This window comes from Cryptomeria japonica, chromosome 5 (assembly GCF_030272615.1).
Source record: "Cryptomeria japonica chromosome 5, Sugi_1.0, whole genome shotgun sequence".
Taxonomy (NCBI): Eukaryota; Viridiplantae; Streptophyta; class Pinopsida; order Cupressales; family Cupressaceae; genus Cryptomeria; species Cryptomeria japonica.
The window spans coordinates 98,430,014-99,006,729 of record NC_081409.1 but is presented as its reverse complement, the minus strand read 5'-3'; the positions used below and the strand labels follow the sequence as shown (position 1 = coordinate 99,006,729).

The window sequence follows — 576,716 nt, the reverse complement described above, 5'->3', positions numbered from 1 at the left end:
CCAATGCCTTATTTTGGGTTGCAAAGTCAAATGATGTTTTTCTTTATCAAATGTCAAGAAACTCGAATTGCCCAGCACTATTCCAATTTATGCCTTGCAAAAACTGGATGTGTTTATTCCTTGCATGAACATGCAAATATGTAAACTGAAAAATCTTAAATTGGTCATCGACCGATCCTGCATGAGGTGATAGCCAAAAAGTTGAAAAGAGATGATGCTTTGAGAGGAAATGGAAATGTAGGGAGAGATGCAAAAAGAGAGGCCTATGAATAATAGGACAATCGATTATATCTGTGAGACATTGTTTTCAGTGGGGGGCGAGTACTAGGGATGGATGGTGGTAATGCAGCGGAACTAGAATAATTGAATGGATGTGTCGGGGCGACAAATGAAGCAACAAATTCACTTGTCGAAGCCAAATATACATATCCCCCTTTGTCGATCGATGCCTTTAAAATTGTAATCAAATCTTATCCTTCTGAATCACTGCATTCCTTAAATTCTCCATATTGTATTAATCCTTATTTAAAACATTTTTCACCTATGGGTGAAGATAATTTCTTTGATGTCATGTTTTCATATTTTCTATTAAAAATCTCCACCCTTATATCATCCACCTTTTAGGTAAAACTATTGGCAATTGATACTCATCCGGTGATTTATGGTGGTTTTCAGTTACTGATTTTTGGTTTAGGGTTGTCATTGATGGAAAATATTCATGGAGATAAGTTCTAGTGGTCATAATTCTTCCCATTTGCAAGTAGGTGTTAACCAATAGCATGCTAACTGATATTCCAAGAAGAACAGGTATTTTTTGGTCTGGATGTTTTCTGATGATTGTGGTGCATTGAATCATGTTCCTGTTGATTGGGTCGACTTAGATATATCATTTTATCATCATTTTGGTGATTTGTATTTATCTTTTTTGATCCGATCAAGCCGACATGTATCTACACATTCCACCTTCAAGTCGACATGATGTATGATCTATTTTAGAATATCGATATATATGTTCAATGTGGGTGATCTTTTTTGGTGGATGATGCAAATTAATGCGAGCGAGAGGTGATCGAGAATCAGTTTTGGTACACTTTCACATGTGAATTCTTGATCTGGTAGCTAACTGAGATAGTGTACAGGGCAAAACATAGTAGAATAGAGAAGGTGATCCAGTCAGTGTTTTGGCACTTAACCAGAACTCATCCAAGCATAATAGTTGCTATTTATGAGTTCATACATTCTAATTCATCACTGTAATAGTTGTGTAAGTTAGTGAGACTTCCCTAAGGGTTTTATCCTTCTGGGTTATTGTAATTGAGTAGTGAGCTCTAGGCAATGTGCTTGAATGCCTTTTGCATTCCCCATTTGTAATATTGTTTTGCTACTAGCCATAGTGAAATAATATTGTGGGTTCAAATCCCACCGTGGTTTTTCCCATTTGGGTTTCCATGTAAAAATATCGGTGTTATGATCTTATGGTTGTTTGTTATTTGTTTTTGCATTTCAGTTTTAAGTGTATGCTTTTGGTGGTTAAAAGTTAAGTTTGAACTGGGACTGATTTGAATCCAATCTAAAAATGTTGACCGTAAACTTTAATTTTATTTTTTTCAATAAAAGTGGATTATTCCACTAAACTTTTTTATTAATATTTTTTATTTTTTACATAGGATTCAAAGAGCATACCAGAGGAAAAAACCCTGGGAAGAAAACTTCCGATCACAGCTCATAAAATAAACCTATAGTATCTAACAGATCAGTTTATACATCTCGCCCAAAACCACATACAAAATGCGGTCACAACACATATAATATTAGTTTTACATAGAGCCCATATGGCAATTTGCAAACCCATCGGATAATTTTCAAATGCAAACTCCACAGCTACAATCAATGGAAGAAGACAGAATTTTCCAAAGCCCTGTGTCAAATCCCATGAGCCAAAAACCTTTGGAAAAACACTATTGTACCAAATAACATGAGATCGAACTCTTCTCCAGACAACAAACATGAATACTTGAAATGAAAAGGGAAAGCGGGAATAATTATCATCATACAATTTTACATCAATATTACTAAAGAAAATCACATAACTATTGTTGCAAACCTTCCCATACCCTAGAAGGAATTTCCTCAAAACCCACCTCTCACTGATTAGCATTGCTATCAATGGCTAAATTTGCCAAATAATCCGCAATCTTATTAATTTCTCTATAACAATGGGATATCAAAAAAGATTCAAACAATTCTAATTTTTGTAAAATGAGATCAAGTATATACTGCAAATTTCAACAATTCGATTTATTTTTCATAACGCATTGAATAATCACCATAGAATCACCTTCAATTATTAAGTCCTTAATTCCCAAAGAGATTGCCATATCCAATCCAAAAGACAAAGCATGAAATTCGTCATAATTGTTAGTTTTAAAACCAGTAGCGTGACACTTAGCTCGAATAAAATTTGCATTGTGATCATAAATTACCATGTCTACCCTAGTCGGCCCAGGGTTACCATGAGAGGCCCCATCAAAATTTAGTTTAAAGTGCCCCTATGGAGGAGGTTTCCATTTAGCAGAGCATCTCTTACCTATTGCATCATTCTTTTTTAAAATTGAACCATGAGAGGGTAAAACTGACAGCATCTTCCAAACTTTAGTAACTCTACTATCCCAATGTGAAAAAGAAGTAAGATTTTCCAAATTCTTATAAATAAAGGACAAAGAAACCTCAGAGATTGAAGACTCAATTTTTAATAGAACCTCAGACACAGGAGAACTTGTTTTTTTAAATATTATGTTGTGTCACTCTAGCCAAACATTCCAAATCACAATAGATGGAGATATGATCCAAAGGCATGCATAGAACGATGAGGCAAACATAAAGGGCCAAGATCTAAAATGGGAAATGAGATCCTTACCAATAACAAAGGATATATTTAACTTCTCAAACAACCACTGCCAACATTCATAAGCATAATCACAATGTAGGAACAGGTGTGAAGAAGATTCCAAATTTTTGTTACAAAGGACACAAGGGAAAACAACAGTAATACCAAGCTTGTCTAGTCTCATATACATGTAAGGACTTTGTCCTGAACTGCCAACCAAGCAAAGGCTCCAGCTTTAGGAAGGAAAGCCGAATGCCAAAACAACTTATAAGGCTAGGATGATAAATCTTTAGCAACCATAAGAGAGTTGTAACCATCTTTAACAATGTACTTACCAGAAATATTCTTTGTCCAAATAAATTCATCCTCAGAATCATAAAGAAATACAATTATATCCCCCAAAATCTTCTCAAAATCTAATTTCATACTTTGATCAACATCTAAGAAATCAATTGACTTCCATCTAGCTAGCTTAAGGGGCCCACTAGTCACAATTTCAAAATAATCTGCTACAAAAACACCTCAAAGGGACGAAAGAATAGTGATCAGAGAAGACCAATCCCTAATATTCACCAGAGGTGTGTGTTCATTTCATACTTCATCCCAAAATCTAACCTTTCTACCATTATGAACAATCCATGAGAGATGAGGCAAAATAATTGATCTACATTTACAAAGGAAATTCCAAATAGCAAAACCCGAAGGCAAATTTGAGACTTTAAAAATGTAGTCTCTCGGCCCATTATTTATAGTATTTTCCTTTTGTTGCGAATTCACCTGGCTTTGGGTGAAAATAATTACCCTCAGCTAGTAAAATAATAATCTTTAAGCGAAAACCCAATATCTGGAAAATAGAATTTCATTTCTCACCTTCATTATACCTCTCCCTCCATACATAAAAAATAATTACTAAAACACCCAATCTAAATAATCATATTATAATTCATTTTCAAATGATTCAAAGTATGCTTCCCCTGGGATATCCTCTTTATGAGGAAAGATTCTTTCATTCATCCTCTATACTAACAAGGTTGAGTGAATATGTGATAGTTGTTGAAGCTTCTGACTCTCTTTAAGATGAGCAAAATTTTCGCAATCTTCATACACTCTCTGACTGTGGCTCCACACCATACACAAAATCAATATGTCATTTTATAATTTTTTTTTTCAACATAAAATTTGTTTTAAATCTTTCAATAATTTCCATATTCTGCGAACGTATCCACCATTGTGCTAGCAACTTTAACATCTGACAAAATTTTATTTTCTGAAAGATGTCCATAACTGCTCCAAAACCACCGCTTTGGCATAGCCAGGGAGAATGTTGGTAATAGTTTTGGATTTCAGTTTTACATCAGCCAGTTGTATTTTGAATGCTTCACCAAATCGGTCTACACATATCGCACATTATGTCTGATAGAGCAATTGCAACTTCGGCATTTGACATAATTCCTTTTTCCTCTATAATTTTATGGACATTCTTAAATCATTTCATTTTGGCATGGGCAAGAAGACATTGGCAATAAAGGTGGTGAAAAACAGCTTTCTATCTGCTAATCGTTTGAGTTGAAAGTTCTAAAACCTCCTTAACAAATTCTATAATTTAGTTCACACGTAGTGTGTATGCTTCCACATTGTTGCAGGCCATAGGTTATAGATTTGGCTTTGCATCTTTGTATCCTCTGTGAATTACATTCTATTGAAATTTTCATGAACCGTTATACAAACTTATTTTGCGCATATCGACAGTTATCACACTCCATGTGACGCAATCTCTTCTGGGAAGATTTTAAGGTATTTTCACCAAGTCTATTGTGTATATGCTTGGCTACCATTATATTCTACAAGATGACATATCGTTGAAGTAGCTACATTAAACAGTTTACAAACCTTGTGTAATCGTCAACATTTAGCATGCATTATTTATCAACGCACTTGCAACTGTGACATCTGCAGAGATTTTTCCACCATTATACATCAGTGGGCATTCATGTCTCGTGTTTTATTCACTTCCTATTGGAAATCATGTGTGTTTTAAATCATTTAGGACGATTAAATAATTTTCATCCCCAAATGCTCCTGGTTATAAAAGATTATGTCAGTCATCATTTACCCTTTTCGGTATAACACATTGTTTTGGTGAAACGTCTTCTGCCTTTATTAGATATTCACTGCTATGTAGAAAAAGATGGGGGCCACCAATTTATGAGCTAAGAGAATTTTATTAAATATCTTTAAATAAGTACTTCTCAGTTCGGTGAAGATAGACATTAGGCCCCACATTAGCATTTGTATGCTTATTAACAAAGTTAGTTTCTGTGATTATCTATAAATTATTTTACAAAATGTTTAAATAATATCAATTTCTATTGTACCAATTAATGCCACTCCTTAGTGATGATTAATCTTCTTTTATTACAAAATGGTTTTACTTTGTACGATAAAGAAACTTGAATTTTTCACTTTACATTTTATTATTTAAATCAAATGATTTAACTAACATAAGTCTAGCTTTGAAAATGAATTGTCACTTAAACCACATTTATTTAAATAACATAATTTTAGACAATCCACTTTCATAATTTCTTTTGACACCATATGCTGAGCTCTACCCTTGTGGGAGTCGCATTTCCACCACATATGGTGCGAAAATTTAAAATATTAAACTCTACTCGCATTTAAACCATGATTTCAAGGTGACAAAAATTTTCGGGTTTTTATTGATTTTCTTATTTGGAGACCTTAAATTTTGCAAAAATTTAAAGGCTCCAACACTCACTACCCAAAAGAAGAAGAAAGAAAGAAAGAAAGAAAAAATCCACCACTGAAGCACACAGCTAACTTGCCGAAAGAAACCTTACACTCACTGCCACTAGTACCAAATAGCATTGGCACACAACCATACTGAACATCCACAACTAAACATAACTTCATACAAACCAATAGGAGATAGATCTTCTTTTCAATCTGATTCATCTATATCTTTCTATCTTTTTCTATACATTACTCATTACAATCATTCTTCATTTATACAGATCTTTGAAATAGAATTCTCAAGCTAGCTAAGGAGATAATTCAAAATAGGTCTTCACTAAGCATTCATGCAGTGGAAAGGAATGAGAAGTGGACAACACCATGATGCACCAACACGTTATCCAAACCTTGCAATCATTGGAGAAAAAGATAGAACATTCGGGGTCAACTGGACTCGAACTGATCATATCCAAAACCACAACTCCGGAGCATACCAACACGTGTCGAATCAGAAAATTAAAGATAGACATATAAATGACATAAATCTGAAATCTCATCAACCAAACTGGAAATGTGGGAAAATGCAGAGCACTATAATTTATGCCAGAAAACATCATTAATGCATGAACTTCTAGAGCATGACTTTTGAACCTCCAAAACATGAGAGAAATATCTCAAGGCAATATCCAACAACATATCTACACATCATGAACACATCTGCAACATATCAACAATGCGGAGCAAAACCAAACACTGAAAACACAAAATCATTATGTTGACATCAATGACAACCATACTGTCACATCAAACATCTTCACATTTGCAGTTCAATCTCCCCCTTTTTTATTGATGGCAACATTCATCAACGACAAACACAAACTCCATCTTTCAAATTCTCCCCCTTAGAAAAATGACTATATCTCTCCAAACTTCTCCAACTTCTTTCCCTTTGACATCGAGGACAAAGGTAAGCAACAGCTCAACTCAAAATCCACACAGCTCCCCCAAAGAGGAAGCCCCAAAACATTAGCCTAGACTAAGATATATGTGAAGTTCCTTGGACTAATGCACTTATTTGAAACTAGGAAGGGGTATGACCCCCAACATCTGTCAGAGATACTTAAAAGTATCTTTGTGCAAAGCCTTCATAAAGATATCTCCAAATTTCTCTTTTGTAGGTACATATTCAAGTTTTACTTCATTATCCAACACCTTCTCCCTTAAGAAAGGATATGGAATAGAAGTATTATTTGTTCTAGAATGCAATAGCAGATTCTTAGAGATATTGATTGCAATTGTATTGTCGCACATGATTGAGATTGGTTCATCAAACATCACACCAATATCCTTCAAAGTTTATTTCATCCAAAGTACCTAAGTGTAGCATGAATTAGTTTCAATATACTCATCTTTTACGGTTGATAAAGATACAGAATCCTGCTTCTTTCTTAACCATGCAACTAATTGGGAGCCAAGGAAAAATGCTCCACCATTAGTACTTTTTTTGTCATCAACGTGTTTTGCCCAATCTACATCAGTATCATTGTTTAAAGTTTGATCCTCTAGAATACCGCAATATGAAATCTTTTTTTCCTTTCAAATATCTAAATATCCTTTTCACTGCAAAAACATGAGATTCCTTCAATTCTCAATGAAATCTAGCTACAAGACAAACAACATACATGATATCTGGTTTGGTAGCAGATAGATTTAACAATCCTCCAATCATAGATTTGTACTTCCTTGCATCATTTTTAGGAGATATATCATCATTAGTCAACTTACATCCAATAGTCATAGGAGTACATACTGGTTTAGAATTATCCAATTCAAACTTCTTTAATAGCTCTCTAACATACTTTGACTGAGAAATGAAAATATCTTTATTGTTCTGATTCACTTGCAATCCAAGAAAGAAATTTAACTCACCAATCATAGACATTTCAAATTCCTTTTGCATTTCACTAGAAAATTTCTTGCACATGTCATCATTACCTCCAACGATTATATCATCCACATACACAACAACAATTTTAAGATCTCACTTGATTCAACTTTAAAGTAAAGATTGTTGTCAGTAGACCCTTTTTCAAAACCTTGATTCAGTTGATACTTGTTTAAATTCCATACCAAGCTCTAGACCTACTTTCTTCAACCCATACAACACATTCTTCAATCTACAAATAACATTTGAGTCATCTAATAAGTTGAGTCCTTATGATTGTTTAATGTAAACTTCTTCTTTTAATTCTACATTCAGAAATGTTGATTTCACATCCATTTGATAAACATTGAAATCCTTAAATGCTGCAAAAACTAAAAACATCCTGATAGCCTCCATTCTAGCAATAGGAGCATATGTTTCTTCAAAATAAATTCCTTCAACCTATGTGCATCCTTTGCATACCAACCTTTCTTTGTTTCTTACTACATGACCTTCTTCATCTAGCTTATTCCAGAATACCCATTTTGTTCCAATAAAATTCTTATCTACCAGTGTAGGGAAGAGTTCCCAAGTCTGATTCTTCTTAATTTGATCCAATTCTTCCTTCATAGTCTTCATCTGTACAAGATTCTTCAATTGTCTTAGGTTCAGCTTTAGAAAGTAAATATAAGAGAACTTATTCTTCAACACCTTTGCTTCTTGTAATTAACTCCTATGTTTTTATCTCCTATAATTTGATTCTTGGAATGATTTTTTTACACATACCTTGGGGCTTTTGATATAGTTGTCGAAGCAACTTGAGTTTCTTTCTACTTGTCTTCATCCATGTTCTTCTCCTCTTCTCTACTTGTAGACTCATTAGATTCATAACCTGCTTGAATAGTAGCTTCTTTTGAAATATTTTCATCAACCTTCACATTTGCACTTTAAATGATTTTGTTCACCCTCTTGTTATAACATCTGTAAGTTTTTCTCTTTGTAGAATAACCCAAAAATATACCTTCATCAGCTCTGCTATCAAACTTTGATTCAGCTCTGCTATCAAACTTTGATGCAGGAGCATCTCCGATTCATAGCAATCTTGCATCAACCAAAAACATTTTCTTTTTGGTTTTATTTTTCTATTTGCAGTTTCAATTTTCCTTTCTGTGTGTCCCAGTTTTGGCTCATTGGTTCCTGTGGAGTTGGATTCTACTTGAAGACTTGATAATTTTTCTTTCTTTCAAACCGCATCTCGTTTGGATCACTTTCTGGCAAGATATTGCTACCGGTTTCCTTGATATTTTCTTGTTACTGGTTGTTCCTTTGTTACCGGTTGCCTGAGACCTATTCTAGTGGCCTATTGGAACCCATTCTGAAGCTTGCAGAGCCTTGGACATTCATCTTAATGATTCTTGGCATGTGGCCGACCTTCTACGTTTCATCCTTTGTATTTTCTGGAGGAATCTCTTGGTGGAGGCCGACTTTGTTCATTTTGCACATTAGGTCTTGTTCTTCGGGTTTTGATCCTTTTTGGGTTGACCAGATCCTTTCAATTGATATATATACTTTTAATCATGCTTTAGAATGTAATCAAACAGATAATCAGAGAGTATCAGATAGATAGATTGTTCCTAGAAGATAGATCTTTTGATTCAAGGTCCCAATGTGACCTATTCTACCAGGCCTGTGTGGCGGTATATTGTAACCTGGTTGTTATTGGTTGGATGTAATTAACTTTCATGCAATAAAAACTATCTTTTATGCATTGCCTCCATCATATCTGCGTGTTTTTATTATGTTTACTCTTGCTGACTGGTTTGGACTGATCTCCTCGAGGTCCCTCCTCGCCGATGACTGCACCAAGTGCTATCAGAGCGAAGTTCGTTCTAGAGGTTGGGTGTCCTGAATCTTGTTATAGGGTGGCAGATTGCAGATTTGACCTACAATTACAGAGGACTAGCATGGATCAATGGCGCAAAGGGGAACTAGGAATGGTGGATCATGTGGGAATGCAAACCCTACTGTAATGGAGATGTTGCAAGGAATAGCAGCCTGGTTAGTAGCCGTGGAGACAACCCAAAGAAGAGGCCGACATGTTGAGGATGTGAGCGAAGATGAAGGAGAAGAAGCCCCGGCAGAACAAGTGAACTTATTGGCAGTTGATCCAGAGGAGGAAAGGTTTTTAAGAGTTTTGAGTAGGGCAAACACTAAACCTCATTTTACCCCACCAGTGTTGGCAAATGCACACTCCAATGAGACATTATAGGTGATAGAAGGTTTTGTCATTGATGGCAACCTTACAATCCTATGACACCGGCAAGGCAATCCACCAGCACTAGCAAAGTCAGATTCTACACTAGCACACAGATCACTGGCACCAACAATGAAAGGAAGCATATCGGCACAGAAGCCGACATGAATTTTGTTTGTAATTTATTTTGTTTATTATTGTAAAATCATTGTAAGCCGACTTGGCAAATTATAAAATGACTCATATATATAAGAGATCATTGTAGAACAAATAAAAAGAAAGTACGAAGGAATGCAATTAGGCGAAATAAGGTAAACCTATTTTGCGAATTATAGGTTAAGGGTTTATGTACGAAGCAGAGCTATAAACCGGTACTGGATCTGGCATAGTAGATGTTATTTTGAAGAAGTACAAGACATTGGATTTATATAATCCATTTTGTAAGTTAGTGAGACTTCCCATTTTGTAATTGAGCAGTGAGCTCGTGGGTCATAAATCCCACCGAGGTTTTTCCCACACCGGGTTTCCTCGTTAAACTACTATGTTATGGTGTGTTTCTCATGTGGTTGTTGTTATCTTTGCTTACTGTATTATTTCTTGTTTACTGGTATACAATATTAATATGTTTTACATGTTTTAAGTCAAGAAAATATTATAACCAGTTAGATACTGATTCACCCCCCCCCCCTCTCAGTATCTATGGGAATCCTAACAATTGGTATCAGAGCTTGGTCCTCTATTTTCAGAAGCCTAATAGCTTGAGGAAGATCTTGACACTGGTAGAGATGGAAAACTTGATGAAGCAATTAGAAGGAGCTCTCTCAGACTATGATGCACAAAAATTGAAAAATATCAAACTTGAAGATGATCTAAAAGCTGCACAGGATATTATTCAAGCACTTCAAGAAAATCTTACCATTTCAAGAAACAAGAGAAGAGAACTTTGTGAAAAGATGCAAAATGAGAATGATGAAAAGGAAACTCTTAGTGATCTGATGAATAAGATGAAACAAGAAAACATGACAACAAAGAATGAGATGCGGGATATGACTATGAGATTTTGTAAAGAAATTGAAGATAGAAAGAAAAATGAAGAAGACTTGACTAGAAGACTGAATGATGCTGCAAATGAAAACACAAGACTTAGTTATGAAAATGATATGTTGAAGACAGATCTGATGCATGCACAGAATGACTCAAATGAACTCATGAGACAAAAAGGTATCTTGGAAGGAGAACTGGCTACTACAAATCAACATAAAGAAAAATTCAAGAAAAGCTCAAAAGAACTTGGTGACTTGTTGAAGAATCAGAAACCTAATGGTGACACTAATGGTCTTGGCTTTGCAACTGGTGAAAGCTTTGGTACTGCAAACACATAGGATCATGGCAAACTGGTAAGACAACCTACAGCTTATAAATTTAATGGCAAATGCTTTAACTATAACAAGTATGGTCATATAGCAAATCAATGTATATCTAGAAATTATCAGAATACCAATACACCCACCAGCCAATGTTCAAAATGCAACAAAATTGGTCATAATTCTAAAAATTGTAGAATGAATGTGAGATGTTATGTTTGTGGAAGATTTGGACACTTATCTAATCAATGCAGAACACAAACTGGCATAGGTTATGGGAAAGCTATTCAGAAAAATAATGTGACTTGTTATGCCTTTAACAAAATTGGACATATTGCTAAATTTTGTAGAAGCAAGTCCTCACCGGTAAACAACAATGGTGCTAGTTTGAAAGGTAAGGAAAAGATTGAAGAGGTAAAGCAAGAATTCTCAAAACAATGGATCAGGAAATCAAAACTAAATATTGATAGGAATACTCCTCCACCAGCAGAACAGAGTAACACTCCACCGGCAGAAGAAAGTAACACTCCACCGGCAGGAGAGTCTTCATCTAACTGAAGAAAATTTCTTTGAGGGTTTGGCAATCAAATGTGAAACATTCTATTATTCCCTCGGTTGATGATGAGAAGTTGAAATTACTTCTATACCGGTAGATAAGTTAAGTGATTACTTAACCGGCAAGCATTAAATGTGGTGGTTGGCAAAATTAACATTATAAATCAGTGTTTTTGGCTCCATTCTACTTCACCGAGCATTCAAACATTCGAAGAGGACGAAAAATCTGAGCAAAGACATTTCGAGCAAAGTAGCAAAGCAATTCAGCAATCAATCATTCCTAAGGTAGAGAAAGGTATTTATAATCACGACATCTTCTTCTGTACCTAAATTCATAGCAAACCCTACTGTAGTTGAAGTAATCAAATGCCCTAGGCCCGTATTTCAGTTAGTTCTTGAAATAGCTAAGAAGGATGATAATGTTGGTGCATTTTCTCAAATTCCTAAAGGAGTAGTTTTTGCAGAAGACCCTAGAATGTACATTCATTGTCACATAGAAGAATTAGGTGATGAGGAAATTAAGAACATGTATAAGATTGTAATTTGTGATGATTTCGGTAATGTGAAACCTGAACACAAAATAGTCGAAACCCTAGGATTCACTGAAATCCTCAGTATTCCCGAATTCCCTAAGGATGTTATAAGGATAGTTTTAAGTAGGGTTCATTATGAATTTGTCTAGTTAGACTCAGTTCACAAAATAACTAAAGAGGTAGTAAAGGCTGTGACAGGGTTACCCTCCACCGGTAACAGACCTGATAAAACAAATAAGGTCTCAAATGACCTAGTGACTAACCTAACAGATGCAACATCTGACAAGAGATCTTTAAGAGTGAATGATGTAACTGACATCAATGTCAAATTCATTAGCATGATTTTAGGGTATAAAACAACACATGCAAATAGGTTAAACTCAGTTTCTAGTTTATGCATAAAAAGTGTTTATGATATGATCAAAGATAATGCAAAAATAGATGTGTGTGAATGGTTGAAGGATGAACTGATTGATAATCTTGGAAAAATCAAGAAAGACAAAAAGGGGACATTTAGATTTGGTAACCTACTTGTCTGTTTAATGTTGCACATAACAAAATAGGTTCTCGGTATTGGCAACAAAAATCTAGGTTTTGACATACCGGTAGGCAAACAACTATCTGATTTACTGCACAACATGGGTGAAAACAGAGAAAAGAATATAAATGAGTACTTTCAGGCATTAAAGGCCCAGATGAATACTAGAGTCAGACTTTCACAAGCAATTGCAGATAAGTATAAGGATGGCATATGCTTTGTTATTAAGAAGGATGAGATTTGGATGGAGGCAGTTTTCCCAAGAACCATTTGGGTTATTGAAATGGGTTAAGAGACTGATGACCACATAATTGAAACATATGCAAAAGCCCTTCTGCAAGCACCTAAGGAACCAAAAGAAGAGGTATTTGGCAGTGTTGAGACTATTGAGAATCAAATTCAATCAAAGAAAAGAGTAAAGAAGGTAGAAGCAATAGTAAGAAGAGGATCTAGGTAAGCAAAGGCTATCAAAGAAGATGTACTTAAACAAACTGGTATCACTGAAGATGAGTTACAAGCACAATAGCCAGAAACTCACCTTTCACCGGTAGCAACTTCTTCAGAAAGTGACATGCCAGCTGCATTTAAAAGAGTTGTGAGGAAAAGAGAACCTTCACCAGTATCCACACCTTCGCCTAGAAGAACCAAACAAAAACAACAGGCAGTAAGGCCCCCGGCTAAGAAGACAACTCCAAAGAAGAAAAAGTTAACACCAAAGAAAAAGGCTCAACAAAACATTGCTCCAATTGACAAACTACTAGATGAAATAATAGAGGATGGACAGTTGAAAAACATCAACAAATTATATGATACATTATCAGTTGATGACAAGGAGAAAGTTGAAAACAGTGTAATTCTACACTTGGATATCTATAAGAAATTTTTGATGCAAGTTGTAGATGAATTACCGGTAGAACTATTTAAGAGACTTGAAGCTAGAAGGCAAGCTGTTGTAGAGCTTGACAAGAAAATAAAAATTGAGAAACTACTTGTTGTTTATCCTGTTAACTCACCAAAGGAGATAGATGATATGATCTCAGAGGCTAACCGAACAGTATTCTCAACTACACACCGACATGTAGCACTTATGGCTGGTAGAGTAAATGAGGTTGCAAAGGAAACTGCTAATGCATGGGACATATTCCTTGTTGAGAAAGAAAAGCAGGAAGAGTATAGAAATCCTAAACCTATCAAAGTATATCAAAAAGATAAGGATAAGGGTAAAGGCAAGGTTGGTGGACCTCTGAGCATAAAAATAAAAGACAACTTATCCCCACCACCTCTGAATACTCCACCGATAGTTACAACTGAAAGTCAACCGGCTAATGAGAGTATGCAGATACCACAAGAGGACACAAATCCAAACTCTGAGGTTATATACAGTTGACATTGATACTCAGAAAGTTAACATTGTGGTAGATAAGGACTCAACTAGAAAGACAAATATGGCTAGTGAGGCACCGATAACAGATAACACAGAAGGTAAACCAGCAGATGGTAACATAGAACAACAAGCAGAGCAAAAGGCTCCATCACCGCAATAGGTTCACACAAGGTCAGTACCACCGGCATCAACTGAGCAAGACAAACCTTTTCTTAAGGAAATAGAAACACAAACTAACCTACTAGAGGTCACCACAAGCAACGATATTGCTCCCACCAGTGGGATACAGAGTGTTGGCACTTCAACTGCAAGATTCAAATCAACTAATGTAACAAAAGTTCTTTTGGACTCCTTAAAGAAAATAACAGATTGTAGCTCACAAGCATACAAGGCTATAGATGATACAATTCCAATTCTGAAGATGATAGCTCCAAAATGTAATATAGATAATAAAGATTCTTTGAGTCAACTTGACACTTTGTCTAAGTATATTACTGAAAACACTGTGACAGTTGAACAAATAAAAGAGGAAGCATTCAAGGAGAGATTAGAGAAGGAAAAACACAAATTCTTTGAGGAAGAAATAAAGAAGTGTACAAGGCAATTTGACACACTTCTATCGAAATTATGTAGCACATTAAAGGAATTCAAAACTTTCTACAGATATACTTGTAAGACTAACTTTTTGACAGTTGATATAGACAAGAAGATCAGCAAGATACAGGAGGAAATAAATCAACTAGCTGACAATTTCATTAACTCATCTGATTCATTATCAGTTTTTGAGCAGAAGATAATAGGTTTTGAGGAAGAACTAGTTAAGCTGGAAAGAGAAAAGGAAAGAATAAAAGGTAAGGATAAGGATCTTAAATGGAGACTAAGTCCATAATTGGAATACCTCGCCACCTTAAGGAAAGAAATATCTAATGCCCTAGTTCAAGGATAGAAACCACCGGTAGAGAAAATGTAACACCTCACCAGTACAGTTTAAAGGACAGAGGCTGCAATAAAAGACAGCAAAAAGTTCATTGAGAGCTTGAATCTGGTTTTGGCAGATCTTTTTCAGATTGCAACCAACTAGTTACAAGGATGAAGCTGGAAACCACACTCAATTGACACTTTGACAACCTTTGTCATTGATGCCAAAGGCGGAGTAGTGGTATGAGAAAAATCAAATAACTTAAGGATCAATTGCTCAGAGGGAGCACACACTTTTGGTAACAATTTTTGGACGTCAATTTTTGGATACACTTTTGAATTTTTCTCATGAGTGTTGCCATCAATGCCAAAGGGGGGGATTGTTGGCAAATGCACTCCAATGAGACATTGTAGGTGATTGAAGGTTTTGTCATTGATGGGAACCTTACAATCCTATGACACTGGCAAGGCAACCCACTGGCACCAACAAAGTCAGACTCTACACTAGCACACAGACCACCAGCACCGGTAGTGAAAGGAAGCATACCGGCAAAGAAGGCGACAAGAATTTTGTTTGTAATTTATTTTGTTTATTATTGTAAAATCATTGTAAGCCAACTTGGCAAATTGTAAAATGACTCATATATATAAGAGATCATTGTAGAACAAATAAAAAGAAAGTATGAAGGAATGTAATTAGGCGAAATAAGGCAGACCTATTTTATGAATTATAGGTTAAGGGTTTATGTATGAAGCAGAGCTATAAACCGGTACTAGATATGGCATAGTAGATGCTATTTTGAAGCAATACAAGACATTGGATTTATATAATCCATTTTGTAAGTCAGTGAGACTTCCCATTTTGTAATTGAGTAGTGAGCTCTAGGCACTTGGCCTTCCTGCATGTGTAAGCCCCTCTTGTAGTAGTAATATTCTCTTATTGGCCAGTAAGTGAATATTGTGGGTCACAAATCCCACTGAGGTTTTTCCCTCAACGGATTTCCTCGTTAAACTACCATGTTATGGTGTGTTTCTCATGTGGTTGCTATTATCTTTGCTTACTGCATTATTTCTTGTTTACCGGTATACAATATTAATATGCTTTACATGTTTTAAGTCAAGAAAATATTATAACTGATTAGATACCGATTCACACCCCCCCCCCTCTCAGTATCTGTGGGAATCCTAACAACTGGAATATGATGAGAAGTTAGATTCAGATGAATTGATGGATTGGATCTTGGAGATGGAGAAGTATTTTGATTTTGAAAACACTGCAGAAGAGAGGAAGGTGAAGTATGCTTGTACCTAGTTGAAGGGTCATGCATCTCTTTGGTGGGAGAACTTGCAAGTTGATAGGCAAAGAAAAGGTAAAGAAAAGATTAAGATGTGGGATAGGATGATTGCTAAGTTAAAATCAAATTTTGTCCCGGCAAATTATCAAGTAGATTTGTTCCGAAAGTTGCAGAATCTGAGACAGAAGGAATCTAGTGTGAAGGAGTACACCAAAGCATTTTACAATTTGAACATCAGATCTGGACATGTTGATGATGAAATTGAACAAATTGCAAGATATTTGAGCAGATTGCAGATGTCTATACAAGATGAACTCAGTATGATCAAATTAGAGAGTGTTGAAGAGGCTTACCAGTATGCAATAAAGGCTGAAGAGAAATTGAATAAAAGGCATGAGCAGAGATTGAGAGGTAGAGGTGGAAGGTTTACCCAAGGAAGATTTCAAGGAGAAAGAGGAACCAGTACAGATCAGAACAAGGACAAGGAAGTGAGCAAGGAAGGTAATTCATACCGGAAGGATGATAAAAATTTCTACCAGATGAGAGAATCGGATGGTTACCGAAATGAGAACTTTGGAAGACAAGACAAAAGAACATTCGGAGGAACCTGTTTTAAATGTAGAGGAGAAGGACACTATGCATTTGAATGTAAGAAGTCAGAGGCTACCAGAAGAGCAGCAGTGGTGGAGGAGAACCCCACCGAATTAGACAATAAACTGGAAGATGGAGAATTGTGGATGGTGAGGAGAGCTTTGTGTCATATTGGAGGATATAAAGAACCCTTGCAGAGGAAGAACCTATTCAAGACCAGATGTAAGGCATTTAGTAAGTGTTGTAAAGTTGTTATTGATAGTGGTAGTTCAAATAATATTGTTTCAGAAGAGATGGTGAATAATTTGAAATTGGAGAGATTGAAACACCCTAAGCCTTACCAGATAGCATGGATTCAGGATGAACATAAGTTTTTAATGAGTGAACAGTGTTTAGTAAAATTGAAAATTAGGAATTATCATGATTAAATTTTGTGTGATATTATGTCTATGGAGATTTGTCATCTTTTGTTGGGAAGATGGTGCATGAGCACCTAAGGGTTGAGAAGATACCCTTACAATTTTGGCTTGAGAGACCTTGCAAAGGTCATGTGCATACATAAGGACTAGTTCAAGTCCAGTAGATTGTTTACAGGAAGCCTAGAATGCATTTTTGTCATGTTGGCATTAGCAAATCTTTCCTCGATGAGACCGCCAATGTTTGGAGCATTGCCATCGGTTATCGGCAAGCTCGGTTTTACCCTAACCTGATGACCCAATGAGATCACTTAGGCGTGGAGTGGAGTTATCGGGTATCAGCAGGAGTGGTTCACACTTACCCCGATGACCCGATAAGTCGTCAATGTTCAAAGTGTTGTTATTGGATATCAGCAGGATGTGTTTTCTTGCCACCCGATGCTCTGATGGGATCACTTTCTATGTGGTGTGTTGCCATCGGCCATTGGAAGCCACATTTTGCTGCTACCCTGATGACCCGATGGAAACTGAAAATCAGTTGCAACTAGTAACCGTTTGTGTCAAAATTAATCTCATCCATTTGGAGTGATTCACGAAGGGAAAGGAGGATATAAAAAGACCCAATGGGCATTTGTAAGAGGTTGCTTGCCTCAGAGAACAAATCTATTTTTCTGAATAGCAAAAGAGAAGTTCATTTCTTGGTTTCCAATTCAGAGTCTAAATTTTGTTTGTGAATTGCAAATAATGTTTTAAAAGTCTTTAATTTTACTTATGCAGTTAATGTAAATGCTTCATTTCTCTATTCTGTGAGTTACTGGTTTGAATCCATGAATAAGCTCGGGATCTACAAATAAGGTTTTTTTCATTTTAGTTTTGTTCTTTGTTTGTAACAATAATATGGCTCTAACTTGAAACTCCACTCAACCATTGGAGGTTGTCAAGCAGAGACAACCATGTACAGTAGGTTTTCACTTGAAGGAGACTAGGATATGGCATTAGTTATTCTTGCAAACTGGCCCTAGGTGAGCTTGGTGATAGTCTAGCTAGGTGTCAGTAGCTTAAAGGAGATAACTTGCAAGGGAGGAATCTACTGAGAACTAGAAGAAGATCTAGAAGGCTACAAGCCCTTAAACCTAGACATTTTGAAACTGAAAGGAGAAAGTTTGCTAAACCAAACAAGATGGGTGGTTTTGCATTGAGAGAAGAAATGTTGTGTGTCCTACACCCCCTGCAAGGATATAGTGAGCAAGCTTACCTTGTGAGCCTGAGGAAGGTGAAACAAGAAAACTAATGGTAGGGGAGTACATAGGAGGAGACTATGGGCCCTAAGAGAGACTAGGATTACACCACCAAAGAACTTCAGTTGGTGTTAAATTAGGACTCTCCCTATCATAGTGGTATTAGAGCTTACAATATTTGGGAAGAAGCCAGCTTATGATAGACATTGAATCAGCAGGAGAGAATAGTTTAAGGATGGTGACCAATTCAGAGCTAGCAAAGAAGGTAGAAGACCAAGAAGAAGAAAATAGGCTCCTTGGAGAAATATTACTACAGCTGGAGAGCAAACTAGACGTAGTTGAAGACAAAACTAAGAAAGTGACAATCAAGGTCAATGAGGGGAAGGGAAAAGAAGTTGTAGAAGAGGATAGGACTCCTGAACCAGACCCTATTCTACCTGAAGAACCTTTCCTTAAAGCCATTAAAGTCATTAAAGCCTTAAGAGGAAAATATTTAGAAGGAGTGCCACTTTTTTATGGAAAAATGGAGCCAGAGGTAGTCCTAGAATGGACAGAGGGATTGGAGAATCACTTTGAGTGTGATGGAATTAGTGAGGCACAAAAGGTGAAGGTAGCCAAGTCTAGATTGAGAGGGGCAACATTGACTTGGTGGAAATTTATCCAAGAAGAGAGGCAAAAAGAAGGCAAGAATCCCATAGCCACTTGGAAGGGCATGTTAGCAAAGGTGAAAGAGGCCTACATCCCTGAAGATTATGAAATCCAATTGCACAAGAGGAGACAAAACTTGAGGCAAAGAGACTTGGATGTGAGTAACTATACTGAGGAATTTCAGAAGTTATGTCGAAGATCCAAGGTGGTAGAGGATGAGAACATCAAGGTAGCCAAATACTTAAATGGCTTGAGATGGAATATTCAAGAGGAATAAAGCTTGTTATCCCCCAACACCATACACAAGTGCTATCAGTTGGCACTAAGAATGGAGGAAAAGAGAAACAAGAAACAAGAACAAAGCAACATGCGCAGAGGTAGGGGAAGAGATGGAAGAGGTTAGAGAGGTAGTTTTGGTGAAAGAAGTGTAGACCAAAGATCCCAAGGGGAATCCAAGTTGGTTGAGAAAAGTGGGGATTCCAATAGCAAGAGAAGCTATAGAGGAAGGGGATATAGCAACTCTAGTAGAGGAAGGTCTAGTGGATCAAGAAGAGGGTCCTATTTTGCCACCATGAAGTGCTACAACTGCCATCAACTTGGACACCTAGCCTATAGATGCCCAGAGAAGACTTATTCATCCCAAGGAGGTGAGAGGAGGGTAAATTATGCTCAAGAAGAAGCAGAAAATATGAAGGCATCAGAAGTGAGTTTAGATTCAGAGGTTGGAGAGAATCTTATGATAAGAAGAGTCTTGATTAAGGAATCGGTTAAGGAGGAACCTAGCCAAAGGAGATCCTTGTTTGGGATAAAATGCAAGATTATGGAAAAAGTATGTAGAGTGGTGGTAGATTTAGGTTCCACTGATAACATAGTATTAGAAGAAGCAATGAGTAAGATCAACCTACAAAGAATACCGCATAATGATCCTTGCAGAGTTACATGGCTCAACAAGGGACAACATGTTCTTGTAAATGAACAAACTTGGGTTGAGTTCACCATTGGAGGTTACAAAGATAGAATTTTATGTGACATCTTACCCATGGATGCTTGCCACCTACTCCTAGGTAAGCCATGGCAATTTGACCGAAAGGCAATACACCATGGAGAGAAGAATACCTATACCTTCCAAAAAGATGGAACCACCTAAAAAATTCAGTCCATAGGAGACCAAGCAGAGGGCAGATCCAAAGGTCCTAATGTGTTGTTGGTTGGTGAGAAATAATTCATCAACACACTCAAGGAGTGAGAAAGAGTGGCGTTTGCCATTGTTGTGAAGCCAAAAGAGGACAGCAAGGAGAAGAAGGTGAGCATTCCTAAGGAAGTGCAATAGGTTCTAGATCAATTTGAGGACATCAGTAGTGATGGGACACCAGCTAAATTGCCTCCTCAACATGTCATAAGTCATCAAATTAACTTTATACTTGGGGCTTCTTTACCCAATAAGGCAGCTTATAAAATGACACCAGATCAGAACAAGGAGATAGCCAAGCAAATACAAGAACTCCTAGATAATGGACTAATCGGGAAGAGCATCAACCCATGTGCAGTACCCATTGTTTTGGCTCTAAAGAAGGGAGGTACTTGGAGACTTTGCACTGATTCTAGAGCCATAAACCAGATTACTATTAGATATATATTTCCCATCCCAATAATTGAAGACTTGATGGATTATTTGGGGGATACTGAATACTTCACTAAGATAAATCTTAATAGTGGTTACCACCAAATCACAATAAAGGAGGATAATGAATGGAAGACAGCCTTCAAGACTACAGAAGGACTCTATGAATGGCTTGTTATGCCATTTGGACTCACGAATGCCACTAGCACATTCATGAGGCTCATGAATGAAGTAATCAAGGACTACATTGGTAAAATTGTCATTGTTTACTTAGATGGCATCTTAAATTTTAGCAAGTTTAAAGATGAGCATCTTAAGCATATAGAAATTGTCTTGAGTAAACTTTGTGATGAACAACTAACCATCAATTTGGAGAAATGTGAGTTTATGAAACAGGAATTGGTTTATCTTGGGTTTGTAGTCTCAAGAGGTGATTTGAAGATGGATACCTCTAAGGTGGAAGCCATAATTAGTTGGCCCACACCTAGGACAGCAAGTGAAGTGAGAAGTTTTCATGGCTTGGCTCAATTTTATAGAAAGTTCATCAGAGGGTTTAGTGAAATATGTGCACCCATGCTTGAGAAAATCAAGGGAGGTGTAAGAACGAAGTTTGTATAGACATAGGAAGAAAAAATAGGTTTTGAACTCTTGAAGAAAAAGGTGGCTACTCAATCGATACTTATCCTACTAAGTTTTGACAAACTCTTCACAATTGAATGTGATGCAAGCAACATAGCAGTTGGAGCAGTTTTGAGTCAAGACAATCGACCGGTTGCCTTCTTCAGTGAGAAACTCAATTATGCAAAGAAAAGGTATTCCTCCTATGATTTAGAATTGTATGCACTTGTCCAATGACTTAGAAAGTGGAGGAATTATCTGCTACCTAAGGAATTTGTGGTTTACACTGATAATCAAGCTCTTAGTTTTCTTAATTCCCAAGAAAAGTCAAACCATAGGCATATTAAATGGGTAGAGTATTTGCAGTCATATACCTTTACCATCAAACACAAGAAAGGACAATGTAATAAGGTAGTTGATGAATTGAGTAAGAGGTCACTAATAGTGCAAGAAGTGCAGCTCAAAAGCATTGGAGTGGATAGCTTCAAGAATTTGTATGAAGAAGACGAAGATTTTGCTACTACCTACAAGGTTTGCCAAGGATTTGGAAACCATTTCCACAATGAGTATGTTGATTACACCTTGCAATATGGTCTTTTATTCAAAGGAGGGTAGCTATGTGTGCCTAGAGGGTCTATGAGGGAAAACTTGATGCAAGAAAAGCATAATGGATGCTTGAGTGGACACTTTGGTTTGAACAAGACTTTGAAACTTGTCCAAAGGTTCTATTATTGGCCTAAAATGCAAAGAGATATCAGGAGATATGTTAAGCAATGTGCGGTTTGCCAAAGAGCTAAGGGTATATCTTCCAATGTTGTTCTGTATCAGCCTTTACCTATCCCAAACCGGCCATGGGAGTATGCAAGTATGGACTTTGTGGTTGGTTTGTCAAAAACCAAATTAGGTTTTGATAGCATCTATGTTGTGGTAGATAGGTTTAGTAAGATGGCTCATTTTATTCCATGCAAGGTCACTCATGATGCTAGCCACATTGCTCACTTGTTTTTCAAAGAGGTTATTAGGATTCATGGTTTACCTATCAGTATAGTATCAGAAAGAGATGCAAAATTTATTGGTCATTTTTGGAAGACTTTATGGCAGAGATTGGGTACTAACTTGTCTTTCAGCTCAACATACCATCCCCAAATGGATGGCCAAACAGAGGTGGTCAATAGAACACTTGGAAACCTTCTTAGACGTCTGACAAAGGAGTATGGACAAGCTTGGGATCTGATCATCCATCAAGCAAAAATTGCTTATAATGACAGTGTTAATCAAACCACAGGAAAAAGTCCATTTGCCATTGTTTATAGAATGCATCCTCGAGGTATTTGTGAACTCAGAGATCTAGGAGACCAAGCTGAATGGAGTGGACATGTTGAAGACTTTGCACAATCCATGAAGGAAGTACATGAACAGGTAAGAAAGACCTTGATAGAAAACACCCAGAAGATAAAGGATAGGGTAGATACTAAGAGAAAAGATGTTCAGTTTGAAGTGGGAGATCTAGTCATGATTTATTTGAACAAAGATAGATTGCAGAAGGGCATGCCAAGAAAATTGTAGATGAGAAGGATAGGTCCTTGCCAAATATGGGCCAAATATGGCACCAATGCATATAGATTAGACTTGTCAGATGACCTATCCCTTTCTCTAGTATTTAATGTATTTGATCTTGTCAAGTATAAAGGACCTGCAGCCATTGATAGTCACAAAATTCCTGAAAAAGCAGAGGTAATCACTCATTTGATTTTACCCCTATCCACTAAACCACAGGCTAAGAAGGTGTTGGATTCCTAAGTTACGAGGCAGACCTGCCATGGCATTTATATGGATCATCTCATCAAATGGTGACACCTGCCTGACGATGAGGCCACTTGGGTTGCTCAAAGTGAGTTCCAAAAGCATGGCATTGATCCCAATCTGTTGTCACTGGCGGTGACTTAGCTTCTTTCCTTTCTGGGGAGTATGGTGTAGGAGCACCTAAGGGTTGAGAAGATACCCTTACAATTTTGGCTTGAGAGACCTTGCAAAGGTCATGTGCATACATAAGGACTAGTTCAAGTCCAGTAGATTGTTTATAGAAAGCCTAGAATGCATTTTGTCATGTTGGCATCGGCAAGTCTTTCCCCAATGAGATCGTTAGTGTTTGGAGCATTGTCATTTGTTATCAGCAAGCCCGATTTTACCCTAACCTAATGAGATCGCTTAGGCATGGAGTGGAGTTATCAGGTATCGACGAGAGTGGTTCACACTTACCCCGATGACCTGATAAGTCATCATTGTTCAGAGTGTTGTTATCAGGTATCAGCGGGATGTTTTTTCTTGCCACCCGATGCTCCAATGGGATCACTTTCTATGTGGTGTGTTGCCATCGGCCATCGGAAGCCATGTTTTGTTGCTACCCTGATGACCCGATAGAAACTAAAAATCAGTTGCAGCTGGTAACCATTTGTGTCGAAATTAATCTCATCCATTTGGAGTGATTCACGATAGGGAAAGGAGGATATAAAAAGATCCAATGGGCATTTGTAAGAGGTTTCTTGCCTCGGAGAACAAATCTATTTTTCTGAATAGCTAAAGAGAAGTTCATTTTCTAGTTTCCAATTTAGACTCTAAATTTTTTTCGTGAATTGCAAATAATGTTTTAAAGTATTTAAGTTTACTTATGCAATTAATGTAAATTTTTCATTTCTCTATTTTGTGAGTTACTAGTTTGAATCCGTGAATAAGCTCGGGATCTACAAATAAGGTTTTTTCCATTTCAGTTTTGTTCTTTGTTTGTAACAATAATATGGCTCTGACTTGAAACTCCACTTGACCATTGGAGGTTGTCAAGTAGAGCCAACCATGTACAGTAGGTTTTCACTTGAAGGAGACCAGGCGATGACATTAGCTATTCCTACAAATTGGCCCTAGGCAAGCTTGGTGATATTCCGGCTAGGTGTTAGTAGCTTGAAGGAGATAACTTGTAGGGGAGGAATCTACTAAGAACTGGAAGAAGATCTAGAAGGCTACAAGCCCTGAAACCTAAACATTTTGAAACTAAAAGGAGAAAGTTTGCTAAACCAAACAAGATGGGTGGTTTTGCACTGAGAGAACAAATGTTGTATGTCCTACACCCCTTGCAAGGATACAGTGAGCAAGCTTACCTTGTGAGCCTGAGGAAGGTGAAATAAGCAAACTAATGGTAGGGGAGTACATAGGAGGAGACTATGGGACCTAAGAGAGACTAGGATTACACCACCAAAGAACCCCAGTTGGTGGTAAATTAGGACTCTCCCTATTAGAAGACCCTGGCAGTTTGATAGACAAACAATACATGATGAGAGAAAGAATACATACACTATTATGGCCAATGGGATGAAGAAAACCTTGTTGCCTTTCAAGGAACCTTTGAAGAATGAAGTCTGTACAAATACCAGAATCTGTCTAGTAGATGGAAGGAAGTTCATGGATGGACTGAGACATGAGAATGTGTGTTTTGCCTTAATTCCTAAGAATAGTGAGAGACTGGAACCAGAAGGAGAACACTCGGTTGAGATAAGAGATTTGTTGGTAGAGTATGGGGACATCATTTTAGATAATGTATGGGTATGATAGATTGCCACCTATTATAAGTATTAGTCATTGCATGGACTTAGTTCTTGGAGCCAGTTTACCTAACAAAGTTGCACACCGATTAACACCGGCAAAGAATGAAGAACTGAATAGACAAGTACAAGAGCTATTGGAGAAAGGTTTGATCAGAGAAAGTCTAAGCCCTTGTGCAGTACCAGCAGTATTAGCACCTAAGAAGAATGGAGAATGGAGGATGTGTACCAATTCAAGAGAAATAAACAATATCACAGTGAAAACCCAGTTTCCCTTGCCTAGGATGGATGACATAATGGACTATTTGAGTGGAGCAAAGCACATTACAAAGATAGATTTGAAGTGGATATCATCAGATCAGGATCAACGAAGGTGATGAATGGAAGACAGCATTTAAGATAAATGAAAGATTATACGAATGGTTGGTGATGCCTTTTGGACTGACTAATGCACTGAGTACTTTCATGAGGCTGATGAATGAGGTTTTGAAGAAATTCTTGGGTAAGTTTGTTATTGTGTACTTGGATGACATTCTGATTTTTAGTAAAACAAAAGAGGAGCATTTTTTGCAGTTAAGACAAGTTTTGCAAAGGTTGAGAGAAGAAAAGTTACTGATCAATATCAAGAAGTACACTTTCATGAAGGATGAGCTAGACTATTTGGGCTTTGTGATATTTGAGGATGGTTTGAAGATGGACCCTAAGAAAGTGAAAGCCATTGTTGAGTGGCCTACACTAGAAAGCATTGGAGAGGTAAGATCATTTCATGGATTGGTTAGTTTTTACCAAAATTTTATATGAAATTTTAGTTCAGTTTGTAATCCTATGACTGAGACCATGAGGGGAGATCAAAAGAAATTCAAGTGGACCACTGGAGCAAAAAAAAATTTTGAGTTGTTGAAATAAAAAGTGACTGATCAGCCTATGTTGGCTTTACTGGATTTCAATAAGGTATTTCAAGTGGATTGTGATGCAAGTGGAACAAAAATAGGACCACTTTTGAATCAAGAAGGGAGAGAAATAGCATATTTCAGTGAGAAATTGAATGATGCCCAAAAAAGATATTCAGTATATGATCAGGAATTTTATGCCATAATTCAAGCATTGAAGAAATGGAGACATTACTTGTTTCCTAAGGAGTTTGTGTTGTATACAGATCATCAAGCTTTACAATACTTGAACACTTAGATTAAGTTGAATCAAAAACATATGAGATGGGTAGAGTTCTTGCAGAGTTACAACTTTGTGTTGAAACATAGAAGTGGGAAATCTAACAAAGTTGTTGATGCATTGAGTAGGAGAAGGAATTTGCTAACAGAGATGAGAGTGACAGTATTAGGTTTTGAAGATTTGAAGGCCTTGTATGATGAAGACCTGGATTTTGCAAAACATTGGAAATCATATAGAGAACCGGTTATGGTTGATAGGAGCAAATGGTTGGATTACTTCATTCAGAAAGGGATGTTATTTAAGGGATTTCAATTGTGCATAGCTAAAAGTTCCATGAGAGAGAACCTGATAAAAGAGAAGCATAGTGGAGGTTTAGTTGGACATTTTTGCATTGATAAAACAGTTACATTAGTGAGTGAGAAGTACTTTTGGCCCTAGATTCATAAGGATGTTAAGATATATGTGCAGAGTTTTAGAGTTTATCAAGTTGCAAAAGGTAGTAGTCATAATGTGGGATTGTATAAACCTTTGACAGTATCGATAAGACCTTGGGAGGATATAAGCATGGATTTTGTACTTGGCTTACCTAAGACACCAAGAGAGAATGATTCTATATTTGTGGTAGTGGATAGATTTTTAAAGATGGCTCATTGCATAGCTTGCAAGAAGACATCAGATGCATTGCATATAGCAAACCTATTTTTCAAAGAAGTGGTAAGATTGCATGGATTACCTAAGAGCATAGTTTCAGACAGAGACACTAAGTTTATTGGCAATTTTTGGAAAACACTTTGGAAGAAGATGAAGACAGATTTGAAGTTTAGTTCTACTTTTCATCCACAGATTGATGGACAGACAGAAGTAGTTAACCAAAGTTTGGGAAACTTGTTGAGATATTTAGTGGGAGATAAAACCAGAAGTTGGGATTTGATCCTTGCACAAGCAGAGTTTGTCTATAACAATTCAATGAATAGAACTACTGGAAAAACACCTTTTGAGATTGTTACCAGAGTGCATCCTAAAGGAATAGAAGAATTGAGAGACATTAGAAGTAAAGACCGGAAGAGTTCAGAAGCAGAAGAATTTGCAAATCACATGGTAGCATTGCATATTCAGGTTAAACAGTATTTGGAAGACATGAATAGAAAATACAAGGAGAAGGCGGATGAGAAGAGGAGACATAAGGAATTTAAAGTTGGTGAAGAAGTGATGGTCTATTTAAGAAAAGAGAGATTCCCGGTTGGGACTTATAATAAGTTGTAGATGAAGAAGTTTGGACCCTGTAAGATCTTGAGAAAGTTCAGTTCTGGAAACACATATGAAGTGGAGCTACCAGATAGTCTGAGTATTTCACCTATATTCAACATTACAGATCTTCATGAGTACCATGAACCAGAATTCGGTGAGGATAGTATTGCAGACTTGAATTGCCCCAGAAGGAAACAGAATAGATTGAAAATATTTTGAACAATAGGATTGGGCATAGTACCCGAAGTAGTCAGTACAAAGAATATCTTGTGAAGTGGAAGAACAGACCAGTGGAAGATTCGTCTTGGATTTCTTAGGAATAGGTAGACCGCCTTGGTTTCCCTCCGACCCCAGTAAAGTGAGAGGCTCAATTTTTTATTAACCCTGGATGTCTAATGCAGGAGCATCCCCGGTTCACGGCAATTTTGCATCAACCAAAAACATTTTCTTTTCTATTTTGTTTTTCTGTTTGCAGTTTTAGTTTTCTTTTCTTTGTATCCTGGTTTTGGCTCACCAATTCCTAAGGAGTTGGATTCTACTTGAATACTTGATCATTTTTCTTTCTTTCAAACCGCATCTCATTTGGATCACTTTCTGACAAGATATCGCTACTGGTTTCCTTGATAGTTTCTTATTATCAGTTGCTTGAGACCTATTCTAGTGATCTACCAAAACCCATTCTGAATCTTGTGGAGCCTTGGATGTTGTTCTCAATGATTCTTGGCATGTGGCCAACCTTCTATGTTCATCCTTTGGATTTTCCAGAGGAATCTCTTGGTGGAGGCTGACCTTGTTCATTTTGCACATTAGGTCTTATTCTTCGAGTTTTGATCCTTTTTGGTTCGACCAGATCCTTTGGATCGATATATATATTTTTAATCATTCTTTATAATGTAATCAATCAAAGAATCGGAGAGTATCAGATAGATAGACATGCCTAGAAGATAAATCTTTCAAATCAAGGTCCCGGTGTGACCTATTCTACCAGGTCTGTGTGTTGGTATGTTATAACCCGGTTGTTATCGGTTGGATGTAATTAACTTTCATGCAATAAAAACTATATGATATTAATTTCCTCCATCATATATGTGTGTTTATGTTGTGTTTACTCTTGCTGACCAGTTTGGACTGATCTCCTTGAGGTCCCTCCTCGTCGGTGACTGCACCAAACTTTCTAATATTTCCTTCATCTCTCCAAATATAGCACTTACTTCCAAAAACTTTGAAATGCCTTACTAAGGGGATTGTTCCATGCCATAATTCATATGGTGTCTTCCCATACTTCTTCCTGAAGAAAAATCTATTAAGGGTATATACAGTAGTATGCATTGCTTATCTCTAGTACACTTTAGTAGATTTGCTTCTTTGATCATAGTTCTTACTGCCTCTTGAATAGTCCTGATCATTCTTTCCACTACTCTATTCTACTAACGTGTCCTTAGACCAGATAGATGTCTTCTAATTCCATATTTCACATAGATTCAATAGAAATAAATTCTCCTCCTCTATCAAATCTTATACATTTAATCCTTCTATCAACTTCATTTTCAACTCTAGCTTTGAATATCTTAAACTTTTCCAATGCCTCTAATTTTTCTCTTGCAAATGCAACCTAAGTCATTCTAGAATGATCATCTATTAAGAGTATGAAATACCTCTCACCTTGTAAACTCCTTGTTCTAGTCAGACCATAAAGAAATGTGTGTACCAAATCCAATAATCTGGTAGAAGATTGTTCTTTTCCTCTGAATGTTCCTTTTGTTCATCTTCTCACTTGGCATTCTTTGCAAATGTTGTTATCTAGTTTAGTTAGCCTTGGTAAATCTCTTACATCTCTTGTCATGCTAATCTTCACCAAATTATCAAAATTGATGTGACACATCCTTTGATACCATATCCAACTTTCATTGATCTTCTATAATAGGCAATGTCCAGTAGTAGCTTCCAATTGATACATGTTTCCACCTGTCTTTTTCCCTATAGAAATAACAGTTCCAGATCTCTTCCTAATCTCACAGCCACCATCCTGAAAAATAACATTGTAGCCATTTTTGCACACGTGCCCAACACTCTAAGAGATTATGATGTAATCCTTTTACATAGTAAACATTGTTAGTGTTATATTTTCCATCAAAAGTAATAGAACCAATTCCAATAATCTGAGTAGTCTAATCATCTCCAAATCTAACAAAACCACCATCATACTTTCCAAGCCTTACAAATTTACTTTTGTCACTAGTCATATGATTTGAACATCCACTAACAATCAACCATTCATTTCTATCTCTGCTAACATGCAATGTTGAAGCAATACTCTCAACAACCTTAGAGTTATCATAAGACTTAGGTCCATTCTTTTCTACCAAGAATAAACAATCACCATCCTCATAATCTGACTCATCATTTGAAATACCAGTATCATCTCTAACATAGTAGGCTTTCTTATTGAACTTTCTTTTATTTTCCTTAAATTTTTGTTTTGATCCTCTTTCCGAACATCTAGAAGCATAATGACCAATCTTTCCACACATAAAACTTTTAAGGGGTAACATACCTTTATACTTTTCGATTCCTCTTTTCAACTTTCTCACAAAATTCGCTTCCATTTCATCCAAGCTCTCATCGTTTGAATCTTCATCTATTGCTTTTGATGCTTTAAATATTGTCTCTATTTTTACTTTATCTTTACCAAACTTCCTAATCTTGAATGGTGTTAAGGTGCCATACAATTTTTCTCTGGTAGAATTTGACGGATCATAAGTTTCTTCAATTGAACACTTGTCATTGTAACATTTCGATAAAGTCCTCATGATCTTCTCTATCAAATTCTTATCATCCAAGGTATCGCTAAGATCTCTGATCTCATTCACTACACTATCAACCTTTTGAAAATATCTTGGTATATCTTCACCTTCTTCCATTCTCAAATTCTCATATCTACCTTTAGCAATCTGCATCTTAGCTAGCTTAACTCTATCATTTCCTTCATAGATGTTCTTCAATATTTCCCAGACTTCATAAGTAGTATCTAATGAAACAACCTTCACCAATTCAATTTTAGATAGTACACTAAAGATAGCTTGCCTTCATCGTTCATTCTCTTCATAGGCTTCAATCTCATCCGGTGTAGTAGGTCCATTCACCATTTGCACATACTTAGTCTCCACAACTTTCCAAGTCTTGTAACGCAAGAAAATCAAATATCCTCACATATTCACTCTCCAAAAACTATAGTCAAATATTTCAAAAGTAGGATTATTCAATTTATGCACCTTCGGATCTCCTTAAGCGGTTAGTCTCACTTTCTAGGAACCAAAGCTCTAATACCAATTGTTAAATATCTCGGACAATTGAGAGGGGGGGTGAATCAGTTGTACATGAAAACATTTAACTTTTCCCATAGAAACAGATCAGGTAAATAATTCTCAGAGTAATTAACCATAAGTAGATATAAACATGAAAGATCATACACATGAAACACCATATATGACGTGGAAAACCCAAGAGGGGAAAAACCACAGAGAATGTTAGTTCTCAATATAAAAACATTTTTTATGGTGACACTGGTTAAGGTGATTTTTACAAGATGGTTCACTGCTAGAAATTATTGCTGCAAGTGGGCTCACTACTCGACTAAAACCACTAGAAAAAGAAAGAAGGGTTTACTGCCCAAAAGAAGAAGAAAGAAACAAAGAGTCCACCATTGAAGCATGCAGTTGACTTATTGAAAGAAACATTAGGCTCACTAGCATCAGTAATGAACAACATCAGCAGGCAACCATATTAAACATCTGCAACCAAACATAACTTCGCACAAACCAACAGGAGATAGATCTTCTATTCAACACAATTCCTCTATATCTTTCTCTTTTTCTATATGTTCCTCATTACAATTGATGCTCTGCTAAATGGACAAGGTTAGCAAATGACAAACAACACAAGAAACCAGAAAATTGTTAATGTTAGTTAACCAAAAGCTAATCTAAACAGACATATCAAAAGAGATGCTAAAATCATGCTAATATATCTAACAAATGAAACAAAGATAATGAGGCATCTCCAAATGCCTCTTAGCATGCTCTTAGCTCCTTCTCCCTTGTTCCTCTCCTCTCCAAGTTCCAAAATAGTGTAGCTCTCAGCAGCTTTTTGCACTATGGATGCTTATGGAGGTTTGAGATTGAAATATTGCTCTAAATGTAAATAAAGAAGCTAATATTAAGCTATTGATACTAAAATGATTTATTTTAACCAAAACAACAATATATGAGTTTGCTATGCTAAATGCTCTCTAAAATGCCTATAGGTTAAATGCATACAAGTTTTCAGGATCTGGATTATGAAGAAATGGGCTCTATTTATAGGAAAAATGGAGCAATGGATGGTTGAGATTGAGTAATCTCAACAAGGGTCAAAATTGAATGATATTCAATCCATGTGAGGACTTTCAACCCAATCCCATGTTGACAAGTGTCACCATGAGGAGGCTTGAGAGGAGAGATAAGGAGCATTAAATGCTTGAGGGGACATGATGGTTACCCTAGTCAAAGAAATAAATGCTTTGAAGAGACACATGGGTTACATGAGGGTTAAGTTAGGGGTCAAAGTCCTTAACCATGGGTGCAAGTGGAATTAACCATTAATGATCATGTAAGAGCCATAAGTGGTTTGGAAGACTTTAGAGGTTAATTTGTTGAACACACAAATCATTAATTACTTTTCAAAGACTTTGGAGTCTTTGAGAAGTGACTCCAATTTGCTTAGGAATGTGACAATATTTAGGGGATGGATTAGGTTAATTAGGAAAGGTTTAGAAGAATCTAGAAGGGGTTTAGGCATGCAAGTGGATTTTGTAGGAAAATACAAGTGGGAGGAATTTTGGTATTTTCAATTAAAATAAAATCATTTATTTCAATTAAATGGTGTAATTTGCATTTGGATAAATATTCAAATAAATATTAATTTATTTAAATGAGAAAAAGGAAGATAAAACATTAAATGCTTGAAGACTTTAAGGGAAACCATTAAAGGTTTGAGAAGACTCTAGAAGGAAGCCATTAAGTTTGAAGACTTTAAGGGAAACCATTAAAGTCTTAAGAAGACTTTAAGGGAAGCTATTAAGTTTGAAGACTTTAAGGGAAACCATTAAAGGTTTGAGAAGACTCTAGAAGGAAGCCATTAAGTTTGAAGACTTTAAGGGAAACCATTAAAGGTTTCAAGTGGGTGAGGATAAATAGGATTTTAAATAAATAATTTATTTAAAATAGTTGTGCAACTTGCATTTGTAGGAAAATACAAGTGGGTGGAGGATAAAGGTTAATTTATTTAAATGTGAGAGGTGGGATTTTGGGAGATTTAAATAAATATTAATTTATTTAAATGTGAGAGAAAATTTAATTAAATAAATATGATTTATTTATTTAATTAATGGTCTGAATTTGGTTAAGTGAATTAAATCAAATACATTAAATAATTTATTTAATTAATAGGAGAAGAGGGTTAAGATGAATTAATTAAATATAATAATTTAATTAATTATTGATTGATGGTTAAATAATCAAATAAATACTAAATATTCTTTTAATTAAGTGGATAGATTGATGTGACTACATTTGCCCCTCTTTGAGACGGTGCGGTTTTATCACGTCGTTTCAAAGAAAGAAAAATAGGTGTGAAGAAATATGCCCCATAAATGTAAATTTAATGGGTGGTATGCCCCCTCGAGAGATGGGCCGAATTTTTTTTTGAAAAATCAGGCGATCTCTCGAAAAAGAATGAAAAGTGGAGGGGAGGTAGAATAGAAGAAATTAGAACTAATGATGAAAGAATGGGAGAAAATGGAGTGAATATGAAGAAACAACAAGCCAGCGAGTACCCTGAGGTCATGCAAGAGATACATAGCAGCTGTAGTGTGGGGTTTGGATTGATGCTATACAATTGATCAAAATTGGTTGGACAATCTGGTGCAATCGGTTTAATTGCCCCGGTCAAGTCAAAGCGTGACAGTTGATGTCAGTTGGTCACTTGGACATGATAAAGTCTGAGTAAGTGAAACAAAGTGACCTGATGTGACTTAGATAGTTGATGTAATTGCCCGATGAAGTCAAGGTATATGAAGCAAAATACAAGTTGAGACATAGACAATTGATGTAATTGTTCGTTGGATTGTGTTTGATTGGTTGATCAATTGATAGTGTGTGCGTGTGATGCATGGTTGTGGGGAATCATGGCAGCCCCATTGAGACTAGGTCATTATGATAAATGCCTGATGTAGTCTAGGATTACCATGATCGATTACCTGTTGAGACCCAAAGATACTTGATCAGAGTATCTGTTGATAGTCTAGGTGTGTGGGAGTCGATGTATCTATGTAGACAGAGTAACTGGCTTAATTTTGTGGATGAGTGAGGATGGGAAGCGATGAAAGGATTAGGATGATGTTGATGATCAAGATAGGGAGGGTGAGGGGGGATTCGATGTTAGATAGAAGATATGGAGGACTAGGACCGATTCCTATGGAAGAAGATGAGTAAAATAGAGTATGCATTATTATGACTATGTATGCATGATATGCAGCTATTATGAATGTATGGATGGATGGAATGCAACGAAATGCAATATATACATATGAGATGAGATGATGATCCATAGTGCTCTATTTTCATCATTGAGCTTTAAAATGTTGTAAGAAAATACAAGCAACTTGACATAAAGATTCAAGATGACCTGTGTATTCCTTACATGGATTTGATATAGCAAGTTAATACAAGCAACTTGATATAATGGATCAAGTTGAACAAACAAGGATTATCTCCTTTCATGCATGACTTGGATCATCCTCCTTGATCTTAGGCTGATCATATCCTGAGACAAGTGCATACCGTAATAAGAGATAAAACCTTTATCTAGTTTGGATGAGGTAGGAGGAACCAAAGAAAGAGCATTGTACCTGCAAACAAACAGTATATACATAAATAATAAAGAATATGGATCCTTGGTAATGGTTTATGCTCATATGGTCGAGGTCTCAAAGACTCCAAAGTCTTTGAAAAGAAATTAATGATTTGTGTGTTCAACAAATTAACCTCTAAAGTCTTCCAAACCACTTATGGCTCTTACATGACCATTAATGGTTAATTCCACTTGCACCCATGGTTAAGGACTTTGACCCCTAACTTAACCCTCATGTAACCCATGTGTCTCTTCAAAGCATTTATTTCTTTGACTAGGGTAACCATCATGTCCCCTCAAGCATTTAATGCTCCTTATCTCTCCTCTCAAGCCTCCTCATGGTGACACTTGTCAACATGGGATTGGGTTGAAAGTCCTCACATGGATTGAATACCATTCAATTCTGACCCTTGTTGAGATTACTCAATCTCAACCATCCATTGCTCCATTTTTCCTATAAATAGAGCCCATTTCTTCATAATCAAAATCCTGAAAACTTGTATGCATATAACCTATAGGCATTTTAGAGAGCATTTAGCATAGCAAACTCATATATTGTCATTTTGGTTAAAATAAATTCTTTTAGTATCAATAGCTTAATATTAGCTTCTTTATTTACATTTAGAGCAATATTTCAATCTCAAACCTCCATAAGCATCCATTTTAATTAAGTGGATAGATTTATGTGACTACATTTGCCCCTCTTTGAGACAGTGCGGTTTTATCACGTTGTTTCAAAGAAAGAAAAATAGGTGTGAAGAAATATGCCCCATAAATGTTAATTTAGTGGGTGGTATGCCCCCTCGAGAGATGGGCCGAATTTTTTTTTTTGAAAAATCGGGCGATCTCTCGAAAAAGAATGAAAAGTGGAGGGGAGGTAGAATAGAAGAAATTAGAACTAATGATGAAAGAATGGGAGAAAATGGAGTGAATATGAAGAAACAACAAGCCAGCGAGTACCCTGAGGTCATGCAAGAGATACATAGTAGATGTAGTGTGGGGTTTGGATTGATGCTATACAATTGATCAAAATTGGTTGGACAATCTAGTGCAATCAGTTTAATTGCCCCGGTCAAGTCAAAGCGTGACAGTTAATGTCAGTTGGTCGCTTGGACATGATAAAGTCTGAGTAAGTGAATCAAAGTGACCTGATGTGACTTGGACAATTGATGTAATTGCCCAATGAAGTCAAGGTATATGAAGCAAAATTCTTGTTGAGATGTAGACAATTGATGTAATTGTCCATTGGATTTGTGTTTGATTGGTTGATCAATTGATAGTGTGTGCGTGTGATGGATGGTTGTGAGGAATCATGGCAGCCCCGTTGAGACTAGGTCATTATGATAAATGCTTGATGTAGTCTAGGATTACCATGATCAATTACCTGTTGAGACCCGAAGATACTTGATCAGAGTATCTGTTGATAGTCTAGGTGTGTGGGAGTCGATGTACCTATGCAGATAGAGTAATTGGCTTGATTTATAGGATGACTTAGGATGGGAAACGCAGTCCCTCCTATTAGAGATGGATGGTGATGAATGTGGCTTGATTGATTTGATGGGACATGATGAAGGGTATGTAATGTTGATTACCAACATGGGGAGGGGGGGTGAGGGTTCGATGTTAGATAGAAGAAATGGAGGACCTATGACACATTCCTATGGAAGAAGAGGAAAATAGAGTATCTATTGTCATTACTATGTATGAATGATATGCAGCTATTATGAATGTATGGATGGATGGAATGCAATGGAATGCAATATATACAGATGAGATGGAATGATGATCCATAGTGCTTTATTTTTCATCATTGAGCTTTTGAATTGTTGTAAGAAAATACAAGCAACTTGACATAATGATTCAATGTGACCTGAGTATTCCTTTCATGGATTTTGATATAGCAAGTTAATACAAGCAACTTGATATAATGGATCAAGTTGACCTGAGTATTGCTTGCAGAACAGATAAGGATTATCTCCTTTCATGCATGACTTGGAACATCCTCCTGGATCTTTTACTGATCATATCCTGAGACAAAGTGCATACTGTAATAAGAGATAAATCATTATCGAGCTTGGATGAGGTAGTAGGAACCAAAGATGGAGCATTGTACCTATAAGCAAACAACATATATAAAAAATAAAGAATATGGATCCTTGATAATGGTTCATGCTCATATGGTCGAGGTATACGCTGTAGTCAGCAAGCCGTAGTGATCTATGACTGTATTTTTGCATAAGATCACGTAACTTAGTGAACTTCCCACGTAGACACCATTAGTACATGCCCCAAAACTTCATCGGAATAATTTGCAGAAGACATACAAACAATTTTGTAGGAACCTGATATATAAATGAATGAATTACTTCACAAATCAACCAAGTATTTGATAGCTTAACACAATTTTCTTGTCAAAGAAAATGTCATTTTGTCTTTGTTTTGGTAAGGAAGGATGCATCCTTCTTGAAGACAGTTTGATTGTTGATGTCGATTGTTTTGGTCAATTTGAGAAGTGATTGTTTGGTATCTATGTGGATGAGTATGTACAATGTGTTGCCATGTTTTTGATTAATTTTTTATGTTTTCTGATGTTTTTGGATTTTGAAGTGTTTTGGATGTTTTTGGATTTTGAATTGTTTTGAATGTTTGTGGATTTTGTGAGATAGTTTTAAATGAAGAACTTTAATGAATCACAAGACAATGTAGAATCCACTTCCATCAATAGTTTAAGGGAATTGCCCCCAGTTTAGACATGCCTATAAAAAAGCAGGATGTAGGATGCATGTAGTACTTTCTTGGATTTGTAGATTTATAACAAGCCATGGTTCATGGATGGATGGATGTATGTATGAAGTAGATGTGATTGCAACAAGTTTGAAAGACAATGGAGTGATAGCCTTTTACGAGTGGTGCCTTTTTGCCAGGTTTTCACCATCGCACTTACCCAAGGTGCCACCGAAGTGGTTGTTCACCGTTTGGATGCTTTTTTTTTTTTTTACTCTTTTAATGTTTTTGTGTTTTCTTCAGGTCATTTATCTGGATGTTTTTGGTATTTTTTCCAGTATATATGGGAGCCTGATACTCTGTGCAGCTTATGTGTAAAACCGTTTGAGGTGCATGCTATTGATCGGATCTGCTAATGGTTCTCCTTCTGAAGTAGCCAACTGATATGCCCTAGACCCAAATACAACAGTGACAACATATGGACCCAACCAATTTGATTCAAACTTTCCTTGATGTTCTCGATTTGGTTGGTTACGAAGATTTTCTCGAAGAACAAGATCACCCACCTCGAAGGTATGAGGCTTAACTCGATGATTGTAGCTTTGGCTCATGCGTTGTTGATAGGTTTTGAGGTGGTTGTATGCAGCTTGTCGCTTCTCATCAAGTAGCTCTAAGTCCTGAAGGTGTGAGACTCTGTAAGCTTCATTATCTATCAGATTATGCAAGGAAACTCGTAGTGATGGTATCTCGACCTCAATAGGTAGAATAGCTTCAGCACCATAGACCAATGAGTAGGGAGTTGCACCTGTAGGGGTTTGAATGCTAGTTCGATATGCCCATAGTGCTGGATTTAGTTGAACATACTAATCATGGCCAGCATCATTGACTATCTTTTTTAGGATCCTCAATATGTTCTTGTTTGATGCTTCAGCCTGACCATTGCCTTGTGGGTAATAGGGGGTGGAAAAGCGGTGTTGGATATGAAATTTCTCACAAAGTTCACAGACATCCTGATTTTTGAAAGGAAGACCGTTATCTGTGATGATGGACATGAGTACACCATACCGGCAGATGATATAATTGAGGATGAATGAGGCGATCTATTTGTCAGTGACTTGGGTAAGTGGAACAACTTCGATCCACTTTGTGAAATATTCGGTGGCGGTAATAATAAATTTATGGCCATTAGATGAAGATGGATGGATTTTACCCACAAGGTCAAGACCCCATTGACAAAAAGGCCATGGTGTTGTGATTGGTTGCAATTTCTGTGTTGGTGCATGTATCAGGTTGCCATGAACTTGGCATTTCTTGCACTTCTTGACAAAGTAGTAGGAGTCTTTTTCCATAGATGGCCAATAGTATCCATTGTGCAGGAGTTTCTTGGCTACTGACGGACCACTTGCATGGGTTCCACAAATTCCTTCATGTACCTCTTCCAAGGCCTTTGTTATCTCATCCTATTCCAGACATCGAAGAAGAGTACCATCAAGACTGCATTGGTATAGGGTCTCAGCAATAATGGTATATCGAGCAGTTTGGCGAATGAAGGTTTTACGTTGGTTATTTGATTGGTCAAGAGGTAGGGTGTGATCACGGAGATAGGTGTAGAATTCACCGTACCATGGGGAGTCAGAACCGACAAGGTGACATATCATCTCAGATTCTGGGATATCATATGTATATATTGCATTTCGTTGCATTCCACCCACCCATACATTCATAATAGTTGCATATCATGCATACATAGTCATAATAATGCATACTCTATTTTACTCATCTTCTTCCATAGGACTCGGTCCTAGTCCTCCATATCTTCTCTCTAACATCGAATCCCCCCTTACCCTCCCTATCTTGATCATCAACATCATCCTAATCCCTTTATCACTTCCCATCCTCACTCATCCACAAAATTAAGCCAGTTACTCTATCTACACAGATACATTGACTCCCACACACCTAGACTATCAGCAGATACTCTGATCAAGTATCTTCGGGTCTCAACAGGTAATCGACCATGGTAATCCTAGACTACATCAGGCATTTATCATAATGACCTAGTCTCAACGGGGCTGCCATGATTCCCCACAACCATGCATCACACGCACACACTATCAATTGATCAACCAATCAAACACAATCCAACGAACAATTACATCAATTGTCTATGTCTCAACTTGTATTTTGCTTCATATACCTTGACTTCATCGGGAAATTACATCAATTGTCTAAGTCACATCAGGTCACTTTGATTCACTTACTCAGACTTTATCATGTCAAAGCGACCAACTGACATCAACTGTCACGCTTTGACTTGACCGGGGCAATTAAACCGATTGCACCAGATTGTCCAACCAATTTTGGTCAATTGTATAGCATCAATCCAAACCCCACACTACATCTGCTATGTATCTCTTGCATGACATCAGGGTACTCGCTGGCTTGTTGTTTCTTCATATTCACTCCATTTTCTCCCATTCTTTCATCATTAGTTTTAATTTCTTCTATTCTACCTCCCCTCCACTTTTCATTCTTTTTCGAGAGATCGCCCTGATTTTTAAAAAAAAGTCGGTCCATCTCTTGAGGGGGCATACCACCCATTAAATTTACATTTATGGGGCATATTTCTTCACACCTATTTTTCTTTCTTTGAAACGACGCGATAAAACCGCACCATCTCAAAGAGGGGCAAATGTAGTCACATAAATCTGTCCACTTAATTAAATGAATATTTAGTATTTATTTGATTATTTAACCATCAATCAATAATTAATTAAATTAATATATTTAATTAATTCATCTTAACCCTCTTCTCCTATTAATTAAATAAATTATTCAATTTATTTGATTTAATTCACTTAACCAAATTTAGACCATTAATTAAATAAATAAATCATATTTATTTAATTAAATCTTCTCTCACATTTAAATAAATTAATATTTATTTAAATTCCCCCAAAATCCCACCTCTCACATTTAAATAAATCATTTATTTAAATCACCTTTATCCTCCACCCACTTGCATTTTCCTACAAATGCAAGTTGCACAACTATTTTAAATAAATCATTTATTTAAATCACCTTTATCCTCCACCCACTTGCATTTTCCTACAAATGCAAGTTGCACAACTATTTTAAATAAATTATTTTTTTTAAATCCTATTTTATCCTCACCCACTTGAAACTTTTAATGGTTTTCCTTAAAGTCTTCAAACTTAATGGCTTCCTTCTAAGAGTCTTCTTGAGCCTTTAATGGTTTCCCTTAAAGTCTTCAAACTTAATGGCTTATTTCTAGAGTCTTCTTAAGCCTTTAATGGTTTCCCTTAAAGTCTTCAAACTTAATGGCTTCTTTCTAGAGTCTTCTTAAGCCTTTAATGGTTTCCCTCAAAGTCTTCAAGCATTTAATGTTTTATCTTCTTTTTCTCATTTAAATAAATTAATATTTATTTAAATATTTATCCAAATGCAACTTACACCATTTAATTGAAATAAATGATTTTATTTTAATTGAAAATACCAAAATTCCTCCCACTTGCATTTTCCTACAAAATCCACTTGCATGCTTAAACCCCTTCTAGATTCTTCTAAACCCTTCCTAATTAACCTAATCCATCCCCTAAATATTGTCACATTTCTAAGCAAATTGGAGTCACTTCTCAAAGACTCCAAAGTCTTTGAAAAGCAATTAATGCTTTGTGTGTTCAACAAATTAACCTCTAAAGTCTTCCAAACCACTTATGGCTCTTACATGATCATTAATGGTTAATTCCACTTGCACCCATGGTTAAGGACTTTGGCCCATAACTTAACCCTCATGTAACCCATGTGTCTCTTCAAAGCATTTATTTCTTTGACTAGGATAACCATCATGTCCCCTCAAGCATTTAATGCTCTTTATCTCTCCTCTCAAGCCTCCTCATGGTGACACTTGTCAACATGGGATTGGGTTGAAAGTCCTCACATGGATTGAATACCATTCAATTCTAACCCTTGTTGAGATTACTCAATCTCAACCATCCATTGCTCCATTTTTCCTATAAATAGAGCCCATTTCTTCATAATCCAAATCCTGAAAACTTGTATGCATTTAACCTATAGGCATTTTAGAGAGCATTTAGCATAGCAAACTCATATATTGTCATTTTGGTTAAAATAAATCATTTTAGTATCAATAGCTTAATATTAGCTTCTTTATTTACATTTAGAGCAATATTTCAATCTCAAACCTCCATAAGCATCCATAGTGCAAAAAGTTGCTGAGAGCTACACTATTTTGGAACTTGGAGAGGAGAGGAACAAGGGAGAAGGAGCTAAGAGCATGCTAAGAGGCATTTGGAGATGCCTCATTATCTTTGTTTCGTTTGTTAGATATATTAGCATGATTTTAGCATCTCTTTTGATATGCCTGTTTAGATTAGCTTTTGGTTAACTAACACTAACGATTTTCTAGTTTCTTGTGTTGTTTGTCATTTGCTAACCTTGTCCATTTAGCAGAGCATCATTTGGTGAACCCGACGTGAATCCAAACACCAAAAAGATCAATTTTTTTAAACCAATAACATGTTTGAATGTTGAAAATGTCACACAGGTTGCGCTTTAGCGCTATTGAACTCATTCTAGCGCTATCGATACTTGTTGTTCTAGCACTATTGTTCTTACAATAGCGCTATTGTATCAAGTTCAGCGCTTTTGACACTATTTTGGCGCGTTTGACATTGTTTTGGCGCTATTCACCCTATTTCAGCGCTTTTGCCTTCTCTGTCTTTCCCTTTCTTTTAGCATTTTTGTGTTAAATAGCGCCTCTATTCAAACGCAGACTAGTGCTATTGTAACAGAACGTTGTACAAATCACCTTATAACCAAAAAATAAAAAATAAAAAATTAGGCTTGTAGAAGCCCACCGAATAGGCAGATTTTACTAACTATTTTTCTCTTTTGTGCAGATTTAAATTAGATTAAAAAAGTAGATTTATATTTTTTTACTAACTTGTTTTGGAAGTTGGTTTTAAAAATGAATTCACTTTTTATTTTGGTTTAAAATTAACTTCACATTTCAAATTTGGGCTTTTAAAAAAAGAATCACACATTTGTTTGGGCTCTTAAAAAGAATTTCATTGGTCCAAGGTAAAAAGAACCACAAACTTATACAAAACAACTTTATTTCTTGCAAGTTAGGAAACAAACTTCGTTTTGGTGCTTAAAATCAACAAAACAAAATTTATTTTCTTGCATCAACTTAAAGAAATTTACAATCAACACTTTGTTTTGGGCAATCTAAAAAGAACAAGCCATTTTTTCCTTCAAGCTCAAAAACAATTTTACTTCAAGCAAGACGTGTTTTCAATTTAGTTGACTAGGATTTCAAAGTTCCTAGTTTACAAAATATTTTGCCTTTGAAGTTAAAAAGAACACCATGGCTGTTGGAGCAACATCTCCAAATAGTTAGATCACATTGCAATGGCAGATTAAAAAGAACAAGTGTTTTTCATGCTTGGCACGCTTGTGCAAAAAGTCGGTCGAGTGGTCCTACTTCTAACACACACTATCCTCTCCCTTGGCTTTCGTGGTCCTAGGTGCAAGAGAAAAGTGTTAGTAACACTCAAAAAATTTATCTTTTTAAGAGAGGTCTGCCAAGAGACACATCACTCTTGGGAATGACCTCGCACGGTAAATCCTTCGAGCCGCTATAGAAATCAGGTGAGAGCAAAAGCTGTAGCCTTGGGTATAGTTGTTCCTACAGTGTAACTGGCCAAAAGGACAAATGGGCCCCACCACCAGTTACAAGGCTCTTAAGTGAGTCACTGCAGAATGAACTTATGTCCAAAAACATCGAACATGACTAAACACCTTTAAGTAGTAGCCCACCTGTTCTATTGATTGAGGATATTTGCGATATAATTTAGTGCAAGAGGATAGATGGTTTTTCTCCCAAGATACTCACCATACATTTTTCCTTGAGTAGAAACATAGCTTTTTGAAAAGTCACTTGTGACTTGATAAAAGTGGCGACTCCCCCATCATAGGGATCATCTATTTGTTATGCTTGTGCAAGACTTAGTATATCACATCCTTACCTGCCATGGTGGGATTCATAAGGTATGTAGTACCAAAGTCGAAGAAATATCAAGATGTGGGCTAAATTTATCACAACTGGCCATTTGACTTGAGTCCTATGATCAAGGCCTCATACTCTGCTATGTTGTTGGTGCATGGAAATGTGAGCTTGTAAGACTTCGAGATCCTATCACCTTGAGGTGTGATAAATAGAATGCCTGCCTCCGAGCCATGCTTCGTGTATGAACCATCAAAGTATAGTTTCCATGGTTGTGTTGTTGTGATCATGAATATCTCTTCATCTAGAAAATTGGAAATGAGAGGATGATCGCCTATGAGTGGTGCATCGACCAACTGATCTGCAATAACTTGACCTTTGATAGCTTTACGATCTACATACTCGATGTCAAATTCACTTAGAATCATCACCCATTTGGCCAAGCGACCTGTCAATGCTGCTTTGCTGAGTAAATACTTGAGTGGATCAATCTTTGCAATGAGTTGTACTTTGTGTGTTAATAGATAGTGCCTCAGTTTAGTGGTTGCTAAGATTACTGCTAGGCAAGCTCTCTCAATAGGTGTGTAATTGAGTTCATAGCCCACCAGTGTGCGAGAGATGTAGTAAACAGCACACTCTTTTCCTTTTGCATTATGTTGTGCCAGTAGTACACCCAATGTTGTACTTGTTGCTGAGATATAGAGTGATAATGGTCTACTTGGATCTGGTGGCATCAACAATGGTGGATTCATGAGATAGTCTTTAAGTTTCTGAAATGCTTGCTGGCATCGGGCATCCCACTGAAAGCGGATGTTCTTGTGTAGCAGGTGTGTGAATGGGTGACACTTATTAGCCAATTGTGCAATGAATCTTCGGATGGATTGAAGCTGCCCTTGTAATGTCCTTAGCTGACTGATATTCTTTGGAGGTGGCATGTCCATGATTTCTTTTACCTTTGCTAGGTCGACCTCAATACCTTTGCTTGAGACAATGTATCCTAGAAGCTTCCCGGAGGTTACTCCAAAGACACATTTCTTTGGGTTGAGTCGAACATGGTATTGTTCCAGTCTATCAAAGATTTTATCTAAGATGTGGAGATGCCCTTCTCTAGTGAGTGATTTTGCTAGTAAGTCATCCACATAATCTTCCATCATAGTATGCATCATGTCATGGAAGATGGTGGTCATTGCTCTTTGATAGGTTACTCCTGCATTCTTGAGACCAAAAGGCATTACATTCCAGCAATATATGCCCCATGGACATGTGAAGGCTGTCTTATGTTGATCTTCTGGTGTGATCTTTATCTGATTGTATCCTGAAAAGCCATCCATGAGTGAAAACATGGCATGTCCTGTTGTCAAATCCACTATGATGTCGATATTTGGTAGGGGGAAGTCATCCTTAGGACATGCCTTATTCAGATCTCTGAAGTCAGTACAAATGCGGATGCCCCCTTTTGGTTTGCCGATAGGCACAATGTTGGAGATCCATTCTACATAATCAATTGGTCTAATGAATCCAACATCTAGGAGTTTATTGAGTTCTATTTTGACTAGCACTACAATTTGAGGATGCATCTTATGAAGCTTCTGCTTGATAGGTTTGGCTCCTTCTGCTACGGTGAGGTGATGCATGACTAAATCAGAATCAAGCCCAAGCATGTCTACATATGACCATGTAAAGTTGATCTGACGCTGTTGAAAGAACTCTATAAATTTAGGCTATTCCTCTGGAGTGAGAAGAGATGCCAGATGTATGAGATGAGGATTTTCAAGAGTCCCCACATTGTATTCTTTGGTTTCCTCGATGAGAATCATTGATCATTCCTGTTGTGTACTAGCAGGGAGGATGTCAAACCCTTTAGCCTCAGGTGCCTCGGAGAGGTTTTCACCATTGGATACACTTTTTCTTTTTACTTTTGTTGGATCAAACAGTGCCACAGTGTGGTTTTCACTGGAAGATCCATGTTTTATTGTTATGTTTTTGTAGCTGAAAGGTTTGGCATCCGCCCCAAAGTATGCTATGCTATTAAGTTCAATGGTGAATCTAGCTTTGTGATCCCCGCTTGGTAGGTTATCCCTTAATTCCAAAAAGTCAATGATGGCCTCATCATTTTGGAAGAAGTCAAGGAATGGAGAATTGATTGGTTCAATTCGATGAGTTCAGGATGGATAATGGGCATTACTTCATCGATTAGGTTAATTGCGTTAGATGTATCAGTGAGGGTTAAGATGTTATGGTGAAGGTTGTTAATGGTACTCTCCCTATCAGAATCAGGCATAGGATGAGACGTAGGGTCTGTGGAAGATGTTTCTAGCTCAGGAACCCAAGAGGTCTTTATCTGTGCTTCTCCGTAAATAGGGATGTCTTTGCGTGGTGGAGGTAGTGATGTGTCTTCCTCATCTGAAGTGTTAAGTTGTACAGAATCAAATTCCCACTCATGTGAGTCGGTCTTTGAGTCACTTTCTAGCATCCGATTACTATACCATACTGTGATGTCTTTTGAGTTAAATACTGTAGATGTGATTGGTTGATGTACCTTTGTAGTGATTGGTGCTACAAGAAGGTTGATGGGGATTAAAGAATATGGTATAGGGAGTATCGGCAGTATTGACTCAGTGGCTTCTACTGGAACTGTTGGTGCCATAGATGTTGTTGCGGGTTCTGATATAGTTGTTGCTACTACTGGTGCTATTGACGTGATGGCTGCTGTGGATGGGATTACTGGTTCGATTGGTGGGATGATTGGCATTGGTGATTGTTGTGTTGGGGTTTTGAGCCTCGATGGGGCAGTTGGGATGGTGCTTGAGGCTGCTTTGATAATGAAAGGTGTCCTTTTTGTAGTAGGCTAACATAATGGTTTTCTGGGTTTTCCTTTGAATCTAAGCTTAGGAAATATCTCCTTTTCAAAGCCTAGGCCTGTATTATCTTTAGGCTTCAATTCCGACAGCAGAGGTTCATGTCGTCCTTGTTTGCAATATCCCAAAGCACTCTGACCATCATACCCCATTCTTTGCATAATGAGGAGACCTTTGCCATACTGAGTCGTAGGAAGTTTAACTTGCGGTATATCAATGGTGATGGGATCTTTATAGATCCATTCTGCTAAGTCCTCATCTTGGGTTTCTTCTTCTTGACTCTTTCTAAGGATGAAAGGCGTCAAAGCACATGCTGGCGTGATTAGTGGTTGCTGGAGTAACTGTTGCGGTTTACCATGTGTTCTAGGAGAAGTGGACATTTGTCCCACACAAAAGAGTTGACTTAAGTTGTATTCCCTAGGACCTTCCTCTGCTATCTTCATCTTAAGCTTTTCTTGCTTGGATATAGTGGTGTTTGAAGGAAAATACAAGTGGGTGAAGGATAAAGGTGATTTAAATAAATGTTAATTTATTTAAATGTGAGAGGTCGGATTTTGGGGGATTTAAATAAATATTAATTTATTTAAATGTGAAAGAAAATTTAATTAAATAAATATGATTTATTTATTTAATTAATGGTCTGAATTTAGTTAAGTGAATTAAATCAAATAAATTGAATAATTTATTTAATTAATAGGAGAAGAGGGTTAAGATGAATTAATTAAATATATTAATTTAATTAATTATTGATTGATGGTTAAATAATCAAATAAATACTAAATATTCATTTAATTAAGTGGACAGATTTATGTGACTACAACAATCATTCTTCATTTACACAGATCTATGAAATGGAATTTTCAAGTCAACCAAGGAGATAATTCAAAATATGTCTTCACTAAGAATTCATGTGGTGGAAAGGAATGAGAAGTGGACCACACCACAATGCACCAAAACGTTATCCAAACACCGCAATCACCGGAGCAAAAGATAAAGCATCTCGCGTCAACTAGACTTGAACTAATCATATCCAAAACCACAACTTTGGAGCATACCAACATGTGTTAAATTATAAAATCAAAGATAAACATAAATCTAAAATTTCATCAACAGAATTGGAAATGCAGAGAAATGCAGAGCACTACAATTTCTATCGGAAAACATCATTACTTCATAGACTTTTAGATCATGACTTTCGGACCTCCAAAACATGAGAGAAATGTATTAGGTAAATATCCAACAACATATAAACATGTCATGAACACATCTGGAACATATCAACAATGCGAAGAAAAACCAAACACTGAAAACATGAAATCAGTACGTTGACATCAATGACAACCATATTGACACATCAAACATTTCCACATTTGCAACAAGTCCTCCAATCATATATTTGTACTTATTTTCATCAATATCCAGAGATGTATCATCTTTTCCTAACTTGCATCCAGCAACTAAAGGGGTAGTAACAGGTTTACAATTCTCCATATCAAACTTCTTTAATATCTCTTTGACATACTTAGCTTGAGAAATAAATATTCCATCATTCAATTGAGTAACTTGTAGACCAAGAAAAAATAACATCTCACCAAGCATAGACATCTCAAATTATTTTTGCATCTCTTCTGCAAATTCTTTACACAATCTATCAATTCCTCCAAAGATAATATCATCAACATAAATATCAATAATCAACAACTTAATGTCTTCAACCTTAAAATAGAGATTGTTGTTTGTAGTACTTTTCCTAAAATTCTGTTGTAGCAAATATCTATCTAGTCTTGCATACCACACTCTAGGTGCTTGTTTGAGTCCATACAATGTCTTCTTTAATCTATAAACCATGTCTAAATCATCTGACAATCTGAATCCATCTGGTTGTTCAATGTATACTTCTTCTTCTAGGTCTCCATTAAAAGATGTTGACTTAACATCCATCTCATATACTCTAAAGCTCTTGTAGGTAGAAAAAGCAAGATACATTCTAATAGCTTCCATCCTAGCAACTGAGGAAAAATTTTCTTCAAAATCAATACCATCTACCTGAGAATAGCCTTTACATACCAATCTTGCCTTGTCTCTTGTGACTTGTCCTTGTTCGTTCAGTTTGCTCCAAAACACCCTCTTAATTCCTATCACATTTTTATCTATTGATCTATGTACTACCTCCTAAGTCTGATTCTTTTGTATTTGATTCAATTCTTTTTCCATTACTTTTAGCCAACTTTCTTCTTTTCTCACTTTGTATGATTTAAGTTCAATAAGTGAAAGAAAACAACAATTAGCTTTCTCATTTACCTCTTTAACACTTCTTCTTGTTTGAACTTCTTTGTTCTTGTCTCTGATTATTTGATCTTCTAAATGATTCCTCTATAAATATTTTAGGGTCTTGATTGTTTTCTCTAGTTCTTCTTTATCTTTTTCTTCTGTTCCATCTTATTTTTCTTCATTGTTTCCTTCTGAGTCTATCTTTTCTTCTACAACAATGAGAATAATATCAAATTTGGTCTCTTTAATAGGTTCAAGAGCAGTCTTATCCCATACCTCACATAATTTCACATTTGTACTCTCTACTATCTTGTTTAATCTCTTATTGTAACACCAATAGGCTTTGCTATTCGTAGCATATCCCAAGAATATGTTTTCATATGTTGTGGTATCAAAAAAATTGAAGTAATTTTTATCTCTCTTGATATAACACTTACTCCCAAAGATTTTAAATATTTTATAGTAGGTTTTATTTCATACCATAACTGATAAAGTGTCTTAGTATGATTTATTATTATCTGAACCCTGTTAAAAATGTAAACAACAATATGCACAGCTTATTTCTAGTACACATTAGCCAGGTTAGCATCTTTCATCATAGTTCTAGCCATCTCAATAACAATTATATTCTTCCTTTCTACCACACCATTTTGTTGAGGAGTTCTCAGAGAATAAAGGTGTCTCCTAATACCATATTTCTCACATAAATTGTCAAAATCATTTGAAGTAAATTCTCCATCTCTATTAGATCTCAAACACTTGATTCTAGCATCAACTTGATTTTATACCATTGACTTGAAAACTTTAAATCTTTCAAAAGCCTCATATTTTTCTCTCAAAAATGTAACCCATGTCATTCTAGAATAATCATCAATGAGTAACATAGAATTTCTTTCACCATTAAGTCCACTTATCCTTGTAGGGCCATACAAGTTTGTATTAATTATCTCCAATGTATATGACATAGAATACTCCTTGTTCTTGAAACTTCTCTTTGTTTGTTTCCCCATCTAACATTCCCTACACAGTGTTAATAGGCTTGATAATCTTTGGTAAATCTCTTATTACCTTAAAGTTACTCATCTTTATCATGTTATCAAAGTTAACATGTCCCAACTCTTATACCATAACCAACATTCATTACTCTGACTCAGATAACATCTGTTTCCACTTATGTCCTTTTTATAATAAATGTTTCCACTTGTCCCAATTCCTTCTACTACCAACTTTCCAGTTTTACCTTTTCTAATTATATATCCAGTATTTGTAAACACAAATTCATAACCTCTATTTCACATCTAACTAACACTCAATAGACTATGTCTCAAACCTTCTACATAATAAACACCATGAGTTATATGCTTACCAAAAATCGATATACTTCCTATTCCACAAATTGGTGCAGCTTCCCCTCCTGCAAAATTTACTAATCCACCATAATACTTCTTCAAAGTGATAAACTTGTCTTTGTCTCTGGTCACGTGATTTGAGAATTTGGAATCAATGATCCATGATCTTGGTTCAACTTTAGCATGCAATTTAGTCTTCTCTTTTGGTCTTTTGGACCTATCCTGATTCTTCAATTCTATAGCCAGGAATAAAGATTCTTCATTTGAGTCTTTGGAATCTTCTTCTTCATATGAGTGTGCCTAAATAGAGAAAAAATTATTTTTCCCTCCATCTCTATCATATGTTCTTTCTTTAAAATCATTTCTTCTATATCATCATCAATTTTTTTGTAATCTCCCAAATTTCATTATGCAATGCTTCCAAGTAAGACTTCATTTTTTCCTTCCAATAATTAAAGTTTGTGCCATCAAACATCGATGCTTTAACATAAAGTTCTTGCACCATCTCTAGATCTACCTCAAGCAATTAAATTTTCTAAAGAGGAACCTTTCTCTGATACCAATTGTTGAACACATGGTAGGACTGAGAGGGGGGTGAATGATGGGATGGGGTTAGGGATAGACTAGCCTAGTCTATGCTCTTGGATCCTTTCCTTGGATCACCAGGTATTCTCTACACACCCTAGGGTCTCTAGGACTCCCTTTTCTTGAGGAATCCCCTGACCTTTCCCAATTCCACCCACCAATGAGTTGCAATGCTTCTCCTAAGGTCTCACGTACTCATGAGACTCAAAAACCCCTTACTAAGGCTAATAAGGGCTAGGCTTGTTCTACACCTTCCAAGGTCTTAGCAAGGTTATGTCAGGTCTAATTCATGGTCTTTCCACCCATTCATCTGCCCCAAAGAGGTTTCAAGCCTTCAACCCCTTACCGATTTCACTATTTTGTGTTTTGTCTACAAAATAGGGCTACAAAGATTAGGACCAATTAGGCCTCCTACCCGGTCCTTTAGGGCTTCCTCTCACAAATGATGCACAAACTACCCAAACTCCCAAAATTAACTACCATTAATTTGACAAGGGCTCAAATATTTCTTTGGTTTTGGGCCTCCAAGTGGTCGTACAGTGCCTAGGGCGAATTTTGGGGTTTTTAAGGGTTTTTGTGAGGGTTTAATGGTCTGCCTGGGTCATAGTGTAAGTTTTGAGTTTTAGCCTCCTTATTTGGATTGGTGTAGGCTCCTCCTTCACACCAATGATGATTCACACACTCCTTTACACCTCCTCCAAAGGGTGCACTCTCCTCAGACCAACCTTGCTCTCCAAGAACTCTGCAACTTGACCTCTCCTAACCGGGCACTATCTAGTCTCACCTAGGAGTGGGTCTTTGTATGGCCTCCCTACATTTTCAAGGGCCCTTCTTGCATGGAACTATAGTATAGGGTCTTCACTTCCATTCCCCATGGTTTCATGGTGATTCCACAATGGGGAATGGAGTTATAACTTCATTTGCACAAACCAGTCCAAAACTAGACAGAGAATAGACAGTTTACAAAGTATTTACAAACACACTCAACTTGGAAATAAAAATCTAATCTAATTGCTCACAATGTAATTATTTACTCCATAGAAGATATTCCACATAGTTTTGCATGCAATTCAATCCATTAACTTGCTCGGTAGCTTCATTCAAACTGACCGGTAACCAACAAAACAGTCACAATCAATCCAATTGGCTTGGGCCATACAATGTCTGACATCCCACCCATCCAATTAGGGTTTGCAATTACTTATACCACCTTTTCCTCAATCGATGTGCCAAAATTAGGGCTCTCCATTCTCAACAAGGGTCCTTTACCTTTTGGGTGGAAAAGTTGCTTGACAACTTTTAAAAGTTGTCATGCAACTTTTGCATCTTTTGAGCAACTTTGCCATTGTTTCTTTTCATGACTCCTAGGCCTATTTTGAGCTATCCTAAGGAAATCAACATGCCAATAAGGCCTAACACACATCCAAGGCACACTCAACCTCTCCTGCACAAGAAATCACAACAAAAACACTAAGGACCTAAAACTAGGACCTAGTGAAGAACAAATGAGCTCATGGCCCTTATTACATGTACAATGGCTTCAAAAGAAGCATAACACAAACAAAAAAAAGAAGGAGGAAGAGCTTGAAAGGGTACTCCTACACCATACTCCCCGTCTACACACAACTAAGAAATGGGAGAAGAGATGAGAGTCGGGTCTGTGCCAAGTGTCTTGAACTTGCTCTCCTGCACCCATGTAGCTTCAGATACTGGTTGATCTGCCCATTTCACTAAGTGCTCCATGTAGACCTGGTGTCTGGTAGACTTCTTCACCCTTGACTCCAAGATTTCCTCTGCCATAGGTTTCTTCACTTGAGGTAAGGTATTCACATCCATGTCTTGTAGTACCTTGGCTTGGTTCTCAATCTGCCCTGCTACCTCACCCTTGTACATGACCAGATCAGCAACATTGAAGACTGGTGAGATGGCTAAGTCTAAAGGAAGATCAACCTTATATGAATTCTCACCATATTTTTCCAAAATTTCACAAGGTCCTACCCTCTCCATTTGTAGTTTGGTAGGCTTACCACTTTGCATCCTAGCTTTGCTCAAATGGATCATCACATAGTCACCCACCTTGAACTGAACTTATCTCCTTTTCTCATCCACTTTGGCTTTCAGTTTTTGAGTGGATTCAAGGATGGCCTTCTTAACCTGCTCTTGGACTTCCTTGATTGTTTTATTGAAGTCCTCTACTTGCCCACTCTTCATTTCCAAGGTACCAAGGTCTCTCAACTCACATACTCCCCTTGGATGTCTACCATAGACAACCTCAAAAGGACTTCTACCAGTGGTCCTATTCACACTGTCATTATATGCATACTCTGCTTGTGGAATGACTAGATCCCATGTCTGCCCATACTCCTTAGTTAAAGACCTCAACAAATTGCCTAACACCCTATTGATGACTTCAGTTTGACCATTTGTTTGTGGATGGTAAGTTGAGCTAAAGGAGAGATTAGCTCCAAGTCTCCTCCATAATGTTTGCCAAAAATGGCCCATGAACTTGTTGTCCCTATCTGAAACAATGCTTAAAGGGAGTCCATGAATCCTAATAATCTCTTTGAAGAAGAGATGTGCAACATATCTAGCATCATGTGTAGTCTTACATGGAATGAAATGGCTCATCTTGGAAAATCTATCTACTACCACATAGATGATGTCCATACCTATTTTTATCTTGGGAAGTCCTACTATAAAGTCCATGCTTATACATTCCCAAGGCCTATTTGGGACCGGCAATGGTTGATAGAGACCAGCATTGCTTGATCCTCCTTTTGCTCTTTGGCATATACCACATTGCTCTACATACCTCTTCACATCTCTTGGCAACTTTGGCCAATAGTAGTACCTTTGTACTAAATCCAAGGTTTTGTTGACTCTAAAGTGTCCACTTAAACCACCATTATGTTTTTCTTGGATGAGGTTCTCCCTCGTGGATCCTCTTGGTACACACAACTGATTACCCTTGAACAAGAGACCATTTTGGAGAGTGTAATCTACATACTCACCATGGAAATAGTTCTCAAACTCCTTGCAAACCTTGTAAGAAGTCTTCATCTCCTTCATAGAGGTCCTTAAAACCTTCTATTCCTATGCTCTACAACTATAGTTCTTGAACTATCAACAACTTCCTTCTTAATGCATCTGCCACCTTGTTAAGTTGCCCCTTCTTATGCTTGATGGTGAAGGTGAAGGATTGGAGGTATTCCATCTATTTCAAATGCCTATTACTAAGCTTCTCTTGGGTGTTGATGTAACTCAAAGCCTGGTTGTTTGTGAACACCACAAATTCCTTTGGAAGTAGGTAATGCCTCCATTTCTTTAGAGACTGCACTAATGCATACAACTCCAGGTTATAGGCTGAGTACTTCTTCTTTGCTTCATTAAGCTTCTCACTGAAAAATGCCACAGGTCTTCCCTCTTGACTCAATACACCACCTATTGCAATTCCACTTGCATCACACTCCAAAGTGAATAGCTTATCAAACGTAGGTAGGAGAAGGATAGGTTTTGTGGCTACTTCTTTCTTCAACAATTGAAATGCTTTGTTGGCTTGCTCATTCTATTTAAACTTAGTTTTAAGGCCTCCTTCAATGGTGTCAAGGACTAGTGCACATATACCACTGAAGTTCCTCACAAACTTCCTATAGAATTGGGCTAATCCATGGAAACTCCTAACTTCAGTCCCTGTTTTAGGTGCAAGACAATTCAAGATTGCCTCCACTTTGCTTGGATCCATTTTCAAAGTTCCCTTAGACACCACAAATCCTAAGTAGACCAGCTCTTGCTTCAAGAAGTCACACTTCTCTAGGTTGATGGATAGCTTCTCCTCATGCAACCTCTCTAAGACTAACCTCAAATGCTCAAGGTGCTCCTCTTTGGTTCTGCTATAGATGAGAATGTCATCTAGGTACACCACCACAAATCTGCCTGTGAAATCTTTTAACACCTCATTCATCAACCTCATGAAGGTGCTTGGGGCATTGGTGAGTCCAAATGGCATCACAAGCCATTCATACAACCCTTCTGTGGTCTTGAAAGTAGTCTTCCACTCATCACCCTCCTTGATTCTAATCTGGTGATAACTACTTTTAAGGTCCAATTTGGTGAAATACATAGCACCTCCTAGACAGTCCATCAAATCCTCTATTCTAGGAATAGGAAACCTATACCTTATGGTGATCCTATTGATTACTCTTGAGTCAGTGCAAAGGCTCCACTTACCTCCATTCTTTGATGCTAGCACTACCAGGACTACACATGGGCTGATGCTCTTCTTGATCAGTCCTTGTTCCAATAACTCCTGCACTTGCCTTGCTACCTCCTTGTTCTGATTAGGTGTGACCTTATATGCAGCTTTGTTAGGTAGGGATGCACTGGGAACAAAGTCTATTTGATTCCTTATAGACCTTCTATGTGGGAGTGTTGCAGGTGCTCCATCACTCACTATGTCCTTATACTCTTGCAACATTTGCTTCACCTCCTTGGGTACTTCTGCCTGTAGCTTGTCTTCTTCCTCCTTTGGTTTCACAAAGATGGCACACTTCACTATCTCCTCCTCATGTAGCAAGCTTAAGAACTCTTTACCAGTAGCCAATAAGACACTAGGTGTTTTTGAAGTTCCCTCTCCATCCTCTGTCAAAGACTGAATCTTGAAGATCTTGCTATCCTTCTTGAATGATATGGAGTTCTCCTCTCCATCATAGATCACCTTCCTATCAAATTGCCAGGGTCTTCCAAGCAATAAGTGACAAGCATCCATAGGTAGCACATCACAAAGGATCTTATCCTTATATCCTCCAATAGAAAACTCTACCCAAGTCTGTTCATTGACTAGCACACTCTATCCTTTGTTCAACCAAGTCACCTTGTAAGGGCTAGTGTGGGGTATTCTTGTGAGTTTCAACTCCTAACTGCCTCTTCTGAGATGATATTTTCAGTTGAGCCTGAATCAACTATCACCTTGCACACCTTACCAAGAACTTTGCATCTCACCCTAAACAATGCTCTCTTATGTTTGGGTTCCTCCTTAACCGGCTGTCTAATTAAAATCCTATTAAACATCAGATTCTCGCCAATTTCTGATTCAATCTAGTCCACATTCGGTGTCTTGTTGCTTGAAGAGTCTTCATGAGCATAAGCAACCCTCTTCCCACTATTTGATGAGGTAGGCTTGTCAGGGCATCTATATGTCGGGTGTCCCAATTGACCACAATTGTAATACTTCATAGTTGCAAAGTAGGAGTTACCTCTGCCAGTACCTTTACCCCTACTTGGACCACCTTGTGCACCTCTTCCTCTAGAATGGCCTCCTCTAAGATTGGTTTCACTGCCATGTTCAGTCAACTTGGCTTCTCCTTGGTTCCTCTACTCATTTGACTTGCTTTGGTAACCACCTCAGTGGTTCATTTGGTCTCTACCTCTGCCTCTACCCCTGTTATTGGAGTCTCCTTTCCTTTTGTTCCTCTCTTCTACCTTGACTGCAAGCTGATGACATTTTTGAATAGTAGTAGGAGTCCATAGGCTTATCTCCTCTTGAATGTTCCATTTTAGGCCGCTTAGATACCTAGCCACCTTAATAGATTCATCTTCTTGGACTTTGGATCTAAGACAAAGTTTTTGAAATTATTCGGTGTAGGAGGTCACATCAAGGTCTTTTTTCTTCAAACCCTATCTCTTCTTATGAAGTTGGACTTCATAATCCTCTGGTAAGTAGTTCTCTTTGATCTTACTCACCATGGCCTTCCAATTTGCAATAGGTAGCTTCCCATACTAACTCTCTCTTCTTGTAGGTACTTCCACCATGTTAAAGCTGCTCCCCTTAATCTTGATTTGGAAACCTTAACCTTTTGAGCCTCTGTCACTCCCTCACACTCAAAGTGGTTTTCCATGCCCTCAATCCATTCCATGACAGTGTCAATGTCCATCCTTCCACTGAAATGTGGTAATCCTTCAAAATCTTTGGTGTTTAAAGCCTCAATAGCCTTCACAAATGGTTCTTCATTAAACAAGGGATCTAGTTTAGGTATAATGTCATCTATGTCAATGGTTTTCTTGCCTTTATCCTTGGTGTCTTCACCCCAAGGTCCTTGTGTCCTCTAATCCACCACTTCTTGCAACTTATCCCTTATCTCGCTCATAGCTTCTTCAAGGAGTCTCCTTCTGCTCTTCTACCTCTCTAGCTAGCTCTACATTAGTGACCACTCTGCTCTCCCCTAATAATTCACCAGTATATAGAGACATACACAGTCCAACAAATCTTTAACTCGCTCTGATACCAATCTGATGGGATGGGGTTAGGGATAGACTAGCCTAGTCTATGCTCTTGGATCCTTTCCTTGGATCACCAGGTGTTCTCTACACACCCTAGGGTCTCTAGGACTCCCTTTTCTTGAGGAATCCCCTAACCTTTCCCTATTCCACCCACCAATGAGTTGCAATGCTTCTCCTAAGGTCTCACGTACTCATGAGACTCAAAAACCCCTTACTAAGGCTAATAAGGGCTAGGCTTGTTCTACACCTTCCAAGGTCTTAGCAAGGTTATGTCAGGTCTAATTCATGGTCTTTCCACCCATTCATGTGCCCCCAAGAGGTTTCAAGCCTTCAACCCCTTACCGATTTCACTATTTTGTGTTTTGTCTACAAAATAAGGCTACAAGGATTAGGACCAATTAGGCCTCCTACCCGGTCCTTTAGGGCTTCCTCTCACAAATGATGCACAAACTACCCAAACTCCCAAAATGTATTGCCATTCATTTGACAAGGGCTCAAATATTTCTTTGGTTTTGGGCCTCCAAGTGGTTGTACAGTGCCTAGGGCGAATTTTGGGGTTTTTAAGGGTTTTTGTGAGGGTTTAATGGTCTCCCTAGGTCGTAGTGTAAGTTTTGAGTTTTAGCCTCCTTATTTGGATTGGTGGAGGCTCCTCCTTCACACCAATGATGATTCACACACTCCTTTACACCTCCTCCAAAGGGTGCACTCTCCTCAGACCAACCTTGCTCTCCAAGACCTCTGGAACTTGACCTCTCCTAACCGAGCACTGTCCAGTCTCGCCTAACCGAGCACTGTCCAGTCTCGCCTAGGAGTGGGTCTTTGTATGGCCTCCCTACATTTTTTAGGGCCCTAGTTGCATGGAACTATAGTATAGGGTATTCACTTCCATTCCCCATGGTTTCATGGTGATTCCACAATGGGGAATGGAGTTATAACTTCATTTGCACAAACCAGTCCAAAACTGGATAGAGAATACATAGTTTACAAAGTATTTACAAACACACTCAACCTGCAAATAAAAATCTAATCTAATTGCTCAAAATGTAATTATTTACTCCATAGAAGACATTCCACATAGTTTTGCATGCAATTCAATCCATTAACTTGCTTGGTACCTTTATTCAAACTGACTGGTAACCAACAAAACAGTCACAGTCAATCCAATTGGCTTGGGTCGTACAATGTCTGACATCCAACCCATCCAATTAGGGTTTTCAATTAATTATACCACCTTTGCCTTGGTCGGTGTGCCAAAATTAGGGCTCTCCATGCTCAACAAGGGTCCTTTACCTTTGGGGTGTAAAAGTTGATTGACAACTTTTAAAAGTTGTCATGCAACTTTTGCATCTTTTGAGCAACTTTGCCATTGTTGCTTTTCATGACTCCTAGGCCTATTTTGGGCTATCCTAAGGACATCAACATGCCAATAAGGCCTAACACACATCCAAGGCACACTCAACCTCTCCCTCACAAGAAATCACAACAAAAACACTAAGGACCTAAAACTAGGACCTAGTGAAGAACAAATGAGCTCATGGCCCTTATTACATGTACAATGGCTTCAAAAGAAGCATAACACCAACAAAACAAAGAAGGAGGAAGAGCTTGGAAGGGTGCTCTTGCACCAGTGAATCAATTTGGAACTTCAAAATTAATTATTAATAAACAACATTAACTTATTTAGCAATATCTCATTATCCATTAGCACATAAGCATCAAACATCAACACATGAACACCAAATTTACATGGAAAACCAAAATAGGGAAAAACCACAGTTGAGAATCAAACTCACAATATGAATAAAAATGTTTACAATATTTAAGGCTTACATCTAAGGAGCAGAAACACCTAAAGGACTTGCAGAGCTAAGTTGCACAACCTTAGGCATGATACAAAGAGGACTTCCTTAACAGAAGAGTACTTCTTTAGGACAAGATACAAATTGTTGCCAAAGCTGAATTGAAATTGAGAAGAATTTTCCTGATCATGAAATTATCCTTGAACAACTTAATCAAGCCACCAATATCATGGAAAATATCTCTAAAAATCTTCACTCTCCCAACACACTGTCTTGCAGAATATATCACCTTCAAAGCTCTTCAAACTAACTTTTGTATCACCACAAACTTAAATCTTCTTGCAAATCATTCGCATACACTTCTCAAATAATTCACTTCTTATCCACACACAATTCATGTTGAACACTACTGGAAGCTGAGAGGGGGTTGAATTGGCATTCACAAAATATTATTAAATTAAAGTTATTCTAACTACATCATTTATCCATATCAATGAGCTGAAAGTAAATAGCGGTAATAACAAAGACATCCACACAAGAACACCATTTTTTTACGTGGAAAACCCAAACTAGGAAAAACCACTATGAGAATTAAACTCACAATATATAGTAATAGTTTTATAATAGACAAGGCTTCTTGCCAAAAAGAGTTTACTCCTCTAGAATTGCAAACTGAGGCACACAACCTTAAGAAAGATACAAAAAGAGACTCGCTCAGCTGAAGATCACTTCGTCAAGGAAATATACAAAACTAATTGCATAAAACAATAGGAATAATAGATTGAACTATATACAAAAATAATATGTTAGAATGCAAATAAAAAATCCCTAAATATACTCATCTCTTCTCTATACACCTCCAAATCTTTGCATGTTGGGAAAATGGTGTCTCAACCTTGCATTTACATGAGGTTACTATTTATAGTAAGTTTTCATTTGAGCACGAAATGGTATGAAATTCTCCCCGAAGCTTTTGGTTGGCTAGATAAGAATTCCGGTAAAGTTATGTCGCAAGATCACAACTAGTTTTGAAGATATTAATTTTTTTTCGTTTTGGAGGGGTTCAATGAAAGGTTTAAATGTGATTTTGAGGACTTTAGAGGCCCCAAAATGCCCTAAAAAGTGGGTGTAAATGGCATAGTGGTTTACGAGGAACTAGAGCACTTTGCAAGTATTCTGACACTTCAAATGATTCATCAATAGGACACACAATTCTCAAGTTATGGCTTTCAGAAGTTTGTACTCCTAAAATAGGAAATATTAAATACATCGGACACATAAATGAGCTGTAAAAAGGGGAGGGAAACGTCATAGGGCATCTAGAAGGGAGATAAGGTTGGCTACACCGTATTGGGTGGTTTTAGCCCATGGTTTTTTAATATCGTTTGATGGTTTCTTGTATTGTATCTCCTATATATGAGGTGTGTGAGATAGAGGTTGTTAGGATAACCGGTGGACAACTGAGAGGGGGGGAGGAATCAGTTGTCAACAAATTATGAAACTTTAAGCACTTAAAACCTTTTACCGAAATAGTAGATATATCAATCAAGCACAAACATAAATCTTAAAACATTTTCCATGCATCCACAATACATAACACCAAGATTTGTATGTGGAAAACCAGGCAAAGGGAAAAACCATGGTTGGAAACCCTACCCACAGTCAGATGATACTTTTGCAGTAAGTATGTGATTATGATAAGGGGTCTGCACATGCAGGAAGGCACACTGCCTAGAGAGCACTGCTCATCACTAAGGAGCCTCACTGACTACAAGAAATCTTCGGACTACAATCTGAAAAGAAGATTGAACTGCAAGAATAGAATCTCCTATGCCTGAGTATAGTTTCAGTTAAGCTCAATACCGGAGGTCTTAAACCTCTTACACAAACCCAATTCGATCACCTATGATTGACCAAAACCTCTATATAAGATTACAACTTTATTCGTACATAGATAATCCCATAACCGTAACCATCCTATGATCTACAAAGAGATCTTACATCATATTTATACAAACCCTGGACCTAAACAATTAGGTCAGCCACTTAAAAGATAATACAATAAATCTATTACATAAATCCGCAACCCAAGTCATCCTAAGGCCGAAACAACATTATCTAATCAATAAATCTAACCGGTAATGCATCGAGAGAATCCACCAACATGTTACACAAACCGATCCATAACCTAGAAGTCAATGACATAGAATAGAACCAGACCTAAAATAGATTGCCATAAGCCAAATGCAACACCACCAATCAACTGGAACATGAACAAGATAACCATCAGCATCCTGAGAACCTTTTAGAAGCCACACCAACACCACTTATCAAATCCATCAAAAGATCTTCAAAAAAGCTCTGTCGGTAAATCCCTTACTGATAACCAAAAGCCTTACTAGAACATATGATAGCTTCCGGATCACCGAATCCCAAACCAACTAAATATGATACACACATGGATGACCGAACCAAACAATATACCGGAGACCAATATCCTAATCATCATCACAATCCAACCATTCTATTGGAACCTGGTAGACAACCAAATAAGCTAGTGTTGACATCAATGCAACACATAATCTATTCCTTCATATTGCCAACAATCTCCCCCTTTGGCATTGATGGAAACACTAGATGTGAAAAAAATCCAAGTGCCAAGAAATGCCAACCAAGTCTCCCCCAATGGAAGCTACCCAATAAATGATATAGCAATGAAGCTTTGAACCAATTATCCATCCATAGACCTAATCCAAACTCCCCCTTTGACCAATATCTCTATGTTAGTCCTCTCTACTTTCATTAAGAAATTTCAAATTCAAAGGTCGCCTTCTAAATGTTTACTTTCCTTTTGGTCATGTATTTCTTCTCTTTGAACTTGAGTCATTGAACCTTTTCTAAGTTCAAAGTTCAAAGTTCAAAACACGCTTTAAAGAATTTTCTTCAGCTTTATTTTATGGTAAAAGTGAACATTTTGTTACAATTTATATTGAACTTCAACCTTTGAACCTTTTTGGTTCAAGTTTCAAGGTTCAATATCGATCATGCGTCGGTTATGTCTTTGCTCGTTCATTGTTCTATGTTATGTGTTTCTCTGTGTTATTTCTCAATATTGAACTTGAACGTTTGAACCTTTTGGTTCTTGGTTCAAGGTTCAAAGTTTGAATTCTTAAAGTCTGAAGTTCCATGTAGAATGGACACATGCATCATGAAGTGAATGTGGCGGCAGGAAAAGAGAATATTTTGGGGATTTCAAAATATTAGTTTTTAAATTATGGCAAGCAATCATGATAATTCGTGAGTCCTGTGATGGAATGACCCGAAATTAAATGCATGTCGGTTATACATCAAATCAGGCATTAGCTCACATGAGCTTACTTAATTAGTACAGCTAGCTAAGATTTGAGTGTGGTTTTGTCCATTTTTGTTGCAAAAGCTAGCAATTGTTTCTAGAACCTTCTCAGTAGCTGTGAAAGAAAGGAAAGTTGGAGGTATTGTATCTGCATTCAAGAAGATTTTCAAGAATTTTCTGTCGAGAGCAGGTGATGAGAAACAGAGGACAGAGAAGGCCAAAATTGCAAATTTAGGAGAGTCTTCCTTGGGTTCAGCCTCTGCCTGTGTTACAATATTACATAGTAGGAAACGTAGTCAGAAAACCCTTGCAAGTTCGCTTGTAGTAGACTTGGATTCTAAGGAAGAAACTCAAGGAGAAATGGATACTTAGATGCAGGATCAACCCATCACAAATGCTACAGATAAAGGAAAGGAAATCCAGCAACCTAAGGATTCTGGGAACACCATGGTCGTTGTCACCATTAACTAGCAATCACCATCACCAAGGGAAACATCTACTACTCCTAAGTGGCTAAGTGTTTCTCTTATTAGGAAGAGGAATGTAATTCCTATTTCAATCCCAATGGAGGTTGTGGTCAACAAATGTTTGGGAAGAACATCAAATTCCAAGAGACTTAAAACAAAAACAATGATTGATGTGGATGAGCAAATAGGACATTGGATTGCAGAAGTACCTAGACCACCACCAAATAAGGAGGTTGAGAATATCACTGAGAAATATTTTATCATTGAAAAGATTGATCTATGGGTAACTTCCTAAGCTGTCAATGTTAAACATTTGGAAACTTCAATTAAAAGGATCCTTACTAGTGTTAGGGTTTCAAGCAGATCCGAAGCAAATATGAACTAACAATTAGATGTAGATTTAAATACAAAAGATAAAGAAATAAAACAGGACACAGATAACACAAATATTTAACATGGTTCACCCAGAATGGGTTACGTCCACCATACACATCCATTTTTTTGTTGATGAAAATCGACATTGTAATAAAACCCTAAAAAAGGATGACTTTGTTTGTTGCCCTAAAAATACATGTTATAAGCGGCTGGGATGCTTAAGGCATTGTAATGTTGATGTACTATTTTGCTGGATAATAAGAAATATTGGACCCCAGCGAGGATACGTGCTGAGTGTACAGTACTTTGCTGATCAGTCGCCACATATCAACAACTAGAACTTGGAAAGATGAAAAAGAAAAAAATGAGATGAAGTGGTTCATAATGCAAATGGCTCAATATATTAATGCTATATAGAATCCAAAACCTCAACCACTTTCCCAAGTTTCTTTCTTGTTTGATCCAAAATCACCAATGAACCAGAGGTTACTTGATCAGGTTCAAAGAAGTCGAATTATTACAGATGTCTTCAATGAATGGCTTGAATCAATTGTCCAATAGGGTACTAGCTATATTCCTGATTTAGTCAAGGTGTTTAAAAATGCAGAGTCTGTAGGTAAAGAGTTGGAAACAGAAATAGTTGCTTGGGAAAAAAAAAAGAGTAAACGGCTGGTTGTATTGAAGTAGATGAGAGATACTCAGAGATATGGAGTGGTGAACTTCCTAGCTGAAAATCCAGTGCATGGCCTTGATGATAATGTACTATTCGTCTGCAAAGACAATATTGAGTGGAGAAACTCAATTATTGAGCAAGGACATGATGAATCCATCAAGCTTATAAAAGAATTAAAAGAATTGACTAATGCTATGCAGAAAGACATGAAATTCATAGATCTTCACCTTCTAAAAGAGGATAAGCAAATTCTTGAGGACTTATCAAGTATGATCCAAGTTTTCAAAGATCGAGTACAACAAATTCAAGAAGCAAAGTCCTTGAAAATTAAAATTTTCTCAAATATTACAAGAATTGAATCAATGTTGGTTGTTTGCTTTGATCATCTTGAAACGCATAAGGGTAAGGTCGTGCAGGTAAGCAAAAAGAAAGAGGTATGGAAGCAATGAATTCTACATATTAGCCTCCCACATTACCAGCTTATTCTAAACTTCTCCTCAGCCCACCTGGAATGGAGAAATATTTGAAGCACCCCTACATCACAAGACAAACAAGTTGAAGCCACGTCATCTGCAGGAGTCTGATCGTGTCTCTGTTTCTCACGACTTATGCCACTTTTCAAGTTTAGTTATTGTTTTTCAATTTTTAAAAAAAACTAAACTTCTTAACTCTCAGGTGGAGTTAATCGTTTGACTCTGGTTTATTTGTAACAGACTATCATATCCTAGCAAATATATATATATATATATATATATATATATATATATATATATATATATATATATATATATATATATATATATATATATATATATATATATATATATATATATATATATATATATATATTGTTTTAGAAGTCTTTTTAAAGGTCCGAAAAAACTTTGATTTGAAGGAACAAACTTAATTTTCTTTGAATTTCAGTGTAGACATTTCTGGTACATGAATGGAATGATATTTTGATACGATCTTCAAATTTGTATGTTTGAATGATAGAGAAATCTCTATTGAGATGTATACTTATGTGCAGAATGTTTTATTTCATTACCAGTTCTTTCTAAGTCTGTGAATTCATTGATCTTTTTTTTTTTAAAGTGCTACATTCTTGTTTAAATGATTTTGATCCCCCTTGTCATGTGAGGCATGAGCGAGTGTCGATCAACATTTATGGTACATTGAGTATTCTTTGTGGAATATTTTTTATATTGAATGGATATGTGTAGGAGTAAAGTTTGTGAGCTTTACATTCATTGATAATCATCTTGTAGTGTTCTTTTGTGTTGACAAATGAATGTGAAAGCCTTTCTCACTTTTTGGTGAAAAGTGTGTTTCTTTCTGAGTTATTTGCATAAAAATTCATTGAATATCTTACGAGGAGTTGTACTCTTATGTAGAGGGTAAACCAAAACTTGGTTCACCCAACTATTGGTTCATTTGCTTTTTCATGAAGGGTATGCATGAGTCATCATTTTAAAATATATAAATATTAATGGAAAGGCAAATTTGTTAACCAACAGATTTTTGGCGACTCTGCAAGGGACTCGAATAATAAGATTGGTTGCCTGGTTATAGGATACAAAGAACTGTCTTGTCAATCTTTAAGAGTTTATTCGGTGCCATTAAAATTTTGCATTGTAAATAGGCTGGAGCCAAGAAGATACACTAGGTCTCAAAGGCATGAAGGAATAGTTGACTCAGTATTTCAAGAATTGCAAAACCTAAATTTTCAGCCATCCTGTACCCCTAAGAGACGAGAAAGAAGTAGACCTCCTTCTCCATCTCCTTCACTCCTAGTATCCTTAGTTTGACGAGCCCTAACCTTGCATGGTTTTGCCTTACTCTATGTAATCAATCCAAAACCTCTCAATATCATTCTTCTGATGGCAGCCAACAATCCTTGGGGGGCCATAGTAGGTCCGTTGAATCTTGGCCTAGATTTTAATGCTTTATCCAAAGGAGTGAGAGATCACTTGCCTAAATTCACTGGTGGTGGGAAGGTCACAGTTGATGAACATTTGAATTCATTTAGTGTTTCATGTGGTGTAATAGCTATCCAGCATGAAGATGTTGCAGTAAGGTTGTTTGTACAAACATTAACTAAAGCAGCTGCATATTGGTTTTATCATTTGCTAAACAGTGTAATAACAAACTGGCAAGATTTGAAAACTAGGTTTGAGGTTAGGTTCAAGGTAGCAGAGGACAAGCATTCCCTTTTAGCTCAATTAAAAAAAGAAATCCCTTAATCTATGAGAGATTTCGTGGCTAAATTTGATAAAATTGTTCATAAAATTCATACAAATCAGAAACCTTCAGATGATAAATTGAAATGTTTTTTTATAAACTCTATGCCCTCAGAGATAAGTTTCTTGATTCACAAACAAAGAGTTGTAACTCTGAATGATGTTAAAACACTTGTTGTTGAATTAGAGGATGACTTGATCACTGCGGGAAAATGGAAGAGAGAAGTACAAATGGCCAATGTGCAACCCTCTACTTCTTCAGATCCTGTAATTCAAAGACTGATGAATGGTGTAATAAAACTCAAAAGATAGTTACCCAAGGCTAGTATATCTTATTCACAGCCTTACCAAGACATACCAAAGAGGATTACAAATTAGTTTATGGGAACTGGGAATAAAGCCTTACAACTTCCCCCAGCTCAACAAAGATTGGCAATTGAAGCTCCACCACTAAAGGGGAATATGTGTGTTTTTTCATCTCACTAATGATCAGGAAGGTAATTCTTGTCTAGAGATGATGCGTTTTGCTTAGCTAATTGGTTCTAAAGAGGTTTTAAATGAACCAAGTGAAGAAGAATCCTTTAGGCAACCTGGCGACTCTGAAATCCACTTCCTGGAGTACGAGTCAGATTCAAAAAGAGGAGGTGATATTTTGGCTACCTTGGACGATCCTTCCTATGTACTAACAAGAAATCAACAGAATGTAAAACCTCAGGGTGCTCCCTCATCTTTTGTTGTGAATCCTAAAGTTAAGGACATTGTTTCTAGGTTTCATAATAATGATTATAGACCTCAAGAACCCCAGTTATTGAAATCTGTAGAGACTGAAGGTTCATTTGGTATTGTAGACTTTTATAAATCCTCACAGATTCAAATTACACCAGCAGAATACCTTAAATTAAATCCCAAAGAACTTGATAGGCTAGTTAAGTTTCTAAAAGGAAATAATGCATATGTACAAGCTAGTGTGGTACAATAGTCATTTAATGCTACATTGTCTTCTCAAGGTGATGTGTCAACCCATCCTGCTACTCATCAAGTCATTCCTGAAATAATAGCCCATCAAACTGATGATAAACTATTTTTTCTTGAATCAAAGCCCGAGCCTTTTTATATATCTTTGTTCATAAATGGTCACAAATTGAACAATTGTATTATAGACTCAAGTACCTCGAATAACATTATGCCATCTGCAGTAGCTAAACCTTTGGGATTATCCTTAACAAAAATCTTTGGTAGATGTTATTCAATGGACTCCAAACAAATACCCTCATTAGGACAAATCAAAGATTCTCAAGTGGTCCTTACTGCTCATCCAAATAAAATAATTAAGTTAACCATTTTAATAGTTGATATCCCTGCAAGTTACGACACGTTATTAAGTCGCACATTTTGTAGAGACTTAGGGGGCGAGATAAAGATGGATTGGTCTCAAGCCACCATCCCCATAGGAAAACAACGATTCATTTTGCAACCTGAACCCAAATATAAGTTCACCATTTTTCCCTCTAATGATCCAAAGGCTCAAATTTTGTACCATGAATGCCAATTTGGAAATTATATGATCTTATTTGATAATGAGGCTATAGGGAATTTATCATTACCGGAGGCAGAAGAGAACTTATGGTTGATGGAATTTGATGGAAGTTGTGCAACATCAAGTTTTGGGGCTGGGGTAGTTCTCGTTCCTCCCTCTGGCACACACATCCTTTTTTCTTTTAAATTGGAATTCAAGAACACAAATAATATTGCCGAGTATGAGGCCTTGTTGTTGGGATTAGCTGAAGCGAAGAAATTGGGAGTAAAGCTTCTGCAAGTTAAGGGAGATGCAGAGTTGATTGTGAAATAGGTCAAAGGATTGTTCAATGCAAAGAATGAGAGATTGAATCATTACCGAAATAGAGTTTGGGATGAGATTGAAGGTTTTGATGCATTTTCTATTGAACCTATCCCTAGAGAACAAAACTCTAAAGTTGATTCTTTAGCAGTATCGGCTTCTCTATTGATTCCTTATCTTGAGTTTACAAATGATACCTATCAAGTGGAGTTGATATACTGACCTAGGGTACTTGATAATTCTGAGTTTTGGCAGGTCTTTGAGAATGACAAACAAATTAACAACTTCTTGCATTGCATAGAAATATTCGTTGCCACTTTCTTTGAAGGATCAAATGTTGAATGTAAGGAGTTTTTGTCAAAGCGGGGTTGAGAAATGAATGATGGGGTAATACAATTAAAAGGGAATAAGATTCCTAAGGTTTGGTCTCTTTAGAATGTCTCTTTCATCATCATGATGCCTATAAGAAGAGAAAAGATGAATAGATTCCTGCAGTCCAAGATGTTGGTGGTTATGAAAGAGTTAATATTGGAACTAAGGAAGATCCTAAGTATATAAATCTAGGAAAATATTGCACACCTATAGAGAAAGAAAGGTTCATCACTCTCCTATTGGAATACGAAGACGTTTTTGCTTGGTGTTATGATGACCTGAAGAACTTCAGGGAAGAAAAATTTCAACATCGCATTCCTTTGAAGCCTGGAACAAGCCCTTTCCGGCAAAAACTTAGAAACTTTAACCCCAAGGTCACTGAATCTATATTTCAAGAGGTAGATAAAATGTTAAAAGTTAGGATTATATACCCTATTCTTCATTCTACCTGGATAGCCAGCTTTGTCCATGTTCGTAAGAAAAATGGAGAGATAAGGATTTGTGTAGACTTTAGGAATTTGAATCAGGCCAGTCTCAAGGATAATTACCCATTACCTACTATGGATCATATTTTGCAAATAGTCTCTGGTTCAGAAATGATGTCTATGCTTGATGGCTTTTCTGGTTATAATCAGATTAGTGTTTAAGAAAGTGACCAACATAAAACTACTTTCATTAATCCCTGGGGTACTTTTGCCTATAATAGGATATCATTTGGTCTGACAAATGCAGGGGAAACTTTCCAAAGGGCTATGGACTTATCTTCCAGTCATCTAAAAGATAAGATAATTGTTGTATATCTTGATGACCTAACTATCTTCTTGAAGAGGAGAAAGCGTCACTTAAGAGACTTAAGACAAGTATTGCAAAGGTGTCGGGAACATGGAGTGTCGTTGAACCCAAAGAAGTCAGTGTTCGGGATTATAGAAGGTAAATTACTTGGCTACATCATCTCTAAAGAAGGAGTTAGAGCGGATCTTGGGAGAGTAAAGGCAATTCAGAAGTTAAGTTTACCATTGAACAGAAATGCACTCAGGTCCTTCTTTGGGCAGGTAAATTTTTTGAGGAGATTTGTTCCAGATTTTGCAAAAATCACAAGGTACATTATAAACCTGATGAGTGAAAAGCAAGTATTCAAATGGAATGAGGAGGGAAAGAATGAATGTGAATTAATAAAAGAAGCTATTGCTCAAGCACCTATTCTTGTTAATCCATATTTTAAGAAAGATTTTATCATCTATTGTTATGCCTCGGAATATACCATATTAGGGATTTTGCTACAAAAGAATGAAGAAAATGAATAAGTTACAATATCCTTCATGAGTGTTCCTCTTAAGAAGCATGAATTGAAATATTCCCTAATGGAAAAGCAAGTGTATGTAGTCATGAAAGCTGTAAAAAAGTTTAGGTACTATATTCTTCATTTTCATGCAGTAGTCTGTGTGCCACATTCTACTGTTAAGAGCATTTTAACACAACAGGATATTGGAATGAATAATAGAGCCTCATGGGTGTCTAAGATACAGGAGTTTAATGTGGACATTAAACCAACAAAATTAGTGAGGGGACAAGGACTGTGTAAGTTAATTGTAGAAAGTAAGAATGAAGTGATTGAGGAACTACCCTTAGTCTTATTTGTTGGACTTCAAGATTCCTGGTTTGTAGATGTTCCATATTACCTGGCCTATGGGGACTACCCAGTGCATATCTCTCCAAGAGAAAAATGGAATTTGAGACTACAGGCTACTAAATATGTTATTTTTGATGATGTATTGTACAAAAAGGGGTTGGATGGAACTTTCTTAGGTTGTGTGGACAAGTCACTTCAAGAGTCATTGTTGAAAATATTTCATGATGAAGCCTGTGGTGGTCATTTTTCATCAATAGTAACTGCCTATAAAATCTTGAGAAATTTCTATTATTGGCCAGGTATGTTCAAAGATGCATACGCCTGGGTAGCTAAGTGTGAAAAATGTAAGTTATTCACAGGGAAGCCACAACTTGCAGCATTACCTCTTAGACTGGTAGTTATTGATGAACTGTTCAAATAGTGGGGTTTAGATTTTATAGGTCCGTTGTCATCTACCTCAAGTGTTGGACATACACACATATTGACATCCACAAATTACTTCACCAGATGGGTTGAAGCTATTCCAGTGTGGAAGACAACTTCTGAGGTTGTTTGTAATTTTTTTAAAGAAAATGTTCGGGTTCGATTTGGAGTTCCTCAGAAACTTGTGGCTAATAATGCAACCAACTTCTCTTCAGCTGAGATTTAATTGTTTTGTTATGATCATGGGATATCTCTTTCCCACTCTTTAGATTATTATCCTTGGGGTAATGGCCAGGCGGAGTCAAGTAATAAAAATCTGATAAATATTATGAAGAAGTTGGTGAGTGAAAATTTCAAAGACTGGCACAAAAGATTGTATGAAGCTCTCTTGGCAGATCACACATCTCCAAAAAGAGATATAGGGATGTAACCTTTTGAACTGGTGTATGGCATGGGGGCTCAAGTTTCACTTCCCTTAGAACTTGTAGCTTCAAAGTTATAGACTGTTATTGAAGATGTATATTTTCAAGATTCTCTAGAGAAGAGGATTATGCATTTGATGAGGATTGATGAAGAAAGAGATAAATTGGTTGATCGGATTACACAACATCAAATGAGGGTCAAGAAAATATTTGACAGGAGAGCCAAACCATGAAAATTCATGTTGGGTGATCAAGTTCTGCTTTAGGATGGAAGAAGAGAACCAAAAGGTGCACATGCGAAGTTTGAATCATTATGGAAAGGACAATTTGCAATTCAAGACGTAAAAGGCCCTAATTCTTTCAAGCTAGCATATTAGGATGGTACTATTCTTCCCTTGACCTATAATGGGTAGGATTTGAAGTTATATCAATTGTAAGCAGGAGTCCCCTACAAGTCTTGTACATAAGTTTTGTTGTGTTTGGTTTGTTGTTTCGATTCTGTTTTTGTGTTTGTTTTGGTCCTTTTGATTTAAGGCTCATTTGTGAAACTAGAGATCATAAGGTTCATGTCTTGGTCCCTTACTATTCTAGTTCCTAGTCAAAGCCAATATTAGTCCTCCCTACTTTCATTAAGAAATTTCAAATTCGAAGGTCGCCTTCTAAATGTTTACTTTCCTTTTGGTAATGTATTTCTTCTCTTTGAACCCGAGTCATTGAACCTTTTCTAAGTTCAAAGCGTTCTTTAAATAATTTTCTTTGCAGCTTTGTTTTATTGTAAAAGCAAGCATTTTGTTGCAATTTATATTGAACTTAAACCTTTGAACCTTTTTGGTTCAAGGATCAAGGTTCAAAGTCGATCATGCGTTGGTTATGTCTTTGCTCGTTCATTGTTCTATGTTATGTGTTGCTCTATGTTATTTATCAATATTGAACTTGAACCTTTGAGCCTTTTGGTTCTCAGTGTACGTTAGGAAATAGTAAATCATCACAAACAATATAAACATACTAATCATTAGCTCAATCACGAAAGCACAATTGCAATGATCTATCCTAAACAACACTCAATAGAGACATGAAATAAAAACATTCAAAACTAGAAATTAAGCAAACCAAAGGTATGATTTGAATGCTCCTTCATGCGGCTCCATTTTTCTTCTTTCCTCTTCAAATGGTTTGGTTGTGGATCTCACCTACAAGTGCACACACATAATTGAAAGCAAGTAGACAAGATTATTGATCAAGAGTACTAGAAATGTGATTGACTAGAAATTCGATAGTCTGATTACCAATTAGCTTTGATTGATGAAGATCATCCAATTTATAGATAAATTGGAGAAATGATCAAATTAGCATGATTCAATTCAAATGGAAATTGAAAATCAATTATGTCAATTATGACAAATTTATGACAAATTATGCACTTTCTATGCAAAATTTGTTGATTGATAATTTATGACAAATTATGACAAACTTCTATGTCAAAAATTGATTGATTGTCAATTATGACAAATTATGACAAATTTCTATGTCATTTCCATGAATTTAGGAGAGAAATAGGAGGAAATTGAAATTAGGAATTAGAAAATTAAGAAATTAGAGAATTAAGAATTTAGGAATTAAGAAATTGATAGAAATTAGAAATTAGGTAAATTAATTAATAATTTGTCATTTATTAATTAATTCACAAAGAGGAATAATTAGCCAATTAAATGAACATTTAATTGTGACAAGAAGACTTAGGATAAATAAATAATTTATTAATCCTAGAGGAAGAAATGACAAACCAGGTTAAATGATGAAATCACGAAACCCTAGAAGATGCATTAGGTCTTGATGAAAGATAATTGACTCGATCATGATTTTAAATTGATAAATGACCAATGTGATAAATGATTTGATTGAGAAAATGCGCCAATTGACGAGGAACAATGACAAATTGATCCAAATTGACATAATTGAGACAAACAACGATCAATGACAAATCGATCGCAAAATGACAAGATTGAACAAGAGGACAAGAATCGATGACAATATTGAAAATGACCACGATCAATGACAAATCGATCGCAAAATGTCAAGATCGAACATGACAATGACCGATGACAAATCGATCGTTAAAACGACAAGATTGAAAATGATAAGGATTGATGATAAATCGACAAGATTGATAAGAGTACAACAATCGATGACAAATCGATCGCAAGATTGACAGGAGGACAAAACCCTAATTAGGATTGACGATGTCCAAAATGATGACAAATAAGCACGCACATTGATGCAATAGGATAAGATCGATTAAAATCATGACTGGATAGTGTTGTCAACAAGACCAAATTCGAGAGGCGAGACAAATGAAGAACGTAGAAGAATGACTCGATGCTCACAAATGATAAAGACCATGTGCGAAACATAGGAGAAATGTTAATGCGACGCAAAAACCTAAAATGAGGCAATGCGCAAATGTTAAAGTATGACTCTGCAAGCGTTGACCATTTTTAGGTGTCTACATTTTGCCCCTCTTTGAGACAATGCGATTTTAAGCGTTGTTTCAAAGAACAATAATGAAAATGCCCCAGACGATAATAATGACATATGCATGCCCCCTCAAGGAATTGGCCGGAAACATGCAGAAAAGAGGCCAATTGATTGATAAAAATGATAGGATCGAACGGACTGACAATCGGAGATCGGATGCATGAAGGACAAGCAATTGAAGACACAAAAGACCGCGACCAACATAAGATGGAGAGGGTGCACGTCCATCTATGCACTGACAAAGATCTATAAATGGGACCAAAAGAGTGACAAGTTGCTCATTTGCACTAGCCAAAGAGGAGGATTTGTTGTTCTGGACAAGGACACTTGCAGATAGATGGCGAACATTCCAATGGCGGATCACCTCGGGGAACATGTACGCACATACAGATGACTGAACGACACAGGAGCAGCGGTATGGATCTCAAAAATCCATGTTTTCAATTTCATGAATTTTGATTGCTTGCGGGACATTGCGGGGCCCACAGGGGATGCAGAAAAGGACTCTTGCGCTTGTGTAGGGCGAATCCTGCGCTTGTGTAGGGTCTTCTGTGCTTGTGTAGGGAGACACAAGCGCAGGTTACCTGACATAGGCGCAGGTATCTTGACACAGGCGCAATTGTGCAATGCAAACCCTAATTTTGGTCAAAATGACATGCAAATGATCTGGAAAAAGGGGATAAGGGTAGGATAGGTCAAATTAGATGAAAAACACCTTGATTAGACATGAAAAAGAGGAAATGAAACCCATAGGAGAAAACCCTAAAACTGACAAAATATGCCCCAATTGTGATGCAGAGTCGACAGTATCCTTTGATCACGCGGGAGAACCGACCTGACTGCTTCATGCTACGACACAGACTCAGGAGCACAGACAGAGATACACTAGTAGGACTTGGGATATACTATGTTGCATTCATGCCTGAGATTAGGGCAAACACAGGACTACTTACCGCATTAGCAGAGCGATGGCATTCAGAGACTTCCTCCTTCCATCTGGCGACTGGAGAGGCGACGGTGACACTGGAGGATGTATGGCGTATCCTCCGCATTCCAATTCATGGAGAGATGATAGAGTATGACCCAGTGATATGGAGAGATGCATTGTGCAAATTGTTTGAGTGCGACGCAGATGATCTGGATATCGTGGAGAGGGAGATCGGCTGGGAGACTATGGCATCAGAGTATGATCGACGATATGTGGTGATAGTAGTGGTGATAGCATGTCTACTAGCAGGAGACAGACGAGGACATGGATTCCCTATTGGATGGGGAAGGGTGCTGGAGCGGATGGTGATAGAGGGGACGGTCTATGCATGGGGACCATGTGTACTGGCGATGTTGTATTTTCAGTTGCATCAGATAGCATATCAAGGAGTTCAGACATTGAGCTGTGGAGTCACACTGCTACAGGTATGGGCATTTGAGCACATAGCCATATGTCGACCGATTACAGATAGACAGGTAGTACCACACCGACCATATGTGTATTGCTATGGGGGAGCACTGAGACAGGGTCCTTTTGGATACATACTATATTGGCGACATGAGCTAGACAGATTGAGAGAGTTCATATGGAGGCCATATCGTGATTGCCCGGGATGGTCAGATGATAGTGAGGAGCTACCATATTGTAGATAGGAGAGGTACTTGATTGGGCGACCAGTGAATCACCAGAGAGTGATTGAGTTGTACCTACCAAAGAGAGTCAGACGACAATTTGGAGAGAGGCAGGATGTACCTAGGAGGACTGCACACTTTGCCCGATCTCACAGAGAGACGAGTCAGTGGGGGAGTATGATTCAACCACACATAGCATATACTGATTTCACAAAGCTGCAGCAGAGACAGTGGGATTGGGGATCAGATGTGGTAGACATCAGGATGACAGAGGAGTATGAGAGGTGGTTTGCATGATGACGGCTAGTGCCATTGACAGATCCGGATATTCCAGTGCCGAGGCGACAGGAGGACTTCCCACTCACAGGAGAGGAGGAGGGAGATGATGAGGACGAGGAGGAGGAGGACGGTGATGAGGATGATGGGGATGATGAGGACGGAGAGGAGGATGAGGATGGGGATGACGAGGATGATGGGGATGATGAGGATGAGCCAGATTCAAGCGAGCATGAGGCATTGCAGGATATACTCATAGAGCCAGAGACAGCTAGGACAGAGGAGATGGAGATGTGCAGGGCTACCATAGCGAGTCAGCAGGATCATATTGCGACTTTAGAGAGACAGCAAGATTAGTTCAGAGCGGAGATAGCCAGACTCACAACGGCTCGAGATACAGCTATAGCACAGGCACAGTGAGAAGAACAGAGAGTCACTGAGTATATTGGGTCGATTCAGGATGCCAGTGCACGGGAGATGGCACAGATGCTGGTAGAGACCGGAGAGGAGATACGCCATTGGAGGTCACTATATGAGAGTGTAGTTCCACCAGAGTAGAGAGCACCTTCATATTAGGCACGATCAAGGACAGAGAGCAGGGCACGCTCTCGGAGGTCATTGAGCAGCATGGGAGTGAGTGGACCTATGAGACCACCACAGCCAGGACCAGGAGGGACATCATCCACAAGACATTGCAAGGATGAGGAGGACAGAGGGAGCACCCAGTGACAGAGGCACGTGCTCCTTAGACAGACAGTAGACATTATGTAGTTTGACATTTTGTAGTCAGCTTGCGAGCCATACTTAGGACAGACAGTCCAATTTTGTACTCCGATATTATGATGATATATGATATGATATGCATTGATATGATGGGATGCAATGTATTATGACTTATGTGATTTTCTATGTATGGATGTCTTATGCACTGTTTATGTACGATTGTGGAACATGTATGCATGCATTTTTATGCATTTTTTGATGCATTTATAATATGGAATGGATAAAATGCTTGATATGATGCTTAACGTAATGCAAATGTACTAACCAATGAATGCAGGATGCAGCATGTATGTTTGGGGAAATCAGAGCACTAGACCGAACTGACTATCCAAACTGACAGAAGAAATGTTAGTAAGAAGAAATGAGACAGAAGACAGTGAGAGATGAAGAAAAACTTGCTTTCAGTAATGCACTTTGTAGGTGAGAACCTTTATTTTTATGTAGCAAAATGGATGCGTAGCCTCATGGCATTGAAGGCCAGAGCTGAAATGCAACCCTTTTTGCAAAAGATAGACACATCATAGACAAACAACAATCACAACAAAAAGAAAGGGGCCATGAGCCATCCCGATCACTCTAAATCACTCAGTGACATCATCGAGCAACATAGGAACATGACCAAAGCCAAAGATAAATCAATAAAAAGATAAGATGCACAAATTCCAACAAATCAAACAAACATCTTGATCTTCATTGTCAAAAGTTGAAAGTGTTGATAGGACGATCATGCTATCTGGTTTTAGGACACGTGGTACCCAGTCTAAGATAGGACACAGTCTGGTTTCGAGTATACCACACCCTGTATAAGACCCATGATAGTGTGCCAAGGACGAATGATTTTGAGGTTGATTGATATGACAATGTTGATCAGTTTGAATGTCTAGTTTGAGTGAAAAGGTTCATCTGTTTAAGCATGATTTCATTAAAGCGCAGCATTGGATTGCGAGTTTAATTGGATGGATGCTTGGTGATTTGTCTTCTGCACAAAAGGGATCATTTATTGCAAAATGCGTGTTTTTCAATTTTAATGTTTTGAAATGTTTTTGTGTTCATTTTTTTCAGGACTTTTTATGACTTTTTAAGAATTTCTTCAGGACAGTTTTTCAATTTTTTAGAGATTTTTTTCAAGACATTATTTTATTTTTTTGGATTATTTCAGGACATTTTTTCAATTTTTATGAGATTTTTTCAGGACATTTTTCAATTTTTATGAGATTTTCAGGACATTTTTCAATTTTTTTTGAGATTTTCAGGACATTTTTCAATTTTTATGAGATTTTCAAGACATTTTTCAATTTTTTTGAGATTTTCAGGACATTTTAAATGCAAAAGTTCCAGTGATCGATCATGACAAGGGAAACACACCCAATGCACATCTGAAAGATATACATAGACTGAGACCAAAACATATGTACAAGAAACCAAGGTATGCAAGACAATGATGTTGACCAATAACAGGCCTGGAAGAGAACATTGGGTCAAGACAAAGATAGACGTGAGAAACCGGCTGAGAAAAAGCATAGCTGAGAGGTCATGATAGATGATGGAGCAACGATCTCATTTTACAGATGGCACCTATTTGCCAAGTTTTCACCAAGGTACTTGCCCCAAGCGCCTATTTGCCAGGTTTTCACTAGAGGGCAAATCATTTTTTTCTTTACTTTTTTGCTTTTTCACTCTTTTTTGTATTTTTTTTTTGCTTTTTTGATTTTTTTTGTATTTTTTCAAGATCATATTTGAAGAAGTATTGATAGAAAATTATGCCCAGTACTTGCGAAGATGCGTGTTGTTTATAGGATCGGACAGAGGTTCACCTTCTGGGGTAGCAAGCTGATATGCCCCCGAGCCATATGCTGCAGTTACTATGAAAGGACCAACCCAATTAGGTTCAAATTTACCTTTGATGATGTCAGTAGACTGTGCATTCTTAGGGTTTGCCTTTAAAACCAGATCTCCCACTTCGAAGTGTCGCCCTTTGACCTTCTTATTATAAGAGCGACGGAGACGGTTTTGATATGCTTGCAAATGTATCAGAGTTGTCTGACGTTTCTCATCTAACATCTCAAGTTGATGCAGCCGAGAGACTTTGTGTGTCTCGTCATCAATCAAATGTTGCAAAGAAACACGCAAGGAAGGAATCTCCACTTCCAAGGGTAAAATAGCTTCCGCACCATACATCAAAGAATAAGGTGTGGCGCCAGTAGGTGTACGGATAGAAGTGCGGTAGGCCCATAGTGTTGGATTCAACTGTACATGCCAATCTCGACCAGCATCATTGACAACCTTCTTCAAGATCTTGATAATGGTTTTATTTGATGCTTCGGCTTGACCATTCCCCTGTGGATAGTATGGACTGGAGAATCGGTGTTGGATATGAAACTTTTCACAAATCTCTTTAACATCTTTATTCTTGAAAGGACGACCATTATCTGTGACTATGGCAAGGGGAACCCCATACCGGCATATGATATAATTCAGCAAGAATTTTGAAATTTGGACACCCGTGATATAGGTCATGGGGATAGCCTCGATCCATTTTGTAAAATACTCTATAGCTGTAATGATGAACTTGTGTCCATTTGCAGATGTCAGGTGAATCTTGCCAATAAGATCCAATCCCCATTGAGAAAAAGGCCACGGAGATATGACAGAATGAAGCTCTTGGGCTGGTGCATGAATATAGTTTCCATGAATCTGGCATTTGTAGCACTTCTTAACAAAATCATGAACATCTTTTTACAGAGTGGGCCAATAGTACCCAGCACGAATCAACTTTTTGGCTAAGCTTAGACCATTGAAATGGCCCCCACATATACCATCATGAACCTCGTGTAGAGCCATTTGTGCTTCGTCAGAATCCAAACACCTGAGGAGGGTATGGTCAAAGGAACGTCGGTATAGGGTGTTGGCGATGATGACATATTTGGCTGTCTGTCGGATAAAGGCTCGGTGTTGGTTAGCGGAAAGGTTGGGTGGTAAGGTTTGGGATTTCAAATATTGATATACGTCATTGTACCATGGGGAGTTGGGACCAACAAGAACGCACATCACATCTGCTGTCAGAATGTCAAAAGAAGGAACCAGCAATTGTTCAACTAAAAATTCACATTTGTCCATATTGTTTGGCATATTTAACATGGATGCAATCGTAGCCATCGCATCTGCCGACTTGTTTTGCATTCTTGGAACTTGATTGAAATGGATAGCCGTGAATTTGGTCGTGAAGAAATCTACCATATGCTTATAGGGAATAAGCTTTTCATCTTTTGTTTCGTAGTCATCATTCACTTATCGGATGACTAATTGCGAATCTCCATAGACTTGCAAATGCTTGATGTTCCAGTGGACTGCTACTCGGAGTCCCGTAACCAGCGCTTCATACTCTGCAATGTTATTGGTGCAGTGGAAAGTTATTCTGTAGGACTTTGGAATAGCATCACCTTGAGGGGTGACAAACAAGATGTCGGCTCCGGATCCAAACTTGGTATGGGACCCATCAAAGTATAACTTCCATTCATTAGAGGATGTGAGAGCAAAGACTAGTTCATCTGGAAAATCGGTCAACATGGGATGATCATCAGAAATAGGAGCCTCTGCAAGTTGATCTGCTATGACTTGTCCTTTTATGGCCTTTCGCTCCATATACTCAATGTCAAAGTCACTGAGAATCATGACCCATTTTGCTAGGTGACCTGTCAAAGCTGCTCGGCTAAGCAAGTATTTTAGGGGATCAATTTTTGCAACCAACAATGTTTGGTGGCTTAACATATAATGTCGGAGCTTTTGCGTTGCAAATACCACCACTAAGCATGCCCTTTCAATAGTTGAGTAATTTAGCTCATAGCCTACCAATGTCTGGCTGATATAGTAAATAGCTCACTCTTTTCCGTTCTCATCTTGTTAGGCCAAGAGAACTCCTAATGCCGTTTCAGTTGCAGAAATATACAATAAAAATGGCTTTCCTTCTATTGGAGGCATTAGAATAGGTGGCGACAACAAATATTCTTTAAGAGGTTGAAAGGCTGATTGACATTGCTCAGTCCATTTGAAAGCGACACCTTTATGCAATAGATGCTGGAATGGATGACATTTGTTGGCCAACTGAGCTATGAAGCGGCGGATTGACTGGAGCTTTCCTTGTAGACTTCTTAATTGCCGGAGGTTTGAAGGTGGAGGCATATCCATTATTGCTTTGACTTTGGCAGGGTCGACCTCAATGCCTCGATGAGAAACAATGTATCCTAGTAATTTGTCAGCTGTGACACCAAAGACACACTTCTTTGGATTGAGCCTGAGTTTGTAGGTCTCCATTCGGTCAAAGATTGGGCCCAGGATGGCTAGATGACTATCTCTAGTGACAGATTTGCATAACAAGTCATCAACATAGTCCTCCATCAAAGTGTGCATGAAATCATGAAAAATTGTCGTCATTGCTCTTTGATATGTTGCGCCTGCATTTTTAAGACCGAAGGGCATCACATTCCAACAGTAGGCACCCCAAGCACAGGTGAATGCTGTCTTATGTTGATCTTCAGGAGCAATGCGAATTTGGTTATAGCCGAAGAAACCATCCATCAATGAGAGCATCTCATATCCGGCAGTCATGTCCACTATGATGTCTATGTTTGGCAATGGAAAATCATCCTTAGGGCATGCTTTATTGAGATCCCTAAAATCTGTGCAGATTCTGATGCCCCCAGTTACTTTGCTAACTGGTACTAAATTTGAAATCCAGTCTGCATTATCAATGGGTCTGATGAAGCCCACATCTAGTAATTTTTTTAGTTCCACTTTGACCAAAAGAGCCACCTGAGGATGCATCTTTCTAAGTTTCTGTTTGACCGGCTTGGCATCAGCTTTTAGTGGCAAATGATGAAGAACCAATTCTGGATCAAGGCCAGGCATATCTGCATAGGACCATGCAAAGCTGATCTTCTTCTCAAGAAAGAAATTGACAAAATCTATTTTTTCCTGTTGTGATAGGGAAGCAGCAAAATGAATGACCTTAGGGTTGTCAGGTGTACCCAAATTGATTTCCTCGGTCATTTCCACTAGCAATGTTGATTTGTCTTGACTTGATAGGGGTATGTCCACTCTTCCACCTTTGGGCGCCTCAGAGAGGTTTTCACCCGCAGGTACGTCTTTTATTCTGACTTTTGTATGATCAGAGAGTGCCTTACGGTTTTCACCCAAAGATCTATTCTTTTGGTTTTTTACTATTTCTTTTCTTTTTTCATTTTGATGACTGGAAGAGGGAGTTGACTCCCCAAAATATGTTGTGGAATCCAGGTCAATAGCAAATCCTACCTTATGATCACCTTGTGGTATGCCTTCCCGTAGTCCAAGGAATTCTGCAATTGCTTCGTCATTTTGAAAACAGTCCAATGTGAGCGGTTCTTGTTGGTCATGTTGGATAAGCTGGGGATATACGAGGGGCATGTCATCATCAGTTGTAAGGAGGGAAAGGGCTGATATGGTAAAGATATGAACATCTGTGGTGTCACTATCTGAACTACTTGTATCAGATTCGGAGCTTGGATCCCAGAATAACTCTATCCAAGCATGGGGACAGGTTTTAGGAAGAGGAGTTATTTCATGTTTGTCTTCCATAGGCAAATTATCAGGGTCAATGAAAATATTGTTGAGGGCATAGGAGCTAGAAGAAAAAGAACTCCACTCCCAGTCATTAGAATCAGTTTTGGGTCGGGTATCCTCTGGTGTTGTTTCATCGTCAGAATCACACCCTTTTCTACACGTGGGCACTTTGGTAGATGTAGATCCAATTCGCAATGGTACAAAACCTAACCCTAAAGTTGGAGGTCACCTCTTGGGTATGACAGGTTCTAGCCTTCCATTGTTGTTCAGGCCTAAGCCACTGCAACCATCATATCCCTTCTTTTGCAGCATAGTAAATCCTTTGCTGTATCGTTCCACTGGCAATCTGACAGGTGGGGTCTCAGTTGGATCTTTATAAAGCCAATCTATGACATCATCATCTACAGTTTCTTTGTCAAGTTCACCCCATCTTGTAAATGTAGTGGGAGGCTGATATTGAATAATGACCTTAGGTTCCTTTTGCAATAAATGCGGTTTGCCATATGATTTTGGAGATATTGGCAAATTCCCAATGAGGAATGTTTGATCCATTGAATATTCTCCACACCCTTGGTCCTGTATCTTCAATTTTCCTTTAACAGAATCTAACAATTCATTGGGATCTACATAGCTATGTGACTTGGCCGCTCTATTGACTGGGACTTGCTGCTGAGGGGTATCCTTTAAAGTAGCACAAAACTGAAATGGATTAGGATCTCCCGAAATTGTTATCTCAGTTCCATTGTAAGGATATTTTAAACATTGATGATAGGTGGATGGAACTACTTTCATTGCATGGATCCATGGACGGCCAAGGATCATATTATAAGGGAGATCAAGGTCGAGGACTTGCAGGAAAGTATTTTCTGTCACTGGACCAACTCTGATAGGCAATGTAATTATTCCTTTGGATGGGTGCTCAACATCATCATATTCTTTGATTGTTATTCATTTTGAAGCATCAATGTCATTTTCTGTATATCCAAGGCCAATAACCACTCTCAAAGTACAAATATTAAGACCTGGGCCGCCATCTATCAAGACTCGTCGGATTTTGCAGTTATGAACAAAGACTTCAAGGTGTAAAGGATCATTGTGAGGGAGCTTATCAGGTGAGATATCATTGTCAAAAAATGCGACATTTTGGGAAACGGCTAAATGTCCAATCCGGGCTTGAAACTGGTCAACATCAATATCTGTCAGAACAGTGGACTCAATTAAAGCTTTATCCAGGACTGCATGATGCATGGGAGACATTTTCAATAATTCAAGGATTGATATTTGTGCAGGTGTCTTTCCTAGATGATCCAAAAGATTATACTAACTTGCAGGAGTTGGCTTGGGAGGAGCTGCAGGAGCTCCTTTCAGGACTATTTTGGATCGACGAGTGGTGACTGCGCAAGAAGGATCTTGTCCCTTTATTCTCAGGGTAGAAACATACTCATTTGATGCACAAAAACAATTAATGACATTGTTATAACCAGTATTTGCATAATTGGCTATTTGGGCAGAGTTGGAAGAAGACACTTTACCCTTGTCATGATCAAGCAAAGGAGTTTTGAAAATAGTATGATCAGTGTTAGAGGTCGGATGGGGTGGATCTACCTCAATTACTCCTTGCTCTAACAAATCTTGAATCATATGTTTCAATTGAAAACATGATGCAGTTTTATGTCCTTTGGACCGATGATACTCACAGTACGCATTATCATTCCACCAATGTGGTTTTACCACTGGTTCTGCCTTGATATCTGGTAGCTTAATAAATTTTTCTTGTATCAATTGTCTCATTACTGATTCAATAGGCTCTCCCAATGGCGTAAATTGTCAAGGGGGCACATCCCGTGATCGGAAGGGTTTGCGCTGCTGGTTTTGTTGTTGGCCTTGTTGTTGGTTATATTGTTGAGTATGTTGTTGTTGAGCATGCTGTTGGTATTGCGGCTGTTGAGTAACATTTCTCATCGGTGCTTGATTTTGTTCCATAGTTGACATATTAGGAACACTCAATTTCTTGATCGTGAATGGGGGTTGATTTGCATTTACTGCTCTTGCATCAACAACTCCATCATTAGTGACATTCTTGTTCTTATACCAAAATCTGTTTCTATCCCCCGAATAATTGGTGTTGTCACTGTCTTTATTGAGATTGATAATTCCTTTAGCTACAAGAGCCATTTCGATGCTCATTCCTTTCTTAATGAGTTTCTCTATAGTTCTGGGACTTTTCAATTTTAGCTCATACATCATTTATGGGACCAAATTTTGGATAAACAAATTCACTTGTTGTTCTTCGGGTATATCAAGAGAAGAACAACTATACAAGCTTCGCCATCATTGCAAGAAAGTCACTAATGATTCACCTTGCTTTTGCTTGGTGTTGCATAAATCTGACATGGTTACATCACTGTCGATGTTGAACGCAAAATGAGATAAAAACTTTTGAGCCAATTCAGACCAAGTCTTTATATTTCTTGGCAGATGTGAATACCAATCCATAGCTTGTCCCGTGAGACTTCGTGCAAATAAGCGCATTAAATACATCTCTTCATAGCTTACCTCAGTACATGCCGCGAAAAATGCTCAAATGTGATCTTTTGGATTGCCATTCCCTTTATATTTCTCAAAATTAGGTGCCTCAAAATGCTTAGGGAATGGAGGCATGTATACACTCTTGTCAAAAGGATTAGGACATAAATCTTGATCTGTATACAACTTCTTTGTTCCTTTAGTTTCCAATGCGTCAACTTTTCGTTGCAACTTCTCAAGTTGTTGCGCAATTGTATCAGATTTTAGAGGTCCATCATTAATCCCGATTGGTATCCTTTGTCGATACATCGCATTTCTGATCGATTGTTGACACTCTGAAATGGCCGTTTTTGGTGTCTCCAGCATATAAAGTTCTTGGTACATTGCTTGTTGTTGCGGTTGTGCTATGCCTTGATATCAACCTTGTTGTTGTGCTTCTTGGAGCCTAGATTGATATTGCAATTGAGTAGGTTGTTGATATTGCACATGCACCAATTGCGGTTGTGAAGTAGGATAGCTTGTTTGCCTTGGCACATATTGTGGCACATGTTGGTGTTGAGGCTGACGGATCAAAATTTGTTGACTTTGTGCCAATTGTTGTCGTGGTGTATATCCCATCATTTGTAAAAAACTTTGTTTAGATGGTTTTCGTTGCTTCTCCTTAGGATGGGGTATAGCACTTGCATTAACTTGCTATGTTGTTTGTCCAATCCATTGTGATGGTTGCAAGTTTGCATTAACTTGTAATGGTGTCGAAGGCGCTGCACTTTGTTGTCGAATGTGAAATTGTTGTTGTGGCACGTTACTTGTTTGCACATTCGATTGTACCTTTTGTATATTACTCAATTGTTGCAACAATTGTTGTTGGTGCAAACCACTATCTGTAGCTCTCTGTGTCGCCATTATCGAAGGATTTGTCGCAATAGTGTTTGGCAAAGATATTGAATTTAACGGGACATAAGAACTTTGTTGCATCATGGAATTATTTTGGACATTGGTGACATTAGGAATTCCAGTTGTGAAGCTTTCCTGCATCATAGATTTTGATCCAACTTTATGCATATAAGGAACCACTTCTTGTTGAGGGACAGCTGTGAATACTTGCGTGTTCTTCATTTGATCTTGTGTTATAGGTGTTGTGTTGAATAGTGGATTATTTATTGTCTCAAATGGTGACTTTTGAGGAATAGTCATTGTCAATGCCTTTGAAGCACGTTTTCTCATCAAGGTAGGTTGAGGTGCTTGTTGTACATTTTCTTCATTTGGATGCGGAGAGAAACTTAACAACTCACTGCCTTGTTGTTCTTGCACATTGATTTGTTCACTTGAAGAGGTCACATTACTCATCATGTTAAGATACTTTTGTGGAAACATCTTAAAGACCTTGTTCAAGAACTTATCCATCTTTTTTGTTATCTTTGGATCTTGAAGGAACATGTCAACATCATCAGAAGCATCGAAATCGGATGAAGAATCTGGTTGGATGTTTGGATTCGTTTCTTGTTGGATGCCTTGATCTGAACCAAATCCTTGCGAAAGAGTTTGTTCTTCATATAACGTTTGAGTTTGAATATCATGTTGCAGGTGTGGTTGATTCCAATTGAAAGGTGCACTTCCTCTTGGAGTTGGTGGAACACTCCCATGTCCTGGTTTCATAGGTACAAACACTGGTTCATATAATGGAGGTGGTCCAAGTTGAACCGTTCCATATGGTGGTAAAGATGTATTTGATGAACCTTCAATTTGCACTGTTTGACTAGTTTGAAACTGCGAATTTGCTATGTTGTCCATGGGTTGATACATTGGTTCGCCCATCTTTTTAGATTTTGATCTTGTCTCAACAGGCATGTCACTTATGTAAATGCAATGTTTTTTTGGAATTTTCAAAGATAATATATGCTATGCAACTAAATGCAAACTATGAATAGATGAAAATGCAATCTATGTTTTTGTTGTTTTTGAAGATTTTGACAAACTTTTTGAATGCAAATCTAAGAGAGGGACCCTTAGGAAATTGGAATGACATCTAGACCTCAAAGGACAAAAGGACTTAAATGACAAAAGGACAAAATGACAAAGTCTCCCCTATATGCTTGGATACTAAGCTAGGTTTGACCAAATGATATTGATGATAAAAGGACAAAAGATTTAATAAGGTCTAGATCTCCTAACAATGACTTAGGGTTTATCCAAGATTTGGATTACTCAAGTATGACAAAACCTAGTTTTGACACTATATGCAAAGGGAAAATTACTATGCAAGTGCCTCTAATATGATATGATAATGACTTAAGCCTAATGAAGAGACTTAAGGTATGCGAATATGAATGTATGACAATGGTATGACTTTAATGCAAGAGGACATATGCAAATGGATGACTTTTATTGAAAAGAGTATGACTTAGGTGAAACCTAACCTTGGTACTTGACAATGAACTTTGCAAAATGCAAGCTAGGATGAACCTAAATGTAAGTGACATGAATGTTGAGACAAGATTTTGAACAATGTTTGCTAACCATGTTTGAAGATGAGTTTTGAATCTGGTTAAACTTTTGTTGGATGAATGTCTCTTTTGTTTAATCTTATGTTGGATCAATTTGTTTTGCTTTTTGAAATGGGATGCAATTCAACTTTTGACAAGCAAATAAGACAAGATATTTCAACTTAGACTCAAGACAATCATGCTCATTCCCACATTTCTTATGGTAGGCAAGGACATTAGGTACTTGAGAGGTAGACTCATTATGGGATTCAAGGAGAATACATAGATGCTTGACCCCACGGGCTCCCCTCCACGGCACTCACTTCTCAGGGCAGCCAAGAATCAGTCCCCATGGAAATCTCCCCATGGAGAACTTAGTATCTCTTCCAAGTATACGAACTTGTCCTTCTCAAGCAACTAGAAGGGTTTTTGGCCTCTAAAAACAAGGTGTTTAGTAAGGATTTTTGTTAAGCGTTACTCCTTGATGTCACGCAAGTGTGATTGAGACATTAAGCCCATCAAGATACCAAAAAAATGTAGTCGCACAAGCATGATTTAGACCAAGAGGCCCTACTTAGATGTTGATATGAGAAAGAGTTCAAGGGTCATCACTTCCCAAGTAACTGCAATTCCCACGTAACACTTCCTTCAAAGCTTTCGCTCATCGGGTATTTTTTTATAGTGAGTTAGAATGCCAAGGTATTCTAGCCGTACTCACTTTGTGTCGTTCCCTTCTCACGATTATCACTTGCTTGCAAAAGCAAAGTGGTCGGGAAGGCAGGCCCTCTAAAGGAGACACACAATCAAAGACACGAGCATGGTATCGAAGATCTGGATTTCTGATCACCCTAAAAAGGATGAGAGAATACTCTCCTACTCCAATGTCACACTCAACAATCAAAGAAAAAACATGTTCATTCCAACCTATTTAAAAAACACTAGGTGCCTAAAACATTAATGACAAACACCAAGTTTAGTTGTTTCTCCAAGGCAACCTGCAAAACCCAAGTTAGAAGTTTGATTTGTTGTCTTTGACTATCGATTCTGCATAACACATGTTAGTAGTTTGATTTTTTGTCTTTGCCATGTGTATTCCAAGATTCTACATAGATAATTAGTACCAAAAACCAAAACACAGAAAACAGAATGCAAAATCAAGACAATTTTCAAGTAAAACACTGCATTTTTACCTCTGTTATGGACTTTACACAGGCACAAAACTTAGGACACAGGCACAGAATGCATGACACAGGCGTAGAATGTCTTCAACACAGGCGCAAGTTGCTTCACACAGGTGCAAGTTGCTCAACACAGGCGCAGAAGTCTCCAGAAAACCTTGCACGACCCTGTTTTTGGGTTTTTGGCCTGCAAATCAACTTGAAAGCACTCAAAAACACCATAAAGCGGTTAGATGGTTAGTGTTCACGTCGGGTTCACCAATTAATGTACGCTAGGAAATAGTAAATCATCACAAACAATATAAACATACTAATCATTAGCTCAATCATGAAAGCACAATTGCAATGATCTATCCTAAACAACACTCAATAGAGACATGAAATAAAAACATTCAAAACTAGAAATTAAGCAAACCAAAGGTATGATATGAATGCTCCTTCATGTGGCTCCATTGTTCTCCTTTCCTCTTCAAATGGTTTGGTTGTGGATCTCACCTACAAGTGCACACACATAATTGAAAGCAAGTAGACAAGATTATTGATCAAGAGTACTAGAAATGTGATTGACTAGAAATTCGATAGTCTGATTACCAATTAGCTTTGATTGATGAAGATCATCCAATTTATAGATAAATTGGAGAAATGATCAAATTAGCATGATTCAATTCAAATGGAAATTGCAAATCAATTATGTCAATTATGACAAATTTATGACAAATTATGCACTTTCTATGCAAAATTTGTTGATTGATAATTTATGACAAATTATGACAAACTTCTATGTCAAAAATTGATTGATTGTCAATTATGACAAATTATGACAAATTTCTATGTCATTTCCATGAATTTAGGAGAGAAATAGGAGGAAATTGAAATTAGGAATAAGAAAATTAAGAAATTAGAGAATTAAGAATTTAGGAATTAAGAAATTGATAGAAATTCGAAATTAGGTAAATTGATTAATAATTTGTCATTTATTAATTAATTCACAAAGAGGAATAATTAGCCAATTAAATGAACATTTAATTGTGACAAGAAGACTTAGGATAAATAAATAATTTATTAATCCTAGAGGAAGAAATGACAAACCAGGTTAAATGATGAAATCACGAAACCCTAGAAGATGCATTAGGTCTTGATGAAAGATAATTGACTCGATCATGATTTTAAATTGATAAATGACCAATGTGATAAATGATTTGATTGAGAAAATGCGCCAATTGACGAGGAACAATGACAAATTGATCCAAATTGACATAATTGAGACAAACAACGATCAATGACAAATCGATTGCAAAATGACAAGATCGAACAAGAGGACAAGAATCGATGACAATATTGAAAATGACCACGATCAATGACAAATCAATCACAAAATGTCAAGATCAAACATGACAATGACCGATGACAAATCGATCGTTAAAACGACAAGATTGAAAATGATAAGGATTGATGATAAATCGACAAGATTGATAAGAGTACAATGATCGATGACAAATCGATCGCAAGATTGATAGGAGGACAAAACCCTAATTAGGATTGACGATGTCCAAAATGATGACAAATAAGCACACACATTGATGCAATAGGATAAGATCGATTAAAATCATGACTGGATAGTGTTGTCGACAAGACCAAATTCGAGAGGTGAGACAAATGAAGAACGTATAAGAATGACTCGATGCTCACAAATGATAAAGACCACGTGTGAAACATAGGAGAAATGTTAATGCGACACAAAAACCTAAAATGATGCAATGCGCAAATGTTAAAGTATGACTCCACAAGCGTTGACCATTTTTAGGTGTCTACACTCAATTCAAGGTTCAAAGTTCAAATTCTTAAAGTCTGAAGTTCCATGTAGAATTGACACATGCATCATGAAGTGAATGTGGTGGTAGGAAAAGAGAATATTTCAGGGATTTCAAAATGTTAGTTTCAAAATTATGGCAAGCAATCATGATAATTCGTGAGTCATGTGATGGAATGATCCAAAATTAAATGCATGTCAGTTATACATCAAATCAGGCATTAGCTCACATGAGCTTACTTAATTAGTACAGCTAGCTAAAATTTGATTTTGAGTTTGTCCATTTTTGTTGCAAAAGCTAACAATTGTTTCTAGAACCTTCACAGTAGTTGTGAAAGTGAGGAAAGTTGGAGGTATTGTATTTGCATTCAAGAAGATTTTTGAGAATTTGCTGTCAAAAGTAGGTGTTGAGAAATAAAGGATGGAGAACGCCAAAATTGCAAATTTAGGAGAGTCTTCCTTGGGTTCAGCCTCTTCCCGTGTTACCAAATCACGTAGTAGGAAAAGTAGTCAGAAATCCCTTGCAAGTTCGCATGTAGTAGACTTGGATTCTGAGGAAGAAACTCAAGGAGAAATGGATACTTAGATGCAGGATCAGCCCATCACAGATGATGTGCAGATAAAGGAAAGGAAATCTAACAACTTAAGGATTCTGGGAACACCATGGTCATTGTCACCATTAACCAGCAATCACCATCACCAAGGGAAACATCTACTGCTCCTAAATGGTTGAGTACTTCACTTACTAAGAAGAGGAATGTAATTCCTATTTCAATCCCAATGGAGGATATGGTCAGCAAATGTCTAGGAAGAACATCAAAGTCCAACAGACTTAAAACAGAAACAATGATTGATGTGGATGAGCAAATAGGACATTGGATTGCAGAAGTAGCTAGACCACCAGTAGATAAGGAGGTTGAGAATATCACTGAGAAATATTTCATCATTGAAAATATTGATCTAGGGGTAACTTCGCGAGTTGTCGATGCTAAACATTTGGAGACTTCAACTAAAAGGATCCTTAATAGAACTTGGAAAGATGAAGAAGATAAAAATTTGATGAAGTACATCATAATGCAAATGGCTCAATATATTAATGCTATACATAATCCAAATCCTCAACCACTTTCCCAAGTTTCTTTCTCATTTGATCCAAAATCGCCAATGAACCAGAGATTACTTGATCAAGTTCAAAGAACCAAATGAATACAAATGTCTTTAGTGAATGGCTTGAATCAATTGTCCAGTAGGGTACTAGATATATTTTTTATTTAGTCAAGGTGTTTGAAAATGCAGAGTCTATAGGTAATGAGTTGGAAACAAAAATAATTGCTTGGTAAAAGGAAAAGAGTAAATGGTTGGTTGTATTGAAGTAGATGAGAGATACTTAGAGATATGGAGTGATGAACTTCCTAGCTAAAAATCCAGAGCATAGCCTTGATGATAATGTACTATTCATCTGCAAAGAGAATATTGAGTGGAGAAACTCAATTATTGAGCAAGGACATAATGAATCCATCAAGCTTCTAAAATAATTAAAAGAATTGACAAATATTATGCAGAAAGACATGAAATTCATAGATCTTTAGCTTCTAAAAGAGGATAAGAAGACGCTTGAGGACTCATCAGATATGATCCAAGTTTTCAAAGATCAAGTACAACAAATTCAAGAAGCAAAGTCCTTAACAATTGAAGATTTCTCAAAGATTACAAGAACTGAATCAATGTTGGTTGTCTACTTTGATCATCTTGAAATGCATAAGGGTAAGGTCATGCAGGTAAGCAAAAAGAAAGAGTTATGGAAGTAGCGAATCCTACATATTTGCCTCCCACATTACTAGCTTATTCTAAACTTCTCCTCAGCCCACCTGGAATGGCAAAATATTCAAAGAACCCCTGCATCGCAAGTCAAACAGGTTGAAGCCAATCATCTGCAGGAGTCTAATTGTGTCTATGTTGCTCGCGGCTTATGCCGCTTTTCAAGTTTAGTTATTGTTTTTTCATTTTTTTTTTTAAACTAAACTTATTTCACCCTCAGGTGGAGTTAATCATTTGACTCTGGTTTATTTGTAACAAACTATCATAGCCTGGTAGTTATATATATTGTTTTAGAAGTATTTTTAAAGGTCCGAAAAAACTTTGATTTGAAGGAACAGACTTAATTTTCTTTGAATTTCAGTGTAGATATTTCTGGTACATGAATGGAATGATATTTTGATATAATCTTTTTTATTTTTAAAGCGCTACATTTTTGATTAAATGATTTTGATCCCCCTTGTCCTATGAGGCTTCAATGAGTATCGATCAACATTTATGCTACATTTAGTACTCTTGGTGGAATAAGTTTTTATATTGAATGAATATGTGCAGGAGTAAAGTTTGTGAGCTTTACATTCATTGATAATCATCTTGTAGCATTATTTTGTGTTGACAAATGAATGTGAAAGCCTTTCTCACTTTTTGGTGAAAAGTGTGTTTCTTTCAAAGTTATTTGCATAAAAATTCATTGAATATCTTACTAGGAGCTACACTCTTATGCAGAGGGTAAACCGAAACTTGGTTCACCCTACTGTTGGTTCATTTTCTTTTTCATGAAGGGTATGCATGAGTCATCATTTTAAAATATATAAATATTAATGGAAAGGCAAATATTTTAACCAACACTCTATTAAGCTTTGTTTTTCCCATGTATAACTCTCTACCTTTGACATCAATGCTAGAAACATGACATAAACATCAAAGAAAAACCATAGATCCTCTTAACCACACAACTAACTACTCCCCCTGAGTAGTAGCACCATCTCATCAATCCAAAATGAATAATAGCTTTGATAATGCATATCAGACTAATGCCAATCAACATCACTTAAGTCTCTAATGGATGGGCAGAGACCCCCATTCTATCTCTAAAGTACTCAAATGATTCCTTGGGCAAAGGTTTAGTGAAGATGTCTACAATTTGCTCTTTAGTGTTCACATAAACCAGTCTGACTTCATTTGTTTCTACCTTTTCCTTCAAAAAGTTATACTTGATTGATATCTGCTTTGTCTTTGAATGAAATACCATATTCTTTGATATGTCAATAGCAACAGAGTTATCACAGTGAATAACTACCGGTTCATCACAATCTACCCTTATATCTTTCAACAATTGCTTCAGCCATTGAATTTGTGTACAGTTAGTAGTAATAGAAACATACTCATCTTCAGTAGTAGATAAAGAAGTACATGATTGTTTCTTTCTAATCAATGAAACAATTTTCTTTCCAAGAAAGAAAGCTCCATCAGATGTGCTTTTCCGGTCATCTATATCTCCGACCCAATCTGCATTTGTATATGTACATAGTGTAAAGTCGTCATCTTTAGGATACCACAAACTATATTCAGTTGTTCCTTGTAAATATCTGAAAATCCTTTTTACTACACTCTCGTGATTCTCTGTTGGATCACTCTGATATCCTGATACAATACAAACTACATTCATTATATCTGGTCTAGTCTGATTCAAATATAATAGACCTCCAATCATATATTTATACCTTGTAGGATTTACCGGAGCTGATACATCTTTCTTTGTCAATTTCTCACTTGTAACCATAGGAGTACCAACTGGTTTAGAATTTTCCATACCAAATTTCTTCAACTCTCTAGGATACTTAGTTTGACAGATGAAAATACCTTTACCAGTCTGAGTAATCTACAAACCTAAGAAAAATATCATTTCTCCAATCATTGAAATCTCAAATTCATTCTTCATATTATCAGAGAATTCCATACATAACTTTTCTTCACCTCCAAAAATGATATCATCAACAAAGACCTCAATAATCAATATATCACCATTAGTGATCTTATAATACAAGTTACTGTTAGCATTACCTTTAGTGAAACCAAGCTTCAAAAGATATTTGTCCAATCTAGCATACCAAGCTCTAGGGGATTGCTTCAATCCATATAAAGCTTTTCTCAATCTGCAATCCATGTTTATGTCATCTAAAAGAGAAAATCCATCAGTCTGCTCAATGTAGACTTCCTCTTCAAGATCTCTATTTAGAAATGCACACTTAACATTCATCTGATAAACCTTGTAGTTCTTATGGGCAGTATAAGCAAGAAATAATCTCACAACTTTAATCCTTGCTACCGGAGCAAAAGTTTTATCATAATCAATTCCTTCCTTCTGAGAATATCCTTTATAGACCAATCTAGCCTTGTTTCTCATAACTTGTCCATATTCATTCAATTTATTCCTAAAAACCCATTTAGTTCCAATAACATTCTTATTTTTAGGCTGGGGAAATAAAGTCCATGTGTTATTCTTTTCTATCTGATCCAATTCCTCTTCCATAGATTTCATCCAAGATTCATCCTTACATGCATCAACTACTAATGTCGGTTCAATTTGAGAAATTAAGCATACCTCTTCAATTGCCAACCTTCTCCTTGTCATCACTCATTTTCTCTTGTCTCCAATGATCTGATCTTCTGAATGATTTAACCTTACATACCTAGGAGCCTTCTGACTTTTTGTATCTCTTCTCTAACCTTCAGTTACTATTGAATTTTCTTATATTGTAAGGGTAACTAGTTCAGCATTTTGTTCTAGTGAAAGCATTACCGAATCAGTTATGATCATTTCCACTTCTAGTTCTCTTTCATAAGTTCTGATTTGACCTTTGTACTGCTCATCCACCTTGACATTAGCACTCTCCACAATTCTCTGCAATCTTTTATTATAACATCTATATTCTTTGCTTTCAGTTGAATAACCATGAAATATCCCTTCATCACATCTAGGATCAAACTTTCTAATGGAATCATCTCTTTTGATATAGCATTAACTACCAAAGATTCTGAAGTACTTAATAGTAGGTGTATGACCATACCATAACTCATAAGATGTCTTACCAGTATCTCCTTTGATGTGAACTCTGTTGAATGTGTATACCGCTATACTCACAGCTTCTCTCCAATATATATGAGGCAAATCAGATTCCACCATCATAGTTCTAGCTGCATCCAAGATGGCTATATTCTTTCTTTCTACAACGCCATTCTATTGAGGTGTCTAGGGTGCAGACAACTGTCTCCTTATACCATGTTTCTCATAATAACTGTTAAATTCATCGGATGTGAATTCACCACCCTGATCTAATCTTAAGAATTTGATCTTCATCCCTGTCTCTATCTCAACCATAGCTTTAAAGATCTCAAACTTTTCAAAGGCTTCAAATTTATCCCTTAGAAAAGTAAACCACGTTATTCTAGAATAATCATCAATGATTAGCATGAAATATCTATCACCCTGAAAGCTTCTTATTCTAACATGACCACATAAATCAGTATGAATAAGATCAAGAACATCATTATATTTGTCTTGTATACTCTTATAAGATGTTCTGACTTGCTTACCCATTTGACATTCCTTACATACCGGATTATGAGGCTTCACAATCTTAGGTATATCTCTAACTGCCTTAGTTGAACTAATCTTTACAATGCAATAAAAATTCACATGACACAACCTCTTATGCCATAGCCAACTCTCATCAATATGTGAAATTAAACATGTCTTCTCATCGGAGTTCAAATGAAAGATGTTACCTCTAGTCTGAGTACCGGTTGCAATCTCCAATCCAGATTTACTGATGATTTTGCATTTTCCATCCTTGAACTATAATTGAAATCCCCTATCCACCAACTGTACTACACTCAAAAAATTATTCCTTAAACCTTCTACATAATAGACATTATCAGTGTTATACTTACCATCCAATCATCTAGTTTCTCTTCCTCTGATCATGCACGCTTTGTCATCTCCAAATATTACTAGACCTCCATCAAATTCTTGCAAAGATAGAAACTTTCTTTTATCTCCAATCATGTGATGTGAACATCAACTGTCTATCACCCATTCATCCTTGTCTTCAATTTTAGCAGCAAGGGCCTTCTCTTCATTTTGAATGACATGTTTTGGAGCATCTTCCTTTATAGCTAAAAATACCCACTCCTTTCCATTGTCGGGTCCACTAGCTAAATCTTTTGCCAGTTCATCATCAGAATCATCACTCACACCTTCCTCATCAGCATAGTAGCATGATTTGTCTTTGTTCCTCTTGTAGTTATGCTTGTTCTAATATTAATGGTTAGGCTTAAAATATCTTCTAGCTTTTTCCTCAAATCTTGAATTCCTTTCAAGACATCTAGATGCAAAATGACCTATCTTATTGCATGTAAAACATTTGAAAGGTGATTTTCCTTCATATTTACTTCCTACCGGACCTTTAGGTACCCTTCTATAAAATAGGGCTTCAAGTTTCTCAAGCTCTTCATCTTCTTTATTCATATTCTCTAGTTCCTTTGCATATAATTCTTTACAATCCTTCTTGTCGATTGATGGTGTAGATGCATTGAAAGCAGATTTTGTCTTTGCAGCTCCTTGAAGACCAAATTCTTCAAGCTCAAAAGCAGATAACTTTCCAACCAAAATATCCCTATTGACATAAGAGTTAGACATTGTTCTCATCTCATTGATTGTAGTAGCCTTCATTTTGTATGCCAGTGGAAAAACTCTCAATACTTTAGAAATAATCTCATCTTCACTCAGAGATCCACTATGCATTGAATTCCCAAGACAATTTCATTGACTCTTTCCATAAAAGCAGCAATTCTTTCATCTACCTCCATTCTCAGGTTCTCATATCTCACCTAGTAACCATCAAGTTTTGCAACTTTAACAATAGGGTCACCTTCATTTAGAGTCTCCAACTTATCCCATATAGCTTTTGTAGATGATTTGTCCATTAATCCTAGTATTTGTTGATCTAAAAGGGTGCTCAAAAGGGATTCTCTAGCTCTGCAGTCATTTTCAATGTTCTTATCCAAGTCTATCGATGGAGGATTGCCAGATGCCAGATCATAAGGAGTATAGCCTTTCTCAGTGATCTCCCAAATCTATTTGCCAAGACATCTTAGATGAGTCTCCATCTGAAGCTTTCATACTCTATAATTTGTTCCATCAAGCCTAGGGTTGTCATTCTAGTAAACAGTTGAAGTTGAATTATTAGACACCATAGGATCTTCCTCAAGTGGATAAGCTTCTACAAAGAGGACTAGGCTCTGATACCAATTGTTAGGATAATCGGTGGACAACTGCGAGCGGGGGCGGGGGGGGTGAATTAGATGTCAACAGATTATGAAACTTTAAGAACTTAAAACCTTTTACCAAAATGGTAGATATATCAATTAAGCACAAACATAAATAATAAAATATTTACCATGCATCCACAACATATAACACCAAGATTTGTAAGTGGAAAACTCGGTAAACGGAAAAACCATGGTGGGAATCCCTACCCACAGTCAGGTGATACTTCTGTAGTAAGTATGTGATTACAATAAGGGGCCTGCACATACAAAAAGGCACACTACCTAGAGTGCACTACTCATCACTAAGGAGCCTCACTGACTACAAGAATTCTTTGGACTACAATCCGAAAAGAAGATTGAACTGCAAGAATAGCATCTCCTATGCTTGAGTACAATTTTGGTTAAGCTTAATAGCGGAGGTCTTAAACCTCTTATACAAACCCAATTTGATAACCTATGATCGACCAAAATCTCTGCATATGATTTCAAATTTATTCGCACATAGATAATCCCATAACCATAACCATCCTATGATCTACAAAGAGATATTACATCATATTTATAAAAACCCTGCACCTAAATAATTAGGTCAGCCACCTAAAAGATAATACAATAAATCCACTACATAAATCTGCAACCCAAGTCGGTCTAAGGCCAAAACAATATTATCCAATCAATAAATCCAACTGGTAACGCATCGAGAGCATCCACCAACATGTTACACAAACCGGTCCATAACCTAGAAGTCAATAACATAGAATAGCACCAGACCTAAAATAGATCACCATAAGCCAAATGCAACACCACCAATAAACTGGAACGCGAACAAGATAACCATCAGTATCCTAAGAACCTTCTAGAAGCTGCACCAACACCACTTATCAAATTCATCAAAAGATCTTCAACAAATCTTTGTCGGTAAAACCCTTACTGGTAACCAAAAGGATTACTAGAACATATGATAGCTTTCGGATCACCGAATCCTGAACCAACTGAATGTGATACACACATGAATGATTGAACCAAACCATATACCAGAGACCAATCTCCTGATCATCATCACAATCCAACCATTCTACCAGAACCCAGTAGACAATTAAATAAGCTAGTCTTGACATCAATGTAACACATAAGCAATTCCTTCATATTGCCAACAAATGTTCTATGTAAAAGTCTTATGGCTATTGAGTTACCTCTGAATCTCTAATTAGTGGTACTCCTATGAAGATCTTTCTCTACAAGTATATTCTAATTTATTTTTTTATTGCGGAAAAATATATTGGGCGGCTTTTGGAGTGTGGAGTTTTGTCTCCCAAAAGGGTTTTCCCCACGTAAATCACTGTGTTATGGGTTGAATGTTATCATATCTATTTATGTTTTTTGTACTATTGTGACGATCTGTAAAACATTTTGCATTACCCTCCTCTCAAGTTTAGTGTAGGAAGTTGTTTCGCTACTTAAATTCCTTACAATTTGTATCAGAGCTTGATCACCTTTGGTTTCAGTTGTGGGTTGTTGGTTTTTTTTAACTAATCTAGATTTGACTAGGAGCTTTTGCTGAAGACACTTTTTGATCTTGTTGCAGGAATTTTCAGATGGCAAGTTCATCAAGGAAAATAGAGGTGGAGAAATTTAGTGGAACAAATTTTGAGATGTGGAAGTTGAAGATGGGAGATCTACTAATAGATCGAGATCTATGGGATGTTGTTGATGCAAATATCTAAAGGCCCTCAGATCCTACTGCGACGACTCAATATAATGTTATGAACCAAAAATCCAAGGGTCTAATCGGACTGTGCCAGAAAGACTCTATTCTGATCAATGTCCATGAAGAAAACACTGCAAAGAAGCTATTGACTAAGCTTGGTGAAATGTATCAAGCGAAATCTTTATTAAATCAAATTTTCTTGAGGAAGAAATTGTATTCCTTGAAGATGGAAGAGGGTTGATGATTTGCAAACCACCTAGAATCATTCAATATGTTGGTGGCTCAATTATTATTTGTCGGTATTAAGATTACCAAAGACGAGAAATGCCAGATCTTTCTTTATTCTTTACCTGATTTGTGGGATTCTCTTGTTATGGCTATCGGCAGTACTTCTGTTGTTTTGAAATCTGAAGATGTGGTGTGTTCCCTACTTGGTGAAGAGATGCAAAGGAAGGTATCCCATAGTTCAAAGGAAGCCCTAACTATTTGTGGAAGACCTAAGGAGAAACACAAGAATAATGAGAAGCGCAATAAGTCCAAATCGAAAAGGAGATTGAAATCTTCTGGAAAGTCCAAAGTCATTTGTTGGAATTGCGGTAAGCCAATTCACATCCATAAAGACTGCAAACAAAAAAAAGAAGAAGATTGATTATGCTTCTGAGTCTGAGAAGGAAGATGGTGATGCATTTATTACATCTTTGGTGACTCATGCAGGTAATGATGCCTGGTTAATTGACTCAGGTGCATCTTTTCATATGATTGCCAATAGAGATTGGTTTTCTGAATATGAATAATTTAATGGAGGTAAGGTGTACTTGGGTGATGATTCACATTTAGACATTATTGGTCGAGGTAAAGTTAGAATCAAGTTTTTTGATGGTAGAATAAAAATGATTAATGGTGTGTTGCATATCCCTGGTTTAAAATAAAATCACTTATCTGTGAGAAAACTGATAGATACAGGTGTGTAGGTAGTTTTTTTTTTCTGAAGCAAGATTTAAGATGATTAAGGGTGATGTGGTAATTGATAGAGGTGTCAGGTTCAGCACTTTGTATAGGATAGATTCATACATTATTGAGTGTAATAGCACTTCTATAAAAATTAAATCTATGGAAGATTTGAGGGTTTCACCTTCAGTAGATGGAAATGACTTTTGGGTACCTAAGGTTGCTCTTTCTTCTGAAGAAAAGTTACCTACGGAGAAGACTATATTATGGCACTAGAGGCTTGGCCACATTGGAGAAAAGGGTCTAAGGACCTTGAAAAATAAAAACCTTGTTGAAGGTTTGAATGATTGTAATCTTGAATTTGATTTATGTGAGCATTGCATTTATGAAAAATAAAACCACGTTCAGTTTTACTCGAGTTCTCATAAAACTTGTGGTATTTTGGATCTTATTCATTCCGATGTGTTTGGTCCTGTAGATGTTCCTTCGATTGAAAAATCCTTCAATTGGAAAATCCACATATTATGTTTCATTTATTGATGATTTTAGTAGAAGGACATGGATATATTTTCTAAAGAGTAAATCTGAAGTTTTTAGTCAATTTAAAGAATTTTAAGCAATGGTTGAGTTGCAGACTGGAAAGAAAATTAAAAGTTTGAGGACTGATAATGGTGGTGAATTTTTCTCTAATAATTTTGATAGATTTTGTAAAGACTGTGGTATTAATAGACAGAAGACAACTCCATATTATCCACAGGAGAATGGAGTTGCAGAAAGAATGAGCAGGACACTGATGGAGAAGTCTAGGATTATGTTGAGTGGTGTTGCTCTAGAACAAAATCTTTAGGGCTGAAGTTGTTGCCACTTCTTGCTACCTGATTAACAGGTCTCCTACATTAGCCCTTGTTGATAAAATTCCTATGGAATCATGGTTGGGTCACAAGCCTTCATTGAGACATTTTAGAGTTTCTGGTTGTGAGGCATATACACATGTTTCAAAGGAGAAGCAAACAAAGTTGGAGAACAAGGTTGTGAAATGTATCTTCATCGAGTATAGTTATGGTGTGAAACGATACAAGCTTTGGGACCTTGTTGCACAAAAGGTAATTCATAGTAGAAGGGTTATTTTTAGAGAAATTAAATCTCCTTTTGTTACATTGCAGCCAAAACAGACTAAAAAGGAAGATGTGATTCAATTTCCTTCTACACCTAAAAGAGTTGAATCGAGACCCCTAGATAGGCAAGAAGTTGAGGAGAGATCGTCTAGCTCTGAATCTTCAAAAGAGGAGGAAGAACCTCTAACTCGGCTTGTTTGAAGGTCTGACAACCACCTGAAAGGTATTCACCTGATGATTGGAGACGTATTTTTGCTTTGAATACTAATATAGATGATCTGAAATCTGTAGAAGAGGCATTAGGTATGAATGATGCAAAATCCTAGAAGATTGCTATGGAAGAATAAATGGCATCTTTGAAAAAGAATGATACATAGGATCTTGTACCATTTCCTCAAGGATGAAACCCTATTGGTTGTAAATGGGTGTTCAAGAAAAAGATTAGTTCAGATGGAAACATTGAGAAGTATAAAGTAAGGTTGGTTGCAAAAGGCTACTCTCAAGTTGAGGATGTTGATTATGGTGAGATATTTTCTCTTGTTGCCAAAATGACATCCATTAGATTTTTGCTTTCTATTGATGTTGCTTATGATTTAGAGGTTGAGCTAATGGATGTGAAAACTGCTTTCCTTCATGGTGATTTGGAGGAGGATATTTATATGACACAGCCGAAGCATTATGTGGTAAAAGGTAAAAGTAATTTGGTCTGTAAATAAAAGAAATCCATGTGTGGCCTCAAACAGAGTCGTAGGATGTGGTACCAGAAATTTGATACATATGTGTTGAGTTTGGGATTTGAGTGTTCTAAATCATATCATTGTGTTTATTATAAATTAGATGGTAATAATTTCATATACATTACATTGTATTTTGATGATATGTTATTCATTGGTAAAGGGAAAGGTATGATTTCAGAACTAAAGTCTCAGCTCGCTGCTAAATTTGAAATGAATGATCTTGGTGCAGAAAAACACATTCTTGGGATGGAAATTAGAAGAGATAGAGTGAATAGAAATCAATGGCTAGGCCAGAGTAAGTATGTGAATTCAGTGCTACAAAGGTTCAACATGCAGGATTGTAGACCATTGTGTGTTCCTTTTACAGTTGGAACGAAATTATTTATTGCAGATTGTCCTACATCCCCATCAAAGATGGAAGACATGAGAAGAGTGCCTTACAAAAGTGCAGTTGGAAGTTTGATGTATGTTATGGTTTGTACTAGACCAGACATTGACCAAGCAGTGAGAGTTATATCCAGATATATGTCTAATCCTAGTAGAGTTCATTGGGATGCAGTCAAAAGAGTCTTCAGATATTTTAAGGGTACCTCAGAGTATTCTTTTTGTTATCATGGTAATTCAGTTGGAGACATGATTTCCCTTGATATTCATGGTTATGTGGATTCAGACTGGGCAAGTGGTGTAGGAGCACCTACCTATGAAGACATGAACCAAGAATAATATTATTTTCTATTAGCCTAGAAGGAGTGTAATAAGACCCTGTGAGTCCTTTTGGTAATTCAATGACCTAGGAGTGTGACAAGTTTGTCCATGTTTGGGTCAAATTGTAATCTAGTGTCTTATAGTGCAAATTGAGTCAATAAGGGTCACAATGGTCTAAATTGAGGGATCAAGTGACCACAAGTCTATTTGAGTCATTTTTTATGTTTTAGAATCAAATGTAATCATTTTGGGGGACTATGATAGTCTAGAGTCTAAGTTGGTTGGATTATGCAAAAGTTGTCAAATTGTCAATTTGTTGTCATGATAAATTTGCACTTTTTGTAAGTCGTGATTCTCCAATGGTCAGTCAGTTTGAAAAATAGTTGGAGGAGGTTGTGTTCACTTGGGAAACACCTTTAAAGGCCCCAAACACCAAAGGATGTATTTTGGTTGATTTGGAAAAAAATTGAAGCATCAAGAACTGTTGGAAACTCGGAAAAACTGACTAATTTATGTTGATTGCATACTGAAGGTGGATTGGCAAGAATGCTCATGGCATAGTTCCCATAACTAGATCATTTAACCTTTGTTTTTTTTTTAGTGTGAAGTCTTGAAGTGATCGCTTCCCCCTTCTACAAGCAAATCTCTATCGAGTAGCCTAAAACCCTTAAACCCCTAGAGTTTGACTGCAATAATGGGTTTTGGCCTATCAATCCTTAACTGAACACTTTGTCATTATAGGAGATGATAGGCCACTATAGCATATGTCAGTTCAAAAAGCCATTAAGATGATACAATAGGGCGAAGAGGATGGAGAACTAACCCTAGGTCTGGCATCTCTATGTGATAGACCGATTTGATGAATGCAGTGTGCGAGAATTGAGTGGTAGAGCATTGGAAAAGGGTTTGAATGTGGTAGAAGAGTACTTTGGAGGGTTACATAATATTTCAGGGTTAGTGATGGTCACCCATTAGGAGAACCAAACTAGTTTGTGGAAGGCGTTCAGTCAAATAAGTCTAATAGCCCTATTAGGTCTATTAGTGCAGTACTGGTTGGAATGTCTGCAAGTTGGTTTGATATCACAAACTGAGATATTGTTGAGAAATCCCAAAAGGGTATCTAAAAATATAATTTTTTTTCTTAGATCCTCAAGGTGTCAAAAGTTATCACCCGATTCCTTCGAAGGGAAGCCTAATAGCAACCGGTTCAGGTTGTGGGCAAGTGAGTCAAACTTGATGTTCCGGTGGATCTAAACCATGAAATCCTCTTTCATTTGTGTTAAGGTGTTGTGATAACACCCCTCCAAGGATTTTCCTATTGAATTGGTCAAGTGGGCCATTCAAACCCTAAAGCCTAGTAGTATCACACTCATGTATGCAAGGGTGTGTGTAGTCTCACAAGAATTTGAGAAGTGTTAGTTGTTTGTAAGTGAACATAGTGGAGCCTTTTTGGGTCTCCCAAGGTGTTGTTTGGTGTCTTTGAACCTTTTCTTGATTTGGTGTTGTGTAAGGATCTTTGGAATCGGGGATTACCGGTTGAGTTTGTATGCCTTAGAGATTGGTTGGTTCAAGGTTACCTCCTTCCAGTTTGTTGCCTCCTCATCATATTGGTAACAGAGCGGGATTTTTGAAGATCACTTGGGTGGTGTGGTCTTAGTGTATGTTAGAGGAAGAGATTGAAATAGGGGTAGACAGAATGCCTCCTAAGAGTATGTCACAAGATGCGGTGAAGAAGTTGATTGAAGATATGCTTGAGTCCAAGCTTGAAGAATTGAAAAAGACTAAGGATAAGGAAGATGGAAGTGACACTAATGAAGAAGGAGATAAAGAAGATGGAGAATCCTCTAAGAGGGTAGAGGAGATACCTATAGATCACAGGGAATTTGTAGATACCTTGAGGTCAGTCAATAGGCACACCATTGATGGGTTGCCTATATATAGTGGAAGTATGGAAGTAGAAGAGGTGATAGACTGGATTGAGGCATTGACCAGTCATTTTGAGTAGAAGGAAATCCTTGAAGATAAGAGAGTTAAGTTAGCAAAAGCAAGGTTGAAGGGGTATGCTCTTACATGGTGGAACTATGTACAAGGGGAGAGAGCTAAGAAGGGAAAAAGTATGATAACCTCCTAGGAAAGGATGAAGGCTAAAGTCAAGGTACAATTCATGCCCATTAACTATGAAGTGTAGATGTACAAAAAATTGCAAAACCTCAGACAGAGAGACCTTGATGTGAGTGCATATACAAAGGAGTTTCATAAACTCAGTCTCAAATCAAAGAGACAAGAAGAGGAGTTAGAGAAAGTAGCCAGGTACTTGAACGGCATAAGGATGAACATCCAAGATGAGATGAGCATCTTTGGCACTGGAGACAGTGAACAAGTGTTTTCAACTGGTCCTAAGGGCATAAGAGAAACTAAAAAGAAGAAGTGAGCAGAGTAATAGAGGTAAAGGAGGGAGAAGTTTCAGATGCAGAGGCATTTCTGGAGGAAGAAGTCCTAACCAAAGGTCTAGTGGTGAGTCTAGCCAAGGAGAGAAAGTTGGGGACTCAAGTAGTAGAGGAGGCTATCGTGGGAGAAGACCTAATGGAAGAGGTGGGGAAAATGGATTAGGGAGAGGATCCAAGTTCTCTAGTATGAGATATTATAGCTGCAATCAGATCGGGCACCCAGCCTACAAGTGTCCAGAGAAGGCCTCAACTTCTCAAGGTGGTGAGAGGAGAACCACTTTGACTCAAGAAGATGCAAGGAGTGTGACATCTTCTGAAGTAAATTCGACATCAGATATGGGAGAGAACTTGATGATCAAGAGGACACTGCTCAAGGAACCAATGAAGCTTGAGCCACCCCAAAGAAAGGCTTTGTTTAGAGTCAACTGCAAGATTCAAGGTAAGGTTTATAAAGTTGTCATAGATTCAGGGTCTACTCATAACATTGTATCTTTGGAAGCAGTAAACAAGTTGAACTTGGAGAGAATACCCCATAGTTTTCCATATAAGGTCAGTTGGTTGAACAAAGGGCAACACATACTTATCAATGAACAAGCATGGGTAGAGTTAACTATTGGGGGGTATAAGGATAAAAACAATTGTGACATCCTTCCAATGGATGTTTGTCATCTGTTGCTTGGTGCAGTTTGACAGAAAGGCTCATCATGATGGAGAAAAGAATTCTTACTCTTTCCAAAAGGAGGTGTGATCTTTAGGATACAGTCAATTGTAGAAGGGAATCCACAGCATGTAGGATCTAGTATGATGATGGTAGGGGGAAAATAATTCATTGATACACCAAAGGAGGAATGTGGAGTAGGTTTTTCTTTGATTGTGAAGCCCAAGGAAGGAAGGAAGGAAGGAAGAAGGGTGTGAGTGAGGTAGGACCTAAGGAGGTCAGGGAACTATTAGACCGGTACAAAGGAGTGGTTGCGGAAGATATACCTTATTCCCTACCTCCTATCAGAGTTATTAGTCATCAAATTGACCTCATACCAAGAGCAATACTTCCTAACAAATCAGCATATAAAATAACCCCACAATAGAATGAAGAGATAGCTAGGCAAATCCAAGAGCTCCTAGATAAAGGGTTGGTGAGAAAGAGCCTTAGCCCATGTGCAGTACCTATTGTTCTAGCCCCAAAGAAGGATGGAAAATGGAGGCTTTGTACTAATTCTAGGGCTATCAATAAGATAACCATCAAATATAGGTTTTCTATTCCAAGGATAGAGGACCTAATGGATTATTTAGGGGGAGCTACATATTTCTCTAAAATTGACCTCAAGAGTGGGTACCATCAGATAAGGATAAGAGAGGGGGATTAATGGAAGACTACATTCAAAACTAATGAAGGGTTGTATGAGTGGCTTTTGATGCCCTTTGGTATTTCAAATGCCCCTAGCACCTTTATGAGACTAATGAATGAAGTGTTGTAGGAGTTTATAGGGAAATTTGTGGTAGTCTACCTTGATGACATATTGGTGTTCAGTAAGAGCAAGGAGGAGCACTTGAAACACTTGGAGATAGTCTTGAAGTGGTTGCAGGAGAAGAAGTTGATGATAAATTTATAAAAGTGTGACTTCATGAAGCAGGAATTGGTGTACTTAGGATTTTTCATCTCTAAGGGTGACTTGAAGATGGATTCTTCCAACGTAGAGGCTATTTTGAATTGGCCAACACCCAAGATAGTAGGAGAGGTAAGATTTTTTCATGATTTCTCAATATTTTATAGGAAATTCATTAGAAATTATAGTGATATTTGTGCACCTATGTTGGAAACCATCAAGGGTGGTGGTAAGGTGAATTTTATGTGGACCAAAGAAGCAGATAAGAGTTTTGAGTGTTTAAAACATAAAGTTGCCAAATACCCAGTCCTAGTATTGTTGAATTTCAATAAGGTCTTCATCATTAAATGTTATGCAAGTGGTTTGGCTATAGGAGCAGTATTGAGCCAAGAGGGGAGATTGGTGGCCTTTTTTAGTGAAAAACTAAATGAACCAAAGAGGAAGTATTCCTCATATGATTTAGAGTTGTATGCCATGGTACAAGCTCTAAAAAAGTGTAGGCATTACTTGCTTCCTAAGGAGTTTATTGTGTATACTGACAATCATGCTCTTAGTTTTTTGGATGGACTAGAGAAGCTCAGGCATAGGCATATGAAATGGGTTTAAAGTCTTCAAGAATACACCTTCATCATCAATCACAAGAAAGGGGTAGCCAATAAGGTTGCAGATGCTCTAAGTAGGAGGGTGTTGACAGTGCAGGAAGTGCAGTTACTGAGTATGGGTGTTGAAGCACTCAAAGGATTGTATGAATAGGACCAAGATTTCAGGGAGGTATATAAGGTATGCAATGAGTTTGCAAATGCTTTTCATGGAGAATTTTCTGACTACACCTTGCAGGATGGTCTTTTCTTCAAGGGATGTCAGTTATGTATCCCCAGGTGTTCAATGAGGGATAATGTAGTAAAGGAGAAACATAGTGGTGATTTAGGAGGTCACTTTGAGATAAATAAGACTTTGGACCTAGTCAGGAGATTTTACTTTTGGCTAAAGATGCAAACTGATATCAGAAATTTTGTGGAGAGTTGTATTGTGTGTCAGAGAGCAAAGGGGGTCTCAACCAATGCAGGGTTGTACCAAACTTTTCTATACCAAGTAGACCATGGGAAAGTTTGAGTATGTATTTTTTGATGGGATTACCCAAGACAAAGACAAGTCATGATAGTGTGATTGTTGTGGTAGACAGGTTCAGCAAGATGGCTCACTTTATTCCTTGTAAAACCACAAATGATACTAGCTATATTGCAGGATTGTTTTTCAAAGAAATTGTTAGAATCTATGGGTTGCCTTTGAGTATTGTATCTGACTAAGACAACAAGTTTGTAAGGCATTTTTGGACAACCTTGTGGAAAAGGTTGGGTGCAAATTTGTCTTTTATCTTAGCCTATCACCATTAGACTGATGGCCAAACTGAAGTTGTGAATAGGTCATTGGGAAATATTCTTAGATGTTTGACAAAGGAGCATGGAAGTAGTTGGGATGTGGTGATACCTCAGGCATAATGCCTATAATGATTCAACAAATAGAAGTATAGGTCTGAGTCCTTTTGATATTGTTTATGGTAGTCATTCAAGAGGAGTCTTTGAATTGAGAGATGTCCAGGGGTTGGACAAGAGGAGTGGACATGCTGATGAATTTCCAAAGGCTACGAAAGAGGTGCACCAACAAGTCAGGGATACCTTACAACATAACAGTCAAAAGGTTAAATCAAGAGTGGATCAAAGAAGGAGAGATGTGCAATATCAAGTGGGCGACATAGTCATGGTTCATCTTAGCAAGGACAGGTTTCCCAAGGGAATCCATAGCAAGTTGTTGATGAGAAGAATTGGACCTTGAAAATTTTGGCTAAATATGGTCCTAATGCTTACAAAATTGAACTCCCTAATGATATTTCTATTTGGCCTATATTTAATGTGTCTCATCTTACATTTTATAGGAGTCCTATTGCAGGAGAATGTGCAAGTGAATCTGTTTAGGACAGTGAAGAATGGATAAGGCACTTACCATCTAAGGAGCTGCCTAAGATGGAGTGCATTTTGGATAGCAGGGAAGCCAAGAAAACAAGGCACAAGACCTATTTTGAGTACTTATTTAAATGGTTGGGCCTTCCTAATTTATAACCTACCTAGATGCTGGAGGAAGATATCAAAAATAAGGGTGGTGATTTGCAACAGTTGGTCTCTAAGAGGACTTCAGACAAATTTCACCCGGGGAGTATGGTGCGGGAGCACCTACCTATGAAGACATGAACCAAGAATAAGATGAATTAATATTAGCCTAGAAGGAATGTAATAAGACTCTATGGGTCCTTTTTGTAATTCAATGACCTAGGAGTGTGACAAGTTTGTCCATGTTTGGGTCAAATTGTCATCTACGGTCTGGTAGTGTAAATTGAGTCAATAAGGGTCGCAATGGTCTAAATTGAGGGATCAAGTGACCAAAAGTCTATTTGAGTCATTTTTTATGTTTTAGAATCAAATTTAATCATTTTGGGGGACTATGATAGTCTAGAGCCTAAGTTGGTTGAATTATGCAAAAGTTGTCATATTGTCAATTTGTTGTCATGATAATTTTGTACTTTTTGTAAGTCATGATTCTCCAAAGGTCACTCAATTTGAAAAATAGTTGGAGGAGATTGTGGTCATTTGGGAAATACCTTTAAAGGCCCCAAACACTGATGGATGTATGTTGGTTGATTTGGAGAAAAAATGAAGCATCAAGAATTGTTGGAAACTCGGAAAAACTGACTAATTTTTGTTGATTGCTTATCGAAGGTGGATTGGAAAGAATTCTCATGGCATAGTTCCCATAACTAGATCATTTTACCTTTTTTTTCTTTCAGTTTGAATTCTTGAAGTGATCACTGCCCCACTATACAAGAAATCTCTATCGGGTAGCCTAAAACCCTTAAACCCCTAGGGTTTGACTGCAATAATGGGTTTTGGCCTATCAATCCTTAACTGAACACTCTATCATTATAGGAGATGATAGGCCAGTATATCATATGTCAATTCCAAAATCCATTAAGAGGACACAACAAGGGGAAGAGGATGGAGAACTAACCCTAGGTCTGACATCTCTATGTGACAGACTTGTTTGATGAGTGCAGTGCGCTAGAATTGAGTGGTAGAGCACTGGAAAAGGGTTTGAATGTGGTAGAAGAGTAATTTGTAGGGTTAAATAACATTTTAGGGTCAATGATGGTCACCCATTAGGAGAACCAAACTAGTTTGTGGAAGGCGTTCAGTCAAATAGGTCTAAAAGCCCTATTAGGTTTGTTAGTGCAATACTAGTTGGAATATCTGCAAGTTGGTTCAGTACCGAAAACTGGGATATTGTTGAGAACTCCCAAAAGGGTATCTAAAAATATAATTTGTTTTCTTAGATCCTCAAGGTGTCAAAATTTATCACTCAATTCCTTCAAATGTAGGCCTAATAGCAACCGGTTCAGGTCGTGGGTGAGTGAGTCAAACTTGATGTTCCAGTGGATCTAAACCATGAAATCTTGTTTCCTTTGTGCTAAGGTGTTGTGAGAACACCCCTCCAAGGATTTTTCTATTGAATTGGTCAAGTGGGCCATTCAAACACTAAAGCCTAGTAGGAGCCCACTCATGTATGCAAGGGTGTGTGTAGTCTCACAAGAATTTGAGAAGTGTTAGTTGTTTGTAAGTGAACATAGTGGAGCCTTTTTGGGTCTCCCAAGGTGTTGTTTGGTGTCTTTGAACCTTTGATTGATTCAGTGTTGTATAAGGATCTTTGGAATTAGGGATTATCAGTTGAGTTTATATGCCTTAGAGATTGGTTGGTTCAAGGTTACCTCCTTTCGATCTGTTTCCTCCTCATCATCAGGTGATATTGATTGCAGAAGATCCACTAGTGCTTATGTGTTTAATTTATTTGGTGGTGTAATTAGCTGGATGAGTAAGCGATGGGTTGTGGTTTCTTTTTCTACTCCTAAAGCAGAGTATATAGAAGCTACTCATGCTTGTAAAGAGGTCATTTAGTTTAAGAGATTGTGTTCGGACATTGGAATAAAAAAAGGAGTCATGACAGTTTATTGTGACAGTCAGAGTGTGATCTGCCTAGCCAAGAACCCGACATTTCATGCCCAGACTAAGCACATTGGTGTTCAGTATCATTTTGTCAGAGATATGGTCAAAGATGGTAGGGTGAAGCTGGTTAAGGTAGAAACTTTGATGAATGTTGTAGATTATTTAACTAAGGTTGTGAGCACAGATAAGTTTAGATGGTGCTTGGAGTTTATGGGCCTCATGGCCCCTAGCAATTAATTTATTGTGTTGATCCTCCCTTTTCTCTTGCAAGGTGTTCGACAAGTGGGAGATTTGTTGGGAAAATGGTGTCTCAACCTTGTATTTACATGAGGTTAGTATCTATAGTAAGTTTTCATTTGAGCATGAAATGGTGCAAAATTCTCCCGGAAGCTTGTGATTGGATAGATAAGCATTCCGATAAAGTTACATCATAAGATCATAGCTAGTTTTGAAAATATTAAATTTTTTCATTTTGGAGGGGTCCAATGAAAGGTTTAAATTTAATTTTGAGGACTTTCGAGGCCTGAAAACACCCTAAAAAGTTGGTGTAAATGGTGTAGCGTCTTTCAAGGCAATAAAGCACTTTGCGAGCATTCTGGCGCTTCAAACGATTCATCAATAGGACACACAATTCTCAAGTTATGGCCTCTGGAAGTTTGTACTCTTGAAATAGGAAATATAAAATACATCGGACACATAAATGAGTTGTAAAAAGGGGAGGGATACGTCATAGGGTATCTAGAAGGGAGATAAGGTGGGCTACACCTTATTGGGTGGTTTTAGCCCATAGTTTTGTAATACCGTTTGACGGTTTCTTGTATTGTATCTCTTATAGCTATTGAGTTACCTCTGAATCTCTTATTAGTGGTACTCCTATGAAGAGCTTGCATTGCAAGTATATTGTAATTTGTTTTTGATTGCGGAATAATATTATTGGATAGCTTTTGGAGTGTGGGGTTTTTTCTCTCGAAAGGGTTTTCCACACATAAATCATTGTATTATAGGTTGAATGTTATTATATCTATTTCTATTTTCAGTAACTGTTGTGACGATTTGTAAAAGTTTTTGCATTACCCTCCTCTCAAGGTTAGAGTAGGAAGTTGTTCCACTGCTTAACTTCCTTACACTATACTTACTTCACATCTACTAGTTGTTCATTTCTCTTTATGTATCCATCTCTCATTCATGGATTCACACCCTTCTTCTTCTTTTTTATCATCATATCTAACATAGCCAATCTACTCAATATATACCAATCGGATCCACAAACAACCATCACTAAGTTTCCCAAAAGAGTATGTAATGTGTGCATAGCATCGAACCAAAAATATATTATCTAGAAGGTAAAAAGGATGTGTACCAAGTCCGAACTCCTTCCAATCAATATCAAAAACATTTTACACGCAACTGCTTAGACCAAGGTGCATAAACCATTACAAAACTTGTTTTGTAAAACACATTGTTTCATACATGTTAGTTCGGTCCACTCTAGGAGAAAGAGGGAACCAAAACATATCACAATGCATCCTTCCATGATTGATCCAACAGTCCACACATGCTGACACATACTCCAAAGGGCATAAAAAAATGTAACGGGTAAAAATAATAACCATTCAGACACATAACCTCTTCCGATACAAAATACTTCATGTGGATCTCCACACACCATGGTGAGACCCAAATTAACATCTCAACACATCTTCCAACACATACCTAGACCAAATAATATGATCAACTAAACCACAATACAATTAGAAACCTATCCAAAGGGCACCAAAAGAATTTTGAACCACCCTGAATACAGGATGACACAACCAACACCAAAAACATTAATTGCAACACAAAACTTAATTCTACAACAACTAAAAGCATATCCAAAATAACATCCATCTGGATAACTAGGTTTACATCAATGACAACCATAAAAGCTCATGCTATCAACAAACTCCATCAATCTCCAATACTAACATGCATAAAACTTGAAAGGGGATGCAAAGAGGAACTTGTGTCTAAATTTTGAGATCAAATTAACTAGACATTGTAGTTATGAACCCTAGTCCTAATTGTTGATTAGTTGAGCATAGAAATCATATCTAAACCCCTAAGGCTCTACACTATCTTTGTACCAAATTCTAGTCCAAACATGGAGGAATATGGCACTAGGCACCCTATTCCTAGATGACAAAGATGCTAGGCACCCTAGTACAAAGAACAGACATACTTGTTGTCAATGTCCAGGGCCTTTCTAATTAAATTTATTGAGTATTTATGTCTCTAGATACTAGGAACTCTTGTGTCTTCAAACTCTGAAAGAGACCTATTTTTGAAGCTACAAATGAACAAAAGGAGAAGAAAATGGTGTTGGGGTTGTATATGGTCTTTCCTCAGTCAAACCCTTGGTTGGACTTAACCCTACAACAATGATGATTAGGAAATAAATAGAAATTTGAAGTAATATATTGAACCAAAATAATATTACCTCAAGCTTAATGATATTGATGATGATGCAATGCTCTTAGGATAAGTCATCCATGTGTTGATGCAATAACATGATAAATAATCATAAAATCAATCATGAAAATATAATTGAAGACAACTTACTATAGCTTGATGCCCCTAAAACTCAGATTTTCTCTTGAAGACTAATAATTTATCTTGAATTGTAAGAATGAGATGGTGAAATAAACTAGGAATGATGTCTTATATAGGGTTCTCAATATATTTTCACTTTTGGCCAACTTATAATGCTCATATCCCAACTTCAAGGCAAGATCTAAAAATATCAAGGCTGACACATCACTCTCCCAAAATTTTAGCCAAAAAAGTGTCAAACTATGGCAACAGTTGACATAGTCCCAAGAAGATATGTTTGAATTTTAAGGGAAGCAAGATAATAGGGCCTTGCTATTGGATTTGTAATTTATATTAGGATTGACAACATTTAAGTGAGAAGAAAAGTTCTTTGAAATTTAAAATGAGATAGGGCCCATATAGACTTAAAATGATATAGAAAAAAGGGCACACTTAAAGTAAAGGCTCAAATAAAAATGTGTTGAATATGGGATATGACTTATATTTTTGAATTGAGGATTAATACAAGGAAAGAAATCGTCCCAATATGCATAGAGGAATGTAAAAGTAAAATGATTCTCTAAGGAGAGTGTGAAATTGGACTCATAATTAAAGGAGTATCATTTACGACACTACATTTAGCCCCCACTTTATTGGGAGTATGAAAGTATGCTCATACTCACAATAAAGTAGAAATGAAGAGATAGAGAATCTAAGAGCAAGATAATCTAGGTATAGGATGACACTTAGTTTGAGGGATGATCAAGTCCCCAAATATAGGATACTATCAATCCATGTTAATAAATTTCAAATATACAAAAAGCAAATAATGTTAGCACTAAAGAAAATAAAAGGTTCCAAGTCAACTAGTTGAAAAGACCTCAATATCAAAATGTCTCAATGCTAATATAATTCTTGGCATGTTATTACAAGAGAACAAGTGGACTTGTAGAAAGAACAATGATGTACACAAATTGAGGAGAGAAGAAGACACAAATTTTAATGTCTAACAAGCTACGTTATGTTGGGTGAATCATGTAGAGAGACAAAACAATTACACTAGCAAGCCACAATATTCTAGATGACCAATCTCTAAAGATTGATAACCACAAGAAAAAAGGAGGCCTCATATGCCCCCCTTCATATGTCAACATTGACATCTTGAGGAAGATAGAGATCCACATCAAATATAAATACCTTCACCACCAAGGATATATCCTCAACAATAAAGCATGTGTTTCAAGCTAGGAAGAAAGATCCTTATAAAGTATGTGTTTCTTTAAGAAAGGAAGAGATAGTTGTAAAAGATATATCTTGCAACAAGTGTAAAGGGATCCTTTCCAAGGATACATGACTATCAAAGAGGGACCATGTTGATGTCTTAAGAAAGATGGAGATCCACATCAAGGGTAAACACCTTTACCACCAAGGAGATGCCATCAATAATAAAGCATGTATTCCAAGCTAGGAATAAATATCCTTGTAAAGTATGTGTTTCTTTAAGCAAGGAAGAGATAGTTGTAAAAGGGATATCTTGCAACAAGTGTAAAGGGATCCTTTTCAAGGATACATGACTATCAAAGAAGGAAGAAGATATATTTTCCTAAAGATATTTACCTCTGAAAAAGAGAGGAGATATTTAAAAAATATGACATCTTCAACACTAATAAAGGGGAAGTAGATCAGGAATACACACCTTCCTTATTTATAGGAAAGGAGATTCTTAGTGAAGGATTGCACACTTTTTGTCACTAAGGAGATATCATTTATAAAATACATACACTTTCAAGCAAGGAAGAGGTCCTAATCAAGAATACACACCTCTGAGAAAGGATAAAATCCTCTTGAAGGAAAAAAATCTAGATGTAAGAAAGGATATCTAGTCATAAAAGATACAGTGAACAAATGGGAAGTGGATCCTTAGGAAAGAGATATTATTGAAAAACTATTATTTCCCCCTAGCGTAGATAAAAAAATAAATAAGCTATTATGGTGCTACTAAAGTATGATTTCACATTAAATTGTACCACCATGAATGACAATGAGCCCCCAGTAGTAAGCTACTAGTGTCACATAGTGAGGAGAAACATAATATAGGAACTTAAAAACTTAAATGTTATTTAGAAAGGACAAGATAAAGGTGTAACTTATTTTCACCTTTTATTTGAATGATACTAGTTAAAATAAGTTGTTGAATTTTACACTTCAAATAATGACATACAAATAAGTTAAAATAAGTTGTTGAATTTTATAGTTCTGACAAAATAGTCCCAAATTTTAAGAGAAGTGAGATAATATGGCCTTGATATTGGATTTGTAATTTATACTAGGATTTATGATATTTAAGTGCAGGAAAAAGTGTTTTAAAATTTAAAATGAGATAGGACCCATATAGACTCAAAATTATATAGAAGAAAGGGAATGCTTAAATTAAGGGCCCAAATTAGAATGACTTGAAGATGGGATAGGACTCGTATTTTTGAATTGAAGATTAATTAAAGGAACTAAAAGGTCCCAAGAAGCTTGGAGGAATGGAAAACTAAAATGAGTTCTTAGAAGAGTGTGAAATTGGACTTATAATTAAAGGAGTACAATTTACGAAACTACATTGGCAATCAACCCAGTAATCCTCAAAATGAGGCTCATGCCTCTTGTTCTTGTTTATATGTTTCTCAAGGTGATGATAAGGATCATAATTAAGCCTCCTTAATTCAAAAAAATTTAGATAATTCAATTCTCTATCTAAAAACCTAGCATCTATAACTAATCTACATTCATAATGTCTAATGAATATGGGAAATTTAACGCCCCCTCCATGTTGTATGTCTCCATACATATTGTGTGGTTCCACAGTCTACCTTGTATACTCCAACAACAACACTTTATATGTCAGATACCTTCGCAATATTTAGGGAAAACCTAAATATCCTTCAATCTTGATATAAGGAAACTATATAAACCATATCCCATGGGGATTAATAGCAGGTTGTGAACTTATCAAGAGTATTTTAGCTTTGTTGGCTTCCATTATCCTAACTAGACTCGTAATGAAGGCATCATTCACTATTCGGTAATGTATAAGAGATTCCCCCATCTCAATCTAAGGCTAATGTTGATAAACCAATCTTTGACCTAGGCCATTTCTCAAAACTCTAACCTTGTCTAGGCCATTAGATTGCAAATAGTAGCATGAAGGAATATACAAAATAGGTAGAGGTATTGCACCCCTAAATTCTTCTTTAAATTCATTTTAGTATAGGGTCTTAGTCAAATTTGAAAGGGTGGGATTTATATCATCAATGATCCACCTATCATGAATTTTTTCTCTGCACTCTACTTCATGCTCCAAATATAATTTTTCTAAGTTTCTATATCCATGGCATGCATGGTCCTATGCATTGGAATATCAAATTTTTGGGATAAACCTCCAGTCCTCAATTTTATGTTTACCCTTCATTCCCTCACTAACCTTCCACTATTCTACATTATAATTGTGAATTGATTTTAGAATTAATTATAGTACTTTATCAAACATGGGGATACCTCCATCTTTGTGCAATCCACTAAGAATCGTGTACTTGGTAGCTTGATGGCAATTAGCTTACCAAGAGGAGAAAGATAGACAAAGAGAAATAATTTTTAGGTATTTTTTTGGTGTTCAAGGCAGCCATGAGCTATAGGATGAAGAAAAATATTAGATTTCAAAAGAGGATTGAATCTTAGAAGGTGTGAAGGCTATTTTTGAAGACTTGTAGGTATGAAGTGCCTAGAAACATTGTAAAATGTTTCAATTCTGTCTCTTGTTGAAATCCTTCATAGATTTTATTTTTTTGAAGAATTTTATTGTATTAATGTATATATATGAAGGTTTAAATAAACATAAGTTTTAGGTTTTGTTTCCATATAGTGTTTTGGATGGGATATTAAGGCTGCAAGATTGGGTGGTTTGATAACACCCCCCAATCTTGACTACATCAACACACATTGGTAACAACATTATGTTGACAAGTGGAGAGGTTTTGGAAAATGTAAGAGGAAAGAATTCAAGGAGTTTGAAATGTGGATGGAAGAAGAAAGTGTAGGGTGACTACACGTGTGGTAAAATCTCACATGCATGAGAAATAAATGGAAGAGATGGTAAGAAGATGATTTGGAGAGTGATGATGACCCATGCATGCTCACACATATGTGAGCATTAAAAAGGGTTATGGAAACTTATCACATTTATGGCAAGTTTGTATATTTGGTGATCAAAAGTAAAATAAGGTACCTAATTAATGAAGTATCCATTCAACTTCTAATGAGAACATGGATGTGGTGACCTTTCAGCTTCTTTAAAAATGTATAAATGGGATCGATTCAAAGACAATAAGTTATTGGCATATAGCTCTTAGGTTGAGTTAGCCAATTTGTATCAACTCTCATAAATGTAGTTCCAAAAACTTGTATCTTTCCCACAAGTTTTCTCAACTTGTATGGACATGGGCATACATCTCTACCACATTTTTGCTCCAATTAGATGGATTTAAAGGGCATACATCTCTCTTATGATTTTTCCCAACTTGTATAGATTTTTTTCATATATTGAATAAAATGAAGCTTTCACATTAATTATTGTGTGTTTACAATACCACCATTTAACTGTCAATATTGTCTCCCGAATTGCAAAAATAATTCACAACATTTGAAGAATTTTAATTGGAAAAGGTGTTAATGATGATTAGGAGAGACTATTTAATTATTTAATCATGGATATGTTGATTAACTAAGTTTATAAAAATTAATGAGTTGGGGATATGTTTGAATTTATAAGATTAGTCAACCATTAGAAAAAATAAATAAGTTGAATATAACTTAATCGACTATAAGGAATTGGAAAAAGGTGACTTATGGAAGATAATTAGTTAAATATTAATTTAATTAAGTATTTAATAGGAATTTAATTTTGAAGAGTCTATAGTAGGTTTTGTTGTTTAATATAATTATTTTGTAGATTCTTAGTCTATGTACATGGTTCTCATGCTTGAAGAGTTATTTTGTATCCTCTAAAGTTTTCTTAGTTATTTTGTATCCTCTAAAGTTTTCTTTTGTTGCATCCTTTTAATGATATTTAATTCTAAACTTATTTTATATCTATATTTTAGCATAGATTTTCACTTAGTGTTATTCACTTGCTAAAGTGGGGATTAAATCCAACATCGTAAATTGATAATTTGTAATTTTATGTTTTGTATTTTTTTAGTGTTTGTAGCCCTTAGTATGTTTTTTAGGATCATTTGGCCTTTATATTATCCTTTCCCTCCCTTGGTGTCAAGTATTGTCTTGTTTTTTTGTGTTTCCTCATATTTTTTGTTTAACTAGTAAGTTTCTCCCATGATGATGTTGTGTTTTTTCTAGTGTGTCAATATTACATAAGCTTATTATGCTAAAATTATATGGAGTGTGCAAATGTTTGCACAATACATTGTCATCCACTAATAGTTTAGGTCGTATAATATTTATTTATATAAGATTTTGCCACATTTCTCTTAATGATTAGTCTCATTAACTAACCTAGGGAAAATCCTAATGGTCAGTTCATGTATGTAGTCTCTTCAAATTTGCTCCTACTTTAGCTTTTTGAATCTCTCTCAATCTCACTTTTGAAGAATTTATCAAGATTTCTTGCAAGTTTTTGATTTGAATTTTACATGTGATCTACTACCAACTGTAGACACCTAAAATTGTCTTGTCTAATTAAATAAATATTTTTATTTATTTAATTATTTTAGCCTAATTCTTCTATTAATTAAATAAATCTTTATTTATTTAATTAATTCATTTATCCTCTTCTAGCCTTATTTCTCATTTAAATAAATACTTTTATTTATTTAAATTGTCCTTCTAAATTAAATAAATATTTTATTTATTTAATTAATCCCATTTCTTCTATTAATTAAATAAATATTTATTTAATCAATTAATTCATTAGCCTTTTCTACCCATGACACATGTCATTCATCTCTTAATTTCTACACTACCTACCCTCTCATTATTTTCTTATTTTCTCTACCTACCCTTTAACCCTAGCCAACCATTTATCTTTTACACCTCTTAGTCTTATCCCTCCATTTCTTACAGTGTCTTCTATATAAGAAGATGCTTCTCTCATTATCAATACTCCCAAGCATTCTAGCATTCGAACTTTCATATGCGATCTAGCTATCAACCACATTTCCATTCTTTGTTGAGCTCTTGTGCATACATGAACTCTGAGAGCAAATATATCAAGCAAGATCAATGGAGACAGGAAGAATGGAGATTCAAAACCTTATTGGACATGTGATGGTATAACCTTTGTCATTTTTATTTATTTGCATTGTCTTAGGTAATCTTCATATGTTATGCTGGATATTTGTTGTTGTTGGGCTAGGGTTTTGTGGTTGAATCTATTTAGTCTTTCAATATTGTTGTTTCCATTTTTACCATAAACATTTTGGCATGCTCGGTGGGACTCTTGTCCTTTCGCATTTAACATCTTGGTTGCAAATTTTGTGTATTTGAAGTTGCAGATCTGACATTTCCGACACCATTTTGACATTTTCTCGTCTGCTCATTCTAGAACCGTGCTTTTGATTTCCTGACATGTCTGTGACCTCTAGAATTGCATCTGCGCAGCCGATAATATTTTACATCTTATAGATTATAGAGTCACGTATGTGTTCCCGAATCGCATTTGTGAACCTTTTAACCACGTTTGTGTTGCAGATTCATGTCTGTGTTGTAGAAACGCGTCTGTGAGGTTTAAAGTCACGTTTGTGTTTGGATTTGGCAATTTTGGTTTTTGTTTCAATTTTTTGGGCTTTATTTCATCATTTTGATTTTAGATCTGGTTTATTCGAGCTAATATCTTGTGATCTAGCTAAAAAATTGGTGCATCTTTTCCTTGAAGAAACATGTCTTGTCAAAGGCCCCTTTTTCACAAAGTCTTTTGGATCTAAAAGTTACCTAACTTGTGTGCTCGCAGGAGGGGTATTATTGCAAAACTACTAACAAATCTTCGTTGCAGAATTTTGACAAGGGTTTTCTTTTGATTTTCATTGCTTTCTTTGTTTCCATAGACTAGAAAAAACTTCAATTGGTGCACTAAAATTGAACCAGTGTCTTTTGTGTTTATCTTTAGAGGGCCTACCTCCCCGTGTGGTCATTAGGACTACTAGTGAGGAGGGAACGACCCAAGTGGTAGCAAGGAAAACCCACCTCTTCTGAACCACTATAAATAATTGTATCCATGGTGTAATCCATGGGTAACGTGTGTTGATTAGTTCATACCGACATTGTCTCCCCATAAACCCGTTTGATCAAATTTATTTGATCAATAGTAGGGTGTAACCCCTACCGATTGGGAGCCTTCTGTATTTACAGAGCTGAAAGTGTTGCATGTATGGCCACATGAGCAAATTCCCTTACTAGCACCTTTTTGTTTTAGAAAGCCAAAATTCTTCTAGTTGTTGGGGCAAGAGGTCGAACCTCTGGAGCGGCCCACACACATACAATTCTTAGTAGAGATACAAAGTTTTCCACAGGGAGTTTTCATGGGGACTGGTGTTTGGCTGCCCTGGAGAAGTGAGTTTCGAGGGTGGAGCCAGTGGGGTCAAGCATCTAAGTATCCTCTTTGAATAGTGTAGCCTCAGGGGAAACCCCATGTAGGATCAACAACTATTGTCCTGGCCAACCATAAGAATTATGCTTGTCTTCTTTTAAACATTCAAACATCAACACATTGTGTCTTTTGTGTCTTCAAGTGTATGCAAAACATTTTTACATCAAACAACACACTTTCTTTTGAGTCATTTTGAGTCCAAACACCTACAAACATTGAGTCCTCATCAAGATTGTGTCCTCTTGTCACAAAAAATAGTAAAAAAAATGCAAATTTGGTCACAACAAACAATTTTACAAATTATGAAAAATTGCACTCAAATTCTGGAAACGCCTCTGTGTCTAACAAAAACACATCTGTGTTATGTAACCACATATGTGTTATCATTAGCAAATTGCATTCACAAAATCTCATAAATGCGTACGTGCAATGTTCAATCATGTCTATGTTGGGAAACCACGTCTGTGAAATATACACGCACATTTGTGTTCGGTATTGGAAAAAATTTACAGTCCAGCAAACAAGAGCAATCAGTTTTAGATTTCTTGTGCTTCCTAGGTTATTTCTCTGGGTTTTCATCTGCATTCAGCCTATATTTGGGTCTCACAAAGCTCATCATTGCTTTACACTTTTCCTTACATTCACATTTGTCTAAAATTGAGTCAAAAGGTCACTTGCTTGTCCTCATCTTACTTTGTCAACACAATACATACAACAACATTTTGTTAAGTGGTTCCTCATCAAGGTCTATCACCTTTGGGTCTCATTTGGTCTTACTTAGAGTCAAGGTTAGCTCACCTCATCAAGAGAATCTATCATCTCTTTGGAAGCCACACCTACTCTACTACACACATACTTGGTTTTACACTTTGGACATTGCAAGTACACCTCAGATTCATTTACATTCCATCCAACTCTTGGTCTTCCATACTCTTTCCATTTTCATCTAGTCTCACACATCTTGGTCAAGACCTAGTTCATGGTTGAAACCCACTCCCAAAAATCTAGGAGAGAAGCTAAAGAAGCTCAAGAGTCCACAAACATGAGTGGCTATGAGTATGACAATGATATCTTTTTCAATTCTGATCATACCACATTACCTGACATGGACATTTATAGAAACATTCAAAATATTGAGAACTTGGATAATACAAACAACAATGATACACATAATGACAATGTGGAGAACATTTCAATGCATTCAACAAAAGTGGAAGACTCTATTATGGATCCCCATTTTAATAGATTGGTTGAGGAAATCATGAGAAGAGATAGACAATATTTCTTACAAGTGATGGCACAAAGTGGAGCTAAGATACCTCATGATTTTGACATGTCTCAAATAGTGGAAAATTGACCTATGCAAGAAACTCAATTCAACATGGATCAAAGGAGGCCTAATAGTGGAGGTACTAGAGGACTACGTTTCATGCCTGATTCACCATCATCCTTGTTTCAAAAACCTGAGGTCCCAAATACACATGGTCAATCTTATGATACTCATGAAAGAGAATCTCATGAACAACTCCATCTACGCAGACCTTTATGGAAGTCTTATGCAGAAAAATACACTCAATAGCATACCAACGCTAAGGACCAACCTCAAAAGCAATTGGATATCCAAAGGCATGGACAAAATTTGGACACAAGAAACCCCGTGTCAAATTTGGGGGAATTACACAAGAACAAACTCATGATATGCCTATAGAATATGATATACATGGACAAACTCAATATCATTATAGACCTCCTCCATATGAGCATGTTTACGATCAATACCATCCATATATGTAGTATCCTCCTCCTCCATGCGGTGGCTCAGGCATGGGATATGGTCCAAGAAGTCTTTCTCCACCTAAGAACAATTTGGAACAGCAAATAAAGGACTAAGGCACATATAAGATGTTTTTCACAGCTTGCATTGAGGTAGCAATAGAAGAAACATACTTGATGAGACTATTCCCACAAAGCTTGGGTGATCAAGCTATGGAATGGTTCTCCCAACTTCCACATAGAATTAAGTCATGGGGTGATCTAGCAAAAGATTTTATCCAACATTTCTCATACAACATAGAGACAAACATATCAGTCACCACTTTGTGCAACACCAAGAAAAAGGATGGGGAGTAATTTTCATCATTCTTACAAAGATGGAGGAATTTAGCCAGCAGATGCTCTTGTGAAATTCCACCAAAATAAATGGTAGAGATGTTCACACAGAATGTCAATAGAGACATTGGTTATGACTTGAGAAAAGTTTATTGTCTACTTTTAAGGATGTCATTGAGAAAGGCTTAGCAACCGAGAAGGTCTTAATTGAACAAAGAGTCATTAAGATATTCAAAGAAAACAAAGAGGACTTTAAAGGAAAAGACAAGCCACGATTTTGGAACAAGAACAAGAACATAGTAAATTATGGTGTTGTCAATGCTAACACAATGAGACCAAAAATTATTCTTTCTAGATCAAGTTCTACAAACAACCAAGTGAATACTCAAACAACTTCAAAACCATGAAGGAAATACACCCCATTGGGAGAACCACTTGAATCAACCTTCAAGAAGCTAGTGGCAAACAAGATAATAACAATTCTAGGCAATCCTCCATATGAGCCAAAAGTCAAACCAAATTGACAAAATGACGATGAGTATTGCGAATATCATAAGAGAAAGGAACATAAAATAGGAAATTATCATCGGCTGAAGAACATTATACAAGATCTTATTGATATAGGTGACATCGAGATTGAAGGACATTCATCCAATCAAGAACATGAGATGTTTAAGGAACGATTCCCTAAACATGACAAGGGAAAATCCAAAGCCGTGCAGATGAGCAAGCCAACTATACAAAAGTGTCCTATAACTATGATTCAACTATTAATCACATTTCGATGGACAATTATGTCTCTACCATTATCATAAATGACAAAAAGCCTGAAAATTCTACCCAAAGACCCAAAGTTGTCCTAAAAGGCATTGGACCTTCTTTTGAATCTACCTCTGAATGTAATGTCACAACACGTTGAGGTAAGGTCACTTTTCAAGGTGCTCCAGCTAAAACCATCACTTCCTCATCAGCCATACCTGAGTATGATTTGGTATAACAGTTAGGGAGGACGCTCACGCTCATCTCCATCCTTGAACTTTTACGCATATCCCCTGCACATAAAGCCATCCTTGATAAAACTTTGAGAGAATCTTTTGTCCCCACTGATCTGAATGTGGACCAGTTTCAAGCCATGGTGGGATACCTTTCTGTTCCACATTCTCTTACATTCATTGAAGCTAACGATGCCTTCGTAAGCCAACCACATAATGCAGCTTTACAAATTGAAGCCTTCCTACACAAACATCGAATAAAACAAGTTCTGATAGATGGAGGAGTTGGTCTCAATATATGTAATTTGAACACAATAATACAATTGGGATATTTTGATAAAGTTCTGAATGCTACAAACAAAATTAACATCAGCGCATATGATGATAAAGGGCATTCATCCAAGGGCACACACACTTTACCTCTCAGAGTAGGGTTGGTTACAAAGGATGTGGTTTCTCAAGTCCTAGACCTCGATGTCACATACAACATATTGCTAGGACATCCATGGATTCATGAGATGAGAGCAGTCCCATCTACATACCATCAATGCATTAAGTTTCCTCATAATGGAGTTGAAGTAACAATTAATGGTGATCCTAATCCATTTATATACTGCAATAATTTGAGCCCAAAAGCCGAGACAATAATTCCAATTAATAGAGAAGCTATTCCATCTTCTGCATATATTGATCTTGAATCATTAAAACCTTCAACATCAAAGCAAGGTGAGCTTAAAGGGAAATATCAGGACAAAGGCATGGGTGAATACACTCTAAATCAAACCATGTGCTTGCGGCAAGTTATGAGTTCACCAAAAGAATATGAATGACCACATTCTTCTAAATGGGTATCTATCATTATACTAAAATGGGATCCTACTATATTCCAAAAGTGGGGTAAAATGGAAGAAGAAGACTTATACAAAATGCTTTACAAAGACCCTGAAGATGATACACAAGATCACATCAAGATACCATGTGAAAAATATGGCAAAGGATTCAAGATCCTACAAAATTTTGGGTACGAAGGTAAAAGTCCTCTAGGCTTAAGAAAAGAAGGTATCACTCAACCTTTGCAACTAGAATTGACATTTAAAAATCAGCACTCAAAAGGGCTTGGTTTCATATCTTCCAGGGTAAACACTCGCAAATCAAAAGAAGCATTACAAATCATGATTTCCAATGATCAACAAGGGAACTGCTACTCCACTGATTCTAATGAATGGGAATGAGGTTTAGACAAATCCTCTAGTGATTAGGAACTCACTGAGACATTCTGAGAACCCAGTGAGCCCACAAAAGAAGAGGAGTTTCATAGAAAATTTAGAGTCGGTCAAGAAACAACCCCTGAGGATCCCATACAATCTTTGTTTTTAGATTCTAGGTCAAAATCATGAGGGATGAGGACACTCGTTCTAGAATGCACTTTTAGTGATGACAATTTGGACTCGTTCATGATCTAGACAGATAAGGAGAGTGTCAACAATAACCTCAAAAACTACCTTGACATACCTAAATATAATTATATTTGCACCCTAACACCTGCTGACTTTGAAAACATTGAAGGCCTTCTCCTTGTTCACCACCAACTTATTGACTAGAACCATGAAGGACCTTTACAATCCAACATATTCCAAAACGATGAGGCCTTCATCAACTATTTAGGCATACGAGATGATCTTTCACTTAGAGACCATAAGGCGGGATACACTATAGAACTCAATAGTGTGGCATATTTTGGTGAGGATGTTGGGCCTTTCAGTTGCAAAAATGTAAAAATAAAAACAAATCATGGGTTTTACGGTGAATACCACATTGTGGCACTGTCTGACCTAAAAAAAGTTAAAAGAAAGGATGTATCTGAGGGTGAAAACCTCTTTGAGGGATCCAAATATGGAAGGCTCATCATTCTCCTAGCATCATATGAAGAAAAATCATCCATGTTAGTAGAGGAGACCATCAAAACAAACATCGATACAGAAGAGATTCCACACAACATATTCTTGGCACAATCTCTGATAGAGAGAGAAAGACCAAAGTTCATAAGTTTCTTCACGGAGAAACAAATCAATTTTGCATGGTCATATGTTGATATTCCTGGATTGGATCCAGACTTAGTAATGCATCATTTGATGGTTAAACCAGGAGCAAAGCCAGTAAAACAGAAATTAAGAAAGATGCATCCACAAGTGGAATTATTAGTCAAGGTGGAGCTTGAAAAATTGTTGGATGTCGGATTCATACAACCAATTGATTATCTTGAATGGATCTCCAACCTAGTACTAGTCCATAAGCTAGATCACAACATCAAAATATGTACAGATTTCAGAGATATCAACAAAGCTTGTCCTAAGGATGACTTTTCATTGCCAAAGATCGACCTGATCGTAGATCTCACAGCAGGTCATGGAATGTTATCTTTGATGGATGAATTCTCTGGCTATAATCAAATAAAAATCACATCTGAGGAGTAGCACAAAACAACGTTTACTTGTCCCTAGGGAATGTCATGCCCTTTGGGCTAAAGAATTTAGGCGCTACATACCAATGAGCCATGACTACTATCTTTCATGATCTTATGCACGTAACTGTAGAATATTATGTTGATGACCTCTTGGGAAAATAATTAGACAGAGACACACATTTGGACATCCTTTCAGCCATTTTTGATCTGTTAGAAAAATACAAAGTGAGACTAAATCCCAAGAAATGTGTCTTTGGAGTAACCTCCAAGAAGATCCTTGGATACATTATTTCAAAAATAGGAATTGAAGCCAATCTAGCAAAAGTCAAAGCGATCCTAGAAATGCCACCACCAAGAAATATCAGTCAACTTCAATCTTTACAAGGAAGACTCTAGTCCATACGAAGATTCATAGCACAACTTGCAAATAAATGTCATCCATTTCAGCACTTACTACACAAAAACATCAAATTCAAATGGGATGATAACTATCAATAGGCTTTTCAGATACTCAAAAATTATCTTCCGAATCCACCAGTCTTGATGCCACTGGTTCCAGAACAACCCATGTTACTCTACATGTCAGCTACACCAACAGCACTGGGGGCACTCTTGGTGCAACAAGATGTTGAAGGCAAAGAAAAGGCAGCATATTACATCAGTCGTACTTTGGTCGGTTATGAGCTAAAATACACACCAATTGAGTGTGTGTGTCTCAATGTGGTTTTTGCTTCACAAAAATTATGACATTACATGCTAACTCATAAGATGAAGTTGGTCAGAAGGATTGATCCATTGAAGTATATTCTCAATAAGGTGACGCTTAGTGGTAGACTAGCCAAATGGGTGATGCTCTTGAGTGAATTCGACATTGAATAGGTGGATAGAAAAGTAATAAAGGGAAAAGCTATTGCAGATCAGTTAGCAGATGCGCCCATGATAGATGATGTTCCTCTAATTTCAGAATTTCTAGATGAATCCATCTTAGCAGTATCACACATGAAGCCTTGGCAACTATACTTTGATGGCTCATACACGCAACATAGTGCAAGAGTTAGCATCCTCTTTATCACACCTCAAGGGGATTCCATTCCCAAATCATACCGATTGTCATTTCCTTGCACTAATAACATAGCAGAATACGAGGCATTAACAACTAGATTACAGATTGCAGTTCAGTGGAAGATCTAGGAACTTCATGTTTTGGGGGACTCTCAACTTGTAATTCATCAACCAATCGATGACTGCCAAACAAAGGATGAAAAATTAATGCCTTACAAGAAAATGGTAGATGACTTCAAGATATATTTCATAAAGATAACCTTTGAGCAGATACCAAGAGAGTAGAATCGAGCCGCAGATGCCATGGCTACTATTGCCTCACTGATTGATCTACCGCAGAATGAAACCTGCTATGAGTTCTTGGTGGATAACATTTTGGTTCCCTCGTATGAGATTACTCCTACGAAGATGATATGTGTTGTTGGTCCTGATTCCCAGTTATACGGTTCCATTTTCACATACCTTCGTAGCAACACCCTTCCTCTTGACTTATCCAACAACCAACGCCTCACTTTCATTCGCCAATCTTCCCGCTACGTTATTTTAGCCAATATCCTATACCATCAAGGTCTAGATGGCACTCTCCTTAGATGTTTAGAAAGGGATGAAGCTTAGATTGTGTTACACGAAGTTCATGAAGGTATATGTAGTCCACATTATAGTGGTCCTACCTTAGCCAAGAAACTCATCAGGACTGGATATTACTACCCCAATATGGAAAAAGATTCATATCAGTTTGTCAAGAAATGTAAGCAATGTCAAATTCATGGAGACCTTATTCATGCGCCAGCACAAGAACTTCAACCGATTGTGACTCCTTGGCCCTTTTGTCAGTGGGGACTCGATCTCATAGCCAAGGTTCACCCTCCTTCTTCCAATGGCCACAAATTCATTATCACTACCATAGAGTATTTCACAAAATGGATTGAATTCATGCCTCTTACACAAGTCATTGGAAAACAGATTGCTACATTCATTCTTAACTATATCATTTGTCGGTATGGTATTCCTCTTTCCATCATCACCAATAACGGGTGTCCCTTCAAAAACCAAGATGTTCGTGAACTTTGTGATCGCTTCCATAGTAACCATCATTTCTCCACTCCCTATTACCCCCAAGGTAATGGTCAATCTAAGGCATCTAATAAAACCATTCTCAAAATCCTCAAAAAGACAGTCAATGATGCTAGCTGAAATTGGCATATCCAACTTAATTCCGCACTTTGGGCTTATCGCACAAGTGTTCACATACCTACAAAAGCCACACCTTATTCACTTGTATATGGAACTGAAGCTATCCTTCCTATTGAGGTTGATTTACCATCTTTATGAGTCTCTTTGCACACCATTATCAGTGATGAAGACTATAGGGTCTCTCACTTACAAGAACTAGAACTATTGGATGAATGAAGACAAAATGCTTTTAATCATCTCAAGGATTATCAACAATGAATGAGTCACGGTTAAAATCATAGGTAAAGCCTCGAACATTTGAGGTAGGTGACTTAGTTCTCGAAGAAAATCCTAAAAATCAGAAAGACGGGGAGAAGAAGGGCAAGTTTGAACCAAATTGGCTTGGTCCTTACATCATTATAACAGTCTACAGATCAAGTGCATATTAGCTTTCGACACCAGATGGAGAACCTTTGGAGGATCCTATCAATAGCATGCACCTTCGCAGGTTTTACACATAGCTCTTCAGAATATCCTAATTTAAAAATACAAAAAAATCAAAAAACCCAAAAAAATACAAAAATACAAAAAAATCACAAAAAATTATCAAAAATTATCAAAAATACAAAAAAAATCATAAAAATAAAAAATCATTACTTGGTGAAAATCTCGCAAACATGCACCTTGTGACACAAAAAAATTGAAAAAAACAAAAAAAGTAAAGAGAACCAAATTCATCCAACGATGAAAACCACTTTGGTGGTGCCCTGGGAAAGTACCATGGTGAAAACCGGGTCACCGACGCCATGTGTAGAGACATTGCTCCTCCCTCCTTCAGGATTCCATTTCATCCTTTCACTTTGCACACATTCACAACCTATCCATCCATAATAAACTTACCCATTCCCATCATGGCTTTTTATTGATCTACCCAAGATTGGTTAACCATTTCTAATAAACCTTCCTTTTCACCCCTTTCCATCCATAATAAATCAGCTCCTTTCTGTGGCTAAGGCAAATCCTAATTCTAGTGATGGGTGTGGAACTAAGAGCATCACACGTTTCAAGGAGTATAGTTTTCTTCAGTCTATCCGCGCACAATTCACAATAAAGCAACACTTGCATCACAAATCCATAATAAAGTTCCATCTTCTCCGCAATAAAGTATCAGTTTCATGGATTCAGTCAGTTTCAGATGAGACACAATAGCAGCAATGGGCTTCAACAAATCAAATATTTCAACAAACTCAGACAACATTATGGTTGAGTGCTATCTATCCTTTTGTGAACAAAAACATTGTGACCACAATCAAATAGACTTATACAAGTGACAAGAGACACTAAACTTGAGGACTACAGTGAATGTTGGTGTCAAGTCTTGGTTTTCTTTTGATTTTATTTTTTGGTGACATGTCTTTTAGCTTTTCTGGGATGTCTCTGACTAGAGATTTTATCGCCAGGATGTCTTTGACTAGAAAGGCAAGGATGGGGTATCATCACCTATTTTTCTTTGTTGTCTATGGATTTTCTCTTAGTAATGCTATGACTTGTCCAAGGATATGAGGACACTATGAGTCTAGTGTGAACTAGGGCATTCCTTGTTTGCGACTATCTGATCTCCATGCAAACAGGTACAATGACTTTTTGGGTCGAACATATACCTCGATTGTCATAACCTATTTGCCATAATAAAGTTCAATGATGATAATAGCACAAGAAGCTCTTTCAATTCTATATCTTATATCTTTGATCCCCCTTTCTTGATTGATCTCCATCGTCCATCTTGATTCCGTGTAGCCCGCTATCACATGACTGAGTATAATGACATGCCAAAAATATTTGCATTTCATGTAGTTTACACCTGCATTACCACATATTAGCATTTCATACATACATATAGATATCACAATTACATCACATCCTGCACACAACACATGTTAGCACATTTTACATTCTCATCATGTAAATAGTTATGTACATATTTGCATTATCATATTCATCTGCATTTCATACATTCACATTTGCATCATGCATGTCATATAAAACATAAAAGAACAACAATATATTGCATTTCATCATGAACATATTTGCATCACATAGAAACATGCATCACATAGAAGCAACATCACGTAGGTACACATGAATATAGCTTCCGCAAGGATGAATCATCTCATATTTATATCAAAATCATATGGCTACAATCACCTGAAGGTGTCTACATCTGATGAATACTAAGAGGGGGGGTGAATTAGTATACAAAAGAATACTGAACTTAAACTCTTAAACAGTTTAGCAGTAAACTGGTATAACAATTTTACTAACAAACCAGTTAACACAAATGCAAACCAAACAGCAAAAAAGGCATTCACCCACAGAAGCACAATCACCATAACACGAGATTTTGACGTGGAAACCCAAATGGGAAAAACCATGGTGAGATGAAACTCACAAGTAACTATCTGCAGAATAGTAACCAGACTGGTTAAGGTCATACAATGTTCTTCACTAGAACAGACCCTGTTAGGAATCTCAATCTCTATTAGGAGATAAGTCCGATTAAAGACTACCTTGTGAGAGGATTTCAAATCCACAAATGTGAACCACCATGTTAGAGGATTTACAAAGGCTTTTCTTGGCCTACCCGGTTAGGGGTTTCAGACTTGTCGAAGATGTGAGTAATCAACAAGTGAATGATCTAGCAAATAACACAGTCTACTTGATTAGATCCATGATAGCTCATTGCTAATACATTTCAGCATTACTTCAGTTTTCAGTAAATCCACACTCTATTACAGCACACAAACTCGATCTTCTCTTCTAAGATCGCACATACAAAAACTCATCAACCACCAAAAAACCTATAGCTACTACTTCTAAAACCCTAGACATGATGTCCTTAAAAAGGAATCTAATTTCATGTCGGTCCAATAGGATTACATTGCAAGTTCCTAGGTTCATTGTATCTAGACACATTTGATAACACGGCACAAAATCACCGTCAAAGTGTCGGTGGATGGTAACTCATCACAAAAATACCGGTTGGTAACTCATCACAGAGTATTACCGGTTCATACAACTTTACTGATTACCGGTTGGTCAAAAATGAAGACTGGGAAAATGATAACTACTACTTTAGTTTCTTCGCTCCACTTGAGATCCTCAAACTGCTTGAGGTCTTCATACCGCTTGAGATCGGTAAACACTTTCTGCAAAACACCGATAGCCTAAAGACTATAATACATAATACCGGTTTGGAACAAATACCAGTTGAGCATAACTCATACATAAAAAGTGATCTCAAAGCAAATGTGAGTCCATCAATGATAATCACAACATAAACATCAAAAATGCCAACAACATCATCATACAAAAATGGTACAAAAAACTGATACATAGGGAGCCCTCCAAGGCTATGATGAACTCCCTGCCTCGAAACCAGCGGGCCTCGAAGGAGTCTGAGCTCTGGAAGGCCCCACCCCAGGATTATCTCTCCTACCCTCTCTATCTAGTGGTGGTGGAGGACCCATGACCCTACCACTAGATGCATGTCTCTTGTCTCTCCCTCCAATGGTCGTCGTAGTCTGTGATGGTCTCTAAAAGCTCCTAGCTCGCTGATATGGTGGTACCACTCCATAGTATAGGTCTCTCCAGTAGGTTATCTCCTCCCCTGCCTATAGAACATAGGCATATCTGGCCCCTGTGTCCTGTGTTGCCTACTTGCCTACCCTTAGTGTTGTCTCAGCCTCTGTATAGCGCTGAATAGCCTGATCCCTCTCCCACTCAGTGTCCCTCAGCTATCTCCTGAGCCTAGTCATATCCCTCTCTAGATCTTGGATCTCATCTGCCTGTCCTTGGAAAATCTCCCTCAAGGATAGTATCTCACCCTCCTCCTCCCCTCTCCCCTCACTCTATCCATGTGGTTGTCCCTATGGCTGCTCTTGTCCCTGTCCCTGTACCTATCTGGGAACCTATGTTGCTGGCACCTGTAATGGAAATCCACCTCTACCCCTCACTACATGCACCTGTCTCTCCTCTCCTCTATCTCTCCTTTGAACCACTCTCCTTTCTGCCACTGCCCCTCTGCCTCCGCCATCCCCACTATCATCTCCACCATCCCCACTATCACCCTCTACTGGCTCCCCTAGATCCATCAATCATGGAAACAAATGCTCTTCCCAATATGCATTGTACTTCGCATCCATCCCTGCATCCTCCACATCTGTCCATATGTCCCAAGCCATCAGGACCATCTCCAGCATCTATGTCACAACTTGATCATACAACAATAACAGACCTAAATGCACATGATCCCTCACTATCGATGCATACATCCCTGGCCCCTGTGGCATCCATTGTATCCTACCAAACAGCTTGCATACCCTATCAATCAACTGTCGCTCAATAATATATGGTTTCTGACCAATCAGATACCTACTCCAGAATACATACAACAGCTCCACTGCATCATCCTCCCACTCCTCACAGTCTCGGTAAGGCCTCCACACTACACTGCCTACCTCATCAATAACCCAACACCAATACTCTAGCCTCCCAATTTGTGGTGGAGAAGTAATCATATCATACAGATGTACATAATTGCGCCCATGTCCCCTACCTCTAAAGTGTATCGGTCGTGTCACCGGAAAATGCTCATATGCCCATACCTGCAACAATGTCACTCTGCACCCCAATCCCGCTGATCCATGATATACAAACTGATGCAGCTCATAATACACATGTGCTAGCAAACACAACCCCCATGCAAATCCAGTGTGCTCAGTTACCAATGTCTCCAGAGTCCTCCCCCATCCCACAACCAACCCTCATGTCGCCCTGTCTAGACATAGGAGCCTGTTGATCACTCCTGCCAGCACCGCCAGTAGCACCAATCCTATCGTTATCATGATGTCCCAAGCAACATGTCTTTCCCTCATCTCTAGTCCTAGATCCTAGAACACTCATCTCAATTCATCCCTATCTCTCTCTCAATCATAAGGAACCAACTCCCCAATGATTAGTATCCTCAGTATCCTGTATACATCCTCCAAGGTGACTGTCATCTCACCCATTGGAAAATGAAATGTGCATGTCTCTGAGTGCCATCTCTCAGCTAATGCAGTCAACAATCCCATGTTCACATGAAACTCAGGCACATACATAATGTATCACAAGCCCATAGCCTCAACTTCTTCTCTATCCTCAAATATCAGCTCTACTCGCAATCCCTGAGATGAAGGGAATCTCTCCTGTGACTCTAGCTTAGGTAGGTCCTCCTGCAGTTAAAAAAATCAACTATGTCAATCCTAGTAGTACTCCCTGTTCCTCACAAAGTGTTGACTTTTTATCCTAGTGCTTATATTTTGGCACTCTATCCTAGTAGTACTCCCTGTACATCACAAAATGCTTCTTTTTATACTAAGTGCTTATATCTATCATATGGCACTCAATCCTATTGGTACTCCCTATTCATTACAAAGTGCTACTTTTTTATCCTAGTGCTTATATCTATCATATGGCACTCTATCCTAGTAGCATTCCTTGTTCATCACAAAGTGTTGTTTTCATCCTATCTCCTAGGGCACCTTCTTGAGTGTATCCTCTTGAGTATCTTATCCAATTGACAATGTATGTTCTATCAAAAAATTATCAATTTCAACCTAATCGAATTGACAACGTATGTTCTATCATAGAATTGTCAATTTTTATGGTACTCCTTGTTCATCACAAAGTGCCTCGCTCTATCCTATCCTAGGGTCTCTACTTGAGTGTATCCTCTTGAGTAGTTTCTTGATTGGCAATGTATGTTCTATCATAGAATTTTCAATCCTAGCCCTATTTGTTATGCTAGTCTTTCCTAGAAAACCTGTCTAAGTATATCCTCTCAGCAGCTTATCCAATCGACAGCGTATGTTTATCACAGAATTGTCGATTTGACCTTGAAGACATAAACGTGCATTCATGACACAAACACACTTAAATACTACACAAACGTTTATGTATTTCATAGACATGCCTGAAACACATAGACGTGCCTTTGTTCAGCACACACGCGCCTTCCCTACATGTACGAGCCTGCACTTCGTAAACACGCTCGCATCTAACATAGATGCTTTTAAAATCATAGACGTGCGTAGACCCTGCATCGACACACCTAACCTACCCAGACGCATCTGGTACCAATGCAAACGCGCCTTCCCATTTTCCCCCCCACTTGAAATTTTTTGCAACATACCTGATGCAAGGGCATCTACACATCAACCACCAAGTGATCTTGAGGAGAAAACATAGGTGAAGGAGTTTAGTAGGATTTATGTCTTATTTGCATATTTGATGTTTTTCTTTATTGTAATAATCATACCCTACCTTGTAAGCCAATACCTTAGGTAGGTGTGTTATAAACCACCTTGGGTATATGGAATTTGGGTTTATTCATGCCTTGAAGGAATTTTTAGTGCATTTGAAGAGTTTTAAGTGTCTTAGGGGTCAATTAGTGTCTTGGTGTGTTTAGGAGGACAAAATGTCAAAAATTGTCAAAAGTTGTCAAGCAACTATGACAACTTTTAACCCAAATTTGTAACTTCCTCCAAACCACCATGTTGGTTTCAAAAATCAGTTGGTAACTATTTTAAGAGTCATAAAAGGTCGAAATACAACCTTTGGCAGGGTTGTTGAATGTGGAAGGTAAAAGTTGGTATTCAAAAACTCAATAAAACTGTGATTTTTCCTGCAATTTGCTATTTTCCATTTTCCATACAGTACGTATTTATTGGAAGCATAAAACCAGTGGGATGTTTTAGATAATTGAATCACCTTTCAAATTAGTCTAATCTTAGGTCTTGATTCATTCTAGAGGTGGAGATATCTGTATTTTACTGGAAGTAACCCGGATTTGACAGTTTTGCCTAGGTTTTGAAGGAAAAATGAAGTTTTCTTGCTGATACCTCATTGGTTTTGAATGGCCTTTGGGGTGAAGAAAGGTAAGACCATGTAAATTAATATTTTCATGGCCTTTTGCAGGAAAGAAGCAGGTAAAGGTGAGGGTTTGCTGTGTTAGGGTGGACATCTCTATGTGGCCACCTAGTCTCATTGTGCAACCGGTTCCATGAATGAAGTTAGAAGTGTAACCAGGGTCTGAAACTTGGTGATTTATGTTATTTCCATTCTCTCTACATTTTCAAAGTATTAATTTGTTGTGGAAGCACTTTTATAACACACTTCCTTTGTTAGGGTGGCCTAATTAGGGCTATTTGGCCTAGGAGTGAAATTGGGTTTATAACCCTTAGACATTGGATCTGCCCAAACCCTTTTGGAATCCTTTGGAACTCACTTAAATTAAACAAAATCAACTCTTATTTGTAGAGGTCATTTGGTAAATTAGGAAGAAATCTTAATTTTTCAGTCTAGCTGGGCTACTAGGCATGACAGTCCCATTTATAGCAGCAGCACTAAACTTTGTTAGTGACTCAATCCCAATGATTGGATAGTGGTTTGTTGGCTTAGGGGATGGTAGAAAAAATCCCTAGAAGTCATATTTACCTTGGGAAGAGTCTCAACCCTTGTTGGGTGGTGTGGCCCTAAAGAGTCTTGGATGATCATTGGAGAAGGGTGTGGGGTTTGAGCATTGTCAAAGATGATTAAGAGAAGAAATGGTATGTAACCAAAGAAACCTAGTCTAAACCACCCCTTATAGTCTTGGTATGATTTCTGGAGTCCTTGTTTGTATCCCAAGTGGAAGGGATTATCTCAGTGGTCACAAGGGCTCTGCATCAGATTGGTATCAGAGCTTAGGAGTATCCTAAGAGTGAAGACAAATTATGAAGATGGCAGAAGGAGATGAAGAAATTCCAGGAAGGATGACCAATGTGGAATTGGCCAAGGTTTTGAGAGAACAATTTGTAGAAAATAGAGCCATGAAAAGGGAGATAGAAAGGTTGAAGGGTAGAATGGATAGTAGGGAAGTGGAAGACTCTGGAGATGGAGATGATGGGGATGAGGATGAGACCCCAAGGCAGGAAGAAGAAGAGGTTCCTGCAGACCAGAGACTCCTCTTGAATGCTCTTAGATCCATGGAGAGGAGAACAATGGATGGGAAACTAGACCTACCTATTTTCAGTGGCAAGATGGATCCAGACTTGGTCATGGATTGGATAGAGGTTTTAACTAGCTTCTTTGAATGTGAGGAGATCCCTGAGCACCAAAGGGTAAAGATAGCAAAGTCCAAGTTGAAAGGAGCAGCCTTGACTTGGTGGAACTTTATCCAGATAGAGAAGGTGAGGAATGGTAAGAACATGATCAATTCATGGAATAAGATGATTGCTTTGGTTAAGGAAACCTATGTACCTGAGGACTATGGAGTACAACTTCATAGAAGAAAACAAAATCTTAAACAAAAAGACATGGATGTAAGCACATATATTGAAGAATTCTTGAAGTTGTGCATAAAGGCCAAGACCATAGATACTGAGGAAGAGAAGTTGGCAAGATACATCAATGGTCTGAAATTTTCCATACAAGATGAGTTAAATCTTCACACAACTGGAAGTGTACACAAATGCTATCAAATGGCATTGAAGGTGGAAGAAAATTCAAGAAGAAACAAGATCAGAATAGCAGGGGTAGAGGTAGATTCCAAAAAGGAAGAGGTTCCTTTAGAGGAAGAGGAAACAATGGTGGTCCACAAGGAGAAACAAATCAAGAGGACAACAAAGGTGAAGGCAGCAGTAGAGGAAATTTCAGAGGTAGAAGACCAAACTTCAGAGGTAGATCACAAGGGAGAGGCCCCATAAGATGTTACAATTGCAACCAAGAAGGTCACATTGCTAGTAGGTGTCCTGAGAAGGCAAACCACAACACCATGGGAGAAAGGAGGAGCAATCTGATCCAAGAATCTGATTGCCAAAGTGTGAACAGCAGCAACACTTTTCAAAGTGCGAATGCACCTAATTCATATGGATATCCGGAAAGAGATGAAGCCTTGATGATGAGGAGAGCACTCCTAAAGGTTCCTATCACAAAATAACCCCCACAAAGGAAGGCAATATTCAAGACAACTTTCAAATCAGGAGGTAAAGTCTGCAAGGTTATAATAGACTCAGGTTCAACTGAAAACTTTGTGTCCATGGAGATGGTGGAGAAGCTTAAGCTTAAGAGGATACCACATCCTTATCCATACAAGGTGTCATGGCTCACTCAAGGGTAGAAAGCTCTTGTAGAAGAACAATCTTGGGTTGAATTTCAGATTGGCACCTACAAGGACAAACTTCTTTTTGATATAGCTAAGATGGATGCTTGCCATTTATTGTTTGGTAGGCCTTGGCAATATGACTTGAAGGCACATCATGATGGTTTTAGGAACACCTATTCTATCACCAAAGATGGGAAGGTCATAGAATTGCTACCTTTGATGGAGAATGAGGAAGAACATAGAGAGAAAGAGGCTAAGGTGATGCTGATGGAAAGTAAGGAGTTCATGAAGGAGGTAAAAGAGGAAGGAGGAGTATGTTTTGCATTGATACCTATTCCTAAGAAGGAGGTTGCAGATGTAGGAGCAGCATATCAACAAGGAAGACCTATGATGGTTCCTTATGAAGTGCAAGAGCTTCTTGACAAGTATAAGGGTGTGATTTTAGAGGGTATGCCTAAGACCCTCCCTCCTATTAGAGAAATCAGTCATTGCATTGACTTTATACCAGGAGCAACATTGCCCAACAAGGCTGCATACAAACTAACCCCTCAACAAAATGAAGAGATGGCCAGGCAGATTGCTGATTTACTTGATGCAGGTCTGATTGGAAAAAGTCTCAGTCCTTGTGTTGTACTAGCAGTACTTGCACCCAAAAAGGAAGGTACTTGGAGGCTTTGCACGGACTCAAGAGCCATCAACAAGATAACTATAAGGTATAGATTCCCTATGCCTAGAATTGAAGACCTACTTGATTGTCTAGGAGGGGCAAAATATTTTTCTAAAATAGATCTTAAAAGTGGATATCATCAAATTAGGATAAGGCCAGGAGATGAATGGAAAACAACCTTCAAGACTAATGAGGGTTTATATGAATGGAAAGTGATGCCATTTGGCTTATCCAATGCTCCTAGCACTTTTATGAGGCTAATGAATGAAGTGTTGAGTGATTTTATCAGCAAGTTTGTGATTGTCTACCTAGATGATATTCTGATTTTTAGCAGCACCAAGGAAGAGCACATGCAGCACCTAGAATTGGTTTTGAGGAGGTTACATAATGAGCAACTAATGATCAATTTGGACAAGTGTTTGTTCATGCAGGAGGAGATCATTTACCTTGGTTTTGTCATCTCACAAGGTGAACTAAAAATGGATCAGGATAAGGTAAAAGCTATACTCACTTGGCCTACTCCTAGAGGTTTGAATGATGTTAGGAGTTTTCATGGTCTTGCAACATTTTATAGAAAGTTTATAAAAGGTTTCAGTCAGATTTGTGCACCTATGCTTGAAACCATAAAAGGGGGGCAAAAATGTAAATTTGTGTGGACCCAAGCAGCAGATGACTCTTTTGAACTTCTTAAGAAGAAGGTAGCAGCACAACCAGTCCTAGCCCTCCCTGATTTTAACAAGGTTTTTCAGATTAAGTGTGATGCTAGCCATGTAGCTATAGGGGCTGTCTTGAGCCAAGAAGGGAGACCTATTGCTTTCTATAATGAAAAACTAAATGATGCTAAGAAGAGGTATTCCTCATATGACCTTGAGATGTATGCATTGGTCCAGTCCATAAAGAAATGGAGACACTACTTGTTGCCCAAAGAATTTGTGGTTTTCACTGATAACAAGGCCTTAAGTTTCATCAATAGTCAAGAAAAATTGAATCACCGGCATATGAATTGGGTAGAGACCCTACAAGCCTTTACATTTTCCTTGAAGCATAAGAAAGGAGTCACCAATAAGGTTGTTGATGCCTTAAGCCGTAGGGTATTGACATTGTCTCATATTCAGTTGGAAAGTGTTGGAATTGATGCTTTAAAGACCATGTATCAACATGATGCAGATTTTGGTGAGATCTATGCCTCTTGTACTCATTTGGATGACAGATATAATGTGGAATTTTCTGAGTTTTTGCTGCAGGAAGGATTGTTGTTCAAAGGAGGTCAACTATGCATCCCTAGATGCTCAATGAGGTTGAATATTATCAAGGAGAAACACAATGGGGCAATGGTAGGTCATTTTGGGTTAGATAAGACCCTAGAACTTGTGAGGAGACACTACTTTTGGCCAAGGATGTAGACTGAAATCAGAAAATATGTGGAATCTTGTGTAGTATGTCAAAAGGCTAAAGGGAGGTCTACTAATGCAAGCTTGTATCAACCACTCCCTATTCCATCTAGACCATGGGAGAGTGTAAGCATGGATTTTATCATGGGGTTACCTAGAACTCAAAGAGGATTTGATAGTGTTTTTGTCGTTGTGGACAGATTTAGCAAGATGGCACACTTCCTCCCTTGCAAGTCAACAAATGATGCTTCCTATATTGCAGCACTCTTCTTCAAAGAGGTGGTAATAATCCATGGATTACCTCTCAACATTGTTTCAAATAGAGATGTGAAGTTTGTAGGTCATTTTTGGCGTACTCTATGGAGAAAGCTAGGTACAAACTTGTCTTTTTCATCTGCATACCATCCCCAAACAGATGGACAAACTGAAGTTTTCAATAGGACCCTTGGAAATCTTCTTAGGTGTTTGACAAGAGAGCATGGAGAGAAGTGGGATATTATCCTACCACAGGCTGAGTTCTCATACAATGATACCATCAATAGGAGTACTGGTAAGTCCCCTTTTCAGATTGTGTATGGTTTGAATCCAAGAGGTGTTTTGGAACTTAGAAATCTGCCTTCTAATAGTCCAATCAGTGCTGATGGAGAAGCTTTTGCTGAAGCAATCAAGGAAGTTCATGAACAAGTTAGGTTGAGTCTTCAAAAATCTAGTGAACAATATAAAAAACATGCAGATCAGAAAAGAAGAGATTTGAGTTTTGATGTTGGAGATCTTGTATGGGTCTATCTTAGGAAGGAGAGGTTGCCAAAGGGGAAACACACAAAATTGATGCAAAAGAAGATTGGCCCTTGTTCCATTTTGAAGAAATGTGGATCTAATGCTTATGAAGTCCAATTACCCAATGGGTTGGGGTTGTCACCCATCTTTAATATTTGTGATATAACAACATATAAAGGTCCTGATGATGCAGCTATAGGTGATGAAGATCTGGAGCAGCAGACTGATGCAAACTTTCCCAAGCATGAACCACCTACTCTTGAGAAGGTGTTGGATACTAGAGTGGTTAAGAAGACAAGGAACAAAGAATACAAACAATATTTGGTCAAGTGGAGAGGCAAACCTGATACTGAGGCTGTATGGATGGATGAACAACAGATTCAAACTCATGGCACCACCTTGCAGCAGCTCATCTCAAGTGGACTTGAGATTTCTTATCCCTGGGAGTATGATGCAGGGGCATCTACACATCAACCACCAAGTGATCTTGAGGAGAAAACATAGGTGAAGGAGTTTAGTAGGATTTATGTCTTATTTGCATATTTGATGTTTTTCTTTATTGTAATAATCATACCCTACCTTGTAAGCCAATACCTTAGGTAGGTGTGTTATAAACCACCTTGGGTATATGGAATTTGGCGTTATTCATGCCTTGAAGGAATTTTCAGTGCATTTGAAGATTTTTAAGTGTCTTAGGGGTCAATTAGTGTCTTGGTGTGTTTAGGAGGACAAAATGTCAAAAATTATCAAAAGTTGTCAAGCAACTATGACAACTTTTAACCCAAATTTGTAACTTCCTCCAAACCACCATGTTGGTTTCAAAAATCAGTTGGTAACTATTTTAAGAGTCATAAAAGGTCGAAATACAACCTTTGGCAGGGTTGTTGAATGTGGAAGGTAAAAGTTGGTATTCAAAAACTCAATAAAACTGTGATTTTTCCTGCAATTTGCTATTTTCCATTTTCCATACAGTACGTATTTATTGGAAGCATAAAACCAGTGGGATGTTTTAGATAATTGAATCACCTTTCAAATTAGTCTAATCTTAGGTCTTGATTCATTCTAGAGGTGGAGATATCTGTATTTTACTGGAAGTAACCCGGATTTGACAGTTTTACCTAGGTTTTGAAGGAAAAATGAAGTTTTCTTGCTGATACCTCATTGGTTTTGAATGGCCTTTGGGGTGAAGAAAGGTAAGACCATGTAAATTAATATTTTCATGGCCTTTTGCAGGAAAGAAGCAGGTAAAGGTGAGGGTTTTCTGTGTTAGGGTGGACATCTCTATGTGGCCACCTAGTCTCATTGTGCAACCGGTTCCATGAATGAAGTTAGAAGTGTAACCAGGGTCTGAAACTTGGTGATTTATGTTATTTCCATTCCCTCTACATTTTCAAAGTATTAATTTGTTGTGGAAGCACTTTTATAACACACTTCCTTTGTTAGGGTGGCCTAATTAGGGCTATTTGGCCTAGGAGTGAAATTGGGCTTATAACCCTTAGACATTGGATCTGCCCACACCCTTTTGGAATCCTTTGGAAATCACTTAAATTAAACAAAATAAACTCTTATTTGTAGAGGTCATTTGGGAAATTAGGAAGAAATCTTAATTTTTCAGTCTGGCTGGGCTACTAGGCATGACAATCCCATTTATAGCAGCATGACAATCCCATTTATAGCAGCAACACTAAACTTTGTTAGTGACTCAAATACAATGATTGGATAGTGGTTTGTTGGCTTAGGGGATGGTAGAAAAAATCCCTAGAAGTCATATTTACCTTGGGAAGAGTCTCAACCCTTGTTGGGTGGTGTGGCCCTAAAGAGTCTTGGATGATCATTGGAGAAGGGTGTGGGGTTTGAGCATTGTCAAAGATGATTAAGAGAAGAAATGGTATGTAACCAAAGAAACCTAGTCTAAACCACCCCTTATAGTCTTGGTATGATTGCTGGAGTCCTTGTTTGTATCCCAAGTGGAACGGATTATCTCAGTGGTCACAAGGGCTCTGCATCAATACCTAATGCACATTTATCACCCTACCTAACATGCATTTATGACAACAATTAATGCAATAAGGTACAAGGAGGTTTTGTGGTACTCACCAACTCTCCTGCATCTGTTGGTCTCTAATATCGGCGAACGTGATTGAATATGTGCACCAATGCCATCGCTGCTGACTATTGACTGCTCTCTGCTCTCTCTGCACTCTAACCTCTTAGGTGTGTGGATGACAAAGAGGATGTTTTCCCTCGTAGTCTATCTTATAGACTACCCTAGCCCTAATCTCTCATGCCAGTCTTCTTTATCCTGTGACTCTGTCACTCTATCCTATCTGGCTAGTCCTTTCTCGCCTTTCTTTCTTATCAAGAGATTGTTTACAATCTTTTTCAGGCATTTTCATCCAATCTCTTGAGGGGGCATATCATTCCTGTCTTGGGGCAACTTTGCATCAGTTTATCTTATCTTCTTTGAAACAACGCGACAAGTTGCATTGTCTCAAAGAGGGGCAAAATGTAGACACCTAAAATTGTCTTGTCTAATTAAATAAATATTTTTTATTTATTAAATAATTTTAGCCTAATTCTTCTATTAATTAAATAAATCTTTATTTATTTAATTAATTCATTTATCCTCTTCTAGCCTTATTTCTCATTTAAATAAATACTTTTATTTATTTAAATTGTCCTTCTCCTAAATTAAATAAATATTTTATTTATTTAATCAATCCCATTTCTTCTATTAATTAAATAAATCTTTATTTAATTAATTAATTCATTAGCCTTTTCTACCCATGACACGTGTCATTCATCTCTTAATTCCTAGACTACCTACCCTCTCATTATTTTCTTATTTTCTCTACCTACCATCTAATCCTAGCCGACCATTTATCTTTTACACCTCTTAATATATTATCCCTCCATTTCTTACAGTGTCTTCTATATAAGGAGATGCTTCTCTCATTATCAATACTCCCAAGCATTCTAGCATTCGAACTTTCATATGCAATCTAGCTATCAACCACATTTCCATTCTTTGTTGAGCTCTTGTGCACACATAAACTCTGAGAGCAAATATATCACAAAAGATCAATGGAGATAGGAAGAATGGAGATTCAAACCCTATTGGACATGTGATGGTATAATCTTTGTGATTTTTGTTTATTTTCATTATCTTAGGTAATCTTCGTATGTTGTGGTGGATCTTTGTTGTTGTTGGGCTAGGGTTTTGTGGTTGAATCTATTTAGTCTTTCAATATTGTTGTTTCCATTTTTACCATAAACACCAACAATATTACTATCATATCAAAGGGTCTTCACATCTTATTATTCAACATGATTTTCTTGGTATCCATTGCATAGTTGAGAGCATCTAGCTTATGATTCTTGCATATTTTTCTCATTCACATGTGATATGAGGTGTAATATTCAAAAATCATTTTCATTTCTATTTTTAAAAACATTTATGATTTCATTTATTCTTTTTGGGTGCTTGTTAGGATTCCCATTTCTACTTGGATAATATACACTAGAATATTGTTGAACTTGTATAACTAGAAGTATTTTTTATAGCACTTGCATTTGTTGTTCTATTTATAGACACATGTAGGCTAGGTCCATGCATGCACTTAATTTTCTCTTTATCATTAGTTTCTTGTGGAGGTCAAAAGACCAAAATAGGGGCTTTATCATTCTTAGCAAGCTCTTGGACAATCACAACCTTAATCTTTGCCCAAACTAATAGGTTTTAGAAAATTATGAATGCATGTCCAAGTTTGGTAAAATTCATCCATTATTTTCACATTGTATTTTTCTATCTATTCATCTTTATTTTATCATTTTTATTATATTTTTTATATCCTAAATTGTTGTTATGTTTGTGCCTTGTCCCTTGTATGTAGGAAGTACAAAGATCCATACAAAAATTTGTATTTTGCAATAGCTTTAGATGATGACGCATAGCCTATACCATAATGTATTGCATGAACATGTGCACATCATGCCCATGTATTAGAAAAAGAGCTTGAGCTTAAGATACCAAGGTCTTTATCTTTTATAGTTTTTTATTTGGTATTCTCTTTGTATTTTAGAAATTATCTTTTCTACAATTTTTAATTTTAACCCATCTCTCTCTTATACTTAGCTTAAGTAGGAAAAGGGAAAATTGTCTAGATAGGATTTTATATTAGATTTCTATTTATAATATTAGAGGGTAAGTGTAGAAAGATGGAGGACCAAAAAGGGTCACGTCACTATTTAATCCAACTCAAGACATAATGCAAGAACATTATAAGCACTTGTGTTATGCCTTGGTAGTGACCTTGAATAGGCTCGATCATTCCCAAGCCATAACATTCTTACCTTATAACATGTTTTGAGAATTCCAATAGGGAGAGGGGAAGAGAATTAGGAATGGAGAGAGGAAGAGTCGAAAAGGGAGAGAGGGAGAGATAGGGGGGTAGAGTAGGAAGTGAGAGATGTGAGATATAGAGAAGTAAAGAGGGAAGGAGGGAGAGAGATAAAGGTAAGGAGATGGGTCTAGATAGGGGAGAGAGAGATAGAGAGATACATAGAGTGATAGGGGTGAGAGAGAGGGAGGTAAGATAGACATAAGTAGATAATGAAAGAGGGAGAGGGATATGTCTAAAAAAGGACAAAGAGAGAGGAAGAGAGGGAGAGAGAGGTAGAGAGTAGTTATATAGCTTGAGGGATAACGAGAGAGTGAGATAGAGAGAGGTAGATAGAAATAGGTCTAGAGAGGTATAGAGGTATAAATAGACAAAGAGGGAGAGGAAGGGGGGGAGGGAGGGAGGAAGAGACATAGAGATAGGTCTAAAGCTCTAGAGAGATAAGTAGAGAGGAAAGGAAGGAGAGAGGAAGAGATAGAGAGATAGATCTAGAGAGTGAGAGGTTTAAAGAGGGACACGGAGAGAGGAAAGGGGGAGAGAAGGATAGGTACAAAGAGAGGGGGGAGATTTATAAATGGAGAGATATAGAGATATATCTCGAGAGAGGGGGGATGAGGAGGAAGGGAGAGGTAGAGAGAGTGAGATAAAGAGAGGTGGGGAAAGAGAGAGATAAAGAGATAAATAGAGAGCAATATATCTAAATGGATAGGGGGAGAGAGAGAGAGAGAGAGAGAGAGAGGTAAAATGGGTTTGGCGAGGGAGAGAGATATCATTTTCTCTTCACACAAATGCAAGCATGTTATAATAAGATTGCACTATAACATGCTTGTGTTATTATATGCTTTGGGTATTTCCAACCCTTAAGTTTGGATCTACCTTGGGAATACAACCTAAAGGAATGAACTTACATGTCAATACCCACAAATGTGTTTCTTGCAAATTCTAAAACAATGATGTAGTGTCAAACATTTTCTCCATCAAGTTTTCACATCTCTTAGTGTCAAATTAGAAAAATGACATAGTAATGTTGAGTTGTCTCTTAGCTTTCTAACCTTGCAATTTTTTCTTTGTTTTAATTATTTTAAGGTTTTGATCTTTTTTTTTGCTAGTACGTCTAATTTTTTTGTTCAAAACCTATGTATCGTATTTTTGGATTCTCTTTACTTGTTCGTTGAAATTTATATTTTTAGAAACTAGACTCTATTCTTACACAATTTTTAAATAAAAAGCATATTATTTTTCCAAAAATTTAGGTGAGTGCATGCACAATTTTTTCAAGGATGTGTCCACTTCGAAAATTAGTAAAAATTTATGTATTCATTAATAAATTAGCAAAAAAATGGGCATAAACTACATGGTGGTAGCTAATTTTTCACTGAAGAAATTTTTGAAATATTAAAAGGAATTTAACATTTTACGGGAAGCACACTAGATGCTATCTTATGCAATTTTCAAGGAAATGGGAGCACTTTGTGTGCTCCCCCTATTTGAACTCCTTAATATTTATAAAAAATAAAATAAAAAAATAGTAGCTTAGAAAGTAGATTCAGAGCACTATGACTCTTGTTCTTATTGCATCTTCAAATTTTAAGTGTAAGTATATTCAATTTCTCATCAAAGATCAATCTTTCCTAGTTTCATTAAAAAAAATATGACCACACAGGACCCTCTTTTCATCCCCCATTGCCACACACATGTCCTAAAATTTAGTTCAAAAAGACAAATAACACAAATAAATAATCTCATATTGTGTTTTTTGTAGAAAAGTTAAAAGTTTAAGTGGAAATAACTAAATAGATTCATTTTTTCTCCATTACATAACAATGTGATTGTCTTTGAGTTTGTTTGTTTTTTTGTTGGTAATAATGATATTTTTATTAATATATTAGAAATATACAAATTAAATATCTAGTATGCCAACATCAATCAAAATTCACAATTAGTATAAATAGTGTTCTTCCTCGTATACCACTCATTTCTAAAACTACTCTAATCATCCAAATCCATTCCATTGTTCCATACATATTTCCCTAGAATAAACTATAAATATATAAACTTCTAAACTTTAACAAAAAGCTTTTCAGCTTTAACCCAAAGCCATCAACCCCTATATAGATTTTTTTTACCATATTATCCAAAAATCTAACCAACTTTCCATAAAAAACAACAAAAATCTATTGTTTTTTCCTTGTGGTTTTCAACAGTCAATTAACCTAGTAATCCTTGAGCTCAAGCCCAAACTTTGTCTCCTTCCCTGAGTTTTCGATCTTATTTCCCTTTGTGTTCTTGTGCTCCTTTTCACGGATGAAGAATTTCAAAGATTCCCACCCGATATAGGCTTTGGCCCTACACTCATCTCTATTCATCCCTTTCAGCCATTGGATGAAGGGAAATAGTTGTTGTGGTGTCTCTTCCTTCAATCCTTGCTCCACATCTACAAGAAGGAATCCCATAGAAACAATCATCATCCACACACTAACTATATCCAAGCACTAACTATATCCAAGCACTAACTATATCCAAGCACTAACTATATCCCATAGAGACAATCATCATCCACACCCTTTCACCACCCACTCCAGTTCTTCCTTCGTTCCAACCTCGAGTCCCCATGCCACCAATATTGAAAAAATGTTAATGTTAGTCCTGTACCTATGCTCCAATGTCCAAAACTCCTTGCCAAAAAGTACTTCCAATAGCTACAAGAAATTCTCCTCTTCAAACTTAAATAATCCCTTCAACCTCTTCTCTAAAATCCACCCTATGAAGGCTAGTTGTTGTCTTGGGGTGATGAGAGAGAAAGTAGCCTCCATGGTTTAAGAAACTCACCACTCATTGCTTCAACTGATCTCCACCTTGCAACCTTCATGGGATTTAAAAAATCTCCATGCCAACCCCCATCACATTCGACTGCTACCTCGCCAAGTCATAAATACTCTCTGAAGACAGTGGTGTACTTTTACACACTCAATCCACGATTGAGACCCCTGAAATCCTTTATAGTACTCCTCCCTTCATCATTCAAAGAAAGCACCTAGTTCAATCTAGCTTATCTATCAGATCATTTCTTGAGTGTACCACATGACTAACTTCATAATCCTCAAAAGTTTCTAAAATAGATTTGGCTATGGATATAAATTTATTTAATTTCCATGCATGAATTTCCCCTTTATTAATAGCATTGATGATTATTTGTGAATCACCCTCAAGGTGAATCTTTTGCAACCCTAAACTTTTTGCCATTTTTCAGAGCATTTATCTTGGCTTGCACCTCAACATCATTATTTGTGCCCTCTTCCAACTTGGTCACACCAATCACAATAATATTTATTTTTGTCTCATGCTACAAACCTATCACTCAAGGGGCCAAGGTTACCTTCGGATGCCCCATCAAAATTAAGGGTGAACTCACAAAGCTGGTTCCCACTTTTTGGTACATCCTGATTTTTGCTGAAATCATATTTTTTTTAGAAAATATAATTATTTAAGCTTTAAGAGGTCCCATTTGAAGTAATTAATTGAAGAGAGTTAGATCAAAGGCTCTTAGATCAAAATTTATTGGATAGAACCTCTCTACTTCTAAATCATACTTCCAATGGAATCTCCTTTGCATCTATCAAATGCTGATAAAAAACCAATTTTACATTAGCTTTTGAGGGGTCAAACAAATTCATTTAGAAGTTTTGTTTTCTTAAGGATTTAGTCCTTATTATAAGTTTTCCAAATAGTATAATTTTTAATATATTGAATTTCATTAATATATTTTTATTTTATTTTTTATGAATGTAGGTTTTTCACCAAACATGAACTTCTTTGTTCAATGCATTGGGAAAAATAATAAACTAATTTAAAAAAAATCTGAAAAGTATCTATGCACTAGGTATTGATGTCTTCTTTCTAACAAAAAAAATAAAAATAAATTTTGATATATATAGAACAATTTATGTGTTCAAACATACACCTATATCTAAATTATAATTAGTTGGACTTCAAAATTTAATAAAATAAAAAATATTCAACATATCACTATCAAACCAACTCCATGCCCTCGGTATTGATATTACAAACAAAAATTTAAAAGAGATAAGTTTTTATCATTTATAGAAAAAAAGTTATATGTTTCGGGATGCACATCGCTCTTAAAAAATGTTGTTTGCTGTAAAAAGCTACTTTTGAGGGAGATGGAAAAATCAATAAAATTTTATTCAAAAAAAATTGAAAAAACTATATTTAGAATCTGCAAAAAAGATGTTACAAATCACTAGTTTACATCATCTTCAAATTCTTAATGGTTTAAAAGTTATAGGTGTCGGAAAGTGAAGGCTTTTTGCAAAATGTTCATCTAAGTGTCAAAGTTGGTCAAAAAGTGGGAACCGGTATTGTGAGTTCACCCTTAATTTTAAACCATCGTGTCTTCAAATTACACCATTTCACCTTTATAGGTTGGTACAAAATCGGATTAACCCGACAAGGCTAATTAACAGACCAATTTTCATATGTTTTCATTTATTGATAAGCATGCCCCTATAGAAAGAAGAGAGTTTCATTTTGGCACAACACTTTTTAAATCATGCAATGTGACATAAATATATATCATACACCTTTGCTTGTTATTTTATGGCACCCACTTGATCACTATCTAAAACACATAGGCATTGCCTTATGATCTTGTAAATTGATCTAGAACACCACCTATATGACACCAACTCCTCTACACCTCAAGGCTTGAGCTTCCCACTAGATGAGAGACTTCTTGCAAAACTCCTTTGAAATAAAATCCAAGATTGTGAGCACCTCCAAATATGAAATAAACTTGTCACAGTGAACATGAATCTAACAATGAGCCAAGATATATATGGGAACCTAAGCATGCTAGAGAACATGTAAAAAATAATTAGATATAAAATTATTGATAAAATTTATAAATATAAAAAATGTGGTTTGTAGACATCCAAACCTTCTAAACCTTAAATTAAATTTTATTAAGTGAAATCTATAAGGCTTTTTTATCTAGTTTTCACTTGTCTTGTTTCTTGTAGATTTAAACTACTCCAAATAACCAAATTGAGAAAAAATTTGAAGTCCAAAATATCAATTTGAAGTCTTTGGGGCCCATATTTGAAAACCGTAAGAGTTTCATTAAATAAGTTCTAGAGAGAGGTCATATTCGAGGTTCACTTTGCTACATGTTTGTCTTCCCCATGGAACTCCAAAATCCTATGCAATAGAGCTCAATGAGTGATCTTAGTTCCATGGTAATTATACTCTCAATCCCATTATTCTAAGGTTGTGCTTGAGTGAATGAGAACTTGACATGTGGCTTGTAATTAACATGGACTCTAACCGAAGGGAATCAAGAGTAGACATTTGGCAAGCTCTACCAAGCTTTATTGGTTCTTAGGCCACTTTGTGAGTTCCTCAAAAGTGATGAAGAAAATACAATCCAATTGAAAAAAAAGTATAGGTCCACTTCAATATAATAATTCTTGGTTAATATCTTGGACATGGTCTTAATATTAAATTTAACCTAAGATGTTTCTAGGTCCATCTAGTAGTCTCCCTAACCCTCCAAGTTTCACAATGTCAATCATGAGATAAAAATTTAATCGAGGTTGATCAAATTTTCCAAGTTTGCAAGGAAGATAAGACACCCTAAACTTGAAGACAAAAATAAATTCTAATCTAATGGGAATTTTTTTTCTCTTAAATTCCTTTTTAGACAAAACTATAAAATCCTCACACATGACAAAGTGAGCAAACTATGAGTATTAGACCTATACTTTTATTAAGTGAAATGTACAAGGTCTTCACATTCTTGCTTCTTGTGCAAGTGAGTTGCCTTGTATAGTTGAGTTGAGAAAATACTCGAAGTATGCAATAACAAGTTGATTTTCATATGACCCATGTTAAGCATGATTGCCAATCTCCCTAAATATTAGCTACCAACAATGTTTCAGAGTGGTTACAAATCTCTAGGGGTTATAATATAGATTATGTTGGCAACAACAATGAAGGAAAACTAAGAGGGGGGTGAATCGGTTTTCACCAAATTCAACAATTTAAGCACAATCTCATATCTAATCAACTACAATAAGAATAAAGATAAACACAATAACAACAACACACATAACACCAATATTTTTAATATGGAAAACCCAATCAAGGGAAAAACCACGATGGGAACCTACCCACAATAAGATGATACTTTGCAGTAGTATGTGAAAATATTACAATGGGGAATGCACATGCATTCAACACACTTCCTAGAGCTCACTACTCAAAATACAGTGACCCAGAAGGCTACAACCCTTAGGGAAGGTTCACTACCTTACAATAATATTTGGACTACAATCCAGTTAAGATGAACTGAAAGAATAGCATCTCCTATTGCTTGATGACGGTTCCGGTTAAGCACAATTGTCTGCCCTGCAACATTCTCTGCTCAATACACCACACCAAAAGATAAATTATCGTGTTAGCACATACACCACTCTCTGATAATGCAAACACAACACCCATACCCAAATTATATGAATATAACACCTATTGATACAAATAATTAAACTTGACTACAAGGTTGGCCAAACCCTCAACACCTAATTACAAAATTATACCACATGATACATAAATTAACCATCAGACCAATACAATGCCATAGACAACATAGCATGGACCAAAATCAACTCCTCAAACACGCAACACTACCAGAAATCTTGCCAAGATCAACCGCAACATGTTACACCAACAAAAATACCGCATAACATGAAAAAATATCACCGGACCCATAAGATCTTCAATAACATGCACAAAGATCAATGTGAAACATAAAAAAAAAAAGGAAATTCTTAGGAAATACCAACAATCACATTAGAATCATCTACAATAGCTGCACCAACACCACTTAATCAAATCCTCATCGATCAACATGCTAACACTCAACAACAGCAACTCAAACAAGAAAGATAACTTGCAAAGCATCAAATCACGAACCATCTAAATTGAAGATACACATGAACATCCCAAACACTCTCCCAAATCTACAACCAAAGACATGATCATACCAGAGCATAATGGATCAAACACAATAATACTGCAACACTGAACACTAAAAATCAATCTTCATACCAGAATCCACAACTCGATGAAATCACCACATAGCATCATAAAATCAATAAAGAATGAAGTATCTCTAGTTTATTCAGCATACAAAATAGATAAACCAGCCATTTAAACTCACTGCAAACACCAGATCACCAAAACAGCTCTCGGCAACACCAAAACACAGGAATATGTTGACATCAATGACAACAACATAGCCTAGCAGCAATAATATCCAACAATCTCCCCCTTTAGCATTGATGGCAACATATGAATGTGAAACAATCAATGCAAAGGAATAAATCAACACCAGCAATCTCCCCCTAAGATCATACATGCAAAGCTTCAAGATAAGGAAATTTTTCACATGCTTCTCTCCCCCTTTGACAACAATGCTAAAGACAAAATAAAAAGCATGCATCTCTCCAACTAAGAAAGACAATCTCTCCCCCTTAGGATGAACTCACACATTGAACCACACACTGACTACCCCAGTTGAGTAGCAGCACCAAATCATCAACCTAGATAAGAAGATAAGACTATGAAATTCACCGGATTGATGCATCTCCATGCATCTAGTTCTCATCAGGAGAGGCAAAGACCCCTAACTTGTCTCTCAAATACATAAATGTATTTGTAGGCAAAGGATTAATAAAACTATCTATAATATGATCCTTTGTAGATACATACTCCAATTTGATTTCTTCATCACTTACTTTCTCCCTCAAGAAGTGATAATTGATATATGCTTTGTTTTAGAGTGCAGTATCGGATTCTTGGAAATATTAATAGTACTTGAATTGTCATGGTATATAAAAATAGGCTCATCATACACAACTCTAATGTCCTTCAGCATCTGATTCATCCAAACTACCTGAGTACAATTGCTAGCAGCAATAATGTATTCAACTTTAGCAGTAGATAGAGATATAGCATCTTGTTTCTTGATTTCCCATGAAACCAAATTCTTCCCTAAAAAGAAAGCTCCACCAATAGTTCTCTTTCAGTCATCAACATCACCTACCCAATCAGCATCAGTAAAAGAATAAAGCATGAAATCATCTTTCTTCGGATACCACAAACCATAATCAACAGTCCCCTTCAAGTATCTGAAAATCCTCTTCATATGAGTAACAAGACTCTCTTTAGGATGTACTTGAAATATCGTGCAAAGACAAACAATATGCATAATATCTGGTCTAGTCTGAGTCAAGTACAACAATCCATCAACCATAGATCTATACAAGATCTGATTAACCTTTAGACACTCATCTTGCTTAGACAACTTGCATCCAGTCACCATAGGAGTTCCGACAAGTTTAGAATCATCTAACCCAAAGTTTTTTAAAATTCCTTCACATACTTAGATTGATAAATGAAAATACTTTTAACAGTCTATGTAATCTGCAGTCCTAAGAAGAATTTCATCTCACCTATCATAGACATCTCAAATCCTTTTGCATATCATCGGCAAACTTCATACTCAAATCATCATCTCCTCCAAAAATAATGTCATCAACAAACACTTCAACAATTAAAATGTTATCATTATCAACCTTAAACTATAAATTACTGTCAGGAATACCTTTACAAAATCCCAACTATATCAAGTACTTGTCTATTCTAGCATACCAGGCTCTAGGGGCTTGCTTTGGTCCATACAGTGCTTTCTTCAATCTGCATACCATGTCTCCTTCATTTGATAATGAAAACCCTTTTGGTTGCTCAATGTAGACTTCCTCTTCCAAATCACCATTCAAAAAGGTTGACTTAACATCCATCTGATATACCTTGAAATTTTTATAAGTAGCATATGCAAGCAACAATCTAACATCTTCAATTATAGCTACCGGAGAAAAAGTCTCCTCAATATCAATTCCTTCCATTTGAGAACATCCCTTACATACCAATCTTGCTTTGTTTCTAACCACTTCACTGGCTTTATTTAATTTATTCTGGAACACCCATTTACCAATCACATTCTTGTCTTTAGGTCTTGAAACAATTTCACATGTGTTATTCTTCTCAATATGATTCAACTCTTCTTCCATAGCTTTTATCCAATTCTCATCATTCCAAGCTTCAGCAACATCTTTAGGTTCAATCTAGGAAATCAGACATATCTCTTCAGTAAAAATCCTTCTCCTAGTCATCACACCTTTTTTTTATCACCAATAATCTGATTTTTTGAATGATTCAATTTCACATACCTTGGAGTCTTCTGATTGTTCTGATTCTCAAGCTCTTGGACTTCTTCACCGACCACAATAATATTTGGATTAACTCTCTACCGGAGCATTCTGCTTCAGGTTCTTAGTCTGCACATGCTTTGAAATAACATCTTGATCCTCAAGCTCATATCTGCATGCTTTGATCTTCTTTCCATGACATTCATCAACCTTCACATTTGCACTTTCCACTATCTTCTTCAACCTCTTATTGTAACACTGGTAGGCCTTTCTCTTTGTATAATATCCCAAGAATATTCCTTCATTGCATCTTACATCAAACTTCCCTATATCCTCATCTCTTTTGACATAACATTTGCTTCCAAAAACTCCGAAATATCTAATTGTAAGAACATGACCAAACCATAGCTCATAAGGAGTCTTACTGGAATCACCTATTATATGCACCCAATTGAATGTGTTAACAACAATGCTAACAACTTCTCTCCAAAAGGTTTGTGCAACATTTCCTTCAATCAGCATAGTCCTAGCAGCATCCAAAATGGTTATGTTCTTTCTTTCAAAAACTCCATTTTGTTGTGGGGTTCTAGGAGAAGATAAATGTCTTCTAATTCCATTCCTCTCACAAAATAAATCAAACTCACCCGATGTGAATTCTCCTCCTCTATCATATCTCAAACACTTTAGCTTAAACCTTGTTTTAGTCTCCACCTCAGCTTTGAATATCTTGAATTTCTCCAATGCTTCTGATTTCTCCCTTAGAAAGGTAACCCACATCATTCTAGAGTAATCATCAATCAATAACATGAAATACCTGTCACCCTGCATGCTTCTCACTCTTGTAGAACCACACAAATCAATATGCACAAGATCTAATAATCCATTAGATGTATATAACTTACTCTTAAATAAAGTTCTTGTTTTCTTTCCCAGCTAACATTTTTTACATACCGGATTAGAAGGCTTCACAATCTTAGGAAAATCTCTAATAGCTTGAGTAGAACTTAATCTTATCGTGCAATCAAAATTAACATGACACATCCTTCTATGCCACAACCAACTTTCATCCATCTGAGCAATCAAACAACTTTTCTCGCCAGCATTCAAGTGAAAAATATTACCTTTAGTCTTTCTCCCTGATGCAATCTCTATATTGAAGGTATTCAGAATCTTGCATTTACCATTTTTGAATTGTAAATCATATCCTTTATCAACCATTTGTCCAACACTCAAAAGATTATGCTTCAAACCTTAAACATATAAGACATCATCAATATTATGGTTACCATCAAAAGAGATAGAACCTCTACTACAAATCACACAAGCTTTATCATCTCCAAACCTTACTATACGACCATCACACCCCTCCATATTCACAAATTTATTTTTATCACCTATCATATAATGTGAACAACTACTATCAATTACCCATTCATCTTTCTCTTCAATCTTAGCATCCAAATCTTTCTCCTCAACAATGCAACTTGTAGAATTCACTAGTACTAGATCATCTTCCTTCATAGCAATAAATACAAATTCATCTTCTAAATTCCAATTCTTAGATTCCTCATCTGCCACTCCTTCATCAGCAACATAATAACATCTCATCTGAAATTTGCACTTCTGGTTAGGCTTATAGGGCTTATCATACTTATCATGCTTATCATACTTAGACATTCTTTCAGGACACCTAGAAGCAAAATGTCCTATCTTATTACAAAAGAAACATTTCAAAGGTAAATTTCCATCATATTTATCGGCTCCCTTAGGAAATCTTCGAGCAATAAGTGCTTCAAGCTCATCCAACTCACTTTCCTGTTCTTCCATCTCTCTCATTTCTCTTTCATATTTGGAAACCCTAGATGAACTCTCTCTCAGATCATACTTTTGCTTCCCGGATACAAAGGCTTTAAATGCAGTCTCAGATTTACCATGTGATTCACCAAATTCACTCAACTCAAATGCATCAAGCTTACCAGCTAACATGTCTCTTGTTACAGTAGTCACACTTTGGATCTCATCAATAGAAAGAACTTTAGCTTTGTAAGCAGGAGGCAAGGATCTCAACACCATAGCAACAATCTCATCTTCTTCAAGAGTTCCACCAGTACATCTGATGTTCATAACAAGTTCATTCACTTTATCCATAAAGGATGTTATATTTTCATCTTCTCCCATCTTCAATGTCTCATACTTCCTTTCAAACTCTGCAACTTAGCAACTTTAACTTGTGTATCTCCTTCATACAAGGTCTATAACTTTTTCCAAATCTCATGTGCAGTTTGTAAACCCATCACAATAGTCACCTCTGAATCGATCAAGGCACTCAGTAATGCTTCCTATCTCTTATGTTATGTTCAGCATCCTTGATTTCAGCAGCAGTAACTAGACCATTCTGAGGACCATTGTAGACATTCTTTGTAATCTTCCAATAATCTTCTCCAAGACACTTCAAATGAACTTCCATCGGATCCTTCCATACAGTATAAATATTTCCATCAAATCTCATACTCTCTTTCTTGAAAACATAGGTTGCCATCCCAGACCTCCTCAAACGGTCAAGCTTCTTCCGGAGGATCTAGCTCTGATACCAATTGTTGGCAACAACAATGAAGGAAAACTGAGAGGGGGGGTTGAATCAGTTTTCATCGGATTAAATAATTTAAGCACAATATCAGATCTGATCAACTGCAGCAAGAATAAAGATAAACACAATAACAACAACACACATAACACCAAGATTTTTGATGTGGAAAACCCAGTCAAGGAAAAAACTAGTGCGGGAACCTACGCACAATAAGATGATATTTTGCAGTAGTATGTGTAAATATTACAATGGGGAATGCACATGCATTCAAGCTCACTTCCTAGATATCACTGCTTAAAATACAATGACCCGGAAGGCTACAACCCTCATGGAAGGCTCACTACCTTACAATAATATTCAGACTACAATCTGGTTAAGATGGACTAAAAGAATAGCATCTCTTAATGCTTGATGACGGTTCTAGTTAAGCATAATTGTCTTCCCTCCAACACTCTCTGTTCAGTACACAACATTGAAAGATAAATTCACTTGTTTGCACATACACCACTCTCTGATAATGTAGACACAACACCCATACCCAAATTACATGAATATAACACCTATTTATACAATCATCAACCTTGACTACAAGGTCGGTCAAACCCTCAATGCCTAATTGTAAAATTACACCACACGATACATAAATCAACCACCAAACCAATACGGTGCCATAGACAACATAGAAAGGATCCAAATCAACTCCTCAAACATGCAACACCACCAAAAATCTCGCCAAGATCAACCGCAACATGTTACACCACCAAAAATACTGCATAACATGAATAGTATCACCGGACCCATAAGATCTTCAATAACATGCACAAATATCAATGTGGACCACAAAAAATAAATAGGAGATGATTAGAAAACACCAACAAGCACGTTAGAATCATCTGCAATAACTGCACCAACACCACTTAATCAAATCTTCATTGATCAACACACTAACACTCAAGAACACTCAACAACAACAACTCAGACAACAAAGATAACTTGCAGAACGTCAAATCATGAACTATCTGAATTGAAGATACACACGAACATCCCAAACACTCTCCCAAATCCGCAACCAAAGATACTATCATACTGTAGCACAATAGATCAAACACCAGAACACTGCAACACTAAAAACCAATCTTCATACCGGAATCCACAACTCGATCAAATCACCACATAGCATCATGAAATCAATAAATAATGAAGTATCTCTAGTTGATTCAACACACCAAATAGATTAACCAACTAGATCAACTCACTACAAACACCATATCACCAGAATAGCTCTCCGTAACACCAAAACACAAGAATATGTTGACATCAATGACAACAAAATATCCTAGCAGAAACAATATCGAACAAATTATAGGTTTTAGAAGATCATATAAATTTTCAGTAATCAACATACTCTTATCAAAAGTTTATTACTCTCTCTATCTAACTCTCCTTGTCTCCCCCAAACTCTAAACCTATGAATCCAAATTTCAGTAATCAACATACTCTTATCAAAAGTTTATTACTCTCTCTATCTAACTCTCCTTGTCTCCCCCAAACTCTAAACCTGTGTATCTACCTCTATTCTCTCTCTCACCTCTCTCTCCCTCTCATCTCTCTCACCTCTCCCCTTTTTAGGTCTCTCCCACCCTTTCTCCCTCTCCACCTCACCTTCCCTCCTTACCCCATCTCTATCCCTACATCCATCTATCTTCTTCTCTCTCCCTTTCTTATTGTTTTTGTCCCCTCTCTCTCCATTCTCTCAATCACTACCTCTCCCTCCCACCCTTTCTTCCCCATCTCTAGGTCTCTCCCTCCCCCCTATTTACCTCACCACCTCTCCATCCCCCTATATCTCTCTCACCTCTACCTCTTCCCCTATGTCTCTCACCTCTCTCTCCCCAAGCTCTAGGTTTCTCACTTATATATCTCTCCCCTCTCTAATTCCTTCCCTCCCTCTCCACCTCTCTCCTTGTCTATTTACCCTTCTTTCTCTCTTTGTGAAATTCTCTCTCCATCACCTCTCTTTCTTTCCCCTCTATAGGTCTCATAGTCACTCCATGTCTGCCTCACCCTCCCTCCCTCCTTAACCCTCTCTTTCTCTCTCTCTCTTTGTTCACATTTATCTCATTTTCTCTCCCTCCCCTCTCTTGATCATCACCTCCCTCCATTGTATAGATTTTAGGGAATAAGGTGTAGGATATAGTTTTTAGGGTTTAGGGTTGAGATATAGGATTTAGGGTACAATATTGGTGGTATAGGGTACATAGGGTTAAGGGTGCTTCCCATATTGATATTTCCATTTATCTCTCTCTCTCTCTCTCTCTCTCTCTCTCTCTCTCTCTCTCTCTCTCTCTCTCTCTCTCTCTCTCTTTGTTCTCTTTCTCACCTTTCTTTGTCCTCTCTAGCTCTCTCATATTGATATTTCCATTTATCTCCCTCTCTTTTTGTTCTCTTTCTTACCTTTCTTTGTCCTCTCTAGCTCTTCCCATATTGATATTTCCATTTATCTCCCTCTCTCCTTGTTCTTTTTCTCACCTTTCTCTATCCCCCCTCTCTCTCTCTCTCTATCCATCTCTAGGTCTCTCCCTCCCTCCTTATCTCACTACCTCTCCCTCCCTATCTCATTACCCACCTCTCTCTCCCCCTCTATCTCTCTAATATTTATCTCTTCTAGTAGATCTCTTAGCTCTCTCTCCCTATGCTCTAAGTCTCTAACCTCCATCTCTCCCATATACCTCTCTCACCCCTCTCTCCCCAATATTTTGGTCTCTCACATCTATACCTATCCCCTCTCTAGTCATTTCCCTCCCTCCACGTCTCCCCTTTCCTCCTTACCTCTCTTTCTCTCTTTGTGAACTTGTCTCTCTCCACCTATCTACCTCTCCCCTATCTTGGTCTCTCTATCACTCCTTGTCTGGATCTCCCTACCTCCCTCCCTCAACTTCGTATTTCTCTTTGTTATTCTCTCTCTCATTTTCCCTCTCCCTCCCTTGTATAGAGTTTAGGGAATATTGTGTAGGATATAAGGTTTAGAGTATGAGATTGATGGCATAGGATTTATGGTATTTCCCATGTTGATACTTCCTTCTATCTCTCCCTTTCCCTCTCTCCATTATCTTTCTCCCCTCTAGGTCTCTCACTCACTTTCTTCCCCTCTCTCTCTATCCCCCTCCCTCCTTACCTCCATATCTATCTCCCTCCCCAACTCCCATACTATCTCTCTAGCTCTTCTCTCTCACCTCTCTCTTCCTCACTCCTCTCTCTACTATCTCTCCCCTCTGTAGGTCTCTCCCAACCTCTCTAACATGCATTCCCTCCTTACTCACATCTCTATGCCTACCTCCCTCCCTCTTTGTTCTTCTATCTCTATCTCTTATTATTTATCTCCCATTTCCATCCCTTCTATCAAGCACTACCACTCCCTACCACCCTCTCTCCCCAACTCTAGGTCTCTCCCTCCCTCCCTCCCTATTTACCTCACTACCTCTTACTCCCTATCTCATTACCCATCTCTCTCTCCCCCTTTATCTCTCTCACCTCTATCTCTTCCTCTAGGTCTCTAACCTATATCTCTCTTCCCTCTTTAGTTCTTTCCATACCTCTTTACCTCCCCTCTCTCTTTGTGAACATCTCTCTCTCATTTTCTTCTCTCTACCTCTCTCTTCTCTAGTTCTCTCACTTGCTCCTAGTCTACCTCTCCATCCCTCTCTCCTTAGCCCTCTCTTTCTATTTTTTATTCTTTCTCTCCTATTCCCTCTCCCTCCCCTCTCTCCTCTTTTATACCCCTCTATATATTTCACCCCTCTCTCACCTCTTTGTCCCCCTCTACCTGTCTCACTTCTTTATATGTCCCCTCTCTAGTTCTCTCCCTCCCCCCCTACCACTCTCCCTTTATGAACTCTCTCATTATCTAGGTGTTTCTCCCCTCACCTCTCTATCTCTTCCATCCCTAGGTCTCTCACTCCCTCCACCCTATTCCCTAAAACCCATACCTTATACCATATAAATTGGATGGAGAGGTAATGACCTAGAAAGAAGAGGGAGGGAGAAAAGGAGAGACAAAATAACAAAGAGAGAGAGAGATAGGAGTGAGAAGGTATTGAGGGAGAGGTATACATGGAGTGAGTGTGGGACCTAGAGAAGTAGGATATAGAGAGTTGAGGGGAGAGAGAGAAGAGAAAGGAAATCATAAAAGGAAAGTAGTAAGGGGGGTGGGTGAGATATTCATAAGGAGGAAAGTGGTGAGAGACCTAGATGGAGAGAGAGAGGGTGAGATAGATAGAAGGGGATAAAGAGAAATGGGTGATGAGATATAGATGGATAGGTAGAGAGGTGAAGAGGGAAAAGGGAGAAATCTATAGATGGGGGATAGAGAGAGGGTAAGAGGGAGAGGTGACAACTTCGATAGTGGAGAGAAAAAGTAAGGGGGGGGAATAATAAGAGAGAGTGGGGGAGGGAGATAAATATGGGGGTATCGAGGGAGGGGGAGATAAAGAGGGGGAGATGAACAAATGGGGAGAGAGAGAGACCTAGATAGGGGAGATAGAGATGAGAGAGAGAAGAGAGAGATTAATATGGAGAGATAGAGAGAAGTGTCAATATAGGAAAATTTGCAACCCTATACCATCAATCTTGTATCCTAAACCCTATACCCTATATCCTACACCCTATTATCGCAACCCTATATAAGGGAGGGAGAGGTGATTTCCTAGAGAGAGGAGGGAGAGAGGAGAGAGAGAGAGGGAGAGAGAGAGAGTTAGAGAGAGAGAGAAGAACAAAGAGAAAGGGCTAAAGAGGTAGGGATGGAGAGATACAAAGGGAGTTTTTAAGAGACCTAGAGAGAGAGAGAGATAAGTTCACAAAGATATAAATAGGGGTAAGGAGGCAAATATAGAGATAGAGAGGGTGGGAAATAACTAGAGAGTAGAGGGATATAGAGGTGAGAAACCTAGATCCTAAGGAGAGAGGGATGAGAGACCTAAGGAATGATAGATCTAGGGTGAGAGAGAGGAGAGGAGAGAGTTCATAAAGGGATATGGATCTCTCACTCCTCTATCCCTCTCTCTCCACCTATCTCTCTCAAATCTATAGGTCTTTTGCCTCTATATCTCTCCTCTCTCTATTTATTTCCCTCCCTTTCCACCTCTGTGCCCACATGCATACCCTTCTCTCTCTTTATTAAATTCTCTCATTTTCTTCTCTTTATCCCTCACCTTTCTCTCTCTAGGTCATCACCTCTCTCATCTCTTATCCCCTATCTTACTCACCCCTCTCTCTCTACCCATCTAGGTCTCTAACCTCTCTCTTCCATTTTAGGTCTTTCACCTCTCTATTTGTATGAAGGGATAGAACTAGAGAGGGAATAAATAAAGAGGTGAGAGACCTAGAGGGTGGGAGAGGTGAGAGACCTAGATAGGGAGAGAGAAGAGGATAAAGATAATAAAAAAGAGAAAGAGAGGGCTAAGGTGTGAGGGAGGAAGATGTAGATAGTAGGTTATCGAACAACCTATAGAGGGAAGAGATAGAGAGGTGAGAGGGAGAGAGAGAAGAAAATAGGAGAGATAAGCTTACAAAGAGAGAAATATGGGTAAGGAGGTAGAGAGAGGTGGAGATGGTAGGAAAGAACTAGAGAGGAGAGAGATATAGAGGTGAGATACCTATAGCCTAGGGAGATATGGGTGAGATAGAGAAGGTGGGATGGATAGGTAGTAATCGAGAGAATGGAGAGAGAGAGTGGAGAGAAACAATAAGAGATGTAGAGGTAAGAGAGAGGGAGGGAGGGAGGGATAGAGATGGGGGTAAGCAGGGAAGAAAAGGTAGAGAGTGAAAGAGGGTGGGAAAGACCTAGAGAGGAGAGAGGTAGAAAGGTGAGGGAGAGAGAGAAGTTCAAAAAGAGAGAGAGAGAGAGGGGTAAGGAGACATGGAGAGAGGTGAAGAGGGAGGTAAAGAACTAGAGAGGGAGGAGATATAGAGGTGAGAGACCTAAAGCATAGGGAGAGAGGGGTGAGAGACCTAGGGGAAAGATAGAGGCGAGAGAGATAGAGAGGGATAGAGATGTGGGTAATGAGATAGTTATTAAGAGGTAGAGAGGTAAAGATAAAGGGAAGGAAAAACCTAGGGATGGGGGGAGAAAAAGGGTGGGAGGGAGAGGTAGTGATTGAGATAATGGAGAGAGATGAGTGAGAAACAATTAGAGAGGATGAGAGAAGAAGAGAAAGGGATAGAGATGGGGGTAAGGAGAGAAGGTGAGGTATAGAGGGAGAGAGGGTGGGAGAGACCTAGAGAAATAAAGGTAGTGAGGGAGTGAGGGGGAGGTGTGTAAAGAGAGATGAAACATATAGTAGAGAGTGAAGGGTAAGAGATAAAATAAAGATGTAGTGCTATATCTTGGAGGAGAGAGGAGAGAGTGAGATAGAGAGAGGTATAAAGAAGACAAAGAAACAGTGATAGAGAGAGATCTATATGTCTAGAGATTGGGGGAGATAAATAAAGTGAGATAGAAATAATGTCGATAGGAGCATGTTTATTACTAAAATTTGACTATCTAAAAATTTAATTGATCTTGTGAAACCTATAATCTACATTATAAATCCTAGAGATCTGAAACCACTCTCAAAAATCTTGCCTACATATACATGTGAAATATATATTGAAATGTGACCTCTACTCAAATTTTATATTTCATGTATATATTCTTGTTGGGAGAGAGAGAGAGAGAGAGAGAGAATTTTCCAATACAAACCATTCATCAAACAAGATAGAGAGGGAGAGTAATGCTAAATATTTGGCTAGCACCAAATATGGCACCTGCCAAATGGAAATGTACTTTCAAAAGTGCATTTCCATTTGGCTAGAACCAAATTTGGCTCTTGTCAAATAGGTTTGGCATGACCAAACCTTAGGCTTGCTACACTATACCTATTTGGTGCACGCCAAATATGGCGAGCACCCTATTTGGTGTGTGCCAAATGGCTTCATTAGAGAAAAACAAATTTGGCATCTTTTTGGTCCCTCATCTTAGTGCACGTGTCTGCATGCCCATATAGAAAGAAGAGAGTGTCATTTTGGCACAACACTTTTTAAATCATGCAATGCGACATAAATATTTATCGTACATCTTTGATCATTCTTTTATGGCACCCACTTGATCACTATCAAGTACACATGGGCATTGTCTTACAATCTTGAAAAATGGTCTAGAACACCACCTATATGACATCAACTCCTCTAGACCTCAAGACTTGATCTTCCCACTAGATGTGATACTTCTTACAAAGCTCCTTTAAAGTAAAATCCAAAATTGTAAGCACCTCCAAATGTGGAATAAACTTGTCACTAAGAAACATCAAATTACCAATGAGCCAAAATATAAATGGGAGATTAATCATGATAGAGAACATGAAAAACATAACTAGATATAAAAAGATTGATAAAATTTATTAATATAAAAAATTTGGTTTGTAAACATCCAAACCTTCTAAACTTAAAATTTTATTTAAGTTAAATCTATAAGCTTTTTCATCTAGTTTTCACTTGTCTTGTTTCTTGTAGACTTGAACTACCCAAAATAACCAAATTGAGAATTTTTTTAAGTCCATTATATCAATTTGAAGTCTTGGGGGCCATATTTGAAAACCCCAAGAGTTTCACTAAACAAGTTCTAGAGGGAGGTACTATTTGAGGTTCACTTTGCTACATGCTTATGTTCCCAAGGAAGTTTGAAATCCTATACAATAAAGCTCAATGAGTGATATTAGTTCCATGATAATTATAATCTCAATCCCATGATTCTAAGGTGGTACTTTAGTGGATGAGAGAATGACATGTGGCTTGTAATTGACATGGACTCTGGTTGAAGAGGATCAATAGTAGACATGTGGCAAGCTCTATCAAGCTTTATTGGTCCTTAGGCCAATTTTTGAGTTCCTTAAAAGTGATGAAGAAAATGTTAGACAACTCAGATAATTGGTGAACAACTTAGAGGGGGGGGTGAATCAGTTGTTAATAGATTATAGAACTTTAAGAAACATTATTACTGGAATACATAAACCAAATACCAAAATAGCAGATATAATAGTTAAGCACAAATATAATCCACAGAATATTTACCAACCATCCACAAAAGATAACACCAAGATTTGTACGTGGAAAACCTGGTAAAGGGAAAAACCATAGTGGGAAGCCTACCCACAGCCAGATAATACTTCTGCAGTAAGTATGTGATTACATAAAGAGGGGCTTGCACATGCAAGAAAACCAACAACCTAGAGCACACTGCTCATCACAAAAGGAGCCTCACTAACTACAAAATAAATCCAAACTACAATCTAGAAAGAAGAGTGAACTGCAAGAATAGCATCTCCTATGCTTGAATACAGTTCTAGTTGAGCTCAGTACCGGAGGTCTTAAACCTCTTACACAAACCCAGTTCAATCACCTATGATCGACCAAAACCTTTGCATATGATTACAATCTTATCCGCACATGGATAAACCTATATCCCAAAAACCCACATACCATATGATCTACAAAGAGATCTTACATAATTTTTATACCAACCCGGGACCTAAACAATTAGGTCAGCCACCTAAAAGATAATACAATAAATTTATAACATAAACCCACAATCCAATGATCAACCAAGTTGGCCTAAGACCGAAACAACATAATCCAATCAATAGATCCAAATGGAAATGCATCGGGATCATCCACCAACACGTTACATAAACTGATCCATAACCTAGCCAAATAAGATAGCATTAGGTCTAGACCCAGATCCAACACCACCGATCAGTAGGAACATGAACAAGATAACCACCAGCATCTCGAAATCCATCTAGAAGCCATGCCAACACCACTTATCACCTGCATCAAAATATCTTCAACAAAGCTCTACCAGTAGAACCCTTACCGGTGACCAAAAGGCTTACTAGAACAAATGATATCTCTTGAGTCATTAAATCCTAAATCAACTCATCATGATACACATTTGAATAGCATGAATGATAGATTCAAACTAATTCCACAAACCAAAGCATACTAGAGCATACCAGATCAATATCATAATCCAACCGCTCTACCAGAACCTACCAATAAACAACCAAAACACCCGGTGTTGCCATCAATGAAAAAACATCAATGCAACACATAATAAATTACTCCAATTGCCAACAATCTCCCCCTTTGGCATTGATGGCAACACTAGATGTGAAAAACATCCAAGTGCCAAGAAATGCCAAACAAGTCTCCCCAAAGGAAGACAACCAACAATCTCCCATAAGATGATATTACAATGAAGTTAACAAACTCCCCCTGTGAATGATATCCCTGTTAAGATTTGTTCTCTCCCCTTTGATTGATATTCTGTTAAGCTTTGTTTTTCACATATATCTCTCCCCCTTTTACATCAATGCCAAAAAATTGATATGAATATCAAAGAAAAATCATAAATCCATTGAACCACATAGCTGACTACTCCCCCTAAGTAGTAGCACCAATACATCAATCCAGAATGAATAGTAGCTTTGTAAATGCATACCTAACTGATGCCAATCAACATCACTCAAGTCTCTACTGGAGGGGCAGAAACCCCCAATCTATCTCTGAAGTACTCAAATAACTCCTTAGGCAAAGGTTTAGTGATCATATCTACAATCTGCTCTTTAGTGTTCACATAGACCAGTCTGACTTCATTTGCTTCCACCTTCTCCTTCAAAAATTTGTACTTGATAGATATGTGTTTTGTCTTAGAATGAAATACTAGATTCTTTGATATGTCAATAGCAACAGAGTTATCACAGTGAATAACTATCGGTTCATTATAGTCCACCCTTATATCCTTCAACATTTTCTTCATCCATAGAACTTGTGTACAATTAGTAGCAGCAGCAACATATTCAGCTTCGACAGTAGATAAAGAGGTACATGACTACTTCTTGATGATCCATGAAACAAGTTTCTTTCCAAGAAAGAAAGCTCCACTGAATGTGCTCTTCCAGTCATCAACATCTCCAGCCCAATCTACATTTGTATATGCACATAGTGTAAAATCATCATTTTTAGGATACCACAAACCATATTCAGTTGTTCCTTGCAAATACCTGAAAATCCTTTTCACTGCACTCTTATGATTCTCTCTAGGATCACTCTGATATCTTGACACAATAAAAAATGCATTCATTATATCCGGTCTAGTTTGAGTCAAATATAACAAGCCTTCAATCATAGACTTGTACCTTGTAGGATTTACCCATGTTGATGCATCTATCTTAGTCAATTTCTTACTTGTAACCATAGGTGTATCAACCAGTTTAGAATTTTTCATACCAAATTTCTTCAACAAATCCCTAGCATACTTAGTTTGACAAATGAAAATACCTTTATTAGTCTGAGTAATCTGCAAACCTAAGAAAAATTTCATCTCCCCAATCATAGACATCTCAAATTCATTCTTTATATTATCAGAGAATTCCATGCATAACTTATCCTCACGTCCAAAAATGATATCATCAACAAAGACTTCAACAATCAATTAGTCATCATCAGTGATCTTATAATATAAATTAATGTCAGCATTACCTTTAGTGAAACCAATGTTCAAACTATATTTATCCACAATCCATATAAAGTTTTTCTTAACCTACAAACTATGTTTTTGTCATCTGAAAGTGAAAATCCATCAGGTTGCTCAATGTAAACTTCCTCTTCAAGATCTCCATTCAGAAATGTACACTTAACATCCATCTGATAAACCTTGTAGTTCTTATGGGCAACATAGGCAAGGAATAATCTCATAGCTTCAATCCTAGCTACCGGAGCAAAAGTCTCATCATAATCAATTCCTTCCTTATGATAATATCCTTTACAAACCAATCTAGCCTTATTCCTCACAATTTGTCCATCTTCATTCAATTTATTCCTAAAAACCCATTTAGTCCCAATAACATTCTTATTTTTAGGTCGGGGAATTAAATCCGATGTATTATTCTTTTCTATCTAATCTAATTCCTCTTCCATAGCTTTCATCCAACATTCATCTTTACATGCTTTAATTACTGATGTCAGTTCAATTTGAGAAATTAAGCATACCTCATCAGCTGCCAACCTTCTTCTTGTCATCACTCCTTTATTCTTGTCTCCAATGATATGATCTTTTAAATTATTTAACCTAACATACTTAGGAGTCTTCTGATTTTCTGATCCTCTTCTCTGATCTTCAGTTACTATTGAATTTTGTGATATTGTCAAAGTAACTAGTTTAACCTTTTGTTCCGGTGTAGGTGCTACCGGTTCAGTTATGATCATTTCCACTGCCGGTTCTCTCTCATAAGTTCTGATTTGACTTTTTTTCAGCTCATCCACGTTGACATTAGTGCTCTCCACAATTCTCTGCAATCTTTTGTTATAACATCTATATGTTTTGCTTTCATTAGAATAACCAAGAAATATCCCTTCATCACATCTATGATCAAATTTTCCAATGGAATCATCTCTTTTGATATAGCATTTACTACCAAAGATTCTGAAATACTTAACTGTAGGTGTATGACCAAACCATAACTCATAAGGTGTCTTATAGGTGTCTCCTTTGATATGAACTCTATTGAACGTGTATACTATCGTGCTCACAGCTTCTCTCTAGTAGATATGAGGCAGATTATCTTCTATCGTCATAATTCTAGCCGCATCCAAGATAGTTATGTTCTTCCTTTCCACAATTGATCAAAAACAAATTTGAAATATCGAAAAAATATTTTCATATTTTTTCTAGTTTTTTGTACATGTTAGTATTTAGGTTTTTTGAAGGCCTTCGGGGCATTTTAAGCCCTTGAAACTTTGATCGGTCCTTTGCAACATTTCCATAGGCAAGTTCTATTAGGACTTTGCCTTCAACTCTTAGAGACCTTTCCAACGAGTTAAACAGCTCGCAATTTCGAGTCTTGAGTAGAAAGTTATGTCTAGTCAAAGTTAGGACAAAATTTGATATAGTTTTTTTTTTAAATTTCGTAGTTTTTTATTTTATTATGTAATAAATAAATATGACTGTTGATTTTCGATTCTCAAGGGGTTTTGGTGACCCTTGGAATCTCATGAATTGTTATATGTTGGATATTCAAATAGAATGGATTACTTTTTGGCTTGCTTGATTCTGTGTTTACCTTGTTTATGTAAGCAAATCCACAATACCACAAGTTCTCACTTAGGTATTGTCATCCGAAACCATAATTTGAATTAGTAGTATCAGAGAAATTTTTCTCATGTATGTCATATCACACGCAATCAACATATTAAAAATTGGGGTTGGAATTAATAAATCCTTCAGAATACCTTCCTTTGAGATGCACACGATCGTGGATGGCTAAGTTGCAAACCGAGGATGACATTAAAGCATTGGTTGCGGATGCATTAACAAAATGACATGAAGAAATGATGGAGCAGTTCAAGCAAATGCTGGAAAGTCTTGGGTCACAAGCAAACCCACCATTCACAGGGTATACGCCATTCAAGGTGCAAGTGAATTTCAATATACCCACATTTCAAGGAAAGATTGATGTAGATGTTGTTGATGATTGGGTTTCAAAATTGGAAAATTATTTCTCTGTCAACCAGTTCTAAGATGAAGAGAAAATTACTTTCGCTCTTCTCAAAGCTGAAAATCATGTGAAAGATTTGTGGGAAGCAAAGTTAGCATCCAAGGCAGAAGAAACTGGCAGTACTTTTATTTTTTATCAAAAGCCCACATGGGGAGAATTCATGGAGCACGTAAAGGAAGAATATTTTCCTGTAGATACATATGAACAGAAATATATGTAGCGGCAATTGCTTCGACATAAAAGGACCAAACTGTTCAGTAATATACTAATAAGTTTCATGCATTAGCAGCAAATCTTGGCATCAAAGATTGTCAGAAGCACCGAGCTCTAAAATATCAAAGTGGGCTCCATAGGTATATCCAAACCAAAATGGAATTCCTGAACATAGAGACTTTACCTAGTGCATATAAATTTGCTACAAAAATTGAGGAGAAATTCAAACAGAAAGGGAGGAGGGAAAACTTTGCAAACAACAAATGGAAGGGTGAAGGTGGTAAAACTGCATGGAAACAAACCTCCAAGGAATCTTCTCCCAATTCACCACCGAAAAAGGCATGGGGTATGAAGAAGGCACAAGAGAACGGTATGTGGTGTGAATTCCATAAAAGTCCCTCTCATAACACAAAAGATTGCAGAACTATAAAAAAATTTAATGATGGAGACACATGAGGACAAGGCAAAACCTAAGGTGGCAGAATCTTGCATGGAAGAAAGTCATGAATAGGTCATTGAGGTTGATCCATATGAAATAGTAGCTACTACAAAGATATTGCCTCAGGAGGATGAGGAAAGATTGTTCCATTCACAAATGTGGGTCGGAGGAAAAACCCTGCACTTTATTGTTGATAGTGGAAGTCAAAAGAACCTAATATCAGCATAGACTATGAAGAGATTGAATCTGAAAACAACAGCACACCCACAACCCTACTCAATGGGATGGGTAAGTCAAGGGAGAGATATTAAAGTGCACCAACAGTGTCCCCTTTCATACTCTTTAAAGCCTTTCAAAGATGAGGTAATCTATAATGTAGCTCCTCTAGATGTTTGTGATGTTCTGCTAGGACAACCATATATGTACCAGTGCCATGGTGTTTATGAGTCCATACCTCACAGTGTGACAATCAGATTGGGTGAGCAAAAATATTGAATACCAGAGGTAAGATTTGCATACTCTACATCTTTGATTAGTGCTAAGAAATGTAGGAGGTTGATTGCCAAAACAAGAACATTCATATTATTAATGATTCATTCTGAAGAAGAAAGGAAATCAATATATAATTCCCACACCATCACAAACACCACAACACTGCATAAAAGATCAATGGATCAAATTTTGATAAAATATGATAATTTGTTTAAGTTACCAACTGGGGTACCTTCACACTGCCAAGTGAGACACACTATTGATTTGATACAGGAAACTCCATTGCCTAATGAACCAGTCTACCATAGATCAGTATTAGAAAATAATGAAATTAAGAGGCAAATACAAGAATTGATTGAGAAGGGACATATTCGTCCAAGTGCATCACCTTGTGGCAGTCCCATTGTTCTGGCAAAGAAAAAGGATGGAACTTGGAGACTATGTATTGACTATAGGGCCTTGAACAAAATTTCAGTCAAAAATATGTATCTACTTCCCTGGATAGATGACCTTTTGGACCAGCTTAGAGGGGCCCGATTCTTCACAAACATTGATTTGAAATTGAGATACCATCAAGTACCAATTGACTCAGCTGATGTATGGAAGACAACTTTCAAATCTAAAGAGGGATTGATTGAATGGCTAGTGACGCCTTTTAGTCTAACAAATGCCCCAGTGATATTCATGAGAATGATGAATGATGTACTCAGACTATTCACTGATTCCTTTGTGGTGGTATATCTGGATGACATACTCATCTTCAGCAAAACTTGGGAGGAACATTTACAATATGTGGAAAAAAATCTCTCAACTTTACAAGATCATGGGTTTTATGCAAACAAAGAAAAGTGCTCCTTTGGTATGCAGAGTATTAGATACTTAGGGTATGTTATTGATAGTGAGGGTGTCCATGTTGATCCTAAGAAGATACAAGTGATCAAGGACTAGCCATCTCCTATAAATCTCAAAGAGTTATGAAGTTTCCTCGGGTTGTCAAACTTTTATCGCAGATTTGTGTTGGGGTTTTCCCATTTGTCTTGGCCTTTAAATCAGTCATTGCGGGGGGGGACACAAGAAAAGTTCAAATGGATAGGTGCTCAACAAGAAGCATTTGAGGAGTTAAAATGAAGGTTATGTTCTACACTAGTTTTATCTCTTCTTGACCTGCAACAGTCATTTGAAATACAAACTGATGCATTAGAATATGCCCTAGGAGTAGTTCTCATGCAACATGGTCACCCAGTTGCATATCATAGTGAGAATTTTTCTGATACAGTGCGTCGGTATGCCACTTACGAAAAGTAATTGTATGCTATCATTCAAGCTTGTAAGTAGTGGAAACATTATATTTTGGGTAAGGAGACTGTCATCCACATAGACCACAAACCTCTTCAATTTTTGCAAACACAAGGGAAGTTGCAGAATGATCGACATCAATGATGTTCAGCCTATCTTCAATAATTTCATCTCAATATTTACCACAAGAAGGGAAGCACTAAAAAAGTAGCAAACTGTTTGAGCAGGCCTCCAATTGCAACTATAAGTATAGTATTGGACTCATGTGGTCATCAAACTGAAGCTTGGGCTCACTTGTATGAGAATGATGTTGAGTTTGTAAATTTTTATAATTAGTTGGTGAAGGGAAATCAAGTGAATGACTTCTATTTGTAGGATGGAATGCTTTGTCACCTTGGCCAAATCTATGTGCCCAATGTAGAACACAAAAAAGTTGATATAGGAAGCTCACTATAGTAAGGTTGCTGGTCATTTTGGCATAGGTAAGACTACTGCTATACTTCAGAGGTATTTTTATTGGCCGAAGTTGATAAATTATGTCATTTCATATATTCAAGCTTGCAATGGATGTGTTATTGCTAAGCCTGTCATTGCTAAGCCTGCCAATCATAAACTTGTACTATATTCACCACTTCTTGTTCCTGAAAAACCTTGGCATTCGGTTTCTATGGACTTTATGTCTATTTTTCCTGCCACCAAAAGAGGCCACAATTGTGTGTATGTTGTGGTAGATAGGTTCTCAAAAATGGCAATAATAATGGCTTGTAAAAAGATAATTTCTGCAGAGGACACTGCAAAGCTTTTCTTTGAACATATTTGGGTTCATTTTGGTCTGTCAGATACCATTATTTCAAATAGGGACAACAAGTTTCTTAGTAAGTTCTAGTCTACATTATGGGAGAAGATGGACACAAAATTTAAAAAGTCTATGGTTTTCCATCCTCAAACAGATGGCCAAACATAGGTAGTGAATCGGATGATCATTCACATCCTACGCATGTATCACTCAAAACATCCCTGCAGATGGGATGAAAGCCTTCCATATGTTCAACATAGCTACAACATGGCAATTCATAGTTCAACTAGTCACAACCCATTTGAGGTTTGTCTTGGTTATCAACCACTTGCAGCCATGGATGTTGCCATACCACTTATTCAACTTGGTCTGGTTCCACGTTTTGATAAGGAGGAAGACAAGGCAGCATAGTTCATTAATAGAATTCATCATTTGCAACAATAGGTTCATGAAATCTTGGAGCATACCAATAAGAAATATAAGGAGAGACATGATGAGCATCGTACTCCCCATAATTTTCAAGTCGGGGAGAAGGTGTGGTTACATATCCAAAAGGAATGATTGCAGGGTGCCAATAGGAAGCTTCATCCTCTGCATTATGGGCCATACACAATCATCAAGCAAGTTGGTGATAAATTTTTTGAGCTCAATTTACCCCCCTTTTTGGGTCTTCATCCAGTCTTCAATGTGGAACTCTTGAAGCCATGTTTTCCCCCACTATTAGATGTTGCAGATGTGGCAGAAATAATTTTCACTACAAAATTGAATCCAGATACAGCTTCTCCATTGCAATGTGATTAGATTGTGGGCACCATGGTGAAAACCCCCAAACAACAGCAGATCTATCTGTACAAAGTGTTTCGAGCGGGGCAGATTGCTCAACAAGGAAAGTGGTTTACCCGGGAGAAGATTCAACTCTGTTTTCCTCATCTCATCTAGAGTGTTGATGCAATGGGGTCCATTTCTTTTCAAGGGGAAAGTAATGATCATAAACAAATTTGAAATATCGAAAAAATATTTTCATATTTTTTCTAGTTTTTTTAACATGTTAGTAATTGGGTTTTTTGAAGGCCTTCGAAGCATTTTCAGCCCTTGAAACTTTGGTCGGTCCTTTAGAATGTTGTTGTAGGTGGGTTCTTTTAGGACTTCACCTTCAACTCTTGGATACTTTTCCAACAAGTTAAACAACTCGCAATTTCGAGTCCTGAGTAGAAAGTTATGTCTAGTCAAAGTTAGGACAAAATTTGATATAGTTTTTTTGAAACTTTCATAGTTTTTAATTTTATTATGTAATAAACAAATATGACTGTTGAGTTTCAATTCTCAAGGGGTTTTGGTGACCCTTGGAATCTCATGAATTGTTATATGTTGGATTTTCAAATAGAATGGATTACCTTTTGGCTTGCTTCAATTCTGTGTTTACCTTGTTTATGTAAGAAAATCCACAATACCGCAGGTTCTCACTTGGGTATTGTCATCCAAATCCATAGTTCAGATCAACAACTCCATTTCGCTGATGTGTCCAAGGTGTAGATAACTGTCTCCTTATCCCATTCTTTTCATAATAATTGTTAATTCACCGAATGTGAATTATCCACCCTGACCAGACCTTAAGCATTTAATCTTCAATCTTGTCTCTATCTCAACTTTAGCTTTAAAGATTTTAAACTTTTCGAATGTTTCATATTTCTCCCTAGAAAAGTAATCCACAACATTCTAGAATAGTCATCAATGATTAGCATAAAATATCTATCACCTTGAAAACTCTTAATTCTAGCGGGACCACACAAATCAGTATGAATAAGATCAAGAACATCATTAGATTTGTCTTGTATACTCTTAAAAGAAGTTTTGACTTTCTTTCCCATTTGACATTCCTTACATACCGGATTATAGGGCTTCATAATCTTAGGTATATCTCTAACTGCCTTAGTAGAACTGATCTTTACAATGCAATCAAGATTCACATGACACAACTTCTTATGTCATAGCCAACTCTCATCAATTTGTGCAATCAAACATGTCTCCTCACCGGAGTTCAAATGAAAGATGTTACCTTTAGTCTGAGTACCAGTTGCAATCTCTAATCCAAATCTATTGATAATCTTGCATTTTTCATCCTTGAACTATAGCTGAAATCCCTTATCCACCAACTATCCTACACTCAAAAGATTATGCCTTAAACCTTCAGCATAATAAACATTATCAATATCATGCTTACCATCCAATGATATAGTTCCTCTTCCCTTGATCATACATGCTTTTTCATTTCCAAATCTAACCAGACTGCCATCAAATTCTTGCAAAGATAGAAACTTCCTTTTATGTCTAGTCATATGATGTGAACATCCACTGTCTATTAACCATTCATCCTTGTCTTCAACTTTAGCAGCAAGGGCCTTTTCTTCAGGTACCAGATCATCTTCCTTGATAGCTAAGAATACACATTTCTTTCCATTGTCGGATCCACTAGCTGAATCTTGTGTCGGTTCATCATTAGAATCAGTCACACCTTCCTCATCCACATAGTAGCATGATTTGTCTTTGCTCCTCTTGTACTTATGCTTGTTTTGATAATCATGGTTAGGCCTAAAAGATCTTCTAGTTCTTTCCTCAAATCTTGAATTCCTTTCAGGTCATCTAGATGCAAAATGACCTATCTTATTACATGCAAAATATTTAAAAGGTAATTTTCCTTCATACTTACTTCATATTGGACCTTTAGGTACTCTTCTAGCAAATAGGGCTTCAAGTTGCTCAAACTCTTCATCTTCTTTCTTTATTTCCTCCAGTTCCTTAGCATATAAGGATTTGCAATCACTCTTGCCAGTAGATGATGTAGATGCATGAAAAGCAAGCTCAAATTTTGCAACTCCAGAAGAACCAAATTCCTCAAGCTCAAAAGCAGATAACTTCCCAACCAAGGTATCTCTATTAACAAAGGTGTTTTCCATTGTTCTCAACTCATTAATTGCAGTAGCCTTCATCTTATATGCCACTTGCAAAGCTTTCAATACTTTAGAAACTATTTCATCCTCGCTCAGAGATCCACCACAACATTGAATTCCCAGAACAATTTCGTTAACTCTCTCCATAAAAGCAGTAATCCTTTCATCTTCTTCCATCTTCAGGTTCTCATATCTCATCCGATAACCATCAAGTTTAGCAATTTTAACAGTATGATCACCTTCATTTAGAGTCTCCAATTTATCCCATATAGCTTTTGGAGTTGATTTGTCAGTTAGTCCCATAAGGTGTTGATTAGAAAGTCAACACAAAAGGGCTTCTCTAGCTCTACAATCATTTTCAATGTCCTTATCCAAGCCTATTGGAGGAGGATTGACAGATGTCGGATTACGAGGTATATATCCTTTCTTAGTGATTTCCCAAATCTCCTTGCCAAGACATCTCAGGTGAGTCTCCATCTGAATCTTCCATACTCTATAATTTGTTCCATCAAGCCTCGAAATTTCTCTCCGGAAAACAACTGCATACGAACTTGATGAACTTGAACTATTAGATGCCATAGGATCTTCCTCAAGCGGTTAAGCTTCTACAGAGAGGACCAAGCTCTGATACTAATTGTTAGACAACTCAGATAATCGGTGAACAACTCAGAAGGGGGAGTGAATCAGTTGTTAACCGATTATAGAACTTTAAGCATTAAAACCTTATTACCGGAATACATAAACCAAATACTGGAATAACAGATATAATAGTTAAGCATAAATATAATCCACATAACATTTACCAACCATCCACAAAAGATAACACCAATATTTGTATGTGGAAAACCCGGTAAAGGGAAAAACCATGGTGGGAAGCCTACCCACGGTCAGATAATACTTCTACAGTAAGTATGTGATTACATAAAGAGGGGCCTGCACATGCAGGAAGGCCAACAACCTAGAGCGCACTGCTCATCACAAAAGGAGCCTCACTGACTACAAAATAAATCTAGACTATAATCCGGAAAGAAGAGTGAACTACAAGAATAGCATCTCCTATGCCTGAATACAGTTTCGTTTAAGCTCAGTACCAGAGGTCTTAAACCTCTTACACAAACCCAATTCGATCACCTATGATCGACCAAAACCTCTACATATGATTACAACCTTATTTGCACACAGATAAACCTATATCCCAAAAAATCACATACCATATGATCTACAAAGAGATCTTACATCATATTTATACCAACCCAGGACCTAAACAATTAGGTTGGCCACCTAAAAGATAATACAATAAATTTATAACATAAACCCACAATCCAATGATCAACCAAGTTGGCCTAAGACTGAAACAACATAATCCAATCAATAGATCCAATCGGAAATGCATCGGGATCATCCACCGACATGTTACATAAACTAGTCCATAACCCTGCCAAATAAGATAGCATTAGGTCCGGACCCAAATCCAACACCACTGATCAATAGGAACACAAACAAGATAACCACCAGCATCCCGAAAGCCATCTAGAAGCCGCACCAACACCACTTATCACGTGCATCAAAAGATCTTCAACAAAGCTTTGTCAGTAGAACCCTTACCGGTGACCAAAAGGCTTACTAGAACAAATGATAGCTCCTAAGTCTTCAAATCCCGAATCAACTGATTGTGATACACATTTGAATAGCATGAAGGACAGATCCAAACCAATTCCACAAATCGAATGTGAGATTTTGCCAAGATCAAGAGGCAATGGAAAGCACAAATAAGAGAGACAAATATATGATAGGAATAAACTGTATTCTATCAAGATGAAAATACTGATCAACTGGATCATCAATCGATATATACAATGAATATGAGCCTGCTTATATAGGCAAGGCTATATGGATATGTGAGCACACAAACATGACGTGGCTCAATAAGAAACAAGGGTAGGTAGGAAATAGGTGTGGGTAGGTAGGAGAAACAATATAATATTCCACATGAGGTGGATCACCCACTGAATGTGGAGTGTAATAACAAGATCACACCATAAAAGGTGGAAATTCTCCTACACACACTATCCCAATGTGGCACAAACACCCAAGTGTCTCATACCCAAACTACTATGAAATGCATGTACCTAAGTAAACTTAAGTAAGGTGTAATAATATCCAAGATGAATAATTATTTACACCAACACCCCCCCTTAAGTGCAACTTAGGGGAATGCACTTAAGTCTACAATGCAACTAAGCAATGCAAGATGGGTCCCGGCTACAAGGTCATGTTAGGTGCCCATGTACAAATGCAAATGCATGAAAACTAATGCAAGGAAATCTCATACAAAGAAAGGAAAGAGAGAAAAACCCAATGGGAAAAAACCCTCCCCCAAAAGAGAGATAAAAACTAGATACAAAGAAATCTCATAGAAGTATGTGAAGGACAAAACCCCATGTGAGGAAAAAGTCCCCCCCATATGAGAGAAGAAGAAGAGACTCTAGGAAGCCCCCCCTCAATATGGAATCTGCACCAATGATAGAAGCTCAAAGATGAATGAAGAAACTGCTCCATGAACGTCGAACAACATTCCTCCCCTTAGGAAGAAACAAAACCAAAGGTGTATCCATGAAGTCTCCCCAACCATGAAGGGAAGATGAAGCAAAAATACTCATGATGAAAGGAATCTCTGAAAAATGCTCAAGTGTCCCCATGTCGATGCTGAAAGGTACCCCCTCCAAAGGTGGTAAACTGTGCCACGCTGCTAACAAAGGCAGTCCAAGATCTAGTGGAGATGAATGTAGAACAATATCCAAAGACTCATATGTCTCCTCAAAAGATAAAGAGACCTCCTCCAAGTGTTGTACAAAAGTATCCACAATCATGTCAACCTCTAAAGATTGATCATGTAGAGAATGCACAAGAGGGTCAGAGTTATCCCTCGCAACAATCAAAGAAGGATCATCTTCATCAAAGAGAAGATGAATGTCATGAATGGTGTCTCCCAAATCTGCAATGTAGGAGTCCACAAACAAACATGCAATATATGTCAAGTAGGCATCCCAATCAACGGAAGTTGGAAGACATGAAATATCCCGCTGCACTGAATCATAAGAAGGCAAAACTGTCGCACTAGATGCATCATCAGGTGCAATAGGTGGTGTGATATCAATAGAAGGGGATGAAATGCAAGGCTCAAGAACGGGGTCACATGTGAGAATCCCCAAGTTCAAATGCCCAAAGTTCTCCTCAAAATCTGAATCATCAACATAGGAAGAACCAACCTTATCAATAGGACCAAAATCTGAAAAAGAGTACAACTGAGATGCATGATGAACCACCCCAGTCGCAATGATAGCTCCACTCTCCAAGTCTCTAATGATGACTGAATCCAGGTGTGAACTCCACAATTTTCCTAGTTGCCCCATGTGTGATTTGATAGATGGAAAGAAGATTATTTGTCAAGTGGGGTACACACAACACATCATTGAAGGAGTTATCCCCAATGGCAATAGATCCTTTCCCAATCACATCCATGTATGTATGAATGCCCAACAAAATTTGTGGCATGTGGCAAGGCTCAAATGTAGAAAACATAGACTGCGAAGATGCCATATGATGAGAAGCCCCTGAATCTAGAAGCCATCTCCCTGAATCATGACTTGCAGTAGCACAAAGAGCTTGTCCCTTTCCTTTATCTGTCCCAAAAGAGTGATCCTTTCCTTTATCATTGGAAGAAGAAGCCGATGTAGACATTCTAGAAGGTAGGTTGATTCTATTCTTCTCAAGAAGATTCTTCAACTCATCAATATCCTTCTTATAACAATGATGTTCATCATGTCCCAACTTCTTGCAATATCCACAAAAAAGATTGTCCTTATATGATTTCCTCTTAGGTGAGAATGGTGAATCACCTTGTTATGGAGAGGAATATTGTGCTCCATCTAGTTGTGGTTTAGGCTTAGGTTGCTTTTGATTCTTGCATTTTCCTTGATTACTTTGATTCCCTTTGTTAGCCACCAAAGCTTGTGACTTTGAAGATTTGAGAATCTCCATCGTGGTCAACTTAGATTGCTCAAGTATCAACATCTTCATGAATGAATCAAATGAGGGAGAAGTGTATGAGGAACCTTGAGCTAACCTATGGGTGTGAAAGCTAGATACAAAGGCTGCATACTCTGAAGGAAGCTTGTCCAACAAGTTATAAACCAATTGAGCATCCTTTTTGTCAATTCCACAATCCTTTAGCTTTGCTCTTAACTCAGTTGCTTTTGTGACATAATCTTGGATTGTATCAAAATCCTTGGTATCCAAAGTTGTGAGTTCACTATCAATCTTGTAGCCCTTAATCTCATCAACTTGACCATACAATTTCTTAAAAATATCCCAAGCCTCTTTAATTGTTGTACACTTATCAATGTGAAAAATGAGGTCATCTAATACATACTTTCTAAGAGTTCCAAGTGCCATAGCATTCTTAGTAAGCCATTCAATTTGAGCATTAGGATCAGGTGGTGCTGTAATAGTTTCATTTACATAATGAATGAGTCCTTTTTCCATTAGTTTACTCCATGCCTTAATTTTCCATGATGCATAATTATGAGGAGTTAAAAGTGGAAATTTAGGAGAACCCATAGCACCAAAATAAAAAAAACACAAGATAGCCATAGCATTCTTAGTAAGCCATTCAATTTGAGCATTAGGATCAGGTGGTGCTGTAATAGTTTCATTTACATAATGAATGAGTCCTTTTCCATTAGTTTACTCCATGCCTTAATTTTCCATGATGCATAATTATGAGGAGTTAAAAGTGGAAATTTAGGAGAACCCATAGCACCAAAATAAAAAAACACAAGATAGAGAGAGGCACAATCACACAAGACACCCCCCCAAAATACCCAATCAAGAAATCCTCTCAAAATGGTGATTTTGGCACTTTATAGTTAGTGTGTATACAATGGGCCACTTGCAAAACAAGGCAAAGTGGACTTCTGATTTCAATTTACAACTTCTCAAAATGAGATCTAAGAGACTTCAACAAATACTGCTAGTGATCTAAACTGAGATCCAAGAAAAATGCAAGTACCAAATATGCCAAAAATGGCTAAATACTGAAAGTACAATTTCTACTTAAAATCACTGCAAACAGATGACAAATTATGAAAGTAGATGAAAAAATATGCACTTTCAAAAAAAACGACACCTGAAAAGGAGTCCATATGAGCCCAAACGAAGCCTCCAAAGTTGTAAAAATCGGGATTTCATGATTTTCGAAAACCCTGTATCCAAAAATCCAAAAACTCCTGCACCATTGTACAGATCATGAAATTCTACCCCAAAACAAAAAATATTGCTCGAAAAAATGAGTCCGGATGAGTGAGATATCACTATTTGAAAAATGCTTGCAAAATTATAATTTATGGAAAATTTCCGCCGCAGCGTCAAACTTCAAATGCCTCTAGATTTGGCCTCCGAAGTCCGATTTGGATGAAACAAAAGGAAAAACTAACTTTCTTGGACCTCCTGAATCCAATGGTAGCCTCATATTTGACCCAGCAAGCTTCAATAAAAACTTGCAATAGAAATCTCCAAAATACACAACTCCAAATAGTATCAAATTTCTCTCAATTAGCAAACCAATGACACTCTAATGGCTCTGATACCATGTGAGATTTTTCCAAGATCAAGAGGCAATGGAAAGCACAAATAAGAGAGACAAAATATATGATAGGAATAAACTGTATTCTATCAAGATGAAAATACTGATCAACTGGATCATCAATTGATACATACAATGAATATGAGCCTGCTTATATAGGCAAGGCTATATGGATATGTGAGCACACAAACATGACATGTGGCTCAATATGAAACAAGGGTAGGTAGGAAATAGGTGTGGGTAGGTAGGAGAAACAATATATTATTCCACATGAAGTGGATCACCCACTGAATGTGGAGTGTAACAACAAGATCACACCATAAAAGGTGGAAATTCTCCTACACACACTATCTCAATGTGGCACAAACACCCAAGTGTCTCATACCCAAACTACTATGAAATGCATGTACCTAAGTAAACTTAAGTAAGGTGTAATAATATCCAAGATGAATAATTATTTACACCAACACCGAAGCATATTGGATCAATATCATAATCCAAGTGCTCTACTAGAACCTATCGGAAACTGATAAACAACCAAAATAGTCAGTGTTGCCATCAATGACAAAACATCAATGCAACACATAATCAATTCCTCCAATTGCCAACAGAAAATACAATCCAATTGATCAAACAAGTATAGGTCCACTTTAGTTTATGAATTTATGGCTTTAAGATCTTGGACATGGTCTTAATATTAAATTTAACCTAAGATGCTTCTAGGTCGATCTAGTAGTTTCCCTAACCCTCCAAGCTTCACAATGTCAATCATGAGATAAAAATTTAATCAAGGTTGATAAAGTTTTCCAAGTTTACTAGAAACATAACAGCCCTGATATTTGAACACATAAATAAATTCTAATCTAATGGGAAGTTTTCAATTCTGAAAGGCCTTTATAGGCAATACTATAAATCTTCACATGTGACAAAGTGAGCAAACTATGAGTATTAGACCTATACTTTTATTAAGTGTGAACACATAAATAAATTCTAATGTAATGGGAAGTTTTCGATTCTAAAAGGCCTTTACAGACAAAACTATAAATCCTCACACGTGACAAAGTGAGCAAACTATTAGTATTAGACCTATACTTTTATTATGTGAAATGTATCAGGGTCTTCACATTCATGCTTCTTGTGCAACTGAGTTGCCTTATATACAATTGAGCAAATGACTAAATCATGCAATATCAAGTTGATTTCAATAAGACTTGTGTTAAGCATAAATGTCAATCTCCCTAACTTTTAGCTACCAACAATGTACCCACATAGAACTAAGATTGAGTTATAGTTGGCATCTACCGACTACCTATAAAATGGTAGGGGTTGTCATTAATCAGTTCATTAATCCGCTTGAAAAATGGCCTCGAGGAATAACTATACCCTTGCTAAAATAAGCCAGAATAAGCTAGAATAATTCAAGTCGAGGAGTTGGTCACTATACCCCTTAATCTAGCTTATTCTAGCAGGTTGCTTGAATTGAAAGGTTATTGCTAGCATATTAACTAATTCTAACAACTATAATTAGTTACTCTAGCAAGCTGCTTGCCCTATAATTCTATGGGGGAGGGGCCCCTACAATTCTATAAGAGCTTATTAATGAACCGGTTAATTAATAGACATTTTGCCCTACAATTCTATGGTAGTGATAACATTAACATACTTATTAATGAATTGATACCATTATTCACAACTATAATTGAAAGAGGCTCCTTATAACCTTTTGTTGATGGACTTTTCCAACAATAATGTGCCCTTCCTAACCTAGCTTGTGTTTCTTTCATATTTATTGTCTATTTACAGTCCTGATTAAAAATACCTGTTGGCTTCTCGATTGCAATCATTTGTGTTATTGGTAATGTAATTCTCTCTCATTGTTTTCTGTGTATTTAATATAAAACCTCATAGATTATTCTGAACCACTTTCTTTTAAAATACCAATAAAATAGAATTTTGCTAAATCTAAAAAGCAGAAACTCTAAGAACATTTATGTTGCTACGTGTCAGCTGAATGTTCTTCTTTGTTTTTTTCCCCGCACCTAATCGGAAAAGGAAGTCCCACATGTTTCACGCAACGACTGTGGGCTCTTCTTAATATTGTTTAGCGGCTGATATTATTTTTCTCTTTTTTAAAATATTACGATTATTTACATTTTTCTGTGGATAAGAAACAGAACCATTATTTTATACTTTTTGTGTGGAAAAGGCAAATGGACTAATGGTGTTAGATCTTGAAAGCAGGTGTTTTCAGATTAAAAGTCTCATATTACCAGCTCTTATTTTACCTGTTGCACAGAATTTTAGCTGTTGCAATCAAATTCATTTAGTTGAACTTTAAGTTGAGGACATGAATGCCATATTTTAGACTTAAATACCCAAGCTTATTTTTGAATACGAACACAGTTAAGTACAAAATAGATTAGAATTTATATATTTCATTATAGATAATGAAGATCTCTGCTGGAATCTCACTCAAGTGGTTTTATACCTTATTATTATGGGATTTACTGGAGGTGGCATGCGGTCAAAATTGTGGGTGTTCCAGTGATCTTTGTTGTAGCCAGTATGGCTACTGTGGAACCAGCAAAGCCTACTGTGGAGAAGGTTGCAGGGAAGGTCCATGCACTGCTGAGAATTCTTTTGGCCGCTCAGGGGCATCTAATGTTCTTAATGAGACCAAGACAAAAGATCTTTTTAACAGTATTCTGTCTCGTGCCCCTGACAAGTGTGAGGGAAAGGATTTCTATACATTTGATTCATTTATAACTGCAGCAAATAGCTTTCCTGCTTTTGGAAGCACAGGATCAACAGAGATTGCCAGAAGAGAAGTGGCAGCATTTTTAGCTAATGTAGTTTTCCTGATTGGAGGTGATCGAACTAACATTTTTTTCAGTTTTGCTGATCATGTATTTTTTGGTTAAGTAAACATCCTTTGATTAGGCTGAAGTACTTTTAAAACTAGGTTGCTAAGCTTCTATTTCGCTCCAATCTTGTTGACTCTGAACTCTTGATCACAGATTTCTGCTATATCAATGCAATCAATTCAAGCCATTCAAGTATGACAGACTGTAATGAGACGAATACTCTGTATCCCTGTGCTGACGGAAGGAGTTATCATGGGCGTGGTCCATTACAATTAACCTGGCGAGTTTTCTTGCTTTTACAGTCCATTTGATTATTTGCCACTATTAACATAAAATCAAATCAGTTATGAAAGTAGTGATGTATGCATTCTGGAAAGCCAGAAATTCTAATCTTAAAAACATCCAACCGGAAGAAAAACTACTCAACTTGATCCAAAATTCTCAAATTTAAAGGGGAACCAGCGTTGTCTAAGGTGGCTGACCTTGATCTCACTCTTTGAAGGGACTTTCTTCCCCCGACACCCATTGACCCCGTGGTGGTGCGTGAAGCGGTCTCCCCTACTGCTCCATGCAAGGACTTCCATGGTTGCTGGGGAATGTGTTTCTCCCTTGCAAGACGACAATGTTTTTATGGGTGTGTTGTCCTGTGCCTTTAAAAACTGTTGGTATGGAGGATTTTCTTGGGAGTTCCTCTCCCAGTGTTGGCTGTGTGACTACTGCTCCTGCTGAGTTGTCTTTGTGCTTGGAGACTGTTGCTCTTGTGCAGGACGATGTGGTTGGGATGGAACTTGTTATCCCTGAATCTGCTGTTCCTGAGCAGGCTGAGATGGAAGGGATGGAAATTGCTATCCCAGATTCGCTTTTCAGCAAAACGCAGCGTGTTTTTGTAACTCGCTTGTTAGGAAGTTCTGCGGAAATCATCCCAACCGAAAGATGGATGAGATGGAAGTGGAACCTAAGAGGTAAGGTGGAGATTGTTTCAAATCTGAATGATTATTGCAGGATCCTTTTAGATGATCTTTGGTTTCTCGGGTAAAATGGGTTTTTTAAAAAAAAAATTGGGTTTCTGGTTTTAATCTTATGAGTGATGATATTAGTAAGTTATTTGTGTGGGTTCAATTATCAGAACTTCTTTTGGAATTTCTGGATGAGGAAGTTCTTACTCATCATAAATACTTTTTGACAGTATTTTAAGGCTGATTCAGTCACAAAACTTTAGAAGCGTTTGATCTTGCTCCTTTTTGTGTGTTTATTGAGAAAAGCAAGGAGCTCCCTTCTCAAATTACCCTTTCCTCCAAATATGAAGTTTGGGTGCAGCAGATTGTTTTTGAAGACTCTTCTGTTGTGTGTCATTATTATTGTAAAGTGGGTCACTATAGTGTTTATTGCTCTAGAAACAAGAAAAGTCAACCTGTTTGGAGAAAAAAGGGTCAAGTTATTGAAGATTGTAGTAATGATAAGGATGCTCAAAAGGTTGAAACTAAAGGGAAAGTCCCTGTTAGTGTTAACTGCAGTGAGATGGACAATTCTTCTTTGGATTCAAGGTTGACTGCTTGTTTTCTTTCTCCTTGTGTCAAGAAAAGAAGCTTAGAGCTAGTTAACTTGTGCACTATGAAACAAAAATCTTTGAAGCAATTTGGCTCTAAACCACCCTGACTTTGGATTGGTTGTTTGTAAAGTTTGATGACTTTTGTTGATCTTTGGTTGTTTTTCTTAATTGTCCCTTTTTGTTGTATAGTGCTTATTGCTTAATCTTTTTTTTTTGTACAAGGGTCTAGGCTCTTTCAAAATCCTTGCTTGCCTAATCAAAAACATTATCTAGTAGCAAATGATAAGATGGATTTATATATACATAAGATAGATTGAATTTAACATTTGTCATCTAAATAGGTAAAACCTAGATAGAATTTTCACTAGCTTTATGGGTGCTCCATATAAGGACCTTCAGGATCTGGAATTATGGAACAAGAGGTTCCATAGTATTGTAAAAAATTCTTATTTAATAGATTAGAATCTTATCTTGAAATATAAAAGTTTTTATTTTTAAATCTTTAAGATTTTACGGGGCTGGTGAATTTTTCCACTAATTTTGGAGATTTTTATCCAGCTGATATTATTAGAAGTACCTTATAGATTTTATCGAAATTTTTGGGGAATTGCAAATTTTCGAAGATCGCCAGCTTTCTTAAAAATTCTCATCTAACATGTGTAGCATTAACTGCTCATATAAAATTATGCAACTACCAAATCGTTAAAAAACTCCTAAATTTTTCAATCAACCAAACTTTTGTTGGAAGCCCCCTTCATCGTATTATAGATTGGAAGAAAAATCTTGCAACCCTCATATCACAGGATAATGGAACTACCATATCTTTTCTGACCAAGTTAAAACATTATTATGCTTAAGCTTTTGATATGCTGGGTGCAATCAGAGTCCAATGACATGCGACTTGCACAGGCAGTTTTGTCTATACTTAAATTTTTGCTCTTATTTACATGAATTCCAGTTTTCTGTATATAAATAATGATGGTTTAAACATCTAGCTTTCTTATTGTTTCTTTGCCAAGATTTCAATTATCTACCCAAAAACTTTCCTCACTCTTAAAATACACAACTCTCTACATAGAAGGTGTTATCCAACATACGTGCTCACCATGACAATATTTTGTATGGTTGCGCTGAGACTTTCAGAGAACAATAGATTTATATGGATTATAAACTTAGATTTCTCTATTATATTCGTTAGGAATCAATCATAATTTGTAAGTTTAAATGTAAATCCACACCAAAAGATCAAACTAGTTTACAAGGAAATATCCACACACCACTGTAGGAATTTGAACTTGGATCCTTTTACATGTTGAAAAAATTGCATACGAGATTGAAAGCTCCAACTCTTGTAATATTGACCTTATTACTAATTATCTTTGTACAGGAACTACAACTATGGACCTGCAGGGACTTACCTCAATTTGGACTTACTAAACCAACCAGACCTTGTATCCACCAACTCAACAATCTCCTTTGAGGCTTCCCTCTGGTATTGGATGATCAATACTGACTGTCACAATGCTATTGTTTTCGGACAGGGCTTCATAGAAACTGTAAAAGGTCTAGATAGTACGGCATGTGATCGACCCGGGGATATTTCTCACAGGGTTGATTCCTACATATCATACTGTCATCAACTTGGAGTAGACCCTGGACCAGATCTAGCATGTGACACAACATCAATATCCTCCGGAGGAAGAAGGAAACCCAAGGAACTAATACCCATATTGTTAGAAAGTACAGGAGGAGCAGCTCTCCTATGTATAGTCTTTTTATTTTACTGGAGGTTTTGCATCAGACAGCAACGAAGAGATAAACCAGATACAGCTATAGGTATGTACGCATTTGAAAATCTATCAGATCATTAGTTACTATTTGACATGTATATCAGCTCTAACATTTTGGAAGTGGAAATTTAGGTGTTGAGGAAAAAGAACCTGCAATTATTAATTTCAATTACTGTTACGAAGTTCTTCATGAAGCAACTAAAGGCTTCTGTCCTGCAAACAAACTTGGGGAAGGAGGTTCTGGTGAAGTATATAAGGTAAAATATTGCGTGGTCAGTACAGATATCTGGAACACTTTTTTCACCATTTTCTTAGACTGCATAAATAACAACTTCGTGCATTCACTGTGAGAGTACCATAAAACTATATAAAATATGAAAAAAAAATGATTAATTTTTTAAATTACCACTAGCTGTCGGGATGGCAAGTACAGAAGACTGCCTAATAGGGTTAATTTTGCTTTTCATCTACTTGCTCTGGGTTGTATTCTGTTAGCTTATTGTGTTTTCATTTTTGTTTTGTTTTTCAATGGAGTATTTTATATTATTTATAAGATTATTTTTTTATTATTTATTAAGAGAGCACAAGCTCTAGGTTGAAACCTTTTCAATTATAAAATTAAGGACTGATGTATTTATTCTGTCAAATTCATACAGGATACAATATCAGCCTGGTTCCTTATGATATCAGAAACTTAACAAAACTTCAATTCTGAGTAGATTCATTTAGAACCATTCAACTTCAATAACAAACTACAGTTCCCTTCTTTCCCTTCTTTCTTTTTCTTCTAGGGCAGTAAATCCTCCGGTGTTTTACAGTCACTTTTCCTTGATTACGTAGAATGCACATACTTCACTGACATTTTATGATATTCAATGTTCTTCCATCTGCTTCTTCAGATTGCTAGGTTGTTTTGAAGATGTTTTACCGAATACCGTGAACTTCTTTGCAGGGGATACTTGCAGATGGAAAAGAGATTGCTGTTAAGAAGCTCTTTGTAACGCGATCATCACAAGCTATGGAAGAGTTCCTTACAGAAGTGAAGATTGTAAGCGGATTTCTTCACAGGAATCTCATCCGCTTGCTTGGATGTTGCAATAAGGGAGAGGAACGATTTCTAGTTTATGAATTTATGCCAAACAGGAGCCTTGACAAGCATTTGTTTGGTAATTAGTTCAATTCACTCCATTAAAAATTTGATTTGCAAACTTAATACTTCCTAACTTTCAACTGCAACTCTGGAAACAAACAGGGGAGGAGGGAATTTTTCTCAAATGGAAAGAACGTTTCGAAATAATTACAGGCACAGCTTGCGGTCTTGTATATTTACATGAACATTCTCACGCTCCCATTGTACACAGAGACATCAAAACTTTCAATATCCTTCTGGATGAAAACCTGCAACCGAAAATAGCAGATTTTGGACTAGCAAAAATTTTCCCAGAAGATAAAACACATCTTACAACCAGAGTGGGCGGAACCATGTAGGCCATTTGCTAAACTCATCAACTTTTGTTTGAAGATGCATTGAGTCCTTCTCTTGTCTATTCTAAACTAGTAGTACTTTTACTGAATCTTTTACCTTCTTTAGCCATTTGTGGACTATAGTAAAATTTCTGTTTTTTAATTATTGACATAAGTTAGCATTGCAGCACTTCAGTATTACAGAATCAAGCAACTCACTTTTCTTTATTAACCACAGTGGATATACTGCTCCTGAATATGCTGTGCATGGGCAATTGACACAAAAAGCAGATGTTTATAGCTATGGAGTAGTTGTTCTAGAGGTTGTAAGTGGCAAGAAGTGCAACAATACTGGACTTCCGCACCCCATGGAGATTCTTTTGCAGTGGGTATGTATGTTTCTTAAATTTATGCAAAAATATATGAAATGAAATGATGTTTATAGCTAATCTAGTGGACATTTTGTAGAATTTCAGTCGATTGGAGGCAAAATGACATAAAATTTGAGCCAAAATGTAATATCAAATCATAATTTTAATTTCCATATAAAGATATATTAATGAATGTAAATAGCTAAAATAGGCCAGGGTGACCATACAAGTAGACCCAGATTTGTACAGCGAAGAGGACTGCTCAAAGTGATTCTAGTGATCTGTAAAAGAAAATGTAGAAGTTTCAAAGTAGGTAACTAAAAGAGTACAATCCAATGTTGATCATCTTGGAGTATGATGAGTGTAGTAATGCCATTTAGAGATTGATCTGCTTAAGGGCAGATGTTGCTGTAATTCTGGGGATGGAACACACAAATCTGTTGAACCGCTGGGCTACAATATCCTATTTAGGTATTTAGGAGAGAAGTTTATTCAAGAAAGAAGCTACCAGATAGTGTAATTTAATAATATATTCAATTTTTGAGTGCTCAATTGAGTACTTCAGGCAACTCCAGATGTCTAATTACATTTTCATTGTAATTTTTCGGCTGTATCATTTGAGTCATGCCAAATGAAAGCTGTTTAATTGATTGAATATTATTTAATATCAAAAGATTATTTTAATTTATTGGATATAGTTGGTAAAGGGGAAGGCATATTTCTTATTACACCATTCACCAAGGTCAAAAAAAAATTCAGAGGTGTAATAAATAAGAGTTAAGGTAGGGATCATGTCTTTGATAATTTTGAGAGAATAGACAGCTTTCAATTTTGACTCGACTGAAGATGTATGAACTTAGACTTTTACTCTTACATAAAACTGCAAAAAATCAATTGAATTGATATAAAACCTTTCAATTAAAAAAAATATATATTACAATTTAATATATTATTAAAAAAATGCATATCAAAAGCAGTCCCAAGGGGTGGTGCAGTTGGATAAAGGCATCCAGTCTAGGTCCATGACGTCCCAAATTCAACTCCACCTCAGTTCACCTGATGGCACCATCTTATGGATGGCTATCGTCATCTTCAAAGACTAATCTCACCTCAACTTGCCCACAAGTCTGACCATGCTGGGTCGTGGGGACACGTCCAAATTACAAAAAAAAAAAATATATATATATCAAAAACATGAAAGAACTAATCGACTCTATAATAAAATAGTTTATATGAAAACATTGTAAGCGAAAAAGGTATCATTGTAAAAGAAACTCTGTGAATTGATGATGCCCTCCTAGAAGCTATGGTAGATTATAGCAATCAGAGCCAACTAGATCATGAAAGATAATAAATACTTTTAAATAAATTATGTTTCAATATAAATTAACTTAATTGACACAGCTCAAAATTGCACATTTTATTCTTGAATTTCTCCTTGATTACAAAGGATACACAGAATTTGATTACATACTGCTGAGCCTGTCTCCCAAGAAAGTAGTTGTGTTTACAGATTTTTAGAACTTGAAACTCAATTTCAGACACCTCTTAAAGTGAAATCTGCAAATTGAAAATTTTGTATATAATTTTGACTTGCCAATGATCTTCCTATAGGTTTACCCGGGCAATTTAGAAAATTAAAAAATCAATTTCATTTCATTTGCAATATTGCTAGGTGATCTTAAATCTACTTTTGATTGCTGCAGGCTTGGAATTCGTATGAAAGAAATGAGAGCTTGAGCATTGCTGATCCAAAACTGAAGTTGGAGACTCTGCCTGAAAACGAACAAAGGCAAATATTAAGAGTCATATACATTGCTCTTCTTTGCACTCAAGCCTCTCCTACCAAGAGACCGTCTATGTCTGATGTTTTGTCAATGTTAACATATGATTTCGAAATTTCAGCTGTGCCCACTCCACCAATTTTATTGGATTTCCAAACAGACTTGACTTCTATGCCTTCCACATTAATTTCTGGAACTTCATCTTCAACTTCAGGAGCTTCTTCCTCAACCATGAATGGATCTATTAGTTTCTCTCTCTTTCCACGTTGATTATAATTGAGCTTCCTATTGATTGGGTTAAATTGGAATTTCAATAATATCATACTCTCAAAAAATTTATATTCCTTTTTTTTAATAAACACTTGATGTCTTGATATAATTTGGATTAAGATTGTGAATAATTGTATGGATTCAATGTTTAATGGAGTAAATTCTGATCATTAATTGTTATATTTCAGAGTAAACTAAAAATGTTATGAATTAATTAGTTTTCATTGTAGTTGAGTTGATATGATCATGTATTTATATGTGTATTATTTTGAACTAATTGGATACTAATGTTTTTGTTTTTGTGGTGATGTGCATGAGAAACATGAGAGGTTTTGTATGCAAATTTATTTTAAGAACAATCTCAATGCTATTTAAATGTGCCTTGCATATTTGAAATCACATAACTATGAGTATCCCACTAGATATGTGTTGTGACTTTGACTCTTAGTAATTCACACTTAGGAGTGATTATCCATTATGCCGTCTACCTCGTTTGAGAATTATATAAGAATTTATTGGTAGTGAGCTAGTTAATTCATTAGTTTGACTATATGGAAAACCATATTCTATGGATCGACACCTTTGGTGGGATCAATTCTCAGAGGTAGAAAACAAATTAAAAAAAAAAAGAACAAAATATCAATAATGTAAAAAAACCATATATATATATATATATATATATATATATATATTAACAATAATGATAAAAAATATATATTAAAAAATAAATAAATAAATAAATAAAAATTAAATGAAATTGGGGAAAAAAGGAAGGGTTGTGTTACTTTTGCCAAAGACTAAGTAGAAAGAAGTAAAAGGCATTAATAGAGGATTGCATATACTTGGCATGGCTAGGAGACAACCTTAAACACAAAAGAATGGCATGGGTAAGACAAGGAATGATCGTACCATTAATGAAGCATGGTATGCCTCGACATTGCCTTGAAAAAAATCTTTATTCATCTTAGAAAGAAGAGGAATAGCATGCAAGCCATCACGATAGGGTTAAGAGGCTTTTTGTTGAAAATGAGATTGCTAGGATCGACTAAAGTTGGATAGGAGTTAGGCAAGGGCAAATAGGAGTTGGGCATAGCCATTTAGGGGCATTTACATGTATATTTTCAACATGGATGGATAGGCATTGTACATAGGTATTGGTTATGTTATTAGCTATTAAAAATACATACATTGTAGCTCAAATGTCTTGGTTGGATATAGTTTTTCCAATAATTTTAGAATATTTTCATATTTTAGAGATTTAAGGGTTTGTACACTCTTTAATAGTAAGTTCCCAACAATAGAAATAAGAATGTTGCTCAAGAATTTGCATGCTCCAATATAAGGCAATTACCAAGCTCCTCACTTGATTGTAAAAAACTTGTGCAAGTTGCAAATACATCAACATTACCAAATAGAATGTATTGTGGAAGCGACCAAAACAAATGTTTAGTGGAATTGTCACTTGGTGTATGTCTACCAATCCATATTCTTTTGTTGTTTGAAGCATTTTCATTTTTGTCACTAATGCAACAATTATAGAAAGAACAAAAACAATACCAACACTTATTCTTTATAATAATATTATACCGCTTTTATTTCTAATTATTATTTTGGTTGTTGGACAAATTTTTCATTGTATGGATACTAGCACTAGAATAGACGTGATTTGATAAATATTTGCATGCTTGTTGTGGCTATAAAAAAGTGTCCAATCATCCTTCTATCCATTGCGTTGCTCTATTGTATAAAGAATGTTGGAGATTGTACATATACAACTCCATATGCAAAAATTCTACCTAAATGAGCAATAATCATAAAATAAGTTTTATGAAATCCCATGCCATCAAACTAGTTTTTCAAACCATTGAGTATGTAAACCTCTACCAACAAATTTGTATCATAATTAGTAAGTTATAGTTATACTATTCTTTCTATATTATTGATGTAGAAGTTGATGATAGACCGACAAGAGTCAAGAATCATCTACAAGCAAAGCACTTGTAACATAAAAGAGATCGAACCAAGATAATTTGCTCAACACAACTTGAGAATTTTGTATTGATTGCACAAAAGAATGTGATTACGATGAATAAATAAATCTTTGTTAAAGGATGAATGAAACCCTAGATGCAAAACACTAATGCTAGATTAAATTAGCTAGCACCAAGTGGCACTTGATCATAATGAATGAGACAACTTAAGCTATTATTAGCCTAATTAAATAAAAGCAAAATGCACCTAAGTTTAGCTTAAGTGAAAAAGTAATTAAATGATCCAGTCCATGAATAATTAGATAAAGTCTCATAATCACTCCAACACCCCACTTAAGATTAACTTAGGGAATAGCTAAAGAGTTAATGAAGAATGTGAAATGCATGTATGAATGAGTCTCAACAACAAAGACCTAATTAGGTACTCGTGTACAAACCAATGCAAAGCAATGCAACTCTCACAAACGGAGAAAAGGAGAAAAACCCAATAGGAGAAAACTCCTCTCCAAAAGAGGTACATGTGACAAGAATGAACGACTCAAGATGTCCCCCCAAGTATTGAATCGATCACATAAGTAAATTCAATATCCCCCCATAAGAGAGAAAACAAGAGACAATGTATCCCCTCATAAGAGAGAAGCTCCAATGTTGAAGATGAAGGTTCGAGGACGAATGTTGATTAAGATCCAAGAGTGGCAAATCACGTTCATCCCTTTAGGAAAAAATAAATCAAATGGCCAAGGTAGAAGCAACTCCATGAAAGGGGATGAAAGTAATAGGATAAAGATGTGTGACATGGAAGACTACTCAACTGTCCACATATCTAAATCACAACATGCCAAATCAACTGAAGCAAATCCAAGCAACTACCAAGATACCTAATGAACAACCTTTGAAGGCACTAATGATGGGATGACATGAATTCTCAAGTTTCCATCAATGAGGAATCGAATATCCTCAATCATGTCCCTGGAGTGTCTAGAGTGTGTGATGTATCAAATAATGTTGCAATATCTAGAAAGTACTCATCCCGCTCTGTTGAAATTCGAAGGGAACAATCAACCTACTAAACTAAACTGATCTTTGAAGAAGTAGGAGGTGGAGGAGGCTCAACACAAGTCTTAAGAACCATTGTGGATGATTGAAACACACATAGGTTCAAGTGACCAAACCTCTCTTCAGATACTTGATCTACTCTCGATGTGTGAGAATTTGTACCAGTCAATGGAACTGCATGCTTAATGGAAGCAAAATGTGAGAACTTAGATAAGCGAGATGCATGATCAACATTGTTAATTAAAATAAGCTTTGTACTATGCAAATCTCTAATGAGCATTGAATCAAGGGTGAACTCAATTGTCTTGCTTGTCCCGCTATTAGTAATATGGTAGATGGAAAGGAGGTTGGAAGATAATGAAGGGACACAAAGAACATCATTGAATGTGTCATCATCTTGACCTCAATAGAACCACTCCTAGTAACACTCATGTAAGTGTTATTACCCATTAAAATCTATGAAAATGCACGATGATAAAAAAAAAAGAGAACATACCCTCAAATGATGCCATATGATGAGAGGTAATTGAATTAAGAAGCCTTTTGTTATATTAAAGGAGTGTTGATGCAAATATAGCATGACCTTTCATCTTGTCTTTACCACATACCCTAGAAGATGACCCAGAATATGCAGGTCTTGAAGTGGTAGAAGAGGATATGCTAGATGAAAGTAGTTGAATTTATGATTTCTTTGAAGAAGATCTTTTAGCTCATCAATTTGTTTTGCATAATAGCAATTCTCATCATGTTATATCTTGGTGCAATAAGCACACTTAGGCATGTCCTTCTTGGATGAAGACCTCTTAGAAGAGGTGGAAGAATCTAAATCTTGTACATGAGACTTTGAAGTTGGCTAAGTAGACTGTGAACCTTTGTTCTTCTGCTTCTTCTTTTGTTTTCCTTTAGATGTAGAAGTCTAAGCAACCAACACTTGGGATTCAAAACCAAAAACCGAATCAAGCTAGGACAACTTGGCATGTTCCCATGTCGGGTGCTCACAAAAAACCTCAAATGAAGGCATAGTGAAGGCGATACTCAAAGCATCCATGATGGAATAAAATGAGGAAGCTAATAACTGAAATTGGCCTTGAAGCTGTAACAAAATAAAAAAGATGCACTCTTTGTTAGTCTTCTCCTTGCCACAATCGTATAGCAATGATTTGATAGATTTGAAATTCACTAGAAAGTTGTCAATGGAGGGAAAGGAAACATGTACAAATGATGTCAAATATGTCTCAAGCTAAAGTGCATAGAACTCATTAATACCCCAAAAAAAATTGCTCAAATTTGAGCCACATAGCCCTGGGAGTGGTGTAGGAATCAATATGAAATTGGAGACTACCTATAACATGTAGGCTAATCTAACCCATGGCCTCATCCATCTTATTCCTACATTGAATGATCTCAAACTAACAAGTCAAACTAGGTTAGGGGATGAACCCACAATACTAGGTTACACTTTTTCGTACATCCTGATTTTTGCTGAAATCATACATTTTAAAGAAAAATATAATGATTTATGCCTTGAGAGGACCCATTTGAAGTAATTAATTGAAAAGAGTTAGATCAAAGCCTCTTAGATCAAAATCCCTTGGATAGAATCTCTCTACTCTTAAATCATACCTGAAATGGAGTCTCCTTCACACCTATCAAAATGCTCATAAAAAACCACTTTAACATCATCTTTTCAAGGGTTAAATGAATTCCTTTACAACTTTTGTTTTTTAAATATGTATTCCTTATTATAAGCTTTCCAAAAAGTATAATTTTTAATAGATTTAATTTCATTAATATATTTATGTTTTACTTCTTATGAATGTAGGTTTTTCATTGAGCATTAAGGATTGTGTTTCACACATGTGGAAAAATTTAAAAATTGGGAAAAAATTTATAAAAAATATATTTTCCCTAGGTATTGATATCATCATTTCAACACAAAAAGAAGAAGCTAATTCAAATGCATACAAAAAAGGTTATGCATTACAAAATACACATACGTCCAAATTACAATTACTTTTACTTCAATAAATAACTAAAAAAAAATGTAACAAAAAATTATGAAAATATATCCATCCACTAGATATTGATGTGACAAATCTATATTTTAAAAATTAGAATTTCCTTTTTCCTATAAAAAATGCTATGGAGTACAACATAAATGTTGCTTTTAAAAAATGTTGATTACTATAAATATTAAGTTATTAAAAGTTACATAACAATATGGACAATTAATTTTTAATTATTTTTTTAAAAATATATCTAGAATCTATATGAACAATCTCACAAATCAATAGTTTACTTCATCTTCAAATTTTTAATGGTTTAGCTGCTATAAGTGTTAGAGAGTAAAGATCTAGTGCAAAATGTTGATTTTTTGTGTCAAGTTTGGCCAAAAAGTGTAACCCAATATTATGGGATCACCTTGGGTCTCATCTAAACAAGACCATAAACCCTTAGATCGAAGCAAGCTAGTCAGCTTGGTTCTTTTAGCTTTAATAGTTATGGGGTGTAAGTTTCCCAATAGAAGGGTCCACCATTGGAATTTGGTTTTTAGATTAGGCTAGGGCTAGATCAATATGAGAATCTAAAAGATGATGATTCTACACCCCCCCTCCTCTCACACCCTCCCCCTACCCCAACAACAACATAAACCAACCCTTTTGCAAAGTTTAGAGCTGAGAAATGACAAAATTAAGAAATAAAAAAATTGAGACCATTGAGTACTTGGTGCAAATTCTAGAACTATTGCCATAAGATATGGGTAGAGGATTCCACCATCTTTCCAACAATATTTGGTTTGCAAAAAATGGAGTCCGAGTGTGCAAGATATGACCCTGGAAGTGTGAAATTGAAGATCTAAATTTGCAGGCCTGGTACAAGAAATTGTAGTAGGATCTAAAAAAACTAATAGCACAACTAGATCAGTGTTGAAACCAACTTTCTGATGATATCTCATTTGTGCAATTTTGAGTCTGTATGTCTAAGTTATGGCCAAAAAACTACACCTAGGTCGATTAGGGTTTGGAGGCTTTAATGCATATGCATCCATACTACTATCATAAACATGATGTCATGTTGATGTTAGCAAAATATTCTAATAATATTATCTCCACTGTTAGAAAAAATTTGGTCCCTTGAAAAGTCAAAATTCATTGGACTATGATGCCTTGCCACTGGAATATTCTTTCTACTAAAAAAAAGGTATGGCTAAATTTAGCGAATGGTCGCTAATTTAGGAGTTGTCACTAATTTTAGGATGTGCTACTGAATGTTGACATCACTAGGTAATATAGACTATGAAAGGGCTTGCATGTGCAAGTCCATACCTTGCATGCATAGGCATACAAACAACTACAACCAAAAAAAAATATGCCCTTTTCAAAAAAAAATAATAATTAAAATCCACAAAAAAATTGTTTAATTTTTTTGGGGGATCCTACAATGATGGTGTGATTAAGGATGGAGGATGGTACGATGCACAATAGAGATGTATGACCATATTGATCCATACGGTCTATACAAAATTTAGCCCTTCAAATAATTTTGCCTTGATTTTGTCTAGCTTAGATTTTGATGATTTGACAATCAATCATAGGTTTTTTGTGTCTTTTGAGCGCAATGGTGATGTTCATTTTGCTCCAAAGTGAGCTTTTTTGGTTGAGCTCTAGATTTTGCCCTGATTTTTGTGCCCATAGCCAAATTGACCTAAAACTTCAATTGCTCAAATTTTGAGGAAACAACAGTTGATCTATAAGTTTTGGGACACTACAAACATGATGGCAACCTCTGTTTGAGCCCAATATGCATAGAAAAATATCTCAAGGATAGATCCCTCAAGAATATGGAAAAGAAGTTAATAAATATACTTTGATACCATATAGAAGTTGATGATACAACCATAGGAGCCAAGAATCATCTGCAAGCAAAAGACCTGTCACACAAAAGAGATCAACTAAGGATAATTTGTTAAACACAAACTATTTTTTTTTTATTGGTTGCACAAAATAATATGATTACAATGAATGAATTGTTGGTTGAAAATTTTGTAAACTGGAAAGGTTTACAGAATGTGAGTTTTAGCCACAATGTGTGAGATTAAATCTCTCCTAACAAAGGGGAGGTTGCCTTCTTACTGCCTTTCCACTTAGGGAACTAGTATTTATTCTAAAATCAACTATCTATTCTATCCAAGGGTGTTACAATCATTCAATTCTATTTTTTTTAGAATGAATGTTTCCTTACTCTCTTTCTTCAGAATAAAGGGTTCTACTTATCTAAAAACTTGAAACTTTCAAGAAAATAGCATGAGCAATAATAATCGATAATGAGTTAAGTTGAGCTAAATAACAACCTAACAATGTACCAATGCAATTTATACAATTTAAGAACTCATGTAGCACAAAGAGTTCCACGACTTCTTATCTAATTCTAATAACAAAGATAATACTATATTGAAGCACAAAGAATTTTTAGATATAATATCACCTAAAACATATGAGGGAGAAAACTTGTAGCTTAAAGACTTGTCAGAATTTCCTATCTCTTGACTCTTACTTCTAATTTCTAAACTTGATATTATAGCTCGGAGACTTGTAGATATCAAATTCACTTCTTTTAAAACTCGCAACAATAACTACTTACTTCAAAAAAATTCAAGGTCATATAATTGCATTGACATAAGAATAAATGAAATAATGCTTCAACTCAAAGTTTGAAGGCAAAATTGCTCCTCTATTCAGTTGAAAAGATGTTTTGCAAAATAAGCACAAAGTCTCAAGATGCTACACAATTCAACAAAGTTTTGTTGCAATTCTAAAAGATGATTATTTGCAATCAGCACCCTTATATATATAGGTGAGGGGCTATGGGCAAAAATAGGAAAAGTAAAACTAACTATGACTTTTTCAAAAGAAAATTCTTATTTGACTTAAGACTTGAGCAATCCTACATGCAAAAATGTATATACAAAATGACACCTGAAGTGTCGATTGTCAACTATAAAAATGCACCTAAACTAGAAAACAATTTACTAATTGTTCTATGACACTTCTTGTTCATTCTAATCTTGTTTCAAGAATCCTTCAATTTTTTTAAGAGCAATCTTCATCTGGGACTCGTCAGTACCTTGAGTATGGTTGGTGATAACCTTAACCCATGTAATAGAATCTCCCAAACCAATATAACATTTCTTGTATTTCTTCTAGAGAGATCCTAAGTTATCCAAAATGACTTGTAGATATACTAGTTTATCAATTGAGGATATGGAAAAATCCTCCTTATCAACTTTTGTACTGACAAGTAAACTGAATTCCTTGATGATTGAATCTACATGAAAATTTTGTTGATTTTCAAGTAGGAGTGTGCATGGAAACTTTGATATTTTCCCTACAATTTCCTTCTTCTTATCTATACACTCCTTTTATGCCTTCCACATATCTTTGATGAGTAACTCCAAGGTATTCATCTGATGTTCCAGTACCTATCGTTGCTTAATATACATGTTGCAGTTAGGAAGCACACCATTGTCAATCAAGACCTATAAATAAAAGTCTTCTAGCTTCAACCAAGTATCAAAGTTCTTTTCTTGTGTTTCCAATTCCTGTGAGAGAAGATCTAGTTATTTGTCCACTTCGGACTTTACACTTTCCAGATTATTAATTAGTATGACTGTAGAGCTCAAGAGATGTGTTCCCTGACTTAGCATCCTATACATCCATTCACCAATTGCCCTACTTTGAGAAGTGACTCATTTTTCTTGCTTTATCACTTGTTCATCAATTGATGAAGTTGTTGGCTCAATTATTTCTAAAGACTTTGTTATTTTTGTGAGCACCATAGTGAGTTGTTCCACTCGTGCCTTAAGTTTGTCTTTCTTGATCTTCTCTTCATTATATTTGGCTACAAGTGTATCAAAAGTTGATTGAGCATCTTCTATAGTACCTTCGTGAGTTTGTTTTCCCAATTCAATCATGTTGATGACATAATCTATAAGCTAGATTTTATCAATGTTTGTGTTTGGAGGAGGCACAACGATCTCAACATACTTGTTCTTGGACTTATCCACCTTGACTCGAGAAATATTCTTGGCCTTCTTTGTAGTTTTGGGCTTTACTGGAACCAATTGGCTGACGTCAAAGCCATTTGGAGAGATGGCTTGTTTCTTTCTCTTGGGAGTGTTTGAGAGAAACCAAGGTGGTAAGGAAGAATCATATTCAACCCTTGCAACCATTTTCTGGGATGGGGTTTCTTGTCCTTGTATGTTAGTGTTTACAATAGGTGGAGTGGAAGTTAGAACAAGACGTAAAATTTCTATAGTAGAACCATTCAAATTATGTGTTGTTTCTAATATGAACTTGTCAAAGTCATCAAGAATAGTGATACACATTTAATTGGTAATGCCAAATGATTCCATTTCTTTGCATGCAAATTGTTCCTAGTTCTCTACATGCAAACTATTTCAAAGCATACTCAGTGGGAAAGTAGTGTCTTTTATGGAAATGGAGCTATATATTTTTCAAATTTGTTGGTCTAGTGTGTTATCTCTATGAAAGATATCTGGTCTAGTGTTGTAAACCTAGTTATGTGCCTCAGTCATGATTCAAAACTGGCACCTTTTCATCAACTTAGAACTATTTCGATTGAAGAAGCGAGATACACAGTGGGTAAGTGTTTTAATTATTTTAATTGTTGTTGAGATATTCAATGAACATGTCATTCATTTTCAAGATTCATACCCTGAACATGGACATTTTCTTTATATGTGATGGTGGAGGAGAATAATGATATGCACAGAGTGATACACAGTGGGTATATTTTTTGATTGTTGTTGAGATATTCAATGAACATGTCCTTCATTCTCAATATTCATACCCCGAACATGGATGTTTTTTTTATATGTGATGGTGGAGGAGAATAATGATATGCAGAGAGAGATACAAAGTGGGTATGTGTTTTGTTTGTTGTTGAGATATTCAATGAACATGTCCTTCATTTTCAAGATTCATACCCTAAACATGGGTGTTTTCTTTCCTTTTTCCTTAAATGAGGCTTTATAAATTTTTACCTATAGTTTTGTAGTGGATGGATTACGATGGATTACATAAGAGATCACTACTACCAACTATATTTGCTAAGACATTTTACAGTAGGGGTTTGAATTTATACAATAATAGTTTGTATGTAGAAAACAAAAACTTGTGTAATAAAAATAAGGAGTGTAATAAGTGACATGTGGAGAAGAAGAGGTTGAAATTGCAGTAAGTAAAATCATCAGAGATGAACTTTCAAGTGGAGAGTAAGTTGGAGGAAAGGACTTCAACCCAGGCAACTGGCCATTTAGTTTCAGAATAGGAGAGCAAGATGGAACACCGTGCAACAACTAGAACATGAGTATGAGCTACTCAAGAAGCAATACAATGTTGTGCTTTGTGAAAAGGAGAAGAAACTTCCTTTTGATAGAGGTAAAAAGAAAAAGAAATTAAACTGATATCAAGCATAAAATAATTAAGCTTGTTAAGAATTGCTAGAAATCATTAGAAAGGTAAATTTTTGGTTAGGAAATGTTGAATTTATTATTAAAAATGGAAGTCTGGATAGGAAATTTTAAATTTTAGGTGTAGTAATGTTGATCAAAAAAATCAAATATGAGTAGGAGGGTGTTTTTTAAAATTTAAAATAAATGGTATTTTTCGAGTGTAAAATTACGTACAAATTTTTTAATATTAAACATCAAGCTGATTTAAGGAAAAATCATTGAAAATTGTTGTATAAATACATGAAATTTAAGTCTGGTAAGGAATTGTTTTAATAATTTACATGGATTTTACTGGTCTCCTGACCCATGAACAATGATCTTGGATGAATGTTAACTTAAATTACTCGATATCGAAGCAAGGTAATTTCTAGTGTGAAAGTGTGAACTCATAATGCTAATTAGAAATCCTTTTGAGTTTCGATTCCTTATCAATATTATTAAACAGATGCAAATTTGAGCATAAGTTTTACAAACTTATTTTAATTTTGAAGTTATCTTTAAGTTCGTTAAGAAAAAATTGAGTGCAAATTTATAGTTTGAATTATTTTTACCATAAGAAAATAAAGTTAGAATTAGATATAGGTTTTATATCTAAAAATAGTGTTGAACACACACCAGATGCTCAAAGGGGGGGTGAATTAGAATAAATTAAAATTTCGGACTGCATATTTATGTCAACCAATTAATTCCAGATATGCACATTAAAAGCATTGAACCAGTTCATTAGAAAACATCCGCACAAGAACACCAATATTTTATACATGGAAAACCCTAACTGGGAAAAACCACGGTGAGTGTTAACTCACAAGATAATCCACTATATATAGAAATGATTACAAGAGAGAGAGAACACTGCTCTGGACTTGTAGACCAAGGCTAACTTCTCATGGCGTAAGATACAAAAGAGGACTTGCAAACCTGAAGCTAACTATAATAGAAGATTTACAACTTTCAAGAAAAGAATTGTATGAATAAGAGCATCTCCATATGCTAATTACAATCACTGTTAATGCACAATCTCCGACCTTAGTGAAATATTCAGACTACCAGATATATCAAATTACTACATCTACATTCATTGATATTTCTCTATTGGAACAACGACACAAATTATCACATCGACATCCTTACATCAAGTCACACATACTCACTACCAAATTCAATTCACTCACATCTCACACACATGCATCTCTCTATTATATGTGTGTGTGTACCAAACCGGAACAAAAACATTTCACCAAGTTGGCCAAAAGAAAGATTGTAACAAGTACACATATTTACGACTCAAGATATACAACCGAACCAAAATATAAAACATGGAACATAAATTAGACCTAAACCAACATCCAACAAGCAACACCGAACCAATAGAATGCATCACATGGAATCACTAGACCAAGGAACATATGTACTGAAAAAGTCCAAATCAAAATAGGCAACACCTAGACCATACAGATAAAGCTTCCAACTATTCTCACCATCGCAAACAAGCTATTATCAACTAAAATAACTGCCAACACCAGTTGTCTATATCCAATCCACAAAAGCCAATCATAACAACCTTCGGTACAAACATGATCATGACAACTGGTACAAAATCATAACTGCAGATACTTCAACAAAATACTACAACACTAAATCCTACACAACAAATGTCGAATCCCACACAACAAATTTCTAGACCGGAATATATCTGGACCATACTGTTTGACATCAATGACAACAAAGCACACATTTGTAACAATCTCCCCCTTTGTCATTGATGGCAAAGAATAAAAAATATTTTTACATTAAGAGCCTTTGGAAAAGTAACCAATAACAACTCCCCTTAACAATAACATTACCAAAACATATAATAAAACATTTTTCAGCATCTTTCTATGCCTTTGCCATCAAAGACAAAGGCCAAAACACACAATCCCAAAATCCCTCAAAATCAACCGATCATATATCTTTGAATTGTTTCTTTAGCTTGATCACCGAGGCCTTCCAAGCATGAGTAGTAGCATCTATAATCCTACTCTAACTCTCACAATCAATACATTTACTTACTGCATCATCAAAATAATTTATGTTTTTAGCAACCTTCTCAACACTCTCTGATTCAACCAACAATCTCAAATAAGAAGATTCAAGTTTTAACTCCATGTTAGCCCTCAGCTCTCCAAACATCCTCATAAACTCATCTCTCTGTCTCCTTCTCAGAGATAACTAATTGTGTAATTCTCGAGCCTTATCCCTTTCTTTGCCATAAATAACCATACACACTTTATAATCTTTAGCCATTTCAACCAATTGAGACTCAATATGATCAATTTGATCCTTGAACATCTATGTGGAAGCAGGCCACCTCAAGAAAAATTTATACAGCTTTTCAACCGCTTCAATAGATTTCCTGAAATTCAATAGATTGAGAATTAGCACCCAATGTGTTAATAGGGAGATACTCAAAAATTGGCTCAAGTTGTGTGTTTGTAATCAATATGGTTTGCAAGTTCCCTTAAAGGTAATTGTTGAAGGTTTTTCCACTTGTTTAAGTATTGATTCTTTGATGTCTTTCCTTCTCTATGCTTCATACCAACCCTGAGATCTTCCTACCATGTTAGTTCTTATCCTCAGTCATACTTGCTCTCAATATTCACAAAAGTGCAACTTTGCTTCTTAGCTCCAAACACCAAAATCTCTCGCCAAGAGTTGCATGAGGTCTATTACATTGTCTAACATCCTATTAGTCTCATTTCAACTTGGTTTGGTGATCTATTCAATTGTCTTCTTACTCAATTTGAAGAAAAGCTCAAAACAGGGCTACAAGGAAAGAACCCCAATTAGCCCTCCAAAACTGCTAAAATGCTTATAACTCCACAAACTGCCAAAACACTTCATGAAACCCTTGCATATATGGATACCCTTTATGAAGATCTTTCAATTTTGTGCTATTAGGAGGTCTGACAAGACCTTACAACTGTTGTCCTATAAATGTGCCTAAAAACAAGGGTTTTCAAGGGTTTTGAGTATTCAAACACCTTATCACCATTCCAAACTCTTCTTCAGACCACCAAATATTTTGAGAAGGTCTGTATCATCATTATGAAGCCTTCCAACTTCCTGCCCCGCAAGCATAAAGACAAACACTTGATGTGCAACCAAGTTTCAAAGGAAAAGTGCTAAAAAACCATTGTATTCAACACTTTGGCTACTCAAAATGCATTTCCAACAAACTATTAATTGAAACATCCTCCCATCTGGTCTAAAATATCTGTCCAAACTTCATTCCACCTTAGGAAACCAAAAATGAGGTCCACTTAGTGGGGGTTTGCAAAGAAGCTTTGTTTTACACCATGAAAATTCACTAGCCAGGCTATAGGAGCTCGCCTAGTAAGCAACAAAAACCATTTTCTTTGTCATTTCCATTAAAAAAACAACTTGTATATACAAGAAGGCTATGTAAAACAACTTGACTCTCAAAATCCATGGAGAAAGAGCCAAAGAAAATCAAGTTGCTTCCATTATTGAAGCCAAACCCTTACTCAACCGAGAACAGGGCTAAAACAAAATAATTTTGATACAATGTTAAAACTTCACACCAGCACACAAACCTAGGTGAAAAATATTTAACACAACATGGCACAACTACCCAAATGAAAACTGTATAGCCAAATGCCTAGGAAGTATGGACTGCTATAGCATATGGAGCAAAAATGCAAGAAAAGTGACAAAATTCTTAGTTTTTGTATTGAATTCTTCTTGTTTTTGAATGCCAACCTGATAAAAAGTTGTGTGAGGATTTAAATAGACACTCACCACCCAAATCATGCCCAGGTACGGACCAATAACCACCTTTTGCCTTATTTTTACAAATTTTCCAAAAATTGTCAAAATGTTGCTTGACAACTCTTACAATTTTTAGTACAATGAGCATTTTTTACTTGTGAGCCAAATAGAATTAACCCCACCATGTGAAATGGTTTACTATAACCACACAAACATATTTCAATGCCTAACAAGGCTTTATAAGGCGTTTTGACCATTTTTCCATATTTTGCCCATTCCAGGCTTACAAAGCATAAAATGTCAAAAATAGACCAAAAACTCAACAAACAATAAAAATAAGACAAAAAGGACACTTAAAAACACTAAACACACCCTTTGGACATACAAAAATTCCATTATTCAATTGAGACCAACATAGGCCATTTCAAACCAAAATTTGATGAAGTGCTCCATGAGCTTCACTAGGTGCTCCTGCACCATACTCCCCCAAAGACAAAGAAGTCAAGTGACTCAGTTTGGAACCAATGAGGGATCAATTCCAGACTGAAGAACTTCTAATTCAGGTACCCAAGTAGCCTCAGAATTTGGTTTGTTCCTCCATTTGATTAAATGCTCCATATAGACATGATGCCGAGTCTTTTTGAGAATCCTACAATCCAAAACCTTTCCAGCTTGAGGCATGGGTGTAGAAGGAAGAGGCAGGTTTGAAAGTGATTTGTGAACATCTGAAACTCTCTCATTCTCTTTGGGAATGTGCCCTTTATATGCAACCAAATCTGCAATATTGGAGATAGGAGACAATGCAACATCATTAGGCAAATCAATCTTATAAGCATTAGAGCCATACTTAGCCAAAAATTTACAAGGACCTATCCTCCTCATTTGGAGTTTGTTGGGAATTCCTTTTTGAATTCTGGACTTATTCAAGTGTGCCATCACAAAGTCACCAACTGAAAATTGTACATCTTTCCTTGTTGCATCAACACTAGCTTTGACCTTCTGTGAGGCATCTTGGAGAGCTTGCTTTACTTGATCATGAACCTCCTTCATAGACTGAGCTACATCATCAACTTGACCACTTCTTTGTTGCACATTACCAAGTTTTCTCAACTCCATAACACCCCTTGGGTGCATACCATACACTATCTCAAAAGGACTCTTACCAGTAGACCTGTTGACACTGTCATTGTAGGAAAACTCTGCTTGGTGAAGAATATGATCCCAACTCTGTCCATAATCTTTTGTCAAACACCTTAAGAGGTTACCAAGTGTCCTATTGACCACCTCTGTTTGGCCATCAGTTTGGAGATGATAGGTTGAACCAAAAGACAAGTTAGTACCCAATCTTTTCCAAAGAGTTTTCCAAAAATGTCCAAGGAATTTGACATCTCTATCTGAAACAATACTAATAGGAAAACCATGGATTCGAATAACCTCTTTGAAAAATAAATGTGCAATGTGACTAGCATCATGAGTAGTTTTGCAAGGAACAAAATGTGTCATTTTACTGAATCTATCAACAACAACAAAAATGCTATCAAAACCAAGCTTTGTTTTGGGTAAACCAGCCACAAAATCCATACTCACACATTCCCATGGCCTTGTAGGAATGGGTAATGGTTGATAAATACCAGCATTGGTAGATGTGCTTTTTTCCTTTTGGCAAACCATACACTGCTCAACATAACTCCCGATATCCCTTTGCATTCTTGGCCAATAGTAGAAACGTTGCACAAGTTCCAATGTCTTGTTTAGACCAAAATGACCACTCAAACACCCATTGTGCTTCTCTTGGATCAGATTTTCCCTCATTGAGCCTTTGGGAACACACAACTATCCACCTCTAAACAACAAACCATTTTGCAGGGTAAAGTCAACATATTCACTATGAAAATGGTTTTGAAATTCTTGACAAACCTTGTAAATGGCTGCAAAATCTTCATCATTTGGATACAAATCCTTGAAGCAAGAAACTCCAATACTCTGAATTTGCACTTCTTGCATTATTAGTAGCCTTCTACCCAAAGCATCTACTACTTTATTACATTGTCCCTTTTTATGCTTAATGAAAAATGTATATGATTGCAAGTACTCAACCCATTTAACATGTCTATGACTCAACTTATCTTGTGAATTCAAAACACTAAGAGCTTGATTATCTGTGTAAACAACAAACTCTTTGGGCAGCAAATAGTGCCTCCATTTTCGAAGAGCTTGGACAAGAGCATACAATTCAAGATCATAGGATGAATACTTCTTTTTTGCATCATTGAGATTTTCACTAAAGAAAGCTACTAGTCTATTATCTTGACTCAAAACAACACCAACTGCTATGTTACTTGCATCACATTCAATAGTGAACAACTTATCAAAACTAGGAAGAATGAGTACTCGTTGTGTAGCTACCTTTTGTTTCAAGAGTTCAAACCCCTTATTAGCTTCTTTGGTCCACTGAAACTGTGTCTTGACTCCACCTTTAATAGTATCTAGCATAGGTGCACAAATCTCACTGAATCCCCTTATAAACTTCCTGTAGAACTGTGCCAAACCATGAAAGCTTCGCACTTCACTTGTTGTTTTTGGTGTTGGCCAATTGGTGATGGCTTCCACCTTTGATGTGTCCATTTTCAAGTCTCCACCTGAAACTACAAAACCAAGAAAGATTAGTTCCTGCTTCATAAATTCACACTTCTCCAAGTTTATTGTTAGTTTCTCATCATAAAATTGTTGCAATACAAATTTAAGATGCTTTAGATGTTCATCTTTCATTCTACTGAAAATCAAGATATCATCTAAGTATACAACAACAAATTTACCAATAAAATCTTTAAGCACTTCATTCATGAGTCTCATGAATGTACTAGGAGCATTAGTGAGACCAAATGGCATAACAAGCCACTCATAAAGTCCTTCATTAGTTTTGAAGGTTGTTTTCCACTCATCACCTTCCTTTATCCTGATTTGGTGGTAACCACTATTGAGATCAATCTTTCTGAAAAACTTTGCACCTCCCAAGCAATCCATCAAATCTTCAATCCTTGGGATAGGGAATCTGTATCTGATAGTGATTTTGTTAATGGCTCTTGAATCTGTGCATAGCCTCCATGTTCCTCCTTTCTTTGGTGCTAACACTGTAGGTATGATACAAGGACTTATGCTCTTTCTTATTAAATCTTGATCTAACAACTCTTGTATTTGTCTAGCCACTTCTTTATTCTGTTCTGGGGTCATCTTATATGCTGCATTGTTGGGTAATGAGGCTCCTGGAATGAAGTCAATTTGATGGCTTATGTCTCTAGTAGGTGGTAGGGTTGTTGGTGCTCCATCACTTATGATTTCTTTAAAGTTGTCTAGTATTTGTTGCACTTCATGAGGTATTTGAACCTTCTTTTCTTTCTTTTCTTCCTTTGGTTTTACTATGAGAGCAAATCCCACTCCTTCACCCTCTTCAAGAGTGTTTATGAACTCTTTTTCACTCACCAACAAGGCATTTGGGTTTTTGGACTTGTTGCCCTCTCCTTCATCATTTAAGGACTGAATTTTATATGTGACTCCATCTTTTTGAAAAAAATAAGAGTTCTTCTCACCATTATGAATGGCTTTTCTATCAAATTTCCATGGCCTACCCAGAAGTAGGTGGCAAGCATCAATTGGGAGTATATCACACAAGATTCTATCCTTATAACCCCTATTGTGAACTCAACCCAAGCTTGTTCATTCACCACCACATGCTGCTCCTTGTTGAGCCAAGTGACCTTATATGGACTACTATGTGGAACTCTCTCCAATTTAAGTTTATTTGTTGCTTCCCCTGTCACAATATTGTCAGTAGACCCTGAATCTATCACCACTCTGCAAACTTTACCCATGATCTTGCACTCGATTCTAAATAAAGATCTTCTTTGAGTTGGTTCCTCTTTGGTTGGCTCCTTGATCAAGACTCTTCTCATCATTAAACTTTCTCCATCTTCTGAAGCTAAACTCACTTCTTGTGTCTTACCACTTGCTAGGTCTTCTTGCGCATATGTCACTCTTCTTTCACCTCCTTGAAATGAAGAAGATTTCTCAGGGCATCTATAGGTGGGATGACCCAACTTTTGGCAATTGTAACACTTCATGGTGGAGAAGTAAGACCCTCTTCCTGGTCCACTAGATCTACCTCTTTTTGGGTTGCTAGATCCCCTTCCTCTATAGCTACTCTTTCTATTAGAATCCCCACTTTTCTCTATAAGTTTGGACTCTCCTTGGGACCTTTGATCAGCTCCTCTTCCACCCAAATTGCCTCTATTGCCTCTACCATCTCTTCCCCTACCTCTGCCTCTATTGCTTTGTCATTTCTTAATCCTACTTTTCTCTTCCATTTAGTGCCAGTTGGTAACACTTCTACACTGTATTGGGACACAACAAACTCAACTCTTCTTGTATATTCCATCTCAAGCCATTGAGATATTTTGCAACTTTTATGTTCTCATCTTCCACAAACTTTGACCTCAAACATAGTCTTTGAAACTCCTCTATATAGCTTCTCACATCTAACTCCCTTTGCCTCAAATTCTGCCTCTTCTTATGTAGTTGGATTTCATAATCATCTAGTATGTAGGTTTCTTTGATCTTAGACATCATTCCCTTCAAGGTTGCTATAGTTTGTTTCCCCTCTTTTTCTCTCTCAGCTTGAATGAACTTTCACCATGTTAAGGTAGACCCTCTCAACCTAGACTTGGCTACCTTCACCTTCTGGGCCTTTGTCACCCCATCACATTCAAAGTGATTCTCTAGGCCTTCAATCCACTCCATGACTGAATCTGGATCCATCTTGCCACTAAAAAGGGCTACACCTTCTAAGGTTTTTCCACTCAAAGCCTTCAAGGCCTTCAAGAAAGGTTCTTGTTCAAGAAAAGGGCCAGGTATAGGGATCTCATCTTCTATTGCTACCAATTTCCCCCTATCTCCTACCTTATCACTCACTTCTTCAGTCCTAACCTCTACTGAAACTAGTTTTCTCTCTAGCTACTCCAATCTCTCCCTTAGTGCTCTATTTTCCTCTTCTTGGTCTTCTACCTTCTTGGCTAACTCAACATTGGTCACCATATTTAAACTACTCACTTCTACCCAAGACTTACTTCTTTCTCTGATACCATTATTATAGGGGGATACTCAAAAATTGGCTCAAGTTGTGTGTTTGTAATCAATTTGGCTTGCAAGTTCCCTCAAAGGTAATTGTTGAAGGTTTTGCCACTTGTTTAGGTGTTTATTCTTTGATTTTTTTCCTTCTCTATGCTTCATACTAACCCTGAGATCTTCCTACCATGTTAGTTCTTATCTTCATTCATACTTGCTCTCAAGACTCACAAAAGTGCAACTTAGCTTCTTAGCTCCAAACACCAAAATCTCTCACCAAGAATTGCAGGAGGTCTAGGAAATTGTCTAACATCCTATTATGCTTATTTCAACTTGGTTTGGTGATCTATTCAATTGTCTTCTTACCTGATTTGAAGAAAAGCTCAAAACATGGCTACAAGGAAAGAGCCCCAATTAACCCTCCAAAACTGCTAAAACGCTTATAACTCCACAAACTGCCAAAACACTTCATAAAAACCTTGCATATCTAGATACCCTTTATGGATATCTTTCAATTTTGTTCTATGAGGAGGTGTGACAAGACCATATAACTATTGTCCTATAAATGTGCCTAAAAACAAGGGTTTTCATGGGTTTTGAGTCTTCAAACACCTTATCACCATTCCAAACTCTTCTTCAGAACACCAAATTTTTTGAGAAGGACTATACCATCATTATGAAGCCTTCCAAATTCCTTCCTTGCAAGCAAAAAGACAAACACTTGATGTGCAACCAAGTTTCAAGAGGAAAAGTGCTCAAAAACCATTGTATTCAACACTTTGGCTACTCAAAATGCATTTCCAACAAACTATTCATTGAAACATCCTCCCATCTGGTCTAAAGCTTTGTCCAAAATTCATTCCACCTTAGGAAACTGAAAATGAGGTCCACTTGGTGGGGGTTTGCAAAGAAGCTTTGTTTTACACCATGAAAATTCACTAGCCGAGTTATAGGAGCTCGCCTAGTAAGCAACAAAAACCATTTTCTTTGTCATTGCCATTAAAAAAAAACTTGTATATAAAATAAGGCTATGTACAACAACTTGAATCTTAGAGGCCATGGAGAAAGAGCCAAAGAAAATCAAGTTGCTTCCATTGTTGAAGCCAAACCCTTAGTCAACTGAGAACAGGGCTAAAACAAAATAATTTTGATACAATGTTAAAAATTCACACCAGCACAGAAAAATAGGTGAGAAAGATTTAACACAACATGGCACAACTGCCCAAATGAAAATAGTATAGCCAAATGCTTAGGAAGTACAGACTGCTATAGCATATGGAGCAAAAATGCAACAAAAGTGACAAAATTCTTAGTTTTTGTATTGAATTCTTCTTGTTTTCGAATGCCAACCTGATACAAAGTTGTGTGAGGCTTTAAATAGACACTCACCACCCAAATCATGCCCAGTTACGGACCAATAACCACCTTTTGCCTTATTTTTACAAATTTTCCAAAAATTGTCAAAATGTTGCTTGTTAACTTTTACAATTTTTATTACAATGAGCATTTTTTACTTGTGAGCCAAATAGACTTAACTCCACCATGTGAAATGGTTTACTATAATCACACAAACATATTTCAATTCCTAACAAGGCTTTATAAGGTGTTTTGACCATTTTTCCATATTTTGTCCATTCCAGGCTTACAAAGCATAAAATGTCAAAAATAGACCAAAAACTCAACAAACAACAAAACTAAGATACACAGGACACTTAAAAACATTAAACACACCCTTTGGACATACAACAAGTCCATTATTCAATTGAGACCAACATAGGCCATTTCAAACCAAAATTTGATGAAGTGCTCCATGAGATTCACTAGGTGCTCCTGCGCCATGTGCCTTTCTACATTTATTTGTCCAGACCAAAAGATAAGCTCAAAAGATAAGCTCAAAACCTCCAGAAAAACATCCCACACATCTACCATGTTGAGAGGATACCCAACATCAAACCAAGAGGGGTTGGAAGATGTTTTCATTGAAACTCCCCCTCAAACCCTATTGTTTGAGTCAATTATCGAAAGAGGGAATTGCACCCTCAACGAATATCGAACCACCTTCAACATTTCCTTTAGTCTTCTCTTTTAATTTCTTTACCCACAAATTCTTTCATTTTCCATTAGATTCTATCACATTCTTCAGACAAGCGTTCTTTCCTTTACTGATTTTACAAAATCTTGCAATGTGCCTGACAACATTACAAATATAGCATACCAGATCATTTGCATCATAATCCTATTCACATTTCTTCTAAAGTTCCTATTCATCCTTCTTCTAACAACTTTGTGCCCATATCCATTGCAAACATAACAACATCCATCGAAAGATATGACACTATTGTTCATATTCATTCTGATTCTACATTCTCTAGCCTTGTGACCAGACTTATTGTAATAGTGACAAATTCCATTGAAAGAACAATTCCTTATCTGATTTCTGCATTCACTCACTTTGTGTCCTACTTGATTGCATGAAAAACAAATTCCTTTTAAAGATAAATACCTGGAAGAAACAAGAGGAAGTCTCTGGTCCATCATAGACTTCCAGAAATTCTGATTAGGCATGAAAATCTTCTTATCCTCAGTAGCATTCTTCACTCCTTTGTCTTTCTCTTCATTGATCTTCGAGCATTCACCAAAATCTCCATTATTATGGAACTACAAGACCGATTCCAGTACATCGCTTTTCCACCTTTCAGATTTAAGCCATTACTAATCTAATCTTTAGCATCCTTGAGTCCTTTCTTCAGATTTGTCACTTCTTCTTCTAATTTCAAACATTCTTTGGTCTTCTCATCAAGATTTGTTTCATACTCATCAATTTTCTTTTGTCCCTTGTCCACGAAACCTCTTAAGAAAGTAATGTTTTCAACTGCCTTCTTGTATTTGTCTCTGCATTCATCTAGATCAACCAACACATATTTCAATTCTCCTTCCATCTCAACAACTCCTTCAACATCATCCCAATCACCTTGGTCTAAAGCATCCATATCATTCAGCTCTTCTTCAAACATAGTGTTCAAAACTCCGGATCTACCTCAAGCGGTTAAGCTTATTCAAGTGGAACCTTGTTTTGATACCAATTGTTGAACACACACCAGATGTTGAGAGGTGGGGTGAATTAACATAAATCAAAATTCTGGATTACAAACTTATGTTAACTAATTAATTCTAGACATTCACATCAAAGCATTGAACAAATTCATCAAAACCCATCCATACAAGAACACCAATATTTTATATGTAGAAATCCCGAACTGGGAAAAACCACGGTGAGTGTTAACTCACAAGATAATCCACTATATACAAAAATGATTACAAAAGAGAGAGCTCACTGCTTCAGATTTGTAGACCAAGGCTAACTGCTCATGGTATAAGATACAAAAGAGGACTTGCAATGTGAAGCTAACTGCAACAGGGCAAGATACATATTTATGTAGCTTTCAAGAAAATAACTGTATGAATAAGAGCATCTCCATATGCTAATTACAGTCACTGTTAAAGCACAACATCTGACTTAACTGAAATATCCATACCACCAGATCTTCAGGATTACCGCACATCTACATTCACTGATATTTTTGCACTGTATCAACAACACAAATCATATCGACATCCTTACATCAAGTCACACATACTCACTGCTGAATTCAATTCATTCACATCTCACACACATGTATCTCTCTATATATATTCTTTTCAACAAATCATCGTCATCATCATCATCATCATATATATATATATATATATATATATATATATATATATATATATATATATATATATATATATATATATATATATATATATATATATATATATATATATATATATATATACCAAATTGGAACAAAAGCATTCTCACCAAGCCGACCAAAAGAAAGATTGTAACGTGTGCACATATTTCCGAAGTTCAAGATATACAACCGAACCAAAATATAAAACATGGAACATAAACCAAACCTAAACCAATATCTAATGAGCAACACTGAAGCAATAGAATGCATCACATGGAATCACCAGACCAAGGAACATATGTATTGAAAAAGTTTAGACCAAAATAGGCAACACCTAGACCATACAAATAAAGCTTCCAACTGTTCTCACCATTGCAAACAAGGTAATATCAACTGGAACAACTACCAATGCCATCTATCTATATCCAATCCACAAAAGCCAATCATAACAACCTTCGATATAAACATGATCATGGCAACTTGTACAAAAGCATAATTGCAGATACTTCAACGAAATACTACAACATTGAATCATGCACAACATATGTCGAATCCCACACAACAGATGTTCAGACCATAATATATTCAGACCACATTGTTTGACATCAATAACAACAAAGCACACATCTATAACAAATAGACATCTAGATGGATATATTTTTTATAGCTTTATTAAAGATATATATGCTAGTATATTAATTTAATAAAAATATAAGTATTTTGCATTTTTAATCTTTAAAAATATTCAATGAACTACATCTTTGAACCACTTCAATATTGAATTATTGTGCTTAAAAATATTATACTTCAAACCTAATTATAAAGAATAGATGAAAATATTTTAAAGACTAAGATAATAGTTTAAATTGTAAAGAAATCAAAAGATTTACATAAATAAATCTATATTAATTAAATAAATATAATTGACAAGCATACATAAATTTATATTAAATTCATTAAAGATTTGATCATTATAATAAATATTAAGAAATTCAACCTGAAGGTCAAGGGTACTTAACTTTAGAACTAGATGTGAAAAATTAATTTGCAAACTTGAAAATTAATGGTCTTAAGATGACCATCTCAAAATCCAACGAGAGAAAAATATCTTACGACGCAATCTAGTACATCATGTTTGGTTTTCACTATTGTGGATTTGAAGTCTAATGCATGATTTTGAACTTGCAAAGCGTAGACTTCTAATATCTATTGATCTTGGATGCTAAGTGTAATGCATAAAGTTGAACTTGCAAAATGTAGACTTCTAATATGTATTGATCCTGGTTGCTAATGTCTAGTAAGCATGCACAAACAATGGTGTTTATCTGTTGTATTATTGAGGTCAAGTTCTCTTAGGTCAAACCCCTGAATGAGTCTACTTTAAGACTTGGAGTGAAGATTCAAATATAACATTCATCGACATGCAAGTGGATTAAATGTAGATGCAACTCTTTTGACTTTTAAAAAATCAAAGTATATCTTAGATGTTCTTTTTACTCTCAAATCTAATGTATAATTGAGGTGCATTAAATGTGTTTAAATACCACAACTAAGAATCAGACACATAAAAATGTATTAAGTTGATCCATAATGATTAGTAGAGAAAGGAAAAGTTGAAATTTGATTTTGAATGTTTTTTTGGTTAATTCCCATTTGATTTGAGATTTAACTAAGTTGATCCGATGCCTTGCAAAAGTAAACCTCAAAAACAAAATAATAATTTTGAGACATGGAGTACCTAGATGGAATTAAGTGCAAATGCGATGCAATAAAAATGGAAATGGACTAAATAACAAATGCATAAAAATAAGCATAAACGATAATAGAATAGGTATTGATAAATATTAAATTATAATTACATTTGAGACTTTTCATTAGTACAAGCATAAAACTAAATGAAAAACAATATAAATATAAAATTTTTACTATTACAAATATTTAAAAAACTTCATATTAATTTTCAAATTACAAGATTAGAAAGTCAACGTGCAATTAGAAATAATTTCACAGAACACATATTTTTCATTATCTTAGAATAAATAAATATTTTTTAACCAATTTTAAAAAGTCTTAAGAATGATACCTATATCATCACAATCTATTTAATATCAATTGTTCTATTATATATTATCTTGAGATGGGTAGAAGGATAGTCCCTAAGGAGGAGTGGAAACTGAAAGACACTTCATCTTTGAGTGTGCAACATATGAGGACTTCGGTGCACAATATGAGGACAATTTGAAGGTGAACAACTATTTGAGAAAGCAAGATTTTACAAAACTGCAACTTCTTAATCAATATCTACAATAGAAAAGCTTACAATGAATAGAACCAAAAAATTATTAACGATGTTGCTCTTGATCACATAAACGAATGATCTCGCTATACCATTAAAACTTATTCATTCCTTATATAATATTCATTCACATATAAATATAATTAATTATATAATTATTCTTATATTTTATTTATCAAATGACACATAAAAATATATAAAAACAAATTATTTACAGAAAATAAAATGAAATTAATATTTTAGTGACTTCTAAAACCAGACACTATAACATCAACCCCTACAACCCTCAACGCGTAGTTCTGTCTATGATTTTAGAGGCCTGCAATCAAGGCTCTCTCTTTCTATAATTTTAAGCCGTTATTTTCTTAACTTGTTTATTTAAATTACTAAGGAGATTTCTGATTGCTTCGGAGTAGGAACATAATCAATGTTTTATATTTTATTTATTAGCTTAATAAAATATAATCTAACGGCTACAAAAAAAAGTAGTTAAAAATTATAAGAAAAAGCACAAAAGTTAATAATATACATTATCCGTATGAAAGCAATGGTGTCTCAAGTGAGCGCAGGCCTCCAGAGCTCTGTATGGTGTGAGCAGCAGCAGTAATGTCTCTCTCATCCGCCCTTGCATTTGCTTCGCCAAACATAACAAGGCCAAATGCATATGCATATGCACTCACCTCGCAGCATCCCTGTCTATCATCTCCTGACAAAAGGTCGTTTCAAGGGATAAAATCAAATAGAAGTTGGGGAATGAGGCAAAAATCGTCATCATCATCATCATCAAGGATTGGAAGCAGTATACAGGAAGCGTCAGAGAAAGACCCAAAAGCGGGAATTCCTTTATACAAACCCAAATCTTATGGCGAACTAATTTCTGATGCAGCCAAAGCGCTCCTTCATGCTCTCGACGATGGCAAAACACGCCTTGAAATAGAATTCCCGTATGCAATGCATTTGTTCATTCATTTCTATCTTAATTTATCTATGCCATATTTTTGTATCCTGATCTTTTTCAATGATGTTTTATGGTTTCTGGTTTAATTTTGGTTCGACAAATCACGCAGTCCCCTGCCAGCCAGTATTTCTTCGTATAAGGTATTTTTCTCCCCTTTTTGGCTAAAGAATTGTCTTGATACATTTACAAATTGAATTTACTGTTAATTCTTTTAGCATATTAAAATTAGCTAGTTATGGTTCTGACTTGAAGTGGCGAGCCTCAGGGTTCTCAGGTTTTACCAAACATAAATTAGGTGCTCTAGTTCAATCTTAATACTGCGTGTTTTCAAATTCAGTAAGCTAATTTGTATATGTTAAAGAATACCTTCATTTCTTTTTTATCAACCTAGGGAGCCTGTTGAGAGTGCCAAAGTTTAAGGTCTGTTTAAACTTTAACCCAATTCAGAGTGCTGTAAAATATTAAAATAGAGTTAACGAATTTGCCCATGAAAAGAGTATGACGAAAGGCACCTGCATAACATAGGAGACGCATAATATAACATATTAAAAAGAACCTGCGTTTCTACTTATCAATTTGGTAAGTCCAGGTTTAGGTTGCCAAAATTGAAAGTATGAAAAATGGATCTAACTGAATTGTGTATGATAATTGTATGAGAAAAGTCACCCCCATAACATAGGAGACTTGGAATGAAGGTAAGAAGCAACTTTGTTTCTATCTGTAAATGTACGGAGCCCTGCTTTGTTCAATTATTGGGGCATGATTAGCAAGGCTTTAACAGTGATTGTCATCATGGTAATTGTAGTGCAGCACCATGTTATTGGAATGGCTTTAATTAAACTATGGAGCATTAAACATATGTTTTTAACATGTTATTGGAATGGCCATTGCTAATTTAGATAGCTACATGTAGAAAGTTATTATGACAATGTGGCCAGATATGGATATGCAGATCCTGCTTATTTGTGTATAGGTTGCTATCTTATCCCACTAAACATTCAATGGTAAAAATTAAAAGCATTGGCTTTCCAGAGAAGAAGTACAGGTTCAAACACCAAGAGACATAATTAAGTGTTGAAATTGGGTAAAACACTATGTCCAATGCATTGGGTGGGTACTTGTCAAAATTGGGTTAATTAGCTTGTTCAACTCACTCGATATGGGCAAGTGTGGAAATTGGCTAAACTATCAAGTTCAACTAATGGTGCTGCATATCCCAACAGATGAGGCTGGATGCAAGTCTGGGCTGCATTTCACCGAGGATATACATCTTGGTTGTGACACTTAAGACAAAGCTCACTGGCAAAGAGCATTTATCAAAAAAAAAAAATGCCCACTAGATTATTCTTCACTAGAGAAGTCTTTTCCTTTTATTGTCTCTTTTCTAGAATAGGATGGCCTTTTTTGAGCTTGTCAACCTATATTTTCTCTGCATTTTAATGGTCCAGCACTACTTTGCCACCAATGAACTTCTATCTAACAGAAAGATGCCATAATTCTGTATGTTTGGTTTTCACATGATCTTCCTGGTTGGTCTCTGTTAATCTCCTCTATATATCGTATATCTGCAAAAAATCTTCATTACCTCATTACCATTTTCAATGCCTACTTTGCAAATTTGTTAAATGTTTTTTAATGCTAGCCACTGCAACAATTTGTTCTATTTTTCTCTGCAGCTAACACAGGCATTGTAAAGTTTGAAGTTTCATCTTATATTAAGTCTCCTGATATTGTCATCCTCTTCTGATTCAGAGGAACAATTTACAACTGTTTGTAAGATAGTTTTTTCTGCCTTGCTTCGTTTGAATCACAATTGATGACTTGTGGTAACCTTTAGATTTTGGAAAATTCCATTTCATAGTATTCTAATGTTGTGCTTTAGAGTTGTTAGGTTCTAGGTACCATTCCCACAGAATAACCAATATTTAATCTTGTCCATTCTGTTGATGATATCAGGATGCTAATAGCATTCCGATTTGGAGTGATTTCCATTTCAGCTTTCTCTTTTGCATTTTGGGGGTACACATTGCCAAACAATTTGATGCTTGTATCTACAAGGGCTTCAATTGGTTCACTTTTCTATATTGGAAAAGTCTCTGGCGTATCTCCTAAGTATATTTTTTATTTAAGAGGCATAATTTACATATCTGTTGATCACAGTACCTTATGCAATTTTACAGTGCACCCTTAACTGTACCCAAAATGTTAACTAAGCATTAAACCATAGCTGCTTTGCTTGTTAGTGCATACTGTATGCACCTTAAGATTGACTGTTTCTTGCTATTGATTTTCATGTTTGTTTTTTAGCAAATGTTCAGAATTGATTTCATCCATACTTTCCAGAAGATTTTGGTATGGAGATGGGGATGTGATCCTCGTCCCTATATTGGAGTTTCCTTGTAACTATGGTTTCATCACTTTATGTTCCACTAGTGATATCTCTCATATCTGGCACCAAATGCCATTACTGCAACATATGTTGTTTCCTAGGCAATTTCTTATGATATTCATATCACTTCTAATAGAATCTGGGTTTGTTACAGTGGCATCTCTCTATGATTGAGATTTTGTTCCACATAAATAATTTTTCTCATTTTAAGCTCCAAATAATGAAAATAAATTTTCATCTGTTCTGCCTATAGCTTTGCTTTCTAGCTTGACTGGAGGTCTTATGATTTGACTCTTAATTTTTCTTTTTCTTGAATTTCTTGCTGTCATTTGTATCCATTTTTCATCTCAAACTAATTTAATGTAATTTTTATCTTAAAGAGAAAAATATGTTGTTAAGGAATACTAATCAATTGTGATTGATATCTGTTTTATGTAGGGATCCTCAGATGAATTTATTGATGCTAACATCCAGCTTGTATTAGCCTTGGTTAGAAAGTTGAATGAAGCAAGAGGAATTGCATCTTGCATAGTAAGATCCCTGGAACTTGAATGCTGTAGGCTTCGTTTGATTTGTTTCTTATCTATAACAGATTGAAATTCCACTTTTTCCTGGGAAAGCAATCTAACATTGCAGTTTGACTTGTTTTTTGGATTTTCCTGTTTTATTATGATAGTGGATTGAACAATACATCCTTATCATGTTTTATCTTTAACTAGATTTATGATCTCGATGGAAGTTGATGTGTCAAAAACTACATTTTGCATGGTCCAGACTCCAGATTATATTTGAGGTTCATGATTTTTCATGATCTGCTGCAGGTGTTTCCTGATAAGCCAGAAAAACGCCGGGCTTCTCGAGGGTTTCAGACAGCCCTTGAACTTGTAAGGCACATATAATTGAACAAGTAATAGTTTGAATTACATGTTAATCATATTTTTACTTGATCATAGTTTTGTGGATGAGTTTGATTCCTTGTGTTTATTGTCTTTCCTTATTAATTCAATTTTTTTTTTCTGACATCATGGGCCTACACAGATAAAAAATGAAACCATAGATACAAAATGAAAAGTCTAATCTTGTGTCGTCTTGCTATCAGTTAACCTTAGCAAATTTGAAACTAGCACTGAAAAGAATTTCATTCCTACTCATAATTATTAAACTTTACACAAGTATGTGTAAACACACACACACATGCACATAGGTACATGCACTCTGACACAGCAGTCACATGCACATGTGCACACACATAAGTACTGGGTGTACACCCATGCACGCTCAAATACACACATACACTCACACGCACTTTCATGTTCGAACAACATGTGCATCACAATTTTTAATGTAAACCAGTTATGATGAAATTTGATTACGATTTCTTTGCTATGTACAATAGCTTTCTGTTCATTATAGAACCCTAAAAACTTAAAATGAAATTCTATCCTATCACAGGATGCATCTAAACATTTGAAGACTAAATACAAATTATATCCTCGAAGCAAATAATTTAGGTGAAAAACCTCCTAACCATCCAATACTAGATATGCAACATGCACAACCGAGTCAAACAATGGAAACTGTAGGACGATCAACCTGTAAAAATGGAAATAATGAATTACAAGAGTCTTACCTCAGCCAAAAATCCAAATTTTCAACCCATCTAAAGCTAAATCTTTGTTGCTCCATGAAAACATATTTTATTGGTGTCATGGAACTTATAGACGTGATATGGAAACATTTGGGGACTTGAAATGTTTATTTTTTGACCTTTACCTCCTTGTCGTAGTTGTATCCTTCTTATTGTGATGCACCTCTTTGTCTTCTCCTTGAATATCTTGATCTTATCTTCTCTCACGTTCTTGCCTCTTCATCCTTCTCCATCATTGCATGCAATCATTCCTGAAAAGAGAGAAAGAGTTCCTTGGATTAGAATTATAGATAAATCATTCTTATCAATTCCAAACATGGGCAATTCATCCTTTGTTCACTTATGGAAAATTCAAAAGATGTTCTTACAACAATTGTAATGTCCCCTAATTAGTTATACTTTAAGTTTAAATTAACCTAAATTTGCCCAAATCTAAAATAGGTAATTAAGTTTATGGTACCTTTGTACACTGTTTTCCTGCAACACAAAAATACAGAACACATATGAAGTAATACTTATAAACTGAAACATATACTAATGAATTAGATTGAGTGATACATATTCCTTTCCTTTATATCTCTCAATGTGAGGGAGAGGTCACACTTCTTCATCATGTATGCCCTTTGGCAAGAGACACACCCTTTCACCATTAGCACTCTTTGAAAGAGTGCAACTCTTCATTATTTCTGCCCTTTGAAAGGGACACACAACCTTTCACAATCAGATCTGCACTTCTTATTTAAGTCAGTTCTGCACTTCTGATTCCCCCCAAAATTATCCCCCCTCAAATGAAGCTCTCTTCTCCCTTTTATACCTCATATTTAGGAGAGTCACAACTTATCATTTCATGCCTTTTGTCCATTCATTAACTTAATTAAATTTTTAATTACATTTAATTATATTCTTTTATATTTTCAATTTAAATTTATTTTTTATTCTTTTAAATTTTAATTTTATTATTAATATTTACCATTGAATTATATTTCAAAGTGGGGACATTACAACAACACACTTTCAAAACTTTGGATTTTCATTTGAAATTGTCACTAATTTCTAATCCAATAATTCATATGCAAAAACATTCCAAAACTTCTTCAATGAACTTTTCAAAACTTTGATCTACTTCCTATATGCAATTGCAGAAAATTTATAAAATTTCAGTCCATAAGAAATTGGAAGTGCAAATTATTGACAAATCTAGAAATGAATTGCAATTTCAATTAATAACTTATAGGTCCTTTTTTTTCCCCACTCAACGAATCCTCCAAAGTCCAAACATTCCTCCTGATGTCAACTCCAGATTTTGATATCATTTTCCTGCTTTTCAGGTCTGGATCTTTGTCTTATTCGCTGATCTCAGTTCTTGACTATCTGATTCACCTTGCTTCTTGCCCTTAGTTCGCTGACTTCTCTACTCCTTAAAATTGTTCCAGTTCTGGTTCTAATTTGCTCAATTCTGATCCTGATTCACCCGTTTCTGGATCTGATTCACCTTTCTTCAGGTCTAATTTGCTTTAAAGTCAAGCACTTTTGCTCATAAATCTTAGAAAAGAAATTTCAGACCTGATCCTTGCTTCTAATTCGTCTTCTTCTTGCTTATTTCTACCTTCGATTTGCATTGAAGTCTACTATAATTTGCTTTTCTCTGTTGAGAATTGTTTTTGGACTTGTCTCAAAAATGATTCAATTCATCTTTTATTAATAGGTGCCTCATGTAGCAATTACCTATCCTTGGCAAGGGTTGGCCAAGTCATGATTCTACTTTATTTTTCAAACTGCAAATTGCCTCCACTTCAAGTCAGCCCTCTTTGCATTGCATGGATTTCTGGGCAGAAATTGGAGTTGTCCATGGATTCCTGGGCGAAAATTGGAGTTGTACATGGATTGCTTGGATTTCCATGTGTTGCTTGGATTTTTCCTAAATTTCACTTGCCATCTCCAGATTTCACTTGTCATAACACCTTTCAAATTTTATTCATGCACTTGGAATCCTTATTTCAATCGCCTCATTGCAAGCATCGAAAGTTGGATTGTGGATTGCGTGTTCACTCCTTATCCGGGACTTGGATTTCCTAACTTGACCTACCCATTCCTAATTTGATCATATCTTTTCCAAGGACGAACCTGTGCACTCTTACTTATTTCATGGATTGATCAATGTTTTCCTTGGAACTATTTCACTTTCATCCTACAATTGGTTGATTGCTACTTGTCCTAATCTTAAATTTTCCAGATTTACTTGAGGATTATTCATTCATTCTATTCCAAGACTTTAACTTTTTTTTCCGTTGTAACACTTTCCTAAGATAAATCTTGTAGTCCTTACTCATTCCAGATCATTGCATTTTCGGACTGTCAAGAGTTTACTACCTTCCCAATGGCTAGGAAGCTAACAGACCAAATTTTTTGCCAAACTAAGCAAAACTAAGCTAGCAAGAGACAAAGAAGAGGGGCCTCCATTTGCAATGGGGCATGTGTGTTTACAACACAACAAAACCTTCCTAAACAAGGTTGAGGGTTAAGGCACCAAACTAGCACTAGTAGAGTTGTCAGTCTATTGGTGTTATTTCTTGTATTAACCCCTAACTTGAAAGTTTTTACTAAGATGCAGATGAAGTTACCAATTTACGAATCTTTAAGGAACCTATCTTCAAATCAGGGATTGAAAATGTCAACGAGCAAGAGGATTATTGACCTCTCCTATGCTTGAACCTTGCCAAAGGGTAACCTTGGAGATCTTTTAAAGATAAAATAATTAGAAGAAATTAGGTTAACTCTCACACAAAGATGACGCCGTATTCAGCTTTGAATGTTGTTCTCTGTTGAGGGTTATTATGCATTAGAATTGCAAAACTCTTACTTTTAGGCAGCTAGGTTGAATGATGCAACGAGAGATGAATCTTGGTCACAAATCCCTTGTGCTGTACTTTGGTGAAAGTTACTATGTCATGAATCTAGTGAAATACACTATAGAATAGTCCTTGATGATTTACAAGCTCACAATAGTCATAGCACAAACTTGTATCAATGGGCTATGCACAATGGTAGAACAAATAAACGAAAAAAAAAGTTGAAAATGACTTTTCTTGATTTATATCAGTGTGGGTGGTCAACTTTCTGTCATGAGATTGGTCCCTACTTTTTCAAGACAGAGTCTACCCTAAATGGACACCTTAATAGCATTGCAAACTTTTACTTTTTAGATGAATCTGATTTACTTGGCTCTATCTTGCAGAGCTCAAACCATCAAATCCCCTTATCCCTTTAATGCAATCTCTACTTAATAATCCATAAAAGTTTTAAAGCTTCATGTACCAATTTGAAAGGTTTTCACATAGCATACACATGCATGTAATGAAAGGTTTTATTACACCACTTGGATGAAAACTAAGAGAAATCTGATATAAAATACTGCAATTGTGTATTTAGGGTTTCATTGAATCCCCTAAAACTCTAAAAGATTTGTGGAGACAAATTGCAAGACAAGAATAAAGTAGTGTCTTATATTGATTTTCTAAAAAACATTTACAATGCTACTAGCAAACTCAAAAATGTGAGTTACGATCCTACATAGAGGCTATATATAAAATACAACTTGATGTGGATGAGCTTTTCGAATATTGATACAAAAATCCTAACCCTTTATAATGAATAGAAAATGCCCTTAGATATCGAATTAGAACACGAAAAAGATGGTTGATAGAGCCTGCAAAAGAAAGTTGTGTTGTGAACATCACTTGTTGCATCCTCCAGCTTCTAAAGTGTAATATCTGTGGTTGAGGAACATTCTAGCTACCATTAGAATCCTACCATGAAGATGCAAAAAGCCAAATCCTTTACAAAAACCACGATTGATAGAGCATGAAAAGAAATCCATGATGTGAACGTCACTTGTTGCATCCTGTAGTCTTTAAAATGTAATCTTTGAGGTCAAGGAATATACCAGCCATTGTTAGAATATCATGTAATGTCCCCTACTTGGAGCTGCCATAGTTTCAATAATTTATCAATCATTACCGAACAAATTACCAATCTATCATACTTAATAATTAATTCTATTATTCGTAACCCATAATTTCTAATGCAAAGTTCAATCCTCGTTACTACCCAGTCCTAAGGAAGAAGGAAATAATTATGCTGTCAAGGCGCTTAGAAACCAAACTACAATAGGCTCCCTCAAAGTTTACGGATACAGGCCCTTACCCTATCTTGGGATCATGCCCTCAAGGTTTACGGAATGCTGTTCCTTAGGTCTTGGGATCACTCTATTGGTTGGATTTAGACTGCCCCTCCCTGAGAACAAATCAAACAAAAATAACAAGAATTGAACTATATTTATATAGATTCTTCTTAACATTTACTTAAGAGTTCTTTTCTGTTATGTAATCCATTATTGATACTGTTATTTGTCTGATTCATTACTTAAGAATTTATGTATCCTTCCATTTATATTTCAGTTATAATTATGAATTTACTGTGAAATGTTATCAGAATGAATTAACAGAATTGTAATAGTAAGTATTTCAGGGTACCGGCTATAGCATAGTGTTGTATTGTCTTACTGATATCTCCCATGGATATCCTTTTCTTTTTCTCCGATTCTTGACATCAGGCTAAATGCTCAGATTGAGTAATCCAAATAGGATGTATACAAAATAAATAAAGATTCGATGCTTCTTCTCTGATCCCATTTGATGGATCCCCTTCTCTCTTGCAAATCAATCTTATATAGCTTCTAAGATAAAGTGAAGTGTCACCCATCTTTGCAATGGATGTCATGTTTCATAGGGATGTGTCTCTTCTTAAGTCTTAACCAATCGTGGCTTCATGACCTTAATTATATGTTGTTAACTAAATTGTTGCTTTGCTGTTAGTAATTGATTGTTGTTATTTTCGTAATATTAATTATTGCTCCTCTAAGATTGAAATCACAGATTTACAAGGAATAAGATTGCTGCTTAAATAAGATTGTTGTTCCATAAATATTAACTCATTGTTCCTTAACTGATGCATGGGTAAAGTCTTAGAGTTACAGAAAATTGTGAAGTCTTAAGTAAGATAATTTTCTCAATTCGTTTATTTACTTCTAATGTGGTAGTGAACTTTATCATTATGCCCGTTATGACAGGATCGGGGACATGACATATCACCATGAAGATCTATCATTAAGTTCCTCACCAATTGTGTCCAAATCCACACATGAAATGACCAAAATATTCATGAAATTTTTCGCAAAAAACACTCAAAATGGTGTGAGAACATGCTCCTTGCAAGATTTGATATGTTGCAATAAATCCAACATGGCCATTGTGCAATTCTGTGTCAAATCCGCAAGATTTGGTAAAGATAGGTGGTTTAGGGAGTTATTTTGGTAGGTGTAGGGCCTTTTCAGCAAATAAATGAAAACCCTAATTACTTCTAGCAAGCTGCCACTGAAATTGCTCAATTTGTGTGCCAACATGGCACTTAATATTCCTTGGGCAGTGAAAAAGTCGTCGTTAATTGTTAGTGCCTTTTTAATATATTGAGTCCTTTTTTTGTGATCACATGGCTTCCTGAGTGTTTCAAGTAGTTGCAAATAAATTGGGAAAAAGTGGGTGGGAATGTCAGACTTGGGATGTTAGGGGGAAATCATGCAATATACCTATGATTGTGGTGTTAGGGATTGGAGTTGACTGGGAAAGCATGCCAATAAGGGATGTGGAATGGGGGATGTCCTCTAAGATGTTGGGAGTAAACCTCCAAGATGTTGGGATCAGGGAGTTGAGTGGACTTCATGATTGGTATTGAGATAAGGAATGGCTAAAAGTCTAACTATGAAAGGTTAAATGAAGGATGTGTGTCATGTCCCCTACCTGATCTATTTCAATATACTAAAATTGATTGTTATTCTTAAATTAGTTAGTAACAAGTACTTATTTATTTTCCTCATTAGACCATTCATTTCATTATTCATAATCTCTTAATAATGATATCAGACCCTGCTACTACTTCACTTTTAAGGGAGGAGGGTTTATGTATGTTACCAAAGCGTTTAGAGACCAAATACAATAGGTTCCCTCAAAGTTTACAGATCCAAGCCCTTATCTATCTTGGGTCTATACCCTCAAGGCTTATGGGTCGCTGATCCCCACCCTATCTTGGGACTTAACGTATTGCTTGGATTTAGACTGCCCCTCTTTGGAACATCTCATTCCCATCTTCTTAAATACTGACAGTAATAACTTGATTCAAACTATAAGTATACTAACTTCTCATGTATTATGAATATATATGAAATTAGGTATGACTGTCATACATATTGCAGTCTATATTAATATTACTACTAAATTCTGCACAACAACATTATCAGGCTTCATATATTAAGCATACATATTCAACACACCCCCATGCATACCACCAAGCACAAAGATGCTATTGACTGTGATCTAATAACAGTTCTGCTCTGATCCAATCCATGGTGATGTTGTTGGATGCTTTGATTCCTTTCCTTTATATCTCTCAATGTGAGGGAAAGGTGACACCTCTTCATCATCCATGCCCTTTGGCAAGAGACACACCCTTTCACCATTAGCACCTTTTGAAGGAGTGCAACTCTTCATTATTTCTGCCCTTTGAAAGGGACATAACCTTTCATAATCAGGTCTGCACCTATTTAATTCAGATGTGCGCTTCTCATTTCCAAATTCTCCCCTCTTCAAATGAGTTCACTTCTCTCTTTTATACCTCACATTTGAGGGAGTCGCAACTTATCATTTCATGCCTTTTGACCATTCATTAACTTAATTAAATTTAATTAATTATATTTCATTATATTCTTTTATATTTTAATTATAATAAAATTTATATTATTATTATATTTCAAAGTAGGGACATTACAATGTGATAGAGTTTCGAGCTTTTGGGGCAGCAATAAATGAGTACCAAGTTAAAAGGTTAGCTAAAACTCCGACTTTGATAGGCTTTAGAAGATGTTGAAGTGGGAGATAGAAATGGATGGCCTGATTCTTGAACTTCGAAATGGATGATGTCAACATGGTACAAAGATGACATCAACAAGTATAGTGCAACTTACAACTCTAATGGAAGGTGTTGTTAGCATGAATGGAATGGCATGCATGTAAAGCTCAAAACTATGAAAGACGAGCAATTTTCAGTTGGTGGAGGATCGAGATGGTTGGGGTTGGAAGGAAATTGTACTTAGGGATCGGAAAGTTTGTAAGTCCCAATAAAAACAAAGGGAAAAACTTAAAAGGCAATAGACCTAGTATCTAGGGTTAGAGATGCAAGAGAAAAGATACTATGGCGAGTTTGGGCAAGTCTTGTTGCTATGGTTAGTCCTAATGTTGAATCTCCACACAATGTTGGAGTTTGGGACACAATAAAATCCAACAAACATCATATTGGTCTAAGGTCTATAGGTGTTGTAAATTTTCATTTGTTAGAATCATAGAAACGAGACTCAGACTCCGCACAAACTTGGCAAGGGTGACTCGACTTGAGACTCGGGATTCGGCAAAAAAACTCAGCATAGACTCGGCAAGTGAAAAACCCAAGAAATTTAGATATTTTTAAGGATTTAAAACCTATTTCATGCACCCTTTATTAAATAAACCTTAAAGACACAATAACATCATCAAGTAGAAGCTAATTTGATCACATACACAACTTTACATTAATCACATATTTATAAACACAAATTATAATTGAAGGAAATAGCACTCTTCTTTATTTAGATATTGTCAAATGTGTATAGAATTCATAGATATTGAAAACCCAAAGAACAATATAATGCACTTCTACTGATATGAACAAGAACAATCACAAGCACAAAGTCTTGTAGCTTCTTCCTATCACGAACACTTAACTATGCTAATTTAATCCTCAATATTTGCAATGCAAAGATTGCAAGAAATCAGATTAAAGTTCTTTTTAACAATTTCACTAGAATCTCAATTACATGCAAACAAGTATATCACTGTGACATAAGAACACAATGGATATATGGACAAGGTCTCAACAAAAAGTCTAAAACTCAAATGCCTTCTTGATATTGTCGTGCCTGTGAAGTGTGATACCTGCAGCTGCAACACAAAACACTCAATAGATCATTACAAGCATGGTTAGCAAATTTAGAACAAATAAAGATAAAACCATGGGTAATCAATCTATTGCCTCCTAATAAATGCGAGTGTAGATTTGCTCTCAGATCTGGATAAGAAAATTCCAGTGACTTGACTACACCTAGATGGAGGATTTAAGATGATAATGATGCATTTAAGCTAGAAAAGAGAATGATTAAGTTACATGATTCAACAATTATGCCAGAAAATAAGCTAGATCTAAGATGCAATTGCTTATAACAATGCTCAAATCAAAAAAAGTGAAAAAGAAGAAAAATCAAAAACTGTGAAAAAGCAAAAAATCCAAACAAAATAATCAAATATGAGATAAAGTGCAATAAAAACAGATGGTGAAAACCTGGCAAACAGGCGCTATCTGTCCGCTAGCTCTTCCATCGATTAGTTCATGCATCTTTCCGCTTGCATTCATTATCCATCATTAAACCTTTGTACATACGCAGGCATCTCAGCTAATCTCTCGCCATGGTTTGGATCATTGAGTATATCGTAACGACTTTGCTTCTAGGCTTGGGGCAAAATCCTACACTTAGCTGGGGACAAACTTCTTGATCATTTTGAGCTTAATCAAACAGGTAGAACAACAGTTAGACAACTTTTAACAAGCAAAAACTAAGACACATCCAACGTTGAACATGAGATCAAATTATCAACCATCAAACTATCATCATAGAGATGATCCAACCTCCTTTCCAACCTCCTCCAATTTCACCATAGCTCAAATTGTTTGCATGTTCTAGCTATTTGAAAAGAATCTCGTTCCATAGCTGGCCAATAATAGCCCATGCGTATGAGTTTTTTCGAAAGGGTAAGACCACTTGAATGAGTGCCACAAATGCCGTTATGGACTTCATGTAAGGCCTTCTCAGATTCTTCTCGTTCAAGACATCGTAAAAGATTACCGTCTAGACCTCGTTTAAACAGGGTACCCGCGACAAGTGTAAAATGGGAGGATTGGCAAATAAAGTTTCTCTTTTGATTTTTCGATAAGTCAAGAGGTAAGGTGTTATCTTTCAGGTATGTGTAAGTTTGGCCATAACGGGAGGAATCATGCCCAACAAGGTGACAGATAGTTTGAGAATCAGGACAATTATGAGCAGGGTAAAACAACTCATTCACCAGGAATTCATAACGCTGTTGATTTTCCTATGTCTGAAGGAGAGAAGCAAGTGTAGCCATGGCATCTGCTGCTTTGTTGTCATTCCTTGGAATCTGTTGGAAAGTTATTTCTACAAAGTATTTCTTGATATCATCAACCATCTTTGTATAAGGCATTAATTTTTCGTCCTTTCTTTGATAATCATCATTGATTTGATTAATGACGAGCTGAGAGTCTCCAAAGACTTGAAGTTGTGTAATTTTCCATTCTATAACCATTTTGATACCTGTTACCAAAGCTTCATATTCTGCGGTGTTGTTGGTGCATGGAAAGCTTAATTTGTATGCTTTTGGGATTGTATGACCTTGTGGTGTGATGAATAGAATACCTGCTCCTAATCCATGCTGTGTATATGAACCATCAAAGTATAATTGCCATGTTTTTGTGGTGACTATTAGGATATTAGCATCGGGAAACTCAATCTGTAAAGGATGATCATCTTGAAGTGGTGCCTTTGCTAGTTGGTCTGCAATGACTTGTCCTTTTATAGCTTTTCTGTCAACATACTCAATATCACACTCGCTTAGAATCATGATCCATTTTGCTAGTCGTCCTGTTAATGTTGCCTTGTTGAGCAAATACTTCAATGGATCAATTTTAGCAATCAACTTGATGGAGTGAGATAGTAGATAGTGTCATAATTTTTGAGAAGCAAAAACTACTGCCAAACATGCTTTTTCTATTGGTGAATAGTTGATCTCGTATCCTACTAGTGTTCTGCTGATGTAGTAGATAGCTCGTTCTTTTCCTTCATTATCCTGTTGTGCAAGCAAAACTCCTAATAATGCTTCAGTGGTTGATACATAAAGTAACAATGGTTTTCCTGTAATTGGTGACATTAGGACGGGTGGTTGTATGAGATATGCCTTGATCTTGTTGAATGCGTCCTCACATTGATGGTCGCACTTGAAATGAACATTTTGTGCAATAGATGAGTAAATGGTTAACATTTATCTACTAGTTGAGCAACAAATCTTCTGATCGACTGGAGTCTTCCTTGGAATGATCTAAGTTGACTTATATTGTTGGGAGATGCCATTTCCATGATTGCTTTAACCTTAGCTAGATCCACTTCGATACCTCTAGTTGAAACAATGTATCCCAATAACTTCCCTGAAGTAACACCAAAGGCACATTTCTTAGGATTTAACTGTAGCTTGTATTGTTCTAACTGGTCAAATATCTTTTCCAGTATCCCTATATGTTATTCTCTATTGTATGATTTAGCCAAATGTCATCCACATAGTCATCCATGAATGTATGCATCATGTCATGAAATATAGTTGTCATAGCTCTTTGATATGTAGCACCCGCGTTCTTTAATCCAAAAGGCATGACGTTCCAGTAGAAAGTACCCCATGGACATTTATTTGAAAGCTGTCTTTTCTTGATCTTCGGGTGCTATTTTGATCTGATTGTATTCGGAGAAACCATCCATTAAAGAAAACATGGAGTGTCCAATAGTTAAATCTACAATGATGTCGATGTTAGGCAAAGGAAAATCATCCTTTGGACGTGCATTATTAAGATCTCTGAAGTCTGTGCATATTCTAATACTTTTATCTTGTTTTGAAACAAGAACGATGTTGGATACCCATTGAGGATAAGCTACAGGTCTGATGAATTCGACATCCAATAATTTTTTTAGTTTTGCTTTGACTAGAAGGGCACTATGAGGATGCATTTTCCTTAATTTCTGTTTGACTGGTTTGGTTCCTGGACTAACATTTAAGTGATGCATAATAAGCTTTGAATCTAACCCTGACATGTCTGCATATGACCAGGCGAAATTGATTTTTTCGTTGTGTGAAGAATTCCACATATTGTTGCATTTCTTGCTCAGACAAAGAAGTCGCTGGATGAAGAATCTTTGGTTGCTTTGTTGTGCCAATGTTAACTGCCTCTGTTGGTTCGATCAAAATGGATGACCTTTCTTGATAGTGCTTAGGTAAAGTGTCAAATCTCCCATCTTCCGGCGCCTCTAGGAGGTTTTCACCGTTACATGCGTCCTTTCTTTTTACTTTTTCTTGATCTAATGTTGCCAAGAGGTATAATACTTAATTAAGAGGTCTCCCAGCCTTGAAAACCAAGGTTTGCTATACCCAAAGGTACAGAGGAGAGCTATTCCCGAGCACTGCCGTTGACTTGATTTTCATCAAATCATATTTATTTTAGAGTGGGTTGGGTTACTTGGCGTTAGCCATTCCCACTTGGGTCTTTCCCCTCTCATCGACGTTAATGGCTAAGAGTTATTAGCTCCTCGGGAGGGCAGGCCTGCTAAAGAAATGCACTAATGAAAGCAAAGGACAAGTCTAGCTTTCTGATCACCTAAGAAAGGTGAGAGCGTACTCGCCTATCATTATTAAAACACAAAAAACATGATTGTTCATTTCCATTAGCAAAATCAAGTGTGCCTAGAAAGATTAAAGAAGACATAGAGTTTTGTTGAATCCTTTTAGGCAACCTACAAAATAGACACATTAGTAGTCATGATGTGTTTTATGCAATGATCCTTTGACAAGTGTAATCTTCAACAATTGTCCTGTAAAAGCCAGTTAGGCTGCCAAAAAGCTCACAAACAGACCAGGGTTAGCATTAGTATATATCGAATAAAAGCATGAATACCCTAAAATGCAGTCTATTTTAAAACCACAAAAGCGGAAAGTCGTATGACACGATTTACTAGCTCGTACGACAAAACTTTAGATCTCGTTAGAATGAAGAAACAGGCTCGTACGACATAGAAATGAGCTAATACGATTAAGAAATGATTTTTGCCCCAACTCACAAATTAGTTCGTACGAGCCAACAAAGGAGCTCGTATGAGTTTCTGAACCAGACCCGAGTAGAGATAAATGTTGATGAAGCTTAAGAGGCCAAAAATGATGATTCCGGCCCCACGGTGGGCGCCAAAATGTCGTGCCTGTGAAGTGTGATACCTGCAGCTGCAACACAAAACACTCAATAGATCATTACATGCATGGTTAGCAAATTTAGAACAAATAAAGATAAAACCATGGCTAATCGATCTATTGCCTCCTAATAAATGCGAGTGTAGATTTGCTCTCAAATCTGAATAAGCAAATTCCAGACTTGACTACACCTAGATGGAGGATTTAAGATGATAATGATGCATTTAAGCTAGAAAAGAGAATGCTTAAGCTACATGATTCAACAATTATGCTAGAAAATAAGCTAGATCTAAGATGCAATTGCCTATAATAACAATGCTCAAATGATATGCTAAGAGATATTATGCCTATAGTAACAATGCATAAGATGCAAATGAGATGGGATGATTATTGCTCCAAAATGGGGTCTATTTATAGGATTTCCAAGGCTAGGGGTGAGGTGGCAGGAATCAACGGTCAAGATTGAGTCTGAAGATATCAATGGTGAAATTGGAGGAGGTTGGAAAAGAGGTTGGATGAAAGGGAACATTTGTCATCTCTATGGTGACAAGTGTCAAGAGGCTTCCAAGAGAGGGGACATGTGGCCCAAGAATGCCATGTGTCTCAAGGGGAGAGTATCCACACCATAGGAGGTTAGGATAAGGAGGTTAGGATGTGCAAGCTAAGATAGGTTTAATTAAACCCAGGGTTAGATGGAATGGGTTAGGTTTAGAAGTGGTTAGGTTAGGTGGTTAGAAGTTAGGATGCATGTGGGTAATTTAAATTTAAAAATTCAAATAATAAGAAAAGACTAATTAACTTTCAACAACTCATAAATTGATTTGTTTTAATTAATTAGAAGATTAGAAGAAATGATTTTAAATGGTGAGGGATTAATTAACTTGAATTAATTAATCAAAGAGGACTATTGAAATGAATCTCCAAAACTTTAGCTTATCATTGTGATTGTTGTTATTAGTGTTGTTAGGAGGATGGATTCCTGTGTATATTTTCAACTCACCTTTCTTTATCATGGCTTCCTCCATTCTGATTCCATTATCAATCATTTTTCCGAAACCTTGATTTCCTTGCATTTTTAAATAATAACTCATTTGATCATTTAAGTTGTTGATGAATATGTCCATTTTTTCGTACTCTGGCACTGTACGAGGATACCGTGAAGATAACCGTCTCCATCGTTGTAAAAATGTCATGAAAAGCTTCTCCACTTTTTTGTTTGGCATTACATAGGTCTAGCATTGTTATTTCATGTTGTATGTTGTAAGAGTATTGTGAAACAAACTTATCCACCAACTCTGAGAATGATCTGATTCCAGGTGGAAGTTTGGAGAACCATTCCATAGCTAGTCCAGTTAAGCTTTTCGGAAATAATCTCATCAAGTAGGTATCCTCATGTGCAAACTCCATACTCATTGTGCAAAATTCTCGTATATGATCTTGAGGGTCAGTGCTTCCATCATATTTTTTGTATCTCGGAGTTTCAAAACCTATAGGAAATGGTATCATGTTTAGATTCTATCAAATGGATAAGGACAAATTTCTTGAAGTGAGTATCTTCTAACATTTCCTCTCTGCATATCTTGAATTTGTGTTTGCAGTGTTTGTATTTGTTGTGTGAGGATTATCAACATGATTTGTTCTTGCATAACCATGATTTTGCATTCTAGGAGGATCTGGATCTCTTCTTGTGTCATCTCTAGTCCTTCTTGTATCTTCATTTGATTGAACGTTATTCAAAATTTCTACTTAATCTCTTTTGGGTATGTAAGTTTCTTCATTGGTTCTGGTATTACTAGGAATTGATTTGTCATTCATTTTGAGACAAAAGATATCCTCATATTGTTTGTTATTAGGGGGAGGGTCACTTTTCTTTTGTGTCAATTTGTTCACATCAAAATTTTGGGGGAGTGTAGCACCGGATTTTGTTAACATTAGAAAATATTTTTCTTTTTCCCCTTCCAATAATTTCTGCATAAATTTATCGAATTGAGGATCTTTTTTGATGTCTCTGATATTTTGTTCTGTTATTTCTCCTTCAACTAGTATTTCATCTTCATGTTCCATGGTTATATGCTCTTCAGTTGTTTCCAATATTTCGATTTCCGTCTCTGCGATTCTTCATCTCTAAGCTCTAGTTAGAACGAGTATACACGTGTGTTAGATATTGTGCTAGAATTCGATTGTCCAAAAGTTGTTTTGATAAGTGATCAACTGTCAATGTAGATGTGATAGCGCAATATGACACGAAAAGATGATTCAAGTGTTTAAAAGTTTGCAAGTTTTTCGATGTTTGGTTTAGGAGTGCAATGATGGTGATTTGATAAAAACCAAGTCCAGTAGGAACGATGTATCCTACAATGTGGGACAAGATTATCCTAACCAAACGTTTCAGTTTTGTGATAGAGGATGATAGATCCTGATGAGAAACTATGTTTTGGGTGATCAGTTTATCAAATAGGGTGATAATGCACTTTGAGATATTTAGAGCTTGAACTTGTTGAGGGTGAGCACTCCAAAATCTTGAGGTGTTTATGTTCTAAAGTCTGATTTCGACGGATGATAACTTGACCAAGCGAACAAAGGAGACAATCTAAGCACAGAGCGATAGATAATCGGTGTTTATACTCACTGTAAATTGATCAAGCAAAAATGACAAATCTGAAAAATGCATGCAATACACAGCTCTGGACTGCCAAATATAGAGATTCGTACGATAGACTATACAGCCCCAAACGACAAAAGATACAAGACCATACGACAAACTAGGATTTTCATATGAAAAAGAACAGGCTCGTACGAAAATTCCTACTGAGCCACATGACTAAAGATTAATCTCATAGGACAAATGACCAGTCAGTACAACAAACTTTTCTGAACCATACGACAAGATAAATTCCTCGTACGACAGAGAACAAACAGAGGTAAATGGGTTTGTTTGGTCGAATTTTGATCAATGAAGTCTAGTGTTTTGCTTATGTTTTCTAGTTTTAGATGTCTGATCTTTCGATTTAGGGATGAATACACAGAAAACACGCGATATGATAAGTGACCTCAAACATGCTAAACCCTAAGGAAGTTGGTTGAGAGAGAAAACCTTTGCTTGCAAACTTAGTTACACACCCAATAGCTAGTCAGAATACGGCCGTTGAGTCTCACGCAATGGATTCTCAACGCCGTATTATCCGACTCCAAATGCTAATGGGGGCACAATATGGCAAGTGTCTTGGGAGAGTTACTATCTCTCTTGCACAAAGATTATCACCCTTTCGGAGGTGAATCAAGTAGCTTCTAATTTAACTGGAACTAGTAAGGGATCTGTTCGACGCGTCGGGGTATAATACTCAATTAAGAGGTCTCCCAACCTTGAAAACATCTAAACATCTCAAAGTGCATTATCCCCATCTTTGATAAACTGATCACTCAAACATAGTTTCTCATCAGGACCTATCATCCTCTATCACAAAACTGAAACGTTTGGTCAGGATAATCTTGTTCCACATCGTAGGATATATCGTTCCTACTAGACTTGGTTTTTATCAAATCATCATCATTGCACTCCAAAACCAAAGATCGAAAAACTTGCAACTTTTTAAACACTTGAATCATCTTTTTGTGTCATATCGCGCTATCACATTTACATTGACAGTTGATCACTTATCAAAACAACTTTTGGACAATCGAATTCTAGCACAATATCTAACACACGTGTATGCCTGTTCTAACTAGAGCTCAGAGACGAAGAATCATAGAGATGGAAATCAAAACATTGGAAACAACTAAAGAGCATAGAACCATGGAACATGAAGATGAAATACAAGTTGAAGGAGAAATATCAGAGACATCAAAAAAATCCTCAATTCGATAAATTTATGCAGAAATTATTGGAAGGGGAAAGACAAAAATATTTTCTAATGTTAGCAAAATCCGGTGCTATATACTCCTCCAAGATTTTGATGTGAACAAATTGACACAAAAGAAAACTGATCCTCCTCCTAATAACGAACAATATGAAGATATTTTTGGTCTCAAAATGAATGACACATCAATTCCTAGTAATACTAGAACCAATGAAGAAACTTACATTCCCAAAAGAGATGAAGTAGAAATTCTGAATAACGTTCAATCCAATGAAGATACAAGAAGGACTAGAGATGACACAAGAAGAGGTCTAGATCCTCCTAGAATGAAAAATCATGGTTATGCAAGAACAAATCATGTTGATAATCCTATCACAACTCTCACACAACAAATACAAACACTGCAAACACAAATTCAAGATATGCAGAGAGGAAATGTTAGAAGATACTCACTTCAAGAAATCTGTCCTTATCCATTCGACAAAAATCTAAACATGATACCATTTCCTATAGGTTTTGAAACTCCTAGATACGAAAAATATGATGGAAGCACTGACCCTCAAGATCATACACGAGAATTTTGCACAATGAGTATGGAGTTTGCACACGAGGATACCTACTTGATGAGATTATTTCCGAAAAGCTTAACTGGACTAGCTATGGAATGGTTCTCCAAACTTCCATCTGGAATCGGATCATTCTCAGAGTTGGGTGGATAAGTTTGTTTCACAATACTCTTACAACATACAAAATGAAATAACAATGCTAGACCTATGTAATGCCAAACAAAAAAGTGGAGAACCTTTCATGACATTTTTTACAACAATGGAGACGGTTAGCTTCGCGGTATCCTTGTACAGTGCCAGAGTACAAAAAATGGACATATTCGTCAACAACTTAAATGATCAAATGAGTTATTATTTATAAATGCAAGGAAATCAAAGTTTCGGAAAAATGGTTGATAATGGAATTAGAATTGAGGAAGCCATGATAAAGAAAGGTGAGTTGAAAATATACAAAGGAGTCCATCCTCCTAACAACACTAATAACAACAACCACAATGATAAGCCAAAGTTTTGGAATAGAAATCGAAATGTCGTCAATGATGGAATAGTGGATAACAACAAGGTGAAACCAAAACAACCATCACCAAAAAGCAACTATTAAAAATTTCTTTCGAAGGCAATTTACAAACATTGGTGAACCCCTTGGGTCAGCTCTAAAGACACTTCTCGCAAACAAATTGATCACTTTGCCAGAAGAAAGGAACTACGAACCTCAAATAAAACCACCTTGGTGGAATGATAACCATTATTGTGATTTCCATTGAAACAAGGGACATCACACAGATAATTGTCAGTGGTTGAAACATGTCATCCAAGATTTGATTGATAATGGAGTAATAACTATGGATGGACATACAACAAACGAATCTCATACAACTTTTAAAACTCTGCTTCCAAACTATGAGAAAGGTGAATCATCAACAACAAATAATGGCAAGGGTAAAGCGAAGGTAAACTACGCTCATACATATGATAATATGGTAAACGTGATTGTAGTGAAAGAAAAGCAAAATCAGAACCTGCTCATGCTATCACACGAAGCAAAGGCAAAGTTGTTTTGCCGGGTCCTACAACAAACACATCATCCACTACCAAACAATACAATCTAGTGGATCAATTGCAGAAAACACCCGCACAAATATCCATCTTAGAACTTTTAAAGCTTTCACCTGCACACAGAAATTCTTGAACAAGCATTAGTAGATACAACAATGTCCAAAGATCTTGATATCGATCAATTTCAAACCATGGTCGGACACCTCACAACCCCTCACTGCTTATCATTCACTGAAGAAGGCGACATGTCCCTACAACATCCCCATAATGCTCCCTTGTATATCGAAGTCATCATTCATAAAATGCGAGTTAAACGTGTCTTAATGGATGGAGGAGCTGGTTTAAAAATTTGCTCTGAGTCTTGTTCGTGCTCTTGGTTATTTAGAAGATGCAGTTGATCCCCGGAAAAAGATCACCATTAAAGCCTATGATGAAGAACGTTCCTCTAAAGGAATTGTGATGTTACCCATCAGAGTGGGACCTTTGCAGAAAGACACAACATGCCAAGTTCTAGATTTAGATTTATCATACAACATACTCTTGGGAAGACCCTGGATACATAACATACAAGCTGTTCCATCAACATACCATTAGTGCTTAAAGTTTCCCTATAGTGGGCAGGAAATCACGATCTTAGCAGATTCAAATCCATTTCAGTATTGTAGTAATCTTAAACCAATTCAAGAAGTCATTGTTCCTCATAATAGGGAGGCATCATCTTCGAACACACAATCCAAGGAACAATTATTTGCCTCTATCTTGTCAAGTATGGAAAAACAAATGTAGCTAAGAGATTGAGGGAACGGAGAATATTCAATATCACAATTACCACTTTCTCCTAAATCCTTTGGAAAACCATCAAACTCTAAACAACAACCAATTGTAAAACATCTTCCGATATTTGATGGAGCATTTGTTAGTGCTGGAACCTTATCAGAGGAAACAAAAGACAAATATGTGCTACAGTGACTATATAAGGACAAAGAATTTCTACAAAAGATCAACAATGTACGCATACCTACATAAAAGTATGGAAAAGGATTTAACATTCTTAGAAAAATGGGATACACTGGAACAGGTCCTATAGGAAAAAGAAAAGAAGGTATCTCAGAATTTATCCACCCTTACACTCAATAGACTATAGACAAAACATACTTAGGGTATGGACAAGTTAATCTACCAGAAGATACATCTTTTAGTCAACAACAAGAGGAATATGAAAACAAACAAGAACAACTGGCAATTGAAAGAGAAGAAACATCAGCTAAGCAACAAACACAAGAAAACATGAAATGGGAAAAGAAACAAGCTTCGAATCAACAAGAGAAACAAACTAAAAGCACCTCTCAAGTAGCATTAAATCTCAATCAAAACAAGAAAGAAGCTAATATAAGTCAAGGAGAGCTCATAGCAAAATTGACAGAACTCAATCTCAGTCTTGAAGAGGTTGAATATGAAAGAAGAAAAGATATAACAAGAAAAGCTGAAGAAACAAATCAAATGTTATATGAACAAATCTGTAGATTGCACGCTGCAAGTGATACAGATTCTAATGAATGGGAATGAGATTCCTATCACTTTGAAGAATCAGCTGAAGAAAATTGCTTTGAAGAAGATGTAGGAGTCGATGTAGTTCACACGTATGCAGGACAAACGTCAAGAACTAGTCCACTTGAATTAGAATCACATTCGGCTGACTTGGACTTAACCGAGGACGATCAGGAGTTTCTTATGCGAGGTCATTCTAATGAGAGTACTGTTCTAGATATCGACATACATATTGAAAACTTCGACATACCCTCGAAACATCCCAACCTGAAGACCTCTTACCTCTAATCCACCCTGAGCTTATTGATTGGGAAAATGAAGGACATACCGCCTTTGATACCTTTCCGAATGACCATGCCATATCTGTATATCTTAATGCAATTGAACTTGTAACAATTTTCACTAGGAATTTCAGCAACGCATCTTCCAGTCAAGTGGCTGCCAAATCTCCTAGTCGCAAAAAGGAAAATAAAGAAAAGAATATCAAGTCTAATGTTGAAAACCAATTCTTGGCAACATTAGATCAGGAAAAAGTAAAAAGAAAGGATGCATCTAACGGTGAAAACCTCCTCGAGGCGCCGTAAGATGGGAGATTTGACACTTTACCTGAGCACTATCAAGAAAGGTCATCCATTTTGATTGAACCATGTTGTCCTCATTTTTGTTTCCAAAAATGAAGGACCACTACGTTAAAATTTTACTCTATGGCATGCTTCCCGAGGCATAATTTTGATGAATCCTTAGACTGGCTTAATCATCAGTCTATTCTTGAACTACGTTTCGAATTTTGTCAAATTCTGGGTTCGTTTGCTATGCCTTTCCTTCAATTTCGGGTTTTAAAACCCCGACTGCAAGTGGAGAATTTTCTTCAAACTGCAAGTTTTAATGATATTCATTGTTTTGGGTTTTTGTAGGGGAATTTTTAGCTTATTACATGTGCATTTTTATTAAAAGATGTTACTTGTAATTTATTTTAAATTTTCCTTCCTTCCTTTGTTATTTTTAATTGTTTTTTGGTCATGTTTAGTTAAAATAGGGATTTTTTGGCTCAACTGCAAGTAAACTTGCAGTTTGGTCAAAAAACCCCTACTTTAATGGTTTTTACATGTAATAGGGATTTTAAATCCCCATTACATGTGTGCAAGTATTTCTAACTTGTTGTAGGGATTTTATTTCCCTTTTACAAGTTTTTAAAACTTGTAGTTTGCTCCAAAAAACCCGATTTTGGCTTGGCAAGTGAAAAAGTAAAAAATAAAACTTGTCATTTGGTTCAAAAAATCCGAATTTGCCTTGTAAGTGAAAAAATGAAAAATAAAACTTGCTATTTGGTTCAAAAAACCCGATTTTGGCCTAGTGAGTGAAAAAGTGAATTTTAGAACTTGTTATTTGTTCTAAAAAACCCGATTTTCATTCCCTTATGCATTTCAAACTTGTCTTTTGCTCCAAAAAACCCGAAATGCAAGAAAAAAAACGATTTTCGACTATTTCAAGGCAAATTTTGTGGAAAGATTGTTGGAGGAAGGAGGCGTTTTTGCTTCTACCCTATTTTCATGCATTCATGGACATCTTTCACGCCAAATGAGGGTTATATTGACTGGTTTTTTGCCCTAGATCAGCAAACGTGTTTTTATTTAATGCCACATTTTGGGGGATTAGAACTTATTATAGCAGCAATCTCCTAAAGCGTTTTGCCCTCTCACACCTAGGCGTGGAGTTTAGAAGGATTGTCGAGCTATTTAATGATGTCGTTGGAGATTGAAATGGTGGCCACATTTTTTTTCACGTGACTCCCTTTGGCTACGTTTTGCAACATTTGTCATCATTCCTTCTTCTTCCTCCTTAGGCGTTTTGCTCTAATCCACTTGGATGTGCTCTCTCATTGGCATTTTGGTCCTCCAAGTTTGGGATTGCTGCTACATTTATCAGTTTGGGGCATTTTTGCAAAAAACATGATAAGGGTTTGGCATTACGGATTGCTCCTTTTTACCGGTTTTGCTTCTTCATTCCAAGAATTGTTGCATTATTGGAGAAGCATTTTGCATTTTTAAGAAAGGTATGTTCTCTTTCCTTTCATTCCTTCATTTTATTATTTTCTTGTTTTCTTAATTTTCGTTCTTAGTTGCATTTTTGGCATGTGTTCTTTCCCCAAAAATTGGTTTTTGTGAAAGAAATCTTCCCCTTGGTATGCAATTTTTGAATTGCATTGTTCTTCCCAAAATTCCCTCTTTACTTGTATTCAGGATTTTTAATCTCAATTACAAGTTCGCTGGAAATTCTTGTTCTTCCCCTATGGTTAAGGAATTTAACCATTTTTGGTTAAAATTCCAAGTTGAAAAGTGTGAAATACCCCTCCCTTGCAAATTTGGGTTTTAAAAACTGGATTACATGTCGAAGAGTTCTTCCCATTTTCATGAAAATGACTTTCCCGGATTTTCCCATTTCTATCCATTCATGTTCCCCATATCCGTACTTTCCATTTCTATCATTTCCCGCAAGTCAAAATCTCATTTTTCGTCCATTTCTCCATTTTGGAATTTACAAGTGTACTTGTATTCGGGTTTTAAAACCCCGATTGCATGTATGTCCTTTCCAACTTGTATACTTGCGAAAATTCTCCCAAGATCCGAAATTGGTCAAAGTCAAGATTTTCCCATTTCTACATATTTCCCCTCTTCCTCACAAAATCGTGAAATTCAAGAATCAAAGTTTTACCCATTTGAAGAAGGAAGAATGATATTTGCACCTGACTATGATGTTACCTTAACTCTTTTAAGTCTTCATCACAACATTCTGGGTTCATAATCAATGTCAGACTTGCTGGCATCTCCAACTCCAAAGAAAATGAAATACAAATATGACAAATATCAAAATGAGGTTGCACCTTCCCAGGTTTCTTCTCCTTTGGATTGCATCAGGGACACGGAGATAGGGCACGTTGATATGGTAGAATTCATCAACAGGGTAGAAGATCCACAGGATAACAACTTGCAGCGGCTGTTGGACAGCCATATCCATCATGCATCTTCCTTCCCTGTGGCTGCCCTAGAACCTGAGTTCGTTCTTGCATGCGCCCATCATTTTGACAAGGAATCAAGAGTCATCAAAAATGATGATGGTGAAGATATAATTCGTCTTGATGCGGATACAGTTGAGAAGGTCTTCAGAATACCTCCTGCACCTGTTTATATGGAAATCACCAAAGAAAGTGCAGCAGAGTATTATGTGAAAAGGGAAAAAGATTGCAAGCGACACATCAATAGGTGGATCCAAGAGCCCCGTCCTTCCTTCTCAAGGTGGGCAAAGTTGTACCGTTGTGATTTCGAATGGGAGATAGGAGACACCATCACTCTTCTCAGTAGGATGATGGGCCTTGAGCATTCCAATGTCTTTGAGCCATGGATGTATCAGTTCATTATGTTCATACAGCAGTCACATCACATTTCATGGGGGGAAGTCATTAGTGATGCCTTGTGCGAACAACTTGCAGCAGTTCCTACCACCATGACCACCTTCATGAATTCTTATTTGGTATATTTAGGAGTATCACTTAGACACTTTCCAGGTCTTTCTACCAAGGGTGATCGCTCGCTTATACCAGTTTGGGAATATTATGACTAGTTGCCATTGAAACCCAGCAGACTGCATTTTAGAAGGGTCCAAGATGCATTCTTTGGATATTTCATGTGTCAGTTTGACATGGATCTTAGGAACAAAAGAGTATCAGATGAGGCATGGGTCAAGGTGTCTGAGTATGGGTGTTTGTTCCTGCAATTTCCCACCTTCACCTATAGGATTGGATGCTATGATGGTCAGCCATACATGCTTCCAAGATACCCAACCGATAAGATAATTCTTATGGAGTTGGGAAGACAGATCATGGCTGTTCATACTTTTCAGTCTGCTAGACACAAGGTTGGAATGGGGATCTCTACCACAAACCCATTGAAAATTGGTCGATACTCCCTTGTCACATCTGTGAAGGCTAAGGCCATGGAGGTTGAATTGCAGGAAATCAGCTTAAAAGGTTCAAACCTAGAGCTGATTTTGATTATAGAGGTATGAAGGAGAAGATCAAGAAATCCTTTGTGCATGTTCATCGCATTGAAGACATTTGGGTAGATCTCCGCACCGAAGCCGAAGTTCTGAAGATGGATTACTGCAGGCTCACTGTTGAGCAAATTGTTGACTTGAACTTGGTGGATATCCCACAAGGGATGATCGATGACGGGCATGTACTTGATCCTGAATACACTTCACGGAGGGTTGAGGAAGCTCCACTTCCTTTGATCCAATGGTCACACAAGGAGTGCATCTCCATCCTTGACAGATTTCAGCCTATTTTGACCAACACCAATGCATGGCTGAAAAGTAATGCTGTTAGACTTATCAAAATCAAGGTTGGTAAAGAAGATGATTCTACAGGACCTCTTGGACGGAAATCTGAGATTCAGATTGACAACAAGGAGGGTGCTTCATCTTCAGGCACAAGGATCAAGTTATGAGTCAGTCGTGCAGTAGTGCTCCCTCCTGAGGAGACGACTATTCGTGGGAAGGAAAAATCACGATTCCATGTTCAGGTGATTGATCTGGATAATCCAGAAGAGGGGCAGCAATTTGATGATGCTCCTAAGTCTCTAGTTTCAGACTCGCCTCATGAGGCCATTCCTCTAGTTTCCATTGAGACGCCTCTTTCTCCTCCTGATTTTCTCGTGGATGAATCTCCTCAGAATGCAGTTCCCATTTTAGCATACGAGCCTTCTCCTGATCGACAACAATAAAGTGTGTTGAAAGTTCTTGAAGATAATCCCACTTGCATTCAATTATCAAAAATTGATACTTCCACTTCTGGTTTTGAAGAATTCATGAGGCAATCTTCATGCCCATTGGTAACTGAGCAAACCGTGGTCGCTGTCCAAACAGATATTCCTCCCAGGGTGACCACGGTAATTCAAACAAAAATTGCTTCTCCTTCGCCTACGACTGATACTGGAAGTGAGTTGATGACTTTGCCTCCATGGCTTAGTTCTTTCACCCCGAAAAGGAAGAGGCAAGAGATCTCACCTGATTGCCTTTGACTACCAGCAACTCAAACAGTCCAGATCCAAAGTTGCTAAGAAGGCCAAGACTATCTCTAGGGTAACTGTTGATAGCAACAAGATGAAAGTAGCTGAAATTGTGGAACCTATTGCAGATAAGCCACTTGATGAAATGTGAGCTGCTGATTATAAGGTTACAAGGATAGAATTGGGCAAACAAACGCATGAGGTCATTAAACATGATGCTCAGTTTTCTGTTGCTTCATTAGTGTAAAGGTGTGATGATTTTCTTGCAAAGAAAGACAAGCTAGAAGAGGAAAACCGACAGCTTATGGCAGCCGTTCATAAAATCACAAAACCTGCCGCTGAAGGGAGTAACTCCATAGGTTCTTCTGGTTCCCAAGAATCGATTCGTGGAGTGGAAAGGGCTGCTCAGAAAGTACAAGCACTGGATTCCTGGGTTGATCAGTTTCATGATCAATGTGTACAAGTAATGAAAGACATTTTTCAAATAATGTCTAAGTTGGAAACCATTGAGGAGAAACTGGATCAGACTTCTAACACTTTCAAAAAGAATCTGGAAAGTGTTGAGAAAAGTTTGACAATCTGGCGTACCATGCCCCAACAACAGCTGAGTATTTTGCAAGAGCATGTCATCATCTCTTCCAGGGTCATGTTCTTGGAATTTGAAGAACTCATGGAAAACAAGACCCTTGTTCTTAAATCCCTCATTGAGGAGATCGATGATGCAAGGAGATTCTGGGGTGAAGTTTACCGAGATATTGTCTCACATTGTGAAAGGGCCTCTTGCAACATAGTAAGTCAGGATGGAGAGTTGATTCCAGAAGAAGAAGTTCTTGTTGATTTACAGATGAGGATTCATAATGAATGGAGGAGCGAACAATTCTCGGCAGCTTCAATTCAACCATTGATGAAACACCAAGCTTTTCTGCATGAAATCCAGTCTATCCTGGATAAAAACAATTCTGCGCTCCTCCGCTGTCACAACACTATTGTGAAGACTATGGTTGTTGCCAAGAACACCCATGAATCGAATCCTGAAGAACTAAAAGCGAGCATCCGGAAATTTCAAGGATTTGTGTCTTCACAAAATTCAACTTAAGTGTTTTTCAACACTTAGTTGAATTTTCCCTTTTTTGTAATTTTTAGTTGTAATTTAGTTTTGACAAGTTGCATGTAAAAGTATTTTTTGTAAAATGCAAGTTACACATTACTTGCGCTTTTGTAATTACATGTAAATCAACTACAAGTTGTGTCCGATTAGGATTGTAGTTGGAATAAGTCTAAGTTAGTTGGAGTAACTCTTAGTTAGTTAATGAAGTCTCAGTTATTTATTGAATGAGTCTTGGTGGTTGAGAGAATCTCTCAAGTTAGTTAGGATCCTCCCACCTTTTTCTCAAGGCTCCTCTTCTATAAATACTTGAGGAGTCCATTGTAATTATCATCTTTTGGGAAAGCAAGCAAAAACTCTGCCAAATTTACAGCAAGAAGTCTTTGAGCTTATGTATGTGGATTGAAAGTTTTTGAAGAATAATAAAGAAGGATTACTCAAGTTTTGAGTCTTTGAGCTACATGTTTGAGTTTGAATCTTTTATTTCTTCTATGCCAAGTGTTTCTAAAGGAGCTTAGTCCAATCTGATTTGAAGTCTTTGAGCTGCAAGTAGAGAAGATTAATTAAAATAGGAAACTCTCTTGAAGGAGCAGCAAGTCTTTGAGCTTGCGTCTATTCTTGAGGAAAAATTACTGTTTGATAAGAAATAGCAGCAAGTCTTTGAGCTTGCATTAGTTCTTGTCTTTGTGTTGAAAGAATAGATTATTCCAGTCTTTGAGCTGTTATCTTTTATTCGTTGTAAAATTTAGTATAGCAAAAGGTAGATAGGACTTCCAATAGTCAAGTCTTTGAGCTTGATATTGCTGTCCCGTCCCGAAGGAAGTGATAGAAGTCTTTGCGCTTTCATGAAACTTCATTTCCTTTCTCTTATTTCACTTGAAAGTAGTTACTGCTGTTATTCAATCGCTATCCTTTTCTGTGAAGAGAAAAACAAAAAAGGATATTGTCTTTCTTGAAAAAAGAAGAAAGATTGCTGCCCCATCCTATTTTATTTTCCAAGTTGTAGTTAGATAGGGGGAGCCTTCCCTTAATTAGGAGAGTTTTTACTCGTGTGCTGTGGTTGAAACCACAATTTTGTATATTTCCCCAAGTGTACAAAATTTTCAACCAACAAACCAACAGAGGTAGTTAACATTGGCACAATAGAGCAACCAAAGATTCTTCATCCAACGACTTCTCTGTCTGAGCAAGAAATGCAACAATATGTGGAATTCTTCAAACGATGACAAGTCAATTTCGCCTGGTCATATGCAGACATGCCAGGGTTAGATCTAGAGTTTATTACGCATCACTTTAATGTTAGGTCAGGAGCCAAACCAATCAAACAAAAGTTAAGGAAAATGCATCCTCATAGTGCCCTTCTAGTCAAAGCAGAACTAAAAAAATTATTGGATGTCGGATTCATCAGACCTGTAGCTTATCCTCAATGGGTATCCAACATTGCTCCTGTTTCAAAACCAGATAAAAGTATTAGAATATGCACAGACTTCAAAGATCTTAATAACGCATTTCCAAAGGATGATTTTCCTTTGCCTAACATTGACATCATTGTAGATTTAACTGGTGGACACTCCATGTTTTCTTTAATGGATGGTTTCTCCGAATACAATCAGATCAAAATAGCACCCGAAGATCAAGAAAAGACAACTTTCACATGTCCATGGGGTACTTTCTGCTGGAACGTCATGCCTTTTGGATTAAAGAATGCAGGTGCTACATATCAAAGAGCTATGACAACTATATTTCATGACATGATGCATACATTCATGGAAGACTATGTGGACGACATATTGGTTAAATCATACAACAAAGAAGAACATATAGGGATACTAGAAAAGATATTTGTCTGGTTAGAACAATACAAGCTACGGTTAAATCCTAAGAAATGTGCCTTTGGTGTTACTTCAGGCAAGTTATTGGGATACATTGTTTCAGCTAGAGGTATTGAAGTGGATACAGCTAAGGTTAAAACAATCATGGAAATGACATCTCCCAAGAATATAGGTCAACTTAGATCACTCCAAGGAAGACTCCAGTCAATCAGAAGATTTGTTGCTCAACTAGCAGATAAATGTCAACCATTTACTCATCTATTGCACAAAAATGTTCAGTTCAAGTGGGACCATCAATGTGAGGACGCATTCAACAAGATCAAGGCATATCTCATGCAACCACCCGTCCTAATGTTGCCAATTCCAGGAAAACCATTGTTACTTTTTGTATTAACCACCGAAGCATCATTAGGAGTTTTGCTCGCACAACAGGATAATGAAGGAAAAGAACGAGCTATCTACTACATCAGCAGAACACTAGTAGGATACGAGATCAACTATTCACCAACAAAAAAAGCATGCTTGGCAGTAGTGTTTGCTTCTCAAAAATTACGACACTATCTACTATTTCACTCCATCAAGTTGATTGCTAAAATTGATCCATTGAAGTATTTGCTCAACAAGGCAACATTAACATGACGACTAGCAAAATGGATCATGATTCTAAGCGAGTTTGATATTGAGTATGTTGACAGAAAAGCTATAAAAGGACAAGTCATTGCAAACCAACTAGCAGAGGCACCACTTCAAGATGATCATCCTTTACAGATTGAGTTTCCCGATGCTGATATCCTAACATACCACAAAAACATGGCAATTATACTTTGATGGTTCACATACACAGCACGGATCAGGAGCAAGTATTCTATTCATCACACCACAAGGTCATACAATCCCAAAAGCATACAAATTAAGCTTTCCATGCACCAACAACATCGCAGAATATGAAGCTTTGGTAACAGGTATCAAAATGGTTATAGAATGGAACATTACACAACTTCAAGTCTTTGGAGACTCCCAACTCATCATTAATCAAATCAATGATGATTATCAAACAAAGGACGAAAAATTAATGCCTTGTAAAAAGATGGTTGATGATATCAAGAAATACTTTGTAGAAATAACTTTTCAGCAGATTCCAAGGAATGACAACAAAGCAGCAGATGCCATGGCTACACTTGCTTCTCTCCTTCAGACACAGGAAAATCAACAGTGTTATGAATTCCTGGTGGAAGAGTTGTTTTACCCTGCTCATAATTGTCTTGATTCCGAAACTATCTGTCACCTTGTTGGGCATGATTCTTCACGTTATGGCCAAACTTACACATACCTGAAAGATAACACCTTACCTCCCGACTTATCGAAAAATCAAAGGAGAAACTTTATTCACCAATCCTCCAAGTTTACTCTTGTCGCGGATACCCTGTTTAAACGAGGTCTAGACGGCACTCTTTTAAGATGTCTCAAACAAGAAAAATCTGAGAAGGCCTTACATGAAGTCCATAACGACATTTGTGGCACTCATTCAAGTGGTCTTACCCTTTCGAAAAAACTCATACGCTTGGGTTATTATTGGTCGACTATGGAACGAGATTATTTTCAGATAGCTAGAACATGCAAACAATGTCAGAACCATGGGAATTTGATTCATGCACCAGTACAAGAACTTCATGTTTTAGCAACATCTTGGCCTTTCTGTCAATGGGGTCTTGATCTAGTAGGAAAGATAAATCCTTCTTCATCTAATGGTCACAAATTCATTCTTGTAGCTACAAAATATTTCACAAAATGGATTGAGGCAGTACCTCTCACATATTGCTGCATTTATCTTGAACTACATCATCTGTCGCTATGGAATACCAATGACCACTATCACTGATAATGGGCGACCATTCAAGAATCAGGATGTACAAGAACTATGTGAAAAATTCAAGATCGAACACAGATTCTCCACACCCTACTATCCACAGTGAAATGGGCAAGCAGAAGCATCAAACAAAACTATTATGAAAATCCTCAAAAAGGCAGTGAATGATGCTGGAAGAGATTGGCATATTCAATTAAACCCTGCTTTATGGGCCTACCGTACTAGTATCCACACACCAACAGGTGCCAAACCTTTCTCTCTTGTTTATGGACCAGAAGCAATACTGCCTATACAAGTAGAGATACCTTCGTTACGAGTATCATTAAAAGGTCTCATCCCAGATGAAGAACAACGAGTATCTAGATTACAAGAGTTAGAATTGATCCATGAACGAAGACAAAATGCCTTTGATCATTTAAAGGTATATCAACAAAGAATGTGCCGGAGTTATAATCACAAGGTCAAATCACACGTCTTTCAAGTTGGGGAACTAGTACTAAAAGAAAATCCATGCCACCAGGTAGATCGAGAAAAGAAAGGAAAGTTTGAACCAAACTGGTTAGGGCCGTTTGTGGTCACAACAGTATTTGGATTAGGAGCATATCAGGCATCAACACAGGATGAAGATTAGCTCGACGAACCCATCAATAGCATGCATCTGAAGAAATTTTATGTCTGAAAAAAAAAAAAAAAAAAAAAAAAAAAGAAAAGTGAAAAGCAGAAAATTCAAAAAAATTTCAAACAAAAAAATCAAATATGAGAAAAAGTGCAATAAAAACAGACGGTGAAAACCTGGCAAACAGACGCTATCTGTCCGCTAGCTCTTCCATCTATTAGTTCATGCACCTTTCCGCTTGCATCATTGAGTATATCATAACGACTTTGTTTCTAGGCTTGGGGCAAAATTCTGCACTTAGCTGGGGGCAAACTTCTTGATCATTTTGAGCTTAATCAAACAGGTAGAACAACAGTTAGACAACTTTTAACAAGCGAAAACTAAGACACATCCAACGTTGAACACGAGATCAAATTATCAACCATCAAACTATCACAGATTCAATTTATTTCTCACACCTTTTCAATGGATGATATCTTTTGGATAATGATTTTAACATGATTGTTCAACTTTTTTTAATCTTGATTTTCGCTATCATGATTTCTGAGTGACTTCAGGATGTCTTTGACTAGAGGAATAAGGAAGGAACATGATATTTTTCTTGTTTGCTGTCTGAAAATTAATCATTAATTTGTGCAAATTTGTCTCGGGACATGATCATCGGAGTATCATCGAAGACATTTCCGATTTGCGTATTAAAATGGTTATTACTGCCTGTTTTACGCAAGCAATACTCAGGTCATCATGGTTCAATTATACCTCGATGCTTGTGCTAACTTGCCATATCAAAATCCAGGAAAGAAGTGCTCAGGTCATCATGGTTTAATTATACCATCGATGTTTGTACTTCCCAAATTTCAAAAGCTCAATGATGACAAAAACGCAATAATCCAATGACTGGTCCGATCGTAGCTTTGCATTTCATTTGCATTTTCATTTGCTTTTAGCTTGTATTTCATTGTTGCATGGGATCCCGCATGCTCATTTTATCCAAGGTTAAATCTATCGTTGGAACCATCACAAGTGTATACGCAATCAGACTGATGATTCATATCTCTCCAGATATTGTCGACCTAGCAAAAATCTTATGCTACCCTCTCAATAGAACCAACATCAGCATATCCAAATCTTCCTGCAATTTGATATCAACAAACTGTTAGTTCTTTATCTAATCAACCTTATCAATTCGATCAATAAATCAAATTTAAATCGACCCTATCATGTCTTATACAGGATGTATCTTTCCTGAGACTAGATGTTTTGATAAGGTCTTATATAGGATATATCATTCCTGAAACCAGTCGCTTCGATCATCTTTGTCTTATACAGGAGGTCATTCCTGAAACCAGACTGAATGTTGATCTAACCAATCAAGCTTTATCAATAATCAAGAACCACATCACCATGAATGTAGAACTCGCACTTTCATCAACCATAGTTGTAGGATTCATTCAATAATCTATCCGGAAATCAATTTCGCAAAGATCCAAAAACTCCACAGGTCAATTATCTCAATTGATCTCCTGAGGGGGCATCATCATATCGCAATTTATCAATCAAGAGTTGGGGCATCCTACCGAACCAATATCATCATCAAAATGAGATTATTCTTTGAATCAACGCGTCATCACACCTCGCTTCAAAGAGGGGCAAAATGTATACACCTAAAAATGGTCTGAAGATAATTAATTGAATAAGCAATTATTTAATTAATCCTCCTTCCCAATTTAATTGAATTCATCAGGAATTTGATTAAATTCTCCCTTTTCATCTACTTATTAATAAATCTAAAGATTTATTGAATAGGATCATTTTAATAGTCCTCTTCGATTAATTAATTCAAATTAATTAATCCCTCCCCATTTAAAATCATTTCTTCTAATCTTCTAATTAATTAAAACAAATCAATTTATGAGTTGTTGAGAATTAATAAGTCTTTTCCTATTATTTGAATTTTTAAATTCAAATTACCCACATGCCTCCTAACTTCTAACCACCTAACCTAACCATTTCTAAACCTAACCCATTCCATTTAACCCTGGGTTTAACTAAACCTACCTTAGCTTGCACATCCTAACCTCCTTATCCTAACCTCCTATGGTGTGGATACTCTCCCCTTGAGACACATGGCATTCTTGGGCCACATGTCCCCTCTCTTGGAAGCCTCTTGACACTTGTCACCATAGAGATGACAAATGTTCCCTTTCATCCAACCTCTCTTGGAAGCTGCTTGACACTTGTCACCAAAGAGATGACAAATGTCCCCTTTCATCCAACCTTTTTTCCAACCTCCTCCAATTTCACCATTGATATCTTCAGACTCAATCTTGACCATTGATTCCTGCCACCTCACCCCTAGCCTTGGAAATTCTATAAATATACCCCATTTTGGAGCAATAATCATCCCATCTCATTTGCATCTTATGCATTGTTACTATAGGCATATATCTCTTAGCATATCATTTGAGCATTGTTATTATAGGCAATTGCATTCCTAGATCTAGCTTATTTTCTAGCATAATTGTTGAATCATGTAGCTTAATCACTCTCTTTTCTAGCTTAAATGCATCATTATCATCTTAAATCCTCCATCTAGGTGTAGTCAAGTCACTGGAATTAGCTTATCCAAATCTGAGAGCAAATCCACACTCACATCTCTTAGGAGGCGATAGATCGATTAGCCATGGTTTTATCTTTATTTGTTTTAAATTTGCTAACCATGCTTGTAATGATCTATTGAGTGTTTTGTGTTGCAGCTGCATGGTTAGCAAATTTAAAACAAATAAGATAAAACCATGGCTAATCGATCTATCGCCTCCTAATAAATGCGAGTGTAGATTTGCTCTCAGATCTGGATAAGCAAATTCCAGTGACTTGACTACACCTAGATGGAGGATTTGAAATGATAATGATGCATTTAAGCTAGAAAATAGAATGATTAAGCTACATGATTCAACAACTATGCTGGAAAATAAGCTAGATCTAAGAATAACAATGCTCAAATGATATGCTAAGAGATATTATGCCTAAAATGCAAATGAGATGGGATGATTATTGCTCCAAAATGGGGTCTATTTATAGGATTTCCAAGGCTAGGGGTGAAGTGGCAGGAATCAACGGTCAATGAGTCTGAAGATATCAATGGTGAAATTGGAGGAGGTTGGAAAAGAGGTTGGATGAAAGGGAACATTTGTCATCTCTATGGTGACAAGTGTCAAGAAGCTTCCAAGAGAGGCTGGATGAAGGGGAACATTTGTCATCTCTATGGTGACAAGTGTCAAGAGGCTTCCAAGAGAGGGGACATGTGGCTGAAGAATGCCATGTGTCTCAAGGGGAGAGTATCCGCACCATAGGAGGTTAGGATGTGCAAGCTAAGATAGGCTTAATTAAACCCAGGGTTAAATGGAATGGGTTAGGTTTAGAAGTGGTTAGGTTAGGTGGTTAGAAGTTAGGAGGCATGTGGGTAATTTGAATTTAAAAATTCATATAATAGGAAAAGGCTAATTAACTTTCAACAACTCATAAATTGATTTGTTTTAAGTAATTAGAAGATTAGAAGAAATGATTTTAAATGGGGAGGGATTAATTAACTTGAATTAATTAATCAAAGAGGACTATTGAAATGAACCTATTAAATAAATCCTTAGATTTTCTGAAGATATCAATGGTGAAATTGGAGGAGGTTGGAAAAGAAGTTGGATCAAAGGGAACATTTGCCATCTCTATGGTGACAAGTGTCAAGAGGCTTCCAAGAGAGTTTGGATGAAAGGGAACGAACATTTGTCATCCTTATGGTGACAAGTGTCAAGAGGCTTCGAAGAGAGGGGACATGTGGCCCAAGAATGCCATGTGTCTCAAGGGGAGAGTATCCACACCATAGGAGGTTATGATAAGGAGGTTAGGATATGCAAGCTAAGGTAGGTTTAATTAAACCAGGGTTAAATTGAATGGGTTAGGTTTAGAAGTGGTTAGGCTAGGTGGTTAGAAGTTAGGAGGCATGTGGGTAATTTGAATTTAAAAATTCAAATAATAGGAAAAGACTAATTAATTCTCAACAACTCATAAATTGATTTGTTTTAATTAATTAGAAGATTAGAAGAAATGATTTTAAATGGGGAGGGATTAATTAAGAGGACTATTGAAATGAATCTATTAAATAAATCCTTAGATTTATTAATTAGTAGATGAAAAGGGAGAATTTAATCAAATTCTTGATGAATTCAATTAAATTGGGAAGGAGGATTAATTAAATAATTGCTTATATAATTAATAATCTTTAGACCATTTTTAGGTGTATACAGATATTGTTTGGTAAACCAATTTACAAATATAAACACAAAGTCTTTATGTCTGTAAATTTTTGTAGAGTTTTCTCGCTCGCTAAAAAGATAAAAATACATAGAGCACCTTCCGATATATATAGGAGAGGGGTTGAGAGCAAAAAGTGGGAGAAGTCCAATTAACTAAGACTTTTTCCACAACCACTATAACTAACTATGACTTATTCCAAATCACAGTCTTATTATATTTCAACTTATAATTTTTTTACATGTAATTTCAAGTTACAAGATTACAAGTATTGAGACTACCTGTAATTACAAGTTTTGATAATACATGTCATTTGTCAAAAGGAAAATACATAAAACAAAAAGTTGATTTAAATGTTAGGAGACATTTCTTGTTCATCTCCATTTCTGGCCATGGAAGCTTGGAACTTGTTGATTGATTCTTGCAATTCATCAGTAGCTGGACCTATTGTATTCCTTGCAACAGTAACAGTTTTGATAATGACATCGAAATATCTCACTGTCTCTCCCCTATGCTCTTCAAGAATAGTTTGCATCTTATCAAGGAAAACTTGGCAATTCACAAACCTATTGATCAAAGCCATTGAAAATTGTTTAGATTCAAGTCTCCGACGAAGCTTTGACACTAACTCAGAAAATATCATGTTTCCCAGGAAGCAACTCTTCATTCTGGCCTACCATCTTACAAGATATTCTATCAAAATTGGAAATAATATCTTGCTCCACTTCAGTACTCATTTCAAGAGAAGCTTCAATATCCTTAATTAAGTCCTTAACAACTAATGACCTGTTGATCATAAGCTTCTCAAACTCAATATACCTTTCCCTGTTTGGTATCTCAGTGTGGTTGCACATAATTTCCAACTTCACTTGATCCATGTCATGCCAAATTTTCAAATTTCTTTCAATAGATTCCAAACTTTGCTTGAAAGCTTCCAAAGTCTAGTTCGATTTCATCTTTATTGTCCTTACATTGCCCAGCACCAGTAAGGCTTTCTTCACCACTTGAGCACTTAGATCTGCTAGTTGATCTATCCAAGAATCAATAGCTTTGGCCTTTCAAGCAGCCTTTCCAACCTGTTTGATGGATTCCTCAGATATGGAGGAGGTGAAGGGATCAATCTTGTCTGAAGAATTAGTGATCTTTTGGATCATTGAGATGAGTTGTGCCTTTTCCTCCTTGAGCTTATCCTTCTTCATTAGGAGCTCATCATAACCTTGAACCAATGAAGCCATCGAATCCTGAGCATCATGCATTATTCCAGCGTGTGTCTGCTTTCCTAATTCCACCCTTATGAACTTGTAGTCAGACAATTGCATTTCTCCTTGTGGCTTATCAGCAAGAGGTTCTGCTACCTCTGCATACTTCATCTTGTTACTGTCTACAACCACTCGTGAATCTACCTTGGCTTTCTTGGTAGCCTTGGGCTTAGATTTCATAAGCTGTTGAAAGTCAAACACATCAGGAGAAATCACTTGCTTCTTCCTTTTTGGAGTGATTGAACTCAACCATGGGGGTAGATCTAATGAGCTTACATATGTAACAACAACTGTGGTTTGTGTAGAAACGGGCTCTGCTTGTACCACAGTTGTCATTCCAGGGGAAGCCTCGGTCTGTACAGAGACAAGTGTTCCAGTTTTAGTCATGAACTTGCCAAAGCTTACAACAGAGGTATCAATCTCAGGAAGTGACATGCTGGATAGAATGGCATATGAAGGATTTACATCAAAAAAATTCTCCGAGTCACCATGTGAAGGTATCCATAGGTATCTTTGCAATTGATGATGACACATTAGTGCAAACAGATGTACTTGGCATAACAGGATCAACATGAACCATAGAGAAATAATCTACATTCGTGTCTATTAGAGTCATAGGAATATCCAAAGGCAATTGGGGAATGGTCGTGTGGGGAGAATCTGAGTTCATAATAGGAGGAAATCCTGGAGCATTCTCCTCATATGATTCATCCTCAGGGTCAATGACGTGAATTTGCACTTCAGGCTTTTCTTTTCCTTTCAATGACACCTCTTGTGGAGGAATAAGCGAAGCCCTACTAACCCTTAGCTTGATTCTAGTACCGGAAGAAGCACCCTCTTTGGATTTGACCCTCACCTCAGACTTATGCCCAATTAGCCCTGCTGAATCAATGACGTGAATTTGCACTTCAGGCTTTTCTTTTACTTTCAATGACACCTCTTGTGGAGGAATAAGCAAAGCCCTACTAACCCTTAGCTTGATTCTAGTACCGGAAGAAGCACCCTCTTTGGATTTGATCCTTACCTCAGACTTACGCCCAACTAGCCCTGCTGAATCATCTTCCGCCTCAACCTTGATCTTTATAGTTTTGAAATTATTGCTTTTCACCCAAGCATTGGTGTTGGCAAGGATGGGCTGAAATCTATCAAAGATTGAAGTACACTCCTTCTGCAACCATTGGACAGATGGAAGAGGAGCTCCAACAACCCTTTGTTCTATATATTTTGGATCAAGGGTTTTCCCGTCATCTACCATGCCTTCTAGAATCTTGGTCAGATTCAGATCTACAATTTGCTCCAAGGTAAGCCTGCTATAGTCCATCTTCCTGATGTCTTCTTCTGTACGAAGATCAACCCAGATATCCTCAAGGCGGTGAACATAGTAAAGGCTCTCTTGATTTTATCCTTCATTCCTTAATAATCAAAATCCTTTCTCGCCTTGAACTTCTTCAACTTAATTTCTTAAAGTTCAGTCTCCATGGCTTTACCTCTTGTTGAGGTTGTCAAAGAATATCAGCCAATCTGCAGTGGATAATGTGAGGATATGTTGATGCCTAACTTATGCTGAGCTAACTAGACTGCATGAACGACCATCAACTGTCTTGCCAACTCTATCAGGATGATCTTGTCAATAGGATATCTTGGAAGCATATAGGGCTGACCTTCAAAACATCCAACTCTTATGTAAGTGAAAGTTGGGAACTGAAGGAACAAGCATCCATACTCATTCACTTTCTTCCAAGTTGCCTCAGACACTCTCTTGTCCTTAAGTGTTTTGTCAAACAAACACATGAAGTGACCAAAGAAGGCGTCCTACAACCTCCCATAGTGAATCCTGCTAGGTCTCTAGGTGAGTTGATCATAATATTTCCACACTTGTACTAGCGATCTCACCTTTGGTAGAAAGACCCGGAAATTGTCTTAGTGATGCTGCTATGTACACCAAGTAAGAATTCATGTAGAAAGTGAGAGTGATTGGAACTTGTGAAAGCTGTTCACATAGGTTGTCACTGATCACTTCACCCCAAAAGATATGAGATTGAGCTTTCTTCATAACCACAATGTATTTGTACATCCAAATTTCAAATACATTAGACTATTTTAACTCCATTATTCTGTTCAGAAGTGTGATCATATCACAGATTTCTTCAGTGAAATCAGATCGATACAACTTAGGCCATTGAGAGAAATAGGTTCTAGGAGTCTTAAGCCATTTTGAATTGATATGCCCTATGCAATTCGATCTTTTCTGGTTGTAGTGATCGAGGGCATTCTTCATGGAGATATTTGCATATACTTGAGCAGCAGGAATTTGAAGATATTATCGATGGTTTCTGCATCCAATCTGATAATAGTATTGCCATCATCATCTTTGATTGTCCTAGATCCTCTATCAAAATGAGTAGCACAAGCAAGGACAAATTCTGGTTCCAAGGCAGCCACTGGAAAAGTGGAAACCAAATGAATATGGCTATTTGTTGTGACATCTTCACACATCGCTCCATTGCGAATGGGGACCCCTACTTTTTTTTCTTTCTAGAGTAGTTGTCTTAGTTTAGTTGCCTAGCTTAGTAGTAGTTTTGGAGCTTTTAAATTCTTACATGAGAGAGAATGCAATGCAGTTTCTAGGTCGTGTCCAAGCATGAATTCCATGATGAAGGTTCGGGCAGGGTAATTGAATAATCCTCAAGCAAGATGCCGCGGGGAGAGGGAAGTGAGGGATGTAGGAGGGGAAGTGCCACGAGAGAGAGAGGAAGTGAGGAAGGTGGGGTAGGAGGTATATGCCGTGGTGAAGGAGAAGTGAGGGATGTTGGTGAAGGAAGGTGGTAGGGTAAGGAAGAAGGAAGGAAGGTAAGGAGTTGGCAGTTGGTAAAGGGAGTTAGGGAATGAAGGAGTTAGGAAATGTAGACGACAAGAAGGATGATATGACTAATACAAATAAACTACTTAAAACAAGATGCTAACTTGTGCAACTGCACTTATTGGAAATGGAAAGCTACCTATCTTAAACTAGCCACGATGAAAACCTTTCAAATGAAACCATTCATTGGCTTAGCAAAATAGTTGCCTCTTTTTAACAGCTTGTAGTACCTTGCATGATCATGAGAAGCCACAACCAATAGAAGCACGAACAATTGTACCATAGTTTGATGCACTATTCCTTGAAAAAGATGAACAAATTCACCTTCCTCTTGAAATGAATCATATGTACTGCTGCTCCAAAGTAGATTTTTGAAACCAAATTGCTCTTGCTTAGCTGAAAATGCATGTTTGGCCTCTTCCTCAAGTGTATCTTCAAGCTCATGTACAAGTGGATCCTCTGGTTTTCCATTAGCCTCCAACCAAGCAAGACGTCTGATTGGACATCCTCTTGATCGCACAAAAACTGAATTCTTATTAGCTGCAACTTGAACAACTGGTTTTTCAACCATGACAACCTCATGCTGAATGGAAAGATCTCCTTCATGTGATTCAAACGAAAACGTGACTGTATTGCATTCCTTAGTATGTTGTTCACAAACTTCTAATTGGAGAGAAACATCAACAAGACTTGAACAAAACTCTTCTATAGTACTCATGAAATGATCTTCATCAAGTTCGGGGATAGATCTCTTATGCATATCATATTCTATTTCAACCTTAGAAGAAATTTCTTGAGGACCTGAAAAACTATCAAAACCTCCATCTTGGAAAATAGACTCTTGATTTTCATCTTTCTGTAATGCCCCCTTCTCATTGATGACCTTCTAGTGGTCCATTAGCCTATCCCTAAGACCCGTAGGCTAGGTGGAATGAAGAATAAAGGGTCTAGCATTGATGGAACAAAGACTTACTATTTTTAGTAATTCAGGGAATGGCTATTTTGGTGACGCTATCCTACTGAGCTCTCCATGCTCTATCTCTGGGCGCGAAGATCATGCTTTTAGGAGCATTAGTTCTTGACTTACTATTTTTAGTAAGTGGCAGTATGGCATAATTTTATTTTTGGCAGTGGATAGGGTCCTGATTCCACAGCAGTTCAGTGGTCTTCCTGGCTCAGTTTCATCAGGGTTTTGAAAGTTATCAGTATGGGAGTCATATGTGACAAATTAAATATTATTTCCTTATCATAAGGTTTAATATTTAATTAAATTGATTTAATTGCTACTGATTTATTCAATTTGGGATTAATGCTTATTTTTTATCCTAAGTATTTGGCGAAATTCTTGTGTAATAAGGGATGTCGAATTTATTTGGAGGGATATTATTTTATATTGCATCTCTCTTATTTGCCAAGTAATTAATGTGGGTCCAAGCCTTGGGCGTGAGGTTTGACTTGTGGGGAAATGGCACCACACTTGGGTCCACATGTAGTGGAATGAAATGCAAATGAAAGGCGTTGAAATTGAAGGAATTTGCATTTGAGTTTGAGGTATGTGAAGTTATAAATATGAAAGTTGGGCTCCCATTTGCATCATCTGGAAAAATTGTAATGTTATGCTGCCGGTTTGGTGACAGAACTTGAGGCTTTGGAGTGCGTCTCCCTGGTGCTACCCAGTTTCGTACTTGAAATACAGTACCTAGTTGTGCATTGTGTTCTTTTACATTCTCAGAGTTGGCTGTAGACATTTTTGATGTTGAAGTGATTCTGGAGACTGTTGGTTTTGCTTGTGGCTGAAGCACATTTTCAATCACACCTCTCTGCCGGAGCGACTGATGGTTATGGGTATCAGCTCTATCCTCCTTCCCAGCAATGGCGATACATTTTGTGAGTTTTTAGCAATTTTAATTAAGCAATGAATTTCCTAGACAAAATCGAACTTCCTAGGCATAGCGTGGGTTTTTGTACTTGCATTGGGATGCATGCCAAATGAATATTGGGTTGTTTGGATTGTAGTTTGGATTGGTTGCTGTTGTGAGTGATATATTGTGGGTTTGGGACTGATTTGAGTTGATTCGGGTGAAAAATGAGGGAGTTATGAGCATTTTGGTGTTTCCATAGGCTGCTGATTTGTACTTTCAGCTTGCAGATTGGTTGTAACAGAAATTTATATTTTTGCTGTAGAAATCTGCATTACTCTTCTCATCTTATCTCTATTTTGTAAGGTTGTTTCAGTAGTACTGATCATCTATTCTTGTTGTTCTTATTTGTAATCCCCACTGCATAAGTGGAAGAGGCTAGCTTGCTGCCTTCTTGCTTGTAATTCAGTTTACGTACTCAGTCCTCCCACTGAATAAGTGGTCGAGTGATAAGTTTTAATACAATGGTCCTCCCTCTGAATTATGCAGTAGAGTGATAGCTTAATATAATGTCCTCCTGCTGAAATATGCGGTAGAGTGATTGAGTTTCAGTTTCTTGTTATTTTCCCTTGGCTGGTTTACCGCCAAGATTTTGGTTTCTATCCTGTTGGATAAGCAGAAGGGGCTGGCTTGCCGCCCAGGTAGTGTAATTTTCAGTTTGTTTTATGGTGCTAATGATCCCTGGAACACCGTATGCTCTCACCCTCCCAGATTGGGCTCTCGGTGAACAAAAAGTGGAAGGGTTCCCTTTCAGCAGTTTGGATTATTTCTCTAACCTTAACGGGTTGATGTGTTTGCTTGTAACTCTTACTGTTAAAAAACAAAAAAAATTATTGGGATACTACACTTTCCCAAGCTGCTCATGATCTTCTAACTTATGGGATACTGGTTTGGCATTAAAGCTTGAACAAAAAGTTCTATCTCATCCCAAAATGTATCCTCTTCAATATCTTCTTTGCTCTTTTGAATAGGAGAGCTAAACTTTGCTTCATGATAACTCTCATCAAACTCTCCAAACTCCAAAAGAGAATTATCTTTATGTTCTAAAACTGTTGTTGATGCTGCTTTGAGTAGGTTTTCATCTTTCTCCACAAAAGAGGGCAATTCATCAAACCAAACTACAAAAACCTCATTTTTATCTTCATAAACCATTTTTTCACATCCCATGACGTGATTGACCTCCTTCATCAACACCTTGCAAAGGTGGCCTTCAACCTCTTGCTGTGTATTCCTCATGGTATCCGATTTGGTCTTTTCTTTTTGTTCAACAACTTTCTGGAACTGCGTAAACCAGATTTGAGAGTCGCCAGCTATGTCTGCTTCCTCCTCTTCTTGGAAAAGTCCATCCAGATCACTTTGTTCAGATTCAAAATTCTCGACTGCTGCATTTGTTGATGGTGCCTCAAGAGCAAGCCCTTCTGGTGATGAAGGAAGCTTGTCCTGATTTCTAGCTACATAACTAGGAGTATTAATTGGATTTGGCCTCATTGGAATGTCTTCTTCATAAGGGGAAGATAATACACCTTGAGCTATTTTCTTTTTGAGGACAAGCAACTCATTAGCCAACCTCTCCACCATGGGATTTGTTCTCTTGGTAGCCCATGATCCCAGTGAAGAGATTTCTTTGGACCCATTTGGCTCTATCTTTATCTTACCTGCAAGGATAAGATCATCTTCAACCTCAACTGCTAAGGTTTGCGCTGCTGCAAGATCTCTTGGAACAACCCTTCTCAACAGAAAACTTACCTCAGGTTTTGAGCATTGATGAAGAAGCACTTCAAATTTTCAGCGGTAGGTTGAGCAACAACTGGAATTCCGTTACACAACTTATTGAATTTAGCTACAAACTCCCACATGGGTTGATGTGAGTCCTTTTTCATTTGAGTTAACTGAGCTAACAATGCATTCACTTCTTCTGCGGGCTTGAACCTCTCTTCAAACTTTGTTCTGAGAGTAGTCCAGTTTGTGATGGTTTGTGGTGCGAGGTGGTAGAACTAATCTGCAGTAGCACCTTGGAGTGTCTCAATGAAAAGTCTCACTGAAGCATCCTCATGTTCTACACCAATCACATCACATGCAATATGGAAGGCAACAATGTGCTCATTGGGATGTTGTGTTCCATCTCCAAAGAACTTGGGAAAGTTCTTCCTCGAACCATCAGGAAGAGCATGTAAAGGCAGAGTAAGATTCAATAAAACTTTCCTCAGAAGATCGCACTAACCTTGTGGAGATGGTCCTAGGATGTCAAAGCAAGACTTAGTTAGAATTTCATCAAAGGTCATTCATTGCTCCAACATTCTTAGTGTTAGAATTAGATCCTTCCCTCGCCCTTATCCTTTTTTTCCTTTTTCAAAATCTAGGACCAGTAAAATCTCACGTTCTAGCAATATTCAAAGCAAATCAAATGCTCAGGCAATCGAATGTAAGTCCCCTTGTGATTCCAGCAAAATCACATCGTACCGCAAAGAGCTTATCCACACGTAGAGAACCTACATACAAGAACCTTGGAGTTGCCTCGATTGGTCCTTCGGCGAGATCTTCAGCAGTCGGGAACTTTGTTCAAGAGAGGATAAGGTACCCTTAGGTATTTTATTCTGTGTTCGCATGTGTACAAAAACAACATCAACACAACTACAGTCGTATTCTAACTCAACTTGCATTTTACAAAAATGCAAGTGAAAGTGATACTTGCAATTACAAAACTTGTTCTTACATGTAGCTTGTCAAAACAAAATTACAAATGCATAATTGAAAATTGAAACTATTATGTGTTTGAAAACACGACTCTAACTACATCATCCTTTGTCCAAAAGGTCTTCATGCTGTTACAAGATGTTAGAACTTGAAGTATTCAGGATTGGTGAAGACATCTCGAACCGGAACGGGAATTTGCATCATTAATGATCTTTGTGTCCTTGGCCAATGAACTTCAATCTTATCTTCTTGCTTGGGGCAGTACTTGCTTTTTAGGAGAGAAGTTCTTTGCAAGGCTGAAGTAAGAAGCCTATCTTTGTCTTGAAAGTATTCTATGCTCTCAATCATTTATATCACTTATCCATCTCCTTGTGTGGCTCCGTCATGTTGTTGTTCTTTCTTTGTATCATCCTCCAATCTTGGAATCTGCTTGCAAAATAAGGTCCATGCCTTAATTTATTGATTTGGTAGGTCGTGTGTGTAAACAAGATTGACATGGGTGAGACAAAGGGACTACAAAAGTGGGACCAAAGCTCAATTTCGGGTTTTGGAGATTGCATTACATTTGTGGAAAAACAAGAGCATTGACTTGCAATTATGTAGGACAAACATGCAACTTCATGTGTAATGGAAAAATACAAGTTTGCACTTGTAATTGGACCCTAGAGACTCATTTTCAAGTGTTTTTGACTGCATTTTGGACCAATTTCGGGTTCTGGGAGGTTAACTGCAAGTATGAAAATGGGGAAAAACTCTTGTAAAGACACAATTGCAATTGGGTTTTAAAATTCTGATTGCAAGTAGACTCATAATGGGAAAAATGAATGGTGGTGTGACGAACGAATGTAATGGTGAGAAAAGGGACTTCAACATGAGGGAAATGATGGAAAGAAAGATTTTCACCAATGATGTTAAACTTGGATGACCATGTACAAGTATGGAAAGGGACATTTTCAGCTTGGCAACTTGGAAAAAAGGGAAAAACTTCAACTTGCAATCCGATTTATAAACCCCAAAATCAAGTGAATGAGCAAGATTATTTACAAGCTTGATCAAACAAGAAGAAAAAGAACCCAAAGAAATCAAAATAAAACTGAAAACACATATCTTGCTTGATCAAATGCCCTAGGCGAAAATAAATGAAGAAGAGATGGCCCGAAATGCTTTATAAGAAGACAATGGAGCCTCCACATCTGAGCTCTAAAGCATGAAAAACAGCATAAACAATGGACAAAAAGCGCAGAAAACGCTAAGAAAAACGTTTCGCATTTGGCGCCAAACACCAAGCATTGAATATCGAATGCAACAAGTGTCAAAACATGGCGGAAACCATGGGCAAAACCGCCAAAAATATGGAGCAAAAACAACAAATAGAGAAGCATTCATGGCGCCACTCCTGTAACGTCCCCAATTTTAGCCTTTAGGCTAATAGGCGTTATAGGGAGAAATTAATTAAATTAATTTTTTATAAAATCATTAAAATAAATTATTTATTAAAAAGTGACTTTATATTTAATTAATTTAATTAAAAGTGACTAAAGTATAAAAAATAAATAATGATTAATAGTCACTTAATAAAAATAAATAAAGTGTACCTACCCCCTTCTAGAAGGTGTCTCATGACGGGTTATGGAAAAGGTTAAATAGAAGAGGGTAAGATAAGGAAAACAGGGTTGGATTATGAATTGTTGAATTGATTGGGTTTTGTAGGACCACAAGGTGTCTGCAGACTAGAGTCTTTGGGAACGAAAACTCCCATTGGCAAGCATAACAGAGGGAGTGAAAGACCTTCCAAGGGGTTTGTTGTGTGTTGCACACACTCCCTGTCGCAGACAAGGTCCCCCTTTCTGAAGGCCCCTTTCCGTCTTCGCCCTGTTGAGTTCCGCGCAGAGTCTCTCGCGTCCTTTCGAGCAAGCCCGCGATCAGTCCATGAGATGATGAGGTTGAGCGAAGGAGCCGGTGATCTGTATGGTTAGTTGAGCCCTCGGGCATGAATTCCAAGAGATTGTTCAAACTTGTAAAATTGCCTTGAATAGGCGCGTGATGATAGAAGCTGGCAAAACTCGCCAAGTAAGGGATAGCGCATCTGAAGGTCGCATGCAGACCCAAAGTTGCCGATTTTCGCATAAGAATAATAAGAGAGATTGCATGATGTTTTAAAGGTTTGCAGGATTTGTATGGATGTCGAATTTTGCCATCCCGAAGGTAAAGGGGGGGCGAAAGCCTTAAACTCACCCAAGTGCCGAAGCTCGCACCTTTTAGCCAAAAGGTCCGAAAATTTGAAAAATTGACAAAATGGCCAAAAGGGCCGAATTTCGGACCTTTAAGTCAAAATGAAAGAAATGGTGAAAATTGACAAAATGGCCAAAAGGGCTGAATTTCGAACCTTTAAGTCAAAATGAAAGAAATGGTGAAAATTGACAAAATGGCCAAAAGGGCCGAATTTTGAACCTTTAGGCCAAAATGTTAGAAAATCGCATAAAGTTTGCAAACACCTCTAAAGTGCCGAAATTTTCAAAATTGGTCAAAACCCCGAAAATCACATTTTAAGGTGAAAATGCGTTAAAGTTAGAAGTCTGTAAAACTCCTAAAAGGTCCGAAGTTGGCAAAATAAGCCAAATCGCCGAAGTTTGAAAAGTGCTCTCCATTCCCCGAAATTCGCATAAGGAGGGAGGAGTGTTAAAAGTAAAGTTTTCAAAAACCTCATAAGGTTGAAATTGGCAAAAACTCTCGAAATGCCAAAAATCATGATTTGGGGATAAAGCGAAGGTTTTTTTTTTTTTTAAAAAGGGTTTTCAATGCACTTCAAATCGCCGAAGTTCGGCAACTAACAACAAAATGCGGAAAGTTCGAAGTTTGCAATATGCCTCCAAAGCCCGAAGTTTGCATGTCAAAGTAGATCGCGATTTTCACAGTTTGCAAAACCCCCGGGAATCCCGAAAATCGCGTTATGGGGTAAATATGATAGAAAGTTTAAAGTTTTAACTGCTTGCAAAACTCTCCAATTCACCGAAATGTGCCATCCAAGCTTGAGGAAGAACCGCAAAGTTTGAAGTTCGCAAACCCTTCCCCCATTTTCCGAAATTCGCCCATAGCAGCGTGAGTGTTGAAGCGTGACGTCTGAGCAGCTCTTCGAAACTAAAGATTGTGATTTCTTAAACGTTGCAGCCCCTTTTCAAAAATCGTGTTTCAACTAAGTTACCCAGGTTAAAATTGCAAAACGCCCAACGTAAAATCTCTGAAGTAAGTCACCAAAATCGCCCAAGGTAAATTACTAAGTATAAATCCACAAGTTCTTTTCATCCCATGGGCGCGAAAATTTGAATTAGAAGTTAACCGTTAAAATTCAAAAATTGCAGAACTCTTCCATTCAAATTTGCAAGTCGTGCAATTTCGCGCTATTCATTTTCACCAGGTAAGTTTGCTTCACCTCCCTTGAAATCATTCAAGATATTTATAAATTGAATAGATGTGTGTGTAAAATTAATTTAAACTGATTAAATCCGGAATCGCATCTTTTTCCGTTTATAAGGCATCATGCAAAGCGGTTAAAAACATAATTTACTCCTAAGAATTAGTTAGAAAATGCATTTTCAAACTTAGGAAAATTTCTCAAGCTTTGTCCATTTTGAAATTAATGCCTAAGCATAAATTTGCAATCGAAAAGCTTCATAAATACTTATGTTTAAATCAATCAAGCTTTTAGCTAACAATATCATGCTGTTCTTTCAATTCGATTTTTGAATTGATCCTGGTATGCTAACATATCCTTTATCTAACCCGCTTCACCTCCTTTTTATCGCCTCGTAATCCACGTCTGGCTGTGCAGGATAAATGCCTAAATCGGCGGTAGAATCATCAAAGACGCCTGCTACAGCCGAGACATCACGAGCATCCAAATTAGATATCCCTCGCCGAGTCGAAAGGATGAAGTATCAGTATCAAAGAGGGGGACTGAGGGAGTCAAAAGTTCAGAGTGTCTGGGACAATGTCGGTGATACTGACCTAGGCCATATTGATATCCAAGATTTCAGGAGCCGAGTCTTCTCCCCTAATGCCTATGGCAGGCCTAGGCAGATGATGGAAAGTGGCATCGCCCAAGCAGTAGGATTTCCCCCAGTAGTGCAAAACTATGAGTTAGTAGTGGAGGCTGCCCGACATTACCAACCAGGTTCCAGATTGGTGCTCCTCGAGGACATGGTCCTCGCTAACTTCACTCCTGAGGCCCTTGGCGATGCATTTGATATTCCCTTCCCAAACAATCCCACAACCACGACTATGGATGAGGCACAAGTGGTGTATGATATGAACCCCGCCAGGTGCAGAACGCTAATAAATGAAGAGTGGTATAGGGAGAGAAGACCTCAAAGTTTCAGAATTGGGAAAAAGACCCCAACAAGTGACTTTCACAATGAGCATGGGGACATGGTCACATTGCTCAGCAGGGTTATGGGACTCCCCAAATCCAACTACTTTGAAGAGTGGATGTTTTACTTCACAAAGCAAGTCTTCGCTGGGAAGTCCAAGTTTGACTGGGCCCAGATCATAAGCGACAACATCCACACTCAGCTGATCGAACTCGAGGCAAAGAAGTACTTAACTATGACCTCCTATTTGGTCTACATGTTCGCTAGGAACCAGCCACTGCCAGGTTTAATAATGAAAGGTGAAATTGGGAATGGACCTGATCAGGTAAAAGTATACGATTGCTACCCACAGCTACACTATCAGGATATAGATCAAAGAGAAAAGAACAGCCCGGCCTATGCAGTTGGTCAATATGAGTGCGTCAACGACGCCTTCACAATGCGCCTGGTCAGGCTAATGCAGGGAGGATTACACATAAGGCTCTCAGAGCAAGCTACTATTCTAGTACAGAGATACGGAGCCTGGTTCATCCAATTCCCAAGGTTCTCCTACATCCGGATAGCTGGCTTTGATGGTGCTCCTCTCCGGCTTCCACGGTACCCAACCAACAAGATAGTTCTTATGGAGGTTGCAAAGCAGTCACGTCTGACCGACAACCTTCTCAGAGATAGCAAGCAGGCTAGATTCACATTCCCCATGATTATAGGCAACCAGGATGTCCATCTAAAAACCCCATCCTAGGCAGAGGAATCCTTCGTAGAGCTGGCCTCCTATGGCCTACAGGAGCATTTTCCAAGGAAATGCTTCGATCACGACAATCTGGCAAAGAGAGCCTATGGCAAGCGGTATAGAGCAAAGGAATCAGTTGAAGATTATTGGAAAAACTGCTCTGACGACTATGAGGTCCAAAGGCGTGAATATTCGAGGCTGAGTGTGCAGCAAATGCGACTCTATGAATATCGTCGGGTCCTAGATCAACTCACAGATTCAGGAAACTGCCTGCAAGTACGGGAATTTGAGGCAGTAAGGCATCTTTTGCCAGGCGTTGATTGGTTGCAAGACCCGATTATTGATTTTGAGGCAGTCATGGCAGCCCCAAGAAGATATACAGACCAATGGTTGCATCAGCAGATTGAGCGACTAATTCATGAAGGAGTCCAGTTCACTTATCACTTAATGGGTAGCCTTGATTCTTAGTCCTCCGAAGATGAGGGAACTTCCAGTGCACCTAGGGAAGAGATTGAAAAGCCTGAGAAAAGGAAGAAGGCTAAGGCAAGCAGAGGAACTCGGACATCCAAGAGAACAAGAAGGGAAAAGATTCCCATTAGGAGACCAGAGGTCACTTCATCGTCAAAGGACCCCAATTCGTCCAACGATGTAGTAGAACTAGATTATATACCTGCTCCGCCTTCCCAGAGTGATATTGATGCTTTTGGGGTTGATGATCCTCCCGCACCCGACATGCTAGACGTAGAGCTAAGAGCCATTGAATCAGCCGAGCCGGGTAACCAAATTGAGGAAGGAGAGATTCCATCCATTCAGGGGATTGAATTGCATGAACCCACCCAACAAAGCCACCATGAATTGCTGCTCCATAATGCTACCAAGGATGACTCTATCGTTGAAGGAGAGCAAAGGACAGAGGAGACCCATGAGCTTGAAAAGACTGAATAGCAACCATCACACGAAGGCACCAGACAATTGTTCAGTGAAGTGGGAGAAAACTCTGCTGCAAGCAAAGAACTTGACACCTCCTCCACTCTTATATACCTGCTCCGCCTTCCCAAAGTGATATTGATGCTTTTGGGGTTGATGATCCTCCTGCACCCGACATGCTAGACGTAGAGCTAAGAGCCATTGAATCAGCTGAGCCGGGTAACCAAATTGAGGAAGGAGAGATTCCATCCATTCAGGGGATTGAATTGCATGAACCCACCCAACAAAGCCACCATGAATTGCTGCTCCATAATGCTACCAAGGATGACTCTATCGTTGAAGGAGAGCAAAGGACAGAGGAGACCCGTGAGCTCGAAAAGACTGAATAGCAACCATCACACGAAGGCACCAGACAATTGTTTAGTGAAGTGGGAGAAAACTCTGCTGCAAGCAAAGAACTTGACACCTCCTCCACTCTTCCGGTAACCGAACAGCTGCAAATTTGTGATGAGGCGGCTGAAAACATCAAAGAACAGAGTGCAAACTTAACCATAGCATCAACCCAGACTGTACCTCAAGAATGGTTAATTGCTTGAGCTCAGCGCAAAGCCGCCACAAAGCCACCCATTGACTTGGAAGACATCTTCTCACGTATAGATCAAGCTAAAGCCAAGGGGAAGAAAAAGCCCAAGGCATATTCCAGAATGACCAAAGATGAGCAAAGGAACCATACTCTTCACATGGCCACCCCGCCTGTAGACAAGCCAGCAGATCATATCACACTAGTGGATTATAGCATCACAACCGTCCCCATCGGATGAGCCACTAAGGAACAAGAAAAGGAGGAATTCAAGGATTCAGTGCAAAACATACCCAGGCAACTTGAAGAAATAACAGCTGAAAAGGACATGTATCGAGCTCGTGTTGAGCAGGCTGAGGGATACATTGATCAACTCTTGAGACCATTACACAATGCTTCTGAATCCCACATTCCCTGACGACATTGGCACAGAGGACCACAACAGAATTTGGAGTACGGGATACTGCAAGGGCTGTCAGAGAATGGATACAAGGTATCAAAGAGAGGGGAGAACGAATCCTTGAAGAAGTAAAAGAGATGGCCCACCATCGAGAGACCACCCTGGTTAGGCTATTAGAGGTGAAAAGGGAATCCCTTAGAATGCATGAAGTGGCTGCCACTACTCTTCCCCTCGTAAGAGCTCTCTTTTGGACCCAGGCACAGATCCCCACACTCTCCGACATCCTGCATCCCCATGAGATCGACATTTTCAAAGAGTGGTACTGGACTATCACCATGAAGAATGACACGAGAAATCATTGATAAAGAAAACGACGCATGCGAGGGAATTCTGAGAGGCATGCAAGAACTCGGCAAGACGATCCTCCGATCAATGGTCTCAGGATGGCGAAATGAACTGTCCGATGACGTGATACAACCGGACTGGGAGGAAAGACTAAGGACGGATAGGATCACATATTCTGCCAAGGACTTGAATTTTGCTTGTCAATTCCATTCAGACATGTTGTGTTTCGAACGTAATCGTTCCAGCTGGAAGGACGGTTTGAAGCACGTATACCAATACCTTGAGGGCATGCAGTATAAAATTCGTCATCCTCCTATGCCTCCATTTAGTTTGCTATTCCAATTGTGCATTAGGTTCTAGGAATATGTTCGTAAAGAATGTGCAGCAGGTCGGGACCTTTGGCAAGAATATTTGCACGATGAGGATGAATTCCTGGAAAAGGGATGTGAAGCTGAAAAAGAAAAAGTGCTCTCCTAAAGTGCTTTTTTCTTTTGAATTCTGAAAAGTGCACTTTTTGGCCAAAGGGTCATATTTGACTTCCAAGTCAACTATAAATTAAAACTTTATGTGTATGCACTTTTGGATTATTTTGGATAAGTTTTAATTACCTTTTTGGGTAGTTATTACTCCCTTTGGGGTAGTTGCTGATATTTACCCTCCATTTATTGGTATGGGTACTCTTTTGTAAGGATGAAATTGGGCCTTTTGTTTAGATTAGATCTTGGCCATTCATCTATTTTTGAAGCCTATTTAAGGGACTGGTTTTCCCTCATTTTTGTAAGAAGTTCATGGATTGTTACTAAAGCTCTGGCGAAATTTACATGATTTAATGCAAAGTTAAGACTGTTTCAAGTTTCCCTGTGAGTGCATGGTCTCCTTCTTCATTAATTTAGAATTTTCAGTTATGTTTCTTTCCTTTATATAGCATTTTCTAAGTTAACATCCGATAGAATCCTTGCTGTTCATACCATTAGGGAATCACTGATTGTCTTTCCTTCTACATGGTTAATCTGAACCTTTCATATGCTTAGTTCGGTTATTGAATGCTCACTAAATGAATGTCAAAGTTCTGATGTTGTATTTAATAGCATGAAAACTCAATTTTCCCTTGAAGATTGCACTAGATTGATGCAAGTATTGTGCTTAAATGGCTGGTAATGCTTAATCTAGTTATTTAGGGGTGTTTGTATGTTTACTGAATCTGCTATCTTAGTTAAATAATTTATATTTTTTGTACCTCTCTTTCTCCCTATCCCTCTTTTTCCCTTTTTTTTAACCAAGAGAATCCACAGTCTTGCTGAAAATAGTATCAACCCAACTTAAACCATTCGATAAGCAAGACTATTAAAGTTCTAGGGAACTCATCCAACAATTGCCTATTTTGCCGTAAGCCCCCTTGTGTTTCCATAAAAAACACATCAAACCACTGAGTGATCCCGCAGTCAAGACCTGACAAACGAAACCTTGAGGTTGTCCCCTTTGATCAAATGTAAGAAATAGCATTAGGGATTTCCTTATCTCAAGAGAGGATAGGGTACCCAGCGAGTATATTCTATTCTGTGTTGGCCGTATGGAGTTTGCAGCAATGCGACTTTAGACACGTCAACAGGGTTGCATTTGGAGAGGGAGATATTTCAGTCTCCCTATTTGTGCATATTGAAGAATTTTATTGGTGATCATGGATCTTACTTCAGACATTTTCAGATTGATCATTTGATCACCATTTGCATATCAATTTTGGCTAAGGAGTGGAAGCAGTGCCTATTGGAGGAGGTATGAAGGAATTGTGCATGATGGTTACCAATTTTCAGGGTCTGAGTAAAAATCCGATCTGCATCTATCAACCTCGATTTGGCTCATATCAACACAAGAAGGCTTCAAACTTCCCCATTAAGGTTGGCAATTTGAAGAACAAGGTAGGGCGATCACTCTAAGAGCAATTTGAAGGAGCTTTGGGAAGGATTCAACCATCAATCAGAATTTTATCAGAGTTCTGATCAGACTGCCCAAACCCACGATTTCGTCATTATATCATCTTTGGAGCACTGAACTACACCTAGGAAGTAATTGCATATTACTAGAAGGGGAGGTGATTCATTAAGGTCAATTTGGAGGGGAATTAGGTAAAGAATCAAGCCCAAATAAATTCTGGAAAAAATTGCACCAGTCTGAAGACAATCTTCAATTTTTGTTCATAAACTCCCATAGAAGCATCGATTTGATCATCTAGCATTGGCACCCTGATTAGAGGCATAGAAGCTGAAAACAAATGACTTTCAAACCTAACAGCAGCAGCAGGGGCGATCTGATATAAGTGTGAAATTGGGCACCCAAGATACCAAAAAATTGATAGCATTGTACTCTACATCATTTACCAACCAAGGCGATGTATTTCCAGGTTCTTCTATCCACATTTCATGTACTTGATTCTTAGTTATGTGTTTGCGATCATGGCTGCCATATGCCCTCAGTCTTGCTGAAGGTCATTTGATGATAACTTTAGTCTTGGCTGTTATTATCACATTGTAATAAGACTTTTGATCTGAATAAGAAGTTTGCATTCAGTCTACATTTCCTTGTATCCATTATCTGAGGACGCCCACCAAGTGTTTGATGAAATGACAGTTGACTGAAAGTGTTATTCATGTGTCTTCTAAGGGTCTAATTTGGTATTGAACTCTCAAGCTAGTTGTATAGGCATTTTAGACTTGTCTTCCTGTTGACGTGTATTTTGTACACAATCATACACAGAATAAAATACCGATAGGCATCTTATCCTCTCTTGAGAAAATAGTCTCTAACTGCTGAAGATCTGCAAAAAGGATCAGTTAAATGGACTCCAAGGTTCTTTTAGTGGGGTCTCCACGTGTGGACAAGCTTTTAGTGGTATGATGTGATTTGCTGTTTCCTTCAAGGCTTCTTACGGATTCAATGGTTCGAAGATTTCACTAATCTAAAAAGAACTTTCAAAAAAATGGAAAAAGATAGGGCTTAAGAGGTCTAATCTAGCCTAACCCTATGAACGACTTAGCATGAATGAGATTTGGCAAGACTCAACCAATTTCAATTTTGCCATAAGATAACAACTTAACTGAAATTAGTGCGATCTTCTAAGGTAATAATGGTGTTCAATGCATCAAAGACCAAGGACACTACTACGAAGGTACATATCCTAGATGCGAAAATGCTTGAAGGTTAAGGACTCAAAGTGTTTTCCAGTCGACCACGCAAGGCGTTCCTACAATCAGCAAGAAGCTAGTGGTTTGGATTACGAATCCTACCAAATATCAAATCTCACACTTAGTCTTTCAAATTAACAAACTACTTTGATTGAGCGTGATTCAAGTACATCTAACAACCATGAAGATAACTTAAGAAATTTGCAACAAAACACCATAACTTCAATATTTTATTGATTTCCAAGTCATCATATACAACAATTGCTTGAATTTCTCTCTTCAAGACTCAATCTTGCTACAAAATAAAAAATTGCTTACAATTCTAATCTCTCTATTTCACTCTTAACTCTATTCTCTATTAACTGACCCTAAATAAAATGAAAAATGGGGGTATAAATAGCATCCCCAATTACAATGAAAGGTCCAGATTGAAAGTAAATCAACGGACAAGATCATGACACCTAAACCCTAATTAGGGTTTGTTACAAATGACCTCCTTTTTACTGAACAATATTAAATACATAGCCAAATATTAAATTTGGCACAAAAATCTAGGAGGTATCAACCAATGAGAAATAAGATGTCATGTCATCTGTAACAACCTTTCATCTAGAATCTTATTCCCTTTCCAATTTTCCTTCTTAGCATATGCAATGAATTTTGTCACGATTCCTTCGATTTCTGTGATTGGAATCTCGGGAAGATTCTTGATACTCTCTTCTAAGTGGATAACCTGATCAAATGCATCTAGAAGAGCTGTGTCCCAAGTAGGTTCAAGTTCCTTTGTTCTATCAATCAGGAGCATGGTGGCATACATCTGATCATACTGCTCATCTGTAACATCTGCGTCTTTGCGAAAGATGATCTTGATTCTATCTTCAAATTCCTGTAAATCCACATCTGTCTCGACCTCGATCCCTCTGCCAAGAATGGTACGAAGTACTTCAAATACTCTGTCCTGGATCGGATTGATCACCTCCTCAACTTGACCACATCTAACACTGATGTCCTCAAAGAGAACACTCTTTATATGGAGTAAGGTTGACCACTGAAACAAACTGTGAGAATCACCTTCTAAGATCCTCTCTTGTGCTAAAATTCTTCTAGATGTATGTCTTATAACTTTCAAGACAGGGATGACAACGTCCTTGGTATGGGCAAATGCAGCTACTGTTGCCATCAATCTGTGGATTATCTCAAGAACTTGGATAGCCTGGTGGGTGATCTTCGACATCCTTGTAATAAACTCAATGGCCACCGTGTGAGATCTATCCATCCAATTACATGTACGCTGGACCATATTCCTGAATCTTTCTGCTTCATTGATTGATTGAAGGGGCAATGCCTGCAATGGTGATCTAACTGGATCCTGACGTCCCAAAGGTTCATTGATGTGACTGAAATATGTCCTCCATGCACCGACCTCTTTCTCAAGCTTTCTATTCTTTTCTACTTCTTCTCTAAATTTATCCTTCAATGCCTCAAATGTGTCGGTGGCATCATCTAAAGTCTGCTCTGCTGTGGATGGTCCTAACTCAATAGTCTGTATATGATAGTCCTCTGCTAGGATCTGACCCTCATATTTGTCTGCTGCCGGTGTAGCTATCTGCAGTTTTCTAGATCCAGTCTCATCTCGAATCATCTTGGACATCTTTATAGCCTTCTTCTTCTCTGTTGTCATATGTGAACGTCCCACGAGGCTCTCTAAATCAATTGCACTGTCTTCATCCTCAATTACGATCACCTTAGTCAATCTTTCCTTCAACCAATCTGGGATATTTGATCTTGTCTCTTGAACTTGAATTTCTTTATGTACTACTTCTTCTTGTCTGGGAGGAGATGTTATTTCGTTATCATTATCTAAATCATAGTCTTGGAGAGATCCATCGGATGAAACATGCTGTGCCTGTTCCTCTTCCTGTTTATCATTCTGTACCATCGATTCCATGGATTCTTCCACTCGAACTGTTCTATCCTCTGGCCTGGAAGAAGTACCTGGTGTTTGATCTTTGTTAGCACCTTGCTTTTTCTTGGAAGGCTCTTTCTTTTCTGATCTTTCCTTTCTCTTTGAACCTCTCGAATGGAGATTGCCCTCACTGGCACATCGAAGGTTACCTTCACCTGAATTCCTAGGATTAGGATTGCCTTCACTAACACTGGCTCCACCTTCGGCTGGCTTTTCTTCCAAAGTAAAAGACATGGCTATGCCTTGTTCTCTCAACTTTTGATGTTGAACGTCTACCCATCTGCGAGTACAAGACAAGACTGGTGCCATCAAATCATCTAAATCCACGGCCTCGGGCTCATTCCAATTCAAACTTATTGTTTTGCTCTCTCTATCATATGAAGATTGGATGTGCCTGCCGTTGTCCTGAGCTTGGTCGGCTACTCTGTAAATCTTACATTTCCTGATAAAATCCAAAGGCAATCTAGAATGTATCTTACGTTTCACTTCGAGATCATCTAGGAGATTCATCATAAAATCTTCAATCTGGTACTCATGTCTAAATCTTCTACCGACTGTCTCCTCTAAATGTCCATGAGGATCAAAACTATTCCTCCAAGCAAAAGATGAAAAAGGATACAAGGCTAACTCCCTCTCTGCATCATCCATGGTTGAGACATTGGGACATACCTCAACTGAATTACCCAAAATAATAGGTACCTGAACTCCATTCTGATGTCTGTGTCTGAATGCCTTCACATATGCTGCCAACTGCCTTGTTACTTCAAGTAACACAATTCTGTCTGTCGGGTATCTCGGCAACATGTATGGGGGTAAAGGACATCCATACACTCTAATGTAAGTGAACTTGGGAAACTGAATGAACCAAGCACCGTACCTCTTGATTAACTCCTGGGCATCCTGAGATAATCTGTTGTGAATCCCTCCTTGCAGCGTCCTGGTGATGTTCATTGTGAAAGTATCATTGATTAACTTGTAGTTCTTCCCTGGTGGATGATGCAAGTGGGTATAGGATTCACAAACTCTGACCTCGCCGGGTCCTCTTCCAATCACTCCTCTGTGAGGTAGTCCTGCGTACTCAACGCTCCTGATTAAGGCATAGATGACATATGAACTCATGTGGAAGGACTTAGTAGCCCTGAGTCTTCTCAACTGTACGTCTAAGCAATGGCTAATTATCCTAGCCCAATGTATTGTACCCTTTCCTTGAACAATCACCTGGATGAAATAAAACATCCATTTCTCAAAATAGAAGGCATGAGGTGCTCCTGTAACTCTGTTGAGCATGGTAATCAAATCTCTGTACTCCTCTTGGAAATCAATCCGGTGAGGTGTGTTCGGTACTTTGCTCAGACGGGGACGACTCTTGAGTAGCCAGTTCTTGTTGATTATGCTTAGACAAGCATCTGGATCATCATCGTACACTGATCTGGCTCCTTCAATGCTCTTGTATATCATGTCCCTGTGCTCTGGAAGATGGAAGGCTTCACTTATGGCCTCCTCTGAAAGGTACGCCAAAGTGTTTCCCTCATTGGACACAATTGTCCTGGACTGTGGATTGTAATGACGGGCACACTCGATCATCAACTCGTGGCACTGAATAGCTGGAGGAAAACCGACCGCCTTGATAATGCCACTCTCTATTATTCTCCGGGCGACAGGTGATGGCTTGCCGATGTAAGGGACCTCTCGGAACTTCTTCGTGCTAAAGTTCCCCAAGTTTGTATCTCCAATGTTGCTCCACTTGGACACGATCTTGGTCTCCACTTCTTTAGTCTTCTGATCTTCTTTCATGAGAGCCGAGCGACTGGTGGATGCTCCCGCCTTTGGGGTTGCCATACCTACACAACATTTCATTATAAGAAATAGATTTTGCAATAAATAACGTAGATAAGAGAGATAGATTTTAGGAAACCTCATGATAAGTCCCTAGAGTTATCATTTCCTAAAATACAATGATTGAGCTAAGAGATTTAAAATTCAAAATTTGAAATATGACGATGAATGAATAAAACAATAATAATTAAATCGCCATACCTCGATAGAGAGCTAACTCTAGAATGCAAAAACAAAATTTGCCTAGGCAAAATTGAGGTATAAAGATAATCTTCAATATGATCCCCTCAAATTTGATTTCGCCACCTCTGGAGAGAATGTGATCTTCAATTATCACCTTGGACGTGGTCTCAAATGGATCTTCAAATTCGCTCTTGGTGTGGTCTTCGAATTCGCACCACCTTTGATCTTCAATGCAATTCGCACCTCTTTAAACACACTTCGCACGCCTCACACCACCTTGGGAATGTCTACGCCACCTTTGGTTTGAAGTCGCACCACCTTTGGAATGTCTAAGCGCGCCACCCTTGGTCTTCAATGTAATTCGCACCACCTTTGGAGTGTCTTCGCCACCTTGGATAAATGAAACTCGCACTATATTCGCCTCTTGCTAACTCGCATGAAGGAAGGTAAAATAATGATGTAGAAAATGATAATTCTACCCCCCTTATATAGCGCTTGCATCCTTTACCCCTTAGGCCGACTTAATAAAAATAAAACCATTTTTTAAATGATTTGCAATGACATAACAAGGCCGACCTCCATATATGAGCGCTCAAATCGATTTTTTATTAATTAAATAATTAACTATTAATGCCTTGCGTTTTTAAATTGCAAATTTCGATTTTTAAATAAGGCAAAAATAATTAATAAATGTTAACGCCATATTAAATGCCAATAAAAAAAATAAGATTTTCAATTTTTAAATCGATTAAGCATTTAATGAAATTCGAATTGTTTAAATTTGGCGCCAAAGATATGAAAATAAAAGGACGTACCTCATCGCTCTGGTCCCTTGGAGAGGGACAGGAGCGATCCATGATTTTTGGCATGATTCTTGCGTTTTTAACGTTCAACTCCTTCATTTTCACCTCCCAAATCGATCATCTGGTGGTCCTTCGAATTTGAATGCCTCTCTTGTGCGAGCAAATGCATCCCATGACCATTATCGCCCTGGTCCCTTGGAGAGGGACAGGAGCGATCTCCATGTTTTCACGTTCACCTTGCATTTTTGACCTTCGAAATATCATTGCTCGTGTCCTTTGCGCTTATTTCCATTGGCTTTCATTATGTGTTTGGATGCATAAAAGGGACCATCGCCCTTGTCCCTTGGAGAGGGACAGGAGCGATCCATTATTTCTCCTTGATCTTGGCGACTTTTAAACTTCGATCTCCTTTGCAATGTCCTTCAAACGTTGTCCTTCGCACTTCCTAACCTCGCTTCGCCTTGATCTTTGAAGGAACGGGAGTGTTTTAATAGTATCGCCTTGGTCCTTGTCCAAAGGACAGGAGCGATGGGAGACTTTTACCTTGATTAGCAATGTTTGGACGTTTAAAACTCTTGCAAATTATCTTCAAACGATGTCCTGGAGCATATGTAACCTTGTGTATCTTTGTCTTTACGTAAATCTTGCATGGATTAATCTAATATATCAATATCGCTCTAGTCCCTTCCTGAGGGACAGGAGCGAAGTTCATCATAACATGCTTGTTCTTGTTTGTACCAACTTGCAATCATCTTCATTGCGTGGAATGATGTCCTTTCGACCCTCTTGGTAACTTGAAACTTGTTTGCCTTTTGAAATTTACGCCATTATGTAGATATCGCTCTGGTCCCTTGGAGAGGGACAGGAGCGATCTAGGTCTTTAGAGTGCAAATCCTTCCATGTGATGACCTTTGCAACGTTGCGCTTGATGGAAATGCCTTGAAATGTCCTCGCCACCCTTCGTCCTGGCTTGGATCGGCCTTGAACCTTGGAGGGACGACCTTGAACTTTGGAGGGACGTATCATCACCATTGTATCGCCCTGGTCCCTTGGAGAGGGACAGGAGCGATCCTCCCTTTGTGGCCTTTATCTTACTTTGCCAGGTTCCAAGTTTATATTCAACGGAGTCGTCCTTCTTCCCTCTATCCGCCCAAGCCTTGACATTGTTTGTAATTTTGCAAAAAAAGCAATTATATCAAAAATCGCTCTGGTCCCTTCCTGAGGGACAGGAGCGAACTAGGCATTTAGCACTGGTATGGACGTCCCAAAAATCTTCAATTTATATTCAATGTGCTCATCTCATGTTTTCCCTTGTTTTTGAACGTAAACTTGCCTCGACCCTTGTCTGGATTTTGCAAAATGGAGGAAATCGCTCTGGTCCCTAGGAGAGGGACGAGAGCTACAAGGTACTTTGCCCTGGTCCCTTGGAGAGGGACAGGAGCGATTTAGTCAATATAGGTCATTTTCCTTCGTTTTTGCATCTCAAATTATATTCATTTGGCAAAGTATCTTCCTTTGGGCGTCCTCAAATTGTTAAGTCATCAAAATCTTGCAAGGACAAGGCGAAATTTGAATTGTAGCTCCGGTCCTTTACTGAGGGACAGGGGCGATTTTCTTCTTGGAGGCCTTTCTGTGCTCATGAAAATCTTCAATTTATATTCAAATGAAAGATCTTGTCGTTCTCTATCACTTCAAACGTAAAATTTGTCCGGACTCTACAAGGATGATGAGATAATTGAAAATGAGCTCCCGTCCTTCACTGAGGGACAGGAGCGATTTTGCTCCTACAGGCCAAAATAACAAGATTTTTCACATTTTAACACTTCACGAGGCGAAAACAAATCAATTCCAATGCCCAGGATCAAACTTCAAAAAAGTCAAAATTTGGTCAAAATATTCAGTCAGACAAAAATTCATATTGACGGTCATCATTTAGACAAGTTTAAGCTCTGCATGAACATTCCAATTGAAAATTAGACCATTTTGGCGAGATCATTGCATTCAAAATTTGCATTCTAGAAAAGAAAGCTCAAAAGCTCTAAAAAAAGACTGGATTTTGGCTTGAAAAGGCAAGATTTAAAACCCTAAGGCTTAGCCCTAAATCCAGACAACTAACTGACTAACAAAACCCTAAAAACGAAAGCGAAAACAAGCGAAAAACAAGCAAAAAGAGGGGGTCCCCATTTGCGATGGGGCGATGTGTGAAATGGTCACAACACTTCCATACATTAAAGGACACTTATATTTGTTCATAGTCACTGTTAACATCTTGTTCTCAGTCTGAAACAAACATATCAGCGGCATATTCACACCAAAATCAGAAACTACTAGCAAAATATACCTTGTTTCAATCATCCATTGGACAGGGGATATTACAACTCCCATGAGAATCGGATTTCAAGTTGCAAGCCACCGCAAGTTTGCTGTCCTTGGAGAGGAAAAATGTGACCGGGTTTCTTGAATCCAACTTCAAGCAAAGGGCACAAGAAAAGCTTGAAGCAAAAAAGATGTAATCGGGTTTCAAAAACCCATGTACATGTTTTAATAAAAACTCTCTTTTCCTTCAAACCTCCCAAAATCGGGTTTTAGAAACACAAGCAAAAACAAATAACACAAAAGAACACTAAAAGACTTGTAATCGGGATTTAAAATTCTGATTACAAGTTTTTAAAATAAAAAAGAACAAAGGAAAAGTAGGAACTTTTAAGAGAACTTACAAGTTCTTATAAAGTTGTATTTTAAAATTCACCTGCAGCATGACCAAAAAGTTCCTACAAAACAACTTAAAAGGCAAAAAGGGAAATGGAAAAGAAAAGACAAGTTACAAGTTACATATATTTTATAAACTATCACTTGCAATTGTTTAAAAAAGCTCCTATAACTTAAAAATAAAAAGTCTCTTTACTTGCAAAAGAAGGAAAATTTTCCACTCGTAGTCCAAAGGACAAAATCCGATTTTGGTGAAAAGACCAAGCAAACGAACTCAGAACGCGATGAAATTTGAAATGTGGATCAAGAACAAAGTAAATATTAGTCTAGTTCAGAAAGGAGCAAGAATTTTGCCTTGAAAAGCGTACCTTAGAGTAAAAATCTTCAACTTGCAGTGAATGCTCTAAAATCCGAAATTGCACAGAAAGCTAGGAAATTGAAGGCCAAAACTCACCAAAACTTGGACAATGATGGCAAAGACAACCCTTGATGATTTGACACTAACAAATGTGAGTTTTGCATGTGCCTTTGAGACAAAAATGACGCATTTTAAGCAAAAATTTGTAGGGGTTGTCACATTTTTGAAAATTCAAAAATGAGGACAACAATGGGTACAACAATTCAGATCAATAACTTACACTCCTAAATTTTCCAACATGCATAGTGATCTACTATTCAAATTTGAAACTTTGAAGTGACTCAACAATAATTTGAGAGTGATAACACAAGTTATAATGTAACACTTTTTTTTTTCTTTTCAGTCATCCGTGTCATCCTTGGATGTTCTATCCCTATTTCATTACTAGCAGAGACAAATAAATTGCCACGACAGATGTATATCTCATATTTAAATAGCATTTTTTCTCTTTCTAATTTTCACCTGTTGTGTTTGACATTTTTTACAGTTTCTGATGGGAATTAGGCTTTGTTACAATTGTTTGTTTCTTCTAAGTAATACATAATAGACGTGATTTTACATTATACTAGCTACCATGATATTTATTTTATGTTTTTATGCTACTTATTTTACCATGATATTTTTTTAGATTTAAAGTTAAAAAGATGTTTGATTATTGTAAAGAATCAAGGGTCTCTAAAGATGGATTTCAACATATTCACCAATTCGTTTTCAGATTAATGGAGTAAGTCTTGGAAGCTTGGATGATGTTCAAGGTGGAGCAATGAATAATTTATTTAGCTCCATAAGGAATGCATTAGATTTTGATTTTGAGGAGGGCAATGAAGGTTAGTTGTCACTATCGAGTGCTAGAAACACATCTCTATTTCCTTTCTTTGTCACTAGCTTTACTTCATATTTATTTTTACAGAGTAAAAATTTGGAAAAGAACTTTTAGTAAATGGTTTATAGTTTTCAGAATTTGCTATGGCTTTAGTCTTTTTCAGTTTTCCCTAATTTAATATTCATGTTTTCCTTCAGAATAATTTCTTGTTTTGGTCTCTATAATATTTTTTGCTTGATATTTTTTGTTGCTGCTGTCATAAAATGCTTGAAAGAATTTCCCCATAGTTTATTTCACATATTGTAAAATGCACAAATGCCATGTAGCTGTCAAAGATTTTGTGATCAAAAGCTTGCAAGTGTTTGTGAATATGCTTATGTCAAATGAAGATAGTTGCAGCTATTCTTAAACATTTAATTCAAAAATTTGGATTGGCCTGCTATTTTGCCAATTGTTGACAAAATTTCTAAGCACTAAAATTTGAACAATTTGCAAGTTGGTTGGAATTACTTGGTGGGGATTTTATAGTAGTATCAGAGCATGCATGATTATTTATAAAAATTGCAAAAAATTGAAAGTATTCCAGTTCAGGATATTACTGTGGTATCAGAGCCAAGAACCCTTCTAGCCTGTGGTGTTTAAATTTCTATTGCAGATTTCAGCAGTTCTGGTTAGTAATCAGCAAAGTGCTTGATAATGTTATACTATTAAGTAATCGTAGCCATATGAAGTCATTCCAAGAATCCATGAATGAAATATTGTTGGTATTTTTGAAATAATAGGACCTAATAGCTTTAATAAGAGTAGAAATGGAAAAGATGAGTTATTAATAAGGGGTCATCAACATTGTTGATCAATAGCAGGAATTACCTGATTGATTTAGAGATCATGTTTCCTTTGATGAGTTTTTGAAGTTACTTGAATTAAAGCATCCAAGCAAAAGGGGCTTTATGAACTACATAAAAAGGTCAAGAAAGAAAGAAGAGACTAAGATTCTCAAGGAGAAAAAGAAAATTTACTCAAGATAGTTAGAACTAGAATCTTTAGAGCCAAAGTTCAAACCTTATTCCAAGACATCTCCTTCTAGCCAACCGAAGAAAAGTTCTTCCATTGCAAGGAAGAATGATGACATCAGGAGTGAACATAGAAGAAGAAATATTTGCTTGTTATGGAAAAGAACTTGGGAGCCTAGCCACAATGCAAGAATAAAGGAGTGAAGGAAGAATTAAAAGTCACAGAAAGAGAGGCTGAAAAAGAGAAGATGGAACAAGAGGAAAGTCAGTACTTGAGTTGCATAGAAGTTTATGAACTTAACCTTGAGTTAACTATACAAAACTACTTACTCTGCAAAGTAGAAAATAAGTTGCTTGTTGCAACCGCATTGAAGGAACAAGAGTGTGATACAAGGACTATAGAGTTTAAACAAATAATTGGTGGAGTTAATGAGCTCCAAAAGGATGGTGATTTGGAGCCAAGCTACCTTTTAAGACACGAAGAAATATTTGGGAGTGAGGACAATTGTTCGATGATTGCAGCAACCCTACTAGCATGGAGATTCAGCATGATAGCACTTGGGAAAAACATCAAGAGTGCAATTTCATTGGGCTTCTAAGCAAATTTTGCATGATGATACATCTTCTATTTTGGATGCAAATTTTTTTTTGATAATCTGATTTGTGAAGCACTTCTTAATTCAAGAATCACACATGGTGAGAATAGAAAATGATTGTTTGGGATACTCAACACTAAAAGTCAAAATGGATCAAGCAGGTGAATTTCACATTGGTGGCATTGTGAGGTAAGTCCGTCTTTTTTCTTTCAGCCCTCATGCAAATAATCTGGCCATGTTTTTGATGACGCATGAGTGGGATAGATAAGAGATTACATAGAAGACTTTGGTATGAGGTGCTCCCTTCTAGAGAAGAAGAATCAAAATCTTGCAGGTCTCTCAATTAGATTCGACAAGATGGTTATTATGCTAGGCTATAGAAAAATGAAATAGAGACTTGGCACATTGGTATTTCAGTTTTATTTAGAGTGGCACAACAAAACCCATCAAGTATTGGGAATGACAAAGTCCCAGTTTGGCCTATGATTGGTGGATTGCTTCACAATGTAACAAATATTGACATAATTATAGGATTTAGTTGTATGAGGATGGCACAATGGAAGCATGGTAGAGCATTCTATAGGTTCATTTGGGATGTTGGTATTGACATATAGATTCAGATTGCTCGAGGACAAGCAATCTTTGGGAAGGGAGAATTGTAATGTCCCCATTTTTGGCCTAGGTTTTTGGAGTGGAAATAATTTAATTAATTAAATTAAGTTGTCTAAATTAATGTTTTTAGACAACTTGTATCTAATTAACTACATTTTTAAGCTAAATATTTTATTTTTATAAAATGAATTTTCCTAGAGCCAAACTTTAAATTTTTATAGAGTCACTTTTAAGGGTGTTAAAGCATAGAATCACGATTATACCCGATCAATCTTGAATCCTGGAGCCAGCTGATTTATTCTCCGGAAAAATCCTGATTCACGAATAAATCATTGACCTAATTTTCAAGGATTTTTTGCATTTAAATCATGTTAAAACCCCCCAAAAATGGCAAAAAGGTGAAAAAAATCGCTGTAAAAACTCACAAAACCCTAAAAAAACTCATGAACTTACTAAATTGCTTAGAAATAGGGGTGATCTAAGAAGGAATCAGAGTCAATGTGGAATCAACGTTGAAAAAGTCTGTTATTTTGTCACTTAGTTTTTCTTTTTGACCTCTAAGAATCCCTAAATAAAGGAGTGGGAGGAGCAATGGTGGTCATCAACCGAATTTGAAAGGGCCTAAATCATCCTAAATTGTGGGGGCATATGAGATAGCATCGAAGAAGCTGGAAAATCTTCTCAAAGCATCCGAGACAGAATTAGAGTCAATGTGGAACTGATATTGAAAAAGTTTGTTATTTCGTCCCTTAGTTTTTCTTTCTGACCTCTGAAAATCCCTAATAAAGGATTAGGAGGAGAAATGGCGGTCATCAACCTAATTTTAGAGGGCCTCAATCATCCTAAATAGTGGGGGGCTTATGAGATAGTATCAAAGCAGCTGCAAAATCTTCTCTAAATCGTGGCTTTGATATGTCTCAAGTTTGTTGCACACTTCACCCAATGGATTCTGATGCGAACAAGTATATAATTAATATTGTACACTAGCTTTAAAATTAATACTATTATGTAGTATTATAGATGGCATTTTGACAAGGAGAAAACCCCTATAGTTTATATTCAATACTATAAAATAGTTTTAAAATTTAAACTATTATAGACAATGAATATAACAATACATGTATTTGCGTGTATGCTCCATGTTTGCATATATCCATGTGTATGCTCCGTGTTTGGTTCATGCCTGATATGTTTGCAGCATGTTTATTCCACGTGTGTTTCCAAAGCCATTTCATATTGGAAGTTATTTGAACACTCCATGATCATTGCTTGAGGACAAGCAAACTTAGGTGGGTGAAATATCCCGTCCTAATTATGATTGAAAACAAGGAATGTTTGCTGTCCAACTTGCGTTTTATGCAGTTCGGAAGTTTGTGTGTTATGCTGACAGAGTTTTCAGATTGAAATGAAGACAATCTTACATGAACATCTCATTAAAAATCAATTCTATATGACTCTTCTAAATCGATAGATGACTAGAGATGCTTAAGCAACATTCTATGGAAGATATTTATAAATCTAAGCCATCAAAACCATGTCCTACAGAAGACTGACATTATGACAAACACTTGGCATAAATCCTCAGACAAATGCAAATGTAGATGCAAATTCAAACCCCTCTCTCCTTTATTTCATTTGGCCATTCAATATCATTACATAGGCAACAAAGTGATCACTATAAAGACTGTTCTTATGGACCTTTTTTCAGACAGTCTGAAGACAAAATGACAGTCCTAATCTTGGCATTTGATACTGAAAATTACAATGAAATTTTATTAGCAAATGAACCTGGCAAAAGACGCCTTGAAGAAGCAAGCAATATCATGATCTATGATGCCTCCAGTGAGTCAATTCGTCCACCTTTATAGATCACCCCTGCTGCTGCTATTAAGGTCTGATATATTCATGTATGACAGCTTGCAAGACCTTCAATCCTCTCCTAAAATGATCGTCCTTTCTCCTTAAGCCTAGCACTATCCTTATAGATGAAGTCCGAAGTCAAATTGAAGAGTTATAAGCCAAGTCGAGGGTGCACCACATACAGGTTCGATTCTGATTCTGAACTGATATGAGGTCGATATTCCCACAAAACCTTCTCTAATTGACACCAAAGAAATCACTCTTGCCTTCTAATGGAATCGCTGACCTCAAACTTAGCTTTTGTTGCCTCAATGATGAAAGATGAACAAAATCGTGGGTGTAGAGTCTGAGATCAATTTTATTATCAGACCTGCAAATTGACCAATTCTTCATGCATTTCGACCTCTAATCATTCATTGATAATATCGCCAATTAGTCTCAAGGAAAGCTGATGCATAAAGGGCACTCAATCTGAAACATTTGAAGACGCCATGTATATTCCATCCACAATGAAAGGTACAAAAAACTCTTTAAGCACAATTAGGAAGACTGAGGTGTCTCCCTCTCAAAAGCAACCCCTCGGAAGATCTCTCACTTCCTCAGTTATGCCAACCATCGGGAGTTTTCATTCCCAAATGATTATTTGCAAAAAACCCTTCGGCTCCACAAGTCTACACAAGAAGAGATACTCAACAACTGATGCTCAAAATGAATCACCTCCCTCTATTTATTTCTTTCTTATCCAATCATATGATTCCTTCTAGAAGATCTCTTCTTATCGGGTAGGTACACTTTATGATTATTTTATTACACATTAATTTAATTGCACTTTATAAAATATTATTATATTATAATCAAAGTGCATGCGTCTCGCAATAAATGTAATCTCCATATTTTGCCATAAAACCCAATAGACATGAAATGTGAAGCTGTGAATCACTGCAACTCGACCCCCCTAATCAATCCTCTTGGCCTACAAGGGTTGGATGATAGGCCAATCCCGTGAAATTCTGAGGACTAATGAGAAGGGTACATTATAGTCCACCCTCCCTAAAATTGGTTGTCCTCAAGCAATCTCAATGCTGGATGCTGCAGAATATCCTCTCTCTCCCAAGTCACATCCTTGATCGACAAATCTGTCCACTTCACCAAATATTCCTTGATGACTCTATTCCTCAATCTGCGCTCCCTGGAATCAATGATAGCCTTAGGTACTAGTATCAATTTCCCCTCTTCATCAAAAGGAGGCAGCACTGTAGAAGGTGCAACATGATGTACAATTGCCTTTTTAAGGTGTGATACATGAAAAACATTGTGTACCCTTGCATTTGATGGTAGCTCAAGCTCATAAGCCACCTCTCCAACTCTCTTTACAATCCTGAATGGCTCATAATAGAGCGGCTTGAGCTTCTCCGCACCACTCTTCTTGAGTGTAGACTACTTGCACGGCTGCAACATCGAATACACCATGTCACCTACATCAAATGACCGCTCAACTCTCTTCTGGTCTGCGTACTGTTTCTATTGATTTTGTGCCTTTTGTATGTTCTCCTTCAATGACCTCACAATGTCCTGACTCTCCTAAAGAAGATCCTTAGCACTTGACACTCTGCTATCACTCAACAAAAGATCCAAGAAGTTGGACACATCATACCCATACAAGGCCATGAATGGTGTCATCTGGATGGACATGTGGTAAGTAGTATTATAGCAATACTCACATAGGTGTAACCACTTAACCCATGCTCGTTGTTGTCCAGCTATGTAGTTCCGGAGGTAACCTTCCACCCTTTTGTTCACATTTTCTGTCTGTCCATTAGTCTGTGGGTAGTAGCTCGTACTGGGAGTAAGCTTGGTCTCACCGAGTCTAAATAGCTTCTGCCAAAAATGACTCATAAATCTGTTGTCCATGTCACTAACAAACATGTCAACTGCTGTACGTGCAATGATATTTCAGCGGGAGGACTGAACACACAAGACAAGCTCAACTCAACTACTTATGCAGCGGGAGGACTGAGCTACAAATATCAAATATAGGCGGCAAGCCAGACTCTTCCACTTTTCAGCGGGAATGCTTACAATCCAGAAATGGTTAGTAGTACTACTAGTTAACCTTACAATATAGAGTGAGAAGATTATAGATGATGCCCAATACAGATTACAATAATAAACAACTATCAAATTAACTCAAATTAAGCCACTACTGCTGAACCAAAATCTGAAGTCGAAATATGCATGACGAGCCTCAGCCGGCAACACCAAAATGATCATAACTCACTCAAATGAAGTCGGAAATACACCAAATCAAATGTGAATGAAAGATATAACTTGGATGATGATACAAGAACACAAAACCTGCAATCCAGTTGCCTCAAAACAGAAGCACACATCCCAATGCACCTTTGGAATGGTACGACCCAGCTAGGTGGTACGATTTGCAATTAAAAATCCAAGTCTTCAAACCAGCAGCTATAAATTTGTAAACTATATTGCCTCTGTGCCACAATCAGATGGAATCAATACCCAGAATGATTGGATCACTTGGCCAAGAGGTATGAACGAAATATGGTTTCAGCAACTCCGCGACTAGAAGCAAGGAAACACTCCAAACCCACACAAAAACGCCCCACACTCAACAAATCACTCTCTAACAGGTCTGAGAATACAAGGACACAGCTAGGTACTATCTCACAAGTATGAAACTGCGACTTAGCTAGGAAGCCACACTTCAAAGCTCAAATTTCAGTCACCAAACCGGCAGCATAACGGTATAAAATTTCCAAGATACCAAATGAGACGCCAAACACCTGTATTTATAGATTTCTCTTCTTGAAATTCAAATGCAAATGTTGCCCAAAATCTATTGAAACTCATTTCATTTCATGTCATGTCCTCCACTAGACATGGCACCCACTTTCCTAGCCTCCCTAGGCAAAGTTCGAACTTTTTCCTAGCTGACAACTTGCAACATAAAAAAATAATATAAACATGAAATGTTTTTTCATTCTCAATGCCACCCGACTTAGGAAAATAAATAATAATATTAATGGTAGATATTTATCCTTTTCTCTAAGTTGCCCACAATATAATTAATCAGTAATAGAATAATTAAATATTAAAACTTAGGATAAGGAAATAATATTTAATTAAATACCTTATAACCCCAATACTGATTATCATCAAAATCAAGGATGAAACTGAGCAATGAAGACCACTGAACTGCGTTGGATCAGGACCCTGTCCGAGACTGCTAAAAATAGAAATGCCCAATACTGCCACTTACTAAAAATAGTAAGACATAAAATACTGCTCTGAAAAGCATGATCTTCACACCCAGAGGAAGAGCTTGGAAAGCACAGTAAAACTGCATCATCCAAATACCCAAACCCTAACTTACTAAAAATAGTAAGTCCTCACTTCACCAAAGAATCAAATGCATGTTATGCCACCCTCAAGTTCATGAAAAACCTAGAAGGAAACCATAAACAGAATGAAGAATTCCCTCTTGACAAACCATAAAAAGCTTGTGCAGAACTCCACAAAAGTAGGAAACCCTAATTCTCTTTCCCAAATAGCCTACGGGTCTTCGGAATAGGTCACTGGATCACCACAAGAACCTCACTAAGAAGGGCACATTACAGTCGGCCCTCCCCAAAATTGGTTGACCTCAAGCAATCACAAACCTGGATGTTGTAAAATCTCCTCATTCTCCCACGTAGCATCCTCGACTGGTAGGTCTTTCCACTTAACCAAATACTCTCTGATGGTCCTCCTCAACAATAATTCTCTAACCTCAAGGATGGCCTCAGGAACTAGCCCCAATTCTCCCTCTTCATTCAAAGGAGGCAAATCAGAAGAGACTATCACATTGTGTCCAAGCGCCTTTTTGAGGTGTGACACGTGGAAGACATTATGTACTTGGCTACTCACTAGTAACTCCAACTCATAAGCCACATCTCCAATTCTCTTGATGACCTTGAATGGCCCATAAAAACGTGGCTTAAGCTTCTCCGTTCCACTCTTCTTGAGGGTAGACTGCCTGAAGGGTTGTAGTCTCAAGTAGACCATATCCCCAACCTCAAATGAACGCTCAACATGCTACTGATCAACTGACAACTTCTGCTGATTCTGTGCAATCTGGAGGTTGTCCTTCAATGCCTTTAGAATATCATGACACTGTTGAACCATATCCCTAGCTTGAGGTGCTATGCTATCACCAAACACCAAATCAGCAAAGCTAAGGGCCTCGTAACCGTAGAGTGCCATGAAAGGAGACATCTGGATGGACATGTGATAAGTGGAATTATAGTAGTATTCACCAAGGTGTAGCCATCTTACCCACACCTTCTGCTGTTCTGAAAGATAGTTTCTCAGGTAACCTTCCAACCACTTATTTACTATCTCTGTTTGTCCATCTGTTTGACGATGGTAACTCGTGCTTGGGATGAGCATAGTACCACACAATCTGAAAATCTCCTACCAGAAAGAGCTTAGGAACTTGCTGTCCCTATCACTCACAATGTTTTTAGGCAGCCCATGTAGCCTAAGCATCTCACGGAAGAACAAATCAGTAACTTGAGCTGCTGTAAATGAGCTGGTGATAGCGAAAAAATGAGTAAATTTTGTTAATCTATCTACCACCACATAGATACAATCCTTCCCACTAGGTCTCGGCAACCCAGTGATGAAATCCATAGAGATGCTTTCCCATTTTTGATTGGGAATCGACAATAATTGCAACAAACCGGCGGGCACAGTGTACTCATCCTTGTTCTTTTGACAAACATGGCATTCCCTGATATACTTAAAAACATCTTTTTTCAACCCTTTCCAAGAAAATGTCTCTAGGATCTGCCTATAAGTTTTGAAAAAACATTGATGGCCAGCGAGGGGAATGCCATGAAAACTCTGTAATACCTTCTCCTTCAACTTCGATTTAGGTAGAAGAAAGATCCTACCCTTGTACATAATCAATCCATCAACCAATTTGTACTTTTCATCATGAAAAGTGCCCTCAATGATGCTGGTTGCAAACTGATTTATGGCATAATCAGCAAGCAACAAGTCCCTCCAATCAGCTGTAAGCTCACTCATAGAGCTCAAATGGGGTCTCCGAGAAAGAGCATCTCCCACAACATTATTTTTGCCTTTTACATACTCAATGTAAAAATCTTAAGCCCAAAGCTTACTCACCCATTTCTGCTGCCTCTCATTCAAGTCTTTCTGATGCATGAAATGCTTGAGGCTATTGTGGTCGGTTTTTACTACAAACTTGCTCCCTACCAAGTACTGTTTGAACTTGGCCAAGGCGTGCATGATTGCGAGCATCTCCTTATCATAGATAGAATAAACTTTCTCTGCTTCTCTCAGCTTCCTGCTCTAAAATGCAATGGGATGCTTATCTTGCATCAACACAAATCCCACCCCTTTTCTTGATGCATCACATTGAAGCTCAAAGGGCTTCGCAAAGTCAGGTAGAGCCAAAACAGGACATGTGCTCATGGATTCTTTGAACTTTTCAAAGAATTTTTGGGCCCTATTGGACCATGCAAAAGCTCCCTTTTTCGTGAGGTCTGTAAGGGGAGCAGCCATCTGGGAATAACCTTTTACAAATCTCCGATAGAAACCGCACAAACCCAAGAACCCCTTCAAATGTGTTATATTCTCTGGCGGAGGCCAATCAATGATTGCCTTGATTTTTGCAGGATCAACCTTCACCCCTTCGGCACTGATGATATGACCAAGGTACAACAACCCTTTCACACCAAATTCACATTTTGATTCTTTAGCCAACAAAGACTCATATTCCAAGATATTGAGTACCTCATCCAAATGTTGTAAGTGTTCGGCCCATGACTTGCTGAAGATAGAATGTCATAAAAAATATGAGCACGAACTTCCTTAGGTGCTTCTGAAATATCTTGTTCATACAAGATTGGAACATAGCAGGGGCATTAGTCAAACCGAAAGGCAGGACTAGGAATTCAAAATGCCCATAATGGCATCTAAAAGTTGTTTTCTCCACATCTGATGCTCTCATCCTGATCTGATGATACCTCGATTTGAGATCAATCTTTGAGAAGAACACTGCACCATGTAGTTCATCAATGAGATCATCAATTCTTGGGATAGGATACCGATTCTTTATAGTTTTTTGATTCAGTGTCCGGTAGTCCACGCCAAAGAAATGGGACTCAGACGCAGCTCGGACTCGGCAAGGCCGACTCGGACTCAGGACTCGGCATCAGACTCGGCTGAACTCTGGAAAGTGAAAAACTCAAGAAATTTAGAGATTTTTAAAGATTTAAAACTTGTTTCAGGCCCTTTCTTGAATACACCTTAAAGACACAATAACATCATCAAACTCGGCTCATTTGATTACATACACAAGTATACATCAATCACATAAGCATAAACGCAAATTGTAGCTAAAGGAAATAACAAACATAGATATATAAATATTGTCAAATGTATACAATATTACAGAACTCATGGAATAAAAAATCCATGTCATCATATGATCATCATCAAATGTTTCATACAAATACCAAAGGTAAATACAACTACAAGCCTATGGCTCAGAGGAGCCTGCACCCTCCAGCCCCGACCCCCTACGAAGGCGTCTAAGGTAGGTCCTGGATGATTCGACAGCCATAGCCGCTCCCCGTGACACCGTGCCATGCTCACCAACATCAGGAACATCCGTGCCACTATCTGCCTCTGAATCTTCTGTCTGTGTCGTGCTCTCCGCTCCTCCTCTGCCATGAAACAACTCTAAGTCCACCATTTGACATTCCTCTCAATACCACCTTCTTCCCATCAGACATGAATTTCAGCTTCATGGTTTGCAAATTTAATGTGATCTCACCAAGAGATCCATGGTTTGCAGATTTAGAGTAATCTCTCCAAGAGATATCAACCACTGAATTCCAAGGACTGCATCATCAGTCCCTCCAATGCTAACCACAAAGAAATCATCTCGAATCTCATGGTTTCCCAACTTCAGAGACATGTTGGAAATCATTCGGTTGCAAGATATAGTGGAGCCATCAGCTACCATGACTTTGAAGCCTCCTACTTCCTTTGCCACTAGCCCCCTCTTTGCAAAAATTCTCTCATCAATGAAATTATGAGTCGCTCTTGTGTCAATGAGAGCAATGACACGATGTTCTCCTAGCACTCCCCGAACTCTAAAAGACTCATTCTTGTGAATGCTAGAGAGTTGAGCAACCACTCCTCTATCTTGTGGTTCATTTTCAGGCCCTTTAGGAGCCTCTTCATACTCGTTGTCCTCAATATCAGAAGTTATGGCATATCCATGGATATCATGTCACATGATGTCCACCATAAATCTTTTAATGTAATATCCCCCATTATGGCTTGTCCACAGATATCACGTCTCATGATATCCACCATCATGGTATATCTAAAGATATTACTTCATGGCATGTCCACGGATTTCATGTCACATGAAATCCACCATGAGTATCTCTTTATGTAATATCCACTATTATGGCTTATCGATGGATATCATGTCTCATGATATCCACCATTATGGCATATCCATAGATATTACTACAGAGATATAAACCATTATGACATGTCCATAGATATTACATCCCATGATATCCATCATAATGGTATGATCAATCAATATCGTAAGATCGTCACCTTACGATAATGATCAGATGTACAAGTGTTCACTATTGAGAGATCGTCACCTCACAATAATGTTCACAGGGGCTCATCAAGTACTAAACCAAAATTGTCATGGAGTCACACACATGACATCCACCATGAACCATATCAGAGGGTGTAGATAAGGGCTTTCTCCTTAAGTCTCTCTCAAAGAGAAATGCAATCACAAGAGTTTACACTTTAAAACATCTTTTGAAAAGAAGAATACATTGGTGAATAGCATACCTTTCCACCATGTCTCTAACATAGTGATACTTGATCTCCACATGCTTTGACCTTTCATGAAATACAAGGTTGGAGTCTACATCACTCTTGGTGTATTCTAAGCTCACCAAGTATTCATCTATCCAGGAATATCATGACCTAGAAGTCAGCATAAAGGTCTTCCAGTCTACATAAATGGGACTTCATCTCATGAATCATAGTCCTTTGACTAATCACTAGAGAAACCATCTTGACATGGTCCACTCCCTCTGAACCAATATAACCAAGATCCTCGGATATCAATAGAAGCACATCCTCGTAGTTTCTCCCTTAGTCACGAAAGCATCCCTTGCTCACATGGTCCCAATCATGGAAGATATCTTTCTTTAGGAGAGTCTCATCATCTGGTATGATCCTCATACGGTTGGAAGTGCTAGATCCAAAACCACCATGGATCTACTGTCGTAAGATCAAGCCCTAGGCAGGAATATGATCATCTTGAGATTTAGAACAAAATCCCCCTTCAGTATGCTCCCTCTCACTGAGAGAGCCCTCTTGTCTCAATCTTGGCTTTGAACCCTAAATGCTATCATTACCAGCACAAGTGCCTCTATGACTTTCACAAGTGATCTGTTGCACCTCTACAGGTAGATATTTGTTTTATAAAAAAATGAAAATGCAAAATCTCATAATCTTCACTAAAGTTCTCTGCATATTCCTCCTGAATTTTAATCTCTTCATCAAAAATAGAACTTCAAAACATTATAGCCTGAAAAACAACAAACTGTGATTCTAAAGATATCCTAAATGTAAGGGACAAATTTGAAGAAATTTAAAACACAAGATATCCAAATGCAGTTGTCGTAAGCGAACATCTACTGACAAAGTTATTTCACAAATAACACGCATAATGTAATTACATGAATTAGCAAAAACTACATATTAAATTCATGAACATTATTCAACCAAAAAAGAAAAGAAAACTTATCTCTTTCAAATCAGAATATGAATCCATCTGAATCCTTTTGTGGAGGAGTTTCACCAACATCCGCAATGGAAGCTTGAGGTATAGTCCTGGTTGGACATTGCATTGCATAGTGACCATATTTGTCACATCTAAAGCATTGGATTTCTGAAATATCCTTCCTTCTTATGAATGTAGGAGCACCATTAGATTTCTTATCTTTCTTACTTTTCATCTTTGTGGAGTGGGAGGCAAGAACATGAATATCTTCATTTATGGAGCTTTGGCCAATGCCTTTGATAGCCAATCTAGACTCTTCTTGAATGCAATCTTGCTTTAATCGATCAAACTTAGGAAGTTTTGATCTTGCATTTATCCCTTGAATAAATGCCTCCCATGAGGAGGGGAGACCATTTAGTGCCGGCATGGTTAACTCTTTTCTCTCGATTGTGTGACCTATAGTAGAGAGTTGATCTTTTAATTCAGTAATCCTCATGAAGTATGAGGTGATGAATTCACCGTTTGTCATTTTGACATGATGGAGTTGCTTTAGAGCAAGAGCTCGGCTTGTGTTGTTTATCTCATACATGTTTTCTAATGATTTGAACATGCCATAGACAATCTCCATCTTGGAGATAAGTGGCACAATATGATTTTTCACTGAGTCAACTAACATCTTCATGGCTTTATTGTTCTTTCTCATCTACTTCTTCTAGTTCCGGTGTAGCTTTCTTTACGAACTCATCTATTTCATTTACTCTTAATGCAAGCATGATCCTGAACTTCCAAGATACAAAGTTGGAAGCTCCTTCAAGTCGATCCTCAAATCTAACACCATTCACCATTTTGATGGATAGAAGGAAGTTGAAGAATATAAAGAATTGTTTTGACTATATAAATCTGATCTTGATCTTTTCTTATGCTGGCTTTGATACCATGTTAAAGTGGATCAGATTTATATATAGGTAATTTTTAATTATAATATAGTAATTATTAACAAAGATGTCAACTGCTGTACGTGCAATGATATTGACTGCTGTATGTTATCACAACAATATTGATTGCTCTTGTTTCTCACATCAACTTCGCTTTCAATTTGAGTAGTTGCAAATTACAATATATAGAATAAACGTGATTCACACACAAGTGTTTATCATTTCGACTGCTGTCACCTATGTTAGAATGTTGATTTGCTATCTGCTTTCTTCACAGTTTGCTTCTATCAACAGCACAACATTGATATGCAATGGTTGTCCATAAAGGAGTCACAACTTCTTGTGGAACCGACATGATTCCTCAAGGAATCGTGACTCCTATGTGGAGTCACGTCGACAACCATCGACTAATGCATTACCCAAATATCAACAAGTTCTCATAACACATGATCGGTCGACCAAACCGATAATGATATGCGATCATTTATAATAAATTGGTAATGTCGAAATGAAATGATATAATTAATATTATGAATAATTAGTAACACAAGGTTGTTACTAATTATTCATAATATTGATTATAATATTAATCATAATATTAACCGATCAATAAATAAATGGTTACATAGATAAATATATATCTATATGTGATCAGAATAATAAGGATAGATTTACGGATAAATACAAGACAAATGTCTAAGGCGGTAAGGCCAATTAGACATTTGGTTCATCCGACCGATGCTATTTATTTTAACAGAGGCAACCCATGGAGTCTAAAAACCTCTTGGAAAAATAAATTGGCCACCTGAGCTGCTGAATAAGTAGCTGAGATCGAAAAGAAGTGGGTAAACTTTGTAAGCCGATCAACTACCACATAGATACAATCACTATCGTGGACTCTAGGCAATCTTGTAATGAAATCCATTGATAGGCATTCCCACTTCTTGTTAGGAATGGGTAGTGGTTGGAGAAGACCTGCAGGATAAGTATGTTCTTGCTTGTTTTGTTGATAAACATGACACTCTCTAACATACCCAAGGACATCGGACTTGAGCCCTTTCCAAGTGAACCATTCCCTGACGTGCCTATATGTCTTATAGTAACCTGGATGTCCAGCCATGGGAGAATCATGCAAGGCTCTCAAAATCCTGTCCTACATCTCTGATCCTGGTACAAGTGAAATTCTCCCTTTGTAAATGATAAGATCATTCACAATGGAGTACCTACCATCCTACACTGTACCATCCATAATGCTAGAGGCCCATGAGTCCTTAGCATATTCCGCTGAAATCAAATGCCTCCAATCCTTAGTGATCTCAATCATGGCATTTAAATATGGCCTGCGTGACAATGCATCAGCAACAACATTATTCTTTCCTTTGACATATGTGATGTCAAAGTCATATGCCTGCAGCTTGCTAACCCACTTCTGCTGGCAGTCATTCAAATCACATTGTCCAAGGAAGTGCTTCAAACTGTTATGGTCCATTTTGATGCTGAATTTGGAGCCTACCAAGTACTACCCGAACTTGGCCAATGCATGCATAATAGCCAACATCTCCTTATCGTATATGCTATAAGTTCACTTAGGCCCTCTCAATTTCCGACTCTCAAAGGCAATGGGGTGCTTGTCTTGCTTGAGAACTGCACCAATACCCTCCCCGATGCATCACATTGAAGCTCAAAGGGTCTAGAGAAATCTGGGACAGCCAACACTGGACGTGGTCATCAACTGTTTGAACTTTTTAAAACACTGTTGTGCCTGATCAGTCCAAACGAAAGCCCCCTTCTTCATCAATCTGTCAATGGTGCTGCCTACTGAGAAAGGCCCTTGACGAAGCGTCTGTAGAAACCACACAATCCCATGAATCCTCTAAGTTGCATAAGGTAGGAGTAGGCCATTCTAGGTCCATTTGCACTCCCTCAACACTAATGATGTGTCCAAGATATAATAATTTTGTCAATCCCAAAGCACACTTGGACTCCTTAGCATAAAAAGACTCCTTCTCCAAAATACTCAATACCTCATCCAAATGTGCTAAGTGCTCCTGCCATGTCCTGCTATAAACCAAAATGTCATCGAAGAACACAAGGACAAATTTCCTCAACTGGCACTGGAAAACCCTGTTCATCGTAGACTGAAAAGTGGCTGGCGCATTGGTCAAATCAAAGGGCATGACTGAGAACTCAAAGTGTCCACAATGGCATCGAAAAGCTGTTTTTTCTCTGTCTTGCTCCCTTACCCGAATCTGATGGTATCCCGATCTCAAGTCAATCTTCGAGAAGTAGCAAGCTCCATGCAACTCATCAATCAGCTCATCAATGCGTGGAATAGGGTATCGGTTCTTGATGGTTCTCTTATTCAAAGCCCTGTAAGCTATGCACATCCGTAGAGTACCATCCTTCTTTTTAACCAACACTACTGATGAAGCAAAAGGAGACTTACTTCGACATATATGGCCCATATCCAACAACTCCTTGATGGTCTTCTCAATTTCATCTTTCATCTTTTTTGGATGCCTATATGGTGTGATCTTGACAGGTTTGGCACCTTCATCTAACTTAATGATATGCTCAATGCCCCTATCTGGTGGCCTACCTGGTGGAATAACACTAAACACCTTGGGATGTTCCTTGGGATGTTTAGTCAACAAGCTCTGAATATCCGGTGCATATTCAACCTTCTGTTGCTCTGTCTACGTAGGCATTATTCTACATGCTGCTGCCCACTCTAGCTGATCATGGTGAATTAATCTCTCCATCCTCCTGAAAGAGATCATTCACAAGCTCGTGTTTGTGATGGCCTTGACCGCATGCTTCCTCCCATTCACCTCAAATTGCAGCTCCATATGTTTGACATTGAGTGTGAGCTCCTCAATAGCATGGATCCAAGTCATCCCAAGAACTGCATCCATATCTCCCATATTGACTACATAGAAATCAGCCTTGAATTCATAGTTACTCAGATGCATAGGGAGATCAATGATCATCTTATTAAAAGTGACGGCAAAACCATCAGCAACTCTAACACGAACCCCCTCAAATTCTTGTATCTGCCTAGCTACCAACTTCTCATCAATGAAGTTGTGTGTTGCTCCTGTATCAAAGAGAGTGATGACTCGCTGCCCTGCTATGACTCCCCTCATTCGGAAAGAACCTTCCCGATGCAAGGAAGTGATGCACATGGTAGTCTTCTTCCCTCCCGACTCTATTTCTGACACTTCTGAGGCTTTTCAGATTCTACATCTTCATGATCAGTTTGCTGGTCTGAAAAATCAGAATTATCCTCATGCTCAAAAACCGATTCCATTTGTTTTGCCTTAGCCTTGGGTCTCATGGAACACTCATGATTAGGTGTATAAGGTGCTTTACACCAAAAACAAATTTTCTTCCTCCTTAAATCGTTCAATCTTTATTGATTTCCGCCCATTGGGAATTTATTTTTGAAATCTAATTTTTTATTCTTCTTATGAGGAAATTTACTCTCCTTGTTGGAAGAAAATTTAGATGGAAACTTACTTTGAGGGGCTGCAAGCTTCATACTGCGTGCTTTCTTCATGGCTTCCAAGAATGTAGGTGGCTTGAATGCCTTAACCCAACCTCTCAAAGGCTCCAATAATCCCTCCATGAAAAGGATGACCAGCCTCCTTTCTGAAATGCTAGGCACTATCTCCGCAAGCCTCTAAAATTCTCCAATATATGTCTCCAAACTACCAACCCGTTTCAACTGTGCCAACTCCTTGAAGTACATCTCTGGATCCTTGCGATCGAATCTCTCTATCAACTTGTCAGTGAACTCCGCATAGGTGGTGATGTGATTGTGACCCAACGTGACTAATCCATGATACCACCATTCATGAGCAACACCCTCCAAATGCAATGTGGCAAACTTGATAGCATCCTCTTCAGGTATCGGTCTTAGTGACAAATAGTTATCTAACTTTTGCACCCAAGCTCTTGCTGTGCTTTTGTCACTACCATCAAAATATGGCATGGTAATCTTCCCAAGAGTGTGCTGGTAGTCAGTTCATGCCGGAGTGTGGTAATCATTCCTTCCTCTGTTTGTCCTATTCCTCTGGTTCATGAATTGATCGAAAGATCACATGTCTCTCAAGTCTGGAGGCAAGGTAATATACTCCAAATATGCTTGTCGAGCTTCATCTGCATAAGGTACAAGGGCAGCAACCTGCAGTTGTTCTTCACGCAGAGTGAAGGTGGGAAAAAGTGGTCTCGTGACTGATCCTCTAGTGTAGGCATCACGCTGATTGGTAGTCCCGTCTCTTCCTTCCACTTCATTGCGGCTACCACTTCCACTGTCTTCCCCAGAATTACTTGCTCAATTTTGTTCAGGTTGCTGATGTATTTGATCCATTTTCCCCAGCAACCGGGACATCATGTCGATCATGGTGTCGAACTGTCATTCCATTCTTTCATCTTTATCCTCCTCGGCCATATTTAGAACTGCCTTGTCCTTTTCTTTCTCTCTTGATGCCTCAGAAAAAGTGTCAACTTCAGGTACCCGTGGAATGTTGTATTGCTGCCTTCGCTGTTCCCTGTTGTAGTACCTTATTTCTCTTTCACTCATCAATCACAGGATGGTAGGATCTTGGCTCTGATACCATTGAAATATCCCCTGTCCTAATTATGATTGAAAACAAGGAATATTTGCTGTCCAAATTGCGTGTTATGCAGTTCGGAAGTTTGTGTGTTATGTTGACAGAGTTTTCAGATTGAAATAAAGATCATCTTACATGAACATCTCATGAAAAATCAATTCTATGTGACTCTTCTAAATCGATAGATGACTAGAGACGCTTAAGCAACATTCTATGGAAGATATTTATAAATCTAAGCCATCAAAACCATGTCCTACAGAAGACTGACATTATGACAAACACTTGGCATACGTCCTCAGACAAGTGCAAATGTAGATGCAAATTCAAACCCCTCTCTCCTTTATTTCATTTGGCCATTCAAAATCATTACATAGGCAACAAAGTGATCACTATAAAGACTGTTCTTATGGACCTTTTTTCAGACAGTCTGAAGACAAAATGACAGTCCTAATCTTGGCATTTGATACTGAAAATTACAATGAAATTTTATTAGCAAATGAACCTGGCAAAAGACGCCTTGAAGAAGCAAGCAATATCATGATCTATGATGTGTCCAATGAGTCAATTCGTCCACCTTTACAGATCCCCCCTGCTGCTGCTATTAAGGTCTGATATATTCATGTATGATAGCTTGCAAGACCTTCAATCCTCTCCTAAACTGATCGTCCTTTCTCCTTAAGCCTAGCACTATCCTTATTGATGAAGTTCGAAGTCAAATTGAAGAGTTATAAGCCAAGTCGAGGGTGCACCACATACAGGTTTGATTCTGATTCTGAACTGATATGAGGTCGATATTCCCACAAAACCTTCTCTAATTGACACCAAAGAAATTGCCCTTGCCTTCTAATGGAATTGCTGTCCTCAAACTTAGCTTTTGTTACCTCAATGATGAAAGATGAACAAAATCGTGGGTGTAGAGTCTTAGATCGATTTTATTATCAGACCTGCAAATTGACCAATTCTTCATGCATTTCGACCTCTAATCATTTACTCATAATATCACCCATTAGTCTCGAGAAAAGCTGATGCATAAAGGGCACTCAATCTGAAACATCTGAAACGCCATGTATATTCCATCCACCATGAAAGGTACAACAAACTCATTAAGCACAATTAGGAAGACTGAGGTGTCTCCCTCTCAAAACAATCTGTTCGAAGATCTCTCACTTCCTTAGTTATGCCAACCATCGAGAGTTCTCGTTCCCAAATGATTATTTGCAAAAAACCCTTCGGCTCCACAAGTCTACACAAGAAGAGATACTCAACAATTGATGCTCAACAATGAATCACCTCCCTCTATTTATTTCTTTCTTATCCAATCATATGATTCCTTCTAGAAGATCTCTTCTTATCGGGTAGGTACACTTTATTATTATTTTATTACACATTAATTTAATTGCACTTTATAAAATATTATTATATTATACTCAAAGTGCACACGTCTTGCAATACGTGTAATCTCCTTATTTTGCCATAAAACCCAATAGACATGAAATGTGAAGCCGTGAATCACTACAACTCGACCCCCCTAATCAATCCTCTTGGCCTACGAGGGTTGGATGATAGGCCAATCCCGTGAAATTCTGAGGACTAATGAGAATGGGACATTACAGTGGGGTAGACTGTAATATCCCCACTTTGAAAGATAATTTAATAATAAATAATAATAATAAAATTAAAATACAAAAGAATAAATATAAAAATAAAATTAAAATATAAAAAATTATAATTAAAATTTGATTAAAGTTAATGAATGGTCAAAAGGCATGAAATGGTAAGTTGTGACTCCCCCAAATATAAGGCATAAAAGGGAGAAGAGAACTCATTGTAAGGGGGATAATTTCGGGAATCAGAAGTTAAGATCTGACTTAAATTAAGAGTGTGGATCTGATTATGCAAGGTTGTGTCCCTTTTGAAGGGCAGAAATAATGAAAAGTTGCACTTTTTCAAAAGGTACTAATGGTGAAAGGGTGTCTCTTGGCAAAGGGCATACATGATGAAGAGGTGTGACCTCTTCCGTACATTGAGAGATATGAAGGAAAGGAATCAAAAGCATATAGGGAGAACACCATCAATCAGATCAGATCAGAATTGTTAATAAGTTACAGGCAGTAAAATCCTTGTTCTTGGTGGTATGCATAGGGATATTCTTGATATTTGTGCTTAATATATGAAGCTTGATAATGTTCTTATGCAGAATTTAATGGTAGTATTAATATAGACTGCAATATGTATGACAGTCATACTTAATTTCATTTATATTCATAATTCATGAGAAGTTAGTAAACAAGTGGATAGCTGCCATATCATAAGAAATAGGTGCCCGCATCAAATTTGTAATGTAGGTGTCTTTCTTAACACCCCAAAGTAATTCATGTATGGCTAATCTCCTAAAAGTAAACCCATGAAGTCACTATGGTCATCCATGATTGCATATTCTTCAACTTCTTGATCATTATGAAAACCCAATGAAGCAATATGGGATTCCTCTAAAGTTGATTTGTAATCATACTTACCTTGCGCATGTTCCATCTCTATGTCTTCTTTCATTGGAAGAAAGAGAGACCGAAGATATGCTTCTCTTTGCTGTATTGCTTGTTCTATATGATTGCAGCACTCCTTGACCTTTTGTAAGTGTTGCCTTGTTTGGGCAGCTAGCAACTTAGCTTGCCTAGCTTTCCTTAACCACTCGTCACACATGCTTTGAGTCCTCTTTACATCTTCTATGTTATGATGCACAAAATCAGACCTTTTACTAGCTGCATGTTATGTCCCCTCCTGGATCGTTATATATATATATGAAGAGAAAGAGAGAGACCCTAAATGAAGAAATTGTTATTTATAATTAATATAATAATTACCAATGAATGATTATTTAAAATTCATTGATTAAATATTATTTATGAGCATGATTTAAATATTATATATTATTGAATTTATATAACTAAAACGGAGCTAAAACGGAGCTAAAACGGACTACTAAATTGGACTGCTTAATTGGACTGTCATGTTAAAACTATGTAATGTCCCCGCTCTTTATACCATGGCAACCAGCACCGCAATTTTGTGTAGTCTCAAAAATAGACAAAATTGATAATCAAATAAAGGATATTATATACCTTGTTGGACATATCAGTAGAGTTGATAAAAGGAAGGAACGATAATGACAAAAAAAGAATAGTAACTACTCATGCGACGATCATTCACATGGTGTATGAAGACATATTGAAGCATCAATTAATGATAAAGAACGACGACTTGAAAAATAGTATAGTTTATAAGGAGAGAAGATAACTACTCTAATGATTAGTCATCGATGATGATTACAAGGATATTAATTTAGCGATATCTATCAGAATTCAAGTTGACTGAAGTAAATGGGAGTTTATCGAGCCTTTTGAAAATATGGATTAGTAAATCACTAGATACGAAGACAAGGTGGATTAGTAACTAGCCTCAATATTCAGAAACAGCGTGAGTGTCATTTGACTTCAACATCACAGTCAGGAGATAACCGATTCCTTTCCCTGGATACATGGTGTCCAAGTATGGAGAAATTTGATCCAATTAAGCAAACAATGAAATGAAGAAACCTTACCGTAATATATTTACGGGACTCATGGATTACTCCGTCGAATATCTTGGATTGATGTTTGAAATGTACCGCTACTTTCATGAGAATCAACGATCACCTATGCCAATATCAATTGATTATAGCGATTAATTTGAGTAAAACTTGTCATCGAAGGTTCAGTTAAGATTACAGAGTATTGATGATATCGGTGATATTCATGCTATGATACATTAACAATGGCTAATAGAAGATATTAATATCTAAAGGCCTGAATTACATATTGTGTCATGGGAGCTTGGGTTGTTCACCACATACACATCTCATAGATAATACAACAATTTAGAATAGTTAATGTTGAGCAATGATTATCATAAAGTGGAAAAGCACATTGATGAATGGACATAACTATTAGGAGACAACCGTTTCCCATCGTATATAATAAAGATCAAACTCATGCTATAGGGGGGAAAGGAAGGAGGAGAAAGGTAGTATCTGCAGCACCGATCAGAGCAGATCAGAACTGTTATTAAGTAACCAGCAGTAACATATATATATAGAATTAGTAATTTAAATGAATCTAGTTAATAAATATTTTAATATATATATTAACGAATATTAATAATGAATATTTTAATATATATATTAATGAATATTAATAATGAATATTTTAATGAATATTAATAATGAATATTTTAATATATATATTAATGAATATTAATAATGAATATTTTAATACATATGTTGACGAATATAAGTAATGAACATTTTTAATACATATGTTAATGAATGGTTCTTAGATGTTAATGAATACATATCAATGTATAGTTAGGAATATACGTTAATAAATAAATGTGAATTTTGGGCTAATGGATATTTTCTGAATATATGTTAAGGAATACATGTTAAATTAGGAATATGTAAATAGGGATTATGGAATGAAAAATAGTAATAAAATGCAAAAATGTATTATAAATGTGATTACATGTTGGAGGCTAGAGGGAGGAAACTCCCTTAGTCTAAGGGAGGGATTATGATATTCCCTAGGGCAGTATATATACTGAATATCTATATGCATATATATGGCTTGGTTGACTAAGTTCAACTAAGAAGAGACGGATCTGGCTGGTCCCCTCTGAGGACTTGGATGATGATTTGCATCACCCAAGGCAAGGAATGGACATAGGGTCTTCCTTGGATGGCTTGGGTGTAAAGGGCTTGGATGTAAGAAATTACATTCAAGACAGGAATCGAATTAAACTTCGATTTCCTGGAGGGCTTGGATGTAAGAAATTACATTCAAGACAGGAGTCGAATTCACCTTCGACTTCTTGGAGGGCTTGGAACCACGATGGGTTCCAAGAAGGTGAGCTTCATGGCCGCCTAAGGACATATCACCGTATGGAATGTGTATCCTTTTTAGTAGATGAGAACTGTGATTATATTGATTAAGTATTTTAAAGTTAAATTGCAAGTTAGATTATATATATATATATATATATATATATATATATATATCTGTTGTATTCTAACAATCTATTTTGTAGGACAGTGATCTCTAACTAGTAGGGACATTACACTGCATCATCAACCAATGAGTCGTGTTCATCTTCCAAAACATTGAAATCACAGGCGACTACTTTTCTAAGTAATTAGTCACCGACCTTGAAATAGATACTATATAATAAGAATTATGTGTTACAATCTGCTGTATGAATATATCTATTTCTCTAACTTGTTGTAATTGACATCTGGAACACTATATATACTCTTTCTTCTGTTTCTAATATGATGGGTATACTTATGCCATTGGTCTTCTCCTTGCCACCAATAGTGATGATAATTAATCACTGTGTCTGCTCGTTCCTTTGTAGTAAGCAAATAATGGTGCCCTGTCCCCTAAACAAACAATCTTCGAGGCCTTCTTATATCTTGACCACGAATATGATATGTTGCATTCCCAAAAGATACGTCTAATGCTTCTTCTTGTATGCTAATCGCACTTTTTCAAATTATAATTGGATTAACTAATTAAGTAATAGTCCATTGGTATTAAGTATTTTTGTAATAATGATATGTCATCAACTATTTTCTAATATTCGCCGTCTGTATAACCTTCTCCACTATCGTATTATTGAGATAATGACCATCAATTAAATACTATGTATCACCCCCGTGGATAGAGTCCTCTGACATATTTGTCTACGTATTTGTGTTTGTTGGCTTGACACATCGTAGCTATGTAGTCTTCATAATATGTAGTGTTTTAGTAAACACGTTCCTTAGTTTGATTGCCAAGTATGTCAACTATCCTTCTTCCACGTAACTATGATACTAGGTTGTTCCATGTCATTTTCTTGTGCAAACATATTAGCTGATGTTATACATATCAACTTCTGTTAGGATTGCTGCCTACGTTATTTATCGTATGCTCCTTTGTTTATTCGATCGAGAAGAGTATCTGCTATCTTTGCCATCTCCTTTTCGTGCTTCATCGATAACCATCGTTCTGCATATTTAGTCGATCTCTTCATCATTATGGCTCAATCGATATCTTCAGCCAAGCGATCATAAAGAATGATGAGTCACGTTGTCCAAAATAGAAGGGACTCTTTAACAGTCTTAGTATAGATCTTCTGTATTCCAAACTCTTCCATTCTTCCACGAGAAGGAGAGTTTCAAATGCATAAGCAAATGTCAAACTTGTTCTTTAGCGATGCTTGGTTTGTTTCATACTTCATATTTTAACTCTTATATATTAGTTTATCGTGTATGATCTTTAGAATATGGATGATGAACGACAACGGTATTAATAGTTTCTTGATATCGTGCTTGCTCTTTTAGTAATAAGTTTAAATCTTTAATTAAAACTTATTTTAATCGTTTATTAATTTTAGTTGTTTTCAGGTATGGAATGGGGGCATTACATACACCTAGAAGCATAATGACCAATTCTTCCATAGTTAAAGCATTTTAAGGGTAACTTACCTTTATATTTACCAGTGCCTTTCTTCAGTCTTCTTACAAAGTTTGTTTTTGCATCAAATTCTTCATCAGGATCAGCATTGTCTTTTACTTTCTTATTGGCTTTGAATACAACTCCCTTCTTGGAATTGTCCAACTCAACATCTCTCATCTCAAATGCAGTAAGTTCTCCATAGAGTTGATCCATTGTATGTTTCCAAATCCTTACTTTCTTCAATAGAAGACACCTTAGGAACATACGATTTAGGCATGGTTCTGAGTGCCTTCTTTACTTCCTTGTCTTATTTCAGTTTGCCACCAACTCCTCTGATCCCACTGACCACTTCAGCTACCCAATACATGTAGCTATAAATATTCTCATCTTCAGACCTTCTTAGACTCAAATTTGCTTCTGAGATTCTACAACTTTACTTGTTTTATCTTCTTGTCTCCTTCATATATGTTATTGAGATTCTCCTAGACTTCTTTGTAGATTTGTAATACATCACCTTCAAGAGTTTAGTATCAGACATCCACTTGTGATTGCATTCCTTGCCTTTCCATTGTTCTTGTTCATTTTCATTTCATCCGAAGTAGCAGGCCATGTAGAGGGAGGAGTGTAACTATCTACCATAGAGTTCCAAACTCCATATGGCATAGAGTTCAAATACAATTCCATCCTCATCTTCTAGAAGGAGTAGTTTGTGCCATTCAAACTTGGGAATCTTGTAGGATCCATCTTGTGCCATCCTGGATCTGCCTCAAGTGGTTGAGCTTCTTCTAGAGGAACTTGGCTCTGATAACAATTGTTGAACACACCTTAGGACTAAAGGAGAGGGGTGAATCAATCCAGACCTAATATGTAAACTTTATCACTTAATCCACAAACTCTTTAACCTTATACATATTAGTAGCAGTGAAAGATATAACAATGAAACACCATGCACAAGAGAACACCATATTTACGTGGAAAACCCAAACAGGGAAAAACCATGGTGACTGTCAACTCACAATATATGAAATGATTAAAATACAGTTTTAGGCTCATTGCCAAGGCAGCACACTACTCCCTGAAGGACTTGCAGGCTAAAGTGCACAACCCTAGGGCAAGATACAAAGCCTGCAATCTGAAGATCACTTCTCTAGAGCAGGTTACAATGAATATATGAATCATCAACATGTAGGCCTTTAGCAATATTGCCTCTGACAATCTCTAAGCATGAAGTTGTTCTTGAATCTCTATCTAAAGCGACCAACTCCACAACAATCAACACACACAGACTTTGTGACAATTGACTTTTGGAAATGATATAATTATGTAAGTGCAACGCACTCTTTTTTCACACACTCACACATCCATGCACACCTTCATCATCAATTTGATCTTTTATATATACCACCTTCATGCAAACATCAATTAGGTCGGCCAGATTAGAGGACAAACATAGGTCCTATCAAATCAGCCACCAAAACATAATTGTGGTGAAAACGGTCCAATCTAGGAGATGGAGAGGACGTAAAACATCTTAACACTTCTTTCCAAGTAGGTAGGAACAATTCACACGCTATCAATCATCCTCCAAAGCTTGGCAACAAGGTAACGTGTAGATACACCAAACAACATGCCTCAAGTTGGCCCAAATTATATCTTCCAAATGAACAAGTCCAATGTAGATCCCCGCACACCAAGGTAGGACCCAAAATCAATGCAACACAAGCTCATAAGCAATTGAAGACATCAAAGGATTCACCGCACATGAAGGAATAACACTAGTTGGTTGAACCAAAACAGTTACCCTAAAACACAGATTCTAATCACCATGCATCATCAAACAGACCTTGTTAGCAATATTCAAAGCACACCAAGATGTTCCATGAACATCCAACGACACTTTCAAATCCTTCCTTCAATTCTTCATATCAAGATCATACTGGCACAACATAACTGATACTAAACACTGCATTTCAAAGAGCCAGTTAAGCATAGAACATAATATCATTACTTGCAAACAACACCATCTAATAATTGAACTGAGACATAGCACAAATGTTGTAAACATGTCGTCTAAGACACAACACCAAAAACATCAATGCGGAGAAATGCAAAGCATTTCTTGGACCACTTTCGACAGAGGACTAGACTGTTACCCCACAACAATTACTAATCAAATCAGCTACAACATCAAGGACTTGAAAGATAGGAGTGCAATGTCAATAAATACTTCTTATACCAACTTGCTCCATCAAGCTTCTAGGGACCTAACTATCCTGAAAACATCACCTTCTCATTTTGTACATCATCTTCATTATACAGTCATTGCATCTAATCCTAATTTGAATATTTGAACATCAACATACCATTATTGCCATCATTATTACCTACAGTCTCAATACTGTCAACTCAATGCAAACATCAGACATCAAGGAGGTGGACATCCACAGACCATCTATGACCAATATCCATTTGTTCCTCTCATCAACCTCTTCATACCAGTTAAGCAAATCATGACAACAGCATACAAACAATAGCCAATGCAATCTCATCATCTCATCTTCAGTAATCAACTTAACCATACATACATATACTTATATTAGTTACATCACTACTGCCATCAAACACTTTCGCAACATCTGCTACACTAATTACGAGTCAGACATCTCTACACCACTTCATATCTAATAGGATCCAAATAGCAGTACTATCAACCATGTCATCAAAGTATGCTAGATATCAATACTAAGATGATGGACATCAAACACAAAGCATCTGCTCAACACAATCTACAACAATCCTCTGCACAAGAACATATCAGGCAAACTTTGTACTAACCATAGTCTTCTTCCAACAATGTCTTATTCATCTGCATTGTGTGACAACACTCCCCAAGAACATCAGCAACAAGCAAGCGGACAACCACCATAGAGAACCAACAACCAATATCAGTGTAGACATCATACAATTTCACCATTATTGCAACAAGCAGGCAGCTACAATTACCATATCCACAAAGACACCTAAACATCTATCACCAGTCAAAAACCATATGACCAATGACACCTCAATGTTGTTACCAGCAAAAGACTATACATAGGACAACATATATTGTCAAATATCAAGTTGACATCCAATGACAACACATATTGCCAACAATAACAACACAACAATCATTTGATCAGTGCAAACAAATCATGAGTACTTGTCCTATTTTTGGCTGGCTTGATTTTTTCCAAGCTCTTTGAGCTTGAGTGTGATGCACCCAAGGAAGGAATTAGAGCTTTCCTAATGTAAGACAAGAAACAAGTTTAGAGGATAAAAGAGTTATTTAATATATGAGAAGGAGATGATTGTCATCATGCACACATTGATTAAGTTTAGACAATATTTGGTTGGAGGAAAGTTCATTGTTAAGATTTCAAAATAAACCATAATAGTCTTAGACTCTTAAGTACTTCCTCAATCAAAAAGATCTTAATGAAATATAGCAAAAATGGGTGAGTAAGCTGCAAGCTTACGATTGACATAGAATATGTCAAAGCGAAGAAGAATGTTGTGGCTGATGCATTGTCAAGAAGGCCACATTTGAGTTCCATGATGGAGATAATTGCTGATTGGAAGGAGCAAATCCTTGTTGAGTATGCAACGAATCCATATGCCACTAGTATCTTAGAGGGTATATTGCAAGGTGAGAAGTTTAAAGTGGTGATTGAGCTGATTCTTTACAAAGAAAGAACACTTCTACTACCTAAATTAGGACTTTGAGAAGAATTTGAGGACTTCCTGATATGTCCCCCTTTGTTTTTTCCCAATTTCAACACAACAATTTTACCCATTAGCATTAGCAAAGATGAAACATCGAGAAGCATTACATGTTGGCGGTTGGACCAGCCACTTCCACTTTTACAGCGGGATAAGAAAATACTGAAAATTAAAAAACTTTGTGGTATAACCTGCCACTTCCACTTATCCAGTGGGGGGAATTAAAAACCAAAGAAGGCTCAACTACTATGCAATGGGAGCAATACATTACTAGTTGATAAATAAAATGCTAGAAAGATAAAATAACAATGCCAGGCGGTAAACCAGCCCCTTCCACTTATTCAATGGGTATTAAGGAACAATTCAAAATGAAGTTTTCTGTTAGTACTACTAACCAGCATTACAATATGAAGCATGAATTGCAAATCAAGTGATATTGCTGTTCAATAGCTGCAAATGATGTCCAATGTTTTTTCCCAAGTTTTAAGAGACTCATTACCGAGAAAACAACACCAGAACTCCAAAACACCAAGTCTGATATACTTAACCAGCAAACTGAAAATATAGACCAGCAACATGAAACACACTAAAATGTTCCTATCTTCTCCAAAACTCGATGGATTGACTTGAAAACAAATGCTAAAGAATCCTAGAGAGGAGACGTCCAAGCCAAAACCCCTAACCAGCAGCAAATCTGCCCTAACATATTATGCATGCTTCCCAATGCAGCCACAAGAATGGTACGACCTGGTAGAAAGGGGCGATTTTTATTATTAAACTCAAATCTGCATAAAAACCTCTGGAAATTAGCAAGGGACACCTAGGCCAAAGGAAAACATAGAGAGATTAGCCAGAAGCAACAAAAAATCTCTCGAAGACTTATGATTGAATTTCATTTTCAGCTCCACAGTAAACCAGCAACTTGGAAAGTCACAAACATCCTAAAAATATCAGAAAACATCAAAAGACACCCTAACAATGAACTCCATCTCTTCTTTAGTGTAAAGAACAGCCTCACAATCCCAACTAGTTGCTATCTCTCAAGCAAGAAGCCAAGACAAGCTAGGAGATATGCATTCCTCAAAGCAAATCAGTCTCCATTTCGGCAACACTTCATTACAAAATATTCATGGATGCCAAAAACAAGAGCCCAACACTCTTATTTATAGACTTTGTGTCTCCAAATTCAAATTCACATTCCCTCCAAATGGATGCCAAACCCAAATGCACATTCACTTCACATTATTTTGAAATTACATTTCATTTCTCCTTTCTTCCCAAGTCGACCTTCACTAGGTAGCAAATATACTCTATAAAAATGTCAATAAAATATAATGTGGCGTCCAAGGTGAATAAGTGAAATATATTACAAAATTAATTTATTTCTCCCTAAGTTGCCCATTATGCCTTAACTAATATTTCACTTAAACATTTTTCCTTAACAAGGAATCGCCCAACATAAGTTCTAACTTGCCAAAAATAGCTCCAAGAATGCTGGAAGACCATTTGCTCAAACTAACCTGCCAGAAATAGCCATTTGAACTGCCTTGTTGAAACCCTGCTAAAAATAGTAAGTGTGTCAAAATGCATTTTAACCACATATTGAGCAGCCGTCACAATAGGAAGTCCGGAAAAGTCCTCTGATCTAGTTGCATGTCACATCATCGCGAAGCTCTCTAAAAACCCATAATGAATCCTGTAATGTCCCCTCAGCCAATTCTGCTTACAAGGTTAGTCTATTAACGGTCCTCATAGATTAACAAGTTGGATAGAGGACCCAAGCAGGTTGGTCTCCATGAAAATGTGTTAGGAGGGTCTTTCTTGTTTTGCCCGAGCATTAAACTAATCACTCCAATACTTCGAATTTCATAATCTCCTCTTGGGTCACCCAAAATACATTTATAATATCAAGTTTCACCCTTCCTAAGTTTTTATTTGGAGAGAGAGAGTGAATGGGGAAGTGAGAGATAAAAAGTTGGTTTAAATGAAAAGGCATATAACCCAAAGTGAGCACTTCTAAGTGGGATATTATAATGTGAAAAAAAGTAATCAATATTAAATCATTAAATCTGATTGAGGTGCTAGGGTTCAACCCTAATTAGGGCAACTTTGGAAAGTATTAAAAGGCAAACTTAGGGGCAAATTTATTATGTTGATATTATTTTCTCCTTCTCGACTCCTTTGAGGAGCTTGTGGTTTGAGGCTCTTGGAGACATAGCCCTCCATTGCTGCTGCACGCCTACAGCTGTGAGAGACCAGCCAAGGGTGTGAAGAGAGAAACTCTACTTCAGGGGTTTCCTTTGGGCTTATGGTGAATGAGTTTTGAAGTTTTGTGACCTCCTTGCTTGTGAGAGTAGCTGTACCATCTTGGGAGGGATTAGCAACATGTTTTGAAAGCCATCAAAATCCCCCAAATATAATGAAGCGTCTAAAGGTCACAGAAGGACCCAAAATTCCGATTTTCGCCAAAGGGAGATTGAAAGGAGGAAAAATCTAAGTTTTAAAACTTTGCAAAGTGGCTAAAATCTCTTAAGTTTGCAAAAAGTCTAAAATCTCTGAAGTTTGCAAAAAGTCTAAAATCTTTGAAGTTTGCAAAAAGTCTAAAATCTCCGAAGTTTGCAAAGTGGCTAAAATCTCCGAAGTTTGCAAAAAGTCTAAAATCTCTGAAGTTTGCAAAAAGTCTAAAATCTACGAAGTTTGCAAAGTGGCTAAAATCTCCGAAGTTTGCAAAGTGGCTAAAATCTCCGAAGTTTGCAAAGTGGCTAAAATCTCCGAAGTTTGCAAAAAGTCTAAAATCTCCGAAGTTTGCAAAGTGGCTAAAATCTCCGAAGTTTGCAAAGTGGCTAAAATCTCCGAAGTTTGCAAAGTGGCTAAAATCTCTGAAGTTTGCAAAAAGTCTAAAATCTCCGAAGTTTGCAAAAAGTCTAAAATCTCCGAAGTTTGCAAAGTGGCTAAAATCTCTGAAGTTTGCAAAAAGTCTAAAATCTCCAAAGTTTGCAAAGTGGCTAAAATCTCTGAAGTTTGCAAAAGTCTAAAATCTCCAAAGTTTGCAAAAAGTCTAAAATCTCCGAAGTTTGCAAAAAGTCTAAAATCTCCAAAGTTTGCAAAGTGGCTAAAATCTCCGAAGTTTGAAAAAAGTCTAAAATTTCCGAAGTTTGCAAAGTAGCTAAAATCTTCAAAGCTTGCAAAAAGTCTAAAATATCCGAAGTTTGCAAAAGTGCCCAAAATCCTTGTTGTGACCATTTCACACATCGCCCCATTAAAATGGGGATCCCCTCTTTTTGCTTTTGTTTTGCCTGTTCTTCTCTCTGTTTTTTTAGGGTTTTGATTAAGTGAGTGAGTCGTCTGGACTAGGGTTAAGCCTTAGGGGTTTCTTTTGGATGTTTTCAAGCCGAAGTCCAGTCAAATTTTGAAGGTTATTACGCATCCTCCTGAAGATTGTTTACTGAAGTTAGGGTTGTCTTAGGTTAAGTCAGGGTTCTTTTGGGGTAAATTCAAAGTTTTCTAAGTGCCAACATTTTGAGGATAAAATTGTATATTTTGTCTAGGTAAATTTTGACCAAATTTTTGGAAGCAAGATGACTGACCCTGGCCTTGAAGATGACCTAACCCTGCATGATGAAGTGATTTGAAGATTTAAACTGTGGATATTTTAGCTTGAAAAGGAGAAATCGCTCCTGTCCCTCTCTCAGGGACCAGGGCGAAAATGTTATTTGATGCATATTGGTTACTGACTTGTTTAAATTGTTTTGTGCAGGGTTGCCAGGGGAGTCAATTGGACGTGAATTGAAGATTTTAAGGATTTTGGAGGTTTGAAGATGATGATTTTGAATGATTAAGACAAAATCGCTCGTGTCCTTCACTCAAGGACCAAGGCGAAATGGCTTATCAGGGTCATTCTTGGCCTTGATTCGTCAAATTTGAGCGTCGAAGGCACAAGGAAGGATGAAGTAAGCGTAATTGAATATCCAGACTTAGTCAAAAAGCAGTGAAAGGTTGAACTCTTTGTCTAAAAGACAAGTTCGCTCCTGTCCCTCTCCAAGGGACCAGAGCGATTTTCTCCACACACACCTTTTGGGACCTTTCCTAGACTTGGGCTCTCGTTCGTGGCTTGTAAAAAGAGGATAGCTCCCCCAGCAAAGAGATTTTGATGTAAAAAGTGAAAAGATTTGGTTTTGAGGACAAAAGGCGCTCCTGTCCCTCACTGAAGGACCGGAGCTTGAATTCCAAATTTGCATTATCCTTGCAAGATTTAAGTGACTTTACGATTTGAAGAGGTCAAGGAGAAGGTGTTCTGTCCGTTGAATATAACTTGAATGGGTCACAATGAAGAAAATCAACCTAAGTAACAAGTTCGCTCCTGTCCCTCTCCAAGGGACCAGGGCGATTTTTCAAAGGGCGCTCCTGTCCCTCTCCAAGGGACCAGAGCGATTTTCCCTCAAGACAAGTTTCTGGCAAAGGAAAAGCAAGTTTTACGTTTGAGATGAATGAAGGAAGGCATAATCACTCCATTGAAGATAATTTTGAAAGTTAGCAAAACACAAGTGAGCTCATAATGGCCAAGGCGCTCCTGTCCTTCACCAAGGGACCAGGGCGAAAAACACATTATCAAGTCTTCCCCTCCAAATTTGGACGAATCCAGGCCAAGGCACAAGATGGCGATGATATTTAAAGCGCTTCAAGGAAGAATGAAGTTGCAAGGACCACAAAACTTGATGAAAATTGGCTAGGGCGCTCCTGTCCCTCACCAAGGGACCAGAGCGAAATCTTCAAATATGCCTAATTTTAGAATGCCACTTTCGTTTCCAACACTCAAGATGGAATAAGGAATGACGTTTTTCGCCTTGAAGGTAATTGGAAGTTGATGCGATCATGAATGTGTGCAATAAGCTAAAGAGCGCTCCTGTCCTTCACTGGAGGACTAGGGCGATTTCTATAGAATCAACCATTTTCCTCCAAGACCACGCCAAGACAAGGCGATACAAGATGGGAAATGCCTTTCAAAAGATGATAAACAAGGAATTGACCCCAAGAATCAACAATCCTAGGCTCAAGAACAAAATCGCTCCTGTCCTTCACTGGAGGACCAGGGTGAAAACCTTTGGAGAGCCTATGTTGCCTTGGAGAAACGAGTTAAGCATGCATAGAACGAGCAATAATGATCATTGCCTACCTCACATCATGAATTGGCAATTTGGAAAATGAAGTCCAAGGACAAAAGGTGGGATCGCTCCTGTCCCTCACCAAGGGACCAGGGCGAAAATGTTTTAAAGCAAGCTCCTTCCAAAGGTCACATGAATTAAACTCAAAATTCCAAGCTAGAGTGCTATTTTGAACGTCAAGGATGGGATTTTGAACGTAAAAAACTAGAAATGCGAGGTCTAAAATGTATGGGCGCTCCTGTCCCTCACCAAGGGACCAGAGCGATGTTATTCATGTCTACTATTTTCCCATGCTTGAACACGTACTTTGAAAAACTCGTATTTAATGCCAAATTCGCTAAAACCTTGAAATATTCTAATTAAGTTGGCATTTAATAAAGGTGCGTTGATATTTAATGATTAATTTAAGCCTTTAAAAAATCAAAATTTTTAATTATAAAGGCATTTAAAATTAATTATTATTAAATTAAATTTAAAAATAGAGCGCTTGGGGTATTGTTTTAATATTTTTATAAAAGTCGGCCTCTTCTTTTATTAAATTTTGTTTATTTTTTGGCCTCTTTTCACCAAGTCGGCCTATGAGGAATGAGGTAATGAGCGCCTATATAAGTGGTGTTTTGAAGCATTTTAATCCATCATTTAATCATCCATTCAAGTGCGATTTGAAGAAGCAATAAAGGTGCGAAATCTGGTCCAAGAAGGAGTGCGAAGTTTGATTTAGGAGGAGCGAATTTGGTTGAAGGCTAGAGGTGGTAAAGTTAATGCTTGCGAAGTCTAGAGGAAGACCATTTTGTTGAAGGGAGAGCCTCGATCCACATTTTGCCTAGCGAACTTGCCTAATTTTGCATTATTTCTTAGAATTAATTCTCAAGTGGAGGTATGGCGAGATCTTCCTAGTTTAATGTTGAAATTTTGAATTTTGAATTTCCAATTGCGTAGTTATATTTAGGAAATGATAATTCAACGATTTATCATGAAGTTTCCTAAATAAAAAGCTTCAGTCTTCTTTTCTTCTCTATATTTCTAAGTTGCAAAATATATTACTCATTATGAAATGTTGTGTAGGTGTCGGGATGGCGACCCCAAAGGCAGGAGCATCCACCAGTCGTCCAGCCCTCATGAAGGAAGATCAAAAGAATGAAGAATTGGAGACCAAGATCATGTCAAAGTGGAGTAACATTGGAGATACCAACTTGGGAAACTTCAGTGTGAAGAAGTTTCGAGACGTTCCTTACATTGGAAAGCCATCACCTATCACAAGGAGAATAATTGAAAGTGGCATTATCAAGGCGGCCAACTTCCCTCCAGCAGTCCAGTGTCATGAGCTGATGATCGAGTGTGCCCGCCATTATGACCCACAATCAAGATCGATCGTGTCCAAGGAAGGAAACACTTTGGCTTACCTTTCAAAAGAGGCTATCAGTGAAGCTCTCCATTTACCAGAACATAAAGATATGATTTACAAAAGTTTGGAAGGAGCTAGATCCATGTACGAAGATGATCCAGACACTTGCTTGAGCATCATCAACAAGAATTGGTTACTCAAAAGTCGTCCTCGCTTGAGCAAGATTCCCAACACACCACATAGGATCGACTTCCAGGAGGAGTACAGAGATTTGATAACTTTACTCAATCGAGTTACAGAGGCTCCTCAAGCCTTCTATTTTGAGAAGTGGATGTTCTACTTCATCCAAGTGATAGTTCAAGGGAAAGGAACAATTCATTGGGCTAGAATTATTAGCCATTGCTTGGACGTGCAGTTGAGAAGACTGAAGGCTACCAAGTCATTCCACATGAGCTCGTACATCATATATGCCTTGATCAGGAGTTTTGAATATACAGGACTACCTCACAGAGGAGTGATCGGAAGAGGGCCCGGGGAAGTCAGAGTTTGTGAATCTTATGTTCATTTGCATCATCCACCTGGAAGTAACTACAAGTTAGTTAATGATACCTTCACGATGAACATCACCAGGACATTGCAAGGCGGGATTCACAATCGGATATCTCAAGATGCACAAGAGCTTGTGAAGAGGTATGGTGCTTGGTTTATCCAATTCCAGAAGTTTACATATATTAGAGTTCATGGGTGTCCTTCACCTCCATATATGTTGCCAAGATATCCGACAGACAGAATAGTATTACTGGAGGTGACTAGGCAGTTGGCAGCTTATGCAAAGGCATTCAGACACAGGCATGGAAATGGAATTCCTGTGCCTATCATACTAGGGAATTTAGTTGAGGTATGTCCTAATGCTCTAGCCATGGATGATGCAGAGAAAGAATTGGCCTTATATTCATTTTCATTCTTTGCCTTGAGAGAGAACTTTGATCCTTATGGGTATATAGAAGAAACAGTTGGTAGAAAGTACAAGCATGAATTTCAGATAGAGGACTTTTTGATGAATCTCTCAGATGATTTAGAAGTGAAAAGAAAGATGCATTCCAGGATACCTTTAGATCTCATCAGGAAATGCAAAGTTTACAGAGGGCTGATCAAGCTTAGGACAGTGGCAGACATCTCCAATCATCTTATGACCGAGAAGACAAAGCAGTAAAGATAGATTGGAATGAACCTGAGATTTCAGACTTGAGAGCTTTGATGGCCCCAGTTTTGTCTTGTACTCGCAGATGGGTTGATGTGCAACATCAAAAGTTGAGAGAACAGAACATACCTATGACTTTTACTTTGGAGGAAAGGCCAGGGGAAGGAGGAGCAAGCACAAGCGAAGGCAATCCTCATCCTAGGAGCACAAATGAAGACAATCCTCACCCCAGATGCGTAAGTGAAGGCAATCCTCATCCTAGAAGCGCGAAAAGGAAAGAAAGACCTGAGAAAAGGGAACCCTCCAAGAAGAAGCAAGAGGCCCATCGAGATCACTCATCTGGCACATCTTCCCGACATGAAAAAAGGACAAGTCAAGGACAAGAGAAGAGGGTACTTGAAGTTGAGGAATCTATAGAATCAATGGTCCAGAATGATAAACATGAAGAAAGGCAAGCACCTCAACGTTCATCAAGTCAATCTCCCCAAGTCAATGAGCTACATGAAGACAAGAATGATGATGAAGTGACATCTCCTCTCCGAGAAGAAGAACCATTGCCTAAAGAGATACAAGTCAGAGAGACAAAGTTCGCCATTCCAGATTGGTTAAAGGAGAGGCTAACAAGGGTGATTGTGATCGAAGACGAAGATAATGTGATTGATTTAGAAAGCCTTGTTGGAAATTCTTAGGGAGTAACAGAGAGAAGGAAGGCCACCAAAATGTCCAAGATGATCAGAGATGAGACAGGGTCCAGGAAGTTGCAGATAGCTACACCAGCAGTGGACAAATATGAAGGTGAAATCCTTGCAGAAGAGTATGATGTAGAAACATGTGAGCTTGGTCCACTCACAGCCGAGCAGACACTGGATGAGGCAACTAATTCATTTGAGGCACTTAAAGACAAGCTTAAAGAAGAAATGGAAAAGAATAGAAAGCTTGAGCGAGAGGTCGGTGCTTGGAGAGGCTACTTTAGCCATCTCAATCAGCCTTTGGGACGTCAGGATCCAGCGGTATCTCCTGTGCAAGCACTTCCCCTTGAATCAGTTGGCGAGGCAGAAAGAGTTAAGAGCTTGGTCCAACTTATGAGCTCTTGGATTGACAAATCCCATACCGTTGCCATTGAGTTCGCAACAAGAATGATGCAGACTACCCATCGAGCTATCCAGGTCCTTGAGATCATTCACAACCTAATGATAACAGTAGCCGCCTTTGCCCACACTAGAGATGTTATCATTCCTGTTCTGCAAGTAATTAGGCAAACACCAAGAAAGATCTTAGCTCATAATTTACTCCAGTGGTCAACTCTACTTTAGATGAAGGAAGTTCTTTTCGAAGACATTAGTACGAAATGCAATCAAGTTGAGGAGGTCATCCATCCGATTCAGGACAAGGTGTTTGAGGTGTTATGTTCTATTCTTGGCAGGAGGATTGAAGATGAGACAGATGTGAATCTTCAAGAGTTGGAGGAGAAGGTCAAGGTCATCTTTTGCAAAGATGAGAATGTTATCACAGATGAGCAAAGAGATCAAATGTTCGCTACTATGCTCCTGATTGAGAAAATCAAAGAACTCGAGCCTGGATGGGACATAGCTCTTCTCAAAGCTTTCGATCAGGTCATCCACTTGGAGGAACGAATGAGGAATCTTCCAGAGATTCCTATTGCTGAGATTGAGGGAATTGTGTCTAGATTCACTGCATATGCTAAGAAGGAGCATTGGAAGGGAAACAAGGTTCTAGAAGAGAGGTTGTTATAGATGATGTGGTATCTTAATTGTCATTGGTCTATGTTTCCTAGATTTTTGTGCCAATTAAATATTTGGCTATGCATTTAATATTGTTCAATAAAAGGGGAACTTTTTGTAATAAAACCCTAATTAGGGTTTAGGTGTCAAAATCTCAGCTGTTGATCTTCTTTTGATCTGGGCCATTCATTGTAATTGAGGATGCTATATATACCCTCACTCATTTTCATTTTGATATAGATATAGATAGAGAATATCAGAAAGAATTAGAGCTTTTGGAGAGAAGAAAGTTATTTTGTAGCAAGATTGAGTTTTGAAGAGAGAATATCAAGCAATTGTTGTCTATTTTGGCTTTGAGATCAATAAAATATTGAAGTTATGGTGTTTTATTGCAATTCTTGTGGCTATTTTCATGGTTGCTTACTTTCTTGAATCATCCTTGGTCGAAGTAGTCTTTAAATTTGAAGGACTAAGTGTTGGGCTTGATTTTTGGTGAGATTCACGTTCCAAACCACTAGCTTCTTACTGATTGTAAGAACGCCTTGTGTGGTCAACTGGAGATATTTGGATTACTTAAACCTTCAATCATCATTGAACCATTGATATGTACCTTCATGGTAGTATCTACGATCCTTGATGAATTGGAAAATCATTAGTTACCTTAGAAGATCGCGTCAATTTCAGTTGAGTTGTTATGTTTTGGCAATATTGAAATTGGTAGAATCTTGCCAATTCTAGCCTACATTGAGTCATTTTTAGGATTAGATTAGAATTCATCTCTTGCAAACCCTACCTTTTGATCTTTTTGAGAACTTGTTAGTTTTAGGAAACTCTGTTCATGTACGGAAACGTAAGGCCCCTTGATGAAACAACATTCACAACGACCACTGGTGCTTATCCACACGTAGAGACCCTACATCAAAGAACCTTGGAGTCATCCTGATTGATCCTTTTTTGCGACATCTTCAGCAATCAGAGGCTTTTTTTCAAGAGAGGATAAGGTACCCTTGGGTATTTTATTCTGTGTTAGGCAGTGTACAAAATACACGTCAACAATCCTGAAATTCGCCATAAAGGGGGGTAAATGTCAAAGTTTTTAAACCTTTCAAAAGTGCCCAAAATCTCCGAAGTTTGCAAAAGTGCCCAAGATCTCGAAATTCACCATAAAGGGGGGTAAATGTCAAAAGTTTTTAGACCTTTCAAAAGTGCACAAAATCTCCGAAGTTTGCAAAAGTGCCCAAAATCCCGAAATTTGCCAATAAGGCGTAAAGTTTTGAAGTTTAAAGTTTGCAAACTATCCTATTTCGCTGAAGTTCGCATATAGCGTGAAATTTGCGATGTTAAAGTTTTAAAACCTTGCAATTGCTCTCAAACCCCCCCCCCCCCCCGAAAATGTGAAAATAAAATACTAAGGCGTTAACTTAAAGTTTGCGGAAGTGCCATTTTGGCCGAATTTCGAAAACGTCTAAGTATGAACTTTTAAAAAACTTTTCAAATGCCCCGCTTGCCCGAAATTGCCAAGAACAACTAAATTCGCGGAAGGAGTAAAAGCGTTAAACTTGGGAAATTTTCAAATCACCCTCCAGGCGTTCAATTTAATGTTTGTTAAATTAATTTATTAAAATGGGATTAATGGTTTGTAGGTCGCAAGACGCCATCACAGAGAACCAGGCGAAGGCTTAAAAATTTAAATCGAAGAAGGATCGCAACCAAGGCTAGGTGCTGGAAGCTAGAGGATAAAAGATGCAGCGTAGGATCAAAGCGATGAAGCATTGGGAAGCATGCCACTCGGGCCACAAGTTAAAGTTCACCACCAAAGACCGAAGAACACTCCGAATGCAACAATCATGCATTCTCAGGAAAAGTACACAGCTGGATTTAACTCCAAAAGTTTAGTTTTTGTAAACTAAAATTGTTTTATATAAAACTGCCCGTGGGTCCCGTGCAGGATATTTTTGTTGACAGTTATGTCCAACTATCCAATAGACTCAAATTGAATCCAAATAGTGGCAGGTAGTTGGGATAGTAGTTGGATAGATGACTAAGAGTTTAATGGGCATGGGTTAAGGCTGCCAGCTTTTGGATGCAGGTTGTAGCCCTTGGATGCAGTCAATCCTAGCCTCTGATTCAATATTGTAAAAACTATAAAAGGTAGAGGCCTTTCTTTTGTAAAGGGTTAGATAGTTAGACAGTTAGAGAGAATTTTGTAGTTAGATTTTAGAGTTAGAATAGGTTAGATTTTTAGGCATAGCATAGAGATGTTGCAGAAATTGTTGTAATGGCAGCTGAAGCAAATATATGAACATTGAAATATGGTGTTTGTTGTCTTTGTTTTGGTCTGTTTGCATGGTTTCTTTCAACTGGTTAATTTTAGAGTGCAGGGTTTTTAATGGTGAAGTGTGGAGGGGTATTTAATGCATTTCTGGTTCATACCATTGGGGGTCTGCTGATTGTAGGTCACCGTGCATGGTTAGTCTGAACCCAAAATGTGCTTAGTTCAATTGCAAGTGTTCGTCTTAGGCTGCGCCAGAATTGGGTGCCTAAAACGAGTGTCTCCGGTCTAAAAATCCTTCATCCCTTGGAGCTTGCACCGTTTTTGTCTAGTTGTGAGGGTATCTCTGGCAAAACAAGAACTGGTTTATTGAAATCTGTCTACCCGCTGCATCAGCTATTATCATCCTTGTCCTTAGGCTTCCTGAACCCTTCCCTTTTTGATTTTATTTCGTAGTCTGAGAATCACAACAGACCACCTTGTTGCAAAACGTAAAACCCCTTTGTGCTCCCAACAAATCACATCAATCATTGAGTAATCCCGCAATCAAGACTTGACAACCAAAACCTTGAGGTCGTCCCCTTTGATCAACAAAACCAGCATTAGGGATTTCCTTATCTCAAGAGAGGATAGGATACTCAGCGAGTACATTCTATTCTGTGTTGGCCGGATGGAACCGTAGCAATGCGATTTCAGACACATCAACAATGCGCTGAATGGTTGTCTCAAGATGCAAATGGCCAACTTCTGAATATTTGGTGTCATTGGGCCAAAAAGCTCCACCAATTATCTGAGTTTGAAATGAGAAAAATAAATAAAATCAGTCTCACTTAGAAACTCATTTAACAATATACAATAAAACTAAAATTAAGCCTTACAATTTATTTTTATCTGGCATCATAGTTGTCCTACTTTCTTTGGCAATAGGACAAGAGAAGGTCTCCCCTTGTGCATTTGAGAACAACTGTAGCTCTCAAATAAGCTCTGTCTGAGTAGAACCAGCAGGTGCCATCTTCTCCATGATTGAGTATAGCCCATTAAGGACCTCCACATCAGCCTTGAAAGTAGGGCTAAAATGGAATGTCGAATTCAGATAGTAGGCTACTGCATGGATGGGCCTATGAAGTTGATGATGCCATCTCCTATGAATGATCTCCCAAATGGGACCATACTTGCTCTCATCTCCTTCATAGACAGATTTGATACCCTCCTTTGCCCTATCCATGCCCTCATATATGTAGCCCATTGCGGGCTTTTCTCCATCCGCAACTCGCAACAGAACCAAAAGTCTCACTCATCAAAAATGCAGTTTGCCATATCTTTTCCTGTAGGGGTGGCAGCATAGGATGAGGAAGACCACTACTCACCAACAATCATACATCTCAGGGCCGACTTACAATGAAGCATGGACTGCAATGTGATGAAGTTTGTGGCAAATCTTGTGATTCTTGGATGAGCTAACTCCTTCTGCTCTGTGTATTGTCTCATAAGAGCCAACACCCATGAATGATTATATACAAATTTGCACACATTTCTCGCCCTTTCTACACATCTCTTGACCCATGGGAGTTTTCCAATATCCTCCAACATGAGGTCAATGCAATGGGCAGCACATGGAGTCCAAATTATCGATCAGTGCCTCTCCATCAATACTCTACCTGCAGCAACACAATTTGTTGCATTGTAATTAATGAAGTTACAAAATAGTAATTAATTTGCAAACAAAATTACTTTGTATTTGTAATCAAAAGTTTACCTGCAGCAACATAATTTGTTGTGTTGTCGGTCACCATCTGTACCACATTCTCCTCACCCACCTCATCAATCACCTCCTTTATCTGCTCATGGCATTCTTGCAATGGGCGGAGGCATCAATGGACTGGATGAAAACGGTGCCCCCTGAAATAAAAAAATAAAGCAAGATCAATGATCATTCAATAAATCATTAAATGAAAAATAAAAAACTAATGACTAAATGAAACTAAAATTAATCAATCACCTACGGAAGAAACAAGAAAATTAAGGAGAGTTCTATTTCTCCTATCCGTCCAACCATCAGTCATGATGGTGCAACCTTTAGTGCTCCATATCTGGCGTTGTTCACCTAATACCTTCTTCACATCATTCACGAATTGAGTCAAAATGGGTCCCCTCAAATCAGACTCAGAAGTGGCTTTGAACCTGTTGTGACGTTTTCACACATCGCCCCATTGCAAATGGGGACCCTTGCTTTTTTGCTTTTTAGGGTTTGTTTTCTTGGTTTTTTAGGGTTTTGTTAGTTAGCCTTTGCATTTTTGAGTGCTGTCGGGGAGATCAATAGGATAGCAAGTCCTGCTTGAGTGAGGTCCTGATCCTGAAATTTGGCTAAGTCTGGAATGTCCTGATCCTGAAATTTGACTAAGTCTGAAAACTGAAAAAACCTCCAAAAACTAGATTTTGCAATATAACTCCTGGAGGTCTGAAACCACTCTCAAACATCCTGAAAGTATATATGGAATATAACTTAAAGTATGTCACTTATACTTAAATGTTATATTCCATAAAATTTATCCTGATAGAGAGTTCGAAAAGTCAAATTTCGCTCCTGTCCTTCTCCAAGGGTCCAGAGCGAAAAGCGCTCCTGTCCCTCTCCAAGGGTCCAAGGCGAATCGCTCGTGTCCCTCACCAAGGGACCAGAGCGAAAATGCTTAGTTGAGTCATTTCTGACCTTGTTTGGACGAATTGAGACATCAAAGGCATGGTGAAGGACGAAATGAGCATGATAGAGCATCCAGACTTGATCAAAAACAATGAAATGATGAAGTTTTTGCCTAGAAGGTCAAATTCGCTCCTGTCCCTCACTGAAGGACCAGAGCGATTTTATTCATATGCACATTTTTAGACTTTGTTTGGACATTAACTTTTATTCATAGCATTAAGTAAGATGATATCTTCCTTAGCCAAGACATTTTTTGATGAAAATTGTAACGATTTGGCCTAGAGAGCAAATTTCGCTCCTGTCCCTCAGTGAAGGACCGAAGCTTAAAATCAAATATTGCTTTGTCCTTGCAGGATTTTAATGATTTGACGATTTGAAGAGGTCCAAGGAGATGCATTTTACCAAATGAATATAACTTGAAGTGTCGTCGTGAAGAAAAATGAACCAAAATGCAAAAATCGCTCCCGTCCCTCTCCCAGGGACCAGAGCGAAGTTCTTCATAGGGCATGTTCTGGACGAAAAGCAAGCAAGTTTAAAGTTTGAGGCAAGCAAGGACGATGTAACGGATTCGTTGAAGACAAAATTGAAGATTGAAGGACACCAAATGAGACCTATATTGGCCTGGGCGCTCCTATCCCTCACTGAAGGACCAGAGCGATTTTTGTCTTAGATGAATTTCTTGCCAAGTTTGAATGATTTCCAAGCCAAAGGTGAAAGGAAGGAGGTCAATCGAACCCATTGAAGATAAATTGAAGATTATGAAACATCAACAAGGGACCTAAATGCCCAAGTTCGCTCCTGTCCCTCAGGCAGGGACCAGAGCGATTTTTGTCTTAGACAAATTTTTTGCCAAGTTTGAAAGATTTCCAAGGCATGGATGAGTGAAAAGGTACATTACGAATCCATTGAAGATAAATTTTGAAGGTGATAAATTGAAATGATGCCTACAGGACCAAGATCGCTCCTGTCCCTCTCCAAGGGACCAGGGCGATATAATGATAATATTGCCTCTTCTTCAAATTCAAGATACTCTAAGACGGAGAACAAGGTGGCAAGGACGTTTCGAAGTGTTCCAATCAAGCACAAAGCATCAAAGGTCGCCAACATTGAAAGATTTGCACTAAAATATCCCAGTTCGCTCCTATCCCTCAGGAAGGGACTAGAGCGAAATTTGCATAAAGGCATAAGTTTTGAAAGTTTATCACACATCAAGCGACTAAGAAGGATCAAAGGACTTCATTTTACGCGTTGAAGGTTTTGCAAGGTGGTAAAAGATCCAAGGCATGATCAGAAGATGATATTCAAAGGTTTCAAATGTTAAACGATCATCAAATTGAACAAAGAGGCTATATCGCTCCTGTCCCTCTCCAAGGGACCAGGGCGATTTGCATAGGATCCTTCATTTTCCTTTAAATGCATGTCAAGGTAAGTTCACACAAGGTCAAGGACGTCCTTTAAGAGGCAATGAACGAGGAACCAAGGTTGAAAGATAACGCGTTTTGGCTATAGCTTCAAGATCGCTCCTATCCCTCTCCAAGGGACAAGGGCGATGATCCTTCCAACGTCTAAATGCCTTGTAAAAATCAAGTGGAACAAGCGTGGAGTGAAGAAAAAATGTTATTATTCACCTTATGATGGAAATTTGAAATCAAAGATGCAAGATTAAGGAGAAAACACTAGGATCGCTCCTGTCCCTCTCCAAAGGACCAGGGCGATATTTGCCAAAGCACTTATTTTCCTTCGAAGATCATGACAAAACAAACTTGCAAAGGGTTCAAAGCGTTGTTTGAAAGAAAATAAAGGAGAAGTTGATATCAAGAACGGAGAATTTCAAGTGAAAACATGAAGATCGCTCCTGTCCCTCTCCAAGGGACCAGGGCGATAATGGTCATAAAGGGCACTCGTTCACACAAGCAAGACACTCAAGTTCGAAAATCCTAGCGAAAATGGCAAATTCAACGTGGAGATGAAGATTTTGGACGTAAAAAAATGCAAGGATCAAGACCAAGTTGATGGATCGCTCCTGTCCCTCAGTCAGGGACCAGGGCGATGAGGTTTGTACTCTTCCCAATTCTCCAATTTTGGCGCTCAAACACATTTTTGAATTTATTTAAATGCTAGAAAATTCGATAAGTTTGAAAATCCAATTAAAATGGCATTTAAAATTTGCGCTTGGTATTAATTAATTATTTTGTCTTGTAAGAAAATCGAATTTATTAATTTATAAACGAAGGCATTTAATAATTAATTATTAATTTAATAAAAAATCAAAGGGAGCGCTTGGTATTTTATTGTTTTATGAAGGTCGGCCCTTGTTATTTATTAAAAATCGTTTAAAATTGCTTTATTTTTACAAAAGTCGGCCTATATGATAGTGGGTGGTGTAAGCGCCTATAAAGGAGGTGAGAATTTTCATTTTTTCATCATCATTTTTTACCATCTACAATCAAGTGCGATTTGAAGAAGACAAAGGAGTAGCGCGAATTGTGTGTTAGAGGAGCGAATTTCATTCCAAGCAAGGGAGTACGAACTTGAAGTTTCAAGTTAGGCGAACTTGCCAAGGACATTGAAGAGCACATCAAAGATATCCCCAAGGGTGGCGAATTGACAAAGAGGACGTTCATTATCCTTCAAGATCACGTTGAAGCCATCAAATTTTGATTTTTGCCTAGGCGAATTCCTTTATTTTGGCATTTTAGAGTTAAGCTCTCAAGTAAGGTATGGCAAGATCTCTTGTTTTAATTTCGAATTTTGATCGTCATTGCCTTAAGCTTGAATTTTGAATTTTGAATTGTATTAGCTCAGTCGTTTTTAGGAAATGATTAATAAAGGACTTATCATTAAGTTTCCTAAAATTTGCTCTCTAATTTATGTTATGTATTACAAAATCATGGTACTAATTTTGAAATGTTGTGTAGGCATCAAATGGAGATCTCTTCAAGGAAAATCAAGTCGGATCAAGGACGGTCTTCACCGGGACGATCAAGCCAGGACAGGGGCGACCTCTTTCGATCTAGCGTTCCAAGGCGAGGTACATCATCATCCTGCACATCAAGGACACAAGGAGTTAGAACAAGGGCTCGTTGAAGAAGTAAATAGTTCCAGATGAATTAATTAAAGCAAGCTTCTCAACAACATCAAGTTGAATATCTACCAAGTTACAAGTGTCAAATGAGGTGGCGTCCTAGTCATCATTTCTCCAATCAGTGAGGTCCACCTCAGCATGTCCAGATTCAATGTACTTAACTCATGGAAGGTGGCACAAACTCCGATGTACCTACCCCGGCTATCCATTGGTCGATTTTTCTAGAAGGGACATGTGTCCAAGCAATACAATTTTGTCATTGGTCAAGCATTAAATGTTATGTAATGGTTGTAACAAACCCTAATTAGGGTTTTCATTGTTGAATCTTGGCCATTGATCTTGAATTGATCTAAGCCATCAAATTGTATTGTGGGCACTATATAAGCCCAGGCATTTCATTTGTAAAGGCTAATTAGCAATAAGTTAGAGATAGCATGTAAATAGTTGGAAGAGTTAGAATATAGTTGATAGAATAGTAATTAGAGTAGAATAGGAGGACAAGGCAAGAAATTGTTGCCATTGATTGTAAACAAACTCCATTTTCATTGAAGTAATGGTGAAGTGTGGCGTTTCTTGCAATTTGCATGGTTTCTTGTTGAGTCTTCAAATCCTAGATGGTAGATGATTAGATGAATGGAGGAAATGCGATTGATTAATGGTGGAATTCGTATATCCATACTACTAGCAGTTTGTTTATTGCAGACTTGCCTTGTGTAGTCAACTGGAATCATTTAGCTTAAGCTCAATTTCAATTTGTCGCTTCTTCATTGATATGCATCAACTTGATGGTGTCTATGCCTGCAGTGATGATTTGAACATCATAAAGCTTCCCTTAGAAGATCGCACTAGCCTTGTGGAGATGGTCCATTGATGTCAAAACAAGACCTAGTTAGAGTTTCATCAAAAAATCAATCATTGCTCCTACATTCTTAGTATTAGGATTAGATCCTCCCTTCGCCCTCATCTTTTTTCATTTTGTTTCAAATCTAAGCTAGTAAGAGCCTGTGTTCCAGCAAAGTAGATCGGAAGTTCAATCATCAAATGTAAGTCCCCTTGTGATTCCAGCAAATCACATCATACCACTGGAGCTTATCCACACGTAGAGACCCTACATACAGGAACCTTGAAGTCATCCCGATTGATCCTTTTCGCGACATCTTCAGCATTCGGAGGCTTTATTCAAGAGAGGATAAGGTACCCTTGGGTATTTTATTCTGTGTTAGGCAGTGTACAAAATACACGTCAACAGAACCCCGCCCCGCATATGGTAAGTACATCAACCATTTCTTGCCAATAAGGAGACCTGTCACAAATAAATTAAATGAGATAAGTTAAGTATGTACTATGTAGTATGTACGAGAAAAAATAAAACGAAGAATCAAAGTATAAAAATCAAAAAAATCAAACATAAAACATTCACGTGGCTGTAAAGAATGGAACATTGCCGTAGACCCAAAACCTGCCAACCGCCATTTTAGCGGCATCATGGACCTTCTTATTCAAACCCATGCTCTCAAGTGACTGTTGGGACCTAGGAGTAGTGCGAGGCACAAAGAAGGTATCCAACCTAGATTTACGAATTCTAGGTCCAATGCTAACACTCCCACTACCACTGGCAGTGCTAGGAACATGAGTAGTGGCACCTGCAGAAGAGGAAGCACTACCACCAGTAGTAGCATGGTGAGTGGGACGATGTGGAGGCATGGAAGAAGGCCCTCCAACACAACCTAAAGTTGTCCCACTTCCAATGGCCGCGAGATCCTCCTTTTACTTCTTTTTGTTTTCAATTGCTTCAACCATTACATAGCACTCGTGTATGGCCTCACTCGTTGCTTCAATGCATGGGTCGGCATCATGGCCACACACACAAGCAATATGGTATTTCAATCTATAAATGCCTTCATGGAATATTGTTTTGCTCAACATACATTTTGTCTGCCCCTTTCTTTGCCCAGGAAAATCTTTGTGAAATTTCCAAGCGGGGTCCTTTCTAATTGGGGGTCTAGAAGAAGACATTGTATGATAGTTTTGTGAAACTTGAGGCAAATAAGAAAGTGAAGGTTGCTGCAATAAATTATTAGAGTCATAAGACATTACAAATAAATAAAAAAATTAATACATTCATTCTCTGTTGTGAATTCATTCTCATTGTACGTTTTTTTCAAAAAAACTAAGGTAGGGTTTGTAAATTTTATTTTTTTTAAATGTAAGGTTTGATCAAAATTTCAAACCCTACTTTAAAAAAAAATAAAATTACAAACCCTACATACAACCCTACATAGTAACATACAAAAGATTTTTGAAAAAAATGTAAAACTTTCAAAAGAAATGAATAGAAAATGAAATTTTTGCATACAAGAAACAAAAAAATGTCAGAAAAAAACAATCTTACCTCTTACAACAAGCTTGAAATGAGCTGCAAACTCTTCCTATCCAACTCTTGATGCACCAAATCCAAACACAATGTAGCCTCAATGTGATAAATGGAAGAAATCTTGAGCTTCCTCCTTGCTGGTTTTTCTTCAATGCACCCTTGTTTTTCTTCACAACTCACTTTTCTCCTCCTATTCTGCCAAATGAATGAAATGAAGTTCACTTTTAGGGGCAAAGGATAAATAACAAAAAAAAAGAAGTTAAAAAAACTTTTTAAAATGTTTTTTTTGGCATTTTTTTAAGCCCAACCGGCCGACCTGAGTCCCAGGCATGGGAGTCGCCGAGTTTGACGATTTTATGCCAAACTTGCCAGCTTGGTGAGTCTGGTGAGTTCACCCCCTGGACTCGGCCGAGTTCGAGTCCGAGCTCGGTAGACTTGTAGGGCATGAATCGGACCTGAACTCGCCGAGTTTGGGCGAGTCCCATTTCACTGATCTTCACACAAGGGTTATATTAGCATATTAAGGCAAAATTGTGAGAAGACAAGTTAGCGATTAGAAGGACTTTGGAGCAGCTAAAGGAATGGTGTTGGTGGCTGAGTGAGGTGGCTGTGTGCTAGCTGAAGTTCCATCTACAGCACCTTGGAAGTCATTTCAGACACATACTTGTTTCTAATCAGTCCTTTATTAGTAGGCAATCAATCTCCTACACAACAAAATAGCTTGGGTGAAGGTTGCAGCAGTTAAAGAGGTCTGGAAACCATTAAATCAGACTCATATCAGACCGTACTGACTGAGGGTTTGGAGTTCATAAACTATTCCCACTCAAGGGATATCCTTCGCCTATGTATTGTAAACCCATTGTCTCCAACAAACTACCTTATGACAGCAATCTGGAGTGAAAAAGATCAGATTTCTGATCTCTGTGAGCTAATTTTGGGGGTAAGCACCTCATTTTTGAATGAGCTGCTTGCTATCTGTTCCAACCAAAGTTAAATTTTCTCCTCCTCCAACCACCGGGTATGTTAGTAGTGGGTTAAAGGACTTCATTGTTTGTAACTGAACTATTATCTCGAGATTGATGTATTTAATTTCAATGGAATATTAGTAATAGTGTTGAACTTAAATGCAATTTCAATTCTGTTCCAATTACTACTTGAAGGCATTTGTTTCCTTTCTTCAAAAAAAAAACCTTCAAACAAAAAAAACTACATCTTCTACAACTTTTGTGTAGTTCTGAAAGATCACATTCAAAAGACACATAGTATTATCAATATAATTAAAGAACAAGCAAGTGTTCTTCTACTGTTCAAGCTTTCAATATCCCAGAGAGGGTGGGACCATTACAAATCCAGAATTAGAACTGCAAAACTCCAACAGACAAGCCACCAAAACTACCAAAGCATCCTCCTAGAAAATAGGAAATCCTAATTGCTACTCCCGACTAGCCTACGGGCCTCCGGAATAGGCTAACGGTGAACTGAACTAATCACTGTTGAGAAGGGGATATTACGGTCCACCCTCCCCAAGATTGCTTGTCCTCAAGCAATCGCAAGTCTGGATGCTGCAAAATCTCCTCACTCTCCCAAGTAGCATCCTCCAAAGGCAAATTCTTCCACTTCACCAAATACTCCTTGATTGTCCTTCTCCTCAATGAGCGCTCTCTGAAATTGACAATCTCCTCTGGAATCAACACCAACTGTCCTTCCTCATCCAAAGGAGGCAAATCAGAAGAGACAACTACATTGTGTCCAAGTGCCTTTTTGAGGTGAGATACGTGAAAGACATTGTGAACTTTGCTACTCACTGGTAGCTCCAACTCATAAGCCACTGCACCAACTCTTCTGATGACTTTGAATGACCCATAGAAACATGGCTTGAGTTTCTCCACTCCACCTTTCTTGAGAGTAGATTGTCTGAAAGGTTGAAGCCTAAGATAGACCATGTCTCCAACCTCAAATGTGTGCTTTATACGCTGCTGGTCAGCGTACACCGTTTGCTGATTCTGTGCAATCTAGAGGTTATTCTTCAAAGTCTTCAAAATATCTTAACACTGTCGCACCATATCCTTTGCTTGTGGGGCTTTGCTATCACCAAACATCAAATCAGCAAAGTTGGGGGCCTCGTATCCATAGAGTGCTATGAAGGGAGACATTCTGATGGACATATGGTAGGATGAATTGTAGCAGTACTCCCCTAAGTGAAGCCATCTCACCCAAGCTCTTTGCTGCTCCAAGACATAATTCCTTAGATAGCCCTCCAACCACTAGTTTACAATCTCTGTTTGCCCATCAGTTTGTGGATGATAACTAGTGCTTGGAGTGATCACCGTACCACACAATCGGAAAACCTCTTGCCAAAAAGTGCTTAGGAACTTGTTGTCCCTATCACTCACAATGTTTTTTGGCAACCCATGCAGTCTAAACACCTCATGAAAGAATACATCTGCAACTTGAGCTGTTGTAAAGGAGCTGGTGATTATAGAAAAATGGGCAACCTTGGTCAATCTATCCACCACAACATAGATACAATCCTTGCCATGTGCTCTTGGCAACCTTGTGATGAAGTCCATCGATATACTTTCCCATTTTTTATTGGAAATTGGTAGAGGCTGCAACAAACCAGCTAGAAGAGTATACTCATTTTTGTTCATCTGATAAGTGTGACACTCCTTAATATAGCTCAAAACATCATTTTTCAACACCTTCCAAGAGAACCTCTCACGAATTTGCCTATAGGTCTTGAAATATCCTTGATGACCAGCCAGAGGGATGTCATGGAAAGTCTACAAAACCTTCTTCTTGAGCTTAGATTCGAGCAACAAAAGGATCCTTCCTTTGTAGTGTATCAACCCATCTACCTTGTACCTTTCATCATAAAAAGTACCCTCAATAATGTTGGTTGCAAACAGATTTTTGGCATAATCAGCAAGCAACAAGTCCTTCCAATCAGCAGTAAGCTCACACAAAGAGTTCAAGTGAGACCTTCTTGAAAGTGTATCCGCCACAATATTGTTTTGCCCTTGACATACTCAATGCCAAAATCGTAAGCTTGTAGCTTACTCACCCACTTCTGCTGCCTTTCGTTCAAGTCCTTTTGGTGCATAAAGTGTTTGAGACTATTGTGATCAGTTTTGACAACAAATTTACTCCCCAACAAGTATTGTCTAAACTTGGCCAATGCATGCATGATCGCAAGCATTTCCTTGTCGTAGATAGAGTAAGTCATCTCAACTCCTCGTAGTTTTCTGCTCTCAAACACAATCGTATGCTTCTCTTGCATCAAAACAACACCAATACCTTCCCCGGATGCATCACATTGCATCTCAAAGGGCTTGGAAAAATCAGGTATAGCCAAAACAAGACACGAGCTCAAAGTCTTCTTGAACTTGTCAAAAACACCTTGTGCCTTTTTTGACCGAACAAATGCTGCCTTTTTAGTAAGATCTGTAAGAGGAGCAGCAATTTGAGAGTAGCCCTTTACAAATCTCCTATAGAAGCCACAAAGACCCAAGAACCCCTTCAGATGCGTCAAGTTCTTAGGTGGAGGCCAATCACCTATTGCCTTGATCTTTTTAGGATCAACCTTTACTCCATCTACACTGATGATATGACCAAGGTAGAGGAACTCCTTCATTCCAAATTCACATTTGGACTCCTTAGCAAACAACGATTCTAACTCTAGAATGTTGAGCACTTCATCCAAGTGCTTCAAGTGCTCCTCCCAGGATTTGTTGTAGATGAGGATATCATCAAAAAAAGTAAGCACAAACTTCCTCAACTACTTCTGAAAGTTCCTGTTCATACATGATTGGAAGGTAGCAAGAGCCTTAGTCAACTCAAAGGGCATGACTAGAAACTCAAAATGCCCAAAATGGCATCTGAAAGCTATCTTCTCAATGTCTAACTCCATTCTAATCTGATGGTATCCTGATTTGAGATCAATCTTAGAGGAAGAGACAGCTTCGTGCAGCTCATCAATGAGCTCATCGATCCTAGGTATGGGGTATCGATTTTTGATTTTTTTTTATTTAGAGCTCGGTAGTCCTCACACATGTGCATGGTCCCATCCTTCTCCTTGACTAAAACCACTGTAGAAGCAAAGGGGCTCTTACTCGGCCGGATGTATCCCATATCCAAGAGTTCTTTAATGGCCTTTTCTATTTCATCCTTCTACTTCTTTGGATACCAGTATGGAGTAGTGATAACCGGTTTGGCTCCTTCTTCAAGCTCAATAATGTGCTCAGACCCTCTTTTTGGAGGTCTTCCAGGGGGTAGACTACCAAAGGCTTTACTCCTCTTGGTGATCAATTCTTGAATATCAGGAGGGTATTGCCTCTTTTCTTCTATGGGATCGGGTGGCATGATCATGCATTCTGCTACCCATTTCACTTGACCATGACGGATCAGCCTCTCCATCCTCTTCAGTGACACAATACGAGGGCCTCCATTATACATCTCTCTCAACTACTGCCTTCCCTTCTGACATGAACTTCAATTCCATTGTTTGCAGATTAAAAGCGATCTCTCCAAGAGATCGCAGCCATTGTATGCCAAGTACTGCATCATTACTGCCTCCAATGCTAATCGCATGGAAGTCATCCTTGACTTTGTAATTTCCCAACCGCATAGACATATTGGAGACAATCCAGCTACAAGAGATAGTAGAACCATCATCCACCATTACTCTAAAATCATCAACTTCATCGGTTGTAAGGCCTCTCTTTGCAACAATTCTCTCGTATATGAGTTATGAGTTGCTCTAGTGTCAATGAGAGCAAAGTGGCTTGACCAAAGTGCTTTTGTGATCTCCTCCAATGAAGGTACAGGCAATGATGGCTTGGAAACTAATAAAAACAAGAATAATTAGGGCATATCTTCTCTCCCAAGCAATGACACTACCAAGGGAAGTGGCTGAAAATGTTTTTGTGACAATAAATGATGACAAACCCTCTTCAGAAAGCCTTCAAAGTGATGGCGCTGTCACTAGATCTATGAAATATGCAACATTTGGTGATGAATTCGCCTCCTCAATGCTTGTATACTCAAGTTGATAGTTTTATATGCTAGTCACTGAATTAATGTGAAGAATTATTCCCAAAAAATGTTGATTCCCCTGTAGCAACATTGTAGTGACATTGTAGTGGCAACATGTAAACATGAAACTTGGCCAAAAAATGCTGATTTCACTGTAGTGACACTGTAGCAGCAACATGTGACATGAAACTTGGCCAAAAAATGCTCATTTGACTGTAGTGACACTTTAGCAGCAACAAAATGTGTCCAAAACTACCAAATTAGTGATAGAAAATTATGGTGATTCTCCCAAGTAGTGGTGTCCTAGATGTAGCAAGAATGGATAGTGGTTCTCCCAAGTAGTGGTGTTCTAGATCTAGCAAGAATGGATGGTGGAACAATCACAAAAAAATTATGAACCACAAATATGAAACATGCAATCCTTAGATTGAGTTGCCAATGGTGGAGATGACAGTTTCCATCTCCAAATCCAGTGGTAAATATCCAAGAGGGTTTTTGCCCTCCAAGATCCTCAAATCAACCAGGAGTTTTCATTCTTGGAAGAAAATCTGAACACAAAGCTCAAATTCTGGAAATGAGTGGCAAAATGATGTCAAAAACATGATAATCTGAATGAAGCCAAGCACCCTCCTTTCGAAGCACTCTAGTTCAGCCCTTGGGACCAATTTCCTTAGGTCATTTTTTTATGAGTAAACTGCAGACTTGGGGTCTGGTCCTTTATTTACCAATTTCCTTAAGTATTAATAAATAGATAAGTAGGAAGTATTAATAAATAGTTTTTCGTTAATGTTATTTAAGTATTTAAAATTACATTTTATTTTGCTTGTTTTAAAACACTTTTTATTTTCATAATGATGTTATTTATTTTGTCTCTTAAATTAAAATTTATTAAGCTTTTCAGATTATTCGGGTTGTTTATTGGCTTTTTATGTCAACTGGAAATTATCAGAGGGTCATTTTATTAGTGGGAAAAGGAAATAACAGAAATATTATTAAGTTACTATAATTTTCCCAGGCTAAAGTTAAAAAGGAGATGGAAATTTGAAAAGTATTCTAGAAGTTTCCCCAGTTGGTTATAAAAGAGAAGTGAAGGGGTTATTTGGAGATATGCTTGGTTTATTATTTTCTCTTGAAGAGCTCCGAGAGCTTCTGACTTTTGGTTCAGCAAGCCCTAGGACAAAACCCCAATTCCATCTTTGGAGTGTATTCCTTTCAGGATTCACCATTTCACTTCATTGTCCATTATTGGACGTTTCATCCAGAAATCTCACAAAAGTTTTAAAGATAAATATGAAATTTCTGAAGTCTCTTACAAAGACAAATTTGTAGGGTTTGGTTTAGTTCAAAAATAAGAAATGGAGTTGAGTTATGGATGCCCTTTTTAAATATTTTTGTTAGTGAATAAAGGAAATCATTTTTAAATGAAACTGTGATAAATATTCTAAGATTTGAGCGCAGCTTGGTAAAAAGGAGGTCATTTTTTTTTTGAGTAAGTTCGTAACTATTATTGGGAGCTTGGAAATAGTTGATTTTCCTTCTAACTGCACCATGCATATTGGAACCATGTATATTGGAAATTATGGGAATATTATTTATTGTTGGACGTGACACTTGGCTACATTGAAGGAAGTTCAACAATTCTAAAAAGTCGTGTGGAGATTTTGCTGGTACGTGGCACTTGAGGAAAAGATATGAGGCTCTTTCTTGGTGTGAAGGATTTTTGAATGGTCAAACTGCATTATAGTGGGACGTATATGTGAAGAAAACTCGCTTACCCCTGGTCGTGGATCTTTGCTCTGAGCATAAACAATGTTAAGCAGTGTTCCAGAGCCGTTGGGGATGGGGGGACGAAGGGCTAAAGTTTGGGGATGGTGATGGGGGGGCAGTGCTGATATACATATAGACCTGAATATGTGAAGAAAACTTGCTTATGCCTGGTCATGGATCTTTGCTCTGAGCATAATCAGTGTTGAATAGTGTTCTAGAGCCGTTGGGGATGGGGGGACGGGGGGACAAAGGGCCCAAGTTTGGGGACGTTTGGGGGGGGTGGCGGTGCTGATATACATATAATACTTGAAAAACTAGTTATAAAAAGATGTATAAGAATTATATTTCAAATGAAACTATGGCAAATTAGTAAAGTAGAAAAATTGCAAATACTAAATACTAAGATTTCTTGAATACTAAATAAAATTTGACAAATGAAATTGTCAAATTGGAGATTTCTATTATATCAAAAATATGATTTATGATCATGATTAATCATTAGCTTATTAGTTATTACTTAGAATTATAGTTTGATGGGGGTTTGTGGGCAACACCAAAATGAGGTTGAGGGTAGCACCCCAGGTAGGGGTCTGGGTAAGAGAGAGAGATGTAGAGATAGGTCTAGATCTTGGGTGAAAGAGAAGAGAGTGAGATAGAGAGAGGTAGAGAGGGGTTAAAGGAAGAGTGATAGGTAGAGAGATAGGCCTAGAGTTGAAGGGAGACAAAGAGAGTGAGATAGAGAGAGCGAAAGAATACTGATAGGAGGTTGCTGATTACTGAAATTTGACTGTTTGAAATTTTTTAAATCTTCTAAAACCTAGAATCTGCATTATAACTCCTAGAGATTTGAAACCACTCTCAAACATCCTACTAATATATACATGAAATATAACTTAAAGTATAAGAAAGGAAAAAGACATATTGAAATGTGACTTATACTTAAATGTTATATTTCATGTATATATATGATGAAGAGAATGAGACTGGCTTGAAGACAAGGATGCCATTTTCACAAATTTTCCACCATTTTTTCTTAGGATTCGAATTACTAAGTTGGGGCTACCGGCTATGGGAGACTCCTAGGCATCCCCGAGATGGCTAGGAGACTCCTAGGAGTCCCCGAGACGTCCTGGTGGTGGTGGTGGGATGGTGGGGGACACCCTATCCCTGTCCCCCCCGTCTTAGAGATGCAGGGTTTTTTTTGGGGGGGGAAGAACACATCCCCATGGTTCACTAGTGTTAAGTGTATGTTGTGCTTGGAGACTGGCTCAAATCTGAAGTGGGTTGATTGGAAGATGGGATATAGAGGATCACTTCATCCCACTTTTTCCTTATGGGCCACGTGGAGTAAAGGAGTTTGCTGGAGCATGGTTTTCTATTTGCTGGAGTGGTGTTTAGACTGAAAGACACTTGGCGGCTGAGTAATATTGGCGTGCGATCTTACTGTGCAAAGTGCTGGAATCTTCACATGTATGCTGGTCGAGCCATCGGAAATCCATTTGCCAAGGGTACAAGAGTCTATCAATGGTATCATTTATCTGTATGGAAGAGGTTGAGAGCTTCAGCAGAGGCATGTGGTGACAGTTCATGGGTTGATGACCCCTTTTGAAAGGATTTTATGCTCAGATGCAGACTCTGGAGGTGTCTTTGGCTGTCATCAAACAATTTCCTGTGTATATTAGATTCTAATGCTTCAATAAATTTTATGCTGCTGGTGCCATTTGTAAGGTTAGAAATCTGATACTTTCTATTTGTATTTGGGTTCAAAGGAGTTAATTATAGAAGGCTTTTCTTGGGCGTTCAGCTTATGTATTCTACTTTGCCATTATCTGTGATATATTTTACAACATCTATTATCATAACCTTTCAAAATAAACCACATTATCGTACAAACTGAAACCACTCTCAGTAACAGTACAAAACAAATTGCGTCAAGCCACTAGTGAGGAAAATATGCAGAAGAATTTGGGAAAATTTTTGAGAGGGATTTTACATCATACCTCTTTTTTGAGTGTTTTAAGATGGAACTTTAAGTAGCTGAACATGAATCTAAATATCTATTATGTTTCATGAGGCCCCAAATTGTTTTTCATAATTTTATATAGTTGGGTTGGGAAAAATCACCTCTTGATTGGGTTTTAAATATGGTCTGAAACTGGGACTAGTCTAATTAATTGGTTTGATACTTGGGAATCTCCTTTTTCCTTACTCCTTTAAAGGATATTTGGTGCAGTCTTTTGAAAAGTGATGCAGGGTGAAAATCCACAGAAACCACATATGCAAATCAATTAAGGATTTGACTTAAAATCAGTCCAGATGTAAACAAGAACTGTCAGGAGTAACTATCTCCTTCCTCTCTGGTTTCTACCACAATCCAGCTTCCCAATTACATAACTGTTTTGAATCACCATCACATGACCACATGGGCATCAAATAAGCATCACCAATCTGATATAAATCAGACGAAGAGAGAAAAAACAAATATACCCTCAACCTTAAACACATAACATCAAAGCAATTCTGAAATGCTTTAAAACAACTCTGAAAACTGCAAACATAGTCTCTTACTTATCACCCAAAACTGCAGAAATTTCATTCAAACAATGCAAATCAGAAATTACATTTATATGCAGGCATGTGGGCTTGAAATACATTCCATTAATCTGATATAAAACTGATTTAAATCAGTTTGAATCAACTTTGAAACTACACACCCAAACTACTTAACATTTCATGCACTTTGCTGCAAAACGGGCTCTCAAATCCTCAATAAAATGAAATCAGCAATACATAAATGAAATCAGCAACCTGCGAATAACATCATGTAATATCCCAGTTATTTTTTTTTGTTTTTAGGCCAATAATAATCATCAACAAATAGATAACCCGTTAAGGTTAGAAAGCATAAACTGAAAACTTGCTGAAAAGTGCAACCCTTCCACTTTTTGATCACCAAATGCCCAATGTGGGAAGGTGAGAGCATACGGTGAATAGGGGATCGTTAGATTTCAAATCTGTTGAAAGATGAAGTGGAATACAATACCGGGCGGCAAGCTAGCCCCTTCCGCTTATCCAGCGGGAATGCAAGAAACTTGGCGGTGAACCAACCAAGAGAAACACACAAAGGCACAAATCACTCGATCGCGATATTTCAGCAGGAGGACTGAAATTACAAACTCAACTCAACCGCTTATGCAGCGCGGGAGGACCATTACAATCAATCATCACTCGACCGCTTATGCAGTGGGAGGACTGAATTACAATTCAATTGAAATAGGCGGCAAGCCAACCTCTTCCACTTTTCAACGGGATAAGAGTTACAAGCCAGAACTGGTTAGTAGTACTACTACTTAACCTTACAATAATCAAGATAGTGAGAGAAGAAGAGTAATGCTGAACATCCAAATAATAAGCATGAAATTTCTGCTAACATCAAAATCTGCAAGCTGGAAATGCAAAACCAGCAGCCTATGGATTCACTAAAAGGCTCATAACTCTCTCATTACTCACCCAATTCACCCAAAAACAGTTCTAAACTAAAACTACACCAGCCACAATGAAAACAAACCCAAAGGAAGCTATCAAAACACCCATATTTGTATTGCACGCTTCCCAATGCACTCACTAAACCCAATGCCTAAACTGGGAAGTTTGATTTTCATTATAAAATTCCACACTCAACATAATATGCTAAAAACTTACAAGATGCATCCCCAGTGGTAGGAAAGATGGATGAGCCAGTACCCAGAATGATGGAATTGCCTGGCCAAGAGATATGAGCAAAATACACTTTCAGCAGTTCCGCGACCAGCAACCAGAAAACACTCCAATCTCACACAAAACACTCCACAATCTGCAACTCACTCACCAACAGCACTGGAAATACATGGACATAGCTAGGTACTATCTTGCAAGTACGAAACTGAGACTTAGCTAGGAAGCCACACTTCGAAGCTCAGATTTTCAATCGCCAATTCGGCAGCATAACGATGCAAATTCATATGATAACAAAAAAAGGGAGCCCAAGGCTCTTATTTATAACCTCCAACACCACCAAATCCAAATGCAAATGCTCACAAATGTGCCCAAATCCACTTTTTCCATTCGCATTTCATTTACCAAGTGGACCCAAGGATGGCGTCCAAGCCATAAGCCAAAATTCATGCCAAGTAAGCATAAAATTACGATTTTGACTTGGCAAAATATTTTTGGTGAATGAAATAATATCTCCCAATATAAAATGGCGCCCCTTTCTAAACATAATAAATCGCCTAGCACTTAGGAGACATTATGTGCGATTTCCATAGTCATTAATCAGTAGCAAAAATAATCAAATTAATTAAATATTAAACCTTAGGATAAGGAAATAATATTTAATTATATCACTTATGACTCCAATAATGATTATTGTCAAAACCAGGATGAAGTTGAGCCAGGAAGACCACTGAACAACTGCAGGATCAGGACCCTGTCCACTGCCAAAAATAGAAATACGCCATACTGCCACTTACTAAAAATAGTAAGTCATGAACTACTGCTCCGAAAAGCATGATCTTCGCACCCAATGACAGATCATGGAGAGCTCAGTAGGACAGTATCACCAAACAGCCAACCCCTGACTTACTAAAAATAGTAAGTTCTCGCCTCATCAATGCTTGACCCTCATTCTTCATTCCACCTAGCCTACGGGTCTCAGGAATAGGCTAATGGACCACTGGAAAGACATCAATGAGAAGGGGACATTACACATGTAAACAAGAACTATCAGGAGTAACTATCTTCTTCCTCTTTGGTTTCTACCACAATCCAGCTTCCCAATTACATAACTGTTTTGAATCACCATCACATGACCACATGGGCATCAAATAAGCATCACCAATCTGATATAAATCAGATGAAGAGAGAAAAAACAAATATACCCCCAACCTTAAACACATAACATCAAAGCAATTCTGAAATGCATTAAAACAACTCTGAAAACTGCAAACATAGTCCCTTACTTATCACCCAAAACTCCAGTAATTTCATTCAAACAATGCAAATCAGAAATTACATTCATATGCAGGCATGTGAGCTTGAATTACATTCCATTAATCTGATATAAAACTGATTTAAATCAGTTTGAATCAACTTTGAAACTACACACCCAAACTACTTAACATTTCATGCACCCTGCTGCAAAACGGGCTCTCAAATCCTCAATAAAATGAAATCAGCAATACATAAGTGAAATCAGCAACCTGTGAATAACATCACCATGAAATCATCTGAAGTCTTCTTGCCTAAAGTCTGCCCATGAACGCGCATCACAATCCTCAAACTCAGGAAATCAAATTTCACAACTATGCACTCAGCTGCAAATAATCTTTTCCACCTTCAACCTGCAACAATAATCAATATGGCTTGAAATCTTAAGCCTGAAATCTGCCCAATATCATATCTTACATCTTCAAAACCTGCAATATCTTCATGGCATTCTTCTCCCTCCCTCAAAACATCCCAAAAATCTAAAAATGGTCAAAGCCCAAACTTGCAACAATCAACCATGGTTACTCAAACTTGGGTTATTGGTAACCTCCAAAAGCTATGCCAAAAACATGAGGGAGCCTCTTCTCTTAGTTAGAAATCATATTACATGTTTCTTCTAACTTCCACCCACCAATTTGCTTGTAATTAAAGTCAACTTATGACATCCTCTTACACCAAAGAACCCAGAATAGAAAAATGCAGCCCCACCAACTCTTTGGTGCCCATCTTGGAAATGCTACAATAAATGCAAGATTATATATGTCATAAAATGTTGTTCCCACCAAATCCCACACCATGGAAGGCATATTTCATGGTTTTTTCTTTGAAATGCCACTAAAATAAGCCCAAAATACTAAAGTTGGAACATAAGATCCTGGCCAATTATTTATCAAATATTTCATGCCTTATTACAAGAATTTATTCTCCTACAACATTTTCAACTAGACTAAATAAAAAATTAAATTAAATATCTTTATGGTTGATGCAAGATTGCCCTTACACCATGGATGCTCCTGCATCACAAAGATTAGTATGAACAAAAAAGAGAGAAAAGATAGGGACATCTGTTTTCTTTCATTTGAAGGTTTCAAGCTTAATGATCATATATCTTCTTTTGTGTACACTTCACATCTATATGTAAACAAGACATTTGGCTAATGAAGTAAACAATGAAGTCTTTGTGGTTGTGATCTTCTTGCATTAGCATCACTCTGAATGATGGCTTTGTGGCGAAGATTGATAAGATTAGTTGTATCCTTTTGTGCTAAAATTTATCTAGTATGCTTTCTTTATTGTAAGTTTCTATTTTGAAAAATATTATTTTTGAACATGCTTGTGCATTTTTTCATACATCAAATAGCTTTCTTAAACAATATATGATTTTCATGTATCTAATTTTAAGATGAGAAATCAGATGTTTTCATGGTCACCAAATAAACACTTGTGTTCCCTAAACTTGAGATTTTGTTTTTAATTTATCATTGTTGGCCCTATGATAGGTAAATGGGAATCAACTGAGGCACCATCCTTGTTTATTTTTATAAATTGTAGCACTCGCGAGTTGTCTGAAGTTGAAAAGTATGTGGTATGCTCTTTACTTAACCATTTTTTATCCAATGATTATATTTGTTTCACATTTAAGTCATATTTTTAAATATCTAAAACATAATTATTGTATTGATTGAAATGAGAATCAGAAATCCACATGAATAGCAATTTGAGTGCAATGTTTTAGAATATTAATAATGTGATCAAGTGATTGATTGAGCCTTGTTATACCATTTTCTTAACTTCTCCAGTTTATAGGGTGTTTCATATGTAATAATTATTGATTGTTTCTCGTAGAATCCCTTAATCAACAAGTATGCAATAGATTGCCATCGTAACACAAGAATTTATTTGGGTTATTCCTCTAAAAAATAGAGTTAATTATATAAGATGAACTTAAGCAACTTTCATGTAATTATAAAGAAATTATATTTTTATTAGGGGATCACTATAGTCTATCCCTATTTTGTTGGCAATGGTATAACAAAATATTTTTCCAATAAAAAGAAAGGCTGAAAGAGTTTATTAAATGAAAAACCAAACAGTAAAATACCTCTTGGTTTTGAAATTATATGAAAAACAAATGTGGCTATATATATATATAGAAACTTCCAATATCTGTCCAGTTCAATAGAGGAAAATTGTAATGTCCCCTTCCTAATTACCCTAGTGTTTGCCCTAGAATCACCATTGCAACAAATTAGGGTTAAGGTTACATCTTTAACAAGTAAAATATCTCTTCAAATAATGTGATCTTGGAATTGAATCTTGCAATCATAACATAAGAAACATAGACACATATATAATATATATCCATCATTAGGGTTAGTCCATAACATGTGATATTCATATAATATCTATAACTTCATTAGGGTGTGGGAGAAGAAGTACGGTAGGTCCGCCCAAAGCCATCCCACACTAAGCCTGTAATATCCCACTAACTTTTTTTTGATTTTTTTTAGAACAATAACAATTCATCCACAACAATTAACCCGTTACAACAATAGAGATGATAGAAGGAGAGTAATGCAGATTTCTACAATAAAGATATAAATTTCTCTTACAACCAATCTGCAGGCTGAAAGTACAGACCAGCAGCCTAGAGAAATGCCAAAATACTCATAACTCCCTCATTTTACATCCAAATCAGCTCAAACTAGTCCCAAACCCACCGTACATCATATGCAATGGCAACTGATCAAAACAACACCCCAAACAAACCCTTATTTAATTTGCACACATCCCAATGCAAGGCAGAAAACCCACACCTAGCCTAGGAATTTCGATTTGGCATAAGAAATTCAAAACTTAAACAAACATGCTATAAACTTACAAAGTTTATCGCCAGTACTGGGAAGGAAGATAGAGCTGATACCCATAATTGTCAGTCGCTCCAGTAGAGAGGTGTGAGCAAAAATGTGCTTCAGCCATAGGCGAAACCAGCAAGTTTCCAGAATCACTTCAACACCAAAATGTCTATGGCAAACTCTGAGAATGTAGAAGAATACAATGCACAACTAGGTACTGTATTTCAAGTACGAAACCGGGTAGCACTAGGGAGACGCACTCCGAAGCCTCAAGTTCTATCGCCAAACCGGCAGCATAACCTTACAAATTTTCCAGATATCCCAAATGAGAGCCCAAGGCTCTTATTTATAACTTCTCACCATTCAAATTCAAATGCAAATTCCATTTCCCATTTGCATCGCATTTCATCTTCATGTGGACCCAGTGTAGCGCCCAAAGCAAGAGTCAAACCTCACGCCCAAGACTTGGACCCACGTTAACCACTTTTGGCGAAATTAGAGATAAGTTATTAAAAATAAAAATATAACATCTTCCTCAATATTTCGATAACTCTCTAATAAAAATGAATTTGCCACTAACTTAGGAAAAATAGGCATTAATCCCAATTTATAATAAATCAATCGTTAATAATCAAATTAATTAAATATTAACCTTAGGATAAGGAATTAATATTCAATTATTTCGCATATGGCTTTGGTACCGATTATTAACACTGCTAGGATGAAACTGAATTGGGACAACCACCAAACTGCTGCAGAATCAAAACCCCGTCTACTGCCAAAAATAGAATTGTGCCACACTGCCACTTACTAAAAATAGTAAGTCAAGAATTAATGCTCAAAAAAGCATGATCATCGCGTCCAGAGGCAAAACATGGAGAACTTAGTAGGACAGTAACACCAGAATGGTCATTCCTTGACTTACTAAAATTAGTAAGTCCTTGTTTCATCAATGCCAGACCCTCATTCTTCATTCCACCTAGCCTACGGGTCTCAGGAATAGGCTAATGGACCACTGAAAAGAGCATCAATGAGAAGGGGACATTACAGTCCGCCCTCCCCAAAATTGCTTGTCCTCAAGCAATTGTAAGGCTGGATGCAATAAAATCTCATCATTTTCCCACGTAGCATCCTTTGCTGGTAGATTCTTCCATTTGATCAAGTATTCCCTGATCACTCTTCTCCTCAAGGTTCGTTCCCTGATTTCAAGGATAGCTTCTGGAATCAAAACCAACTGTCCCTCCTCATCAAGTGGAGGTAACTCAGCTGAAGCAACAACATTATGTCCCAATGCCTTCTTAAGGCGAGACACATGAAATACATTATGGATCCTGCTGCTTGCTGGTAATTCCAACTCATAAGCCACTTCTCCAACCCTTCTGCTGACTTTGAAAGGCCCATAGAATCGAGGCTTCAATTTCTCAACCCCTCTCTTCTTGAGAGTAGACTGTCTGTAGGGCTGGAGCCTCAAATAAACCATGTCGCCCACCTCAAAGGTGCGCTCAATACGTTGCTGATCAGCATACAACTTCTGCTAATTTTGTGCATGCTGGAAATTGTCCCTCAAAATTCTCAGAATATCTTGACTTTGCTGCATCATATCCTTTGCCTGAGGGGTTCTGCTATCACCAAATACCAAGTCTGCGAAGCTAGGAGCTTCATAACCATATAGTGCCATGAATGGTGACATCCAAATGGAAATGTGATAGGAAGAATTGTAACAATATTCCCCTAGGTGAAGCCATCTCACCCAAGTATTCTGCTTCTCCGAGACATAGTTTCTAAGATAACCTTCCAACCACTTATTCACTATCTCGGTCTGCCCATTAGTTTGAGGGTGATAACTGGTGCTTGGAGTGAGCACAGTACCACACAATCTGAAAATCTCCTGCCAAAAAGCACTTAGGAACTTGCTGTCCCTATCACTCACAATGTTCTTTGGTAAACCATGCAATCTGAACACCTCCCGGAAGAACACTTCAGCAACTTGAGCTGCTGTAAAAGAGCTGGTGATGGCGAAAAAGTGAGCAAACTTTGTAAGTTTGTCCACCACCACATAGATACTATCCTTCCCTTGAGCCTGGGGCAACCCCGTGATGAAATCCATGGAAATACTTTCCCATTTTTGACTGGGAATAGGCAAGGATTGTAACAAACCAGCTGGTAGAGTGTGCTCGTCTTTGTTCTTCTAACATGTATGACACTCTTTAATGTACCTCAAAACATCATTTTTAAGCCCCTTCCAAGAGAATCTCTCCCGGATCTGCCTGTATGTTTTGAAATAACCTTGGTGACCAGCAAGGGGGATATCATGGAAAGTCTTCAAAATCTTCTCTTTTAACTTAGATTCAGGTACTATGAAGATTCTTCCCTTGTACAGTATCAATCCCTCAACCAATTTGTACCTTTCATCATGAAAAGTACTTTCTATAAGGCTGATTGCAAATTGATTTTTGGCATAATCAGCAAGCAATAACTCTCTCCAACCAGCAGTAAGCTCGCAGAGTGAGCTTAACTGGGGTCTCCTGGATAAGGCATCTGCCACCACATTGTTTTTTCCTTTAACATACTCAATATCGAAGTTGTAAGCTTGTAGCTTACTCACCCATTTCTGTTGTCTCTCATTCAGATCCTTCTGATGCATGAAGTGTTTAAGACTGTTGTGATCAGTCTTAACAATGAACTTGCTCCCCACCAGATATTGTCTGAATTTTGCAAGTGCATGCATTATGGCAAGCATTTCCTTGTCATAAATAGAATATAGTCTCTCAGGACCTCTCAACTTTCTGCTCTCAAAAACTATAGGGTGCTTATCTTGCATGAGGACCGCACCAACACCTTCTCCAGATGCATCACATTGTAGCTCAAATGGCCTGGTGAAATCGAGCAATGCTAAAACTGGGCAGGAGCTCATGATCCTCTTAAACTGCTCAAATGTTGTCTGTGTCTTTTCGGACCATTCAAAAGCCCCTTTCTTGGTAAGATCTGTAAGGGGGGCAGCCAACTGAGAATATCCCTTTACAAATCTCCGATAGAATCCACACAATCCCAAAAATCCTCTCAGATGTGTTATGTTTTCGGGAGTAGGCCAATCAATGATAGCTCTAATCTTTTCAGGGTCTACCTTCACACCACCTGCAGTGATGATGTGACCAAGGTAGAGCAACTCTTCCATCCCAAATTCACATTTGGATTCCTTGGCAAACAGGGATTCAGATTCTAGTATGCCCAACACTTCATCCAACTGCTGAAGATGTTCTTTCCAAGATCTGCTGAATATTAGGATGTCATCAAAAAATATCAAAACAAACTTCCTCAACTGCTCTTGGAAGATTCTGTTCATGCATGACTGGAATGTAGCAGGAGCATTAGTCAAACCAAAGGGCATGACTAGGAACTCAAAATGCCCAAAGTGGCACCTGAAAGCAGTCTTCTCCACATCTGAAGCTCTCATTCTAATCCGATGGTACCCCGATCTGAGGTCAATCTTGGAGAAGAACACTGCCCCATGTAGCTCATCAATGAGCTCATCAATCCTCAGAATAGGATACCGATTCTTGATGTTTATCTGATTCAGGGCTCTGTAATCCATGCACATGCGCATGGTCCCATCCTTCTTTCTCACCAAAACAACCGCCGAAGCAAAGGGGCTTTTGCTAGGCCGGATGTAACCCATGTCAAGCAATTCCTGAATTGCTTTCTCAATCTCATCCTTCTGCTTTTTTGGGTATCGGTAAGGAGTAGTCATGACTGGCTTAGCTCCTTCCTCAAGCTCAATAATGTGCTCGGCACCTCTTTCAGGAGGTCTGCCAGGAGGTGGGTTTTCGAACACCTTGCTTCTCTTAGTTATCAAGGCTTGGATGTCTTTGGGATAATTTCGGTGCTCTTGTTTTTGTTCTGAAGGCATTACCACGATCTTGCTCCTATCCTTGACTATTGCTAAATTATTTGAGGAATAGCTGCCCTTATCCACCAATGGATTGGAAGGCATTATCAAACACTCTGCTGCCCACTCCACCTGATTATGGCGGATCAGCCTTTCCATTCTTTTCAAGGATACAACTTTAAGTCCCCCATGCGACATTCCTCTCAACACTACCTTCTTCCCTTCAGACATGAATTTCACCTCCATGGTTTGTAGGTTTAGTGTGATCTCACCAAGAGATCTCAACCATTGAATCTCGAGGATTGCATCATCAGTCCTTCCAATGCTTACCACAAAGAAATCATCTCTGATTTCATGATTCCCCAACTTCAGAGACATGTTGGAAATCATTCTATTGCAGGATATAGTGGAGCCATCTGCTACCATGACTTTGAAGCCCTCAACTTCCTCTGCCACTAGTCCCTTTTTTGCAACAATCCTTTCATCAATGAAGTTGTGTGTTGCACCTGTGTCAATGAGAGCTATGACACGATGCTCTCCAATCACACCCCGAACTCTGAAAGACTCATTTTTGTGAATGCTCGAAAGTTGAGCAACCACTCCTCTATCTTCTGACCCAAATCCAAGTCCTTCGGGAGCCTCTTCATACTCACTGTCCTCAATTTCAGTCTGCTGTTCTGAAATTTCAGAATCTGATCCATCTTCTGAATAGCATTCCATTTGATACAAATTCCCCTTTCCATGGCACCTATGCTCGGGAACCCAAGGTTCTCTGCAAGAATAACATAGATTCTTTCTCCGGAGCTCTTGACGGAGCCCATCATCCATTCGCAGAGGGAACCTCTTGGTCTGATTAGTGAATTTCTTCTTATCCTTTCTGAAAGGGAAAGGGTTGGACTGAATTTTACTTTTAGGGGCAGCCAACTCCATACTTCTAGATTTTTTAATAGTTTCTGCCAGTGTGGCCGGATCAAAAGCTTTGACCCATCCTCTCAATGGTTCTTCAAGTCCTTCAGTGAAAAGGACAACTAGTCGCTTCTCTGAGATGCTACTCACCATGACTGACAAGTTTTGGAATTCAGTCACGTAAGTGTCCAAGGAACCTTGCTGCCTCAGTTGTGCAAGTTCTCTAAACTTCACCTCTGGATCCCTGGTGTCAAATCTCTCAATTAGTTTGTTGGTGAAATCAGCGTAGGAAGTGACTAAGTTGTGACCAAGGGTGACCAACCCATGGTACCACCATTCGTGGGCCACTCCATCCAAGTGCAAGGTAGTAAACTTGATGGCATCCTCCTCCGGCATCGGTCTCAAGGACAAGTAATTGTCCAACTTTTGTACCCATGCTCTGGCAGTACTCTTAGCGCTCCCATCAAAGTGTGCTAAGGTCAGTCTTCCAAGAGCTTGCTGGAAATCTCTTGGGGCAGCAGACTTGTAGTCATTCCTCCTTCCTCTTTTCATTTTCTGATTCATGAATTGATCCAGAGTTAGGATATCTCGGATCTCACCAGGAAGGGAAGCATACTCCATGTAGCTATTTCTTATTTCATCAGTTGTGGGTATCTCTGTTTCAGCTTGTTGTACTTCTTTGGGCAAAAAGACAGGTTGTAAAGGCCTTGGGGCTGAACCTCCATTGTTACTCCCATTTCTATTGCCTACAGGAGTGTTAGAAGTGCTGGCTTCCGGTCCATTGTTGGGCTGATTAGGGACCTCAACAACGTTCTGGTTGAGCTTTGCCAGCAGTAAAGACATCATGTCAATCATGGCATTGGATTTTGCCTCTCTGCCTTCTTGTCGGGTGCCTCATTTGTTTTTGTAGTCTTATCTGCCATTGAATCCACTGAATCTGAAGTATGAATATCCTTTCCTCTGTTTCTCAGTACTTCTGAGAAAGTATCCTCTTCCGGCACTATCAGAACCTGAAGCTGTTGTCTCTTCTGCTCTCTATTGTAGTATCTAACGTCTATGTCACTCATGGAGACTTCTGAACCCACTGACTCTCACAGGCTGGCAAGAAAACCAGCTCTGATACCACTGTAATATCCCACTAATATTTTTTTGATTTTTTTTAGACCAATAACAATTCATCCACAACAATTAACTCGTTAAGGTTAGAGGAATAAACCAGAACAACTGAAAGGGAACCCTTCCACCTTTTGTTCACCGAGAGCCCAGACTGGGAGGGTGAGAGCATACGGTGTTCCGGGGATCGTCAGCAGCAATAATCAAACTGAAAATTACAATGCATGGGTGGCAAGCCAACCCCTTCTGCTTATCCAGCAGGATAGAAACCAAACTCTTGGCGGTAAACCAACCAAGGAGAAACCACAAGGAATTGAAGTACAATCACTCTACCGCGTATTTCAGTGGGAGGACATTACATTAAACAATCACTCTACCGCATATTTCAGCGGGAGGACATTACATTAAACAATCACTCCACCGCATATTTCAGCGAGAGGACCATAGCATTAACTTATCACTCGACCACTTATTCAGCGAGAGGACTGAAAATTACAAATTTGTTGCATATCAGGCGGCAAGCCAGCCTCTTCCACTTATTCAGCGGGATGAGAATTACAAAGATAGAACTGGTTAGTAGTACTACTACCTAACCTTACAATAATAGAGATGATAGATGGAGAGTAATGCAGATTTCTACAATAAAGATATAAATTTCTGTTACAACCAATTTGCAGGCTGAAAGTACAGACCAGCAGCCTAGAGAAATGCCAAAATACTCATAACTCCCTCATTTTACATCCAAATCAGCTCAAACTAGTCCCAAACCCACCGTACATCATATGCAATGGCAACCGATCAAAACAACACCCCAAACAAACCCTTATTTAATTTGCACACATCCCAATGCAAGGCAGAAAACCCACGCCTAGCCTAGGAATTTCGATTTGGCATAAGAAATTCAAAACTTAAATAAACATGCTATAAACTTACAAAGTTTATCGCCAGTACTGGGAAGGAAGATAGGGCTGATACCCATAATGTCAGTCGCTCCAGCAGAGAGGTGTGAGCAAAAATGTGCTTTAGCCACAGGCGAAACCAGCAAGTTTCCAGAATCACTTCAACACCAAACTGTCTATGGCAAACTCTGAGAATGTAGAAGAATACAATGCACAACTAGGTACTGTATTTGAAGTACGAAACCGGGTAGCACTAGGGAGACGCACTCCGAAGCCTCAAGTTCTATCGCCAAACCGGCAACATAACCTTACAAATTTTCCAGATATCCCAAATGAGAGCCCAAGGCTCTTATTTATAACTTCTCACCATTCAAATTCAAATGCAAATTCCACTTCCCATTTGCATCGCATTTCATCTTCATGTGGACCCAGTGTAGCGCCCAAAGCAAGAGTCAAACCTCATGCCCAAGACTTGGACCCACGTTAACCACTTTTGGCGAAATTAGAGATAAGTTCTAAAAAATATATCATCTTCCTCAATATTTCGATAACTCTCTAATAAAAATGAATTTGCCACTAACTTAGGAAAAATAGGCATTAATCCCAATTTATAATAAATCAGTCGTTAATAATCAAATTAATTAAATATTAACCTTAGGATAAGGAATTAATATTCAATTATTTCGCATATGGCTCTGGTACTGATTATTAACACTGCTAGGATGAAACTGAGTTGGGACAACCACCAAACTGCTGCAGAATCAGAACCCTGTCTACTGCCAAAAATAGAATTGTGCCACACTCACTTACTAAAAATAGTAAGTCAAGAATTAATGCTCAGAAAAGCATGATCATCGCGTCCAGAGGCAAAACATGGAGAACTCAGTAGGACAGTAACACCAGAATGGTCATTCCCTGACTTACTAAAAATAGTAAGTCCTTGTTTCATCAATGCCAGACCCTCATTCTTCATTCCACCTAGCCTACGGGTCTCAGGAATAGGCTAATGGACCACTGAAAAGAGCATTAATGAGAAGGGGACATTACAAAGCCCAAGAGCGGAACTTTGGCTCTCTTGGCCCTGGTGGCAAGCAACATGGACAGCCACTCGTCCTTACCTAGTGGGGTGCTTGTACTTGCTTTCCTTATGCATACTTCATCTCTAAGGTTATTATCCATCACTCCAAGTCCGGGAGGAGATTGTATGGGGTTTCCTTGATTGACCCATCTAAGCCCAAGAGTGGAACTTTGGCCCTCTTGGCCCTAGTGGCAGGCAACATGGACATTTATTCGAGGTTGTTAGTGTAATTAATTTATTTTATTTATCTCCTAGGATATAATTACACTTTACTTAAGCTTACTTAGGGAATTGCATAGGAGTAGTTGGAGCATTTCCACTTTAGGTGGACTTATCCTTTCTTAGGATGCATAGTTATTTGTGTCGGGTGGTTGAGTTCTAACTAACTTTTACCTACCCTTGCATTTCATTGAGCCACATGTTATTATTGTATGCTCTCATTTCCTTTTGCCTTGCCTATATAAGCAGGCTTATATACATTGTTTATTCATCCAAGTATTTTGCATCTTGATGAGAATACAATTTGTTCTTGTCACATATTAATCCTTTCTTGTTCTTGTGCTTTCCATTGTCTCTAGATCTTGGGTGACTACCTTCATAGCCAATTCTTACATGGTATCATAGCTTTTAGAGTGCCATTGGCTTACCATTTGAGAGAATTTTGGTACAATTTTGGATTTTGCATTTTGTGGCTTTCTATTGAAGATCACAATTGGAGCTTGTTGAGTTAGATATGAGGTAACCAATGGATTGAGGAGGTTTGAGAAAGTCAAAATTGCCTTTTGTTTCGTCCAAATCCGACAACGGAGGCCAAATCTATAGCCGTTTGAAGGTGGAGGGTGGTTGCCAAACCGGGAGTGATCTACAATTTTAGAGCACTTTGGGCCAAATCCAACATTTCCATCCTTCTTAGAAGGCTCGAGAATCCCAAGATCGCCTGTTCATTCGCCCAAATTAGACATCGTTACTCAGAGAAAAAAAAATCCCCTCCTTGGCTTGCTAGTATGGATGCGTCAAAATCGAAGGTACGATTTTCAAAATAAAAAATTAAAAAAAAAATTTCTGCATGTGTAGTTTCTTTTTAATTTTTTTATTGAAATCATATTGGTTTGGGCAATTTTTCATTTTATTATTTCAAAAATTAAAAAAATAAAATCGTTTTTTATTTTTTGTCGAGCACTGCATACGGTACTACATACTGTAGCCGTTACCCGATAGGGTACTTGCCATGGTAGTTCCTTGTCAGGCCTTGTTGCGATACGCAGCTGCAACAACCCACAAGTTCCACCTCCTGCCATGGCCTTTGGCCAGGACAAGGGCAAGGCCCTATCGGACCCTTTTATTTTTTAATTTTTTTTCAAATGTTAAAGTTTAAATAAACTTTTTAATTTTAATAAAATTTATAAAGTAAAATTTAATTTTATTAATTATATTTTTCATTTTTTTTCAAAATGTTGAAAAATAAAATAAAAATATATTTATCTTCATTACTATTATTTAATAAATTTTTTTAATTGAAATATATAAAAAATGTGTGTTTTGTTACTTTATTTTTAATAACTTTTTTTCAAATATTAAAAAAAAAATTCTTTATTAATTTTTAATAGTTTTTTATGAGTTTTAATAAATGTTTTTATTAAGCTTTTAATTAAGTTTTTTAAAAATAATTTTTCATAAATAAGCAAAATTGGGAACACATATTTTCTTCCACCTACTTACCTGTATTGCAACGTCCTCCAACCGACAACCAGGGGGGGCCAGTTGCTCCTACAATTTTCTTGGCATCATTTCAATCGGAGGCATCGGAGGCATCTTCATCTGTAGTCTTCTACAGGGCTTCTTTGGTGGCATCATCTTCATGTTTCCATATTTGCACTATGTTGTGTTATATTCTCTTGCATGAGCTATGTTGTACTCGCACTAATATAAAGTGCCACACCTCTTTGTACTTTGTCATTGATGACATATTTGATGTAATCCTCTTGTATTCAGTAGATTAGGAACTATCTTGTGAGACTTGGTACATGTCTCCAATTGAGAATGTATGTAGTTTGAGTATTCAATTGATGCTCATACAAGTTGTCTCCATGCCTGATATTTATCATATTACAGTAAGTGATTCATCAATCTTTCTTCATTGACAATAGTACCTAGTTTTGTCACACTTTGACATTCTTGGTGTAACCTTGGCTCTACTTATTCCTAACGGGGAAGAATTTTGTTCAACATCATTGGACCATCCTTGCAAAGGATTCTACATGGAGGGGGGGCTTCATGGTCTTTCCTCTTCTCCCTTATGGGGGGGACATTTTCCTCACATGATCTTTTCTTCTTCTCATTCATCATTGAGAGCATTGTGTGTTTTCATTTCTCTTTTGGGGGGGAATTTTTTCCCATTTGGTTTTTCTCTCTTTCCCCCTTTGTGAGAGATTGCATTGCATTTATACATGGGTACCTATCATGGTCTAGTTGTCGGGGCTCATCTTGCATTGTTAGCTTGAGTCTACATTCCCCTAAGTTGCACTTAAGGGGGGGTGTCGGTGTAATTAATTTATCTTATTTAACTCGTAGGATATAATTACACTTTACTTAAGCTTACTTAGGGAATTGCATAGGAGTAATTGGAGCATTTCCACTTTAGGTGGGCTTATCCTTTCCTAGGATGCATAGTTATTTGTGTCGGGTGGTTGAGTTCTAACTAACTACTACCCACCCTTGCATTTCGTTGAGCTACACGTCATTATTGTGTGCTCTCATTTCCTTTTGCCTTGCCTATATAAGCAGACTTATGTACATTGTTTATTCATCCAACTATTTTGCATTTTGATGAGAATATAGTTTGTTCTTGTAACATTATTTCTCTCTTGTTCTTGTGCTTTCCATTGCCTCTAGATCTTGTATGGCTACCTTCATAGCCAATTCTTATAGGGGTCGCTACCTAGATGGCAGTCCCTTCTCCCATATACCTCCTTCTTTTCATACATGATGGGGGTTTACACATAGATGTTTTAAATCAAACATGCAATTTCCAGCATACAAATATACCTATACAAGAAAGAGATATTTTGTTTGATGATTGTTGATGTTCTATTTGTTGCCTCTTTTTCCTCTGCCTGTTTTGTCCATGTGTCCCGCTTTTTCTTTTCAGCTCCCCATCTTTATATCTGTATGCCTTTACATGAAGGGAGGCGCATCCCTTTACATTGAAATGTCCTCCTAAATAGACATGACCATTTGTTTAGAAATCTTATGCTTAATCACTGCCTTTCTATACTTATTAATTTTTCCCTTTGAATGAGTTATTGCTAGAACATTCGCTTGATTTAATCACAATTATAATTCTTTGTCTTTACTTAACATAGTAATCACTGCCTTGATAATCGATGTTCTTCAGCCATATTTATCTTTAGCCTTAACATCATTGGTTGGCCCGTGAACAAGGTTCATATTATATTTCTTAGTTGGCCAATGAATATTCTTTTTAGAGAGATCCTAAGCAATATAATTGTCAACAGTGTTATTCTTGACAGGTCATGACAGGCTTCAGGCAGACCTTCCATACTTATTCTCCCACACCCTAATGTGTTTGAAATGATGTTAAAGATATTATATGATTATCATGTGTCATGGACTAACCCTAATAATTGATATATATTATATGTGTATATGTTTCTTATGTTATGATTGCAGGATTTGATTCTAGGATAACATTATTGTAAGAGATTTTATTTGGTAAAGATGTAACCCTAATTCTAATTTGTTACAATGGTGATTCTAGGGCAAATGCTAGGGCCCTTAAAAAGGGGACGTTACAAATGGTATTAGGGCATCTTTCTTGCCATCTTGTGAAAGATAGTTGATGCAAACCAGTCAAAGGGCTTTAAGGGCTTTAGAAAGAGAAAGAAAAAGGACTGCTCCTACGAACCATCCTGCACCAAGCAACATGGGTGAACATTTGAGCAATGAGTTGTGGCCTTTCATGGAGCAAACCACCCAAGCCCTCATGGATCAAAGCAAGAGGAATGAAAGGAGTGAGCAGTTCCTCCTTCGAGTCGTTCAAAACATGAGCAGCAATTATGGAAGGGAAACCAATACTAATCACTTTGAGAGTAATAATATCCCCCCAAGGGTATCCAACCCTAGGCCAACAAGACCGCCTTTCCTACCTATTGTGCCTTGCACACACTACCCGTCGATAGGTTGCTCCCCTTTCGTTGTTTGCTTCGTTGAGGTCCTGCATAGGAATATTTGTAAGTAGGCGGAGTAGATTGCAACAATGAGAGAGTTGAGCTTGGAAAAATGATTCAGCCCAGAGTTTCAGACTGACCAGAAAAGTCCCAAGTCCTAAAAATTCACTTTTCGCCTAGAAAGCCAAGATTTCAAAGAAGCCACTGAAGCTTGAGTGTGCTCAAATTCCCCTCAAGGCTTGTATTTCTCTAAGAGAGGGACATTTGAAGAATTGAAGTTCGGCGTTTAAAACCAAACCAAAATCGCACCTTTTGATTGAGATGGCTGAGTTTTAAGAACAAGGCGTTTAAAAACCAAGTTGAGGGAAAGAGATAAAATCACACATTGTTATCTAAATACCCGAATTTCATGATAAGTAGTGTTGGCGTCTATAAAACAAGGAAAAGGCTCGGTCATCTAAGTCAAAATGCCGAGTTTGGCAAAAGGCATTAGAAAGCCAAGTAAAATTCGACATTTTTGAGAGAGTTGAAACAAAAGCAAGGGAAATTCACACATTTTTATCTAAATGTCTGAGTTTTTTTCAAAAAACAAAGTGAAAAGAGGCGTTTAAACAAAACAATGTCGCACCTTTTTACTAAAGTGGCTGAAGTTTATTAGGTGAAAATGCGCTTGACAAAGTCGATCATTTGCATAAGAAAGGCCAATTTTCATGTTAAGACATTAGGTGATCTAAAGCCAAAGTTCACACACTAAGGGACCAAAACTCGAATTTCTCAAAAGGGGTGTTTCAAGTAAAATGAAAAAATCTCACATTTTGATCCAAAATCGCGAGTTTTATTGTATAAAGGGAGGGCAAATAAATGAGGTTCGCGGCTTACCCTTTTTTTTAAGTGAAATTTAACCCAAGTAAAATTGCACAATACTTCTTAAAAAGCTAAGTTTTATATCATGGAAGGAGAGCGTTCAAAACAAAGAGAAACATCACACAGAAGAAGTCGCACATTTCATGATTAATACTCGAGTTTCAACTGAGGCGTCAAAAAATACAGACTCGGCACTTTGCAAATCTTTGCAAGGCAGAAATAAGATTCGCACATTCTGAGCAAAAGTCGAGTTTCAGAGAATGAGCTGGGAAGGTGTATACAAGTTTGGCATTTCTTTTTGAAATGAAATGGCATAGTGTTGTGACGTTTTCACACATCGCCCCATTGCAAATGGGGACCCTTGCTTTTTTGCTTTTTAGGGTTTGTTCTTTAGGTTTTTTAGGGTTTTGTTAGTTGGCCTTTGCATTTTGAGTGCTGTCGGGGAGATCAATAGGGTAGCAAGTCCGGCTTGAGTGAGGTCTTGATCCTGAAATTTGGCTAAGTTCGAAAAGTGAGGTCCTGGTCCGGGGAAATGTTATATTCCATAAAAATTATCCTGATAGAGAGTTCGAAAAGTCAAATTTCGCTCCTGTCCTTCACTAAGGATCCAGAGCGAATTTCGCTCCTGTCCCTCTCAGGAGGACCAAGGCGAAGCGCTCCTGTCCCTCACCAAGGGACCAGGGCGATAATACTTATTTGAGCCATTCCTGACCGTGTTTGGACGAATTGAGACATCAAAGGCATGGTGAAGGACGAAATGAGCATGATAGAGCATCCAGACTTGATCAAAAATAATGAAATGATGAAGTTTTTGCCTAGAAGGTCAAATTCGCTCCTGTCCCTCACTGAAGGACCAGAGCGATTTTCTTTATATGCACAATTTTAGACCTTTTTTGGACATTAACTTTTATTCATAGCATGAAGTAAGATGATATCTTCCTTAGCCAAGACATTTTTTGATGAAAATTGTAACGATTTGGCCTAGAGAGCAAAATTCGCTCCTGTCCCTCACTGAAGGACCGGAGCTTGAATTCCAATTTCGCATTATCCTTGCAAGATTTAAGTGGTTTCGCGATTTGAGGAGGTCAAAGGGGATACATTTCATCAGTTGAATATAACTTGAAGTGCCTTCGTGAAAGAAAAATGGACCAAAATGAAAAATCGCTCCTGTCCCTCAGTCAGGGACCAGGGCGAAGTTCAGTGATAGCTCCCGTCCCTCTCCCAGGGACCAGAGCGAAATTCCTCATGAGGCATGTTTTGGGCAAAAAGCAAGCAAGTTTAAAGTTTGAGGCAAGCAAGGACGATGTAACGGATTCGTTGAAGACAAAATTGAAGATTGAAGGACACCAAATGAGACCTATATTGGCCTGGGCGCTCCTGTCCCTCACTGAAGGACCAGAGCGATTTTTGTCTTAGATGAATTTCTTGCCAAGTTTGAATGATTTCCAAGCCAAAGGTGAAAGAAAGGAGGGTGAAACTAGACCGTTGAAGATAAATTTGGAAGTTGGCAAGGTGTAGTTGAGCTTGAAAGTACAAATTCGCTCCTGTCCCTCAGTCAGGGACCAGGGCGATAATCATCATATCACTCAAATCCTTCAAAAATCACGCCAAGTCAAGGTTGTATAAGGTTGCATAAGGTCTAAGGTGTCTTAAGAAAATGATATGCAAAGAAGTTAAACGTCGAAGGGTGATCAAATTGAGTCCAGAGCCTAGATCGCTCCTGTCCCTCATCAAGGGACTAGGGCGATTTTCATTAAATCATTCATTTCCCTTCAAAATCATGACAAGGCAAAGATACACAAGATCAAGGATATCATTTGGAAGGCAATGAACAAGAAACAAAGGTTACAGAACGAAGAATGTTGGCTAGAGCATAAAGTTCGCTCCTGTCCCTCAGTCAGGGACCAGAGCGATAGGTTTGTGTCCTTACCTCTTTCAAATTTGGCGCTAAAACATTCTTTAGATTTTATTAAATGCTAGGAAAAATCGATAAATTTGAAATCCAATTAAAATTAGCGCATGGGCCTTTATTAATTAATTTTTGCCTCTTAAAAATCGAGTTTATTTAAAATTATAGGCATTAAATTAATTAATTATAAATAAAAATGGGGCGCTTGATTTAAAATTTGTTTCATTTTACAAGGGTCGGCCTTTAAGTTTATTTTAAATTTGCCTTATTCACCAAAGTCGGCCTAGGGTCAATATGAAGGTGAGCGCCTATAAAGGAAGGTGTTTATTTCATTTTTCACATCATCATTTATCATCTCTCATATGCGATTTGGAGAAGGCAAAAGTGGAGCGAATTTCATAAAAAAGAAGTGCGAGTTTCTATCCAAAGGTGGTGCGAAACATCTTCAAAGGGGAGTGCGAACTTGAAGTTTGAATTAAGGCAAAAGACATTGAAGAACACATCAAAGACCCCAAGGGTGACGAAGTTGATAGGAAGGACGTTCGCTTGAAGATCACGTGGAAAAGGCTTCAAACATTAATTTTGCCTAGGCAAATTCCTTGTTTTGCATTCTAGAGTTAGCTCTCAAGTGAGGTATGGCGATATGGATTCATTGTTTTGATTTTGAGTATTGGTCGTCCTAACCTCAATCTTGAAATTTTGAATTTTGAAATTTTGAATTTCCAGTAGCTCAATCATATTTAGGAAATGATAACTCAAGGATTTATTATGAAGTTTCCTAAAAATTAATCTAATCTATGTTATATATTGCAAAATCATGTTTCTAATTTTGAAATGTTGTGTAGGCATCAAATGGAGATCTCATCAAGGAAAATCAAGCCGGATCAAGGATGGTCTTCGCCGGGACGATCAAGCAAGGACAAGGACGACCTTCTTTGGACTAACGTCATCAAGGGCAACCTCTTCCAATCCAGTGTTCCAAGGTGAGGTACATCATCATCCTGCACATCAAGGACACAAGGAGTTAGAACAAGGGCTCGTTGAAGAAGTAAATAGTTCCAGATGAATTAATTAAAGCAAGCTTCTCAACAACATCAAGTTGAATATCTACCAAGTTACAAGTGTCAAATGAGGTGGCGTCCTAGTCATCATTTCTCCAGTCAGTGTAGTCCACCTCAGCATGTCCAGATTCAATGTACTTAACTCATGGAAAGTGGCACAAACTCCGATGTACCTACCCTGGCTATCCATTGGTCGATTTTTCTAGAGAGGACATGTGTCCAAGCAATACAATTTTATCATTGGTCAAGCATTAAATGTTATGTAATGGTTGTAACAAACCCTAATTAGGGTTTTCATTGTTGAATCTTGGCCATTGATCTCGAATTGATCTAAGCCATCGAATTGTATTGTGGGCACTATATAAGCTCTGACATTTCATTTTGTAAAGTTAAGGAGAGATAATATAGAAATAGTTGAAAGTAGTTAGTAGATAGAGAGTAGTTAGAAATTGATAGAATAGCAATTAGAGTAGAATAGGAGGACAAGGCAAGAAATTGTTGCCATTGATTGTAAACAAACTCCATTTTCATTGAAGTAATGGTGAAGTGTGTCGTTTCTTGCAATTTGCATGGTTTCTTGTTGAGTCTTCAATCATAGATGGTAGATGATTAGATGAATGGAGGAAATGTGATTGATTGATGGTGGAATTCGTATATCCATACTACTAGCAGTTTGTTGATTGCAAACTTGCCTTGTGTAGTCAACTGGAATCGTTCAGCTTAAGCTCAATTTCAATTTGTCGCTTCTTCATTGATATTCATCAACTTGATGGTGTCTATGCTTGCGGTGATGATTTGAACATCATAAAGCTTCCCTTAGAAGATCACACTAGCCTTGTGGAGATGGTCCATTGATGTCAAAACAAGACCTAGTTAGAGTTTCATCAAAAATCAAATCATTGCTCCTACATTCTTAATATCAGGATTAGATCTTCTCTTCGCCCTTATCCTTTTTCCATTTTTTTTCAAAACTAAGCTAGTAAGAGCCTGTGTTCCAGCAAAGCAGATTGGAAGTAGATGTAAGTCCCCTTGTGATTCCAGCAAATCACATCATACCACTGGAGCTTATCCACACGTAGAGACCCTACATACAGGAACCTTGAAGTCATCCCGATTGATCCTTTTCGCGACATCTTCAGCATTCGGAGGCTTTATTCAAGAGAGGATAAGGTACCCTTGGGTATTTTATTCTGTGTTAGGCAGTGTACAAAATACACGTCAACACATAGCAAACCAAAGTCGCACATTTTCATGTGCAGAAAGAAAAACCTAGCATGAAATCGTATATTTTGTGTAAAGAACCCGAATTTCATCTATCAAGAAGGGCATCAATAGGGATTTGAAGTTTGGCGTTTAAGGAGGAGCCAGGGCAAAATAGAGTTCACTTGTTTTCATGAAGTCGCGAGTTTGAGGGTTTTTGCAAATCGAACAAGTTAAATCTCTCATTCTTTTCCAGAGTGTCAATTGAGAGATCTATGTGCGAGATCTCCCAATCGACGGCTGACATTCAATTTTCCGGTGGCCGTTGGAATTTAAATGCCCTGCAGGTGGGTGGTTGCTGACCCGATGGTCGAGATTGGTTTTCTGCTCGGTCGGCGCCCCAAATCGGATCCGTTTTGCTTCCAACCACCGCGGATTTTCACCATTACTTCAGAAGTGACCCTGTAGGCCGATTTCTGATGCGCCACCATGCCCATTCAATGCATTTTGGAGACTTTTTTGACTCTGTCATGTCGCCATGATGCATCTGTCATAGAGATGTCTTCTCCTACGGACCTTTTTTGACTCTTTCAAAATGATGACCACTTGCAGAGGAAATTTGACACACCATCGGATCAGCATCTCGACTTGGCTTTCCTCCCTCTTGCAGATTTTTGTAGCCTAACCCTCGGGTTTCTAGTTGTAGTTCATTTTGAGTTATGCCTCAACTATAAAGGCAATTTTTTTATATTTTTTAAGGATCTTCTTTCTTTTGCAGAATTTTTTTGGGTAAAAGCATAAAGCTATGTCACATTATTACAAAGGAAATAGCCAATGTTGATTCAACTTTTTAAATTGAATCAATAGAAAGTGAAATATATGTTTTGAATTTTGAAATGATGTAATATAATCAAATGTACATTTTTTTGTGTATTTTATGTTTGTAATTTTGTAAAAAAATTTAAAAATTATTTGAATATACTTTCTCATAAAGTAGACACTATAATTTAGTTGCTGATAAAATATTGAAATTGAAGTTACACAAGGTGTCACACTTTACATAGTAAATTTTAACTTTTTCTCTTCAATTTTTTTGTGTATATTGATAACTTGAAACTTTAGTGCAAAAATATATTTTTTACTATTTTATATATATATATATTTTTCAATAAATTTGGAAAGGTGCGTGTACTGAAATATAACTCTTTCCATTTGGCGTCACTTTTTTTTTTAATCATTTATCCAAATTAGAAAAGAATTATATCATCTTGACATAGACTCTTTTCTGTAGTGCATTTATTTTCAAAATTTTAGTATTTTTCCTTTACAAGATAATCAACCTTATATTTTAGTATTGATGACATACTTTCAATAAAAACAAAATAGAAAATATAAAAACTAATTAAAATATTCTTTTTTTGCTCGGTAAAAGGGCCGAAGCCATATTTTATTAATAAAAAGTGTTACAATCTCCGCTCAGTGCAGGCGCCGGTAGGAAAGAGCGGAGAGGAGAAAACCTTCGGCCTTGCTCGGGACCATAGGTCCAGTTAGTCTAATAACATTTAATTTACATATGACTTTTTACATTATCTACATTCTGGCTTATCAAAAAACCCTTCATAGGTAGCCTCTTTGATTTACATGGGATATTGTATTTCTGCCAAACTTTCCAAGTTCACTGCTGCCATATTTGTCACCTTCTGCTTATCCTGCAAAACAGATTTCCAAGACATTCTTTTGCAAAACCACTTTTTTAACTGTTAGTGCCAAGAGAAGAATAAAAGCCAATATTATTTCTGTATACTCACCCTTGTTGTTATTATAGACTAGGTTTCTTTCAAATGAAGTCAAAATCAGAAATTGTTGGCTATATTTTGAAAGATTACCCAGTCTACAATAATATCAGAAGTGTAAACACTGGCCAACAAAGGATTGATACTAACACAACCTATCTAGCCTGTACTTTTAGACTCTTATTGTGATATTCGAGATTTATATCTATTTAAGTATAAATGCTGAAGTAAACCAATATGCCAGAACCTTTAAAGTACTCCCTTTTACTATACTTTAGTTAATGGCTACTTCATAAAAATATCCTCATTCTAAACTTCACTTAATTAGTATAACTATATGTTTTGATATTGTCATATAGTGAGTATCTTGCCCTTGGCTATGTATGCTATATCAAAGGAAATAAACAGTTCACTATGTACCATGTTCTAACTGCAGTTCCTATATCTTTATGTATAAGATTCGTTATAATAGTAATAGCAAACAAAAACTATGTAATTGAAGCTTAATCTTCTTCCTTGTCATCTGCAGCTTCCATATCAGAGGCCTGTGATTCGGTGGGGTTATCGGCCTGGAACGGAGTCCATCCCTCTTCTACCATATAACTCACCCACCATTCCCCTTTCAGTTCTTTTACCACTCCAAGCCATTGCTTAAGAAATGCAATGCTTCTTACAATCTTTGTTTGTCTTTGATGGCAGAGTTTATGATCTTTATTACTTAGAATGGGCCTTTTGAACTCTACATTGAGCACCTCATCCTTATCTATAGCTTCCGCCACTTTGGAGTAGTCTTCCGAGTAGGGAATTTGGAGATTATCATCAACACATTTTATCGCCATTTCCAGGTTGCCCAAGTATTCTTCTTTGAAGATCAACCTGCATAATGTGACTGTGACTGCTTTTCCTTCTCCCATTGTGAGTAATATTGCTCCAAACCCTGCTAGGATGTTGTTGTTAACTCTCTTCCTATGTTCTGAGAGGATAATCTCATCACCCAGAATCCTTTTGGTCGCATGTATGACCAAAACATCTTCCATTTTCAAGATAACCGACCATTGTTTGTTAGAGATTTCTCCGATGAAGGACATTTCACGCTTCTCAAGGCAGAGACAAATGCCGGAATCCATTTTTAGGCAAAGCGAAGTGGTGTATGCCTATGCGAAGATATACTAGTTATGTCAACCGGTAGTGTCGGTTCTACAAATTGTGACCCCGGTTGTGCTAGGCTAGTCTCATGATGCTTACCTATCTGCCTTTCAGTATGTAATATGATTGCTTGCTGATAATTCTGATATATTTCCCTTCCCAAAATGCCCTACTGTATGACTGTGGGAGTGATGATTACTTTTTTCATGATTGTTGGTTCGCCTTACTCCCTTGCCTTATCCGTACATGATTACTCAAGCAATCGAGCAGTATCTTCATGATGATTTCTAGTTGATGATGTTTTAATCATTGGTATATACTACATTGATATATATATATATATATATATATATTTCTATGTAGGTATATATTTGCTCTATTAAATTTTGTCCATGTACGTGTCTACATATATATATGCCTTTATGCATATATGTATATATGTAGATTTATGTATACATATATGCACTCATATGCATATATCTATAAATATACATATATGTTCTTATACGCATATATATCTATATACATACTTATATATCTGTATATATATGCATATATATGTAAGTAAATATAGCTTTGGATATTTAATCCTGTTGTATGTGTCCAGATGAGCATGTGTGTATCTGTCACATCTGCGGAGGTGCCATCCCAATTCGGTCATGTCGTATCAATTTGAGATTGTTGATCGCTCTGTCATTTATTCTCTGTTTGTCTTATATCCTAGTGTCTCCAGTTTGCTAAGAGTTCAGGCCATGTTTTGCATATTTCGACCTCTGAGTCTATATATGTCTATATATATGGGAATTTAGGTATATGTGAGTGTGGATGTGTATCTGTCTGTGTATGTATTGTATTCGTTTGCGTCTATAGAAGGGAGTAGTCTCTGCTCTCAGGATATTATTGATAGGTATATATGTGATTACATGCGTTTATAACTATATATATGTCCATATATACCTGTATATATAGTTATATATGTATATGTGCATCTATATATGTCTCTGCTATCATATATATGCACGTGTACACATAATTATATAAATACAACTGTATACGTACATATGTATCTCTATCTGTGCATGTACATATGTATACCTTCCAATATACATGTGAATGTGCTATGAATATACTGTTTCTAGGATTATGTCTCAATTTCTATCTGCGTATGAGTATCCAGTTCTAAATGCCTGTGTGTTGATGATGTAGTTCTATTTGCTCCATCTGCCCCTAAATTGGCTAGCTTATCTGCCAATGTGTTAGCTTCCCTATAGATGTGATTGATCATGTAGTCTAAGAAGCTTCCCATTAGCAAGAGGTCTCTATCCAATAAGCTTCTAAGCTCCCAATTCAGCATTGTTTTGGTCCTTATTGCATTAACAATAATGGCCAAGTCCCCTTCTATTTCTAATTTGGATATTTTTAATTGTTTGCATAGGTTTAAACCTTCTATCAGGCTCAACAGTTTTGCCTTATTGTTAGTGCAATGCCCTAGATATCGTGAACTCGATCCAATACATATCCCTTCATGTGAGTGAATTATACATCCTGCCCCTGCCTCCCCTGGATTGCCTCTGGATGCTCCATCAAAATTGAGTTTGCACCATCCAGTCTTCAAGGGCACCCATTTGCATGCTTTTCTATCCTTGATCTTATCTCTATTCCCCTTCCCAAAGAAAGGAGGGATTTTGATCCCCTTCCACTATTTTCTGATATAGTTATCCCACTCTGTAAATGTCTTATCATGTTGTGGAATGGTCATATTCCTATTATTGGAGGTTTCTGTGATGGAGGCTTCTATTTTTGCTATCAAGTTTTCTACCTTCATTTCTGTTTCCTGAAAAATTCTCCTGTTCCTCTCCTTCCAAACCTCCTAGATTACTATTGCTGGACTGCATATCCATAGGTTGTGGAAGATGCTATTCCTTTTGATGATTGGCCAATTTCTGAGCCAATCCTTTAGGTAAGGGATGATGGCACCTGACTAGCCTAATTGTGCCATCAACCAGTACCAGCATCTCAATGTGTAATTATAGGTTGTGAATATGTGGTCATTTGTTTCCTCATCTTTCTTGCATAAGACACAAATTGAGGGTCCTTCGAAACCTCTAAGTTTAAATTGCTCCGTAGTTAGGACCTTCCCCTGAAATGCCACCCAAGCAAAGAAGCCATCTTTTGGGAGACCGTATTTGTCCCAACAAATTGTGTCAGGGGTGTAGTCTTTGATAATGTTTGCCTCATCATATATGGTTCTAAAACCGTCTTTGCAGTTGTATTGACCATCCTTTGACTTCGACCATATAAGCTCATCTGGCCTAGGTCTTAGTGTTATTATTCTTCCCTCAAGAATTTGCAACAATTCTTGGTCTTTGTTGTCCACTAAGAATGGGAGCATGTTTTTCCATTTCCATCCCATTGTCGATTCGGGTGCCAATGTCATATAATCCTTTACATGGTTCCCCCATAAAGATTTCATTTGGTTTTTAATGTCGATTGTGTTCATTAGACTTGTCTTTTGAGGGGTAACCACCCTAGGAATCCTCCCAGAACAAGGCTGTTCTACTATCGTGAATATCCCAAGATAGGTGGTTCACTATGAGTGATTGTCTTTCTCTTATAAAGTTCCAGATTCTAGATCCCTAGGGTGGGTTTGATTCCCTAAATATTGCCTCTCTGGTTTTGTGTTATGCATTTGCTCGTAAGGATTCTTGCCCATTTTGCTTATGAGGATGTATATATTCTCCATGCCAATTTTGCCCCTAAAACCATATTTTGCCATAGTAATTTTCTTATTCCCGTGCCTCCGTCACTCTCTTCTCGACATATCTTTTCCCATGATATCAGTTTCATTTTGTTTTTATCTTCTGCACCATTCCAATAGATGTCTCTCATTATTTGAGATAGTTTTTTATAGGTCCCTTTTGGAAGTGGTAAACAAGATAGAAGATAGATAGGCATTGCTGCTAATACTGTTTTTATGAGGGTTAATCTTCTTGCCCCTGTCAGCCATAATGCTTTCCAGGATGACAGTTTCTTCCTCACTTTTTCAATCAGGGGATCCCAAATTTTATTCGTTCTGATACCTTTGTCTAGAGGCATCCCTAAATACGTGATTGGTAGATGCCCTATTTTGTACCTTAGATACGAAGCTACCCTATATTCCTCTTGTGCTTCCATTTTAAAGAAGAATATTTCTGATTTCTCTTTGTTTACCATCTCTCCTGAGGCCAGCCCATAAGACTATAATACGTTCTTAATTTCCTTAGCTTCCTTTAACTGTCCTTTTCCCAAAATTATTGTGTCGTCAGCAAACTGTTGATGGGTGCATGGTTCTATTCCACCCGTGATCTGAATTCCCGTCAGTCTGTTGGACCTCCGTGATGCATCTAGGCTTCTACCTAAGGCTTCAGACATAATTATAAATAAGAATGGGGATAAAGGATCCCCCTATCTGAGTCCTCTGGAAACTTCAAAGAAGCCTTCTGGTTTTCCGTTTAGTAAGATAGAGAACCTAGGGTTTGATATGCAGAAGTAAACCCAGTTTATCCATTGTTTGTTAAAGCCAAAGGCCTTCATGCAGCTGCAGAGGAAGTACCAATCCACTTTGTCATAAGACTTTTTGATGTCTAATTTTAGCAGCATATTAGGCTATCCTTGGATCTGACGGGAGTGGATGGCTTCCTAGACAATAATAATTCCATCTAAAATTGATCTATTGGGTACAAAGCCTGTTTGTTCTTCTGATATTATGGCAGGCAGTCATTTTTTTAATCTATTAGCCATGACTTTAGCTAGTAGCTTATAGATCATGTTACATAGAGAAATGGGTCTGAACTCATCCCATTTTGAGGGGCTCTCCTTCTTTGGAATTAAGGCCAAAAAGGTGTTATTAATTTCTTTTAGGAGTTTCCTTGCATTGTGGGCAGATTCCAAGGCATTAGTAACCTCGTCCCCTAAGATGTGCCAACATTTCTGAAAAAAACTAGCAGGGAAGCCATCCGGTCCAGGGGCTTTGTCTCCGTGAAATTGTGCCAGAGTCGTTTTAACTTCTTCGTGAGTGATTTTAGAGTTTAACATTTTATTATCATCCTCTGTTATCAGTCTGGGTATGTTATTTGTTAAGCTTCTATTGTTAGGGAGGTCTGAGTGTTCCCAATTGTTAAGGATATTTTCAAAATACTTAATTGCATCTTTTGCAATCAGATCTTGATCCATTATGATCTGATCACTATCATTGGTGATTTGGGTAATTTTGTTTGCTACCCTTTTAATTTTGACACTGTTGTGAAAAAATTTGGTGTTTCGATCACCATCTTCTAACCATGTCTCTCGAGATTTTTGTTTCCAATATATCTCTTCTTTGGCCAGAATGCCTTCATATTCACATAAAAGCATTTTCTCAACTTCATATGTTTCAGAGGTCATCCCGTTTTGCATCACATCAGTGTTTATTGTCTCCAGCTCATTCTCAATTCTTGACTTTTCCTCAAAGATGTTTTTAAATTTCTTTTTGTTCCAATCTAATAGCTTCTGCTTGATCTCTTTTAGCTTAAAGACCAGACAGTACATTTTTTATCCTACAAAGATACTATCCTTCCACCATTTTTGTATGTTGGGGAGGAAGTCTTCATGTGTAAACCACATTCTTTCGAACTTGAAGGGATACTTGATGACGTGTCTAAAATCGCTGAACTTGCGATTTCATCCGGCCAACGTAGAATAGAATGTACTCGCTGAGTATCCTATCCTCTCTTGAGATAAGGAAATCCCTAATGCTGGTTTTGTTGATCAAAGGGGACGACCTCAAGTTTTTGATTGTCAAGTCAAGTATATCTCAATGGTATGAGCCTGAATCTATCAAATACCTGCACACCCAAAATAGAAAGATCTATCTAAAATGCTGAGAGAAACCATGCAAACAGGATGAAAACAAGACAATAAACACCAAATCAATGTCTATATATTGATTTCAGCTGCCTATTACAACAATTTCTGCAGCATCTCTATGCTACTGCTTAAAATCTAACCTATTCTAACTCTAAAATCTAACTCTCTCACCAGAGTCTAACTATCTAACAATCTCTAACCATCTAACCCTTTACAAAAGAAAGGCCTCTGCCTTTTATAGATTTTACAATACGAACCAAAGGCTAGGATTAACTGCATCCAAGGGTCCTGATCTGCCTTCTAGAAACTAGTAGCCCTAATCCATGCCCATTAAATTCTCACTCATCCATTCAACCACAATTTCAACTACCTGCCACTATTTGGCTTCAATTTGAGTCTATCCGGTAGTTGGACATAACTGTCCACAACCGACTTGTTTCCCCTTTCTTTCAAAATATCTGAGTGGGACCTACAAGCAGTTTTACAAGAAAACAATTTCAGCCTTTTAGAAATTGAATTCCTGGAATTAAATCCAGCTGTGTGCTTTTTCTCGAGAAGGCATAAACTTGCAGCATTCAGAGTGTTCTTTAGTCTTTGGTCCCGGTGGTGGACTTCATCTTTGTTCAGCGGCACGGTTCCCAATGTTTGGTTGCTCTCGCGCTTCTGCAGCGCGTTCCCACATCTTTTTTTTCTTTTCCAATCTTCAGCACTTGGCCTTGATTGCGATCCTTCTTCAATTTGCATTTTAGGTCTTTCTCCTGGTTCTCTAATGACATCCTGCGACCTGCGAACGATCAATTTCATTTCAATAAATCAATTTGAAAAATTAATTTAATTTAACAAATATTAAAATTTAACGCTTGGAGGGCCATTTGAAAATTTCCCAAGTTTTAACGCTTTTACTCCTTCCGCGAATTTAGTTGTTCTTGGCAATTTCGGGCAAGAGGGGCATTCGAAAGGTTTTAAAAACTTTGACATTTTCACCCCTTTATGGTGAATTTTGGGATTTTGGGCACTTTTGCAAACTTCGGGATTTTGGAGTGTTTTGCAAACTTTCACTTTTTCACACATTCACTTAAAGGTCCAAATTTCGGCCCTTTGAGGCATTTTGCCAACTTTACTTTTTCTCACATTTTCACTTAAAGGTCCGAATTTCGGCCTTTTGAGGCATTTTGCCAACTTTACTTTTTCTCACATTTTCACTTAAAGGTCCGAATTTCGGCCCTTTGAGGCCTTTTGCCAACTTCGGACTTTTTAGGCCTTTTGCCAATTTCGGACCTTTTAGGTGTTTTGCCAATTTCGGACCTTTTGGGCCTTTTGCCAATTTCGGACTTTTTAGGCCTTTTGCCAATTTCAGACCTTTTGGGCCTTTTTGTCAACTTTTCACATTTTCTAGCATTTTAGCCTGAAGGTCTGAAATTTCGCCCCTTTTGGGCATTTTGGCAACTTCTTAATTTTCTCTCAGCTAGCGAGGATCACCATTCATACAAATCTCGCAAACTTGTACAAACAAACATCATGCAACCCCTCTCATCGTTTTACGCAAAAACTGGCAAATTTCACAAGACTTGGTCTTATTTCTCCCGCACAGGCAGACAAAATTTAGGGGGGGGGGTCCCCTGTCAACTGACGGGGTGTGTGTGCAATACGCACAATACCCTATTTGCTTTGTTTCCCCCACAAGTTCTAAGTGTACTGGGTAGTGATCAGAGCCTGACCAAGGTAATATTGTAGTTTTTAGTTTTTGTATGGAGATCGGTTAGATCTCCTTTAAAGAAGAATCTATCGAGTGTTTCTGCAATGTTGGAAAAATCTTTTCTTCTGTTATTCCATGTGTGAAAACCTGTCTTTGTTCTGATTTTGAGTAAGTTATTGTTATTTATCCAGTTTACGAAGTCTCTTTCTGATTGTTTAATGGTTGTTATACCACCGCGTTTATCAGATGAGTATAAGATGGTGTTGAAGTCACCACCTATGATGATGTGTTTTTCATCCTGAGTATTTAAGTAGTGTTCTATTTCCTACCACACTAATTTCTTTTTGTCTGTTGGAATTGAGCCATAAACATTAATGATTATAAACTCAAGATTTAGATTAAGGGCTCTAACTCTGCCAACCATCCAATTTTGCATTTTGGTTTGACATGTGAATGCAACTGCATTTTTTCTCCACATTATACCTAGTCCCCCCGATGCCCCTGTAGACTCCACAACTTCCAGCTTCCATCCAATATTAAAGGATATACATTTTGAAAAAATCACTTATAGATCTATAAAAGGGTATTTTTACATTTCAAAAAAAATATTATTTATAGGAGTAGGAGTTGTTGAAACATCGAGTTTTTCAAAAAAAATAAAATTTGTAATTAAACCCAAAGTGGTATAAAATATTCATTTAGTAGACAATTCCAATTGGAAAAGTTGTGGGCCATATATAAGATAGCTATAATGAATCTCTATAGACCATATGTTTGACTTAAATTCACTTGTGCTGATAAATTGGCCTAAAACGTGACACAGTTTTGTGCTTTTACCCTTAGTCTCTTTGCACTTGTAAATTTCGTCTTGCCTCTACATTAATAGAACTAGCTTGTTTTGCCTCCTTTCAATTCTCATGATCTGTAATATGCTTTTATCTCGTTATCTGAATGCATTCTCTTTTGTTTTCTTGAGTATAACTGATTGTGTTGATCCCTTGTAGATGTCATCTATGAACTGGATTAGTTCCTTCTGTTGTCTTACAAATTTCAACCTTCACTCATGCTTAGTTAGGGAGCTAATTAGGGTAGAAATCTATGCATGTTTTAGGTGGTTTCTATTGATGTTCTGTGCAGATGCAGGCAGGAAGATCACATTCCATCTAGGTGCAAACCTTTTCCCCTCTTTCAAGCATTCCCTCTTTCTCCCCTTTCCCTCGCAAAATCACTAGATTAGGTCCTAATTGCACTCAAAATTGATAGGAAGTTGGCCTTCTCTAGAGATTCAACCTCACTTCTCCAAGTCCCACACTTGGGAGGTTGATTCAATGTTTCACAAGGTTGATGATCAAGTTTGATCATCACAAGGTGTAACTTTTGTGACAACACACATTATCAGGCCTTGCCAAGTTTTTGTTGAGTCAGAGTTTTTCAACTATTCTCTTGGTGGTGTATCATTGCTACTACCAAACTGTTTCTTCCATTTGTTGTATTGCAAGAGGATGTTGCATAATTGTCGAACTTCAAGGCAACATTGGTAGATGTAATATTGAGTGTTTCTCTCATATGCTCATGTTCATTGTAAGCTCTTTAGCATAATTACTACCATACATTCTTCTTCCATATTGCAATTGATAGCTGCGAACAGATTGTGAATGTCCTTGGTCGTCATCAAATATTCTTGCAAGAACATCTCATCCATCATGATTGAGAAGAACATATTCTTCAAGAAGAAGGTCTTGCCTTTATTTGTCGCCTCATGTAGATCTCGTAGGTGCTTCCAAATCTGTACAAATTTTTTGCCTGATAGAGCCTCTGGAAGCATTTCATATGTTACCAATAATTTCATGAGCATGACAACATCACGATTACGCTCATCAAACTTGTCCTAGTCTTTAACCGAAACCATTGGTTGAGTGTCGATATTGAGGACGATCTTGTTGATACACGTGTACTCAAAGATAATGAGTATTAGTTGTTTCTAGGTGTTATAATTTTTGCGAGTGAAGCATTGGCTTCCTTCCAACATGATGTTGGGCAATGAAGCCATCCCTCCCACAATACAAAATCAAAAAAAGAAATCTTGCTCTCATAGCAAAAACTTTGGGTTCAAAAACCTTAGGTGTCCATGATTCTTTCAAAAAATTGCCAAAAACCTAGAATAATTTTTTTTTAAAGGTTGTGAAAACCCTAACCGTCAAACTTTTTTTTTTACAATCAGCAAATCCGTCGCCAACCCCATGATTTTGAGGAAAATTGTCAAACACAATTGTAACAACCTGTTGACGTGTCTGAAATCGCTAAACTTGCGACTTCATCCGGTCGACGTAGAATAGAATGTACTCGCTAAGTATCTTATCCTCTCTTGAGATAAGAAAATCCCTAGTGCTGTTTTTGTTGATCAAAGGGGACGACCTCAAGGTTTTGATTGTCAGGTCTTGACTGCGAGATTACTCAGTGGTCGATGTGATTTGCTGGGAGCACAAGGGGACTTACGATTTGCAACAAGCTGGTCTGCTGCGATTCTCGAATTACGTAATAAAGAGCAAAAGGAAAGGGTTTAGGAGACCTAAAACTAACAAGATTGGTATGTGGGTAGACGGATTCAACATAACCAATCCCTACTTGGCCAGAATAGCTCACAACCTTGCAAGAACAGTGCAATCTTCAAGGGGACTTGGAAGATTTTCAAACTGCAAACGCACGGCTAAGTACCCAATTCTAGCGCAGCTCAGACGGACACCTACAATTGAACTAAGCACAATTAAAGGCTCAGGTTAACCATACAAAAGGATACACAATCAGTATATCTCAATGGTATGAGCCTAAATCTATCAAATACCTGCACACCCAAAATAGAAAGATATATCTAAAATGCTGAAAGAAACCATGCAAACAGGATGAAAACAAGACAATAAACACCAAATCAACGTCTATATATTGATTTCAGCTGCCTATTACAACAATTTCTGCAGCATCTCTATGCTACTGCTTAAAATCTAACCTATTCTAACTCTAAAATCCAACTACAAAACTCTCTCTAACTGTCTAACTATCTAACCATCTAACCCTTTACAAAAGAAAGGCCTCTGCCTTTTATAGTTTTTACAATATTGAATCAGAGGCTAGGATTGACTGCATCCAAGGGCTGCTGCCTGTCATCCAAAAGCTGGCAGCCTTAACCCATGCCCAATCAATTCTCAGTTATCCAACCAACCACAATTCCAACTACCTGCCACTATTTCATTTCATTTTAATAAAATAATTTGAAAAATTAAATAATTTAACTTAATGCTTGGAGGGTCATTTGAAAATTTCCCAAGTTTTAATGCTTTTACTCCTTCCGCGAATTTAGTTGTTCCTGGCAATTTCGGGCAAGAGGGGCATTCGAAAAGTTTTTTAAAAAGTTCATACTTAGACGTTTTCGAAATTCGGCTTAAATGCACTTCCGCAAATTTTAAGTTAACGTCTTACTATTTTATTTTCACATTTTCAGGGGGTTTGAGAGCAATTGCAAGGTTTTTAAAACTTTAACATTTTCGCCCCTTTATGGCGAATTTCGGGATTTTGGGCACTTTTGAAAGGTTTAAAAACTTTGACATTTTCACCCCTTTATGGCGAATTTCGGGATTTTGGGCACTTTTGAAAGGTTTAAAAACTTTGACATTTTCACCCCTTTATGGCGAATTTCGGGATTTTGGGCACTTTTGAAAGGTTTAAAAACTTTGACATTTTCACCCTTTATGGTGAATTTCGGGATTTTGGGCACTTCTGAAAGGTTTTAAACTTTGACATTTTCACCCCTTTATGGTGAATTTCGGGATTTTGGGCACTTTTGAAAGTTTTAAAAACTTTGACATTTTCACCCCTTTATGGTGAATTTTGGGATTTTGGGCACTTTTGAAAGTTTTAAAAACTTTTGACATTTTCACCCCTTTATGGTGAATTTCAGGAGTTTTGGCCCTTTAGAAAATTTTAAAACTTTGGACAAATCTCCCCTTTCAGTGCGAATTTCGGAGTTTATGAGGCTTTCGAAAACTTAATAAAAATCGCCATTTTGGAGCCCCTTGAAAAGTTCGGCGATTAGCTCTTTTGCAAATTTATAAATTTTTGCGATATTTAGCCTTTTCACCAAATTCGGGGCTTCTTCTCTCCTATCGAGCAGACCAGACTTGACACGGGGATCCCCTGTCAAAGACGGAGTGTGTATAGGTGTTGCCAAAAAACAAAAAATCACAATAAAAATTGTGAGGAATCCTTCGCTGAAGATTTGTCGCACTCAGAAAACAACAAAATGCCCAGGCTGCATGATTTTCAGCAACCTGTCGCACACCAAATAAAAATCACAAATTTTCTTCTTGTTAAAAAATCACCAAAAACACACAGGGAAACACTAAAAAATCCATGCCTTTTTAAATAGAAATTGGCACATGAACATGGATTCTCACATTGCATTTAAATATGGCTTTCTTGGTAGTATGGAACCACCTTTTATATATTGCATAAATATCGGATTCTCACATTACATTTTAAATTCATATCTTTGTACGGTAGAATCCCCCCTATCTCTTCATCTTCTACAATGAATAAGCATGTCTAGAATACTTTTGCTTTGTTCTTGTACCATTTCAAATATTGACTCAAGTGAACACCCACCATGACGTGTTCCAATTCATTGCATTCAAGGACTCCAATCAATCTGGAGACCCAACATCACCCCTTAGAGATTATGACACGTAAAAGCCCCAGCCATCTCACTTGCCTCAGTAATGGCATATTACATGCTAGCTAGAATTTCTGTTATGTTTCTCTTTTCAAGATTTTGGTAGATGCTTAACAAGCTGTGCCTCAGATTATTCTGTAAATAGTCATACGCAACAAAGGCAAATTTTTGGGAAGTAGGTTTTAAATAAAGCTTTACGGCATTTAGGCCAATATCTATGCAGACATTCTGCTTTTTGTTTAGTAAAACAAGGGAAAAAATATGCAGATTGTTTTCATTCAAGTTCTTTTAACTCCCATTTTATGGGAGTGTTTTGCAACAGTTGATTATTATGCAATAAAGGGATAATGCTTGTATGACTTGTTGTTCTGTATCATTCACGGAAACATAATAATTGATGTTAAATCTATATTCATGTTTACTTTTAGCTAGGTTCTAAATTTGAATTAAAGAATTGTCTACTACATGCAGGAAACATTTGCAGCAGCCACCCCAGCTCTTCTTTTTAACTTGGAGCTTGATACATTAAGGTAACTTATTTTGAAACGAAACCTTAGAAATGTTTAGCTGCTTTCTTGCCTTTTTTATATGTTATAGTGATGGTGCTTGATGTAAGCCAAAGGAAACTAAAAGACAAAAAGGATTATTGCAGGTCTGACTTGGGTCTTTTTGGATTTCCTACAAAGGATGTTCATTACCGATTTCTTTCCCAGTTTTTACCTGTTTACTATATTCGAACTCGAGACTATTCGAAGGTGAGTTTAATTATGTCTTAAAACTGTGACTGTTGTTTTTATACTATATCCTGCAAGCGAGAGTTAAATATACAACAACTTGGATGTATAACAAGCACTGAACTTTTTCCGAAATTTTAAGAATATATTAGTTGCCAAATGAGAATTCTTGCTAGAATGGTAAAATAGTTTATTTATTTATTTATATGTATGTTGATCCATTTCACCATACTGCATTTATATTGGTAAGTTTTAAGTCTGGCCTACATTTCAGGCGCCATTGCTGATCATGGATTCTGCTGCCTGTTTATGCGAGCCAATATTCTTTCAATATCCACACTTGAGTTTTTGCCATACACCATAGGCATTGATGCTAAGTGTTGTTCTTGCGAGTGAAAATTGAAAACAAAGTCAAATAGAAAAAATTACAAAATAATGGTTTGAAAAATAACAAGGCATATAGAAAGGAATAGGAAACCTTGGAGGAGACCTTAATCTTGCCTTGGACAGGGGCATATGATGGCCGATATATTATTTGGGTCTCACTCCCTTCAAATAAAAACTGGATGTCCTCACAACTAAATAAAACTAAAATCATTAGATATTTAAACTAAAATCACAAAAAAAGATTATATTTTTGTCTTAAAAAGGGGCATATTTAACTCTTTAGATAGATACATGACATTTACGATTGTATCTTTCTCTCCGTATATGTGTATGCATTTGCATTTACATGTATTTTTGTCAACATACTTAAACTTATATTTCAATTAGTTTTCTAATCATTTTGTTTCACATTTTGTAGACTGTAGCAGTTGCCCCATTTATTTTAAATTATAGTGGAGCTCTTTTCCGTCAGTATCCAGGTAAGAAGATCTCTCTTATAGATGAATTTTCCTTGCATATGGTGATGGCTATTTTAACCATTTAGACTTTTAGTGATGTCATGACAAATGCAAATATTGGACGTCTTCCTGTTTTCAATGACATAAATCTGCATTCTTACTATTGAGTGAAATTGATACATTAAACTACATCTGAAAATAAGAAAATTCCAATTGGTAATTATGAGAGCAACTATATAACTCATTCAAAAACCCATTGTTGGAACATATTTTGCACATCGATTTTCATCTAGAGTATCTGCATGGCCAAATAATTTCAGTAAATTAGAATTCATTACCCCAATTATAAGGTATAAACTCAGTCCTGGACCATATCTAAAATTAGTGTTGAAGCTTTGAAGGCTTCACTTCTAAGCCACCTCATACAGAAATATAAGTATGGGTTTCAGAACTGCCACTTTCATTATTAGTAATAAATGAAGAAAAAGTATACATTCTATTAGGACTTAGGTATTATTTTATGCTTGTGTTGTTTTTCTTTTGGCCACATGAAGTTTACATTAATCAATAGCTACTATGAAAAAGATTGTAAGAAAAGGCATTGTTTTCCTTTTTACTTCAGATGCGTAGGCCTTACTGTATACAACTAACCAAATCATAACCAGATCATATTGAGAAAATCTGTAATAAAAGAACTTGTACAAAAGAGGAATATGATCTGAAATAATCTCCAAATACTTGATAATAGCTGAGAATAATAAGCCACTTCAAGGGGGCAAACCTCTAAATATATCCAAGGAGAACACAATTCACTATTTGATGATGAAATAAGACTCACTATGTCCTGTGTATACCCTACTTATGCCTAGGATATCGTCCAAGACAACTTAGATAACAGCATTCAGGCCTTAGGCTGACATAAATAACTAAAGAACAATATAATAATGATAATATAACTTAATTAAGGTAGCCACAAGCCAACTATCCATAACCCTATGCATACACTAAGACTCCCTTTTTAGAGAAGCTTTGTCCTCAATGCTAATCCTCCCATACGACATCGTCAACTTGTGAATTCTTCGAGTGGATGAGATACTCGGTGAGATTCTTAGTCCTCATCTTCTTTGTGCATGTCTAAAGAATGAACCCTTCTTCCAATATGATTCTTCCTTTTTCATTTACCTCCAATAATATTGTCTATCCAGGAATATTATGCCCAATTACTTTCTTCAAACAAGAAACACGAAAAAATAGATGTATCATTGTTGTTTGAGGTAATTCAAGCTTGTAGGCAACACTTCGTATATTTTGCATGATTTTGTATGGGCCATAATATTTTGGGGACAACTTCTTGTTCTTTGTCTGTTGCTTCAGTGACATTTGCTTACAAGGCTACAATCTCAAGAAAACCCAGCCCCCAACTTCAAAACTACTTTCACTATGGGTTGGTCAGCTTGGTGTTTCACTCGATTTTGTTCCATGGCTAGATTCTCTTTGATTCAATGATGCATTTGGTCCCCCACAACCTGAACTCTTGGTGACACTCTCAATGATGAAGTGATGGATGGAGGATGATATCCATAGAGTGCCATAAATCGAGGCATTTTTTATGAACTATGAAAGGAAGTGTTATACAACCATTTGACTAGTTGTAGTCAATCTACCCATTGAGATTGCTTATATGAAGTGAAACAACATAGAACCCTTCCAAACACTTATGAACAATCTTAGTTTGGCTATCAAATTGAGAATGGTATGAACTATGAAGAGCTATGAGCCAATTGAGTACCTAAACACGAGAATAAATTTGTCCAAAAGTTACTAGTAAAGATAGGATCATGATCACTAACAATAACCTTAGGTATGCTATGTTGTGGTGTCCCCATCTTTATTCTAATAATAAGAAGCAATGAAACACCTTCAACTAGCTAGTAGTTAGTAGTAGTACAAGTAGGTAGCATTACACATTGTATCAATAAAGAATGAAGTATGAAGACCTGATGGAGGAAAATTGTCTTATTCATAAGACTTCACGATTTTCCTATCTTGGATCCACATAAAGAATAGAGAATAAGATAGAGTAGTGAAGACACAAAGTTTGATATGCTATCCACACTCCTCATAATCAAGGAATGAAGGCTTACAACATACTGAAGCTATGACTATTACGAAGATCTCTTAGGCACCAATCATGTATGCATCCATATCGATCTATAATATCTGTCATTTAGAAGAAAGACAATGGAGAGGATGAGCAACATATCCCATCATTATCAGCAGAACAACATGAAGGCAGCCAATTGCATGGATATGACAACACACAAATATCAATGCCACACCGATCATACATGGAGACAACTTCTTAACAATGTCACCACTTTAACATCCATTTTTATTCATCACTCTCATAAGATAACAAGAAGAGTATTGATTGCCTCAAGATTATATAATGAGACATATCAACTACCATCATGGATCCGATCAGCAAGACAAGATCATGGCAGTCAGGAAACCTATCAATGATTCCAAAGGAGAATCAATATTGCTTAAACTAACTGATTTACAGACAACAATTATTGACCAGTGATTAAGCAATGGTTAACAATTAAGCAAATATCGATTAAAGGAAGGGATCGGCAACTAACCATTCCATTGGTTAGTCATTTAAATAACAATCATATAACCATGCAACTCCGATTACAAATAATCATGTAATGGTGCAATTATAACATTACATCTAATCTTCATGAAGGAGTGCGATTAACGGTTTAACCCTTAACAATCACTTTTGAGGAGACACGATCAAGGAAAGGTATGACTACTCCAAATCAAAGGGATGCAACCGATCAGTATCAAAGATATTTAAGGGATGATCAAATACCCATTGCAATCATCATCGGATTTTTTCTTTGTTTATTATTTGTATTCATATTTGGATCTGCTCAATTGAGCATTCGCCTTTGGCATTCAACAGTTTGCATAGATCGAAGGATAAATCAGAAATAGCGCCACACACATTGCATATTTCCCAAGTCATAATGAGAAACAGTAATCATCCTTCATCACTATAAGTGATAGGAGAAGATTATCAGCATATTGTTATTGCCATATCAGACAGCACTTTATAGCATTATTGCTATCATCAAGGAGTCTCATAGCATATATCTCACATTGACACATCAGGAAGAGCAGAGATCTCTCTATACTTCTGCAGATTGGAACATCCAGACCTTGCACAACTCCTCAAGTCATATTGGATACAGCAGTGATCAACCATCCAATCCGCATATTATTATTTGCAGATTATACATATTGCTTATATTATCGTATACTTTAGAATTGATACATTATCATTCTATTAAGTATTTGCTATCAGCATTATCAATATTTCATAAGAATTTAGAGTTTTTTGTAAGAAGTCTCTTGCAATTGATTTACAAGTTAATTGTTCCCTTCTTCCCAAGTACTAACATAAGGGGACATTACATATATAGCTTTTGTATATTCTCCATCAATACTTTTACCACAATACTACTTGTAAAAGGATGTGATAATGTAATGAAATGGGCATATTTTGTAAGGTGATCCATCACTGCCATGATGACATTCTTATCTTTAGATCATAAAAGCGTTGTGATGAAGTTCATAGAGACCTCTTCCTAATGTTGCCTAGGAATAACTAAGGGTTATAAGAAACCAGGAGCCTTAATTGTCTACCCTTTATTTATTTGACAAAATAAACATTTGGCCACAAACTTTTGAATGTACCCTTTTGTAATATTCCCTTCAAATTTTTTTATTTGATTTTCATTTGAGTATTACAAAGCAAACACCATAACCCGTTAAGGTCAGAGAAATAATCCAAACAACTGAAAGGGAACCCTTCCACCTTTTGATCACTGAGGGCCCAATCTGGGAGGGTGAGAGCATACGGTGTTCCGGGGATCGTTAGCACCATAAACCAACTGAAATTACAATGCACGAGCGGCAAGCCAGTCCCTTCTGCTTATCCAGCAGGATAGAAACTAAACTTCTTGGCAGTAAACCAACCAAGGAAAACAACAAGAAACTTAAACTCGATCACTCTACCGCGTATTTCAGTGGGAGGACATTACATAAAGCTATCACTCTACCGCATGTTTCAGCGGGAGGACAATACATAAAACTTATCACTCGACCAATTATTCAATGGGAGGACTGAGTTACTATTGTGACGTATTCACACATCGCCCCATTGCAAATGGAGACCCCTATTTTTGTTTGCTTTATGGGGTTTCCTTTCTAGGTTTTTAGGGTTTGTTTGTTAGCCTTTTCATTTTGAGTGTCGCTAGGGGGATCACTAGGATGGCAGGCTCTGCTTGAGCCAGGGGAGTCAGCAAGTGCTTCAGGTTAGGGTCATCTTTGAAAGTCTTCCTTAGGACAAGGTTTTGCTCTTGTTGCTAATTGTGTCTTGTTTGAGTTTGAGGAGGTCAATGAAGCTTGGTGAGTGAACATCATCTTTGAAGATCTGAGTTAGGTCAAATTGGTGAGTGATGAAGTCTGGAATGTCATCCTGATCTTCAAATGTCCTGAAATTTGGCTATCTAGAATGTCATCCTGATCCTAAAATTTGACTAAGTCTGGAAAATTGAAGAATCCTCCAAAAACTATATTTTGCATCATAACTCCTGGAGGTCTGAAACCACTCTCAAACATCCTGACAATATATATGGAATATAACTTAAAGTATAAGTGACTTCTTTCTTATACTTAAATGTTATATTCCATACATGAATCCTGACGGAGAGACCAAAATGTCAAATTTCGCTCTTGACCCTTCCAAAGGGTCCAGAGCGAAATTCTCTATAAGACATTCTACTTTGACCCAAACTTAGAACTAACTCATTCCCAGGCATTATTGAGGGCAAAGCACTTGTTTGGATGAAGAAATGTGAGAAATGAAGTCAAGATTTGAGCCTAAATATGAATTTCACTCCTGACCCTTCCAAAGGGTCCAGAGTGAAATTCTTGAATGACCTCATTTTCTCACTTAGACCTTGAAATAAATGCCACTTTGAGAGCAATTTCACTTGATGATGGTAGGAGGAGGCCTAAGAAGTCATATTCAAGCCAAGAAAGGGAGGAAAAGGTGAGAAATGAACCCAAGTAGGAATTTCACTCCTGACCCTTCCAAAGGGTCCAGAGTAAAATTCACATAACCTTCATTATCTTCCTTGATATGGCCAAATTTTGGACTTCTAAGGCATGGTTGGAGTGACCTTGAGGTGTTCTAGCCTTTGAAAGGAGGTTTGATGCGATGAAATGGTGAAAATCAACCTAGAATGGAAATTTTGCTCCTGACCCTTCCAAAGGGTCCAGAGCGAAATTCCCTATAGGTCCTATCCTTGGCCTAGGTCCAGAGTGAAATCCTCATTTGACCCTCTATTTTGCCTAGGACATTGGAAAGACCTTGTTTTGAGCTAAGTAAGTAGCAAATAGACTTGATGGTGATAAGGAGAGGTAAATTTGATCAAGTTTGAAGGTGAATTGAGGCAATGGAATGTGAAATCAACCTAATTTTGAATTTCGCTCCTAACCCTTCCAAAGGGTCCAGAGCGAAATTATTAGAAGACACCCTTTCCTTCTTGGATTAGGCCAAGGTCTTAGTTTCCAAGGCATGTTGTGAAGGTTTTGATATGTTCTTGCCTAAGGAAGTGATTGGAAGTATTGAAAAGTGAGGGTTTTGTCCAAGAATGGAAATTTCGCTCCTGACCCTTCCAAAGGGTCTAGAGCGAAATTCCCCATAAACCTCATTTTCTTCCTTGTTTGGACCAACATTCTAGTTCCTTGGACATATTTGGAAGTGGATTAACATGCCTTTGCCTTTTGAAGTGATGGGATGTAAAAATGTGAAGTATTTTGTCCTAAAACTAGAATTTCACTCCTGACCCTTCCAAAGGGTCCAAAGCGAAATTCTTGGAAACTCATATTTTCTTCTTAGAGATGGTCAAATTCTTGAGTTTTGTGGCATGGTTGGAAAGACTTTGATGTGTTCTTGCCTTTGAAAATTGGGTTGAGGCGACGGAGTAGTCAGAATCAACCCAAAGTAGGAATTTCGTTCCTGACCCTTCCAAAGGGTCCATAGCGAAAATCCTTATAACTCTCATTTGCTTCCTTGTTTTGGCTAGGCGTTGGAGTCCAAGGCATGTTGGAGGGTAGATTGGTATGTTCTTGCCTTGAGAGGTACTTGGATGCATTGAAAGATGAAGATTTTGCCTAGAACAAGAATTTCGCTCCTAACCCTTCCAAAGGGTCTAGAGTGAAATTCTTGATAAACCTCTTTTTCTTCCATGTTTAGGCCCCAAACCTTGTTCCTTGAGCGAAGAGTGGTGTAGTTTTACCTTGCAAAGAAGATTGGAGTTGAAAAGATGAAGAGTCAAGCCTAGAGTTGAAATTTTGCCCCTTCCAAAGGGTCCAGAGCGAAATTTCACAAAACCACTCTTTTCCCTCAATTTTGTGCCAAGTCAAGTGTGGACTAAGATGAATTAGGATTGGAGATGTCTTTGGGCATAACTTTGGGTTGCTAAAAATCAACAAATGTGAAGGAATTAAACAAAAACAAGGATTTCGCTCCTGACCCTTCCAAAGGGTCCAGAGCGAAAATCCTAAAACCTATTCCATCCTCCAAAGTTTGTGTCAAGACAAGCCTAGGCCAAGGTGAGAGAAGCTGGGAGGTACCCCTAGGATTGTCCTGGAATGGGTTTTGGCCATCAAAGATGAAGATTTTAGGCTAGGACAAGGATTTCGCTCCTGACCCTTCCAAAGGGTCCAAGGCGAAATCCTCAATAGGTCTTGTCCCTGGCCATGGTTTTTTAGCCATTTTGAGGTCAAGCAAGTGTTGTTATGTTGAGAGATAGATCCAAAGGTGAGAATCAAGTAAGAACAAAGTGAGAGGAATGGAGTTGAATGAGGGAAAACAAGCAAGAAATGAATTTTGCTCCTGACCCTTCCAGAGGGTCCAAGGTGAAATTTTTCAAACCACCTATTTTTCCCTTGATTGATGCCAAAACTTTGATCCCTGTGGCATGATTGGAAGAAAAGTGTGAAATTCTCAAAATGTCATTTTTCCTTCAAGTTTGTGCTAGGCCAGGACAGTGATCAAGGTAAATTGGACTTAAAGATGGCCATAGGCATGTGTTTGAATAGGTTATGAGTCCAAGAGGTAGGGATTTTGAGCTAAAGAATGAATTTCGCTCCTCACCCTTCCAGAGGGTCCAGAGCAAAATTCTCGATTTCACCTAAATTGCTCATGATGAAGGTCAGATGATGGATTCCCAGGCCTTGGTGGAGAGAAGACTAGTGTATTCTTGCCTTGGAAGACATTTCAGAGTGGAGGAGTGACAAAACTTGAGCCTAAACTAGAATTTCGCTCTTGACCCTTCCAAAGGGTCCATAGCGAAATCCTCAAAAACTCCTTTTTTCTCCAATTTTGCATCGAGCTTGATGTTGGTTGAGATTAAAGGGATCCTTAGACATGCATTTGAGCAAGTTGTGGTCACAAGTTGTGAAGATTTTGTCCTAAAATGCAAATTTCGCTCCTAACCCTTCCAGAGGGTCCAGGGCGAAATCCTTTGAAACTCCTATTTTTTTCACCTTGTTTGAGCTACGCAAAGGGCTAGTTGTAAGATTATGATGAGAAGAGGTTTGAAGGCTAGGCCTGAGATTATGAAATGATGAAATGAGGTCTAAATTGAGCAAAATAGCAAATTTCGCTCCTGACCCTTCCAAAGGGTCTAGAGCGAAAATCTAATAGGGCCTGTCCTTGGGGAGAATCTTGAGCAAACTTCATTTTGATGTCTTCTTGTTGACGATTTAAGGTAGAAAATGCTATGTTAGAATGAATTTATTATGTGTCCTTAATCATCTTTTGGTTTGTTTTGCAGATGAAAGAAGACCAAGCCAAGACAAGGACGACCTCTTCCAGTCCATCGTCATCAAGGACGTTCCACTGGCAAAAGGGAAGACTCAAGGTGCTTTGAAGCATTGGAAGACTAGGGGTGTTCAAGGAGTTCGAGTTAACCTCAAGACTTCATTCTTTCAAAAGATGACAAAGAAAGGGCTTTGCCAGCACTTCCAGGCGGAGGTGTGCTACCGGAGAAGAAAGACTTGACAATAAGGAAGCCTAGTCAAACAAAGGAAGTACATCATTCATCATGTCAAAAGACTGAAGAGGATCAACCAAGTCACAAGCGTTAGACAAGGTGGCATCCTAGTCATTATTCTTCCAGTTGGATTGGTCCACCTCAGCATGACTAGATTCAATGTACCTAATTTATCGGAGGTGGCACAAACTTTGATGTACCTACCATGCTTCTTATTGGTCCTCACTCCTGAAATGTAATTTTCTAATTGGCTAAGGAAGTTTGTTGTAACAAACCCTAATTAGGGTTTCTATCTTGTACTCCTAGCCATTGGTTCTTAAGTCAATCAAAGTCATCTGTTTGTAAAGGGTTCTCTATATAAAGCCCTAGCTCCTCATTTGTAAGGGTTAATAGTTAATAGTGGGTGAATAGTTAGAAATAGTGAATAGTTAGCTGATAGAATAGCAATTAGAGTAGATTAGGATGACAAGGCAAGAAATTGTTGCCATTGATTGTAAATAAACTCCATTTTCATTGAAGTTATGGTGAAGTGTGTTGTTTCTTTGCAATATGCATGATCTCTTGTTGAATCTTCATTTTAGATGATAGATAATTAAATTGAATGAAAGAAGTTATTGAATGCACTCGCATGGAATCCACCTAGTCCAAACCACTAGCCTTTTGCTGACTGTAAGAGCGCCTTGCATGGCAACTGGCATAGAACAAGCTTAATCCCGAGTCATAACACCTTTGTTGTTCACGCATTATCTTGAATTGTGATCAGTATCTGATGGTGTACGATTTGGACATATTTGAAACATCCCATAGAAGATTGCATTGAGTTGGTGTTGAATTGTTCAACCTGATGGTGAGACCTAGCCCAGTAGGACTCCACCTAGTCATTTATCCATCTTCTCGCATTCTTGGTCTTAGAGTAGACTTCCTAAACCTTGTATCTTTTGCCATTTCTTTATCTTCCAGCTAGTAAATAGGGCTTGTGATTCCATCAAATCAGACATTCAGGTCTTCGAAAGTAAGTCCCCTTGTGATTCCAGCAAAATCACATCGTACCACAAAGAGCTTATCCACACGTAGAGAACCTACATATCAAAACCTTGGAGTTACTCCGACTGATCCTTCGACGAGATCTTCAGCAGTCGGGAAACTTTGCTCAAGAGAGGATAAGGTACCTTTAGGTATTTTATTCTCTGTTTGGTAGTGTACAAAAGACATATCAACAGTTACAAATACCAGAAAATAGGCGGCAAGCCTACCTCTTCCACTTGTTTAGTGGGTAAGCTTATAGTCCAAAATTGGTTGATAATACTACTATTCAACCTTACACAATAATGAGATAGAATATTTAGAATAGAGGAGTAATGTTGTCCAATGCTGATAGATGTCTACAACTAATCACAACCTCCCAAAAGCTCATTTAACATGAAAATATGAAATTCTAGAAATCACTAACACGCAGACCAACAACTTCAAGAATTCCTAAAATGCTCATAATTCACTCAAAACTCACTCAAATCACCTCAAATCACCTCAAATCACACCCAAACCAACACTATGCATTAGGTGACCAAGTACAAACAAAGAAATAACATCAACATGAGCTCCAAGTAACATCACGCTTCCCAATGCACACCCCAGAAAGTACACCCAGGCAGAAAGGTACGATTTGCAATTAAAAAATGAATACTCAAACTCAAAACCAAAGGCTAGAAACTTACAAATCTCTCTGTCAACAGCATAGGAAAGTAAAGAGCCAGTACCCAGATGCAGTGGGAGCTCGCATAGAGACTTGTGAGTAGAAATAAGCTTCAGCCAAGATGCCAACCGGCAACAAAAACACACTAAACTCGCACTAAACAAAACCAGCAGACGCACACCTTCTCAATTCGCTCTATCTATTCCTCAAATTGAGAAATAGTCACAACCATAGCTAGGTGCTATATTTCAAGCACGAAACCGGCAAGGGCTAGGAAGCTTACGACTTCGAAGCAACCATCTGGCACCATTTTGGCAGCACTTCGTTGTATAAATTTTCATGGATAGAAAAATGAGAAGCCAAGCTCACTTATTTATAAATTTGCTTGTTCAAAATCCCACTGAAATGCCCCTCAAATTCATCCCAAATTACATGACAGTGTAATTCACCCAAGTAGCTTCCAAATTACATTTCATTTCACCCCTTAAGTGGCCACCCAATATGTATTTTTGCACTGTCTAGACAAGTTGAACTTATCCAAGGTCCACAAGTGATAACTTAATTACTTAATTTCTCAATTCAATGCCTAGCTTATTAAAATTCATGAATAGCATATATATTCTTTTCTCCTAAGTCGTCCAAAACAATTAAATATTAAACTTAATGATAAAGTATTAATATTTAATAAATTAATCTGCGGACCAAATGTAGAACAATGCCACTGAGGACAGAAGTGCCACAAAGACCAATAGCTGAATTGAACCGGAGCTCTGAATCATATTGCTAAAAATAGAAATACTCAAACTGCCACTTACTAAAAATAGTAAGTTATGAAATACTGCTCCGAAAAACATGATCTTCGCACCCAAAAAAGAGCCTGGAATGCTCAATAAAACTGTATTATCCAGTCAGCCACACCCTAACTTACTAAAAATAGTAAGTTCAAACTCCACCATGGAATCAATTGCATGTTATGCCATCCTGAAGTGCACGAAAAACCCAGAAGGAATCCATAACTAGAACTGAAGAATCCCCTCCTGAAAACCTTAGAAAGCTCGTGCAAAACTCCACAAAAGTAGGAAACCGCAATTCTCCTTTCCAAATAGCCTACAGGTCTCTGGAATAGGCCAATGGACTGCTGAACACACATCACTGAGAAGAGGACATTACAGTCCACCCTCCCCAAAATTGCTTGTCCTCAAGCAATCGCAAGGCAAGATGCTGTAAAATCTCCTCATTCTCCCATGTAGCATCCTCCACCGGTAAGTCTTTCCACTTAACCAAATACTCTCTGATGGTCGTCCTCCTCAACAATCGTTCTCTGACCTCAAGGATGGCCTCAAGAACTAGCACCAATTCTCCCTCTTCATTCAAAGACGGCAAATCAGAAGAGACTATCACATTGTGTCCAAGCACCTTTTTGAGGCGTGACACGTGGAAGACATTATGTACTCGGCTATTTGTTGGTAGCTCCAACTCATAAGCCACATCTCCAATTCTCTTGATGACCCTAAATGGTCCATAAAAACGTGGCTTAAGCTTCTCCGCTCCACTCTTCTTGAGGGTAGACTGCCTGAAGGGTTGTAGTCTCAAGTAGACCATATCCCCAACCTCAAATGAACGGTCAACACGTTGCTGATCAACGGACAACTTCTGTTGATTCTGTGCAATCTGGAGGTTGTCCTTCAATGCCTTCAGAATATCTTGACACTGTTGAACCATATCCCTAGCCTGAGGTGCTCTGCTATCTCCAAACACCAAGTCAACAAAGCTAGGGGCCTCGTAACCGTAGAGTGCCATGAAAGGAGACATCCGGATGGACATGTGATAAGTAGAATTATAGCAGTATTCACCAAGGTGTAGCCATCTTACCCACGCCTTCTTCTATTTTAAATCATAATATCTCAAATAACCTTCCAACCACTTATTATCTATCTCCGTTTGTCGATCTGTCTGAGGATGGTAACTCGTGCTTGGGGTGAGCACAATACCACACAATTTGAAAATCTCCTGCCAGAAAGAGCTTAGGAACTTGCTGTCCCTATCACTCACAATGTTTTTAGGCAGCCCATGTAGCCTAAACACCTCACGGAAGAACAAGTCAGCAACCTGAGCTATTGTAAGTGAGTTGGTGATGGCAAAAAAATGAGAAAATTTTGTTAATCTATCTACCACCACGTAAATACAATCCTTCCCACTAGCTTTCGGCAACCCAGTGATGAAATCCATAGAGATACTTTCCCATTTTTGACTGGGAATTGCCCATGGTTGCAATAAACCAGCGGGTGTTGTGTGCTCGTCCTTGTTCTTCTGAAATTATGGCATTCCCTAATGTACCTTAAGACATCTTTCTTCAACCTTTTCCAAGAGAATCTCTCTCGGATCTACTTGTAAGTCTTGAAAAACCCTTGGTGACCAGCAAGAGGAATGTCATGAAAAGTTTGTAATACCTTCCCCTTCAACTTAGATTCAGGTAGAAGAAGGATCCTACCCTTGTACATAATCAATCCATCAACCAATCTGTACTTTTCATCATGAAAAGTGCCCTCAATAATGTTGGTTGCAAACTGATTTTTGGCATAATCAGCAAGCAACAAGTCCCTCCAATCAGCAGTAAGCTCACTCATAGAGCTCAAATGGGGTCTCCGAGAAAGTGAATCTGCCACTATGTTGTTCTTCCCTTTGACATACTCAATGTCAAAGTCATAAGCTTGCAGCTTACTAACCCACTTCTGCTGCCTTTCGTTCAAGTCTTTCTGGTGCATGAAGTGCTTAAGACTGTTATGACCAGTCTTAACAACGAACTTACTCCCCACAAGATACTGCCTGAACTTCGCAAGGGCATGCGTTATGGCAAGCATCTTCTTCTCATATATTGAATGTAGCCTTTCAAGTCCTCTCAACTTCCTACTCTCAAAGACAATTGGATGCTTGTCTTGCATAAGAACTGCACCAACACCTTCTCCTGACGCATCACACTGCAGTTCAAAAGGCTTGGTGAAATTGGGTAAGGCTAAAACAGGGCATGAGCTCATGATCTCCTTGAACTGATCAAACATTGTTTGTGCCTTTTCTGACCACTCAAAGGCTCCTTTCTTAGTAAGATCTATGAGGGGGGCAGCCAACTGAGAGTATCCCTTCACAAACCTACGGTAAAAACCACAAAGACCCAAGAATCCCTTCAAGTGTGTTATGTTCTTGGGAGGAGGCCAATCAATGATAGCTCTAATCTTTCCGAGGTCTACCTTCACACCTCCTGCACTGATAATGTGACCAAGGTAGAGCAATTCTTCCATTCCAAATTCACATTTGGACTCCTTTGCAAATAGCGATTCAGATTCCAGTATGGTCAATACTTCATCCAAGTGTTGTAAATGCTCCTTCCAGGACTTGCTGAATATGAGTATATCGTCAAAGAATATGAGCACAAACTTCCTCAACTATTTTTGGAAGATTTTATACATGCATGACTGGAATGTGGCCGGGGCCTTAGTCAAGCCAAAGGGCATGACTAGGAACTCAAAATGCCCAAAATGGCATCTGAAAGCAGTCTTCTCCACATCTAACACCCTCATCCTAATTTAGTGGTAGCCTGATCTGAGATCTATCTTTGAAAAGAACACGCCTCCATGTAGCTCATCAATTCTCGGAATTGGGTACCGATTCTTGACGGTTTTTTGATTCAGAGCTCGGTAGTCCACGCACATGCGCATGGTCCCATCCTCCTCCACCAAAACCACAGTCGAAGCAAAATGGCTTTTTCTTGGCCAAATATATCCCATGTCAAGAAGCTCCTTCATAGCTTTTTCTATTTCATCCTTCTGCTTCTTGGGGTACCGATAGGGAGTAGTCATAACAGGCTTGGCTCCCTCTTCTAGCTCAATGATGTGTTCTGCACCTCTTTCAGGAGGTCTACCAGGAGGTGGATTCTCAAACACCTTACTCCTCTTGATTATCAAAGCCTAGATGTCTTCAAGATAACTCTTCTTCTCTTCAAGTGGATTGGATGGCGTAAGCATGAACTTTGTTGGTCTACCAAGGAGTGGATCCCCAAGAGTCTTACTCCTCTCTGTGATCAAAGCTTGAATATCTATAGAGTAGCCCCTCTTAGCTTCAAGTGTATCTGAAGGCAATATCAAACACTCCACTGCCCACTCCACTTGGCTATGGTGGATCAACCTCTCCATCCGCTTCAAAGATACTACTCTAAGTCCACCATTGGACATTCCTCTTAGGACTACCTTCTTCTCATCTGCCGTAAATTTCAGCTCCATGGTTTGCAGATTTAGAGTAATCTCTCCAAGAGATCTCAGCCACTGAATTCCAAGGACTGCATCATCAGTCCCTCCAATGCTAACCACAAAGAAATCATCTCGAATCTCATGGTTTCCCAACTTCAGAGACATGTTGGAAATCATTCGGTTGCAAGATATAGTGGAGCCATCAACTACCATGACTTTGAAGCCTCCTACTTCCTTTGCCACTAGCCCCCTCTTTGCAACAATTCTCTCATCAATGAAATTATGAGTCTCTTCTGTGTCAATGAGAGCAATGACACGATGTTCTCCTATCACACCCCGAACTCGAAAGGACTCATTCTTGTGAATGCTCAAGAGTTGAGCAACCACTCCTCTGTCTTCTAACTCAGTTTCAGACCCTTAGGAGCCTCTTCATACTCGCTGTCCCCAATTTCAGTCTGCTGTTCTGAAATTTTAAAATCTGATCCATCAGCAGAATAGCACTCCATTTGATGTAAATTGCCCTTCCCATGACACTTATGTCCTGGGGCCCAAGGTTCTCTGCAAGAGTAGCAAAGATTCTTCCTCCGGAGCTCTTGACAGAGCTCATCATCCATTCGCAAAGGAAACTTGGTGGTCCGATTTGTAAACTTCTTCTTATCCTTCCAGAAAGGGAAAGGCTTGGACTGAAATTTGTTCTTTGGGGCAGCCAACTCCATGCTTCTAGCCTTCTTGATTGCATTAGCCAAGGTGGGTGGGTCAAAGGCTTTTACCCAACCTTTCAATGGTTCTTCAAGTCCCTTAGTAAATAGGACCACTAACCTCTTCTCCGAGATACAACTAACCATAACTGAAAGGCTTTGAAACTCAGTTATGAAAGTGTCCAAAGAACCCTGCTGCTTGAGTTGTGCAAGCTCTCTAAACTTCACCTCCGGATCCTTGGTATCAAATCTTTCTATCAATTTGTTGGTGAATTCAGCATAGGTATGGATCAAGTTATGACCAAGGGTGACCAACCCATGGTACCACCATTCATGAGCAGCTCTATCTAAGTGCAAGGTAGCGAACTTGATGGCCTCTTCTTCGGGCATAGGTCTCAAGGACAAGTAATTGTCCAACTTTTGTACCCAAGCTCTAGCCGTTCTCTTACTGCTTCCATCGAAGTGTGCTAGAGTAACCTTCCCAAGAGCTTGATGCTAATCTCTTGGAGTGGAATACAGATTGTCATTCTTTCTTCCTCTCTTCATTTTTTGATTCATGTACTGATCCAAGTTGAGGATATCTCGGATCTTTGCAGGGTGAGAAGCATACTCCATATAGCTACTCCTTATCTCATCAGCTGTAGGTATATCAACTTCATTTTGTGGTGTTTTTCTAGGTAGAAAGACGGGTTGTAGAGGTCTTGGAGCTAAACCTCCATTGTTGCTCCCATTGTTACTCCCGTTCCCATTTCCTCCAGGATTATTAGAAGTACTAGCTTTCGGGCCATTGTTGGGTTGATTAGGGGTCCCAACAACATTCTGGTTAAGTTTGGCCAGCAACTAAGACATCATATCCATCAAGACATTGAACTACCTCTCAGCCTTTTTGTCAGGTGCCTCATTCTATTATGCAGCCTTCTTTGCCATTGAATCTACTGAATCTGCAGAATCCACTTCCTTCCCTCTGTTTCTCAATACCTCTGAAAAGGTATCTTCTTTCAGCCCTAAAGGAACCTGAAACTGCTGTCTTCTTTGTTCTCTGTTGTAGTAATGAACGTCTCAGTCACTCATGGAGAACTCCATTCACTCTGAATTTCACAGGCTAGCAGGAAGACCAGCTCTGATACCACTGTAATATTCCCTTTAAATTTCTTTTTTCGATTTTCAATTGAGTATTACAAAGCAAACACCATAACCCGTTAAGGTTAGAGAAATAATCCAAACAACTGAAAGGGAACCCTTCCACCTTTTGATCACCGAGACCCCAATCTGGGAGGGTGAGAGCATACGGTGTTCAGGCGATCGTTAGCACCATAAACCAACTGAAATTACAATGCACGGGCGGCAAGCCAGCCCCTTCTTCTTATCCAGCAGGATAGAAACTAAACTTCTTGGTGGTAAACCAGCCAAGGAAAACAACAAGAAATTTAAACTCGATCACACTACCGTGTATTTCAGCGGGAGGACATTACATAAAGCTATCACTCTACCACATGTTTCAGCGGGAGGACAATACATAAAACTTATCACTTGACCACTTATTCAGTAGGAAGACGAAGTTACAAATACTAGAAAATAGGCGGCAAGACTACCTCTTCCACTTGTTTAGTGGGTATGCTTACAGTACAAAATTGGTTGATAGTACTACTATTCAACCTTACACAATAATGAGATAGAATATTTAGAATAGAGGAGTAATGTTGTCCAATACTGATAGATGTCTATGGCGGCAAGTGGAAGCAATTACTGGGCCGACCATTTAACTAGCATTTAATTGTCGTGGACAGTGACACACATGAAGAGAGTACCGCAAAAGAGGAACGAGAGGATCAGTTAACGGCAGACTTGGTGGAGTTGTGGGAGGTGTCAGTCACGCAGTACGTGCAGCGAGAGGCTCAAGAGAGAGCTGTCTTGGAAGGCACTGTATGTGGTGGACTCACCGTCAGCACCCCTGTCTTTGACCTACTTGGGAGTGTTCCACGATTACTCGCTAGAAATTTGATTGCACTCCAAGACCAGAGGGAGGAAACGACAAAGGAACTTCGGTAGCAACAAGTTCTCCGACGGTATGAGGAACGGAGTCGTAGGGAGGAAGAGGAGAAGGGGGCTAGTCGGCGCCGTACCTCTGGCACTTGATGCCCCTACGACCAAACAAAGACAGACGTACCACTACTACCGAAGGAGTAAACGAGGGAACTGTACGGAGATCTCTCCTCATAAAAGAACAAGCCGACAGGAGATGGCGAATAAGGGAGGTTGCCGACTCGAGGAGTCCGGAGAAACACAACAGAAGTCGGTGTGTGAGTCGGAGTCGTAGTCGGGAGAGGCAAAAACCGTGTACGTGGAAGGAGTTGGCCGAGGTCGCCAGGAACCTGCCACTTCCAGACGTAGCGGAGGAAGATCCCGCCGACCAGGCCCCACACTCGATGTCAAGCGAAGAAGACTCCAGAGCCGAATCACGAAGCACCCAATCGGAATCTTCCAAACAAGGAGAGGAGGCGGTACGGGACCTGCACGAGGAAATCGCCACTCTTTGAAGCAACGTTGTCTGGCATTAAAAAATTGTCTTTGTCAGAGGGCATCAAAATAGGAAGATCAGATCCGGAAACCCCGGGAAGGAGGGACTATAGAAGCGAAGGTGACCAAAGCCCGGTTGACGGGGCCTGACCAAACCAGGAGCGTACAGCACCTCGCGGACACAGTACCTTCCCGGCATATAGCCATTTCCAGGCACTGCATAAAACCTTACAGAAAAGAACGATGGCACACACTTCAGAGAAGCAGAAACTCCCAAAATTCATGGGCGACGGGTCAGAGGACCCCGTACGGCATTGCAAGACATGCGTCATCATCTGGGAAGCAAATGGTCAGGACAACCGAGATTACTGGGTGAAGGCATTCCCGGCCACTCTGCGAGGAATAGCCATTGACTGGTACACAGACCTCAATGCCTAGCACAAAACATCCTGGAACAGTCTGAAGAAGGCCTTCGGGGAAGAATTCAAACTCCTACGGGATGACAATGAAATTGTGGCAGAAATTTACAACACCAAACAAGGAAAAAACGAAAGTGTGTGCGCATATAACAAAAGGTTGACGGAACTACTCAACAAAATGGAGAACCAGCTAGTGGATGGCCTCAAGAAGCAGTGGTTCATGGAAGGATTGGTACCATCCCTGAGGAGGACGATGAAAGTGGTTCCCCCGCCATCGTATGACGAAGCATACAAGCACGCCATGGATATTGAAAGTGAAAACAAGACATCCCAGGGGAAACGACGGGCGAGCGATGGTGACAGCACGGACGAAGACAGCGATGGGGGATCCAAAACCATGCAAGCACTCCGGAAGGATATGATGAGGATGATGAAGGAGTTAAAAGGTGACAAGGAAAGTGGTAGGGAAGGAAAAGAGCTATGGTGTACTGACTGCAAGACTGAAGGACACACTAAAGGAAGTTGTCCCCGCAAGTTTTTCGGTGACATCTGCGAAGTAATGGGACATTCCACTAAGGAATGCCCATACAACTTGAAAGCACGGAGCACACAAGTGCTCTACGCCCAACCCGACCAAGCCACACCATCGGCAACACCTCTGAAGCCAACAACAAACTCTGACGCCTCCCCTGGAGGGTACAAAAACAATTGGCAGGGTAACAATAGATCCAATAATAACACACCAAGGAGTAGAATTCAATATGATGGGAAGGGGCGACCCATGATTCAATGCAGGAAGTGCAATGAATGGGGTCACTTTGCCCAAGAATGCCAAAACGGAGGTGATGCAGGAAGTTTGTTGTGTAGATGGTGCGGTCCAGGAAATCACGAGGATATAGATTGTCCAAAGCAAAAAGGGGTGAACATGCTCGACGTGGAGGGATCAAGAGAAGACATACTGGCAATCACAAGTTTGCAAAACAAGAAATCCATGTGCCCTGACCCTCGCACAGAAAAAGAAAGGCTCCTGGAGGCAAGGGCGGATATCATGCTGGCGATGGCTAGAGAGCGAAGGGCCTTGCACCTGGCTGTCAATACACCAGTCCGGTCAGAACCAAAGAAAACTATCATCAAGCAGATGTTACAAACCACAATACCCGTACGGGTGTCTGACCTTCTGCAGACCATGCCACAGTTAAGGATGGCTCTGACAAATGTAACCGGGGACACTACCATCGGTCAGGAACACCAAACGATGGCAAAATTTGGCACGGACCCGGTGAAGGAATCTGGTACGGATGCCATGAACCCGATGCTACTGGCGGTGGGTGTCGGATGGAAACCCACAGTAGTAGAAATGGACATAATGGGACAAAAGCTGACAAACACCATTGTTGATGGTGGGTCCGGAGTCAACGTACTACCGGAGGAAACTTGGCGAAGCCTCAGCAAACCAACACTCTAGCCACCAACCTTCCACCTAGTCGGTGCGGATCAACACGGTATCAAACCCCTTGGTACCCTCATGGTACAAAAAGTGGTAATTGGGACGCAACAATTCCTTCTGGATTTTGTAGTTATTCCACTAGAAAGGAAAGCATATGACTCTCTTCTAGGAAGCAGGTGGTTGATCATGGCCAAAGCTAATCATAACTGGAAGAAGAATACACTCTCAATCAAAATTGAAGGCCATAAGTATGTGATTGATCTGAGGAATCAGTCAGTCAATGAAGAGGTCGCGTCGTCTAACTCCGACTCGGATGACTCAAATAGATGGGAGTGGGGTTCTGAAGGAGTAGGAGGGAAAGAACCCGACGAGGAGGGAGTGCTGGAACTAGACGAGTGCTCCGAGGATGGAACCAGTTCTCTGGCAGTACTTTTTCATTGGCAAATGGAGGACTATGAGGTCTTCCACCCGGAGTGTCACATGCTCCAAATATGTGAGGTAGGAGAATCAAGCGGCGGGATGGAAGAACGCATGGAATATGGAAGATACCAAGAGGGAATGGAACGGATGGACAACACGCCAGCCCACCAGTTTGAACGGGATAAACCCATCAAGTACGAGGAACAGGGTGAGGAGAAGGTTAATCTGGGCAATGAGGTAGAACCATGGGTGATACTAGTAGGAGATGACTGGAACCCCGTGCTAAAGGCAGCAGCCTTCAAGATATTTCTGGAATATAAAGACGTCTTTGCCTGGACCTACAAGGACTTGAAGGGGGTACCGCCGGAGCTATGCATGCATCGCATAACCCTCGTACCAGGAGCCCAACTGGTACGGAGGAGGCCATACAGGATGAACAAAAACTACACAGCCAAAGTAAATGAGTAGATCAACAAAATGTTAGAAGCGGGGATTATATTCAAAGTGGAAACAAGTGACTCGGTTTCTCCAATAGTCATCTCCCTTAAAAAAGAGGCTAATCAGATAAGGATATGTGTGGATTTCAGGTATCTAAATGCAGTAACCATCAAGGACCCATTTCCGATTTCATTCACTGACAGCATCTTGGAAGAAGTCGCCGGGCACGAAATATACACATTTCTGGATGGATTCTCCAGATACAATCTGATAAGTATTGCGGAAGAAGATAAGCTGAAGACCACATTCGTGGTGGAGGAAGGAGTGTATGCCTACAATCGCATACCCTTCGGGCTATGCAATGTGCCCGCGATCTTCCAGAGAATAATTTTGCACATTTTTGACAAGATGTCAGTAGGGAATTTCAGAGCATTTCTGGATGACTGGTCGATTTTTAGCGATCAGGACACCCATTTGAAGGCTTTGGGGGAATGCATGGAAAGATGTTGGAAGGCTAGGTTAGCCTTGAATCCAAAGAAGTGCAGGTTTATGGTACCACAAGGGAAACTCCTAGGCCACATCGTCTGTAAGGAAGGATTGAAGACAGACCCAGACAAGATAGGAGTAATTGTCAACATGGAGAGCCCAACGAACGTAACAGGGGTGAAAGCATTCCTCAACCATGTCGGCTACTACCGGAGATTCATCAAAGGCTTTGTGCAGGTGTCCTAGCCCTTAGATAAGTTGACAAGGAAGGGAGAGCCGTTTGTGTGGGGTACGAAGCAAGAAGAAGCCTTCAAAGAATTGAAAGACCGGTTGGTGAGTGCACCAATATTGGTATACCCAGACTGGAACAAAGAATTTCACGTACACGTCGATGCCTCCAACTTTGCAATTGGTGCTACCCTCGCCTAGGTAGGGGCGCAAGGACTAGACCATTCCGTCTTCTTTGCAAGCCGACTTTTGTCAAAGGTCGAACGGAACTATAGCACAACAGAGCGAGAGGCACTAGGGATGGTGTACGCAGTACAGAAGTTTCGGCACTACTTGTTGGCTACACCGTTCACATTTTATGTGGACCACCAGGCACTAATGTACCTAGTGAATAAACCAATCATCCAAGGGAGGGTAAGTCGGTGGCTACTGCTCTTACAGGAATTCAGCTTCACCATTGTTGTACGGCCAGGAAAGTCCCATGTAATAGCCGACCAACTATCAAGGATCAGATCAGGGGAACCGGCCGAGGGAGTAAATGAAGACTTTCCAAATGCACACTTGTTCCAAATTGCAATACTACCAACCTGGTATGAAAAGATAGGCCAGTACCTATCTACCTCCACATTTCCAAGCGAGATGCCTTCAGGGGAACAGAGGAAATTGGCACTGAAGAGCAAAACCTTCCAACTAATTAATGGGATTCTATATAAGATGGGTCTTGACCAAATCTTGAGGAGGTGTGTCATGGAGGTGGAAATTCGCGCAATACTAAAGGAGGCACACGACGGATTGGCAGGCGGACATAAGGGACCAAATGCAACCGCCAGGAAAGTGCTTCTGGCAGGTCTATGGTGGCCAACTCTACACACCGATGCTCGAGAGTGGGTGATCGGATGAGACACTTGCCAAAGAGCGGGAAAACCTCTCAAGAGGGACTTCATGCCTCTCTTTCCGTTGCAGCCGCAAGAACTATTTCAATGATGGGGTTTGGACTTTGTGGGGCCTCTGAAGCTAAGTAACCTACACCGGTGCAAATATATTGTAGTTGCCACGGAATATCTCACCAAGTGGGGAGAAGCTAGGGCCTTGCCGGATAACACGGCTCTGAGTACGGCACGGTTCTTGTACGAACAGATTGTCACCAGGTACGGGATACCACTCCAAATCACCAATGACAGAGGAGTACACTTTATCAATCAAGTAATCCGTACCATGACCGTGGAATTTAAAATATTCCATAATCTATCCAGTCCGTACTATCCCTGCGCTAATGGTCAAGCAGAAGCAACCAACAAGGTTTTGGTATCAATAATCTACAAATCGTGTGGGGTGGAACACGAAGACTGGGAGGAAAGACTACTAGTCATGCTATGGGCCTACCGTACAACATACAAAGTCACTACCGGGCATACCCCGTTTCAGCTCATGTACGAGTAGGAGGCAGTGGTACCAACCGAGTACACCGTGTCGAGCCTTCGGGTGGCGGTGGAAAATAGACTCGGGGACATAGAAAGCTTGAATGCAAGGCTTGATGGTTTGATAAAGCTAGATGAACGAAGACTGATGGCACAATGGGCAATAGAGGTGGCACAACGTCGGCGGAAGCATTGGCACGACCAGCATCTGCGGAAGGCCAACTTCCGGCCGGGGCAATTAGTTTTGAAGTATAACGGTCGGAACGAACTTCGACTAGGGAAGTTCAAGGTCCGTTGGCTCGAACCCTACAAAATCAAAGAGGTCGGTAGGAACGGAGCAGTAAAGCTCACGACTCTGGATAACAATCCGATCAGAGACCCGGTGAACGGTTCCAAGTTAAAATTCTACAGGGAAAGAAATAATTCTGTGATTGGGATTAACATGCTAGGATACACCACGAGAGGGCATTGGACCATTGGTCGAAGCAAGGAGGTCGAAGAAGACCCGGTGGTAAAAGGTGAACCCTATCGGAGGGATGACGACTGGGCGAAGCCCTTGGCGGCCATGGAAGAACAACTTGTACCAAAAAGGGTGGAAGGTGTGGCTGTTCCCAGGATCCACAAACATCCCACGAATGCGTATTTCGGGGACCCAGCTGTGTGGGGGCGAGTTTCAGGATATTGGAAAAAGCGGGCCCCATACGAAGGAGCTTAGGAGGGATATGTAGCGTATGACATTGATGAAGAAGCAGAAGCCCGGAGGAGAGCTGAGAACATAAATAAAGAGGAGGAGCCGGTGGACCTAGAGGACGAGCTCGACCTGGAAGAATATGGGGCAACCCTAGGCCCATGTTTAAAAATGGTACTGAAAAGAAAGGACCTATTCGTCATCGCTTCCGAAGCAGGCGAGGTAGAAGCCGGACCTAACTCATTGTACCGAGTGATCCCTAACCCGGCTGGGCCACCAGAGATTGATGGAGAGAAAGTAAAATGGTACCACCAGTACGGGGATCAGTACGTTGACGGCCGCTACAAGGGTGTGGGACCCGCCCAATTGGTGGACAAGATATGGGACCTGGAATACGTAGGGACGTGTTGTGCACAAGAATGCTACAGAAGACTACCACATGTGTGTACGTGGTTACATGACTCGGAAATAAGAATGAGGACGCCCAACAATGCCTCTGGGGTAAAAAAGAGGAACAATGGGGATGGAGACTCCGAACAGGAACCAAACAAGAAATGGAAGGAAGACAAGGGGAGGAACAAAGAACCAGGGAAGAAATGGAGAAAAAAGAAAAGTAGGGGGCCAGCAAGAAGGAAACAAAGGAGACAGGGAAACTCTTCGGCCGCAAAAACAAACACAATAAACTGGCCAGTGGCTTACCGAAGGCCAACTGGAGGGCACAATCAAGCCAAAGGGTACTTGGGTAAATTAAAGGCAAGGAAGCTAATATTGAAAAAGCCGTGTCAGATAAAAGAAGTAAGACAACTGAAAAAACAAGGGGTCTTAAAGGATGAGGAGGAGAAATACAAGAAAAAAGCAAGAAAGTCCAAGTCGGCAGGAATTAAAAAATTGGAATATCAGGCAAGTACAAGCAAAAAAAGTAAGGAAAAATTAAGACTGCTGAAAAAGCAATTATTTTATGTTAAATTAATAAAACATGTATACCTAACCCTAACCCTGGCAAAGAAAAGTGCTTATAAAAGTTTCCATGAGACCCCATTAGGCACAACGCAAGAAAGACAGTAAGGTGAGCCCGGTAGCCAGGCGGAATTGAGCAGATGGAAGCAAGCAACACACCGATTGTACGGACACAATACACCGTACGTGCCACTTGTACGGACGCCAAGGAAATCCTGGAGGAATTGATCAATCCGTATGGTGTACGGATTGCACAGTCAGAAAAGCACGAGCGCCAGGAAGCTGCACCGTACGGCGTACGGATTGTAGAGAGTTGCCAGCAAAATGTATCGTACGGCATATGGACTCAAGGTACATGCAAGCCAAAGAACAGAAGTCGTCGTACGACGTACGGCGTACGAAACACGAGGGAGAAGAGCACAGTCTTACTGCACGCGTACAGTGTACGGACTTTGTACAAGTGCCAGCAAAGGTCACCGTGCGGTCCACGCATACCGTATGTGTACGACATTCGAGAATTTGGAGTACGAAAGTGCGAGTGCAAGCGCATTTTCGCCGTATGTGTACGGCATAAGGAAATCAGGGAAGTGCCAACATGTGCCACTGTACGACGTACGGTATTGTCGTATGGACATAGCCCGAAGAAGAAACATACATCCGCCGTACGGTGTATGGTCCATGCCTATAACACGTACAAGAGAATTCGCACAAGCCAAAATCCATACAGTGTACGGTATCAGGAAGACAAGCAAGGAAGCGTACGGCGTACGGTGGCAACTCCCTATCCGTATGGCGAGTACTTGACAGGCCAATTAAGGAAGCAGCACGCAGGTATAAGAGGCAAGGGGCTTGTCTGGCAGAACATGAGGAAGAAGCTGTATGGCGGGGAAATTGAGAGATACAATGGGCCGTACAAACTAGTGAGACAATCTGTCAGACAGTTATAATGACGACTCAGGAAGGGGTATGGGAAGAAGAACGGAAAAAGGCAGTTGCAGTGCAGCCATGACTGCCACAAAGCTAGCCAGCAGCAGGAAAACCAAGAGCAAACCGAAGCCACCGAAGGACTCAGAGGGACTCATGGTGGCAAATGTAGCATTCGAGAGTGTGACCGGCAATGAATGCCGTAACTAGTGGGAAGAAAACCCCCCAGACCATGTGACGAAGGAATCTCTCAAGAGGGCACAGGTCGACCATGCCATCCAAACGCCCACATTCAACATTAAAGAGTTTGAGCCAGTTCTGTGAACCATGGTATCGGGCTATAATCCACAAGAACGAGCTTCAGTCATCCAGTTCCAAGGGCGCACAGCACGAGTTTCGTTCAAACCTGAGGATTTCAGGCAAGTATTTGGCATACCAGATAAAGGAGCATCTGTGGCCAAACCAACCAAAAAACTCATCAGAGAAAAGAAGTGGTTGATGGATTTGGTGTGCAGAGACGACCTCATAGAGGAGCAATGGAAAAGTGCCTGGGCCGACAGCAGAGGAATGAAGCATGCCTTTATCGCACCTGGTGAATGGAGGATGTTAATGGACCTGGTCAAAAGCCGCCTTACGGGAGCCACCCGCGCCTCTGACATAGCTATATGGATATTAGGATTAATGAACGGGATTAGCTGCGGGAAGGTGTACAATTGGGGGCAACTCCTGGAAGAACACATCCACGACTTCTTGAGACTGGAACACAAAACATTCTACATGTGCCATCATGCTATCAGCTTGTTCTTGGATGTCGTACGCCTGCAGGTACCACCAGAAGTATGGGGGACATTTGAACCGCGCGGAAGGGTAGAACCAAATAAACCCACCATGTACTACTATATCCACCTGGACACCCTGGGTGACACAGCGCAACCGACAAGGAAGAGGAGGAAACTGGACACATCCATGGAGATTGAAGAGGTTAGCAGCGCAGAGGATTCGGATGAGGTGGAAGAAACGGAAGAATAGGAAAGCGGTGATGAGGGGTTCCATCTGTTAGGACACACAGCTGTAGAGGAGGAAGAGAAAACAGAGTCATGGCAGCAGGAAGAAGAGGAAGAGGAGGAGCAACAGGAAGGATTGCGGGCTCAATGGAAAAGTACGAGGGTAAAATTCACACCCTCGAAACTATCCTCAGCACACCTGGTACCTCAAGAGGCGCTTGCAATAGCCAGCCCAGTGGGAGATGTACGACCAGTGGGGGTACTGTTCCAGAAGATTGGAGAAGGGGAACTGCCGGCACAACGACGAGTATCGCTGCCGCAGATCAGCTTGGCCGTACTTGCAGCAAAAATTGGTATGGTGCCAACAGAAACCGGTACGGTGCCAGCAGGAACCAATACGGTACCAACAGAAACTGGTACGGGTAACTTGGAGGCAGCGGCAACTTTGGATACTCTGACAGATGAAGATATAGACGCCTCGCTGGATGGATGGCTAGGGTAGTTCGCACTCGCCCCACACCGTCCCCCCTCCCCTGCACCACATAACATGGCCATTAGGCCAGGCATGACCACAGATAGAGATATCACTGTCCCAGACCTGGACAGAGAGAGATCCACTGATCAAGAACAGCAAGGAAGGGACAAGCAGAGCAGTGGACCGAAAGGAGATCTCACAGGACTCCACATCACACCACTCGATCCAAATGACCCAGCAGGCTCACTCGGACGATTCCTAGAGGAGCTACAAGGGCTCTCTGATTTTGCACGCAGCATGGCTAAGCTTACTGGACAGATGGAGGTCAGCAATTCAGCCGACGCTACACAGCTATGTCATTTCATGACCGAGGGGTGCAAGGATGAGTTCACACAACACTTTGAGCAGCAGGGATGGCCGGACCATAGTACACCTGAGATGATTCAGAACTGAACCCACAGGCACAGGCACCTTGGGCGCCACCTTTCGCAGCATGAAGAGGGCTTTCCAGGAGGTGTACTTACAGATGCGGCAGCACCAGGTGGAAAAAGAGGCTCAACGGATGTACATAACAACACTGGAAAAGGAAGGTGAGAAGCAGACACAGTTGGCCATAGTGGAGAGGAGCTTAAGAAAGGAGATGGAAATGAAGATGACTACTTATGAGGCCCATTGCAGCATGCAGGAGAAGGAAGCACGGGCATTAGCGGCCCAGGTGGCAGAGCTCACTTTACAGCTGGAACAAAAAGATAAAAAGCTACTGGAAGCTGCTCACATGGTAAAGAAAGCACGGGAACAGCAGTTGATGGCAGCAAAGAACCCGAAACTTCAAACCGGACAGCAGCCTCCTACTACGGCCACTACAGGGACGCCTCCTCCCTCTTCTCGGTCTTAGCTATGTTTTTTATAATTCAGTTTCTCTTGTCTTAGTCGTCTGGAAGACGACTACGTTTTGGGGGGGGCTAATGTTAGGGGTAAAAATGTATGTTTGCAAGAATAATAGTTATAAGTGTGTTATGTTGTGTTTATGTTGTTGTTGTTGTTGAGAGGTTTCAGTCGGGTAGTTGGGAGTTGGTGACGGTTGGCAACTTGACCAACCATCGAGTCTATATATTGTTTGGTTGGAACCTCGGTAGGGGATTATGTATGGACAACTGGGGACATTGGAATAAAGATATAACTTTCTAGTCTAATCATTATCATTGGTTAATTATGTTATGATGTACAATTGTTCAGTTTCATTAATACTTGGTATGTGCAGGGAATACTTTGTTATCTGATTATTCACCAACTATACATTTAGGACTAAACAACTACCTCCCAAAAGCTCATTTAACATGAAAATATGAAATTCTGGAAATCACTAACACACAGACCAGCAACTTCAAGAATTCCTAAAATGCTCATAATTCACTCCAAACTCACTCAAATCACCCCAAATCACACGCAAACCAACACTATGCATTAGGCGACCAAGTACAAACAGAGAAATAACATCAATATGAGCTCCAACTAACATCACGCTTCCCAATGCACACCCCAAAAAGTACACCTAGAAAAAAAAAGTATGATTTGCAATTAAAAAAATGCATACTCAAAACCAAAGGCTAGAAACTTACAAATCTTTTCCTCAACAGCATAGGAAAGTAAAGAGCCAGTACCCAGAATCAATGGGAGCTCGCATAGAGACTTGTGAGTGGAAATAAGCTTTAGCCAAGACACTAACCAGCAACCAAAACACACCAAACTTGCACTAAACAAAACCAGTAGATGCACACCTTCTCAATTCGCTCTATCTATTCCTCGGAGTGAGAAAGTCACAACCACAGCTAGGTGCTATATTTCAAGCACGAAACCGGCAAGGGCTAGGAAGCTCACGACTTCGAAGCAACCATCTGGCACCATTTTGGCAGCACTTCGTTGTATAAATTTTCACGGATAGAAAAATGAGAAGCCAAGCTCACTTATTTATAAATTTTCTTATTCAAAATCACATTCAAACGCCCCTCAAATTCGTCCCCAATTACATGACAGTGTAATTCGCCCAAGTAGCTTCCAAATTACATTTCATTTCACCCTTTAAGTGGCCACCCAAGATGTCTTTTTGCACTGTCTAGACAAGTCGAACTTATCCAAGGTCCACAAGTGATAACTTAATCACTTTATTTCTCAATTCAACGCCCAACTTAGGAAAAGGATTAAAATTCATGAATAGCATATATATTCTTTTCTCCTAAGTCGTCCAAAACAATTAACTATTAAACTTAATGATAACGTATTAATATTTAATAAATTAATCTGTAGACCAAATGTAGAACAATGCCACTGAGGACAGAATTGCCAGAATTACCAACAACTAAAGTGAACTGGAGCTCTGAATCATACTGCTAAAAATAGAAATACTCAAACTGCCACTTACTAAAAATAGTAAGTTATGAAATACTGCTCCAAAAAACGTGATCTTCGCACCCAGAGAAAGAGCTCGGAATGCTCAGTAAGTAAAACTATACCATCCAGTCAACCACACCCTAACTTACTAAAAATAGTAAGTTCAAACTCCACCACAAATCAATTGCATGTTATGCCATCCTAGAGTGCGTGAAAAACCCAGAAGGAATCCATAAACAGAATTGAAGAATCCCCTCCTAACAACCTTAGGAAGCTCGTGCAGAACTCCACAAAAGTAGGAAACCGTAATTCTCCTTTCCAAATAGCCTAAGGGTATCCAGAATAGGCCAATGGACCGCTGAATACACATCACTGAGAAGGGGACATTACACCTTTGAGCCCTTCCCAAAAGAAATCTTGCTCGATTCGATGATATGTCTTCAAAAATCTTGAATGACCAATGATGGGAAACTCATGAAGCTTTGTGAGAATCTTTTGTTTGAGAGTGAAATTATTGCATAGCTATAATCACTCTTTATACCACAAAGCATCTCCCTTCCAACAAAAATTATTTGAACTACTAGGATCACTTTGTAAGTGTTGAATGAGCTTACTTGTAGCAACATTATTTTGCCACTTTGTTTTGGTTTCTCCTACCCAATCTAGTTGTAATATTGAAATGGCACACAATAAAGATTCATCCTTCTAAGCCTTCCTAGATAGTGCATCTGCCACAATATTTTCCTTCCCTTTCTTATATACAATCACAAAGTCATATCTTGACATCTTAGTGACCCATTTTTGTTTCTCTCCAGAAGATAATCTTGGTTCCAAAAAACATTTTATTCTATCATGATTTGTCTTAACTTTTATGTTTCTTCCCATTAGATAAGGCCTCCATTGTTTTATTGCATGAAGAATAGGTAGCATTTCCTTCTCATAAATAGGTTTAAGTTAATTTTTACTCTTTAATTGATGACTCTTGAGCCCTCTTGCATGAGAACTGTTTTTATGTCATTTCTAGAAGCATCACTTTCCTAATAAAATCCTTGGTGAAGTCTAGCGTAGCAAGAGTAGTACATATAACCTCCTTCAACCTCTCAAATGTTGTATTAGTCAACTCATTCCTTTTTAAAGAATCCTTCTTTCAGTAGAGTTGTGTGGGGTGTTACTATATGGCCATAGTTCTTCATGATTCTTCTATAGTATCCAGTCAATCCTAAGAAACCCCTCAATTTCTTAATGGTTTTGGGAACAGGCCATAATAGCCTTAATTTTTTTTGGATCCACCTCTACTTCACATGAAACTATGTCTCTCAAGTACTCCACCTCTTTAAGATCAAAGGCACACTTGCAAGGCTTAGATAGAGTTGATGATTTTTGAGAACATGTAATGCTTGATCTACATCTTGCAAATGTTCCTCCTAAGTCTCGCTATAAATCTATATATCGTCAAAGAACACTAATACAAACTTCCTCAAAAATTTCTTAAAAATTGATTTTATCAAACTTTGAAATGTAGACAGTGCATTGGTAAGACCAACTAATATCACCAAAAACTCATTATGATCCTCATGAGTTCTAAATGTTATCTTAGGAATATGTTTTTCCTTAAATCGAATATGATGATAACTTTATCTAAGATCTAGCTTTGTGAAAAATACATTTGTAATGAAAATGTGATGAGAAACATGGTTAAGGAGGTTGTGTGTAAGAAACAATTTTTTTCCATATAAATATAATATATATGACTTTCAATAAAAAAATACTCATCCTTGATGTTAAGTATTCTTGTATCTTTCTTTAATATTAAAGTGTTAGAGTAAGTGAGGTTTTATCATTTACATATGCTTAATTTTTACTTAGGCAGTCGACATTAGATATCAGTTGCATTTAAATGCATAGTATTTAATAATTTCATGGTACGTTTAATAATTGCACATGCATTTAATATTTGTAGCTAGTAGTTACACGTTAGTTTTTCTCTACCTCATCACACCTCTATGTTACTTCTCTAACCAGTCGTAGACAAAATACACCTTCATTCTAAAATATGTGCATTCTACGTTAGTCTGCACCTATAACCAGTCTTCTATAAAAATGCTTCTTTGGTAGTAAGTGAAAGCATGCTAGACTACATATCTCTAACTGGATTGGTATGTACTTATGTTACTGGGAACACCAATATTCTTTTCTTCAGTATGTGCTATAGATGTTTCCATAAATAATTGATTTTGTTAGTATTGAGAGGAGCTGAGGACAGAGAATAAGATTCCATTTCAGTGAATTGCAAGCAATTGAGGTGGAAATCCACCATGGAACAGGATTAAACAAGAATCCTCATGGTGCAAATTGTCTTCTACAAGGTTGTCCAGCTTATACATCAATTGTGGAGGTAGGTAGCCGTTTGGAGTTTTAAACATGTTATCAAGGCTTTGCATTATGAGCTTTATATGGTAAACACAGAAAAATAGTAAAATTCATATCATGTTAATTCAAATCAAACACTCAAAAATTAAAATGAGTTCAATTAGACCAAGAAACTAAACAAAAAGAAAGCAATCAGGTAGGAAAAACAATCTTGTCATGTAAGCAAAAGGGATATTGTTGGCCTTTTACAATTCATGGGACTAGGATAATTATTTGTGATTAGATGTAATCCCTAGGTCACTGGATTTCCTAGCCTTTGGTAACCAATGTATAGCTCCTTGAAGTAGAAATTTTCCATAGACAAGCTCTAAATTGAAACACACTGATAAGCATGGGATACCATTTAAGCTCTGAACCTAACCAGCTCACAAATTCAAGAAAAAAGATCAAAAGAACGAAAATAAATTCTGATCAGATTTCTGACTGCCAAAAGTAAGGTTCAAACTGTAATGTCCCCACTTTGAAATATAATTTAATAATAAAATTAAAATACAAAAGAATAAAAATTGAAATTAAACGAAAATATAAAAAAAATATAATTAAAATTTGATTTAAGTTAGTGAATGGTCAAAAGGCTTGAAATGATAAGTTGTGACTCCCCCAAATATGAGGTATACAAGGGAGAAGAGAGCTCATTTGAAGGGGGGATAATTTGGGAATCAGAAGTGCAGATCTGATTGTGAAAGGTTGTGTCCCTTTCAAAGGGCAGAAATAATGAAGAGCTGCACTCTTTCAAAGGGTACTAATGGTAAAAGGGTGTGTCTCTTTCCAAAGGGCATACATGATGAAGAGGTGTGACCTCTCCCTCGCATTGGGAGATATAAAGGAAAGGAATCAAAAAGCCTCCAGTCATATCACCATCGATCAGATCAGATCAGAACTGTTATTTACAGACAGTAACATCTTTGTTCTTGGTGGTATGCATGGGGATGTGCTTAATATATGAAGCCTGATAATGTTCCTATGCAGAATTTAGTAGTAATATTATTATAGACTGCAATATGTATGACAGTCATACTTAATTTCATATGCATTCATAATACATGAGAAGTTAGTATACTCATAGCTTAATTACTTAATCATTTCTATTGACCCCCACCATAAGGAGAGGCGTGGTGTTAGGGAGAGGTGGAGTAAATCCTTCCCAAATTAGGTTAGCCTCAAGGGTGGTCTGGACAGATGTTCCTGAAATCTGGGCCCAATTATGGAGGTGGTGTCATCTTGTCCTAGACAACTAAATCCCCATCCAGGGTTGAGGATTAGAAAGGAAGTAAGAATTGGGGCTTGAATATGGCCACTATCAATTGTACTATGAATAAAGATGGTTATCTAGTTTAATAAATTAATTTAAGGCATGATAATATTAAGTAATGGGTGTTGATTAGTGGGAAATTGGCAGCCTCCTAGTAGGGGACATTACAAAAACCTTCTAGCACTTTGAATAATTATGTATCTTTTATCCCTTCCTCCATTTTAGACCACCTTTGGCAAGTTACAATATTGTGCAACTATAATATTTAATCATGGATATCCTATCCTACATCAAGTAACTAGACAACTTAAAACAAAATATGTTGAAGAGTCATAATGTTTCTCCTACACCTGTAAGTTATTTGAAAATGAGCCCCATTCTCATATCCCACATCTCCTGGCGACTGATGTTCTTATAGGTCAACTTCAACGAAGTGGAAAATAAACAATAAAAACATCACCCATCTATTTGTCTATCAGTCTATCTATATGTCTATAAGTTTAGCACTTTCTTTATCCAATGATGCAAATAATCTTGCTCAGTAAAATTATATGTAGAGATGTGGTTATATATGTTGTATATATCATATGAACATTGACAATGAATTATGAAAGCAATTAAATTTTGATTTTTGACATCTATTAATTTGTTTGCTGTCATGTGAACTCTCAATTCAAATCTAATGTTGTGTATTAAGGATCTATACTGTATATGATGAATATCAATATTATTAAATGAATATTTGAAATATTCCTACATTTTTAAAATTATCTCTATTTTTTACATAGCAATCTTCTTTTCCATCCTCTACTGTCTCCTTAAAAGGCCTCAAAAAATCGGTCCTCAAAACACTTTTCCCCCATCCCCTGCCATCCCCTAAAATGGCCTCAAAACACTCTATCTCAGAAATGTGTCGACCCATCCCCTATTGTCCTTGTCCCAAAAACTTTTGGAACATAGAAATATAATAAAAAGAACATTCCTTGCCTTTGTTTTGTACACTAGGGCATCTATCCATTGAACAGCCATCAAGTTTTACACCTACAGCAAAGTTTTTAGTATCCTTTTCATTATATTCATTTGATACAAAAAATAGACACCAAATAAATGAACTTTTATAAGACCTTTAAATTTAAGTGGTTTATATGCCAAAGATGGTATAATGAATTAAGAATAGAGATTAAGAAATTCGAAGTCTTTAGAAATATAGACTTGTGAACAATGTTTCTTCAATATTTTCTCCTATTTTGTAAAGTTATTTCAATTTTAATTAAAGAACAAGTTATGAACTATGAATGCTATATATGGATATGAGGAATTATGTCAATGTCTAATAAATCTGATTTTTATCTGCAGGTCTGAAGGAGAGAGATCATTTAATATTTTCTATGTCTTCTCCAAATGAATTCAATTGGCATATATATTATTTAGGTAACCGGTCAATTGGTGTATTGACCGGTCATGCCTTTTAGGCATGACCGATCAATGCACCCATTGATCGGTGCCTTTACAATTATACCATTAACACAATGCTGATTATCAGTTCAAAAACCCCCGATAGCATATTGTAATATCATAATATAATGACTGATCAATTTAATGAATCGGTTCATACAAACACCAATGATTGAAAGTGCACGATGAATATAATCCAACCGGTGCATTTGTTAACCAATGTTAATGCCAAATGAAGCGGTGTATTCATTAAACCCGATAACAAATATGCTCGATATAATTAAGCCCGATAACAGATGTGAATTGGTGCCAATGTTTATGCATCCGATGGCAAGTATGTATCGGCTAATTTAACCCAATAACTTATAGCATTTAATATAAGTCAGACATGAAGCATGTAGATAAATAACAGAACAAGGAAGGTTAGGAAGATCTTATCTTGCATAAGCTACCATGCATTAACACTCCCTCTTAGCTTTGGAAGATAAGGCAACCTGCATCACATTTCCTTTTCATAACTAAGATAATGTCAGTCAGCAAAAATCATTTATACATGAGAAGTACCATCAAGACATATGATACAAAATAGAAGAACATCACTTGAGCATGTGACATAAAGTATTATTTTTAAAAAAATAAGAGAATCATCACCTGATCATGTGAGAAATCACCAAAACATGTGATCTTGTAAGATTCATCAAGATATCACCTAACACATGATATCAGTATTGCCTAACATGCAATACTTAAGGATAAGTCTATGAGAAAGGTTAGTTTCTCATCATATCCAAGTTGTGATAAGTGCAATAACATATATAAATGTTTATCACAACATAGTCATGGCACATCCATGACTTACCAGAGATCCAACATGATCAATGGTTGAGATATCACCTACACGTGATATCAGTATTGCCTAACACGCAATACAAGGATAACCATATGAGAAGTGCTTAAGTTCTCATCATATCCAAGTTGTGATAATGCAATAACATTTGTACAAATGTTGTATCACAACATAGTCATGGCACATCCATGACTTACCAGTGATCCAACATGATTACTGGTTTGACTATCATAAGATCGTCACCTTATGATGTCTACATACAAGTGTTCAGTATCTGAGAGATCGTCACCTCTTAGATATGAACACAGGTGGCAAGAAGCCAAGAGATAGTCCAAACATGACAAAGAAGTTTACACCTTAAACATCTTAAATATATGTAAGTATAGATTACAAAGCAGATTACCTTTCTATCATACCTAAACCCTTTCTGAAGTGATCAACCTTCACTCTGGAAAGTGGTTTGGTCAGAATATCTGCAGTCTGATCTCCTGTACGCACATATTCTAACTTTATCACATTCCTGTCAACCATATCTCGTACATAGTGATATGGAATCTCAATATGTTTGGACCTGTCATGAAATACTGGATTTACAGAGAGTTTTATACAGCTTTGATTATCACACTGAATGACTGTAGGTTTCATAGGTTCTCCAAATAATCCCATGAGCAATTTCCTTAGCCATACTGCTTCTCGGGCAGCCATTAAAGCTGCAATATATTCAGCCTCTGTGGAACTCTAAGCTACTGAAGATTGTTTTCTGCTGATCCAAGATATCATGGCTGACCCTAAACTGAAGCAGCACCCTGAAGTGCTCTTTCTGTCAGTCACACTGCCAGCCCAATCTGAATCTGTAAATCCATGTAGATCTATGTCAACCTTTTCATATTTAAGACCAAGCTTTAGGGTACCTTGTAGATATCTCATTATATGCTTTACTGCAACCAGGTGTATCTCCTTAGGTTCACACATGAACTGACTTAAGGCATTAACAGCATAGCAGATATCTGGCCTTGTATTTACTAGATACATCAGGGACCCAATTATCTGCCTGTATTGAGTGGGGTCAGTAGGTCTTGATTCTGCTGCTGCTTCTTTAAGTTTATGGAAGTTGGTTTCCATAGGAGAGGTCATGGGTCTGCAGTTTAGCATTCCAAATCTTGTCAATATGTCCAAGGTGTACTTCCCTTGGTTCAGTACAATATTATCAGAATTCTGCCATACTTCCAATCCTAGGAAGTAATGAAGAAGCCCCAAGTCTTTCATATCAAATTCTATGGATAGATCTTTCTTGCATTGATCTATTAGGTGATCATCTCCTGTAATTAATAAGTCATCAACATATAAAATTAATATTAACATATCACCTTTATTTCTTTTGAGGTAGAGATTACGATCTGCAGCATTCTTAGAGAAACCCAGCTTTGAGAGATAGGTGTCAATTCTTTCATACCAAACTCTAGGAGCCTGTTTGAGCCCATAAAGAGCTTTCTTGAGTCTACACACATGAGACTTTGCATCATGAATTTCAAACCCTTCAGGTTGCTCTAAGTAGACTTCTTCCACGATCTCGCCATTTAGGAATGCTGTCTTAACATCCATCTGATGTACCTTCCACCCCTTTGCTACTACAATGGCTAGGACAGCTCTTACTGATGTGTACCTAGCAACAGGTGCAAATGTCTCTTCGTAATCTATTCCTTCCTTCTGTGAGAACCCTCTAGCTACAAATCTGGCCTTGTGTTTTTCAATACTGCCATCTGCAGCATGCTTGATTTTAAACAACCATTTAGAAGACACGATAGACTTCTTGGTTGGCCTAGGAACAATCTCCCAAACATCATTCTTCATAATGGACTGATATTCTTCAGTCATGGCATCTATCCATACTTGATGTTTGAGTGCATTTGAAACATTGTCAGGTTCAGCTTTAGAGAGATCATTCATAAGTGCAACATAGTTGATGAATTTATTAGGCCTCTTGCTTTCCCTGAAGGTTCCTGAAGGAGCAACGAACTTCTGAGCTTCTGCTATAGTTTTGGTGGCCCATAGTGGTCTTTTCTTGCGATTATCTATAGGTGGGTCTTGTGTTTCACTTATAGTTTCCTCAAGATACTCCCTCTGAAGCTCAGGAGTAGGTTCTTCTTCTAGGTTAGGAGTAGGATTATGAATTTCAGGTTCTATTGTATTTTGGGCCCTTTTGAAGGCTAAATCTTCTTCGAAGATTACATCTCTACTGAGCTCAATATTTCTCTGCCCTTGTACATAGATTCTGTAGGCTTTAGAAGTTTCACTGTATCCTACAAGTATTCCCCTTTTTCCAGAGGGTTCTAGTTTTAGTCTTTTCTCTTTAGGTACATGAATATAGACCGGACACCCAAATATCCTAAGATGGCTGATATCTGGTTTTGTCTTGGTAAAGACTTCCTCAAGAGTTTTATCTTCAAGGTGTGAATGAGGACATCTATTTTGTATGTACACAACAGTGTTAGTTGCTTCTGCCCAAAGGTTCAAGTTTAGATTTTGATCTAGTATCATGGCTTTGGCAGCTTCTACTATGGTCCTATTTTTCCTTTCAGCTACTCCATTTTGTTGTGGATTATAAGGTATTGTCAACTCCCTCTTAATCCCAGAATTTCTACAAAAGTCTTTAAATAGTCCTGATGTGTATTCCCCCCCATTGTCAGTTCTTAAGGTTTTAATTTTGTTTTCAGAGAGATTTTCTGTTAATGTTTTAAACTCTTTGAACCTACTTAGGATCTCTTCTGATTCTTTACATTTCAGAAAGTAGATCCACGTCTTCCTAGAGTAGTCATCAACAAAAATTACATAGTACAAAAATCCCCCTAGCGAGGGTACGGACATAGGTCAACATACATCAGAATGAATTAACTCCAAAACTTTGCTAGTTTTCCTAGTACTATTCTGAAATGCATTTTTGGTATTTTTACCTAAGGCACACCCTTTGCATGCCTCTGAATGATATTGCTTCAACTTAGGTAGACCTGTGACAAGGTTTCCCATGGTTGACAAAGCTCTATAATTCAGATGGCCTAATCTCCTGTGCCATACTTCATTTGCATTAGTTGCTTCATGGATCAATGCTAGATTGGGCTCTGTACATAGCTCATACAAATAGCCTTGTCTTCGACCAATGACCTTAGCGTCTTTGATGGAGGATCTCTTTGGCCAAGCCAACACCTTGTTTTCCATGAACGTCACTCTATATCCTTGATCTTCTAGTGCTGATATGGAGATTAGATTTCTTTTGATGCCTGGAACATATAGTACTTCTTCAAGTCGTAGTGACATGCCTGTCTTCAGTTTGATGGTGCAGGTTCCAATTCCTCTGACTGGATGTGAAGAATTGTCTCCGATGGTTACTTCCTCATCATCTTTCTCTATCATGGAGTCTAGTATTTCTCTAAAGCCGGTGATGTGTCTGGATGAACCACTGTCGATCACCCATGAGTTAGATTTGTTTGAAGTATGGCTTGTAAGTGCTGAGTAGAGGACATAGTTCTCGGAGTCATTTTCTTTTCTAGATTTCCTCACTTTTGCAAATGTGGCTTGCTTCCCTTTCTCCGGACAGTTTGCAACATAGTGTCCGAATTTGTCACACCTATAACATTGAACATGTGATAGGTCTTTCTTAGAAGTGTTCTTGCCTTGTTTAGCTTTTCTTTTCCTGAATTGCTTCTTTTTGTACTTCTTATTGATGTTTGTATTTAGGACTTGCAAGTCTTCATCTATATTCTTCTGTTTTATTCCTACCTTGTTCAATCGGGATTCTTCTTGTAGACAGTCATCTCTTAGTCTTTCAAACTTAGGATATTTGGACCTTGCACTGATGCCTTGGACGAATGTGCTCCATCCACTAGGCAACCCATCTAAAGCAATGAGTGTTAGTTCTTTGCCTCGGATCTCGTAGTCCAGAGTTGCAAGTTCATCTTTTAGAACTGATATCTGCATGAAGTAGGCGTTGATTGTCTCCCCTTTGTTCATGGTGATATGATTTATTTCTCGTTTTAGTGCTAGAGTACGACTTGCATTTGATATCTCAAATGTCCTTTCAAGTGCCTTGAACATTTTATAAGCCGTCTCCTGCTTTCTAATGATGGGCATTATATTATTTCTTACCCCATCCACTATTATTTTAATAGCCTTATCATTTCCCTCGATCCATGTGGATTTCTCGGTTTCATCTTCTGGTTGTGCACTTTCAGTTTGGATATATGAATCAACTTTGTTTTCTCTTAAAATCATTTTGATTCTAAACTTCCAAGCTGAAAAATCTTCACTACCTCCGAGTCTATCTTCGAATCTGATAGCGTTGGCCATTATGGAAATGTGATGTAGTTTGTAACTTAGTCCTTGAATTTTATCAAAATTGAATAGCCTTAGGTTCGATTACCTTGGCTTTGATACCATGTAAAGTTATTTCAATTTTAATTAAAGAACAAGTTATGAACTATGAATGCTATATATGGATATGAGGAATTATGTCAATGTCTAATAAATCTGATTTTTATCTGCAGGTCTGAAGGAGAGAGATCATTTAATATTTTCTATGTCTTCTCCAAATGAATTCAATTGGCATATATATTATTTAGGTAACCGGTCAATTGGTGTATTGACCGGTCATGCCTTTTAGGCATGACCAATCAATGCACCCATTGATCGGTGCCTTTACAATTATACCATTAACACAATGCTGATTATCGGTTCAAAAACCCCCGATAGCATATTGTAATATCATAATATAATGACTGATCAATTTAATGAATCGGTTCATACAAACACCGATGATTGAAAGTGCACGATGAATATAATCCAACCGGTGCATTTGTTAACCAATGTTAATGCCAAATGAAGTGGTGTATTCATTAAACCCGATAACAAATATGCTCGATATAATTAAGCCCGATAACAGATGTGAATTGGTGCCAATGTTTATGCATCCGATGGCAAGTATGTATCGGCTAATTTAACCCAATAACTTATAGCATTTAATATAAGTCAGACATGAAGCATGTAGATAAATAACAGAACAAGGAAGGTTAGGAAGATCTTATCTTGCATAAGCTACCATGCATTAACATATTTTACTAGCATGAAAGAGGAATTTTGATGTCTGGAATGTTGTAGGTCCTTGGCAGGTTATGCTAAAACAAAATGATGGTTCTTATGCATGTGTAGCTGAAAGCTTCAAAAGATTTACCTTGGGACAAGTAATACTAACTTCACATTGTCTCCTCTGTTTTCAGTTGATGATTTATAAGCATTCGTTGGGTAGTATGGTTTGATAATGACATTTTGGAGAAAAAAAAAAGCATTTGACAAGTGTTACGAACTATTACTTTTGTTTGCAGACTAAAGAAGAGCTCTTAAGAGTCCTTGGACTACAAGAAGAAGAAGGAAGCTCTCTAGAATTTCTAAGAAGAGGTTATAAGGTATAAGTTCCATACTGATCAAATGTGTGTGTATTCTCTCTCTCTCTCTCTCTCTCTCTCTCTCTCTCTCTCTCTCTATATATATATATATATATATAATCTTCTGATTTATGGTGTTTTTAATGATAAAATTGATAGCTAACATGTTAGTAACATGATTTTTGTTTCACTTCCTGTCGCACCTATACCTCTTTTTTATTTTTTTAGGAGTCTAATGTGATTATTGATATGCTGTAAGGATCAATTATGTGCATTAGCAATTATTACTAATATTATGGCCAATTTCACCAATAAACTGGTAGAAATAAATGGTATGTTTTTCACTCAAAGATGTTAAAGACATCTAATGAACAGGCTTTAGACATATTCTGATATTTTAGTTCCTTCTAACTTCTCGTGTAAGAACCCAATTGGCTCTAACTGCTGTTACTGGTGTTGTTTTGTTTTTGGTTTTGAAGTTATATATTTTTTTTGTGTTTTTGCAAGGGTTTAATATTCAAAAAGAAATTGCACATAAGCTGATAAACTCACAAAAAATGAATATTCAGAGATTTCTATATGTAATGACAGCTGCAAACATGTAACTTTATTATTCATTGACATATGAAACCTTTACATTGACATGCATACCGGGATAGGAGGATTTTCAACTGCTGGTTCAATATTATGCTAAAAAGCAACTCTTGAAATCATCTGACTTCAAGAAATCTGCAATATATAACTGAGTGCCTGCTGCAATTGTGTTCTTTGTCTCCTTGCACCCTCTTAGAAATTTTATGATGAATTTTGAAGGCTTCCCTATCCAAAATCACACCTCCCTGATATTGGCGTCACCTGCTGCAATAATATCAAGAAATATATGGGCTGTGCAAATCTGGAAATCATGCCAATAGCCTCCCAATCATTGTTCACAAACACTTTTTCTATCTGACCCCAAAGACTGATAAAGAATTCTGCGAAATAGCCTCCAATCAGCACAATGATGACTTCTGGATGAAGCCAATCCTATAAGATATCCTCAGCTGGTATTTCACAACCTCAGGTAGCTTCGACAATGAAGAATGCACGTTCTCCAATGTCTAAGTCTCTGAAAATCTGCATGAAACCCTTGTCTCTCTACAAACTCCAAAGCTCACGATATTCAAGAGAAATAATCATCAAACATAATGAATCGAACTTCTCATTCCAAGGTTTATATAGTCTCCAAGAGAAGTTCGAACTTCTCCAAAAAGGCATTTAAAAAACATCTAAATGAAATAACATTTCATTAGCTCCATTACTTTAATAAATACCTTAGCTTAGGCTTTCATAAATTAATTGAATAATTGGCCCCTTCCAATGATGACTTGACCCTCAACTTTAAGTGAAATTATAAAATTAAATTATAACTTTATAATAAGCCATTTAATGATTTAATATTAATCTAGCCACTAAAATATTAATAACTCCCAAAACACTTAACATTCTAATATGTCGTCTGAAACGAGAGTCCATCCTACTTTTCCCCATGTGACCATATGCTCTTTCTAAAAATAGAAAGGTCCTTCTCAATCAACTTCTGACTTACTATAAATAGTAAGTGTAGCAAATGAAGTCCAAATGATGCCAAACCAAAGCATACTGAATCCTCGAGTAGATACCAACTGAAAAAGATCCTCTGTCCACACTCATTAGCCTACGAGGGTCAGAATTATAGGCTAATCTACCTGATATTGATGACTAATTAGAAGGGGACATCACAGTCCGCCCTCCCTGAAATTGCTTGTCCGCAAGCAATCTCAACTCGGGATGCTGCAAGATATCATCTCTTTCCCACGTAGCATCCTCAACCGGCAAATTTCTCCACTTAACCAAATATTCCCTGATGACCCTGTTTCTCAATCTACTCTCCCTGAAATCAATGATGGCCTCAGTTACTAATATCAACTTCCTCTCATCATCAAGAGGAGGTAGCACTGTGGATGGATTAACATGGTGTCCTATCGCCTTTTTGAGGCGTGACACATGGAAAACATTGTGCACCTTTGCATTTGCTGGTAGCTCTAGCTCATAGGCCACCTCTCCAACATGCCTGACAATCTTGAATGACCCATAATAATGCGGCTTGAGATTCTCTGCACCACTCTTCTTAAGGTTGGATTGCCTGTATGGCTGCAGCATCAAGTACACCATATCACCTACATCAAATGATCGCTCAACTCTCTTCTAATTTGCATATTGTTTTTGCTGGTTTTGTGCCTTTTGTATATTCTCTTTCAGTGATCTCACAATATCCTGACTCTCCTGAAGAAGAGCCCTGGCACTCAGCACTCTACTGTCACTCAACAACAAGTCCAGAAAGTTGGGTGCATCATACCCATACAAAGCCATGAATGGTGTCATCTGGATGGACATGTGATGAGTAGTATTATAACAGTACTCGCATAAATGCAACCCCTTCACGCATGCCCGCTATTGTCCAGCTATATAATCCGGAGGTAACCTTCCACCCATTTGTTTACACTCTCCATCTGACCATCACTCTGTTGGTGGTATCTCGTACTAGGGGTGAGCTCAGTACCACTAAGTCTAAACAGCTCCCGCCAAAAATTACTCATGAATCTGCTGTCCCTGTCACTAACTATGGTCCAAGGTAACCCATGAAGTCTGAAAACCTCCCAAAAGAAAAGATCTGCAACCTGAACTGCTGAACAAGTAGTTGAGATTGGAAAGAAATGGGCAAACTTCATAAGTCGATCAACAACCACATAAATACAATCTCTGTTGTGGACTCCAGGCAATCTAGTAATGAAGTCCATCGATAAACATTCCCGCTTCCTATCAAGAATGGGAAGTGGCTGAAGAAGTCCTACTGGATATGTATGTTCCTATTTGTTCTATTGAAGAACGTCCGATTTGAGCCCCTTCCAGGTAAAACGCTCCCTGATCTGCCTATATGTCTTATAACAACTGGGATGTCCTGCCATGGGAGAATCATACAAGGCCCTCAGAATCTTGTTCTTCATCTCTGATCCTGGTACAAGAAATACCCTCCCTTTGCAAATGATGAGATCATTTACAATGGAGTACCTATTGTCTTGCACTATACTGTCCATGATGCTAGAGGTCCACGAGTCCTTAGCATACTTTGCTGAAATCAAATGCCTCCAATCCTCCATAATCTCAATCATAGCGCTCAAAAGCGGCCTACGAGACAATGCATCAGCAACAATATTATTCTATCCTGACATAGGTGATGTCAAAGTCATACGCCTGCAGCGTACTAACCCACTTCTACTGGCGATCGTTCAAATTACGTTGCCCAAGGAAATGTTTCAAGCTATTGTGGTCCGTTTTGATGCTGAATTTAGAGCCCACCAAGTACTGCCTAAACTTGGCCAATGCGTGCATTATGGCCAACGTCTCCTTATCATATATACTATAGGTCCGCTTAGGCCCCCTCAACTTCCTGCTCTCAAAGGCAATGGGGTTCTTATCTTGCATGAGGACTGCACAAATTCCCTCATCAGATGCATCACACTGAAGCTCAAATGGCCTAGAGAAATCTAGTACAGCCAATACTGGACATGTGGTCATCAATTGTTTGAACTTCTCAAAACATTGTTGTGCCTGATCGATCCAAACAAAAGCCCCCTTCTTCATCAAGTCTATCAAAGGTGTTGTCTACTGAGAAAATCCCTTGACAAAGTGCCTATAAAAACCACATAAACCCATGAAGCCTCTAAGTTGCGTAAGATTCTCTGGAGAAGGCCAGTCCATAATATCTCGGACTTTATCTGGACCCATCCGCACCCTCTCAGCATTGATTATGTGCCCAAGATATAATAGCTCTGTCAAACCCAATGCACACTTGGACTCCTTGGCATACAAGGACTCCCTCTCTAAAATACCCAACACTGCATCCAAATGTGCTAGGTGTTCATGATGTCCTACTATATACCAAGATGTCATCAAAAAGTACAAGGACATATCTCCTCAACTGATGTTGGAATACCTGGTTCATAGTGGATTGAAATGTCGTTGGCGCATTGGTTAAGCCAAAAGGCATAACTAGAAATTCAAAATGTCCACAATGACATCGAAAAGTTGTCTTCTCTATGTCTTGCTCCCTCACCCGAATCTGATGATATCCTGACCTTAAATCAATCTTCGAGAAGAAGCAAGCACCATGTAACTCATCGATCAATTCATCGATGCATGGAATGGGGTATCTGTTCTTGATGGTCCTCTTATTCAAAGCCCAATAGTCTATGCACATTCGAAGAGTGCCATCTTTTTTCTTTACCAACACCACTGATGAAGCGAAAGGAAACTTACTTGGATGAATGTGGACCATGTCCAACAACTCCTTAATTGTTTTCTCAATTTCATATTTCATTTTCTTTGGATGCATGTAAGGTATAATCATGACGGCTTTGGCACCCTCCTCGAGCTCAATAATATGCTCAATACCCCTATCGATGGGGTCTACCTAATGGAATAGCACTAAACACCTTGGGGTGTTTAGTCAACAAGTCCTGTATATCAGGTGGATACTCAACCTTCTGCTGCTCTAACTATGTAGGCATTATTCTACATTCTGCTGCCCACTCCACCTAATCATGGCAAATTAATCTCTCCATCCTCCTGAAAGAGATCATCTGCAAGCTTGTGTCTGTTATTGCCTTGAGCAAATGTTTCTTCCCATTTGCTTCAAATCGTAACTCCATATGTTTCACATTAAGTGTAAGCTCCTCAATAGCATAAATCCATGTCATGCCAAGCACCACATCCATGTCTCCCATATTGACTACATAGAAATCAGCCTTAAATTCATAATCGCTCAAGCGCATAGGGAGATCGGAGATCATTCTATTACAAGTGAGTGCATAGCCATCAGCTACTCTAACACGCACTCCCTCAAACTCCTGTGTCTAAATCCCACGCCTTGCTACCAACTTCTCATCAATGAAGTTGTGCGTTGCACTTGCATCAAAAAGGGTGATGATCCACTGCCCTGCTAAATCTCCCTGCATCCTGAAAGTGCCCTCACGATGTAAGGAAATAATGCACATGGTAGTCCTCTTGCCTTCTGATTCATTTTCTGACACTTCTAAAGCCTTTTTTGACTTTGTATCCTCGTGGTCAGTCTGCTGGTCTGAAAAAACAGAATTGTCATCACGCTCATAAGTCCATTCCATTTGCTTGGCCTTGGCCTTAAGCCTCAAGGGACACTCATGCTCGGGTGTATAGGGTGCCTTACACCAAAAACATAACTTTTTCCTCCCCAAATCATTCAAATTCTCTTGATTCTTGCCCATTGGAAACTTATTCTTGAAATCTGATCGTTCTGCTCTCTTATAAGAAAATTTATTATCTTTGTTAGAAGTACAAAACTTAGGTGGAAACTCGCTTCCAGGTGCCACAAGCTCCATGCTACGTACCTTTTTCATGGCTTCCAACAAAGTGGGTGGATCAAATACCTTAATCCAACCTCTCAAAGGCTCCAACAATCCCTCCATGAACAATATGACAAGTCTCCTCTCCAAAATGCTAGGCACCATCTCTGCGAGCCTTTGGAATTCACCAATATAAGTCTCCAAGTTACCCACCTGTTTCAGCTGCGCTAACACTATGAAATACATCTCAGGATCTTTGCGATCAAATCGCTCTATCAGCCTATCAGTAAACTTTGCATAAGTGGTAATGTGATTATGGCCAAGGGTGACCAAACCATGGTACCACCATTCGTGAGCAGCTCCCTCTAAATGTAGTGTAGCACATCTGATGGCATCCTCTTCAGGCATCGGTCTCAATAACAGATAGTTATCTAGCTTTTGTACCCATGCTCTAGTTGTACACTTATCAGTCCCATCGAAATATGGCATTGTAATCTTACGAAGAGCTTGCTGGTAATTAGTTCGTGTTGGAGCATGATATTCATTTCTCCCACCATTTCTCCTACTCCTTTGATTCATGAACTGATCAAAGGTCCACTGTTCTCTCAAATCAGGAGGTAAGGTGGTATATTCTAAGTATGCCTATCGTGCTTCATCTCCAAAAGGTACAGGGGTAGCAACATGTGGTTGTTCTTCTCATGGAGTGAAGGTAGGGAAAAAAGGTCTAGAGGCTGATCCTCTAGTGAATGCATCATGCTGATTGACTGTCCTATCCCTTCCATTACCCTCCATATCATTGTTGCTATTATTCCCACAAACACCACTATTTTCTCCCGTATTGTTCTAATGATTTTGATTTTGATTAGCTTGTTGATCCATCTTTCCCAATAAGCATGGCATCATATTAAGCATGGTGTTGAATTTCCTTTCAATTCTTGCATCCTTGTCTTCCTCAACCATACTCGGGATTGTTTAGTCGGTATCCCTTTCCCTTAAAGCTTCTGAAAATTTATCTACATCTAGCACTTGTGGATTTTGGTACTGCTGTCTTCTTTGTTCCTTATTATAACACCTGATATCTCTTGCACTCATCAACACAGGATGGCAAGATGATAGCGCTGATACCACTGTAAGAACCCAACTGGCTCTAACTGCTATTACTGGTGTTGTTTTGTTTTTTCTTTTGAAGTTATATAATTTTTTGTGTTTTTGCAAGGATTTAATATTCAAAAAGCAAATGCACATAAGCTGATAAACTCACAAAAAATGAATATTTAGAGATTTTAATATGTAACGACAGCTGCAAACATGTAACTTTATTATTCCTTGACATATGAAACCTTTACATTGACATGCATACCCGGATGGGAGGATTTTCAACTGCTGGTCATCAAGGGTTTTTCAAGACTTACAGGCAGATTCGAGAGAGATTCTCTTGGAAAGGGTTGAAAAAAGATGTCTTGAAATATATCAGGGAATGCCATATTTGTCAGAAGAACAAGGATGAGCACACTGCACCCATCAGTTTATTGCAACCATTACTGATTTCCAGTCAGAAGTGGGAAAGCATTTCCATGGACTTCATCACAGGATTGCCTAAAGCCAGTGGGAAAGATTGTATCTATGTGGTGGTAGACAGATTAACAAAGTTTGCTCCTTTTTTTGCCATCACTAGCTCATTTACAGCAGCACAAGTTGTTGATGTGTTCTTTCATGAGGTGTTTAGGCTACATAGGCTGCCTAAAAACATCGCAAGTGATAGGGACAGCAAGTTCTTAAGCTCTTTTAGGCAGGAGATTTTCAGATTGTGTGGTACTATGCTTACCCCAAGCACAAGTTACCATCCACAAACAGATGGACAAACAGAGATAGTAAATAAGTGGTTGGAAGGCTACTTGAGAAACTATGTTTCAGAGCAGCAGAAGGTATGGGTAAGATGGCTACATCTTGGTGAATACTGCTATAATTCCACTCATCACATGTCCATCCGGATGTCTCCTTTCATGGCACTCTACGGTTACGAGGCCCCTAGCTTTTACCGACTTGGTGTTTGGAGATAGCAGAGCACCCCAAGCTAGGGATATGGTTCAACAGTGTCAAGATATTCTAAAGGCATTGAAGGACAACCTCCAGATTGCACAGAATCAGCAGAAGTTGTACGTTGATCAGCAGCGTATTGAGCATTCATTTGAGGTTGGTGATATGGTCTACTTGAGACTACAGCCCTTTAGACAGTCTACTCTTAAGAAGAGTGGAGCGGAAAAGCTTAAGCCACGTTTTTATGGATCATTCAAGGTCATCAGGAGAGTGGGAGCTGTGGCTTATGAGTTGGAGCTACCAGTGAGTAGCTGAGTACATAATGTCTTCCATGTGTCGCGCCTCAAAAAGGTGCTTGGGCACAATGTGATAGTCTCTTCTGATTTGCCTCCTTTGGATGAAGAGGGAGAATTGGTGCTAGTTCCTGAAGCAATCCTTGATGTTAGAGAACGATTTTAGAGGAGGACCATCAGAGAGTATTTGGTTAAGTGGAAAGACTTACCAGTTGAGGATGCTACATGGGAGAATGAGGAGATTTTACAGCATCCTGGCTTGCGATTGCTTGAGGGCAAGCAATTTTGGGAAGGGCAGACTATAATGTCCCCTTCTCAATGATGTTCATTCAGTGATCCAATGGCCTATTCTGGAGACCCGTAGGCTATTCGAAAAGGAGAATTAGCGTTTCCTACTTTTGTGGAGTTTACACGAGCTTTTTAGGGTTTGTCAAAAGGGAATTCTTCAGTTCTATTTATGTTTTCCTTCTGGGTTTTCAATGAGCTTCACGGTGGCATAACATGCATTTGATTCTTTGGTGAAATGTGAAATAACTATTTTTAGTAAGTTTGGGCAGGCTTGCAAAACTCGGCGACCCATTAGAAAACTCGCGAGTAATCGCGATCCCTAATGGCGCGCGAGTTAATCGCGGAAATACTCGACGCGATTTTTCCATATAGTCGCCGCGATTTTTTTGACAAATACTCGCCGTTAATCGCCAAAACCCGCCCGAAAACGCGGCACAAAACGCGAGAAAAATGCGACTTAAGTCGCAGGCAAAAAAAAAAACCTAAGTCTTTATTCCATTTCGCGCGACTCCGGAAGGCAAAAAACGCCAGGCGATTTCCAGTAGGGTTTGCATTTGCACGTGCGACCAGGTTTTTACTTGTTTATTCGTGATCTTTTTGTATTGTTTTATTTCGAATTCACAATCATTTTAAATTTTAATCGAATGACTGTGTAATACACAGTCATTTGAAATGACTGTGTAATACACAGTCATTCATTACACAGTCATTTGAAATGACTGTGTATTACACAGTCATCATTAGATTCATTACACAGTCACAATCATTTGGAAATGACTGTGTATTACACAGTCACAATCATTAGTAATTACAGTCATTTCAAATGACTGTGTAATACACAGTCACAGTCATTTGAAAATGACTGTGTATTACACAGTCACAGTCATTTCAAATGACTGTGTATTACACAGTCATCATTACACAGTCACAGTCATTTCAATTTTCAAATGACTGTGTAATACACAGTCATTTCAAATTTTCAAATGACTGTGTATTACACAGTCATCATTACAAATTTATAGAGTCACAGTCATTTCAAATTTTCAAATGACTGTGTATTACACAGTCATCATTACACAGTCACAGTCATTTCAATTTTCAAATGACTGTGTAATACACAGTCATTTCAAATTTTCAAATGACTGTGTATTACACAGTCATCATTACAAATTTACACAGTCACAGTCATTTCAAATTTCAATTTTCAAATGACTGTGTAATACACAGTCATTTCAAATTTTCAAATGACTGTGTATTACACAGTCATCATTACAAATTTACACAGTCACAATCATTTCAAATTTCAATTTTCAAATGACTGTGTAATACACAGTCATTTCAAATTTTCAAATGACTGTGTATTACACAGTCATCATTACACAGTCACAGTCATTTCAAATGACTGTGTATTACACAGTCATCATTACACAGTCACAGTCATTTGAAATGACTGTGTAATACACAGTCATTTTCAAATGACTGTGTAATACACAGTCATTTGAAAATGACTGTGTAATACACAGTCATTTCCAAATGACTGTGTATTACACAGTCATTTGAAAATGACTGTGTAATACACAGTCATTTGAAAATGACTGTGTAATACACAGTCATTTGGAAATGACTGTGTATTACACAGTCATTTCAAATGACTGATGACTGTGTAATACACAGTCATTTTCAAATGACTGATGACTGTGTAATACACGGTCATTTGAAATGACTATGTAATACATAGTCATTTTCAAATGACTGATGACTGTGTAATACATTAATCATTAATGTACATTGTAATTAATGACTGTGTATTACACAGTCAATTGTGAAATGACTGTGTAATACATACTCATAGTCATTTGAAATGACTGTCAACTGTGTAATGTCAATGTGTATTAAAGTATTTCATTTAAATTTAAATTTGAAGTTAAAAACTTAAAAAAATACACAACCAATTAAAAATTTTAATTTTAGATAGTCATCTATTAATAGATGACTGTAAATAAAATACAGTTATACAGTCATTGTAATTTTTGGATGTTCGTGATTTTTTTTGGTAACAATGTTATTTATCTCTAAATGTTGTCTCTCTTTTGCTAGGTTCTTTTCCACATCTTTTTGAAAGAAAATGGATTCAGCTTCTACAGTTAAAGTTGGTGGCAAAAAGAGAGACCCTTGTTGGAAACATGGGAGACCAGGTCCAAAACGAGGAGATTTTTTTGCAACCATTGCAAAAAAATTGTAAAAGGTGGCATTAATAGGTTCAAATATCACCTTGCAAAAATTCAATGCTGAGATACCACAAGCTGTACGGAATGTACTGAAGAGGCTACGAGAGATGCAATAGCAGCGCTTGAAGCATATGATCAAAGGAAGGCAACAAAAAAGAGAACAGCAGAGGCAATGGCAGCCCCAAGGGCAGATTTGAGTTCCATAGGGTCACATACAGATGTGGGGACATCTGGTTCTTCCCTTGGGCCACGGATACGAGCAAAGGGAACTTTGGACAGCAACATGGAAAACTTCTTTATTACACATAACACTCCTGGTGCACAACCTGGATTGCTTGGCACTGCATGGAATAAAGAGGCTCACCAACAAGCCAAGGTGGCGTGTGCTAGATTTTTTATCTACAACGATGTTCCGTTCAATGCTATTTCTAGTCCATCTTGGGACCAATTGGTCACCGCGTTGACTGTGGCAGGTAAGGGGTTCAAGTCCCCAAGCCGTTACGAGGTAAGTGGACCGTTATTGCAGGATGAGGTCCAAAACACTCATGCATTAGTGGAAGAGCAAAGGACTATTTGGGAAAAGAATGGCTGCACCATTCTTTCTGATGGATGGACAGATGGTAGGAATAGGACACTCATCAACTTTCTAGTTGCTTCAGGAGGACAGTTAGTATTTTTAAAATCAATTGATGCCTCCAATGAAGTGAAGAATGCGGAGACCTTGTGCAACATGTTGGATGAGGTGGTGATGGATGTGGGAGTGCAGAATGTCATCCAAGTTGTGACTGATAATGCAGCTGCATATGTGGCAGCCGGCAAACTTCTAATGGCTAGACATCCGACATTATTTTGGAGCCCTTGTGCTGCCCATTGTCTTGACTTGCTCCTTGAGGACATAGGGAAACTAAGTTGGGTAAAGAAAGTGGTTGAAGATGGAAGGAATATCACCAAATACATCTACAATCACACATGGGTCCTGAATCTTATGAGAGAGCACACTGAAGGTAAGGATATTGTGCGGTCGGGGGTCACACACTTTGCTACCAATTTCCTCACCTTGCAGAGCATACTTGCTACATTGCCCAACCTGAAGCAGATGTTCGTGAGTGAAAGATGGTTGGGGAGTCCTTATGCTACAAAGCCTGAAGCAAAGAAGGTTGTGATTGCCATTTTTGATACTAATTTTGCCAAGATAGTGGAGATCATCAATGTAAGTTTTGAAACTTTAATTGATGATTTATTATTTAATTTTCTAATATTTCAATCTGCTGATTTTGTTAGATTTTTTATATCTAGGTGTCGGAACCGTTGGTGAGGGTGCTACGAATAGTGGATGGGGATCATAACTCCATGGGGTATCTATATGAGGCCATGGATAAGGCCAAAGAGGCAATTCAACACTTGTATGGGTCAAACAAGACCAAGTATGAACCCATATGGCGCATAATTGATCGGAGATGGAACCATCAACTCCACCAACATATTCATGCTGCTGCCTACTTCTTGAATCCCAAGTTTTTTTACTCTCCAAGTTTCAGAGCAGATGCAGAGGTTAGAATTGGCCTTGACACATGCATTCGGAGATTAGTTGATGATGAGATCCTTCGAGACCTGATACTTGATGAGTTGCAGAGTTATAAGAAGGCCTTAGGGGAATTGTTTTTTTCACCTGATTGCAAACGTAGGAGAGCCACCTTACGACCAGGTAAAAAAAAACATATGTTTAATTTTTACCATTTATTTCTCTCTTTAAGATTATTGAAATCTTTACAAGTTATAAATCACATTTTGTATCCTTGCAGATTTGTGGTGGGAAGATTATGGTGCCACAACGCCTAATCTTCAAAAGCTTGCCATCCGCATATTATCACAGCCTTGTAGTGCTTCTGGTTGTGAGCGCAACTGGAGTGTTTTTGAGAACATCCACACAAAAAAGCACAATAGGTTGACTCAACAACGCTTGAATGATCTTGTCTATGTGCGGTACAACATTCGATTACATGAGAAGAAGGTGCTAGGGCAAGATTCACATGAAGCACTTGACTTGGATGACATTGATCCATATGCAGCAAAATGGGTTGCTTCTCCTGATGATGTTGATAATGATTTGGATCCATTCCTTACTAATGAGCAGCTGAGTGAGTTGGAGAGGGCAGGAGAGGAATGGGATGCGGAAGTGGCAGCATGTGAGGAGGAGCAGGAGATTGATCATGCAGCAGAGGCACCTGTTAGTGTTGAGGATGTTGCCACTACTTCAGCACCACCCACCCAGCGGCCACAATCTGTTTTGAGCTTTAGTCGTGGACGCAATTTATGATTTCTTATTTTCATTGATACCAAACTTTGAACTTGATATGTAATCAGAATTTCAGAGGTTCTTGTTTTGTGGTCTATGACTCTATAACTCTATGAGTCTGTCACTATGATACGTTGATATGTATTGAACTCTTATTCATATGTTGCACTTGGTTTTTGGTTTATGCTATGATACTTGCATTTGTTGCTATGTATTACCAAAAAAAATTGATTTATATATCATGGAAATCATATATGTTATACAAATTTGGTGTAAATGTGTGTTTTTGAATTATATATAAAAAAAAATGTATTTTCAAATGTTCGATAAAGTTGCTGAGTTTTACCGAGTTTTTCGCCGAGTTTTGAAAATTTTTTGGCCTTGCCGAGTTATTGCAAAATCCGAGTTTTTCAAGCTTGAGTTTGGGTTTGGCTAACTGGATGGTATAGTTTTATCGAGCTTTCCAAGCTCTTTCTCTGGGTGCGAAGATGTAATGCCCCCTTCTTAGTGATGTGCATTCAATGGTCCATAGGCCTATTCCGGAGACCTATAGGCTATTTGGAAAGGAGAATTAGGGTTTCCAACTTTTGTGGAGTTCTGCACGAGCGTTCTAGGGTTTGTCAGGAGGGAATTCTTCAGTTCTGCTTATGGTTTCCTTCTGGGTTTTCCATGAACTCTAGGGTGGCATAGCATGCATTTGATTCTTTGGTGAAGTCAGAACTTACTATTTTTAGTAAGTTAGGGTTTGGTTGTTTGGTTGATGCGGTTCTACTGAGCTTTCCAAGCTCTTTCTCTAGGTGCGAAGATTATGTTTTTCGGAGCAGTATTTCTTGACTTACTATTTTTAGTAAGTGGTTGTGTTGAGCATTTCTCCTTTTAGCACTCTCGGATAGGGTTCTGACTCAGCACAGTTCAGTGGTCTTCATCGCACAGCTTCATCCTTGATTTTTGGTATTAATCAGTGTTGGAGTTATGAGTTATTTAATTAAATATTAATTCCTTATCCTAAGGTTTGATATTTAATTATTTTATTACTGATTAATCGTGTTTTGGGTGACTTAGGGAAAAGGATAAATATATGCTACTAATATCATTATTTCCCTTAGTCAGGTGGCGCTGAAAATGATTAAACATGTCATGTTCATATTGTTTTAATATTGCAAGTTGTTCACCTAGCAAAAGTTCGAACTTTGCCTAGGGAGTTGGAAATAAGTGGACGCCATTTTGAAGGGACATGTTTAATTAAATTCAAATGTGTTGGGTGCATTGGAGGACATGTAATTTGGGCGAATTTGTGTGCATTTGCATTTGAATTTGGTGGAGCAAGAAGTTATAAATAAGAGTCTTGGGCTCTCTTTTTGGGATATCTTATGAAATTGCATTGTTATGCTGCCGGATTGGCGACTGAAAATCTGAGCTTCGAAGTGTGGCTTCCTAGCTAAGTCTCAGTTTCGTACTTGCAAGATAGTACCTAGCTGTGTCCATGTATTCCCAATGTTGTTGGTGAGTGAGTTGCAGATTGTGGAGTGTTCTATTTGGGATTGGAGTGTTTTCTGGTTGCTGGTCGCGAGACTGCTGAAAGTGTATTTTGCTCACACCTCTTGACTAAGCAATTCCATCATTCTGGGTACCGGCTCATCCTTCCTACCAGTGGCAATGCATATTGTAAGTTTTTAGCATCTAATTTTGAGTGTGGATTTTTATATTGCAAATCGAACTTCCCAGGTTAGGCGTTGGGTTTTGTGAATGCATTGGGAAGTGTGCAAAATAAATATGGGTGTTTCAATGGCTTTCCTTGGGTTTGTTTTCATTGTAGCGGGTATAGAAATTATTTAGAACAGATTTTGGGTGAATTGGGTGAGTAATGAGAGAGTTATGAGCGTTTTAGTGAATCCATAGGCTGCTGGTTTTGCAATTCCAGCCTGCATATTTTGATGTTAGCAGAAATTTCATGTTCTTATTTGGATATTCAGCATTACTCTCTTCTCACATTATCTTGATTATTGTAAGGTTAAATAGAACTACTACTAACCAATTTTGGTTTGTAACTCTCACCCCACTGAAAAGTGGAAGAGGCTGGCTTGCCGCCTATTTTCAAGTAAATTGTAATTCAGTCCTCCCACTACATAAGTGGTCGACTGATGTCTGAGTGTAATGGTCCTCCCGTTGCATAAGCAGTTGAGTTGAGATTTTTTTGTAATTTCAGTCCTCCCGTTGAAATATCGTGGTTGAGTGATTTGTGCCTTTGTATGTTTCTCTTGGCTGGTTCACCGCCAAGTTTCTTGCATTCCCGCTGGATAAGCGGAAGGGGCTGGCTTGCCACCCAAGCATTGTATTGTTTCCAGTTATTTGAAGCTAACGATCCCCTCAACACCCTATGCTCTCACCTTCCCACATTGGGCACTTAGTGATCAGAAAGTGGAAGGGTTGCATTTTCCAGCAAGTTTTCAGTTTATGCTTTCTAACCTTAACGGGTTATCTATTTGTGGATGATTATTATTGGCCTAAAAAACAAAAAAAATAACTGGGATATTACAGAAGATCCTGTTCTTCGGAGCAGTATTTCATGACTTACTATTTTTAGTAAGTGGCAGTTTGAGCATCGCTATTTTTGGTAGTCTTGGGCAGGGCCCTGATCCAGTTCAGTTCAATGGTTCTCATTGCTTAGTTTCATCCTTGATTTTTATGATAATCAGTATTGGAGTTATAAGATATTTAATTAAATATTATTTCCTTATCCTAAGGTTTAATATTTAATTATTTTATTACTGATTAATTTTATTGTGGGCGACTTAGGGAAAAATATATATATCTACTGTTAATATTATTATTTCTTAAGTCAGATGGCATTGAGAATAATATAACACTTCATATTTGCATAATTTTCTTAAGTTGCAAATCTTCACCTAGAAAAAGTTTGAACTTTTGCCTAGAAAGACTGGGTAAAGTGGGCGCCATGACTTGAGGAGACATGAAAATGAAATGAAGTGAGTTTCAAACAAATTTGGGTGCCATTTGCATTTGAATTTCAAAGGGAAAAATCTATAAATATAGGTGCTTGGCCTCTCATTTGGTTAGTTGGAGAATTTACACCGTTATGCTGCTGGAATGGTTAGTGATTTAACTTCGAAGTTGGAATAGCATCCTAGTTGCTTCAGTTTCGTACTTGAGATACAGTACTTAGCTGGATAGTTGATTTTGGGTGATGTTTTTGAAGAGTTTGATTCAATTTCGTTGTGGTTTTGGAGTGTCTTGTTTGATTCGGTTTCGTACTTGAGATACAGTACTTAGCTGGATAGTTGATTTTGGGTGACGTTTTTGAAGAGTTTGATTCAGTTTAATTGTGGTTTTGGAGTGTCTTGTTTGATTCAGTTTCGTACTTGAGATACAGTACTGGATAGTTGATTTTGGGTGACGTTTTTGAAGAGTTTTATTTAGTTTCATTGTGGTTTTGGAGTGTCTAGTTTGCTGCTGTGATTTTTTGGTGTTGCTTCACGTGGTGGCTGAAGCAATCTTCTGTTCATATCTCCCTGCCTGTTGATCATATCATTCTGGGTATTGGCTCTATCCAACCATACACCCTGGGCTATTAAACTCACCAATTTGCAAATTGGGACATAGTGATTTTGATTTTTAGCTACAAATCGAAATTTATAGTAGGGTCGTACCATTTGGGAAGTGCATCGATTTGCGTGCAACATGTTTGAAGCTTCGAAGTTGTTGGTTTGAGGTTTGGGATTGGTCGCCTATGCTCTATATATCTTTTGCATTTGTTTTGGTATGATTTCAATTAGTTTTGAGTGAGTTGTGAGTGTTTTGTTGTTTCCAGCAGTGCTGGACAGTGTGTTTCTAACTTGCAGAATTAGAATAGCAGTAGTGTTTTAGTGTTGTGTGATTTTGTCAGTGGATTGCTTGAGTTCAGCTTTAAGCTTCTTATCTAATATCATATCTCTATTTTTTAAGATTGTTTCAGTAGTACTGATCAATCATTCTTGTTGCATCTTATTTGTAATTCCCACTGTGCAAGTGGAAGAGGATGGCTTGGCCGCCTTCTATGTTTGTAATCAATAAATAATGTATGTCCTCCCACTGAAATACTGCAGTAGAGTTGATTTGTTGTAATAAGTCCTCCTGCTGAAATACTACGGTTGAGTTGATTTTGTCGAGTTAAGTCCTCCCGCTGAAATATTGTGGTTGAGTTGATTTGTTTGTGTGTTAGTGTTTCTACTTGGCTCGTTTACCGCCAAGTCTTCCAGTTTTCTATCTCGTTGAAAAGTGGAAGGGGCTGGCTTGCCGCCCTTATTGTAATCAATTTCAGTTTTCAAGCTCCTAACAATCCCCTCAGCACTGTATGCTCTCACCCTCCCAGGTTGGGCTCTCGGTGATCAAAAAGTGGAGGGTTACTGTTAGCATTATTGTGATTATTCTTCCTAACCTTAACGGGTGCATTGTAGTGTTTGATGTGTTTAAAATTTAAAAAATTTAAGGAGAATATTACATGGTCGTACATTTCCAGCCAACCCTAGGGCAATGTGCAACATTTTCAGTGGTGATTTGATGGGGTTGTGTTGATGTGTCTTTTGTACACGACCAAACACAGAATAAAATACCTAAAGGTACCTTATCCTCTCTTGAATAAAGCTTCCCCGAATGCTGAAGATCTCACAGAAGGATCAATCGGAGTAGCTCCAAGGTTTTGATTGTAGGTTCTCTATGTGTGGATAAGCTCTTGCGGTATGATGTGATTTTGCTGGAATCACAGGGGGACTTACATTCGATGACCTAAGCGTCTGATTTGCTTTGGATATCACTGGAACGTGGGTCTTTACTGATCCTTGATTTTTGAAAAAGGGAAAAGGATAAGGGTTGGAGAAGGATCTAATTTTAACACTAAGAATGTAGGAGAAATGGATGACCTTTGATGAAACTTTAACTAAGTCTTGCTTTGACATGCTAGGATCATCTCCACAAGGTTAGTGCAATCTTCTAAGGAAAGCTTTATGATGTTCAAATCACCGCTACAAGCATAGACACCGTCAGGTTGATGCATAGCAATGAAGAAGCGATAATTGAAGTTAAGCTTAAGCTGAATGATTTCAGTTGACTACACAAGGCAAGTTTGCAATCAACAAACCGCTAGTAGTATGGATATACAAATTTCACCATTGATCATACAAATTTCTTCCATTCATCTAATAACATGAAATTAAATTTGAGAAGTATAGAGACCATGCAAATTGTAGAATCGACACATAGTATTCACCATTCCTTCAATGAAGTTTACATGTCTTTTGCAACAATCTTTGCCTTCTCTTTCTACTCTACTCTAAAATGCTATCTACTATTGAGCTACTAATTATTGACCATCTCTGTTTTGCTAACTCCTAACTATTCTTTGACTATTAACCCTTACAAATGAGGAGCCAAGGCTTTATATATAGAGCCCTTTACAAATTGACGTCTCTGATTGACTTAGAATCAATGGCTAGGATTAAAGGATAGAAACCCTAATTAGTGTTTGTTAAAACAAACTTCCTTAGCCAATGAGAAAATTACATTCTAGGAGTGAGGACCAATAGGATGCAAGGGTAGGTTCACCGAAGTTTGTGTCGTCCCCGATGAGTCAGGTACATTGAATCTGGACATGCTGAGGTGGACCAATCCAACTGGAGGAAAAATGGCTGGGATGCCACCTTGTCTGACGTTTGTGTCTTGGTTAATCTTTTTTCTGTCTTTTGACGCGATGATTAATATACCTCCTTGACTCCCATATGCTTGATGAGGCTTCCTCATTGTCAAGTGTTCTTTCTCTAGTAGCATACCTTGCCTTGAAGTGTCATTCTTCTCTATCATCATGTGGTTTCTTCATGTGGTAGAATGAGGTCTTGAGGCTAGCTTTCAACTCCTCGAACACTTGAAGTCTTCCAACACTTCAAAATACCTTGATTCCTCCTTTATGCATTTGGAACGTCCTTGATGATGATGGGCTTGGAATAGGTCATCCTTGTCCTGGCCTGATTTTCTTCCACCTACAAAACAAACCAAAAGATGATTAAGTACACATGATATATTTATCTCACATAGCATTTTCTACCTTAAATCATCAACAAAAGGCATTAGAATGAAATTTGCTCAAGATCCTCGCCAAGGACAGGCCTATAAGAATTTCGCTCTAGACCCTTTGGAAGGGTCCAGAGCGAAATTTGCATTTTAGCTCAAATTTCATCATCTCCTTGCCTTGAACTTCTCTTGACCTTTGAATCGCTTTCTCTTGAAGACATCATTGATTTGACCTCCAAAAAGACCAAAAAAGAGGATTTCGCTTTGGACCTTGGCCAAGGATAGGACCTATAAGGAATTTCGCTCTAGACCCTTTGGAAGGGTCAAGAGCGAAATTTGCATTTTAGGACAATATCTTCACATTTTGTGACCACAACTTGATCAAATGCATGCCTAAGGATGCCTCTAATCTCAATCAACACTAGGTTTGATGTAAAATTGGGAGCAAAATAGAGGTTTTAAGGATTTCGCTTTGGACCCTTTGGAAGGGTCAGGAGCGAAATTCTTCCTTAGGCTCAAATTCTATCATTTCCTTACTCCAAGTTGCCTCCCAAGACAAGCACATGCTAGCAACTTTATGCTCAAATTCGCTCTGCCCTTGATGTAAGGGATGGGACCTAGGAGGACATTATGCATTCAACCAAGGTTTGATTTAGCAACATGAAGTGCGACTAGATAGTACACAAAAAACACCCCAGGAATGATCTAAATTAACCCTAATCACTCAATTGACCAAACCTCTTGAGGAGATCCACCTGACTCAAGCAGAGCCTGCTAGCTAGCAACTTTATGCTCAAATTCACTCTGCCCTTGATGTAAGGGATGGGACCTAGGAGGACATTATGCATTCAACCAAGGTTTGATTTAGCAACATGAAGTGCGACCAGATAGTACACAAAAAACACCCCAGGAATTATCTAAATTAACCCTAATCACTCAATTGACCAGACCTCACTCAAGCAGAGCCTGCTACCCTAATGAGCCCCTTGGCAACCCTTCAAATGCAAAAGGTCAATAGACAAGAACCTAAAAGACCTAAAAAGCAAACCCTAGAAAGCAGAAAGTAGGGGTCCCCATTTGCAATGGGGCGATGTTTGAATACGTCACAATAGGTTGTTGAGTTGGGGGTCTGATCATCTATCCTCTAGCATTCATTTGCCGCCGGTTTGGAGTTGTTTGGTGGAGTTTTGAGTGAGTTGTGTGCATTTCATTGTTGCTGGTTTGTTTTTGGTGTTGTTGATAGTTTCATTTCGGTTTTGATTAAGTGTGTATTTGGGTTGCAATTTCAGTGTTATTTATTTTAATCTCTAGTAGAACTTTCCTTGTATTAGAGTTGATAATTCTCTTGTTCTGATAGTAGTTGCAGGATTCATTATTGTAAGATTGTTTCAGTAGTACTGATCAATCCCTTTGCTGCAATTTACTTGTATCCTTGCATAAGTGGAAGAGACTGGCCATGCCGCCTATCTTTGTTTGTAATGTTGTCCTCCCGGTGAATAAGCGGTGGAGTTGATAGTAATCTTCATTTCCAGTCCTCCCGCTGCATAAGCAGTAGAGTGATTGTTGTTTTAGTTGTTTGGTTTGTTCCTAGCTAGTTTACTGCCAGGAAGTTTCAGAATTTCCATCACCCACTGTATAAGCAGAAGGGGTTGGCTTGCCACCCAAGTATTGCACTAATTTTCAGTATTTTGCAACTAACAATCCCCTCAACACTGTATGCTCTCACCTTCCCAGATTGGGCACTTGGTGATTAGAAAGTGAAAGGGTTGCAATTTTTCAGAATTATTGTATTTTCATTGCTAACCCTAACGGGTCCTTTTTTTGTTGTAAATTGCTAAATTTCAAAAAAAAATTGTGGGGATTTTATAGTGGTATCAGAGTTGGTTATCCCGCCAGCCTGTGTAGTCAAATTTTCCCATGAGTGAGAAAGACATCAGATACTACAACAAAGAGCAGAAAAGACAACAGTATTAGATTCCATCTGTTCCGGTAGAAGAGACATTTTCAGAGGTTTTGAGAAACAGAGAGATAGCAGCTGATTCAGTTGATCTCATGGCAGAAAGAACATCAGATTCTAATGGGGCCATAGAGAGCTGAAAAGAAGTTTCATACCATGTTGGACATGATGTCCCAGTTGTTGGCAAAACTAAATCAGAATACTGGTGGAATTCCTAATCAAAACACTAATGAAAATAATGCCAGCACCTCTAATAATTCTAGAGGAAATGGGAATGGAAGTAACCAGAGTAACAACAATGGTGGAACCCCCATTGGGTCTGTTTCAAGACCTTTGCAACCCATCTTCCTTCCTAAGGAAGCACCGCTACCTGAAGTTGAGGTTCCAATTGCCAATGAGATAAGAGCTGGCTACATGGAGTATGCCTGGCTTCCAGCGGAGATTCGGAACATTCTTACCCTTGATCAATACATGAACCAGAAGAAGAGAAGGGATGGAAGATATGACAACCGTTATTCCTCTCCGAGAGACTATCAATAAGGTCTTGGAAAGGAGACTCTAGCTCATTTTGATGGGAGGAATAAGTGTTCGACGAGAGCATGTGTTCAGAAGTTGGACAACTATTTGTCCTTGAGGCTAATGCCAAAAGAAGATGCCATCAAGTTTGCTACCTTGCACTTGGATGGGGTTGCTCACAAGTGGTGGTATATTGGGTTGGTTACCCTTGGCCATGTTGTGACGTTTTCACACATCGCCCCATTGCAAATGGAGACCCCCTTCTTTTTAGGCCCTCCCAGTCTTTTGGCTTGCGTTTTTGGGGTCTTTTCGCAGCACTCTCATCAGTCTCTCTACTTTGCAGTTGCAGGTGTTCGAGGGTCATTTGGGTTTAATTTGCTTTTCGTTTGAGCGAGTTTGGTGAAGTTTAGGGAGTGTTTTGTCCTTTTTTAGGGTTTTTGCCTTTTGTCCTAGATTTTAGGGGTTTCTGTTAGGTCTTTGGAAAAACTAAACATACGATTGGAATCAGGACCCCTCAAGGAACCTCCCAGTAAAATTTGAGCCAGAACAGAGCAACTTTCTATTTTTAGAAAATCCCTATTGTTTAGGGATTTTTTCAGAGTCCCAGAATGTCGTCATTTTGCCAAAAATCAAACTTACTATTTTTAGTAATTTCTATTTTTAGTAAGTTCTTTTCTGACCTATTTTGCCCAAACCTTGACATTTTGAAACACTTACTATTTGGGAAAATCTATTTTTGGCAAGATCTTCACAGGAAAACACTAAAAGTTGAATATCTCCAAAGACGCTGAAGACTGAACGTTCTTGAAGACCATTTCTAAATCTGGAAGAGTCAGAAGGTAGACAAGTTGGATCAAAAAAAATGGTTAAGTTTGGAACTCCTATTCCAGAAGAGGAGAGCATGCAAAATCATCCAAGTCCAGAAATTCACATCAATCCACCAATGTCATCCTGATCTGAAAATGGCCTGAAATTTGACTGTCTGAAAACTTGAAAGATCTTCCAAAATCCAAAATTTGCATTGTGATTCCTATGGACCTAAAACCACTCTCAAACATCCTGACAATATATATGAAATATAACTTAAAGTATAAGTCCTTTCTTATACTTAAATGTTATATTTCATATATATATCCTGACGAAGAGCCTGGAACTTGTGAAAAGCATCAAAATCCTCCATGCATGAAGAATTCTGCCCAAGGAAATGATTGGGCGCCAAACTGAGGCAGGCAAGGACAGATGGAAAATTCCATGAATCCATGGCATAAGCAAAACTCCGCCCAAGTATGTAGTTGGGCACCAAAATGGGTCAAGCAAGGACAGACGAAAAAATCCATGAATCCTTGGCTAAGTGTGATTTGCGCCAGGACATGAGGAAGGGCGCCAAAATGGGATTCCCATGGATAGAAGGAAAATTCCATGAATCCTTGGCCAGATGAAAAACCCGCCCGAATGTGTACTTAGGCGCCAAACTGGACATTCCATGGAAGGCATGGAAGATGAAAAAATTCCAAGGCACAGTGAATTCGACGCCCAAGTTAATAAGTTGAAATTTTTGCATAAGGCATGGAATCCAAGGGGTCAAGGAGGACTAGAAAATAAAATTCCCCTCGGGCAAATTTTTTAATTTGCTATTTTTAGACACCGGAATCATCGCAGAATTCTCCATCCAATGAACCTGGCTCCTAAATTTTAGGAGGATCCCTAAAAAATAGGGATGTTGAAAAGAAGACATGGACAATTCACAAAACAATGAATTCCTTCCTCAGGAGAAATTTCCGCCCCGCCTTGTGGAGGGCGCCAGAATAAAGAGTGCATGGAGAACAGGCAAATTGCAAGAGTCCTTGACCAAGGCATTTTAGCGCCCAAGTGAGAGGAGTAGCGCCAGATAGAGGGATGCAAGGAATCCATGGAATTGAAAGAATTCCCCAACAAGTGTAAAATGTCGCCTAGGAACACAGGAGTGCGCTAAAATGATCTTCTCATGGACAGTGCACAAAGAGATGAATTCCTTCATTGGGGAAGAATTGCACCCAAGAAGAAGAAATTCCAGGAAAGATGAAAAATTGACTAAGTGTTTGAAATTTCTTCCTTTAGGATATAGTTCTTGGAAATCATGAAAATTGGCTAAGGTATGAAGAATTTCCTTCCTCGGGGTAAGGAACAAATTTCTTTCCAAAGGAGAATTCCTCCACAACAAGAAATCACATCCAAGGATGAATTGAAGATAAAATTTCTAAGGCAAGGAAGGAATCAGGGATGAACTAAACAAGAAATTCCCCCCCCAAGGGAAAAATTTGAAAAATCCATTTGCAATTTTGCGGGCATCAAATCACATCCAAATTTCAAAATTTTTACAGATTTGGATTCGTAGGAGAATTCTCTTCCTCCTGGACTTGAAACCCTAATTTGTGCAAAATTCCTAAAAAATAGGAGATGTTGAAAAATCATTGAAAATCTTTTCTAGAGCAAGGCAAGTTCAAAAACTTCAAGAAAATACTTCCAGCGTCAGAGATTCTCCCTCTTGAAGTTTTTCTATCTCCAGGTTTTTTCCACCAAGTGGCAGCCGAGTCAACTGACGCTGAATTAATGAAGCATCTCTTTGCATGTAGTCGTCACATTTATGGCATTATAACAGATTCCTTCTGCATGCAGCCGTCACATTCAGAAGATGATGGTGCATTTATGGCATCATGGGCAATTTTTGCATGAGGGTACATTCATTGCATAGTGGGCACTTCTGGGATGTAATTAATTGTAATGGGATGGAATTAATTGTATATGGGCATGATGGGGTTATTAACTGCAGATTCCCACCTTGTTGCATCTTGAGTGGAGAATCTTTTAGAGAAAACCCTAATTAGGGTTTTGCATGTAGCCAGGGCTTGAAGCTTATATAAAGGGGTGACCCCCCTCATTTGTAAAAGGGGGGAGACTTGTATGAAATTGTTGCGATAAGTTTTGGGATAATAACAATGAAACATTGTTCTCTGATGGTGTCCACTTAAGTTATTTTTTCAAGACTTGCATGGTTTCACCTTCCTCACTTAGATTAGAAATAGTAAAGTGCTTTGATTTCAATAGAGAATGTAATGGTGTCTGATGAATTTCCATTGTTCATACTTTTTGCATCTTGCTGATTGTAAGTTGCAGTGTAAAGTTAGTCTGAGCCCCCTAAATTTGTGTTGAGTTTGATTGTGGATAGTCGTTTGGATTGCGCCGTTTTTGGGTATTCAAATGTACTTTCTCGATTTGAAAATCCTCTACCATCCCCAAAAGATTGCACCGGTTAGTTGATCTTAGCGAAGCAAAGCTTGGTTTATTTGGAATTTGTCCACCAAAGCACTATTCATTGTTATCACTTCCCTTAGGAGTAGATTTAGATCCTTCTAAACCCTTTCCCTTTTCTTTCAGTTCATTTTAGTCCGTTCGAAGCAGCAACATCGCAGAATTGCCATATCCGATGATGGAGTTCCAGCCACAACAAAGAAGTGAAAGAATGATGCAAACGTAAGGCCCCTTGGATTACCAGCAATCACATCAGCCAACTGAGTCGTGTCCACGCATTGAAGGAACTTTGGAGTCGATTGTTTGAACTTCTTGCAATCTTAGCATGCAATCGAACTTTGATCAAGAGAGAGTGAAGTGACCGTTAGGCAACTTTATTATGTGTTCGACGCTGTCATAAAAAGCACGTCAATAGGCCATAGCTCGATTAATACCTATAATGAGTTCACCAACAAACTCATTGAAAGATTTGATACTAAGGATCCTGAGGTGAAATTTCGAGAGCTTGCACAACTCAAACAACAGGGCTCTTTAGACACTTACATAAGTGAGTTTCAAAGCCTTTCAGTTATGGTTAGCAGTATTTCTGAGAAGAGGTTAGTGGTCCTATTCACTAAAGGATTTGAAGAACCTTTGAAAGGATGGGTTAAAGCCTTTGATCCACCCACCTTGGCTGAAGCAATCAGGAAATCTAGGAGCATGGAGCTGGCTGCCCCTAAGTCTAAAATTCAGTCCAAGCCCTTCCCCTATCGAAAGGACAAGAAGAAATTTTCCAATCAGTCCAAGAAGTTTCCTCCTCGAATGGATGATGAACTCCGCCAAGAGCTCTGAAGGAAGAATTTATGTTACTCATGTAAAGAATCATGGGCCCCGAGTCATAGGTGTCATGGAAAGGGCAATGCACATTAGCTAGAAGCCTATTCTCCTAATGCATCAGATTCTAAAATTTCAGAACAAACTAACATGGAGGAGAGTGAGTATGAAGAGGTTCTAGAAGGGCTTGAAAGTGATCAAGATAATGGGGGAATAGTTGCCCAACTCTCGAGTTTTCACAAGAATGAATCATTCAAAGTTCGAGGAGCATTGGGAGAGCATCGACTTGTTGCTCTAATTGACACCGGAGCAACTCACAACTTCATTGATGCTAGAATTGTTGCAAAGAGAGGCCTTGTCACTAATGAAGTTGAAGACGTTAAGGTCATGGTGGCTGATGGGTCAACCATTTGTTGCAAACGGATGGTTTCCGATATGTCTATGAGGCTGGGTAACTACGAAGTCAAGGATGACTTCTATGTTGTTGTTGTGACCATTTCACACATCGCCCCATCGCAAATGGGGACCCCCTCTTTTCGCTTGTTTTCGTTCGTTTTTGCTTTTGTTTTTAGGATTTTGTTAGTCAGTTAGTTGTCTAGATTCAGGGTCAAGCCTTAGGGTTTTTATTTTTGTCTTTTCAGGCCAAAATCCAGTCGTTTTTGAGATCTTTTGAGCTTCCTTTTCTAGGATGCAAATTTTGAATGCAATGAATTCGCCAGAATGGTCTAATTTTCAATTGGAATGTTGATGCAGAGCTTAAATTTGTCTAAGTGCTGAGAGCCAAATGTGAATTTTTGTCCGATTGAATATTTTGACCAAATTTTGACCTTTTTTATTTTTGATCCTGGGCATTGGAAATGATTTGTTTTTGCCTTGTGAAGTGTTAAAATGTGAAAAATCATGTTATTTTGGCCTGTAGGAGCAAAATCGCTCCTGTCCCTCTGTGAAGGACGGGAGCTCGTTTTCAAATATCTCATTATTCCTGCAGGGTCCAGACAAGTTTCGAGTTGGAAGTGATGGAGAACAACGAGATCTTTCCATTGAATATAAATTGAAGATTTTCATGAGCACAGAAATGCCTCCAGGAGGAAAATCGCTCCTGTCCCTCAGTGAAGGACCGGAGCTACAAATCAAATTTTGCCTTGTCCTTGCGAGATTTCGACGACTCGATGATTTGAAGACGTCCAAAGGGAGATGCTTTACCAAATGAATATAATTTGAGATGCAAAAATGGAGGAGAATGGTCCACAATGCAAAGTTCGCTCCTGTCCCTCAGGAAGGGACCAGGGCGAAGTATCTTATAGCTCCCGTCCCTCTCCCAGGGACCAGAGCGATGTCCTTCATTAGGCAAAATCCAGGCAAAAACTAAGGCAAGTTTACGTTCAAAAGCAAGAGAAAGCATGAGATGAACTCATTGAATACAAATTGAGGATTTTAAAACGTCCACAGGGGTCCCAAAAGGCCTAGTTCGCTCCTGTCCCTCAGGAAGGGACCAGAGCGATTTTTGGTATAAATGATTTTCTGGCTAAGTTACAAGCAATGTTAAGGCATGGACGAATGGAGTGGAGTATGACGAGTCCGTTGAATATAAATTTAGAACCTGACAAAGTGAAATAAGAGCCACAAAAGGAGGATCGCTCCTGTCCCTCTCCAAGGGACCAGGGCGATATAGTGAATACATTGCTTTTCACTCAAGTTTGAAGCCGATCCAAGTCAAGACAAGGTGGCAAAGGACATTTCAAGGCGTCTTCATCAAGCACAGGCACTCGAAGGTCGTTATAATGGAGAGATTTGCACTCTAAGACCTAGATCGCTCCTGTCCCTCAGGAAGGGACCAGGGCGATGTTGGATATATTGGCCACTTCATGCAAGTTTTACGTAAGGACAAGATTTTGCAGGGTTTTAGAAGGTCCATGGTGCCTTTTGAAGATGGTATATAGAGATTTTGAACTTAAAATGATCATCATTTTGAACATGGAGACCATATCGCTCCTGTCCCTCTCCAAGGGACCAGGGCGATTTGCTTTGGACTCTTTATTTTGCTTCAAGTTCAAACTAAGTTAAGACTTCACAAGGTTATACGAGGTCCAAGGCGTTCTTTGAAGATAATATGCAAGAGTTTTGAACGTCCAAACGTTGCTAGTCAGGCTAAAAGACTCACATCGCTCCTGTCCTTTGGACAAGGACCAAGGCGATCTCATCAAAGGCACTCATGTTCCTTCAAAACGAGGCAAGGCGAGGATAAGCAAGGCAAGGGACGGCGTTTGGAAGACATCACAACAAGGATTGAAGTTAGAAGTTGCCAAGGTCAAGGAGAAAACATGGATCGCTCCTGTCCCTCTCCAAGGGACAAGGGCGATGATCCCTTTAAACGTCCAAACACGTCATGAAAACGAATGGAACGAGCGTAGAAGGAACGAGCAAGGATGTTATTCACTCTACAACAAAGATCGAAGATCAAAGATGCATATTGAACGTGAAAATATGGAGATCGCTCCTGTCCCTCTCCAAGGGACCAGGGCGATAAATATCCAAAAGGCACCCATGAACGCATGCAAGATGATCTAATTCGGAGGACCCATTAAAATGATCGATATTGAACGTGGAGATGAAGGAGTTGAACGTAAAAAAATGCAAAAATCACGACCAAATCATGGATCGCTCCTGTCCCTCTCCAAGGGACCAGGGCGATGAGGTACGTCCCTTTCATTTTCATAATTTTGGCGCCAAATAGACAATTCGAATTTCCTTAAATGCTAAAATCAATAAAAAATTGAAAATCCTATTTAATTTGGCATTTAATACGGCGTTGAACATTTATTAATTATTTTGCCTTTATTAGAATCGAAATTTGCAAATTAAAAAACGTAAGGCATTTAATAATTAATTAATAAAAATCGCATGGAGCGCTCATTTAAGGGAGGTCGGCCTTGTTATTTCATTTAAAATCATTAAAAAATTGTTTTATATCCTCAAGTCGGCCTAAGGGATGAATGCAATGCAAGCGCTATATATGGAGGGTGAGAACTATTATTGTCATATCATTATTTTTTATCCTTCATGCGAATTAAGGAGAAGCGAAGATAGTGCGAAGTATTTCATGTGTGGTGTGAATTTAATCCAAAGGTGGCGCTAGTCTATCAAAGGGTGGTGCGATATTTGAAGACTTCATTGGAGCGAATTTGCCAAGGATCGAAGACCACGTCAAAGGGGGCGAGACTTGGAAGATTTGTTTGGGCGAACTTGAAGGTCCATTTGAGCGAATTGTCAGAGGTGCAATTGAGGATCGCGTTTAATCCAAGGGTGGCGAAGTGGATTTTCTTGAGGAGATAACATTGAAGACTATTTATACCTCAATTTTGCCTAGGCGATCTTTTCCTTTTTGCATTCTAGAGTTAGCTCTCTATTGAGGTATGGCGATTTGATTTTATTGTTTTATTCATTCATCGTCATATTTTAAATTTTGAATTTTGAATTTCATTGCTCAATCTTTTGTTTTTAGGAAATGATAACTCTAGAGACTTATCATGAGGTTTCCTAAAAACTTTATCTCTCTAATCCATGTTATTTATTGCAAAATCAAGTTCTTATAATGAAATGGTGTGTAGGTATGGCGACTCCGAAGACGGGAGCATCCACCAGCCGTTCAGCTCTCATAAAAGAAGATCAGAAGACCGAAGAAGTGGAAACCAAGATCGTGTCGAAGTGGAGCAACATTGGAGATACAAACTTGGGGAACTTTAGCACGAAGAAGTTTCGAGAGGTCCCTTACATTGGCAAGCCATCACCTGTCGCCCGGAGAATAATAGAGAGTGGCATCATCAAGGCGGCCGGTTTTCCTCCAGCTATTCAGTGCCACGAGTTGATGATCGAGTGTGCCCGTCACTACAATCCACAATCCAGGACAATTGTGTCCAATGAGGGAAACACTTTGGCGTACCTTTCAGAGGAAGCTATAAGTGAAGCTTTCCATCTTCCAGAGCACAGGGACATGATATATAAGAGCATTGAAGGAGCCAGATCAGTGTACGATGATGATCCAGATGCTTGCCTAAGCATAATCAACAAGAACTGGCTACTCAAGAGTCGTCCCCGTCTAAGCAAGGTACCGAACACACCGCACCGGATTGATTTCCAGGAGGAGTACAGAGATTTGATTACTATGCTCAACCGAGTTACAGGAGCACCTCATGCCTTCTATTTTGAGAAGTGGATGTTTTACTTCATCCAGGTGATTGTTCAAGGAAAGGGTACAATACATTGGGCTAGGATAATTAGCCATTGCTTAGACGTACAGTTAAGGAGACTCAGGGCTACTAAGTCCTTCCACATGAGTTCATACGTCATCTATGCTTTGATCAAGAGTGTTGAGTACGCAGGACTACCTCACAGAGGAATGATTGGAAGAGGACCCGGCGAGGTCAGAGCTTGTGATTCCTATGCCTACTTGCATCATCCGCCAGGGAAAAACTACAAGTTAGTTAATGATACCTTCACGATGAACATCACAAGGACGTTGCAAGGAGGGATTCACAACAGGTTATCTCAGGATGCCCAGGAATTCATCAAGAGGTACGGTGCTTGGTTCATTCAGTTTCCCAAGTTTACTTACATTAGAGTACATGGATGTCCTTTACCTCCATACATGTTGCCGAGGTATCCGACAAACAGAATTGTGTTACTTGAGGTAACAAGGTAGTTGGCAGCGTATGTGAAGGCATTCAGACACAAACATCAGAATGGAGTTCAGGTACCTATTATTTTGGGTAATTCAGTTGAGGTATGTCCTAATGTCTTAGCCATGGATGACGCAGAGAAGGAGTTAGCCTTGTATTCTTTTTCATCTTTTGCTTGGAGAAATAGTTTTGATCCACATGGACATTTAGAGGAGACAGTCGGTAGAAGATTTAAACATGAGCACCAAATTGAAGATTTTATGATGAACCTCCTAGATGATCTCGAAGTGAAACGAAAGATACATTCTAGATTGCCTTTGGATTTCATCAGGAAATGCAGGATTTACAGAGTGGCCGACCAAGCTCAAGACAATGGCAGGCACATCCAGTCTTCCTATGATAGAGAAAGCAAAACAATAAGGTTGGATTGGAATGAGCCCGAGGCCGTGGATTTAGATGATTTGATGGCACCAGTTTTGTCTTGTACTCGCAGATGGGTAGACGTTCAGCATCAGAAGTTGAGAGAACAAAGCATAGCTATGTCTTTTACTTTGGAAGAGAAACCAGCCGAAGGTGGAGCAAGCGTGAGTGAAGGCAATCCTAATCCTAGGAATTCAGGTGAAGGTAACCTTCGATGTGCCAGTGAGGGCAATCTCCATTCGAGAGGTTCGAAGAGAAAGGAAAGATCAGAAAAGAAAGAGCCTTCCAAGAAAAAGCAAGGTGCCAACAAAGATCAAACACCAGGTACTTCTTCCAGACCAGAGGATAGAACGATTCGAGTGGAAGAGTCCATGGAGTCGATGGTGCAGAATGACAGGCAGGAGGAAGGACAGGCACAGCATGTTTCATCAGATGGATCTCTCCAAGACTATGATTTAGAAGATGATAATGAAATAACATCTCCTCCCAGACAAGAAGAAATAGTACATAAAGAAATTCAAGTTCAAGAGACAAGATCGAATATCCCAGATTGGTTGAAGGAAAGATTGACTAAGGTGATCGTAGTTGAGGACGAGGACAGTACAATTGATTTAGAGAGCCTTGTTGGACGTTCACATGTGATAACAGAGAAGAAGAAGGCTACAAAGATGTCCAAGATGATTCGAGATGAGACTGGATCTAGGAAACTACAGATAGCTACACCGGCAGCAGATAAATATGAGGGTGAGATCCTAGCAGAGGATTATGATATACAGACTATTGAGTTAGGACCATCCACAGCAGAGCAGACTTTAGAGGATGCCACCGACACATTTGAGGCATTGAAGGACAAGCTTAGAGAAGAAGTGGAAAAGAATAGAAAGCTTGAGAGAGAGGTCGGTGCATGGAGGACATATTTCAGTCACATCAACGAGCCTTTGGGACGTCAGGATCTAGTTAGATCACCAGTGCAGGCATTGCCCCTTCAATCGATCAATGAAGCAGAAAGATTCAGGAACCTGGTCCAGCGTACACGTAGTTGGATGGATAGATCTCATACAGTGGCCATAGAGTTTGTTACAAGGATGACGAAGATCATTCATCAGGCTATCCAAGTTCTTGAGATTATCCACAGATTGATGGCAACAGTAGCTGCATTTGCCCATACCAAGGACGTTGTCATCCCTGTCTTGAAAGTAATAAGACATACATCCAGAAGAATTTTAGCGCAGGAGAGGATCTTGGAAGGTGATTCTCACAGTTTGTTCCAGTGGTCAACCTTACTCCATATAAAGAGTGTTCTCTTCGAGGACATCAGTGTTAGATGTGGTCAAGTTGAGGAGGTGATCAATCCGATCCAGGACAGAGTATTTGAGGTACTTCGTACCATTCTTGGCAGAAGGATCGAGGTCGAGACAGATGTGGATATGCAGGAATTTGAGGATAGAATCAAGATCATCTTTTGCAAGGACGCAGATGTTACAGATGAGCAGTATGATCAGATGTATGCCACCATGCTCCTGATTGATAGAACGAAGGAACTTGAATCTACTTGGGACGCAGCTCTTCTAGATGCATTCGATCAGGTCATCCACTTAGAAGAGAGTATCAAGAATCTTCCCGAGATTCCAATCACAGAAATCGAAGGAATCGTGACAAAATTCATTGCATATGCTAAGAAAGAGAATTGGAAAGGGAATAAGATTCTAGATGAAAGGTTGTTACAGATGACATGACATCTTATTTCTCATTGGTTGATACCTCCTAGGTTTTTGTGCCGAATTTAATATTTGGCTATGCATTTAATATTGTTCAGTAAAAAGGAGGTCATTTGTAACGAACCCTAATTAGGGTTTAGGTGTCATGATCTTGTCTGTTGATTTACTTTCAATCTAGACCTTTCATTGTAACTGGGGATGCTATATATACTCCCCATTTTTCATTTCATAAAAAGAGTAATAGTTGATGTAATAGAGAAGAGAGATTAAAGCTAGAAGCAATTTTATTTTGTAGCAAGATTGAGTCTTGAAGAGAGAACTCCAAGCAATTGTTGTACATGATGACTTGGAAATCAATAAAATATTGAAGTTATGGTGTTTTGTTGCAAATTTCTTGAGTTATCTTCATGGTTGTTTGATACACTTGAATCGTGCTCAATCGAAGTAGTTTGTTAATTTGAAAGACTAAGTGTGAGATTTGATATTTGGTAGAATTCGCAATCCAAACCACTAGCTTCTTGCTGATTGTAGGAACGCCTTGCGTGGTCGACTGGAGAACACTTTGAGTCCTTAATCTTCAATTATCATTGTGTCTTGGATATGTACCTTCGTAGTAGTGTCCTTGGTCTTTGATGCATTGAATACCATTATATTACCTTAGAAGATCGCACTAATTTCAATTGAGTTGTTATCTTATGGCAAAATTGAAGTTGGTTGAGTCTTGCCAAATCTCGTCCATGCTAAGTCATTCATAGGGTTAGGCTAGATTAGACCTCTTAAACCCTATCTTTTGCTTTTTTTGAAAGTTCCTTTAGTTTAGTAAAATCTTCGAGCTTTAGAATGCGTAAGACCCCTTGGAGGAAACAGCAAATCACATCATACCACTAAAAAAGCTTGTCCACACGTGGAGACCCCACTAAAAGAACCTTGGAGTCTACCTAACTGATCCTTTACGCGAATCTTCAGCAGTTAGAGACTATTTTCTCAAGAGAGGATAAGATGCCTCTAGGTATTTTATTCTGTGTATGATTGTGTATAAAATACACGTCAACAGAATTGGCGCTAGAAGGAGGGCTCTTAGTTTCCGAAAGTTCGAAGTCCGAAGATTTTGAAAAGAGAAATACATTGCAAGCATGATCATGAAGTACAATGGTGTTGCCGAATGAAGGATTGAATCAAGTAGTGCAACCCAATTTGCAAGTAGGCAATACCCAAGAAGACATCATTTCCGAATTGAATCAAGTAGCTTGGAACGCAAGGAGAAGTCAAGTCGAATATAACCGAGTCAGGATCATCTTAGAGCAAGAGGAAGATAGAGCCGAAGAACATCAAAGGGTCATAGCTAGAGATCTTCGCAATCAAAGGAACCCACAATAATCCTTGCAAGACTTCACGCTGGATCGCATTGGTTCTTTCTCGCCCGAGAAACATCAAAGGTTGTTGAGGTCCACACCAGGCATCAAGGATCTAAGTGAACTTCAGTTTACTTCCAAAGCAAAGCGAGTTAAAAGAGAAGACACTCCCAAAGAATTCGAACTAAGATTGGAAGGATCTCTTGAGTCATCACAAGTTCTTCAAGAGCAAGTACAAGCGGCAATCCAATCCAGTATCCAGGCAATTTCACAAACAAAGGGCCAAGCTAGTTCATCAAGTTCAGCTTCAAAAGGTACGATGGCTCAATGTGCTCCACCTCCTCCTCCTCCTCCTCATATACTTAATGGTGCGACGTGGCTAGTCAACAATCCGTCACCGTTGGAATTTGCAGTTTATCATGATATGCCGAAGAATCCAGAACACTTTTGTTCCAAGTTCAATGTCAGTGATTTTCATCGCACGGCAGAAGATCACATCAAGATGTTCGAGGACCTTCTTCGTAACAGACAAATTGAATATGGAGATGTGGCATGTAGGCTTTTTCCTTACTCATTGGGAGAAGAGGCATACTTTTGGTTTATTCACTTGCCTACAGGGTCCATCAGGACTTGGGACGCGATGAAAGACGCATTCATTGCCAAATTTGGCATCCCAACTACACCAGCAGAATTATACAGACAATTTGTTGAAGTTCGAAGGAGAGAGCATGAACCTATTACTTCCTTCAACAACAGATTTCACCGAGCATACACAATGCTACGTCCTCCTTATCTTATTGCAGATCCAAGAGAGATTTACTATGGTGCTTTAGACCATCTCACAGCTATGTTCGTAAGGACGCATCCAACTCCGAATGATCTAAATGCGGCCTATGCAAAGGCCATCGAAGTGAGTAAGCACATGGGTCAAAATATCACCAGACCATTGTTACACATGGGACCTGTCGCAGCACCAAACCAGATGCAGGCAGTTGGCACGGCCTTAGCCAACCAAACTCCAGTCTTGAATCCAATCCCGCAAGCAACCTATCCAAGCGTACAACCGGCAAATCAGTTGGTCCTTCACCCTGGAGCCCCGATTTCTCAAGCTCCACCCGCACAACCTGTGTACCTGCAAAATGCCACAAATTCGTCAAGGACACAAGAAGAAAAGGACGAAATGAAAGAATTGATTGAACAAGTCAAGAGGCTATCGACCGAGGTAACTCACCTGAGGAACCAGAATAACCAGCTCCAAAGCATGCAGAGGGCCAACCATGGCCAACACACGAACAATCAAAATTTCCAAGGAAACAATAATCAAGGATTTAGAAACAATTATCAAGGAAATAACAATCAAGGTTTCCAGAGAAGACCATGGAATACAGCTCCGAACAATGGAAATGTGGTGACGCCTTTGGACAATCCACCAAATTCGCAAAGTCAAGAGAACCCCTCTTCAAGCAAAGTGTTTTTAGCCGAAGCAGCCTTGTCCAGTTGGTGCAGACTCCACAACATGAACCAACATTCTGAGTTGCAGTGTCCTGAGTTCAAGATTGCAGCCGACATTTTTCAACAGGAGATGCGTACCACTAATCCACCTGAAAATCCTCCCACCACAGGATATGAAATTGTTCCAACCACGCAGTATGGTCAAGCCATGATCGGTGAAACCTGCAGATATTCACAAGAAGAAATTAGTCAAGTGCAAAATGGAAGATTTCCTCCAGAGTCAGCCAATGGACCGATGGTACCACCAGGATCCCAGTTTCCGCCAGCATCTGCAAATGGACCTGTAGAGGATTCAGAATACTACTTCCCACCATTGAACGACAGTGTCCTAGTAGAAGGAATAAAGGAAGTATTTCATCAATCATCAGGAGGAGTGAACCAAAGAGTTTATCACAGGAATCAGAGGAATCCTGAACCTTTAACAACGTCGGTCCCTCCAAACAATTTCTCAACTCCGCCAGACCCCCAAGCCAGCAACGTTCCAGAGTACCCGCAGAACGCGCAAGAATACAGACAAAGGAATATTTCACCTCCCACGGGTAATGAAATGAAAAGATTGGCCGCCTTGGTATTGGATGAACTCAAGAAAGTCAAGGTAAGTCTACCACTCTATGAGTTGCTAAAAGTGTCAGAAATTAAAGATGCGGTGATCAATAGCCTAAGTGAGCCTAGTACAACAAGGCCAAATGTTCAAGCCACTATCAACATGACTCAAGAGGAAGGCGATTCCCAAGGACAATCTGAACAAAATGAATGCATGGTTCAAACCATAACCTTCCCAGCTAAAAAAGAAGATATGTTGGAAGGAAAAGTATTACTCAAAAGGGGTGAGACCAGGAAAGCTCAGCCTACAGTCAAAGAGAACCTCACCACTAACTTGGTTCTTCCCGAAAAGGAAGTCGCAATCAAGAAAGATGTGGTTAAAAAAGGAAAGTCTACAAGCAAGGCCAGTCACTCGAAGGAGGAGAGCCCAGCAAAGGATGATCATTCAAAGATTAATCAAGTCAAGCATCAAGAATTAAGTGAGGAAACTTCAGTCCCTTCTCAAGGAAAGGACGAACCGGCACCATTCCTGTTATCAGTTAGGATATTTGGAAAATTATTACACAATTGCCTTTATGATTCCGGAGCCTCAAGCAATGTCATGCCCCTGGTTGTTTGTCAAAGACTTGGAATAACTCCCGCTCCTACCAAGAGGAAGGTCACTCAGCTTGACAAGACAGAAGTTCCAGTCATGGGAGAATTGAACAACATCCACATGCAATTGGCCGCGGACCCAAGAGTCCAGAATTTTATAGATATATCAGTAGTGGATATTCCAGATTCATATGGAATGCTCCTGAGTCGAGATTGGTCCCGAAAATTGAATGGATATGTATCGACCGATTTCGCACACATGTGGCTACCATGGAGAGGAGTCCCGAACCAGATTAAGATTGATAGCACCCCAAGGTTGAGGTTGATGATAACTGAATATGGGGAAGACAATGAAGTCCTATTTTTAGAGTCCGATCTAGGAACGTACAAGCCCAAAGTGGAGGAAATCTTGATGATACAAGATATGCGAAATGAAGATACCCAGCAAGAAGTCATGGAATCAACAGAGATCGTCATTGAAAGTGATCAAGGATCCGATCAAGAGGACGAAGGGATGTTTGAAAACTTCAGAAGGTTCGTACAAAGAAACATCCAGCAAAGTGTGCAACTTGGCAACCTAACCTCCGTCCGAGATTTGCTTCTTCCGAATTGGTGTAGAATTCACAATGCCGTCCACTCAGAATTATCTTGTGCTTTATGCCAGACCGCATTGGAACAAGTAAACAAAAGAGTCCCACAGACACTACTTATAGAAGAAATTCAAGATTCAGAAGATGAGAGCTCTACAGAAAACGAAGTCTTATCCGATACATCATCTGAAAGTCAAGAAAATCCAGAAATAGAAAATCAAGAAAATCAAATATGGACATTAAGATTCGACGGATCTAAATCCAAACAAGGATCTGGAGCTGGATATGAATTGATTAGTCCTAAAGGAGAAACATACCTTGCCGCTCACAGATTGCAATTCCCTTGTACCAACAACGTAGCAGAATATGAATCTTTGGTTCATGGATTACTGTTAGCCATCCAAAAGGGGGCGAAGATACTACAAGTATATGGAGACTCAGAAATCGCAATAAGGCAAATCAGGAAGCAATATGTTTGCCATGACAAAAGATTAACCAAGTACAGGAATCGAGTCTGGGATCTAATCGAAAGTTTTGATGCTTTCAATATCAATTCAATTTATAGACATCAGAATCAAGTGGCCAATTCACTTGCACAGGCCGCAAGCTCATTAATTCCATTAGCAATGGAAGGATTGAAGAAGTTTACAATCGAGTTAATATCAGTTCCTTCAGTCCCAGATAACATTACCAATTTCCAAGTTTTCGAAGACGACAAGCACATACTAGACTTCCTAACCAACACGGATGTCTTCTTAACACAGATCATAGATGAAGATGAGGTGGGTGAAGCTGAGTTCGATGCTGAAGGAGTCCTGAACTTAAAGACAAACACTATTCCAAAAGGAATGGTAGAATTGGAAAGGATTTTTGATCCTGACAAGTTGAAAGAAAAGAAAAATCACAATGTAGAAGGCAATATGTGTGATGCAATCAATCTAGGTGATGAGACACAAGTTAAAAATGTCTTCATTGGAAAGTCCTGCACAGCGACTGAAAGAGATGGAATTCTGAAAAACATGAGGGACTTCCCAGACGTCATCGCATGGAGCTATGAAGATCTCAAGACCTACGACACTGCAATTATCACTCACACAATCCCGTTGAAGCCAGGAAGCAAGCCATTCAGGCAAAGACAAAGACCCGTTAACCCTTTGTTAGAACCACTGATATACCAAGAAGTAAAGAAGTTACTCACAGCCAAGATCATCTTCCCAGTAAGACATTCGACGTGGGTCGCCAACCTGGTACATGTTAGAAAGAAAAATGGAGAGATCAGATTGTGTGTTGATTTTAGAAATCTCAACAGAGCGTCAGAGAAAGATAATTATCCACTCCCATCATTAGATGAAGTATTGCAGATCGTCAATGGATCACAGATGATGTCCTTTCTGGATGGATATTCAGGATACAATCAAGATCTAGTCGAACCTGAAGATCAACTGAAGACTGCTTTCACTACCAAATGGGGAACGTTTGCCTATAAAAGAATGCCTTTTGGACTCATAAATGCCGGGGCCACATTCCAGAGAGCTATGGATATCGCTTTCAGAGATTTAATTGGTAAATGCATTATTATATATATGGATGATATCACAGTTTTCTCCAGACAAAGAGAAGATCATATGGACGACTTGAGAACAGTCTTCCAAAGATGCAGAAGATACGGTGTCTCCCTCAATCCGAAGAAATGCATATTTGGAGTCACAGAAGGAAAGCTTTTAGGACATGTCATTTCAGAGAAAGGGATATCTATCGATCCTGAAAGAGTGAAAGCCATATCTACTATCAATTTGCCAGCAAGTAAGAAAGAGCTCAAGTCATTTTTCGGCAAGATCAACTTCGTCCGAAAGTTCATTACCGGATTTGCCGAGATTGTCAGACCATTGAATGAAATGTTAAAGAAAGATGCAAAGGTTGAATGGACTCCACAAGCCAGAAGAGCATTTGAAGAAATAAAGATCGCCATTTCAGAGGCACCAGTGTTGATCAGTCCAGATTATCTCAAACCTTTTTATTTATATTCTTTCGCCTCCGATTACACTTGTGCCGCTATTCTCACCCAAAGAAGTGAAGAGAGGGATGAAAACCCTATTGCATTCATGAGCACTCCGTTGAAAGATGCGGAACTGAGATATCCAAATGTTGAAAAGCAAGCATACGCATTAGTAAAGGCAGTGAAGAAATTCAGACATTACCTCCTGAGAGCCAAAATTTATGCAATAGTGCCCGATGCAGCCGTCAAGACTCTTCTCATGCAAAATGAATTAGGAGAGAGAAGAGGAAAGTGGGTCGCCATTATCCAAGAATTTGATATTGAGATCCAGCCCATGAAACTTGTCCGAGGACAAGCTTTGGCGCAGACATTGGCAATAGATGGGCCAGGATTAGTTCAACAAATTTATGAATTAGAGGATGTCACTCATGATGAATGGTACAAAGATATTGTGACATATTTGCTTAATCACAGACGTCCTGCTCATATGACACCTACACAGAAAAGAGCATTAAGATTAAAGTGTCAACATTACATGCTTCAAGGATCTGTTTTATACCGCAAAAACTATGAAGGAGTATACCTGAGATGTGTTGGCAAAGATGAAGCAAAGCAGATAATTGAACATTTCCATTCCAAGTTTGGGACCAGACATGGAGCCAACCTTGCTACAGCACACCAGATCCTAAGAGCAGGATATTACTGGCCTACGCTTTTTAAAGATACATTCAATCATATCAAGACTTGCCACACATGTCAAGTCGCATCTTTTAGAGAAAGAAATCCTGCCATGCCATTGAATCCAGTGATTGAAGCCAGACCATTCGCCAAATGGGGAATGGACTTTATCGGTGTTATCAACCCCGCATCCTCAGCACAACACAAGTACATCATTACAGCTACAGATTATTGTACCAGATGGTCAGAGGCACAAGCACTTAAGGTTTGTTCTACTAAAGTTGTAATCAAGTTTCTAGAGGAGAACATAATCACAAGGTTTGGATGCCCTTATGCGTTGGTTTGCGACAATGGATCGGCGTTCACATCATTGAGATTCTCAAATTGGGCTTTTGAGTACGGAATAACCCTCAAGTTTTCATCAAATTATTATCCTCAGGGTAATGGGTTAGCAGAATCCACAAACAAAAATTTGCTCAGCGTCATCAAGAAATTATTAGAGAGAAGTCCAAGAGAATGGCATACCCAGTTGAGATTTGCTTTATGGGCAGACAGAATCAGAACGAAGAACGCATTAGGCATTTCGCCTTATTTTTTGGTTTATGGCCAAGACCCAGTCTTCCCCATGCAACTCAGGATTCCGACCTTGAGATTCATTCAGGAGTACATGGAAGACACTGATGCAGTACAGGCCAGATTGACACAGTTGATGAACCTAGAAGAAAAGAGAGATCAAGCACTAGAGAACTTTGCTAAACACCAAGGAGTGGTGAAGAGATGGTTTGATCGACAAGCAAGAGTCAAGGCGTTCCGAATTTCAGACCTCGTCCTCTATTGGGACAAAGCACATGAGAAAAGAGGAGAACATGATAAGTTTGATAAGCTTTGGAAAGGCCCTTATCAAATTTCAGAGATATTGGGAGAAAACGCATTTAGGTTGCAGACTTTAACTGGAGAGGACATCCCGTTGCCTGTCAATGGGAGATATCTCAAACATTATTTCCAATCCTAAAGTGCCCAAGGCCTTCCCTTGTACATAGTTAGTTTAGTTTGCTTTCGTTGTTTTCCGTTTGTTTGTTTTTCTCGCTTTGGTTTGCCTTTTCGTTCTTAGTTTAGGTTTTTTTGTTTTTGTTTTAGGTTAGTTGTTTTGTCCTGAGGGGTATCCATTTGGCATTGGGTGATTTTGTTATGTAACGCTCTGACTTCCCACTAGATTGTTGGGTGCATTTGGAAAATCATGAGGTCTTTTGGAACAACAAAGGGAGTTTCTTTTAATGAACCTTTGAGTCAGGACGTATTTGCATTGAAATAAATTAGCTTATTGAACTCACGTATTTTGTCCTTCAGTTATTATATTTTCACACACTTATAATCTCCGAGTCATTATGGTTTACAAGCGAAGCTGTGATCAGTGAAAAATCTAAAGTCTAGCTTCAGCGCCACCGCAATCCTCAAACCCTAGTGAGTTTTCAATACTCACGAGCCAAAGAATTGACAGAACTGAAAAGCAGTATCAAATGAAAAGATGAAAAAATGAGAAAAATCAAAAGAAAAGAGATGAGCTAAAAGAAATATCAAAATTGGCTAAAGGGAATTTACGAGTAACTCCATCGGGGCTATAGACGCCTGACTGGCAATGGAGCAATATTCGTGAGCTTGCGGCGATAACCTCGTCGGGACTATGGACGTCCGACTGGCAGCGAGGCTCTATCCAGGATGCTTTTGGAGTTTAGACGAACTACGTAGCTTATCACGGGGGAACCTGAAGACCATGATTGTCTTGTTGAGGGGAATTAACGCATTTGCACACACATGGGTAATTGTGGACTTGATACTTTGTCTCAATATGATGGTCTCTTCTTGTAAGTGTTTCTTAACTCCTGGATTTGTTGAGGGAAGTTTTCTGAGTCTTCTTTTAGAAGGATTGATTCCCAAATGTTTTTTCAACATTTCTCAGTGGTGTCGCCAGATGTTGTGACCATTTCACACATCGCCCCATCGCAAATGGGGACCCCCTCTTTTCGCTTGTTTTCGTTCGTTTTTGCTTTTGTTTTTAGGATTTTGTTAGTCAGTTAGTTGTCTGGATTCAGGGTCAAGCCTTAGGGTTTTTACCACTCCCTACTGGTATCCTAAGAAGCAGAAAGATGAGATAGAGAAGGCCATCAAGGAACTCTTGGACATAGGGTTCATCCGTCCAAGTAAGAGCCCATTTGCTTCAATGGTGGTTTTGATTAGGAAGAAAGATGGGACCATGCGCATGTGTGTGGATTACCGAGCACTAAATCAGAAAACTATCAAGAATCAGTACCCCATTCCCCAGATTGATGAGCTCATTGATGAGCTACATGGAGCGATTTTCTTCTCAAAAATTGATCTCAAGCCGAGTTACTATCAGATTTGCATGAGGGAGTCAGATATTGAGAAGACTGCATTCAGGTTCCACTTTGGGCATTTTGAATTTCTAGTCATGCCCCTAGGCTTGACTAACGCTCTTGCAACATTCCAGTCTTGCATGAATAAGATCTTCCAGAAGCAATTAAGGAAGTTTGTGCTGATATTGTTTGATGACATCCTCATCTTCAGCAAGACTTGGGAAGAGCACTTGCAGCACTTAGATGAAGTGCTCAGTATATTGGAGTCAGAATCCCTTTTTACTAAGGAGTCCAAAATGTGAATTTGGAATGAGGGAACAACTTTACCTTGGTCACATCATCAGTGCAAAGGGAGTCAAGGTTGACCTCGAAAAGATCAAGGCTATTGTTGATTGGCCTCCACCTAAGAACTTGACTCATCTAAAAGGGTTCTTGGGTCTATGTGGGTTCTATAGGAGGTTCGTGAAGGGTTACTCGCAGCTTGCTACCCCCCCTCACTGATCTCACTAAAAAGGGAGCTTTCAACTGGTCAGAAAAGGCACAAGGAGTGTTTGACAAGTTTAAGGAGATTATGAGTTCGTGCCCTGTTTTGGCTATCCCCAATTTCTCCAAGCCCTTTGAATTGCAATGTGATGCATCAGGAGAAGGAGTTGGTGTTGTTTCGATGCAAGAGAAGCATCCAATAACGTTTGAGAGAAGGAAGTTACGTGGAGTTGAGAAGTCTTACTCTATCTATGACAAGGAAATGCTTGCAATCATGCATGCATTAGCCAAGTTCAGACAATACTTGGTGGGGAGTAAATTTGTTGTTAAAACAAATCATAATAGTCTCAAGCATTTCATGCATCAAAAGGATTTGAATGAGAGACAACAGAAGTGGGTGAGTAAGCTACAGGCTTACGACTTTGACATTGAGTATGTAAAAGGAAAGAATAACATTGTGGCTGATGCTCTTTCCAGAAGACCTCATTTGAGCTCATTGTGTGAGCTTACGGCTGATTTGAGGGAATTGCTGCTTGCTGATTATGCTAAAAATCAGTTTGCAACAAGCATCATAGAGGGTACTTTTCATGATGAAAAGTAAAAATTGGTGGATGGGCTGATTTTGTACAAGAGAAGGATTCTTCTAGTGCCCGAATCCAAGTTGAAAGGGAAGATTTTATAGACTTTTCATGACATTCCTCTTGCTGGTCACCAAGGTTTTTTCAAGACATACAGGCACATCCGAGACAGATTCTCTTTGAAAAGGTTGAAGAATGGTGTCTTGAGGTACAACAAGGAGTGTAATAAACTGCCCTGATTGCTATAATTCCCTTGTCAACTTGTTGTGGTAATTTCGTCAAACAACTAGCTATCAATCATTTAAGGACTGATTTTTGTTTAGCTGATACCTGGTGCGTTTTGCTTTTTCCATGATGAAACATACACAACACTCCAATATACATATATATATATATTAACAACAATACACATAGATTGGAATCTAAATTGACAACAAATTCTCATAATCAATGAGCATAATATGGAGGAACTTGGAATTTTCTGTGTTCGAAACAGCGAGCCTTTGGGCTGCACCCTAGCTGGTAATCACTGTGAACACTCTCCTTGCACCACGTCCAGCTACCACACTGAAGGCTCCAAACCGTCCACTAGTTTCAGGCAATTACTACACCCAAACAACACCTTCACATGTCTTAGTTTGTTGTGCCAATGATGAATGCCCAGTCAAAGGAAATAACACGTTCAGCAGCAAGGAGTTTAGCGCTGCATAGATTGGAATCTAAATTGACAACAATTCCTCATATGAAAACCCAGGTTACATAATTCCTTCCAAATTCATTACTTCATGTCACTACACAAAATATCATTCAAGGCAAGAGTTTTCAGCTTGAACTGTAACAACTAATCAAAGAGCATAATATGAAGGAACTTGGAATTTTCTGTATTTGAAACAGCGAGCTTTTGGGCTGCACCCTAGCTGGTAATCACTGTGAACAATCTCCTTGCACCACGTCCAGCGACCACCCAAGGGTCGTGCAAAGCACTGACTGAAGGCTCCAACCTGTCCACTAGTTTCAAGCAATTACTACGCCCAGAGAACACCTTTGCATATCTCAATTTGTTGTGCCAATGATGAATGCCCAGTCAAAGGTAATAACACGTTCAGCAGCAAGGAGTTTAGTGTTGACTGGGAATTGCTACCAGCTGCAATCACTAATATTCCACTATGACTTCTTGTTGGGTATGAAAACTTGAATGTTCTAGATGAAATCGAAGTGCTTAGGCACGAAACTCCACTAAAATCTTCCACATGTTTCTCTGCTTTATTTCCTGTGCTAGCCATACTGTGATATTGGCTGCAATCCAAATAATATGCAATCTCAGTGCTGGGAAATTCTTCTTACCAGATTATATGGCATTGCTATGCCCCTTTCAAATTCGTTCTGCCTGTAGCAAGCTTCAGCACTATGAAATGAATAATCTCCAACCTCAAACCTGTGATTTTTACCCTTCAGCACAGTTCGACCTATGAGATCATTGCTCAATGCTTATCCAAAACTCAGTTTGAATTTATTCTTCAGACCTAGTCTTACACAGGTGTAGAGAATGCTGCCTTCAAGGGGAATCGTCCTCAAAAGCCAAAGAGAATTTCTAGAACTAATTTCCAGAATTACAAATTCCAAGACACAATATCCAAGATGAATCAATCTGCATTTAATGCTTTCATCTATAACTCTAATTGGCCTCATTTCCCAAGACACCCCGAATGTGGAATAAATAACTTTCTTTTAAAATATCACCTTAATTCATTCTCGTAATAAAATCTTTAAATAAAAGTTTTCAGTAGTTTACTATTTGAGGAACTTTTGGATCTAGATTTTTTTTATTATTCTAACTTCCCCCCCTTTGAATTCTAAAGAGATTGAATCTATTCTCCTTAAGTGAATAAAGTGTCCCCTTTTAAAAATAAAGTGACTTTATAAATAAATGTACTTTAATTTAATAGTCACTTTATTAATTTAAACTCTCTTTTTCCTTTGAAAATGACCCTTTCAATAATATAATAATATTTTGACATTTAAGGTCACTGTTTAATGTGCCCAAGATTTAAAACCTTTCACCCCAGTTCCAACGAGCTATAACACTAAGGTTGGAATTAAATATTTTAATTAAATTTAAGCAACCCTAGTAAAATAATTAAAATAACTCATTAATCCACCAAATTTGCGAAAACTTGTCAGAACACATCTAAATCAAGTTTTGATCGCATCGGAGTGATCCTGATGACGAATAATAGCAAACGAGGCTAATCGGGCGACTTACTAAAAATAGACGGCTTCTCCAAGATTCTTGGAGACTAATCCAGAGGCCAGAAATCACTTCGGAAAGTGGCATATAACTCCACTAAACCTACTGAGCTCAATGGAAACATCAGATTACTCATTTGAGCAAGCTGACATGAACCCAGTGTGTCAGCTACTAAAGCTTGCTAGAGAATCTGAAAAATTGGGGACATTACAGTCCGCCCTGCCCAAAGATTGCTTGTCCTCAAGCAATGCCAATACAATCCCACAATCTTCTGACTAATCCAACTGAAACTAAGAATAATCCCGGGGTCCCAAATCAATCTAAGAAATCTGCAACACCATCTACTGGAAGCATTGTCTTGCAAGGTGCCCCAATCAAAGACCTCTTGAAAACCTCCAACAAGAAGAGAACAAACATACAATGTAAACTCATTCATCTCCTCAAAAAACTGCTCTCCGAAAGAATCAAACTGCAAAACCATAGGAATAGACTGCGGAACTGACAATCCTTCATCCTCAAACTACACTGTCATCTCCTAGTTTCCCATCAACAAATTATCATCAAAACCAATACTGAAAATCCTGAGTAAACTAAGATCTATATGCAATATATCCTGCCAAGGTGCCTCAAGGAGATCTATATCTGAAACCCCATTGCCTAACTCGATCTTGGGCAACATGAAATGAAATTTGCTCCACCTCAAAGGATGACCCTCAACATCTCTCAACAGAATGTCCCAAAAGTGATGCCAATCAATACCTGACCGGAAACTGGTAATCATAGAGTCAACCTCGGAATCATACATCATAACAATAACATTCCGATCATAGACCGTGATTCCCTCACCGTCACCTAATCTCCAAGTGTCTCAGAAAGAAACTCGAGAGCACTAACCAACCCAACTCACTGCAATCAACCAATCACCATCTAGGGACATGCATACTGACATCGTGTGATGACTAAAGTCTCTAATGCTCCCACAAGTAGAGATGGAAGGTATAACTAAGCTATACCCAAGAAATCCTCCACAATTGTCTGCACAGTTACTAGAAGTGCTCAAGAAAGTAAGTAAGCAAGACTGAAACTACAAACTGCAACATCAAATCAACCAAAAGCCAAGTCCTAGCCAAAATTTCCCTCCAATCCACCTGCAACAACTGTAGCAATCTCCTATATATACTAAAATAAGGGGTATCAACAGCATTACTACTACATTTTAAGTCACCGCCACAAGGAAAAAATCCACCACGCTAACGTTGCATTACTCTGTCACCCACTACAGTCCAATCGAACCAAATCTCAAACACTGGATTTTGTAAGCAACTAGCTGGTGAGAACAGTGTGTGAGACTTGCCAAACTTGGTCTCATCACTTGTCATCAAAAATATGTCATACCAGGATGGCCCCCAAAGCTCCATACTCAAATCACCTTTCCCTGCCATCAGTGACATAGTCAAATCCTGTATATGTGAGCTAGACGTAAACTGGTGAACACACTTCAATATGTAGTCGAGATGAAACACTCTCGTCTGCCCCAATGAAATGACCGAGTGACCATGTGTAAATCCCTCCGTGCTGGCAACAACAAAAGTCATCTCACCACTCAATGCAGAAAGATCTACTCCAACAATATCAACATGAGGCCCATCCAAACCTCCAAAGTTACCTAAGCCTATGACCAAGACTGTAATGTCTAAGTCATCAATGGTCCATCCCACCCATAGTGGTCTCCTCCAAATATGGATAACACCCAACCTAGGTGCATAAAAACAAATTCCAACTCCTGTCAAGCTGCTGGCATAGATCAGAACAACACCATGCAACCAATAAACCAAATCCAAAATGAAGAAACATGTATCTCTACCACCCCAGGAAGGTAAGAACTCATCATTCACCCATCCTCCAACTCTAATTAGGCGGTTCCAATCTCTCCTATACAATTCAATAGCCGCTGCCCTCAAAGACTAACCAGTCCAAATTCTGATCAGCAACGTCAAACAGCCATCAATCAATGAAATAGGTGGTAAAACCCATGAGGAAGGTGCTGGAAAACTGTAACCAACATGCTCCTCTCCAATCTATAAACTGAAACAATTGGAAAGGTGCTAAAGTCTCGTTGTGTCCTTTCCTCCTTACAGATTTCCTCAATTCCCTCGATAACTTGTTTGATCTCCATTGTTCTTGCATCATACTCATGGAACATTGAAGGGTCAGCAATGATTTCCTCCGCTTTGTGTAAGGGAGAATGGGTCATGCTCAACTATAGACAAAGTTCATCAATTTCTTCCTCTTTCCTTCTCAAGGCATCTAAATAGATCTCAACCAAGTTGAGAAGGTGATCACGGTCTGAAAGGTGTAAATAGTTTGTCTTCATTGTTCCCATACCTTTTTTGATCTTCTACAAACTATCAAGAGAAGGCTCAACTTCAATTCCCTTTTGTTTCCTCTCTAATTGAATCATCCAAAGGTAATTCTCAACCAGCTTATGCATCTCATCATGATGGGATAAGGCTGCCACAATCCCATCCTCATTTACCTTCAGCTAATTCCACAAACTATGCAGACTGTGTGAAGCATCTGACTGTGAATGAATTTCTTCTTCTGCAATGTCCTATATGCACACATTATGCTCTGGAATTAGATCAGCTCTAATTCTACCTAAAGAAATTTTCCCAATGCCCAAATTAAGAGTCTCGATACAAGGAAGTCCTATTCGCTCCATACACTCAACTTCCAACTTAGCTGATTCACTAGAAGATGGTATTTTCTCATCATGCAATTCTATTGGAGCAGTAGTGTGATCACAAGTAGACTCCTCAAGGAATTCTTTCTCTTCCATTGTTTTATTAATGAAAATCTGCACATCACGAATGAAGAGTCTCGTGAACCCCTCACCTGCAGTGAATGACTCTAACTCCATAAACTCCTCCTTAACTGTATGGCGGTCATTATCCTTATTGTTATCCTCAGGCAAGGTAATAGGTGTAATCATAGCTGAAACATTCCCATCAACGTTTGGATTGTCTCCCACCTGAAGAGGTGATATCTATAAACCCCACATGACCAATTCTTTTGAAGTTAGTCGTTCCCTGAACTTCTCAATATTCAACTCAATCAAACTTCTTGCAAAGTCATAGGCTGAAGCTGAAACATGCAACTCTAATCTCCAAATGTCTAGCAAATCAAATTGCAACTGCTCACAAATAGTATCATTCTCATCCAGGATCGTGGACAAGGTGTCGAACATATCTGTCTTCACCTTGTTAGGGTGACGTTTCCTGATTTCAGCAATGAAACATTGAAACATTTGTAGAATCAACTCATCATAGTGAAGGTCCAACATAAGGACAAATGATCTAGTCCTTGCCATAATGTCTAAAAATTTTGTCCTATTAAAAGTGGGGACTTTTTCATCATACAACCCGTGAAGACTCTCCACAATCAGTTGGAAGACTTCTTTCATTATATCATCTTTGTAAGGAATTTCAGGAGCTGTAATTCTAATAATTTCACTTAGGCAATTAGAAACAACTAGTCTTGCCTCCTTTTTCGGGTGTCTCAACAACCTATGTTCTCCCAAAGAGTTCACTATCAGAGCTATTGCATTTTGGATCAGCTGAGAGGGTGACTGTTTCACCTCTTGCAAGCACTCTGCCATTTCCTCCAATGAGCTAAGAAGATCATCTTTTGATAGAGATAAGTGTCCCAACCTTTCTCCTGCAATAGACACCATTTTGCCTAACTCATTATCACCTTCTGAAGTAATTAGAACATCCTTCATCGTGACCTTTTTAATTTCTTCACTTTCGCTGGCTTTCTGGATTACGACACTGAAGAAATCCTTTTTATTAGTTTTTTATTTATTTTTAAAGATGGTTATAAACCAACCTGGATGCTCATGCAAGTACTAAAGATCTTCTAGTAACTCTTCATAAGACTTCATCTTTTGATTAGCCCTTCAGGATGGCAGGATACACCTACTCTGATACCATTGTAATAGACTGCCCTGATTGCTATAATTCCCTTGTCAACTTGCTGTGGTAATTTCGTCAATCATTTAAGGACTGATCTTTGTTTTGCTGATACCTAGTGCATTTTGGTTTTTACATGATGAAACATACACAACATCCCAATATATATATAGATAGATTGGAATCTAAAGTGACAACAATTTCTCATAATCAATGAGCATAATATGGAGGAACTTGGAATTTTCTGTGTTCGAAACAGCGAGCCTTTGGGCTGCACCCTAGCTGGTAATCACTGTGAACACTCTCCTTGCATCACGTCCAGCTACCACATTGAAGGCTCCAAACCGTCCACTAGTTTCAGGCAATTACTACACCCAAGCAACACCTTCACATGTCTCAGTTTGCTGTGCCAATGATGAATGGCCGGTCAAAGGTAATAACACGTTCAGCAGCAAGGAGTTTAGCGCTGCATAGATTGGAATCTAAATTGACAACAATTTCTCATACAAAAACCCAGGTTACATAATTCCTTCCAAATTCATTACTTCATGTCACTACACAAAATATCATTCAAGGCAAGAGTTTTCAGCTTGAACTGTAACAACTAATCAATGAGCATAATATGAAGGAACTTGGAACTTTCTGTGTTTGAAACAGCGAGCTTTTGGGCTGCACCCTAGCTGGTAATCACTATGAACACTCTCCTTGCACCACGTCTAGCTACCACCCAAGGGTCGTGCAAAGCACTGACTGAAGGCTCCAACCTGTCCACTAGTTTCAAGCAATTACTACACCCAGAGAACACCTTTGCATGTCTCAATTTGTTGTGCCAATGATGAATGCCCAGTCAAAGGTAATAACACGTTCAGCAGCAAGGAGTTTAGCGTTGACTGGGAATTGCTACCAGCTGCAATCGCTAATATTCCACTATGACTTGCTGGGTATGAAAACTTGAATGTTCTAGATGAAATCGAAGTGCTTAGGCACAAAACTCCACTAAAATCTTCCACATGTTTCTCTACTTCATTTCTGTGCTAGCTGTATTGTGATATTGGCTGCAATCCAAATAATATGTAATTTCAGTGCTGGGAAATTCTTTTTACCAGATTATATGGCATTGCTATGCCCCTTTCAAATTCGTTCTACCTGTAGCAAGCTTCAGCACTATGAAATGAATAATCTCCAACCTCAAACCTGTGATTTTTACCCTTCAGCACAGTTCGACCTATGAGATCATTGCTCAATGCTTATCCAAAACTCAGTTTGAATTTATCCTCCAGACCTGGTCTTCCACAGGCGTAGTGAATGCTGCCTTCAAGGGGAATCTTCCTCAAAAGCCAAAGAGAATTTCTAGAACTAATTTTCAGAAATACAAATTCCAAGACACAATATCCAAGATGAATCAATCTGCATTTAATGCTTTCGTTTATAACTCTGATTGGGCTCATTTCCCAAGACACCCCGAATGTGGAATAAATAACTTTCTTTAAAATATCACTTCTCCTTAAGTGAATAAAATGTCCCCTTTTTAAAATAAAGTGACTTTATAAATAAATGTACTTTAATTTAATAGTCACTTTATTAATTTAAACTCCCTTTTTCCTCTGAAAATGACCCTTTCAATAATATAATAATATTGTGACACTTGAGGACATTGTTTAATCCACCCAAGATTTAAAACTTTTCGCCCCGGTTCCAACGAGCTATAACACTAAGGTTGGAATTAAATATTTTAATTAAATTTAAGCAACCCTAGTAAAATAATTAAAATAACTCATTAATGTACCAAATTTGCAAAAACTTGTCAGAACACATCAGAATCAAGTTCTGATCGCACCGGAGTGATCCGGTTGACAAATAATAGCAAATGAGGCTGATCGAGTGACTTACTAAAAATAGACGGCTTCTCCAAGATTCTTGGAGACCAATCTAGAGGCCAGAAATCACTTCGGAAAGTGGCGTATAACTCCACTAAACTAATTGAGCTCACTGGAAACATCAGATTACTCATCTGAGCAAGCTGACATGAACCCGGAGTGTCAGCTACTAAAGCTTGCTAGAGAACCTAAAAAATTGGGGACCTTACAAGGAGTGCCACACCTGTCAGATGAACAAGGATGAGCATACTACACCCGCTGGTTTGTTGCAACCACTACCTATTCCCAATCAGAAATGGGAAAGTATCTCGATGGACTTCATCACTGGGTTGCCTAGGGCTAATGGCAAGGATTGCATTTATGTGGTGGTGGACAGATTGACTAAATTTGCTCATTTCTTTGCCATTACCAGCTCATTTACAACAGCTCAGGTTGCTGATGTATTCTTTCATGAGGTGCTTAGACTGCATGGGCTGCCTAAAAACATTGTAAGTGACAGGGACAGCAAGTCTTCAGGTTGTACGACACAATGCTTACTCGAAGCACGAGTTATCACCCGCAGACTGATGGGCAAACGAAAATTGTGAACAAATGGTTGGAAGGCTATCTTAGAAACTATGTCTCGGAGCTGCCGAAAGCATGGGTGAGATGGCTACATTTGGGGGAATATTGCTACAATTCCTCCTATCATATGTCCATCAGGATGTCCCATTTCATGGCACTGTATGGTTACGAGGCTCCCAGCTTTGCTGATTTGATGTTTGGTGATAGCAAAACCCCTCAAGCGAGGGACATGGTGCAATGGTGTCAAGATATTTTGAAGGCTTTGAAGAACAACCTCCAGATTGTGCAGAATCAGCAGAAGATGTACACTGATCAACAGCGTGTAGAGCACTCATTCGAGGTTGGAGACATGATCTATCTTAGACTTCAGCCTTTTAGACAGTCCACTCTCAAGAAGAGTGGAGCAAAGAAGCTCAAGCCGCGTTTCTATGGGCCATTTAGAGTCATCAGAAGGGTCGGTGTTGTGGCTTATGAGTTGGAGCTACCAGCAAGTAGTAAAGTGCATAATGTCTTCTGCGTGTCTCGCCTCAAGAAGTCACTTGGGCATAATGTTGTGGTCTCTTCAGATTTGCCTCCCTTGGATGAGGAAGGACAATTGGTGTTAATTCCAGAAGAGATCATTGATTTCAGGGAACACTCCTTGAGAAGGACAATCAAGGAGTATTTAGTGAAGTGGAAGAACTTACCTGCGAAGGATGCCACTTGGGAGAGTGAGGAGATTCTATAGCATCCTGGCTTGCGATTAATTGTGGGCAAGCAATCTTGGGAAGGGTGGACTACAATGTCCCCTTCTCAGTGATGAGAAGTTCAGTTGGCCATTAGCCTATTCCGGATACCCGTAGGCTAACTGGAAGCAGAAATTAGGGTTTCCAACTTTTGTGGAGATCTGCGTGTGTTGTTTGATGATGGACTAGTTGGAATTCTACAATTCAGACTATAGATTCCTTCTGGGTTTTCCGAGAGTTTCGCAAAGGTGTGACATGCATGTTGTTCGAGGAAATATTCTGAACTTACTATTTTTAGTAACTTGATGGCAGTCGTCAGGTTTTTGGGTTTTCTGAGCTCATCCACAAGGTTTGAAGAGCAATATTTTTGGAGTTGTTTTCAAGACTTACTATTTTTAGTAAGTGCTATATCAGGTAGTGCTATTCTTAGAAATTCAGTGTAGAGCTCCAACCCAGTTCAGTTTTAATGGTTTCAGTACTTTAGTTTCCAGCTCAATTTGACATTAATCAATTGTTGAATTAAAGGTGATTTATTATATATTATTACCTTAGCCCAAGGTTTTAATATTTAATTTTTGTGGAGGAATGACTTAGGAAGGGAAATATATTTTTTTTTATCCTAAGTCTCATTTTATTTCCTAAGTTAGGTGGCACCAAGAATGAAAAATATTTCACGCTTTATGATGTTTTTATGTTATAACATGACCTTGGAAAAGTTCGACTAGGAGGGTTGAAGAGGGGACGCCAAGCCTTGAGGGGTCATGAAATGAAATGCAAGTGAAAAAAGGTGAATTTGGGCGCCATGTGAATTTGAATTTGAGCCTCCAAAATCTATAAATAAGAGTGTTGAGCTCTCATTTGGGGAATGTTTGATGAATGATAATGGTATGCTGTCGAAATGGTGCTAGAATTGAGCTTTGAAGTTGAGAGCTTTCTAGGAACAATCAGTTTCGTGCTTGAAAGACAGTACCTAGCTGATTATTTGTGACTATCTTTCATCCAGAGAGATAGATTGTGTTGATAGAAGAGATTGAGAGATTTTCAGTTTTGGTGTGTTGGGTGTGTTTCCAGTTTGCTCATTTTTGGGGTGGCTATTGGTGATTTTCAGTCATATCTTCCTGCTCGAGTGACTATTTGTTTTTGGGTAATAGCTCACTGGAAGCCTCTCTGCTGGGCGATTCATCATCTAGAGGCTCGTGACAAGTGGTTTGGTGTGCATTTTTCTCTTGCTAATCAAACTTCCCTGTTGGCCTTACATTTCCAGCCTGCCCTAGGGTAGCGTGCAACATTTTCATTGGTGATTTGATGGGGTTGTTAATGTGATAGCTATGGCTAATCAAACTTCCCTGTTGGTCGTGCATTTCCAGCCAGCCCTAGGGCAGCGTGCAACATTTTCAGTAGTGATATGATGGGGTTGTTAATGTGATAGCTATGGTCAGATCCTTCTGGCCGACATAGCAAATGCAAATGTGTGAATGGCCTATCGGCCTTACACATTTAATATGTGCGATTTAATTCTAATGATTTTTGATTTGGTAATTCATATTTGCACTTATATCTAAACCCGCCACCCTTGGTCTATAAGACATGTTAATTATAAGTAATAATGATGTAATCATTATCTAACTATAGACGTGTTGGTTAGAATATAACCGCTCCTTATGAAGAGGTGTGTTGGTCAATGTAAAGCCGACTTGTTGAAGGAGACGTGTTAGTTGGTGACATCTATGCATGGGTATAAAGATCGGGTTCATCTCTCATCATAAGCATCGAATCATTCATCTCTACAGATCAAATTATCATTACCTTCAGCAGATTCATATTTTCTCCTTCGGCGATTCATATTCTAGCAGATCATGTATATCTCTAGCAAGACCATCTTCAGCAATTCGTTGATGATCATCTACAGCATATTGAAGAATACATACTCCAGTGAATTGTGTATTGTATTCAGCATATTGAGTCTCTTATTCAACAAGCTGTGATCTTCATATCAAACCTATATTGTAGTGATTGATTCTAGACTGAATCTTCTCATTGTATAGCTTCAAAGTGTGAAGCATTTGTAAAGACATTTTGCTAATACATTACAAGAGATTAATTGTTGGGTTTTTCACCTTCAAGAGGAAGGTTTTCCCAGGGTAAATTTTGTGCATTTGTGTTTGAACTATCTCTATCTAATCTGATCACTAAAACTTAACATGGTATCAGAGCCACAATAAAGAAAAATCGTGATCAGATTTCCCTTCAATTGCGATGTTTTCTCTCCTCTTTCACTTTCAAGAAGAAACTTCAAAGCCTCGAAAATGGTGAACGACCTTAAAGTTGAGGATAGGCTTGAAGGCGCATCAAACTTCACCTCATGGAAGTTTAGAGTGCTTATTGCACTTGAAGAAAATGATCTTCTTCAGTTTGTGGAGGAAACTGATTTAACAGAGCCAGAAGATCAAGAGGAGAAGCTTCAATTCAAGAAGAATGCCATAAAAGCAAAGAAGATATTAATCGACTCCGTGAGGGATCACTTAGTGCCTATCATCTCCAAGATGACAACTGCGAGAGACATGTTCAAGACCTTGGAAGGTCTATAAGAGATTAACAACACAAGTAGGGCTCTTGTGTTGAGGCAACAACTTCATCAAGTAAAAATGGCGAAAGGAGAATCTGTTATGTCATTCTTCATGAAGATTTCAGAACTAAGGGATCAACTAAGCTAGACCAAGTGATTGATAAAGACCTTGTTATGTTGGCATTAAATGGCCTTCCTTATTCATGGGAGCCATTTATTCAGAGTATAAGTGGAAGATCCAAGCTACCTAAGTTTGATCGACTTCAAGCAAATTGCATTCAAGAAGAATCAAGATTGGCAGCTAGGGGAATTGTCAAAAGTTCTCAAAATGAAGACACTCGTGTTTTTGCCACCCAATCTACTAAGAAAGGAAGGAATTGGAAGAAGGGCAACTTCAAAAGGAACAGAGATCAGAAATCAGATTTCGCACTTTATTCAAAGAAGAAGAAGATAGATCTCTCTCGCATTCAGTGCTTTAGGTGTGACAAATTTGATCACTATGCAAGGGATTGTTTGATGAGACCTAAGCAACAAGGGGCAAACATTAATGAAGTCTCCACTCAGAAGGAAGCTGAAGATAACTCCAATGGATTCCTCTTCGTATCAGCATTATCAAGCAATGTTCCTATGGATAGTGATACCTGGCTAATTGATAGTGGAGCCTCTAGACACATCATCGGCTATCAGGAGCATCTTTCAGATTTGGTGGAGGATTCTAATCTCCAAGTGATCATTGGAGATGATGCACGCTATTCAATGAGAGGGTTTGGTGCTACATCACTCAACCTAGAATCTGGAGTCTCTCTTCATCTAAGTGATGTTTTATTCGTGTCGGGAATCAAGAGAAATCTTGTGTCTATTTCAGCCTTGGAAGATAAGGGCTATCAAATTGCATTTTTAGAAGGGAGAGTTCTTGCATGGCCAAAGAACTTCAGCATCAAAACTGCTCGTGTGATCGGTAATCGACATGAGAGTCTGTATAAGCTCTCCACTCTTCCAGTTCAAGCTCTTCTTCATGACTCTTCCAGTTCCAGTGAACTATGGCATAGAAGACTTGGGCATCTACATTTTAGGGCTCTTCCATCACTAGAGAAGATGGTCACAGGTATTCCTAAACTTAATCATGTACGTGATGGTACTTGTAAAGGTTGTGCTATGGGTAAAAACACTAAGAGTCCATTTCATAGTAGTGAAAGTAGGTCTAAAGAAATTCTAGATCTTGTACATTCAGATTTATGTGGTCCAATGTCAATTCCATCCTGTTGTGACGTTTTCACACATCGCCCCATTGCAAATGGGGACCCCCACTTTTTGCTTTCTGGGCTTAGCCCTTTTGGTTTTGTTGTTAGTCGTTTTAGTGTCTTAGCCTTTGCATTGAAGGGATTGAGTCAGGTGGATCTCCTCAAGAGGTCAGGTCAATTGAGTGATTAGGGGTTATTTAGATCATTCCTAGGGGTTTTTTTGTGTACTATCTGATCGCACTTCAAGTTGCTAAATCAAACCTTGGTTGAATGCATAATGTCTTCCTAGGTCCCATCCCTTACATCAAGGACAAAGTGAATTTGCCTTAAGAAGTCTGGAATGTCATCCTGATCCTCAAATGTCCTTAAATCTAGCATTGTCTAGAATGTCATCCTGATCCTGAAATTTGACAAGTCTGGAAAATTGAAGAATCCTCCAAAAACTAGATTTTGCATTATAACTCCTGGAGGTCCGAAACCACTCTGAAACATCCTGACAATATATATGGAATATAACTTAAAGTATAAGGAAGAAGAAAGATATAAGGAAATGTCATATTCCATATATGAATCTTGACGGAGAGACTAACATGTTAAATTTCGCTCCTGACCCTTCCAAAGGGTCCAGAGCAAAATTTCCCATAACCCCTATTTGCTCCTTGTTATGACCAAGATTTTGACTTCTAAGGTATAGTTGGGAAGGCTTTGATATGTGCTTGCCTTTGAAAAGTGATTTGAGACAAAGAAATTGTGAAAATTGAGCTAAAATGCTAATTTCGCTCCTAACCCTTCCAAAGGGTCCAGAGTGAAATTCCTAGGAGGTCTAATGTTTTGACTAGGTCTTTGAGCTGAACCCATTCTTAAACAATTTTGGAGGCAAATGATTTGATCTTGCTCTAATTGAGCAACTTTGTCCAATTTCACTCTTCACCCTTCCAAAGTGTCCAAAGCGAATTTCACTATAGGGCCTGTCCCTGGAAAGGATCTTGAGCGAATTTCATTCCAATGCCCTCTTGTTGATGATTTAAGGTGAGAAATATCATGTTAGAATGAATATATCATGTATACTTAATCATCCTTTGTTTGTTTTGCAAATTAATAAAATCAAGATGGAAGAGGATTAGGCCAAGAAAAGGAAGACCTATTCAAGTTCCATCATCATCAAGGACACCTCAAAAGCATGGAGGACTCAAGGTGCTTCTAAAATGTTGGAAGACTTCAAGTGTTCAAATAGTAAAACTAACCATCCTCAAATATCTTCATCCTACCACATGGAGAATCCACAAGATATCAGACGAAGGATCTTATAACACTTCAAGACAAAGAGAGCTACTAAAGAAGGTGACTTGACCATGACTTCCTATCACCATAATGCAAAATCAAGAAGGAGGCTTCATCAAACACATGGGAGTAAAGGGGGTACATCATCCATTAAGTACACCAAGGACAGAAGAAGACTAACCAAGGCACAAATGCCAGACAAGGTGGCATCCCAGTCACTATTCCTCCAGTCAGACAGGTCCACCTCAGCATGTCCAGATTCAATGTACCTGACTCACCAGTGATGGCACAAACTTCGAGGCACCTACCCTGTTTCCTATTGGTTCTCAAATATTGAATGTAATTTTCTCATTGGCTAAAGGAGTTTGTTATAACAAACCCTAATTTTTTCATCTTGTAATCCTAGCCATTGATCGTAAATCAATCAGAGCCATCAAATTGTAAAGAGCTCCCTATATAAAGTTTTGGCTCTTCATTTGTAAAGGTTAATAGTTGGTTAATAGAGGTTAGAATAGCTAAGAGTTAGTAGCTAGAATAGTGAATAGAATATCAATTAGAGTAGATTAGGAAGAGAAGGCAAGAAATTGTTGCTTTGATTGTAAATGAACTCCATTTTCATTGAAGTTATGGTGAAATGTGTCGTTACTTTGCAATATGCATGGTCTCTTGTTGAATCTTCATTTTAGATGGTGGTTAATTAGATTGAATGAAGGAAGTTATTGAATGCACTCGCGTGGAATCCACCTAGTCCAAACCACTAACCCCTTGTTGATTGTAAGTGCTCCCTATGTGGTCAACTGGCATTGAATGAGCTTAATCTCGAGTCGTTACATGTCTATTGGTCATGCATTAGCTTGAATGGTGATCAGTGTTTGACAGTGATGATTTGAATATATTTGAAGCATCCCTTAGAAGATCGCACTGAGTTGGTGTCGGATTGTTCAACCTGATGGTGAGACCGAGCCCGGTAGGACTCCAACTAGTCATTCATCCATCTTCTCTCATTCTAGGTCTTAGAGTAGACTTTCTGAGCCCTGTATCTTTTGATGTTTCTTTATCTTCCAGCCAGTAGATAGGACTCGCGTTCCAACAGATCGGACGCTCAGGCATTCGAATGTAAGTCCCCTTGTGATTCCAACATAATCACATCACACCATAAGAGCTTATCCACACGTAGAGACCCTATATATAAGAACCTTGGAGTCTTCTCGAATGACCTTAGGCGAAATCTTCAGCATTCGGGGAAACTTTGTTCAAAAGAGGATAAGATACCTAGGTATTTTATTCTGTGTTCGCATGTGCATGAAAAACACATCAACACATCCCTAAGCGGATTTTTGTATTATGTAACTTTCATAGATGACTACTCTAGGAAGACTTGGATTTATTTCTTAAGGTCTAAAGAGTCTGATGAAGTCCTAGGTAGATTTAAAGAGTTTAAGACTCTAGTAGAAAATTTATCTGGAAAGAGAATTAAAGTTTTAAGGTCTTATAATGGAGGTGAGTACACCTCAGGTAGCTTTCATGATTTTTGTATTGAGGCAGGGATCAAGAGGGAGTTTTGTGTTCCTTACAACCCTCAACAAAATGGGGTTGCAGAAAGAAAGAATAGATCCATTATTGAAGCTGCAAAAGCCATGATTCATGACCAAGATCTTCAAACTTTTCTATGGGCTGAAGTTTCTAGACCAGCAGTGTATGTTCAAAATAGATGTCCTCACCGGATATTGCAGAATATGACTCCAGAAGAAGCCTTTTCAGGGATTAAGCCTGATGTAAGCCACCTGAGAATCTTTGGTTGTCCAGTGTATGTCCATATTCCCAAGGACAAGAGGACCAAATTGGAACCTTCTGGCAAGAGAGGAATATTTGTGAGCTACAGTGAAACCTCCAAAGCCTACCGAATTAACATTTTTGGTCAGAAGCAAATAGAAGTGAGCAGAGATGTCACATTTGAGGAAGATGTTGCATTCAAAAAATCAAAGGGGTCTCGCATGGAGATGGATGATGAAAATCATGAGACTCCTCAAGACATGGGCATTGATCATACTCTTGAGATTCAGAGGGAGTCCACTGAACATGTAGTAGATGATGATCCAATTGAACCTTTGGATCCTACTAATGGGCCTAGAGATATTATTGTGAGCCGAAAGAGACCTCTTTGGGCAAGAAACACTATGTAGGAGGCAAAATAGTTTGCAGCTCCTAGAGGCACATTCAGAGAAAGTAAAAGACCACAGAGATTCTCTAGCTATGTTGCATTGATGTGTAATCTTATTGAGACTGAACCATGGAAAGATGCAATGGATGAAGAGTATCAATCCATTATCAAGAATGATGTGTGGGATTTGTTCCTAGACCTGAGGGGAAGTCCTTTGTATCTTCCAAGTGGTTGTACAAGATTAAGCATGTAGCTGATGGAAGCATGGAGATGTACAAGGCTAGATTTGTGGTTCGTGGTTTCTCTCAAAAAGAGGGAATAGACTATGAAGAAACTTTTGCTTCTGTTGCTCGCTATACTTCCATCAGGACCATCGTTGCCATTGCAGCAACTAGGGGATGGAAGTTACATCAAATGGATGTGAAGACAGCTTTTCTCAATGGTGCGATTGAGGAAGAGGTCTACATTGAGCAACCTGAGGGTTTCGTGGTTCATGGGAAAGAGTCTCATGTATGCAAATTGAAGAAAGCTTTATATGGCCTTAAGCAGGCTCCTCGTGCATGGTATAAAAGAATTGACAGATACTTAGTGGGTTTGGGTTTCTGCAAGAATGATGCTGATCCAAATCTTTACTTCAAGGTATTCAATGGTGAAATGTTGATCTTGGTACTATATGTTGATGACATATATTTTACCAAGGAAGATCATCTCATCCTAAGATGCAAGGAGTTGATTTCAGAATTTGAGATGAATTACCTAGGACTCATCCATTTCTTTCTAGGTTTGGAAGTATGGTAGAGGCCTAATGAGATCATCCTAAGTCAAGGAAAATGCACCATTGACATCTTGAAGAGATTTGGAATTTTAGATTGTAAGTCTATGTCTACACCGATGGAAACTAACTTGAAGAAATTGAGGGAAGTTGCAGCTAGTTTAGATCTTGTGGATCCTACCATGTACAGGTAGTTGATTGGATCCTTGATGTATCTAGTCAACACTAGACCAAATATTTGTTATACAGTGAGTGCACTTAGTCAGTTCATGTGTGAACCAAGACAGATACATCTAGTTGCAACCAAGCATATCTTGAGATACTTGCATGGCACAATTGGATATGGCTTGAAATATTCTTCCAGTGTGTACTTGAATTTAGAAGGCTATTCTGATTCTAATTGGGCAGGGAGTTTTACCGATCGGAAGAGCACCTCTGGTTGTTGCTTCAATTTGGGATCTGCTATGATTTCCTAGTGTAGCTGAAAGCAGTCTTTAGTGGCACTGAGCACCGCAAAGGTAGAATACATTGCCGCATGTGTGGCAACTCATGAAGTAGTGTGGCTTTGGAAGCTCCTTGCAAGATTGTTTGGACAATCGTTGGAGCCTACTACTATTCATTGTGATAACCAAAGTTGTGTGAAGCTTTCGGTCAATCCAGTGTTCCATGACAAAACAAAGCATGTTGAGATCTAGTACCACTACATCAGAGATATGGTACAAAGGAATGCTATTCAGTTGAGATACATTTGTACTGAGGAACAAACGACTGACATTCTCACCAAGCCTCTCGCCAAAGTGAAGTTTGTGCATTTTCGAGACAAGCTTGGAGTTGTGGAGAATGAAGCCCTTGCTGAGAGGGAGTCTCAGCATCAGTGATTTCTTGAGATGTATTTTAATGCATTCTTCTCTGTGAGAGAAGTTTGAGGTGCAAACCCTTGTTAATGCATTCTTCTCTGTGAGAGAGAAGTTTGAGGTGAAAGCCCTTGTTCCACCCTCTGCAAGTAGGTATGGTGGATCCATCCTCTGGGAGTAGCCATGGTGGATGTCATGTGAGAGACTCCATGACTCAGCACTTGTGTTTATTCACCCTCTGGGAGTAGCCATGGTGAACGTCATCACTTTGAGTGACTCTGTGATGAGTACTTGTGTTCATTTGCATTTCCATACATCGAAGTAACCATGATGGACCCACCCTCTGGGAGTAGCCGTGGTGGATGTCACTATGTGACTCAGTGATCGAGAAGGATTCCTCCCTAGCTAAGAGGGAGTGTTAATGTGATAGCTATGGTCGGATCCTTCTAGCCGACATAGAAAATGCAAATGTGTGAATGGCCTATCAGCCTTACACATTTAATATGTGCGATTTAATTCTAATGATTATCGATTTTGTAATTCATATTTGCACTTATATCTAAACCCGCCACCCCTGGTCTATAAGACGTGTTAATTATAAGTAATAATGATGTAATCATTATCTAACCATAGACGTGTTGGTTAGAATATAACCGCTCCTTATGAAGAGGTGTGTTGGTCAATGTAAAGACAACTTGTTGAAGGAGACGTGTTGGTTGGTGACATCTATGCATGGGTATAAAGATCAGGTTCATCTCTCATCATAAGCATCGAATCATTCATCTTTACAGATAAAATTATCATTACCTTCAGCAGATTCATATTTTCTCCTCTAGTGATTCATATTCTAGTAGATCGTGTATATCTCCAGCAAGACCATCTTCAGTAGTTCGTTTATAATCATCTACAGCATATTGAAGAATACATACTCCAGCAAATTGTGTATTGTATTCAGCATATTGAGTCTCTTATTCAACAAGTTGTGATCTTCATATCAAACCTATATTGTAGTGATTGATTCTAGAGTGAATCTTCTCATTGTATAGCTTCAAAGTGTGAAGCATTTGTAAAGACATTTTGCTAATACATTACAAGAGATTAATTGTTGGGTTTTTCACCTTCAAGAGGAAGGTTTTCCCAGGGTAAATTATGTGCATTTGTGTTTGAACTATTTCTATCTAATCTGATCACTAAAACTTAACAGTTGTTGAGTTGGGGGTCTGATCGCCTATCCTCTAAAATTCATTTGCCGCCGGTTTGGAGTTGTTTGGTGGAGTTTTGAGTGAGTTGTGTGCATTTCATTGTTGCTGGTTTGTTTTTGGTGTTGCTGATAGTTTCATTTCGGTTTTGATTAAGTGTGTATCTGGGTTGCAATTTCAGTGTTATCCATTGTAATCTCTAGTAGAACTTTCCTTCCATTAGAGTTGATAATTCTCTTGTTCTGACACAAGTTGCGGGATTCATTATTGTAAGATTGTTTCAATAGTATTGATCAATCCCTTTGCTGCAATTTACTTGTATCCCCCACTGCATAAGTGGAAGAGGCTGGCCATACTACCTATCTTTGTTTGTAATGTTGTCCTCCCTCTGAATAAGCGGTGGAGTTGATAGTAATCTTTATTTCCAGTCCTCCTGTTGCATAAGCGGTAGAGTGATTGTTGTTTCAATTTTTGTTTTTTCCTGGCTGGTTTTCCGCCAGGAAGTTTCAGAATTTCCATCACCCATTATATAAGTAGAAGGGGCTGGCTTGCCGTCCAAGTATTGCAATAATTATTAGTATTTTGCAACTAACGATCCTCTCAACATTGTATGCTCTCACCTTCCCAGATTGGGCACTTGGTGATTAGAAAGTGGAAGGGTTGCAGTTTTCAGAATTATTGTATTTTCATTGCTAACCCTAACGGGTCCTTCTTGTGTTGTAAACTACTAAATTTCAAAAAAAAAAAATTGTGGGGATATTTCAAAAAATGTGTTGTAGTTCCCTATGTGCAAACTTAATTTGTGCATGCCCATTTTGTGTGTTGGTTGGCTATGGAATCACATGCTCCCTTTTCTCATTGGCGCAGCATTCCTTTTGCCCAAAGCCTCATATAACTTTGTTGAATGCAAGATCTTTTTGCACCAAACGCTCTCCTTCATTGCATAGGCTCATTGTGTTGTCTATCCTCACATGCATACTATAGTGGTCAGCTGATGTTAGATGCAAAGCTCTTGGTCATCCTACCAAAATGGATTTGTTAGATGACATAAATAAAATTTCCAGCTGCCAAACTTGCTGAATATTCATCCTTCAAGGTAGCTACATCATGTGGCAGTTGTACATTCATTATTCTGGGCCAAAATTCAAATGTTATAAGTTTGAAAATTGTGCATATCAGCTATTGTAAGTTGCTGCAGCTTTTTGCATTCTAATAAAAGCATTTTGGAGGTGATTAATCGGTGTTTAACTCAAATCCATGCAAGTTTGATACCTAGGGTTCCTTTTTTGAATTTTTGTTGGCATTTGAATGTTAATTCATTCATAGCAGCGTTGATATTTAATATTTTAGAGCTTTGACTATTCAGATCAAGTGTAATTACATCTGAAATAGTGTTAAGCTGGTTGTCTGCTTCAAATCAGATCTTAACCAGCATTTTTCATTTGGGTTATTTGTCATCTATAAGTGAATCTTGCTAGATTGGGTGAAGTTGAAGTTCTCCAGGCATAGAGGGTTTCTGACAATACATTTCCTGTGATTACTTTCATTTTGATTTTGCTGTCCTAGTTTGTGTTTTGCATCAGAAATCAGAAAATATACAAAATTTCCTAGTTGGGGCCACTATAGAACATGTTTAAAATTTTGTCTATAACTTAAGGTTGTAGGATTGGGGACATTACAACAAGTCTGTGGTCATGAATGTTCTTTTCCAATTTATATTTTTTAAGTTCAAATTTGGTCAACTGACCCTCATCACCTTCTACCTTGAGTTGATTAAATACAATGTTATTAGCTAGTATTTACAAACATTCAATGCATACACTCTAATCATCTTTCATTACCAAGTGCAATCAAGTGTTCAATCATTTTAGAGAGCAATCAATAGCAATACATTTCGATTTGGTGCAATAAAAAGAATAAAGAATGTGCATCTTAGGAGCTTGGCTGCTGTTTTCAATACTTTTCAAATTTCAAGATGATGATCAAGATGCAGTGCCCTCACAGCTCAGTTGTACAACTGCTTAACAAAGGTATATAACAACAGTGGCAGCCCAAACTTCCAGAAAATGCAGTGTGGAAAACTGTAAATTAGGTAAACTTGTAGGACAGAACTCTACAAATTGCCAAAATGAATGTAGAGCATAGGTACAGATCTTTGGATGCTAATTCATCCAATACCCATGAGCTTGTCCTTCTATAGGGCAGATATCTAGGGCAAATTTCACCAACATAGAGGTAGTGTTTCCAATGCCTCACATTAGACACACTCCAAAATCTTATCCATTTTGCATCATTCTTTGATTATCAAATTAAATATTACCTATCCATCATATTCAAATTTTGAAAGTACACTATATAATTTACCATTCTCAACTACCAACTCAGCATGTTTAATTAATCTAGGCTGATTGTGCTCTACCCCATATAAGAAAACATTATTTTCCTTCTAAAATATAAGCATCCACAAGGCAGTACATCATCTCTTTTACAAAGAAGTATGATACAAAGCATTGAGAATATGATTAATATCGAGTGAAAGCTTAGAAGAATCCTTGAAGAGAATTAGCCAAACAAAGTGAATTTGTATGACAGAAGCCAAGCCAACACTTCGAAAAGTAACTTAATTCTCTACGTTAGCTGTATTAGGCTCTTAGCTAACTTTGAAAATTGAATTGCTATATTGTATATCTATTTGGAATAAATGTCTTCTAAGGATTGAAACTTTATGATTCTGTTACAAGTTTAATTCACGAGGCTCACAATTGAATAATGGACACATCTCCCAAAGTTCTGAAATGTTTGTGCTATACCAATTCATGACCCTGACTTCTTTTTAGAGTAATAGAATTTTGAGAAATAAATGGGATGTCTTATGTGTTTTTTTCACACTTTCAATGCAGACATCTACTTGGTGGGAGGAGGATGTTGATTTAGAGTATTCTGCAGCTTGGAGGAGCTAAAATTGTATATTTTCTTTATTGAGTTTAGTTAATGATTATTGTTATTTAATTTTGCTAAGATACATGTTTCGAAACAAATGATGAATTTTGTGTATGATTATTGCAATAGTCCACCAAGGTTTGTTTTGCTTGGTCTTATTCCTTTTTCTCTTTTGGGGGCTATGATGTAAATCTTGGGTTCTAAGAATTATACGTTTATGGACAAGTTGAGTGGTGATAATAAAAGGTGATATATCTATCTATATGTATATATGAGAGTTTATTTTTTATTTTAACATACAAGTAGTTGTAACTTGTAAGTATTTAAAATTAGTTAAATGGTTAATTTCAAATAATTAGTTGTAGTTAAAATTATTTTTAAAAGACAAATAATATTAGTTAAATTTATTGAAAAATAATTTTTAAAGTATTTTGTATTATAATTTGCAAAAATAATTTAATTTTAAGGAAAAAAAAATAATTAAATTTATTTATTATAAATATATAAATAAAAGTTAAATTTAGTTTGCAAGATTAATAAGAATATATTTTTGAGTTCTAGAAATTATTGAATTCCAAAAGTATAGATTGTTTACTAAATAATTAGAATTATATTGACTTATTTTCAAAAACAAGTTGAAATAGTGAAATAGTTAAATTTATCTGCCAAGTAATTAATGTTTATTAGTTCTTGTCATAGGCATAGATTTTCTTTCACGAGTTATTAATAAAAAAATTAATTAATAAATCAAAATTGATAATTTTTTTACCAAAAAATACTATTAATCTTTTTATTATGCTTTCTTCCCTTAAAATGTTGGCTCAAATGGCCAAATTGAATAATTCCCAATTTTAATCAAGAAAATTTGTTTTTTCAAAAGAATACTAAAATAATGGGTTTTAATTGTTTAGAAAATATTAATAAATTTTTTTCACTTATTTTTAATATTTAAATATTTATATTTTTTTAATATTTTATAGTAAATTATTTTTTAATGGCTTTTTAGATATCATTTTTTATTAGGTAAATTAGGTTTTTTAATATCATTAATATATGCCCTACTGTTCGCTCTATAATTCCCACCCGCCCATGTTAGATATAGAATCTTGCTAATGCTCATATAATTGTAGGGCTTCTACCTAGATTGAGTACTATTGTTTAAACTAATTACAATGCGAGTCCCCCTTTCTCACCAACCTTTTATTTCTTTCTAGCTAGAAGGTTGTTGAATAATTCTAGTTGGATGCCCTACCATTCTAAGGGGATTAGGTGGAAAGAGAAGAAAGTTCATTCTATTAGCTTAGATATTCTAGTGGGAGGAATAGTACTGCACTAATATTATCTATTGTGGGAAGAAGATAATTGAATATTCTAGTTTCCCTTTAGAATAGTAGGGCAAACTATTCTATAAAGTAATTTAGCCTACTATTATAGCTAGAAATTTCAAACTATTCTAGTAGTTGGGCAGGTAAAGGTAGGGACAATCTTATCAAGAGATCACATTGGCCTACTCAATACACCCTTTTGGATGGGTATAACCTAAGTGAAGACGCTTGCTATCTTTCTTTATTGATTGGTTGGCTTTCTTTCTTGGTCAGCCTACCAATATATTTTTTCTGGACAGACTGGCTGGAACAATTGGAATTGCATGGTCCTCTCACCCCAAGCGTCCAAAGATGGGGGGTCATTCCCTCCTTAGGTCGGCCAGTCCCCTCTCACTCTGTCCGTCAAGGATGAGTGAATCAAAGGAGAAAGGATTGACTAAATTACTTATCATAGGTGCCAACCCTTCGAGTAGTGCTCCTTGAGGGGTCACTCCTCTTCGGTTTGATGTAGGGAGATAGAAAAGCTAAGGTTTGGGGGGATAATTCTTAATGGATGGGTGGAAGGATGGGGATGAATAATTATTAATGGATGGACAAGAATATGATGTAGGTAGAAGGTAGATTAGCAAGAATGGCCTCCTGGCATTGGATATCTCGAATCCTATCCTTGGGAGTGTGGGTTCGATCCCCACCTAATCTCTAGCCATAGAACGAACATGACTCTAATAAAAACACCTAGAAGATAGTTCTATGGTGGCCTTTCTAAGTAGGATTCTTCCTGTTAGGATAGTAACGGGGAGTGGTTATCGGTTATCACTTAGAATAACTAGGGTGAGTCAATCATACCTAAAGGGGGTATATGGTAGAAGGAACCATTGCCTTAGGACAGGAGGACATGATATAAATTGAAGGCTTGAAAGGCCTACTCTTTCTCTATATTGGCCCCTTCTCTATTGTGTAGAAAATGATTTTTTGGATTATTTTATGGGTAGAAAATGATTTTACCATTTGCACACCCACCCGTCTACGCATGCACGCACTTGCTTTGGATTATTTTATGTGTAGAAGATGATTTTACCGATCACACAAACACATATTGCTTGACGGATTATACATAAAAAAATGTTATTGATTATTTACTTTGAGAGCTATCTTACCTATTAATTTTTTAATATTATTAATTAGTGTGATTGCTATATAAACAAGAAAATAAAAATTGGTATAAATGTTTTAAAATAGTTCAAGTTACATATCTTAATATATTTTAAATGTTAAAAAATTAAAAATGGAATTAATTTGAGTTTTATTAGTATGAAGGCTTGAAAGGCCTACTCTTTCTCTATATTGGCCCCTTCCCTATTGCGTAGAAAATGATTTTTTGGATTATTTTATGTGTAGAAAATGATTCTACCAATCACACACACACACACACACATGCACGCACGCACCCACCCACACACACATATTTTTTTGGATTATTTTATGTGTAAAAAATGATTTTACTGATCACACACACATATTGCTTGACGGATTTTACATAAAAAAATGTCATTGATTATTTACTTTGAGAGCTATCTTACCTATTAATTTTTTATTACTATTAATTAGTGTGATTGCTATATAAACAAGAAAAAAAAATTGGTATAAATGTATTTTAAAATAATTCAAGTTACATATCTTAATATATTTTAAATGTTAAAAATTTGCAAATGGAATTAATTTGAGTTTTATTAGTATGAATAATTCAAAAGTACCTTTATTTAAATATTAAGTAAATTAGTTATATCACAATGGTAAACAAATATGACCTAGGTCAAACAATAGTGAATGGTTAATAAATTTAAGTAAATAGTTGTTTAATTTCAATATAGATGGAAGAATATTGTAAAAAAATTGAAAGTGACATGCAAGTAAACTTGGTGTATAAGTGCAAAAGTAAATTGTCTTGAGGAAATGAAAACTAAACAAAGTCTAGACCATTTTACACAGTTAAACCACTAGATTTTTGGCAAAAATCAACTTCACTACCCTCTTTATTTTCTTTTTTTCCCAAAAGAAAGAAACAGACTTACCACTGACCTTAATAATCTTATATTGGATACATGTAGTTTGTTCTACAACAATATTCAACAAAAACTTTTCAAACCCTCTTTGATATCACCATAACCATAACATAACAATTTGTCTGTGTTTCTGTTGGCTTTTGCAATTTAAAAACCAAGATATGGAGACACTAGCAACACATGCAAACTTTGTGACATTTATGTTGTTAACTTTGCCCACATCTTTAGCAATATATAGCATGTTGCTTATACATATCTTTGTAATTATTTGGTATCCTATACTATTATAACAAAATAGTCCCTAACATTTGGCAAGAACTTCGCTCCATTGTAGCCTTGTTATTATTAGTCCCTGCCAAGACATATTGCATTCATAAAGTTTAATTTTTCAATTAATTGAACCTATTAGCATTTAGAATTCAAATTTTTGAGCAAAAAATATATAGTCTGTATTTATTTTATATTTTACATATCTATAAAAATATCATTTTTTCTTTATTTCTATTGGTTCATATTGAAAATATTGGGTAGAAAATTCAATTTTCTTTGGTGTAAAATAATATATTTATCTGTTCATTAATAATAGACTTTCAAATGGAGAATCAACAGGATGTTCAAATGGTTATGGATTTGCCTTCCCATGTTCAGGACAACAGAGATCTTAATGGGTCACAGGTCCCTGGAGGTGCAGTGGTCATGGCGTCTACTCCTCCTTCCACTATAGTGGCCTCAGATTCTATGAAGAGTAACAAAGCCTCACCTGTTTTAGGCTTGCAACAGAAGACCCTCAAAAAGGGTTCTTTAGACAAACCTTTAAGGAGTGGACGAAAAACGGATCAGGAAAAGGTTAAGCTTATTAGTGATACTTTGGTTGAGTCGGGGTTTGTGAAGCCCATTGATTCCCACTTCTCTCAACCGCATAAATGATTGTGCTCTCATGGAATGTAAGGGGGTTGAACAACATCCCTAGACAGAAGGTTGTTCGCAAATTAATTGACTATGAGTCTCCTGATGTTGTTTTTATTCAGGAAACCAAGCTTTCAGTGGATGGTTTGGCCAGTTGTGCTTTGCGTGTCTAGCCCCAGGACCTTTGGCAGGGAGTGAGCTCTCATGGTAGTTCAGGGGGGTTGCTTGTTTCTGGAACCCGAGGAAAGTTTACCCTTTGTGGTGGTTTTCTAGCAGGTCTTCCATTTCTATTGTTGCTTCTAGTTTTGAGACTGGAGAATGATGCCTCTTCTCTAATATTTATGCACATATTGATCTTGTGGGTAAGTCACATCTTTGGGCTCACATCAATCTTGTTCGGGCTCAAAATCCTTTTCTCCCCTGGATTTTGGCTGGAGATTTTAATGTCGTTACTAGTTTGGAGGAAAAGCGAGGTGGGTTATTCAGGCTTTAATCCTTCCTCAAATTTACTCAGGGATAATATTGATCTCTTGAATCTCATTTATGTGAAGCCAATTAATGGTGTCTTTACATGGAATAATAGGAGTGTTGTTGAGACTATCTATGAAAGGCTTGATAGATTTTTGGTTTCCTGCTATTGGGTGCATGATAGGTGGTCCACCAATTCAGAAATTCTTGATTGGAGGGGTTCTGATCATTGGCCTATTAAAATTTCTATTACATCTTTTAGAATCTTCAAAAATCCCTCTTTCAAATTCCAATTGATGTGGCTTCATGATCAGTCGTTGAAGGATCTTATGGTTGATTGGTGGTATGAAGGGGTGCCTACCCACGGGTGGGCTATGTACACCTTTGGGAAGAGATTATAACATATGAAATATAGGCTGAAGAGGTGGAGTAAACAATGTTTTGGGAATCTGCACAGACACAAGATGGCATCTCAATCCAAGTTGGATGACGTTATGCGTCAAATTAGGGATCAAGGGATGACTGTGGAGCTTAGTATGGTCGAGTCCATTGCTCTTAAGGACTTAGAAGAGTGGGAGTTGTGTGAGGAGATTTTATGGAAACACAAGTCTCATGTGGATTGGTTCCAAGAAGGTGATAGAAACACAACTTTTTTTCATAATTATGTTAAGGCTCGGAGGTATGGTAACTCTATTACCTCTCTCATATCTTCAGAAGGGGTTCATCTTTCATCTAAAGAAGAAATTGCTAGGGAAGCTGTCAGTTATTTTTCTAATTTGTTTACCAAAGAGGATCCTGAAGCTATGGTGGAAGAGAGGGCCATCTTGAACTATATTCCCCATCTTGTCTCTGTTGAAATGAATGATGGTCTCTTGCGCCCAATCTTTTTGTTTGAACTTGAGGGGGTTGTGTTTCAAATGAAAAAAGGTAAGGCTCCTGGCCCTGACGGGTTTTCTATTGAGTTTTTTCAAGAATTTTGGGAGATTATAAAGTATGATCTTCTAGATGTGGTTCAGGAATCTCGTAGGAATAAACAAATGCTCAAATCTATGAATTCTACCTTCTCGGCTCTCATTCCTAAGAAGGAGGGGGCTAATAGTTTGGATCAATACAGGCCTATTACTTTATGTAATGTTGTCTACAAGATAATCACTAAATTGATTGTTGAACGACTCAAACCTCTCCTCTGCACTTTGGTTTCTAAGGAGCAAGATGTTTTCATTGATGGAAGACACATACTTGATGGAGTTGTGATAGCAATGGAGGCTATTCATTCGATGGCTTCCTCTAAGGAGAAGGCTATGTTTATCAAACTTGACATGGCCAAAGCTTATGATAGGGTGAGTTGAGATTTCTTACAAAAGATCCTTTTGGCTTTTGGTTTTGGAGAAGAGTGGGTGAATTGGGTTCTTAATTGTGTGACTTCTACCTCATTCTCAGTTCTTATTAATGGGGAACCCTCGGAATTGTTTAGTGCTTCGTGGGGGCTTCGGCAAGGGGACCCTTTATCTCCCTATTTATTTATTCTCATGGTTGAAGGTCTTGGCAGATTTCTCACTTCCCAGGTGAGATATGGTCTTATTCAGGGCTGAGTTGGAGCAATGCTCTACCTCCCTACTCTCATCTTCAGTTTGTGGATGACATAGGTTTGATGGGTAGGGCCAGAATCAATGAGATAGTGAATTTCAGGAGAGCTTTGGATATCTATTGCAAAGCCTCAGGTCAGAAAATTAATAAAGATAAATCATCCATATATTTCTTTAATACTCCTCGGCTTATTCAAAATAGGATTGCCAGGATCCTCATATTTCAAACGGGGTCCCTTCCTTTGTTGTACCTTGGGATTCCTTTAGATTTGGGGGTTCAGTGCGGGGATTTTTGGCAAGGAATTTTGGAGCAATTTCGTTGCAAGGTTAATCATTGGACCTGCAGATGGTTATCCTCTACTGGAAGAGTGATTCTTCTAAAGACTGTGGTGCAAGTGCTTCCCATTTATAGGTGTTTTGTGCAAGCTCCCCCCTCCATCTTTGTGAGAGAGTTTGATGCTCTTTCCCGACAATTTCTTTGGTCGGGTAGTTTTATTTCTTCTAAGTGGAGTTTAGTTAAATGGGACTTTGTTTTTAGATGGAGACATGCTGGGGGTCTTGGCCTCAGATCTATTTCTCTAGTTAGCAAGGCTTTGGCGGCTAAGTTGTATTAGAGGTGGTGTAACAGTTAGGATCAAGATTGGGCCAAGATTTTAACTCACAAGTATCTCCCTGGTGCTAATGATCATGAGGTGCCTCGTCTTAGTTTAGTGGGTAGGGGCTCTTGTATCTAGATACTCTTAAAAAAGGTACCCAACTTATTAAAGATGGCCTTTTCTAGATTTGTAATAGAGGCTCAAAAGCTCTTTTTTGGCAGGACTCTTGGGATGGTCACCCTCCTATTCTATCTAGTCGTCCACAGCTTCAACCTCTTTGCAACATTTTCACTGATGTTGGATGGGTTAAGGTGGATAATTTTAAAACGGTTAGGCACATTGCACAGGTTGAGGTGACTTGCTGGAAGGATCCTCTTGAATGGCCCTTGGGTGGCTCGGATGAAGATCGTGTGGTGTTGGTTAATATCTTGGAGGGTAGGTTATGTACTTCCCTCAAGGAGAGAGATATGTTGGCTTGGGGTCCTAACCCAAAAGGCAAGTTTTTTGTTGTTGAAGGTTATGCTCAACTTGATAGGCAATTGCATGGCTTGATGGATGTTCCCTGGTGGAAGAAGGTTTGGAATAGCTTCTCTTGGCCGAAATGTAATTTTTTCTTATGGTTGGCTACTCAGAGGAAATGCCTCACATGGGAGAATCTTCGTAAGAGAGGCTTCTAGGGACCATTTATCTGTTATCTTTGTATGCATAATGAGGAAGACTGCTCCCACTTATTTTTTCTATGTCCTTTTTCTAGGGAGATTTGGCACAAGTGGTGGGAGGCTTGGCAACATGCTTGTTTTCATGCTACCTCCTTAATTGACTTTTGGGATAGCTTGGGCAGACCTCTAGCGAAGACCTCTTTTCTTCAAGTGGCCTGGGCTATTAGGCCAACCCTTATTATCTGGAATTTGTGGCTGGAAAGGAATCGAAGGGTCTTTTATGATTCACATGTAGGGAGTCCTCGGCTATGGCAAAAGATAGTTAATAGGCTTCAAGAGATGATCTCGGCTAAGTGCAATTTGTCTGAAAATGTTGATCCAGGTGATTATGCTATTGTAAGGAATCTGCAATTGAAAAACATTAAAATGGACTGCGTTGCTGGAAATAGATCTCGACATGCGAAGCAACGGATAAGTAGAGATGTAAGGTGGATTCCCCCTCCTATGGGAATCTTAAAAATTAATACAGATGGCTCTTCCCATGGGAATCCTAGACATGCAGGTATTGGAGGTATAGGTAGAGGTGATGATGGTTGTGTAGTTTTTTCCTTCTCTATTTATATTGGGCAGCACTCTAACAATCTTATGGAGGCCCCAGCTATTAAGATTGTTGTTGAGCGAGGTTGTTCTTTAAGATGGAGGAAGATTGTTTGTGAGTCGGATTCTCATATTGTTGTGGACATGTTGAACAAACAAAATTTGAATGATGTGAACTGGCAATTAGCTTCTATGGTCAGACAGATTTTACAACTGTGTAATACATTGGAATTTGTCTCCTTTTGTCATATTCCTAGGGAGTGGAATAGAGTTGTTGATTGTTTGGCCAAGTGGGCTTCAGAGCATGTTGATGGTTGGGATTTTAGTGGAAGGGATGGTCTACCTCCTAATTATCTTGAAACTTTAGAGAAGTTAATGCTAGAAGACAAGATGATGTAAAAGCACCCAGTGGTGTAGGATCAATTTCCCTTTTTATGTTTGTTTCCTTTTCGTTGTCATTTTTGAGGCCCTTCGAGGCTCTGGATGAGCCTGGTTTTCAATATAATTGCAAAGTTATTGGCACGTCATCTTTTTGAGGGCTTTTCGAAAAGGTGTTATCATTGGAAATCCGACGGTCGGATCTATGGATATGATCATTGGACTTTGTAGTGGTGGTACTGGTGGTTATTTTAGGATCCTTTTAGTTTTTGTTGCTGTCTTGGTGGGCCTAAGGCCTGAACTTTGTATTTCTATGATTTTTGAATAAATCTTTACCCCTTTTTTCAAAAAAAAAAAGACTTTTATTTTGAATTTTTTTTAAATATTGCAAAATTGTTTTATGCTTTCTTCCCTTAAAATGTTGGCTTAAATGGCTAAATTGAATCATTTCCAATTTTAATCAAGAAAACTATTTTTTCAAAAAATACTAAAATAATGAGTTTTCAATTGTTTGAAAAATATTAATGAATTTCTTCCACTTATTTTTAATATTTAAATACTTATATTTTTTTAATATTTCATAGTAAATTATTTTTTAATGGCTTTTTAGATATCATTAATATGTTGAGCAATTTAATTTTTAAACTGTCCTGTAAAAAATGATTTAATCGATCGATATATATATTGCTTGAGGAATTATACATTAAAAAATATTGATTATTTGAGATCTATCATACCTATTAATTTGTATTTACTATTAATTAGTGTTACTTATACAAGTGTAGTATGCTATATTTAGTGAGAGGATAGTAACAATAACAAAAATAATCTCCCCATCTCCGCTCTTATTGTATCTCACCATCTATATTTCTTTATCTTTTTCCCTCTCCCTATGTCTCTGTGTCTCTCTCTTTCTATGTGTCTCTCTCTCTCTTTCTATGTGTCTCTCTATCTCTTCCTCTCTATTTACCTATCTCCCTTTATCTTCCTCTGTCTCAAATGGCTAAATTGAATAATTTCCAATTTTATTCAAGAAAATTGATTTTTTCCCAAAAAATACTAAAATAATGAGTTTTAATTGTTTGAAAAATATTAATGAATTTCTTCCACTTATTTTTAATATTTAAATACTTATATTTTTTTAATATTTCATAATAAATTATTTTTTAATGGCTTTTTAGATATCATTAATATTTTGAGCAATTGAATTTTTAAATTATTGTGTAGAAAATGATTTAGCCAATCTATATATATATAGCTTGATGAATTATACATAAATGTTATTGATTATTTGAGAGCTATGTTACCTATTAATTTTTATTTATTGTTAATTAGTGTGACTGGTACAACAATTGTAGTATGCTAGTGAGGGGAGAGTAACAATAACAAAAAGAATCTTCCCATATATCTTTATCTCCCCCTATTTATCTATCCCTCTCTACATATCTTATTGTATATCTTTTCTCTTACTCTATCTCACCATCTATATCTCTTTATCTCTTTCCCTCTCCCTCTTTCTCCATGTCTCTCTATCTCTTTCTCTCTATTTACCTATCTCCCTCTGTCTCTAAACATGTATGCTCCTTCTCTCTCTCTCTCTCTTGCTCTCCCTTCCTAGACCTCTATATCTATATATTTTTGCCTCTCTATCTCTATATCTCCATATTTCTTCTTCTTCCTTTTTTACTTTCTACTCTAAACTAACCACACTATTGGCAAGAACTTGACACATTGCATCTCTTGTTTATAGTGATATTAATAGATAAAATATTGAAGGTTGTGATTTAATATATCTTGAGATTTAGTTATATTATGCTCAAAATCAAGAAAATGGTAATAGGTAAAAGATAATTAATATTAGTTAAATTTATTTTGTAAAAGTAATTATCGAGAAATTAGTATAGTTTATTAGTTTTGAAAGGAATTTAATATTAGATAAAATTATCTTGGAAAGGTAATTTAATGATAAATTAATAAGGTTTAATTTCGTATAAGATAATTAGAATTTATACAAATTAGTATTGCAAAAGTAAATTCTAAATTTAAAATAAAAAATAATTAGCAATAATTTAGATTAGATAAGCTTGGAAAGGGCCTAGTTCCATTATCTTTGTAGCAACCATCAAGGCAAAAAGAGTAAACCTCACAAATAATGAGATTGGGAAAACACCAAAGAAAACCAACAAAAGTCAAATGCTTTTGATCAAAGAAATGAACCAACGTAGAAACAAGGATCCTAACCTTATACTACATACCTTTCTTTCACAACACTTGAAATAGTATGGGGAGATAAAGAAGGTCCTTTCCTCCTTCTATGAGCTACAATCCAAACAATATTATTGTCTAAGATCCCATTACAAAGGGAACAAGAGGTGACCCCACCCCCTCCATTGGGGATTAACAACAATCAAAGGGGGCACACCAAAATGACAAGGTAGAAGATAGTCATCAACCATAAGAGAAGATGGAAGTTGTGAGGAAGAACCCAACACAATTACAGTTGAGCATGTAGCAGGAGGAACCACATTAGGGACTTTGAGGCATAACAAACACACACCAAAAGAAAGACTCATCAAAATTCTAGGAAGAGCTATCCTCAAAAGAGGTAGGAACCTCAAAGGTCAAGTAATCTTCCTAAGAATTCTTCCACCACGTAGTAGTCCCTTTCTAATGCAAAAGAGAGCAATCAGAAGCCAAGTGACGAGTACAAAATCAATAATGACATATGAAAGGGAGGCCCTCACTATCCAATGGTTGTGTCCAAGGTTTATCCCCAACCATGAGAGTCGCATCCCCATGAAGTCATTTGGAGATGTCAATATCTACCAAAATGCAAGCAAATGTGGGATTTCCCATGTGAGAAGTGGAATCATCAACTTTTGAGAATCAACCAAGTTGTTGATGGCCTCATAACAAGAATTATCCAAAAGTTGAAGGGGGAGATTTAGAAATATCACCCAAATTATGTTGGTGTTGGAAATAAGCCACACTCGGACCGACGATGGACTGATCCAAGAGGGGCCAATAGCTCAGTGGTAGAGCACTCCAGCAGCATATGGAAGGTCCTAGGTTCGAATCCTAGCTGGTCCATGCCTCAACATGGTATCAGAGCCAAATCTAGGCTAGGAGGCCCAAGCACATGAGAGGTGTAGCTTAAGGGGGGGTGTTGGTGTTGGAAATAAGCCACACCTAGACCGACGATGGATTGGTCCAAGAGGGGCCAGTAGCTTAGTGGTAGAGCACTCCAGTAGCGTATGGAAGGTCCTAGGTTCAAGTCCTAGCTGGTCCATGTCTCAACAAATTAGATGCACATATAGTTGATTGGTGAGGGGGTTAAAGGTAGAAGACCAAGGTTTGATCAAGAGAGAAGTTGACCCAACACCAAGTTTTAATCCTCAACCTCAAATGAGGAAAAAGAAGCAATGAATAAACATTTAGCGTAGGGGAAGAGCTCAATCTTACCAACCACAATGATATGCAAGTCGGGAAGAAAAGGCCAAAGGTTTGAGAAATGACACACCAAGCCTCTGTGTTGGTAGAAAATCTCATTATCAGCAACATTTATACTATAAACTACAATGAGAGAAGGTTTGGCATAGAAGAGAGGTTGGTTCACTCATTGAGAATGAGCAAGACCAACCCTGGTAGCTTGGGCAAAACTGAGCCTATGTCAAAGATCTAGACACCAAGATAGGGGCAAGACCAATAGGGTCAGTCAAAACCCTACAATTGACCACCTCAGTAGAGACACCACCCTATATAGCGTTGGAGTAATTAGGTGACTCCATGTCAACATCCCCAAGATCCCTGAAAGACCAAAACAACTTCCACAAGAGAGAATGGCAAGAAATATTGTTTCAACAATGTAAGATTGAAATGGTATTTGAGTATACAAAATGTACATGAGGTCATACTTATATGCAAGGTGATGAGGTGGGATAACAACTACCCTTGATATAAACATTAAATGCATGATGCAAATATTAAATGTTGAGTGACCAAAAGTAAATAATGAGACATGACCCCATTATAAGGAACTTCTAGAATGCCACCTAGGAAAACTAACTTAAAACAATGACACTTAACCTAGGTCTTAAGTAAACTTAAGAGGTGAATATGTTTCTACTAAGAACTAGATAGGTAATAATCTCATTCACACTAACACCCCCTATTAAGTGCAAATTAGGGAGATGATTATTATGCAATATGATGCAAGATGTGTCCTAGCAACTAGGTTATGTTAGGTACCAAATACAATGGAATCTTTCACACATGGAGAAAAGGAGAAAATTCACTGGGAATGAAACTTCTCTCCAAAAGAGAAAAGAAACAAGATGGTGCATGGAGGACTCAATGATACCCCTAAGGACTACATACATCATGTGTATACAATCAAGTGTCCCTCCATAGGAAGGAAAAGAGAGATATGATATCCCCTCCACAATGAGCAATTCCCTATAAAAATGGTGAGTGATTGAAGACAAAACATAGTCCAGTGACTACAAACAATATTTCTCCCCTTAGGAAGAAGATAAACCAAGTACAAATGTAGGAATGCTTCCCATTCTTGATAGGAATTGGTAGGAAGTAGATTCCAAATGTAGGATGATGATGCCTCTGAAAACTGCTCATATATCACTAAGTCCTTGGATGATGTAAATGCCACAAACTAATCAGGTACATATACAATCACAATAGAAGGTAACAAACAAGGAACCAATGGAAATTGATTTTGAACAAGCTCCAAAGACAAATATGAAGTGCCAATTGTTGTGCCATGACTATCATCAAATGGGATAGATAAGCCCTCAAATTGGTCTCCCAAGTTTGAAATGTGAGACTTCGAAACAATGAACCAATGTCTATGAAATAGGAATCCCAATCAGGAAGATAAATGCATACATGTTATAATGAATCACTGGTACTACTCAATGAATCACCACCAAAAGATGAATGTGTAATCTCAACTATAGAAGTAGGAGTTGGAAGAGGGGTCTATGGATCATCATAACTCTTGAGTGTTGCTTCATATTCAAACTCCTCTAAGGTACCATCATCAAAAGGAATATTGTCATCACCATCAAGTGGAAAGGGGCAATCTGAAGCAAGATAATTTGGGAATGGATATACATGTGGATCTCAAAAAATCTCCCAAATAATGGCCCAAACTACGCGTGGGCATTGAATACCTCTAAAATTTAGGTAGATGTCATAGAGGAAGCTCTTACTGATACTACAACCCATCATTCCTATGATAGGATCATTCTTATTGCCCCAAATAGATTTCTTATATTTGGTCTTTGGCTCAAGAATGAATCCATAAAGACGAGGCAAGAGATTGAGCCACCTACAATGTGTTACAATGCCTTTTGCCCATGACTCATAATTGTTCATAGTCAAAGTGATAACAAAAGGATATGTTGCATATTAAATCAATGATACAGTTCTCAAATCACAAATAGAGATCAACAACATGAAATATATAGATGAAATGAAGTAACTAGATCAAATAAGCTCCTCAGTTATCAAAACATCCAAGTAATCCGCCAGTATGCAAGAAAAAATAATTGAATCATGCATTTAACTAGGACAAAATCTAGAAAATGTGCATGAATGGCTTTGTCAAGATTCTCAATACCTTTCCAACGTTGCAAGAATTGTGAAAATTAGAGATCGTGGCAAAAACTTATGAGCTCAAGAGCCAAAAAATTAAAATCTAACTTCAACTAGAAAAAATATTGCTCAAATAGCAAAATTCTAATAAATTCTCATCACCACTAGAAAGTTGATGAAAACACCTTTTCGATTATATCTTGTTCTTAAAAAAATGCCTCTATTTGCCAAGCTACAAGCAATAGAAAATGAACCCCCTTTAGAGGCACATAGAGGAGCCAAAAAATAACACCTAGGGGCTTAAAAAGTCAACCCTTGAGTTGCCATGTGACCACACAGGTAGCTAGACAAAGAATTAAAAGGATGGTAGGTGCTTACAAGATGGGCCCCACTATAGATCAAACCACCATTCTCTATCTTAGACCACTAGATATAAACAAATACCTTGCCTTGCTAAGGAAGTAATGAAGGATGACTATAATAGTGGTGATCAAAACAATGAACTCTAATGCGGATACCAAAACCACAAATCAATGTAGATATGTGAGGCTTGCCAAAAAAAAATGCCACCAATCACCAAAAAAGTGGCCTGACTAACATAACTTCTAGTCACACAACCAAAGTGCATGCAATTATGGGTCGACCACAATGGAGAAGCAAGAAAACCTCCTCCTAGGACGAATAAAGAACAGTAAAATTGCTTCCACAACTGATGTGGGATAAAACCCAAGCAACAAATTGGTGACATAAGGTTGACCATAGGGAAAACAAAGATAATAAGGCTACTAAATCAAATTAAACTCGTTTACTCCAAGTGTGAAATTTATATGATTTTGCCTGCAGCCAACTAGAGTAGATCTTCCTCAACTAAAACCGATTTCCCTTAGGTTTTTTGTCTTAGGGTTCAGCTCCAAGAAGAAGCTCCAAAATTCACTAAAAGAGAAAATAAAACAAGCATATGCAACTGAGCTTCTAATTTTAGTTTTATATTTCTCCTTAGAACCTTCTTGAATGCCTTTACAAATTCTCGCTTAAAATATTTCATTAAAGCTCAATAATAAATTGACCTCTTAATATTTTTATTTTTCACTTAAGTCACTTTATTAAATTAATTAAAATAAAGTTATTTGTAAAATGTTACTTTATGGGATTACTTTAAATAATTAATTTAATTTATTCCCTGTAACGTCATAAATTGTATGCACTTGCTAAAGCGGTACAATTTAACACCTAGTTTAGCACCCGCCTTGGCGCAGTTGCATTTTGCACTACATTTCCCCTTTAGCACTTAATTAATCAAATTAATTAGGTCTAAAGGTTCTATTTCATCATTTTCCACATCATAAAGTCGGGCCCTTTCATTAAAGTGTGCCTCTTTCATTTTATTCCTCCAATACATCACTTAATCAAAAACCCTAATTAGGCCCTATTCTGAGCTTGGGGGCTTGATTTCAGGGGTCAAAACATCTCGAAATCACCTGTAATTTCGGGATTCTCTCTAAAATCATCATATCTGACGGCCCTAAAAATTTGGTGAAAAGTTGTCGAGACCGTGGCGCCCGGAGTGCACACGGTCCCGGACATTTTTCCCGAAATTTTAGGAGCGCGATCCAATCATAAAATAAAGCTTAACCCCAAGAAATTGGCGGGATATTCGATTTCTAGGTCGGCCAAAAGATGAAATTGCGACCTAGGGTTTCATACATAAGAGCTCTCTTTCTTCATTTGAAAGGAGGGGATTTTTGTTTCCAGGAACCTCATATGCAGCGAAAGAGCAGATCTTTGAAGACTTCAACATCTTACAACATCCCTCTATCAAGAATTTATCAATTCCATTCATCCATTTAGGGCTTGGAAGACATTGAAGAACAATAGGAGATTACCGACTGAAGATTGGCTTGTACCTCTCCCTTGAGGGTTGGGTATGATTTCATGTTGTTTTCATGTCTTTGCATAAAGCTTCAATATCTCATTTATTCATGCTTTAGATCACTTTGCATCTTGATTTAGAGCATTTACATTATCATTTACAAGCAATTAGGGTTTACTTTCTAGGTTGCTCTAGTTTGCTTTCTTGCATTTTAGGACCTTGTACACACACTAGGTCTGCACACACAATACATTTTACAAAACAACTTGGCTATTCGTGGAGGTGGAAATAACCGAAGCAGGGGTTTGACTAAGGCAAAACCCTATATAGCTGCCCATACACCCTTTTTCAGATATAAGTGCAGGTTTCGGGAGTCGGACGACGCCGCAGGATACAGATCCGGAGAGAACAGGTCGAGACAACACTTTGCATCAAATTGCAGAGCAAAAGACTGGGACAGGCGTTTTGGGCGCCCTGGTCCTGCCAGGACAGGGGTGCTGGGCGCCCTGGTCCCTGGGACAGAGGCGCTAGGCGCCCTGGTCCTCCGGACAGACAACACTTTCGACAGTTTCCGACAGTGTTCCAGAGTGCAAAACAGCAGTTTCTGGTGCAGTTTCAGGTGCAGAATCAAGACAGTGGCACCCGCGCCCCCGTCCCGAACATTTTCAGTCCGATTTTGACTCCGGGTACGCATTTGCATTCTTGTTTTATCCTTGTGTTTACAGCTTTCCATTGTCTAAGTTCAATTCTGCAATCTTGTTGTTAGTTCATACTTACATTTTAGGGTTAGGAATTGGACTTGCATAATCTTACCTTTCAATTACAACAAAGGAATAGAAACCCTAATAGGTAGCCCGTGGCTCTCTCTTTCACAAAAAGAAGTAGCCAATTGTGTGATACCTCTAGGCTCTTTCGTATTCCGTAGTGTGTGACAAGAGGTAGGATTAGGGCATGATAACCTAGTCTCACTTTTTCCCCCACACATTTTGGTGAACCTGACGTGAATCTATCATTGCTTATTCTTGCATTGCATTTGTTAGATCTAGATCTAGATTTAGTGTGTTTTCATTTCATTTTCATTAAAAAAAAAAAAGAGTGTGTTTCTTTGCATTGTGTGTTTAAATTTCATGCACTTTTTATTTCAAAATGTCCGACTTTTATATGCAAAATGTTCATGCTTATGATGATTATTATGAGTATAGCCAAGATGAATTAGATGAAGCTTTAGATGAGTTTTTGAACCCTAAAGATGCCAAACCTTCATTTTACCAAAAACTCATAAACCTTGTTACTATGCCATTTCGTTGTGATGAGAAAGATAAGTTGAATGAGTCCTCTCAAAGGTACATTCCTATCAACTCTTCCACTAAATCTAGTAACATGGTTGTTTTCAACAATCCCCTCTATGAGGAGATGTCTCCTTTGGAATCAAAAGATAAACCTTTTAATAGATATGATCATGCTTTGTTGGATGATGCTCTTGATGACTTTGTGGCTTTATCAAAATCTTTAAACAAGAACAAGACTTCTAAATTAGTTAACATGATAAACTTGAATGAGCATAAAAAGCCTCTCTTTGAAGTCCAAGGAGCTTATCCTTCTCCCACCTTTCAAGTTCCTAAATCACCTCTCCTTACTGTCCAAGGAGGGTATGATCATGATTCCTTTCGTACTCCGAATAAACCAATCATCATTGTGCAAGGAAGAAAACCTATAAGTCCTTATAGTTATGCCAAGCAAATAACTAGAGAGAGTTATCATGCGGTTGCCCATACTTATCACACCAGAAATAATAGGAAACCTTATCCCCCTCTTGTTATTCCAGTTTCTCTTCCTAATCCTCAACCAATTCTTCCACAAGCTCCCCATATCTCGCAAGTTATGGGTAAGGAATATGATCTCATAGAACAACTTAAAGCTACCCCTGCTAAGATATCCCTCTAGGATTTGATTCAAACTTCTTCCGCTCATCATGGAATGTTACAAAATGCCTTGAAAGATTTGAATGTTCCTCCACCGAATACATCTAGTAATATAGCATCTTTGGTTAACTCTGTGATGAATCCTAAAGCTCAAATTGTGTTTACTCAAGATGAGTTGCCAACCAGTGAAATTCAACAACAATATGATCCCTTGATGATTGTGGTTATCATGAAAGATACTGCTATAAGACGAACACTAGTAGATAATGGCTCTAGCCTTAATGTGTGTAGCATCAATCTATTGCATAAAATGAATGTGGATACATCTCTCATTGAGCCTGATTCTCGTCCCATTCGAGGCTTTGACAATGTGGCTAAGACTTCATTAGGTATTATCACCTTACCTCTCACAGTGGGACCTGTTACTTTGCCTACTCCTATCCATGTTATGTCGAGAAATTTAACATACAACTTGTTATTAGGGAGGCCTTGGATTCACAGTATGCAAGCTGTCCCCTCTACATTGCATAGACAAGTTAAATTCATCTATAACAATAAGACATATACTTTGATAGGTGATACTAATTTTCAAGCTTGTCTACAAACATCTACTTCCAAAGGGGGTTCTTCTAAGCCATCCTCGTCTAGTGATGACTCTTTAAACAAGAAACCTATCGATGAATCCTCGCTCTCCGATGATCAAAATTCTTTGGATGAGTCTGGAGCTCCTGAAAAAGATTCTTCTCAACTTGAAACTACACATAAGAAGGATTTTGATCCTGAGAAGATCCTCGAAGAAGACGATTGGGGATCTCTTGATTTTAATCCCACTTTTGTAGGTGAATATAAGGTTCCTTCTAGAGAGCTTAAAGTTGAAAAGAAGGAAGAAGCTAAAAATCAATCAATCTTACCTGAACCTATGAGTAATAATTTTGTGGCCGCTTCTCAAACTTCTTCTCCTCACACCTCTAATTATGAAGAGTTTGATTCTTTGTCTTATGAAAAACCACCTTCTCTTCCTGAAATGGCTGATCGTTATGGTCGTGGTTTTCGCATTTTTGCTAAGCATGGGTATCATGGAAATGGTTGCGGTGCTCATGAACAAGGGATAAAAGTTCCTCTAGAGACTAATTTTCATAGTTATGCCTTTGGACTTGGCTATAATCCCTGCAAGCGCACTAAAGCTTCTAAAAGACCATGCATTAGTGTTAATGCTATCTCTACATATCTATCAATGCAACACCCTGAGTATATTGATGGGGATCCTTCGGGTGACTGTGCTTTGGATGTCTTCCCTACCGACGATGCTTTATCTGAGTTCTTAGGAGCCTATGACACTCTTCCTCGTTATCATCACAATAGGGGACTCCCTTATTGTTTGAACACTGAAGCCTATTTTGGAAAAGAGATTGATAATGATGAGATTGTGAAAGAATTCCCTTAGTTAAAGGACACTCCTCAACAAAGTAATCTTCTCATAAGCGACACCACTGATGTTAAGATGGATCCTTGCAATAAAGAGAAAGTTATTAAAATTGGAAAATGTTCGGATGAAGAGGAGCAAAAACAATATGAAGAACTATTGCACGAATTCCCTGAGATCTTTGCTTGGACATACTCTGACATGCCTGGTATAGATCCTAAGATTGTCACTCATAATATTGTCTTAGTTCCCGATGCTAAGCCCGTGAAACAAAAGATTCAAAAAATGAATCCTAAGGTGGCTCTGCTTGTTAAGGCTGAGATTGAAAAGTTATTGGAAGCTGGATTTATCTGCCCTATCGACTATTCCCCATGGATTTCAAATATTGTCGCTGTGGCTAAACCAGATAACAAAATAAGGATGTGTACCGACTTTCGAGATTTGAATAAGGCTTCCTTGAAAGATGATTTCCCTCTTCCGAACATTGACATGATAGTTGATTCTACGGCAGGACATGCCTTGTTATCCTTCATGGATGGTTTTTCAGGATACAATCAAATTTTCATTAACCCTCAAGATCAATTCAAAACCGCTTTCACCACTCCTTGGGGTACGTTTTGTTGGATAATGATGCCTTTTGGACTTAAAAATGCCGGTGCAACTTATCAACGAGCGATGACCCTTATCTTTCATGATTATATGCATAAGATTTTAGAGGATTATGTTGATGATATTTTAGCCAAATCCTTTCTTCGCATGGATCATATTAAAATCCTTCGTCAAATCTTTGAAAGAATTCATAAATATCACATGCGCTTGAATCCCCGAAAATGTGTTTTTGGTGTGGATAGTCGAAAACTATTAGGATTCATAGTTTCGCATCGTGGGATTGAGGTAGACACTAAGAAAATAGATGCTATTGTCAACATGCCACCTCCTAGAAATGTGTCTCAACTTAAAAGCTTACAAGGAAAGATTCAAGCCATTCGTAGGTTCGTGTCTCAACTTGCAGATCGTACGTTTCCTTTTACTCAACTTCTTAAAAAGGATATCACTTTTCAATGGAATGAAGATTTTCAGCAAGCATTTGAAGATTTAAAAGTGTATTTGGCTAGTCCTCCTATTCTTCAACCTGCCAAACCTTCTAAACCTTTCCTTCTGTATACAGTTGCTTCCTCTCATGCTCTTGCAGCATTGTTGGCACAACATGATAAAGATGGTAAGGAATGTCCGGTTTATTACATAAGTCATACCTTACTCGATTATGAGACCCGATATTCTGTGATAGAAAGACAATGCTTGGCCTTGGTGTTTGCGACTCAGAAATTGAGACATTACCTTTTAAATTCAGAAGTCCACGTCGTGGTAAAGTTTGATCCTTTGAAGCATCTTTTCTCTAAAACTGATTTATCAGGACGCCTAGCTAAGTGGGTTATGATGTTAACTGAATTTGACCTTAAATTTGTTTCACAAAGAGCAATTAAAGGACAAGCGTTGACCGATCACTTAGTTGAGGCCCCTTCACCTTTCTCCTTCCCTAACCCTGAGTCTTTTCTCGAGGACTTCATTCTTTCTATAGAGAAAGATGAAACTTGGGAGTTATACTTTGATGGCTCTAAGTGTCGTACGGGATCGAGGGCAGGTGTTGTTCTGATTTCTCCTACAAAGAAATCCATTCCCTTATCCTATCGTCTAAATTTCCTGTGTACCAATAACATTGCTGAGTATGAGGCTCTTATAGCGGGAATAAAAGCAGCCTTAGCTCTGATTATAAAACACATACATATCTATGGAGATTCGCAATTGATTATAAGACAAGTAACAGGAATATATCAAGCAAAACAAGACAAATTATCACAATATAAAGACCTTGCCATCTCTTTATTACAAAAATTTGATTCTTATACCATGGAACCTGTTCCTCGAAAAGATAATCGACATGCAGACGCAATGGCATGTGTGGCTTCTCTTGTATCTTTAGAGGACCCTGTGGTTGATCTTAAATTTGTTATTCACAACCTTATTTCTCCAGCTATTGTAGACGATTCTAGTCTGGTAACATGTTGTGACTTTATAGACTCAGATGAATGGTACTTGCATATTGTAAGATATTTGACCGATGGTACCTTTCCGGATTCCGCTAATAGGAACACTAGGGCTAGAATCCGCAAGCTGTCTGCTAGATATATCATTCTTTCTAATGTTCTTTACCGAAGGGGTTATGATGGTCTTCTCCTTTGCTGTCTTAACAAATTGGAAATCCCCGTTGCTCTTGAAGAGGCACATTCAGGTGCCTGTGGGGGGCATTTTGGAGGCAAATCCTTGGTTCATAGATTGCTTCGTATGGGATACTATTGGCAAACTATGCAGAAGGATTCTTTTTCATTTGTTAAGAAATGTCATCAATGTCAACAACATAATAATCTGATTCACGCTCCTGCCCAAGAACTTCGTTCTCAAGTAGCTTCTTGGCCTTTCTCCGCATGGGGTTTGGATCTTATTGGTAAAATCTCTCCTCCTTCATCTCAAGGACACACCTTCATTATAACCGCAATATATTACTTTACGAAGTGGGTAGAAGCTATTCCCCTTCGCTCTACCACTGTTGAAGTGATTTGTCAATTTCTTTTAGAAAACATCATTTCTCGATTCGGGATACCTTCCACTATAATCTCAGATAATGGGACATCATTTAAGAACAAGGACGTGAAGAAATTCCTCGAGAAGTATCATATCAAACATCGATTTTCTACACCATACTATCCTCAGTCAAATGGTCAAGCCGAATCATCCAATAAAATAATCGAACAAATTCTTCGCAAAACCGTGAATAAGCATGGTAAGGATTGGAGTAACCAGCTAATCTATGCTCTTTGGGCCTACCAAACGAGTGTGCGAATTGCTATGGGAACTTCTCCTTATAATCTTGTTTATGGTGCTGATGCTATTATGCCTTTAGAGATAGAGATTTCATCACTTAGGGTTTCTCTCAAAGGTATAGTAGATGGTGACTCTTATAGAGAACAACAACTTCAACAGCTTGAGATGCTTGATGAACAGCGTATAAACGCTCTTGAGCATATTCAAGCATATCACAAAACTCTACAACGAAGCTATAATGATAAGGTTATTCAACGTTCCTTCTCAGTAGGTGACTTAGTCCTTTATGAGAATCAACGCAATGTGAATGCCTTACCTGCAGAAAAGGGAAAATTTAGTCCTAATTGGCTTGGACCATATATCGTTATTGAGGATTATGGATCAGGTGCTTACAAAATAACGGATGTAGACGGTACGCCTCTTAAAGAACCTATAAATGCTATGCACTTGCGTAGATATTATGCTTAATTCTTCATTCCTTATTTATCTTCTTTCCAGTTCTTCAACACTGGGTAATATGTTAGTATCTCCTAATTAGAGCAAAATAGAATTAAATGTTATAATGTTTAATCTATATTGCTTCGTTCTTGACAAGTGTGTTTCCTTACTTCATAGTTTGTCTTGAATTCATTTATGTAAGTTGTAAAAGATTTACATTTCCATTATGCTAGCATATTATACAGTGTCTTTATGTGTTAAGTAGAATCGTATCATGTTGTGTTTAAGTTCAAAATTAAATCACGTTAGTTATATGATTCTTAGACTTAATGCATATTTCTTTCCTATCATCAATGCAGTACTTGATTAAATATTTAATTAAGTCACACATGTATCAATTTAATCATGGTGCATTGAGAAATCAATCATATGGAAATTAAATTCTGAACATACATGTACACTTACCAAATGTATTAGATTTAATCAAAGCAAAATATACATTGTTTTAAGCATTAAAGATAACACATTTGAGACAAAAGAGAAGCATGTATATATACATATATATATGTGGATCGTATACAAATATAGGTCACTATACATCCAAAATGTGACCTCTCCTACATCATAAAATCATCTCCTATCCTTAGGACTAGTGGCTGGAGAGTGTCGACTGGACGCTCCCTCCTGATCTGGCCGTGAAGGTGGACCCATTGGTGTGTAGCGCGATACAGACCGTGAGTGACTCCGAGAGGAACTCCTACGATCCCTATCCATAAGGATCGCGCGATAGGTGGTAGCCTCGGCCTAAGCTGCTGCTAGATCTCGCCGCGCCCGCTGAAGGTCCTCTGATAGGATTCTCTCTCTCTCCCTCCATATGTCTACCTGAACTCGGAATGGGGAAAACAAGTCCTCATGCCGACCCGCGTTCCCCTGAGGCCTATAGGCAATCTGTGAGGAACTGGGGATCTATGCTATCGTGGAAATGTTTGTCACTGCCTGTTGAATCAGGGAACGCCACTCCTGCACATTAGCTGTGGCAGTAGAATAGATTTTTGTATTAGTACCATTCTATATCATCAAAACATTAATAATCAATTTAAACCTACTATACCTGGGTCTCCCTCACGCCAGTAGGGATCATGATACGGTAGCATCTGTGATTGGGATCTACTAGGCTCCCCTCGCTCGACTAATCTGTGCACGATGGGTGTAGGCTGGACGGTACTAAGAACAGGTCTCCGTATCGCCTCATGTTCCCCCTGTTGGGGAATAAGAGGAGGATCCAGAGCTATGGTATCATCCCCTGAATGGTGAGGAGCTGCATCTAACTCCTCCTCATCATCTCTATCCTCATCTGCATCCTCATCCTCATCTGCATCCTCGTTCTCCTCATCATCAGTTCTCTCCTCCTCGTCCTCATCTCTATCTGTGTCCTCCTCCTCCTCAGCACTGGGCTGATTGCCTGTAGGTGGATCAGGATCTCCCGCCTCCTCATGACCCTCTCCCTCCTCTGGCTCCTCTGACCTGGATCCCTGGTCCTCATCTCGGTCTCCATGTCTCCATGGGCCTAGATGGCCTGTCGGGTGATCCGGTGGAAAGATAGGACCTGGATATGATCTCATAAACCATGAGACATACCTACGCTGTGCTCCAGGCTCTGCAGAATAATCAGTGACTACATCCTGATCAGATCCCTCTATATCTGTAGTCTCGATGTCATCTATCGTCGGTCTCGCTACTGCTCTAGGTCTGGGAAGGACCCGTGAGTGTCGAGTATAGATGGGCACATCGGCTGGAACACACTGCTCTAGCCCGAACTGCCTCCGTACTTGGTCAAAGTAGAAAGGGACTATGATGTGTGAATATCGTCCCTGCAGTAGGCGGTTCCTCTGTAAGCATGCTAACTGTCTCTCCATCCCATCCCATCTGTGCATCCGCAGGTAAGGTCTCCACACTGTCACCTCGGCTGTCAGTCTATCAAAAATCACTCTCCAATATAACAGATCTCCAAATCTCCACTCGCTGGTAAGTGGATAAGAAAACACCCTAGGTCGCTCGCTAGCCGTACTCAGCGGAAAGCCAATAGGCCTGGTGCATGTGAAGTGCTCTAAAATCCATACCTGCAGAAGTGTGCATGTCATCAAACTGCAACCTTGTCCAAATACATACTCCTCAAGGTCGTGATAGAGATGTGCAAGCATACTCCGACCCCAAGCATACACTCTCCTGTGTCTCTCCATAGCTCTGATGCACCATGTGAGACCCCCATACATGTGCGTACCTCGCCCATTAGGGCAAATGGCTAGTGCTATGATGGCGATCATAAGGCGTCTTAGAAGGGGTACCTCCCCTGTAGGATGTAAGAGCCAGCTGACCATGATGCGACCTCTTGTCTCGCTCGGCATGACTCTCCCTATGCAATATACCTGCTCTCTCTGATGATCCTCCACTGACCAATCGGTCGCGTATGTAACAGTCGCTGCTCTGATAGAAAGACGAAGTATACGGTACACATCCTCGAGTGTAACCGTCAGCTCCCCTACTAGAAGATGAAATGTGCATGTGTCAGGATCCCATTGCTCCATCAATGCCATCAGCATCGCAGGATGGAACCGAATGGCTGGCATGAGGATCACATACCATAATCCCACGATCGACAATGTGTCTCTCTCTGCCTGAGTCAGCCGCAGAATCTGATCTCGCAAACTGTGAAGAATATGTCCTGCCGTATGCTCTCTCATGTATGGGAGACCCTACAACACAAAAACATAACTGTAATCAGTACTCAATCATCAAAATAACTCATGCAAACTGTCGAACATAGTATGCTAACCCTGAAATCCCTCGCCAAGCCCTGATTGGGACCATGGCGCGCCGTCAGGGACCATGGCGCCCTGATTGGGACCATGGCGCCCTGAAGGGACCATGGCGCCCTGATTGGGACCATGGCGCCCTGAAGGGACCATGGCGCCCTGTCAGGGACCATGGCACCCTGAGGGGACTAGGGCACCCCACAGGGACCATGGCGCCCTGGGTGGGGCCCGGGTCAGCCTTCAAGGCCCGCAAACGATCACAAAAAGTCAAAATGCGGAAAATCAAAAGTCAACGTTCAGTCAACTCACCTCGTCCAGTGGCTCGTCGTCGATCACGGCCTGGCGTAGGATCTCAATCCTCGTGGGATGCTCCGGTCGTCATGAAGGCATGAGGATGGCTATGTGGGCTCCGCTGCAATGAATAGTATTCTGAAATCAACAAAGTGACAAATGCAAATGTCACTTTCAAAGTATATACTTTCATTTCTTTATCTTTACTTTTGAAACCCTAATTTTCCTCTGTCACTCATTTCATCATAACTTGAGTTTGGGAGATGCGATTTTCGAACCGTTCATTGCGTAGGAATCGTATTTTCATTCCCCTACTCTCGGGATGTTCCAAAAAGTGCTCTGCTGAAGCCTATTTAGTGAACGTCCCTCATCAATGCTCTCTTATACAATTTGTCGCAAGTAAACGTGCTACCCTGTTTCACCTCCCTAATAAGCAAGTCGAAACAAGGGGGGCATACAACTACTCACAAATTTCATCACTTTCCTTAGTAAGCATTAGGTGATTTTTGTGATCTAACGTGTGTTTTGTAGGGTGTTGTTCCTAACTGTGTACTGCAGATACCGCTGGGGGCTTCGTCCGACAACTTATGGATATATCCTTTTTTCAAATGATGTTTACTTTTCTGTACTTTAGATTGCATATGCACGTAGTACTCATATGACCGCTAAAGTAGGGGCTAAATGTAACGTCATAAATTGTACGCACTTGCTAAAGCGGTACAATTTAACACCTAGTTTAGCACCCGCCTTGGCGCAGTTGCATTTTGCATTACATTTCCCCTTTAGCACTTAATTAATCAAATTAATTAGGTCTAAAGGTTCTATTTCATCATTTTCCACATCATATAGTCGGGCCCTTTCATTAAAGTGTGCCTCTTTCATTTTATTCCTCCAATACATCACTTAATCAAAAAACCTAATTAGGCCCTATTCTGAGCTTGGGGGCTTGATTTCGGGGGTCAAAACATCTCGAAATCACCTGTAACTTCGGGATTCTCTCTAAAATCATCATATCTGACGGCCCTAAAAATTTGGTGAAAAGTTGTCGGGACCGTGGCGCCCGGAGTGCACACGGTCTCGGACATTTTTCCCGAAATTTTAGGAGCGCGATCCAATCATAAAATAAAGCTTAACCCCAAGAAATTGGCGGGATATTCGATTTCTAGGTCGGCCAAAAGACGAAATTGCGACCTAGGGTTTCATACATAAGAGCTCTCTTTCTTCATTTGAAAGGAGGGGATTTTTGTTTCCAGGAACCTCATATGCAGCGAAAGAGTAGATCTTTGAAGACTTCAACATCTTACAACATCCCTCTATCAAGCATTTATCAATTTCATTCATCCATTTAAGGCTTGGAAGACATTGAAGAACAATAGGAGATTACCGACTGAAGATTGGCTTGTACCTCTCCCTTGAGGGTTGGGTATGATTTCATGTTGTTTTCATGTCTTTGCATAAAGCTTCAATATCTCATTTATTCATGCTTTAGATCACTTTGCATCTTGATTTAGAGCATTTACATTATCATTTACAAGCAATTAGGGTTTACTTTCTAGGTTGCTCTAGTTTGCTTTCTTGCATTTTAGGACCTTGTACACACACTAGGTCTGCACACACAATACATTTTACAAAACAACTTGGCTATTCGTGGAGGTGGAAATCACCGAAGCGGGGGTTTGACTAAGGCAAAACCCTATATAGCCGCCCATACACCCTTTTTCAGATATAAGTGCAGGTTTCGGGACTCGGACGACGCCGCAGGATACAGATCCGGAGAGAACAGGTCGAGACAGCACTTTGCATCAAATTGAAGAGCAAAAGACTGGGACAGGGGCGCTGGGTGCCCTGGTCCCTGGGACAGAGGCGTTGGGCGCCCTGGTCCTCCGGACAGACAGCACTTTCGACAGTTTCCAACAGTGTTCCAGAGTGCAAAACAGCAGTTTCTGGTGCAGTTTCAGGTGCAGAATCAGGACAGTGGCGCCCGCGCCCCCGTCCCGAACATTTTCAGTTCGATTTTGACTTCGGGTATGCATTTGCATTCTTGTTTTATCCTTGTGTTTACAGCTTTCCATTGTCTAAGTTCAATTCTGCAATCTTGTTGTTAGTTCATACTTACATTTTAGGGTTAGGAATTGGACTTGCATAATCTTACCTTTCAACTACAACAAAGGAATAGAAACCCTAATAGGTAGCCCGTGGCTCTCTCTTTCACAAAAAGAAGTAGCCAATTGTGTGATACCTCTAGGCTCTTTCGTATTCCGTAGTGTGTGACAAGAGGTAGGATTAGGGCATGATAACCTAGTCTTGCTTTTTCCCCCACACATTCCCATATGTCCCGAAATTAGCCAAGATGAATTAAATAGACTAATCAATCATCACTAGCTCCTCGGAAGGGGACATTACAATCCTCCCTTCTCAAAATCGCTTGACCTCAAGCAGTTGTAGATTAGGATGCGACTAAATTTGTTCACCTTCCCAAGTGGCATCCTAAATAGTCAGTACGCAAGTCTCTTCATTTGATGAGATACTCCTTAATTACTTTGCTTCTCAATTTCCTTTCTTTGACATTCAACATAACATCAAAATAAAAACCAATATGCCCTCTTCATCCAGAGGTGGAAGCTCAAGTGATGGCGATATCATCCACCACCTTATATCTATCATCTCAGACCTTGCCATCTATCAATTCACATGCAAAAGTACTCTTAGAATACTCAACTAAAGGATGAGTCTTCCAATTAGTTGAAATGTCTACCACAGAGCAAATAGTGGGTTTTTTGGAAAGTGCATCTCCAACAATATTCTTTTTCCCCTTCATATACTCTGTCAAAATCATAGACCTAAATTTTATTGACCCTCTTTTGTTGACGCCCATTCAGATCCTTCAAATCTAAGAAATATTTTAGATTGTGATGATCTGTTTTGTCAATGAAATTCCCACCTACCAAATACTATCTAAAATTTGTCAACGCATGCATGATGCCAATCATCTCCTTATTGTAGATGGAATAGAAGCTCTCAGTATCACCAAACTTACAGCTCTCATAAGCAATGAGATATTTGGTTTGCATATGTACTACCTCAATCCCCACACTTGAAGCATCTCACTTTAAAACAAAGGGCTAAGAGAAATCAAGTAATGCTTGTAGACACCTAAAATTGTCTTGTCTAATTAAATAAATATTTTATTTAATTAATTATTTTAGCCTAATTCTTCTATTAATTAAATAAATCTTTATTTATTTAATTAATTCATTTATCCTCTTCTAGCCTTATTTCTCATTTAAATAAATGCCTTTATTTATTTAAATTACCCTTTTCCTAAATTAAATAAATATCTTATTTATTTAATTGATCCCACTTCCTCTATTAATTAAATAAATCTTTATTTATTTAATTAATTCATTAGCCTTTTCTACCCATGACACATGTCATTAATCTCTTAATTCCTACACTACCTACCCTCTTATTATTTTCTTATTTTCTCTACTTGCCCTTTAATCATAGCCGACCATTTATCTTTTACACCTCTTAATCTTATCCCTCCATTTCTTATAGTGTCTTCTATATAAGGAGATGTGTCTTAGCATTTTTTTGACCTTGTTTGACATATTCTAAAATGCATTTATTGCTCTACCTAGCGTGCATTTATGACAACATTTATTGCGACAAAGTACAAGGAGGTTTTGTGGTACTCACCAACTCTCCTGCATCTGCTGGCCTCTGAAATCGGCGAACGCGATCGAATCTGTGAACCAATGCCATCACTTCTGACTGTTGCTACTATATTCTCTCTCTGCACTCTGATCTCTTGGATGTGTGGATGACAATGAGGATGTTTTCCCCTCGTGGTCTATCTTATAGACTGCCCTAGCCCTAGCCCTAGCCCTTATTTCCCGAGTCAGTCTTCTTTATCCCGTGACTCTGTCACTTTATCTGGTCAATCCTTTCTAGCCTTTCTTTCTTATTGAGAGATTGTCTGCGATCTTTCTAGACATTTTCATCCAATCTCTCGAGGGGGCATATCATTCCCATCTTGGGGCAACTTCGTATTAGTTCATATTATCTTCTTTGAAACAACGCGACAAGCTGCATTGTCTCAAAGAGGGGCAAAATGTAGACACCTAAAATTGTCTTGTCTAATTAAATAAATATTTTATTTATTTAATTACTTTAGCCTAATTCTTCTATTAATTAAATAAATCTTTAAATTTATTTAATTAATTCATTTATCCTCTTCTAGCCTTATTTCTCATTTAAGTAAATACCTTTATTTATTTAAATTACCCTTTTCCTAAATTAAATAAATATCTTATTTATTTAATTGATCCCACTTCCTCTATTAATTAAATAAATCTTTATTTATTTAATTAATTCATTAGCCTTTTCTACCCATGACACATGTCATTCATCTCTTAATTCCTACACTACCTACCCTCTCATTATTTTCTTATTTTCTCTACCTGCCCTTTAATCATAGCCGACCATTTATCTTTTACACCTCTTAATCTTATCCCTTCATTTCTTATAGTGTCTTCTATATAAGTAGATGCTTCCTTCATTATCAACCCCAATGATTACTCGACTACAGTACGTTTTTGAACTTTCATATGCAATCCTACTTGCAACCACATTTCTGTTCTTTGTTGAGCTCTTGTGCACATAAAATCTGAGAGCAAATATATCAAGCAAGATCAATGGAGATAGGAAGAATGGAGATCCAAACCCTATTGGACATGTGATGGTATAATCTTTGTGATTTCATTTGATTTTCATTGTCTTAGGTAATCTTCATATGTTATGGTGGATCTTTGTTGTTGTTAGGCTAGGGTTTTGTGGTTGAATTCATTTAGTCTTTCAATTATTGTTGTTTCCACTTTTCACCATATACATTTTGGCATGCTCGGTGGGACTCTTGTCCCTTTTGCATTTAACATCTTTTGTGCAGATTTCGTGTTTTTGAAGTTGTAGATCTGACATTTCCAACAACATTTTGATATTTTCGTGTCTGCGTACTTTCGGTTCGCGTTTTTGATTTTTTGTCACATTTGTGACATCTGGAATCGCGTCTTCGACAGTATTTTTTTTTTGCAGATTCCAGGAAACGCCTCTGTGTTCCCTAGTCACGTCTGTGAAGTCTTTAGGCGCGTCTGTGTTCAGGAACCGTGTCTGTGTGCGGGAACCACATCTATGTCAGATCTAACCGCGTCTCTGAATTCATATAGCATTTGTGTTTTGGATAACTGCGTCTGTGTGCAGTTGTTACATTTTGGTTTCTTTGATTTGGTTTTTCGTCATTCGGATTTCAGATCTGGTCTATTTTGAGCTAACATCTTCAGACCTAGCTAACGAAATTGGTGCAGCTTGTCTTGAAAGCAAAATCATTTTGTTGAAGGCCCCTATTTTCACAAAGTCTTTTGGATCTAAAATTTACCTAACTTGTGTGCTTGTAGGAAGGGGTGATCATTTGAAACAATCGAAACTACTAACAAATCTTTGTTGCAGGACCTTGACAAGGATTTTCTTTTGATCTTTATTGTGTGCCTTGTTTTCATAGATTATCAAACACTTCAATTGGTGCACTAAAATTGAACCAGTGTCTTTTGTGTCTTGGGTAATAGGCTCTTTTTGTTTAATCTTTAGATGGCCTGTCTCCCCGTGTGGTCATTAGGACTACTAGTGAGGAGAGAATGACCCAAGTGGTAGCGAGGAAAACCCACCTCTTCCAAACCACTATAAACAATTGTATCCATGGTGAAAACTATGGATAACGTGTGCTGATTAGTTCATACCGACACTATGTCTCCCCATAAACCCGTTTGATCAAATTTATTTGATCAGTTGTAGGGCGTAACCCCTACCGGCTGGGAGCTTTCTGTATTTACAGAGCTGAAAGTGCCGCATGTATGGCCACACAAGCGGATGCCCTTACTAGCACCTTTTTGTTTTAGAAGCCAAAATCTTTCTAGTTGTTGGGTCAGGAGATCGGACCTCTGGAGCGACCCACACACATACGGTTCTTAGTAGAGATACAAAGTTTGCCACGGGCAGTTTTCGTGGGGACTGATGCTTGGCTACCCCGAGAAGTGAGTGTCAAGGGTACAGCCAGTGGGGTCAAGCATCTACGTATCCCCTTTGAATAGCATAGCCACGGGGGAAACCCCATGTGGGATCAACAACTATTGTCCTGGCCAGCCATAAGAATTGTGCTTGTCTTATTTTGAACAATCAAACATTCAAGACCAAACATCAAAACATTGTGTTTTTTGTGTCTTCAAGTGTATGCAAAAACATTTTTACATCAAACAACACACTTTCTTTTGAGTCATTTTGAGTCTAAACACTTGCAAACATTGAGTCTTCATCAACACTATGTCCTCTTGTCACGAAAAATAGTCAAACATTCAGATTTGGCCACAACAAGCAACTTCACGCATTGGAAAAATTGCACAAAGTTTCCAAAAACACGTCTATGTCTGACAAAACCGCATCTATGTCATCTAAACGCATCTGTGAAGGGCAGAAACGCGTCTATGTCGGGCAAAAATGCGTCTGTGTCTTTTGAGCAACATTACATTTACAAAATCTCTGAAACGTGTATGTGTCTGACAGAATAATGTCTATGTCATTTAAGCGCATCTGTGAAGTATACATGCACGTCTATGTTCGGAATTGAAAAACTTTTATAGTCCAACAAACAAGAACAGTCAGTTTCAGACTTATTGAGCTTCCTAGGTTATCTCTCTAGGTTTTCATCTAGCGTTCAACCTATCTTTGGGTCTCACAAAGTCTATCATTGCTTTACATCTTGCATTACATTCACATTTGTCTAAACTTGAGTCAAAAGGTCACTTGCTTGTCCTCATCTTACTTTGTCAACACACTACATACAACAACATTTTGCTAAGTGGTCCCTCATCAAGGTCTATCACCTTTGGGTCTCATTTGGTCTTACTTAGAGTCAAGGTCAACTTACCTCATCAAGAGAAACTATCATCTCTTTGGAAGTCACACCTACTCTACTACATACATACTTGGTGTTACACTTTGGATATTGCAAGTAAAACTTCAGATTCATTTACATTCCATCCAACTCTTGGTCTTCCATACTCTTTCCATCTTTCATCTAGTCTCACACATCTTGGTCAATACCTAGTTCATGGTTGAAACCCGTTCCCAAAAATATAGGAGAGAAACTAAAGAGGCTCAAGAGTCCGCAAACATGAGTGTCTATGAGTATGGCAATGATTTATTTTTCAATTCTAATCATAACACATTACCTGACATGGATGCCTATAGAAACATTCCAAATGTTGAGAACATGGACACTACAAACAACAATGATACACACAATGACAATATGGACAACATTTCAGTGCATTCAGTAGAAGTGGAAGACTCCATTATGGATCCCCGTTTCAATCGATTGGTTGAGGAAATAATGAGGAGAGATAGACAATATTTTCTACAAGTGATGGCACAAAGTGGAGTCAAGATACCTCATGATTTTGACATGTCTCAAATAATGGAAAATCGACCTTTGCAACAACCTCACCTCAACATGGATCAAAGGAGGCCTAATAGTGGAGGTAATAGAGGACCACATATGGTGCCTAAATCACCATCATCTTTGTTTCAAAAACCAGAGGTCCTATACACACATGGCCAAGCATATGATACTCACCTTCACAGACCATTATGGAGGTCTTATCCAGAAAAATATACTCAATCACATACCAATGCTAAGGACCAACCACCAAAGCAATTGGATATCCAAAGGCATGTTCACAATTTGGACACAAGGAAACCCCATGTCAAATTTGGGGGCAACACACTAGAACAAACTCATGAAATGCCTATAGAGTATGGTATACATGGACAAACCAGATATTTTGTTCCTCATCATGACTCTATACCAAGTGGTCCATATACACAACATCATTATAGACCTCTTCCATATGAACATGTGTATGCTCAATGCCATCCATATATGCAACATGCTCCTCCTCCACCTGGTGGTTCAGGCATGGGGTATGGTCCAAGAAGTCGGTCTCCACCTAAGAATAATTTGGAACAACAAATCAAGGACTTACAAAAGAAAATGGAGGACATAAATACACCGAAGCCAACTTACACAATGAGAGACATATGTCGCTATTCATTTGACAAAAGCATTCCAATGCCTCCATTTCCTACACACTTTGTGACGCCTAAGTTTGATAAGTATAGAGGAAAAGGGGATCCTAAGGCACATATAAGATAGTTTTTCACAGCTTGCATTGAGGTAGTAGCAGAAGAGACATATTTGATGAGATTATTCCCACAAAGCTTGGGTGATCAAGCTATGGAATGGTTCTCCCAACTCCCACCTGGAATTAAGTCATGGGGTGACTTAGTAGAGGCATTTATTCAACATTTCTCATATAACATAGAGATAGACATATCAGTAACTACCTTGTGCAACACCAAGCAAAAGGATGGAGAATCTTTTTCATCATTTTTACAAAGATGGAGAAATCTAGCCAATAGATGCTCTTGTGAAATTCCACAGAAACAAATGGTAGAGATGTTCACCCAGAATGTTAACAAAGACATTGGTTATGACCTAAGAAAAGCTTGTTTGTCCACCTTCAAAGATGTCATTGAAAAAGGCTTAGCAACAGAAAAGGTCCTAAGTGAGCAAGGAGTAATTAAGATATTCAAAGAAAACAAAGAGGACTATAAAGGAAAAGACAAGCCAAGATTTTGGAGCAAAAACAAGAACACAGTCAATGATGGTGTTGTGGATGCCAATACAGTACAACCCAAAATTGTTTTTTTCGGATCAAGCTCTACAAACAATCAAGTGAATACTCAAACAACTTCCAAATCATGAAGGAAGTACACTCCAATGGGAGAACCACTTGAATCAGTTTTCAAGAAGCTAGTGGCAAACAAGATAATAACAATCCTAGATCTACCTCCATATGAACCAAAGGTTAAACCAAATTGGTGGAATGATGATAAGTATTGTGAATTTCATAAAAGCAAGGGACATAAAACAGGAAACTGTCATCGATTGAAGAACATCATACAAGATCTTATTGATAGAGGTGACATTGAGATTGAAGGACATTCATCCAACCAAGAACATGAGATGTTTAAAGAACCATTCCCAAAACATGACAAGGGAAAAGCTAAAGCCACAAATGACCAAACCAACTATATCAAAGCATCCTATAACTATGATTCAACTATCAATCACATTTCAATGGACAATTATGTCTCTACCATTATCATCAAGGATAAAACACCTGAGAATTCTACCCAGAGACCCAAGATCGTCCTGAAAGGAATTGGATCTTCTTCCGAACCTACCTTTGAATGTAATGTTACAACTCGTCGAGGTAAATTCACTTTGCAAGGTGCTCCAGCTAAAAACACTGCTTCCTCACCGACCAAGCCCGAGTATGATCTTGTAGAACAATTAGGGAAGACACCCGCGCTTATCTCAATACTAGAGCTCTTACGCATATCCCCCGCACATAAAGCTATTCTTGACAAAATCTTGAGAGACACCTCTGTTCCTACTGATCTGAATGTGGACCAGTTTCAAGCCATGGTGGGATACCTTTGCATTCCACACTCCCTTACATTCATAGAAGCCGATGATGCCTTCGTGAGTCAACCACATAATTCACCTTTACACATTGAGGCCTTCATACACAAACATCGAATAAAATGAGTCTTGATAGATGGAGGAACAGGTTTGAACATTTGTACATTGAGCACTATTAAACAATTGGGATATTTAGATAAAGCTGTGAATTATACAAACAAAATTACCATCAAGGCATATGATGATGAAGAGCGTTCATCCAAAGGCACAGTCACCTTGCCTCTCAAAGTTGGGCCAGTTACAAAGGATGTGGTTTGTCAAGTCCTAGACCTGGATCTCACATACAATATATTACTAGGAATTCCTTGGATTCATGAAATGAGGGCAGTTCCATCCACATATCACCAATGCATTAAGTTTCCTCACAACGAAGTCGAAATAACAGTTAATGGTGATCCTAATCCATTCATATACTGCAATAACTTGAGACCGAAAACTGAGACGATCATTCCAAGTAATAGGGAAGTTGTCCCTTCTTCTACATACATTGATCCTGAATCATTAAAACCTTCAACATCAAAACAAGGTGAGCTTAAAAGGAAATATCAGGACAAGGGCATGGGTGAATACACTTTGAATCAAACCATTTGCTTACAACAAGTTATGAGTTCACCAAAAGAATATGGATGACCACATCCTTCTAAATGGATATCCACCATTACATTGAAATGGGATCCTACTATCTTCCAAAAATGGGGTGAAGTGGAAGAAGAAGACTTATAAAAAATGCTTTACAAAGACCCTGAAAATGATACACAAGATCACATCAGCATACCATGTGAAAAATATGGCAAAGGGTTCAAGATCCTACAAAAATTTGGGTATGATGGCAAAATCTCTCTTGGCTTAAGAAAGGAAGACATCATTGAACCTTTACAATCTGAATTGACATTCAAAAAGGAACGCTCGAAAGGACTTGATTTCATGACTTCCAAGGTAAATGCTCAAAAGACAGGAGAAGCATTACAAATCAAAGCTGCCAAAATTCAACAAGAGAATCGCTATTCCACAGACTCCAATGAATGGCAATGGGATTTAGACAAATCCTCCAGTGACTATGAACTCACCGAGAAATTCAGAGAACCAGGTGAACCTACAGAAGAAGAGGAATTTTATATAAAATTCAAAGTTGGTCAAGAAACAACCCCTAAGGATCCCACACAGTCCTTGCCTCTAGGTTCTAGGTCAAGATCACATAGAATGAGAACACATGTCCTAGAATGCGCTACTAGTGATGATAATTTGGATTTGTTCACGATCGAGACAGATGAGGAGAGTATCAACGATGACCTCGATGACTACCTCGACATACCTGAATATAACTGCATCTTCACTCTTAGCCCCGCTAACTTTGAATACATCAAAGGCCTTCCCCTTGTTCACCACCAACTTATTGATTGGGACCACGAAGGACCTGCACAGTTCGACACATTCCAAAATGATGAAGCCTTTATTGACTATCTAGGCATACGAGATGATCTCCCCCCTGGGGACCATAAAGCAGGATACACCATAGAACTCGACAGCGTGGCATATTTTGGTGAGGGTGTCGGGCCTTCCAGTCGCAAAAACATAAAAATAAAAACAAATCAGGGGTCTTATGGCGAAAACCATGTCATGGTGTTGTCTAACCCCAAAAAATTAAAAAGAAAGGACGTATCTAAGGGCGAAAACCTCTTTGAGGCACTCGAAGATGGAAGGCTCGACATTCTCCCAACATCATATGAAGAAAAATCATCTATGTTGGTAGAGGAGACCATCAAAACAAACATTGGTACAAAAGAAATTCCACATAACATATTCTTGGCTCAATCTTTGACAGAGACAAAAAGGTCAAAGTTCATAAGTTTCTTCATGGAGCAACAAATTAATTGTGCATGGTCATACGTTGATATACCTGGATTAGATCCAGATTTGGTAATGCATCATTTGATAGTTAAACCGGGGGCAAAACCAATGAAACAGAAATTAAGAAAGATACATCCACAAGTGGGATTATTAGTCAAAGCAGAGCTTGAGAAATTATTAGATGTCGGATTTATACGCCCAATTGATTATCCTGAATGGATCTCCAACTTAGTGCCTGTTAGTAAACCAGATCATAGCATCAAAATATGTACAGATTTCAGAGATATCAACAAAGCTTATCCTAAGGATGACTTTCCATTACCAAATATTGACTTGATCATCGATCTCACAGCAGGTCATGCGATGTTATCTTTGATGGATGGATTCTATGGTTATAATCAAATAAAAATTGCATCCGAGGATCAACATAAAACAACGTTCACTTGTCCTTGGGGAACTTTCTGTTGGAATGTTATGCCATTTGGGCTAAAAAATGCAAGCGCCACATATCAAAGAGCCATGACTACTATCTTTCATGATCTCATGCACGTTACTGTGGAAGATTATGTTGATGACCTCTTGGGAAAATCAATAGACAGGGATGCACACTTGGACATACTTTCAGTCATCTTTGATCGGTTGGAAAAATATAAAGTAAGATTAAACCCCAAGAAATGTGTCTTTGGAGTAACCTCCGGGAAGCTCTTGGGATTCATTGTCTCAAAAAGAGGAATCGAAGCCGATCCAACAAAAGTCAAGGCCATCCTAGAGATGCAACCACCAAGAAATATCAGTCAACTTCGATCTTTGCAAGGGAGACTTTAGTCCATAAGAAGATTCATAGCACAACTTGCAGATAAATGTAATCCTTTTCAGCACTTGCTACATAAAAACATCAAATTCAAATGGGATGATAATTGTCAATAGGCTTTCCAGATACTCAAAGATTACCTTTTGAATCCGCCAGTTTTGATGCCACCAATTTCAGATCAACCTCTAATACTATACATATCAGCTACTTCAACAGCATTGGGGGTACTCTTAGCACAACAGGTTGCTGAGGGCAAAGAGAAGGCAGTATACTACATCAGTCGCACATTGGTGGGATATGAGCTAAACTACACGCCAATTGAGCATGCATGTCTCGCTGTGGTCTTTGCTTCGTAGAAATTATGACATTATATGCTAACTTATAAAACTAAGTTGGTTACAAGGATCGATCCATTGAAATATCTTCTCAATAAAGCAACGCTTACTGGGCGACTAGCCAAATGGGTGATGCTCTTGAGTGAATTCGACATTGAGTATGTGGACAGAAGAGCAATAAAAGGACAAGCTATCGCAGATCAGTTAGCAGATGCTCCCATGATAGATGATGTTCCTCTAACTTCAGAATTTCCAGATGAATCCATCTTGACAGTGTCACATGCAAAGCCCTGATAGCTATACTTTGACGACTCATACACACAACATGGGGCAGGAGCTGGCATCCTTTTCATAACTCCTCAAGGGGATTCCATACCAAAATCATATCGAATATCATTTCCCTGCACTAATAACATAGCAGAATATGAGGCATTAACAACGGGATTACGGATTGCAGTTCAGTGGAAGATCCAGGAACTTCAGGTTTTTGGGGGCTCTCAACTTATAATTCGTCAAGCAACTAATGACTACCAAACAAAGGATGAGAAATTAATGCCTTATAAAAGAATGGTGGATGACCTGAAACAACATTTCATGAAGTTAGACTTTGAGTAGATACCAAGAGAGCAGAATCGAGCCGCGGATGCCATGGCTACAAAATGAAACCCGCTATGAGTTCTTGGTGGATAACCTTTTGGTTCCCTCATATGAGATTACTCCTACTGAGATGATATGTGTCGTTGGTCTCGAGTCCCAATTATATGGTTCCATTTTCACATACTTTCGTGATAATACCCTTCCTCCTGATTTATCCAATAACCAACGTCGCACTTTCATTCGCCAATCTTCTCGATATGTCATTTTAGCCAATATCCTATACCGTCGAGGTCTAGATGGTACTCTTCTTAGATGTTTAGAAAGGGACAAAGCTCAGATTGCATTACGTGAAGTGCATGAAGGGATATGTGGTCCACATTCTAGTGGTCCTACCTTAGCCAAGAAACTCATCAAGACTGGATATTACTGGCCGAATATGGAAAAAGACTCATATCAGTTTGTCAAGAAATGTAAGCAATGTCAACTTCATGGATACCTCATTCATGCGCCAACATAAGAACTTCAACCAATTGCGACTCCTTGGCCCTTTTGTCAATGGGGACTCGATCTCATAGGCAAGATTCACCCTCCTTCCTCCAATGGTCATAAATTCATCATTACTGCCACAGAGTATTTAACAAAATGGATCGAAGCCGTGCCTCTCACACAAGTCACTGGAAAACAAATTGCTACATTCATTCTCAACTATATCATTTATCGATACGGTATTCCTGTTTCCATCATCACCGATAACGGACGTCCCTTCAAAAATCAGGATGTTCGTGAACTCTGTGATCGCTTCCATATTGCCCATCGTTTCTCCACACCTTATTACCCCTAGGGTAATGGTCAAGCTGAGGCATCTAATAAAACAATCCTTAAAATCTTAAAAAAGACAGTCGATGACGCTGGCCACAGTTGGCATATCCAACTTAATCCCACACTTTGGGCCTACCGCACAAGCGTCCGCACACCTACAGGAGCTATACCCTATTCACTTGTCTACAACACTGAAGCTTTCTTGCCTATTGAGGTTGAGTTACCCTCTTTACAAGTTTCCTTGCAAAACATTATCAGTGATGAAGACTGCAGGGTCTCTCGCTTACAAGAACTTGAGCTATTGGATGAATGAAGACAAACTACTTTTAATCATCTCAAGGCTTATCAACAACGAATGAGTCACAACTACAATCATAAAGTCAAGCCTCATACATTTGAGGTAGGTGACTTGGTTCTCAGAGAAAATCCTAAAAATCAACAAGACAGAGAGAAGAAGGACAAGTTTGAAGCAAACTGGCTTGGTCCTTACATCATCACAACAACATATGGATCTGGTGCATATCAACTCTCAACCACAGAGGGTGAACCTTCGGAGGATCCTATCAACAACATGCACCTTCGCAGGTTTTACACATAGCTCTTTAGAGTATCCTAATTCAAAATACAAAAAAATCAAAAAATTCAAAAATACAAAAAAAAATCATAAAAAAAAATAAAAATCGTTACTTGGTGAAAACCTGGCAAACAGGCGCCTTGTGAAACAAAAAAATTGAAAAATAGAAAAACATTTCATCCAACGGTGAAAACCACTTCAGTGGCGCCCTGGGCAAGTACCATGGTGAAAACTGGGTCACCAGCACCATGCGTAGAGACATTGCTCCTCCCTCCTTCAGGATTCCATTTCATCCCGTCACTTTGCACACACTCACGACCTATCCAGTCATAATAAACTTACCCATTCCCATCATGGCTTGTTATTGATCTAACCAAGATTGGTTAGCCATTCATAATAAACATTCCTTGTCACCCCTTTCCATTCATAATAAATCAACTCCTATCTGTGGTTAAGGAAAATCCTACATCTAGTAATGGGTGTGGAACCGAGAGCATCACATGTTTCAGAGGAGTACAGTTTCCTCCACTTTTCTTTAGTCTATCCGCGCACAATCTGCAATAAAGAAACACTTGCATCGCCAATCCACAATAAGGTTTCGTCTTCTCCACGATAAAGTATCAGTTGCATGGATTCAGTTAGTTTTAGATGAGACACGACAGCAACAATGGGCTTCAACAAATCAAATTTTTTTCAATAGACTCAGACAACATTATGGTTCAGTGCTATCTATCCTTTTGTGAAAGTAAACATTGTGACCATAATCAAATAAAACTTATACAAGTGACAAGAGACACTAAACTTGAGGACTACAGTGGATGTTGGTGTCGAGTCTTGGTTTTATTTTGATTTTATCTTTTGGGTGACATGTCTTTTAGCTTTTTTCGGGATGTCTTTGACTAGAGATTCTATCTCCAGGATGTCTTTGACTAGAAAGGCGAGGATGGGGTATTGTCACCTATTTTCTTTGTTGTCTGCGGATTGTCTCTTAGTAATGCTATGACTTGTCCAAGGATATGAGGACACTGTGAGTCTAGTGTGAACTGAGGCATTCCTTGTTTGCAACTGTTTGATCTCCATGCAAACAGGTACAATGACTTTCTGGGTCAAACATATGCCTCGATTGTCATAACCTACTTTCCATAATAAAGCTCAATGATGATAACACACAAGAAGCTCTTTCACTTTCATATCTTCTATCTTTCATCCCCCTTTCTTGATTGACTTCCATCATCCTTCTTGAGTCTGTGTAGCCTACTATCACATGACTGAGTATAATGACATGCCAAAAACATTTGCATTTCATGTAGTTTGCACCTGCATTACCACACATTAAGCATTTCATACATACATATAGATATCACAATTGCATCATAGCCTACACATAACACATGTTAGCACATCTTACATTTTCCTCATGTGAATTGTTATTCACATTCTCATATTCATTTGCATTTCATACATTCACATTTGCATCATACATAACATATTAAAAACATAAAAGAACAAAAATATTGCATTTCATGATGTACATATTTGCATCCATATCATAATCATCATAATAAAACCTATCATAAGCATCACATAGAAACATACATCATGAAACATCTCATCACATAGGTACACATGCATATAGCTACTGCAAGAAATCATCTCATATATATATATATATATATATATATATATATATATATATAAAATCATAAGTGTCATGATACAATTATGTCAAAATCATATGGCTACAATCACCCGAAGGTGTCTACATCATCATACAAAATGGTACAAAACTGATACATAGGGAGCCCTCTAAGGCTATGATGAACTCCCTCCCTCGGAGCCGCCTGGCCTCAACAGAGTCTGAGCCCTGGAAGGACTCGCCCTAGGATCATCCCTCCTGCCCCCTCTATCTGGTGGTGGTGGAGGACCCATAACCCCACCACTGGATGCTTGTCTCTTGTCCCTCCCTCCAGTGGTCGTCGCTGTCCGTGATGGTCTACGGAATCCCCTGGCCCGCTGCTCTGGTGGCACAACTCAATAGTATAGGTCTCTCCAGTAGCCTATCTCCTCCCTGACTCACAGAACATAAGCATAACTAGCTCCTATGTCCTCTGTTGCCTGCCTCCCTGCCCTCATCGTCGTCTCAGCCTCTGTATAATGCTAGATAGCCTGATCCCTCTCCCGCTCAGTATCCCACAGCTGTCTCCTGAGTCTAGTTGTCTCTCGCTTGAGATCCTGGATCTCATCTGCCTGTCCTTGGTAGATCTCCCTCAACTCCAGTAACTCATCCTGCTCCTCCTCCCCTCCCCCTGTACCTGTGGCTCTACTTGTGGCTGCCCCTGTACCCGTGGTTGTACCTGTGGTTGCTCATGTGGCTGCCCCTGCCCCTATCCTCGTCCATGTCCTTGTACCTGCCTGGGACCCTGTGCTGCTGGCACCTGTAAGGGTAAACCACCTCGGCCTCTCACCACCCGAGCCTGTCTCTCCTCTCTACCCTCTCTCCGCGGAGCCACTCTCTTCTCTCCTATCACACCCCGCCTCCTCCACCGACCTCTACCCCCACCATCTCCATCATCATCCTCACCCCCCGCCATCTCCATCTATCTGCTCACTTGGATCTGTCAGTCGAGGAAATGGATGCTCAGCCCAATATGCAGTATACTCTGCATCCATCCCTACATCCTCTATCTCTGGCCACATATCCCAAGGCAAGGGAGTCATCTCCACTAATTGCATCACTACCCGATCATATGATAACAACGACCCGAAGTGTGCCTGATCCCTGACTGTCCGAGCATACATCCCAAAACCTCGTGGCATCCGCTGAATCCTACCGAACTGCCTGCCCACCCACTCAACCAACTGCCTCTCCAATACATAGGGCGTCCGCCCAATCAGATACCTACTCCTGAAGGTGTATGGCAACTCCACTGCCTCATCCTCCCACTCCTCGCACTCTCAGTATGGTCTCCATACCACAGTGTCAATCTTGTCAATGACCCTATGCCAGTGCTCAAGTCTCCTGATCCGCGACTGCGAGGTAATCATATCATATAAGTGAACAAAACTGCGCCCATGGCCCCTGCCTCTGAAATGTATCGGTCGGGTCACCGACAGATGCTCATAAGCCCATACCTGTAATAGTGTCACTCCACAGCCCAATCCTACGGATCCATGGTATACAAACTGATAGAGCTCATAATACAAATGCGCCAGCACGCACGGTCCCCAGGCATATCTGGTATGCTGTGTCACCAGTGTCTCCAATGTACTCCCCCAGCCCACAGCTAGTCCTCATGTCGCCCTATCCGGACACAGGAACCCATTGATCACTCCTCTCAGCACCGCTGGTAGCGCCAATCCTGTCTATGTCATGGTATCCCAAGCCACATGTCCAGCCCTCATCTTTAGTCCCGGATCTTGAAACACTCGTCTCAGGGCATCCCTGTCTCCGTCTCGATCATAGGGAATCAACTCCCCATCGATTGGTATCCTTAGTATCCTGTATACATCCTCTAAGGTGACTGTCATCTCACCCATTGGCAAATGGAGTGTGCATGTCTCAGAGTGCCATCTCTTAGCAAGCGCAGTCAGCAACCCCATGTTCGCCTGAAACTCAGGCACATACAGAATAAATCACAGACCCATAACCTCAATCGCGGCTCTGTCCTCAAATGTCAGCTCTGGTCATAACCTCTGAGTCGATGGGAATCTCTCCCATGACTCCAACATAGGTAGGTACTCCTGCAATCAAGCAAATCAACTGTGTCAGTCAAAGTGGCATTCACTATTCATCACAAAATGCTGCTTATTATCCTAAGTGCTTTTGATACTCCATCAAAATGACACTCACTGTTCATCACAAAGTGTTGCTTCTATTTTAGTGACATTCACTGTTCATCACAAATTGTTGCTATTTATCCCAGTGGTACTCCCTGTTCATCACAAAGTACTATGTGTTTTTGCACTCCCTGTTCATCACAAGGTGCTGCTCATGATTGTACTCCCTGTTCATCACAAAATGTTGCTCATATTTGTACTCCCTGTTCATCACAAAGTACTCTGCCTTGGTACTCCCTGTTCATCACAAAGTGCCTCGATCTATCTTATCCTAGGGCCTCTGCTTGACTGTATCCTCTTGAGTAGTTTCCTAATTGGCAATGTATGTTCTATCACAGAATTGTCAATCTTAGCCCTATCTGCTATCCTAGTCTTCCTTAGAGGACCTGCTTGAGTGTATCCTCTCAGTAGCTTATCCAATCGACAACGTATGTTCATCACAAAACTGCCGATTCAACTTAGAAGACACAAATGCGCCTTCATGACATAACCATGCTTACATATTGCACAAACGTGCCTGCTCTGCACAGACGTGCCTGAAATACACAGACGTGCCTATGCTTTGCACAGAGGTGCCCACATAGCACAAACGCGCTTGCACAACGCAGACGCGTTCGCATTTGACATAGACGCCTTTTCATTCACAGACATGCCTGGCACAAACACAGATGCACCTAGCTAATCTAGATGCGCCTGGCATTAGCACAGATGTGTCTTAGCATTTTTTTGACCTTGTTTGACATATTCTAAAATGCATTTATTGCTCTACCTAGCGTGCATTTATGACAACATTTATTGCGACAAAGTACAAGGAGGTTTTGTGGTACTCACCGACTCTCCTGCATCTGCTGGCCTCTGAAATCGGTGAACGCGATCGAATCTGTGAACCAATGCCATCACTGCTGACTGTTGCTACTCTATTCTCTCTCTGCACTCTGATCTCTTGGATGTGTGGATGACAATGAGGATGTTTTCCCCTCGTGGTCTATCTTATAGACTGCCCTAGCCCTAGCCCTAGCCCTTATTTCCCGAGTCAGTCTTCTTTATCCCGTGACTCTGTCACTTTATCTGGTCAATCCTTTCTAGCCTTTCTTTCTTATTGAGAGATTGTTTGCGATCTTTCCAGACATTTTCATCCAATCTCTCGAGGGGGCATATCATTCCCATCTTGGGGCAACTTCGTATTAGTTCATATTATCTTCTTTGAAACAATGCGACAAGCTGCATTATCTCAAAGAGGGGCAAAATGTAGACACCTAAAATTGTCTTGTCTAATTAAATAAATATTTTATTTATTTAATTACTTTAGCCTAATTCTTCTATTAATTAAATAAATCTTTAAATTTATTTAATTAATTCATTTATCCTCTTCTAGCCTTATTTCTCATTTAAGTAAATACCTTTATTTATTTAAATTACCCTTTTCCTAAATTAAATAATTATCTTATTTATTTAATTGATCCCACTTCCTCTATTAATTAAATAAATATTTATTTAATTAATTAATTCATTAGCCTTTTCTACCCATGACACATGTCATTCATCTCTTAATTCCTACACTACCTACCCTCTCATTATTTTCTTATTTTCTCTACCTGCCCTTTAATCATAGCCGACCATTTATCTTTTACACCTCTTAATCTCATCCCTCCATTTCTTATAGTGTCTTCTATATAAGGAGATGCTTCTTTCGTTATCAACCCCGATGATTACTCGACTACACTACGCTTTTGAACTTTCATATGCAATCCTACTTGCAACCACATTTCCATTCTTTGTTGAGCTCTTGTGCACATAAAATTTGAGAGCAAATATATCAAGCAAAATCAATGGAGATAGGAAGAATGGAGATCCAAACCCTATTGTACATGTGATGGTATAATCTTTGTGATTTCATTTGATTTTCATTGTTTTAGGTAATCTTCATATGTTATGGTGGATCTTTGTTGTTGTTAGGCTAGGGTTTTGTGGTTGAATTCATTTAGTCTTTCAACTATTGTTGTTTCCACTTTTCACCATATACAATGCTAAGATAGGACAAGTACTCATTACCTCCTTAAGTTTATTGAAAAGTGCATTGAGCCTCATCCGACCATCAAAAAGATCCCTTTTTTGTAAGATTTGTAAGAGATGCACCAAGCTATGGGAACCTCTTCAGAAACCTCACGCAATAGCTTCATAGGCCATTAGAAGCTTTGGCAAACATGGATTGTGCCTCCTTGATGCCCAACACCTCATCAAGATGCCTAATGTGATCCTCCTACATCTTGCTACAAATAAATATATCATCAAAGAACACCAAAACAAAATTACTTAAATAAAAAAAAATTAATTCAATTAAAGGTAATGAGTACAATCTCAAAATATTCAATGCCTCTTGATGTATACATATGAATATTCAAAATATGTTCTCTAACCTTTACTTAAGTACAATTCCAATTATCAAATCACTACCATAATTATATGCAATGTGGTCAAACATACTCTAGATCTAAAAACATATTGTATAAAGTTTATAGAGCTTGATCAAGCACACTCTAGATCTAACAACATATTATGCTATACACAATTTTAATGTACTAATAATCAATCTGCAAAGATTTTCTTGAATAATAATCATTTAATCATCCATAATAGAAAACAAATTCTATTTTTACAATATTTAAAAAAATATTTAACCACTAGATCACACTTACTATAATATTATTATTATATAATCCAAAAATATAAAAAATTCATAATCCAATTAACTACACTACATATAATAATAATAATAATAATAATAATAATAATAATAACATGCATAAAAAATACAATATTTAAACAACAAACTTATAAATATCTATATTATCTAAACCTTTAATAACACCCTTTAAATGCTAGTATTAATTTTTTAGCATATCAAAATAAAATACTTACACGGAGCGAATTGAAACATGATACTTTTCCGAATTCAGATAAAATAAAATAATATGGAAGCCCCTAAAGCCTGGCGCAGGTTCGACCCTGTTGGACATGAATATACACGGTCCCCAACACCCGTTATTTGAGCCACTTTAGCGTTCCCAACTTTTTTCCCTATCCCACAGCTAACTGGTCTCAGAAGCCAATGGTGAACCCAACACTGTTTTAACTCCATAACTGATTCATACCGTTCAATTCAGCATTGTCACGGTCTGAAAATGGGTTTGTTGGTTCATCAGGCATCAATGTTTTCATTGCCTGCAATTCCCCATTCTCTTCACACGTTTACAGCTAATGCCCACACAGCATTAACCTCTCTAAGTTTATCTACAATTACCATATATCCCCATGAGTCCAAGTTTAGGAGAATCCAAAGACACAATCACATTACATGTATGGCGCATCCAAGAAGAGTCCAGATGGTAGCTGAACAAATCAGAAGAGAACTATCAGACATGCTTTGCAGGGACAAAGTGCTTCAGCATGCTGTTCTTCCAGAGGCTGCCCTTGGTGCAGATATGTACTTGACTTCACTGGCAACTATAAGTGATGTTGAGGTTTCAAGGGACCTGCAGGTGTGTATGGAATATATTATGCTATGCTTCAGCAAATGTTGTATCTGATTGTATATGTGTTTTTGTGGGATGGCTTTGTGCATATATTATATGGACTGTCTGTTTGGGAAGCTGGGTTTATATTATAATATTCCGGCAGTACTTGGTCGGACATATTGTGCTTTATGAAATGTACTAGGGGATTCCTGTTCAACATTTGGCCTTTTGATCTATTTGATAGACACACATCTAGGAAATTTGAATTTCGTGGTAACCTGATTTTATGAGATTGGATTCCTGACGGAAGATACTAAAATTCTGATTTTGATTTTGGGCTGGAAAATATGAAGTTATAAGGGTAATCGACCTTATGAGATTAGAATCAATGATCTGGTGTAACCAACCCAAATTCTGATTTTGATTTTTGGCAGAAAATAAGGAGGTATATGGGTACCTTACCATGCTAGCTTGGAGCCAACAAATCAGTGATATGGTGGAAGAAACTTGCGTTTCAATTTTGATTTTGGGGTGAAAAATTTGGAGTTATAGACCTGCCTGATCTTTATAGGAAGGAACCATTTACTGGAAGAAAAGACCCAATACTAATTCTGATTTTTGGCTGGTAGGCACAAGGCTCAAATGCTAATCCACACTTGTTAGGACGGCTAAGTTAGACCTCAGCTTTGGAGGAAGTTTTTTAGTGAAAATTTTGTTTTTTCTATTTTAATTTGCATGTAATGGTCTTCTAAAATATGATCCATAAACCTAATGGAGTGGTCCGGCTTGATTTCAGATCACTGCATCTTGAAGAATTATACAAGGGCTTCTTCCTCATGTCCATGCCTGGCATAAGCAGATGATATGACAGTCCCCTGTACAATATTTCTAATTCATCAATCTCTGGTAGCAATTTTAAAAATTCAAACCTATAAAATGAAGAACATAGTTCTCCCTGGTCTCACAATTTGCTCATGAAATACAATAGAAGCCAACAGAAGTGCTCTCAAATGTCTAATAAGACCAGTTTCCAGGAAAATAGGATTTGATTGGATCAAGGAAGGAGCACTATGTCCTTCCAGGGGTGCAAGGGAGCATTCTTCAGGTAGCCCCAACATTCTAGAACAAAGTCACCCAGGCCCCTTCTCTGTACAGTCCTGCTATACTGTTAAAGTGTCTACTACATTTGTATTCTTTAGTGAGATATCCATAACCCATCTTACTTCTGACATGGTAAACCATTCTACTAGTGTTAACCAGATAATTCTGTTCATAAAATTTCAGAAGTAAGCAAATCACATGTAACTATGGAAACAATTTTTCCTCGACATTGATATGCCTTATATACTTGAACATCTAAATTGCCACCTTCTTCAAGGTGTTGTGGATATTGTGTAATAAAGAAAGGCAAGTGGTTTCCCTCAAGATTTTTAGAACACATCTATTGCTTGTTTTTCAGAGGTTTCAAAATTGTGTAAAGTTAACTTGAAGCTCCTTGTTTTCTCTCTCATAAAATATGCTGCTAACTGGGGTTAGTATCGTGGTGGTTGTTTACACTTGATAACATTTGGGCCAAGCATCCCTGAAACTGTGCTATGAAATGAATTCAGTAAACAAAATTCTGAGAATGTGTTTTTTAAGGAGTATTTTCCAGTTGGTGATGACTAATGGAGAGTTTTCAATCCTTGTAAGGTTACCCATTGCTGAATTCTGCATGGGTTTGTCAAAATTGCAGCTGTTACATCAATTTTCTATGACTGGTCTTAATGTTTTCAGTCATGGACAGGTGCACATTAGTGTGAATTGAGAAGGTTAGTAGAGGATTTCCTTAATTGGAGACCATCGTCCTAACCATCCTAGTGCTGATTTGGATGGAATTTTGAGTGACTTGTGGCTGTTATGACTTTTTTCAGCTTACATGCAAGCTGATTTGTGTCACACTTTGGAGGGACCAGCCCACAGTGACATTATGGGACTCATTGGAGCCTAGGGATCTAGTCATGGAACAAATGTTTGGGATAATTTGATCGCATGAGATGATCCCATGGGTACAATAGGAACAAGGTGGTAAGCTCTTAGGGCAGTCCTTGGCGTTAAAGGAGTATATTCACATGCTTTGGGTAGGAGGCTTTATTGAGGGGGAGTTGGATGGAGTAGACTCCATGATGATTCTTAGGAGGGTTTGTTCCACTTGACAGAGTTGGGGTTTGGATGTAATGAGCAATGTGGTATGATTCCTCTTGGTGATTCAATGGTATTGGCGCATTCGTGCATGCATGACTTCCTTTGGTGGAGGTTGTTTCAGGATGATAGGTATAGAGAAGCTAATGAGACTCAGGATGTTGACATGAAGCAGATGGAGCTCCCAGATTTGTCATTGCTTGAGAGCAAGCAATTTGGGGAAGGGAGGACTGTCATGTCCCTTTTTTTCCTCCCCTTTAGTCCTGCCCTATTTTTAGTGTTTTTAAAACACTAATATATTATATAATATAAAAATATAAATAATATAATTATAAATAAAAAATAAAATAAAATAAAGTGAACATTTCAAATTTAAAAGTGGTGCCAATTTTGGGCCTTTAGCTATTGTTCCAATAGGTATAGAATTAAATGGTGGGTCTTTTGGGAGGACACAACTGGATTTCTTTGGAGAGTTTGCATTTTTCAGCTAACTTGCCTTGCAGGAACCGAAACCCCCTGAAGGCTCAACCCTTGAGGTTGGGATGAAACCCCCACACCACAGCCTAGGCAATTTTGATTGGGAATTGCTGGCTGTATTTAATCAAGACTTAGTTATGTTGCAGTGCAGCATCCTTTAGCCTCCATAAATCATACTTCACAATGGGAAGGTTAGTTGCCACACCAAAGCAATTCATCTACCAATAGGACATTTCAGCAGCTACAGCACCTGATTGCCACTTTTAGCAAAGCAATTCATTCACAGGAAGGGCTTTGAATGATCTAATCATCATTGTTTGAATCAGTACCAGGGCCAGCGCAACAGGTTTAGTGCAGATCCAAGATGAGGTGACCTTGCTAAGGTTTATTGGGTAGATATAAAAAAAGATATAAGGCCTGGCTCACATTGAAAGGTGGATATGAGGTGCCTTCAGCATGAATGCAAAATCTAGTGCTGGGTGCACTGGGTGGAATACATATCCACAGGAGGGTGAGTGCAGGCATCTATATCCAACGCAGATGCTGGGTGCACTGGGTGGAATACATATCCACAGGAGGGTGAGTTCAGGTATCTATTTCCAACTCAGATCGCCTATTCCAGGTCCAATCCATCAGAAGATATCAGCCACAGAGGGCATAGCAACTGGCCGAATTCTATGTGCATTGTACTAAGGTCTGCAACTTTTTTAGACCTCTGTCATCCTCTCATCATTGGCGGGCCCAACAGACCAAGGGCAAGCCAACTCAGACAACCATATGTAGGGTTTTGAAGCTGACTTATGTGCAGTTACTGTTAGCTGTAACTTGATAGCTCACCTGCAAAAACCCTTAAACTATCACCAAACGATTATGCACTCTTCCTCATACACATTTTGTCAAACACTTTGCATGCTTCCTTAGGTTAAGAGGTTTTCTTTTGCAATTTTGGTATAAATGACATACATTCATTAATGAAAGACAAGGTAAAATTCTGATAATGAAATCTGCAACCATAATTCTGAAAATAAATTTATTTAAACAATCCAAATCTGACCTTTTTTATTGTCATGAAAGGCTGCTGTACGATACAGAAGTCTGAGAATGACTTTGAACATAAATCTGAGTACATATGTCTCTAAATCTGCAGGTCTGTCATCAGCCACAGTGCTTGAGAAATTGCATCATTCATACAAAGGGCATTGTTGTCGGCATAAATTGCCTATTGTTATGTTTGATAATATTTGTTATCCGACGAGGTATTAATTAATTGTATTGAGTGGGTTGTCAGTCCCGGGTGGTTATGTGTCAGTTGGTTGACGGTTGTGTACCTCTCGGCAACCGTCGGGTTCTTTAATTATGCCATGTACTGTCAAGGAAGGGGGATGGTATTGTCGGATCTAGTGTAATCCTTGGCCGACCATCTTTGGTCTCTTCTCTGTAATAATTGAATGTGCAAATAAAGATATATTTTCTGCCGTGTCTGGTATGCATTGTCATGTACATTATTATTTCCTGTACTTAATTTACCAGTTGTACCAGCAAACAGGCATTACTGTGAAACTCAGATTTCACTCTAGCTTGCAAACCAAATAGAATTCCCAGTCATTAAAATGGGACAATTCTTACCTCTTACAAACTAGGGCAGAACTGAACGTAATCTACCCTGATTTTTGCACCTTTAAAGAGATTTCTGAACATAACCAATGACTGTTCTAAATCCGCACTTCTTCACACATCAATATCTCCGACTGGGCACCTTAAACTCATGCAATTACTTGTAATAATACTAAATCAGAATATTAAGAAATCTGGAACTGAATATACTTGTTTGCACCATCAACTGGAATTCTCTTATAATCATTATTAATCCGTAATGGAGTTGCTAGGGTTTGGCCTATGAAGCCTTCAAGAAATGACTGGAACTCCCCTGTAAACATCCAGATGCCTTCACTTCAGGTTAGCAGATTGCACTCCTTTCTCAATGTCTGCAATAAGATAACAACGGTGGCGGGTACTGTAGCAGGTAGCAGATATACTGTAGCGGGTACTGTAGCTTGCAACCCTTTGTGCCTTTTCCTCCAAATATGCAAGAGTACCCAAACTTCTAAAATCCTCACAATCTGACCATTGAAGTGCAACTGTGAATCCTGATATGAAATCACCAGGGGTTGATTTGGGTTTTTGTCCAACCAACCAAACAACCCAAGGGTTTTTGTCCTAGGGCACGGTGAAACTGGAGAACAAGCCCTCCAAAATTCTCTGAAAGAAATATCGAATCCAAGATGTCCAAATGAATTGCTCTCATCTCTTTTTAAAGGTTCAGCTGGATCTTCTAGAAAGGTCTTATTTAACCTCCTTAAATCTTCTAGAAAATTCAAAAAACTTTATTAAATAAAGCGACTTTTTAATAATATAATTTGTCATTGATTTTTTTTTTTTTTTTGACAACTTAATAAAAATCAATTTTATTAATCATTGCCTTAAAAATTGGGGCATTATATCACCCTTAAATTTTCAGGTCTGATAGATGTATGATTGTAACAAGCTTTAGTGTGTTCTAGAAGCAGGTATATATATATGCAAATGCCTATATGTTTTTTTCCAGTTTGTTTTAGAGAATGTGAATTGCTAAATTTGTTATCAAATGCGGATTTGCTAACCTCTCCACAGAAGGAATAAACACAGATATCATAACAGCAGAGGTAGGCGTGACAGTTAGGTCCTTAGGAGGGACATCACACACCACTTCTCCTGTTTTGTTCATATGTCTTTTCATTCCTAATCAGTAATTTGATTCTGAATTGAAATATTAAGTAGATCGCAATTATGAGATCATAAATAGATTTCGGTTTCTTCATTTAATTATTGATGGCATCAGCCTTGACAATTGTTTGGTGTGTTGAAATAAATGCTCCTGGATTGATTTAGAATTAGGATTTCTGTTGGGCAATTAGGCATTTTGAATACCAGTAGATAAATTGTTAACACCACAGGTCTGATGAATGTAATATCTGATCTCTTTGATATGATATTCCTGTTCATAGTTAGAACCAAAAAGAACAGCTTTAGAAGGTGACTTGAATGAAGATAAAGATTCATTTTTGTCAACTTTCTTTGGGACATTTTATTATTCCATTTTGTTGTTTGTGGCTTGGTAATGGGAACATTATGTTGTCACTATAATAGCTGCAATGAATGATGTATCTCATTTAATTTCATTTGTCTGGTGTTTGGGATGTCCAAAATTCATCTTTCTTCTGAACACAGGTTGCAAAGGTTTATGTCTCTATATATGGCGATGATAGAGGACAAGAGATAGCTATGGAAGGTCTGAAAGCAAAGAATAAGTATGTACGATCTCAATTGGGCAAGCGCATGAAGTTGAGGTTGACCCCTGAAGTTCGTTTCATCAAGGATGATTCACTAGAACGAGGAAGCCGGGTATACATATCTCTATATGGCACCTAACACAATAATTTATAAATCTGACATGAAGATAAACTGTCTTAGGCCTGGCTCTGCTTATATAAATACTTATAATTGGGACAGATCTGATTTATCTACTTTTGTAATATACATGCTTTATGTGAATGCTCAGAAAAATCTAGCAATTTCCTGTATATAAAATCTGGTCAGTTTAGTAACATTTTTAAATTTGTATTGATCTGCAACTGAATTAAGTAGCTTCGAGAAAATTTGTGTGTTTTATGTTTTTTAAATATCAAGAAATAGTTGAATTATGAATATACACTGCAAGGTAATTATAGGTGATTTGTAGGGTTGAAATCTTTTGAAAGAGGCATATAAATGCAAAAATATGAATGATTATAATTACTGCATCAGTTTTTCCTTAAGATTTTTCTTTTTTGTATTTTAACAAATTAACACTGTAACCTATGACAATTGAGTAATCAATACATTTTAGAAACATGAATCAAGATTAGAATATCACGTAGTATCATATAAACAACAATACCACCATAAACTTGAATGTCATTTAAATTTTAAAACATACATGATAAATATTCTTCATTCAAATTTCAAGTTCAATATCAAAATAATACTATCAAATTCAAGTTTCAACAATTGGAACTTTTAACTTTTTAAGTTTTAATCATCATATGGATTCTTTGCATCATCAACATCATCATCATCATCAACATTAGATGATGCAGGAGCATTAGATGAACCACAAGTAGTGCCAGTGCCACTTACACTAAAAGTGTGCTCGCTTTCCGAGTCCTCAAATGCAATATGCTGAGAAGTGGAAGCATGCAAATCAGCATGCTCTGACTCTATATCCCACATCTTCGTCTCCCCTTGCTTGTAGTCATGTTGTTTTTGTGAAAGGAGACGCAAGTTAGAATGCACATATACTAAGTTCTCCGCTCTTTTTGAGTGCAATTTGTTGCGTTTTATTGAGTGGATGAAAGAATATGTGCACTAATTCATATCTAATGCAGATAAGCTAGCCATGAAGACAAAATAAACAATCAAAGTTACACATTTATTAATAGAATTTAAAAAAAATTAAAAAACTATAAATAAAATTTTAAATGCTAAAAAATAAAATTCATTAATTACTAAACTTGTGATAAAATTTTGATTGTGAGGGGCTGCAGCTGTTTGAAGAATTGGCCATGAAAGTACCACCAACTATGAGCATCCTTCCTAAACCTATCACGGAGTGCCTCAACACTTTGACAATTTGAGTGCACAAAATCTATGAACTCATTTGTAATTGTATCTCGCAATTCATCTTCAGGGAAGAGTCTGAGGAATGCTGCCTTGTACCCTCCAACCACTTCAAAACCTCTATATGGGGCAAGCCTTCCTGGCCCAAAAAGAAACTGATTGTTGTTGTATTTTGGAGACAATGCAAAGCCAAGAAGGTGTAATGGAGTGGTCATCTTGTTCCATCTTTCTTCAACAATTGCATGCACTTGTTTGAAGAAAGTCTCCTCAGGGACGTGCTCTTTTGCATTTATGATGCACTTCATCTTTTCAAGCATTGAGTTGATGCCATCATATATCTCTCCAATACAAGGCCTGTCCATGTCAATATAGCGAATTATGCTCAAAATGGGCTCGGTGAGTCATCTAATATCCTCTGCCTAATTTTTCTGCCCTCGTAGTATTACTTTGCTTCCATATAGACCAATTTTGGCTAATCACCATATTAGAAAGTGTGTCTCTTCTTTCACAAGTCATCTCAAGATGATTTTGTTAGAGGCGAAACGGGTCTCTACAACCTATAACAGAAATTAAAGCCAAAATGATTGAAACTTAAAAACAAACTTTAAAGAAGAATTAGAGTACCCAATCAAAATATTGTATCTCAAAATGTTTGAACAATTTTTTTAAGTTACGTTTTTTCAAAGGTTGCTATACAGATCATTATTGTTTTAAAGAGTGCAAGATGCAGTACCACTGATCTTTGAGTAACACCTGCAACATGGTTTCACACAATTATTGGTTTTGCGTAACTTGAACCATATATATGTGGGGAGCAAGAGCTTCTGGTCATGATCTCTTTGATCTTACATCCCCCTGTTCTCTTTTGTGCTTGAAATTGGGTGTGAACTTTCTTCTGCTTATGAGGTATATTTTGGGTAGAGATGTCACACACCATATATCCTAGTTTGTTTACTGTTAGCAACTAGAGTTTCTTGTGACTCTTGGCATCCTAGTATGTTCTTTCAATCCAACAACTTATATTCTAGTTCTCTGCCTGAAGGTATTGGCAATCTTTTTGACTACCCTGTGTTGTTTTTGTGAATGATCTGCTTTGTAGTATCCACGGCAGAAGAAATCAAGACTATTTCTCCAATCCAATTCATATTCTTGCTTTAACTTGCTTTAACTTGCGGCAGAAGAAATCAAGACCATAGTTTGAAAACTTGCGACTCAGCAAAAATCAGCTTATTAAATTACTTAATTTTATTAAAAAAACTACAAACGCAAATTTCATGCAAAATACAATTTACAAAATATATATGAAATGAGTATATAGAACTTTGGAAAAATGTTTTCTATCAGATCTGAATAAAAGGGAGGACAATATTGCCATCAACACTCAACAGTCAAAAATTCAAAAAGTTGCCATGCATTCAAATCAGTCAGCAATTGTTTTGGCTAATAATCCCTGTTGGCAGGTTGTTTTTGATTGAAAATGATTTAAAAAAGAGGAAGGTTGACTATCCCTGTTGAAAGGTAATTTGATTGAAAATAATTATAAAAGGAGAAGGGCTTTCGCTGTGAAAAACCTTGCTAGGGCTGAATGAGGAGCAGATACAAGAAGAGCAGCACATAGGCAGAGCAGGAGCTGGCACAGTGCAGGGAAGACAGCACACAGGCATGTGGAGCATGGGTAGAGCAGGATTGCAAGCAGGCATGGGTGGAACTAGGAAATATTTGAAACCCTAGCTGTGAAAATATCAGAAACCTTGCTACAAAAATATCAGAAACCATAGCAACAAAAATATTGTAAACCCGAGCCATAAAAAATTTAGCCAGAAACATTTTGAGTACTTGTGGTTACTCACTGCAAGTTGCATGTCTTGACTCACCAGAACTTGCCTTTGAGTAAGTGGGCGAATTCCTTGGTACCCACAAAAACTCAGAAGCACTTGCTGGTTTGACAAGTTTTTAATCTGTGTTAAACCTTAGAGGAACTAACAGGGTACAGCAATGCATAAACCATTGTAATATCTAATAGATGGTACTGCATGAAACAATTATCTTAAAGAGATTGCAAATCCTGGTGTTAAAAATTCACATTTAAGTAATGCATAATGTTCTAGCCCTTGGCAAAGGTATTGGTTTGCAGTTTCAAGGCGAGGGTTCCTTCACCATGAACGAAGTCTTTTCAAAATGAAAGCAAAACTGACAGCTCAAAAAAGTAGATATGTTTGTCAGAGATACTGTGCATAATGAATAGCGAAGTAGGCCTTATAACTAGCACAGGTAAGCAGGAACTTTGTGAAGTAAGGCTATGCATCACTTAATCTTGTGGAGCTGCTTGAATGATGTTGTGTATCTGGTAAATTGATGTTCATGTTTGATTGATTGATAATGGAAACTATACTCTCTCCTAAAGAAGCTATTTTCCAGTCTTGATTTGCATCATTAATGTTCTTCAAATTTTAGGGATTGCTATAAATGTTTCACTTTGTAATCTTTTGCTTAGGTCTTGAACTCCAATTCTTATGCCAAATCTATTTTGATTTCTCAGGGATTGACTAGTTTACTTGCAATTTGTGTAATTTAATTCTGTTGGCCTTTTTCCCAGGGGGAATCGAGTGGAGCAATTTATTTGAATTCACCATTTTCAAAGAAACAATGCAATTGTTTCTCCTTTGTTTTATTGGAACTGATTTAATGGGTTGTTCAATCTTCTCAGGTAAATGCAATATTGGAAGAGCTTAAACAGGAGAGGAAAATGAAGGAAAAGAAAAACCGATCAGCAAATAGTGATCTTGAGGAAGACATACACCCAAGACAGATGAGATCAAATCCCAAAGAAGAAGAGATGCAAACAGAATCATCGGATGAAGAATGGGAAAGCGATGAGGATGATGGAGATCTCATATACATAAGATGATTATCACTACTCTCTGGACTGCCCACCTTTTACAGCAGGATGTTGAGTATTCTATTTTACGAAAAGAAAAAATCGCTGTTATTGTCGGAGTCAATCATGGCTGCCTTTTTACTTGACGGGGTGAATAAGAAACTGGTGCTAAAGCATAACAATTAAAATAGACTGTACAAATTCTTCTTGAGTAAATATTACAATCTCTCTCTTACGCTATTGGTTGTTTTGGTAATATTATTTGTAATTATCATGCTTTCACAATATAGAGCATTTTCTTGTTTGCCCTCTTGCGAGCACAATAGTTTGATTGCATTCCTTTATGATACTTTCCCCTGCTAAAACCTGAGCTTTTACTGGTCTTATTTAATGTGTAAGTACCAATATTTACACAAAACTTTCTAAATTTGAAAAGAAAATCATTCAAACAGGGCAGAGATATTGAGTGTTGTCTAACAAGCCAATCAGTACAAAAATTATAAAAGCCATCTAAAAAATTATGATATTCAGTTTGGATGGTAGTCCATCCCCTAGATTGTTGATCCTTCTAGAGGTGGTGGTTGAGGAAGCAAACCTATAATGTCCCCATCCGATTGCTGGGAAGGGGCAAGCAATCCATAATGTCAAAGAAGTGTTAAACTGCAGAGTTGTTACAACTTACAGCCTCATTATTACTAAGACTGATTACTGGTTAAGGAGACAATAAGACAGTTGTTGTTTGATAAAATATTAATAATCAGTGCTTTAGATTATAGATTAAATTCACAGCTAATAAACATAGAATTGAATTGAAGGTGATCTCCATCAAAGACAACTCTGGCAATAAAGAACATATTGAAATTATAAATTAAAGATTTAAATTTGTTTGTTTGGCTAACTCCCATGACAATGTTCAACAGCAAACCTCATCCAAACATGGATAGCGATCTTAAAGAGTCGATGGCTAACAAATAGAGCAGCGTATTGATGACGAGAAGATGAAGTATTATGAGCAGCGATCAATGTAAATCAACAGTATGAGCAATGATCCATGTAGATTCAGCAGTGTTATTATTAAGCTTCAGATAGTAAACATAAAGAATGAAACAGCAATCCATTAATGATATGGTGATTCATTATAAAATGCAGTGATTCAATCTGCACTCGTCAAGTTAGGAAGGACAGCAATTAAAGAATATGAAGAGGCAAACAAAGATTAATATCTAGCCGACTAATATTTAAGAGGTGCGATTTAGTGTCTCCACTAAATATTCTCAAGAAAGCGATGATTTGTTTATGATTAGTAATTGTTTTCTAAAGGTTTCGATTAAGGAAGAGATATAACTTTGATTGGTTGTGTCCTCTAAGAAAATGAGAATATATTAAAGGAGATTGAAACATCATTTGAAGCATCGAATATTGCCTCGTTTTCTTATTTGTATCCTAATTGGATCTGCTCAGTCGAGCATTTTTTGCCTTTGGCATAAGGGGTTGCATACTTTAAAGTTTAAAGGATTACATCAGAAATAGCACAAAGAATATTGCATATTTTCTAAGTATAAATCTGAGATAGCAATCATCATCCATCACTATAGGTGATTGGAGAAGATTATCAGCACAAGACTGTTGCCGAAGCAGACACAGCTTTCATGGCATCGTTGCTATCATTAGGGGAGAGTTTTGTAGCATATATTCAACACTGCCACGTCAGAATATAGCAGAAAAATCTCTTTATTTCTGCAGATTGGACATCTCAACTTGCACATTTCTTCAAGATAGATCAGAGACAGCAACATCCAATCAAACTAGAGTTGAAGATCAGAGATCATCCTTGCATAATTATCATCCATCATATCAGAGACAGCAGAGTTAATCCATCCATACTTACATTGATTACATTGCACTAAGTGTATATATATTATAAATAGATCAAGATCATTTTGCATATATCTAAGTGTTGAATGAGAGATAGTAGTGATATTCACTTTTATATCACCATATTACAAGTGGTAATCATTGTGAATCAAATCAATCATTTTTAGTATTAATTATCATTATTCTAAGAGTTATTAGAGTTTATTTTTGGAAAGAAGTCTCTTGCAATTGAACTTTTATAGAAAAAAGCCTCTTGCAATTGATTTGCAAGACAATTGTTCCTAATTTTCTAAAGAATAACATAAGGGGACATTACAAGTGGTATCGGAGCATTGCTTTTTGTGGTTATATTGCATTGTTCCTAAAATGTGACATTACAAAACCGGAGGAGCTGCCTCTAAGTCCATTGGCTATGGGATTGGTTGGCCCGAGACTTAATCTTCTTGGGCTGTCTTAAAAGTAGTTCTTTTGGGGCTTGAATTTCAAACTTTTATCATAATGTTTAATTTGTAACTATGGTTAATTTTTTTGTGTAGCCAAGTCTTTGGCTTTCAGATATTTTCTAACTCCAATGTGAACTTTTGGTGTATGATTCCATTCTGCCCCTTTTTTTATATGATTAGCTTTGAAAGTAGTCAAAAAACAAATCAAAAAATTAGTCAAAAAACAAATCAAATCCTACACCAGTCTATTCTGCCCATTTTTAAATATGATTAGCATTGAAAAAATGTCTTCCAATCATTAGTCAAAAAACAAACCAAATCATACACTAGTCCATTGTGCCCATTTTTAAATATGATTAGCATTGATAAAATGTTTTCCAATTAGAAAATTAGAAAAGATGCTTAGTTAAAAAAACAAACCAAATCGTACACCATTTCATTCTGCCCATTTTTTTATATGATGAGCATTGATAAAATGTTTTTCAATCAAAAAACTAGAAAAGATGATGCTTTGTTAATAAAACAAACCAAATCTCAAGATCCTTTAGAGAGAAACAAAAATTTTATTGCTGGCATATCTCGTGTGGAATGGTAGTTGTTTTTAAGATACAAAAGAGTTATTTGCGTCTCCTTTTGATTTTGGGGGCTTAGCTAATAAGTAGTCACAATACTCGGAGGATAATCTTTTCTGCTTTTAGTTGAATTCAAAAACATTTGCAAATGTAATCTCCAGCGAATTGTTTTGGATGCTTTATATTGTCAAAACTACATTTGCTGGGCTGTAATGCATTTTAAACTATTAATCAGTCCTTACTATTAAATTAAACAATAAAGGTGGATTAGCACACACATTTACTTGCAAGATTGCTTGCGAGACTGATATTTGAAGGACACAAAATTTGAAATGTAAAAGTGAAATGTTTGCTTGTTTCACAACTGTTGATGTGTTGGCTAGGAAATGGATTTGATCTATGGAATCACGTTTGCCCCCTAGCGTTATCAATGACAACATGATAACAATTATTTTACATTTTTAATAGAATAAATATACTCAATGTGGCAAGAAGCCCTTTGAAGTGCTTTTAAGCGTGGCAGTGCAGGAAGGAATTTTGCTTCAGCAAGGCAGTGGATAGGACTCCTGCTAGTGTTCAGGGCTCTCTATAGCTTTATGGGTTTTAGCTGCCTCACTAGCCTTTTTCTGGGTGGTATTTCGAAATTTATTTGCTTCAGTCTCTTTAAGTGATCTGTCCTTGTGCTGTCAGTGTTGTCTGTAGCTCCTTATTTACAGCTGTGGATCATTGTTTCATTGCTATTGGTTAGGTGTCGTTGCTAAATTTGTTCTCATCTTTGTAGAAGTGTTTGGGCCCTTTGAAAATGCACCTCTACAAAATAAGATATAGTCAAGACGAGACTTGAAAAATGATTATTACCTTTGGCTTAGTGCAAATATATTGAACACTATTAACAATAATTCTCTTAATTTTGCATGTTACTTTACTTGGCTTTTATTAACAAAACATCGTCCATATCCCATCTCAAGCAAAGATGCAAAACACAGAGACAAAGATGGGTAAAACAAACCATTTCCTACTGTCTCCTATTCAAGTACAAAACTTGCACATGGTCTCTCTCTCTCTCTCTCTCTATATATATATATATATATATATATATTGAAAACTTTATATAGCTCATTACAGGAAGAACTTTGTGGTGGATCAGAGCTCCTACGTTGTGATTGTTTGCAGAATACTGGGCTATAATTAACATTATTGTCACTTTCCTCCTCCTCAAAAAGCCAACTCATCCTTGTACCTTTTCCCACCAACATTTCCCCTAGATTAATTTTGCTTTTTAGTCCTTGGAAAAGCCAGCTGTATGCATAGAGGGAACATTTTTCTTCTGGGAGAATTCGGGTCTCTGATCGTTGAGTTTGTTTCTGAAGTCTTCCTATTTCTGATTCAGACTGACAATCCAAGTGATTTTTGCATTGGCCTTGCTCAGATAGTCTTACCATTTCGTGAGATGCCCTTGGATTTGCTCCCTTCGTTTTTATTGCTTATCTTACGGAACTTTCCTTGCTTCAAGCTTGTTAATCAAGACACTCTTTATCTCAGCGATTTCCTCCGGCAACTCACCAGATTTATTTTAATTTATTTTGTTGGTGCTAGAGTTCGTAGTCTCCATTTCTTCTGATATAGATTTAAGTGCACTCTTATATTTTTCTATGCACGATATCTTAGCCAACTCTTTTAGCCTTAGGTCAATAGGTTGAGTCATTTGAAGATTCTGATTCTCTTTCGTTATCAGTAAATGACAAGAACACTTCATTTGCTTTCACTTTGTTCTTTTGCATCTCTTCCAGTTGTATATCCCATTTGTCCTTTAACATTTCCCATTGCTTTTGAAATTCCATCCTTGCTTGGGCATTGGTTAGCTCTTCTACTGTAAGACATTCTTTATTATTCTCACAAACGCTTTAATTAAGGAGTGAACATATGCTAACAATTCTTTTTTTGTAGGATCAACATCATTCTCAAATTCTGGTGTCAATAGAAGGATGAAGTCAGATACCTCCTCCGCTTCCTTTTCCAATTCCTGGATTTGAGGTTCATCCTTATGTGGTTTGAACTCTTCTTGTTGTTATCTTTACTATAAGTTAGTAGTATGAAGCTTGTCAGTCTTCAACTGCACAATTTGCTTGCTTATATCTCTATTAAAGTACGCTACATTTTGCTTGGGACTCTGACCTCCTGTCTTCATTGTAACATTTCTTCCAACTTATCCTAGGGTTGCTTCAATGTTTCCATTTATAGTTTTTGAGTTGCAACCAATTGGGCCTTTGACATTATATCTAGCCGATTATTCCTCAAATGTTGGGCTCAACAAATGCTTAGGCAAAGCCAAAAACAGGAAGAGATTGAACTTCCATGAGTTTAGTGAAATGGATTACTGTATCTCTTGATTCAACAGAAGTTGTAATCGGAACTTGCTAAGATGTTCTGGCATCGGTATTTCCCAACATTTGTTTTGAGGGTATTTCATTCCTATCTTAGTACAAACTTCTCTCTCATCTTTGATGTGTTTTGTTCCACATGTAACTTAGCTGACTCCTGCTTAACATCACGTCATGTTTCTGCAATTGCTTCATCTTGGTTCACGAGTCTATTTGGCTCTAAATTTGTGGGCACTTCCTCAAGTTGCTGTCTAGTTTACAACTCTACAACAAACTTTTCTTTCTCTATCGAGCAATAAAATTTCTTCATTACTTCAATGCAAATCTTCCTTTTCTTTTTTAGATTGAAGATTGTTCTAGCCTCTAGGCTGGTTGATCCAAGGCTGTATAATCTTGGTTCTCTAATATATCGTTACCCTAACTGAATGGATGAAAAATCTCCCCCGCATGTAATGAAGAACACACTTGCACTCATGGTTGCAGAGTTGGTTTGGGTATGGATTCTTCTTTGGATGAGGGTGGCAAACTTAAGTTATCTTCCTAATTGCTAGATTTTTTTTTCTCAATAGTTTGCTTTTATGATAGATCACTGATCTACTCCCAAATGCTTCATTTGCTCACTAGGCCTATTCATTTGCCTATCTTGTTCTCGTTTTAGTATTGACCTTTTGTTTCTTTCCAATTTGTCAACACTAGTTTCCTTTTTTTTTTCTTCCCTTTGTTACTTTGTGAACAATTTAATCCATATTTTGGATCTTTCTTTCTTCTTCTTTTGCCATTCGTCACACTCACTCTTCATCTATCACTTTTTGGTTCTAGCTTTGTATTTTTCTTCTTTATTGTGGTTTGATCTTTTAAAAGAGGATGTTTTTGATTAATAAAGCAGCGTTAACTAGGGCGCTGACCCTTTACATAGCCAAAAGGCTATCAATTTTAAATAGACCAAGAAGGGGTGCAAACCCCAAACAAACAAAGTTAGACAGGCCAAACAAACCCGTCAAACTGACAACAACTCAATCCAACTCAAGAGGGGAGAAATACCCAAAACTTGATGAAGGGGGGTAGATTTTCTCTTCCGCCTGCGACAAACAACTGTCTAAGCAACACTGTCATTAGGAACATTCAAAGAAAAATCAGGTGGGCTACTGGCTAAGAGAAGATACCAAAGATTATACTGGCCTTATTTAATAGAGGATGTTGTTCTTGTAATGGCCTTATTTAATACAAGATCTTTTAAAAGAGGTTGTGGTTGTTCTTGTAATGGCCTTATTTAATACCAAAGATTATATTCTGTCATTTGATTAATATTCAAACCTCTAGTTGACACTTACATGCAAAATTGTAATCCTTGATGCCTATCTAATCTAATTGGGTTTGCATCATCTCAAACTCTAATATTTGCACACTTAATTTTGCATGTGAAAGACTAATCAATATATCAAGACGTTCCTCAATATCTCTAGAACTTATTGCATAGGGTAATTTCATCCATTGGGTCCATCCTTTCTTTGGGTCTTCAAACTTGCACAAGCTAGAGTGAAATTGGCCATTACCATAAAAACAATAAGCTTATAATAAGCTAACTTTGCTTCTGAGTTAATCTCCATTCACTTCTAAATCTATTACTACTAAGTCATACCAACTATTAATTTCTATATTTATAATTCATATCTTTTGCATATATATGGGTCTGATTTTTCTTCCATATAATCAAAGCAAGGTATGTGGAAACACTTCCTAAACTAATCTTAAAAGGAGAGTATTGTGAAAAATTTAGTCCTTACAATTGCAAAAAATAGACATAAAACATAAACAAAATCATACAACATAAATGTACGTGGGAAATATTCTTTCAAAAGAAAAATTACACTTCAAAGTAAGCCAATGTATTTTTTAGTAAATTAAATATAGTTACAATATACTTATAAAACAATCTTTTATAAAAATATAACTAACTAACATACCTATCTTTGGAGAAATAAAGGGAAAGTACACCAAAAGATATCATACTTGTTCATTATTCCACTTAATTTTTTTTTTATTATAATTTAATATTATTAATTCGGGGGTGGGTGTTCATGTGGATAGCCGGAGAAGTCCGTGAAGCAGGGTGGAAATCATAGGCCGGAACTAGTTCTCCCAATGCAGGGAACCCGACTGATTCAACATGGCATTAGATGCTCATAGAACCGCTTCATCCCAAAGCGCCGCAGTCTTGTATGGCGTCATCGTCGTTGGACTAAGGAGGGTCTTTCCAAATCAGGTTAGGGTCATGACTTCAGGTTTGAGAAGGGCGAGAAAGGGCATTTAAGAGTCAATCCTAAATGAGACAACGGATAATTATTAATTAGTAGCGGAAAAGCGGCAAATCATTCCTCTTGCAAACCCCACTGGAGCAGACCCTTCATTACTCTTCATGACTAAGGAGACTTCTTCCCCCTCTCCCACACTCCTTGTTACTCCTCATTGTAAGGTTCAATATCAGCTACATATTAACGAATTTGCGGGGGGGGGGGGGGGGGGGGGCTACTATTCTAACCCCTACTATTCTAATGGGATGGAAGATGGGCCAATTAGAAAATTAATATTAAATTATATTATATTATATTATATTATGATATTGTAATTAATAGTAAATTATTTTAAAGACATGACAATATTATTATGTTTAATATGTTCTTATTTTATGTAGGGACACTTTCAATCCCCCATAATTAATAATATTAGATTGAGATAATTACAAAGTTAACCGATTGCATATGGAGATAGATAGAATTGATGGATTGGCTCAGAGTGAGTGGTAGTTGAGAGGTGGGTGTGAATATATAATTAGCATTAAATAATACAAATAATAATATTTTATTTTTTTTGCTTTTCATGCATTTAAGTGTCACAAACACGTCAAATTAAATGCTTCTAGTTTTTATTGACGGACGTGCTTGCATCCATATGTGAGTATAATATGCTTTCCACGTAACTGGAGATATGGAGTAATTTTGATAGTATAATAATACATACAAATTCACTAATACTTCCACTCAAACATTCTTAAATACAAGTGATGAGAACAAGCTTATATTGAGAAGGGGGTGGTGAATGAGTATAAGACAAACTTTTACCTTTTAAAAACTTAACAACCATAACAATATCAATCACACAAGATCTAACAATTATGCAACATAAGAAGCACACAAGATTTATGTGGAAATCCTTTTAGGAGAAAACACAATTCCGTTATTGGACCATCAGTTTCTTTCTTGGATCAACACTATATGATATCAATGACAACAATGTGGCATTCCTTCTTGACATCAATGATAACTATATTTCCAGTAATCTCCCCTTTGTTGTTGATGTGAACCTTGCAATCAAACCATCTATAAGTATGATATGAACATAATGCCAAAAAACCAAAAAGACATTATTTACATTTTAAAATTATTATATGTTAGTCCTTCTGAACTTTAAGGAGATTGTCCACTACTATAATCTGTTCCCATCATTTATTTTAAACTTTCAAATTCACATATGAATATTAACAGTCAATGTATAAGAAACCACAGAAAAGCAGCAAGATTCTACCATGAAGTAACCATTTACAATAACTTGTGCTTAAATTACAATTTTAGTATAAATATGATATTCATTATATTTAGATAGTATAATTATTCAACTTTCTTATACATAATTATTCTTTCTCTATTCTTTTTAAGTCTGTTTTAAACAAATATATGAAATTATAATATGTCAAAACTATAGACTATTAATCACACATCTCACCAAAACATCATTTCACACATACACAGTTTGGCACGTCCCTTCTCAATACTTTTTATTCCAATAAATCTGCAGAATCCTTAGTTGAAAGGATATGTAAGAATATTAATGGATTGGGATTGACTTAGAAGGGAAGTAAACAAAAGTGGAAAAAACAAAAATGTGGGCCCAAAAAAGGAATGTGAACGTACAATATAAGGTCAAGCCCATCTAGAAGAATACTAGGGACTGGCATTTTTATACTATATGCTTTTAGTTTGCTTATAAGGTCTTTGGAACTCTTAATCCTACCAACAAGTATAGTAGCTATTTTGACAAATCCTCTCCTTTATTACTTGTAATGTGCCTGCTTTTTTGACTTTTGTTTAGGGTGTCTAATATTTAAATCAATTCATGAGATTAGATGTGGGCTTTGCCAATTTCACATTGAGGACTAAGGAGTTTTCATGGAGCTGACATCCATTCATTCAATTCTAGAAATTCCAAGTCTTCAATGATGACAAGATTTCCTCGATTTCATCACCATTTGGAAGGTTTTTTATGCCCACATTATTTATTAATTAGATAGAAATGAAATAGGAGTAGATGAGAAGGGGATCATCATTTTGAAGATAAATATGATACCAAATAGAATGGTCCAATTACAAAGGTCATTTGACCATAGATCAAATTGACAAATTGAGGAAGGTGACAAATTCATAGGGTGGTGAGCATTCACCTTATAATTTGTTTCTTAATTTTTTAAATAATTTTCATCATTATGAGCTTAAATTACTAAAGGAAATTTCACAAGTTCCTTTAAACTATGCAACTTTGCAATATTTCAATTTGAGAGTTTTTAGGAGTTTAGTATAATTCTTTTGAATTGCTTCTTATTTTTGAAGCTACCCAATTTTTGCATCTCCATGAGATCTTAAATTTCACAAGATTATAGTAATCGTAAGAAATTTTGATTTTTCTCTAAAATGTCCAAATCTTTATAATTCCTTCATTTCTACTTGAATGGTCAAAGTTGTGACATTTGAAGGTCCTTGATAATATCTGATTTTTTTTTTTCTAAATTACTTAGGCCCCCCAATCTTAAAAAATTGTTTAGTGTCATCTAACTTTCATTATTCTCCTAACTCCCACATCCCCATGAAAATATGTTAATATTTTCAAGTTATATATTTCTTAAAGAATTTTTCTTACCTTCCTAAGTCCCCAAGTTTACTTATTTTCCACACTTCCACATAAATTAAAAAAACTAGAAACTTGGTAAAAATTAAAAGTATTACTTTGCAGATCCTTGTGGTTGTCGAGGTTTTTGGTCATGTGTAGGTTATTTTTTATTTACCTCTAGATCACAAACTATGAATTAAAATTTCAAGGCCTTTTCCCCCTTACCAAGATCAACTCCACCCTTGATGAAATTATAAATCAAAATTTTAGGCCAAGTTGAATTAGATGACTTCAAGAAGAGAATATATATGAATGCTCCTATATTGAGGGCTAGGTACATGGATAGAAATAGGATTGCAAAACTAGTAGGTTTTCACACTTCAACTCAATCCCTATAACTTATCATGATCTATGATAAAATTTACAACCCTTAAACTAGAGCAATTGTGGGTGTACAAAAGGAGAAGTCTTCCCAAATTTGATTCTAAAGGATATCATCAAAATATTATACATCCCTAAACGTAATAATATAATCAACTTAAATTTACATTATGGGGTGGATTTTGTAGATGAATACCTTGGTACATTTATGAAATAATTAAATAAAATATGACAACATTAAAATCAAATATACTACCTCACAAATATTGAGGGCTAGGTACATGGATAGAAATAGGATTGCAAAACTAGTAGGATTTCACACTTCAACTCAATCCCTATAACTTATCATGATCTATGATAAAATTTACAACCCTTAAACTAGAGCAATTGTGGGTGTACAAAAGGAGAAGTCTTCCCAAATTTGATTCCAAAGGATATCATCAAAATATTATACATCCCTAAACGTAATAATATAATCAACTTAAATTTACATTATGGGGTGGATTTTGTAGATGAATACCTTGGTACATTTATGAAATAATTAAATAAAATATGACAACATTAAAATCAAATATACCACCTCGAAAATTTCGAAGTAGCTAGTCAAAATTGTCTTCTAGATGAATATTGATGATTTGATCATATAATTAAATGGAAACATGGGGATCCCAAGTTTGTATCCATTCTTCCCATAGATGTTCATGTTCTTCTCCACCATATTTATAGATAAAGAGTTAATTGATTAGGCAACCTCATTAGTCACAACTTTCATAAATAACTAATAAAAGTATATGAGTGTAGGAGGTTCCCTATGATCTCATATATTGCCTCTTTGATGACTAGAAGAGACATATTTAAATAACTAAAAAGGGTTGGGACCACTGAGAAATGTTGAGGAGAAATTAGAGTGTGTGAAACTCAAATATCACTAAAAAGAGCAAAATGCACTTCAACAGAGTGAATACCTACTTCCTCTTCTTGCTCATTAGATGACTAGAAGTGAATATGTATAAAATAACTCTTTATGGAATCCATCAAGGTAATAGTTGAATAGGGAAATTTTTCTATCCAACTCCCTATGTTCACCTACATTACAGTTGCAGGTTTCCCTAAAATACCTAATAGGTTTCTAAAATATGTAGGTGATAAATTTGTTTCGGTAGAGTTATTAAGGCAATCATATAAATCTCACCAAGATTTGGTAGAGAAACATAGATCCAAGTTTCAATTTCCCATTACCATTGACACTTGCCATTCCATCCATGGCAAATACCTAGATGTAAAAATATAGAGTTCTAACTTCAATTCATTTGACAAAGCAACCCCTTTAATTTTAAGGTCAAGATGGAGAAATTTGTTGGTTCTTATTGAAGAACATGCATCACTCTAAGGAGTTTTGGGCTAATTGTAATGATGAGCATGAGGTTAAATAAAAAAATTCTATGAGTTGATAGCTTACCAAATACTTTCTTTTATAGTCTATAAATTTTTAGACCTAGTGTTTTATCATAATTATTTTATAATGGATATATATCTAATAAGGGCATATTTCCAATTGTCTAGCTCTTCATTAGACTAGTTAGAGGAGAATGGGGCCTCATTGCACAATATTTGAGTAAGCCAATAATAAAATTTCGCTTGGGTTGGCTTCGCACAAAACTAACAAATATTTAGGTTACAGGGGTAGCACTCACAAGTGGAGATATCTAAAATAATTCTAAGTCAAATAGGAACAACAAGACTCATCCATCACCAATGAAGTCAATACCCAAGAAGGAGATATACAAAAAGAAGAATAAAGACATGGAAACAAGATAAAATTACCAAAGGCTCGTTTTGGAAATTTAAGTGATCATTTTCCTTTGACCATCTCTAAACAACTTATAAATCAAGGAAGTTATGCCTCATTGAGTGAAGAAAATGTCCCTTGCTAGTTTCCCTACCTCAAAGTTTCTTTACTTTATTGGATTTGGTGGGAAATAATCATCGAGTTAGGATAAAAACTTGGAACTCAAATGTTTTAGGTCCATGAGGAAATTTGAACCCCATCCTTCAAAGTATTTTGCATTGTTAGCTTGTAGGGATTGAAGTAGACTTTAAACTTGTCATTATGTCTAGGTTTGGCCTCAAGTCCAAGTGTGCATTGTGGTCACTTGGTGGGAAATTGAAGTAAAGATGGAAAATGGACTTGGGATCAATTCCCAAGTGTTCATGAAGTCTTGAGTGCATAATTAAAGGTTAATTATTTTAGTATTATGGGCCTTGGGGATTGTAGAGGGGAAAAAATGAACCACTTCGACAAGGAGGTGACCACCTATCATGGTCTCACTAATCAAACTCTCCACTCTGGAAGTGGTACAAAGTCTAGAATTGTTAGGTACCCCTTAGATGACATTGAACATGTCATAGAGGCTCTTTGACATAATCTAGTGACACTCTATCCGAGGATGCACACGTGGGTCAAAGACGACAACATGACACACTGACGTCCTATATAGATAGAGTCATAGAATTTGTATAGAGAACAAACTATGATAGAAACGTGTCCAGATAATAAAAGCAAATAAAATGACAGTACAAAAACTAAATACAACTAACTATCAAATAAAGGAAAGAGAAGAGGTATGATCTCATAGCCAATCCATGCTTGAAGTCTCCAGCTAGCTCCCTGAATCTTCTTAGCAACCTACACACAAATGAAGACAAATACCTTGTGGTTGTGTTTTAGAGGCTTGCCACAATCAAACCCCCATTTTGGTGTTTCCACCTCCATGAACAACCAAGATAGATAGATAAAATGATAGACAAAAGATACAAAAATATCTTAACAAATATACTATGGAGATAATGAGAGATAGAGGAAGAAAAAGACTCCCCTTCCACACCCAAAGTGATAATCCTACCAAATGAAGAAGATGAATAAGCCATTCTTCCTCAAAGTGTAGTAACAATGCTAGATGTACATGAGAGCCAAAAGCACAACAAGAGAGCTTCAAAGTGAGTGAACGAACAAGTGTGTGAGTGAGTAGAAGCGCTAGAGAGGAAAAAAATGAGGCCTAATTGGGAAGATAAACATGCTAGGACGAAAAATGGGCATTGGTGGTCATGGAGAGGCATTATAGGCATCTTCTAGGTGCAGGTGTAGTGACCAAATGACCACTTTCAAACTATTAGATTCACAAGATGCTAGTGCGGCACATGGACATCTCCACAACACACTAGTGTCTAAGGGTCAAACAATTAGCAGGGTTGGGAAAAGGTGAAGGTAGAGGTTGATAAGGAAAGAGAGATGGACAAAAGGAAAAAGTAGCCAAGAAGGTCTCCAATCAGTTTAATGCGAAGGTGCTTATGTAGCGTAGAATTACACGGGGTGCAATTTACAACACTATATTTTTCTCTCACTTTAGCGAGCATATTATCATCAAGATGTGAGATAAATTAGAGATATTACCAAAACATGAAGGGGAAGCAAAGTCCTCTAACCATGTGTTGATGCCCCCAGGAAAGAGTGTTGAACCTTCGAGTGATGTTGCTAGGATGTTCCATCAAAACATGTTAGCTACAGACAAACATGTTAGATGAAAAAGAAAAAAATGTGATACAACAAACATTGAGATAATAGATAACGATAAAAACGATAAATAGACAAATAGATAAATGGATTTCACTAGTATGGGTAGCAAGATATGCTAGATAGCCTTATGATAGGACGACCTTAGATCATAAGATAAAATAGATTTTGCCAGTATGGGTAGTAAGTTGTGTTATGTAGATAGCCATACGATAGGGCGACCATAGATAGAGTGGATTGAACCCCACAAAAAGCAATAAGATAAATAAAGATCCAGTGGTTTGGCCCCCACCAAGGTGATAAGATAAAAAGATCCAGTGGCTTGGCCCCACATGGGCTTCACTAGCTACGCAATATTATATCATGTACATTCATATTGGGGGGTTTAATACCCCAAAAATCTAAAACAATATATTGCCTATCTAGTGAAAATAGGGAGTTTTTTAATTAAGGCTATGAAAAAATACAATATTTGGTAAAAATAGGGGGGGTTTAATTTAGATTGTGTGTTGGGAGGGGGTGACAAAAAAGGAGTTTAGGGCAATATTTTTTGAAAATAGGGGGATTCTTTAGTATGCCATGAATGCACGTGCTATAACCCAAGTTCATTAAGTGAAGCTCGTGCCTGGCCCCCACCAAGGTGATAAGATAAAAAGATCATTAGATAGCTAAATTAAGATAATCATGTTGCGAATGTAGAGATGCATGAAACATGAAATGCAGAGACAAACAGAGAAATAAAAAACAAATATGAAGCCCCCCTCAGAATGGTATGTGTGAAACACGTCATTCTAAGGAGGAGAGATGTTGTGTCATGTCAACATAACAAGATGTTTCCATGGAATGCCACCTTGCAACAAATGATACATAGCACCCACAACATCAACAAAACACAAAGGCAAATGGAGATCCATTGATTCAACATCAAAAACCATAGCAGTGAAATGAGAAAGTATATAGCTACATATGAGTGTTTCAGCATGGTACCAAACTTTACAAATCATATGAAGAAGGCACATGAAAACAAAGATTAAAGAAAAATCAGGTCAACATGGAAGAGAGCCTAAATGCCCCCAAGGCTTTGCATTGTCACTGGTATCAAAAACCAAGGTATGACAAATAGAGGAAAAGTGATTAACAAATAGAAGAATATGACGACAAAAATCCCCTATTTCCAAGCACCTATGGAGTGAATTGGGTCCTTTAGGAGAGCACATAAAGACAAATAACCTCCAGTTGCCAAGTACCAATGAAGTAATTTGCATCCTCCACGAGGGAACAAACAAATATAAAGCAAGAATGGGGGAGCACAGATAGACACACTCTAATACGAATAAAAGTACAAAGTTGTTTCACACTTTTATAAAGGAAATAGTCAATGTTGATTCAAATTTTTAAATTAAATCAATAGAAAGTGAAATATATGTTTTGACATTTGAAATGATGTAATCTAATAAATTTTATATTCTTTTTTCTATTTTATGTTTGTAATTTTAACAATTTTAAAAAAATTTATTTGAATATAATTTTTTATAAACACTATAATTTAGTTGCTGATAAAATGTTGAAAATTGAAGTTACAAAAGCTGCCACACTTTATTTAGTAAATTTTAACTTTGTTTCTTCAATTTTTTTTTATGTATATTGATAACTTGAAACTTTAGTGCATGGATATATTTTTTACTATTTTTTATAAATATATATTTTTCAATAAATTTGAGAAGTTGCATGTGGTGAAATATAACTCTTTTCAATTGCCACCACCTTTTTTCTTAATTATTTATCCAAATAAGAAAATAATTATATCATTTTGACATAGATTCTTTTCTCTAATGCATCATATTTTTTTCAAAATTTCAAAATAAATTTTAGTATTTTCCTTAACAAACCTTATATTTTTGTGCTAAGGACCTACTTTCAATTAAATATAAAAACTAATTAAAATATTAAAAGATATATATTTTGGAAAATTCACTTATAGATCTATAAAAGGGTATTTTTACATTTGAAAATTTATTTTTTATAAGAGTAGGAGTTGTTGAAATATCGAGTTTTTAATTTTTTTTGGTAATAAGACCCAAAGTGATATAAAATATACATTTAGTAGACATTTCCAATTGGAAAAGTTGTGGCCCATATATAACTTCTCTATAATGAATCTATATAGACCATATGTTTTATTAAAATTAATTTTTAGTTAGAATTACTTAAATTCACTTGTGTTGATAAGTTGGCTTGAAGCGTGACACAATCCATCCACCAACATATCCTTGTCCTCCCAATCTTGATCATACAGGGAGGGAGGTCGAGACCGAAGAGGGACAACTACAAGGGCAATGTCGGGCATAGTACCAGCAACAAGAGCTAGGGACGAGGTAGCTTCCACATTCTCATCCCAAATCTCCTGAGAGGAGAGAGCCAACAATTGTGTAAAGATCATATACAATGTCGGGATATCCTATAAAGAGTCAAACAAACACTCCTCAACAAAAGAGGTGGGTGACTCGGTTTGAGGTGGAAGAACAAGATCCGCACTATTGGCCTCCAAAAGAGGGAGAGAAAAAAAATCTGGAGAAGGCGGAACATCCTTAACAAAACACATAGAAGTAGAAAATGAAACTAAAACATAAATAGGAAAAGAAACAAAAATGAAGGCGTCAACACCAACTTTTAGTGACGAAACTTAGGCACGGGGCCTTACTTAAATTTTCGCTTTGGTTTCTATAGAGGTGGAGGCCTCCGATCAACCGTAGCAGGCTCGAGTACCCTAGGAAAACTCTGATGTAGAGGTGGTTGTGAAGCAAGCAGAGCGGACAGGGCTGCACTAGACACTAGACTTGTGTATGCAACATATCCATAAGATGGGAAAATGGAGGAATGTTAGGTAAAGAGGTGATGAGGGTAGGATCCAAGGAGGGAGTGATGAAAACCTATACCCTTTTAGGGCGAGGCTCATCAACAATCCTCGAAGTGGGTGACAACAACACAAAGGATGAAGCGGGAGTAGGTACAATAGGATCAACAAGAGTAGGAGTAGGCATGAAAACAATAGAGGTAGGGATGGACACCACTGGTTCACTCACAACTCTCAAAGCGGCCTCACGCTCATGGGCCATCATCCATCAATAAATCTTATGCTTGTGCGCTCATTGATTATGATGTAGATGGGGTCTAGGAATATAAGCTTGGGGAGGCTCAGTAACATCGTGCTCCATAGGAGAGGCCTCTTGAGTCAGAATTGACAAAGGAGAAGTTCCAACCGATGAAGCAGGAGGTGCAATTGATATAGGTTTCACATTCACAACCACAAATGCCCTTCCTTGTTTTTCTTTAGGAGTAGTCTGAGGAACAAGAGGTACCCTTAGAGGCTGTGATGCAGGAGCCAATGGAGATAAGAAAACATGAGGTGAACACCTACCCTTACCATACCATACCAAGCAGGCCGAGGGATATATGCAAGGATGAGAAGCTTGAAGGGAGGGAAAGATGTGGACCATGGAAATGTGGATGCTTTTCCTTTGTCTATATCAGGTACAGATGCTGGAACAAAAGGCATCACTAGAGTCTACATGGTCCTAAGATGGCGAGGAGGTCTACCCTGGGGAATAGGTTTAACCTTAATCCTCAAGGAGGAAGGGGTAGGAGAAACAACCCACTACAACATAGGAATAAATAGAGCAACTATCAATGCAGGAGGAGGTAAAGAGACTGCAGGTTGGGCCAATGAAGAAGCCAACTCCACTATCTTATACTTGTAATACAATGTATACAATAGGTCTCCATGGGGAAGCTTAGGTTCAACTTGAGTATGCTAGAAATGGTCTAATGTAAAACCCCCATGGGTAATCAATGGCTAAAATCCAATGTCTTGGACAATATGCACAGTGCCCTTGTGGGGAAACTTCAAGAATTTATGCACAATTGAAGGGATTGCTTCCATGGTGATTAACCAGGGAACACCTAGATTAACTCGTAACACGACTGATTCAAGAATAACCACGAAAATAGTTGAGACTGCTTTGAGTCCTACAGGGACCGTCAAAGTGGTATTATCAAGAGATGGAATGAAAAGTCCATCACATGTATGGACAAAGGAACAACACTCATCATATCTTGCCCTATGCCAGCTATTTTCTATGCTTGAATGTCACGTGTATTAAACTAATTAGCAAGTAAGAATGAATCACCAATTCTTAACTAATTAACAAACAAACAAACATAATCAATGAAAATCAATGCGAAATAAGGAATGAATTCAAATAAGAACTCCCTCATTCTGCATCTTTGCTTCCATTGTGCTTCTCCAATTTGAGTGGTTGGTGGCTCTCAGGTATTGGACTGGAATTCATGCATAGATTAGACAATTGTTTGAAGATTGTGATTCTAGAATGAATTGAGCAAAGAGGTTGAATTTATAGATTTTCAACACAGAGGAGGTGAGGATTTGAACTCAAGTGTTGATTGACAGATAATTGATTTAGATTGACCAGTTAACTCATTAGATTAATATGTTATTAGAATTGATTGGAGAGTGAATTCAATTGATTGACTAGTAGACTGAATAGACTAGTTAGTTGACTGGATCGATTGATTAGAAGACAGAATTGATTGTAGAGATAAGTGGATCGATTGATCAGTAGACTGAATAGATGGATTAGTCAGAAAAAGGTGATTGAGAGTTAAAAAGGATGATTGATGAGTTAATTGAGTTAACTGATTAGACAACTGATTTGATCAATCAGTTCTGATTTTAGCATGTGTTGTAGGAATTTGAAATTGAATTAGATTTTCATTTTCAATTTGAATTTGAATTTGGTCATTCGAATGCTGAAATGCACATGAAATTAAATGAAATTCAGATTTGGTGAAATATGAATTTGATGATTTGGAATTAGATGAAATTAATTGAAATTCGAATTTGGGAGAAAATGAAATGAAATTAGATGGAATTAGAATTTGGGGATTTGGAAGAATTTAATTAATTAATTAAAATAATTTAAATGAAATTATTTAAACTTAGGAAATAGAATTAATTAAATAATAAAGATTATTTAATTAAGGAATAAATTGTAATTAATTAAATAAATAATATTTAATTAATATTTTAAAAAAGGGGTTTGATGATAAATTAATTAATAGATAAAAATTGAATAGTTAGTAAGATAGATGATGATGATTAATTTAGTTCAGAAGAATAAGATTAATATTAATTAAAGAATTAAAGAATTATTTAATTAATAGGATAAATAATTAGAACATGATCACTGAGACATTTTTAGGTGTCTACACCAACCATTAATGAATAAGGCCTCCTCTATAATAACATCGACTCAACATGAAGGATCTACCACCAGACCTGTGATAGTGCATGACTATTGATCTTAGCCAGAATGTACAACAAGGTAGGCTTCCTACTATAAGGAGCATCCAAAGGTGTAAAATATATCTTTATTTTGCACCCTCTATTTAGGGGGTGAGATAGGAGTGATAGTGACCATGTTTACAAATAGGCCACCACCTGATTCAGAGTTTGATGATGCAAAAATGGTAAAGAAGTAAAATAACAAATAAAAGATATAGGAGATGAAACTAATCTAAATATTTGCAAAATGAATTTCACATCGAGTTCACCAAAATGTAGAGCGGAAAAAGTGAACCACTCTGATAGGTAGGTGACCACCTATCATGGACTCACTAATCAACCTCTCCACTCAAGATGTGGTACAAAGTTTATGACTATTAGGTACCCCTTAGATGACAATGAATGTGTCACAAAGTCTCTTTGGCGTAACCTAGTGGCACTTTGTCCAAGGACGCACATGCAAGTCTAAGACGATAGAGCGATGCACTAGTGTCCTATACAGACAGAGTCACAAAGTCCATACAGAGAATGAATTATGATGAAAATGTGCCCAGATAATAAAACCAAATGAAATGATGGTACAAAAAGTAAATATGACTGACTATCAAATAAAGGATTGAGAAGAGGTATGATCTCACAGTCAGTCCACATTTGAAGTCTCCAACTATCTCCCTGAATCTGCTTGGCAACCTACACACAAGGCGAATGAAGATGAAAATGTTTTGGTTGTGTTTTGAAGTCCTACCACAACCATACCCTCTTTTTGGTGTTTCCACCTCCATGAACAACCAAGATAGATAGATAAAAGATACAACAATATCTTAACAAATATGCTATGCAGATAATGAGAGATAGAGGAAGAAGAAGACTCCCCTTCCACACCCAAAGCGATAAGCCCACTAAAGGAAGAAGAAGAACAAGTCGGTCTTCCTCAAAGCATAGTAACAATGTTAAAAGAATGTGAGAGCCAAGACCACAAAAAGAGAGCTTCAAAGTGAGCAAATGAACAAGCATGTGAGTGAGTAGAAGTCATAAAGATCAAATAGAATTCTAGAGATAGATAGAAGCGAAAAATAAGGCCAAAATGGGAATATAAATATGTTGGGATGAAAATGGGTATTGATGGTTGTGGAGAAGCATTACATGCATCTTCTAGGTGCAGGTGTAATGATAAAATGACCACCTTCAGAATGTCATATTTGCATGATGCTAGTGCAACGTGCGAATGCCTCCATGGTGCTCTAGTGTCTACGGGTCAAACAATCAGTAGGGTCAGGAAAAGGACAAGGAAGAGGTTGACAAGGCAAGAGAGATAGACAAAAGGATAAAGTGGTCAATAAGGTTTGTAATTGGCGTAAAGAGGAGGCACTTGTGTAGCATAGAATTACACAGGGTTCAATTTATGACACTACGTGGATCAAGTTGAAGTAGAGAGTTAGAGCCAATGAAGTCCTATTGTTGGTTCAAATTTTTTGAACTACTTGGTGAAGGAGATTACATTATACCATGAGACAAGAGGAAAAATGAAACAAGGAGTTTGAAATGATTTTTAAGTTTGTGGATGAGCATGAGGTCCATAGAGGAGTGTTTGGTGGGGCATTGAGACTTGAAGATCAAGAAACAAGTCCCAAGTCTAAGTGAGGTCTTGAGGCCCATTAGCTTTGGATCTAGTCTATTTTACAAGGTGCAGGGTATAGGTCAGAGACGAATTGAGACTTATAACTAATCTCCAAGTCCACATTAGACCCCAAATTACTACATGTAAGAAACTTCCCTTTAAAATCCAAGATGACAAATTTAATCCTTTTGATTGTGGTAGCTTGGTAAAATTTGGAGAGTGGGTTAGTAGAGAGGTTTGAAGGATGTGGTAGTAGTTATAAGGGCCTTATCTCTTTTCCATTCTTCATTTTTTGTACCAAACTTGGTCTTGTGACCCAAGGTAGAGTTAGGTCTTACACGAGCTCTTGTGTTTTTTAGTTATTGTACGTGATAAGTGTGTCATCACATGGGATGCATGTGACACCTTGTGTGTGTTAGGTTATTGCATAGGTATGTATTACAACTTTTGTATCTTAAGAAATGGTCTATGTTTTGTCTACTAATGTCCTCATGTAAAAGTTGGGGTATTACATTTAGTATGCCTCAAATCTTCCCTAATAGGTATCCTAATACATCCATAGAAAAAGAAAGGCATAAGAATATAGCTTTATTTGATGTATTTTTTTACCAAAAATATGGCTTATTGAGTGACATAATTCTTTAATTAATTAGGAGTAGAATTTTAAAAAATTGAATGCAATGAGTCAAATTTGGACAAAAAAAAAACCAAAGAAGCATCTTAGAAATGAATGCCCATTTGGTTCTCTTTGTTGAACACATCACAAGATTGAGAGGGTGGTGAATCGGTCCAAACCTCAAAATACTTTTTCTTTTGATCAATTAAACTTCCAAACATAATTAACTTATTATTGCAATTATGAAATTTGTTTGCACAAACCACAACAAACACATAAACACCAGATTTACATGCAAAACCCTAAACATAGAAAACCCATGGTGAGAATCACACTCATAATATGAATAATTGATTATAATGTTTAGGATCAAGGCCAAGGAGCTCATTGCCCCTGAATGAACTTGCAAGACTAAGGTGCACAACCTTAGGGAAAGATACAAAGGGTTGCACAAACTACCAAAAAGAACACACATTCCGATAGGTATAGAGGATCAATGAATTGAATTGAACACGAGCTCTTGATCATGAAATTGTCCTTGAATCACTGTGTCAAACGACTAATATCATGGCAAACACATCTGACATCAAACACTATCTCAAAGCTCTTCACAAATCATCTTTCCCACTTCCGCTACACCAAATTTGCTTGTGCATCATTCACATCCACTTCACATCAATTCACATACATCCTATACTCAACTCATACATCTACACTCATATATATAAGATAATTGATTGAAACCCTAGTTGAGGGTCAACCACAAATATAATAAACAATATTACATAAATTTGGCCACTTGGATCTATAACATCCATTGCAGTCCACTCCAAGAGATAAAGGAGACCTAAACACATCCTTTCTAAATAATTCCAATGAACTGCACATTCTAAGACATTCTCCAAGGTCAACATCAAATGAAATGTGTATATAAACAATGTAGCATGCCAACAATTGGCCTAAAAAACAACCTCCAATGCACAAGACCCAATGTGGATGTACACGCACTAGGATGAGACCCATATCAACATACAAACTGAACCACCAAAGCATATATAGACCAAAAATACATGATCCAGATAGGATACACCACCACAATTGACCAAAAACTAGACTAGCTGACAACACAGAACTCAGAATTTACCAAAAAATTACTTTCCAATCAAACCATCACTAGAAAACTGAACTGGAACACTGCACAAACCAAATGAACATTTCCTCCAAGTTGTAACACTGAAAACCACATATTAGAGAACTGCTAAGCATTCTCCAGACCAGTTTTGACAAACACCCTAGTGTCAGAAAAAACAACAACTAACTCTACCATATGAGCAATAGGGTACCTATAAACTTGATAGAACAATGTACACAGATCATAAACATTATATCTAGAACTTCACTCCATAATCTTCACAAATTGGAAGAATGCTAAAAACTCTTTCCTGGATAAATACTATATCCTGCATATTTAAACTTGCACTAAACCAACCTTCTAGAAACACCTCAAACTTGCTCAATATCACTACCAAAACACACAACAACATCACAACATTCACTTCCAAACCATCTGCAACATCCATACAACACACAATGACATCAATGACAACACCAAACATGTTGACATCAATGACAACACAATACAACACCTCAAGTTCCCATTGTTACCCCCCCTTTGTCCTTGATGACAACACCTATATCACCAAGAACAAAGAAAAGTGAACTCTCAACTGATCTCTCTCCCCCTTTCACATCAAGGACAAAGGGCACTCTGCTAAAATCTCTCCCCATTTCTAATAAACATCACAGGTTTTATGCTTACCATCAATTGAAATAGCACGTTTACCACAAATAGGTGTAGTTTTATCACTTACGAATTTTACTGATCCACCATCATACTTCTAACAATCAATGAACTTTCCTTTATCACCTGTCATATGATTTGAACATTTGGAGTCAATTAACCATGTCTTAGGCTCTACTTTCACATGTAGTGCAATCTTCACATTGACTGGTTTTTCATTATTCTTCACATCTTTTAGATTACTAGACCTTTCATCACTCTTCTTCTCTATAGCTAAAAAATAATGATTCTTCACTCAAGTCATCACCATCTTCTTCTTCAAATAAATAGATCTTCATTGAGCATAAATTCTTCTTAGTTTTGTCTATGTCACCTGTTATCTTATTTCTTTTATTCCATCTATAATTATCTCTTCCCTTGTTATGATCATCAAGTCTTCTATCACAATCTTCCCTATAAGTACATTTAGAAGCATAATGACCAATTCTTTCACAATTGAAACACTTGAATGGTAAATTACTTTCATATTTTCTAGATCCTTTCTTTAGTCTTCTCATAGAGATTGCTTCTATCTCATCCATGCCATTGTTTGCTTATGGTTCATCTTCAATCTTCTTGGTAGCTTTGAATCCTTATTTTTTCTTCTCTTTCTGCAAATCATCTAGCTCAACAATCTCAAAGGTAGAAAGTGAGACATACAACTGATCCAAGGTGTATTTGTCCATATTATGGATTTCCTCAATGACATACTTCTTATGTTTGTAGCAACTAGGCAGAGCCAACATCACTTTTCTCACAGCTTCACTTTCTTATAATTTACCACCAATACCCATAGTTGCACTCACAATCTCATTTACTCGGTGTAGATAGATTTCAATATTTCATCATAAAAAATTCTTCGGTTTTCAAACTTGTTCTTTAGATTTGTCAACTTGGCTTGCTTTATCTTTTGATCACCTTCATATACACTACTCAACTTCTCTCAGATCTCTTTAGCTGACTTCAACCTTATAAATTTAACAAATACCAAATCACTTAAATAGTTAACAATTGCAACTTTAGCCTTCACATTGTTCTCATGTTCCTTAACCTCATTCAGATTGTGAGGATCATTTGTTGGAGTAGTCGGTGTAGATAGATTTCAATATTTCATCATCAGAAATTCTTAGGTTTTCAAACTTATTCTTTAGATTTGTCAACTTGGCTTGCTTTATCTTTTGATCACCTTCATATACACTACTCAACTTCTCCCAGATCTCTTTAGCTGACTTCAACAATATAAATTTAACAAATACCGAATCACTTAAATAGCTAACAATTGCAATTTTAGCCTTCACATTGTTCTCATGTTCCTTAACCTCATTCAAATTGTGAGGATCATTTGTTGGAGTAGTATAGCCATTTTGGATACTCTCCCATATTCCAGTTAGCAGAGATTCCAAATGACATTCCATTCTTTCCTTCCAATAAGAGTAACTTGTGCCATCAAACTTTGACTCTTTGTAGTTAACTTCCTATGCCATTTTTGATCTTCCTCAAGTGGTTAAGCTTCTCTAAGAGGAACCAAGCTTTGATACCAATTGTTGGGCACACCATATGACTGAGAGGGGGGGTGAATTAGTTTGGACCTCAAAATAATTTACTTCTAATCAATTAAAATTTAAACCACAATTATATTATTACCACAATTATGAAACATGAAAGAACAAACCACAATAAACACATGAACACTAGATTTACGTGGAAAACCCTAAACAGGGAAAAAGCACAATGAAAACCACACTCACAATATGAATATCCAAATTTGGTACACCAAATCTACTTGCGCATCATTCACATCCACTTCACATCAATTCACATGCACCCCCATACTCAACTCATACATCTACACTCATATATATACAATATAATTCATTGAAACCTTAGTTGAGGGTCAATCACAAACATAATAAACAATATTACATAAATTCAACCACCTGGACTTATAACATCCATCGTGGTCCACTCTACGAGATAAAGAAGACCCAATCACATCACAACACATCCTTTCGAAATGATTCCAATGTACTGCACACACTAACACATTCTCAAAGGTCGACATCAAATGAAACATGCAGACAAACAATGTAGCACACTTGAACCAATCACCCCAAAAGAATCCTCCAATGCACAAGACCCAATGCATATCTATACATACCATGGTGAGACCCATATAGACATATAAACTCAACCATCAAAGAATTTGCTAACCAAAAAGATATGATCCAGATAGGATACACCACCACAATCAACTGAAAACCAGACCAACTGACAACACAGAACTCAGAACACCAAAACTTAACTTTCTAATCAAACCATCACTATAAAAATGAATTGGAACATTGCACAAACCAAATGAACATGTCCTCCAAGCCGCAACACTGAAAACCCCATATCGGAGAACTGCCAAACATTCTCTGCCCTCTAGACCAGTTTTGACATACACCCCACAGTCAGAAATAGCAATTAACTCTACCATTTGAGAAATAAAGGACCTATAAAATTGATAGCACAATGTACACAGATCATAAAAATTGTATCCATAACCACACTCCATAATCTTCACAAACCAGAGGAATGTAAAGCATTTTTTCACGGGGATATTAAACTCTTTCCTGCATAAATTCTATTTTTTGCATATTGAAACTTCCACTACACCAACTTTCCAGAAACACTTCAAACTTATTCAATATCACTACTAGACCACACAACAATATCACAACATTCACTTCCGGACCATCTACAACATCCATATAACACATAGTGACATCAATGACAACACCAAACATGTTGACATCAATGACAACACAACACAATAACTCATGTCTCCAACACTCTTGGATTATTTGTCAAATTTGAGCTTTTAAAATAAGAGCCTATTGAGCTATTAGTTGTGGCCATTTGACTAATTTAAAATGTTATGACTATATATTAAAGGATAAAGCATCTACTTAAAAATTTTGCTCTAGTTCTTTTAGTAATATCTTGTGCAAATAATTTGATATTTTAGGTGTGAATTTTTGCTATAATCTTGTTTGGAATGTTTAAGAGTTTTTATTATACTCCATTTTTAATATTGAATTATGTGGATTTCCCTTAGCTTGAATGAGCTCAATGAGACCTTAATTGATTTCTTTCATAATTCTTTTTGTTGAGTTTCCACGTAGTTTTAATAAAAACCCATGATAAAAACCTATCCATTGCTTATTAATATTGAAAAACATTTAAGTGGATGTAATTGCTAATGTTGTCATTATTCCATTCTTGATTTGTAACATATTCACGAGGTTTATTCATGAATGGTTCTTTGTAATGTAATAATTTTTTAATATACATTTTAGAATAGTAGAAATATATATTTCTTGAAGTGTCTTAAAAAGAAATGTTTCTTTTCTTTTGTGCTTTAGATATTGAAAGAAAATTTGAATGCTTTATTATGATTATTGATCCAATTGAAATGGTAAAAAATACATGCACCTCACCCTCTATAAATATTGATCTTACAAAATTTTCTTTCACTCAAAACTACTATTTTTTTGAAAACTCTCTAAAAATAAGTGAATATAATTTTTCATGTTCTCTTCTAAAACTAACCTCTAATAACTTCTTCTTTTCATCTTTTTTCCCTAAGAAATTCTTCTACCATATGCTATAAGAGTTACACATTATAATAACTCTTTCCCACCTTTAAATCCAACTTTCTTCCTCTTTGAGTTTGCACATGAGGTTTCAAGCATCCTAAAAGTCATAATGACAACTAGCATTTAAAAGGTGCATATAAAATGAATTTAAATGGACTTGAGAAGGTAAATCATGTCTCATATTTACACTTTACTTAAGTTGATTTAGGGTAATGCATTTTATCGTAGTTTGGATATGAGACATTTAGGGAAATGTGCACATAGGGATGATCTATGTAGGAGAAATTCCACCTTTTGTGGTCTTATCTTGTTGTTACATTCCACCTTCCGTGGATGATCCACCTTTTGTGGAATATTTTATTATTTCTCCTACCTACCCTTGTTTCTCATTGAGCCACATGTCTTGATTGTGTGCTCACATATCCATATGGCCTTGCCTTTATAAGCAGACTCATTTACATTGTATGTAATAATCAATTCAATTTCAATCAAATTGGGTATTTTGTATCATTGATAGGAATATAGTTTATTTGTCACAAATATGAAAGTATGAGTCTATGTTAATATCTCTTTGGTTGAGAGTTAAAGACTGAAGGCTATCTATTCCATCAAAATTCAGCAGAAATATAGGTCTCTTATATATCATATCTCGAGAAGTTTGAACTTTGATTGATAACATAATTAAAAAACATACAAACTACTCCACCAATTATATTCAAACAATTAAATTACAATCCTTAAATATTCGATCAAAACAATTCCAACCTCATAAGAATTTGAACCTTAAAAAACATACCATTAAAAAAATTCTACATCATCACATTTCAATAAGGAACGGCATTGAAGCATACCTCACCCAATACACCTCAGCAGGCACGCCTTTGTACTCTTCCTCATCCAATAATTATTATTAATATAATATTAAAAATCATTCATTAGCTAGTTGTGCAATTTGAGTTGAACTACCACGTCATCGGCAGAAAATATGTGAGAGAATGACTTCCGTAAATAACTAGAAATCAAAGGAAGAAATTTCTGGATTGTAACTTTTAAAAGTGGAAATGGCGTAGTCACACATATTGGCCGGCAAATATTAAGTGGCGCATATTCTATTCTCTTCTCTTCTTGTTTTAAATTCAACCATTCTATTTATTTCAAAGGATCTCCAAAATCTTTATGCAACTCATAATTATGACTTCCAACATTCTGAAACACTCTACTCCAAACAAGGAATCGACACAGAAATTTCATAGTGCCTTGCACAATACAATTTTTTCTCCCAAGTTCCATAATTTATCCTTGTGATTATCATTTAAATATAAGAAAACTAAATTTTTGTTGAATTTGTATAAATTGTCATCATTAAATTTGAAAAAAATAAAATAAATTATGTAGTTAAATCTTAACAAAAAGATTTAATTTTTTAATATATTTTTTGATTTCTTTGGAAGTATGTATTGTTTTTGAGCTGATGTCTCATAAAGTCAAACCAACCAAATTAAGGGGAGTTTGTGGGTCATGGGGAGCATTTACCAATCACCTTCTCTCTAGGTGGGTTGCTCTCTTAGATGAATGTGTTTATTCAAGTCAAATTACTCGCTTTTTAAAATCTTCTCTCATTTTTCTTTTCTACCTTATATCAAAGGAGTAGGTGTGTACTTAATATGACCTTCTCGAAACTTTTCATCTTTTAATTTTATTAAAACATTTTTTTAAAAATGTATGAAATGAAGTCTATTTTGATAATAAAAATGAGAATTTGAAGAAAGTATATTAGAAGCATACATTTGAATTTTACAAAAATATATTATTTTTAAAAAGAAAAAAATAACATTTTTTATTTTTAGTTACAGTTATAATTTTTTTGGCATTCATTATCATTGATGTACTAAATATTTAAGTATAATTTTTATTTTAATATTGATTATAATAATAATCTTTAATTTCAGTATCATTTGAACTCCAAATACTTAAATTAGATATAATTTCTTTGATTATATTTTATAAATCCTTCTAATTTTTATCAATTATTCCAACAAGAATATATCCAATTTGATCTGTACAGAAAAACTTACAAACACAAAAATACAGAAATAATTGATTTATCATTTACCAATATATCTGAATTTGATTTTAGAGAAGAATCCACAAATACAAAAATAATTGATTTATTCATTTACCCATAATGGTTCAATACAAATTTATTCATTTACCCATAATGGTTCAATACAAATGATTACTGTAATTTACATTCTCTGTAGGGACAAAGGCATAGCATGGGTTCATCAGATTCTTGTATCAAATAATTCATCTCAAACCAAAATAAAAAAAGTTATACAATTTAAGTGAAAAATGTTGTTGTATAATTATCTGAATGGATAATCTTCTTAAACAGTCAACAATTCAGTGTTGGTTGATAGAGAAATTCAGGATAACACAAAGAAAATGAAAGAAAAATTCATATTTAAGAGATTCATTAATGTGTGAAGCTGATAGGTCTTGATTTGTCGACTTAATAAAAAATTCATCTGAAAAATTGATAAAACAAACTCTATACAAAATTCAACTGAATTGCATGAATGGATAATTATTAATCTTCTTAAAACAATCAAGAATTCAGTGTTAATTGGTATAGAAATTCAAGATGCCACAAAGATAATGAGAGATTCAGTAATATGAAACTAATAGGTCTTGATTCGTCCACTTATAATTAATTCATCTGAAACATTGATAAAAAAATCCATAAGTGAAAAACATCATGAACGGATAATCATCTTAAAAGAGTTAAGAATTCAGTGTTGGTTGGTACAGATATTCATGACAACACAAAGACAATGAAAGAAAAAATTCTTATTTAAGAGATTCATTATTAGAAAGCTGAAAGATATTGATTCTGCATTTTATATGATTTCTTTCACAAATTGTTTTCAATTGGGAGCTACTATTATGGCTTCCATAATTCATACCCATAATATTTGTTTGCTTTGCCACTATAATTAAGTGCTCTGTAAGTGATAAAAGTTCAACCCTGAATAATTCAGAATTTCCATTGAAAGATCAGTTTAGCATGATGACTTCTTTTAATAAACTATAGTCTGAAAATTTTCAGAAATACAAAGTTACATAAGGTGACAGAAGGGCACAGAATGAGAATTTTCACTAGAGATTTATTGCAACAAATGATCAATCCCACCATTCTGCACATCAATCCCCTCAACTCATAGTACCAAGGAACAATCATTCTGTCTGACAACTTAATCTCTGAAATTGGGAGATGAAAAATAAGCAAAGTACACAATCATTTTGGGTCAAAAATAGAATCATATTCCATTAATCTCAACACTTAGGACTCACAATTTACCAATCCAGAAGTCACTCTTGTATTTTTGATTTGGTTAAGAATGGTTTCAAACAATACAATATCACAAGGAATCCTGAGAGCACCTGTTTGTTCATATCCAAATTCCTCAACAGAAGTCTGCAAGAGCTGTGCAAACAGAGGGTGATTAACAACTTTTGCTTCTATAACATATCTGACAGAAACATCTTTCCCCACATAGACAGGCAAATACCCTTTTGGAACATCCCTTCTGAAACACCTGTCATTAGCACAGTCAGTAACATCCTTGCTTCTTTTGACCAATCCAGAAGAAGAACTATGAAACTTACGAAGCAGCTTACTCATTTTGCAAATTCAGTCCTAGAGCAAAAACTGTCAGGGCTTGTTGTACCCAAAAATGTTTTTGTGTATAAGTAGCATGTCAAAGGGAAGAATGGTTTATTAGGGCAAAGCTTATCTGTGAAAGTGGTAGTCAGAGATAACGGCCGGCATGACAAGTGGCTTAGACTTTGTGATTGCTTCTCCTCGTGAGATATTTGGCAAAACTGAACGTGACTGTTTGTAGTGAAATAGAATTCTACAATATCCATGATTGTGGACCCGAGTGGCTGACTTGGTGGTAGAATTATTAAGGTGCTGGTTTCAGCATACAAGCAGAAGCACCATGGAATGAAGGTGAGAAAGAGACACAAATGTTGCTTTTCATACGTGGTGATTTCATTACTAAGCTGAATTTTGGATGTGGGGTAGTATTTTAAGAAAATAATGGGGATTTTTTCAGAGAGTCAAAGTGGACTTTCAGGTCATTTTATAAGTTTTTTATTTTTAAATAGAATTTGAACAGTGTCTTTGATATTATTGATTAGTTTTGGTTATTCTTACCACAAAACAGTATGCTTTTCATATTTAAAGCAGCAAAATAAAGGTATTGATTTTATGGACAAACAGTGCATAAACAGCAAGATCTAGCTATTAAAAGCACATTAACAGCATATACACCTGAACAATAAAAACACCAAAGAAAAGCAACAAACAGAAAAAAAGTTACAAAACCTAACATCCAATAAAATATGATACAAATGTTAAAACAACATATTGGCCATAAATAAGATAGGATGCAAATGTTGGATTGTTTTTCTTTACTATGTTTGCTAATTTATTAATCTTTTTAATTTGAATGCTGTAAAATTCATAATCTTCTCCAATTTATCTGTGCAGTATAAAAGGCCATAGAATTCTTCAAGTAGTGATAGCTTTTTAGGCCTTGGTTTTATGATGTGAATATTCTGTTGTGTACAGTTTTAGCTAATAATTTATTACAATGAGAGGAGGAAAGGTCAAAGGTGAGGCATTAAGTGCATTGAAGAAAGTTGAGGACAAGTAAGTGGTTCATGTTTTGTGGGTTATATATTTATTCAGGGATGTTTTTTTTATAAAAGGAGTAAAACTTTTTTAAACACAAAAGAGAGTTACAAAACAAGAAGGGCCAACAACCCAATAAAAAACAAAAAATTACACATTTCTATTTTCCACAACTAACTGCTCCAACATGTGAAATAAACCCATAAGTTTACAATATTCCACATTCGATCAAAAGCCTATTTAACCAGACAATCCTCAACTCTTATTAATACAAAAAGAATACTAATTATTTTGACATATTATCTTTCTCCTAAACTTAGCTACATTGATAGCTTGACATTTAGACTACAACATTTTCACCCAAAATGATCTCTAAATAAATCTTTACTCTGTCAACAGGAAAAGTGGGAAACGGAAGCCAGCTGCCAAAGAGGACAGAGCCAGTAAAAAGCAGGAGAAAAAAAGGCAGCCAAGAACCCAAACAAGCCAATAAGGTCTGCTAGTGCCTTTTTTTTTTCCCATTGTATGTTAAATTTATGATTGTTGAGCGCTAATCTTATCAATTATTGTTCAAAATTTTGGCTAACTCTTGTTTTTTGGAGTTGTTCTTTGTCAGTCATAAATTTGTGTCAAATTTTTCATTTAGCATGTTTAATTGATTTCTACTGTTTGTATAACTAGTCAAGCAACATTTGACTGATTCAATATAAAAAAAAAAGTAACATTTAATAAAATGGGATTATTAAAATGTAATAATGATTTTCAAATGGGTTTATTAAATAAAATGATACTTAATAAAAACAAGTCTCAAAATTATAGCACGTTAGACATGAATAGATCTAGAGTCTTGAGTATGTATTAAGTTTCATAAAATATGTATGTATTAAGTGATCAAAGAAGTTGAGTGCAACACCTCTAAGGAAGTAAGCTCCTAATTAGATCTACTTTATATGGTCATGTTTTTTTTAAGTAAACATAGAAGTGAACTTGATTGGTATGTTTTTTAACTGCAAGTCTTATCCTTCAAAAACATAACTTATTAAAATAACTATACCTAAGCCACAAATTGACATAAAGCTCTTGAGCTTTTCTTGAGTTTACTAATAGATATGACCTATCATGCATTAGTGGTACCTTTCTATATGTTTGACTAGTTCTAAAGTTTTGTACATATCTAGACAAATATTAATTTTGTATCTTATAATCAAAATTATATGTTTCCTTCTCTTCTAGGGTTTCAATTTTATCATATTTCTATAGTTTCAGTACTATTTAATCTTAGACAAATTGGATTATTTCTATCAAGTATGAAAACTAAATTTTATTTGAAATTTAGTGCATAATATTTCATTACTAATAGATATGATCTATCATGCACCAGTGGAGAAATCCTTCCGAAAAAAACCTCAACCACAAAAGAGATTGGGCCTGTATCAGTCAAGAAGAAACAAGTACATCAACACATCTTATACAATCTTCTTTACTTCAATAGAAATTTAGTAGTGTGAGAGTGCCTAGTAGACCCTCAATATATAGACTTAAGAAGGCTCAAAAATCACCATAAATAATTCCATAGATGTAAACATGGTTTTCAAATATAATGATAAAAACATCATTATTGAATACATATATTTGGTTGGTTGACCTCAACCATGGAAATCCAAAGTGAGTCTTCTTCTCACCAACCAAACACCTCAATGAATTATCTAAGCACATGTTTATTGATCATGTTTGCCCATCACTCTATGAATGATATGCTAAACTGAATTTCAAATTTGTGATCACCTTCTTCCATAAAATCTTCCAAGAATATTTTAAAAACTTAATGTCCATATCTGAAACTGTGTTCTTTAGAAAACATTACAATCTTAATCTCCTTCAAAAAATAAAAAAATAAAAATAAAAAAAAAAAAAATAAAATAAAAAAAATAAAAAAATTGTCATATGTATTACATTATTCCTTTTCTTACTAGAAATGAAATGGTTCACCTTGATAAACTTGTATTCTACTACTATGATTGAATCTTCCCCCCTTTGTGACCTTGATAAACTTGTCTTCTACTACCATGATGAAATCTTTCCCCATTTTTGTCCTTGGCAGTCCCAATACATTCCTCCCATGGCTTGCCATGATGACAATGTCCCTGCTGAGAGAGTCATATGCCGCCCACAAAGTGATGCTAAGTGAAGTGAAGAATGACAGATTGAACGGAATTTGTTCCACACATTTTGTTTTAATCACCACTCTCTGGACCCACGCACATAATATGGTTAAGTAGAAAGCAAAAGAGAACCAATACTGGTAGACGACATAAACCATCTCCTTCCAGAAAATTTTTAAGAAATTTCTTGTTAGTCTCTTTTATGTGAAATCAATTATGTAATTACCTTTATTCAATCATTTCATAAAAAGTTTTTCCATTTACCTAAAATTAGTTTGTGCCTGACAACTTAATCCCTGAAATTGGGACATGAAAGTAAGGAAATACACATTCCTTTTGGGTCAAAAATACAATCTTATTCCATTAATCTCAACACAAGTTAGGACTGAGA

The 576,716-nt window shown here is 37.7% G+C and overlaps 4 protein-coding genes across 8 annotated transcripts; 3 read left to right on the top strand and 1 right to left on the bottom strand.

Annotated features, from left to right (window-relative positions):
- The first annotated feature begins 182,402 nt into the window (after positions 1 to 182,402).
- LOC131067746 (cold-responsive protein kinase 1) lies at positions 182,403 to 190,372 on the top strand. 4 transcript variants are annotated; one of them, XR_009111870.2, is made up of 8 exons: positions 182,403 to 183,059; positions 183,209 to 183,335; positions 185,992 to 186,440; positions 186,527 to 186,651; positions 187,347 to 187,560; positions 187,647 to 187,878; positions 188,047 to 188,247; positions 189,936 to 190,074. XR_009111870.2 is itself a non-coding variant. In XM_058002875.2 (8 exons), exons 1-8 carry the CDS (start codon positions 182,639 to 182,641, stop codon positions 190,281 to 190,283), a joined length of 2,067 nt encoding a protein of 688 aa, XP_057858858.1. In that variant the 5' UTR covers positions 182,406 to 182,638; the 3' UTR covers positions 190,284 to 190,372. The 4 variants fall into 4 exon arrangements, 3 of the variants coding, with proteins under 3 accessions (XP_057858858.1, XP_057858878.1, XP_057858869.1); XM_058002875.2 differs by having other exon boundaries at positions 182,406 to 183,059; positions 188,097 to 188,247; positions 189,936 to 190,372; XM_058002895.1 differs by lacking the exon at positions 182,403 to 183,059 and adding an exon at positions 183,822 to 184,017 and having other exon boundaries at positions 183,212 to 183,689; positions 188,097 to 188,247; positions 189,936 to 190,372.
- A 25,946-nt stretch (positions 190,373 to 216,318) lies between these two features.
- LOC131067765 (protein LPA3) lies at positions 216,319 to 484,440 on the top strand. Of its 2 annotated transcripts, none has more exons than XM_058002908.2 (12): positions 216,319 to 216,730; positions 216,854 to 216,884; positions 219,572 to 219,664; positions 219,955 to 220,017; positions 282,702 to 282,813; positions 344,807 to 344,885; positions 377,960 to 378,037; positions 378,160 to 378,262; positions 379,047 to 379,107; positions 418,801 to 418,883; positions 419,025 to 419,105; positions 484,131 to 484,440. In XM_058002908.2, the coding sequence occupies exons 1-12, from the start codon at positions 216,393 to 216,395 to the stop codon at positions 484,188 to 484,190; spliced, it is 1,182 nt and encodes a 393-aa protein (XP_057858891.1). In that variant the 5' UTR covers positions 216,319 to 216,392; the 3' UTR covers positions 484,191 to 484,440. The 2 variants fall into 2 exon arrangements, with proteins under 2 accessions (XP_057858891.1, XP_057858901.1); XM_058002918.2 differs by having other exon boundaries at positions 216,320 to 216,730; positions 344,807 to 344,892; positions 377,979 to 378,037.
- A 46,992-nt stretch (positions 484,441 to 531,432) lies between these two features.
- Positions 531,433 to 542,527, top strand: LOC131067774 (probable ribosome-binding factor A, chloroplastic). Its single transcript, XM_058002930.2, has 3 exons — positions 531,433 to 532,016; positions 537,918 to 538,091; positions 542,053 to 542,527. The coding sequence occupies exons 1-3, from the start codon at positions 531,660 to 531,662 to the stop codon at positions 542,251 to 542,253; spliced, it is 732 nt and encodes a 243-aa protein (XP_057858913.1). The 5' UTR covers positions 531,433 to 531,659; the 3' UTR covers positions 542,254 to 542,527.
- A 28,961-nt stretch (positions 542,528 to 571,488) lies between these two features.
- LOC131067965 (auxin-responsive protein SAUR71-like) lies at positions 571,489 to 573,146 on the bottom strand. The gene is made up of 2 exons (XM_058003144.1): positions 572,823 to 573,146; positions 571,489 to 571,518 (listed from the first exon to the last, which is right to left on the bottom strand). Exons 1-2 carry the CDS (start codon positions 573,144 to 573,146, stop codon positions 571,489 to 571,491), a joined length of 354 nt encoding a protein of 117 aa, XP_057859127.1.
- Positions 573,147 to 576,716: the final 3,570 nt, after the last annotated feature.

Bases quoted from the DNA above. Each gene is read 5' to 3' on its own strand.
- LOC131067746 (XM_058002875.2), top strand. From the start codon at position 182,639: ATGAAGATCTCTGCTGGAATCTCACTCAAGTGGTTTTATACCTTATTA. The intron at 183,060-183,208 runs GTGATCGAACTA...TCTTGATCACAG, and splicing joins TGTAGTTTTCCTGATTGGAG to ATTTCTGCTATATCAATGCA. The intron at 187,879-188,096 runs GTAGGCCATTTG...TATTAACCACAG, and splicing joins ACCAGAGTGGGCGGAACCAT to TGGATATACTGCTCCTGAAT.
- LOC131067765 (XM_058002908.2), top strand. From the start codon at position 216,393: ATGTCTCTCTCATCCGCCCTTGCATTTGCTTCGCCAAACATAACAAGG. The intron at 282,814-344,806 runs GTTAGTTGTCAC...GCCCTATGATAG, and splicing joins TTTTGAGGAGGGCAATGAAG to GTAAATGGGAATCAACTGAG. The intron at 379,108-418,800 runs GTAAGAAGATCT...GGAATGTTGTAG, and splicing joins TCTTTTCCGTCAGTATCCAG to GTCCTTGGCAGGTTATGCTA.
- LOC131067774 (XM_058002930.2), top strand. From the start codon at position 531,660: ATGGGTTTGTTGGTTCATCAGGCATCAATGTTTTCATTGCCTGCAATT. The intron at 532,017-537,917 runs GTGTGTATGGAA...TTCTGAACACAG, and splicing joins AGGTTTCAAGGGACCTGCAG to GTTGCAAAGGTTTATGTCTC. The intron at 538,092-542,052 runs GTATACATATCT...CAATCTTCTCAG, and splicing joins CACTAGAACGAGGAAGCCGG to GTAAATGCAATATTGGAAGA.
- LOC131067965 (XM_058003144.1), bottom strand. From the start codon at position 573,146: ATGAGTAAGCTGCTTCGTAAGTTTCATAGTTCTTCTTCTGGATTGGTC. The intron at 571,519-572,822 runs GTAAATTGTGAG...TTTTCTGTACAG, and splicing joins CAAGAGTGACTTCTGGATTG to ATCAAATTGGATATATTCTT.